General features: G+C 45.9%; 5 protein-coding genes across 15 annotated transcripts; 3 read left to right on the top strand and 2 right to left on the bottom strand.

Moving 5' to 3' along the window:
• Positions 1-72,965: 72,965 nt before the first annotated feature.
• On the top strand, positions 72,966-122,299 carry TMTC4 (transmembrane O-mannosyltransferase targeting cadherins 4; the record flags this gene model as incomplete). 3 transcript variants are annotated; one of them, XM_084234747.1, is made up of 17 exons in its annotated part: positions 72,966-73,156; positions 76,753-76,868; positions 78,008-78,224; positions 83,821-83,908; positions 99,729-99,826; positions 103,193-103,285; positions 103,507-103,671; positions 104,455-104,657; positions 106,028-106,199; positions 106,285-106,416; positions 112,075-112,154; positions 112,502-112,609; positions 112,714-112,855; positions 118,825-118,939; positions 119,835-119,947; positions 120,959-121,028; positions 122,151-122,299. In XM_084234747.1, 17 exons carry the CDS (start codon positions 72,995-72,997, stop codon positions 122,297-122,299), a joined length of 2,223 nt encoding a protein of 740 aa, XP_084090873.1. The 3 variants fall into 3 exon arrangements, with proteins under 3 accessions (XP_084090873.1, XP_084090871.1, XP_084090872.1); XM_084234745.1 differs by having other exon boundaries at positions 72,995-73,156; positions 103,507-103,665; XM_084234746.1 differs by lacking the exons at positions 76,753-76,868; positions 78,008-78,224 and having other exon boundaries at positions 72,995-73,156.
• A 36,891-nt stretch (positions 122,300-159,190) lies between these two features.
• On the top strand, positions 159,191-159,643 carry GGACT (gamma-glutamylamine cyclotransferase; the record flags this gene model as incomplete). The annotated part of the gene is made up of 1 exon (XM_084235156.1): positions 159,191-159,643. The coding sequence occupies one exon, from the start codon at positions 159,191-159,193 to the stop codon at positions 159,641-159,643; it is 453 nt and encodes a 150-aa protein (XP_084091282.1).
• A 1,856-nt stretch (positions 159,644-161,499) lies between these two features.
• Positions 161,500-452,843, bottom strand: PCCA (propionyl-CoA carboxylase subunit alpha; the record flags this gene model as incomplete). Of its 9 annotated transcripts, XM_084234735.1 has the most annotated exons (24): positions 161,500-161,568; positions 164,487-164,564; positions 175,998-176,138; positions 214,702-214,755; positions 227,930-228,028; positions 262,198-262,300; positions 279,691-279,799; positions 290,783-290,893; positions 302,980-303,055; positions 304,863-304,931; positions 309,372-309,446; positions 310,685-310,828; positions 327,438-327,588; positions 330,229-330,323; positions 331,512-331,614; positions 338,603-338,681; positions 349,595-349,631; positions 363,646-363,777; positions 402,837-402,890; positions 404,717-404,830; positions 430,009-430,077; positions 430,189-430,236; positions 436,986-437,063; positions 452,739-452,843. In XM_084234735.1, the coding sequence occupies 24 exons, from the start codon at positions 452,841-452,843 to the stop codon at positions 161,500-161,502; spliced, it is 2,193 nt and encodes a 730-aa protein (XP_084090861.1). The 9 variants fall into 9 exon arrangements, with proteins under 9 accessions (XP_084090861.1, XP_084090864.1, XP_084090862.1 ...); XM_084234738.1 differs by lacking the exon at positions 175,998-176,138; XM_084234736.1 differs by lacking the exon at positions 214,702-214,755.
• Positions 452,844-501,599: 48,756 nt separating this feature from the next.
• ZIC2 (Zic family member 2) lies at positions 501,600-505,221 on the bottom strand (the record flags this gene model as incomplete). The annotated part of the gene is made up of 3 exons (XM_084235246.1): positions 501,600-501,974; positions 502,201-502,364; positions 504,150-505,221. 3 exons carry the CDS (start codon positions 505,219-505,221, stop codon positions 501,639-501,641), a joined length of 1,572 nt encoding a protein of 523 aa, XP_084091372.1. The 3' UTR covers positions 501,600-501,638.
• A 10,446-nt stretch (positions 505,222-515,667) lies between these two features.
• Positions 515,668-521,823, top strand: ZIC5 (Zic family member 5). The gene is made up of 2 exons (XM_084235713.1): positions 515,668-517,063; positions 521,136-521,823. The coding sequence occupies exons 1-2, from the start codon at positions 515,683-515,685 to the stop codon at positions 521,576-521,578; spliced, it is 1,824 nt and encodes a 607-aa protein (XP_084091839.1). The 5' UTR covers positions 515,668-515,682; the 3' UTR covers positions 521,579-521,823.
• The last annotated feature ends 54,893 nt before the right edge of the window (positions 521,824-576,716 follow it).

The raw sequence follows: 576,716 nt of genomic DNA, 5'->3' as shown, positions 1-576,716 counted from the left end.
CAAGCTACTGGTTTATCCAGATAAACCTGTAGATGCAAAGTGAATGGCTGTTTCTGGACAACTAGCAATGAATTCCTACAAGTCTTAAAATCTGTTGTAAATAAATCCAGTCGTAAGAATTTGATGTTCAAATGCCTTTTTTGAGAGGAGACTGAGCTCGATAACATCCCATCAGGTTGAAACCAAAAATCAGCATAACGTGGGCTTGATAAAAACAACACTGAAAGTGAAATTTATGTTTATTCAGTTTTGTCCAGCATGAAAGAAAAATGAGATGTCCTAAAGGATACAAGCAGATCAAAATGGAATTATTGGAAAAGAAAGCTAAAACATAAAAATATCCTACTGTGTATGGGAACAGAAATCAACATGCCCTTATTAATTTTATAAAATGTTGGTAACATTTACTTAATCCTATAGTATTTTCATTTTTTATTCAAAGTCTTGCATTAACTGGCAGCTACAGGGGCCCAAAGGACATGGCAGAGACTCAAAATCTAAGGAGCCTGGGTACCTGAGCCACCATGTGGAGCAGAGTCCCATATCACTCTGCATTGAAACTTGGCATGTACAAGAGAGACACACTCAGTGTGTTAAGACGCTGACTCAGGGGGCAGTTCAGTATATCAGGTAGCCTTTCCTGATGAGACAGATGAAGCCATAGCCTGAACCCTGAGGATGTGAGAAGCGCAGTGCCAGCAGAGAAATCTAAGTGATCAAAACAACTGGATCCCCAGGTGCCCGTGTCACTCACTCTGCATCAAGGGGCAGCCAGTTCCCTCCTGTAGTTTGAGCAATGGCAGCCACTGACAGAGCCAGAACAATTTCTCTCTGTTTCCATAATTTTAGGAGCTGTGGCCAGTTTCTTCACTCTCCCTAGGAGTTGAGCCTTCAAGGGTACACATCTGGGACTTGATGGACCTGGAAAGAGTCAATAACAATGAACAAAGAGGAGGAGCACAGAGGATTTCGGGGGCAGCAAAAATGCTCTGCTGTAATGCTGGATACACGTCACTGCACATTTGTCAAAATCCATAGACTATCCAACATCAAGAGTGCACCCTAATGTGAACTGTAGACCTGGGGTGATAACAGGGTGGTAACTTCATTCATTGCCCTGACCATACCACTGTGGCCTGTGGCATGGGGGTTTATAGTGGGGAAGACTGGGGGCTGTGGGGGGCAGATGAGTTATCAGAACTCTACTTTTCTCTCATTTTGCTGTGAACTTTAAGTTGCTCTAAGAAATAAAGTATATTAAAAATAAAGTCAACTTTCCAAAATACAAATTATGTAGTTCCTTACATTTATACAAATGAACATATGCACTGAACATCTGAACACATGTAAGATCTAACACATGTTTATAAAACATGTGCAAAATCTCCTTCCCAAAGGGCCCCCATTGGACAGGGTTGATGGTGCGTCTTTGCTTTTGTTTTCTTTTGTTTCCTTTTCATCCTCTCAAAGGAGCCCTGCAAACTCCAGGTGCGATGCTCCAAGGGAATCCATCCTGGACCCAAAGTACAATCTTTTGTTTCCACACTCGCCCCTATTTTCATATGTTGCTAATCACTTTGTATATTTCCAATGCGTCTCCATCTCCATATTTTATACCATTTTTGCAGTTAAATCTTCAACAGATACAGTTCAGCAACATGAGGGAGGGGTGTGGGAAGGGACACACTGACGGGTAGGCGATAAAAATTCACAGTACAGCCACAGATGCAGGAGAGTGAGAATTACCGCACCAGCAGGAACTGGAGCTAAAGAGGATTACACATGATGAAATGTAGTAATTGACTAGAAGTCACTGAAAAATACCAGATGGATGTCACTGCTCTCTGTGACTCTGATGTGCCTGTAGACTTACTGAGCATCACTAGAGCTTTTCACTTTCAGTATTTTCTTGAGTGTAATTGAAGTTTATTGATATGCGATCATTGCCCAGTTTAGATGTGACCATAAAAAATATACTTTGATATACTTGCGTCTCCACAGAAATCATGGGCTCTGCCGCTTAAAAATAAAAAAGCTTATAGTAATAATTGAGGTAATATTTATTCCTCTCCCTCCCTCAGATCTTTACATAGAACACGGACAGTAACTGCTCCAGATAGCACTGAAATTGCAGGGATATTTTTAGGAGTGATTGGTGCATAAAAGATCAGACATGCAATTTTGGATACTATCAAGGGAGACTTACAAAGGATTTTTATGTCGAAGGTAAAAGAAAACAAATTTATATGCTGAAATGAGTTACCATAGGTGGTGGCATTCCCTATTAGTTATCAGGTTTATTTCCCATTTAGTTTTCAACAGAGGAAGGGGATAAAATAACTGTCCACCCAAGCTAGAATGTTTGCTCTGTAAGCTCAGAAGTCTCGGATTTCAGGCAAAGACCTCCTGGCATGATAAACAAAGGCCATTTCCCTCCACAACAAACATTTTAAATTAAGCTGGAAATAATGGGTGTGAAAACAGTTGCTTCTCGGAGCAGCAAGGAAAAATTCTCCATGGGAATCCTAGGCATGGTCCCTTCTTATCACTGACAAGTTAGTATAAACCTGTAAGATGCTGCTGTAAGGCCTAAGTCAAAGGGCTGTGGAGCCTGATTACATTTTCACAAGCTGGAAATCAAATTCCACGACGAAAGGAAACAATTCTGAGCTCTGGTGAGCTGCCTGGAGGAAGACAAAGCCAAGAACGGTCTTTGTGCCCAGCCATTGCACCCAAAAGTTCCCAGAAGAAACAGAAAAGCTGAAGGTCTAACTCGCGGACGGGGTTGTATGAGTGGGCTCCGAACAGCCACTAAAGACATGGTTCATGTTATCCTTTTCAATTCTCTTTGGGGTGCATTTGTTGCTTAAAGCACTTAAGCATCCATCTGCTCACTGAGTATCTAAGGGCACCTGCCATTTTCGAGGGCTGGAATTGGGAAGGGTCTCGTTCATCCAGTCACCAGTATTTGTGGAGCCCTCTCTGAGTACCAGGCACCAAGACCTCTGCTGGGTGTACTTTGGGACATCAGGGCTGCTCTGTTTGTCGGGCTCACAGTTTTGGGGTGGGGGAATGTGCTTTCTTGCTTCTGGTTGCCACAAGAAGACCCCACCGCAAACACCCCTTGCCTCTTGCGCCATTCTTGTGTTGGTAGAAGGATTTACCTGGTTGGTTTGGTTAAAATTTTCTATTGTGTGGAGTTACATTCTCAAGATTTCATGCAGGATCTGCTTCCTTTTTCTTCTTCTGCTCGACCGGCAGAAACAGCCACCTGGCTGAGTGTGGTTGCCCTGAAGGTTGACATTCACCCAAGAGGGCTTTTCCAAGGGCTTACCAGAGGAGCCAGATGCACACCTATCTGGGCTCAGACATGAACCTACACCTCACCTTCTAGTCCCATGCCCAACCTCCATCAGAGACAGGGTGATGCTGCCATTGTCCCATCACTCACTCAATTCTACCCCGTTCTAACGGATTCAAAACAAAGATGGAGCAGAGACATTGTATAACAGGCTCCCTGAAAGATGTCCACTGACTCTACACAGAGGAAAAAGCAAGCCATTACCTATTTACAGAGTCACAAATTGTACGCTTTGACACATGCTCTGCTTCAAGGGAAAATATTCTTATTACTGAGAATAAGACATGAGTACATACAATTCCAAAACACAATTGACTGTGGCACTATAGAATTTGGAACTGTGAGATCAAAAAAAAGGCAGTCCTGAAATTGACACAAAAACCCTTTCAGTGCGCGTTTCTATGGTGATGCCTGTGCACCTCCTGTGATGTGTTGCTTAGGGTTGGTAAGGACGGAGGTGACAGCATAGTGCCAAGCTCACCAATGAATCCTGGCATCTTCGTGACTTCTTATGTGGTCCCGTTTCTCGGGTTGGACAGAATCTTGTATTTGGATTATTCCTGATAATTCATGTCACAATAGCAATAATTAGAACTCCACACTCCCAGTTTTCCTTTCTTCAGCTTTTTGTTTCACAGTTGATAGAATGCTTGCAGCTTTGAGAATTGCAGGAAAATTTGGTACAAAAGCCCTGAAATATACAACTTCATGGAAACAAAATTTAGGTGCTGAAAAGAGAGGGAGAGAGAACTTGAAGCAAGAGGGCAAAGCGGAGCTAAAATGTAGGGACTGCAGCAGGGAGCTACAGATAAAATCTACAGCACTGCTTTCCAATTTTTTATTGTTGCTGTGTTGGACTCACTCTATGGCGGGCATATTTCCAGAGGAATCTTTGGGCAGATCCTCCTTTTAAGCAGGGAAACTCTCGGCTTTTACCTGACTCTTAGAAGCATCTGGATCTCAGTCTGTTCTATTCCCTCCCAGCTGGTCCACCTGGGTGTGCTGTCCTAAAGGACTCCTTTGAGGAACATGGAATGCATGTTCCTGAGCTTTAAAAAGGTGGGAATCACCACGTCCTCATCATCATGGTCTTGCTTCTCACCATTTTCTGCCATTTTAGGAAAATTCCTGGACATAGTCCATGAGGTATTTCCTGGGACAAATTCCAGCATGAATGTGGAAGTTTCCCCACACCAATGAGCAATTACTTTGGACACCATCTTGTGCCCAAGATTTCAACTCAATTCTGACTCCTTCTACCTGGAGACATCAGATTCTACATAGTAAGAGTTCAGTGTCCCGAGACTGCCCTCCGCTGCAGGCACCTCCTGCGCTCCTGACCAACCAGCTGTAGGTCAGAGGTCCCCATGACCCCTCCTCGACTTCAGGTACCAGATTATTATCTTCACTTCTGAGGTCCCCATGACACCCTCTGCAGACTGAATTATTTGCTGGAACCACGCAGAAAACTCAGGAAACTCGTTTACTCACTATATCGTGAGTCTATTACAAAGGTCACAAATGAATCTCCAGGCATGACTGATGCAAGGGACTGGGCATGGGGACAGTCTCAGAGCTTCCACACCCTCTACAGATGTGCCATCTCCCCCAGATCACAATATATTAACCAACCACAATATATTAACCAACCTCAGCCTGGAATTGAGGAATTTGGCATTGATGAAGCCAAAAAATGACAGAGACAGACACACATTGAGGTGAGGTCAGCACATGGGAGGGCTCGGTGGCCTCTGGCTCTCTTTGTCCTGTAGACAGGGCAGCAGGGAGAGCCAGCTCACCAAGAGAGAAGAAGCGTAAACGACAGAGAGAAACAGAGTCCAGGAGATGGGCAGACCTCTTCCTGGTTTTGGACACATCCGGCCTTCTCTCTACCCTTAGGTTCTAATACCTGCCTGCTATTCAAAAATAAAAGTGAGGCATATCAATACTCTAAGAGTTTATTTGAGCAAAAATCCATTTGAATTGGGTGGCACCAAACCAGAAATGATCAGCAGGGCACCACCTGCGGGGGCCAGGGAGAGACTTATATAGAAGAAAATGGAATATGGGGGTGGGACGGTACAAAACCAGGGCATTATTGATTTGCTTGAACTTAAAGCTTTGATGACTCTGATCAAGTGTCCTTGGGTTTCTATTTTGCAACCTTGAAGCATGTATAGTCTAGATTTTGGGTTTGCTTATGTAGCAGCCATGGCCTGAGAGCCACAATCCAATGGATGGCCTCTTTGTTTAATTCGTTCACACTCTGCTCATCTCATAAGTTCCTCTCTTTTCACTCAAGTTGTTTTTCTACTTGAAACCAAAAATGTAGTACAGAGCCTTTGTAAAAGACCTTGGCACGGAAGATGTAGCGAAAGCCATAATGAACAGCAATGCCTTACATAGAAGGCGTCACTCTCCTGTGAACTCCCTTGGACACTGCGGTGCCTGTGTTCTACTTGTTTTGCATCAACAGACACTCTTCAGCTCCCACTTGAGTGCCCTTGAGTCTGAAGGATAGGCCTACCCAGAATGTTCTTCCCAAGATGTCTACAGCACTTTTTCCCAATATCTGTAACCTTGGCAGGTGGAACGCAGGTCAGTTGAGTCCCCTTAGACTTCAAAAGCAACGGTCACCTTGACCTAGAAAATGAAAGATAGGGGGTTGGGGAGAAGTTGTTGTCCAAGTATGAGGTTATCTGTAGAAATTTCCTCTCTATCTGAGAGCCCCATCTTTATTTGCAGCATAAAAGTGATGTCATCCCTTCCTCATCATGTTGTAAGGGAGCAAAAAATCTGCCAGTCCCAAATATGTCTCTTTAACAAAAGATTCATGTCTTGGGAGGGACTCTGAAGACTGCTTGAAGGTCACATGTACATGTAAACCTCTCTTAAGGGGGTGAATAAAAAGAGCTGATCTCCTTATTCCCCCTCAAAGGGAAGGCAGAGCTTCCATCTGCACACCTTTGCTGTGCCTTTCTCGGTAGACTCCCTAACTGACCTTCCCCTTTCTTTCCCCGCCCCCCAAGCTCCCTTGTCTTAGCCAGGCTGTTTAAAACGGTGTCTGGAGGCACGTAATGAGTCACTCAATTATACTGTGGCTCTCCAATGTCTTCAGGAGATGCACATGTTACCACTAAACTTCTTTTTGGCTTTTTCTCTTATCAATCTGCTGCTTGCTTGATTGTTTGCCAATCTGGAAGAACCGATGGGGGGACTGATGATTTTCTTTGTACCCCAACACTATACATGTCTCTCCTCTCTCCTTAAATCTCCAGGCCCCTAGCCTATTCCTTAGCTCGGGTTTAAGCCCTCGGTTTGTCATGTCCATTCTCCATATGTATGTAATTAAATCTGATCTTCCTCTCCTACTCATCTGTCTGAGGTTAATTTGCTGGCTTGACCAGCCCAAGCATAGAAGCCACACCTGGGAAATATGGCTGCTTGTCATTGGCTTCGATGCCCCCAGCCTCTGCTCCTATCATTATGATAATGGCTTGGGACAGTGCAACTCAGATTAACAAAAATAGAGGCTCAGCCCAGAACATCAAAACACAATGACAGTCGTTTACATCAGTCACAAGTGGCTCCACTTAACAGCCTTTTTGAAGAAAAAAAGAGGAGAAAAGAGCATTCTTGTTGCTGCATTGAAAAGTGTGAAAATGATCATTTGTATAACACAGCTTCTGCCTTGAACACTGATATGCCCACAGTGTAGATGGAGATCAAAATAGCCAGCGCTGACAAACAAATAATGCAGAAGTGTCTCAAGAGGAACACCCAGGGTTTCCTTTTCTGATTTATTTCAAAGGCTCCCAGGTTGCAAGCATCCTTTCTTTCTCATTTCTAAAGCCGGGCCTTGTCATGCCTGTCCCGTGCCAGGGTGACGGAGCTGGGTCTCCAGCGCCCTTTGTTAAGGCATGAAAAAGCAGAGGTGCCCAGAGCATGCCCAGAGCACCAGACCCAGCTGCCACCATCCTGGAATCTGGGCCACTGGGCAGAGCAATGAAAGGCCTGGATCAGACATCTCCAAAGCTTTGATTTGCAGGAACAGCTTGACACCCATAGCAACGTGGCTAACGTGAAAAACACAAGATAAAAACATTCCATTTAATTAAAAGCCCACAGTTCAATGGTAGTATAATTATTACAAGTGCATTTTATGGCTGTCTGCATTCATTTTGGGTACATAAATTAATATGCAAATTACCAGCCCTTCTCCTGTTCTTAAGAAGTCCCCCTATCAATCTTCTCTCTGACATGTCAACTGCATAAAGCGTGGCTTTTTAAATGCAAAATAAAATTCACATTTATGGTTCTTCTGAACTCTCCCTTTGCCGGCAAGCTTTGTTTTAGATGAAGAGTGTTTAATTAACAGAGCTCACCTCTCTCCAAGGGCCTTCAGGACCACAGAGGAGAGGCCAAGACACTCTGTGGCCTTCTGGCTAATCAGGATTAGAGACAATTTTCCATCTCAAGGACCACCTCTCAAGGTATTTGTGATGCGCCATTCAGTCCATCAAGGACTTGATTATGGGAAAATATTGTCTGAATTTACAAAAAAAGCGAATTCCCCAACCGTCCCCAGACAGCTGAACTTAATATTATTCACTGGGAAACTCTACGATGAATTGCTCAGCAGATGCACCAGGTGCTTTGTGGGTATTTAGAGAATCCTTTGTGTGTTCTCTAGGGGCATGATGCCCAACCCACCCAGTTTCCTTCTTTTGTGAGGTTGTTAAACTCTTTTAACAGGGAGATTCCAAAACTACACCCCAGCCATTAAGGCAAATCTCTCATGACTCCCCAGTGGACGACACATTCAGCAAATGCACCCACTGTTGACACAGTCACCCCGAGTTTATGGGACTGAGGGTGTGTTAGGCCAGAGATAGGGTCTGGTGAGCCATGGAAAACTCCATCATACTGGACATTAACTCGGGCTGAGGCTGACCAGATCATTATACAGTAGAAAGTGGCATTACTCCACTGGCAATGCGAGGCAAGTGCACCTGTCCCCATTCTGATAGTGACTGTCCCGTGTCTAAGAAGGAACAGTTCCCAACACATATTTCAGATAAGATAGAGTTTTCAGCACTAAGAAACTCTTTAGGCTAACAGTCCTCTAAGCATGATGAAGAGGTCACAGGCACAAGGTCAGAGTTTAGAGGAGAAATGATGTCATCGAAAGAAGAGCAGAGGAAGGACCCCAGCCCTCTAATTATTCTGAGTTGGAACTGTTTCAGCGGAGCCTTCACCTCTCTCTCGGGGAGCAGTATGCAGAACCTGTTCCTGCTGCAGACTCTCTTTGCTGAACTGCATAAGCTTTAATCAATCCTTGCGTGGTGCCTGCAGGATTATTAGTCTCCATTTCTGTTTCTCAGAGAACTCAACAAGCCGGAAGGAAGGGACTTAGGTAACCTCTGACTCCACCTTTGGGACTGTTCCTTCAATATCTCATCATGGCCTGAATGAAGGAAACCAGATAATGTCACCCCGAAGTATGTCTTTTGGACATAAGAATTATTTTGAGGAGCAAATGCAGGGAAAGTGTCCTGCTGTTGGAGTGCAGAGTGAAATGCCCCCTCCATCTGGGTTCTTCTGAGGCTAGATAAGGGAGAGAAATTGGTCTTTCCCAGCCAGTCCCAAAACAGTGCCTAGCACATAGTAGGTGCTCAATAAATAGTTATCAGACAAGTACCATAACCTATTTTCCATCTGCAGTTTAGAATTATAAATGGAATTTACATTGACTGTAGAAAATTCAGGAAGCATGAGAAACACAACTGAAATTAATTTACAAAGTAAATATAAATAGAACTGCAACAATACAACTTTCCAAAAATCATTGATGTGATGGGTGCACCTAGAGCAAAGCACCAACATTGAGTTTACTTTGGTTTCACTTATTGTTGGCTTGATTTTTTTCTTTTACTGAGGCAAGATGCCTTGTCACTGAAACCTTCCTTGTCATGTCTATTGTTCCTTTCTAACCACTAAACTAAAATGGAGTCCTGGTTAGCTTTATTGATGGATTTGACAAAAAAAAAAAATAAATAACCCTCATCTTTTACAATGCCAAGTAAAGGAAAAAAAAACATTTGTAATTTCTTTTTCCTGTGTAACATTATCATCCTGCAGAGTCTGTGATGCTCAGGGGCAGAGCAGCACCAGCCAGTGCTTTAAAGGACTGGTTCTCCCCTCATGGGCAGCCACGTGCCTTGGGTAGATGCATCCAGTGCCCCAGCATGTTTTCTGCCTCGTGCTTTGCACAAATATGGTAAATATAAAAGCAAATACGGACCGGAGACTCCGCAGTAGAGTCCAGTTAAGAGAGAGCCATGCAGGACACCCATCATAGTCTGTGATTCACGTTTCTTTAGTTTGCCATCAAATCAAGAGAAGTGAAAATATTAAAGTTGTAAAGTCATAAAACTCATGGATTCTAGAAAATGGAACCATGGCCCCAGAGGCCAGGAATGCCATATTGTAGAATTTTAATCTCGCCTTTTCTCATTTCTCTACCTTTTCTCCTCCTCCACTGCAGTCACTGTAATTATTTTTTCCCGGAAATGTTCTTTCCTTCTCTGAGGTGGCCCAATTCGTCTCTCTTGTCTAATAACAAATCCCACCGATACTAATCTCCCACCTAGCGGTCCTTCCCTCCTGATCACCGGTGGAGCCCTCACCGGGAGAGCTGGGTGAGCTGAGGTGTGTAATAAGCCGAGGGCTGCCTTCAAGGTGGGGGTGACGAGGGGCGCCATGCCAATTTTCTTTCTCCGCAAATGCACTGATGACACTTCTCTGCTTTTCATAGCGTTCCTTCCCCTTCAGTGCTTCACAGGGAATTTGAATGACTACCCCGCATTATGGCTTAATCATATTTCCTAACTAGACTGAGCCTACCACGGGGACATCCACTTGGAAACGTTTTCACATCGTCACCATGAACCTTTGCTGGGCTCGACGCACCCCAGCATCAGGAGGAAATACCTTCTGGGCGAATCTACAGCCCTGACACACCAGTGCTTGTCCAGCAAACCTGGAACCCCTGCATCATGAATTCGCGTCTCCTGAAGCCCTTGTTTGGTGCTGGCTTCCTTACACCATGCTCCCCTCCTACCTTGCCCTGTGTTGAAAAAAAAAAAAAAATCATTTGAAAGAGTGCATGCAACAGGAATATTTTGCTAACATTGGGTGCTTCCTTCATTTGGGATTAAAATATATATATATATTTGCTGGCTTTTGTTAACTAACTCCGTGAAATGTTTGTTTCCTGGTCACATTCTCATTCTGGCTACATAACTGTATTTTCACCAACTTTGCAATCTTCTCGTGTTAAAACAGAGTCATAGTTAAACTTACATTTTAACATTTGTCTTATGGCAGAAAATATCATCCTACCTTCCAGCCTCACTGAGGTGGTCTTACAAGATTTTTAATTCAGGGCAGATTCTAAAACTTGTTTTTAACATAAGTAGTAGCAATGAGGAGATGTTTGGAAAGAATATTGTCTTCAGATTTGCCTTGTAACGTGATAACATGTTCTCATCAGCCCTGTAAGGCTTGAGAGTGAGGGAACCTCATTTCCTCACCCAAACCTACTGGCTGGGAGCAGACCTTTTCTGTTTTTGCTAATGTGCTATGTAAAAAACAACTTCACATTTTCTCCTTTATTTTCATTTGTTCTTGCTTGTGATGTCGACTATCTTTTAATCAGGTGGTGTGACCATTAGTTCTTTTGAGAAAATCAGCTCCTGTCTCGTGCCCATTAGTCTATTGTTGGGGTGTGGAAGAAATCCTTCCATCTGCCTCTGGGTTTTTCCAGGCTGGCAAAAATCAAGCAAGCATGAACCAGTCATGTTTGCTGCCTCCTGCATGCAGGGGAGACACCCAGGTGACTGAATAACATAGCACATGGCTCCAGATGCCATCAGTTTTATGGAGGCCACTGGAGAAGGCACAGTAGACAAAAATACGCAGAATTAAGCTCTGCCTGCTCCATTGAAAAGAGATTAAGGGGAGTAGGTCTTCCCATGACATGCCCTTACAGAGAAGTTTGCCTATAAATATCTATTTCAAAAGTAACCGCCACCTAGAGGGCCTTCAAAGCCCCTCCAATGAAATCATCCGTTTGCAAGAAAGTATATTTTGGGCAGCAGATGTCACTCTCCTATATGATCATGATATTCAAAACACCTCCTAAGATACTTTAGGAGCAGACTAAGCTTCTACTTCATTTCCTTCGTCTTGGCTTTGAGTAATTACAGATCCTTAATCAAAACCCTTTTTCCCAAGATTTTAATCATTTCATTATTCTTCGATAGACATTTTCCAGTTACTTCTCCACCCGTAGTGTGAGGGAGATGCTTCCATCACATTAATTACTCCCTGCTGATGGTGAGCCCTGGCGGGTAGTCCTGCATCCACAGTCCTCACACTCCAGGCCATTGCGCGACTCTAACTTGGCTGAGCTCCAGGAACCAGAGGCTCAGAATCCCAGCATGGGGGCAGGGCCAGGCTACTTCCCTGCTATTTTCCATCTGAAACTAAGTCCAACAGCCTAAACAATTCAGTCCTCCTGCTATGAAGGAAATTCCCTTCATGTTTCAACCAAAAGAAAGTTCAAGGGAGTTTAGATGGTACCGGCTTATTTTTATTCTTGGGAAGGAGGGTGCCTCTTCTCAGAGGTTTCCATTATACCCAAAACAAGGAAGACTTCACTCGCTCTGGCTAAGAAAGATCAGTTATACTCCAAACCTCCGAGTTTATTTGAAAAAAAGAGCTGGGAATGCAGGAGAGAGAGAGAACCAAAATGTACCAAATAACCCACCCTGATGCCAGGACAATGGCTGCCGTTGTCTCTACCAAGGACCGGGAGCAGCGCCCCCATGTATCTCTTCCAAGCTTCCATTCCAAGAGTCTCTGTATGTTTTTCCTCCATATATCTCCTCCAGGTTCCTGGGCACAAGCAGAAACTGGAAAAACCAAGACAGCCTGAGCCCACAGGTGTTGAGTTATACACCACGCATGGCTGCTTATCTCCAACCCTAGTTCCCAGCAAACCCACATTCAGGAAGTCAGATTCACGGTGCACCAGGAGCTGCAGTCCTAGGCACTTGCGATCTCTTCTGCATGGCGGTGAAGTTCATTCAAGACATCATTTTACGGGCTGAGAGTTTGCTCCTTACTATTCCTGCGACAGGGTGACCCTAGATATCTCTGGAAGGAAACCCAGTGGCCATAACACTTCCCAGATTCTATTGGGAGCTGTTGGCTACACCCCTTCAGTGTCAGGTATCCTTCGGAATATTTGCACATGAAGTATCTAATTCTGCATGGAAGACAAATGGGAAAGAGAAAGCACATTTCCAGGAATGCACCTGTAATATAAAAATGTTGAATCCTGGTAGATCTTAGAAGAAAGTTTATAGAATTCAGAGTAAGCAACACTCCTCGTGGCTGCTGAGAATTTCATTTACCACACAGGGAAAGCAAACCCCAGGAAATCAATCGCTAGGTAATTAGTAGTCATTGCCTGTCCACTGGGCTTGAAAGACCAAGCAGAATTAGAGGAGAAACATGGAGAGATTGCACACCTGTACTTTGTTTTCCAATGAGGCCCCATTGAAATTGAGCTATTTTCAGAATATTAAAGGGAGTTGCACCAGCCTGTTGTTTTTTTGTTTGACGAATTGGCTTAGAGGTTTTTAATCCAATATATTAGTTGTTCATTTATTATCCATTCAAGCCCTGATTTGTGTGCCAGGCAAGAATAAAAGTCTCTGTCTGCCAACATATATGTCCCTGAAACTTTAGTAAGTGGTTGCCTTTTCTTCAGCCACCACCTCCCATGTTCCTCTTCAGAAACTCTGCAGCAGAAGTACTGTCAATCCAAAAGAGAAAGAAACTGGGCATGCTTAAAATTTATGGAAGGAGGAAAGAAATGAAAAGACAGAAAACTGAGAGCTCTGTTTGCCCACCTGTAGATGAGGAATGCCAGAGCCTCTGTCCCAGATGTCCCATGAGGATCGAATAGCTGATGGTACGAGGAGCAGGCGTAGTCGTGGTCTGTGCTCATAAACGTTAGCTCGGTCTCTGCTTGTCAAGTTTGGGTCAGGCGCTGTACCTGCTCATGTTCTCTCTCCCTTCACGAGTGTCCTTGCTTTTCTCTTCACACGTTTCAGTTCTCATCGCCAGGGTTTTCTTTCTCTGGCATTCAACAAGCCAGAGTTGACTGTTAGCAAGCTTGAAATAAGCATCCGTGTGGCCGCAGGCAGGGAAGGATGAAATCACCAGTGAACTCCAGGCCTGAAGCAAGTAACGTGGCTGTCAGACTCCGGGTAGCAATTCTATAGGTAGAAACTCCCTGTCTAGAAAGTCTGAGGCATATCGCTGACTAGGTCATCTTTGATAAAGTTGACAGGATCAACTTGTGTTTAATTCCATTCACTCTTCATCAGCTCCAAAAACCACATGTGATTATGTGGAGTAAAGGAGGACATTGCGAGAAGCAAGATAAGGCAAAAATTACATTACCCTTCCAAATCTGTTTCTGCACTTGATACTGTCTAACATTGTCTAACACCATGAGGTTGTGAGTCAGAGGCTCCCCCACCTGAATTTTGTCTGGCTCTACGCCCCCCCCCCAACCCCTCCTGCTTAACTCTCCTTGAGTCCTGACCCCAGATGAAGAAAAGCTACTCCATTCCGTAGTCCTTTCTCAAGACACAGGGATGGGGGGAGCATTTGGGGGAGCTTTAGGGGGTTGAGCTATTAGGGTCCTGCTGAAAATGACAGCTTCATCTTTCAGGACTATGAGACAAGGTCCACTGACAAGTTCAAGTGCCTCAAAGTGATGGATGAGCAGTAACGCTCAGCCTGCCATTGAGTTCCTATCAGTGGGAGCCATTTTCTCTCTGCCTCTCTGAACACTGCCAAGTGCTGGGAGTACCAAGATGTACATATATTATCTCTGCTGTCTGGGGGCTCATAGCTAGAAGGAATGAGAAGGAAATATAACAAGAATGGAGTAACAAAAGATGGCATATACAATGAAATATTTATTTAGTCTTAAAAAAAGGCAGCAAATTCTGGTGTAAACTACAGCGGGGAATGACCTTGAAAATGTGATGTTAAGTGAAATAAGCCAGACTAGAAGGACAAATACTGAATGATTCCACTTATGGAAGGTAATTAAAATAGTCAAATTTGTAAAAACAGAAAGTAGAAGGTGGGGGGAGTGGAGAGGGAGCTGCAGTTTGTTGTGATGAGAAAGTTCTAGAAATAGATAGCATTGTGAATGGTCTTAATGCCACCAAACTGTCCACTTAAACATAGCTAAAATGGTAAATTTTATATTATGTCTGTCTTGCTGCAATAAAGCTGTCACCAAACTAAAAAGTTTCTTTTAAGAGAAACGGTGGATGGTAAGAAAAGTTGAAGGCTGATCATTTCTTTGCCCCCCCCCCACCACTAAAAATTACAACATAAAAAGTGCAATAGCAGATACGTTCTGTAATTACAAAAAAATTACCTGAATATATAAAATTAAGGTGGCTCCTTCACTCCCCAGGAGGGCAGTGCTATTTTGCTTTACAACATTCAAAGAATAGGAAGTAATATTTTTCTTTTAATTGAAAAATTGGCGGGCCTATCAGCTACAAGCTCTACAGTGGGTGGAAATCAAGTCTCAGTCATCATGCAAGGGGTGGGAAGAAGGAGAGTCTTGAGGTGTCAGGGGTCCCAGGGAGTTAGTCATGCCAACCCCAAGGTCAGAGCTCAGCTATGTTCCCCGGTGTTGGTTATCTATCTATTCTTAAATTGTTCCACCTTAGATTTCATTGGCAAACATCGTACACAGCAATAACCATGAAAGAGTTGCCTTTCTTGTGAAAAGCAGACATGAAATACAAGAAGAAAACTTCAGATTGTTACTTAGTGCCAGGCTGAGTTAGATTTTCAAAATGTGTCGAGCTGTAATAAAGGACTTGCCTGCTGGGGGGTGTCCCCTCTTACTGCCATTCTTTCCACGTCCTGTGCCAGATATGTGCTTATGCTCCGCGTCAGCAGCACAGGCTCACTGGCAATGATATTCACGAACATATACAGAATTAGGCTGTATTCCTTCATCTCTGCTTTACTAAAGTAACATGGGTTTACAGCACTGTGGTTCAGAGGCACCCGTTCACACCTCCTCAGTGCATGTCACCACGGCGCCCCCACCTCCGAGGCACGCACAGTCCTCCACCACAGCCCACTCGGCCCCCTCCCCCCGATAGCCCCCACTCCCAAGTCTGGTAGCCCCAGATCTACAGTCAGATGCCCAGAGTTTGTATTTTTCAGTACGTTATCAAGAATAAGAACTACTGAACTTAAATCTCGCACACACAATTACAAATTCCACTTGGTACTAAATTCCTTGCAAAGCCAGGAGACCTTGGCCCCATGATTTAGAAACAAGGATGACTGGAGATGACAGCAGGTCCCAGTGTCAAACGACTGCCTTTCAGGAATTCACAATATCGTTCCTCCCTCCTTTAGTCTTCACTTGAACAACTTGCCGACTATCACTTTCTTACTTGTAATGTGTGTTAAAATGTGGTCCTGCTAGGGTTGAATTTATGAAATGCCAGGGAGAAGGATATAACAAATAAGGAACCAAACTGATTCTAAAATGCTTTGCAAAGTGTCATAGATTTTTTTCCAAGTGACTAGCTCAAGACATTGTATTGACAGCTCAATGGCGTGGAGGAAGCTCCCTGGCTGATCTAGCACCATCTGCCCTCATAGCCGTTTCACTGAGAGCATTTTGTTTCCTTCATAGGACGTGTGTTCAGGTCCCTGCTGTGCCGCCAACCTCCCCAAGATTTGACTGTGGCTCAGGAGTGTCGCCACAACACCCATCTGACTGCCCTCTGGAAGCAACTGGCCGTGGGCCCTACGGAGGAGTCATCTGCCCCAAGGTAAGTCACAGTATTACTTTGCTGCTGATGATGCTGTCATGTCTCCGCAATATCAGTAACAATCCAGATTGTGTGTGCAGGCCTATGTTTGCTGCAGAAAGGTCTCTGATTAAGTAAGAGTAGCATTACTGAAGAATATTGAGAAACTCACAAAACTACCAGAACCTAGAAATGTTGCCATATAATGAAAAAGGGTCACAGCTGATGTGATTAAATGTAGGGTCTCGGCTTGGCGAGAAGATGGATTATACTAAATCCAGTCACATGTGCCTCTGAGCATGAGGCAGAGGGAACTTAGCACAAAGATAAGAGGAAGGGGTAGACTAGAGACTGCTGCCCCACAGCCAGGACCTCTGCAGCCACCAAAAGCTGATGGAAGCAGGAGGGATTCTCCCCCAGAGCTTCTGGTGGGAGCGTGGACCTGCCCACAGTGGGGTTTCAGGCCTCAGGTCTCCAGAAATGCAAGAGAATATATTTGTGTTGCTTTAAGCCACCGATGGTCATTTATGACAGTATCCTCAGGAAACTAATGCTGGTAAGTACTATTTTTATTCTCACTTGGGAAATGGGAAGCCTAAAGCTTGAAAAGGTGATAGAACTGGCCCAAGGTCATACAGCTGCTAAGTGGCAGTGCCAGAGCAGAGGCTTGGGGCTGGTCACCACTACCGGCAAGGTAGACGCTTGGCAGTGGTGATACCAAATGAGCCCCATAAGGGGAAGCCCGTGGTTCTGCGCTCCCCACAGGACCCATCTCAGCCATCAAGGACATGTTATCCTGCATCTCCCAAATGAGCACTGGAGTTCGGGGGTGGGGGGGTGGGGGGTTGCCTGCTCAACACTTGTAGTCCCTCCACCATCCCAGTGCCTGGCATTCTACTCTACACTCATTTGCAGGGCCTGCAATAATATAGTACCCCAAACTAGATGACTTAAACCTCAGAAATATATTGTCTCACAGTCCTAGAGGCTAGAAGTTCAACATCAAAGGAGGTGTCAACAGGCTTAGTGCTTTCCACTGACCATGAAGGAGAATCTGCCCACACCTTTCCCTTAGCTTCTGGCGGTGGCTTGCTGGTCATGCCGCCAGACTGGATGACTGGATGAAGAAGATGTGGTGAAGGTGTGGTACTTATACAAAATGGAATACTACTCGGCTGTAAAAAAGAAAAGATGAAATCTTACATTCGTGCCAACATGGTGCCGTGTGGGATGGACCTTGATGTGATTATGAAAGGGAATTAAGTCAGAAAGAGAAAAGACAATGACGATATGATTTCACTTATGTGTGGAATCAAGCAATAAAACAAAGGGAGCAAAACAAAAATAAGCCCTTATATTCTAACAGCAGAAGAGGCAGATCACGATGAGCCACAGAGAGAAGTTAGGTAAGCTTCATGTAGGCGCAAGTTCCTGTCTCCAAGATGAATCACAAAAGACAAGGTTATGTACTGATTAGGGCAGGAAAAGTGTTGTAACCAGGCTCACAGGAAACTAACTGCCTTTCCCTTGGGCTCATGGCCCAGTATTCCCTAACTCAGTGGTCAGTCACTGCAGAACACAACTGTGGAGAAGAGTGACAACTGACAGTGGATTCTCTAGGTCGTACTGGGGGGATGAGCTCATCCTCCACACTCAGCATTGTGACCTAGCGTTAGGCGCAACACCAGGTCACAGCAAGTGTGCAGCAAATACTTGTTAAATACAGGGATGAGCCACTGACCTCATTCACTAAGGCTCCAAGCAGCCTGTGTCAGAAACTCCCTTTGCTCTTGAGCATTGGTTTAGAACAGAGGCAATGAGGAACTTTGCTCCAAGGCCTGAGTGTCGTCTACATGTTGGTGACAGCACCGGGGTTGGAAAATGATGTCTGGTCCTTCGCTACTACTGCTGCAGACCCTCCCAGTTCCATAGTCTGAGCTTCCATTTCTAAAGTTGACTGAGGCTCCTCAGCCATCCATCAGCCCAGAACACTTTTGTGGGTAAACGTGGCTGTGTCTCAAGGCAGAAGCCTAATTTGCTGGCCTGAGGTCAGCGATGACACGAGAGAGCAGATCTGAAGTCCCTGGTGGGTGTGTGTGTCACAGCCCTGAGCCAGGACTCGGTTCCTCAAAGTGAAGTCATTTTCCAAAGAGAATTGCTTTGCATTTGGGTAATTGGAGGTGTCACTAGAACCAGAATTGCAATTTTAGTGCTTCCATGTTGGGGCAATTTGGGACTTAAATTTTACTTCATTATGTTTCATTAAAAATGTTTCCACTGTCAAAATAGAGTTCAGTTGGCAGTCTTCGCCCAGAGCATCTCAGAACTAATTTAGCACGAGGAGAGTGGGGCTGTCTTCCTCCTGCCTTGTTTTCTAGGTTGTCCAGGAAGCTGCGTGCAGTAGGAGGATGGGGCCTCCCAGCATTCACTTTAATCTTCTCCCCAATGCAATTATCTTCCTAGGCACTGAAAAATCTATTACCCCAATTTATGGCAGCGCTGGAAAGTCATAAGAAAGCACAAAGTGTTCCCAGTTTGATTGGGAAAGAAAAATTGCAATCACATCAGAAGGAAGTGCTGCATTGGAAGCGCTGTCAGCCAGAGTGATTTTCCTTGGGAAAGAAAGAGCTGGTGTCAGAGGGTGGCTGGGGAGGGAACAGCCATTCTAAGGTTTCGTGGTCCCGATCACAAGTGAGGCTGAATGTGTTCGCTTGTGTGAGCTGCGAGGAACGTTGCCAAATGTAAATTTAGAGAGATTAATAAATGACTCATCCACTGGATGTCATGTTCCTATTAGCCATATTAGTTTCATAATGAAACAGATTGCAAACTCTGAGTAAAATGATCAGCACAATATCTGCCATGCCCTGAGGAGCCAGAAATAATATTACAGTTCACTCCTCAGTTTTGAAGTTGGGTGTTAGGTCAGAGTATGTGCTAATATTTGGCACATGTTAGCCTCTTTGGAGTGTATGGCTTTGGAGCAAGGGATAGAATCATTTGAGAAGTGCTGAGTGCCTGCAGTCTTAGAAAAGGCGTGTTTAAAGTAAGTCCCAGGAGGCTGCTCAGAACAGCATGGGGGGCACTGAGTTTAAAGTAGAAAGATCTGGGTTTGAGCATCTGTCTGTCTGTTATAAATGACCAGGTCCTTTGACAACAAGCACATAGATCTTCCTGGGTCTCAATTTTGCCATCTGTGGAGTGGGGGTGGGGATAATTAAAAACTTCCCTCTCTATGAAGCAGAGTTTTACAAAAATGCATAAAACCCCATGCAAGATTTTCAGAAGTCTATTCTGTTTGCTGCAGACAACATTGAAAGGGTTGGGCAAGTTCTCTAATGTAAACCTGGGTTATTGTGAACGTAGATGTTCGTCAAGGGATTGTGGTTCTGACACCCTCCCTGTCCTCAGCAAAGGTCCTCCCCCACTTCTGCAGGGGTCTCGGCTCAGGGGTCTCAGCTCAGGGGTCTCGGCTACCCCAAGTTCATTGGAAAAGGCACTGCCTTGCTTTAGGACCAAAAGGACCAGTGAAAACACTAGAGTGAACCCCTTTTCTTCTGCTTTTCTTAGTCCCCGTTCTAATTCAAGGGAACTGGGAATAAGGATGATTCTCTTCAGAATTTCCAACTTCTTGGTAGGAAGAGCGCAGAAGGCAAGTTGACTTTGTCGAAAATCACAAACTCCTGCAAGTGATCATATTTGAGCTGAGTGATCATGTGAACCTGTGTTCAATAAAAGTGCATCGATCGGACCAAGTCATCTTCCAGGGCTGAGAAAAGAGGATGCAGTGGTCAGGTACGAAAACTGCCCCGGCTTCAATAATGTATTGTTAACTGGCTTAATCTTCCGAGAAAGTGCGAGACCTCAAATTAACAACCCTGAATTGAGCCTAATAACTACATTGCACAACATCGTATATGCTCCTCAATCAATACTTCATTTTCTCACACAGCCCTCCGTCTCCTGTGAGTTCTTATTGTGTTTTGCAAGGCACAGCATTGACCTTAAGGAGAGCCAGTTACCTTCAACCTTCATATCCCCAAATGACCACCTGTCTTGAAACATTCCCGACACAAATAGAGACTAAAATCCACACCTAGGAAAAGAAACTTTCTAGAAGAGTCACTTCATTTTGCATCAGATGGTAAGATTGTCTGTTCTTCATCAGATGGTAAGCCTAGCATAACCTGGCTTTACAAATCATTCTCTGCTTTTAGAAGTGACTTGAAGAGACTTTGCTTGAGGTCACACAAATGAAATTAGCAAAGTCATACCGAGGCTCCATTTTGCTGCCAAAATTTCATCTTTCACAGTCTTGGACTTTGGTGACTGAAACTCAGCAAGTCTAGAGGAAAAGTGACTTTTTCTTCCATTTCAATTAACAAAACTTACCCTGGAGTGTGATGATGGAATTAACTTTCAATCTTTGTGGCGTTCTTTAATATTGTGTTCCAGCATCTCACCGTTGTATCTTACATAGTAGAGTTATTTTTCAAGTTAGGAGGACAATTTCCCAGAATAAATAGTCCTTCCTCCATTCACTCATTTATTTCATCCCTAAAGTACTGAGTGGACATTTCTTCAAAACGCAAATCAAATAGGGCCTCCCTGGTGGCGCAGGCAGTTGAGTGCAGCGCTGTGAAGCTGTCCGCAGCCTCTGCAGTGCAGGTTCGATCCCGGCCGGCCTCAGAGCAACACACATAGAGCGGCAGACCTCTCCTGTCTCACCCGCCGCTCCCCTCAGCAGTGTGTTTCAGTCAGTCGGCCTGTTCTGTTCCCCGCTCTGTGGCTGGTGAATCCTCTCACCCCTTGTACTTCTGGCCTATACCCCAGTTCTTATATATATATATAAATAAATAAATAAATAAATAAATAAATAAATAAATAAATAAATAAATAAATGATAAATCTTTACAAATGTGAAGGGGTGCATACTTGGCAGGAAATAGAGGAGCTCAGACCTCTGAACAATGAGGATGAATACCATGCTCATCTTTCTATCTGTCAGGATCCCTCTTGCTGCTAAACCCATGTTTAATGGGTGAACAGAAGAAAAGGGAAGTTTATATTCATGAGCTAATGAAAACATTTCCATCCAGCAACTGTGAGGCTGCTGCAGGGAGTCAGGACCCCCACCCAAGTCAGTCTCACTCCAAATCCTGTGCTGCTCCCACCCGGCTGCCATGCACTTGGCGGTTCAAGTGGGTTTGTGTTGGGTTTTGCTATTGTTTGCAGTTGGGTGTGGTTTGGTTTTGTTGTTCGTTTTCGGCAACCAGGGTTGATTTCAATTTTGTGTCCTGGGCACTATTCTCTGAATGTGGGCCCCTTGCCACAAGGCAGACAGAGAGTGCAGGTAAGAAATTGAAGCGCAGAGGTGCCAAATGTTACAGCTAAGCTGGGTGTGAAGCTGAATTCACACCCTTGGCTGCCCTGTTCCCAGGCTCATGTTCTTTTCACTATGGAAGGCAGGTTCAAAACCTCCTTAGTTTCTTCCTAGTCCTGGTCTCAGTCTTGATTTCCTTGTCTGCTAGGATGGACACTGACTACAGGACTTGCCTGCAGTGCTGGCAGGTGGACACTGCACACAGAGAAGGAGGGCGAGCTCTGACCCGCCGTGAGCCCAGTGGCAGGCAGAGTAATGGCCCCAAAGTCCCCAGCCCTGCGCCCCAGGACCCGTGGCTCACATGGCAGCAGGGACACTGCAAGTGGGTTTAAATTCTGACCTTCATGGACTAGGGTTATCCTGGACTGTCCACGTGGGCCCAATCACAAGCATCCTTTAGAATAGAAGAGGGGGAAAAGCCTCAAGGATCAATGGAAGACCAAAGCCAGGCACTGAGGCTGCAGCACCCCTGTTGACGTGGCTATAAACACCTTGGTCTGTCCTTCCTCAGAGGAAGCCAGAACCCCCTCCATTGCAGAAACAGCACTGCTGGTCAGGGAGCCCCAGCAGGAGCTAAAGCTTCACCTACGCAGCAATCCCAGCCGGGGAGCCGCCATTCCAGTTTCATAGAGGGTGGAATGGCAGTTCAGTCACTCCGGGGAGGCAGAATTCAAGGTCAGACAGCCCAGCTCCAGCCCCTGAGCCCTGTACCTCAGGTTTGCACTGTGCTCCTTCCAAGGCATGGCAGCCTCCCCAGGGCTGAGGATATGCAATTTTTTTTAAAAAAAAAAAATTTGTAATGTGGTTTACAACACTGATGGGATTTCGGAGGAGAGGCTCACACTCTTCACATGTGCACCACCGCACCACACCCTCCACCCACACCATAGTTCTCCAACATTCTTTGGGGACCCGCCCCCTTCCCTTCTTCCCATCCCTGTCCTCCCCTTTGGTAGCCTGAATTCTCAGTCAGATGTTGCATCGTGCAGCACCACACTGACCAAGACATGGGCGTCGTGGAGCAGGCTGCACAAGGCAGGATGCTGCTGAGAGCAAGATCCTGGCCATTTTTATTGCTAGAATAATCACAGAGCATCAGCTACGGGCGTTAGGAGGACAAGGAGAAAAGGATGGTGACACTCAGGAATGTCATCTAGGGCTTGGGGGACACGAGTCTGCTGACCATGTTATCAGCTTGATGGCCAAGTGTTGTCATCGAAGACCCCAGACCCCCGGCCATGGTCCTAATCTTATCAACAAGGCATTCCACTGATCAGCTTCTGGGGTCCCTTGTCCTACATCCGTTCTCGGCCCCCCATGGCGTTCCCGGTCATACCTCATGATGTGTGAGTCAGGAGTAAGTTCATGCATCCGTCCTCAGCCCCGTGGGCGTTCCCGGTCATACCTCTTGATGCACACCCTTCCCAGGGTGATCACGCTTTCTGCTCTTGATTAATATGAAAGGCACCTTGTAAGGTTTGGCTCCTATGACTGTGACTGGGCAGTTCTGACCTTTGTATAGGAATGCAGAACTGCAACTAACCACAGTGGTGGCTAAACAGGCCATTTAAGTCTAGCAGATCCACAAGATGTTTAGGCTTTGTTTGGTTTAGTTCTGTAAAGACAGATATCTTCAAAGTTCAACAGAAGAGCGAATTAGTCACAAGTGGGGCTGGCAGGTGTTTCTAAAGCTCCTCCCTTTCTGGACCTGCCCTCCCAGCCCCCTTGCTTCAGCAGGACACGTGACTGGGCCAATGAGGGCAAGCCGAGCTCTCTGGTGTCACTTCCAGGAGGAAGCCACAAAGAGCCTGGGCCCCTGCGGCCACACCCCTGTCCCTCCTGGGGGCCGTGAAAACACACCTGGAGACAGAGCAGCTAATGGCTGTCGCCCCAGGGGACTGTTCGCTTAAAAGTAGTTATTATCACAAATTTTCCACAATTAAAAAAAAAAAAAAACAAGCTAGGGCCGCCATCTGCCTGGATCCCTGTGTGACCACATTCAGCAAAGCCCCCTGGACCAGCTGCTGCAGGAGGAGAAGCGAACTTGTGTTGTATTAAGCCGCTGAGCTTTGGGGCTGCTTGCAATCTTGTTGCGTTTTACTGAACTAGATTTAGCTGCTGTAATCCCTTTGGAAAACACTTCCATTGAGCCACAAGGAAAACTGTGCTCTAACCTACTGTTGATTAGGACTATTAGAAATCACCGTCTACAGGAGGAGACCACAGTCCTTTATTTCCTCTCTTTCTGACAGCATCTTTGTTAGACTTTATAAACTCACTTAAGTCTATCTGAGCGGCAATGCGTGATGGGTGCTGGGGGGGGGCGGGGTGGGAACTACAGGGACTGCACCTGAGGGGAGAAGTCAAATTCTCTCCAAAAATGAACAATCATGTGAAAAATTTTTTTTAATTATTTTAAAAATTATATTAAAAATAAAATGAAATCAAATCACTCAAGCCTAAAACCTAGCGGGTGATCTGCCTGTCACAAAACTCATCTGCCTGCATTTTTTTAAGATATTTATTTATGCATACAAGAACTGGGGTACAGGTCAGATGTGCAGAGAGTGGAGGATTCACCAGAGACAGAGTGGGGAACAGAAGAAGATGTGGGACATATACACCATGGAATATTACTCAGCATTCAAAAAAGATAAACACGTGCAATTTGCAGCAACATGGATGGTGCTGGAAGGGATCATGCTCAGCGAAATAAGCCAGAAAGAAAAAGAAAAATACCATCTGGTATTTGTCAAATCAAAATCAACAATCAACAGAATCAAAATCAACAAAAAACTATGAACCAGAGACACTCTATGGGGTTGGGGGGCAGGGAGGGGAGGGATTGGGGTCAAAATAAGGGGATTTCAATTGTATGGGGAATATAAAAATAAAATTTATTTAAAAAATAAATAAATAAAAAGAACAGGCAGACTGACTGAAATGCACTGCTGAGGGGAGCAGCAGGCGAGACAGGAGAGGTCTGCTGCGCCATGTGGGTAGCTCCCTGGCTGTCTGGGGATCGAACTCATGCTGCAGAGACTGTGGATTGCTTCACAGCACAGTTGCTTAACCCCTTGCGCCATCAGGGAGGCCCATCTACCTGCATTTGTAATGTGCCCCCAAACCACAGCTGGGAGCTAGAGGTTCATTCTATATGGGCCCCACCCAAGAACTGGAACTCAGGTCCAGAGAGACCAGGTTCAAGGAGCCCTGAGCAGCCTCCTCCGAGCCTCCCAGCCTTGCTAATAATGAGCATAGCAGACTGTTTCTGCGTCCTTTCGAAACCCCAGCGCCCCGCAGTCAAGATAATACCACCACGTGAGAACTGGAGGTGCTTAAACCCAATGATAACCACACGTCGCAAAGCTCGGCCGAGCATGACAGCTCTCAAGCCGGCGCGGGTTTGCTGGCTAAGCCGGCGCCTCTGTGCATAATGCAGCGGTGCAGCTGGCCCAGCCCGCACTCAATAAAAGAGGGGGCGGGATGGGGGCACCTCGGCTGTGGACAAGTAGCAGACCTTAATGAAATTGCATGTTGGCCCCTATCATCATCCTCCTGAGAAAATTCCCCTCGAGGTTTTCCATTTAAATCCTGGGCATATTTATGAAGATCAAAGTAATGGCTTTTTAAAATTAATTACATGAATTTGTAGCTCAACAACATGGAGTGAAAGGCGGGTGTTGTGCCCCAGCCTTGTTACAGCTGGACGTCACACACATCAAAAGCCCTGGACGCTAGCTGGACCACGTCGCCCCCCCACACACCCCCAGCAGCCCAGACGGATGTGCAAAGAGCACAAAAGATCACTCCCCAAAGTTGTTGTGACAGTTTAATTGTATTATAGTGCTCGGGTAATTCCCATTTACTTGGCTTTTTCCTCCAAGCCACTGCTGGCCCCCCAAGCACAGCTATTACCAGGAGAATTAAGATTCACGACTTTGATGATTCCCCTGGCTGCCTCCAAGCCAGCTCCGCTCACAAGTCCCATAATTGCTCCAGGGCCATCAGAGTTTCTGTGAGCCCTCGGCATGCTGAGCCCCGACAGCAGCTAACTAATTGCAATTAAAATCTGCCACGTGAGTGGAAGAGAATAACATAAATTAATCAGTACATTAGCAGAATTACATTTAAATGTTCAAATGTGCATTCAACATAGTGGGACATTTTAAATTATAAAGCAAAGTACTTCATTATGGATGCTGATATTTTAATGAGGAAATGTGATGTTTGGCTAAATAGGAGTACAATATAGAGACTTCCTTAAAATTAGCATCAATGATGCATTTTAATTCCAAAAACAAGTTGTGGTCTGTGTAATTCCTGCATATCAATGTGGAAAGATTGCCTGGAGCTGTGGAAACAGTTGAACATCTCATTCTCTGAAGAATTAATCATTTCAGCGGTACTAACTAGCACTTTATGTAAATTGTCAGAAAAATCACAGCAATAAATACAGGTTTGAGAAGAACAGAACAGTATGCTTATCCTTAATTTATTCAATCATCAATTCATGTACACTGAAGCCAAGGGATATGAAAGATTAAAGGTATCAGGCAAAAGAAAAGAAAGGGAAAAAGGAAAAAAAATGTCTTTGACAATCGCACAGAGACTCCAGAATAAAGGGCCCATTTGATTTTACAAAAACCTTGATATTAAAATCACTCTATAATGCGTGTAAATATAAGAGATGGTTACAATTTTATTAGGTGTGTTTTCCAGTACACACACATCCAAATGAACAATCAACCTTATCACTGGAATTTTATTTTATTTTATTTATTTATTTATACAAGCACTGGGCACAGTCAGAGGCGTGGGAGGGTGAGAGAATTCACCAGAGCCAGAGCGGGGAGCAGAGCAGGCAGAAGGACCGAAGTACACTGCTGAGGGGAGCAGCGGGTGGCAGGAGAGGTCTGCGCGCCATGCGGGACCCTCCTCCGGTGGCCGGGGAACAGCCAGGGATCGAACCAGCGCTGCAGAGGCTGCAGGCAGCTTCGCAACCCAGCACTCAACTGCTGCGCCACCGGGGAGGCCCATCACTGGAATTTTAAAAGTCCCCTTTATAAAATAGTTCCTTTATTGCCAAAGATCTTGGCAATATGAATTCCACATGGGTCTTTATCTTTTGTATGTGTCACATTAAGCTTAGGCCGTTGGAGGCACAGATCCTAAGACAGCTGATGAAAACTGACCTTTACCTTGGTTTGCTCCTCCTTTCACTGTGTAGAGATGCGACAAGGCCCCAGAGGGGATTTTGTCTTCTTCTGGGCTATCCTCTGATTATTTTGGCTGTGTGATGACTTCTTCCTGACTTCTACCCTATATCAAAGCGAGGGCAGGGCAGGAATTAACAACAAAAATTGCACACAGAGCAGCCTTGTTGACTGTGCATCTGAGATAGTACTTACTTGCAAGCGCTAATGCAGGCTGGAAATAGACATCAGGAAGAAGCGATACCAAACAGAGACCACGTTAAAATGAAAATAAAACCTGTCTTGCATGATATCCATTCTCAGCTCTGGAATCACCACCCACTCCCCATCTAAACCCACCCACGATTCTCCAACAAAATCGCCTTCTTACACGACTTTGCTTTTTTTATAGCTGGGTTTGGTCTGCTCCTCCCTGGGTTTCAGAGAGTTTTCTCTTTCCTTAGCCATCTCTCTCCCTAAACAAAACCTGTCCTGAGTGGAATTTCCCCTGTGGCTGTATTTATCCCCTGTGGTTCTGTTGCAGCTGATGGGAATCACCTTCTCCCAGGTCAGTCCGTGACCTGGCACCTGGCATTTATAAAGATACCAGTTCACTTGGAAGCATCACCATCGACAGTGTTGCTTTTACCTGTATCCATCGACCCCAGATGGATGTTAAGGAGACCTTTCCTGCCTTTTGGCTTATGAGGAAGAACCCCTCCACCGATGACTGGCCCAGACTTCCACACCCTCTTGTTTACCCACAGAGGCCAGATGCAGATGCCCCATCTCACTCTCGGCCTCATAGACAATGAGCTGAACTGCTCTGTACAACGATGAATCCAAACAAAATGCTTTTAACCGAACTTTAGCAAAACTTCTCTCCTTCCTCCATCCTCAGTTTGGGCAGCAGATAGAGCCCCTCCTGGAGCAGGTGGGCCTCAAGGTCAAAGAGCAGTTGATGTATTCTCCCATCACTTCCCCCATTCCCATCATTTTAGCCTTGTTTACTGCTTTCTACTAAAACAAAATTTTATTGGTGTGACCCAGTAGCACTGAATCCTATACAATGCCGTAAACATTGCTCCTCAATATTTTTTTTAGATTTTAGCCTTTTTTGCCTAATTCCTGAAACATATGCTATATAGTTATAGTGTTCTCCCCCTCCTGCAGTCACCCTATTGGATAGTCTTTCCTTACTCAGTAAGATGTTTTTTATTTGACACCTTCATAGCCAGGGGTGTTTAAGAGCACGGTTCCCAGCATTATCAAAGACGTAGCCAGATATCCCTTGTGAATTAGGACTCCTGGATCTCCAAATGCGTGGACACCACTGGAAATTGCCACCAGCAACAGGATTTTTTAGGTACTAGAATAAAAAACTATATTATGTTGATCTGCAAACACAGGGCCAACTCATGACACCTAAGCCCAGTCTCCTGAACTCACCACCAACCTAAGTTGAGTCTGAACAAAGAATCAGAGAGGAGTGAACTTGGCTGTCTCTTTCTATCGGGGTAAGAATGAATCTGGAACAGTTAGAGGAAAAGTAGGCTCAGTGGTGCTTTGTGGATTAATATGCAGAGCTCTGAAGCAGGTGGAGGAACAAAGGTTGAAGATGACAGAAGCCATTGCTTCTTCCCGGTCTTAGACCAATGAACTGAAGCATTAGTAACTGAACTTTTTTTTTTAAAGATTTATTTTTATTTATTTATACAAGCACTGGGTACAGTCAGAAGTGCAAGAGGGTGAGAGAATTCACCAGGGCCAGAGCGGGGAGCAGAGCAGGCAGAAGGACCGAGGTACACTGCTGAGGGGAGCAGCGGGCGGCAGGAGAGGTCTGCGCGCCATGTGGGACCCTCCTCCGTTGTCCGGGGAGCAGCCGGGGATCGAACTGGTGATGCAGAGGCTGCGGGCAGCTTCGCAACCCAGCGCTCAACCGCTGCGCCACCGGGGAGGCCCTCCTAGATACTGAACTTTAAATCATGTCCCATTCACCAATATGTCTATACATTAATTTTTTGTTTATCATATTTTTATGTTCCACAAATGCTACTAATTAGCAGGGTCCAATATGCAATCTTCTCCAGAAATAGGTAAAAATGAAACCAAAAGAGAATGAATGGAAAGGAAAGCAAAGCAGGCTTCTCATAGAGGAAACTTGAAGTTGACAGCAGCCGCTGGGTTGAGCTTGATAATGTAACATCATTTTCCTATGAGATGATATTTATTACAAGTTCCATTTCTCACCAAGAACAAGAAGTAATATTGAGCAAGGACAAAATGTCACAGCAAAATTGAAAACAGCTAAGTTCTAGTGTAGTCTATCTTTTCTCATCTTTCTGTGGGAATGTTCTACCACACACATGGTTTTAAGAATCCAAAACAGAGCCCTGCGTGGTATCATAAATAAAGAAACAAAGAGAGAAAGACCACTGGATTCCATTTTCAGGGCCCACAGGATGGCAAAAGAGATATGACTGAAAACTTCACAGCACAGTGGTGATTTTTTTACCCAGAGCAAAGACTAGGCAAATAGTAGATGAGAACCTTATCTACAAATAAAGAGACCTTTGTGTGTAGTGTTGAAACAAGTGGACTTTATAAGATCATTTTCCTTCCATTTCTCAATAATTAAAGTTATCTGTACTGAAAACATTTTTGTGAACAGGGCAATATTCATTTTCACCTCACCCTTTTTTCCAGAGGGGTAGGTAGTTAGATGCAGGAAAAAAAGATCAGTGTTCTTTGACCCTGTCCAAGATTGAGGAGAAAGATTTAGGAAGTACCTAGTTTCACCCACTTTGACAACATTTTATTTGAAAAGGTCCCAATGACCCACAGAAGTGCAGAGTCCTGTTGACTCAAGCCTGGTTCTAGCTGGGTCCCTGCCACATGGTAGTCACCAATACAGTTCACCCCTTGACTAAGCCTGTCCCGCCCTTTGGGACAAGAGTCCTTACACATACTTGCTCTGGGGTCAAGACTGTCATGGCTGCTATGTAGCATTTACCAGGGAGGGTTCAAAGTGCTTCATATATGCAACCAACCAAAGATCTGACCAAGATAGAGCATGTGAGGCTTAAGGAGTCTAAGTAAAGTGTCAAAAATCATCCAACTATGAGGAAAAGGAGGAAGGACACTGTCTGAGACCATCTGGATCTTAATTCCTCTGCTGCTCAACTTCCCAGGATACCAGATAGATCCAGGACCCACACCTCATGGGTGTGTGGATGATACAACGTGCACAGGTCTCCCTGCCTTCTCTTGTTGCAGCAGGAGACCGACCTACATCATACACACATATACCAGAGTAGTGTTGATCAGTTGCAGTTGTGTCTCAGATCAGGATCTGCTTTATTTCTTTGAGTTGATGTTCCACCTCCCTGCACTAACCCATTACATACTGTTTATAAGAGATGGTCTTCACCCCCCTGCCTTTTGCATGTTCTTGCTAGAAATAGCTCAAGGCTGTGTCCTTGTGCCCTCTGTAGCAGTCACTTTGGGGGAAACAGTGGTAAAATATGCAGAGCATTATGAATTGAATTGTGTACCCCCAAAAGATATATTGAAGTCCTAACTTCTGGTACCTCTGAAAGTTATACCAAAACAAGGTCAAGCCTTATACCAAACCTTATACCAAAACAAGGTCATTGCAGATGTAATTAGCTAAGATGAGGTCAGACTGAAATAGGATGAGCCCTGAAACCTTACAAGAAGAGGAGACTGTCACATGAAGACAGAGCCACACAAGAAGATGATCATAGGAAGACAGAGGCAGAGATTAAGGTAATGCCACTGCAGTTAAGGAGTGCTTGGGCTACCAGAAGCTGGAGTGGCAAGAAAGGACCCTCCCCAACAAGTTTCAGAGATAGTAGGGTCCTGCTGGCACCTTGATTTCAGGCTAAATCAGAAAATTAATACTTGAGCAAAATGAGAACTTTGAGATAGAAGCCAAAAAAGAAATCAAACAGAAATTCTTGAGTCACAGAATGTATTGATTGAACTGAAAAATTCAGTAGAGAGCTTCAACAGCAGAACAAAGAATCAGTAGTTAGAAGACAGATCATTTGAAGTTGTCTAGTCAGAGGAACAAAATTAAAGACTATAGAGAGCCTACCTGATTATGAGGCACCATCAGTGAAGCAATACACACTTTGGGGGTTCAGGAAGGCACAGAAGCAAAGAGAGGGCAGCAAACTTACTTAAGGAAATAATGACAGAAAATTGCCCAGATATGAGGAGGGAATGACAGTCTGGATCCATGACGCCCACAATGGGCTGTTTTCTTCTGTGAATTTTATAATTTCAGTCTTGTATTTAAGTCCTTACCCCATTTTGAGTTGACTGTGGTATATGGTATAAGATAAAGGCCTAATTTCGTAGTTTTTCTCTGCTACAAGCTAAAGGTCAGGAATTGAACCTTCCTGAATATTAAAAAAAAAAAAATCAGAAGAATGATAGCTTCAGGAGAGTACTACTCCAGCCGCTCAGGACGGCACCATTGTCAGTCAGACACTCTCAGCAGATTGAGGCAGGAATCCCAGGAGCTGGGGCGAAGAGAGTTTAATTCCATTTAGTTCTAATTTTTAGTCTAGGGTACTTTTTGCTAAAAAATGGAGGAAATATGACTTCAATGTAACCATTCCAGAAATGTCTTGTTTCCCTACTACTTAACTGAATATGACCAAAACATTTTTAAGGAACAGAACCATACTTCCTATGTGGAAATGATGCCTGTTACATCCAGGGAAGCTGCCTAAGGCCTGCTGTGTAGTGTACGGAGACCCAGTCTACCAGAAGTCAAGACTTGTGCCTCCTGGCAGGCCTGCAGACAAATACACTGTCATACACAGAATATTTGTGCTCCTCCTCAATTCACGAATCCTACCCCCGTGTGATAGTGTTAACAGGTAGATGCAAGGGAGGTGATTAGGTGATAAAGGTGAAGCCTCATGAATTGGCTTAGTGAAAAGGACCCCTGAAAGCTCTTCCATCCCTCCCCCCATGTGAGGACAGCCATCCTGGAGGCAGGAAGTGGCCCTCACTGAGACAACCTAGGTAAACTAAACTGAAAACTGCAGAGTGGGGAGAAGGGGTGGGCCAGCATCCTGCCTGAACAGATGCACTAAATCACAGCTGGCAAGAGCTGCTTAACATCTTGTTTTAACAACCCACTTGGTACACCCCACCAGACTAACAAATGGCCATATCCTGACAGATGGGCCCTATCCTGACCATCCTGGTGCCATCTCTTGACAGGAGCTACCTTCTATCCTGATAAACAGCTGCTGCTTTAATAACTAATAGCAGCACCATTTCCTAAAAGGGGGGATGCCACAGGCTCTGCACGTGCAAATAGTGGAAGACCCCGGACAAGAGTGACCAATGCCTCATTAGCATGCTAAAATGCACATCCTGGGTGGAGTCATAGATGCGAATGAGACACAACCCATAGGAAGAAGCCTGTGACCCATCTACATGTGCCCCAGTGCAGCCCAGCCCCCAAACATTCTAGGATGCTCTCCAGCCCTGGAAGACAGGCCCCTTAAAGACCCTTTTCTTGCTCCCATAAGAGAAACAGCCTAGAAACTTTCACTTTCAATGCTGCCTCCCTTGTGCTCAAGCATAAGCTAATAAAGCCTTGTCTGAATGAAGCTTGTCTCCCCTCCTTGTTAAATTCTTTTACAGGGGTCAGCACATCTATAAAGTCCCCAGGTCTGTAACATCACCAGACACTGAACCTGCCAACACCTTCTTCTTGGATTTCCCAGACTCCTGAACTGTGAGATATAAATTTCTGCTGTTTTTCAGCCACCCAACCTGTGACATTCTGTTTTGGCTAAGTTGATGATATTCAGTTCAAGACACAGAGATCTGAAAGGAAGAAGGTAAGCCTTACAGTTACCGGTTCTGCCAGGGAAGACCCAGTAAGCCCTCTGGGCCCCTGGGCTGAAATAGATGAACTAACAAAGGCAATAGATAATATTTCTGACATAAAAAAAGGTAATCAAAAATATAACCCCAGGGGTTTAGTAAAAGAGCCACAAACAGTCAGCCCACTCATTAACCCTAACATTTTATGACTAAGCTTCCAACAAGCAGGTCTTTATATAATAATCTTCACCTCTTTTTGCATCTATGTCAATAAAACCATTCAAATAGAATAGGACATTAAGTTTATTGTCCTAGAACAGAAAACATGGAGCAGACCTATTTGGTCAAATTCATTCCATCAGGGTAAAAATTGCTCATAAGAAGATCTGAAAAATAATACTATGTTCTCCTTAGCTTAGCCCTGTCCGCGTAAAAAATGGCAACTACCACAGCTCAGAGATTTACATTTTTAAAAGCTCTGTTTTCCCAGAGATAAGCCTTGAATTATAGGGTCACTGTAAAGCCATACAGCCAGAGATAAGCTGTGCTCCTGCTTCCTATTATCAGGGACAGAACTTTCCATCAAAACAGAACTGTCAACTGCTGTATAATAATTTGAACTCTAAATGCAGCCTCTTTTTATTCTGGGAGTCTGTGTGCTCTGAAAGCTTGCTTGAGGTAAGTGAAACTTGACCAGGTGATCAAAACTTGAGCTGTATTTTAATTGGAGGAATTCAGGAGACAGAGGATAGATTTCTATCGAAAAGAACCAATAAATAATTGAGTTGGTAATCAAATAATGAAAGGTGGTTGCTCTGTCATCATCAACAGAAAATGGATTAAAATAATGGATTGTAGCGCTTTCACCAGGGTAGTTAAAGAAAAACAGAATTTGTGAAGGAGGTAAAAACAGGTTTTATTCAGCAACTATCACCTTAGAAGAAAAAAGATCTCAGTAGAGAAATAGACTCAGTTCCGAATGTGGTATTGACAAGTGGGGACTAACAGTGACATAGGCCAGTGTGACGACCTATGGATGGCAATTTACTAAAAGGAAGCAGAGGGGTAGGAAGGGAATCATTTTTTTTTTATTCTTCTGTATTTTATTTTTTATTATTTAAATTTTATTTTTATATTCCCCATACAATTGCAACCCCCTTATTTTGACCCCAATCCCTCCCCTCCCCGCCCCCCACCCACCATAGAGTGTCTCTGGTTCATAGTTGTTTGTTGATTTTGATAAAATTTTCTTTCTTATAGTTATTCTTTTTCCTGGTCCCTTATTTAAGTTTTCTAGATTCCTGCTCTGAGCGAGACCATCCAGTATTTTTCTTTTTCTTTCTGGCTTATTTCGCTGAGCATGATCCCTTCCAGCGCCATCCATGTTGCTGCAAATGGCATGTGTTTATCTTTTTTGAATGCTGAGTAATATTCCATGGTGTATATGGACCACATCTTCTTGATCCAGTCATCTATTTTTGGGCATTTGGGCTGTTTCCAAAGCTTAGCTATTGTAAACAGTGCTGCTATAAACATAGGGGTGCAGGTGTTTTTTGGAATGAATGTTTCTGTGTCCTTTGGGTAAATACCTAGGAGTGGAATTGCTGGATCCTAGGGAAGCTCTATGTTTAGTAGGTCCAGAAATCTCCACACAGCTCTCCATAGTGGTTGGACCAGTTTGCACTCCCACCAACAGTGCAGAAGAGTTCCTTTTTCTCCACACCCTCGCCAACATTTGTTGTTGCTAGTTTTTTTAATATGTGCCATTCTCACTGATGGAAGATGGTATCTCATGGTAGTTTTTATTTGCATTTCGGAAGGGAATCATTTGAACAGATCTCATGGGACTCAAACTGAAGGCAGGCGAGGGTGGTCAGACCTCCTCTGAGGTGTGCAGGAAATGGGGGGATCTGATCAGATATTGGGGTGGGCAGATATGGAACATGGAGATTCTCTCTGGAACTGGCTTAAACAGATTCTTTTTTTTTAAAGATTTAGTCATACAAGAACCGGGGTGCAGGCCAGATGTTCCTCTGGTGAGAGGATTCACCAGAGACAGAGCAGAGAACAGAGCAGGCAGACTGACAAAATATACTGCTGAGGGGAACAGTGATGAGACAGGAAAGGTCGGGCGCGCCAGGTGTGCTGCTCCCCGGCCAGCCAGGACCAAACCCACGCTGCAGAGACTGCAGACAGCTTCACAGCATGGTGCTCAACCACCTGTGCCACCAGGGAGGTCCTTAACCAGATTCTTGCTACAACTGAACTTTAGAGGACAAGGCCCAAATCTAAGGTCAGAGGAGCCTCTGAGAGTTTGGTCAAGGAGAGAGTCTTGACTGTGTGTGCTAGCAATGCCTCGAAGACTACGTGGCCTAGACACAGGTGACCTTGACAGCAAAATCCCCCCACTTGGGAGCTGCCAGCCATGTTAAATATCACCAAGTCTTTTGTTGGTGCCTCCCTTTGGTTCTGTGGTGTGGACAGGTAGGCGCAGCCAAGGCAAGGTGACACAGCAGGGTCTCCAATAAAACCATCCCGCTCAAGGTCGTTTTATTCCAACCTTGCTGAGAAGAAAACAACACCGGCCCGCGTTGAACAAGCAACGTCACAGGAGGGCCTGCTTCATTATATGTCATTTCAGGTGTGCCTGAAATTTCCAAGAACCTATGCACAGCCATGAAGGGAGGACTTCCCCTATTTACCAGAAGGGGGCGCCAGGGTGGGCAGCAGGGAGACCTAGCAAGGAGGACCTGGGCATGATGGGCGCCTGCTGGTGCGCACCCTGTCCCTGGCCACCTTCTCTGCAAGCAGGAGAGAGGGGGGACCGCTGTGACCGGAGCATCTCACAATCAGACAGAAAAGGGTTTCTTTCACAGAGTGAACGAGGACGCAGGGAGACATCAGTGGAATCTTTGGCAGGAAACTGGACTCCAAATGGGACATGGCAGAGGGTTTCCCGGGGACGTGCAGCCACACTCTACCCACCCTGCAGCTCGTGGGTCCACTGAGAGCCCCAGTGAACAAGTCTCAGCCTCACAAGGCCCAAGAGCCTGCATGCCAGCTAAAGCCTCGGGCTCTGGGGTCATCCAGCTGCCCCACCACACCAGCCTGGGGCTCCAACTGGGGTTTGTAGTAGCATCCAAAGCAGCCTGGCGCTCCCAGGACCCCAGAACCAACAGCACCCACACACAGGCTAGTGCTACCAAAGCCCCATCAGCACCAGCCTGCCTGGGGCCAAACCCCTCCTGGGGACATAGGTAAACCAGCAGACCCCGCTGTAAGCACCCTGGGGCTCCGAGTTACACCCACAGCCCCCCCTGGAACCAGTCTCCGGCTCCTGAGCCACAGGCATCTGTCCTGCACAGACTGAGCCTCAAGCTCTGGGGTCGACAAGTGGGCCGCACCATACTGCCTGGGGCTCCGCCTGGGAACTGAAGCCACATTTAAAGCCGACTGTCTTCTGGACTTCAGACCTGGCAATACCCACGGCCTGCCTGGGGCTTGCAGGTCCTGCCAGCACCGGCCTAGGGACACCACTTCAAACTGAGCCCCATTCGAACCAGGCGCTCGCTCCGGAGGCCCACAAGCCAGCATAAGGGGACCACACCTGGAGCAAACAGGTAAACCAGCAGGCCCTACCGACCCAACGTGGGGCTCGTAGTCCCACCGCCAGCTCCACTGGAACTAGCGTCTGGCTCACAGCGCCCAGGAGCCGCCACTCCACGGAAAGAGTTCAGTCTGCCCCAGGGGAATGTGATGAGGGCTCCGGTCTGCTTCCTGTGCTCACTCGGGCTTGGGCGTGAGCAGGGCTCAGGGTCTGGTGGGAAGAGACAAGACTGGGCAAAACCTGGTGAGGACAGAGCAGAGGGCAAGGACGTGGCAGCTGTGAGAACCAAATCGGTGCTCATTAAGCAGTGAACCCCGTGCAAAGACCCCGCCAAGGTGGCGCTGTTTCTTGCCCATTTTGCAGAGGGGAAAACTGTCTGAAAGCCACGCGATTTTCCCCGAGTCATGCAGCTGGCAAGTCCAGGTTACTCTTATTTCCCAGAAGGAAATAATCAGACGTACGATATCGAGATGGTGATGTGTGCAAACTTTTCTTTAAACTCACTCTGCATGGAAGGTCCAACCAGTGTGGGGGTGAATTTAGTGACAGTGGCGGGGAGAGGGTGTCATTCCATAAATCCCACCCCTGTTGAATATCACTGAGCTCTTTCATAACTGGTGTCGTGCAATAACTGCTTTTGCTGTGCATTCACATCTCCGACTAGGTTTTGCTGAACTTAGTTTTCTACTGAGTTGGACCAGGACACCCAGAACGTTCCATCGGTGCAGAGGGAACTGCCCATGTTTACACATCTTTCTCACAAGCTTTCCCGGTGAGTGGGGGAGGCTGAAGCGCTCTTTTCCGAGAAGTCCACCCCTTGAAGGATGCACACCAGCCCGTTGATGCCCAGACCATGTAGTTTCAGACACCACAACTTCTTTGTTTTTGATGAAAAAAAAAATCAGCCATCCACGTCACCTCCAACACCCCAGGGGGGTCCTCAGAGGGGTGCCCCCCTCCTTCCCTGCCTTAGGGGAGGCTACCTGTGCCCCAGAGACTGTAGCAGTCTCTCAGCTGTGTCAAGTCCCCCTTGAGTCACGACATTGAAATTGAGTGACCTCTGCTCACCTAAGGGCATGAAGAGCAAACCTCGGTGCAGAAGCTGCTTGACAGACATTCCGCTGGAAGTCTGTGTGTACACAGAACCTCAACTCTGGCCAGGAAAGTCCCGCAGTCAGAGAGGGGTGACATCCCTTAGCTTCTAAACAAAAATTATGAAGTCTTATCCATTTGGTCCCTTCAAAATCACCCCATAGTCAGAAGGCAGGGTTGCCTGGATAGCTGAACACAGCTTCTAGCACTTTCTGAGCTCCTGTTTACACAACTGCCCCTAGAAGCATCTCTGGCCAGACTCCGCATCTGACCAGCTCACCTCAGTGAGAGCAGCCAGTTGCGGGAATGAGGATGGAAACAAGTCTACCTGGACTCTGGTCTGACCAAAGAACAGGAATATTATTAATGCCTTCTCGTGTTTGGCTACAAATTCCAAGAGGTCCACCAGGTCAATTGCATTCACTGTCTGTATCAACAGCACCTTGAAATGTGCCCAGCACCCACTAGCAATTAATGTATTTGAATGAATAAAAGAATGAAGCAATGAAGATACCTGCCTTGTTAGTTATTGTATCAATTAAGATGACGTATGATTTTTTTTTTTTTCCTCAAGAGCCAGGGTGCAGGCCAGAGGCGTGGGAGGGTGAGAGGATTCACCAGAGACAGAGCAGGGAGCAGAACAGGCAGACGACAGAAATACACTGCTGAGGGAAGCAGTGCTGAGGGCAAGTCAGGAGAGGTCTGCTGCACCATGTGGAATTCTCGCCAGCCGGCGGGGATTATACTGGCACTGCAGAGGCTGCGGATAGCTTTGCAGTGTGGCACTCAACCCGCTGCACCCCTGGGGAGGCCCATGTATGATTTCTAATTGACACTATTCTGCAAATAACAGCTAAAAATAAATGCATTGCTATTGTTCCCCTCAGAGGTCTCTCCTGGCGGTATGGTTTATTACAAAAATGTAAGTGACCCATATTTATTGTAGAAATAATCTCCCAGGAAGAACACTTTTTTTCTCAAATGATAAAAATGGAAGGATTCTTTATCTTGAAAGTTTCAATAGTTAAGTCACTTGCTATATATGACAATGCATAAACACATTTTATATTAAAGACATAAATATGATGTGCTAAGAATTCTCATTGAAATTAAAAGTATTTTGCATTGAAATTTTAAAGTATTATTTTATTAAAAGTAAAATCAGTATAGAGAAATAAAAATGATAAATGTCTGGCAAAAAGTCTGGCCATGCTTCCTCTCCCCTGAACAGATCCATCCGCAAACACACACACACACAGAGTCTGCAATCACTGTTACATGGGACTAGCCTGGGGGCTGAGCTATAGTTCAGAATAAAGGGAGAAACTGCCAGAAGCAGCAAAGGATGGCTAGAATCAGCCGCCTCCTGGGACCATTCCAGAAAGGAGCCATCCTTCAGTGTGATGGGGAGGACATTGACAGATGACTCAGGGTGCCCAGAGGCAGCCATCACAAAATGTAGCTCACGTAAGTCAAGCAGTGACCAGGACATATAGGAAGCAAGGGGCCCTGCAACTCGTAAGCCATGTTATCCTAGAAAGGAAGAGAGGGGCCAAGAATTGTCAGCATTTATGGAGAGGAAGACCTGGGCCCGATGCACCCAGGCAGCTGACTACGTCAGGGAGCAGGGAAGGAAAAGCCAACAGAAGCCCCCACCTGACCCTAGGGCTCAGCTGGCTGCTCCCCTGAGAGTATTCTCTTCCCCGGCACCTGGATATCAGGACTGAGCCCAAAATGTGTCTTCCTGCTTTCCCGGGGATTTCTCTAGGGCTCTAGAGCTGCACGCTCGCATGACAGGCAGCACTCGTGCTGCCAGGCCCTCCTCCCCAGGCAGACCCCTCGCTGCCGCCTGGGAGCCCAAGAGCCCGGGCTGCTTACTGGCAGATAGCCAGGGCCACTCAAAGGCCTTTCATTCCTCTCTTCCACCTTCTGGAAGAAGCATGTCCCCTCTCCAGGACCCATTGTGCGCCAGCTGGTGTGGGAGTTGGATCCGGGGCTCTTCCCAGATCAAAGGGGGTGCTTGTTATGGCCTGAGGAGCGGGGAGTCATGCCTTCTCCCCCACTGCCCTCGATGGGTAGGTGCTGACCCCAGCACTGGCAGGCTGGCCTCTCTGGCAGCTCAGCCCCGCTGATGTCCAGTTCAGGCACAGGCTCTGTTCTGAGCCAGCGTCGATGTCTCTCTGTAGACGCTATGTGAGGGGTATTTTTCTTTGATTACAATAATTGCTGATTTCCCGCAGATATTTAAACCATAGCAGTAGGCATTTTTAGGGTGTGGAGAGTCTCAGACTCAAACAAAGAGGGTTTTCAAACTTTAGGAGGTAGTCATTTGAGATTCCTCCAGAGTTAATAGGGACCAGTCAATAAAAGGGCTGCTCCCCACTTGGGGCTGGCGCTGGTCGCCCTCTGTGAGGGGAGACGGACTGGACCACCCATAGAGAACGCAGGTGGCTGTGGCCTGCTGGGGTCCCCAAGACCCAGCTTCTCGTTCCACCATGTTCAGCCTCCCTGAGATCTTGCTGGTCCTGTCTCTAAGCACCAACTGATCCTCTACCCCTGCCTGCTGCAAGTGGATGGTCTATGAGCCTTTATTTCTTTTCCCAGGCTGGAAATCTGACAGGAAAGGGTCAGCAGGATTGTTTTATCTGAGAATCACGAGGGAAGGATCTATTGCAGGCCTTTCTCCTCAGCACACAGGTGGCCGGCTTCTCCCTGCATCTTTGCAGCATCTTCTCGTCTTCTCTGTGTGAGTTTCCCCTTCTTGTAAGGGCACCAGCCACATGGGACTAGGCTACTTAATTACTCTATAAAGTACCCTTATTTACTTAATTATGTTATAAAGGCCTAAATTCAAATACAATCATATTCTGAGGCACTGGGAGTTAGGACTTCAACTTATAATAGGGGGAGGGGGCCGATATAATTCAGCCCATAATAATACTGAACCAGGGCCTCCCTGGTGGTGCAAGGGATTAAGCACCACACTACAAAGCAGAGTTCAATCCCCGGCCAGCCAGGGAGCAACCCACATGGCGCAGCAGACCTCTCCTGACTCGCCCGCTGTTCCCCTCAGCAGTGTATGTCAGTCAGTCTGCCTGTTCTGCTCCCCACTCTGTCTCTGGTGGATCCTGTCACCCCCCACATCTCTGGCCTGTGCCCTAGCTCTTGTATGCATAAATAAATAAATCTTTAAAAACAATAATATTCAACCCGTGCTCCCCTCCTGGGCATCCTAGTACATTCACACCTGAGACCCAGAGAACCATTTCTTCCTGTGGCCTACTATGGGTATAACATCCTTCCTGGTCCCTGGGTGAGAGACAGGCCTTTTCCCACTAGAGGCCGTGCTCAGTGACAGAGAACCTTAACCCTAAATTTAGGCCACCAGCACAGCCATGGCTTCACAAGAAAAGGATCATGTACCTACACCAGCAGGAAAATGAAGTCCGCTCTCCCCGAAGGAACTGATCAACCAAACAAGTGACACACACACAAGCCCCTCCTAATTAAAAATAAATAACAATTGAGAACATATTTCAATGACAGTAATCGAAAGCTGCAATGCAAACAAGATGTTACCTTTAATACCCAACTTGATAACTTTGTCTCTTCCCATCACTGAACTGGGAACTGTTGAGAAAAATATTGATATTATAGACAAAAAAGACTTACCACAGAGGCTTAGCCATGGAAGGGAGCTCAGAAATCACCCAGTTCACGTCCTACATTCATCGCCCATCAGCAGTTATTGTTTAATGCCACTTGTTACTGCTATTGTGTTTGTAGAGGTTGTTTGTTAAAGACTCAGCTTCTCCTTGGAAACGTAAGGGCAAACCAAAAATTAGATAGAGATTTGATTTCTCCCTTTGACATTGTTGACATATTTCAATGATGATTTCCACCAACATGCAGTGACGTTTCTATCTTTCTCATTCCTACCAGATTCCTGTGTCTGCAGACTGATAGCAAGAGCAAAACTGTTTCTAAAGATGAATAGACCAAAGGAGATTCAGGAAAACCTAGCAGCAGGTTGGAAACATGCCTTCAAACTACATTCTTTTAAGCATAAGGTTTCTGCAAAGATACCTTTTCAGAAGGTTGAGGTGAGACTGATTCAACTAAGCAGTTATGTTTTTGACAGCTGGATTGGTTATATGCATTAATTTATGCATAGCTCTCCCTCTCTCTATGTATTCCTTCTTTCTTTTCCATTCTATTTGTTATCACCTCTCCACCCTCTCTTCTCTCTTGTATTAAAAATCTCCTTAAGGGTAAGTCAGTTTTCTGTTAGATAAAAGGTAAGACTCTATAATCAAAGACACAAGTGCCTATTTTAATATTCTAATATCCCCTCGACCCCAGTTTGTGGTAGACGCTCTGTTGAATAAATAAATGAGGAGTAAGTATAGTAATAATTGAATCACATTAGCCCTTGGCCCTATGGAAAACCCACTTTAATATTCAATTGCTCATCAGCAGATACATATTTCCTCTGTAATGTATATGGGTAAGCTACAAAGCAAATTTCCCTGCACCCTTCCTGGTTCTTCTAGATTGGCAAATAATAGAATGATCATTAAATAGACTGCTAAGAGAAAAAGTCAAAAAGGTTTAGTAATATTCTGTATACGTGGGCGAGACCCTCGGAGACTTAGTAAGTCACCCACATGCCTTGAGACAACATTTTAAAGAGCTCAGCTAAGACCAGGGAAGTTGGGGAGAAGGAAGGAGGTCAGTTAGGGAGTTTACCAGAGAAGGCAGAGCAAACAAAGGTATGTAGATTTAAGTTCTACCTTCTCCACTGAAATGAGAAAAGGAGATTGGGTCTTCCCGGGACAGTGAGGGAGACTACCTTACAAAGGCAATCTCCACCCAGCCTTCCAAGCCCCTCCCATGAAATCAACCTTTCACCAAAAAAAACATATTTAGGGGAAGAGGCAGATTTTTGCTCCCCTGTACCATAAAACATACTAAATTCTACCGGTCCTAGTAACTCCTGAAATTGTTTTATTTGTCGGCAGCTGCCAACAAAGTTACCAACCATTTCAGTCATTCCTGACAAGCGGTCGCAGACCCAGGAGGCCCTTTTCAAAAGATCAAAGACATGACAATTTAAGAATTGCCCATGCCTGTGGGGACCTGTCAGGGGTCAGTCTTGACACATTCCACTTAGCTTTCTCAGACTGGGTGCATGGAGACCTAACAGCGCGCGTGAGTGCTACGCTGTTCCAGCCTCTTATTCCTCCATCAGCACCTAATGGTACTTACAGCCATTGAGACAGACTATCTCTTCTTTCCAAATGAGAATTGGTTAGGGTTTTCGGGTCCCATTTTGCCACCACGTGCATATCAGAAGATGAATTTCCTAGCGGGAGGTCAATGATCATTGCTAAGGAAAGAGACCGCTACCAGCCAGCAGAAGGGTCTTTCCCAATTCCAGTTGCCATGACAAACCATCTGATGAAAACCCACTTCCATGCCGAATGCATCACTGGAGGGTGATTAGAGTGTAAATAATGGCAAGATATGTAAGCAATAGCACTTTTCTAGTAAAAGAAATGTGAGGGGAGACCGTGGCCATTGGACTTCCCTTGCAAAAGGCGTGGCTACTGCTCATCACCCACCAAAGCCCTGAAGCCTTTTACAAACCTACTGTTTTCCATTGGATCTTCAGGCAACTTCCATTATAGCACGTAAAAAATATGGAACAATTAAGGCAATTTAAAATTTAAATGGATTTCGGGCAAGTAGAGCAAAGTCTGTCATTTTTCTCACTGTAGGGTGTGTGTAGCGTATCAGCGAGCATCTGCTCCCAGTAATTCCTCCAATTCAATTGCAACACATTTGAAAACTGCAGAGCTAGCCAGGCATTATTTGAATTACAATTTCCTTTTTTTTTTTCTAATTCATTTATTTTAGCTAAAATTCAGCACATAAATTCCAAACCAAAAGTGGAAATTTTCCATTTTCCATTCCCAGCTATAAAATGCCCCCTACACAGACAACCATATGGCCTGTTGCTGTAACGCAGCCCTCTTGATAAAGTTTTTGCCTCCGGGACCACCCAGACTCGGCAGGGACCCCTCCCACACCGGGAAAAGTGACACGAGAATTTTACTTTGGCACTGAGATGAGGTGAGCAGAACGAACACACGCATGGACACATTTAATCTTCTAAAGAGAGAGCTCTGTGTTTCTTTGGCACTTCCTTATGCCTTCACACGCGGCCTTAGGAAGGGCTTAGCACACCAGCTTTGGCCGCATCTTCACATTCACTGCAACAGGGTGTCAGGGACGTGCCAGGCCCGAGGCTACTTTAGGAGTCTAGATCGCTGTCTGTCCTCTTGGTCCAAGACCACAGGGCAGTTAATAAATCTCATACAACTCTACCTAAGCTCTGCAGTGGATGCCGGAATATGTCAATAGGAGTGGGGGCCTTTGGCTGCTGATTTTGTCTTGAGGATGAAGCCCCCACGATAGAAACAACACAGTGCCTTTATTAAAGAGTTCATGGAGACCTCTGTGGCCGCTCTGGCCCCCTGAGGGGTCACAGCCAAAAGACAAGCTTCTCGGAAGTGGGCTCTCACCAGATGCTGACTACGCCAGAGCCTTCATCCTGAACTCATCAAGCTCCAGAACTGTGGGAAAATGAATGTTTGTTGTTTATAAGCCACTGGTCTACCGGATCCTATTCCAGCAGGCTGAGCAGACCACGATTCCTATTAAAGGCTTTTCCAGCCTCTGTTGTCTGCCTGTCTTCATGTTGCTGCAGGTGCAGTTATAGCAAAAGAAAATATAGGCGCCTGCAGACAGTAGAGGGATATTAACCAGTATCTCAAAGGAGAGCCTGAACTTGGAAGACCAAATTGAGAGTGATGAGTTGGAACGGAAGAAATTGAAGACTGAAGGAAACTCATTCAAAAGGCACTTGTGAGGAAAGAGAAACTGGCCACAGCACAATTCAAAATAAATAAGAGTAGTACAAACGCACTATCAGTGAAGGCTGCAATGAAGTCCAAAAAAAAAAAGGCACTCTCTAGGAGAGAGAAACCACAATTAATCAAGAAATCCTAAAGCTCAAATCTGGTATTTGGCAACTAGAAGATACTACTGCAAGGGAGAAACTGAAGTCCCAATAAATCTTTCTAAACTTGAACGTTCCTCTGGAGAAAAACCAAGAAGGCTGAAAAGGCTGGAAGACTGTTGTGCTAAATAGAAGAGAAAGCAGTCAAACCGAAAACGATGTTCAGAATGTGAACCTGATTAACAAAATTCTATGTCTTTCGGTAAATAGCTTGCCACCTTTTAATGTTATGTTTGGAAAGGGGCTAGCTAGGCTAAGTTCATGAGATTATCAGAAGTACCAAATGTTGATTCAGTCATTTATATATATATATCATAGATTAGTATTTTGTAAGATAATGCATTTAATGTAGACTTCTTTTTCAAAAAAAGATTTATTTTATTTATTTATGCATACAAGAGCTGGGGTGTAGGTCAGAGGTACAGGGGTGAGAGGATTCACCAGAGACAGAGTGGGGAGCAGAACAGGCAGATCTACTGAAATACACTGCTGAGGGGAGCAGCGGGCGAGACAGGAGAGGTCTGCTGTGCCATGTGGGCAGCTCCCTGGCCGGGGATGGAACTCATGCTGCAGAGGCTGCGGATAGCTTCATAGTGCTGCGTCTTAACCCCTTGTGGCACCAGGGAGGCCCTAATGTTCTATAACCTTATAATTAGCATAACTTGTGGATCAAAAGAAAAAGAAGGCTTCCATTGTCTCCTCCCCAGATATCAGGGGCAGCAGCGAGGCGTTATAAATCAAACTGAAATTCACGATTCTGAGAAAGATCACATGTGAAGCACGATGTAGTTTAGGTGAGACACGAATGCCTCACATGTACTCATATTTCTGGCACATGTCATATCAAAACCTAAAATACCAGAGAAAAGGAGAGAGTAGGGGGTAGGGGAGAGCCATATCTGGCAGGGAAATGTCTTGTTCTGCAAACATGGGCTCAATCTTCAAATGCCAAATGAATGGAGAAGGTTCCCTATAGAATTCCAGGTTCCAGAAATACCCTGATGATGGGGCAAAAGTGCTTCCTGTGAGCTGACCATCGCAGGTCTTCTCTGTCTCTAGACTCTGTCCACACCTTCCAGTCCTCCTGTGTGAACCAACTAAACCTTGAAGTCCGCTGACCAGGTAAAGATCATCTTCCTCCAGTGCCATCATTTCAGATTCTTCCTGGCTCTCCTGTCTGCTGTGCAGGGAGTCTTGCAGATCTGGAAAGCAGCAGACAGCTGTCAGGGATGCATCCATAGCGTGTGGTTCTCCATACAATGCGTGACCCCAGACCCCAACTTTGGGGGCATGCCAGTCACCCCGGAACAGTATGGCACACTGACAGCTATCAGTGGAGGGGTCTTCTCGGTGCTGTCCTTCTGGTGAGTTTTGGGCCTCAGACTTCAGCAGAGCCTCATCTTTCACTTCACCGCTGGTCATCTTGCAAAATGTTTTTGTTTTTTTTTTAAGAGTTATTTATTCATTTATTTATACAAGAACTGGGGTACAGACCAGATGTGCAAGAGGGTGAGAGGATTCACCAGAGACAGAGCAGGGAACAGAACAGGCAGACTGACAAAATACACTAATGAGGGGAGCAGCGAGCAAGACGGGAGAGGTCTGACGGCCATGTGGGCATCTCGCTGGCCAGCCGGGATTGAACCGGTGCTGCAGAGGCTGCAGCAGCTTCACAGCGCTGCGCTCAACCACCTGCACCACCAGGGGAGGCCCCATCTTGCAAAATGAAGAAGGCAGAGGAGCACTAGAGTTTCCGCAGTCTCTGGTGCAGAGAAACAAGTGTCCTCTTACCTTGCACAACTCCACCTGGCTCTCTGAGCACCTGCTGTCCAGCAGCAGGAGCAGCCCGAGTGCCTGACCACCCCTGGCAGTGGCATGTCCTCGCTGTCCCCAGCCCACCCAGTGAAAGCTTTCCTGCCGCTATGGCTTGAGCCCAGCCAAGGCAGCAAGGAGGGACATGCTGGCCCCAGGTGAGGGCACAGCCTGTAGGGGCATGGCCAGGGAAACGAGACAGCCTTGCACTGGCCCAGCCCAGGCCTCTGTCCATTTACTTGGAGAACTTGCCAGTTTTCGGCCCCCAGCCAAAAAAATTTTTTTAGAGTCAATTTTAAAAATGAAGAGTTGAACCCACGTTTATTCTGCATTAATATTTTTCTCATTTCTTAAATGTAGACATTTGACCAATAAATCAAGCCCTAATGTAACAGTTGTCAATTTTCACTGCACAAATACCCCAACCTGCATATTTCAAGCTACCGAAGTGACCTTGAACATGGGGTTGGGAAGAAATGTGCAGCAGCTCTCATTCTGTCTTGCAAGCTAGGAGGAGCCAGCCACACAACTGTCATGGAGGGCTTCAAACTGCAGGGGACAATACCAACTAAAGGTGTCAGGAATGTAGATCCACGAGGCAAGGAGCTTTGTTCATTAATGCCTTTTAAAATGCTAGAACAGGGGACACCCTGGTGGCCTAGGGGTTAAGTCTCAGCACTATCACACTATCACCACTGCAGCCTGACTTCGATCCCCAGCCAGGGAGCCGAGCCACATGGCGCAGCAGACCTTTCCTCTCTCCCCAAGGCTCCCTTCAGCAGTGGATCTTGGTAGGTCTGCCTGTTCTGCCTCCCACTCTCTCTGGTAAATCCTCTCAATGTCACACCTCTGGCCTATACCCCAATTATTTCATGCATAAATAAATAAGTGAATCTTTAAATAATAATAATATAATAAAATGCTAGAACAATGTCGAGCACATTACAGATGCTCAGTAAACATTGTTGGATTGAATTTATTGAAATAACAGAGGCATTTAGCTATCCCACATAGTGAGAAGTGTTATTTCTGTTCTTATTGAGTCCTTTAAAGTATTTTTAAAACAAAATCTGTGAGGAATCTTCCTCATGACCAAATAATTGCCTTAAGAAAGAAATCTAGAACAACTTGATTTTGTACAATTTGACTGAACAAGGTCTGTATCAGACTATTGCAAGTCAGAGCCCTGGTATAATAAACATAACAAGAAGGAAAAAAATCCCTTGCAAAAACTTTGCAGTCCAGAGAACAGTCAAATAAAATAAAATAAACGCAACAAAATTCCAAAGGGAATTTGAATGGCTCCTGGGATTACATTTTCCAGAGTCTTTGATCCACACTAGTCTCCACCATGTAAACCATTCACACACAAAATGTTCGCACCCAAGCAGCCCTTAAGCACTTTGACTAGTATCTTCCAGCTGATGCTCAGAGAACCAAGAAATGGACGTATTTTACTGCCACTCCCCAGGCTGTCGGCACAAAGTCTGGTCCCTGACGATCTTTTTCCACCTTTCACTGCCCAGACACACCTGTGGCAGAGGCCTCCTTTAGTCGAGGAAAAGGTAGCAAGTCAATGTCAGGAATAATAGTGTCTGGGGTTGACTTGTCAGACTCAGAAGAGAGTCACAGAACTTACAACTACAATGGCGCCTGGGGATTACATTCTCCACTTCCACCCCAGACTATATTTTCCATGGTCAGCTCATTCTGGGAAATGGTTTCCTGCCGAGGAAACAAAGGGTTTTACTCCAGGCTTCTCAGGAGCTGTGCAGACCATAAATCTCAAAACAAAACAAATCAACTATAAGGTCCATCTTTTGCAAAACCCCCCAAGGGAAAGGGTATTCCACCAGGGGCACCACCCCCCACTGTCCCCCTGAGGCTGGTGGCAGGTGCAGTGGGGCAGGTTCTTGCCTTCTGGACAGCAGTGGGCACAGGAACTCAGGGATCCAGAGATAGAGAATGTCCTGCCTTGGACACCTCTGTGGGCTCTCCCCTGCCACACCATGGCAGCCTCTGCCCAACCCACCCTCCTCAACCAGTCTGCATAACCCGCCCAGATCTGTGGCCCAGATCTGGTAGCAGGGACTGACCATTGAGTCACGTAAAGCAAGAATCGAATATTTGCGGTGAGCCCATACCATCAGATGAAGGGGGGACAGTGAGTGGGGAAAGAAAAGCTTATATCTAAAGAAGCAGAGTGAATAGAGCAATCATAGAAGAATTTTCCCACAAGGACATAATGACGATATCAAAGGCTTAAGGAAACAATGCGGGCAATCAACAGAATAAATAGAATGAACCAATAAAAGCTATTGGACATTAAAATTATAGTTGTTGAAACTGAAAATGTAATATGATGGGTGGAAAAATAGCATGGGCACAGCTGAGGCCCAAAATCAACTGGAAAATAGAGCCAAGAAATTTGCTCAAACGATACAAATCTAAGAAATTTGTAGATGTCTGGTTCCGTCATCCGTATAATAGGATCACAAAAGAAAAGCCCAGAGAAAATGAAAACTAAATAAAATTTAAATAAACCAGTGATTAGAAATGTATAGAACTGAAGAGTTCTCTTTGAGGACTGATTACCCAGCAGGGTAAATTTTTTAAGTTATTCAGCTACAATTGAGAATAGAGACGCCTGCGTCCACAGAGCTTAACTAAGAGCACCTGTTTCAACATGATCTCATTATTTGTTCTAGGAAGTTCTTGCCCAGAAAGATAAAGCTATATAAATCAATAAGTGATTGCTGTTTACCTCAGGAAATTCCTGAAAACCAATTTATCTGGGCAAACAGTTTTTCTCTCTGGGTAATAGCGCTGTTACCCAAGCAAACAGTGTATTTTCAAGCAGTTTCAGTATCAAGGGTTGCATTGGGCTGCACTGGGTCCACCAAACTTGAACTGTTAATTGTAATCGTTTCCCTGCCTTGAAAATTCTGTCTTAAATCATATAAGCCTTGAGTCTAAAGTCATATAATATTACATATGTGTATATAATATTATATTGTATGTAATATATATAATATGTGTATATAATATTATATATATATATAACTTTCTCCTGATGTTATTCTTAAGGGGATGGTATTCCTTACTGTTGTGGGTTTATTTTTTTTTAAGATTTATTTTTGCATACAAGAGCTGGGGTACAGGCCAGATATGCAGGGGGTGAGAGGATTCACCAGAGACAGAGTGGGGAACAGAACAGACAGACTGACTAACATACACTGCTGAGGGGAGCAGCGGGCGAGACAGGAGAGGTCTGCTGTGCCATGTGGGTTGCTCCCTGGCCAGCCGGGGATCAAACTTGTGCTGCAGAGGCTGCGGATTGCTTCACAGTACAGTGCTTAACCCCTTGCGCCACCAGGGAGGCCCTGTTGTGGGTTTAATATACTTTGAAAGGTACTTTCGATAACATTTTGGGGAATTGGTTATTGAGGATTCCTGAAGAAATGTCATCATTAAAATAAAATGAAAACCTCCCAGAGAGTGATAAACTGGTTACCTACAAAGGAAAAAGAATCTATCTGGTTGACCTGAGACTATTGGCAATAGCCTGTGATGGATACAGGAAGACATTGAAGCAATCACCTTCAATATTTGAAGGAACATTGGACTAAAACTCTATGCAGTCAAGCTATCAAACTACCCTTGAAAACTGAGGTCAGCAATTATGGTCAGTAGATCAGTCACCTACTTTTTTTTTTTTTTTTAAAGATTTATTTATTTATTTATACAAGCACTGGGTACAGTCAGAAGCGCAGGAGGGTGAGAGAATTCACCAGAGCCAAAGCAGGGAACAGAACAGGCAGACTGACAAAATACCCTGCTGAGGGGAGCAGTGGGTGCAGCAGGAGAGGTCTGTGCACCATGTGGGACCCTCACTGGCGGACGGGGATTGAACCGGCGCTGCAGAGGCTGCAGGCAGCTTCGCAGCCCAGCGCTCAACCCGCTGCGCCACCAGAGGAGTCCCCTCACCTGCTTTTATAGATAAAATGTTATTTGAATACAGCTATGCCCGTTCTTTTATATGTTGTCACACATACACACACACACACACACACACACACATATACTATGGTCTATGATGGCTTTTGCCCTGTGATGGCAGAATTGAGCACCGTCATGTTTAACTTAAAGATGTTTTGGTCAATGATGAGTCAATGATGGTTTTTAGCTTATGCCATATAGCCTAGAACTGTTTATCTGAATATAGCCTCTAGGTTTGTGTAACTATATTCTATGACATTTGCAGGTCATCTATATAGAAGATAAGTCATAACTGGGTAGTTTTTCTACTGAAAATTCAGTCAATATTTTTATTTTTGCCCAAATTGGGAATGGAGTATAATCATACCATGTTTATCTTTATGTGCAACATGAGTAAGTTCATTCATTTATAGCTGGTAGATAAATTTCTATAAAATTCTGAGGTCTTTAAAACAAAGAGAGAAGAAAACTAGAAGGAAGGAAAGAAGGAAGACTAGTCAATATATATATATTTTTTAAGATTTATTTTTATTTATTTATACAAGCACTGGGCACAGTCAGAATCGCGGGAGGGTGAGAGAACTCACCAGAGCCAGAGCGGGGAGCAGAGCAGGCAGAAGGACCGAAGGACACTGCTGAGGGGAGCAGCGGGCGGCAGGAGAGGTCTGCACGCCATGTGGGACCCTCCTCCAGTGGCCGGGGAGCAGCCGGGGATTGAACCGGTGTCGCAGAGGCCGCGGGCAGCTTCTCAACCCAGCGCTCAACCGCTGCGCCACCGGGGAAGCCCCTAGTCAATATTTTTAATGAAATCATATTTTGTAATTTTTAGATGTAGGTGATATGATCTTCTGATTCTCCCTTGTTTTGAAACATTTCTCTCCAAAGAGAAATATGTTCAAGCTCCCTTTTCTCTAAGCCCAGATAACATAAACAGCACCCAGAATTTATGTAATAAAAATTCAATATTCCCCAACTAACATTTCTACTGTTTTCAACTCCTACTCAGTGCATTTCCCTAAGGGAGTCTAACTTCTTATTTCATAAACAGAATCCTGACACAAAGAACAGCTGCAAAATCTGTGAGGATAAAAATGGACAGGAAGAGCAAAAACCTCTTTGCATAAATGTAAGCAAATACGTGAGTGGGTGGCCAGATATCTGATCCTATCTCCCCAAGTTGGCCTCCATCCCCCAAGTCAAGAGCGTTTCCGTTCACCCAGTCCACCCTGAAGCAGGACACACAACGTGTGAAATAATTTCTAATTATTTATTTTATTTTTGTTAACTCTATGTATAAGCATATATGTGACTCAGTCCACACACTCAGATGCAAGAAAGACTCCATCTCTACATAAATCAATTTGATTCTGATGCCAATGCTGATGATAAAGCAAAGCTAGAAGGAAAGTCACCTCAATCACCTTCAGAGTTTCTAGAATTCCCTGGAGGTGTTTCGAGGTTGCAGAAGCTGGCCATGGCTCCAGGACTGGTCCTCTGGACAAGCATAGGGTGGCTCACCTAGGTTATCCAAATATCCCCTCATCTCCCCACACTGCCCTGCAGACCCATTCAAACACGGGTTCCCCTCAATGAATGGTGTGGCCACCGCCACTCCTCAACACCGCCAGGTACTCTTAGAAGCCATAGGCAAGACCCAACGAGAAAGAAGACAACCGTCCCCCAAGAGAGACACTTGTGCTAAATCCACCAACACTAGATACCCAAACTAACTGTGGCTTCAGCCTCCCCCAGGAAGGTAGAGTTCATTGGTCAGTATAGAATTTTCTGGTCCTAAAAAAATAAGTAAGGAGGAAAAAATGAAATTTTTATTTTATTTCTTTAGCTCCGTAAAGTAGTCTATTCTGTTCCCCAAAGAAAGATGAGAGAATCTTCTACAAGACCTTGTCCATTCCCAGTGGGTAGGCTGCCTATGTCTGAAGTGATTCCCTCTTCCCTTTCCTTGCCCTCTGTTTTGTACAACTTTTCATAGGAGTTCTCTTCTGCTTGTTAGGGGAGAGGCTGCCTGATTCATGAATTGGTGAATAAAGTCAATTTGATCTTGAAAATTAACTCAATTGGATTTTTATTGTTCAGCAAGGCCCTTGCTCCCCACCTACCCCTCTTGTCTCACCTCAACTGTTTTTAATCTGTGGCAGGGAGGAGCCGACACACCACCACACTCTCTCCATGCTTCTCCACAGCATGAAACTTCCAAGCAGAAGTGTCTCATCGGACCCTAGAGATTCAGAGATTTATCTCCTCGACAGGACTAGGAGACAAACCTGCCAGACACTGGCCTTCCCTGAACAGGTACCATCAGCTCTACTGTCTGTCTGAATAAGGGGGAGAATTAGGTTGAAAACCATAAATAACTTAAAATGCTATTTAACCAAGAGTAATGAAAAATGCACAGCTTTTTTTACTTAAAAAAAAACACACACACGAGCCCCTGAAGTCTGGGTGAGCCTCCAGTTTCCATGACTCTTTTTTCTTAGAGGCCTGAGGCAGGAGGAAAGGGCTAAGCCTTTGCCTGCCCCTTGGGGGTCAACCAGCATCTATCCCTTTGGAAAAGTCTGTAAGTTCCCATGGCACCAGTCCCCAAGAATTTCAACAAGGAATTATTTAGGAGGGTATGGCTGTTTCTCAGCCAGTCACTGCAAGTTTGCGGTCCCAACTTTCTCCAAGAGAATGAATCACTCTTTCCTTTATTTCTGCAGAGCGTGAAATGTGTAGGCATTTTAACACTTACTTTATGCTGCCTTCTTTGTGTGGAAATAAACAAAGACCACCCAAATGAGAACAGGCAAAGGCTATTTATTCACAACTTGCTGTAGCAAGGGAATCAACCACCACCACTTCCCTTTGGCAGAGATCCACAAGCAGCAGGAGAGTGGGCGAGCTTCATGGTGGAGAGCCTACAGGTCTAACTTCTAGACAGTAAGCTGGTTTTCTCAGCTGGTTACTGTAGATGGTGGATTAGTTTCCTGTACTGGTCGCTGCAAATTTGGGGCCAGAATTTTATTTTTATTAATAAATTTTGTATCATAGGTCTGACTACTGTCCATTTGCATATTCGGTCTCTCCTCTATTATAGCTGGCTATTTCTATTTAGGATTATAGGTCCCTTGAGAACCGAAATTAAGTCTTAGTATTTATTTTTGTTTTTTCTTTAAGATTTATTTATTTATGCACACAAGAGCTGGAGTACAGGCCAGAGATGTGGTGGGTTCGAGGATTCACCAGAGACAGTGGGAAACAGAACAGGCAGATTGACCGAAGTATACTCCTGACGGGAGCAGCGGGCAAATCAGGAGAGGTCAGCTGCACTATGTGGGTTGCTCCCTGGCCAGCCAGGGATTCAAGTTGTGCTGCAGAGGCTACGGATTGCTTCATAGTGCAGTGCTTAACCACTTGCACCACCAGAGAGGCCCAAGTCTTAGTGTTTGTATTTCAATGCAAAGGGTCTAAGACAAGCATATTTTGAAAATTAAATTGAATCAATTGAACTAAGTAAATCAAAAATAAGCTTTTAGACTAGAAGATCAAATTAATGATTATCAGAAGGGGAGGGAAGGGGATAAATAGGGTCATTGCATGATGAAGGGTCATTGCATTATGAAGGATAGAATATTATTTTGATAAAAACAATGTTTTCAATGGAATCAATTTCACATACATGTCTAAGAAGTAAATTGAAAACTTTTATTTTCCTTAGGATAATCATCCAGTTTCTGTTCCTTTTAGCACAGTTATACAGTCTTCCATTTTAAGATGGTTCCCCTTACACACACATGCATACACACAAACTTGTCTGGCTTCTCATATCTTCTTCTATCTTCCCGTACCTAGATTTGTTTTTTTTTTTTTTAAGATATATTTATTTATTATTTATACAAGCACTGGGTACAGTCAGAAGCGCGGGAGGGTGAGAGAATTCACCAGAGCCAGAGCGGGGAGCAGAGCAGGCAGAAGGACCGAAGGACACTGCTGAGGGGAGCAGCGGGCGGCAGGAGAGGTCTGTGCGCCATGTGGGACCCTCCTCCGGTGGCCGGGGAGCAGCCGGGGATCGAACCGGCGCTGCAGAGGCCGTGGGCAGCTTTGCAACCCAGCGCTCAATCGTTGAGCCACCGGGGAGACCCTGTACCTAGATTTGTATAAATTAAGACAACAGGCCATGAGATGTTGAATGTCACCTGACCTGCACTTATCACTGTATTTTCTTGTTATGATACTGACATGCACACACTTTGTTGTGTCTGCCTTTCCCGTTTGGCTGACAAACCAGATGCATTTGTACTGAACCAGCACTTTCCCGGTGTAATTTCTTTCTGGAGCACGTTTTCATTGGTCTACCCATTTCTGTGGTTTGATGTTGACCGTCTATGTGGGACTTATGTAACTTTTCTAAGCAAAATAAGAAGGAATCAGTTTCAGGCACAGGAGAGATATTGCCATTCCTTTTTTAACTTTATTTTCTCTTTTTCCACATCAATATCCATTCAGAAACCTGAGTATAATTCTTCCCTTCATCAAATTCTGCCATTTTTACCTAAATATTTCAAACAATTCTTTCTCATTCCTCCCACTGCCATCACTGAAGCGTGGTGGACACTCTCACTCCCATCAAAATGACTGTAAGTGCATCTGGACTGGCTCACTGGTCCTCACTGGCAAAGTGGAGGGTCTGACAGGAAAATCCGGGCACCTCATTGCTCTGCTGAGGTCCCACAGTGGTTTCCCACCGTGGTTTCCCACCGTCTGCCAAATAAACCAAAATTGTGGCCATGGCCACGGTGACCTGGCTCCCACGTGGACCCTGTTCAGTGCCTCCCCTGACCTCCCCCCAAGCACCAGCTTCAGCCACATGGGACTCATCTGTCTCTAGAAGGATCCCAGATCTGCCTTTGCACATAACTTCCACTCGCGAATCAGATAAACGCCTGGTCTTCCCCGACCTCCTTTCCACAAGACTGAGTTGTATTTACTTTTGGTTCTTATGTCTCAGGAAAAGGACTAGACAGTCACTGCATATTTCTTTAGTACAGTCTGGAGTGGACTCACAGCTCACTATCACGACATCCCCTAAACCAGGAACTGGTAGGACATCCCACACACACTTGCTCTCACGTGCAGCTTCCTGCCCTTCATCCAAACCACCCCGAGTGGTTTCCCTCCAGATATAAAACGCCTTCAACCCCCTGAAGCACACAGATGGGGAAGGGCAGAGAGGGGCTTCCCTTCGCCCTCATGGCCCCCTCTCTCTGCAGCCTGATGCACCTTCCGCGCGCCCAACTGATCACAGCCACCCTTCTCTGCATGCCCCCCTCACTCACCCTTGGCGGGGGCCACCCTTCATTGCCTCATCTGTGCGCCCAGCATGGAGTGCTCAGCTCTTCACGCAGGAGAGGGTGGGCGAAGAAACGTGCGTGGGTCTAAATCACTTCAAGGACGACTAAAGGAGTGAAGGCATCCTCCCTCCAGTGCTGGGCCCTCAGTACTCCGGGCAAGATCTTTCCTGGAGACCCCCACCCCCACGGAGAACTGCTGAGAGGAAACAACATCCTGAGCTAACCAGGGAATACGTTTCTTGGAGAGCAATAAGCCAGGATGGTGCTGTCCGCTCTGTGCCAGCACTTTTAACCTGTGTTTAAATTCAAAGTGATGCCTTGAGTACTTCCTGTTCTGAATACAAGAGCTCATTACCTTAAGCAAATACGACCTCTGATGACACTGAAGATAGAGCTAAGTACTGTGTCTGTAAGAAGATGGAAGCATATGATACACTGGTCATGTTGTGTCTTTATTGTTCAGAATTTCTGGGCCTGAACTAGCACCCATCCTGCTCCCACAAAATGGTTAGAATACCATAGGATCATGAAGAAGGACTGTTAATTTTTCAAATTGCTGTAAACTCAGCCCTACTGAGTCCTGCTTAACAGCTCAGTTGCCACAGCTCATTGCACAGGCTGGTGCTGGGTGTTATCTAAATGCAAGGCATGCAGTGCAAAACCTGCAGAAGCAGATGGCGCAAGCCCCTGTGAAACTTGCAGCCACTGCAAAGAGAGACCCTGCCTCCCCCCCTCTCCACTATTCCCCCCCTCATTGTAAACTCTCCCTTGATGTCACAGAGCTGAGGCTAAAAATGATCAAAGACCAATTAAACCATAATGATCCAAGAATAATGCAAGATGATGACTTGAAAAAGACTGCCTGCTCCTGAAAGATAAATCAAGAAGCATGCAAGGGAAAAAATATTAATACTGGATTAAAACAAGTGATTTTGTTATAGGGCAGCCCTGATATTGAACGGGGTGCCTGGCTGTGGGTCTGTAAGGGGGAAAAAGGATGTCCCAAAGCAAATTCCATATAGTCTTTGTGGACTCCACCCCCACCCCAGGTCAAAGCCAAAGACACTGGGAACTCCAAATCCCATCACCACCAAAGGGAAGGTGGCTGGGACCTGAGGGTGGGGTTAAGCAGCCAGGTGGATACAAAAGGCAGACACGTGGGCTTTGGGGGGCTCCATTTTTGGGCTCTCGGCCAGCTCGGAGCTTCCGGCCAGCTCTGAGAGTGACTTTGGGTTTCCAGGTCATCGGATCGGGTAGGACGCATTAAAGACTTTATTTCCCTATTTTCTCCCTGAGTTGTACATTTTCCTTATTTCTTTTTCTCTTGTAAATAAACCTTTTATTAACCCTTTTGTGTGTGTCTGTAGTAGAGTATTCATAAGTCCCTTTAAAGCGCGCGGGTGAGGACCCACAGCCAGGAACCCGTTTAATATCGGGGCTGCTCTATAACAGGTCCTCACCTACGCGCTTACAAGGGTCTTATGAATACTCCACTACAGGCTACACAAAAGGTTAATAAAGGGTTTCTTTACAAGGGAAAAGGAAATAAGGAAAATGTACAACTCAGGGAGAAAATAGGGAAATAAAGTCTTTAATGCATCCTACCCGATCTGCCGACCTGGAAACCCAAAGGCACTCTCCGAGCTGGCCGGACCTGCGAGCTGGCCGAGAGCCAAAATGGGGGACCCCCCCCCCAAAGCCCACACGTCTGGCTTTATACCAACCTGGCTGCTGAACCCCACCCTCAGGTCCCAGCCACCTTCCCTTGGGTGGGGATGGGATGTGGAGTTCCCAGTGTCTTTGGCTTTGGCCTGGGGTGGGGGTGGAGTCCACAAAGCCTGTATGGAATTAGCTTTAGGACAGCCTTTCCCCCTAACAATTTCACTGCTCAACCATCACTGGAGAGTGAATTCCCCGGCTCCTTCTAAATCAGCCCTCCCTGCCGATTTCTGGCCTCTGTACACAGCACCCCGGTCTCCCCACTCCCAGGACTCAGGACGAGGCATTGGCTCATCCTCTGCTCTCTTGTCCTCCATGTTAGCTTCCAAGTCAGATCAATGCAGCTTCCAAAATCTCTCGCAGATGTGCCCCACCCTTCACCTCCTCTGCTACATCCTACACACCTCTCTGAAACAGGGTTCTCTCCAGCAGGTCCCCAGGGGCTCCGAGAGGCAGATTCATATGCAGGGAGCTGGGCAAGGAGGGAAACAAGCCAAGAAAGTCAGTGATTTCAGACACAAAACCACTGAAGGAAGGGACACAGAGATCTGTGTTAAGACTCAGAGGTAAAGTTTTCTGAGCCTCCCGATTCCTGTACCAGCCAGCCACTGGGTAAGGACTGGGCTGGGTGGGGCAGGAGGAGGAGAGAGAAATGGTTAGCCCCTTACTCTCTGGGTGAGGACACAGGTCTGACTCCAGCAGCCCTAGGACAGTCCTGGAGGAGCCCACAGGTGATGAAAAATTTCTCAAGATAATAGTGGTGACATTCACACCACATCATATATCCTTGGTTTCTACCCATTGGCTGGCTCAGTGCCCTGCAGAAAATATGTTTTCATGTGTTGATGACGTAATTAATTCACTTCCGTATCAGCTAATGCCCCTTTATGGACTCTGGGTGTGCCGCTCTGCAGCGAAGTGATTTGGTGGTGGAAGTGGAATTGTGATCGGTTGTTGGCAGCGTCATCTCCTTGTGGCGTGCGAAGGAATGGGGAGAGAAGGAGGAGAGTAAGCAAGAAATAGAGGAAAATGCAGAAGGACCAGAAGTTGTCTCAGCTGTGCATGTAGGTGAAGGGGTCAGGGTCGTTTGCACGTGGTTTACGGGTAGAGAAATGTCGCTGGACACAAGTCCCGTGCAGAGACAATTGACTTGATTTGGAAAAATGCCTTGGTCAGTTCCTGCCACTGAGAACGTGGCTCAGCTGCTGTGAAATTCTTGGGGAGGCAGAAAGGAGATATTTTAAATGACACCAGAGGGAGAACTTGGTTAGTGTGGCAGGAAGCCTAACCAAGGGTGGGTGAGGAGGCAGCAGAGGGCCATGTCGGGAAGAGCTGAAATCCTGCAAAGGGCAGGTGCTTCAGTATGCCCTGCCCTGACCATCCACCAGAAGTCTTGACCCTCCCGGGGACTTCTTTTGTCCTCATAATCTGAACTGGGACTGAAGACATCAGGGAGCTTAACTGAAATCTCCTTAACCAAATTCACAAGCTCACTAGCTATGCTGTCCTTGTGCACATTATCACAGGTAGCTGGAACCACAGACCTCTGCTATTGACTGACGTGCGGTTTGCTCAGACGCCCGGCAGGGAAGGCTGCCGCTGGCTGGGAGCTTCCCTGGGCACTTGTGTCTGGGGCTTCTCACTTGGGATGGGTGGCAAGAGGGGGCATCCCAAGGATGAGCAGTGTAAGAGAGAGGAAGCAAAAACTCTCTGTCCTCAAAGAAAGTGACACTTAATTTCCAGTGCATTCTATCTGGTAAGCCTTCTCTAGGCCTTCCCCCAAGGGAAAGGGAAATAAACTGCATATTCTAATGGGGATAAAGGCAATCAATGTATTGCCATCTTTAACTAAACACAGACAGCTATAGAGCTTTTAAGAATGAAAATGACTTCTGTGCCATTAACATTGCTTCACTATAAGTGTATCTCTGGTGATCAGGAATGTATTGATGGTAAAAGCTTTATGTGGGTGTATATTTTTTGAGTAGTCAAAGCAAATATTAGCTTTTACTTCCAGCTTAATGTTCCTCTTGCCACCCATGTCAGGAGCAGAAGCAGAAAACCAGGCACAAAGGATGATGAGAATTCAATGGCGGTCAGTGTGTCTTCCAACTCTGATAAATAAATGAATATATTTATAACAGTATTAGCTGAAGTTACAGAAATAGTCATATATAATAAAAATAGAAATGTTTAAAATAGGGGAAGTTCAGAAATACAGCTGGATACTGCTGTGGCACAGAAAACATGAATTCAAATTTTTTTTAATATTTTACTTATAGTATTTTTGAAACCAAATCGTGCCTCTCCTGCTTATCAGATTGTAAAGACAAAGCCTGTTTGAGCAAGGTGTTGAGAAGTGGGATTTTACTGTTTCCATAAACATATGTGGGTATAAGCTTCTTAGAATGTTTTTGCAAAATGTTTACATATTGTTAATAGCAATCCCACTTCAAGGAATTTACCTTAAGATTATAATTATAAAAAAATGTGGAAAATGAGGGCCTCCCCAGTGGCGCAGCGGTTGAGTGCTGGGTTGCGAAGCTGCCCGCGGTCTCTGCGGCGCCAGTTCGATCCCCAGCTGCTCCCCGGCCACCGGAGGAGGGTCCCACATGGCGCGCAGACCTCTCCTGCCGCCCGCTGCTCCCCTCAGCAGTGTACTTCGGTCCTTCTGCCTGCTCTGCTCCCCGCTCTGGCTCTGGTGAATTCTCTCACCCTCCCGCGCTTCTGACTGTACCCAGTGCATGTATAAACAAACAAAACAAACAAATAAATAAATAAATAAATAAAAACATGCCTCTATAAAAAAAAAAAAATTAAAAAAAAATGTGGAAAATGAAAGCATAAAGGTGCTCAGAACCATTTATAATGAAAAAATGGAAGTAAACTAAAAGACCCTCAATAGGAAACTAATTAAGTAAATTACAGTGAAGACCATCTAATAACACTATCCATCATGTAAGTGATTTTGCATCTAGACCTACGAAATGGAAAGATGTCCGTGACAAATTACTGGAAAACGATGTTGGCTGTGGAACTTGAGTAGGGTGCTTTTATATAAAACGGTATATATCTAGATGCATCTAAGTGCACCATCATAGGGAGGCCAAATTTCCAATGTTTTTGCTCTTTATTTTCTGCCTTATTTAAGTATCTTGCAGTAAGTAATATTTTAAAATATAAATCTTGAAAAGAGTTACCAAAACAGCAAAACTAGCATTTGCGACAGCTCAAGATTATGCGGAGGCCTTTTGTATACCAACTACTTGGGGGAAATGACAGCATCTTTGCATTTTCTAAAACAAATACCATAAAGAATCACACAAAGTGCACTTTGGCAAATGCCAGAAGAAAACAAACAGACTGTGTGTCACTGCTCACTCTGAATGAGATCTTTCCACCCAATTCTCTTAAATGTTTGTTCCAGAAATAAGAATAGCACAATTCTAGGCAGAAAGCCAGAGTTCTTATCAAGAAGGAAAAAAGGAGAGGTTTACTTACCTACAGGAGATTTGAACTAGAAGAAAATCAGGCAAAAATGTCACCGAATACTTTGCAAACTGAGTCATTTTATCAACCCGGGAGAAAATCCTCATCATTATCACTTATTCTAATTTCTTGCTCCAGCCCCTACCTACCCTATTTATCAGAAATATCTATCTCTTTTTGGAAGATTTCCTTATTCCTGTCATCTTATACATACTAAGAATTCAGAGTTCAATTGCTCAGTCCCAAAAAACCAGGCAGAGGAGAACCTGGATTTCACAGCTCAAGCCCAGGCCCTCCTCTCTGAGGTCACCTTGCCTCATGGGCATCCAGTGGGCAGTGATGGTCTTTGGCTCAGGCACAGCTGCGCCCCACACCTGAATCTTAAATTTATATCACCTTAGCTCAACCACATGCTCAACCATTTTCCCAGGATGACCATTTGCCAAAATGGATTTAGAAGGCCACAAATATTTAAGGTTTGGCTGAGCCTAGTTCACCAGCCCAGAATCCTCCCCCACTTAGGTAGCCAACAGACAGATAGCGATTATCTAAGATGATTTAGATAATACAAAGAGATGACTTAGATGATCCAGGAGGATGTGCATCGGTTATATACAAACACTACCTTTTATAGAAAGGGCTGCAGCATCGGTGAACTTTGCTATCCTGGGTCTGGGGAGGGGGTCCTAACCACTCCCCCATGGTTATCAAGGGACAACTGTATTAGGCTCATATAAAATAGTCCATGAAAGCATGTAGCATATACCTGACCCAGGAAGCTATCAGTAAAGATTCACTATTATTGCTAATGATGACATTTCTGTAATACATACTCTTTTCACATAGAGATTTAAGGTGAGACAGCTGGGTTAGGAGGCGAGAACCAGGCTTTGGGAAGAGAGGAAATGAAGACTGGCAAACAGGAAAGGGTGAGGAGTAAGAATGCAGTGGAGGAGTTGATGAATTCAAGGTGGAGCACACCCAGGGCATGGGGGGAAAGAGAGTGAACTGGTTAACGCAGAGCCTTTCTCAGCCAGGCTGCCAGGCTTGACTATCCCCCCACACGGCAGTGTCTTACCCTCTCTGGCCTCGATGTCCACATCTAAAAAAGGGGGTATGAATAGTGAGTCTGCCTCAGGTGGTGCTCTATGGACCAAGTGAATTGATAGGCATAATGTGCTTGAGACAGCACTGGCATGAAGTGCTACCTTTTTATTTCCTCCTCTGAGTTTTCTCCAGTTATTTTAGGACTTGAAGTTTGAATTCAAATATAGCTACGTAGACTACACAAGCTTGTTTGCTTAATTTATTATTACACACCTAGTGTTGGAAACACACATTAAAAATGAAAATTTATGGAAATGTTATGTAAAATGTGGTGCTTGAAGATTAAGCAAATAAACTCATTTAGCATTTCTCTCCAAAGCGTTTTTTAATATTTATACCGAAAAAAAATCTACATTTGGCAAATACTGATTGACCTACAACACTTCTCACCTTTGCAAGGAGGTAACTACTTTCAGTTGGTTTGGCCACAGATTTGGGGTGGTGGCTGAAATGTTTTCAGCCCTGGAAAGTTTGAGGTTCGGAATGTGTGTTCATAGGTGCTTTGTAATTTGGGTGGACAGACTGCTCTGGAACTATGCAAGGCACAGCGTGTTGCATTGACAACACCACACTGAAAAACGGGGAGGCGTGGAACAGCCTGTACAATGCAGGGTACTGCTGAAAGAGCAAGCTCCTGGCTTTTTATTGATAGAAAAATCATACAGCAACAATTACTCCTGGTGGGAGAAACAAGAGATAGGGCGGGGTTGGGGCAGGCATATGCTGAAAAGGTGCTTATCTCATCTAGGGCTTCAGGGGGTGGGGACTCTGCTGGGGAGGTATTGATAATCGGTATGGAAATCACACCCCAGCCCCCTACTTACTCATGGTTCTGTAACAGGGGAGTTTCTGGATTCCCTGCCCCACCCAAGGGAGGGTGGAGCTGAGCAGGGAGGGAAGGAGGCTGGAGAGGAGGCTGGGGAAGGAAGGAAGCAGGATGGGGAGCCAGAAGGAGACCTGGAGGAGGCACGTGGAGCAGAGACATGTGAAGAAGCTGCACTTGCTTCTTGGTCCTGGACTGGTTGAAACAGATGTGGGTGAGAGACCCGTGGGGAGGCCACAATGGCAGTGTTGATCTTGATTTTGCTCTTTTCCTTCCAGACTTGTCTGGCTGTTTCTGACCCTTTTCTGTGGTCCCTACCAGGAGGTGCTTTAGATTTAGGGCAGGCTTTTGGGCCTCAGAGGCCCTGCTTTGGGTCAACCCTATTTGGCTGGATAATTACCCACAAGGGGATGGGTAACTTTGGGTGCTTGATTTGGAAATTATATTCTTCCCCTTTTCTGTATTGCACACTAATTGTATTAAAGGTCTTACGCACTAAAGTATGTTTTGTCTCTATGTGGCAGATAGCAGAACCTATTCAGAGAGGGCAGGTTTGGGGCTTTCGGGGTGCCCCTCATCCTATCTGTCACAGTTCCAGTCTTATCAACAAGGCTTTCTGCTGATCAGTCTTTGGGATATAAAGTCATACATCTGTCAACGACCCCCCAGCCATATTTGGTGGTGCATACCCATTGCCCCAGGACAGCCAATTACCCCACTCTTGTTTAATTCAAAAGGAGCCTTGTAGGGTCTGGTATCCCATATTCTTTTAGATCAGATTGACAAGGCTGTTCTGACCTTGTATTGCAGAGCAGAACTGCACATCACTAAGATGATGGCTGAGCAGGCCATTAAGTCTAGCAGACCCACAACAGTGCTCATGGGTATACACAGCATCCCTTGATTTGGGGAAACTGTTGCTGAGGGCCCCTGACCCCTGGGAAGAGTGTGTAAGGTTTTCTTACACACTCATGTTACCACGTGAGAAGTTCCATCAAGGGACAGTGTATACCCTGGATGCAGTTACCAATAAAAGTCTAAAGTGTGGCAGCTGGACAAGGGACCCATGACACTACAAAAAGAGCATAGAGTTACCCCCAAGAGGCTCAGGTACTTTGTGTCCCTCCAACAACTCACATCTGTGGCTGAAAAGAGAGAAAGGGAGATGGTATGGGGGAAGAAGAATTTGTGATCTCTGTTCCAGTTCTTTCCAGTCCGAAATATTAACATTGTTTTGCATTTGGAAGGTTCCTTAAGTCTGGGCTGCACCCCTTGGCTGTATGCCCACATCTGGCTCCACCAAGGAACACACTGGCTGTTTGGCTTTGGACCTCTGTGCCTCTCTCTCCTCTTCTGTCAACTGAGGATGATATTCACTCAGTAGAGTTTGGTAAGAGTTAAGCATCATTGCATCTGGAGAGGGTCTCAGGCAGTGTCTGCACACACTAAGCACTCAGCCAGTGTGCACTTGCATGTCAGGGGGACCCTAGGATCCTGCCTGAGGATTGGGGCCAAGGGACAGAGGTCAGCATGTGGCCCAGAAACAGAGGGGTGTCCTCTATGTCTCATACTAGGTCCTAAACCATACATTTATGAAAGACAGGCTCAGCACCCTGCTTCTCTTTATGTGAGAAGGCTCCGCAGAGTATGATGCTATTTTGATCACGGCTGGATCAACACTTTATGGAACAGAATACCATTAGTGAAGAGATTGGAATTTTTCTTTTTTTAGTTTCTTTCTGATTGAGATATAATTGACACAAAACATTACACTACTTACGGTGTCCAGTGTAATGATTGGATATTTGTTTCTACGGCACGGTGATTACCATATGAATCCATCTTGCCGATCACAGGCGGTGTGACTTTGAGAAATGAGCTCCTCTTAGAGAGCCGATGCCAAGTGCCTGCTAAGTTGGGGGGAGGGGAGAGGCGAGGAGGCTGCAGGGGTACTACAGACTGGGTCCTTGCCTCTGTAGAATATACAGTCTAATGGAAGAGACACTGAGTGCAGTGATTGTGTGGTTAGTTGCAACTGAGACAAGAACCATGAATCTTTACGGAGGGACTTAAAGGTACTTTCTCTTCATTTCTTTTTTTTTTTTAAAGATTTATTTATTTATTTATTTATTTATACAAGCACTGGGTACAGTCAGAAGCGCGGGAGGGTGAGAGAATTCACCAGAGCCAGAGCAGGGAGCAGAGCAGGCAGAAGGACCCAAGTACACTGCTGAGGGGAGCAGCGGGCGGCAGGAGAGGTCTGTGCACCATGTGGGACTCTCCTCTGGTGGCCAGGATGCAGCCGGGGATCAAACCAGCGCCACAGAGGCTGCGGGCAGCTTCGCAACCCAGCGCTCAACCACTGTGCCACCGGGAGGCCCCTCTTCATTTCTTTTTATATCGACAACTTCCCCTTTTATTCCTGTGACACAGAGTGACTGACACCAACTGGCTAGGATACCTTCATGGATTTTAAGGCTGACCTTCTGATTTTTCATCCAAATCATGTTATTTTTGAAAGGAACACTATTAATAATTGTACTGGGAAAACAGGCATAAGTAAACCCAATACCAATCACATCAAGATGTATCCTCATTGTCGTTATTATGCAAATAACACTTAATTGTAATGAGACATTGGGAAGGTTTTAGTCTGATTCCATGATAGCTAAAACTATAGTGTTGAAAAGATGGCGCAGTCTGAAATGTAAGAAACAAAGTCCTCAGAGGAACAAAGCAGTCCTTCCTTCGCATCACTTCTCTCCCTAAACCTTACCTCTATCACCCAACTGGTCACAGATATTATCGACTTAGGTCTTCGTCTCATTTGCTATAATTAAGCTAGGTAAGATCTGAGAGTAGTGTCTTGCTTATGGCCTGGAAAGGAATTAGTATCTTTGGAATTGAGATGATTTGAACAAATAAAAAAGATTTCTGGAAATTTCTGTTCTCTTAGGAGCTTTCATAGAATTATCTGTGCAAGAGATGTGATGTGTAATGTACTTGTAGCACCACCCAGCACACTTATAAAGAACCGTTCATAAGCTAACTCGGTGTGTCTGGATTAAAGGAGCAACACATGGGTCTCCCCAGTGGCACAGCTGGTCGAGCTCAGTGCTGTGAAGCTGTCCGCAGCCTCTGCAGTGCGGTTCGATTCCTGGCCAGCCAGGGAACCCACATGGCGCGGCAAACCTCTCCTGTCTCACCTGCTCCTCCCCTCAACAGTGTTTTCGGTCAGGCCTGCAGGTTCTGCTTCCCGCTCTGTCTCTCAATTCTCTCACCCTCCCGCACCTCTGGCCTGTACCCCAGTTCTTGTATAAATACATAAATTTATAAAAAATATAAAGGAGCAACATGTTCAGGATGTTGAAGAGCATCAGCTCTGGAGAAAAGACTGGTAGGCTCTGAATCTAGACTTTGCAACTCTCTAGGCATATTCGGAGAATTCAGGAAAGGCTTTTTGGGGAAGTTGACATTTGCCTGAAGGATGAGTTAGTAGAGGGAGGTGTCCCAGAGGAGGGCAGGAGAATGTGCTGCAGGGGATGTGAATAGCCGGTATGGATAAAAGGCCATGTGGCTGGAGCCTAGGAAGTAAAGGTGACCTGGCATGAGGAGATTGAGCAGCAGGAAAAGGAATTAAGTCCTGTAGCGGCATTTGGGTCTTCAATCTAAGAGCAATGGGAAGCGCTGCTGTGTGGGAGGGGCTGCAAGGGAAGGCAAATCATCCTGGGGGTAGGAAATAAAGGGCGTGTTGTCTGTAGGGAACTGAACGACAATAATAAAACCAAATCAAAGTTTGTCTGCTTTTATTTTCTTCATTACTGGTAATTCTATGTCAATCAGGAGTGCACTAGTAAATGCTTAATATTTGGTTCCTGGGGAAAACAGAGGCATCGTATATACATGATATATACATATACATAGATATATAGAGATACATACACATACATACATGCATATATATATATACACACCTGTATGTATATAAATATAAATATTCCTAATATAAAAGATGTGTAACACAGTTTACATAAAATAATATAATATGCAAATACTCTGTTGTAAAGTTCATATAGCTGCTGGATTCTCATATAATGCTTTTGCTGATTTTTGCTAAAGGCTCATATACTTGTATCCAACCAATGCTTGTAATTCAGCCATGATTTGACAAATGAAATTGCATCTCCATCTGCTCTTTTCCCAATAAATTTTATTGTCATTAAATCTAATATGTGAGCTGTTCAACAGTTTCTCATCCTTGTACAAGTTAAACCCATCAAACTAAAACCTTTTCATTTCAGCCGTAAGTGCGATACATCTTAAAGCTTAACCTGTATTATGATATAAACATTTCCTCCTTCAATTTCTAGAGACAAGCACAGAACAAACGAAGTCAGTTCACACTGTTTGCCGGTCTCCATGGTGTGCACACTCCAGAGGCCAGCTGCAAGGACCAGCTGACTCACTGGGTGTGGGCTAGGGAGATGCACACACAGTAGCACACACTGTATGCAGCAGTGGAAACAGATGACAGTGAACACACGAAATAGATATTTAGCAAGTAGAACCTTGATTTGACAGATGCTAAGCTTGAAGCAGTTTGGGAAATCCTGGGCTCATGAGCTTCACAGAGACACTTGCGAGGAAGCCGGTAGTACAAGCACAGGTTGCTTTGCATGTCTTCCGTGCGAGGTGCTGGCAACACGTGCGGGTAATTCTTAGCTAAAAAGGAAGCTAGATAAATGAGCTTAGAACCCAGAGAATTCAGAAATTGGAGCTGTCAAGTTGGGAAGTACCCAAGTGTTAGAAGTGGATTAAATCATGCAGGGGGAAATGTGGCGTGAGAGGAAAGGCCTGAGACCTTAAAGATATGCCATTTGGAGGTCATCAAGAAAGCAAGCCAAGGAGGGGTGGGGGTGGGGGTGGGGGTGGAAACAGAGCAGACTACTGCTGTCACCAGCACAGGCGGGTCGCTTGGGGAGGAAAAATGCATTTTGCTTAAAGAGCAGATAAAACGAGAAAGTGTCCTTTGGGTGTAGTGACTGTGGGGCTGTGGGCGACGGTAGGACACGCAGGTGGAGTGTGGTGACCCAAGATGCGAATGCGAGTGGCAGGCAGCTCCTTCCACCTCCGGGGCGGAAGGCAGGGCGGCGGCTGCAAGGGTAGGAAAGGCTTGAGGTTGAGTAACTGCTAGGAACGCAGAAATCCGGCTACGAGGGAGAGAGCTTCATCTTAGGCTGAGCGCTGCGATGCGGGGAAGGGCCGTGAGCGGCAGGCGCGGGGTGCAGGTCTGGCGATGGGGCACGGGACGCTTCTTTCCCCTGAACAGGGGTTAAAGGAACGCGCCGGCCACGGGAGTCAGGGGTGGGGCAGGGGCAGCCCGGCGCAGGGTGACCTGAAGGGCCACCCCAGGGTCAAGACCCGGGCGGGGAGGAGGCGCGGCCAGACGCAGGCCCCGGGCCGCCGCCGCGGTCAGCAGGGAGAAAGCGGGGCCACGTCCCAGCGCCTCCCCCGGACAGGAGCCGCCGGGGTCCGCGGCTGCCCGACCCGCCCCTCCGCCGGGCGCCGCCGGCCGCGCGAGACAGGCCAGGACCGGCCCCTGCGGCGGCGGGCGCGGGAGGGAGGCGAGCGCGGCGGCCCCCAGGCCCGCGTCTGGCGCTCCCCGGACGCCTCGTCCCGGCCCGCCAGGGCCGCCCCCTCCCGCCCCCGGCCCCGCCCCGGCCCCGCCCCCGCCCGCGCCGGGCGCCCCGCACTCCGCTTCCTGCTCCGCGGGCGAGCGCGTCGGGCCCTGCGCCACTCCCGCTCCCGACGGGCGCCCTCGGCCTGACGTCAGCGCCGCGCCCGCCAATGAGCCGAGGAGGGGCGGGCGGCGGCGCGCAAGTGACGGCGGGAGCAGCGAATGGCGGCGGGGCGGGGCGGGGCGGGGCCGGCGGGGCGGGGCGGGGCCCGGGGGGGCGGGGCGAGCGCCCGCGCGCGTGGGGAGCCGCAGGCGGCGCGCGGCGCGGGGGGCGGGCGCGGCGGGGGGCGGGGGGCGCGGCGCGCGGGGGCCCCTCCCCCTGCCCGGCTGCGGGCGGGCGCCGAGAGCGGCCGGAGTTCCCGCGCGGGAGGGCGATGCGGCCGCGGCGCGGGCTCCTGGCAGGTAACGCGCGGGGCGGCCCCGGGGGCCCGCGGGGCCGCGGAGTCGGGCGCGGGGCGCACGCGGGGTCCCCGCTGCCGCCGCGCCCGGAGCCCCGTGGCCGGCCGAGCCCCGCGGCGCCGCCGCCCGGGAGCGGTTGCGGGGGCCGGGGCGCGCTCGGGTCGGCGGCCGGCACCGAGGGCGCGCGGGGAGGGCGCCCCCCGCTCCTGCGCCCCCCGCCGCCCCGGCCCGCGGCCGCCCGGCCCCCCCCGCCCGCCGCGCCCCGCGCCCCGGGGCTGCGGCGCCCCGCGCGGGCCGGGAGTTCGGGGAGCCGCGCCGGGCCGGGCCGCCAACTCCGCGGGGAGCCGGCGCGCGGGTGGGCCGGGCTCGGGCTGGTCTCGCCTTTTTCCAAAGCGCGCACAAAAGGGGGGAGGAGTTAGAGGCGCGACCTGGGAGCCGGAGCCCGCCCACCCCCTCTTCGCCCGGGCGCCGCTGGAGGGGCAGGTCCTTGAGAAACTGGGGTGCGACTAGCGGGGCCCCCCGTGCCCCCTCCCTGCGGTCCCGCCCGCCGCGCCCCAGAAGCGGGTGCAGGACGCGGCTGGCTGAGCCGGGAAAATGGCCCCGAGCTGGCGAGCCGGAAACTTCGCGGGACGGGACGGGGGAGCCGGGCCCGGGCGCGCCGGCCTCGGCACGGGATGGGTGGGGGGCGGGGGGGCGCCAGCAGCGGGTTCAGCTTCTCCCGTGCCTGGAGGGCGCCCGGAGAGGTGTCGCCAGCTCGGGGCTCCGGATGCGCTATTCCGATTTTCTCTCCTCTCAGCCTGAGGAGGTAGCCGGCTGGCAGGTGGAGGGAGTGCTGCTGGGGAGGCCGCGACACCCCCCACCCCACCCCCAAGGCCGGCAGGTGCATGTGGGAGAGTCTTCGGCAGGTGGCTGCTGCTCCCCTTGTCGGGCAAATCCTTTAGGTTTGGACCCCTGTCCCCATTACTGAAGCTGCAGTTTCAGCCTCAGGTCACTGGGTCCCCAGTTTAAAACACGACCTTTGTTTTTGGGGGGAGCAGAGCAGCATCCCAATTTGAGATCTTTTTGACCTTTTCACTGGAGATCGATTAATTTGTTTCAGTCCCCTGAAAACAGGTATGAGCGTAGAAGCTTGAGAAATTGAGAATTAAGAGACTTCTGCTTTGTTCCAGCTATAACTGCTGGTGAAGCCCTGTGAAGGCAGCGTGCCGTCGGCCCAGGAGTCATGTAGGGATCAGCTTTCCCAGGGGTGAAGCTCCTGGAGACTGGTTTGGTCTGGGCCTGAGCGGGGCCTATTTCTCAGTCCATAAGGGGACCTTAGAGCCAGCCACACCCAGGAGCCAGCTCCTGGGCAGAACAGCACCTGGAGAAGACTGGGGTGATGTCGCTAAGAGCCCGTCAAAACAAACATGGAAGAAGTCCTTTCTTATTTCATGGCTTGGGTACAAAAAAGGTGGCATGGTCTGGCCCCCTGCCTTGCTGCACCTCCCATTGGCAGGGCTCTACCTGAGCGCGCGGCCAGCTGGATGATGGCAGAGCAAAGGCCAGGCACTGCTGGAGGCAGCGCTAGGGCAGGATCACTGCGCATGGCTTTGCAGTTTATGCAGGACTCACAGACCCCCTGCCCAGGAAGCAGGATCCTGGATCTGCCCCACAGAAGGGTAGGCTTGTCAGTTACATCAGGCCACCCACTGGGTGACTGCTGGCCTGCATTGGTAAGCCCAGCTATAGGAGTAAACAGTTGTTGGCAATATCAGGGTTCCTGAGACAGAGGGTCAGGAACTACCCCCCCAATAATAACAATAATGGGAGCTAAATGCTTCTATACATTGTCTCCTTTACTCTTTACCATCCACCACCCCAATATAAGTAGTACCCTACTATGTCCTGCAAGAATTGATCCTCACAATGACTGAAGAGCTCAGGGTCATGCAGGTAGCAACTCCAAATCTTTCTGCCCCTAGAGCCTGTGCTCATAACTCCTGGGCTGCACCCTGAGACTTTTACATTGTGCCTTTTATTGATTTGCTGGTCCGCAGTATTTTCTGAGCTATGCCACTTTACACGCCAGCTGTAACCCCAATTGTAAAGGGCCTTTCTGGGTATTTTGCAGGGACAGCAAAGAAGTGGGAAACTTGAAGTGTAGAGAAGGCTACAAGGAGGGGAGGGCCAGCCAGAACAGGGAGGTCAGCATCCCCGATGTCCCTGCAAGAGAAGAGGAGGCCATCTCTCTTCTTTTGGCTCCCCAAGAATCCAAGCCTGGACCACAGAGCACCCCAGATGTTAGGGGCTACCATCTGCCGTCCACCTATCTCCCAAGTCCCAACCAGGTTACTATGCGTTTCAAATAATCTGCATGAAAACTGAGGCCCAAAAACTCATTTAAGGAGCACAAATCAGTTCCTGATTGATTCCTCTTCCATAAGGCCATTCAGACCTTCCTACCAGTCTTTTCTGGAAGATACTCCAGTGTCTGGATTGAAAGCAGATGACAGCATCAGCTCACAGCTCTATCTGCATCTAGCTTGGATATAAAATATTTGCTTTCATCCACATTTGCTAAACTAATCAACATTTCTGTGCCCTCCAGGTTATGTCATGATAGCTTCTGAACTAGTCTTTTTTGGTTTTCTGGTTGTTACTTAGTAGCAGGAGTAATTTCTTTCCTGAAATGTCAACCCTGTGGTTGGGGTCTGTATGGTGACACGTTGTGTTTGCAACTGAAATTTGGGTTTGACCAACACCTTAGCCTCTCAACAGAAAAGGGAAAAGGTAAAAGGGCAGCAGAGAGGAGAAGGAATATTGCCCCAGTGCAGTCTGGGGACATGAGTTCCCTCCGGTGGGGAGCCTGAGGGCCCAGCAGTGAGAGCTGCGGAGCCTTTGTCTGAGGAGAGTGAATCTGGGCCTCTTTCTGGCAGCTGCAGAGGGATGGTGTGGCCCTAGAGTCCCCTTGACTGTTGGATCTACCCCGACTTTCACCCAGATGGAAGCCTCTAGAGAAGATGTGACCTCTGGTGACCTACTTGGCTGACTGATTATTCCATAATCTGGTGTGTTTCCTTGGAGACCCAGAAACAATAGATCTACGTTGCCTCCCGTCTGGGGCTTGGGGTTCTCCTCCATCAGAGCATGGAAGGTGTGGAGGCTAGGCCCTTCCCTGGGGACCCAGAGGCTCGCAACCAAGCCAAACTCAAGGGAACTTTCCAAAGGAAATGGCTCTGTGTCTTTCCACACCCTCCGGGAGGGAAGTCCTTATAAACACAACCAGCCTCCCCTGGGCTTCACCGAAGGCAAGTGGTGGTGCTCAGCACACTCAGTGGGTGTCTCATTGAACCCTTGTGAAGACATGAGAGAGTGGGAACAGCTATTGTTCCTATTTTCAAGGTGAGGCCAGAGGCCAGAAAGGTTTAGTGACGTGTCCAAATGTACAGTGTTGGGGCCCAGGCTGTTCAATACAAATGTGAGCCTGTTAAATTCAACGACAGCACCTGTTGAGCCTGGGGGGGGGGGGGAGATAATATATGATGTGGGGGTTTGCGGTTGGGGTAAATTCCAAGCCAGGAAGCTTTAGGCAGCTCTCACTTCTGGCAACTTCTTAGGCTTTGCAGAGCGGCACGGAAGAGGCTCAGAGGGGCTGGGTGACCCGCAGCCAGGCAGGGCAAGAGACAAAAATGCCTGCTTTTAGCCCCTTGCCTGTTTGAAGTCTTGATACTTTTCATTGGAGTCCTTCATCATACTGAGGTCACATCCTCGCCTGGAAGGGCGTTCCCTCTTCTTGAGGATACACCTCAGCCCTTTCTGTAGCAGAGCTTGCCCCAAAACAGCCCACGTGCAGTGTCCTGCTCCCGTCCACTGGGCTTTGAAGACCTGGACACCAAGTGTTTCATGGACGCCTCCTAGAAAGTCGCGCATAGGGGCCTGCAGCCCTTGCTGGAGGTGGGTGTGTGCACCTGTCACCTGTCTTGCAGGTTGCTCGCCGGCATGATGCTGGGGCAGGAGGCCGCCGCCCGCAGATGTCAGAATGGCCGAGCTGGATGCAGACTTGGATCACGTCGTCCCTTGTTCGGTTCTGCCTCCCTTCTGGGCTAAGTTCGTAGTGGGGTTCGTTTCCCTCGTGTGCTTCGCGCGTAGCTACGATGGAGACTTTGTCTTCGACGACTCCGAAGCTATTGTGAACAATAAGGTTTGTATCTGGATTCTTTCCCAGCAGACTGAAGTGCACCGTTTGCCCATGACTCCGTGTTGCTGAAGTGTGTGTTGCGTGATTCTCTATGAAACTTCAGGCCAGTGTCGGCCTGGGCACCCCTGGTGCCTGAGGTGTCCCCTGGCTGTTAGGTAGGGCCTCTGATGTCAGGGGCAGTGTCAGCTACCCCCGCCCACACATGTGCCAGAGGGTCGGTGGTTCTGAGATCGCAAGGCCAGGGGGTTGCAGTGCATTGCAGACTGAGTATCTCAGGTTTGATGACAAATTTCCAGGACTGTAGACCAGCACTATTAAAAAAAAATTAAAACGCACCCTGCATTTGCTCAGTGACGGACAAGCTGATCCCCAGGCAGCCGCCTTCTCAGCAGTGGGCAGCACGGCTGCCTCTTTGTCCTTCAGCGAGAGCATCAGGGCGCCTGCTGGCCACGCCAGGACCCCGGGGCGTGCTGCCCGCAGATGCTGCACTTCGGCTCCTCAAATCGGCTGAATTTGCAGAAGCCCAGCCCGGCTGGCTCACCCGGGCAGCTGTGTCAGTGCAGGGGAAGTGATATTCTCCTGCCCTCCCTAGCTAGAGACGGGAGAAAAGGTCACATGAGCTGCAAGGAAAAGCAGAACAGGTGGCTCAGGCGGAGGCGAGAGCTGGGGCGCTGGCTGGACAGAGCCCGGGTCCGGGTCCATGTCAGCGTGGTTGCTCGGCAGGCACCCCGCGGGGAGGGGCGCCAGGGTGTCGGCCGCGGCCCCTTAGCAGAGGTGGTAGCGATTGCGCTGGGGTGGCATGCCCTCGAGGTTTTGAAGTCATGACTTCTCCCCGACCAGGAAAAAGTCATTTACATGTTGAAAATATTGAGATAAATGCTCTGTGTCCCAGAGCGGTATTTATGGGGCTGGGGGAGGGGATGGCTTTGCAGCTGTGTTATTTGTAACTGTCCTCAGTTTCGATGGTGGGCTCGAGCTTGTCTGGTGTTTGTTTTCAGTTTAAATCTGCGTGGTCCTGTCCCTCAGGCTCACCCGGCAGTCCCTGCGGACCTTCAGTTCTTCCTCCGCCAGCCTGACCAGGGGAAGAAGCCAGGGTGGAGCTCTGAGCCCCTGTCAGCCGCAGGATCGTTTTCTCATAAGGCTTCAAAGCTCTGGACTTCATTTTTCTACATTTCTTCTTCCTTTTGTTGAGAGTTTCTTGAGTCTTTCACTTTTATGAGGTGGAAGATACACAAAGCAAAGCGTTAACTCAGTCTCCATCCACGAATTCCAGAGAACCAGGCCGGGAAAACGTGGGCTCTGGGGTGTGAGGGATGATGCCCAGGCGAGGCGGGGATTTCTCCGCCCTTGGGTGGAGGGAGGCAGAGGGAGCCTGCTGTGCCGTGTGTGCTGCAGCTGTGTGTGCTGCAGGTGTGTGTGCTCTGCTCTGTGTGTTGTGTATGCTGTGCTGTGTGTATGTGCTATGCTGTGCTGTGTGCTGTATTGTGTGTGCTACGGCTGTGTTGTGTGTGTTGTGTGTGCTGTGCCGTGTGTGCTGCAGCTATGTGTGCTGTGCTGTGTGTGTTGTGTGCGCTGGGGCTGTGTGTGCCCCTCGTAGCAGCGCCCTGTGCAGCATCACACTGCCCCTTTGTTAACTTGCTCGCCTCCTCTCTTTCCTCTTGAATGAACAGCCTCCCCCCTGTGCCCTGGCACCGCGCCCACGGTGATGTGAAACAGGCTGTCCCTGGGTACTACTGGTGTAAAAGGCCGTTTTCCAGATGCTTCCTTGTGGTGTCGAGTTGCCTTTTTTCACTGAGACGATGCTTTTCCTTGCAATGGCGGTGTCGGCAGACACACCGCGTCTTTTCGTAAATCACAATGAGGAAAAGTCGACCTTTCCTCCTGTGGCGCGCCCCGCTGCGAGCAGGCTACACCTGATCAAATATTTAGAGCCTCGTTGGTGCTCATTTCTGCTCTAACGGAAGGAAAGATGCTCTCCCTGCCCCTTGACAACCGACCAGGTGACAGAGACAATACAAAAGAACGTGGACTTCCAGTTTTGTGTTAGATTAATGGGTGGACCCCAGGACCTTCATGAGCAGTCCAGCCAGCTCTTGGAGGGAGGTCGGGGAAAGTGGATCCCCAGGGGAAGTGAGGTCCACCCTCAGAGTGGGTATCAGGTGACTGACTTTGCACGTGTCGCCTAACTCCAGCCTCTAAAGACTCAGCAAGCCCCTGCATCGTGGACACTTACTAATCTCCATTGCAGCTTAGGCACCGGCTACTGTTTTGGGGTGCTTATCCTTTGGCACACCTCTTGGTTTAGAGCCTTCCCCACCTTGTGGGGGTTACAAGCCGCAAAGAGCATCCGCTCTCCTTCAGAGGCAGGAGCTGGGGGCTGCAGGCGTTCAGGCAGCCTCAGCAAAAGGCCCGGTGTGGGTGTGATTTGTGGGTGCATTCTGACTGCACACTCCCCAGCCAGTTTCCCAGCCCCCCTCCCACCCACCGGAGACAGTCTTGCCCTCTCCTTGAGAGCCTTCCCTTCTTGCTCGTGTCAGTCACAGTAGGTCTGGATTCCTACAACAGCATCTTGACCGCCCCGCTTTGCTGGGTTAGCGCGTCATTTCTTGCCCCCAAAATATTCCTGTTGTGCCTTCAAGAAAAATTAATGCTGCCTTATTCCTCACTCCACAGTGCTTTGCCTGCCTATCATCTTGTAGACACAGTTTAATCAATCTATTTTCCTGTTTAAATGTAAAAAAGACACGTTTTTAAGCAGCTGTAGCACAGCAACAAATTAAGTGCCCTCAGCAGCAAGAATGGTGTAGTTTTTTTATTACTCAGTGATTTTATCTTCTAAAATAAGGTGAAGGTGTTTTTTTAAAACTTTACAATCTGCTTAACTTGTGATCAAAAATGGGAAATTTTTTAAAAATGTTTTTCCATTCCTGTGTTTTCCCTGGGATGTTTCTAGTAAATAACCTTACATAGTAGATATGAGAGAGGATAATGGTGATCTCTGTGGTTCATTCAGCATGGATTAGGCACCTTTTGTGTACTACCAGCCGACACAGACGAAGCCCTGTCCAGTGGGCAGACAGAGCATGTCATGTGGTTATACATCGCCAGCGTGCTAGGCGCTGGGAACAAGCTGTGAATTGCTGAGGGCTGGCGCTCAGGGTGGAGACCTGGTGCGAAGCCTTGGGCGTAGGTGCTGCAGCTGTGTGAGGACGAGGCGAGGGCCAGTTCCAGCAAAACAGACCCCCATCAGGCTGCAGAGGTTGGCAAGAGCCAGAGCCCCCCAGACTGTGACATTCATGCGGGGACATAGACATTGTCCTGGGGGTGGGGGACAGTGGTGAGCTCTTGTAGTGTTTGAAGCAGAATGGGTTGGGGGGGTCATGATTTGCATTTTGGAAAGGTTGGTGTGGAGCCCTTGTCAGAGGGCGCAGCAGACCCACGAGGAGGCCAAGCTGCCCGTGGGTGAGCGATGATGGGAGGAGCCTGGCCAGGACTAAGAAGCTGGCGACGGAGGGCTGGGGGACTTCGAGGAAGCCTTGACGAGGGACGAGGGGGAGGCATGGCGCCTTGTCCAAAGTGTCCTCTCTGTGTCCCTGCAGGACCTCCGAGCAGAAACGCCCCTTGGGGACCTGTGGCATCATGACTTCTGGGGCAGCAGGCTGAGCAGCAACACCAGCCACAAGTCCTACCGACCTCTCACTGTCCTGACCTTCAGGTGAGACGGGGGCAGGTTGTGCCAGCTTTTGTGTGGCGAAGCTGCCAGTGTCTGGAGTGGCTGGTTCCTGCTATAGTCCAACCTGCTCACAGGGGCCTCCAAGAGCACGCACACCGCCATGCCTCGGAATTAGGTCACAAGACAGGGCCAGTGCACTAGGAAACTGCATGTCACCCACTATGGCACTGCAGAGGTCAAGAGCGCCCTGCTTCGGGTTGACATGCAGACTGGCAAACATGCCAGAGCCCACTCGCTTCCTGCAGATTGGGCCCTTAGCTGGTTGACACCCTGGAAATAATATGAGTCAATATCTTGACGATTGTGGCATCTAATGACATTATGGGTTTTTTTGTTACAAAAAAAATATGAAAGGTCTAAATCTTCCTCCTGTCCCCAAGTCAATATGCAATACCAAAGCGAAGCTAAAACAGCCTCACCGCCTCCCCCCCCATGTGACAGGGAACTATTTGCATGAAATGGAATTACTCACCTCCCAAAAGCTGCCACCCATCGCTGTTCTTGGGTGCATTTAATACTTGTGTGCATCCTTGGGTGCATTAAATACTTGTGCAAAGATCTCTCCACAATGCACAGAAATGCTGAGCTGGGACCACCAGTCATTGAAACAGCAGTCGGAGAGAAACCCCTGCCAATGAGAGTGTTTGATTGGACAGAGCTGGTGGGCACACGGTCCATCTGTGAAGGCGTCCTTCTTATTGTTACTATTGTGGATAAGCAACTTACCTGACCATCTGAAGCCCTGGTCTCCTCCCCTGGGGTGGCATGAGACATAGGTGGTACATACTATCTTTTTGAATGCTATCTCGCCTTTTTTTGCAATTAAAAAAAAATGTCTAGCTTTCCCTTTGCTTTTCCTCCCGGACTATTTTCTGGTCCACGTCCCTGAGGCGCCCTTATCTTCCATTTTTCCCTCTGCAGTTAATTATGTTCTACCTTTGCTTCAACCCTCCTGGCTTGACAGGCACTATTTATCTTGACGCTATTTTTACCACCCTTGCGCCCCTTCTTTCTCTTCTCCCTCTGATATCTTCACTTCTCAGCCCGTTCTCTCAGAGGCTGTGCATTTGTTTCTGCCTGCCCCCCAACAGCCAGTGTGACCCCAGCTTCCATTCCTGCAGGATCAACTACTACCTGGCAGGGGGCTTCCACCCCGTCAGCTTCCATGTGGTCAACATCCTCCTGCACAGCGGGGTCTCCATCCTCCTGCTGGATGTCTTCTCCGTGCTGTTCGGGGGTCTGCACTACACCAGTCGGGGCCGCAGGGTGGACCTGGCCCCCCGATCGTCCCTGCTGGCCGCTCTGCTGTTCGCCGCACATCCAGTGCACACTGAGTGTGTAAGTGTGGTCCGCCCTGGTGCACACGGCTCCGGCAGGGACAGGAGCGGGTGTGTGGCTGCTTGTGGCTAAAACAACCTTCCCGTAAATCCCCAGGAGCCTGATAACTGCCATGCCCCCAGCGCCTGACACAATCCTGTGTCAGCCCCACATCTGTCATGAAAAAGGCAGAGCCCAGGCTGCTGAGGACTTTTTTTTTTGGTAGTCTCATGTAGTTGGGTATGCCTGCCACCATTCTGTTTGCTTCCTGAGTGTGCCCCACCTCTGCTCAGCTTTCCATCTTTTAATGCCTTTGTTTAGGTGAGGTGTTTTTTGTTTTTTTTTTTATTCATGCCTTTCTCCTGTCAATTTGTTATTTCCTTGTTGTCACATTGCTCTTTTAGAGGTTAGTGCACGAACTGGAGATCCTTGCACATCACTAATGTTACTGCAGATTAATTCTCTTCTCACATTGTGAACAAAGAGAACTTAGCTGGTTGCTGCTGAGGCTGTGGGGCTTCTTTCCTGGCATTTTTAAAAAAAAGATTTATTTTATTTATTTATGCATACAAGGGCTAGGGTGCAGGCCAGAGGTGCAGGGAGCGAGAGAATTCACCAGAGACAAGAGCGGGGAACAGAACAGGCAGCCTGACTGAAATACACTGCTGAGGGGAGCAGCGGGTGAGTCAGGAGAGGTCTGCTGCGCCATGTGGGTTGCTCCCTGGACGGCCGGGAATTGAACTTGTGTTGCAGAGGCTGCGGACAGCTTCACAGTGCTGAGACTTAACCCCTTGCGCCACCAGGGAGGCCCCTTTCCTGGTATCCCTTAGACCTCTTGGACTCTTCTCCCCACCCCTGTTAGCCTCAGAAACCCCAGGTTAGCTGGCATTGTCTGCTCGTTGACAGTTACTCACTTTGATAGTCTATCCACACTTTGTTTCTTCTTTTACTCCTATATGTGAAATCATCCAATATTTATCTCTTCCTGATGTGCTTGGCTTTGCAGAGAAGACTTTATGATAACAGAAGGTTGTGTGCTCTAGTGATTCTTTCTGTTTTGCTGACATGACCGCGTAGTACAGTCTGGATATTGAATATTGCCTGGCCCTGGGGCCGAAAGGCAGAGGCTCAGCCCCCCTCTTCACAGAGGGTCTGAGGTGTCATTGCTACGTGAGCTACTATTGCCCAGAGCTTTGTACTTGTCAGGATACTTTCTCATAGCTAATGTGGTTGTCATAAAACTCAGTGGGGCCAGCTTAGCAATGTCCACTATACCGAAGAAATGGGAATTTTGGGCAAAAGTAGTTTTGTTTTTTATATATATATTTCTTACATCATTTTTCAATTTTGCACAATAGGTGTGTTTTCATCTTGATTATAGTCCCCATACAATTCCCACCACCTTTGTTTTGATCTGACAGATAGTTTTGGTCTTCCTCTAATCTAGTGTGATCTTAAAAGCAAAATGAAATACTTGCATTATTAATCAAAAACATTTTTTCTAAAATTATGATTTTAAATATTGAAAAGTTACTTTAATAGAGAAGCCTGAATTGGCAGCAGTTATGACTGGGTGAGCACACACCCACACCCATACTTACCCCATGAATGCAGCTTGGGAATGTGTCAGTCCCAAATCCTGTGTTTGAGGTATTTAGAAAGAAGCCAAGGGATACCTCGCTATAGGAGAGAAGGGAATGCTTGAAAAACTCTCTAGTCTCTGCTGCCCCTCCAAAAGCCATTCTGACTCAAATTGCAAGAAAAAGTGATGGATCATTAAAAATTCATAAGGCCAGTATCTTATGTTTACTTTTCCTTATTTTGACAAATAATTCAGTTTCCTCCTATCTGCAGCTCCTGTTACCTCCCACTCTGAATTTAACCTGCTTCAAAAATGAGCAGACAGCCAATCCCCCAAGCAGCCTGTTAGGAGAACTCTGCAAAGCCCCCGGGACCAGAGTCTCACTCACACACAGCCCTGGACACGGCCCCTCCTGGGAGCTGGTCTGCGGTGAGCACAGGGACTGGGTTGTCACCCGCTTCCATTTACACCAACCGAGGGAAAGTGCAGCCTGCAGGCCCTGCCGCATTTTGATAACATCAGTTTCTTTATAGGAACACGTGGTATAGAAACACCGGGCATGATTCTGCCTACTGCAAACAGGAACCTAAATTTCCTGGTCTCCTAGGTGAGCTACCATCCAGCTTCCCCAAACTAACGGGGTCCTGGCACATGGGACTTTGTATTTCAGAACCAGGATGGTCCCAGGCCAGCAGGGATGCCCCTGTCACCCTGCAGCCTTCTCCCCTGCTGGTCCCCAGCTGGAGTGAAATTGTTGCAGTCAAGGGTATTTGTTCCTCGACTGTCTCTTGTGTCCCCATGTAGTCCTGCGCCGCTTAACGCACACACCAGGTGCTCCCGCAGCCACCCCGTCCAGCCTAGGAGTGAGTGGCTCTACTGTCTGAGTTTGTGGGATGACACGGTGGCGTTCACACAACAACAAGATCACAGCATATCCTTATAGGACATGTGAGTGTTGGTGCAGGGGAAATCCCCCCACCCCTCGAGACTAGTCTAGCAAACAGATTAACATCAGACACATTAGGAAGGGAAAAAATAACAAATTAAAATGCATATGTAATTAAAACTTTAATATGAGTGTTTTAGGTTTGCAGGGGGGGAAAAATAGCTTTTAGAATTTCCATAGCTGTAAGTTCTAGAGTAAATGAGACTGAGGATTTAAATCTGAGCTGAGGGGCCTCCCTAGTGGTGCAGCGATTGAGCGCTGGGTTGCCAAGCTGCCCGCAGCCTCTGCATCACCAGTTCGATCCCCAGCTGCTCCCCGGCCACCGGAGGAGGGTCCCACACGGCGCGCAGACCTCTCCTGCCGCCCGCTGCTCCCCTCAGCAGTGTCCTTCGGTCCTTCTGCCTGCTCTGCTCCCCGCTCTGGCTCTGGCGAATTATCTCACCCTCCCGCACTTCTGACTGTACCCAGTGCATGTATAAATAAATAAATATTTTTTTAAATTAAAATAATAATAAATCTGAGCTAAGGAATAAGATGGGTCCCAGGGCATCAAGGAGAGGGAGGGGGTCTCGCACCAACAGGTGGGGGGCTCATGACAAAAACAGACTCTAGTTGTTTGTCCTTCCCGGATAGGTTTCGCTGATAAAAAAAGGGTATTTCTGGAGGTGGTCCTCAATCTGGGCTAGCTTCATTCTTTTAGGTCATGGGAACAGATTCTCAGGAAGCTTCCACTGACCTCAGCTCCACACAGGTGGAAAAACAATCTGAACATTTTGGGGGAGGTCTGCCTTTCACCAGCACACCCCCAATCATTCTGGGTATTCATAGGCCCGTGACATGTTGGACAGACCAACCACCCGTGGGTGGAGGAAGAGGGCTAGCAGCGGGGCGGGTCTGTGATTGTCGGGGTAGAGTCTCTCTACCGCGTCTCTAAGGACACCAGTGCCAATGTCGGCTTTCCTTGCTCCAAAGCTTTGCTAAAGATTTCAAGTTGCCAAAATTTGAGTGCCAGAGAGGGAAATTCAGGCCGCCCTAAGAATTCAACAAGTAGAAAATTGGATACAGAAGAAATTAAGTGGGGAGACCTCTTCTCCTGCCCCTTCCCCTAATTCCTTTTGATCACCCCTGTGCAAATCATGCCTCGTGGGGTTCCTGCTTTGTGGATTTCGGGGATTGCCATGATTTCTCCAGAAAACCCTGATAGGAGTGTTTTTAGTTTTGTAAGAAAAAAAAAAGATAGCCTCTTTAAAGAATTTTGCCTGAGAGTACATATTATGCAAATATCAGAAAAAGAAAATCCCTCAGCCCAGGCCCCTCCCCTAGCTACTGCCTGCAGCATCCTCATGAACAGCCTTTCAAGTGTTTTTCTATGAAATCTCTCTTTTATTACTGGGCCTGATTAAATCACTTGCTCTGTTTTTTAAAACATGTTTTGCTTTATGTCAGGTGAGATAGCATACATTGTTTAAGCCGGGAGACTCTCGTAGCCAAGGGAAGAGGTTGGATTTAAAAATGACACTGTTAAAGTTCATTTCAGTGCAACTTTAAATGTACCTCAGCTCCCCAGTCAGCAACCATTCCCAGCTGGTGTCCTGGGCCCCAGCCCCTACCAGACCACCCCTTCCCCTTCTGCTCACTTTTAAGAAACCTCATTCAACTTAACCCCTTTTCTCCCCTCATCCCCTGCTGCCTTGCCCCCCTTTGAATAAACTCCTCGGTTTAGCTCCTGAGCCTCTGTGAGGTTCAGGAATCCCTCCTGTGGGGCCACTGCCAGCTGGCAATGCCCCCATGTCTTTCTGGTCCTGGCAGGAGGCCAGGGGACCAGGCTGCTCCAGCTGCTCCTCATTCTTCCTTTTGGGGTTTCCAGAGCACATTGGGTGAGGGGAACTCCCGTGACTGGGCTCTCTTCGGGGGGTCTCAGCCTGTGCAGATGGCGCAGCGAGCTCATAGGCCAGAGTAGACCCGCTTCGTTCCTGAAGAGACTGCTGCTGGGCCCTCCAGCCACCAGCTCTCAGTCCAGATCTGTGAATCTGGCTGCATGACAGTTCATCAGCTGGGCAGCTGCTGGGAATCACATGATATGCGCCCCTCCTCAGGAGTCCCCAACAGGATGCACGGCTGTACTAAATACCTCATCTTACCAGGCCGGGGAAACAGCTCTTCCAGAGCTCCAGACACCACCTGTGAACAGCACCGTTGTCCTGCTCTCATGTATTCTTTCCTCTCCACCTGCGGGGCCATCTGTTCTGCACTTCCTGTATCTATGATTTGCCCTTAAAGGAAAGATGAAGTTACTGGCCATTCCAGCGATACTTAGAGGACCACAGGGAAAGCTGTGACATGTCACATCTGGGGTTGCCGGCTAGTGACAAAGGCCACAGGGCTCAGGAGTGGAATTCTGGGCCCTCGTTGCCCATAATCATTCAGAGAATTATTGGCAAATGGCGTCATCAGCAAGATGGTCCATGTCACTGCAGTGAAGAGGGGCAGAGCAGAATCGGATGGGGGAATCTCACTCTCGCCTCACTCTCTCTCTCTCTCGCCAAGCCTTGTGCTTTCTGAGTTAACACACTTAACTGGTTCAGGTCTGGAGGGAGGAAAAGCTGGCAGAGGCAGCTGGAAAGGATGATTCCTGTGTCTTTTTCTATCTGCCCAATGACTTTTATTTCCCTCCTCTCTGTCCTTCATGTTTGTGATCAAGTTTTCTTTTTGCATATCATGTCCTTGAGCTGAGGACATTTTCCCGTGGACACTCCACTTTGGAGACCTGCTGGGCAGCACAGGTCTCTGGAGCCCTTGGGCCCACTTGCCAGGAAGCAGGCCTTCCCGGCACATATGCGCCCCGACCAGCGCACAGCCCAGCTGTCTGGGCTCTGCCCCAGCCCGGCTTAGAAGCAGCTGGTGCAGGTCCTGTTCCAGAAGAAGGAAAACCCACGGTCAAGCCTGACGACAGCCACACAGCCGGTTCCTGGCCCACAGCCTCTCATCAGGCTTTTACTTTCTCTTTGTAGAGGATTTTTTGGTATCTCTCAGGTTTGGGATGTGTTCGCATGTTTTTTACAAACATCTTCTCTCTTCCCTCCCTTAAGGTTGCTGGAGTCGTCGGCCGGGCGGACCTCCTGGGTGCCCTGTTCTTCCTCCTGTCTTTCCTTGGCTACTGCAAAGCCTTCAGAGAAAGTAAGCACCTGTCTGCCTTCTTCCCACGAGATGGGGAGTGCTTTGTCTATACATGTTCAGGCCTTGAGGGACGTGGTCTGAGGTGAACGCCCTTTCCACGTGTCTGTGTACTCCGCTGCGCCTCAGGTGACACAGGCTCTCTGTCCGTGTGCACGTGGCGCATCCTGTCACGATTCCTGCTCCTGAAGCTGTCAGGGTTGATTTTTGTGATTTTACTTCAATTGGAATGGGCAGGGGAGGCTTTTGGTTATCTTTTATTGAAGTGTCTTGGAGGAAAAATACTAAAAAGAGAAGCATGCTGAAAGAGGTAGCTGTGGCCACACCTGCACCTTGCAGCCTCGTGTTTTCATCGTAGCTGACGCGACTTACAGGTCACTGTTGGAATTGAAATGGTGGAGGGAGGTGGGGATTGGGGGGTGCCTGGTTATTAGCAGCTGTGCATTTATTGCATTTATTGGGACACTGTAGAATCCCTGTGTGACTGTGCTTATGATACGGATTCTGATCCTCTCTGAGTCACATTCTCTACTATCAACCTCTGAGTTGTTGATAGTAGAACGCGCCTACATGGTTACCCAGCAACAGTGTTACACATGCACTTTCTGTGATAAAGACAGCGCAGACGCAGAACTCTCTCCTTGTAGATCACAGTCAGTTATTTGGGAGGGAGAGGAGGGAAAGGGAAGGTGAATCTCCTTCCCTAGAGGAAATCCCCTACAGGATTCACGCAGAACCAGGTGTCCATGCCGCCTACACCTTTTCCCCTGATTTTACTCAAAGCTAAGCACAATCCTGGTACCAGGGACTTCGTGTAGTTGTTCCTAGGCTGGTGTTTCTACCTTGATCTCTCCTGTAGAGTAGCGTCTTCTCCTAGTGAAGGGCATATGGCTCATTCAGAATTGGGTGTGTGATGGGGCTGGTGACAGGGGACGGCTGAGGGCTGGGAATGGAGATCCGGCACCTGCCACTCAGGGTCCTGCGTTACTGCAACACAGGCACCCCACCCATTTTCCCTCAGTCTCTAGGGCTGCTTCTGACTTAAAACAGCAGAGTCATTCGTTTTAAGAGCGGCCGTCTCCTGCCAAGCTGCAAATACTTACTGCCCGGTGCTTTGCAAAGTTTGCCAACCCCTGGGAGAGCTGTCACCATCAGAGAGGGCCAGAAAAGTTTTTCTTTAGCAGCACTGAGTAGGGATGTCTGCAGGAAGTTTTTAACTTTCCAACGGAGGCGACTTTGATTTCATGTACTAGCTGCCATTTACTGTCGACTCTTTGTGTGTGTGCATGTGTGCATGCATGCACATGCTTGCACGCTTATGTGTATATTTTCTTATTTAATTATGCAACATCCTTGCAAGTAGGTGGAATTACTGTTGCACCTAAGTGACTTTCCCCAGGCCACACGGCTTTTCACGGCAGACACAGGGTTACCCTCTGTCTAGCCGACTTCAGGGCCAGAGCAGCTGCACTGTGCTCCCTGCTTTCCTGTGCTCTGGGGCCACAGAGGCAGGCTTATCACACGGTCACGACAGAGGGCAATAGACACATTCCGTTCTGATGGCAAATCATTAAAACATTAGGTGTGATGGTGACATTGCTTATATGCTTTAAAAAAAATCCTTTTCTTTTAGAGACACACACTGAAATGTTTATGGATGAGTTGACATAAGTTCTAGGATTTGCTTCATCGTAAGCTGAGCAGCATAGAGATGGAGCCAGATGGGCTGCAACTTGACCTAGTTTAGCTGAGCGTTGGGGCCAGAGGTTTCCTGGGTCAATGTCGCCACTATTTTTTTTCACTTTTTAAAAAGGATGTTGGTTTTTTTTAATGACCAGGTGTGTCACCAGATTAAAAATAAACAGATTTGATGACTTCTTAAAAATCTTTAAAACCTTGTTTTCATCTAAGGCAAGCAGATCATATATTCTTAAAGGTTAGCATCCTTCCAGCATTACATAAAGCAAGTGATTTAATCATTTTGTTATGGGCTTGGGAGGAATTTTATTAAACCCAATGTAACACTATAATTTAGCAATTAAACATGAACAACTTAAAAATGTTAGAATATGGATGGAATACATTTATAAAATAATTGATGCCATAGTACATAGAGGATATTTAAGTAGTAAGTCATACAGTAAAACCAACAGCTGTGAACCCATCTCCCAATTGAACAAAAAAAATCACCTGTTCTGAAATTAAAGCAGTTTGAGAACTCCTGCTTCCTCCCGTCTCCACTGCCCCTCCTCTCTCACCCTCTGCCACATGGCGCCATCCCCGGGGCCTCTATGGATTTGGGAGACAAACTTCTAGAAAGTCAAACAACATCTCCTTTCTTTTCTCTGCCTCCCTCCAACTCCCAGGGATGCCACTCCCCAGAATCAGTGTTGGTGGGGTCACTTACCTGTCTGTCTGCTCTGAAGGATTCTCAAAGAGTTTCCAACACAAGTTTGCCTTTGAGGAAATGCTTTTGGAAGGTACAAATGGTACACAGACCAGGTTCTTTTGTTGTGATTTTTTTTTAATGTCCTATAAATGAGTAGGAGTTTGTAGCAGACACAAACAGCTGGTTCTATTATTTAAGCCCCAATGGATTTTCCTCTTATTTTTATTTTGTTAAAATATATATAAGATAAAATTTCTGATTTCAACCATTTAAAATCGACCCGTTCTGTGACGTTTAATACATTCATATTGTTATGCAATCATCCCCACCATCCGTACTAGTGACTTTTTCATCTTCCAAACTATAATTCTGTACCCAGCAAACGGTAACTCCTCACTTCCCCCTTAGCCCTGGGTAGCTGCAATTCTGTCTATGATTTTGACAGTTCTAGGTACCTTGTTTAAGTGGGATCTTACAATATTTGTCCTTTTGTGACTGGCTTATTACCTTAGCATGAGGTCCTCAAGGTTCGTCCATGTTGTAGCTTGTGTCAGAATTCTGTTCCTTTTTTAAGGCTGAGTAATATTCCATTGTATTATGGACCACATTTTCTTTATTCGTCTGTCAGTGGGCATTTGCATTGTTTCCACTTTTTTGGATGGTATTAATAATGCTGTTTTGAATGTTGGTGTACCAACAGACTCTTTCAAAGAGTAATAAACAACTTTTTAAATCCTTTTTTTTCTCCCTACAAGAAGACTTAGGCAGGATGCTGAGCTCTTCTAGGATGGGGCATACTGTTTTGATGTTCTCAGTATTTGCAGTCATGCCTCAGTCATGGTTTTCTCCAAGCCAGCCCTTTTTAAGTTCAGTGAAGTGTCATTTTATTAATTTCTGCATATCCCCCTTTAAAGTAACTATTCTGGATACACTTCAAAGACATCAGAAATGCCTTTTGAGGACAGTACTAAATGTGGCTGGCTTTAGTATGCAGGGTGCATCATTACTATTGCTAAGGTTGCAGAATCGTAGAGAAACTATCAGGAGACTAAAAATTTTTCTGCACAGTGAACATATCTCTATTAGCCTCCTTTAATGAAGCAGTCACAGAATGGTGAAAAGCTAAAGACATTTTATATTCTTTTCTTGGGTCCTTTACTAAGCATTTCTCTAACTAGTTCATAAATGTTATATATTCTTATGTCTTCTTCTATTTGGGATTTGATTGTAAACCCTGAAACTGTTTCGTGGAGTCATGCATAAAAAAGATTTTTTTTTAATAAAGCCTTTGGAAACTAAGGTAAAGGTGCTTAATATGCAATAGTTTTTCAATTATACTTTGATTGCTGAGAAGTTGTTGCAGCAGGAGGCTTCAGAATGGACAGAACTGTCTTAACTGTAACTAGCACTGTGACCTCTCTTTTGGGTCTTGTAGCATTCTTTTAACATTTAGAGTTTATATATAAACTTTAAAATTGGAAAGAAATTGCTGGGCCTTTAATGTTAAGGTCATAAGTATTTTCAAGAAAGTTAACCCGCAAATACTTCATGTTTGCACACCGATGGCAGCTGTAGCTATGACTCCTTGGAAACCCTTTCAAGAATGAGAGTTGATTTTAACTTGTTTGCAGTTACTGGGAATAGTTAGAATATGAATGGGTCATTCGGGAAACCTTTGAAGAAACCTTTCTGTTGACCTCCTTCCCAGATCTGCTTCCCTGTTCACTTGAATCCACTTTAGGAAAAGGAAAGGCTAGATTAAAACAGCACCAAGGGACCCTCTCCCGGGTGGTTTGGCCCTTTGCAGCCGCCCGGGGCTTACTTAGTCTTTGGAAATAGAAAGCTCTGGGAGGATGCCCCTTTACCTTCTCTAGACGTCGGCCTTGACCCTGAACATAATTATTGGCCATGGGCTTTGTGTCCTCTCTGTCCTCTGACTGCCTCCACTGCCCAGGCAGGCTTTGAGTTGAAATCATAATCGCCTTTTCCTGGGAGCGCAAGGAAAACATCTCTCCAGCTGTTCACCCCATCCTTCTGGGGTGGTGTTCGCTGCTCTTTGCAGCCCCCCCTCATTGTGTCACATCACAGACTGTCATGGAATGATGGAAGCCTGCCTGCTAAGGCGGATGTGGCACCAGAGGCCCAGAGCAAACAACCTGGACTCTTGGAGGGACCTACACCCACTGTCACCAGCTGTCTTGGGAGAAGACCCCGCACACCTAAGTCCTGCTCTGGCCCCTCCCGCAAGGACCTGTGAGCCCCACAGTGGGGCGAGGCGGGAGGGGTGAGGACCTGACTTCTGGCCCGGCCCCCTCGCGCCTCCTGGCCAGTAGCATGGGACCAGCCTCTGGTTCTCTCCTCCCCTCCTTGTTGTCCCTCCCCACAAGCCCTTAGACTGTGATGGAGCCCCTTAGGATCTTTCCTAGTCTCTGTTGACACAGGTGCTGTTTTCAGCAACTTTTGTTTCAGATTTCCACCTTCCTCTTTAAATATGCTGGGGCAGGGACTAGTCTCTATCTGTAGGTGATGCACAGCTGTTTGGGCCAATCCTTACAGCTCCTGTCAGTGTTGTCCCCCCCACCTGGTGACTTCGAGTCCTGGTAAGAGGAGCAAGGTGCTCACAGACGAATTGAGCCATCCCCAGCAGCAGCAGCGAGACCCCCATCTGCACCCATCATTCGTGGTAAGACCCGTTTCTGAGTCTGCTCTAAAGCAGCATCAAGGCTTCTCCATTCAGGTCTTTCATCCTTTCACTAGTAATTAGTCAGACACGAAGGGCGCCCTTTGTGCTGTCCTGTGTCCACTGCCAGGGACATACAAGCTGCAGCGTATCCACTCCTGCCCTTGCAGGATGGCCGTCCGGTGTATTTTGATTGAAATACAGCTGCTGTTACTCAGAATGTCAAGGAGTGGCCTGTTCTGATTGTCACTCGCCCTGTGCCCCCCGCAATGGCGCTCACTGTACCCCCTTTTCCCCATGCTGTGCCTCTACAGAGCTGATGACTGGGACCTTTGTGCCGATCATTAGTTTCTGCTTTGCCGTGGAACCTGCAGTTGATTATTTAGTAGAGATGTAGTCGACATACAGCATTTTAGGGGGGCACCGTGATGATTTGCTCTGTCTGTATTGTGAGACAGTCACGGGTCTGGCCCGCGTCCACCAGCTCATGATCACACAGCTCTCCATGGTGATGGGGAACTCACATCCCAACACCTTGCACATATTCGGTGCAGTGTCGTCGCTGCAGTCGCCGGCTGTGCCCGACATCCCCGGGACTGATTGTAACTGGAAGTTTTCACTTTATGATCCCCCACATCCACTTTATCACCCTCCATCCCTCACTTCTGCAAAAGACATTCTGTTGTGTCTGTGACTGTGGCTTTTTTGCTCTCACATTTTATTGATTTGCCACTCATTTGTATAACTAATTTGGGGAGTACAGCTTCACCCCCTATGTGCACATGCTTCACCTGCCCTTCCCAGAGCTCCAGGGCCCAGCCTCTTCCCGCCCTACCCCCTCCTTCTGCCCCTCCCCTCTGGAAACTGGTAGATAATTCACAGAGTGTAAGGATTCCTCTTGTTTTGCCAGCCTGTTTTCTCTGGTGGTTTATATTCCTCAAATGAGTGAAACCATCCAGTCTTCACTCCCTGATTTATTTCACTTAGTGTCATCACCTCCAGATAATCCGCCTGAACCTGGCTTCTGCATTCCATATATAGTGAGATCACACAGTGTATGCCTTTCTCTGACTTATTTCATTTAGCGTCACGCCCTCCAGGCCCATCCAGTTTGTCACAAATGGCTCAATTTCCTTCCTTCTTGTGGCTTCAGGATGCTCCTTGTAAATGTATCCCAGAGTCCATCTCCTGGTGGACACTTCGGCTGCATCCCCGTCTTGGGCAGAGCTGAGTGAAGCTGCAGTGAGGATTTGGGTGCAGGGACCTTTTCGAGACAGCGATTTCCTTCCTTTGGGCCAGCCATGTGGCGCTTCTGTTTCCTACTGCTCACTGCTCATTTCTTTCATCTGCTCCATTAGATTTCCTTCAGTCCAACCGAAAGGCCCTTGAGACTAGATTCAGGCGTTGATACTTTCATTTCGGCTTTGAGATGTCTTAGCAGTGAATCATTTTTGTTGGCCCCTTTAGTCAGTGTGACTGGACCAGAAGCTGAGGAATTAGCACAGTTGTTGTCACGGAGATGCTGATTCCTTGTCTGGGTGGTTCGGGTTATTCACTTGTTTGGAAATGCTGGACCCCAAACCAGCATTCCTTGCTCTAGAGTTGCTGTTCCTCTTTTTATGTTGCTTTGCTTACACATACTAATGCTGTTTATTGTTACAACAATATTTAAAGTGAGCTGGTGTTTCCATTTTTGTTTTTGGGTCTGAACACTTTCAAATAAAGATTTAGCATTAGTTACACATAATCTTGAAATTATAGAAAGATTTCTACCTAGAAACAGAATTGATACTTTTTTTGTAAAGGAAGAAAACATCACATAAGCTGAACTTAATGTTTCAACTAGTTTAAAAGCTCTTCAGAGGATACATTTCTTTTTGGCAACCTCCTTACCCTCTGCAGATAAGAGATCTGTCTTCTAAAGCTCTGTACAGTTTCAAAACTTTCTGAGTTTATTAACAGGCAATTTTGTGCTAACCTCTAGAATCTTGACATTTTCAGAAAGTGGAAAAAAAAAATCTCACATAAAATCTGCCTTTTAATTTTTTTTTTGATTAAAAAAATATTTCCAAGTAAGAACTTTTGCAACATTTTTTCCTCTCAAAAAAAAGAAACTTCTTTTTTAAAGAATTATTTTTATTTATACAAGAACTGGGGTACAGGTCAGAGGCGCAGGAGGGTGAGAGGATTCACCAGAGACAGAGCGGGGAGCAGAACAGGCAGACTGACTGAAGACACTGCTGAGGGGAGCAGCGGGCGAGACAGGAGAGGTCTGCCGCGCCGTGGGGGAATCCAACCAGCACTGCAGAGGCTGCGGACAGCTTCACAGCGCTGCGCTCAACCCGCTGCGCCACTGGGGAGGCCCCTCCCCCCCAAAAAAGGAACATTTTTTTCAAGAAAGCATATTTTTCCTTCAAGAAAGAAAAAGTCATGTTGAGAGTGAACCAGTTATTATTTCTGAGAGCCCAGAACACATTATTTTCATGGGAAGACATCTTGTCAACATTTCTCTCTCAAAACCTAGTGTTTGGGATTGAAAACAGATAATCCCTTGCATGATCAGCTTGCAAGAAGAGTCCAGATCATTTTCTCCTAAACAAATATCTTAAAATGCTTGTTTCTCAGGATTGCAGACTGAGAACAGAAATGTAATTATTCTCATAGTGGGAAGGAGAGACTCTTTTCAAGGAGGGGATGGGACTTGCTACGTCCCTAGGACAACCATTTTACATTCTAAACTATGATAAAGACCAGATCTGAAATCTCCTCAACATTACCGACCATGTGCTGTCCTTCTCATAGCTCATAGGGTAGCTCTTAATTTGAGACATCATTTCCTCCTCCTTTATCATGCTGATGAGATATGTTTGTCTTCCACTTAGAATTATTTAGGGTTTTTTTTTGTTTTGATTTTTTGGTTTTTTGGTTTTTAAGAATAGGGTGATTGGGTGATTCACATAGTATAAGGTTCTTGTGTTTAGACCCAGTCCCCACTGGGTTCTGCAAGTGTCCACGCGGGTTCTCTTCTCTGCCTTTGCATTTCTTTGGTTCCTCCGTTGCCTGACTTTCCCCAAACGGTCCTGTCTTTGAGAAGGGCCGCGCTGCCTTCCCCAGCGGGTGGCGCTGTGCTTGGCTGGTTCCAGCTTTGAAAGGCGGGTCTGAAGCTCATAGTGTCTCCCTGGCAGGGAGCGTGGGGGCACCTGCAGGGTGGCCTGGTTCCCATACTCGCCAGGCCATGCCAGTTTGAAGGCAGCGAGGGATGAAGAGGGTCACTTGTACAATGCGTTGCTTTTTCTGCAAGATCTTCCCACTACAGAGTCGTGCCAAGCCCAGGAACATGCTTCATTAAATTGATCACTTCTGTTGGCACTTGTGGGTGTCAGCCCTGACAAGTGTCTTTCTGTGAGTGTATTTGGGGGCTTTCCCCCCCCCCCCAAGCTCCTTCCTCTCCATTAGTTTTTGCCTCCATCTACCTAAGTGGTTGAATTATCTGAGGTAGTGGAGACATGGAATGGAGCAGGGGAAGCCTTCTTGAGCTGGTGTCTGCGGAGTCTTGGCCCTACTCTGTTGGTGTTTGCTGGTGCAGCCACTTGTCTTTGGTGATGGGTGATGACCCCAGGAAAGGGTGGGTTTTTTCACTGGGTCACTGTTGCTTCAAAGTTAACAGACCAGATGTCGATGGCACAGAGGACTCTGGGTGCTGGTCCTCAGATGTTTGCATAGTGCTGTGGACCCGTTGGCATTCCCTAATTGGGGAAGAGTTCCTGGAATAAAAATATTCATGAATGCAACTGCACTGGAGGTGACATCAACCTCAGGATTTAGTTTTACCGATTTCATTTATTCCTCCTAAATTTAAAATAATCATATTTCTTATGCCCTTTGTACATTCCATACATAATTGTTTTTAAGTTTTCCTTTTTGAGTCTTATGTGATGGAGATTAGTACATTGTGAGGAGGTTCAAACTCTAAAGTCAAGTGAAAAGACCTGACTTCACGTTAATAAGCAAATCCTTAACTTTTGCTATTAAGTTACATGTCATAATTGCATAAGAAATATCATCTGAGAATAGGACTTCTGCTAGTAGACATGGAAATACTGAAACTATTTATTGTGCAGCAACTCATTGCCATTGCTGTTTTCATTGTGTTATTAAAATGCTTAGACTTGGAAATAAAAGAAGGGCTTGCATTACTTACTAAATAAGAACATAGTCACAGAAGTCCATGTTTATCTAGATAATGCTGTGTATTGACAATTGTTAGCATTAGTCACCCTGACAAATCAAGACTCAGAGAAAATCTTAATTTGGGCAATTCCAAGGATAGAACTGTTCAGGAGCAGAAGCCTGTTTATGCCCAGAGTCTACTAGGCTGAGTGTCCCCAAATTCAGGACCATCTTGGTTTGATGACTTAGTTTCTATAAGGCCTTTCTTGACCAGTGCTCTGTGAGCTGGTGTATCAGGCACTCACATATCACACCTTTGTAACATGGACACAGAGTAGTTTTAAAATATTAATAAATTAAGGTTTGTGGTTTGGATTCTGGAAAAACTGAAATGTGTGCATGCTTGGTTTGTTGGCTGCTGAGATCTTCTCAAAAGTCTAACCTGCTCAGCGCTGGGGAAGGGAGACTTGGATTTAAATAAGCAAACTCACTTCCTGAAAATGTGATAAGAATTGTGTTGAATCTGTATAATGTTTTTGTAGGATGGATACTTTGAGCACATTAATTATCCGCATTAATGAGCATGGACTGTATTTCCATTGCCTTGTATCTTGTTCTGTATCTCTCAAGAATGTCTTGTAGTTTTTGTCCTATAGGTCGGTCGCCTCCTTTGTTCAATTTATTCCAAGGTATTTAATTCTTTTTGATGTGCTTGAGTTTTCTTAATTTCTTTTTCCTTCTCACTTGTTTCCATATAGGATGCAAAAGATTTTGTATCCTGCCACTTTACTATACTCATCTAGTAGTTCTAATAGTTTTTTAATGGGGTCTTTTAGGAAGTTGTGTGTGTGTGTGTGTGTGTGTGTGTGTTTCCATATGTATGAACATATACTGCTGTGTTATCTGTAAATAATGGCAGCTTCACTTCTTCGTTACCAGTCTGGATTCCTTTTATTTCTTCTTCTTGTCTAATTGCTTTAAGACCTGTAATACAAAATTGAACAGCGCTTCTGAGAGTAGACCACCTTGTTTTGTTTCTGATCTTAAAGGAAAAGCTTTCATTGTTTTTACCAGCCTAATTATATTGAGGTATGTTGCTTCTAGCCCCGTTTTATTAAGAGTTTGTATCATTAGTGGGTGTTGAATCATGTCAGATGCTTTCACTGCATCTATTGATATCACCATATGGTTCCTGTTCTCCTCTTTGTTAATATAGTATACTACATTAATTGATTTGCAAATGTCGAACCGCCCTTGCATCCCTGGAATAAATACCCCTTGTTTGTGGTGTGTGATCCTTTTAATGTTTTGTTCAATTCAGTTTGTTAGTATTTTTGCTGAGAATTTTTGTATCTGTGTTCATCTGTTTGAAATCACCACTGTTGAGAAGTGACACAGTGTTAATAGACACTGAAACTGAGGAGACTTCTTCAGCAAAGAAACAGTGTCTGCGCCTTTCCTGTGTTTTCACTTAGACATGTTTCAATAAAACCAGGAGCACAGAGAAAGGTAAAGAGTAGGGCTCTTCCAAAAGAATCATGCTGTAAGATTTGAGAGATGGAGGAAGGTCCCTTACAGAAATTTGGGGTTTGAGAAGTGAACTTACGGGATAAGGGAGGAAGAAGGCGATCAGTAAATCTGAAAGCTGAGTTTTCTACATGTTATTTTTCTGTATTCAATTTAATCTCTGACTTAGCCAGATACTAAGTCACTTAAGTAGCCCTGTAGTAATTTTACTTTGAACTTTTAACTACAGTCCTTCAGGTGCTTTAATGGAAAAATCTAGGATTTTTTTTCCTATCAAAAGCCACTGGTCCATGGGGGGAGGGATAAGTCTGTGTTGTAGTAAAATAAAATACAAGCTAATTCAGTTTTTCTAGGAAGAAATGTAACATGATCAAGGAAGCAGCTTTTTTTTTTTTTAATTTTTTTTTTTTTTTTATTAGAGGCATGCTTTATTTATTTATTTTATTTGTTTGTTTGTTTTGTTTACACATGCACTGGGTACAGTCAGAAGCGCGGGAGGGTGAGAGAATTCACCAGAGCCAGAGCGGGGAGCAGAGCAGGCAGAAGGACCGAAGTACACTGCTGAGGGGAGCAGCGGGCGGCAGGAGAGGTCTGTGCGCCATGTGGGACCCTCCTCCAGTGGCCGGGGAGCAGCCAGGGATCGAACCGGCGCTGCAGAGGCTGCGCGCAGCTTCGTAACCCAGCGCTCAACCGCTGCGCCACCGGGGAGGCCCGGAAGCAGCTTTTAATGTTAAGAACAGAGACATTGTTTTGGAAAATCGTAGTATATTTCATTAAGAGCTCTGAACACGAGCTGTGGGAGTGGAAGAAGCTTTAAGAAATTGAATGCAGGCAATGGAGGCCAAGGTCTGGGGGGCTCTATGAACTCCTGAACCGAATGCTCAGGGGGTTGAGGCTGGGGCCATCTCCTTCTGCCAGGCCGGGAGCAGGCCTGGAGGGAGACCCCAGAGGAACACATGGGTTCATTTGTAATTTAAAGCCTCTGTTTACATGTAAACTGCTAATATAGAAAATCCTGAAGGTGCTTGGACACAGGCGCAGGGAGGGTGTTCTGGGCAGAAGGGCTAATGAGCCACATACCGAGGTGGAAGGGACAGCCTGCAGGGTGTTGTCTGCCTTCCGTCTCTGCCCGTGGCAGGCGGTGTGGGCTCCCCTATGCCCTGGGCCTTGTGAACTGTGGTCACCGCTGTCCACCACTGGACCTGTGCTCTGCTGCTAATAAAACTTGTGAACCTTTCTCAAACCCATACCCTAACCCATGCCCACTGGTTAGCTTAGGGGTTTTTTTGGCCATCATTTTTATTTATTTTTTTTTAAGATTTATTTATTTATTTATACAAGCACTGGGTACAGTCAGAAGCATGGGAGAGTGAGAGAATTCACCAGAGACAGAGCGGGGAACAGAACAGGCAGACTGACGAAATACACTGCTGAGGGGAGCAGCGGGTGAGGCTGGAGAGGTCTGTCACGCCAAGTGGGACCCTCGCCGGCGGCCAGGGATCGAACGGGTGCTGCAGAGGCTGCGGTCAACTTCACAGCCCAGCACTCAACCGCTGCGCCACCAGGGGAGGCCTGTTGGGCATCATTTTTAATACGCTTTGGTATCTGCGAACACTTGCTTGCCAGTGGTTGCTAGCAAATGCCTGAAGAAAATAATAAATCCCAGTGAATATGCAAACACTCAAACATGTTTAATTTCACAGGGTTTTGCAGTTCTGGCTGTCATTGTAATCTTTTGGTGTTACCTACATAAAAGATAATTAGTTTGTACAAGTGACGTTGCCCTTTGTTTGCATGATAGGATTAAATATGCTAAGATTTGATGGTTTTCAGGAAGAGAACTTGACTTTCAGACACCACACTGCCTGAAGCATTGGACAGACGTTACTCCGAGGCAGTTCACACCAGAAGTTTAGGGGGGCAGGCAGGGCTCACCCTAGGAAAGAATATTCTAACAACACAAAGTTTAAGGCCGGAACGGGCTCTTGGGAAGTTAATAATACGCAGCTAACTTTGCTGAGGTCAAGGCCTTGTGTCTGGCCTGGAAGCAGCTGGAAATGGATTCTGGCTTCCCCACGGCTGTCAGGGAGACCGTCTACACGGTTCTGAGGCGCACTGGGGCATGGCTGCCCTGTGCCTCTGTGCCTCGGCCTTGGGCCACAGAGAATAGCCCCTCGTCAACCAGCCGACGTGTGCTGCCCTGCCACAGCCTGCAGGCCGCGCCCCGCCTCACATTCATGCTCCAGCCATGCTGGTGCACGGGGCAGCCATGAGCAGGCTTCCAGTCGGGGATGCTTCAGGGCTTGTGGGAGCACAGAACCACCTGGAAGCCCGTCGGACGGCCTGTCGGGCTCCACCTTGGAGCTGCTGAATCCGCAGGCTGGTGGGACCTGGGCCTACGTCTGATGGGGCCAGGTGCAGCTCCGTGTCCAGGGGTGGCTCTGGTGGAGGGCAGTGGTCTCGATGGGGGTGATTTCTTCTCCCCTTCTCCCCACCCACTCTAGGGACGTCTGGCAAAGTCTGGGACATTTTCAGTTGTCATCGTTGACAACCAGATTGCTGTGGCCTCAAATAGGTAGAAGCTCCGTGTAGGGTAAATGATTGTCAGGCTTTTCACCCTCCCGCCATTAGGATTGATGATGGATCCTGAATGCATGCCTGATGGCGGGCACCTGGAGTAGGGTGTGGGCATACATGGGTGCGATACACCTGGACTGAGAGACTGGGCTCCTAAGGGGGCGTCACGGGGACGCCAGAGAAAATGGAAGCACCAGAACAGCAAGCGAGAGACTGGAAGAGAACCAGCATAGAAGCAGAGGCCACAAGAGAACACCAGAGAGCCCAGAAAGAGTGAAGATTCACTAGGGGCTAGGAGGTCTTCCAGCGTCCCGCACCCCTGCCTGCCGTGTACCTGGTAAACTCAATAAAAGCCTGAAAAAGCCCCCGAGGGCTCCAGGACTCCTCTCCTTCACCCGTCTGCTTGAATCATAGAGATCCTGCTCTGTGCCTTCCTGTCACTACAGTCGGGATGCTAGCAAGCTTTCTATGACCCCACAGCAAAGAGTCACCCGCCCAGGTTTTAGTGCAAGGTAGAGAAACGTCCCTTGGGGAAATTCAGAAACTCTAATGTTGGTTCTGATCTGTGTGAAGTGTTGCGGCAGATTGCGACACAGGCTGTTTGGGGTGCTGCCGCCAACAACTTAGGGGGTCCAGTAAGGCCTCTGAGGGGAGGGGGGCAGACCCTGCTCTCTGCAGTCAGACCTGCAGGCAGGAGGACTGTTTGCTGCTCTCACTGTGGAACAAAACAAGGGCATTAAAAGGCACTGCCCAGGAGGCAGAGGTTCGAAAGCTTTGGAAGTGGGGGGATTCGCCAGGGGCGTTCTCACCTAAGAGCAGGGAGTGGGCCTGGGATAGAGATGGGGGAGGGAGCAGTGGGGCAGCCCAGGGAGGCCTTAAATGCTACCCCAGAGGGAACCTTCATCCTGCTGGCGCCAGCGAGGCTTTGAAAGGCTTTGAGCAAGCGTGTAGGTTGTGTCTAAGGAGACAGTGGTTCCAAATCCACAAGGCTTACCACTGCTCAGTCGGCCTAGTGAAAAGCATTAAGTTGTCTCAACTGCACTGGCAAATAAGACTTCCTTGTATTACCTCCATCCTGCCTCTTTGTACCTTAAACGCGGCCACTTGATACCCAGGGATTCCCGAGAAGAGCCAGAAAGGTCAGAAGATGTTGCTGTGAGGTTAGCCGTGCAGGGTGGGCACAGGTGGTGAGTCCTGCTCTCAGTTTGGAGCCCCTCAGACTCCCCTGGCTGCTCAGAGCCTGGCACCTTTCAAGGCTTCTGACCTGGGCTTTGCTGGCTAGTGGTTAAGTAGTCACAAGATGTTTTTAGTATCACTTCTTTCAGAATTTTCATCTCACACACGTGGACACACATGCATATACATACACACATATTTATGTGTGTAAACACAATGCACACATGTACATTTTGCTCTTGTGTTCGTGTTTATCACATGCATATATGTGTACATGTATGCAGGCATGTGTGCCTTGCACATTCACAAAGACATTTGCATGCATATGTGTGTGTGCATACATCCATATACAAGGGCACATACACGTGTGCACACTCATACACATACTTGTGTATACATACACAAACATAAGTGCACGCACATAGAAAAACACACATTAGCATCACGTGTACACACACACACACACCAAATACATGTAATTACTCCTCACAATCCCTTCCCCTACCTCCCGCTCTCTCTCCAAACACATAATTGTTGGTTTCCTAATCCAGCAGCTCATGAGAACCCTGGTGCCTCCTCTCACTGCATAATGAGCTTGCATGTTTTTGTGACAAGGTGACCGATCAGCCAGCACCAGTGCTACATCACAGCCCCATGGGAAGCCCATCTCCCTGGGTCCTGGGGCAGTTTGGCTGATTCACAGGCACAAACGTGCACTGAACGCTCTCTGTGACGCCAGCACCAAACCAAGTGATTTTTTAAAATGCTTGATATTTGGTATTTTTAATACATGCACATAGTCAAGAAAATTTTAAAGGTATGAGAGTTTAATCGAGGAGTAAGGCTTCTTCCCTCCCCTGCCCAAGTGGTTCTTCTCAGAACTGTTCAGAATTGACTGTTCTCTAGCCCCCCAAGCCTTCAACTTTGGCCCCCAGATTGCACTTCCCTCCCCACCAGACAGTGTAGAGCACACACGCTGTCCGCGGAAGGGACTACCTTTTGTCACCAGGGCTCAACCCCAACTGCGCTTCTTACCCCACACTCTCACCTCTACCCCAGCATCTTACCCACTGTTCGCATGGCCAGGACATCATCACTATCCTGTCAAAGAAAGGCCCCAGGCCTCCTGCTGGGGTACCACTGAAGAGAGCCTGGGAGGACCCTCTCCATTTAGAGGGTGTCACTCGCAGAGAAGCCGTCAGAAGACCAGACTGGGTTGAAATTGTGGCTATTTATGGTGCGTGCCTGGCTAACAAGACTGAACTGGGTTGGATGACTCGTGTGTCTCCTTTCTCCAATGACAGGTAACAAGGAGGGAAGACACTCCACGTTCTGGGTGCTGCTGAGTATCCTCCTGGGCGCTGTGGCCATGCTGTGCAAAGAGCAAGGGATCACCGTGCTGGTAAGGCCCGAGGCTCAAGGGGCTCCCCTCCCTGTGCACCTTTCCCTCCTGGGCAGACGTCTCAGTAGCCCTGCTTCAGGGACCTCCCGACACCTGGGACCTAGTGCCGTCTTGCGGGTGTAGACCTTCCTGGGCTTGTGCTGTGTTAGACCTGGCATTTCAGGTGGGAGTGGACTTCTCATTGGCTTTTATCAGCAACTGGTGGAATGGAGCATAGAAGTTCTTAAAGAGCAATAACTGGCTTTCTAGGAGAGGTCCTGTAGAAAAGAGGAAAGAGTAGTTTGAGATTTGGGGGGTGCCATCAAATTCACCAGTCCTAAATACAGGCACGGGCTGACGCCTCCTTGTTCTAGTCCTGACTAAACAGGGCTGGCCGTGTGTCACATTACCCTTGGTCTCCGGTGAGATTGCCCGAGGGAGTCCAGGTGTCCACCCCTCCAGCTCTGATCTGAATTGAAGCCCCAGGAAGGGACAGGCATTGAAGTCCGCTTTTACTCCATTCCATTACTAGAGAGAATTCTAGAAATCTGGGATAGAAGTAGAGGGAAGAAACAGAAAGCAAAAATGTGGCTGTGACTGGCCCGGCTAGGAATGGGGTGGGGGGAGAATAGGTGTCGTCAGAGCTGTTTGGAGTTTGGCACAGGGCAGGGAAAGATCCATGTTCTGTTGAGTTTTATCTGTGAGATGAAGATTAGCTCGCAGAGTATGACTGTGGCCAGGTACTTGAATTTCAAGAGTTATCTTTTAAAGTGTGCTCTAAGCCAGTGTTTCCTAACTTGGGCGTTATTGACACTTTGGACTGGATCATTCTTGCATATGGGGACTGTCTGCATAGCAGCATCCCTGCCTGTACCCCTAGATGCCAGTAAACCCCCTCCATGGTGACATCCTGGGATGGCTCCCTGGGGGCAGGATGATCCCATGGAGGTGCTCTGTGCTGAACCCTTGCTTCTCCCGAGTGTTGTTTGAAGACCAGTGGGTTATGTATTGGAAACCTAGGATCATAGGGCCTCCCCGGTGGCGCAACGGTTGAGCACTGGGCTGCAAAGCTGCCCGCAACCTCTGCAGCGCCGGTTCGATCCCTGGCCACTGGCGAGGGTCCCACATGGTGTGCAGACCTCTCCTGCTGCGCTCACTGCTCCCCTCAGCAGTGTATTTCATCGGTCTGACTGTTCTGTTCCCCACTCTGGCTCTGGTGAATTCTCTCACCCTCCCACGCTTCTGACTGTACCCAGTGCTTGTATAAATAAATAAATAAATCTTTAAAAAAAAAAAAAAGATAAAAAAAAAGAAACCTAGGATCACAGACACCCCACTTCTCCTACACAGGCTGCTGAATCAGAACCTCCATTTAACATGCTCCCAAGGTAACCTCATTAACATTTGAAAAGCACTAAAGAATTAGGTTGAATTTATGTGAAAAAAATACATCGTGAAATTTAGCTGATGTCAGAAATCTGATTAGACTGTCAGCATTTTGATGCTGCATTTAAATGGAAAGGAGGAGGCAGAGTCAGAGTCGTATTTGACTCAGTCCTTGTGACATGATCCCATCAGCCCTTGGGATGGTCCTGTAGCACAGGGCAGAAAAACAAAGCGTAAACAGACAGCAGCATTCCAGCGGGAAGCTTCTGTCTTTGAGAAAATGATTCACACCCAGGCAGAAATGGTCTTCTGTGACCCACTAAAATCAGGTATCGCTTGGGTGAGTAAAATCAGGATTCTTTGAAATGATTAACCCAGCACTGGCCCGTGTTTGGGATAATTAATGGCTCCCAGCATCTCTGGGAGAGGGTTAAGTAGAGATGTCATCTCTGCTCTGAAAACTGCAAATTACCACCGGCTGCTGATGATTTATGATCTTCTCAGCCACAAAGCCCCATATTAAGAAGATCCAAGTCGTGGAGGGGTGGCTTCTGTAGATGCACATGTCTGCACACATGTGGACATATACACATCTGTGTATATGGTCAGTCACTTTGTTCCGATGGGGCAGGGAGTTCTGCCAGTTGACGTCACCTGGTGCAGCAGCAGCATTTATAGAGCCCATTGCAGGGTGGACAGTAGGACCCAAGCGTCATCTAGCTTCAGTCTGGAACTCGAGGCATAAAACCTGCTTCTGCAGACGCAGCCTCACCTGCTGGAGAGAAACGTCAGTCACGACTAGAGGCTCTCAGCATGGGGGGAGCTGCAGCATCAGACCCCCCAAATCTAGAGGCTTCACACAGTTAAAACATCTTATTGCTGTCCTAACCGTTGTGGGCAGCGCTTCCCATTGATAGAGCGGTCTGTCCTCACCCGGCTGGAGACACTTTGCCATCCTCAGGGTCACCCTCGTCGTCCTGTCATCTCCATCACAGCTGTGTGCCCAGCAAGCGCAGAAAGCCCGGGGACAGCTGGGAGGCGGAATCTGAGACTAACGTCTCCACATGTGGAATAACATCCTTTCACTCCGCGTCGTGCCGTGATGACGTTTGATGAGAAAAAGAAAGGCGTTCCCAGCCCAGGCCACTGTCTGTGTGGAGCTGGCCACCCCCCTGTGTCTCTGTGGCTTGGGGTCTTCAGCTTCCCCCCACGTCCCAGAGATGAGAACCTGAGGTGTCAGGTCCAGGTCACAGGGAATGTGGGCGTGCACGGGTGTCCTGTCCAGGTGAGGGCCCGCCGTGACCCTGGGCTGCCAGGACAGGTTTTGGCCTCTCGTGACACTGAATTAGAATAATCCTGTGGGAAAATGCGGGAGCAAATGAAGACAGTTGTTGATTTTAAGTGCTTGGAGTCTTTATTTAGAAATATGGTGATTTTTTAGTCATTTCATTAAAGTCACAGTTTCTAGGGACCTTTGCATGACTGAGTGAGGACTTCCTGTAATTTCTCTGCCCCCACTTCTGCTCCACTTGCTGAAATCTGTCAGTGTAAGAGGTGCGACTCCATAGGTGGCTGCGTTTTTCAGGTCTGTGACTGCTTTTTTCCTTCTTATGCATAGTCACTGCACAAGGAAAAACTCTGTTTTATAAGCAGGGGCTGCTTTATGGCAAAGGCCACAAAGCAAGTCAGGGGTCTCTGGGGAACTTCTGAGAGCCCAAATTTTGGGCTGTCTTGAATCTTTTAGTGCTGTCATATACAAAGCTGTGACCGGCAGGAATGCACTCAGCATTAAATATATTACTGGGAGCTGACTATGTGAAACATAGGGTGTGTGGGGGTTTCTTTTTCTCTTTTTTTTTTTCTTTTAACCACTGTAAGGGTCTCCTCTGATTATCTCATCTATACATTCCTGGTCTCAAGTCAGTCATAAAATCATGATATGTAATTGCCGCCCAGTCCGATAGGCTCGGCCGTCATCGCTTGCCTTGCTTTTCTCCATAGGGCCTGAACGCCATCTTTGACATCCTGGTGATCGCCAAAGTGAACATCTTGGAAATGGCCCAGCGGCTGCTCCATAAGGGTGCGTCTCTAGAGGTGAGTGCGCGCTCTCTAGCCCAGGTGTGGAAAATGTCGGGTACCAGCTGTTTGAAAATGCCATTTTGAGGTAGTTTTTGTGATTTTGGAGTCCAGAAGAGCCCGCCCTTCAAAGCGCAGCGCCAGAGTCCCAGGATAGAACGCCGGCACATCTGTCCTTGGGCCGGGCCACACCTTCATATGGAAGCCTGAGACATTGGGGTTCTGGGGTGTCGTTTCAGAACATCGGTGGACTCAGAAACGGGGGCCTCCTCTTCAGAATGACCCTCTTGGCCGTGGGGGGAGCAGGGGTACTCTATGTGCGCTGGAAGGTCATGGGCACCGGGCCGCCCGCCTTCACCGAGGTGGACAACCCTGCCTCCTTTGCCGACAGCATGTTGGTCCGGGTGAGTGCTGAGCCGGCCTGCCATGGGTCAGTCCCCAAGTCCACCTCCTCACTCCTCCAGCACAGAATCCCAAGCAATGGCACCCTTCCCTCCTCGTTTGCTCTCATGCAGGCTAGAATAGAACGAAACCAGGTTTTCTTTGGGGTGGCAGGGAAGGGGCGATGGGGTAACGGCCTTGTATTTGCTTTCCAAATCAAAATTAAAGCGGGATGGAGCCTTCTAGATCAGGTTTCTTGCCATCCTCCTCAAGGAGTCCCCGAATGCCATGACTTTTATTGTAAGAGAAATTGGCACGGTGGGCTTAAACGTAACCGTGCCCATGGTACGGGAAGGCTGTGTGTCAGGACCTTTGTGGCACGGGCTGGCTTCTTCAAAGGCAAGAGGTCCAAGCCACAGGTTCTGAGCTGTGCATTTCCTAGAAACAGATCCAAAGAATGACATTTGCTGATGTTGTCGGGCACAGAGGTCACTTCTGGGTCTCAGGGGTAGGTCACAGACTTTGGAAGTCCCCAGCTAAACAGGACAGCGTTTAATCAAAAATACAACAAATGCATAGAGAACCTGGTGCCTTTGCTGTATTTTCATGCATTAAAATCTAAATATATTTAAGGCATTGGAAACTGGGGCCCCCTATCCATGTAAAAGGTGGCCTCATTTCACTGTCTGCACTTGCTCCCTTGAACAGAAGCATGTGAATGCCTCCACCATGGAGTTAGGATATATGCAGATGTATTCTTTTAAATTTAGTGTCAAATAAGTGTTTGTTTTCCTCTTGACTGACAGGCCATAAACTATAATTACTACTACTCGTTGAATGCCTGGCTGCTGCTGTGCCCCTGGTGGCTGTGTTTTGATTGGTCGATGGGCTGTATCCCCCTCATTAAGTCTGTCGGTGACTGGCGGGTCATGGCACTAGTGGCTCTCTGGTTCTGCCTGATTGGCCTGACATGCCAAGCTCTATGCTCAGAAGACAGCCACAAGAGAAGGTAAGAGGCAGCCCAGAACCTTCTACTCCGGTTGAGCCAGAGCATTTTGCTAATAAGTGCAGCACTGATCTTGACAGTGATTCTGTAGCTAGAAGGTCTATGGACATTTCTTTCAAATGCACATTTAGTCGGTGGCTGGCTTCAACTAGTGGGGAGTGAATGTGATGCAGGAGGGTTGTGGAAGTAACCTTTTAAGATCCTTTCTACTATCGGTGGCAAGGAGTAATTTATGGCCAGGGCAGAGGGTGTGATTGATGTGTGTCATGCCCATCACTTCACTGTTCTTCAAAAACGCTGGTGACTGCTACAGTGATTCCTTTTGTCTTTGTTGGGTACAAATTAAACTGCTGTCCTAAAAAGAGTCTTTCTTGCCCCAAATAAAGAAAAAAGCAGCTTGAAAGGAAATAACTTGGAAAAAGAAATGTTTCATGAGAAGGAAAACTAAGATGATTTCCTTAAGCACTTAAGCACGGTGTTCATAGAATGAGACAAGCAATTTTTCAAAATTGTCACACGGCCCTTAGCGATGGGACATATTCTGAGAAATGCATTGTTAGACAATTTCTTTGATGCAGACATCCTAGAGCATATTTACGCAAATCCGCAAGGTCACACTTAGGCCCTGGGGTGTGGCCCCAGCCTCTTGGGGCCGCCCTGGTATGTGGGACCTGTTGTTCACAAAAACGTGGTTAATTGCAGTACTTGCTTCAAGTTCACCCGCATCTTAAATTGATGCGCAATTCTCAAGGGCAACAAACTTGGGGGATAGGAGTTTCTTCTTTTCAATACTCTAAGCACAGGGTCTGGGAAGAAGCCACCAAATTTGACCTTGTGCTTCTTCACGTGGACATTGGAAATCATCACTTAGCTCCAGAGATGTTTCGTTTCACACCTTTTCTTGGGTTGACTGAAGTTTCTGGCGATGTAGTGCCCCAAAGTGACAGCAGTTTATTTAAGATTTTGTGAAATTTAAACTCATTGAGTATTACAATTGCTGTTAAGAGAGGAGATGATTTTTTTCCCATGAAAACAACACTCACTGAGCTCCAGGGCCCGCAGGGGGTGAGGTGGAGTTAGGGGGAGGGGAGCGAGCACAGCCTCCCTCGAGTTGTTCTGACCTTATGGGGGTGAGCTGCATGTCCTGGGAATTTTGTCCTCTGGTTGATGCTAAGGGCCTGGGTAAGATTGTGATGTCTTATCCTAAGACCACTGAGCTAAATCCTCCCTGCTGATAACTGTTCCTGCAGCTGCTCCCTTTCTCCATTGACCACATAGAAACAGAAAGACTCTTCTCATCCGTTGAAGGCTAGGTAGGACATTTTTCCTGAGCAGACAGAAAATAGCTCTTGCAAGCACTTTCCACTTTGCAGGGTCCTGACGCTGGGCCTGGGACTGCTCGTTATCCCATTTCTGCCCGCGAGTAACCTGTTCTTCCGTGTGGGCTTCGTGGTGGCGGAGCGAGTCCTCTACCTCCCCAGTGCCGGCTACTGCATGCTGCTGACCTTCGGATTCCGGGCTCTCAGTAAACACACCAAAAAAAAGGTATTGGGCCAGAGTGCGCGTGACAGCGAGCCAGGACGGCGTCTGCTGGCCACTGTGCCATTCACCGAGTCTCCCTGTTCTCCAGAAGCTCCTGGCTGCTGTCCTCCTGGGGATCTTGCTCATCAACGTGCTGAGGTGCCTGGTGCGCAGCGGCGAGTGGCGGAGTGAAGAGCAGCTCTTCAGGAGCGCCCTGTCTGTGTGCCCGCTCAATGCCAAGGTACGCAGCTGCCGTCACCCTGCCCACTCCTGGAGACTAAGATGTACTTAAGTCCAGCTGCCTGAGAGTAATGCTTACCTTCCTGCAAGGCCTGCAGGAGCCCATGACCAAAAATGAGTTTTTCTGTTCCTTTTGATAAAACTTACTAAAATGCCACTTGGGCAAAATAACTCAAAAGAAATCTTTAAATCCAGGCACATTGCTTCGCTGAGGTCTCTCATCCTCCAGTTGGTCCAGTCACCCTCTGGGCTGGTGCCGGGAGGTGACAGCACATGTCCAGCTGGGGCTGGGAGGGGGGTGCAGAGGCAGGCCATTTAGAGAGTACTTCTCAGCCCTGAGCGCTGGCCCCAGCGGTGACCAAGCACTCCCCTGCAGTGTGGAGGTGACCCTCCTGGGAGTGGACAGTGGCTCGGTTCAGGGAGTATAAATCCTAGAGTGGACATTTCTGTCACCTGTGGTTTCTCTGATTATGCTTCCTTTGTCAGGTTGGGGGGCAGTAAGTGCATAGACTTCAGTACAGGCCGTGTCTCGTTGGAGAAATGTGGTTCCTTTGATGCCTCCAAGCCCTCTGCTTAACAAGCTCTGCCTCTTGGCCAAAACTAAACTGTGTGGGTCTCTCAATGCCCTCTGTAAAGGGAGACGTCCAGCTCCTGTTTGTCTTACGAGGCTGAAACAACGTCAGGCTTCTGAAGTGCCCCGTGTGGCCATCGGCACTCAGGACGTGGCCCGGAAATGTTCGCTTTCTCGGGCTCATTGTATTTTGAGAGGAGATGACAAGAAAGGACTGCTGCGTGCTTGGAATGGGAGGCCGAGGGGTTAGGTTAGAAGAATTTTCTGTTGGGATAGATGATTACTAAATAATAATGCATGCTTTATTGGGTCATCAAAATTGGAGCTTCCTAGGATGCTTAAATGTGAGCCTCTGAAGCAAAAATAAAAAAAGTAGTGTCTGGAATTCTGTCTTATTTCCACATTCTGTATTTAAAAAAAAAAAAAAAACTGATTTCAGACAAAATTAAATGAATAAATCCATTGAATAGCTGACATCTTACTGTGACCCTGCAGTGAAGAATAGGATCAAAGGTACTGACTCTTTGTTTGCCTGGAAATAAAGAGCGTCGTTCATGTTGTAGTTACAAGACTTAGATAAAAGAGGAAATTACTCAAGCTTTTATTGTTAATTTGATTTGCTGACCCATCAATTTATTTGGTACTACTAAAAATAAATTGCCTGTGATTTAATTTCATAAATGTTAATAGATTTGTTTTATTTTTGCTCTTCTGTTTGAATAGCAGTAATTACCTCCTTCTATTTATACAGTTCTTCCCACAAGAACGCAGATTTCTCTGCGGAGGCTCTGTAATTAATCTCCATTATCCTCCCTTGAAGGTTTTTAGAGGGAGGATATTATTTTCTTTCATTTTGCAAATGGGAGAAACTGAGGCACACAAGGATGCAATGTGATACCGAGGTTAGTGATTTGGGTGGCTCAATGGAGACCTAGTGTGTGGTGCCCCGGCCACGAGAGGGAGGGGACGTAGGTAATACCCCACGTAGGAACCCACGCGTCTGCCCCAAAAGTGACTTCATGTATAGGCCGGGCGTGCGCACAGTTACCTGTGTGCATGGTTTTCCCTTTTAAATTTAAGACATGCACATGATATCTTCAAAATGTAGCTGGTAGTGATAGTCCTTTCTAAGAACTTTTTTTAGGGGAACTATTCAGCGTGAGCAAGATAGAGCTTTCGTTTTCACTTTGTACTAGCAATTGGAGTGTCATAAAAATGATTTCCCTCTTTGGGGAACAAAACAGCTAGGGTGATTTTAGGAAAGAGACGTCATTTAGGGAGAAACTGGTTTCCTTCAACTCAGTTGCAAGGGAGACGTTTTCTGTGCTGGTTTCACTTTATATCCATTGACTATGAAGGCAGCAGTTGTCACCTGGTTCTGGATGAAACAGATTTACAGAGACTCACAGTATCCAAGGAGGTGGTGCTTGGTCTGCATTCAAGTTACCCACAGTGCCTTGCAGGTGGTGGGTGCTCAGTATTAAAGATGGGATTGAACCAGATGAAAATGGCATTGGCTGAGCCTCCACGGGCGAGATGTGGAGTTTCTAATTATAGGTGTTATAGCCACTTTTTGTTTTAAGTCTTAAAGCTGTGTTGTACTTTGTATCAACGCTGTGATAAAATCTTAAATTTCTTTAACAAAGAAAAGGATCATTCACCACAGTAAGCTATTTCCTTAAGGATTGGCATTTTCCTGTGCTTAAAACATTTTAGGTTCGACATCAGTAGAAACAAACTGCTTTTAATGCTGGAGTTAAAAGTGCCTTTCATTTTCACTTGTTTTTCTTTTTTTACTTTTTGGTTTTTGTTTTTATTTGTGCTTCATTTTTGTTGCCTGTCATTGGGTCACAATAGTTGGGTTTTCTGTCTGTGACTTCTGTACCTGTTCATTGCCTGGGCTGATGAATCACAAGACTGGAGGGAAAGTTCAAAAATAAACAGGCTTTTTCAATATTTTCCCTTGTAGGGAAAGGAAAATCACTCATCCCTTAAACACGGTTGCACAAGCAAGCTGTGTGTTGAGGGGGTTGTTTTGTTTTTTGCAGTGACTTATCTCAGCAGTATTTTTCCGGCCAAGTAAGCCTCCTTGCAAGCCTGGGAGAAGGCTGGTCTCTGGGTACTCGGTTCTTTTTTTTTTTTTTTTTTTTAAGATTTATTTAATTATTTATACAACAACTGGGGTACAGGCCAAATGCACGGGAGGGTGAGAGGATTCACCAGCGATAGAGCGGGGAACAGAACAGGCAGACTGACATAATACACTGCTGAGGGGAGCAGCGGGCGGCAGGAGAGGACTGCCGTGCCATGTGGGATTCTTGCCGGCCGCCTGGGATCGAACTGGCGCTGTAGAGGCCAAGAACAACTTCACAACGTGGCGCTCAACTGCCTGCGCCACCAGGGGAGTGGGTCCTCGGTTCTTAATGATGGACAGCGTCCTTCCCGGGGGCTGTCTCAGATTTTTAACTAGTTCCGTGGAATTAGCAGCAGTCTGTATGGCCAGGTCCCCTCCTCTCTGCCCTGCTCTCTGGTCTCTTGAGTTCCAGTATCCGACAGAACACCATCTATACTGCTGTTGAACTCTTTGTCTGAGCTTTTTATTGAGAAAACAGAATTTCTCCATAACAAAGGAAAGCAGCAGGAGCTTGGGGTGGAAGAGGAGGGAGTCTGTTGATGTCTGGGAGAAGCGAATTTGTATTCTGGGGACCACAAGCATGAGCTCCCAGGTTGGAGTCTCCAGATGCGCATCTTCTTCGTGCAGCAGGGAGGGAGGGGACCCCTTCCAGGCGGGGCCTGGGTAGGCACACGTGGGCCTGGGTAGACACATGTAGGCACACGTAGAACAGAAGCACGCTCTGGCCAGAGCGGGAAGCAGCCTCCTCTGAGCTGTGGTTTGAAGCTAATGGTGCTACAGATGGACAACCCTTTGGTCCAGGAGGTTTAAATTACTCTGCGGGCTGCACAGTAGTGCCTAATTCACAGTAGTGCCTAACCCATGATTTTTTTTTTTTTTTTTTTTGGTCAGATTGTAAACAAATGTAGACTTGAAAATTGGCAGCTAAAACATGATGGACGTAGTACTTAACACAGTGTTGTATTGCCTCAGCAGACACATCCAGAAATCTTAGTATTTTTGAAGACATGCTGTAACTGTCGGTTGAGGCTGATGAGGCAGGACATGGTTATGTTCCCAGAGGCTTTTGAAGTGTCCAATACATTATTAGACCGTTCTTGTCTCTCACAATGTGCCGGCTTGCTCGGGCTGCTTAACCAATGTGATGAGTCACGTAAACAGCCCAGGTGGGTGACTGCAGCCGCAGAAACGTTCTGTCTTGTGGTCTGGAGGCCGGAAGTGCAAGATCAGCATCGGCAGGTTGGTTTCTCTGAGGCTCTGTCCTGGGCTTACGACGGCCGCCTTCTCTCTGTCCTCACGGGGTCCCCCCTCTGCAGGGGCTCCCGTGTCTGTGTCCAGATCTCCCTTCTCAGCAGGACACCAGTCAGGGTAGGTAGGGCCCACCTCACAGCCTCACTTTAATTTGGTTATCTCCCCACAGTCGCATCTCCAAACTTGGAGGCATTAGCACTGCAATGTGTGGATTAGGGCGGCAACCCAGTTCAGCCCGTAACACACAACAAAAAATGGTTATTTTACTTGAAGAAAAGTAACAGATGGTGTGACTGAGTGGGTCTGGGAATCACCTCCCGCAGGCAGCCCCTTCTTCACACACAGCACCCGATCCGTGGGTGTGATGTGGTGAGAAGAAACACAAGCTGTGGAGCCTGCCTCCAGCCCGAGGTCAGACTCGTGGGGAGGCCGTGGAGCGGTCCGGCTGCTGTGGGGAGGAGAAGCCACTTCCACAGCTCTGTCCGGCACCTCTGTGCACCTGCTGCTCGGGGGGCTGTGACACGAGCCACACTCAACGCCTGCTTAGTGAATCTCTAGCATCGTTTCCTCAGAGTCACATGGCCTTTATCTTGGAAGGATACTTAGGATATCTTGGAAGGAACTTAGGATCTCCAATAAGTTCTTCTGCCCCGGTGCAGCTCAGGTCCTCATAACTTAGCCTGAGCCCACAGTCACCTGAGAAAGTGACCTGTGTTGCCCCCGCCCTCGCCCCACCTGTGTCCTCACATCAAGGCGACCCCAGGTTTCAGATAGGTCTGCGGCGGTTGAGCTGTCACTTGTGGTACTTTACCACCCTCTTCCACCATTAAAAATTCTCTTGATGAAGTAAAATTCTCATAATATAAAATTAACCATTTTAGTTCTTCAAAATATTAAAAATAGAGATGCCATATGATCCGACAGCTGCATGTGGATGGAGAGCTTGTGTGATGCGACATATCAACATATTCCACCTAACGTTCCCCGTGGGTGCCTCCAGTCTGAAGTTCCATGAGAGGCGTGAGGTGGGAGGCCTCCCATCTGGGCTGGCTGGCATCTCGGGGTGACGGCCCCACTTGTGACTTGACCTGCTCCTCTTCGAGCCACTCTGGCCTCTCCCCTGGGCTTCCCCTAACAAATGGGACAGATTCTTCTCCCCCCACACAAGGCAACCCCCGGCACGTCTTCTTGGCTTCTGAAGTTAGAAACCGGCCTTCATCTTGACATACTCCCTCGCTCTCCCCTGTCAGCAAGTGTGGCCCTTTGCTTCTGTTAAAATGCACACCTGCAGGCCTCCCTGGTGGCGCAGCCGGTTAAGTGCAGCGCGTGAAGCTGTCCACAGCCTCTGCAGTGCCAGTTCGATTCCGGCCAGCCTTGGAGCAAGCCACATGGCAGGCAGACCTCTCCTGTCTCGCCCGCTGCTCCCCTCAGCAGTGTGTTTCAGTCAGTCTGCCTGTTCTGTTCTCCGCACTGTCTCTGGTGAATCCTCTCACCCTCCCGCACATCTGGCCTGTACCCCGGTTCTTGTATAAATAAAACAAATCTTTTAAAAAAAAATGCACACCTGCAGGGTTTCAGCTAAGGTTCTAGTGGGTGGGTCTTTTTTAAATACCCTTTCTTTTTGCTAGAAGATAGGATTGATATCCCAGCTCTGAACAAAGGGGTTTATCAGCTGATGGCCAAGTTATTCTCTGTATTTTCAGGTTCACTACAATGTTGGCAAAAACCTGGCTGATAAAGGCAATCAGACAGCTGCCATCAGATATTACCGGGAAGCTGTGAGGTAGGCCAAGCATCTTGTCAGGCTTGCGGTCATGCCTCACTTAACGACATTTGTGGACCCATAAGCAGTGGTGGTGCAAGGGCTGCACTGTACAGCCTAAGAGCGGGAGGACTCTGCAGTGGAGCTATGTGTCACTATGCTGTGACGTTCACACGACAACAGTCACAAAGTAATGACTCGTTTCTCAGAGTTATCCCAGTCATGAAACGACGCATGACTTACGTTTCTAAGATTGAAAAGCTTGTCCCCATAAAAGCCCCAACTTTGAGAGATATTTGCCAATTCCTGAGAGTTTAGTGGCGACAACTGAGCATTAACAGACAACTTGGTTTCTCTCCCACATCCAGATTAAACCCCAAGTACGTTCACGCCATGAATAATCTTGGAAACATCTTAAAAGAAAGGAACGAGCTGCGGGAAGCAGAGGAGCTGCTGTCATTGGCCGTGCAGATCCAGTAAGCCTGGCGTTTATAGCTGCGCTCCTGGCAAAGGAATGAGCTGCCTCCTGGGCCCTGCCTGTCTCTTGCCCTGCTGATCTCTTTCCAAAATGCCCTTCCAGGCCGGACTTCGCGGCAGCCTGGATGAACTTAGGCATCGTACAGAACAGCCTCAAACGGTTCGAAGCTGCAGAGCAGAGCTACCGGACGGCAATCAAACACAGGAGGAAATACCCAGATTGCTACTACAACCTGGGGCGACTGGTAAGTGGGGGGAGCTGATGTCTGCAGTTTGCCCAGCCTCTCCCCAAGATCTGTTCCCAGGCTTATCTCATTGAATGTAGCTATTCAGTTTCCTTATACGTAACTTTTAAAGCTCTAGTTAGAAGCAGTTCAACCTGAATTGGTCAAGTTTAAGAGATCACGAAAGCAACAAGAATAAATTACAATTTTTAAAGTCCCTGGTGCCCTATAAAACAGTCCTTCATGAGCTTACTTCCTGATAAACATCAGTTTTTCCCCCTTTTAAACCAGGAATTGAGTAAAAACAGATTAAATAACACACCCGTAATGTGATTGCTGAGCTTCCTGCTCTCCCCCTCCGGCACCTGCGTCCGTGGGCCTTCTCGCTCATCACCGTTTGCCTCATAAAGGAAAGCCCAGGGGTGCTTGGGATTTGTTTGAAAAGGAAATAGAAAATAATGTATTCTGTGGTGACCTTCTTTAGTTACTGGCAGAATACTTAAAGATCTGAATGCCCTTGATTTTCCTTTTCTATCATTTCTTTATTTAGGTGTTACAGCTAATACAGTTAAGTTAAATCACTGAAAGTCTGAATTTTTTTCATCATGACAAATGATAGCAAAATAGTCTGCCATTGTTTCTGAAAAGCTTCCATAAAGCTCTTGGGTTCTTGAAAATGAAGCTCACAACGGTACCGATGTGAGGTGACAGAGGCGGTAACTGACCTCCTTGTCATCATTTTGCGGCGTCCTTGTCTATCAAGTCATCACCTCGATGTTTAAATCCACGTGTGTTAGATGCCAACCATATGTCAATAAAACGGGAGGGGAAAAAACCCTATCCACAACTAGCAAAATAACCATATCATTTTCCAAATTGTATCCAGCCTGACCTCGCAGGAAGGATTGCATGCAGCTATTTTAGGGGGATGCCTGCTGATCCCCATTTTAAAGGCCTGAAGCCTCTGGTCTTGTGGATCCTTGTGTTACCACAGCCAGTGATTCATCAAGCAGGTTGTACATCCACTCATCCCACCCCATCTCAGATTCAGGGAGGGAGCAGCTGCACGCACAGGCCATCTGTATTTACAGAAACAGGCCCCCCAAGTCCCCTGGGAATCCAGTGCCCCCTTTCTTGGTCCCCCATAGGGAAGCCGATCTGTCTGTACTTGGAGCAGACAGGCTGACCATCCCAGAGTCCAAGAGGCTATTTGGGGAAAGGAACCCACAAAACGTGATTCCAGTTTCTTATTTTCCTTTCACATTCTAAAAGGACAGGTTTATTAGGGAAAGGAGAAGGAAAAAGAGGCACCTGCACATCACATGTGGCAGGGGCCCTGCCCAGCTCCCACCAGGGAGTGTGCTTGGTCTTCACTGCCTTCTTCTAGATGGTGATGTTTGAGTTGTGAAACGCTATGAATGGGGTGTCTGGGGGCAGGAACCTGCACCCCGCCATAAGGGGCTCCCCCCTCAGCATAAGTTACTTCCGAGGGCAGATGCCAAGTGTGCCTAGATACATTTTCAAGTGAAGTGGCTTGCACTTTCTAATATTTTTAAAGAAAAAAATGAAAATAGATACCAGGTTTCAGTAACCCAGGAAGATGTCTGCCCTCTGTACGTGCTAACTCGAGTGCAGAAACAAGGAGTCATTCCTCCCTGGACAGTGGGAAGGCGGTAGGATGTGACTGAACCCGGGGAGCAGCAGGTGCTGCACACGGGAGCGTGACAGCAAGTGCCTCTTGTCCTGCATCACTTCCTCCGGGCCACATGCCCTCGAAGACATTTCTGTTTTCATGTACGTTAAAAAATTCTGTTTTATGAGCTAGTTCCCTGCATTGATATTGAGACAGCTTCTGTATGAAACCTGAAGATTCAGGGGAAGCTGAGATTGTTCTGGAGGAGGAAACAGCCTTTTCCTGCATCACTTCCTCCGGGCCACATGCCCTCGAAGACATTTCTGTTTTCATGTACGTTAAAAAATTCTGTTTTATGAGCTAGTTCCCTGCATTGATATTGAGACAGCTTCTGTATGAAACCTGAAGATTCAGGGGAAGCTGAGATTGTTCTGGAGGAGGAAACAGCCTTTTCCTGCATCACTTCCTCCGGGCCACATGCCCTCGAAGACATTTCTGTTTTCATGTACGTTAAAAAATTCTGTTTTATGAGCTAGTTCCCTGCATTGATATTGAGACAGCTTCTGTATGAAACCTGAAGATTCAGGGGAAGCTGAGATTGTTCTGGAGGAGGAAACAGCCTTTTCCTCCACCCTCCCGCGTTGTCTGACTAGGGCCCTTAAAGACAGACCAACACGAGGAAGGCAGAGCTCACGAACATGCTCAGTGTGTGCCCAGGAGAAGCGCGGTGAGAATTCAAAGGGGTGGTTAGAACCGGGGCTTCCAGAGCTCTCAGCAAAGAACCAGTCACAACAGCAAGGACAGTTAATTGGCAGAGAAGTGGCGAGAGAAAGGAAGGAGCCGTGTTCGACACGGAAGGTGGGAGGGTACAGCCCGAGGAAACCGATGCGGGAAGGCGTGTTCGTGTGGGTCTGAAGGCTCCCAGGAGAGGGGTTATGTGGTCCTCAGGATGACCGCGGCTTTGCATGAAACAGAATCCGGCAAGCTGTGGGGTGCTGCTCTCTGCATCTGTTGTACCTCAGGTGCTTCTGTGCGATCATCCTCATGCCAAAGTGGGGCATTTGGGTGCCATTTTTTTGATCCCCTGCATTGTTCTTAGGAGGGAACTGGAATGCAGTAAAGCTTCACCATAATACAGTAAGACAGAAAATGCAATCACATGCAAACACAGGGCGGGTCCTTGCAAAGCGAGGCAAGTGAGGCGAGGACTGGGAGGTGTCTGAGCAGTAGCCGTGGGGGGTTATGCGGGCATCACTGTGTCTCTTTCTTGTCTGGTAAGCTGGTCCTCACACAGTGACAACCCTGGGAATGCTCCTTTCACCCCTTCTCCCCTTCTTTCTGGAGGTAGCTCTTCTTTTAGCTCACTGCTTGCACAGTGAGTGTGTCTGCCTTCTTGGCTAGATTTGAACTGTCTCACTTCCTCACTGGCAGCGGCCTCCCTCTGCAGTTCCTCAGGATTTGGAAAAGAGGTTTGGCGCTAAATGAGCCTTTGTAAGAGTGACATCCAAGGAAAGGAAGACAGAATGTAAAATACAGAAATAGCATGTGCTCCAGCCCCTGGAATTCATCACCGCTCTCACACAGAAGATCATCTGTGGTATTAAATAGACTGAGACCTTGTCCTGGCCTCTGTGTATATTGTTTACTAATTATGCTACCGTGAAATGATCTTCTGTGTTCCCTTCTGCCAGCTGTGCTTGCTTATTTAAAGATTTTGCTCTCCATTGTTGTTTAATTATCCAGCTTTTGCCTGCTTGACAGCTTAAAAGCATTAAGAGCTTAATCTTTAACAGCTCAACCAACACATTTATATATTCGTGAGTAAGCGGAACTTAATAACTTAAAAGTTTCTTTTGTAAAAATCCTCCTTAGTCCCTGTTTAGTAACAGGAGACAGAAATGTGTTTTGATTTCTGGAACCAGATAAAAGGAATATAGTGTAGTTCTTGTGAAATAGGAAACTGGCAAGTGCTGGATGCTCTGGGACACTTTACTGATATTAAGGAATTAGAGAAATCGTGATTGAAGGTATAACTGTAGATATTATATAGAGAGAGAGAATGTGCAAGAGATCTATATATATGTATGTATGTATGCATGCCTCTATATATGCATAATTAATTATTCAAGGACTAATTACATTAGTCAGGAGCCACCAAAGAAAACCAACCATGCTAAGTACTTTAAATAGAAAAGATTCAATACCGGGGATTGCGCAGGTGGATGTTGGAAGACTTACGGTGGTCATGTTAACACGGGGATGACGAGGAAACCAAGCAATTTTGGCAGAACAGAGAGGAAGGAGTGGTGAACTTAATAGCTGAGGTGAATTTAACCAGAAGTTAAGAACTCAGAGAAGGGGCCCCCATCTCAGGAGCTACCCCAATCGTAAGAACTCCAATCAAGAAGGAAGGGCCTCTACTTCCAGCCTGAGACCAGGATGAGGGGACTTAGCCTTTTCACAGACTGCCAGGGAGAGGGAAGGAGAGAGAGTGGCGTGGGGGGCTTCTGTTGGCAGAAACTTAAGGAGAAGCCAAGTGGCAAAGGGCCCCGGGAAATGTAGTTTGCAGACCCCAAGCCCCGGCATCACAGGACACAGGACTAACAGGTAAATAGGTAAATTTATGTATATAATTCATCTATCTTCTGGACAGGAAGTTCTTAACTAAATCACAATTTACCATTTCCCTTAAAGTGTTTGTGAACTTTGTACAGCTGTTGTAAGAAGGTCAAGGTAAAACCAAAGTAGTTTACCTGATTTAGTCTGTTGTTGTTGTTCAATAAATGGTAACAGGGGCCTCCCTGGTGGCGCAAGGGGTTAAGCACCGCACTATGAAGCTGTCCGCAGCACTAGTTCAATCCCCAGCCTGCCAGGGAGCAACCAACATGGCTGTGCTGCTCCCCTCAGCAGTGTATTTCAGTCAGTCTGCCTGCTCTGTTCCCCGCTCTGTCTCTGTTGAATCCTCTCACCCCCCCATACCTCTGGCCTGTACCCCAGTTCTTGTATGCATAAATAAATAAGTCTTTAAAAAAAAATGGTAACAATAACAGTAGTAATAAATAGTAAAATGGGTAAAGAATAGATGAAGTTAGATTTGTTTCCTAGGTTAGAAAGAAGGTCATCACAGATTGTGTCCACGTGACTCAAATGCGTGTCACTTGCTGGAGAGGATTGACAGAAGTGGGACATCACACATAGGCAGTTAGTTGGGATAATGAAGCAGCCTAAATTATTTTAAGTTACTGAATTTTTCATACCGTTTCTTCATTTAAAGGGTAAAATATTGTAACGAGTTTGAGTCTCATGGGAAATTGTGACAACATCTTTAGCAAATGGATATTCGTAAATGTTTCCATAATTCATTAAACCTTTCTTTTTCTGCATAATCTGTCACCTCTTTGCTGTGTGGGTCATGCAGTAAGTCAAACTGTTTGTGTTCTCTAAGGAAAAGACAGACTTGACAGTAAGGAAATAGCCCTAAATGCTGACAAATTGTTACCATTTGTACTTTTTGCAGAGTTAAAGGAACCAAGTTCATTCAGATGAGATGTGCATTTGAACTGAGTTAAGGAGGGCAAGAAGGTCACCTGCTGGAAAAAAAAAAAAACCCAGCGCTTTCTGCCTCTGCGGGCTTTTATTCGCTATGCAAATTGAGAGCCAGCCATTGTTGGCTCCTGTTTTCCATGTGGATCCACAGTCCCTCTCAGCAGAAACAGGCAGTTCTCTCCTTCCTCAAGGGGCAAACAGACTCCAGAATGTCCAGGGGCCTCACAGCAGGGCATTAGACTCCCCTCGGTTGCTTACTGCACCTTAAATGCATCGTTTGTTAGGAAGCCTGCACTAGGCAGAGGGGATACTAGCACATTCTTCACAATGTGAGTTGGACACATTTGTCTTCTTACCACCTTGAATGTTTGTTTTACCATTTTATATAATTCTTTGTCAGAGTATAAGGAGTCTTTCTAGAGCAACAAGATGGATAATTAGGGTTTTTACTAAAGTAGCCTGAAATATAATCTGACCTCTGGAACCTCTGAGTTTGGGGTTCCGCTTAAGAGGTGGATGGACCCACGAGCCAGACTTCCTAGTCCTCATCCCCCATCCCCCCAGTCTTTCTCGATGCGTAACTTGGGCACGTTTCTTAATTTCTCAGTACCTCAGCTGCTTCATCGGTGACGTGAGGATAGGTGGGTACTTCTTTGAGGTTATTTTCAGAATTATGTAAGTTCCGATGAAAAAAAGCAGGTGCCCAATAAATACCGCTTAGGTTTGGTCTGGGGTTTGGTTTCGGTAATGCCACGGCAACGGAAAGCAGGAAAATTAGAAAACTGAATATCGGGCCCTCACTCCCTTCCAGTATGCAGATCTCAACCGCCACGTGGACGCCCTGAACGCCTGGAGAAACGCTACTGTGCTGCGGCCAGAGCACAGCCTGGCCTGGAACAACATGATCATCCTCCTGGACAACACAGGTACGCGGAGGTGACCACCTTGCCGGAGGGCTGCGCCCAGGACGGGCCCGCTGAACAGCTAGGAAATACAGATCCTGGCGCTTTTCCCCTAACGTGTGTCAGATTTTTTTAAATCATACCAGCTTCAGGCATTTGCATTAAAAATGGTCTTCTTCCATAAATTGGCACCCCTTTCACCTTATGGGGTGTTTGGGAGAAATGAGACTCTCCCCAAACTGTCTCGTTCCCTCGGGAGCTGGCGTGTGGCAGTGCCTTCAGCTCAGGTGGTGCCATGACCCAGAAATGAACAAGAATGGCTTCTGGGCTGTGACACGGGCACCGCCAGGTCCGTGCAGTGAGGTTCAGGGACTCAGAGGAGCTGCCCCAAAAGCTACGCTCAGACCCTTACCTTAGACAGAGGTGGGGTCTGGCTCCCAGCCCGCAGCAGACTTGAGAACTAGATGTTACTCTGCTCCCCTGGTTCTAAGAATCCAAAGATCCTGTAAGAAATGAGGGTCACAATTTTGGCAGAATTCGAAGCTCCTGATTCGGGTAAATAGAGTGGGGAAGAGAGATGCACTTGCTTTTCGCAGAAGCAGGAACACGAGCCTCGCAGTAGACGCTCAGCCGTGCAGGCATCGCTGTGCACTCGGATCTGCAGCCTTGGTTTCTCCGATTTGAGTATAACTGGTCGGCAGGGTCGGAGGGGTCAAAAATAGGATTTCTGTGTTTTCATGGAATTTAATCCAAGCTGTGTATTTGTGTCAGAACTGAGCCCCATGGCTGTGGCTCTGATGTGTGTGGTGTGTGTACACATGTGTGTGCATATCACACAGACTATGTTGACTTTCTGAAGCAGTTTATCCCTAACCTAATAATGTGTTTCATGCACGTATTTTCTGCTTTTCACTTGCAGGAAATTTAGCCCAGGCCGAAGCAGTGGGCAGAGAGGCCCTGGCATTAATACCTAATGACCACTCTCTCATGTTCTCGTTGGCCAACGTGCTGGGGAAGTCCCAGAAATACAAGGTGTGTAAACTGCAGGCTGTGACTTCTTGCACCTAATGCCAGCTTCGGACAGAGGCTGAGAGTGGTGCTTCTGCCCAGTTAAATTCCAGATTAGGCCAAAACAGCGGCAGCTAGTGGACCAGTAGAACACGGCCAACTTCCCAGAGAAGGTGGCCCAGACGATGAACTTGTGGGGCCAGACTTCAAGTTCTTTATTGTCAGAATCCCCCACTGTTGTTCTATCGTAGGAGGGAGAAACCCCTACCCCACCTGCAGGCAGCTGTTTGGGGGTGTCCTGCCCTGGGCTGCAGCTCAGGGCTGGTGCGGGGCTTACCCCTGAACTGTGTGTCTCAAGGAGTGCAATGGATGCAGACACCCAACTCCCTGTCTCCATGGGGTTAGGCGGGGTATTGGTGCCTTCTGGCCAGCATCCTCTGTGTCTAGCTCTCGTCACAGATACACACTTAGATTGTTAGAATTGGGCTGTATCTGATTTCTGTCAATCTCGGCCAACGGTCAGTGATCACTTAGCCCGCATTCCAGTGCTGCCTCTCCTGTGCGGCCCTGAGATGGCACCATCCCTATCATTTTCTAGAAGAGTAGTAGGTTATTAGAGTAGTAGGTTATACAAGAGCCACAGGCTCTTGTATTCGCATTCAGGGAGTTCAGTGGCTTCCGTGAACATTTCAGCATGCCTGGATTCACTCTGGGCACTCACTGATCAGAAGCTTCCAGAATGTACATTGACATGTTGACATCCAGAGAGAATGCTGTGCCTCAGGTCCAAGTGACGTGGGGCATCTTTGTATGCACACCCCTTGCCCCAACAGTGGTCACGTGACCACCCCCAGCCTCTGACTGACCATCCGCAGGAGATGGTGAGTCCGCGAGGGAATGTGCGGGTCTGCCGGGTGTCCCGGGAGAAGGCTGCGCGGCACCAGAGGAGAATGTTATAAGTTTATCGCGGTGATAGAGCTGCATGGACTTCCCATAGTACGTGATGCCTGATTTTTGATGTCTTTCATTTTTCAGGAATCTGAAGCTTTATTCCTCAAGGCAATTAAAGCCCATCCAAACGCTGCCAGCTACCACGGTAATTTGGGTAAGGAAGCTTTTCCCTTTGAAGCATGTTCGAATTCGCTGTCACATTAATGAAATGGGCACATTTCTATAACATCAGCATTAGGGGGACTAGTCTTTTCAAATCCAAATTCAATCCCAATCTAGTCCTTTATCATTTAGTTTTTTAAAAAAGGAATTATTAAAAAGCTAGCTAAGTAGCCACCTTGTTTACAAATCCTAATGTATGAACGAGCCACCCCTCGGCCCTCCCCTGTCAGAGTATTCCCTTCCCGTGATGAAACTTCCATATTCGTCCTTTTTGTAAAGCATCCCGGCATGTCCTTCTGAGGAGTATGCAGGAAGTTTCCAGTCTCCCTTCCTTCCTCTTGCTGCTTCTGTCAGGGGCTTTCCATTCTGGCCTGGCCTCCGTTTCCTGCATTCTCTTCTGCCTGCGTTGAAAAACACTCACAATGGCTATTCCCTAGAACTCCTTTCTTCTGCTTTACTGCTCATCATTGAGGTTTTTCGTGCACAGTGGGCTGATATTTGGAATCATCAATCATGTGAATATTTTTGCACCAAATCTGCTCCCCGGAGCCTCTGTGGCTCCTCATCACAATAGTCCTGAAGCATCAGTCGCTGCTCTTCTGCCCGTGTAGACAGTTCTAGTTACAGTCATCAGGGGCTGCCCTCCTAATGAGTAGATTTACTTTGACTATCATTTTATGGTTAGATCTTGATATTCAAACCCTTATCTCCAGCTTGTGACAATCTATTATTTTGCCAAATGGTGAAGGGGAACCTCTAGTTAGAAGTGGCCGGGCCTGTGCGTGGGCGGAGCTCCATGCCATGTCCAGGGCCCTGTCCTTGCCTCGGTGGCTCCTGGAAGTTTCCTGGCACACGAGCAGCTCACTGTCCTCCTCTCTTTACTTGTTTATGTAGTCATCTTGCTGTCGAGAGGCTGATGAGTAACTGGGGTGGTTAAAGGGACAATCACCAGGAGTGGGATTAGCATGAAGTTTGCAGTACAAACAATATTATTTTAAACAATGATTGCTGGACGCAGCTTGCAGGGTCCTGGATGTTTCTTTGTGCACATGGTGGGGAATACTGCAAGTTTTCCAGAGGTGTTTCCAATGAAATTCATCTCTTGCTATTTCAGCTGTGCTTTATCACCGTTGGGGACATCTAGACTTAGCAAAAAAACACTATGAAATTTCTCTGCAGCTGGACCCCACTGCATCAGGAACGAAGGAGAATTATGGTCTTCTGAGAAGAAAGCTAGAACAAATGCAAAAGAAAGATGTCTGATCCTGTTTCCTTTTTAATTTGTGTATGTGTGTGCATGAAATATATCATTAATATTATGTGGTTACATTTAACCATTTAAAAGTCTTACATGTCATATATTGGATTGTTTTTTTTTTCCGATGAAAACAAGACATGCAAAAAGATTACAGCACCAGCAATATTCTCTTGAATGCTTGATGTGGTTTTTGCATTTAAATTGTATTTTTTCAGGCAACTCAAATGTAAATCCTAAAATTCCAAGATAGAAGTCTTTTTTAATTAAAAGGAAAAAGAGAAAAAAATCATCTCAAGCCACTTATAGTTGAATGAAACCTGCATTTGGGATGTGAGCTGTGTTGTATTTTATGAACAAGATGTCAATCATGTACAAGAATTGCAAACCTGATCCCTACAATTTATATAAATATGGAATGTGTCTGTATATTAGGATTTTTATTTAAAGACAAGAAAGAGTAAATTAAGAATTTTTTAATCTTTTTTTAAAAATATATACTATGAACTTCATTTGTAAGGAAATGAGGCATCTATATTTATTTGTAGTTCTGTTTTGAACAGAGCAGACCATTGAGTGAAGAATGGACGTTTTAGCATCTGGTGTAGTTTGGCACGTCCTCCCTCAAATAAATCCATTCCTGCAATATGTTTTGGATTCTCCAACTTGCGCAGTTTCATAACACAGGAATTATGGGGTGGTCTGCCCAAAAAGTTGCTATTAATAGAAAATTCTAGCCCTGCTTTGGGCAAAGCAGGCAGCCAGGGGGTTTTGTGTTATATTCGGCGTTAAGAGGGCTACATGTCTATGTAAGTTGTTCTTGTATGTTTTTAGTTCTGCAGCAATTTTCCGTTTGGTTTAATGGGACTGTGGTCTTTAGACCTGAAAGAAAATGAAGTGATAAATTTTCTCTCCAGAACAGCCACGTATGGGGGGTTTATGATAATTTTGAGAATTGGATTATTTTTCCTGTTTTGTTTGATCAGAATAATCATGTTCACTTGTTTTGGTTTCTTTTATCTATGATGTTAGCCTAATGATTTATGCACTGTAATTTCTTATGCAGTAAAAATGATATAAACTGGTATATAGGTATTGCATCACCTTCTTCATAGCTGGTTTTCAGGTTGGAGAATTTTGTGTCAGTCCATCTTTCCCTTAGGAGGAAATCAGAGCAACAATTTGGCTTTTCTCTGGTTTTAGGGCCCATTTAACAGGAGTTCCCTAGAGAGGGAATGTGGTGAGGAGCCCCACATCAGTTGGATTCTCTACACTGACTCGGGGGAGGGGACAAATCTGCATGGAGTTAGATATTAGCAATTCTGACCCATATTTTAAACACTGCAAACAACATATGCTGGTGAGGATGTGGAGAAAAAGGCACCCGCTTACACTGCTGGTGGGAGTGCAGGCTGGGCCAGCCACTAGGGAACGCTGCATGGAGGACTCGCAAAGCACTAAAAATGGATCTACCACATAACCCAGCGATTCCACTCCTGGGAAGCTACCCAAAGGTCACAAAAACTGTAATTCAAAAGAAAACCGATGCTCCTATATTTACTGTAACTCTGTTTACAGTAACTAAGCTATGAAAACAACCTAAATGCCGCAGAACAGATGATGAATGGGTCAAGCAGATGTGGTCCATATACACGCTGGAATACTACTCGGTGATCCGAAGAGATAAACTCATGCCATTTGTGGCAACATAGAAGGAGCTGGAAAGGATGATGCTCAGGAAAATAAGTCAGAAGGAAACATCATATTGGATGATTTCATTTACGTGTGGAATATAGAGAAAATGAAGAAAAGGACAAGAAAAAGGCAAAACTTGCAAGCTGACCATAGATCTGAGGCACCCGGCAGGGGAGAGGGAGAGGCTAAGGGGAGGGAGAGCACAAGGGACAGCAGTGATAGGGCCCAGGTGCTGTGGTGGGGGAGAACTCCAGGGGCCACACCCGAGGGAGACATCAAATACTGTCCAAAGATGAACAACAATGTAAGAAAATAAATTTAAAACTAAATAAAACAAAAATAAATCGGCACTTCTAACTTACTGGGCTGAGGCCATGAGGAAGAAAAGGGCCAAGTTTCAAACCGTCCCTAAATGGGGCCAGAGTAACAGTAACTGCCTCGCGCTCTGTGGCAGGCGCTGTCTGATGTATGTTCTGTGTGCTTGGCAGATAGTAGAGGTGCTGGGCACAGGTCATTTTTTTAAAGATTTATTTATGCATACAAGAGCTGGGGTACAGGACAGAGGGGTCGGGGGTGGAGGACCCACCAGAGACAGTGGGGAGCAGAACAGGCTGACTGACTGAAATACACAGCTGAGGGGAGCAGCGGTGAGTCAGGAGAGGTCTGTTGTGCCATGTGGGTAGCTCCCTGGTGGGGATCAAACTCGTGCTGCAGAGGCTGCGGATTGCATCATAGTGCTGTGTCTTTACCCCTCGCGCCACCCGGGAGGCTCCTCAGGTGATGTTTTTAAGGCATATTCCTCTCTCTGAAATAGTACTTGTCTTTTGAGAGTTAAAAAAATATATATTGTAAAAGCCCCTTCAGGATTCTTTTTTCTTCTGCCAGTGCTAACCTTCATGTCCACGCCTGAGGGGCCCTTCGGGCCTGCCTGGAGACTGAACCCCCGAGCACCCCGCAGTCTCGGGATTTCGTTGCAGCTGGCCTTGTTCCGGAAAGAACAGTCACCAGCTTGACTAATATTTCAGGAAGTCTTGTGTCTCTGCAGATTTGGTGAGTGTCCTGGCACTCTCTTCTTCCTCCTACTTCCGTCTTAAGGCAGCGACCCTCTCCATTTCTGGGTTTCCTTCCTAACCAGACTGGGTTTCCTTCCTAACCAGTGGCCCCTTTATTCAGCACTTCTTTATTTCCATGTTTCTGTCGCGAATCACAGTAGGGGTGGGGGGAAGTGTCGAGGCAAACTTGGGGAGAGCGACCAGTTTAGGAAATCAGAGCCAGATCATCAGCCTTTCCCTCCTTGAGAATAAGGATCGTGAACCCCAGAAGCTGGTTTAGGGTGTGTCTAGTTTGCCTGACAACGTGCTGCTGCTCCCGTCCCTCTTGGAATGTGGCCCTATAGACTTAGCCCACGAGGGTTTGAGCATCGTGATGACAATCAGGACCCTGGGGTTCTGATTCTGTCACATTTCTTAAGCATTTTGTTTTCATTTCAGACTACTGACTTAAAATACACAGAACAGAGGATCAGGCCCCACAGCAAACTGGGGAAACCCTAGTAACCAAAGTGGTTGCTGCCTTGCTTTGCCCATCAGAGAGGAGAGATGATGGGGAGATATGGGGGGGGGGAACTCCCGAGAATGATGCTGAGTAAAAAACTTAGGAGGCGGCACTTCCCCGCTGGCTGAACTACGCGCGCCTGCAGACTCTGAAGCCTGCCTCTCCTCCATCACTGCACCCCACAGGCCGTGTGATTCTCTTGTGGGAGGTAGCCGACATGGGGGGTGCACCAAGCTCAAACTGAAAGGAAATCTGTGTCACACCTTTTCTTGCATTTACCAGTTGTACAACCTTATTCAAGTATAGGGGGGTGGGGAGCGTGTTCCCCAACTCATGTTCACATAGAACCTCAGAATGTAGCCATATTTGGAAATACGGCCTTTCCAGGTAGCATTAGCTCAGGATCTTGTGATGAAATCCCGGATGTGAGGTGGCCCTCGGTCCAGTGACTAGCGTCCGCTGCAGAGAGCACAGGAAGACTTGGGGAGAAGACCGGTTCGCGGGAGTGTGGGTGGAGGCTGAGATTGGACCGGTGTGGCCACAGTCAAGGAACGCTGGGAGCCACAGGAAACCGCAGGAGACCAGGAAGAGCCTCCCTGGAGCCTTCTCAGAGAGCGAGGACCTGCCGGCTGGAAGCTGCCTCCAGAGCCGCCGCCCTGTGGTCAAAAGTCACCTCGTTCACAGTCATTGTGGCAGTCCTAGGGCATGACTAGGCCAGGGGCTCTGTCTTACAGCAGCTCGGCTACTTCATCTGTAAGGTGGGGGACAATACTAACGTTTTTCACAGAGCTATTATGACGATTACATGAGAAGAGGTACATCAAGCCCTAGAGCCATGTTGGCACATAATAACATCCAAATTAATTGAAGGGATAGCCCTCACTTATCTTGAGGCTTTTATCCTGTAATTAAGTAATCTAAAAACCATCTCAGATTTCTATTTTTATTGCTGCTGATCTAAGTCTGAACAGGGCAACAAGTACTTGAAGTCAATTACACTGTTTATCAAAACTGCCTAGGACATCCTGCATTTCTAGTTTTATCTTTATGACTTTTTCCCCCCCAAGGACCAATAAAGCTTTCTACTTCCTACTTATGTGATAAGTGTTTGAGGAAATATTTTCCCTGTAGATTAAAATTGCACTTTTATTCGTCTTCTAAAAACAGTTTTGTCTCAGCAGTTGCATTCATTTTGATGGCTAGACTTGAGATTTGTCTTGTGAAAAATCAAAACTGCTCATTTCTGGAACTTTCTGATAAAGTATGTAGATGATCATTCTATAGCCTGGTCTAGAGAACAGCAGGCATCAGCAAACAGAGGGTGGAAAAAGCAGACTAGGAGTGTGAGAGCTACCCCAGGGTCAACTCTACCAGCTTGACATTTTTTTTAAAAGCGTCCCGAAAATTCTGTTAGTTACAAACTTCCAATCCTGCCATGAGCTACTAGGAACCTGGGCTGAGTCACTTAATTACTAGGTGTCTGTTGCTTCTAATAAAAGTAACTCTGGCAGTGATGGTGACTGTTTGTTCATTTCTCCTCTGTGAGATGAGAGGGTTGGACTAAACCAGCCATCTTCAACATCTTTAGATGCTTAATCCTTTTTTTATTAACTAAATCTTACACAGAAGTCTACTATTAAAAAAACAAGTGAGACGCTTTGCTCATACACATCCTCTTTTACAATCTACTGTGATCTGTAAGAATGTTTGAAACCCCAGCACCCTGTGGAAGTAAAATGTTTTGAAGGGTTCTAGTCCTGATGCAGTGTAATAGGGTAAAAAGTACCTCCGACTTTCAAAGGAAAACAACGCTGCTGATCCGGAGATTGCAGAGACTAGGACAGCTGTGAGGGAACAGGAGACTCTCCCAGACGCACCGAAATCCTAATGTGTCAAGTGCCCCCCGCCCTCCTGTGGGTGGCTGCTGCTCCCTTTCTCCGGAGGAAGCTTGTTCTGGAAAAGCATGAGCAATCAGACGTGTCGCTATTTGAAATCATCAGTCAGAAGGAACATCCCCTCTGCCTGCAGGATCCAGCCATTTTGACAGAAGCAAGACCCCGAGTCCCCAGCCCTGGGGCAGAGCTTCGCGGAAGGCGACTCCCCTTACTCCTGCGCGCATCATCAAACCTTTGTCGTCTCCAGGGTCACAGGACCCCGGGTCCACTGTAGTCCCAACCTGACCTTGGCCATTTGCACACAGCCCTGGTTGGCCTCCAGCTTGTGAAAACACAATTTCTTTTCAGTACCTCCCAGTCTTCACTCCCCCAAATCTCCAAACCCCATCCTTGCTGGGTGAGGCACCTCAGGGCTCTTGTGGCATGCAGCCCCCCCCCTGCAAAGGCAATAAAACTGACTCCGTCCCATGTGGTTTTGAGCTTAGGGTCTCTGGTTGGAGGCAGACAAGTCACACACTAGTCACATGACCTCGCTCAAGCCATTGAAGACTTCACCTCATCTGTCAAGTGGAAGGAAGCCTCTCTCTACCTGGCATTTAGCAGATAGGCAGGAGTTAGGATCAGATGTGCTCCCACATGAGAAAGCTCCTGGGGGACAGAACCATGTGTGTAGGGCTGTTCATTGGAATTGGCACTTTCAGCAAAAAGTCTCAGTTAAAGAGACAGCGGGGCCTCCCCGGTGGCGCAGCGGTTGAGTGCTGGGTTGCGAAGCTGCCCACGGCCTCTGCGGCGCCGGTTCGTTCCCCGGCTGCTCCTCGGCCACCGGAGGAGGGTCCCACATGGCGCGCAGACCTCTCCTGCCGCCCGCTGCTCCCCTCAGCAGTGTACTTCGGTCCTTCTGCCTGCTCTGCTCCCCGCTCTGGCTCTGGTGAATTCTCTCACCCTCCCGCGCTTCTGACTGTACCCAGTGCTTGCATAAATAAATGAATAAATAAACAAATCTTAAAAAAAAAAAAAAAAGAGACAGCGAATCCAAATGACATCATTTCGGTGTATACTGCCTGGCTTCCCTGTTGCGGCACTTATGTTAAGGAGCACAGGTGTTAGGACCGCAGGACAGTGTGCCCTTGAGTTAGCCTCCCAGAGCTGGGGCAGGTAGGGTGGGCACGAGAATATCGAATGGGAAGAGTCACGCCGTGCAGAGCCCACAAGGGCACTCAGTCTTCATTTCCCTCTTCGGCAGCTCCTAGTCCAGCTACATTTCATTTTGAGATGTGTAAATTTCTAGATACTAGGAAGGCATTATTTCCTTTTAAAAGTTGCTTGTGGGGTCCTCTCTGGTGGCGCAGGGGGTTAGGTTTCAGCACTATGAAGCTATCCGTAGCCACTACAGCACGAGTTCCATCCCCAGCCAGGGAGCTGAACTGCATGACGCAGCAGACCACTCCTCTCTCCCCTCCGCTCCCCTCAGCAGTGTATTTCAGTAGATCTGCCTGTTCTGCTCCCCACTCTGTCCCTGGTGAATCCTCACCCCCCCCCCACACACACACCTCTGGCCTACATCCTAGCTCTTGCATGCATAAATAAATAAAATAAGACTTGGGGGGAAAAAAGTTGCTATTGGGATGGCAGGACCCAACAACTTGATTCTAGCTTTTAGGAGGGGAGCAGTGGTGGTAGAGGATTAGAGGTTGCACTGGGCCTGCCTGTGTGCAGCAATGTAATTAGCTTCCATCATGGTGCACAACACATTTGGCTGGTCACATGAGTTTTTCTGGGCGTTCCTATAATTATTCTCCTGTTCACAATTAGGGATTTATTCCCCCAAACTAATGAAATCATTCCATATAGTGTTTACTCCAGTCTTTGCTTGTTATTCCTAAAATTATAGAAGAGGGGTGAGAATAGCATAAGCCATCGCAATGGTAGCTGCTTGGAAAGTTCCATAGACTTTTTAGAAAAGATCTTACATAACTTTTGTGAGAAAAGGTCAATGCCTTATTTGTAAATAACTTACAGCAGCACACATCATCTTTAAAATATTAATTCCAGAAATACCAGGGTTGAATTTAATTCATGTGACTGTAGCTTCACTAGGTTGGTTTTCTCTGCTCATTAATTTCTTTGCTTTGGAAATTGTTTAGCCATGAGACCTGTTGTGCTAAGTAAAATAACTTGACAGAATGGGGGAAAAAATAGCTCTGCTGCATTCAAATTTAACAACGTTTTAGAACCAGGTTTAGAAATGGAAGCAGGAATTATTTACAAAATGTTTTTCCCTATTTTTTGCTACAAATTTTCTTAATTAGCTTAATTAGTGAATCCAATCTGTGTTGCAACAGACAGGCGCTGGAGCTAGAGAGGGCAGGACAAACTTTTTCCTGAAAAAGGACACATGGTAAATATTTTTAAGTTTTGCCAGCCACATGGCCAGGTACAGACAACACAGACAATGAATGAGTGGGACTGTATTGCCAATCAAGACTTTATTTATGGACCCTGAAATTTGAATCTGATATAATTTTCATATTATAAAGTATTTTGAGTTTTCCAAGCATTTTTAAATGTGAATTTATTCTTAGCTCATGGGCCATAACTCAAACACGCAGCTGATTGGTAGAGATTGCAAGTGATTTAGGATCAGAAGTGATTTTTTTTAAATTACTCACTAGGACAATGCGATGATATTTCAGATTTTCTAGCCTCCTTTAGTTAGAGTAACTCCTTCTAAAGTCTCCGCATTATTTTTATTTCATATTGCTACCGTTGTGTGAAACGTGGAACTGGCCTCATGCGGGAAGGAGTAACAGAAAGATGGGGCTACATTTTTTACATAATACTGAGTAGCAGATAGAAATACAAGTTCGGCATCTATTATATTTCCCAAGTCTGGGAAAACGGTTTGGCAACGACCCGTTGGCATTTAGGTAAGAACAGCCTCACCGGATCAGTTCAAGGACAATTGGCTGTTTAAACATTGAGTTGATAAAGGAAATGTTTGTGGAACTTTGCACCCCGGGCCCAGGGATCCCCAGTTGCTTCCCCGCTAGCCAGGAGGGTGTGGGAGATTGTCCGGGCAGGGCCATGGACAGAACGAGAAGGAAAACACCTGTGGGCAGAGGCGAGCCCTGTCCCCGGGTGACTCACCTGCACCATATGGACGCCCCCCGACGGCCCTGGGGTTCACCTGTGTGCCCCCCATTCTGAACTTGCTGTACTGACCAGCCGGAGCGTAGCCGCGCCCCGGCAGGGTGAGCGCGGTGAGCACGGCCTTGCGTGCGCGCCCCAGGCAGGGAAACCCTCCGGCACCCCAGACTCTGCATTTTCAAACCAGAACATCCGATTGACCTGCGCGTTAGCCGGAGAAGCCCCGGAGCAAATATTCAACAAGCCGCGGTCGTCACATCAGAAGCGCGGCTGGAGGGGCGCTTGCCTGGGCCCCGGCCCGCAGAGGTGCGCGTCACGGTGAATTTGGTGATGTTTGAGGGTCCAGACCTGGAGTAAGTAGTTAATACGCCATAGAGATCTAGGCACCGAATAATGAACACAGACAATTTTATGACTGTCATGTGATAAATACCGCTGTAAGGACCGTCGTGTTCCAACGCATACATGTGTCAAAGTAACACACCGTTCCCTGAAATTCGCATCACCTTACATGGCGATTTTATGATTAAATATGAAAGTGTTGCTGACTCAGCAGCTCTGATATTGTGCGGTTCCACATTCCCAGGTGCTGCTGATACTGATAATTTCGAATTGATAATGACTACACTGAGAGAGAGAGAGAGAGGGAGAGAGGGATGCCAGATGCTGCGTCCTCGGATGCATGTCTGGGGCCAGCAGGGAGCCGCGGCTGCCCCACCGCCAGGTGAGACGAGGCAGCGCGCGCGCCCGCCCGGCCCAGGTGCGCGCGCGCCCGGCCCAGGTGTGCGCCCGCGAGGGCGCGCGGCCGCGGTGCGGTGCCGCGTGTCGCCTGCAGGGGGCGCGGGCGGGGGCGGCCTCCGGGGCGCAGCGGCCGCCCGGGCGGGCCGTTTCCGTCCCCAGCCGGGGCCGCCCGCGCCGCCGTCCGGGCCAGGTGAGGCGCCCCCCGCCCGCACCCCGGGCCCGGTCCCCTCCGCGCCGGGAGCCGGGGGCACCTAGGGGCTCGGGGCGCCGCCCCCTGCGCGGCGGTCCGGGGCGATCTGGGGCCGGCGCGGCGGGGCGGGGCGGGGCGGGGGGGGCGGGGCGGGGGTGACCGGGGCGGGGGTGACCGGGGCGGGGGTGACGGGGCCGGACCGGGCCGGACGGGGCGGGGCGGGGGCCGGGCCTGGCGGCGGGGGGCGCGGTGCCGCCGGAAGGGCGGGGACCGGGCAGCGGGGTGAGCGCCAGGACACCCCGCCGGGACGGGGCGGAGCAGCACCTGCCAGGTACGGGCGCCCCGGGCCCCGGGGTCTCCGCCGCGCCGGGGCGCGCACGCCCGGGAGCCCTGTCGGAACTTTGGGGAGCCGGGCCCGGAGGCCGCAGCCGGCCGGCCGCGGACACGCTCCGTTGGCGCTTGTCAGTTTAAGAACGCGGGCTCCTGGGGGGCTCGGGGCCCGGGAACCCCATTACGGGGTTCCGTGCTGCTGCGCTCTGCGGGCCGAGGCGCTGGCGCGAGGGGCGGGGCGGCGGGGCGGGTTTTGCGGCGAGTCCCGGGCGGAGCGCGGCGGGCACGGAGGGCCCCGCTCAGTGGGCGCCCGTGCGGAGGGGGAGCCCCCCACGCCCCCCGCACCTTTCCCTGCAGGGGCGGCCCCCCTCGCTCCTGCCCCGAGGCGCCCGCGCGGGTTCGCCTGCCCTTTGCCCTCGCGTGCCAATGCCCTGTCCTGCCGGCGCCCCGGAGAGCCCGAGCAGGCCGCCCGGGGAGCCTTGTTTCCACGCCGGGCTTGGTGGGCTTTCCGCGGGAATCTCCTGGGCGGGCTGACCTTGCTAGGGAGCAGCCACCTTAGCACCAGGCCTAGGGGCGCTTGCTCGTGCTGACCCCGTTCTGGGCAGCGGGGAGTTGAAAGGACAGAAGGTGGTGCTGGTTAAGTTCAAGCGTTGCTTTTTCTCATTATTGTCTCTGGTTAAGCTTTCTAGAAAGTTCCACTCGAGAAAGCTCTTCCCGTTGGAGTCACTGAAAGACTTTGGACCGCAGCGGGCATCCCCTGCAGGCTGGGCTGGGGCTGGGGGGCCGGGGCAGGGGTGTAGGGTAAGGGAACATGTCAGGCTTTTCTGCCCTCCGGCCATCAGGAGAGATGATGGATCCTTGCGGTCCTGAATGCAGGCCTGATGGCGGCACCTGGAGTGGGGTGTGGGCAGAGGTAGATGGGATTCACCTGGGCTGAGACTGGGCTTTTAAGGGCGGCGTCACCAGAACGCCAGCAGAAGCCAAGAAGCCAAGAACAAACAGAAGCCGGGAGAGAAGCAGAGAAGGCCGGAGAGCCCACGTAGAGTGAAGGTTTGCTGGGGGCTGGGAGACCTGCCAGCCTCCCGGCCCCCCAGCACCCCTGCCTGCTGTGTACCAGGTAAATCCCAATAAAAGCCTGCAAAAACCACTGAGGACTCTGACTCCTCCTCTACCCGGTCTGCCTGGGATCAGAAAACCTGCCCTGTGTCCCATTCCTGCCTCTGCAAGGGGGCAGCAGCTATGTGTGCAGAGACGGGTCTCCAGGAAAGGGGACAGTGAGGGGACATCGCTAGAACGTGCATCTGCAAGTCTTAGAGATTTTATTATGAGCGTGTTGGTAAAACCTGACAGCCCAGCATCTTAACAGGAATTCCTTCTTTAGCTGACGTTTTCCCTGGGCAGTGACACTGCTCAGTGGGAGCGCTGGTTCTTGTTTAGATGGGACGGCCCGGGAGGCCCTGAGGCCCTCTGGGCGGATCTCACTCTGGATGAAGTAGCCGGGGTGGCCTGGCTGCTGAGGTCGTGACTGGGTGGATATTCAGTAGCTCAGGTGTCAGGGAATAAATGCCTAGGCAGCGTGCCCTCGGGGCGGGCGATGCGCCCTCGCCAGCCTGTCTGGGGAAGGTTGCCCAGGTGCCCGACCTTGAGCTTAGAATTAGAATTTCTCCAGGTGGACACCATGGACAAAGATGAGAGGCTGAGTGTGCAACCACGTTCCGAGAACTGGGAACAGCCGGTGCTGAGCCCCGAGCCCGGTAGAGGAGCGGAGCCGGTGGGCCTGCCTTTCCATCCAGGTTCTGCTTTTTTTCTTTCTTTTTTTAATCCAAGCAAGCACGAAGGCAGAGGGCGGGTGTAATGAACTTCCCCGTAGCCCTCAGAGCACAAGGCTCGAGTAGAGGCTGGAAGGACCCAGGGCAGGTTTTCTGTGACTCCAGCAGACGGGTGAAGGAGGAGAGCCCTGGAGCCCTCAGTGGCACTGCAGGCTTTTATTGGGATTCACCAGGTACACGGCAGGCAGGGGTGCCGGCAGGCCTCCCAGCCCCCAGCAGGTCTTCACTCTGTCTGAGCTCTCCGGCGTTCTGTGGTGGGCTCTCTGCTGCTTCTCTCAGTTCTGCTTCGCTTCTGCTCTCTCGGCTTCTGCTGGCGTCCCCCCCGTGACGCTGCCCTTAAAAGCCCAGTCTCAGCCCAGGTGAATCCCATCAACCTAGGCCCACACCCCACTCCAGGTGCCGCCATCAGGCCTGCATTCAGGTCCGCAAGGATCCATCGTCTATCCTGATGGCCGGAGGGCAGAAAAGCCTGAGACTTTTAAGCTCGTTAAAACAATTTCTTTGGCAGCCCCATCTGCCTCATCTTGCCTGCTGGAGCAGCTGTTCTCCACTCCAGGCGACACTACGCTTCACACCCAACTAGTGCAGCCGCCCCCCACCCCCGCAAAAGGGACATTGTCCTGTGTGACTGTCACCCCATCACCGCCTCCCCATCCACACAGCGATTCCTTCCTGCTCTCTAGAAGCGCCTCAGCAACTGCCCATGGTGTCCGTGACAGCCTCCGACAGGCACTTTGTGTGGGTTCAGGGAACTGGAATCCAATGGGCACCCCAGAGGATCGTTTGTTGTCTCTGCTCTCTCTTTTATTCCGGGGCTGACAAACTTTCTGGAAAGAACCAGACTTTTTTTAAACTGTGCTGATTTTTACTTGAGGTATTACATCGCTTGGCAACAGTGTGTATGATGTAGGGGTACAGGTCACACCTCTGCTTATGTGTAACTCCCCCACACCCCCCACCATGATGGCGCCTCCTCCACCCGGGTCCTCTGTGGAAAGGGCTAGATGTTCTCTCGGGCAGCGCGGGCCCAGCTCACTGCAGCTGTGCACTGGGCAGCTGCGGCCCGGTGAGCTCGCGCAGTCAGCGGCCTGTGTCCTCCGGGGCCGTAGTTTGGGGCAGTGGTCTTGGGCAGCCCTTTGGTTATTTCAGTGCCGAGGGCTCGTTGGTGTCTCCCGGTTGCTTAGCGACCACCTCCCCTTTGGGATCTGCTTGGCCTGTCCGCAGTACGCTGGCTTCTCCCCTCTCCCTATAGGCCCTGTAAACTGGGAGGTAAATCTCAAGACTCCCCTGGGTGCAGGTTCACCAGATTTGGCAAAGAGACTTCAGATGTGGCCTGGGTTTTTAAAAATATAAATGTGTGACTCAGAAACCCTCAGCCACAGAGTTCTGTCAGAAATAGGCTTTGCCTGGAAGCATGTTTTCCTTACTTGAGGGGGAGGCTGCAGTTGCTGTTTCTCAAGGAGGTGGAGACCCTGGAGGCCCCTCCGCCCAGTATCCCTCCACCCAGTGGCCCCTCAGGCAGGTGGACATTTTCCGGTGCTGGAAATGCCTTCTCTGGGTCCCCACGTGAGGCCTGGGGTTCTGTCCCCTGGGGTGGGGATTGGGTTTTGTGTTCAACTGATTCCCCCTCTCAGCTTTCTTCCCCCACCTCCTCGTCTCACACCCCGCAGGCCTGAGGAGTGGACAGTCGTCCTTGCTTCCCGCTGGGAAGGATCCGGAAGTCCAGGGTCTCACACGCCTTCGTCCTTCCGTGCAGCTGGATTCAAGGGCCACGCGTGCTTGAAGAACAGCTCAAGGTGAGAGCCGCCTTTGCTCTGTTCTGGGGTGTTTGTTGCTCCTGGATTGGGAGCACAGGGGGCGAGTGCTGGGCCGCCGCAGTGTGAGCTGGGAGTCTGGCCTCACTGCTCTCTGAGAATCTTCGGGAAAACTTTCTGATGAGCCCTTGTCCACTGTGCCCATCCTCCCAGACGGCACGTCCCTGGCTTTTTCTTAGTGATGTGTAAGAACTCTGCGTGCAGTGAGCAAGCCGATCCCTTGTCATGCACGTTACAACTGTTTGCCTCATCGCCACCGTCCTTTTTTTGTTTTGTCTACTGACTTGTGCTCTGTAGAAAACTGTAATTTTGTGTGGGGAATAGAACATCCGTCTCCCCTTATGGTTTCCTTTTTATGTGTTTTGCTTAGAAAGACCTGCCCATGTCAAGGTGACGTTTTTAGAAGTCCGTGTTAACAGGGACACACGAGCACGTGTTGAGAGTGGAGGACGCGTGACTCTGGAAGGGACACAGACGGCAGCTCTGTGCGTCACGCTGGCATTGCCATGGTCCTACTGGGATCCAATGCTGAAATCGAGAGATGGGTATTCGGGTGATGCTGACATTGTGACTCGCCTTCTGTGTCTATTTCACTTCCCATTATAGAAAAGTTTTCTAAGGAAAGAACAGGAGCGGGAAAGCACCATCCTTGTTCTGTCAGCGGGTGTTACTGAAGCCACACGCAGTTCGCTGTGGTAAACCCACATGGGAGACGCGGGTCAGGGTCAAGGGCACCAGCGCTTGTCGGCTGCCTCCTTCCAGCCCTGTCTCTGCCACTTGTTAGCTGGGTGACTTCAGACTTCTTAATAAAGCGGGCGTGACTGTCGTGTCTCTCCGAGAGGGCGGCTGGGAGGGCGGCTGAGAAAGCCCTTCGCACGGGACTTGGCATTTAGAACCTGCTCGGTAATTGTGAATCTGAAGAGAATAATTAATTGCAGGCCAGACAGGCCCCAGGTGAGAGGGGCCGACTGTGGGTCGTGACCTCGCCTGGCCGGGTCGGGAGGAAGAGCTGAGCGGAGATGTGCGCGCGGAAGGCCAGGCCTTGACCCCACCAGAGCGCCCTTAGCCGTTGACGTGACGGGACAGACGGGCGATGACCTGGGGTGTCTGATGTTGCATTGTGTCCTCAAGTGGCTGGAGCAAGTGGCACCAGCTCCCGGGCTGCAGACACCCCAGATGTGTTCTCTCCACTTTGGAAGTGGGTCTCACTGAGCTGACATCAGGGCATCAGGGGGCTGGTGTCTCCTGCAGCTCTCGGGGGCAGTCTGTTCACCTCTTTTCCAGCTGCTGGAGGGAGCACCCGCACTCTCTGCCCCAGGTAGGAAAGGGGGGTCCACTTTCAAGGGCTGTGTGGTTAGAGGGGGCGTCTGGGACAGTCCAGGATGGTGCTGTGACTCCAGGTCCTTGACTTTGGTCACAGCTGCAGAGTCCATCCTGCCAAGTGCAGGTTCTGGGGATGAGGACACGGGGATCCTTGTGTTGGGGTGGGGGGTTGGGGAAAGGGGAGCTGCCTTTGGAGACAAGCAGACGTTAGTGCCAGTGCTGATGATCCTGGGGTACTCTCCGTGCTGAGCTGGGGGACCGGCTCCTGGCTCAGCATCGGAAGTAGGGGCTTCAAGAGACGTGCGCCCCGAGTACAGAGGCCACCCGGTCTTCAGAGCTCCACCGAAGGCTGCAGGAGCTGGCATTCACCCCTGCCACGTCCTGCCCGCCCCCCACTCTGCCCTCTGTACCCCATGTGGTTTTGCTGCTGTAGTTGCTTTTTGACCTTTTTGTTTTTCTGTCATTTTTGCCCACGTGATTGTCTGGCACACTCCCCTTTAGCGCCACCAGACTGTTTTCAGCAGAATTCCTACTAAAGTATTTAGCATTTCCGCCTCTGTGAACTCCAATTAGACAAGAAACCCCTGGTTCTGATGCCCAGCGCACCCCACACCACAGGCACCTGCCAGCAAGCGCCGTTCCCCTCCTCCGTGTGGTGTGGGGCCGGGACCTGCCTGTGGCGGAAATCAGAGGGCCCCCCCCTCCTGCCCCCTACCATGGTGTGCTGCAGTCCTTGAGCGGACCCGCGTGCGTCCACACGTGCACCACCCTCCCCGCTGTGCCATCCGGGTCGGAGGGTGGGTGGTCATGTTGGTGCCTTTACCGTCCCCCAGCCCAAGGGGGTTTGCAGCGGGTGGGCACCAGCCTCTCTTCTCAGAGCAATCACACCTGCTGCCTTGGGCTACTCTCCTCCCCTGACTGGGTTTTGGGGCGCGGGATAGACACTCAGAGTGACACGGGCAATCGGGGTATCTTGTAAAGGAATGAAGGCCTGATGGCAATCCTGGGGTGTTTGTGAAGTCCCTGTGTTTCTGTCTGAGCATTTTATTGTGAATATTTCAAGGCAGGTTCAAAACTCCAGGACTGTCAGCCGTCACCTGCCCACAGGGCGTCAGAAATCCACCCCAACCCCACCCCCCACCGCGGTTTTTCATCTTGTCAGCTGGAAAACTTTGATAGAAATACCAAAACTCATGTTGTCTCACCCCTAGCTATTTTAGTATGAATTTTGTTTTAAAAGTTAATTTAAAAATAAATTTTTAAGTTTGTTTTATTCTTTTACATAGCTACAGCCTTACCTTGAACAAAAACTCCTTAATATCATCCAATACTGCATGGATGTTGCTCCATCTTCTGAAACACATGTGAGCTGTGGATTCATTCATCAGGACCAGACAGCTCTTGCGTCTCCTTTAATAATTTTGATGACACATGACGTGTGCTGGCTTCCTCTTCTTGCACCTTCTGTTTTTAACTCAGCATTTCAGAGCCCTTGCACACTTTCATTCATTGTCATGATTTAAATGTGTGTGACGTAAAAGACATTTTTGACGTGTAATTCTCTGAGTTTTAGAAAGTGCTGATTTGCGTTGCCATCATGGCAGCTCTCGTCAGGGCAAACCGAACCGCCCCTCTCCTCCCCCTTCTGGCCAAGCCTCTACCCACCACCCCCATCCTCACAACCGCTGATCTGATTTCCAGCCCCCCAAGTTTTGCCTTCTTCAGAATGTTGCAGAAATGAAATGACTAGTATGAAACCTTTGAGACCGGCTTCTTTCACTCGCATGGTCTTTGCTATCCACCCACGTGGCCGTCCCTTCTGTGGCTGAGGAGTATTCCATCTCATGGACATGCCACACTTGGTGGATCTGTTCGCTGTTGCTGAAGGACCTTTGGATTCTTTACAGTTTTTGGTGATTATGAGCCAGTTGCTGTAAACATTTGTATGTAAGTCTCCCGTGATCAAAAGTGATCCTCTTTCTAGGGCAGACCTCTGGGAGTGAGTGCCTGGGTCATAGAAGCAAATACACATTTTGCTTTCTAAGGCCCCCCCACCTGTTTGCAGAGTGGCTGAGCCATTTTGCATCCCCCACCAGCAACCACAGTTGCTCTGTGTCCCTGTCAGTACTTGATATTGTGTTTTTAAAAATTTGAGCCATCCTAATAGGTGCCTTATTGTTTTTGTCTGATTGCAGTTTTGAGAGTTATAAAATATTTTTGATAATTCTTGAATTACTCAATTTATTGTGCCTACCTATTATAAAAAATCAGTATTCCTGGGGTTTTGGTGTTATACTTTTAAATAAGGTAAATATCCTATTTTATAAAGCAGTTAAATTAAAAATTAGGATTTTCTTAAAGATTTACTTTATTTACATATACAAGAGTGGGGTGCAGGCCAGAGGTGAGGGGAGGGGCGGTCAGAGGATCTACCAGAGACAGAGCGGGGAACAGAACAGGCAGACTGACGGAAATACACTGCTGAGGGGAGCAGCGGGCGAGGCAGGAGAGGTCTGCTGCGCCATGTGGGTCAGCTCCCTGGCCAGGGATCGAACTCATGCTGCAGTGGCTGTGGACAGTTTCATAGTGCTGATGCTTAACCCCTTGCGCCACCAGGGAGCCCCTAAAATCAGGATATTATATTGGTAGGAGACTTCTTAAATCTCACCGTTTGACATATCGTGTCTGACACAGGCTTACAGGGTGGCGTCTGAATCTAGGCATTGTGCAGTGACCCGTCATTACAGGCATCATGTTCGCGTCTCAGGCCTCTCTGCCTGTTAGTAACCAATACTGCGTAATTGCTTTTGCCATCAGTTTTTTGCTGGATGAGATTGATTGGTGAATAGTTAATTACATGAGAGCAAATGGATGTAAGCAGAGAGTAATTTCTTTGAATGGCTTTTAACTATGAACACCGTTGTGGTTTAAAAATGGACTGAGGGACAGTAGTAAAAGCTTTTTCCTTATTAAAGCCTGCTGAGCTCAGGGAGGAAAATGACTTGGAATGTGTTTGTGAAATGAAGACCGCGTGCCTCCCTGGATACTCCGGGGGTGCCCCTCAAGTGGCAGAGGCCCCAGGTTCCTCGCCAGGATGTCACTGCTAATGTCACCGTCCTCATCCCTGTCGCTTGACGAGACTGACAGTGTCGGCAGCAGGGCCATGCTGAGGGAGGGTCTGTCTGTCTGCTGAAACCCCCCCCCCCCCGCTGTGGCCTGAGCTGCTGGCTGCGAATACTGTCCTTGAACACCGGAGTGGAAGTCCCTCCATCCTGTGGAAAGGTTGGCATCCAGACAGGTCTTACTTTGGGACTCGAATCTCTGTTTTTGCCTCTGGAAAGTTGCTGGAGCATTAGCCCTAGTGACAGACCGTCCTCTGTGACCAGGGCTGTCGGCAGACACGCAGCCCACCGAGGAAGGCCCAGGACAAAGTGCGGGGCGGGGCGGGGTGGATGTTGGCTGGTGGCGCTCTGGGCGCGCACTCCGGTATTTGATTTAGAATGCAAAGACAGAGGATGCATTCCTGTGGTCGTCATTTTTTTTTAAAGATTGATTTATTTATGCAAACAAGAGCTGGGGTACAGGCCAGAGGTGGGGGGGGTGAGAGGATTCACCAGAGACAGAGCGGGGAGCAGAACAGGCGGCCTGACTGAAATACACTGCTGAGGGGAGCGGCGGGGAGGCAGGAGAGGTCTGCCGCGCCATGTGGGTAGCTCCCTGGCGGGCCGGGGATGGAACCCGAGCTGCAGAGGCCGTGGGTTGCTTCATCGTGTGCGGTGCTGAACCCCTTGCGCCGCCGGGGAGGCCTCCTTGTTGGTTTACAACTGGCGTTCCTTGACCCTCGCATCAGCTAGGACTGGAAGACACAGACAGTAGCAACGTGGTGAGGCGCTGTCTGCCCTGGACCCCGGCCCGGGCCTGTGAGGCGCGGCCGGGGGTGTCTTTCAGCGCCGGTGACGGTCAGGTCCGGGGGCGGGACGGGCGGGCGGGGCGCGGGGCGCGGGGCGCGAGGAGGCGCCTGCTGCCCCCTGGCGGCGGCGCGGCCGCGTGCGGTTCCGAGGGCCGAGCGCGGGGCGCCCCGAGGCGCTGCCGGGAGGGCGTTGGCGCCGCGCGGGGTCCGGCTGCGCCTCTCAGGTGCTGCCGCGGTTTCCCGGCTCGGCCTTCCCGGCTCGGCCGCGGCGCGCGTGGTGGCGAAGGTGCCCCCGCCCCCGCCCCCTCGCCCTGCGCCCCCCGAGTCACCCCGCGGCGGGCCCGGGGTGCGCGGCCTCCCCGCCCGCGTGTGGCGAGCGCGCGCGACCAGGCGGCTCCCGCCCCGGACTGTTCTGCAACGGGCGGCCCGGAGCGGCCTCCCCGCCGCGGCCTCGGGAACTGAAACGCGGGGTCCCCCCAGCGCCCCCGCGCGCCCCTGAGCCCCGGGCTGCGCCGTGGCCCCGCCTCGGGCCGTCCGGGCGCTGCCGTGACCGGCTCCCGCGCCCGCCCGAGACGGGCTCCCCGCGCTGTGGCGGCCCCGACGGCGCGGCCCGGGCTCCGCGCGCGGGGCTGAGAGTCGTGAGGGGACGCCCGTCCTCGCAGCGACCTCGCGCGGACGCGGCCCCCCGGGCCCGGGTCCGTCCTCAGGGGCCCGGGGCTCCCCGCCTGGTCTCCCCGGGGCGCGGACGCACGGCCCTGAGGGGGCGTCGTCTCCCGGCTCCCCGGTCACGGGCTGGCGCGGGGGGGGGGGGGGGGGAGGGCCCCGGGCAGGTCCTCGGCGGCGGCGGCCGGTGTCCCCGGCCCCAGCCCGCCCCGACCGTGACCGCGGGCCGCCCGGGGGGCGCCTCCCGCAGACCCCGAGGTGTCCCCGCGCGCCGGGACCGCCCCTGGCGCACCGGGGCGGCTGGATTCACCCGAGGGTCACCACCGGCCGTGCCTCCTGCGTGATGTTGCAAAGTCGGGCTCCTCAGGCCTCCGGGGGGGGTCCTCCCCTCGCAGGCCCACCCGTGAGCCCCCCCACCCGTGTCCCCCCCACCCGTGTCCCCGCGTGTCCGCCTGGCCGGTGCCTGAGCTGCTGCTGGCGCCGCTCCTGGCGGGCCGGGCCGGGGCCGGCGCTTTGCCGCGCTCGGGGCGCTGGATCGGGGTCCAGAGGGAGGCCCCGGCGCCCCTCCTTCCCCGCTCCCCGCTGCTGGGCTGAGGGTCCCCCATGTTCCTCCGGCCCAGGCCCTCGTGGCCAGCGGGCTCGCGGGCGGGAGTCCGTGTCCACGGACGGGCTTCGCTCAGCTTTGCAGCGCGCCGGGGTTGGGGGGACCGTCGGGACCCGCCCGCCGCCGCGGAGACCCTGCGCGAGCCCTTGTGTCGCTCTCCAGCCCGGTGTGGGGAAATTAGCATCAACAGTGACGAGTTCGGGCCCGTCTGCCTCCTCTGTCGCCCCGTGGGGCCGAGCTGCCCGGCGTCGCGGCGCTTCCGAGTCCCGGGCTGGAGCCTGGTGTGTGGGTCCCTCTGTTTGGGGTTTTCCGTGCTGCCGGAAGGGTATTGGCCTTGTTACTGCAGGTTACAGTGTTTTCCTCTGCTGGGTAGAAAAACAATTGATCGGGTGTATTGACCTTCCGTGCTGGGACTTTGCTAGATTCACTCAGTTCCCGCAGCTGCTTTTGTCGATTCTCTAGGGTTTTCCACGTTGTCATGTCAACTGCTGACATTTTATTTCTGCCTTTTCTTCTGCTCCTTTATTGCGTGGCTGGAACAGGTGAGAGGAGCCGGCAGCCCTGCCTGGGAGTCTTGAGGGGAAACGCTCGTTACTCTCCATGCAAAGGCCGCTGGTTTTTCCTAGAGCCCGTGATGGGACTGGGAATTGTATTCCAGTTTGCTGAGAATTTTTGTCATGAGTTTGCTGGATTTTATCAAATACTTTTTTTTTTTGCGTCAATTGAAATCATCACAAGGGGTTAATACTGTAATGTTTCTGTGGTGGTTCCTTGATGGATTTCCAACTGTTGCACTAACTTTCCATTCCTGGGTTTTGATGTCACATCCTGTTGACGTATCTTGCTGGGTTTGGCTTGCTGACCTTTAGGCTGCTTGCGTTTGTGTTCCTACGAGGTTTGGGCCTGTAGCTTGCTTTTCTTTTTTTTTTTTTTTTTTTAAACTTTTTTTTTAAGATTTATTTATTTATATGAGAGAATTCACCAGAGCCAGAGCGGAGAACAGAACAGGCAGACAAAGTACACTGCTGAGAGGAGCAGTGGGCAGCAGGAGAGGTCTGCGTGCCATGTGGGACTCTCGCCCAGCACCGGGGATTGAACCGGCGCTGCGGAGGTGCGGGCAGCTTTGCAGCCCAGCACTCAACCACTGCGCCACCAGGGGAGGCCCTGTAGCTTGCTTTTCTAAGAATGTCTTTACTTGGTTTTGTGGTCAGGGTGGTATTGGCCTCAGAAAAGGAGTTGAGAAGTGCTCCTTCCTCTTCTGTTTTCTGGAAAATTTTATTTAATATTGGTATTATTTCTTCCTTAAATGTTGGGTAGCGTCTGCTAATGAAGCCACCTCCCTCTATGCTGGGGTTTTAGCCGTGAGGAAAAGCTCACACATAGCGCTGGATTGGGGCTATTTTTCCTCAGTGAGCTTTGGTAATTTGTGTCTTTCAAGCAATTTTTCCATTTTATCTAAGTGGTAAAATATATTGGTAAAAAGTTGTTTGTAATGTTCCTGTCTTGTCTGTTTCATGCCTGAGATACAGACACAGTTCTTCTGCTGGTAACTCATATTTTCTCTCCCTTTTGGGGAGGAAGAGGGGAGCCCATAAAAAGTGGAGCAGTACAGTGATTCCCGTCTCACCCAGACTAGTAACTAGGCACATGCTTCATTCACCCACCCCCCACACTTTTTAAAATTTGGTATTTTAAAGATCCACATATATTTCATGAGCCTTCCAGACTTCCAGATGCACCTCTAAAACAATATGGACAGGGCCTCCCCTGGTGGCGCAGGCGGTTGAGCGCCGCACTGTGAAGCTGTCCGCAGCCTCTGCAGTGGTGGTTTGATCCCGGCTGGCAGGCGAGGGTCCCGCGTGGCGAGCAGACCTCTCCTGCCGCGCCCGCTGCTCCCCTCGGCAGTGTATTTAAGTCAGTCTGCCTGTTCTGGTCCCCACTATGGTGAATCCTCTCACCCTTCCGCGCATCTGGCCAGTACCCCGGTTCTTGTATAAATAAATAAATCTTTAAAATAAATAAATACATAAAACAATATGGATAATGTCATTATTCTTCCATTTAAAAATTTACCATGATTCCTTGATAACACCTTCTACCTTGCTATACCTATAAGGTTTTCCTGATTATCTCCAAAGATATAATTTACACTGGAATCCAGACGAGGTACGCACATGACCCAGGGCTCTGATGTAGAATCTTAGGTCTTTTCATCTAGAGCAAATTGCCTTCACTTAAAAATTAGCCTCTCATAGGGCCTGCCTGGTGGCGCAGGGGTTAAAGTCTCAGCACTATCACGCTGTCGCCAGCCACTGCTTCTTGAGTTTGATCCCGGGCCAGGGAGCTGACCCACATGGCACAGCAGACCCCTCCTGTCTCCCAGCTGCTCCCCTCAGCGGTGTATTTCAGTAGATCTGCCTGTGCTGTCCCCCACTCTGTCTCTGGTGAATCCTCCAACACCCTCTCTGCCCTGGCCTACACCCCATTTCTTGTATGCATAAATAAATAAATAGCCCACATAGAATTCCCCAATGTTGATTTGGTTATTTGCTTCCAGTTGGTATCATTGGACTCTTGTTCTGTGACTGGAGTTTCTTCAGCCTGAGACCCACTGAATCAGGACTGGGAGCCTGTGGGGGAGCCACCTGAGCTCATGCCCTGGGGGATAGGGGGAGGGTCACCCCCCGAATCAAGGCCCAGGATCATCCTGCTTCTCTGTCCAGCTCGGGCCAGGCCCCTTCCACAAAGCCGATGACCTTCCTCACCTCAAATTCCACTGAATTACGTGCACCACTTAATTATCTGACTGCCTCGTTCACTGTGGGTTCCTGCAAGCGAACCCCTCCTCTCCTCCTGGGGCCAGTCCCCCCCCCCCCCGGGGGCCCCACCTGGGCGATAGTAGTCTTGTTCCCGCCCCAAGACAGCTCCGTGGAGAAGGGTCTCTGTTCCAGGGTGGGGCAGCGGGAGGGGAGAGAGAAATTCCGCAGCTCCGAAAGGACCGCGGTCGCTGTGAAATACAGCACCGCCCGGTGTGTGTGACCGCTGAACGAAAACAGGGCTCCAAGAGATCAGATCATTTTCTTTGGATGACTGTAGGCCAGTGGGGTCCGCTCCTGCTCCCTGGGGAGTTCCTGGGGGAACCTGCTCTCCCCCCCACCTCCCCCCAGGTCACGCTGGGCAACAGAGCCTGGGGGGGCGGCGGGGGGCTCTGTTTCCTGAGGGGGGCCCTTCAGAGGACCCATAGAGTTACACATTTATTCTGAATTTTCAGGGAGATTGTCATTTTCTTCTTTTTAAGTTGAGGTGACATTCCCGATGACCTGAGTTTCGGGGGCACCATCACACCGGCATGAGCCTATGTGGCATTAGGGCACTAACAGCCCCTCTGGCCCTTCCCTGCCCGTAGCAACGTGGCGTCTGCAAGTCTGTTTTTGCTTTTAGTTCAGCCATTTGCTTTCTCTGCAGACCACATGGGTGGGGTCACAGGGTTCTGTCTTATTTCGTCGAGCATAATGTCCTCCGGGTCCTTCGGCGCTGCTGCGGCGTCGGGACCGCACGTCTTCTATAGCTGAGGAGCCTGCCGCGTGTGCCACCTCTTCGCCCCCCGCAGTGGGCACTCGGGGCTTCCCCGTCCTCGGCTCTTGTAAATCGTGCTGCAGTGCACATGGGGGTGCTGCGGCAAACATGCCTCTCTCTTCAAATGGGTGTTTTTTTGTATTTTGGGGGGTAAATCCCCAGAAGTGGAATGACTGGGTCACACGGGGTTTCTAGTTTTGAAAGTTTTGAGGACGCGCCATCCTGCGGCCACAGCGGCTGCACCAATGCGCCCACCTACATTCCCAGCAGCTGCGCGCCCTCCCACCCCCTGCTGCTCCGGGCCTCTGGCGAGCACCATCCCCGCAGGCGTGAGGTGGCCGCCCAGTGCGGCTCTGGTGGCGTTTCTCTCGTCAGAGGCGGCGTCTTCCCGGGCCTGCTGCACCCTGCGGCGTCTCTGGAGACGTGTCTGTCTGGATCCTCCCTGCTCGTTACTTCATTGGATTGTTTGCGTGGTCGTTGAGCTTTCTGAGCTCTCTGCATATTTTGGGTGCTCCCCCGTGGGCTGTAGGACGGCAGGGCGCGTCTCCGCCGGGGGTCTGTCCCCCTGGGTGCAGGCTCCTTGCGCCGCACACGCAGCTCCCCGCTCGACCCGCCGTCCTGCTGGCTGGTGTTGCCCGCGCTGTCGGCGTCGCGGCCCCAGACGGGAGTCGTGCATTCTTTTTTTTTTTCAACCTCTGTATATTTTTCACATCATTCTTCACTTTTGCACAGTGTAGGCTCTCTGCTCTCGGGTGTGGTGCCTGTGCCGCACCCCCGCCCGCTCTCCCGCGCCCCGTCACCCCGTCCCTGCGCCTTCCCGCCCCTGTCGTGATCCTGCTGCTCCTCCGCCTGCAGAACGTCTCTGGTGTGGCGTGGCCTGCTGATTTTACCTTTATTAGGATTACTTTATTTTTTTATTTTTTTTTCTGGAGAGGGACCAAATAGGGATCGGGGGGAAAGGAGTCATACGTTGTCGAGCCGTCAGCGCGGCCCTAGGGTTCCCCTGGGACGCCCGTGGCTCGTGGGGCTCCGCCCTCCGGAGAGAGCAGGTGCAGCCTGGCACGGCCAGGCCTGGAAGGAGCCCGGCTTCCTCCTGCCCAGCCATGGCTGGGCCCAGCACGAGAGACCGTATTTTCTTGTCCTCGCACGGGACAAAGTTCCCCCGGCGCCTGTCACAGGAGGCGTCCTTTTGGGCCAAGGTTGTTGGAAAAGTCAAGACGCGTTTTTTTTCTGTTTTGAAGGAAAAAATAGGTCCTGAGTTTCCCAGCCGCTCAGTAGTTCCTGTAGGTAAACACTGTTGCTCAGCCCCAGCGGAACCGAGACGACAGGGCTGTTCGGCCGGGGAATGGCGGGGCGCGCTTGCCGGCGGCTTCCCCGAGGCCTCTGTATCCTGAGTGAAAGCTTGGAAAAAAAACCCATCATGACAAACAAAGCTGCTCTCCTGGTGCTTGGAAATAAGCCTGAGAAAACCGTCTGCACGGGACACAGACGCTTCTCCCCCCCACCGCGGGAGCGAGGGCTTCACGCCGGAGCGGGGATTTGAGCGGGACGAGCCCTGGGGCAGGCCACGCTAGGGACAGGCCAAACTGCTTTTCACTTAGGGCCCAGGGTCCTGCCCCAAACACCCGAGGAGCCCGTGTGGGGAGCCCAGGAGGAGGGTGTCCTCGGCCCCCACGTCCCACCCTGCCCGCTCCCCGCACTGGCCCGGGGGCTCTGGGGCTGGGCCGGGGACGATGCGTGAAAGGGCCGACTCGGCCAGCCCGGCGCGGCCTCCCAAGCCCCAGCCAGCCGCGCAAACGCGTGGTCCAGAAGGTGTGGCCTCATCGTCCCGACGGCCGTCCGTGGACCACCCACACGTGGGGGTGCGCTCGGGACTCCGGCACGCGAGGAAGCGGATGGCGCTCTTGGCTGTGACGGCTCGTCCTGGGGCCCCTCCTGCCCGCGCGCCCAGCTCCGCTCCTCGCTCAGCTCTTTCAGTGCCATTTAACTTGGGGCCACTATGAAAGGATTTGCGTGCTTGGGGGACAGGTAATTCATCCAAAAACCCATGAATTTTGAGTTCTGCGTTTATTTTTAAAAGGTTTATTTTATAAAACATCATTTAAAACCGGAGAGGGTGGGCACGTGGCGGGGTGTCCCTCCTGGCGCGGATGTGACGCTGCTCCCGCCCGCCTGCCGGCCCGCCGCTGGGTGACTCTGGCATCTTTTTCGGAGAATTTAAGCTGGTTTAATAACATTCTTAGCAAAAGGTAATTCTGAAGGTCCATCTGCTGCTGCAACCCAGATACCACGCCCTGCCTCCTGGCACCACTGGAGCAGGAGCCGGGGCGGTTCCGGTTTTGCTCCTGGGCGGAGGCCCTGGGCGCCGGGTGCTGCTTGCACGGGAGGGACAGCACGTGCTGACTCGGGCTCAGCCTTCTTTGGTTTTCTCACCTTGCAGTTGTGCAGGGGGCGGGCAGGGGGTGGCGTCTTCTGGAGTATTCTCGTGACAAATTCATTCTGCCCCAGGTCACCCCAAGGCCCCCGGTTGGCACCATGTGGATCCTGGCCCTGGACATCAGAGGGGAGGCCACCCTCTGAGCTCAGAGCAGCTTGACTTTGACCTCAGTGCGGTGCTCCTCTGGGAGACGGGCCCCTCCACAGCTGACATTACATAGGGGGCCCGGGCTGGGGCCCAGCCAGCGCTGCGCCTGCACTGGTGACTTCCAGTTGCCCACTTCCGGCCGAGTGTGACTTCCGAAGGCCTCTCAGATGGGGACGCAGCAGACCTGACGTGGCCCGCGTGTAGACAAGCCCCATGGGAGGGCTCCTCAGCACGGGGAGGGGGCCCGGACGGGCCCAGATGGGCCTCCCCACCTCTGACGGGGGTGCATGGGGGGTACGGAGGTGTCTGCATGGGTCAGGGGCGGGAGGGGAGGCCCCAGTGTGCAGCCGCAGCAGCTGTTCATGCCTCTTCGTGGGTCACACGTTCACGTCAGGGGTGGGGGGCCGGCATGTCCTCTGCAGGGCACTGGGAGGGGTGGACGTCCTGAGGTTGCTCCTGGGGGCTGCTTCTGGGGTTGCACGTGTGTGCCCAGCACAGCTGCCAGTAGCCTGCCAGGCCCTGCCCTGCGTTTCCGCTTCCTGCTGACAGCCCGCGCTCGCCATGCGCTGAGGGGCAGTGGGGGTGTGTGGGGACGGCGGGGGCCCCGCGGGCTTGTGGGCTGGTCGGAGCTCCCTTCTTCTGTGCTGCGTCTGGCTTCCGTCTAAGCTGCATTCCCAGACCCCCCTTCCTCACCCACGAGAGCAGAACGGTTGGCCGCGGCCCGCGATCACACAGCCGTAGCCGTGCTGCGACGGAGCGAGGAGCGCACCCGCGGCGGGCTGGGCCCTTCCGCGCCGCCACTTTGAGTCGTCACGGGGAGAAACGGGCACATGGGTCGAGGAGAGGTGACCCCCTTCCCCGTGCCCTGCAGGGCAGGGGGTGGGCCCACACAAGGCTTGGGGAGCGTGCCCCAGGCAGATCCTGAGCGACGGCCGGCAGCGAGTGGACGGCGCGGCCCTGGCCACCTGCAGACGCATCCGGGCGGCGGCGCTCGCGGCCTTTCCTGAGGACGGCGCCCCCCGGCCGCCCCGCCGGCCCGGAGCCCAGGGGTCGGGGGCAGCTAGAGGGCTGGCTGGCTGGCTGGCTGGTGTCGGGGCACCCTGGGCTCCGGAAAGTGACTGAGGGGCCACCACAGAGCTGTCGCTGGGGACACTGGGGAAGGACTGGCTGCTTGTGATGAGGGGCGTGGAGCCAGAGGCACTCCTGTGCGGCCATAACCGGGGAGGACAGACCGCGCGACCTGCTCACCCCGTGCCGCCCGTGAACTCCTGCCCCTTGCGGTCGGGTTCCTTGGAGACTCGACAGGCTAGAAAGCCACACGCCGCGCAGCAGGAGAAGGTGCCGGCTGACGTGTGCCCCGCGTGGGAACGGCGCCTTCCCGGGGCGCCCACCGCCTGGCTGTGTGCTCCCTGCCGGGCTGGGTCTGGGCCGGACCCGGCGTAGATGGGGGTCCGCACGCTGCTCCCCGTGGACCTCACCCCTGGCGTCTGCAGGCCGGGCTGGTGGAGCCACAGGGCCAAACGCCATGCCAGGCCCTGCGCCCAGAGCTGGGTGTGGGCGTCTGGGTTTTTGTGACAAGAGTCCAGCCTGGAGCGCAGGGCATTTCTTTGGGAGTCTGGACCGAGTGTGGTTCTGAGAACCCTCCCCTCCTTCAGAGAGTGACCCTGGGAGACGGTTTGGAGGATGAGTCCAGGCAGGATTCAAAGTGCAGGAGGAGCGCAGTTAAGAAACCAAACTATGAGGCTCTTCCCTTGTGTCCGAGGCGCTCTCCCGACCACCGTGACGCTGTCTAGATGCTCTTTCATTACCTGTGACCCCTCAGCCTGGTGTTCACCGTCCCCTCCACCCTGAGCCACGTCAGGTAACTCCAAGCAGGACCTTGGGCTCGTGCAGGGGCCACGGCGACGGCCCCCGCTGCGCAGCCGCGCACAGGCGCTGTTCACCTGAACCAGCGGCGCCCCCTGGCTCCAGGCGATGGAGCAGAGCCAGGTGGGGCTCCCCTGCCCTCCGTGTCCTGATCTCCAGAGGGGCCCTGGCCGCCAGGGGGGCAGGCTGGGAGGGCTCCTCGGCCAGCGTGCTCTCCTGACCTCCACTGCCTTCCTCCTGCTCGGAGAGCGTGGCCTGGCCGGCTCATGCAGCACAGGCTGCCCGGTGCCCCCTCCGTGGCAGGCCTCGCGGGTGCTCCTGGCCTTGGAGGGCGTGTGAGCCGGGCTCGTGAGCGCGTTTGGACGCCCACCAGGCTTCACTGAACCACGACTCAGAAAGGGACAGGAGGTCTGAGTTCCGCGGCTGTGAACGGGGCCGGGGCCTGGCCCAAGCCTCAGCGCCGGGGCCCTCTGGTGGCGGGCGCTGGGCCAGCTCCGCAGTGTGGGGGCAGGAGGGAGCTGTGCAGGCCTCCCCCGGGCCACCAGAGGTCACTTCTGTGTCTCAGCGCCCCTGTCTGTAAAGTGGGGACAGCTCGGGGTGAGCATCACTGAGAACATGAGGGAGGCACTTAGCACGGCCGGCACCCGGGTAAAGCTCCGATGGTGGGACCGGCGGGCTGGCCTCGGGGGGCTGGCAGGGGCGCTGTGCGATGAAGACTCGGGTGCGACCTGCGGGGCCCCCGGTGCTCTCCCCTCAGGCCGCCTCCCAGGAGCTGGTGGCGTGTCCCCCCACCCCATGTACACAGACGCTGCTGGGGGTTCCCAGCTGTTCCTTCCAGAGAGGGTGGGCGTGGGGGTGGGGCTCCGTCTGTTCTAGAGGTGGCAGAGCACAGCCTGTCAGGTGCTTGGCATTTAAAGGCAATTCTTTAGCCCCAGCCAGGCCTGCGGCCAGGACCGCCCGCCGGGCACGCGGAGGCCGGGTCGTTTTCAGGGCAGCGCAGGTGCCCCCCAGAGAGGTCGGCCCGGGTGGAGACCCCGTGTCTGGATTTCAAAGGCGCCTCCCCGTCCGCGTCTGCAAGGTGTCTGCCACCAGCCTTTCCGGGGCACCGGAGGGGCGGGCAGGGGTCGCCGGGCAGGAAGCCCGCGCCGTGGCTTGAGAAGCGAGCGAGCCGGGGCGCCGGCATCAAAGCGCCCGCAGGATGTGGCCGAGGAGGGAGAGCGACCTTGCGGCCTTGGGGCTCTGGGTCCCCGCGCAGAGTAAAGTTCAAGGCATTTTGTTTTTTCACCTGTTTCCTACAGGCCTAAGACTCTCCCGAGGCGCAGGCGCTGATGGGCGACCGTGTGGGGGGCGCGGGCGTTTTCTCAGGGGACGAGGATGTTAGGGTGGGAAGCGAGAGGGGCCGCGCAGCCGAGGGGCAGGGGTCCCCGCGGGGGGGAGCGCCCGGGGCCTGGCACGGGCCTGTGGGGCCCACCTGGACCCAGGCGCCGGCACTGAGAGAAGAGGCGGCGTCTGTTCTGGGGCCCTTCGCGTCCAGCCACGGACGGGGCCGTCGAAGAGGACCCGCTTCCGTGTCCCCTGCGCCACACGCCCCGCCGCCGCCTTCTCTCCCGTCCGAGCGGCAGGTCGCCGGAGCACTGGGAGAACACGGGCGAGCTGACGCCACACGCCGCTTAACGCTTCCTGACCTTGGCGTTGGACGCCCGGGAGTATTTCAGGGGGGCGGCTTTTCTCTCCCGGGGGGCTGCCAGGTGAGACGCTGCTGGCCACGTCCCCCGTGGGCTGGCTTAAGGCGCACTCACCTGGCGCGCGCTTCTCAGCGACGCGATGAGTGTTTCTCGCGTGTAAACTGGCGTCACACACTCACGCTGAATCCTGCCTTTTACACTCTTACCACCAGGTGGCTAAGGGAAAAAAAGTGAAGCAGGAACAGCCCAATAATTATGCAAAGGACTCCTAATCACGTTCTGTTTCTGCTTCAGCAGTGAAATGTGAGGCGAGAGCGGGACTCTCTTTCCAGAAGGAAAACTGCTGAGCAAGAGCCAGCGGCAGCTCAAGCAGCGCCGGGCCAGATGGACATTTCCATGCGTGTTTGTTTGCTTAAATACTGACAATGTGAAACTAACCAAATTCTGCTGAAGTGAAACTTTTGGGGGTGCTCTGAGCCTGCCCTGGACGCTCACCTACTCCTTGCCCCGGGGGGGGGGGGGTCTGGGACAGGGGCCTGGCGTAGGGGCTCTTTGATTCCCCCAGTGGAGAGTGACATTCAGCCACAGCAGTGGCCGCCAAGGCCTCTGTCCTTCCGGGAAATCGTTTGCCTCCCTGTTACTGAAGTTCGTTTCCATGTGGCTCTAAAACCCAGAGGGAGAATTTGCCCAGTTGTGTTAACGGCCTGTGCGTCTCTCCGAGTGTGTCAGTGGTGAAGACCCTTCAGGGAGATCTACGCGTGGGGGACTGGGTGGGCCCTGCTGCTAGGCTGCTTTTCGCGGCTACCCCTCTGGAGCAGGACAGCAGCAGGTGCGGAAGCTGCAGCCCCTGCATGCATCCTGCGTCCTCCCTCCTCTCTGGCCTTGGACTAGTAACCTCGTGGTTATGCGTGTTTTACCCACAGTGCCTTGTTCTGAGCCCGCGTGCCTTGCTCCTCCAGTGGGAATGAATTGCTCGTTTTAGTGCTTAACTCTGATCTTTTCTCAGTCCCCACAGGATGAGTTTCTTCCTGAAGGATCTGTGTGTGCTGTTCAACAGTCAGAAAGGGAATGTTTTTCTTGCGAAAGGAGCCAGAAACGCAGTGTCAACTTTGTTTTTATTATATAAGCAGTGTTCTAAAAAGAACATAGACTAAAATGTAGACAATTGCAATTTGGTCATTTTAGCAGGCTCTGTTATTTCCTAGAAGAGTTGTTTAATTTTTATTGCCTGGGTTTTCTTGTATGGGAATAAACTACCATCTTCTACAGAAGAAAGTTCCAGAACTGATTTTCCACAGAGGTGGTGGCATTAATATCCTCTGACCATGATCATTTCAATGTGCTGTCACCTTCTGATTTTTCAGTCTGTTCTTGACATGGCTTGAGACCCTCTCACCTCTCTATTTTTTTAAACAGAGGCATGTATTTTATTTATTTGTTTTTGTTTATACAAGCACTGGGTACAGTCAGAAGCGCTAGAGGGTGAGAGAATTCACCAGAGCGGGGAGCAGAGCAGGCAGAAGGACCGAAGGACACTGCTGAGGGGGAGCAGCGGGCGGCAGGAGAGGTCTGCGCGGCATGTGGGACCCTCCTCTGGTGGCCGGGGAGCAGCCGGGGATTGAACCGGCGCTGCAGGCAGCTTCAGCAACCCAACGCGCAACCGCTACGCCACGGGGGAGGCCCTCTCACGTCTATGTTTTTAAGGGGCTTCATTGAGAACTCGTGAGCGGGCCCTGCTGAAGGCATGGGCTGGGGCGGAGGGACCAGCAAGCCCACAGTTATTGGGCTGAAGCCTGGCACATGGTTGGCGTCAGCGGGGACTGATCTTAGGGAAATAGAGGCTCAGAGGTGGGAAGTCAAGCCTATCACGTGCATGTCTTCACACCTGCACACACTGTGCCCTGAATGTCCACCTCAGCCCCTGGGCCTGCCCTGCAGCCAGTGTCCTTAAACAGGCCTCTCGGGCCACTGCTTCTTTACAGCAGAGGGAAAAGCCCGAAAGGCCCACCTGCAGCTATTTGTCTGCAAAGCCAAGGGCTGCATTTTATCTAGGACACAGCCCCAACCCAGCGTTGTGAAAGGACCGCCCGGCCGGGGTGCAGTGGACACGGCTCGTGTGTCCTCTTGTCTGTGACCCTCATGGCAACCCCAGGAGTTGGGCGGAACATGGCTGGCAAGGAGCTGTAGGAAGATAAGGAACTCAGAAAAGAAAAACAAACCAAACCCAAAGCTAGCAGAGGAAGGAAATAATAAAGATTAGAGCAGAGATGAACAATAGAGAAAATCAATGAAACCAAAAGTTGACTCTTTGAAAAGATCAAGAAAATTGACAAATGTTTAGCTCAGAGTTCAAATGCGTAAGAACAAAGAGAAGCTACAAATAATCAAAAATGAAAGTGGGTAATTTACAACTCATGTTACAGAAACAGAACGGATCAGGACAGAATACTAGGAACAGCTGTGTGCCCGCAAATGGGCTCACCCACGTGAAGTGGGTAAGTCTCTAGTGAGGCAATTGACTCGGTCATTAAACATCTTCCAATGGAGAAAAGCCCAGGAGCAGGGGGCTCCCCTGGGGAGCTCTCCCCAACAGGTACAGAGAATCACCACCAGTCCTCTCAGATTCTTCCCAAAAAACAAAGAGAAGGGAGCACACTTCCGAGCTCATTCAGTAACACCAGCACGCGCTGATACAAAGTCAGACAAAAAACACCCTAAGAAGGGCCTCCCTGGTGGCTCAGGGGTTAAGTCTCAGCTCTATGAAGCTATCGCAGGCCACTGCTGCCCGAGTTCAATCCCCGGGCGGCCAGGGAGCCTGCGATACCCACGTGGCGCAGCAGACCTCTCCTGTCTCACCCGCTGCTCCCCTCAGCAGTGGGTTTCAGCAGATCTGCCTGTTCTGCTCCCCACTCTGTCTGGCCTGCACCCTGGTTCTTGTGTGCATAAATAAAATCCTTAAACAAAGAAAAAGCACACAGATGACAACCCCTGGGGGAGAGAGAAGCAGGAATTCCAATCAAAACACCGGCAGGCAAGATTCAGCACGTATAAAGGGTCATAGACCCAGATCCGGGGGATCGACCGCAAAGGGGACGCGACCTCAAGCCATAATATACCATGAATGCTGGAGGGAAAAATCCACAGGATCTTCTCACTTGGTACAGAAAAAGACATCTGACAAGAGTCGACACCATTTCATGGTAAAAACACTTGAGTCAACACGATGAAGACACAGCACAGATGGAAGCTGCTCCTCTGAGAGCAGGACCAGACAAGGGCGCGGCGTCTACCCTCTCCCCGAGGGTCCCCGATCTCCGCTGGGACAGTCAGGCAAGGCTCCCCCACGGGAGCGTGGTCTCTGTGAGGGCCCTAGCGTGCCCACCACCGCCCGCTCCTCGCCCTCCCCTGAGCCATTTCCTTTCTCCCTTGGCAGCTGAATCCCTTGAGTAATGAAAACAATGAATCCATTTTGCTGGAACCTGCTCTGGGCTCTTACTCCAAAGCCAGGCTCTTCCCAGGAGCCCTGGCGGCACCGCCCTGTGTGAGGACAGACTGGCCCGCACCCCTTGCACGCCGCCCCTTAACCTGCTCCTCCCAGGGCGGTCTCCCTGGCGGCACGGAGGGCGGAGGCCTCATCCCTTGGGAACCCCCTCAGCACAAGGCCCTTCGGTGCACAGCCCTAGGCTTTCCTCCTCCCGCAGTTGCGGCCTGTTCTCCTGCTGCTCTGGCTGCTTGCCGACCCCCGCCCTCCAGACGCCACCCCCCGCCCCCCACCTTACTGGCAGCTTGCTGGTGACCTAAAACACACCCAAGTCGGATACCCCCTCCCCAAGCCCTCTAAGCCAGCAGCTCCCAAATCACCACTTCTGGCCTTTTTCACTACAAACCTCTGGAAAGACAAGAGGCCGGGGGTCCTTTGTGCCTGCTTCCTCCCCGCTGCCGTGCCAGTGATCCATGAAGACAAAGGATGGGCGAGAGCAGCAAGATTCTGAAATAATGGAAACAGAGACTCCAGTCCCTGCAAGGTGAGAGGTCACAAGAAGCCAGCCCTCAGAACTCGGGGTGTGCAGACAAGGGTCGGGGGAGGCAGAATGTACCAGGAGCAGAGAGACCCCCCCCCCCGCATCTCCACTCTGCCCAGCAGAGACACTGTCCCGAGAGGCTAAGCAGGAGGCGTGGTGTGGGGCACACCAGGCCCGGCGGGTGGGTGGCACCTGAAGCCGGGGCCTTCACAACAGCCCTCCCAGCAGGCGGCCGTCTAGGAAGGTCTGGGGACCCACCGCCCCTGTTATCTGGGGCCCCAACAGGCTGCGTGTTCGACATGAACACCAGCAAGGATGACCGACCTTTGAAGAAGCTCTTAGAGAAACGCACCGAAACAGAGAGGAATTTAGGAGAAACATACAGTTCAGGTAAAGGTGGAAATTATTTTTGAAAACCACAATGATTGGGACCTCGCTGGTGGCGCAGCGCAGGGCTGTGGAGCTGTCCGCAGCCTCTGCAGCGCGGGTTCGATTCCCAGCCGGCCGGGGAGATTCCCACATGGCGCAGCAGACTCTCCTGTCTCGCCCGCTGCTCCCCTCTTCGGTCCTTCTGCCTGTTCTGCTCCCCACTCTGTCTCTGGGGAATCCTCTCACCCTCCCGCGCCTCTGGCCTGTACCCCAGCTCTTGTATAAATAAAAAAAAAAATTTTAAAAAAAGAATATTTAAGAAAAGAAACACAGTGATTAACAGCCCCAAAGCAAGAGGCGGGCGGTGTCCTGGGAGACCCGGCAGCTGGCCTGGGAGATGGATGCGAAGGCAAAACTATTTGAAAAATTTAAAAACTAGAAGACAAAGTAGACTACAAAGAAAAACTCCAGGAAAAAGGGAAGACTGAACAGTGAATGCCGGATGCCCAGCGCTGGGGGATCCAGAAAGAGAAGCGGGAAGAAGAGTCTCTGCAATGCAAGGAGACGCGTCCGCAGTAGGAAGCCCCCCTCAAGGCAGACGGGGGGCGTGGGCCCAGGGCCCGGCGGCACCGGACTTCTCAGCGCAGCCCTGGGGAATGAGAAGACGAGGAAGAAATGCCTTTCACGTTCTGAAGGGAATTATTTCCAGAATTCTCGACCCAGCCACACTGTGGCTTGAGGGAGGAGTCACAAGCTTCAGCAAAACGAGGGGGTGGGCGCGGCGGGCAGGAGCACTGGGGGGCCGGGCTGAAAGGGCCCTGACGGCTCTTCCTGCCAGAGTGAGGGCGAAGGCCTGTTGGAGACTTGAGCAAGGAGCTGAAGGAAAAAGAAGCTGACGTAAATTTTAATTCCAAGCACAACACAAGGTTGTCCCGGAAGGAAGGGAACCACGGCACCGCGGGCCGGGTCAGAGAACAGCGTGCGGCGCTGGGACGCGCGTGCACTGGCCGCAGCTGGGGGTATGGACCCGCCGGGGGCGTGGGGCTGCGGCGCAGGGACGGCCACGGCGCGTCTCCCTTCACTCACCCGACACGCAGGGCTCGGCGCCGTCACTGGACCCGGAGGCAGGCGTTGCGGCCCAGAGGTCACAGCCTCAGGCCACGCGGCGTCGGAGGTGGGGCAGCACCCAGCCCGGCGTGTGGCCTAACTGCGCTGCGAGCCTGCGGGAGGGCGGGAGGGCAAGACCGGGGACTGGAGACGTGCAGGTCCCCAGCCTGGAAGGGTAAACACTGAATGCAGCGGTTAAAAGGCTCCAAGGCGTGGCCTTCGGGAGTGGAAGAGGACAGGGCACTTCGCTTTTCCAGAAAGGCTTTCTGACGGTGACCGAGGACGCCAGGCTAGCAGTGCCGGAGGGCGGGTCTCTGGCCGAGGCTGAGAACAGGCACCAGGAAGAGCAAGTCGGGGTCGGCGGGCCAGGGGCAGGGGCACCGTGGGTGAGTCTAAAGGGGCTGCTCAGGGAAGCCTGTGACTGGAGGGAGGTGAGGGCAAGAGCCCGTAGGCCACGGCAGGCAAGGCCACGGCGCGCAAGGCCACGGTGGAGTCCGCAGCCAGGGCAGGGCAGACTGGAGCGCCGAGGGGGAAGGGGCTGGAGGGAACAGAGGCGCAGTTCCCCGCAGGGGCTGAGGTGCGATCCTCGGCCGAGGTGGTTGTGCAGACGGCACTGGGAGACGGGCCAGCGCAGCAGCGAGAGGAGGGGGTGCCTTTGGAAAGGCTGGTCTTCGAGGCTGCCACGCGGCCCCACCAGCTGCACCCTCGTGCCCTCGGCCTCGTTCCCGCCCACTCCCCGTCCCCCCCCCACCCCCCCGCTGCAGACAGTCTCTGCTGTGCCTGTCCGGGTGGACGGCCCGGCTCTCTGCATCCTCCCAGGCAGGCCCACTCTCTCCCCCCTGCACCTCTTGCCCTGCCCTGCTCCAGGCACCCAGGGCTGTCAAACGACGGAGCTGCTGGCCTGCGCGCCTCCCACAGCCAAGTGCGCTTCCCCGGCGCGGCCTACAGAAACCCACTCTTGGCCTCGGGCCCCTAAGACTGAGGCGGGAGGGGGGCTGCCTGTCCTCCCCAGGTCCCTGAAGAGGGGGGAAGGGCCAAAGCCCCAGACCAGCCCTGGCTGCCTAGAAGAAAGTGGAAGGCCTGTGAGTTACATGTGACCCGTCCGGGGCCAGCGCCGGCCCGGAGCTTGCTCTCGGCACACCCAGCGCCCCGGACACGTCGCCCTCCCGGTGTGTCTGGCTGGTCGTGGGCCCGCCGAGGGCTGGTTTTCCCGCATAGCGTATCTTGTTCATTTCCAAAGCCAGTCCAGGCCGATTCCCCAGTGCTGGGCAGCCTGGGTGGCAGACACCAGACTTGGAAGAGGGGCCTGCCCTGTTCAGCTTCCATGTCCACTTCTGTGCGCGTCACTTACACAAGTTACTTCTGATGATGATGTAACAGTGTGTGGCCCAGCCCAAGGCAAGGCCAATGTTTACCTTCACGCTGACGCGCCAGGGTCCCCGCGATGAGTCACAGGGGCGCCTCCTTGCCTTCCAGGGCCTGGCGAGAGGAACAAGGAATGGTCAGGAGCGGGGTGAGCTGTACTGGGTCGCGCTGCCAGGGCCAGAACGTAAATTTCTTACTGAAACCTGAATTATCACTCGTGGCCAATTACAGGTGATTGTTTTGCAGACGTGTATTTGCTTGTCATGTCTCACTTTCCTCTAAGTATTGTGCAATTTTTAAAATAGGAAACAGTTCTGCAAGGTTGAGCCCAGAACAGACCGCTCCGTCTGACAGGTGAGCGTGTTCTGCAAATAAGAATCTCTCCCTGGAAAAGTGCCCTGGGGGTGGCCGGCCTTTCCGGCAGCTCAGAGACGCCCACTGAAGATCCAGGCCAGGGGCCCTGGGCGGTGCTGGGTCGGGAGGGGAGGGCAGGGCAGCCCCCAAAGCCCCAGAGTTTTACGCCCAGGCGCTTCCAGGACAGTTTCCAGCCCGAGCGGAGAGGCCGCAGCTGTGCAGAGTCCTGGCGCGTGGCCACATCCCTGCTTCCCTTCTCCACACAGGCCTGGCGCCATGGCCCGCGTGTTCGTGTACGGGACGCTGAAGCGGGGCCAGCCGAACCACCGGGTCCTGCTGGACAGCGCCCACGGCAGCGCGGCCTTCCAGGGCTGCGGCCGCACGCTGGAGCCCTACCCGCTGGTGATCGCGGGGGAGCACAACATCCCCTACCTGCTGCACCTCCCGGGCAGGGGCCACCGCGTGGCCGGGGAGATCTACACCGTGGACGAGCAGATGCTGCACTTCCTCGACAGGTTCGAAGACTGCCCAGACATGTACCAGCGCACCCCGGCCACCATCGTCCTCGAGGGGGTGGGCGCCACCCCGGAGACGCCGGACGCCAAGGTGCAGTGCTTCCTGTACAGCACGGCCACCTACTCGCCCGAGTGGGTCCACCTCCCCTACCACGACAACTACGACTCCCAGGGGACCCACGGGCTGCGCTATAATCCCCGAGAAAACCGATGAGACGTGGGGGCTGCGCGCGGCAGAGGGGGCCTGGCGATTAGGGTTACCTGGGGCGTCCGCACTCCTCCGGCGCAGAGGCGCGGCGATGCCTTTGAAACAAACGTTTGTCAAACTCAATCTGTAGGAATGAAAACAACAATCTTTCCGTGGCAGCTGATTGCACAAATAATTTCGCCACACTGATAACAAGATTGTGCCTTAAATCCCTTTCTCTGAGACCCCCGCATTGCTTGCTGCTTCGAGAGCATCATGGGCTTGACGCTCTTGGATAAGAAAACTTTGGGATTTTCATTCCCCTAAATGACATTTAGAGAACACATGTGTTATCCCCATCGTACTTCTCTTTTTGCTTTGCTTTTCTCTGAAGATAACATTTGAAATGAATGTAAAGGCTGCTGCGGTGAGCTTTTAGCAGCCCCACTGCACTGTCTTTGGCCTGTACCACCAAGAAAAAAATTTAAGTAAAAGCTGACGTTGGGTGCCCCGTGGTAATAAAAGCACTTGAGGACAAACACGCTGTATTTCGGAGTCTCTGTCATGTCATTCTGCGCCACAAGCAGAGCGCGCTGAAACGGGGACTAGTAAAGAGGATCATTTAAAACTCGATGTTTTGGGAAATATAGAAATGCTGGGGAATTGCGGGCCTTTGGGGGGAGGGTCTGTTTAGCTGGTAGAAGGCGCTCTTGGAGCTCATGTAGCAAAATAAGGAGCGCCCATTTGCTGGCAGACGCAGCTGAAGCCCCCGTTTCAGGTGAAAGCACACCCCGATCCAGAGCATCGCAGAGAGCCCCGCGCCTGCCTCCGAAGCAGCGGCATTTGGGGGTGGGCCTTTCGGAGAAGAACCAGCACGTTAGTAATTTGTTCTTCAGGCCTGACAGAAAGCTTAGCTTCCAAATACAAACAGCACTTAAAATAATGTTAGCAAGGCACGAAGTACCAATTACTACCCACCTCCATCTGATCCTCTGTCAGCGCAGATTCCAATCAGCGCACGACTCTGCCCCTGCCGGCTTCCCAGCAAAGTATGAAATGTAGTCCAAGAATCCAGAACCAAATGGAAATGCAGCTGCTGATCGCGAGTAACCTCGTCTCGTTGGGAGCGCGCGCTCGCTCCTCCACTTAATGGTAGACTGTGATCGCGAGCTGCATCTGGCACAAAAACATCATCATTATTTTTAGCCCCTTTTTCTTCACTGGAAACTTGCTTCACAAAACCACAAAAAAGGCGAGGACAGGTCTCAGCCGAGGAGCTGGTGGCAGCCCCACCCACGACCGCTGGGGTGCGGGAGCCCGGGCAGCCTACCCTGGGCCCGGCCAGCCCGCCAGGGAGCTGTGGGGGGACAGGGACTCACCTGTGTCCCGGGAAGGGCCGCCGACGGGAGGGGCGCTGCGCCAGGAAGGGGTCGGCATCGCCTTCACGGGGGCAGATGGTAACTTTATGAAACTGAAAGCAAAGAACTGGGATTCACAGAAACTTTTAAAAGGCCCAGGCAGAGTGAAATCCTCGTATCGAGATTGTACTGGCACAGCCGTAGCCCCTGATGCACATTGTCTTCATTCAAAAAAAGGGCAAACTAATATTTAGACAAATGCTCCGTTTTATTGATTTAATTTTGACACTAGGAAATCTCACAGCAGAAGTACAAATCATATGTACAAGTATTTATATCAATAAAAATTTCCATTGGTGATTTTTTGGCAGAATGTTGGTTTTGACTATATGTGGAATAAATATGACCGTGTGAAATCTGCTGCACAGGGGTGTCCCCGCAAAAGCGCCTGAAGAAATCGAGTGTGAAGGAAACGGATGCAAACGGCTAATTAGACCGGGTGATGCCTGAAAGGCTAGAAAGACTTCACTCCAGCTCCACCAGCAGATCTCCTTCGCCCACGGTGTCTCCAGCTTTACACTGCACCGACTTCACCTTGAATTAAAAAGAGGGGGTGGTGAGATCCCCTGAGTCCACCGGGAGGGTGAAATCTCGCCCTCCGCTTCGGGGAGAGCGAGCCAGCGGCCAGGTCAGAGCCGGGGCTGCGCCGCACGCACGGGACGGCCACGGGGCTGCCACTTGGCACCTTCCCCCCCAGACCCGCCCCATCCGTGCCCACTAGGGCGTTTCTGCGGTCGCCGGCCCTGGGTGCGCTCCGGTCTGGGGGCGTCCTCAAGCCAAGCTGGGTGAGTTCTTAACTCCAGCTCCCCAAATCTCCATGGTTTCAGGCTGCAGAAATGTTCTGACAGTTCATGGAGAATTTTTTTTAAGCGAGAACGTCACTACCCTGGAGGACAGAGGGGCTCGCTCCCAGGAGCGCCGCTCCGTTGGGTCGTGCGCTGCCGCCCGGAGGGAAGTGAAATAATCAGAAAACCTGTGGCTGCACGGACAGTACTTTGTGGCAGGGAACAGACACTGAGCTCCCAGCTGTGACTGTTCATACCATGCCTTTTGATTCTGATTTCTCCCGACTTTACTCAAGGCTTTGCTTCCCCAAGGGGAGAGCTTTGGAGGAGGAGAGAGAGTCATTCCAGTTCTTGGCGGTTCTTGCTTAGGTGTGAAAATGAACGATGGGTTAGGCCTGGCTGGTGCCCGTGTCCCCGCAGCTCCACCAGCTGGACGTGCCCGGCCTGCCCCTGCAGTCTGGGCCCAGGGTGCGTCAGAGCCACAGTCAGGGCCTCATCTGCACACGCCACCGCTGGAAGTGACGGCGGTTATTGTGCTCTCAAGCCTCCGAGGCTTGTATGGGGCGGATCTTTCACGATGCTGCCATTTCTAGGGCTTCTGTGATTAGCAGGAGGCCTGTTTCCAGAGGGAGCCTTTTCTCTGAGAGGAAAGTAGGCTTTGCAGATGGGAATGTTCAGCCCTGGGGAGGGACAGGCCTGCTCCCCTGTGCTGGGCCTGCCCCCTCAAATAACGAGCCCCTTGTCGGGTGGGAGGAAGGACTCCCACTGATGAGGGTAGGGCCGAGGTCCAGGATTCACTCAGAGCCCCTCGACACCCCTGAAGAGCAGCTCAGGGGCACTGATGGCCAGGGAGCAGAGAAGCCTCCACTGTGAGCCCCAGCCCCAAGGACACAGCACATGCCTGTCATGCTGCACTCCCCCGGGAGCTAAGACCACGTGCACTATCGTGCCAGCACCATAGTCCAACACCAGCACGCATCTGACATACACTATGGGTCCCCCCCAAACCAGGTAGATGGAGATTTCATGATACTAATGCATGAAGAAAAATATTCCTGAGAATAAAAATGACTTACTTCACATGAGCAGAAATCAGCCTTTTCATGCCCACTCTTTAAAAAGTAATCAGGGAGGGCCTCCCCGGTGGCGCAGCGGTTGAGCGCTGGGTCGCGAAGCTGCCCGCAGCCTCTGCAGCGCCGGTTCGATCCCCGGCTGCTCCCCGGCCACCGGAGGAGGGTCCCGCATGGCGCGCAGACCTCTCCTGCCGCCCGCTGCTCCCCTCAGCAGTGTCCTTCGGTCCTTCTGCCTGCTCTGCTCCCCGCTCTGGCTCTGGTGAATTCTCTCACCCTCCCGCGCTTCTGACTGTACCCAGTGCATGTATAAATAAATAAAAATAAATCTTAAAAAAAAAAAAGTAATCGGGGGCCTCCCTGGTGGTGCCAGGGGTTAAGATGCAATCTATGAAGCTATCCGCAGCCACTGCAGCACGAGTTCGATCCCCGGCCAGGGAGCTACCCACATGGCGCAGCAGACCTCTCCTGACTCGCCCGCTGCGCCCCTCAGCAGGGTATTTCAGTCAGTCTGCCTGTTCTGTTGCTCACTCTGTCTCTGGTGGCTCCTCCCACCCCCATCCCCATGCCTCTGGCCTGTACCCCAGTTCTTGTATGCATAAATAAATAAATCTTAAAAAAAAAAAAAAAGTAATCAGGCGCAGACAGCAAAATTCCTGAAAATCACACATCATGCCATTCTCCTCTCCAACTCCTGGGCACAGCTGTCCTGCAGCCCCCTCTGGCCTGGCCGGCAGCAACGCACAGCCCTGCCCTCCCTGCGGGGGCTGGCCGGGCGCCCCCCCTCAGCCTGTTCCCAGAGCAGCAGTTTCATTTCCTTTTAGGGTGACAGTTGAAGACTTCGCTGTCCCCAGATGCGGGCCTGGCTGCAGGCTGCGGGTACCTCTCTGTCAGGGCCCCATGTTCCCAGGGCTTGGTCTGGAGTTCTGGCCTGGCCACAAGGCCAGACCCACCCAAACCCGCCTTCAGAAAAGGCCCTGTCCTGCCCCCGAGAGCATCTTTTTCGTCACCTGAGCAAGAATGAAGTTATTGCTGAAAAAGACTCTCTTACTCCCTCCAGGAGAAAATACGTTTCAGTTTGACTCTCAACAAATTTCACCACTAATACATGGCCTCATTTTTCTCCCCAAATCATTAAGTCCCACATGTGTACCCTGGGGGCTTTCAGCTCCTCGGAAACTAAAATTGAATTGTGCTCTTTGTGGAGAAATTATCTTGAAGAGTTGCATTAATTTTGACAATCTCTAAAACCACTTCCTGCTGTGTCACCTAAGTCTCAGATAACTAACTGCCTCTAAGACAGATGTAAACATTAAAAATTAAAGACCCCTTAATTTGAAAGGCATTAAGGTGAAGAGCAATTGTTCTCTGACTACCTCCGCATTAAAGGGGCTCTGGCAAAGTCCACTCTCCACAGGGCAGGGCCACTTGGGGTGAAGAGAGCACCCACCTCAGTGTCCTGGTTGTGGTGGGGGAGAGACTGGGGCGCCAGAGCACCTCCCACCTCCCACCAGGCTGAGCCAGCCAAGAGCCAAAGGAGGAGATTCTGCTTCCTGTCACAGAGCCCGTGCGGGCTGGCGTGAACTTGGGGACATACCTTGCCAGTTTTCCCAGCTGTCATACTGTTCTGCATTTTCATAGCTTCAATCACACAAATTTCCTGACCTTCTGCTACCTGGAAAACAAAAAATGGACACATTTTAAAAGCATTCTAGTTTTTTAATGACGCGAAGAGTGAAGCCAGGAAGTGTTTCTTTGTCAAATGCTCTCAAATTTTATCCAGGCTGCAGCAATGACCTCTAGTTGTTCATGGTCCAAGTTCATCTTGGAGAGACAGCAGAGAAAGGCCTGTCCCTCAGTTGTCGTTAAATCCATGTTTGAAAAAAGTCCCTGCCCAGAGATATTTGGGGAGGCATCCCCAATGGCAAGAGAAACAAAAGCAAAAATAAACACGAGGGGCTACATCAGACTAGAAGGGGCCTGTGCCTCAAGGCAGCCATCGAGAAACAAAAGGCAATCTACTGACGCGAGCTGACCAGGCGATCACGCGCCTGAAGAGGGGTCGGCTTCTGAATTACAGGAGGAGCTCGCACAACTTTACAACAAATACGCCCAGTCACAAAACGGGCAAAAGACCTAAATAGACACTTCCCCAAAGAAGGCACCCAGATGACCTACAGACGCATGAAAAAGTGCTCAGTCTCACTTAAGGGAAACACAAATCAAAACCACCACAAGATGCCCCCTCGCCCCTGTGAGCATGACCCACATCAAGAAACCCTGAAGCCACAACGTTGCTGAGGAAGTGGAGAGAAAGAAATCCTCTTCCACTGTTGCTGGTGACAGAATTTAGTGCAGCCTCTACGGAAAACAGAATGGAGAGAGGCAAAAAACTACACACGGAAATCCCATGCGATACCGCTGCGAGGTGAGGTATTTACACACCGCTCAGGAGCACTCCACCGTGGCAAGGTTCACGCGCCTGCACATTCACAGTGTAACTGCCCGCGCTGCCTAGTCGCAGAGCCAAGCTAGGTGATAAAGACGACTGGATAAAGAAATTGGTGAATATGCACGCAATGAACCACTTTTTTTAAAGATGAAATAGTGGCTCTTGGGAAAAACCTGATGGATCTTGAGGTGATTATAGTAGGTGAAAAGAGTCGGAAAGTGAAAGATACCAGATGGTTTTGCTTATCGATGGGCTATAAAGAACACGGACCACAGAAGTGCAGCCAAAATGATTTTTTTTTAAAAGATTTATTTATTTATGCATACAAGAGCTGGGGCACAGGCCAGAGATGCGGGGGGTGAGAGGATTCACCAGAGACAGAGTGGGGAGCAGAACAGGCAGACTGAGTGAAACACACTGCTGAGGGGAGCAGCGGGTGAGACAGGAGAGGTCTGCCGCGCCATGTGGGTTGCTCCCTGGCCGGGGATCGAACTTGTGCTGCAGAGGCTGTGGATTGCTTCATAGTGTGGTGCTTAACCCCTTGCGTCACCAGGGAGGCCCCAAAATGATTTTAGATTGAAAAATAACCTGGTGACTGGAGGGGTAGGGGAGGGAGGAGGTGACAGGGGAGGAAAGGGGCCTCCTGACACTGGAGTACTGGTAAGTGAAGCGTGTGCATCTATGAGGGGTAATCATGTACCCCCAAGTTAACAGAGAGGTGAAAAATGACTATCAGTATTAAAAGGAAATCCCCGACACTAGAGGACGGGATGCTGGTGGTAGGCTCCCCTGAGGACCTCTGAATCTCCTTTGCACAAACAGGTGTGACAACAATGGATGTCCTCCATTGAGAGGAACTTTCTAGAACTGGCAGATCTCCATGAAAGCACTGTGGTTTCCAGGGGCTGGGGGGAGGGGAGTGATTGCTGATGGTACAGGGTTTCTTGGTGGGGTGATAAAAATGTTCTCAGATTGAGGTGATGGCTGCACAGCTCTGACCAGATTCAGTGACTAGGGTGCACACTTGAAAGGGGTGAACCGGACTTGTGTGAGTTTGGTCTCAGTAAAGCTACCCCAAAAATGGAGCGTTTCTACCTATAGCCCTGGGGGGCTGGGAACAGCCAGGCATCGCCCACTGTTGCAAACTGGGCAAGAATGTCCGGTGACTCCAGGAGGCGCCCCCGATACCCGGATGATTTCTAGACCTGTGCCGGGTCCTCCTCCTGGCACGAGACCAGCAGCTCCCCTGAGCACTAAGTCCAGCCTCCTGAGCAGCACCCGTCTTCCACAGAGGGAAATCCAGGCCGGCCCCCCGGAGGTCGGGCTGGGGCTTCCACCCGGGTCTCAGCCGTGACTTACAGTCACTCTGTATTTTGCCTGCCCCTGTGGGGAAGCGGCAAAGAGCAGGGCCGGAATTCTCTTCCGTCCTTGTGAAAAGGGCTCCTGGACTCGGAAACGGGAAGTCATTTCCTGGGGCGGCCAGATTTCAGGGTGCTGGGGGAACCCGGAGGCCCTGGCGCGCGGCTCCCCGCTAGCCACCCCAGCGGAGCCATCCCGTCCAGGGCTGCAGAAGCACCTGCGGAGTGTCCTTTCCTGAAGTCCCCAGATGATCTCCACGCCCTGGCCCGGCCCCCCGTGTGGCACAAGCTGTCTTGCTGGCAGTGGGGCCCGCCGGGCGCTGTGGGTTCCCCTCCTCCGCGGATCAGGTGGTGGGCTGCTTTTCCTGGCACAGGAACATAGGAAGAGGGGGCTGCCAAACTTCGGTGCTGGCACGGAGGAGAGACAGCGGGCTCGGCGCTCGCTGCCCGCGTGATTCATTTTCACCTGGCAGCTGCATGCCACGGCGGGCCGAGCCGGACCCGGAGGGCGGCCGCCAGGGAGGGCCCGCGGAGCCTCCGAGGCCCGCAGGGGTGGGGAACGGCTACTCCCCTGGGTGCGGCCTCGCCCCCCCCCCCCCCCCCCCGTCGCAGAGGCACCCGCCGCGGCACCCGCCATCCCGCGCGCCCGGGAAACCCCAGTGGGCCCCGAGTGCGAGCCCCCCACGAGCCCCACGGGCGCACGTTCCAGGGGCCGTGTTCCGGGACACGGATCTGAAACTCAACTGGCGTGACGGGGCCTCCAGCTCGGGACGGGGGTCCCCACGGCGCCCCTCGCTGGGGCCGGCGCGGCTGCCTGCGCAGAGGGACGGAGCCACGGGCGGCCTCGTCTCCCACGCGCCGCCCGCCGGGCCGGTCCTGCAGCCTGAGGGCCGGGCGCGCCACGCCAGGGGTCCCTGCAGGATTGCTCCTCTCCCTGGTCAGCCCACGGCGCAGAACCTGGGGGCCCAAGGGCCCCTCACCGCTTCCCAGGGGACCTCCCGGTCAGTCGGCGCGGACGTGCGCGGACAGCACAAGCAAAGGCCCGGAGACGCGCGGGCCCCGCTCGAAGGCGCAGACCTGTCGCTGCCCACGGCCCTCTCCCCCGGCCCGCTCGGGGGGCTTGTGACGCGGGTCGCCGGCAAGGAGATGACATGCAGGTGACCAAAAGTGGTAGCCGCACCCCCCGCCCCCCATCACTCATCAGAGAACCACCACCTCTGGCTGGGCCCCGGGGTGAGGAGAGCGGCGAGGAAGCCCCAGAGGGAAACACCCCGTCTGCGGCTCGGCGACTCTGGCATCTGATGGAAGGGCCCCCTGTCCCCCGCCTCCCTGCACCTGCTGGTCTCCCCCCGTGTTACCTCTCCCTGAAGGGAAATTCAAGTAACCCAGTCCTCGCTGCCTGCACTCCGGGCGATGGTTCCTAGCCTGTCGTCACCAGTTCTCCCTGGGGAAGCCGGCCACGCCGTGCCCCACAGGAGGTGCCTGTAAGCTCGCGTTAGTGCATCTCCACAACCCAAGTCAGCGACGCGAACGCAGCAATGCCGACGGGAGACAGGGCTGGAGCTGGGGTGTCCTGCCCCCGGCACGCCCCACGCGGGCTCCACAGCCCTCCCTTGCACCAGGGGGAAGCCCGCCATCCCGCCCCCACCTCGGGAGCTCGGGAGCAGCTTCCCACTCCCGATTCCTCCGCCTCCCCAGGTGGCTTCGGGGAGGCCCGCACCGCTCCCCTCAGCCAGCTGGCGTGTGTGTGCACACGCCTCTCCCGCATTCGGGGATCAGCCGGCAGAGACTCAGCGACGGTGACGGGGCGTCTGCAACCTTGAGCTTCACGAAGTGGTCACAAGCCTCAAAAGTCTTTTCGATAAACCTGGTGGGCCTGATGCATTTCTCGGCTCCTGGTCTAATTGGGGTAAAGTTGGGAGGCCTGAATCCTGTATCTTTCATCTGGCTGACTGCGTCCTCTCCTTTGACATGGGGTCAGGGTTCACATTCGCATCCGATTATCAGAGCGCACTCATTAAGAGGGAGCCTGCCCGGCCCCCCAAACCAGGAAGCTGGACAGAAGACTCGGCCCATTTACTCGGCAGATCTGAGCCCGTTAAAAGCCTGAATGTCACCGGGCACCGGCTCTGTGCTGGAGTTTCAGACATCTCCAGCTGATGATTAATTGTGAGTGATGGGAAATAAAATCCAGTAAAGCCAGCTGCTTGCCATGGTCGGCAAAATGACTCTAATGGATGGAGGCTGCCAATTTTCCAGTTTTACTGGCAAGTCTTCCAAGTGTAATTAAGGGAAGTTATAAATGATATGGAAATCTATCAAGTTCCATTTATTTTCAGAGGACCCTGTCCCCAGGGACTTTTATCTTCAAGCCTATGGTGTGCTTTGTTGTGCTAATGATTTAAGCCACTTCTTATTTCTGATTAAAGCCCCCAATATCCTTCTACCAAGTTCGCGTCCCTCCTCCCCCAAAGATGAAAAGACACAGACCCCTCTCCCCACACGTGGTCCCCCTTGGAAAGCGGCGAGGACTGGGGCGCTCTTGGCAACTTGTATCGTTCCCAGCGCAGACGCACCAGGAAAGCGCAGAGAAAAGTGCAGGGAGAAAAAGGTGGGGGGGCAGGGAAGAGCCCTCCCCGTCCACAAAAGGAAGCCCCCAAAAGTCCAGGCTGGAAAGCTGTGCTCCGTCCCAGACACTCATCAGAAGGGGGTGTAGCTCGCTAATGTTATTTGATTTGGAATAAAAGCATGAAAATGATGGCCAAGGCCTGAAATTGGAGATGTGAAGGCTCACCGCACAGTAGCCCATCTCTCAATTTCATCCTTCAGAGCCACAAAATGGGGGTGATACAGCGACGGGATGAGATTTACAGTAACAGCTGTGGTCTTCCCACACGAGGGAGGCTCTTCTAATGGGCTCAGGTCTGTTTGGAACAGACGGGGAGCAAAACAAGGTCCCTAGCACGAGAACGCGCTCGGATGGCTGCTCCAGAACAGGCGGACGGGCGTCCGGTCTCCTTGAAGACGGCCCCGGCCCTCCTTTGCGGCCCGCGCGCAGGGCCGTTGTGAAGGTGCCATCCTTTCAATAGCAGGGGGCGGACGGCGCGGAGGGCTGCTCTCCCCCGGCAGCCTCCTCTCCAGCAACTGTAAAGGATGCCCGGGAAACTGTGCCAGTGGCATATGGCTTTCCACTGCGCGCAACATTCATACACAAGACAGGCTCATCAGTCATTGGAGTATCTGGATAAAAAATTAGCTCCTGATGGATGGTATTTTGAGCTTACCTGCTGCTAGGACATTACCAGAGAAACACAGGTTTTGAAACCCACATGACATTAGAAACTGCAGACCATGAAACACGACACGTGCAGGAGCCCATAATGCCCGCCAGATCATACAAAATAATAAATAAGCTATTTAAACCCTCTGCCTAAAATTGGGCCCGCTGCAAGGAACCCTGGGTCACTTCTACGCAGGCCAATTAATGCACAGCATCTGCTGTAGAGAAGCAGGGCGTGAAGTACTTCGGAATGATTTTAGCAATTAAAAGAAAACTGTTTCCTGCCTGTTCAGACAGCAACTGTTTCAATGCAAGAGTGAGCACCAAATCACTGTGTGCAGCTGAAACATTAAGCCCCCTTTTTGGGGGAAGAGGGTGGGTGGGAGGAAGAATTTTTATGGAAAAGGAGTCTTCTTTTGTTGTCCGACATTCTGTCTTTCTGCCAAATTAGACAGACGGCTCGGAGGGCTTACCGGCCGCCGCGGTGTCCCCTCTGCCGCGCTGGGCCGCCCGAAAGCGCGGATCAATATCAACCCCGCTGACGGAGCCACAAAAGTGAAAATCCTTCAATTACATTTTTAAAGGCCGGGCTACTTAGAACACAGGTGCCTGCATGCAATGCATTTTAAAGCCCTGAGATCTGAAGACAGATGCGGGTTCCAGCCACAAGAGAAAGGCACCGCAGATTTGGTTAAAAGGCACGGCTAGGAGCTGATTATAATAACTTCCTCTTTCTGAGCCGGTAAGATAGGCTGGCAAACAGCCCCTGATATTTCCTGAAGCAGCAGCGTGCCCTCGCGTCGGGCTCTTCCTGTGAGGAGGGAAGGAGATTCCCCGGAGGACTTGCGGTATTTACGCATCCAGGAAGGCAGCAGCAGCAACTCACAGAGCAAGAGGAGGCAACAGAAATGCAGCCCAAGGCTCCTTTCCTAGGTGCCTGCACCCCTCCCACCCCCCCACCCCCCCACCCCCCGCAGGGGCCCCAGCAGGGAGTGCCGGGGCTGAGGCGGGCGGGGGTAGGAATACAGACTGCGGCCAATATAAAACAGCCCAGTTTAACTTAAAATGAAGAAACTCTTACTCCCTACTGCCCTCTAAGTTAACTCCAAACTAAAGCAAAAGCCTCTAGTTCTGCAAAAAGAACGAGTTAAAATGATGTCATTTACAGCGTCTTCAAGAGACCAGCCTGGGCTCTGCGCCCCGTGGGCTGTGCTGGCTTCATGGGTTCGCGGACATGATGCTATTAAAGCACATTTTGAATTCTGGTAGGTGGAGAAGTGCCCTAGTCAAAAATGACGGAAACAGCGATAACCTACCGCCTCCTCCCAGGTAGATCAGGCCCTGAAGAATAAAATCAGATGCCAAACTTGCCGGAAAGCTCCCCGGCAGTATTTCATTGAACCTATACAAATATTTTATCTTACACTGAGAATCGTCATTAGCTTCGACTGTAAAAATTCCCCCAGTTGTTGCCTCCAACAAAAAATAATGCTAATGTTCAAAACTCAGTGCTATCTGGGAAAGAGGAGAGGGCCAAGTTCAGAAGAGCCGCAGCCTCTGCAGGAGGAAGGGCAGACGCCAGCAGCGGAGAGGCTGCGGGACAAGTTCGCCGCGCGAGTGGAGTCTCATCCTGACGCGCTAAATACGAGAGCGCGAACAGAGAGCGTGAGCCTTGTCGCAGAACGTTCTGTGTATGTGTAATATTTCATCATTTAAAGTCTAAAAATATTCAAGCGTGAGCGCAGGAGTCCCTTCGCTTTGGAGTACAATCTGATGTTGGGTGAAGGTCTGGCAACTTGTCAAATAAACTGCTTGAATAAACACTGTGATAAAATATGTAAATTTAATTATTGCCATTATTTTACGATTGTAAATCAAGGATTCCGGAAGCTGGAAACGTGATCAAACAGCCAGACCAGGTCCTCTGCCAGGGAAAGGCACAATTAGTGACGCGCGAGGCGCACAAGGCAGCGCCAGATAAGCCACATGGGCAGCGCCGTCCACCCTGCTCATCTGCAGGCCCCAGGAGCGAAAGGGGCTCCAGTCCCGCTTCTTCAAGACATGAAAATTCAAGATTTCTCTCGCGAAGCTTATGTGCGACTTCTGTATGCTCAGCCAGTGAGGGCGGAGGGAGTGTGCATCATGGTCTCCGGGCCCAGCCGTGTGCCCTCTTCAGTGGCCATCCCCCACTCTGGAGCCCCCTGGGCCCCCACAGAAGCACAGGCAAGGAGGAAAGGAAATCAGGGTGAGATGTGGGTAGCACCCCTATTAATATTAGGAGGATTAATCATGTTATGTCTTCATGGGTGCACACGACAGCACCCCACTTCTGCCCCATAATCATTGTTGCTGAGAACAACTATCCCAGACACCTGATTACCCTGCTGTGCCATTGCCAAGCAGACCTTCCTCCTCTCAAAAATACCTTCCTCCGCAAAAATACTCCTAAGTCTGTCATACTAATATCAGGTGGGCTAAGGAGCAAGAAAAAGCAGCAACAGGTACTTAATGCTGCTATATTCCCTCCCTGGGCCTCACACACTAGCAAGTCACGAGGTAACACTTCAAGAAACCTGGTGGGTACTTAGTCTCCTGCCGGTGCTTGTCTCGATGTGCACACACTGAACACGATGCCTGCTTCTGGCCGAACCTGAGGCAGCCGCAGAAGCCACGAGTGACCGGGAAGGCCTCCGTAAAACGCGAGACTAGAACAGCCCCTGGGTTGCCTCATTTTTATTATTTGGTTTCTGACATCAAAAGGCTATCGAAGCAAGTGCACTCCTAGTCACTGTTTCCTACTTGAAAGACAAAATGAAATTGTGCACCCCACTCGGCAGCCACAAGCCTCGGGTGGGGGCGGGGGGGGTGTTTTCAGCCATTTCATATTTTGGTTCACGAATATCTTTCTGACAGAGAATATTCAAATGAGTTATAAAAATGCTGGCTTTGATGCTAATAGGGTTATGATGGTGTGAAATGTACAGATAAGTAGGTATTTTTCAAAAGGAAATGAAAACCAGTCATTGGAAAAATATTTACAGGGAAGAATAAAAAAAAAGGCATAGAAAGTCACTCGGCTGTTTTCTGGATTAAGTGTGTGTCTCCTGACGTCTGTAGCCCTCTCCGACTTTGGTTCTTACAGGTTTGTTTCCCTGTAAGCATTTTACTGTTTCTTCATTAGCACCCTCCCCCCGCAGAGGTGCCAAAGGCTATTATATAATCATTACAAAATAATCTGGCTGTCACCTTTAATGTTAAATAGCGTGTGATTGACATCGAAGGAGTGTCAGGAGCCTTGGCTGTGTGAACCCAAAAAAAAGGCCTTGGGGTCGAATCCAGCTTTTGTGAATAAGGCAGGGAGGCCCAGAACACGAGCCCCCAGACACACTCTCCCTTCTGAACAGCCAGCCCAGACCCTCATGTCCCGAGGTTTGCAAACTCTGTTAAAATGGTTCCCTCGACAAAACAGACTTGCTCTTCCTTACGTGACACTTGTGGACCGTGTCACCGTCAGGCCCACAGTCCTAAGATTTGTCCAATTATATTTACGCTAAAGATAAAAATCAGAGATTACTGGAATTTAAATGATAAAAAATAAATTTCAAAGACAAGCAGAATACTTACAGGCCCTGAGTTGTTCTGAGGTCCTTGCTTTCCTTGAAAACACAGAGCTGGCTGAGCCAGTGTCTAACTACCGGTAACATGGAGCCTGGCTCAGCTATTGTTATGCCTAAGAAGGCACAGCTTGCCCTGCAGTGTTAAAATAATTCAAAAGCGCAAAACTGAAAAGTTACCAGTACTATTTTCCTGAAATGGCCTCCAGTGAGTGCCTTGCCTTTGGTCCAAGGAAAGTTCCTTGAGTTTTAATTACACGAGGAGATTTAACCACAGAGATTGTGGCGAGAGCCAGCAATGAGCCTTCCCGCTCTGCATCGGTTTAGGTATTAGCAGTCCGTGGCCTTATTCACGAATAGTTATTCCAGAGAAACCACTGTTTACCAAGCATCACAGAATGTGAAAGACGCCTGCACGGCTCCGAAGTGGCCTCAGAAGCTAAGAAAGCAGACGTGAGCTGACTGCCCAGGGCACACGCCTGCAAGAGCATTTATCGGGGAGGTGCGTGGCAGAGGCTGGGAGCCAGGTGGTTGGGAGTCCCCCGCTCCCAGACTCTGACTTTCAAAGACTACATAAAATTGAGGTCCCAGTTAGTTCTCAAATCAAACCATTCTTGATACCCACATTTAATTATCGGTGGTGGTTTTTAGGATCTGCGCCACCCCAGAGAACCAGGACTAATAACACTGTTCCCTTTTCCTAAATGCCCTGCTTCCCACATACAATGATTAACCAGCAAGTGGGGGGCGTGAGGGCGAGCCCCTTCTGCATGGGACAGGCTTGGCTGGGAGGAGCGGTCCTGGGAAGCGGCTGGCTGCAGGCTTGCTGTTCTGGGCCCCTGGCGAGGCAGGCAGGCAGGCGGGAGGAGCTGGCTGCCGGCTGACCCCTCCTCTCTGCTCTCAGCAGGAGCTGCCTCCCTCCCTCCTCCCTGGTTTGGACTCAGGTGTTAGAAAAGTAAGGATTTCGGTGAAACACTTCTGTTTTAAAAGCCCAAACATGATTTTTTATAATTAAAGCCTCACAATTAGGACGGACAAGCTCAGGATGACAGAATACAGCCTACGTGGCTTCTAGAAAAGGCTCAAGGACAATGAAAACAGAACAACACAAAGTAACCTCCTCACATTGTTAACAGCCTCCAGTTTCTAGAAGATTCCATTGACTACACTGATGAGGCAGTGAGTGTAGGCCCTCCGGATGCCAAGGCCAAGGAGCTATCTCAGGGCTAGCCCTGGGAAATGAGGCGGAGGCAGCCTCCTCCTCCATATTCAACATACTACACACAATCTTGCAGTCTCACCTGTCCTAGATCCAGGGTTAGACAATCTTAGGAATGCTTTCTTCCAGAAATGTCAGTGTGACAGTTCATTGCTACTTAGCCTCTATTATGCTGTTCCAGAAAACCTGGCATTTCAATTTCTGTATCATCAGGTAAAGCAATGGCTAAGTCAGTATTCCAGCTTCACACATCAATCTCGTGGCTAATCATTTAGGCAACTAAAACTGATTATTTTTCCTTAATATTTATAAAAGCAAATACTGTTCTAGAAGCTGATGCCAACTACACCAGCTTTACTCCCTGTTGATTTATGTGACAAAGGAAATACAGAGGCAGTTTTAATATGATCTTTACTGGAAAATATATAAACTCCCGTGACTTAAGTGAAGTATAAGTGGAATCACCGTAGTGTCTATTAAGAACTAGCTTGCTTGACTGTTATTTTCCAGCACATAAATAAAAATGCAAGTACTTAAGTGCCCCTGGGGGCCTCCTTTTGCATCTTAACTCGATTTCTTTTTACCTTTGCTGCCACTCAACACAGATTTCCATCCCTGGCCTAAGAACATGCCTTCATCCTACCAATTTGTCCTTGGCTTGTTACCATGAAACTAAACATATGAAGAAATTCAAATAGAGTTGTGATATTTGCCTTAACGTCACAAGATAAAGACGAAAAACATCACGCCATCTTCCAAGGTTTCCTCTGTCAAGTTTCAGAGGTGCACTGCTTCACAGATTATGGGGTGACCTTTCCTGAGCTCTCCTTCCCATTTATTCTAGAAATCACACAAAAAGTTCCCTATCAGAGGGTTATTTCATGGGCTGAGTTTTCCAAGGATGCTTAAAGCACAGAAAGCTAAAAAGGACATAGAAATTTAAAATCAAATACTTCCTCAAATGCAAAATGCCAGGTAACAGAGAACTTGGCCTTATTTCCGTGCCAGAGCCAGACCATGGGGAGGGAGGCAGAGGCAGCCATCACTAACCTCCTTCAAGTGTGAGGCAGCTGGAGCAAGAAGGTACAAAGCTAGTTTGCTGGTTTCCGGGGGGAGCTGACCCGGGGAGGAACTGACCGCACAGACACTGACCAGTGTGCCCGCCCCCGCCAAGCATGTCCTTACCATGTCCCCGGGCTTCACAGACACGGCCACCACCACGCCAGGCATCGGAGAGCGCAGAATGCTGCTCGTGTCCTCCGCCACTTTTTCCAGCATAAATTTGTTCAGTTCTGCAGCCAGTTTGGTTAAGATGTGCACCTTGTACTTCAGGAGAAAAAAACAAAACACAAAACACTGAGTTTAAAGACTGAACTTCCCTCAAAAGGAGCACTCAATCAAAGTCAGACTGTAGCCTTTAAATGGAAATTATGACATCTTTGAAATGAAACGGTGTTTAGATATTGTCATAAAAACAAAATATATTCATTCGTTTCTGGCATGTGGGGTATGCCACAACTTATTTAAAACCTCTCTCTTGAAAGAAGAACTATTCCCGTCATTAATGAGTGACAACAGTAACCATCCTCTGTTGTTAAGAAAACATCTCAAAAACGTGATGGAGTAAAGGGAATTTTCAGTGCTTGCAAATTGAACCTGATGAATGCAAATTCCAAGAGCCAGGTCGGCCAAAGGCACGGCGATGCCGCCGGGCGCCAGTAGGTGGCAGCAGACCGCTGTCTCAGAGCCCTCGAGCAGAGGGGGCTGCGGGGCTGCGTCTCAGTAAGTTAAGACAAAGGGTTTCAGTGCTCATTTGGGGCAATCTAATGTTTAGAATTCAGAGTTTTTCCAGTGACAGAAAACGCTACATTCACGATTGGAAACGTTAACCTTCCAGGCGCAGCATGGCATCGCCTCTCCACCGTAAGGAGATGGTTCGGGCAGACGGAGACGACCCAGGAAGAGAAACCCTTCTGCACTGAGATGCAGTGTATCCGGATTTTTAAATCCTAGAAAGAAAGCCAAGTATCGCAGGCACCTCTTGTAAGAGGCTCTAAACAACGGTGGCACAGTACAGGCAGTTGGGTCCCACAACACATTTGTAATAGGAGGATCACTGCCTGGAAAACCCTCCGTCTCTGGGAACGCATCCTCCAGCCAGAGTTTGGTCTCTCCGAACAGAAAGAAAATGAAATGGCTTGAGGAAGTGTCCCTGGGTGGAGGAGGAACCACCTGGAGCTCCTGGGGAATACCAGCTCTCCCTGGTGTGCCTGCATACCCCCCCCCCCCCCACTGCTTGCTTGGAAATGAACTGCTGTAACACGAAGCCTCCTGTGGGCGCAGGGCCTCCGGTCCAGTCCGGGAGGCCTTCTGTCCAGGGGGCTGTAAGTGCACTCTTTCTTTCCAGGGCCTATTTGCCAGGGGGGTGGGGATGATGCAGAGCCTAAAGGCCTGGGTTCCCAGCAGACCTGCAACCCTGTGACAGGTTGAATAATAACATTTTTGCATTTTCTTTACTCCTGAGTGTGTGTTTTGCAATCAAGACATACAAGTGTCTGCAGGTTTCTGAGGATAGGATCCTCAAGTGAAATTACAGTGCAAATAAAAAGCCTTTTGCGCCTGTTAAAATTCATCTGAGTCAGAAGTGGCTGGGAAAAGCAGAGAGTGCGTTCCGCTGTCAGTCTAGCAAACAGTCCAGGCAGAGGGACTATTTATCCAGGAGGAATCTACCTTCGAGTCCTTCATTAAACCTAGGAGGGAGGCAGGGAGGAGGGGTGAATGAATTGCACAGTTTCTGTATCTGTGCTCTGCCTTGGAAAAGGAACCCCAACACCACTGGAAGCACAAGTGTCCGCAGCAAAGTTACTCCAGCTGACCTCACCCCAGGCCCACTGCGAGGGGCGCGGTCCCGGGCCTGCCTGTCCGTGTTCAGTGCGGGAGACAGACTCACTGCTTCCTGACTGGTTTTGCACAATTTGACTCCCACACGTAAACTCGAAATTCAGGGCAAGTATCTTTATGCAAAGAGAGGATAATAGAATTTATCACATTTCACCACAGCGAATATACCCTTAAAAGCCAATTCTTTACTATATCACAAACAAGACTTAATAGAAATAAAGGGCGAGGATTGCAGCGACTCCGTTTCTCCCCAGAAAGTACAAGGTCCTGCCTAAAACTGGACCCTTTTATTATTTTTGTAATTTTCCTATCTTTTGGATTCCTTTCTCCGCAGGACTCCTGCTTTGCTTGGAAAGAGATGTAAAAGAGGCACAAAACCCGATGCCTTTAGATGCAGTCTTTGTTACTGATGAGATGTTCCTTTTCCTTTTGTATTTGTTTATTGTTCTTAAATCTGTTTGGGGGATAAGCGACTTATTGTAATCACGAGTAAAAAATAACAACGGGTAAACGCCTCCAGAGAGGCCTCCTTGCAAATACTTGGCTTAGAAATGACCTTTCTGAATATAAAGAGGAGGCAGAGAGAAGGTTCTCTTTTCAAGATTACCTTTGATGTTGTCCTAACCCCTTCGGCGTGCCCACACAAACACGCCTTCTTAAAACAAGCTCTGGGCTGGCCCGCGCGGGGGACAGAGGTGCTTGCCAGGCCGGGCCCGAGCTGGGGCACAGTGGGCCCCGCAGAAGGAACTGCCTGGAGAGAACTGCAACAGCTCTGTGCTGCTCCAGAAGTCACTTAAGAACGTGCGCGAGGGCTTCCCAAGCTTAGGATCACAACCACTACTGACTGGTTTCTCTGAAGGTTTAGGAGGCTCGGCAGGGATTTCAGGCAAGCGCCCATGATGGGCACAGAGTTTGGCTTTATGCAAGGCATTTAGTTAAGTATTCCCAGTGGATTCCACAAAACTTCCAACGAGAGTTTGATTTGAAGTTAGTGCTTCCCACCCCCCCCACCCCCGCCCACCCCCAAGCAGCTAAACCACAATGGTGATGTTTTGGGGGTGGGAGTCAAGGATTTCAACGGCTAGTAGACAGGACAGGGGAGGACTATTCTAGAAGCCAGAATGTTCTCCCCCTGCCAGGTCTTCTGCTTACATGATTAGAAGCTGTTCTTGGTGGGGCCTGAGTTGAGAAGCTTTGGGTTCACAGGTCGATGGACTTCATTCTGTGGATTTAAGGAGGTGCGCCCCCAAACCACAGACGAATTAGCGAGGACTGGACAAACCCCCCTCCCTGTGTCAAAGCAAAGAACAGGTGCTCCCTGGCTGGGGCGGGGCTCCAGAACCACCCTGACAATGACTGGAGGTGTTATCTAATCATGGTAACAACGACCCCTCAACTCTAAGCAAATTAAAACTGATGGTGTCTGCGATGTCAGACCATATCTAACAAGAAAATTTCTCCCCACAAGTTCAAAACAAAGAAAAAGGAACCCTACCGGAGATGAAAGGACCAGAAAGAAAGTGGTGAGATGGACAATTAAAAGGCCCTAATGGGAGTGTCTTTAACACGGGCACACAGCTCCAAATGGGGGGGGGGGGGGCCTGAGGGATAGGGGAGGGCAAGGGCATGTGGTTGGGGGGCGGGGGGGGGAGAACCAGCGGGGGCTAGGGAGGGGCTGATGCTGTTGAAAGGACTCAGTTAACACAACTTCCTGCCAGCAGCCCTGTGCACCTGTCAGGCTCACGCAGCTCGGGGCCCAGAGAGAGGAAAGTTGCCCAGACTGGGGGTCACTCCACGCGATAGTCACAGGAAGCCCCACCTTCCCAGCCGCTGGATCCGTGTAGTGCCGGATCTCCGCGTGGAGTTTACCCCACAGCCCCTGGCTAGGCCTCTGTGGTCCCGGCACCGCACCCCCGCGCACACGTCCGGATGGCGTCCAGCCTGCCGGCCCTCTGGAGTCCTCCTCGTCTGCTTTTCATGGTCTTCCCGTGGCGACTTCCGAGGCTCCGGTCTGGTTTCCAGTTCTAGCTCATTCTTCCCGTGACAGTTGGATGTGGAGAGTCAGTGCCGCTTGTTCAAGTCGATTGTGGGCCGGGTCAGCCAAGACCAAGTCAAGGGTGGGGGATGAACCTTCATTGGAGATCACTTCCCATCACATACCTTACCCTCAAAGCCCTTGGCCACTCGTCACCCCAAGTCAGGTGGCAGATCCATCCCTTCCCATGTAAGAATCTCTTCTTACTCAAAGTCTTGCGCCTTCTGGCCCCGACAGTGCTCAGCATCAGGCTGCCCTCGTTTCCAGGGAGTGCCCCGGGAGCACCCTGAAACTCTGCTCTCCTAACTCTGAGCCAGAGAAAAACTGCGCATGTTCCAAAGAAGCAGAAATGACGCGTCTTTAAAAACACTGGCGTGTCAAAAAAAACTAGGGGGAAAATAACCCCCCTAAATATAGATTACAACACCGAGGTGGAACTAGAATCAAATTCAACCTTGTTTTCCTTCCCGAAATTCTCTGTGGGTAGGTGGTTACCACTTGGAGCAAACTTAGCAGGGGTTCAGAGCCACACAAGATGCATTCCAATCCATTTCAGCATCCATCGGGCTCAATGAAACCGACCAAAATCAGCCAGAAGAGCCCCAGCTCGTGGCCATCCCAGGCCGAGAAGGTGCCACCACAGACAGCAGAGCACGCCCGGTCCAGCTGCAGCCGAGCAGCCGGTTAGCATGACGCTGTGACAACTCCATCGGCCCGTCTCAGGGTAGCTGTCAATCAGGATGCATCATTTAATCCAACAGCACTCGGAGGACTTTCTCCGACAACCCACATGACAGCCTATCTACAGCTCTATTTATATCAGCGCCCAGTTGTGTTTACAATGCGGGTGTAATTAGAAAAGATGCAACAGGCAGCAATATTATTGAGATTTCCATTTTGCAGCACTGCCCTGCAAAGTGTGATCTAGCTTCAGAGTCATGCTAAATGACAAAAGGCTATTTTCTTCCATCTCCCAGCTCAGACAGCACTTCATTCGCAGCTATCTATAATTAGATTAATGGTGTAGTGTGGTACAAAGCATCCCACTTCACATCAGATAGCATATGAATTAGGACAAACACTTATTTCAATTCCAGGCAGAGAAAGCAATGACTGGGGTATTTAGCATACCCTTTATGGTGGAATGAGATGTTAATTGTGTACCATTACCTCTAAACTGCTTGCTTGTAGTATAAATCACTCTGCTAATTGATGCAGAGATAGAAATGTAGCCACAGGCAAGAAAGCAAAGGAATGAGAGCTGAAGATGGTGGATAAAGGATTATCAAGTAAAACCATATGGAGATGAGGTTCCTTTGAAACCTTTCCTTTCTGCCCATGAGCAAGATTCCTTAAAACTACCCAAAAACTCTTGTGCTCAGAAAGATAATTTGATTTTTTTCACATTCCTTTCTAAAAGACATTTCTTTTCAAAGTTCCTGAAGGCTAGAAATCCAAATACTAGATATGTGATTTTAATCCAAACATAGGCGCAGAGCGCATCGAGCTCGCGAGCAGCACTCTTAGCTGGGTGTTTGGCTCATGGGTTAATAAGGAACACTTGGAAACTACCTGAAGCAGGTGTTTCTGACCCAGACAGGGGCAAAAATAAATTCTTTTAAGTTGTTCTTAGACCCAAACAAAACAAGCCGCAAACGCTGCTGCTGCAGTTCCCGGGCCACTCCTGTTGGGCACTTATTCCAGGCGACGCCCGCAGACGCATCATCCGCCACTGAAACAATGATTTACACCATCTCATCTGGGCAGCCAAGAACTAGAAGCATTTTTTCCTCTCCCCTAAAATTAGCAAAGAATAAGAAAAGCATGTAGTAATTTAAACACACACACACACACTCTCTCTCTCTCTCTCTCTCTCTCTCTTTTCTCCAAAGTGCTATTCTTCCTTTTAAAAGTGTCCTACTCAGCATTCACCAGCTCTTATTAGGATCAACTGTCTCAGCACGGACATGGAAACCCAGTGCAATCCATGAAAAGTCAAACTATTCACGATCCCCAGACAGACATGCTCTTCTGGAGTTCACAGATCAAGTGCACACACCCCAGGTGTGTGTTCACAATTTTTTTTTTTTAATAGCAAAGCAACAGCAAGGTGAAAATTACTGCTGTGCACTTTTCACCAATTCAGCTGCTTAGTAATTAGCACTGTTATAACAAAATTGTACACAAAGAACAAATCGAGTGGGTCAGTTAATAGTTCACATTCTCAACTTCAGAGTAACTGTTTATACATCCATGTATGGCCGATGCACATTTGAGAAATATTGGGTGAAGCTGAGCCTCGAAGTATGAATACCAGGGCAACTTGCTAGATGATTATAAAACAATGTCCAGTTGTCACCACTGAATCTGGGGGCTGGAGGAAGACACATCTAGGGCTTCTTTCCTGGGGGCAAGTCTACCTTTCACCCCATAGAGTGACTTGATGCACCTGTGTTGATATACCTGTACTGCAACTGCAAATTCAGCAGTTCAAGCATTATGCTAATACTTAAAAGAAGAAAAGCTATCAAGACCCCTTGAAATGCAACAAATATCAGAAAAAGAAATAGAGTGAACTGGCCTGAAACTGCACCTTCCAAGCATGCAGCCAGGGACATACGTGGAAATGCACTGAGGGAAAACAGAGTGGGAGTGAGTAGGCGCCTGGTCCCCCTTATGAGTCACCCCTCTGGACCCCTTTGGTTCGGCCAGCAGCAGAAGGCAACAGGCCTACCGCTGGCTGTCAGCGATTCTGGTGTTAGCAGGAGAAAATACATGGCTGCTGCCACGGCATCCCGGTTCCTCGACGTCTGCTTGCTTTAATCGCACGAAGCAGTCAACACAATCCATTCGGCCAGCTTAGCTGTTTGCTGACACATAATTGATCATGTCAATACGCGACTCCCACAGAAGGCGTCGTTCAAACGCACGTCCGCTCACACTTGTGAATCACACCAGACCCCAGGTTTGTTTTGTTTTGTTTTGTTTTTGTTTTTTACCGCAAAGCTGGCTCTTACCTTCAGCCTTTACTGTCCCCCTCAGTGTGTCCTGGGAGCCTCTGGGGTGGTGGGCCAGGAGCGCGTTCAGGGCACTTTTTGAGGGAGGAATCAACAAAGTGGTGGGGAAAGTCCAACAGAATAACAGCCAAATCCATGACGCCCATGCTTGCAACTCTCCTTGCTAAAAAGAGGGGATCTCCTCCGAGGAGAGAAGAACGACCACAAGGCCAGCACGCCAAGCCTGGGGGGGTGGTTGGTGGTGGTGTGTGTTTGTGTGTGTGTGTGTGGGGGGTCTCTCTCTCTCTCCAGCTTGTACCCAAAGACAGTTTCCTCCGGAGAAGGAAGCACGTAACTGACACACAATATCTGACCAGATTTCTTACAAGTTGGTTTTTTAATAGGAAACACGGGGTCCTTTCACTTCTAACACATAAGCACGAGCATCATTTTTTTAAACAATAGTGCTGAGTGTTAAATTCAAAATTAAACCCTAAGCCCACCCCTATTTCATAGCAGCATGTTTTCCCTCAGCTGCGCGCCCCTGGGGCACCCGACTTGTCACCTCAATCAGACCCAAAAATGGTGGGAAGGAGACAAAGCCGCTGTGCAGGAAGCCAGCCCTTCTCCAGGTCTGTGGGCCAGGACTGTGCTAAGGAGCAGGTCTGTTCATGGGGTGACTTCCCTGAGCTCGGCATTGGTGGGGACGCCGCGTGCAGGTGTGCCGATGAGAAGGGGGCCCAGCCTCGGCTCAGCCCAGGTGCCCACAAGCTGTCTAACAAGCAGGTACATATGGCACCGGGGTAATTTGCTGCAATAAGTGGCACCTTCCCCTGCACCCAGGCGGGCCCTTGACAATGTGCCACGCGGCCCTCGCAGAGCAGAGCGCGGCCGCTGGATCGGGAGTCTCCGGGACGCAGGATGGCCGTAATGAGTCATTTCTTTCTTTTTCATACGAGGAAAATATATTATAGACCTTTGAAAGCCTCGCACTCAATTATGTAACAAAGCCGACATCTGTTAACAGTACAGGCTGTCGCTATTCTGTGTCCTGAATTGTTTTATGTAATTACGAGTTTATAAGGTATTTGGTAAACCAGTAAGAAGGTACCTTTGTAAAGCACTGTATAATTTGGGGTACAATGAAGTGTTCTCTTGAAAATCTGTAATTAGGGCAGCATCAGCTTACAGAAAAGTGCAGGAAATGTTATAAAAACACAATTATGGAAATAAGCACATAGGTAGGCCAGCGTGCCATTTTGCTCCGCTTCCCTCCCTCTTCTCCTCCTCTTCTACCTCCATTGTTCTTTGCTTATCTCCAGTGAAAGGAATGCTGTCTATTGGGCACAAACAAGTGAACTTTGTGGGGAGACTCCAGGAGCGTGGCCTTCCCTGGGGGGCACTTCCCTCTGCGTTGGAACACTGAGCTCCGGGAAGCGTGCCAGCGCCCCACGGCAGTGCTTTCGGTTTACGTGGGTTTTTTTAAATGATAAAACATTTGTACTATTATGAGTTTGCTGAAGAAACTCAGAAGTGAATATGCCCAAATGTTGGTACACTGGTCAGAAATTCAGAACGGCAGTGCACAAAGGCAAGGTCAACAAGACCGGCCAGGGTGTGAGGCCGTGTAGGGAACGGTAGGCCAAGGCGGAAAGCAATTCAAGAGGAATCTAGCCTGCTACCCCAAAGGATGCGCCTTGGGGGGAAGAATTGTCTTGGGCTGAACAATTAGCTTTGTGCCCTCCCCGCCGGTCTAAGACTAGGTCATAAATCTCCCTTTGTAAGGGAGTCCACCACTCTCCCACCAGGAAGAGAACTACTTCAGAGACAATTCTTACCTGCACTACCTCTTGTCTTACCTGAGAAGACATAATAAACCTTCCGAAACCACCCCAATTGATCATACACTTCCTAGACACCTGCCTACAACTTATCCTACCCCAGAAGCCCCCACGCCCCTTTTTCCAATCTCTTCTTCATTTTCATGACCCTTGGTTAAGATGGCTTATGTCCTCAAATTTTAACTGCCCCACGTCGCATTTCTTTGTGAACTCCCATGTGTAACAAGAGACGATATTCTTGCTAGTCTGCCTTTTGTCACTTTAATTTGCAAGATCCAGGTGCTGAATCTAAGAAGACAGAGGAAAAAGATGTTCCTCTCCTGCATAACCTCACAACCAGTGGGCCAAAGTACTAGAAGTGATCTCCACTAAGAGACTGCTTAGCAATGTTACAGTTTAGAACTCTGACCCATCTTAGAAGTCTAGTTTGAGTTACTAAATGCACCTTTGGCACGCTGCATGTTGTGCAATGAGCAGTACACACAACACTGACAGTACTACTGACAGGTGGATAAGACCTGTAAAGTCACATGTAACCCAGGGAGGGGGGGACTGTGGTCATCACAATGCAAAGAGCAGAGGAGAGTGAAGAGCATGTCTTTGAAGCCAGATGACCTGAGTTTGACATCCCAACAAATGTTACCCTTTGCCCAACTAACCTAACTTTACAGAACAAATTTCTCCATTTCCAAAATCAAGATAATACATGTACTCGATGATTGTTTTGGGGATCAGACTGACAAGATTTGCAGTTACTAGCAAATACCTGGTAGTAGTCACGCACCAAATACTATCTCCTCTCACCATCCCAAACATCTCTGATGGCCCAAGAAGAGACAATGATGGATTTTTTTTTTTTTTAAATTGCAGAGTCTACGGAATCTGGATTAGGAACTTCCCATAGTTATAGTTCTGGCTCTATGGTTCCACATTTGGGAGCAAATTGATTTTTTCAAACACTACCTCTGGCTCCAGGAGCAAAGAAAGGAAGTTGGTTCTATGCTAAGGTCAGAGAACTTCTGGACCAGTCAGTGCAAGATTCTACGGTATCTTTTCCTTAGCCATGTAGAGAGGTAGAGAGGGAAAAGGAGCAGTTCGGTTCTCTCATTCAAATACCATTTATTTTAGCTAGCTGATCTGGCCAAAGTTAAAAACTCAAAATTAAGAGGAAAAAACGGACCCTGACCTACTGTTGCCTGGCTAGAGAGAAAGGACATTCACCATGGATACCACGTAAATACAGAAATCTGTGCCTGCCGCAAAGGGTGTGGTGGACACGAGGTAAGCCTCTTGGCTTTAACCCCTCTCTAGAAGAAACCCTCCCGGGTTCAGAGGCAGGTGAGGCTGTGATTTCACTTTTAGAACCTCTGGTGATTTCTAACTCCAACACGCAGGACGGCCTGGGAAAATTACTTAACGTTTTTCCATCTCAGAGTCACTATTCATAAATTCTGGCTCAGAACCGCGCCCGCTTCAAAAGGTGTCGGTGAGGATTAAGTAAACTTACATAAAGAATGTTCAGAACACAGTAGATGTGGGTTTAGTGCTAAATGGCCATGATCACTACTGTTTCTGTTGCCCTCGTTATTATTAATGCGCGTCTACAGACAGGAGAAATGACGTAAAAGCAGAAAAACCCTTTGGTTCTTGCCTCTGCGCATCGGGCTGCTGGATGCGGGCATTTCCCCCGCGAGCACAGGCTGCGCGTCCTGCGGTGTTCTGTTCTGACACGACCACCTGGAGACCGCTTCAGGTGCCAAGGTGACTGTCCTCACTTCAGATGCCAGTCCCGGGTCCAAATTGTCACTTGTGCTTCTCTGACCGACCAGCCATAAGTCGGAACTTCCCAGCACCCTCTCCTGGGGCTTGAGACTTTGAGAATGGTCGCAAACCTTTCTGGACCGCTGCTTCACTATCAAAGGATACAACTGAGAATGGCCGCATGGGGGAGACGCACTGGGGAGCAAAGCACCCATGCCCCTTCCAGGCTCACCCCCACTCCTTGAAGCTCTATTCACCCCTCCCGAAGCTAAACACAGTTCTTTGAGGTTCTTCTGGAGACTTCACTACATGGGCATGACTGAGTGACTGCCTGGTCATTAATACTGACCACACCTTCAGCCCAGCTCCTCTTCCTGCAGTTGCGACCCTTTAATCACCTGCCGGGTTCCCTGGCAAGCAGCGCCCCAATCCTTAGGGGTGTCCCAAAAGTCATCTCATTAACATAAACTCAGGTGTGGCTCAAGGGGGCTTACTAAGAATAACAAGGGCAGCTCCTTTAACCTTTTTCACTAACATCAAGTGCAAGAGCTCTGTGCCAGGACAGCAATCAAACCTCCTTATTATAAATCACAATATCTCATTAAGTCCAAACTCAGACACCTGTCTCCTTGGACATATTCCTGAGAGACCGCTCTGGGCAGGCCTAGAATCCATCAAAACACACACTCTAAATCTCTCTAAGCACACTCCTCCACACAGCTGCAGCCCTCTTCACAGTCATTCTCTTCACTGGCAATTTCTTCCGACAATATTTGTAACCTCATAATCTTTTGTCCGATTCTTGTGAATGTCCTGTTGGCTGGAAACCTTGTCCTGACCAGCTGACACATCACAACTCCCCTAAATGTTGGGCCGATGTTTCCAGTTTCTCGTGGCACAATTCATATTTGAGGAACTTGAGATTTACGAGAACAGGAGAACTGGGGTCTGCGTTTGTGAGTGAACCTGGGAAGCACTTATAAAATTTAAGATGTATTTTATGGAGTTAACGATGGTTATAGGCTTGCGGTACAAGCCCTACAATAAAGAGGTGTTGAGAACTAGCTAATAATTCCCCCCTCCTCCAATCGCACTCCCCTGAAGTCATTTTTGTTAATGTCAGTTAATTTTTATAGTAAATCTTTTACTCACACAAAGCTATAAAGAATATAAGCACACATCTGATTTTTGCAAATATTTTTATACCGAGTAAAAGAAAAACTATTTTATTTTATTTTTTTTTTAAAGATTTATTTATTTATTATTTATACAAGCACTGGGTACAGTCAGAAGCGCGGGAGGGTGAGAGAATTCACCAGAGCCAGAGCGGGGAGCAGAGCAGGCAGAAGGACCGAGGTACACTGCTGAGGGGAGCAGCGGGCGGCAGGAGAGGTCTGCGCGCCATGTGGGACCCTCCTCTGGTGGCCGGGGAGCAGCCGGGGATCGAACCGGCGCCGCAGAGGCTGCGGGCAGCTTCGCAACCCAGCGCTCAACCGCTGCGCCACCGGGGAGGCCCCAAGAAAAACTATTTTAAAAGGGGAAGTCCATGATATTCCGCCATTCAACATCCTCTGACTCACTGTACACTCTTAAACACGGGGCTGTCTAAGACAGCAAGAACTTGAGGTAGCTTTTCTTTTTACACGGTTAACAGATTATCTGAGACAGAGGAAAAATCCACACATGCCCTGTTGCTTTCCTGAAGGGAAGCAACAATCTGCCACACTGAGATCTCTTTGGCAAAAGGTTGATTTCGTGGGAGGGGCTCTACAAGCTGGGTAGAGGCTGCTTTTGAAACAGACAGACCTCCTCCTTGTCACTTACCACACCACCAAGACCTACCTTCCTAACTGTTTTCTAAGGCGGAGGCAGAACTTCAATCTGCCCACCTTTGTTTACAGCGCCTTCCTCAGGAAACTCCTGACTGCCCTTCCTCCTCCCCAGCCCCACCTCCAGGTCTCAGCGATTCAAGACGGTGTCTGAAACCATGTGGCAAATCATTGAGTTGTGCTGGTTGTGCTTGGCACGTTATTATTAAATTTCTTGTGGTTTTTTTTCTCTTATCAATCTGCCTGATGTTTGATTATTTGCCAGCTTAGAAGCCAGGAGGATATCTTAATATCCCCAAGCCCCTCCTCAATGCACACTCTGCCCTGTCGGTCCCTCTAACGCATGAGCTAGCTCCCTGCTCCCTGATAATTATGAGGCCCAGTTGCAAATGCAGCTCTCAGGCCCTGGCATTGGCTTTGCGGGGTCTCCAGCCCTTCCCACTGCCGCCCTCACAGATCACGCGCCCTCCAGCTGCCGCCTCCCTTTCCTTCTGTGTTCTCTTTTCCTAACTTCTCCCCAGCGTCGTGATGTGTGGCCTGTCTAGAACAGGCGACTGCAGGGTCACGTGGGGAGCCCCTGTCCTCCACTCTCAGGAGCGCTTATCTCGTAGAGTAACCTTCATCCCCATCAGCATACGTTTCTCTTAGTTTATAAATGGTCACCACCCTGTGACCTCCGGAGTCCAGAGGGTCAGAGACGCCAAAAGCCATCATCTGAAGCTTTAGTCATAGAAGACAGCCATTTCCCAGCAGGCTACTTGGCGAGGGTGAGCTGTGTAACCAAACTGCAGAAACACTTTTACTATTACAGTTAAATAATGCTGCACCGAAGCTCATGAAATAAGCCCGGGAAAGGTGTTTCCAGGAAATGTGAAAGCTATTGATCTGGGACCAAGCACAGAGAGGCGGGGACATGGGCGTCCTGCTTCAGCGCAGGCCCAGCCCTGCCAAGAGGCTGTCAGAGCTGCCATCCCAGAACACCACATGAAGGGCAGCCTATAAACAACATTCATTTCTCACAGCTGTAGGAGCTGGGAAGCCCAAGCTCAAGGCTCTGGTAGATTTGGGGTCTGGTCAGAATCAGCCTCCGGGGTCAGGGGGGCCATCTTTTGCTGTGTTCTCCATGGCAGATGGGGGGGGGAGCTCCCCGGGGTCTCTATTATAAGGCCACTAACCCCACTCATGACCTAATCCCCTCCTAAAGGCTCCACCTCCAAGTACCACGGCATTGGGGTTAGGCTGCACTGTATGCGTTTGGGGAGACGCAAACCTTTGGCCTGGGCAGGGGCTGTGATCACTGAGAGGCCTTCCTCTCCCGAGACCCAGCCAGAGACTGTCCCAGAGCACAGCTGCAGCGCCGCCCTCGGCTGCAAAGTCTGCAGATAATCTGAAAATGTTCTTTCCTCATAGGGGATACTCACTGATAAACCTAGTAAGTTCTGTACACAGAGCTGGCACTCTACAAAACTGGGGTTCAGAGCCTGACTCTTTGTGGTCTACAGTATCTTATCTCACTTTCTAGCCTCTATTCCTCATCTGTTAAATGGGGGAGAATATTGTTTGTCTTGTAGAACTGTTCTTCACTGTAGTGAACAACAAACTTGGAGACCTGTTTGCAGATCTGAATGAGAGAACAGGTGTGAGCTGTCTGGCACAACTCCCAGCACACAAAGTGCCCAGTGAATGCCCATCACTCTTGTTAGAACTGAATTGTGTTCCCCCAAAATTCACAAGTTGGACCCCTGAACCACAATATGACTATTAAGAGACAGAGCCCTTTAAGAAGGTTATTAAGGTTAAGTGAGGTCCTAAGGGTAGGGCCCTGAACCAACAAGAAGGCTGATGAGGACACAGACGGAGACTGGCCATCTGCAAGCCAAAGGCGGAGGCCTCAGAAGAAACCAGACCTGCTGGCACCCTGATCTTGGACTTCCAGCCTCCAGAACTGAAGAAACAGATCTCTGTTAAGCCCCTCCAACTTTGGTGCTTTACACTGACAAATAACGCTGCTCTGCTCCGCTCTCTCTTCAGCATCCGTTCAGTTTGGCCCATTTGATGATTCAAATAGTGTCTATAGTTATCGCCCATTAATTTTCCTTTGACCCCAAGGTTGCTGTCCCCCAGTTAGATCACAGACATTATTAGAAGGGTGAGCTAGGGAAAGATAGATGTTAATGAGACTGAAGGCCTCTCTGGTTCTATAAGTAACTTTCTGAGGCTGAAAAGTACTATTCTCAGCAGTGTTGTTCGGTCAGGCTGCCTGTTCTGCTCCCCACTCTGTGTCTGGTGAATCCTCTCATCCCCCACACCTCTGGCCTGTACCCCAGTTCTTGTACGCATAAATAAATAAATCTTCAAAAAAAAAGAAAAGAAACGAACTACTGAGCTCAAAGTATCTCCTGGGAGGTTTTAGATGGGCTGAACCCAGCCATAACTGCCTGATATCTGGGCAACTGGAGGCGTATTCATTTGATCTCTTGGTTTATTAAAAACTATGGCAAAGCCAAAAAGTCCTAGAAAAGTTGGCAAGGTAACTTCCAGTGGAATGCATATGTTATTACACAAACTTATTAAGTACAAATCCCTTGAAAAGAAAACTTTAATATTAAAAAAATTATAAATCTATCCTCAGGAGGATTCAAGTCTCGACAAGTGATAACAAACGTAAATGCTGCATCACTATTGCCTTGGGTCTGGCGTCTGCTAGTGGAAATTAGACACCGAGCCAGTCTGACTTTTATTTGGCTTTCAACCTGAACAGTCTCACCAGAAGACAGAGGGCTGGCACTCCAGCATTTGAAAATTATCCTCTTGATCTGAAGAAGGTCCAGGAGAAAATGGTGGGAACCGGAACTGGCCAGCTCCTCCTCCTGGACAGTGGACACCACGGTCACCAATTTAAGTTCAGAGATTGTGTGACCTGAACGGGTTTCAAATACTGTCTTGACTTTTAACAAATGAATCTGCTCTTCCTTCCTCCCAATACTGAATATTCCTTCTGAACTCCAGCTGACTCTAAACTTGGGGACCAGAAAAGGCCCATGCCTCCAGAAAAGTCTCAGGCAACTTAGTGAATCAAACACACAAAATGTTGTTTCCTCTTCCATGTTGTTTTGAAAGTTGCCACCTGTGAAAGACAAATCCTTTTCAATATCAGATATACTTGAGATTTGTTTATATCAGGAAGTAGGACAAAGTTCACATGGGTTTTGGTTTTATCTTAGTCACTGGACATGATGGGACAAACATGCTTCTTGGCGATGAAGTTCTCTGAGGCGGAAGTATGGATGCAACCACAGGGGCCTGTCTTGGGAACAGACATGTGGCGAGAGCCACGTGAGAGGTCATAGCTAACTTGATGAGAATATTCCTCGTCTCAACAAAGAAGTCTGTCATAAAGCACCCCTCAGGCTAGCCTGCACCCTGCCAGATAAGAGACACCAACAAGTGGTGGAAAACACAGGATAAAGTCACAGAGCCCAGAAGCAGTGAGGCCTAGACCAGGAGAAGAGAGTGGGAACAGTCTCTCTATCCAATGCTGAAAGTCCATCTGATTATGGAGACTTCACTGACACAGACTATCCTGCGGAATGAAGGGAGACAACACCTCTTTGCCCAACACTCCCATGGAATGACAACCTATCTCCCAGGACAATAGCTCCTGGCTTCACCAGCATGTGAACATGGATGCTAGAAAAGGATACATCTTATTTTTTAAGCTCCCTTTGGGGACTGCAAAGGCAGCTGTTACCTTAGAACTGGTGAAGCAGTTCCACACAGGAACAAACTCTTATTGTTCCATGCTCCAGCCCCACACCTGTGATTTCTGCCTGTGATGGGTGGAAAAGTCTCCCCCGATGACCCCACTTCATTGTTTTCCACAATGGCATGAATTGACAGTAGTGAGTTTATCTACAGCACCAGAGGAGTCTTGTCTGCTGTCAACACCAAGTCCTCAGAAATAGAGAATTGAGTTCATTGCCTTCTTAGAAGGTTGTGACAAGAGCTAAGGACAGAATACAATATTTTGCTCTATTATAAAGAGTATGCTCAACAAAACAGAGCTGAATCTTTAAACAGCCTCCATTCCAGGAAATAATATGCCAAAACAGGACAACAGGGAGTTATTTATTTGTAAGCATACTTAAAGAATACATTTGGAAGTGAAATAGTACTCAGTCAGAAAAAGGAATAAAGTACTGATATATGCTACAATGGCTAAATCCCAAAAATATTATGCTAAGTGAAGAAGCCACACACAGAAAGCCACATGTTCTAAGATTTCATTCGTGTGGAGCATCTGAAATAGGAAACTTGGAAACAGAAAATGGACTAGTGGCTGCCAGAGGTTCAGGAGAGGGGGTGAGATGGAGTATTCTTTTGAGGTGATGAAAATGTGTTGAAACTAAACAGAGATGGCAGCTTTATGAATGTACTAAATGTCACTCAATAGTACATTTTAAAATACTTCATGAATTTTGTTTTGTTTTGTTTTCCTACCCCTTTCCCCACTTAATGAATTTTGACTTGATTTTTCACAAGGAATTCATCTGGCCACATGAATGTTGCAAAGCTTTCATTTTTAACTCCTTAGTCAAGAGTATGGGTCCTACTAGATGATTTGTGGGGTGCCCTGTTTTGCTACTTTTTTCTGTGTACTTCTCTAAAAAGCAATACTGATCTCCATAAAGCAGGCACCATAATGTCTGGAACAAGGAAGACACTCACTATTGTGGATGGAAAAAAAAATCTATCACCCTTTTGGCCCAGCTACACATATCCCCACCAGAGCAGGGGGAGGCACTGAGCACACAACTATGCAAAATTCCAGTGCTTAAGATGGTGAGTCCCATGAGCCTCCAACCTGGCAATTTCCCTCAAGGAGAAATTTAGAGTCTTGCAAACCTCATGTAATTATTTTGAGAAATTATTTTAGCCTAGACATCACTGAAATTGAGACAGTGATGTTTTTGCTGACGGTATCATTAATGTTCACCTCGCAAAGGTGACCTCTTGGCCAGAAGAACAAAGGAAATGACTTGTCCTGAATTTAACCTGAAAACTCTTAGAGAATTGCAGCAGTTTCTTGATAAGCCACATGGGAACTGGAAACAGTGATTTTCGGGTAAAATCCATGGTTACGCCGTGTGCTTAACTGAAAGGCGGCACCTTGCCAGGTCGCTGATAAAATCACTCAATTTAACCCAAGAAATTGGACAGCAGAGCAGAAAAAGGTGTCTTCTTTACTGTGTGGTCATGAAGGCGAAGCAAGAACACTACAAATAATGCTAAACTACCCACCTGCTTTACAAATAAATGTTTTTCTCACATGTTACAAACTAAAAGCCCATTTTTACCTTAAGTCGCCCTACAAATACTTACGACATGACCAGGCGACATGTGGCGCTGGGATCACTATGGAGAGTCTAGTGATGCTGCCGGCCAGCAGCCACATCATCTCTCTAAGGCTGGTCATTTTGGAGCTGGCATTTTCTATGACTAACAGGGCCTTGAAATATGGGCTATGACTGCGTCTGCTGTCGGAAAGTCTGCCCTGACAATTGGGGAGCTTGAGCACGTCAAGCTTAGTCATGGACCAGATGTGATGTGGAGGTGAGTGGGGGCAGTGAGAACTGCAAGGGACGACCAGGGAGCTTTCCAGAAGCATCTCCATGTGGGGCAAGGATGGGTTTATGGTCCAGCCAGAGAAGATAATTCCAGGAGGGCGGATTCAACTGAACATAAGAAACGCTTTGAAGTGAGCTCTCCAACAACAGACAGGAGGCCTTATGAAGGGTGAGCCCCTTATCTCTGAGTCCACTCAACATATCCCAGGTATATTCTCCAAGGACTCAAGAATGCAAGATTCTCACACTACCTGGGCTCAGTCTGGAAATATCAACAGTTGGGTTTCCCAATGGCAGCGTCCCTGGTCTCACCCCACACAATGTGGTGGCATCCTCACCCAGTAGTGGCAGCTGAAAATACCTCCAGATGTTGCCAAACGTTCCCTGGAAGGCGGAACTGCCACCGGTGAGGCCTTCCTAACAGCTACTTTCTGCATCTGTGTTGAGAAAGTGAAATACTACACAGAGTTCAGAGGAAAGACCTCAGGTGGTCGGAAGAGGGCTAATGGAGGTGGTGGAATTGAGATGGGTCGTGGAGTAAAATATTCTGAAGACAGGTGGAGAGAAGACTGTGTTGCATGCGGATAGCATGTGTCTGGGGAAGTAGGAGGAGGAGCAAGGCTGCAACAGATCACCAGGAGGCCAGCTGACCAACAGCAGATCAGGCCAGAAGAGGTGGTAGCTGTCACATGGTGAAGGAATTTCCAACCTAAAGGCAGGTTCCTCAGATGGGCGCCTCAACATGTCCATTCATTGGAAATTCAATGTTGGGTCAGTCCCAGAAGAGACAGCAGCCTGGGAGGATGATGTGGGGGGCTGCAGAGTTACTCAAAGCAGCACATTGGTTACTATATCATTTCCAGAATTTTTTTTAAGGCTGCTTTTTTATACCACTGTTCTCTACATCTCAAGGACACAGGTCTGTCATTTTCAAGTCTACTTTAAAAAGAAGCCAAAGGCCAGCAAATGGTGGGGGCGGGGGGTAAATGGAACTCCCCAGGCAGCAAACTGAATGCTTCGTGTTTCCTGGAAGACGGCAGAAAGTTGACATCTGCTGATATTCAGCAACACTCATGTGCCAAGCGGGCTCCTCTTGCAGGCGTGTGGGTGACCGACCTTTCAGTCTCGTCTTTGCTTGGTTCTGAGTATCCAAACCTGGAGCACCGGAGGCGGTCATGCAAGGAGTGAGATAGAGTGGGGCTTGTAGGTGTGTGAGGACAGAGTATGATCAAGGCACCCATGGCCTTAAGGCCTAAGCCGCCTTCCAGCGAGCTGGCTCTCATGGGTGGGGGCTGCACTGTGCTCAGGCTCTGGAGAGGCTTGGTCAGAGAACCCGCTGGAATCTGTGAGGCTCTGAAAGAGACTCCAGTGCTCCTGTTCTGGCCAGTGCAGCAGGTGGGCAGCTCATGCCCATGTCTATCCAAGGCCAGCAGGCACCCTCTGTTGATGCCACTCTCCTCTGCTGTTTAGAAAAATGATCATCTATTTGTGCAAGTACTGAGAAGCAGTGTGAGAAATGCATGGAACCACCTCTTCTCCCAGCAAAGAGCCTTTTCTAAGCCATTCACCCCCATGTTCCAGAATACTCTGAACCTGGACCTCCGCTGATCTCACCCAGGCCCCTCGGGTAACGATTGTACACCACCCTGTAGTCCCATGTGGTTTCCACTTTACCTTTCAGGGAGGAAGAGAAACCACTTGATTAGTCTTTATTTAGCCTCATAATCACGAAATATTTTTATTTTAAAAAACGGAGGAAGAAAGGGCCTCCCTGGTGGCACAAGGGGTTAAGAGGCAACCTATGAAGCTCACTGCAGCCACTGCAGCATAAGTTCGATCCCCGGCCAGGGAGCTACCCACATGGCACAGCAGACCTCTCCTGTCTCGCCTGCTGCTCCCCTCAGCAGTGTATTCCAGTCAATCTGCCTGTTCTGCTCCCCACTCTGTCTCTGGTGAATCCTCTCACCCCCACCCCCACCCCACCCCTCTGGCCTGTATCCCGTTCTTGTATGCATAAATAAATCAATCTTCAAAAAAAAAAAAAAAAAAAACCACCGGAGGAAGGAGGGCCATAATATTTATATGAAGAGACAATTTAAAATAAAAGTGTTACAAATGCAAATGATCTTGTACAAACAGAGAGCTTTTCAATCCAGACTCCCCGCTGAGCCAGCCAGAAATGCAGCACCTTCTGGAAGCAGCTCCTGATAATGGAGGCACTTTTGCGAGGGCTGAGGAGAAGTTATTAGGAGCATGAGCTCTGACCACCATTTCACAATTGAGCTAACCTCTATCCCCAGCAACACTGCGGCTGTTTGCAGCGTCACTACTTTCTCCTCAGTTTTTTCCCTTTTTTTTTGTCCTTTTTCCCCTTCTTTTTGGATAAATTACCCTTTGCATCTTTGCCTGTGACTAGAGACGTAAGGGCAAAGTTTGGCTTGGCTTCTGGCTGTTATGAATAGCCGGCTCCTTTTTTAAAAGGCCGGGATGGAAACAGCAGCCACATGACATTCATTCATTCGAATTAAAGCTATAAAATAGACAGAAGGAGGCGCACATGCCAAGTAAGCATCGATGCCACCCTCAAGGTGAGAGAAAACCTCACCTTTCAGAAGGCATCAAGTCATTATGTCTATAGTTCAGTCTCAGAACACACATCACTTCCCCTAGAATTAGCCACATTTGCTTGTAGAGAACTGGGTGGCACCCACGCTGGGAGCCAAGGCAGGGACGCTGAGGGTGAGGCCTGGACCGCGGAGAGTAAGCATGAACCGTCTCCACATTTCTTAGAATAGCCCTAGGTCCTATCGCTGCATCAAACAGGCAAGAAAAAAAACTAGCAGAAGAAAACCACACGGAGCCAGAGTGGGCTCCAGAAAGACACCCCAGAGCAGGCTCCACCCAGGTCCAGGGGATCACCGGGTTTGGTTTCTACTGGGGGAAGAAACAATGGCTCCTTTCTGGGTGTCATCAGTTTCTGCTACCCCCTTGTCTCTCTACTATCTGACAGCGTCTGGAAGAAACTGATACCCGCGAATGCTGCATGTGTGTGCCAGACAGATCGACAGGAAGAAGGATGAAAGTTCAAATGATCTCCCCAACAATCTCTGCACCCTCAGGCTTTTATCTCGAAAACATCGAGCACATTGTTTAGAGGTTTAGCATGACGAACAGGAGCGATCAGAGCATCAAAAGCCGTCGGCGCATGTGGGTGAGCCCCTCTACTCCTTCCTGAGTCAGTAGTGTTCTATTTTCGGCGGCCATCATCCCAGCACACTGCTCACGGCCTCTCAGCACTTTCCTTACGGTGGGTCAAGGGTCAAGGGTCTCAGGAGTGTCGCTCAGTTCCTGCAGGCCGCGGCGTCTCTGCCTTAAAATAGGGCCGGGCTTCTTCCAGCTTCGGAGGCAGAAGCATAAACACGAATGACCACCTGAGGCCACAGAGGGCCGGACGTGCGCTACTTATAGTCACACTGCACCAGCGGACAAGAATAGCAGGAAAGCTGCCTCTTTTCTGGCAGCGAGGGCCTTTGAAGTAAGCTATTTACTAAACATGATATTACGGGGCTTGAGACCACAGGCTTTGAAGGCAGGTTATCCTCCTCGGCAGAGCGGCCCGCGGCCCGCCGATGGCTTCCTCTTCCTCTTCGGTTTTGTTGTTCCTTTTGTGAAACTGAAACCCGGTTGTTTTCCTGCATCTCTGAGCCCAGCTGGCACGAGGTGCTGCTTCTGGCAACCATGTCCCTGGGCAGAGAGAGCCGGGAAACACGCACCGACCCATCGATTTCTGCCTCCCAACGTCAGAAAACGCGCTTGTCAAGAAATCTTATCTGTAGATAAAGGCTTGGCAACGTCTCCGAGGCAGAGAACAGGGTTACAAGAGATGATGAGCTAAAAGGGCTCAGAGGGGCAAGAACTCAAGCAACAGAGCTTCATTTTGTATTAAAAAGCCAAAGCTATGGATTCCACTTCCCATTCCATCTTGGGGGAGCCTCTGCTTTGCTTCCCGGCCGCTGTTCTGGCGATGGAGCGGATTTTTTACAAGCTAATCATTAATTGACAAGTCTTTGCCTGGAGAAGGAGAAAGGAGAAGCCAAACTCCCAACGGGCCGGCGTGGCGACGTCAAGGAGGCTCTGCAGAGCCCGGGTCCCACCAGGCAAGGTGTCTCTCCCCAGAAGGGGCTAGGACAAAGGACGCGCCATCGCTGAACGGACGACCGGGTCTGTCTCAGCGTGGCTGGGAGCGGCGGGAAGCTTTTTAAAATCTAGAAATACATCAAAGGCCTAATGCAGATTAAGCTCTGCTCCTCTTTTTCTGAAAGGCTCACTTTTGTTCCTAATATAAAGACTTAGATGGCATTTCTTCAGATCATAAAGCAAGTTGTACTTCTAATGATGGATTAAAAATTATAAAAGTAAAAGATGGTTGTTCTTCCCGTTCTTCTTCTTCTTCTTCTTTTTTTAAGTGATGAATGCAGGAAAAGACCAGTCTAGACCAAATTTATCTCTGATTTGCTTTCAGGGATGTTGAGGAAGCCACGTATGATGTGAGTCCAAAGTCAAATTTGGATTTTTTTTTTGCTTTTTTGTTAATTCCATTATTAGAAACATTAGATGGTAAGTACACAATAGCAGCCAAGGAACAACCCTTAAAAATAGCCTGAGCCGGGGGTCTGGAAATGGTGTGGTCTCTAAAGAGTGGAAGGTAAAATAAATCTCTTTGCACACTGGTCTTTTGAAATAGAAAAGCTTGTTAATGTCAGTAGAATAACTATTACAAGTGGATTAACTCTTTCCCCACCAGGCTCCCTGCAGTGCCCATGGCCCTGCAGACTTTCCCAGATCTGTGCCCAGCCTCAGCCCCACCCCAGCCTGGAGCGGGGGCTCTCTCCCTATTGGGCACCCCACTTGAAAACCCCCCTCGGCAGTGCTCTCCCTTGGGTCCGGCTTCATCAATCACATGCTTCCTTTCTCCACTGGCTCCTGCTCCTCAGCTACACAAGATTTTTCCTCTGCTGGAGGAAATGAGCTCTTCTTTACTACACGGCGCTGCTGGTCCAGTGAGCGAACACACCAGGGCGCCTCCTGGAATGGGGGCCGGAGCCTGGGCACCGTTGCTGAGCACAGAGCAGCCGAGTCATGAGTGGTCTGATGAGGAGAGGCCTCGCACCACATGGCCTCAGTGGAGATCTTTTTTTATCAAATATTATACTTGATAAAGTATTACAGGTAAGTAGAAATGATAACGTCACTGAGATCATGGTGTGTAGCAGTCCGGACCAAGGGAGAGAAAAGTGATGATGATGAAGACCCGGGTGAAGCGGCATCTGCTGAGATTCTGCCTCATCTGCTCGGGCCTGGTCAAGGCCAATGTCAAGGCCTGTGAAGGTAAAAGGCAGCAGGGGACACAGGGCGAGGAAGCTGCTTCCACCTTTTTACCAGTTCCCATCCAGGGTAAAGAAGATTGAGAAGCAACAGTTGCAGCCCGCTTTCCCAGACCCCTCTGGTTTCCATTTTGGAAACCAGGAAGGAGACAGCTGTTTGGGCCTCTGTCCCCTTGGGGAGAGATAGTGCCTGGGAGGGCTTGACAGTGCTCTCTGGGGATAGGCAGACTGGCTTATGGAAAACAGGCAATTTCCTGAGTCAAAGAACAAAAACGCACAGGCAAATGAATGTGCATTATGGTCCCAAGTTGCTCTTGAGTACGACCTACAAGGTAAACTTCTGACCAGAGAGGACACATTCCTCCTGTTTTAAGTATGAGAGGTCCCCTCCCACCTCCACAGCACACGGTTAGCATTTAAAATGCCACGAAACATCCCTGATCACTTGGTTAAACAGTCCACAGTGTTGTAAGAGTCAGTTTCAAATACCGCGGTGATCACACTTATCACTGTGGACTCAGAGCTGGGCGGTACATGTCACATCATAAACAGACAGAGAACAGCACGCCTCTCAGTAGTACCTTCTGGCTCGGTGAACTTCCAACAAGAGTGAGAGACTCTAGGTCCTAATGAGCTGCCTTTAGGAAAGAGCAGTAACCATAAAGTTCCCAGGGTCCCAGCTCACAAGGTAAGCAAAACCCTGCTCTTGGAAGACGTATTTCCACAATGCCGGTTGCGTTTACTGAGTGTTGACTTTCTGCCAGAGCTAAGTGGCACGCAGGCAGCTGCGCGTCACCCTTACAATTGCGGATGAAGGAGAAGGTATTCACTCGTGTGATAGGCCAGGATACCGGACTTGCCAAAGTAAGTACAACTAAGATAAAATTGTCGTAAAAAGCATCTGCCTGACTTGACGGCAGCTGCCCTCCGTCATTGCTGTGTATGTTACACTTTTTAAAAACAGACTTTGTTTTTTAGAACAATGTTAGGTTTACACGAAGTTAAACAGATTTCTCCCATGCCCCCTGTCCCACACACGCTTTACCACCCCAACATCAACACGCAAATTACTTTTTCTCTACAAAAAGATGGAAAACACATAAGTGACTCAAGTAATAACTATAAAATCCTAAAAATAAAAATTCAAGAAAGGAAACATGAATCTTTGTGGAAAGAAACTCAATACCAGAAAATCACAACAAGACTTTTACTTTTAAAAAAGGGTGAAAAAAGTGATAAACTTCAGAATTCAGTCTTCATTCTCCCTGCATTCAAGCATCACCAGGGAATCTGAGACCTCTTGGGTCTTCAGTCTTACTACTGGGATGTAGGAGATTTGGGGGGACAAATGTGTCCCCCCAAGTCACTTATGTATACGCACTAGACAGGATGTGGCAGTGGTCCCTGCAGATGCTCATTACTTCTGTCCTGTTGAAATGGGTCCATTTCCCTAGACCCAGACAAGCACATAGTACGTGCTCAACAAATATCAATGAACAAATGAATGGATGAATGAATGAGCGAGTGAATGCGGAATGACAAGCTCCCCGGCAGTGCAAGATAACGGGTGGGTAGACAAGGGCATTTTCTTCCCGGCTTCTGCTAATTTTGAACTAGTGACTCGGAAAGATACTTAATATGTTTTTCCTTCTTCACAATATTAGTGCTAATTAAATAGTGTCAGTTATTATATTCCTTACAAACACATGGGGGTGGTCCACAGAACAGGATTAATAATAAAATGACTAAGGAATGAAAGCACTGGTACTTGAAGCTTTGACAAATATTTTCACTATCTCTCTGAGTCTCCAAAGCAAAATATCAGTTCACAGGCAACAAGGGGAAACTGCCCAGTAATGTGCAAAAAAAAAAAAAAAAAAATTATTTAAAAATGTTACAAGATGCCTATGAAAAAATTATACAGCAACATTAACTTTCTCTTGGATGCTGATTATTCGTTTTTCTTCTCTTTATATATAATGACCTTCCTGCACAGTGTGTGCTACCATTAAAAAAAAAAAAAAAAAAGCCTCGGGAAATGAAAGGAACCGCTTTGCTTAACACCAAAGACATTTTATTTGTTGGAGGAAGAGACAACAAATCTAATTGTATGTACAATAATTAGAATGTATGTGGCTTTGTGTTTCATTAGAGTTGCTGTTAAAAACAAAACACAACCACTATACAGTTTTGGCTATTTTTATATGAATTATGAGTTCCAAGAACAAGGAGGAATTCTACATAGAAAATATTTAAAAGCGAGTCCTGTGTTCACACCCTCTAGGCGGCTGGAATCTAAAAGCCAGACAAGCTGGTGAGGATGTGGCTCACTTACACTTTGCTGGCGAGCTTGTAAAAAGGGCCAGTTGCTTGGGAAATCAATCTGGTGGTCCTGAAAAACTTGAACACAGAGCAGCCGTGTGACCCAGAGATCCATAGTTCCATTTGGGAAATGAAAACACGCCCACACAAGAAAATGCACAGGAATGGCCACAGTAGCATTATTTATAATAGCTACGAAGGTAAAATTCATGCCAGCATTTGCACCGAAGAAGGGGTAAACAGACTGCGGTGCAGCCACACAACAGGGTGTTATTGGGCCAAAAAGAAGGGCCAACGCTGCTACATGGATGGGCCTTTGCTAACACTAAGCTGACTGAGAGAGACCAGCACAGGAGACCACGTTTTGTATGTTGTCATGTACACAAAGTGTCCAAAATGATAAAAAAACATACAGATTAGTGGCTGTCAGGGGCTGGTGGGATGGGAGGAAAAGGCGAGTGATGCTAACTGGCAGGGGACTTCTTTTTGGGGTGATGGACGCCAACTGTGTTAGTGGTTGCACAGCTCTGTGAATAGACTAAAGACCACTAACGTGTGCTCTCAATGGGGGAGCTGTATGGAACGTGGATTATATCTCAATAAAATGGTTTTTACAAAGGCCTTAGAAGCAGCCATTTGAAAATTGTCTGTAAATCAAGCCCTTGAAGAATTCTAGCCATAAGTAAAAAGCAGAAATGGATGCAAAATATCTACCAGAGTGAGGCTGCAATAAATTTAAGAAATTGCTTCCAAGGACTAATACTGAGACATGCAGTTAAAGGGACGCTGGCTACGCTAGTCAGGCATAACTACCTTTTATACACATAGAGGAAAAACATGGGTCTTCCACGTGGAAATTCCACTTCCAAGTCAAATGAACTCATTTGCATTTAAAATTAAAGAACAAAAGCATTTTTGTTTCTAGCAGTTTTAACCTATTTTAGACAGATATTTATTAAATATTTATTAAAATGCTTTAGCTTGAAATAATACTATAGGCACCAGAAAGAAAACAAATATGAGCAATTCAATTCTATACCTTCAGTTCAATAAAACTCGCTTCTCCGTGGCAGGTGGTACAGAGAACTCTACCCAGGGGGTTAATCAAAATTCCCTTCAAATAACTGAAAAGCATCTGCATTTTCCCCCCAGAAACCACAAAAAAGTCACAGTAAGCGGAACACATAATCTTGATTGTTAGCATCGAGCCTGTGGCAGCTCCACACACTGTCCCCAGAATGCAGGGACGGACACTGGATGGCGGCGGGGAGCCAGGCAGGGCCCCCAAGAGAGGCCCCACCCAAGGAAACCACAGCCAGTCGGGACAAGATGCATGAGGCTGTGCACCATGGCAGAGCCTCCTGCAGACTGTGACAAATGAGCTCACTCTCGGAGAAGGACAGGGCTGCGGAAGCCCTGAGGGGTCATGGACCTGACCTTTCATGTGACAACAAAGAAACTGAGGTCCGAAGGTCACGCGAACAGCTGGAAGCATGGGGACCAGCAACGCGATCTCCCAGGGCTCTGTCAGACTCGTCCTCTGGGTGCCTGTGTGTGCCTCGGAGGGTGTCGTCACCCGAGGGATGGAAAGCCCTGAGCTTTCCCTGGCCCTTGTGGGGGCTCCCTGCTCACACACACTCAGTAGGGCCCTGAGCGCCTGTGCCCTGTGTGGCCGCAGAGTCTAGGGGCACTCAAAACCCCGATCCAGCTGCAGGTGTGAGTGTGCCCCAGGGCGCCGAACTACCTCTCTCTAGCTCAGGTTGGTGACCACAGGGCAGGGACCCCGAGTACTTCCTGCAGGAAGCTGGAGGGCAGGAACACCGGGTGTAGGAAAGGGCAGGCAGGGGCGGCCGGAGGGCTCTGGCTGAGGATCAAAAGCGACTCACCCCATTTCCTGACAGCGGAGGTATGTCCAGTCTCCCTAGATTCTGATCAGCACGTGACTCAGACTAGTTCTGACATTGCTCTAACTCGTCGCCCAGGGACTGTTACCACCATGCAGCCAAGTTCTGGAGGACAGAGATCGGCCGCCGCGTCCTGCCAACGGCTGCCATTCTGGCCCAGACTGCGGTCCTCGTTGCTTTACTTGCTGCACATCACTTCCTTGGGAATCCATCATTTCTGCGTTATATGTGTATTAATCATGTTTTTAGTTTTGACTTTCTGTATCTTAGAGTTTTGACATCTGTGGGTCTTAGAGACATGGGAGAGACTGCCCCTCCTGGGCTGCTGACTCCTAAAACAGTGAAGAAGTTACTTGGGAACAGGCCTCTGGTGTGCAGGCGAACCACTCCCTGTATCTAACTCACCGTGCCATTATGCCTGTCCTGAGTCATCCCAGGACCAGGTACCAGACAGCTAGAGATCGCCCCAAAAGCCCAGAGCCAGGGACATTATTCAACGAGTCAATCCTAGATTGTTTACCCAGCCCTACCTTGCCTTTCCTGTGGAAACCCTCATTAAGCCTCCTGCCCAGCTCCCATCCCCCCGACTCCCTCCCCCCCCCACCCCCCCCCACCCCCGCCGCCTCCTTGTTGCTTCCTGACAACCCTGGTGCTTCCCAAGTGGCCCCAGGAGGCTTGGGGTACCCCCCACCTCGTGAGATGTAAATGTACAACCTGTCAATGGCACTCACCTAGCTGTGCTGATGCTCAGTCACCTTCATAAATTAAACCCCACGGGTACCTGACCGTGGCTTGTGGTCAAGCCCAGGTCTGCAGAAGTGCTGAGGGCGGGCGTGGAGGGAGCCACACATAGTGAGGTGCAGAAGCCCAGCCTGGGCTGTGCGTGCCGGCCTCGCCCGCCTGGCACAGAGCCCCGAGTGGAGGACACAGCCTTTGTGGAAAGCACAGACTTGCTGTGCTCACATGGGGAGCACACAGCGTGTATTTATGTAGGCTTAGTCTCAACAAATGGATACATTGATGCTACAATAGCTAATTGAGCTTCACTGTGAGCAACTGTGGTATTAACCGAGATGGTGCAGCCAGCACCCCTGGGATGGGCAAGCCTGGACTGTGACGAGTTTGCTCTTTCTGAAAAGCCACCGAGACACAGGCAAGAATATATCAAATATGGGCCTCCCCGGTGGCGCAGGGGTTGAGTGCTGGGTTGCGAAGCTGCCCACGGCCTCTGCGACGCCGGTTCGATCCCCGGCTGCTCCCCGGCCACCAGAGGAGGGTCCCACATGGCGCGCAGACCTCTCCTGCCGCCCGCTGCTCCCCTCAGCAGTGTACTTCGGTCCTTCTGCCTGCTCTGCTCCCCGCTCTGGCTCTGGTGAATCCTCTCACCCTCCCACGCTTCTGACTGTACCCAGTGCTTGTATAAACAAACAAACAAATATATAAATAAAACATGCCTCTATAAAAAAACTAAAAAAAACAAAAAGAATATACCAAATATATATATATCCTTTGGCTCCTAACTGCGGACAATGTTTGAGAGGAAACTTCGATCAACACTGGGTGAGGCCACAAAGCACACGCGGTCGCCGCCAGCACTAGAAGCCGCGGCTCCACGGGACCTTTCATCCTCCAGTGCGACTAAGATGAGCGGCGCTTCCGATTTACAAACTAAGGCTGGATGAGGTGGTCAAGCATGAGTAGCGTGGACGGTTTACCTGGGTGCACATAAGGTGAGTTTGTAGAGCTTCACAGAGCTCTGGGACAGCTTGAGGAGATGGTCATGGACCTCGACCTGCCCTTCCACACGCGCCACCTAGACAAAGGCCGGCCTGGGCGCTACGACGGGACACGGCGGGTGGGCTGCTCTCGCGCGGGAGGCTGTGCTGTTCACTGTGCAATGTTCACAGCCTCCCAGGCGAGGCCTGCAGTAAGTTCAAGGAACTCTTGCCCGCCAGGTTCCAGCAGCAGCTCATCACTTGTAGCAACCAGAAGGTCTCCGGGCATTGAGAAATGTCCCTTGGGGAACAAAATCACCCCTGGTTAGGAGCCGCTGGTCTAGACTTGTAACTGCAAAAAACATGGCCAGGAGGTCCTATTCCCAAAGTGACGCGCGCTATTCCTGAAGCCTTTCAAGGGGTTCAGTGCTGCACTGGGAAGAGGTGGAGGAAAGAGTTCAGTAAGTGGGAGCAATCGCTCTTCCACAGCACACTTAGCACGTCTTCCACACCCCGAGCATCATGCACATCAGCTAAGGTTTCTTTATATTCTGAGAGGAGAGACTTTTAATCACATATATGAATTGTACCTTTAATCTCTGTTTGTTACCTAGAATAATGACTTGGATGTTCTCTTTTGTAAAAAGGACGCCCTCACCACCCCCCAGGAAAGTAATTCACATGGGGAAGCAGAAAGACGGGGCGGTCAGCGCTCTCCCCAGAAGTGACTGGTCTCAAAGTTCAAATGCAAGAGAGGCGGGCCAGTCCCCTCCCCAAGCTGGTCTGCTGCAGCTGTCAAGAAGAAGGGGGTGGCCGAGGGCCCCTGGGAGACCTAAATGGCAACTGTCAGGGGCCAGTGTTGGTCCCTCGACTTTAGTCTCTGAGGCCCTCTCAGGGAATCCCTTGATCCTGTATGTGCACCAGTGGTGGCAACCTTAACTGAACTTGATCTAAGCGAGGTCGGATGCCCAAAAGCCCCACCCAGGCACCAATCAGCAACTCAGCCACGGCACCTGGCTCTCCCCCTTTTCCTCAGAAACTGAGAGGGTGGCTCATGCAGGGACGCGAGGGGCCACGCAGAAGCCCTGGGGCGCGAGGCTGTGGCCGCCAGCATGCTCTTCCCTTGTCTGTGCAATGGGGGTGCTGCTGCTCATCTCCAGTGGCTGTGAGATTAAATGAGGTGACAGAAAGTGAGGGCACAGAGGGGCACCGGGTGAGCGGTGTCCCTAGGTCACCTGTCTTAAAGGGCGGTGTGCTGAGCAGCTGGACAGGAAAAGGGATATGAGGTCTACGACACATGAACCCTGAGGGTGCCTGTGAGGACTCACACACTAATTGTGTCCTGCCCTGTGGTTCGGCAAGGGTTCGGTTTCAAACAAGGCACTTCGCAGTTTTCCCATCCCCTGGTGCTTGGTAATTACCCAGGGTAATTAACACTGATACCTTAGTAATTACCTTAGCCGTCCCCCACAAGCTTGAGAATTGACACCCTACAAAGCATGTGCTGCTCGGGAGAGCCACCTCTCAGGAGCACGTACCTGAGGAGTCACTCCTGACTCCTGCCTGCCGCTCCCGGCACCCTGCCACACAGTCCCCAGGCACTCGGGCCGGTGCCACCGAACAGCAAAGAGCTGTGCAATTACATGCCAGCTGCAAAAGTGCAGAAAGCACCTCCTCGCAGATGCCACAGGGAGGTGAAGCTTGTTAACATCCCGTTTGCTGCATCTCGTCAGGAAGATCACAGATTTGGACAAAATGGAAGGGAGGAGGAAGAGCAGCAGCTCCCGGGGGCGCAGGAGCTGTCCTCACAGGCCGCAACTTGGGATGTGCGGGCATTTGGTGCTAACGGGGATGGGTGAGCTACTCAAATGGCAGGAAGGCTCCACCTCAACAGAATGCAATCACGCAGACTAGCATCTGTCCTGCTTTTCACCAATGGCTGTCCCTGGCAGATCCGGCTTACAATCCAACATGGGGGAGACAGAGAAGAGAACCCCCTACCCATGACCAAACACCAACAGAACGTGTTCCGAAGCCCCTGGAAGCTCAGGCTAAAGGTTGTCATTTTCTCTTCAGAAGGTACCTGCATGGGCCAGGATGCGGGTAAAGCTTTATAAGCTTCCGGTCACTGGGCATAGAGATCTAGGAATTTCGTCTCTAGAACATTATGCTTATTAGCAAAATAGGAAAGGAAATTCTGAAACCCCAACTATTACCTGTAGCCTAGACTGATGGTTCAGGAGTAATTTTGCCTCCTGAGCCCCCAGGCCCATTTAGCACTGTCTGGAGATGATGGTGGATGTCTGGTTTGGGTGTATCTGGGGAGATATTCTGGGACCTGGTGGGGAGAGGCCAGAGGTGCTGCCCCATGAGGCACAGAACAGTACCCTACAACAAAGAATTTTCCAGTTCAAAATGTCAGAACTGCCAAGGTCAAAGAACCCCGCTCTTGGTTAAAAAAATTAAAAAAGCAAATTATCACTGCCCTGTGGGTTTGAGACTTGAAATAATTCAGGCTAAATCTAAAAAAATCCTGCAATTAACAAGTGAACATCACAGATACACTTGAGGATACTGTGGATTTAATTACATTTTAGGCCCTACCATGCCCCTTCCCTTTAAAAAGGTCTGTGCTGGGCCTCCCTGATGGCGCAAGGGGTTAAGAAGCAATCTATGAAGCTATCCGCAGCCTCTGCAGCACAAGTTTGATCCCCGATGAGGGAGCTACCCACATGGCACAGCAGACCTCTCCTGTCTCGCCCGCTGCTCCCCTCAGCAGTGTATTTCAGTCTATCTGCCTGGCCTGTTATGTTCCCCACTATGTCTCTGGTGAATCCTCTTATCCCCCACATACCTCTTGCCTGTACCCCAGTTCTTGTATACATAAATAAATCCCAAAATTTTTTTTAATTAAAAAAAAAAGAAACGGTCTGTGTTATGAATGTCTGCACCAGCTGATGAACCACCTCAAACAACCCAGCGAATGCAAGCCCCACCCTCTAAGTATCCCGTAAGCAGCATCCAGAATGTGGTCCCTACGCTTGACTCATACACCACCAGGATGGTTTTGGTAGACATTTCCTGTAATAGTTACTAATTCTACATTAAGTCTCAAAATATATTTCACATCCCAGTTCTGGTGTATTTAAACTGACTTCGGCAAATGCAGACGCCGAGGCTTCCCTTCAGACGCAGGGACAGCTTTGCCAGGAGCAGAGCCTGGGGCTTTGCATTTTTCCTAAGTTAAATAACAACAGTCAGAGTACCCAGAGTAAGAATGATCAACACAGTGTGCGCTAACCCCAGGGGTCTCGAAGGGCCTCCATGAAACAGTCTCAGACATCCCCTTGCACCACCATAAATGCCCTCTACCAGAACATTCTGCCTTTCAGACGCTAGGCACCAACGTCTTCCCTGGTCAAGGCTGTTGTTGCGCTTCCTATCTCTTCAAGGAAGTCAGGTTCTTAAGCCTCCTGCGCCCACAAGCTGCCCGTTTAAATACGCGCTTTCTAGTCAGCATTCAATGACAACATGAGAGAGGAGCTCATTGCTGTAATATGAACAAAAATCAGCCTTTCCGAATAGAAGAGATTTCCCCTCTAAATTTTTCTATAGACTGAGCACCAAGTGTGCTCTCAGTGGAGATTATAATTTCGGATGACAGCATGTCTCCAAGCAAGTAAGCAAGAGGGAAGGAAAAGTGTATTACATATTTTGGGGGGCTGTGAGAATGCTGGAGCTACTATGTGCCAAGGGCCTGCTGTTTTCAAGCATTTTACAAACATTTTCTTAGTCATCCCTCACCACTTCTCTAAAAGTTGCTATTTTGCTCATAAGACAATTGAGGCCCAGAGAAGTGGAGTAACTTGTTCAAGTTCACAAGGCCAGTAGTAGGAGACCTAAGATTCAAATGCAGGGAATATACCTTTACTTAGTATCCCTGCCCCCACCCACCCCAATAGTCACTAACATCCTGTAGTACTTGGTGGGCATTTCTTGTGAATACACAACTCAGGAATTGCAAATATGTGCATTTGACAACATTTCAAAGAGTGCGGTGTGCCTAGTTTTTACAACTAACCCTAAGCTGCAGTCGGCTTATTTACCTTAGAAATTGAATGGAATCAAATAAGCGTTCTAAAACCTTAAAGCATCCTACAAATGCAAGGCACTATGTTATTCATTAAAATTAATTTTATTTTGAGGCTCGTTAGCAGATGGCAGCAGAATTTTGAGATACTCTGAAATAATTAGAGACACCCTAGGATACTGTGAAATCATGATTGAGGTTAGACTAAACTGGCTTCCAATGGCCACATATAATGCAAATGATTTGGACAACAAACAATGTTATTTTTTTAATGATTATATTAGAGAGGCCAGGCACACCCCCTGCCCCATCTTAGATGGGGCCATTTCCCAGGGGCACGTGCTGAGCCCCAATCTCCTTTCCCGTCATCCCCTTGGACAACCTCACCCACTGCAGGGGCTTCGGTTCTCTCCTCCACGATGCCCACCAAGCACCAGTTTACATGCTCATCCTTCAGCTTGCTCCTGCTCTCTAGACTAGAAATTTCTGTGACATCATAAATGTCTGGCATTTTAAATTTAAAATAATCCAAATACAAGTCCAACTCATCATCTCTTCTACCTTTTCTCCATTTGGGTTCTCATTTATTTTTTTTAATCTCATTTATTTGCCTTCTCCTACAAGTTCCTTTTTAAATAAAAACAATACAAAACACACCTCACTGTGTCTCCTTTTTAAGCCCCTCGATAAACCCATCTCTCTTAGGGGTCCTGCCTCATAGGCTCCTGCCATTCTCTCCCATTCTCTTGCCACCTACCTGCCACCCTTGCTAATCAACCCACTCTCCCTCAGGCCCCTGGGCCTCTCCAGTCCTCTGCACCTTCTCCACTGGCATCACAGCAGTTTCTGAACATCTTGACTCAGGAACTTTGCAAATGCTGTTCCCCTCTATCTGAAATGCCTTTCCCTGCCAGCAAACTATTCATCCAGAGAGTCTTCGCTTGTTCTCTCTGTATCCCTGGGGAGCTTTCATGATTCCTCCATTTCCTTTTCCAAGTCCCAGGGTACCCAACCCCATGCACACTGCTGTCACCACTCTGATCGCACCGCACTGTAATCAGCTGCTCACATAGATCCTCAGTTGACAGTGAGCTCGCTGTGGCAGGGGTGTCTTCTCCCCTTTGCACTGTCAGAACCTATGCCTATCTCATCACAGATGAGCAATCAGTACAGAATGACAACATAAACCACCATAAGCACTAGGCTTTAAAGCCTCGTGAAAGAAACACAGGCGAGGCATGAAGTGCACTTTCTTACTCAGAGAGCAATGCCCCATGGTTTATGCCTCACAGATACTAACAGCTTTTGTACCAGAGTAAGGAAAACTGTAAAGTTAACAGATCAACCACATCAGCCTATGCCTGGCCACCTCACACTCGCCCCATGCTCACGATGTTGGTCTGTCTTCACCGTTACCCACAGTCAGTGGTTAAGAGCAGAAACCAAGCACAGTCACCTAGCACACTTCTTAGTAGGCAAGGGAGAGGCAGTCCATCTCGCCTAAGTTTTTATTTAACATGCATCACGCAATGGGATATTAATCACTGCACTTTCATATAACATGCCACATGCCAACTTCAGAGGACGAGGAAGCAAATTTAATTATATTCCAACAACTCGCTCTTAGGTTGGTTACATGGTACACGGAACACACATTACGAAAATGATGTTGGGGATGAAGATTATTATTATTAAGATTATTATTATTTAGAATATGTCATTTTTTAAGTGCATTTCATAAAATTCTATTTTGCCCACATTTGCCTTTTTGGGGAATGTGCAAGATAGAATTCTACAGATTTACTTTTTTGTTAATAAATCTGTATTCATCAACCCTACACCAAACATCTGGCCTGTGGCCACCACTGGCCTTCTATGGCTGGATGGGGAAGGGTGAGGGTTAAGTAGAGTTTGACCCCGTGGGAATAGAGTCCCCTGTGTGTGGGGTGGAAGGACCATCTGGAGGAAGCTTGGGGACTCGATGCCAGACATCGCCCATCCCCCCGCCTTCTCCATCCATGGAACTCGAAGTCAGTGCAGTTGGGGTTGGGTGGGTGAATCCAAGGGACATTTCAGCCAGCAGACCTGCCAGAAGGTGAGCCCAAGAGGAAAGACTTAAGTCGGCAGACTTGGGGAGGCTGCGAATGCAGGCTGGGCCACGGAGTGGCATCAAGTGACCCCACAGTGAAAAGCAACTCATACAGAGAGAGGAATGGGGTAGATAACGCAGAAAAGGGTCGATGGAGATGAGAGAGGAGTGAGGGGCTGCCTGCTTACTGACTTATGAAGTCTGGAAGACTGAAGAATTTTTCTGGAAGTCTATGTTCGCAAAACCATTATAACCAAAGTGCATGGCATTATTTACTTCACAAAAGAATACTGAAGAGAGAAAAACAATATTAACACGTCTTGTTCTTTTCATTTTCCAATTATTTAGATTTTAAACAAATGGGAATTTACTCTATTAAAATTCCATATCCTTAAGTGAGTTTCCAGAAGATGTAGAAGTTCTTGATGGTGTTTATATATCTATAAATGGGAATGAGGCAAATCTTGGGCCCTATGATATCAGATGACAAGATACAGCCTAAGCTTCAGCTCTTGCTAATTAAACGAATCAATTAAGAGACTACAGTGGCAACTGTGTGGCTGCTGTTCTATAGTAGCAATAACAACCCCACGGGGAGGTCTTTTACTACATTAAAATGCTGTCCTCCACAACTCCATCTGATATTATTAGAAACAGTTATTTGTGTCTTGCTGTCATATTAGTAGCGAAGGCAAATTATGGAAATATGCAGACCAGAATGGTCCCAGTATGAGATCAGGTTGGGTTTTCAGCCTCCAAGGGAACAATTGCTGAAATTCCAAAGTTCCCCAAAGTTCTTTAATGGAACTGATAAATCTATCAGCACAGCATCCATTTAGAAGCTAGGTAAGGGTCACATATTTACATACTTTCCTGCTAAGCTGATACAATTCAACTAGATGAATTATCATATTAAGTTTACCCTCCTGAGTTAAACTGATGGAGTTCAAAATTGTTTTCGATGGTTGTCATTAATCGCTGTTATTTCGTAAATGCTTACTTTGGAATCTAATTGTGCTCGTGTATCGAGGGTCATATTAATATCATTCTTAATGGTAACTCTTTGTAAAACATGTTTATTCTACTGGTATTATCGCTCAAGCTTTCAAGGCTAATAAGAAATAAAGTATATTTATTATCAATAAAAACTTAATTTAAAATGTACAATTTGAGATTTAAATTAGTTTAAGAACTTCGGTATGATTTGGTTTCATTAAGATCTCTGGCTAAGCGTCAAAGACGTATAATTTGATAGTTCCTCGAGAGTCCTTGGGTAAATGCCAGCAGCACAGCTATGAAGAAGCTGTTCAGTATAGTCGAAGCTTCTTTCCTCTTTTGGGCAACATGCAACTTGTTTAGGCCCAAATATTTGAATATTATTCTAGATGCTTCTGTGAAGACACTTTTAAATGATTTTTTAAAAGATTTTATTTTTATTTATTTATGCATCCAAGAATAGGGGTATAGGCCAGAGGTGTGGGGGTGTGAGAGGATTCACCAGAGTGGGGAGCATAACAGGCAGATCTAGTGAAATACACTGCCGAGGGGAGCAGCGGGAGAGACAGGAGAGGTCTGCTGCGCCATGTGGGTAGCTCCTTGGCTGGGGATTGAACTCATGAAGCATTGGCTGGAGATAGCTTGATAGCAATTAGACTTTAACCCCTGCATCACAGGGGAGGCTCCCTATTATCAGATGAATTTAACATTCAAATTAGCAGCCTTTAGTTAAGACTACACAAAAGTGGGTGAGTCTCATCTAATCAGCTGAAAAAAAGGCAGTGCTCCCACCCAAGAAGGAATTCTGCAGGCACACTTTGGACTTGCACTGACTCTTCCTGGCCTGCCCTGCAGATTTAGTATTTACTTCCACAATCATATGAATCAATTACTTAAAGTAAATTCTTTCTCTTCATTTGGCTGCACCTGCCCTTCTGTCTGTCTCTCTAAATATATATATGTATGTACACAGACAAAGGGACACACACACAAACATACACACCCTTTGGTGGTCATTTCTCTGAGAGTTCTAATAATTTGTATGATATGCATTTCCATATTTAATTTCTTTTTAAATAAGCATATGATGCTATTAATCAGAAAAATAAAAGCACACATCTTAGGTCCAGCACTTACAGGATATACAGATACTGTAAAATATGTCTTTACCGTATAAGCTCCCTCGCCCTATCCACACGCACATGGATAAATGCACAGCATGGATACTGAAGCTGCCTCAGTGGCTGCAACATCTCTACACTGGACCCGAGCCACAGGCCTGTCTGGACAGTTTTCTGAAGCTCTCACTGCCATCAAGTCATCAAAAATACCCAGTGTGCACCTACAACCTTAACTAGGTACGCACAGAGACAGACATGCATCTCCCACATGAGAAATGACACCCAGCAAATGAACACATTCAAATACAATAGCAATAAACAAGGAGACACTAATTAAAACAGTAACTTTCTCAACAGGTATTTTGAAAATTAAAGTAACTAGTATCACTAATATAATTGTAAACTTGTAAGTACAGATAATAATGAATAGAAAGTAAATCTTTTTTCACCAGATAGTTAAATACCTCTGAAAATTACAGATAATACCAGGCAGAGCACAAAGTGGTATAATATATGGTGGTGGCACTATACTAAGAGCTACCATTTATGATTCATGGTTTTGACTCTATTTATGAGGAAATACATTTTATATGTACATATTTTTTAAATCCTGTACATGTTTGAAAATAACCCAAACATCAAAAAAATAAAACACATGAAGTTGTTCACTAGCACTCCAAATACTTAATAGTGAGATTCACAGATAAATAAACCATACTAAATCTACTCACCAGAATGTTAACGATACCTCCATTAAAAAGGATGCTTATAAATATTTTACATCAATATGGAAAATGATTAATAGGATCTTAAGTGGAAAAAATTAAGATGTAAAATTGTCATTTAATTTCATTAGAAACATAGGTCTGAAAGAATTAAAAGGGAATGCTAGGAGGAAAATTAAACAAAAAAATTAATTAAAAAAATCAAGATCATTCTTTTCAAAAACATCATTATAGAACATGTTTTTATTTTTATTCTAAGAACTGGGAGAAAATCTCCAGTAGAAAAAAGTACTTAAAACACTCAACAAACTACAAATATTTTTCTAAACTATTATCTTTGGTTTTAAGGAGAAACTAAAATTATTCTATTATGGAAATTTCTCTAACAGTAAAGAACCCTTTTCTTACACAAAGACCTCTCATTTAATAGCAAAATAAAACCATGATGAAGACAGATTCAAACATAAGGTTAAATCAGGCAAACACTTTTTATTTTCTGTAAATCTACTAAGAAAATAATCTACTAAGTAAATAATCATTCTTTCTTACTTACCACTGTACCAAGAAACTGAATGTTCATGCTCCCACCCGCTTCTCGAGAAAGACACTGGGGAAAAAAAAGTGCAAAATGAGTGCACAATCCACACACAAAAAAAGGTGCATGGATGTTCAAAGCAGCAATATTCCCCATAGTCAAATATCCCAAATGTCCATCCACCATGAATGAATATACAAACTATGGCACATTCATATTCATACAAGGGAATATTACTTGGCCATAAAAAGGAGAGTGCCAAAACAAATACTACTAGAACTCATTCACAAGGGACCACATGTTAAATGATTCCATTTAAGATGAAATGTCAGGAACAGGCAAATTCATAGAGACAGGGAGTAGACTGGTACAGTTTGATATTCTTGGTAGAAGACTCTTAGTCACCCAAAAAGTTTCCAGATTGTTTTAAACCCTTTGGACCCCTCTGGCACAGGTGGCATGTTTCCTCTTTGTTGCCTAAAAATCAACTAAGTTACATCTTTTTATGAGTGTAGATTATACCACTTTGCCAAGGAAAGGACTAGAAGAATTTTTTGATGATTCAAAGAATTGGAGGCAAAAAAAGGTAAAACCTGGAATTCATGGATCTGCCAGCAGTTAAGGAACAAAAAGAATGAAGATATACATAAACTTTGGTATGTTCTACTGAAAAAGGACACATTCTAATTCTAGAGCCGGAGGTCAAGTTCTTCAGAGTGAGAAAATTTCTGATGGAAAAGAGTGGTTATTGGATTCTGGAAAGACAGCAGTGGTGACACAGTTTCTGAATCTGCCTCAGAACACTGAAAAGGCCTAGTGGCATCAAACATTCCTAGCACCCCAGTGGTTTTCTATAAATACCATTTGGTGCTCTATGTTTCTTGGAAAAATGGCTGATTCCAGGTCTGAGGCAGAAATGAGGTTGCTCTATCTTGTCACATCAGAAAGCAAGGGAATTATCAAAGACTAGGACCATGTCAAAGGACTCAGGGGCCAACTTGAAGAAACTCTGGCCATTAGTAAGGATGAGTGTTACAAAAGAAGAGAGCACATCAATTGGGTTTAAATCCACAAATTCAAAACAGATAAATATCAAAACATCCTCATTTGGTCACTTTTCAAGAATGATAGAAAACCAACTATTTTTAGAACTATTAAGAAAAACATTTGTCTTCTTTCCTCTGCAAACTGTACTTCTGGGTAACCCAAGAAGTAGTTGAGGTGGAGTTTCTCTTTAAAGAATTAATCCAGGGGCCTCCCCGGTGGCGCAGCGGTTGAGCGCTGGGTTGCGAAGCTGCCCGCGGCCTCTGCGGCGCCGGTTCGATCCCCAGCTGCTTCCCGGCCACCGGAGGAGGGTCCCACATGGCGCGCAGACCTCTCCTGCCGCCCGCTGCTCCCCTCAGCAGTGTACCTCGGTCCTTCTGCCTGCTCTGCTCCCCGCTCTGGCTCTGGTGAATTCTCTCACCCTCCCACGCTTCTGACTGTACCCAGTGCATGTATAAACAAAACAAACAAACAAACAAACAAACAAACAAAGAAAACATGCCTCTATTAAAAAAAAAAAATTAAAAAAAAAATTAAAAAAAAAAAAGAATTAATCCAGGTAACAGAAGATCCAATAGCAGAGTTAGAACATCACAGTTAGAGGGATGACCAGCCGGGATTGCATCTGAGGAAGGTCCACACAACTTATGATTCAGTCTGGCCAAAGGTAATGGCACTTCCACCTGATTACATCACTAGATCCAAATAATTTATAGGGGAAGAAAGTGGGGGAACATGTTAAACTACACCCATGGATTGCAATTAGCTAAATCCCAACAATGGAAAATTCTACAGGACAAGTGCTAGGGCTTCTTCAAATGAAGAGAATAAAAATTTCCTTAAACATTTCCCTCAAGTTACTATCCCATTTCTTCTTCTCTTTTTAAGACCAGACACCATGAACAGTTGTCTATTTTCATGGCTTCTGCTTCTTCATTATCCATTCTCCTTGAAATTCACATCCATCTGATGTTTGCCATCAGTAAGGACTCTTGTCAAGGTGACTACCACTTCCATTTTGTCTTATTTATTGGTCTGTCTTGCCCTCACCTTATTGATCAACACCATAAAGAGTCGTTGATTCCCTTCCCTGAACATTTCACTCACTGATTTCAAGGACACCTCACGCTCCAGCTTTCTCTTTCTCCTTGACAGTACTTTCCTAGCCTCTTTGCTGGCTTTGCCTCTTCCTTCAATTTCTATCTTCTGGACCACCCCAACCAGTCTCCAGTCCACTTGTCTTTCCCCTTCCTCTGTGTAATTCCACCCAGATCCATTCTTCTCTTTCTCCTCCCACCCCTCAATACCACTTAAAACAAAAAACAAAAAACAAAACAAAACAAAAAAAAACCCAGCAGAATCAAGATACAGAAGGCTTCTGTCACTTGCAAAAGATTCTACTTGCCACTAATCTGTCTTTCCCCCAAATGGATATTCAGTTGTTTCAAGACCATTTGCTTAAGAAAATTTCCCACTGAATTTCTTAGCACTGTTGCCAAAAACCAATTGAACATCTGTGTCCAGATCTATTTCTAAGCTCTACTCAGATCTCCTGCTCTCCCCGTCTATTTATCACCCCACACTGTCTTAATAGGGCTATTTCAGAGTCGGTTTTGAAAACAGGTTGTATAAGTCTTCCAACTTTGTGATTCTTTTTAAAAATTGCTTCAGCTCTTGTCATTTTCAACAGGATTTTTCTTTTATTGTGGCAACAGACATAAAATTTACCATTTTAATCATCTTTAAGTGTATAGTTTAGTAGTGTTAAGTGTATTTATTGTTGTGAAACAGATCAAGAATTTTTTCATCTTGTTATCTGAAATTCTATACACACTACACAAATCCTTCCCCCACACCCCGGCCCGGTTGCTGGTAACCACCATTCTATTGTCTATTTCCATGAATTTGACTGTTTTCAATATCTCATATAAGTGGATTCATAGACTATTTGCCTTTCTGTGACCGGTTTTAATCCATTTTGAGTTAATTTTTATATATTGTGTAAGGGTCCAATTTCAATCTTTTTCATGTGGCAGATCCATGCTATTAGAAGTAACTTAGGAGGGCCTCCCCGGTGGCGCAGCGGTTGAGCGCTGGGTTGCGAAGCTCCCCGCGGCCTCTGCAGCGCTGGTTCAATCCCCGGCTGCTCCCCGGCCACCGGAGGAGGGTCCCACATGGCGCGCAGACCTCTCCTGTGGCCCACTGCTCCCCTCAGCAGTGTACTTGGGTCCATCTGCCTGCTCTGCTCCCGGCTCTGGCTCTGGTGAATTCTCTCACCCTCCCGCGCTTCTGACTGTACCCAGTGCATATATAAACAAACAAACAAATAAATGAATAAAAAAGAAATGCCACCTTCCCAGTAAATCCTTCTTTAAAAAAAAAAAAAAAGTAACTTAGGTGCTTATTCATGACTATCGAATTTTTGTGACCGGTTTTAATCCATTTTGAGTTAATTTTTATATGTGGTGTAAGGGTCCAATTTCAATCTTTTTCACGTGATAGATCCATGCTATTAGAAGTAACTTAGGTGCTTATTCATGACTATCGAAATTATGTTTTCAAGTCCCATTCGTCCTCTGAGATCAAGACTCATAGTAAATTGTTAAGTGGACCTCAATGCTTACACAGCTCATGCACATATTAAATCTACTAAGTTCAAAAAGAATTTCCTGATTTGCCTCCCCAGACCAGCTCCTGTCCCCTCCCACCCGCCTTCTCATTTCAGTAAATAAAACCACCATTCACTTAGATGCTCACCTTTAATTCTCAGCTCCCTTCCCTAGAATCTGACTCATCTGTCAATCCTTTCTGCCTTCCCTCTTAAACATATGTCAAATTAGTTCAATCTTACTATCTCCGCTATTGACAGTCTCAATCTAAACCAAAGGTTGCCAAACTTTTTCTGTAAACGTCATATAGTAAATCTTTTTGGCTTTGTGAGGCCAGAAGCCATTACAAGCAACTTATAACATTACATAGTTACTCATACAATAGAAGGATAACAAACTTTCACAAATCTTTTTTTTAACAACATTCAAAATAATATATAAAGCACAGTTTATTTTGTAATAATGGTGACTAATAATGAGAATGGAATTCGTTTATTTAAGGATAAAATTTTGTTTAATTGGAGCTCAAAATTAGCATTCCCTATCATTGAAGCCAATAGTAAGCGTGCATCTGTGAATGCCAATCTCTAATAAGACTTTACTTACTTCATGTTTGAAATGCTTTCCCCCCATCACCACATATAGGTCCTGCCAAATTCCAACATCTATTCACAGGTATATGATTTTACTTGAGCAAATTAATTGCTTGGAAGACATTTACAGAATTTTGTTAAGCTTCTTCTTTTGAGATTTGCCTTTAGCCTAACATTATACTGCAGTTTAATCTCTTTCAACTGAAGGTTAGTTGAAGACGCTCAATTGGGGAGTTAATGTTTTTTTAAAAAATGGAAACTTCCAGGCCTCCCTGGTGGTGCAAGGGGGTAAGCACAGCACTGTGAAGGTATTCGCAGCCTCTGCAGCACAAATTTGATCCCTGGCACATCTGGCCTACACCCCAGTCCTTGTATGCACAAATAAATACATCTTTTTAAAAAATAAAATAAAAATGGAAACTTCCGTTTGCTCTTGCACTGAGATTTGAAAAGTGCTGCTGAAACTGTAGATCACTTCTCATTTTAATCTTTTTCAGCCTGGGAAATGTAAAAAGCAGCGTGACATTATTTGTGATTCAAACATCAGTTGTCAAAATGACTTTAACGCAGTATAAATTTTGCAAGTAAGCACTGCTTTGTATTGTAATTTCAGACTAAATTCATTAGGAAACATCATCAAGTCTGCAGTATAAGCTAATTTTCAAAGCCGTTTGGTGTTTGATAATAGTGGCTGAGGGCAGTTCTTCTTGTTCACAAAAATTTCAGTACTGGTCCTGAGTTCTAAAAAATCACAATAAATCCTCCATTGCTAAGCCACTAACTGTTGGGTACTAAGGAAAATCAAGGCATTTTAAGCTTCTTCCTGTCAACAAGAATTCCAAAACTTAGCACAGAGAGAAAATACAGATCTGTCTCTCATAAACTTTTCATGTATCACAAAACATTATTCTTCTCTTATTTTTTTCCAACCATTTAAAATTGCAATAGCCACTCACTTGTGAGCTATAAAAAAACAGGCGGTGGGCAGGGTTTGGTGAATTCCTGGTTGAAGCCATCAGCACCTCTCTCCCGGATGCTCTTATAAATAATTTCCCTTCTCCACACTTGGCCCCCCTGTGGTTCATCCTTCTCACAACAGTGATGTTAGATGACATCATATCATCCTATTAAAACTTCTCAAAAGTTTCACAATAATAGGGCCTCCCTGGTGGCACAGACGGTTGAGCGCTGCACTCTGAAGCTGTTGGCAGCCTCAGCAGTGCGGGTTCGATCCCGGCCGGCCAGTGAGAATTCCACATGGCAAAGCAGACCTCTCCTGTCTTGCCCGCTGCTCCCCTCAGGAGTGTATTTCTTCAGTCTGCCTGTTCTGTTCCCTACTCTGTCTCTGGTAAATCCTCTCACCCTCCCACGCATCTGGCCTATACCCCAGGTTCTTGTATAATCTTTTTTTAAAAAAAGTTTCACAATAATAGTTGAGGGCCTCTCCAGTGGCGCAGCGGTTGAGCGCTGGGTTGCGAAGCTACCTGCAGCCTCTGCAGCCGGTTCGATCCCAGGCTGCTCTCCGGCCACCGGAGGAGGGTCCCACATGGTGAGCAGACCTCTCCTGCCGCCCGCTGCTCCCCTCAGCAGTGTACTTCGGTCCTTCTGCCTGCTCTGCTCCCTGCTCTGGCTCTGGTGAATTCTCTCACCCTCCCGCGCTTCTGACTGTACCCAGTGCATGTATAAAACAAACAAACAAACAAATAATAAATAAATAAGACATGCCTCTAGAAAATAAAAAAAAAAAATAGTTGAAAAAGTTCTTTGATCTACAAAAAGTCTACATGATCTGGTCTTCACCTATTTTTTTCCATTCTCCTAACTACACTCAACACATGATCTTCCTTCTGGCCTTCACACACACCAGGCCTATTTCTCTCACAGGGCCTTTGCACTTGCTGTTCCTTCTACTTGGGACTTTCTTCCCCCAGATTTTTCCACTGCTGCCCGCTTTCTCATAGGTCTGAACTCAATATTAGCCACTCAGAGTTGACTTCTTGCTCTAGCTACCTTCTCTCATCCCTTACTATCAATTATCCTGTCTTATAGTCTTCATCAAACATCTCAGTACCAATTACTACTCTAGTATGTGTTTCCATGTTTAGTATCTACATCTCCTAATGCAATACAAGTCTTGGTCATTGTCATGTCTTCAGAGTCTAGAACACTGCCTGCATCACATCTGGCATGACCTATTATATAAGAGAAACTAAAAAAATCTATGTATCCATAGCTTAGCTATTGCAGATAGTGCTGCTATAAACATAGGGGTGCAGGTGCCCTTTTGAATGAATGATTCTGTGTCCTCTGGGTAAATACAGAGGAGTGGAATTGCTGGTTTCACTCATAGCAGGAATTCGGAAAACCTAAATAAGGGGCCAGGAAAAAGACTAATTATAATAAAGCAAAAATCAAAATCAACAAGCAATTATAAACCAGAGACACACTATGGGAGGAGGGAGAGGAGAAGGGATTAGGGTCAAAATAAGGAGCAGGGTGGAACCATATAGGGAATATAACCAAGATGAAAATGCATAATTGTACAAAAATGAAAAATGATGCAAAAAATACATAAAATAAAATATATTTAAAAATCTATGTAGTTCCTTTTCCCTACTTACCAAAGGTTAGACTGACTGCCAAACAGAAACAATTTTGCAATATATGGAATGGAAATAGGATTTGAAACTTAGATTTTTAGGTTAAGAATACAAATTATGTCAATGAATATAAACCATAAATATAAGCTGTTCTTCACTTTGCATTCAATTTAAAAATAGGTTATGATGTATATATAAGCATATATATACATACATACATACATACATACATACATGTATATAATATATAGATAGAGAGAGAGAGAGAGGAGTGGGAAGAAGGGAGGGAGGAGCCACAAGCTGACATACGTCACCGATAGGGATTGATGTGATGGAGAATATGGAAATAAAATTTCACTTAAAATTGGAATTTACTTCTCCGCAGACACAGGGATATACACTTTTCCCACAGTCTAGGATAAAGACAATTGGGTTTCAGAATCCACAAAGAACACAGCACTCAAGGCCTGTGATGGACGGGAGGCAAGCCACAACAGAGATGCCCTCCCCAGACACGCTAATCACAGGTAAATTAAAAATTATACGTATGTGAAACATACTGCATTCTTATTATTTTCTCCAAAATTTTACTCCATCTCCTATCTTCACTGCAAGATAAAAATCTCCTTTTCTTACTGACAGGCAGTCTGCTCCAACGTTTACGAAATATACTTTCTTCATTAAAGAACTGATAAGAAATAAGATAAGTTGTTAACAAAGTCTTTGTTAGAGTTTGTTAAGATCAAGTTCACACAAAATTAGACAAACACAAACAAAGTAAAAGCAGTCACAAAACAAATCAAATGGTTGAACAGTATCTTTCGAGAATAATAAAATCAGGCAATTTCACCTTTAAAAGTAATCTCAGTGACCAGTAAAAGGAAGTGATATTAATAGTTTTCTTTTTCCCTCACTGATTTCCCACTTGATAATAGGCTTCAAAGGCCATTACGAAGGGATTTGTCTTATCGGTCTTCACTGCAGCTGCCTGTATTATTTTCCACGTTTACTACAATCAGTGTTTACACTATTCAAAATTCTCTTCTGGAAGCTACCAAAATACAATTTTCTAGTTAAGAGATAATAGAGGAGAAAAAAGTGTGCCTGTGTCTGGGAGCATGGGCTGGCAGTGGGAAGATCAGAAGATACTTTCCCATGGCATTAAATTTTTAAAAGCAACTCCACATCGTAAAGCACGTGCCATCAGAGACAAGCCAGCAGTCACGTTTCTGGAGCTACATTACAAAAGCAGGTAGACCTGTAGCAAAACTAATATTTCAAATTATAGTTATAAATACATCCCAGCTGTAAAATTGTGAAAGGAGTTATTTCTGTTCTGCGGGTGGGCTTATTTCTAAGATGTGTAACTGTAATTGATGTTTTCAGGATTGTGAAGAGGCGATGGTTAATAATTACTCTTTCATTTCCTACTTCTTTAGGGAAAAAACACCAACCTCTACTTATTCTAAGTTATATATTTATATATCCTATACATCCCAAATAGATGGTTTCATATTGCATTTGAGTAACCATGTGCATCTCGTACAAAATAACTGCTAATTACTTCTAAGAGGGTGGGGGTGGGGCAACATCTTAAAAACATGGAAAGCGTTTATTTTAGGGACTAAAAACATAAGATGATTACTTCAAGCCCACTTTTTTGAGGGAGACAGGAGGAACTGGCAAAGTACAAGTAAAAACGTAAGCCACTTCACTTAATTTTCTTAGCAAAATATTAAATATTTTAGCATCTCTATATATTGGAACAAAAACTAAAGGTTGTTCTCAAGGTTTGGAGTTATTTAATCTATAAAACCGAAAAAAGAAAATAACTTTTTAACTTCTTTCTTAAATGGATGTGAAAATCATTTCATTTTCTTCAAAAACCGAAAAGTAAGGTGAAATCGAAAAAAAATCTCTTCAATTCAGTGCGGACAGCATTTGGAAATATATCAGAGTTGGTACTATTCAAGTGCGGCGACATCTCTGACCACATATCCACGGACTCATAAAATACTCCAGATGATATAAAATTCTACATTATATATAACATGTAAATATAAAATTCAATGCCGCGCAGTCCCACTGAGCATGTAAGTTACATGATCCATCAGGTACTGCAATCAATTCACAGTATTCCATTAATCGGGTCTTGTGTAGGGAATAACACAAGATTCATGTGCACTATTCCAAATTTGTCTGCTTTGACATAGAAAGTTAGTTCCACTTAGCTGCCTATCAATGACCTATTCAGTGTAGAATGCAATCGTGTTGCCATCCACTTTGTACTGCTATTTATAATACAATTATCTCCTCCTGAAAATATTTAACCAAGAATATGAGAAATATAAAGAAGAAAAAAAAAAACCCAAACTACAGCATATATAGCTTCCCCACACATAAATGCAGAAATTGCTAGACCTTAGCAGGATCTCAGGATATTTTCCAAAGTATTTAGCTACTCTTCAGGCCTGTGGACAACCTGCTGTGAGCAGGTGGGAAGAAGAAATCACGCACACAAAGAAGCAGGCCCATACAGTTAGCCGGCACTGCTTGCAAATGTTTGAACAACAGGACTATGCAAGATGGAAATCCAGCATGTACAATGCTAACCAGAAACAGTATATTGAAGCCCAGCAGACAAAACGCACTGTAAAGAAACAGAAAACTATCTGAGTTGTTCAAAGTAAAATTGAAGAACCTCTTTCAAGGTTTAAAAAAAAATGGCTTCACACAAATGGAATAGTCATAGTAATAATAAAAAAAAATGTTGTGTGCATCCAGCATGTTCCACTGTTAGAAGGTGCCTGGGTGCCTGAAGAAATCAGCAAGCTCACACGCACAGAACACAAGTCTTTTGTTTTGTTTCAACACTTTAATTATAAGCTACAGGCAGGAAATCATTCCACTTTTTAACAATAGTTCCGATTTTTGATACACTTTGAAATTATGATGTAAAAACTGTCAAGTAGATGATAACTCCATCTTTTATTTAAAAATGGAGCTAACCCATCAACTCCTGATTTTAAATGATAAACATCAAAACTGTAGTTGGCACGAGGGAGCACTTAAAAAGCCAGTACACCTTTTTTCTTCCATAAACACTCCGATTTATGAGTCATCTAACCCAGTAACACCAGCCACGTGGTTACTTACTAAGAACTTGAAACATGACTAGCATGACTGAGAAACTAAATTTTATTTCGTTTTCATTTAAATATGGAAGCAGTGTAGTATTTTTCTGTTAAGCACAAATTATTTTGGTCAGCAGTTGGGATGACATTTCACTTTAATTGATCCATCACTTAAACTTCTGTAGTATTGTCATTTGCGTGTCAGGGGTGTGCATCCTTTCTAGAATCACATTCATGATTTTCTTTTCTCTTGTTTCATGGGGGAATGCTAACATGTTGAATATACTGGGTTGCATAAAATGGATTAATAAAAGTCTGCTTGTTCTTACTCTCTTAAAGTGTCTACTGGGAAAGTTTACTCGTAGGCAAGACCTCTATGAGACTTGTACTGGAGAATAAAGTTTCATTCCACACCCTTTTAAATTGCCAATCTGGAAATCAGAGCATGTCTTTCCACAAAAGAAATGAGGAAAGACTGTTAGGGTGTCAGATTATAGCACTAAGACCTATTAATAAACATCATTCCTGATGGACTCCACAGTTCCAGTGAAAACAGTAGGAAATTACTGGCATGTGGCCAACAACAAAAAAGAAATATGAAATGTCACTTCATTTTTTTGGAATGATGATCTTTGAAGAAAACTTGGTTTAATTATTAGATAAATCAATAGATTAAAAAGTTATAAAAATTCTAAAGGGAACCTTTTTTTTTTTAAAGATTTATTTATTTATACAAGCACTGGGTGCAGTCAGAAGCGCGGGAGGGTGAGGGAATTCACCAGAGCCAGAGCGGGGAGCAGAGCAGGCAGAAGGACCGAAGTACACTGCTGAGGGGAGCAGCGGGCGGCAGGAGAGGTCTGCGCGCCATGTGGGACCCTCCTCTGGTGGCCGGGGAGCAGCCGGGGATCGAACCGGCGCTGCAGAGGCTACGGGCAGCTTCGCAACCCAGCGCTCAACTGCTGCGCCACCAGGGAGGCCCTCTAAAGGGAACCTTTAAGAGTCTCTAAGAGTTTTCAAAGTTTGTATGCCCAGTTCTTCAAGTGATTTCATTTCAAAAATACAATCTCCCTTCAGGTAGGTACATCACTACCTCCATTCATAAAATTACCAATAATGACTAGAATTTTCATCTAGCAGTATGGCTTTATGAAGTCAGAAGACATAAATCAGCCAGGGAGACATACCAGCCTAATGGGTGGTATGAAGTACTCAGCAGGGGGAAGAGAGCTCACACCTCCGAGAAAGGGGAAATTAGGAAGAGCCCAGGGCAGACTTTCTTCTCCATCTAGCAACACCTGCGCACAGGTGCTACTCTCCACGATGCAGTCCCCCAAATCCTCACTGTCTGAAGGAGAAAGCAGGGTCCATGGGATGTAACTAACAAGACTTTAAGGTTTTGGTGTGTACTTGTCAGCTTGCTCATCCCTCCCAACTTAGTCTCTGATTGCAAAGGTTTAAAGCAGTTGTTCTCAAACTATGGCCCTGCACCTACTAAATCAGAGTCAGCTCTGTGGATGGGTCCAACAATCTGAGTTTGAACAGGTCTTCTAGTTGACTCTGAAGCAGGCTACCGAGTTTGAGTATCGCTGGTATAAAGCATGAATGAGAGAGTGCTGAGATGCGCAGGCACTGGCGGCCAGCTCCTTCCTAGCTCTGTCATCACAGCGACGTGGCTTAGCGTGCTCAGTGGAGTGGAAGGCTCTGCAGCGCAGAACCTACGGCAGGAGTGCTTGGACTTAAATCCAGGCTTGACACACCATTAGCTGTATGACCTTGAGCAAGTCATTTCCTTTCCTCTCAATCTGTTAGTTGCCTAATTTACAAAAGTATAAATAATACCACGTACTTCATACTGCTGTTGTGAAAACAGCACTAATTTTTTTAGTTAATAATGAAAAATAAGCAGAGAACTTATGAGATGAAAAGAATTTACTGACTAATATCCCTATGCTAAGGAGAAGAGTTCTGGAGATTACTCTAAAAACATATCTGCAGTTGATTTAGCTACAACGTCTACAGCTTAAAGTGTCAACAGACCATCCACTGACAAGGACTCTCAAGAGGTCATGATCCAGGTATCAAGGTCCCCTCCATGCAATCAAGCATTCTACGTCCTTCGAGTCAAAGCCCTCAAAGGCCCGGACCACCGCACAGTGTGGAGACCCTACTGAACAAGCCATGTTTCTAGAGATACAGTAAACAGCTCTAAGTGATGAAAATTTATCCAGTGATTCCCCCCAAGGGTCTTAAAGTGTTTCATCTCAAAATGAGAGTATGAGAAAAAATATACACTGAGACAAGTCATAACACCAAAGTCAAAATTCAAGGCTCATGGCTGAGAGTTTAATATTCTTGGACACACAGAAATCACAGCCTGGAAGGTGATTCAGTCATCAAGCATTTCCTGGGGGGTTTCCGGACTGCTCAGCCCCACAGTGTGTATGGTGTATATGAATCTGGCCTAGGCCAGTCTCTGTGATTCTCCTGGTTATTCAAAGTTTTAAAAATCAATTTCTTATGTCAAATCAAGTTAAGGGAACACAAAGTCATTTTCATAAAAAAGAAAAAAGGATGAGCAGTTAGTGCTGTGGGGAGTTACAATTTACAATTTATATATATATGGGTGGCCACGCACTTCGTGGTGCTTGGTTCGCTTTTCCTGGACCCCTAAACCTCAACCAGCAGCTGAGGGGAGGAGTCTTGGCTGAGCCTTTTTTTATCACCTTCTACTTTAGACTGGAGCTCAGTGATTACAAAGGACAGTGGATCAACTGGCCTTCAAGGCATCTCTTCAAATGCAAGGCGTTTTTTATACCGAGGGGACAGAAAGGTTAACAAATTAAGATGATGCAACTTTTCAAAGGCATCACTTTGCCAAAGAAAGTTGACCTGGATGGCCCACGTTTCTGCTGAGCTGCCTGGACAGTTTCCACTGCTCGGAGGGGAAGGTAACAAAGTTATATTTTATAACCCAAGCCCACAAGGCAAAGAAAATCCGCTCATCTCCTAACCATGCAGGGCACTTTATGCATAAGGAAATATGAAATATATGACACCAACCTTCCTGACTGGACTGAAAAAAAGAAATCATTGATTCCTCAGAACAGGACTTAAGCTCTTCTGAATAAGAAAGGTTTCCAAGTATAAAATGCATGAGATGGGAAAATGCAGCTTCTCCCTAGTCTTGCAGGCATTAACCACACAGGGGCTGGGGTAAGGATTTGGGACTCCACAAAGCCCTCTAAGCGAATCATCAGAACACTCACCTGTACCGTCCTCTGAATGCCATCCACGTTGACAGACAGTAAGGGTGAAGCCAGGTTCCACGTGCTGGTCACATTTAGTTTCGACCCATCAACTTCCACCTGTTGTGACACCAAAATCAGACTGTTACCACGAAGAAAGACAGAAAACTGATCTCAAGTTCATTGCTGCATACAAAGCAGCAGCCATTTTAAACAGATGGCTCCCAAACAACCTGTCATGTTTACTGCTCCCGCCATGAAAGACAGGGTCCAACGAGAGGCTCCCCAGCCATCTCTGGGGAGAGGTGAAGGCCTGGGCACAGCTGCCTCTGGGTACTGAGGTTTCAAGTGATTCCCGGTAAGTAACCAACAGCCTTCTCACTCGAAACCTATCTGGACATGCTACATTTACTGCAATTAGACAAGTAATGCATATAAATTCCAGTGACATTTTGCAACCCACACAACAGGGCTTGCATATAATATCCTCTCCAAGGACCAAGAAGGAACTTTTTCTGCGTTAATTTTAATGAAGGACTATGCATTGTTATCTTAATTAAACAGAAGCTCTAATTAGGCATGAGTCTTCAGAGTTGAATATTAAAAGTCCATTTGAACTTTGCAAAGTTCTGTCATATTTTTGTCAACCATCAATGACTAATATCAAGTCCTCGTTCATGAGGATACCAAAAAAGTAAATAAATAAAACCCATAATCATAAAACAAAGATACTCTTTAAAAGTTTAACTTCCAAACAAATAAGTTATTGAAAGAAAATAAATCAAAGCAAATTTAAAATAAAGAGTACAACTAGTTATTCTTTTTCACTCGCTGATTCCCTGACTTTTTAACAGGAAGAAAAAACAACATTATTTTCAGTCTACAGTAAATAACTTAGCAAAGAGATATTTAAGTTTGTTGAAGTTCTGAAATAAACCAGGAGCAGAACCAAGATATATGATCCCTAAAAATTCCTGCACTGTTAATTCTTTCATGAGATGTTCACTATAAAAGACAGATTTATGCTGTTTAGAAGAATATGTGTGTTCAAGTACATAAAAATGGAAATGCCCGAATGGAGGGCTGTGTCTCTATAATCCCCCTATGGTGTGGTCATAACGGGTAGAAACAGATATGCTATTGGCTATGAGATATCAGCAGGACATAGATCATGTACTCGCTTGCGTTCTGGGTTCAGGGGGCTTCCTGTGTATATTTAGGATAATTCAGTAACTGGGAAGAAAAAACAATGGCTTTGGAGTCACACTGACTTGGGTCTCAGATGGCACTGCTGTATTATTAAGTTAGAGTTGTTTACTGAGCTGGAGTATTTAAACTCTCTGAGTTTCACTTTGCAAACTACAGCAAAGAAGAATCTGTGTGTGTGGGTACTGCAAAGTGGAAGAGGTGCACATCTGAAAGTCTCCACCAATAATCCTGTCGTGGAGGGCCTGATTATGTTCTCCTTTCTGCTATAGGAGTTTTTCTACCCCTAAATGAGTTTTTAAAATAAGGGTAGAGGGCCTCCCCGGTTGTGCAGTGGTTGAGTGCTGGGTTGCGAAGCTGCCCATCAGCCTCTGCAGCGCCAGTTCAATCCCTGGCCACCAGTGAGGGTCCCGCATGGCGAACAGACCTCTCCTGCCGCCCGCTGCTCCCCTCAGCAGTGTGTTTCGTCAGTCTGCCTGCTCTGCTCTCCACTCCGTCTCTGGTGAATTCTCTCACCCTCCTGCGCTTCTGACTGTAACCAGTGCTTGTATAAATAAATAAATCTTTAAAAATAAATAAAATAAAAAATAAAATAAGGGTAGATAATCATGGTATCTCACAAATTATTTACTATTAAAACTTTATATGATAAATATTGGAGAAGCAGAAAGGCTATAGTTTTAATTGAAGCAGCACTGAAAAATTATCCTATCTTGCCTGGACATAAGACCTAAAACCATAAAATATATAAAAGAAAATATAGGTAAAACACTACAAGGCATACATCTCAGTAACATCTTTAAAGACTCATCACCCAAAGCAAAGAAAGTCAAGGAAAAGATAAACGCTGGGATTACATCAAACTGAAAGGCTTCTGCACAGCAAAAGAGACATTAACCAAGACACCCCACGGACTGGGAAAAAAATCTTTGCACTCCATACAACTGATAAGGGACTGATCACAAAGATATACAAAGAACTCACACAACTCAACAAAAACAAAGTAAACAATCCAGTCAAGAAATGGGCAGAAGAACTTAAAAGACATTTCTCCAAAGAGGAAATGCAAATAGCCAACAGGCATATGAAAAAATGTTCAACATCCCTTATCATCAGGAAAATGCAAATCAAAACCACATTGAGGTACCACCTTGCACCAGTAAGAATGGCACATATTTTAAAAAACTAGCAATAACAAATGTTGGCGAGGATGTGGTGAAGAAGGAACTCTCCTACATTGCTGGTGGGAGTGCAAACTGGTCCAACCACTATGGAAAGCTGTCTGGAGGTTCCGCAGTCTACTAAAAATGGAGCTACCATATGACCCAGCAATCCCACTCCTGGGGATCTACCCAAAGGACATAAAAACATTGATTCAAAAGAGCACCTGTACCCCTAAGTTTATTGCAGCACTATTTACAATAGGTAAAACCTGGAAACAACCCAAATGCCCAAAAAGAGATGACTGGATCAAGAAGATGTGGTATATATACACAATGGAATATTATTCAGCAATCAAAAAAGATAAAATCATGCCATTCGCAGCAACATAGATAGAGCTAGAAGGAATTATGCTCAGTGAAATAAGCCAGAAGGAAAAAGAAAAATATCAGATGGTTTCACTTATAGCAAGAATATAGGGGAACCACGTAAGACATCAGTGTAAAAAATAATAACAGCACAAAACACAACAAAGCAAAAACAGACAATTATAAACCAGAGACATCCTGCAGTGGGGGAGGAGGGGGAGGGATCAGAGGGAGGGAGGAGCACAGGGGACTGAGGTGATGGTGCACGGGTGCCTTGGGGAAGGAAACTCTATGGGGTCTACACCTGAGGGAGTGAGGGGAAGCAAATATTGTTTAAAAATGAACAATAAAAAAAATAATTAAAAAATGAATGCATCATACTAAGAGAAAAAAGTCAGACTCAGAGGGGGAAAAAATTATCCTATCTTGCCCCACCACCCAAGTTAAATATCTCCTTATGTAATAAAAGATTTTGATAAGAAGCTCACATTAGGTAGGTTTTCACTAATAGGAGATACTAAAAATACCTTTTAAAACTAAAAATATTTGCTTTGAAATGCACAAGAATCAATTATAAACGTTTTGTTTTGTTGTGAAAGAGGTTGTAAAGAAAAATCTGACTGATCAAATCATTTAAAGTTTGTATCTGGTATTAATTTCAAATCAACAGGCTGACAGGGCATCTGAGAGGGAATTGAGAAAAGAACCCAATCTACTCGATCAAGTTACAAGACCAACAAACTATCACAATCTGAAACAAACCATTTTTATGAATGTTTTAAAACAAAATGTGCTATACCCTTACAATGGAGTATAATTTGTGAATTAAAGCAGTGAAATACTGGTAATAAGTTACAATATGAATGACTCTTGAAAAGAGGCTAAGTGAAAGAAGCTAGTCACACAAATTTATGTGAATAGAAAATTCCATACAGAAAGTAGAGCAAGTGTTTTGTCTTGGGCTTGGGGGAGGGAGGACGGGGATGAGTGGATGGAAGGGTTGGAGGATGGCCTTTCTTCTTTGACATGGTGAAAATGATCTAAAATGGACTGTGGGCTGGTTGCACAGCTCTGAACACACAATTAGCCATGGCACATACTTGAATGGAGAGAATTTAGTGCATGTGAATTACATCTAAATCAAGTTGCTGAAAAAGTAAGTAGCAAAAGGAAACAAGGTGGGCATCTTTTTTAAAAATCATAAGCAGTATTTTTATGAGAAAGACCTAAAATGTGCATTAAAAAAGTCAACTCAATGGGAATATACTGTAGATGGGTCCAGCCTCTATGGAAAACAGTATGGAGGTTTCCCAAGATATTAAAAATTAGGTCTACCATATAATCAGCAATTCCTAACATGGTGTGAGAACACCACCACAGCTTGGACGGAGGAAAAGCTAGAGATGATTCAAGTACATCAAGGTAAGAAACTAGAAGCTTCTATCTGTGCTAGAGATAATGAGAGGAGGTTTGGTCAGAATAAAACCTGTAAGTTAGAGGGATTTCATGGTAGTAGACAAATAGTACTCAAGACAATGGAGAGCACGAGACTCTTCAATACCAAGTAGTGTGGGAACCCCAGCAAGGTGACAAAGCAGAATGAATCATTACTTGACAGGCATTGTCAAGTAATGCCCTGTAAAGAACAACATGGTCTGAGCTCTTCTCTCCAGCTCCATAGTTATGAGGTCAGTCTGAACACATTCCCAAAGACCCATCACATGCACCTCAGTGGAAGCTAGAGGCAAGTGAAGAAACCTGAATCACTACATTACCTGAAAGAGACCTTTTGAAATCCAAAGAGGCCACAATCTGTTTATTAGCAAGTTTTTCTTTTCCCCTACCTAACATCCTACTAAAAGATGGAAGTCTTATGAGGATCATTATATGTGATGGACAACAAAGTTTCCTTGCACACCCGCTAGGTAATCAGAAGCATTTTCAACTTCACTATAGACTAAAGGAGGAAGCTATCATAACTCCAAATCATAAAACATGAAGCAGGCCTGCACATTTTAAATGAGGGAAGAAAACATTCTTAATGCCATCATGTGCTTTCTCGGGCCTCAAGCAGTCAGCACATTTCTCCAAAAAGCATAATTCTGAAGAGCAGACACAGTGATTCTGATTCATCAATGAGTGAAAAGTAGGTGTCTGTGAAAGGCACAGGAGAGGAAGGTGATGTCTGTCTGAATCACAGTTTAACACCACAGAAAGCTGGGGAAAGACTAACTGAAAATTAGAGTGGAAGTGTCATTTTATTATATAAATTATTATGACACTGAGAACCTGACATAAACAGACCTAGGACTCAATGTCAAAAACTAATGAGAAGGGAAATCGAGGGCAAAGGAAACAGCATATTTAGTGTGAGGGTATTATGCACTGGTGGACTGCCAGTGCATAAATCCACCCACCCTACTGCATAAATAACAAAAGAAAAAATCAATACTGTACCTTTGCACTTGCAAAAAAATTTTATAAAAAGAAAAAGGTAAATTAAGAGTATGTGATGCAAGAATTACTCATAGAAACACACAAAGAGTTCAGATAAATAATTCTTCCCAATTTCAAAGACAGCCATAAAAGTATGACCTCTCTTTAAAAAAAAAAAAAAAAAAAAAAGAAGAGCTCCAGGAAGATAAACAAAGGTACAAAGAAGAGACTATATTACAGCAGAAGGCAATGAAAATCAAGCTGGTTGAACAATAACAATTAACTAGACAGAGAGAGAGAGAGAGAGAGAGAGAGAGAGAGAGAGATTATAGAGATAAAAGCCACATTAAGAAGTACCCAAAATAGAAGAAATGTGACTAAAAAAGAAAGACATAGGGAAATCATATAAAAGAAAATGGTCAAGACCAAACACATAAAAAGAATTTACAAAGAAGACAATAGATATGGAGAAGGGAGAAACAGGATCCAAATAACATATAGAAGTTTTCTTCAAAAAAGGCTTGTAATGAGAAAGGAATACATGTAAATTCAGAGCTAGGGTAAAGCTGCAAAATAAATAAAGCCTCAAATTTGTAGACTGATGACATTTCTGGAACTTGAATAAAAACAGGATTATGTGGGTATTTAGGCAAAAGTAAGAAATCACGCACAAATAAGGAGAAAGATTGTCAGTCTAATTTCTCAAAGGAAAAAAAAAAAACTGACTTAAAAGATCAGAGAGCAATGTGGCCTAAGTGCTGGAAACAATGATTTTGCCCCTGATTTTATACCCAGCCAATCTGTCCTAAAAATGCATATGTATTTTGTCTCATATAAGGACTTACTGTCTCTTTGAAAAATGAGACATACACACTAATATGAAACCATCCCCCAAAAAAACAAAGAATGGAGTGTATAGTACTTTATCATTTGCTAAGCAAACAACTCTACAAATATGTGTTTTCAAATGCATAGAATACCTCTGGACAAATGTAGAGCAACCAATTAAGGAACAGGGATGAAAGGGAGGCTTGCTTTTTACCACAAACCCATTATTCTGTATGCATATTATATATTTAAAAAGTTTAAACTGAGACATTTGTCTATTTTCTTCTCTCATTATAGCATGAAATCAATACCTACTTTAGATCTTTCACTAATTCATACACACTAAATAGTGGCTATTCCTTTTATTTTTTTTAAAGATTGATTTATTTATGCATACAAGAGCTGGGTATAGGCCAGAGGTGTAGAAGGTGAGAGGATTCCCCAGAGACAGAGTGGGGAGCAGAATAGGTAGATCTACTGAAATACACTGCTGAGGGGAGCAGTGGGCAAGACAAGAGAGGTCTGCTTCGCCATGTGGGTTGCTCCCTGGCTGGCTGGGGATTGAACCCCTTGCACCACCAGGGAGTCCCGTGGCTATTCCTTTTAAATTTCATTTACGTTAACAGAGCAATCGCTCTGGCTATAGATTTACCTATCTACCTACAACCCCCAATTTGACAATACATTTTAGTCAACCTCTCTTTCTCAATTCTCTTCCTCACCTGAAAATGAGAAAAATTTCACCAGTAGTGGTGAGGATCACTTACAGATCTAAAATCCTAGATTTTTCTAAAATTTTATGTATGCAAAGTTCTGTTTCTTAAGAACTTAGTGGATTTCTGATGTGGTATGGTCCAATATTAGAAAAGTACTTTTGTTTTGCTCAAGCATATCTGCTTGGGGTTGGAATTTTTAAGATCTTTCCTTTAACAAACAATAAATGCTATTAAGTCAAATTCAGTGTGGGGATTTTAAAAAATAGACCGAAAGTGAAGTGACAAATGAAGTAGTACTTGAGGTCTCAAGTAAAATTTCAGCTTTCAAGACAAATGGGGATGTCCTAACACTATGAAAACGCTAGAACATTTTATCTTAAAAAGCTCTGTATTTAAAAAAAAAAAAATACAAGACACAACATCTCTGTTTAGAAATGCTAAACCAAGCATAAAAAATTTCATGCTTTTAGTTGGAACAGACCTCGGACTCAAGTGCATCAAGTTTACATAATTATCATAGGAACACTAACCCACACTCCGGGCAGATGACATCCTCTTTTCTTTACTGGAACGGAAGCCATGAGATATAAATTCTCTCAGTTTCTTGCATCAACAACCATTCTTTGCTATTCTCATACAGCGGCTGCAAGTCCTCTCCATTCAAGTATACGACCCCCATATTTAACAGCATGTGCACTAGACCTCCTATATGCCCCCCAACGAAACTATTTCTCTCCTTTTCTCTGTCAGGTTCCAGACCAAGTGTGCTCTGTACCTATTTTCTTACCACATACTTTTACACAAAAACCTTCTACAGTCTGGATGATAAAACTGTATGCTGAAAGGTCAAAATCTTCAGCAATTTTTCTACTGTTTTCCTCATCCTAAGTATTCTTTATTTCTCAGCAGGAAAGAAGGCCTCTCCAAGGAGAAAAATCTATAAGATAAAATCTAAATAGGAATTAATGTGTAGTGGTAGGTGGGTGGGTGGGAATATCCAGAGGGACTGTTCTGATTTGTCAAAAAATAATCTCTTGGGCAAGGAAGATTAGCTATTTGAAAACAGCTTGCTGAACACAGGAAACCAGGAGAACGTGGGCTGGAAGAGAGACCGGCAAACAGAGGGAAATACTAAGGGGCTCCAACTGGAGAGAGGTATCACCAGCTTTCTCTCTTTCAAAGATCAATCTGGCCCCATCTTGGAGAATGGATTAGATGAAACAAAAGTAAAAAGAAGGTGACTAGGCCGGGTAGAGGAGAGAAGAGGGCTAATTCAGGAGTGATATAAAGTGGGAAGTGCGAATCCAGAGATGGAGACAGGAAACAGTCAGTGAGGGAAAAACAGCGAAATCACTAGTGTTGCATGCGTAGTAGGACAGCACGCCCAGGTACTGATGTGCACCTGCCCCTGGCATGTGATTTTCTCCAGATCAGGTATGTTGAGGTAGGTATAAACGGGGGGGGGGGGGGGGGGGGGGAGAGGCTGAGTTCACCTAAGTTTGGGGTTACTGGAAGAATGAAGAGGTTGAGGAAGTCATTTGTAAATGAATGGCTATAATTACAGGCCAGGGAAACTAAGCAGGATAAAAAAGTGTGGGGTCTGCGGATGGGGAGGAAATCTAAGGACTAATGTGGAACAGAGACAGAGAGACAGACCACAAATTGATTGCTGCTCTCCAAGTGCAGGGGGAGGGGTTCAGGGGAGGGAAGCTGAAGGCAGCCAAGAAGGGTGGAAGTGATGAGACCCATACTGTGTGCTTCAAAGAGCAAGGATTTGTTTTTTGCAAGAAGGAGGGAAACAGTGGTCTAAAATGACACCAGGAGAAGAACAATCCCATCTCCCATCTCTGAGGTGCATAAAGATAGGAGAGAAAAACCAGTGCCTGGTTTCTGTGAAGGCAGGTAAATCGGGGTAAGATTCAGAGAAAGGGCAGAGAATACATGGGTGTTTGTTGATGACAGAGAGAGACACAGAGGGCACAGGGAAGGAGTTAAGAGGAAGCGGGGAGAGGATATGGAAGAGCATGGATAACTGAAGAGATTTTCAAATTGACCAGCCTGTCCTTGTCTTCACCATGGCCACCCAGCTGGCCCTGTCACCTGGGTGCTTGCCACTGACTAGTCTGCCCACACATACTCCCCCACGTCTCTGTCTGGTCATCCTCGATACAGGCAGAATGACTTTGTAAGCAAAAGTTCATCATTTACAAAATCAAGGAAAAGGGGAAATAAAGGCAAGACGAGGACAACCAAACAGAGGCTTTTCACCTGCTTTTTAAAGTGTAAACTCAAAAAAGATGTGTAATACCGCAATCTCTGGCACGAGGATGGCCAGTGCCTCACCATTCTGTCATCAAGATTATATTCTACTTAAAAGTACTGACATTATATGTTCAAATTCATCAGAGCAAGGCGTGGTGGGTGGAATGCATGAGAGTCATCTCAACTGCAAACTTTCCCCAGCTTAACTGAAGAGATCAGTTTAGCTGAATATTGTTCATAATAAGACTATTTATGATATTTAAAACAATGGTTCAAAAACACAATTTCTTTCGTACTTCAAGAAAGTATTTTCTCACATTTAATGATCTACCTGTAACTGTATCCCGTTAAATCCCATTAACTACATTCCTGGTACAAGTGATGTTGATGTGGAAGATTTTCCATGAGTTGTTTGGAACATTCAACTTTCCTATCTACGTAACCATAAGGGAAAAAGAAAGGACACACCCTAAATTAATTTGACATTTGAGAGAGATTACTTACATCCTCTACCATCATGAACAAAAAAGCACTTCCTCCGAGATACCTCGTGATACAGTGAAAATATGAGACCTTCTATCGCAGTAGGCACCTGCTAAATATTTTTTTTTCGCCATTAGGAATGTAAAACTTACAAAACAAAATATTTGCCAAAAAGCATTTCCAAAAATAATAATAATAATCTGGAAGACACAGGCTGCAAGAAACATTTCTGATTCACTATTCAAGTCCTTTTTGTCATGTACAAATCCTAGATTCTTTTCCAATGTTAAGATTAGCATTGTACAGAATTACATCTCCGATAAAAATCAATGTATTCCACTATTTTAAAAAGACTTTGATCTTATATCGTGCTTCTATTTTTGAAAACAATCTGAAAGGTAAAATGACTTGTCAATTCAGCTATCACGAATTCTTAGAAAGGAGTAACTGCTTCCTGCCTCCTTCATAGGTTTTCATAGCATATCTTAAAAATAATCACCCTGCAGGGCCTCCCCGGTGGCGGAGCAGGTTGAGCACAGTGCTGTAAAGCTGTCCACAGCCTCTGCAGCACAGGTTCAGTCCCAGCCAGCCAGCGAGATACCCACATGGCGTGGCAGACCTCTTCTGTCTCGCCCGCTGTTCCCCTCAGCAATGCTTTTGGTCTGTTTGCCTGTTCTGCTCCCTGCTGTCTCTGAAGAATCCTCTCACCCCTTCGCACTTCTGGCCTGTACCCCAGCTCTTGTATAAATAAATAAATCTTTTTAAAAAAATCACCCTGCATGAAAAGAAGAAGATCTTCATGTTTCTTCTTTGAGTATTAGGCTGGAAAGGATCCTAGAAATAACACACTTCAACCCAACCCTTTTTCCTCCTGCTCTGCAAAGAAAGAAATTAAGGAGCAATATGAATGATGTAAGTTATAAAAGCAAATATCCTGCAGTTTTCCTCAGAATAGCACTTAAATCTACGTCAAAAGCAAAAAAGTGAATGTAATTTAAATACTAAAACATACTTGCTTGTATATAGTAGACACTTACTGCATATATTTGTACCTAAAAAGACCTGTAGAAATAGAGATGTTTCTTTGTTCATTTAAGTTCTTATTTCTTAACTATTACTACCAAAATATGATCATTAAATTGTGTATCAAACAGATGACTTATAGCCGGACTCCCCAGTAACAAGGGAATCTGTATGCCACACAGTTAATCAAATCAGGATATTTCCGTGATCTAATATTACCGTTGTTCAATGATACCTGGAAAAGGAAACACAAACTTTAAAAAAAGAATTCTCAAGGGCCTCCCCTGGTGGCGCAGTGGTTGAGCGCTGGGCTGCGAAGCTGCCCGCAGCCTCTGCAGTGCCGGTTCGATCCCCGGCTGCCAGCAAGAGTCCCACATGGCGCGCAGACCTCTCCTGCCACCAGCTGCTCCCCTCAGCAGTGTACTTGTCTGTCTGCCTGTTCTGTTCCCTGCTCTGTTGCTGGTGAATTCTCTCACCCTCCTGTGCTTCTGACTGTACCCAGTGCTTGTATAAATAAATAAATAAATAAATCTTAAAAAAAAAAAAAAGAATTCTCAAAGTTAAGGTGCTGACAATAAGCAACACATAATTTTCCTATTAGTTAGATGTAATGACTTTGCTTATGTTACTTGTGTCAACATTTCTTTCTTAGGTAAAACATGATAAAAATATCTCAAACATTTTTATTATATAGTAATTAACAATAACATTTTAATATAAGCTATGAGTCTTATACCTTAATAGGACATAAAAGGGTAGATATGATTATTCCAATTTTTTATTTAAAAATACTTTATTGTAAAATAGAGCTATGAGCTCTCTAGTGCCCTGCCAGTGGAAAATGAGATGCTTATTTTATGAAAACAAAAGGATACAACCATTTTTCCTAAGTTTCTTCTTCAACACTATCACCTTGGAAACAGTCTTTTATTTCTCTCATTATTATATGTGTATAATAATGACAAAAACATCAAGAGGAATTAGATATAAAATGATGAAGATGTGTTAATCTGTCACAAAAGATTATATTAAATATGCATGTGTTATAAATGTAATTAAATCTATCTCAAAGAATGTGAGTTGCAAAAACAAATATTTGGAACTGATCTGCAATCAGCTAGGTTGATTTGTTTCTGTTTAATTATCGCCTCATTAATTGATCAGTAACAACTTTAATTTTAGTTGTATTATTTTTAAAAAAACCTACATTATTTTGCCCACAGTTTAATTATAGTAGTAGTTCCTTTTGGATTGGTGTGATAAGGTCACGCTCCACAGACAATACTGTAAATTATCTCAGCTTAATGAGTAACTCTAGTAGGTGAGTTTAACATAAGGAGCAACTACAGTTGTCTTTCATCCCACCAAGCCTACCAACCCCTGGACTCCTGTGTTGTGTTGGAACCTCACCTTCGCAGACTACTTAACCATTCATGGCTCAGCTTCTTCATCTGTAAAACCTCAGCTCACACATCGGTTGTGGGAACAAAGCAAGCAGCGCCTGGACATGGCAGGTGCTCGGCTGATGCCAGACAGTGGGGCAGTTTGACTCAGTGATACTATGGCCTTTCAAAGATTATCCTCTATCTTTTTCTCCTTTTACAAAATAGATTTTTGCTTGTTCTTCTCTTTTTCTTCTTCTGCCATTAATACCTCCTCCATTACGTATCCTTTTAATCTATCTGATCCCTATCAGTATCTCTTTGGCTTTCTTTCATATTTTGCTACCATGGATGTCCCCCCAATAAAGTCCCTTTATGTAAGCTGGTGTTTCTGCCTACCCATCCCACACCTGACTTAAGTGGATAAAGGTCATCCACAAAATGTCTAAGTCTTCCCTATTCCTCAATTCCCATTTGCTGTCATTGCAACATGCTATTTCCTTTTAATCCTAACTTCATGTGACTGCTTAGTATTCTACTATTAGCTTTAGACACACAAGTTTGCCCTGATAGTCACGACATATATATTTGATATTCTGTTCTCTATGCTCTCACTTATCAAGGATTATCCAGCCAAGTCTGCAGTTTTCCCAGCCTCTGTGGCCATCAAGGACATTATTCCTAACAGATATACCAACAAATTTACTATCGCTTTTTACATTGTAATACCAACATAAATTCGATAGTTCAATGCTTGTATTTTTAAATTATAGTAGCAAATCGACTCCCAAAAGAATTATATTTTATGTTCTTAAAACATCCCATGAATTACAAATGGCAGGACAGACTGTTTTATACACACAAACAATAAAAATCTTAAAAAACCTTTTTTGCTATCATAGTTTATTCTGGTTTCTTTGACAGATAAAGGTGAGATGCAGGAACTGATGCTCCATAATTATTCATCAGTTCCATCCAGTGAATAAGTGAATCAGCCCTTTACTCTGTATCAATTATATCTCAAAGAAGATCCTGATAAAAATCGAACTATCCATTAATTGACCATAATAAATAATGCACTTGGGAAGAGTCATAGACAGCTTATTAGATCTATAAACCATAGCCTTACTAGTAAGTATTAACAGTTACCATTAGTCTTTCATTGCTCCTCTTTGGAAACAGAAAGATGTGCAATTTCTATGGTTCTGTTGAATCGTCTGAGAAAGTATTTTTTATTTTGTTCTTCTTTTGTGAAATAATTTATGATATACCCCACAAAATGGAATAATTGTACACTGAGCTCAAATTCTCTAGTTGTTAATATTTTTTGCAAGGAAAGACTATTAGGATGTCTCATTGCCCTTTATTTTTTTTTTTTTAACTAAATTTCTTTTTTTTTTTTAATAGAGGCATGTTGTATTTATTTGTTTGTTTGTTTGTTTGTTTTTGTTTATACATGCACTGGGTACAGTCAGAAGCGCGGGAGGGTGAGAGAATTCACCAGAGCCAGAGCGGGGAGCAGAGCAGGCAGAAGGACCGAAGTACAATGCTGAGGGGAGCAGCGGGCGGCAGGAGAGGTCTGCGGGCGGCAGGAGAGGTCTGCACGCCATGTGGGACCCTCCTCCGGTGGCGGGGAGCAGCCGGGGATCGAACCGGCGCCGCAGAGGCCTCGGGCAGCGTCGCAACCCAGCGCTCAACCGCTGCGCCACCGGGGAGGCCCTCTCATTGCCCTTTAATACTTCGAGCTATTATCTACAAGTACAGACACTCTGTACATAAGCTCACTATAACCAGCAAAATCAGGAGGCTAATATTGCTCCATTGTTACCATCAATTTCACCAATTGCCCCAATAATGCCCTTTATGGTATGGCCGAGATGTAATTTATGCTACTGTCTTCAGCTGTCATGTCTCTGGTCTCTCTCCATCTGGAACAACTCCTTAATTTTGCTTTGTCTTTCATGACCTTGATATTTCTGAAAAGTACAGATTAGTTGTCTTGCAGAGAATCCCTCGACTTGGGAGAACAGCTAGCCATGCTTACGCATTTTCACCAAGAATGCCACAGAAGTGACACTGTGCTTTTCTTCATCACTGGTTAACATGGCTTCTACCAAGTTTGTCCATGAGATGCCAAGCACTAAGTAAATACACCTAATCATGTTTCTTATCCACCTATGAAAAGGCAAGGTCACACTGGTCCTCCCAATTCTAGTCAGACACAAGCTAACCTTCCTCATTCCCATTTGTATCGCCCTGATAGTGAGACACCAGCTCCATTATCCACCTAGTTAATGAATGTGCTACTTTTTTCTTTCTCAGTTTGTCCAACACATATGTATGTTTTCTCTCCTAAATATATATCATCATAATCCCAAGCATATGGATTAGAAAAAGAATATGATAGTGTTTTAACTAGGAAAGTATTTTAACTAAGATTAGAAAAAAAATATGATAGTGTTTTAACTAAGAAAGGTAAACTGATTTGACACTGAAGTGGAATTTAAAAAGATATGTTTCTCCTTAGAGAAAAACTACACTGTACAGAAAGGAACAGAGTTCAAGATAAGCAGTGGACATGGGTTTGGGGACTTAGGACATGGGAAGATTTTCTGCAACTTAAACTTTAAAAAAGAAAAGAGTATCATTAACCTCTACCTCTAGATTCTATATGGGTTGTGAGTCAATGTTACCTCAATAAAAAAAATAATGCATTAAAAAAAAAAGAGCATCAATTTATAGGATGCGCTTTAAATACTACAGAAATGGGCCTCCCTGGTGGCGCAGGAGGTTGAAAAAAATACTACAGAAATGGAAAAAGATGAACAAGGACATGTTAAACAAAAACAACACATAGTTCTCATTGACAGACATTCTCTTGATTTTGCGTCTAAATTCTCCATAGTAAAAGGTGGAAGAAAACAATTCATCAGGTCAGGCCAACTATTGGGGACAGTCATGTTTGGTACTAATCAGGCAATTATCAAGCCAACATGGCAGCCATTGGGAGAGATGGTTCACAGACACCGTAAGTCGGTTGAGAAGCTAATGTATTTGAAAGGATCCTTCATTCACCATGTTTGCTTGTGTAGCGCTTTCTCCTTCCACCATTGTTGACAGCTCTCTAGTCTAACTTCCCAAATTCTGTGATCAACTCCTAAGCCAAACACAAATTCTTTTCCTTTTTAAAAAATTTTTTAAAAGATTTATTTATTTATACAAGGACCAGGGTACAGGCCAAATGCACGAGAGGGTGAGAGGATACACCAGAGACAGAGTGGGGAACAGAACAGGCAGACTGAAGAAATACACTGCTGAGGGGATCAGTGGGCGAGACAGGAGAGGTCTGCCGAGCCATGTGGGACCCTTGCCGGCTGACCAGGATCAAACCGACTCTGCAGAGGCTGCGGACAGCTTCACCACGCAGCGCTCAACCGCCTGCACCACCAGGGAGGCCCCTTTTCCTTTCTCTTTCTTTTCCTACATACAACCCATTCAAGTACAAAGCCTTGCCAAAGTCCTATCATCAGCTAGTTACAATTCAATTATCTCCACAGATCAGTTTAAAATGTGGCTTTATCATGTCATGAATTTTCTCAGCTCAGAATATTTCTTAGATTCTGGTTGATTAACAGAATTTTAACTTTTCAACATGATCCTCACAGATTTGAGTATTGATGGCTTCAACCTATCAATTGCAACCTGTCATTCTGAGTTTTCTCTCCTCTCTCACATTCAACCAACATTCACAGGCCCTGGTCCCTGAACTTTTCCACCATTTCTTTAACTTGGAATAGTGATCTCAGCCCCCTATACTTCTTTCCATTCTTCATTACCTACTATGTAATGCTATTTATTTTGTCAAATTTGTTCTTGCCTTTCTGCCTCATCTTTCCTGAAGCTACCGACACATCTAGCACTCTGCTAAACTGGATGGAGAATTTTCTTCCTTTGAATTTCTATAACGTGGTATCTCTGTGGAAATATCAACTGATGCCTGACACTGCCATCGTGAATGTACCGAGCTCAGCACTTCCTGAGTTTGTGAGGGCAGGTTAGTGTCTTATTCCTTTATGTGTCTCATGAAAAGCTTAGCAAAATGCTTTGAGGTTAAAGATCAGTGGACCTTCAATAAACATCTATTGTATTAATAATAAAAATTAGCTAATTCAGTGAGATAGAAAATCTAATGTTTATTTTCATGATTACAGGATTACTAGAACACTCCAAAAACTGTGCTTCTAACTTAAAATAACAACCTACAGCAGACACAGCATAACGAGGTGCTTTCATAGCCTTAATGTATGTTATTCAGATAAGTGGCTTTAATCTTCGACTGTTGACATACATCACAGTTTTAATTCAGAACTCAAGATAGGTTGGGTAAGACTACAAAGCTATGTTTAAGCAAAAACATTAGTCATACTGCTCAGTAAAATGCTGACAACAATCGTAATTTTAAAATGGGCTTAAAATAACAGACCAAAGTTCTTCTAGCTACACAGAAGATGCCACTAAGTCCTTTTATGACACAAAGTCTACAAAGGACTGAGTATGTCAGAGGGGCGCACCCACTTACTGCTTACACACGTCCTGAGCTTATTTAAAGAAAGAATTTCAAAAGAAATTTTAAAATGTTGCTTAAAATTCTACTCCAATTCTACAATTTTACTTTCATGTCCACACACAAAAATATGATCTATTCAGATTGTTAAGGCAAATCCTTTTTGTTCTGATAACTGAAAGCAAAATAAGTCCCTTTCATTGCCTGTAAAACTTTGTTCCCGAACGCAAAGGAGACTAGGACTGGCACTTTTCTCTGAGCCTTAAAAAAATGACATGGCTAACACAGGAGTCTTGGCAGTCGTTACTATAAAAAATATGCCTATCGCAACGCAAGCTGGAAGCTAACAGGAATGGCTGAGTGCAGAATGACTGGCGAAGCACAAGAGATTAAGGCGCAAACCACATTGGTTCCTGGAGGCCTTCAAAGAGAGAAACTAGATTTAAAAAAGTAAAAGCTGACATTTTAAAAACATTTAATTTCTAATAGAAAGCTATAAAAATTTAAAATATTTCAAGCAATGTTACTGTGAGATGAGGCTCAGGTCTCAGGACAGACCAAAGCCTGGGAAAAGATGCAATAGCCTGAAAAATTATCTTGGTTTTTCTTTCTCTTACTAACCAAAGAGCAACACTTTAAATTCTTCTAAAAAGTTTACAATCACTTGTTTGTGATATATCCCTGGCAGCAAGAACAAACTTTGCATGAACTACTCTTCTAGGCAGCAGTAGTGGACAGTCAAGTCCTTCTTTTAAACTCACCTTTTAAAATTAAAAGTCATTTTGGAAACCATTTCTACCATTAAAAAAAAAAAATGCCATTGCCTATAGCACTACAAAACTAAGATCAACCATTGCACAGCACCAACAGTTATGACTCAACACTTCTGGGAGGGTGGTCTCCAGACAGCAAGAGCACACACAAAGACACACCCCAGGGACTGAGGTTGTACCTGAGGGTGCCTCCCTTCCATTAAGGAAGTGTCTTTAGGAAGGCGCTATTAAAATCCACGCTGCCTAGATGAACTCATTTGTACATAAGCTCACAGATTCATTTCTCAGGTTATGCAGCTTTCACGTCATATGAGTCATTGTTGATGAAAAGTACTAGGAACATTTTAAAAAGCATACTGGGAAGGCCTACGGGAGAAGTGGGTAAGGTCGCTAAGCACAATGAACAAAAATCACATCCCTTCTATTACAGAAAATCTCAAACATACAAAGAAACAGCGAGAATAGCTTAATAAACCCTCTATTTCCTTTCCAAGTTCAAAACTCACTGACTTAAGTTTTGAATCGTGTTTCATCTATATCTCCAATGATTCACCCACCTGCTCCAAGACTATTCAGAAATACACCCCACCCCGTATTGTTTCACCCATAAGATCAATGAATACTTTTCCCTGTGTAAGTTTAGCCCAGAGTGCTGTCGTATACATCAAGCTATTGGCAACAAACTAATCAAAACATTAATTTACTATTCAGTGATAATGCCTGTCTTCTTTTTAAGTCACACATATATGTTGGTGTCTTTGAGCCCCAAGGGGACTGGCAGGTGGAACTGGGTGGTGGGACAGAGCTGTAAAAGGTTACCTGAAAAGCAATCCGTATCACATACATACACAGCAATTCTGCTTTCTGTAATTTCTATTCATTGAAGGATGAGGTCAGAATGAAGTGTTCCCTTAGTCTGGGTCACAAAAGTAATTCAAGATGCATATAAAAATGCTTATTACCATTCAAGTTCTCTAAACCCATTCAACCATTCAGTCCTTTGCTTTCTGGTAAGACTGCCAACAACTATACCAATTAGTGTCAATTGCGATGTTAGATTTTGTAACATCTGCACCTGCCAGCCAGTTTAGCCCGCAGAAGCAGAAAGAAGGCACTGGTGGTTACAAGTTCCAGTAAAGCTAAACCCTAACCACTTTTGCATTACCATTCAGGAGTCTACAGGTTCACCTATCAGCTTTCCTCTAATAATATATTTGCAAATTAGTTTCTACAGAGGATTTCTTCTTTTATGTGTGTGTGGGGGAGCAGATTTACCTATTATGTTGTAATCTATAACACAGCATTTTTTTTTAAACCCAAAGTTTTATAACCATGGAAAATCTAACCTATAAGAAATGTGGGAAATTATATAGTTTCTTCAAACTTTCACAAGTGCTAAATTGATGTTTCATTTAAACATGTGATTTTTTTAAAAATCACCATTCATATTCTGAATGAAATGTTTCTCATTTTATATCTAGATTTTGATGAAAAGGTCTTAGAATTTTCAAGTCAAAACTTAAAGTACTTATAAAAGAACAAATTGTGTTTAACATGGAAGACACATTTGGAATTGATATTATGTATCTTCATATTCAAGTATATATTGCATCTTAAATTTTAAATAATTGTTGATAATCTGAAAGCATGCAATACTTTTGAACTATTCAAAATACAAAATACAAGTGTTAATTTATCCTCTGATCAAAATGCTTCACTTTAGCTTATTATGATTAATAGCAACATAGTAATTTTTTTTAAATTCACAATTGAAGCAAATTGCATTTCACTGATAAAAGCTTCTGGAAGTGATATAGTGGTTAAAGACAAAGTACATTACTAAAGAGAAATAAAAATTGCATGTCAATATCTAAAAGTATGGGAGATGTATATAATGTAGCAATTCTATCTAGTGTCATTATTTAAATTGCTACTTTTCTTCAACAATCTATTCTCCAGCTCTAGCAAGTAGAATAAATGGTAATTTTACCTGCCAAATTTGGCACAAAAAAGGACAAGCAACTTCATTAACAGAACAATGCTTTCAATATGATTTTTTCCCTTTTTCCACCCAGTGCCAAATAGTAGAACAATTCAAATCAAGAAATCTAAGCCAAATTACCTCCTCTTGTTGAAGTTTTACATGCTTGAATAAGCAAATGATATATACAGGATGCTGGCAAGGAGAGCCTCCTCTTCAGTTAGTGTATTTCTTGCATTGCAGCTTAGTTCCAAGTTGGTAAGCTGTTCTCGGTGAAAAAAGGAAGACCTCCACACCGAGGTAAAGTTCACAAAGGGTACTGGGTTAGGTAAGCTTAGAACTCAAGACCCAGTGGAATGCATTACACCTAGAAGACTTGACTAACGTTATTTTTTTTTGTTAAAGCACCCACCCATGCTCCTAGCAGTGCAGATGACCCAGAACATCTTTCTTCATATTTTTGATAAATTACACTAATGGAGAAAAACACTCGCTCCCAGCCATCTAGCCAGTCGCCACTGGCTCTCAGACTTCTTGGTGTTTTCAGTCAGTAGCAATAAACAAAATCATAAAAAATCCTACTAAACCTTGTTTCAAATCTGATCATAAAAACAATAAGCAATAAACTTCAATTAGGCATGCTGAAGCTATATGATGAAAGACACACTGAAATCAGTTCTCAAGTAAGCATCACTAGATTTTTAAAAGCTAAGCATAAAAACTTTCCGTCCAATTGGGTGAATCTGGCACCCATGTCTACAGTTATTCACAACAGAGGGTTTACATGTTTAATCTCCAGCTGCTTCCCTTAATCTTGTTCCACATGATAACCAGACATGGCCCATCTAACCAGAGTCAGCAGTTTTAACAAAAAGCCCAAGTAACAAAATGGCGCAGCCGCCGTGTAAGCCATCACCAGGCCAGAATGACAGAACGGCAACCGGCAAACACGTTCGCACTGAGCTGTACCCAAAACCTTTTCCACTGAATTTTCAAGTTTCAGACTGGATCTATTTTTTTTTGAAAATTAAACATCAAGTTAGGAAGAAATGCAGTTTATTTTATAATTTCTCCTTTATAAATAAAATACTCTAAAAAAAAAAGACGCCCCCGGAACGGCAATGCCCAGATTATGAACACCCATTGGTGTCTTTGCAGTGTTTTTTGCCACTTGTCTAGAGAAATGGGATTTTATGGGATTTGCAGTCCTAGTGCCTTGGATCCCTTTGGCCTGGGGTGGGAGTGCAGTCCATAAAACCTGAATTTGTGGCCATCCTCTCCCCCCAACACTTTGATTTTTACAAAAACCCTGGGGTGTATTATCCCTATTTTATACATGAGGGAAATAAATGCTCAGTAGACAGAAGTAACTTCTGTCCCACAGGCAGCAGATTCGGGACTGGCATGTAAGGCCAAGCCCATCTGGCTCAGGGCTGGTGTGTTTCCGGCTCTCCAACATTTACATAAAATACAATTTAATGCACGGGCTCAGAGACTTTAAGAGACCTTTCCAAGGTTACATAAACTGGGAAGTTACTGTTAAGAAGGGTTGCCTGTCTTAAAAATCTTACTGTTTTAAATACAATGCTACATTATTGCTCCCCACCCAACTCCCTTACCTAGCCCCAAACTAAATCTTGTTAGTCATTGCAGACAGTTAATTTTCACAAACTGAAGATAATGGAGGAAGAATGATTATCTATGTCCCTATCTCCAATGTGATTGATGTTTTTTTTTTTTAGAACACAACCCAGTTTGCAGAAAAGAGTGTGATAACTGTGTTACTTATTAACGTCAAATACTAGAAATTGGGTTGCCTAACAAGTCTTGCAAATCGATATAAAAGACAATTCATAAGCGTTCTCTCCTTTGTAGTTGAGATTTTATTTTCTAAGAATTTTTGAGCATTTGCAAGAAATGAAAGTGCTATAAAACCGCATAAGACTATACAAAAGGTAGAATCATAAAAAGAGCCCCTTTAAAGAAGTCTCATCTATAATTTTTCAAATTATTACATTTACATAAATGTAATAAAGTATTTCTGCACTATCCTTCCATAATTCTCCCAACACCAGAATGCTCACAATATGTTCACAAGACACAGAACACAAGATCAAACACTGGGATGGATAACCCACAATATGTTGGCTTTTCAATGAAATCCTTTTCTGACTTACTGTGAGCATGACTCAAAATATTTTTCTAAAACTATTTTTAAGCTTTTGTCCATCTTTTTTCATATCTTCAATGGTGGTAGATCTCTGACCTCTCAGTCTCAGAAATTGGCACAGTTATATAGACATGGGTCTGGTGAATGTGATGGAAAGATCCATTATGGCTAAGAAACAAGGCAGAAATATAAGCCTGAGATTGAGCAGATTCTTGGATGGAATAATGAAACAAGACACCGAAAGAATTTGTGGGATACATTATTATGTATTTTTCAGTGTGATCTGTGGCTGAGGATGATTTTAAGCTTGAATAGTCTAAATTAACTTTGTCTTTCCAGCAAAAGGAAAGAATCACAAGATTAGAAAAGTATCTCTTGGGATTTTTTTAATACAATCAGGATGTTAGAGCAGGAGAAACGTTTAGAAATGCACACCTGTGCCCATGAATGAACTGCCCCCAACCCCCTGAAGCATTTCATCCTAAAGACAATGAATGGCCAGGATTCTGGGAGAGATCATAACCCCCCAGAATGTGATTCGAATTGTGGGCACAGAAGATAAAAGCTGCCTTGATGATGAGCATGCCAGACGCACTGACGGAGAAGAGAAGAAAGAGCGTCCCTCGCAGGGTAAATTCAAGGAGCTGTTCTAAGGAAATGAGAAAGTTTAGTGAAAACTTTCTAAAATTGGTATAGGACACATTTATAAAAATGTATCATTTGACTGTGGAGGAAATCTTTTCACCCTTTCCGCGCATTTACTGAAAGCACACCACCACCCACGCCCAGCGGCCAGGCTAAGCAACACAAACACCATCGGAGAGATGGCAGCTCTGGTGAAAGAATTCACTGTTTTTGCAGTGAAGGTTATCAGCTTCTGAAACACACCACCGCCCCCGTAACGTTCAGTGACTGGTTCTTCACCTTCCACTGGGGCGAGAGAAGGATTCCACGAGTTTGTGCCCTATTTTTTACTTCATGCCTCTTGTCAACAAAAGATGTGACTACAGCTGCACGCGTGACCCAGCAGCGCGCGTCCACGATCTCTGACTTGCTCCAACAACCAGCCGGGCACAAAGGGAGCCTCCTGAAGGAAGCTATGTTTTCTTAATAATAACAGTTGTATAAACATCAGGTCTTCTCAGTTAAAGGGAAACCAACATCAAAAAGCAGTAAAACATAGAACCCTAAACTCCACTTTCTTTGAAGAAACCCGTTTGAAGCGAGGTGTTTCTAGTTATGGGTGAATGAAATGAGAATTGAGCTGCGACCACGGACATCCAGGCCTATGAAAGACTAATTAAATCCATCTGAGAAGCTGCATCTGAAACTGCCTCACACATTTCAAAGGCAGGCCTTCTGCAAGACATCAAAACCTTCCTCACCAGTGACGCACACCGAGGCTCCCCAACAATGTTATTTTTATGGACTACAAAGCTTCTGGGAGAGTAACGTGAAGAGTCCACACTATTTTGTTACTGCACAAATGCAGAGCTAATATTTATCACTATCAGAAATTTCTTTCCAGCCTCCAACTCTAATTTTATGGATCTTCTACAAGACCTCAAAAACAAAACAAAACAAAACAAAACCAAACACCCCACTGAAGGAATACATCAATACATCAACTTTGATGTATTTAAAGTGTTTTCTATACTTGCTGGGTGGAAGCGGTTAAAAAATTAATAAAAGAATCAGTCATAGTGACAGGTAGCTTTTTTTAATAGATAAAATCAGGGTTTTGAGGTTCAGTTAAGATGCTTGAGAGGTTAATAAAAGTTAGCAGGAGAACAGAAATTAAAAAAACTTGGTTTGACAAATAGTCCACTGAACAGCCATCATTAAGGCTATGAAATGGCAGAAATTGTTCTTTTCGTGATTTGGAAAATCCTCCCAACAGAACATAGCAGTCTGAGTGTCCACCCTTTTCCCCAAGCCCTAAACTTTCTAGAACAAGTGTGGTGTGCACACACAATCACACTGAGCAGTCACATGCTCTCTTACACAACACTACAAGATATGACAGCAGGTGACAAGCTCCCTAAATAGGGGAAATTCAATACATCAACATTTCCTTCAGTATATTATTACGGTAGAACTAACTATGCACACAGTTGCTAGACTGAGCGTTTCTTCCCATTGTAGAGAACTTGATCAAAAGAGAAGGGCCATCAGGAGACCAGGGCTTCTGGCTTCACTCCTTTCGTCCCTGAGCAGCCTCGGGTAAGCCACCCAAGGCTCCAGGCCTAACGCTAAGGAGTTGGCCTAAGAAATCAAAGTCCCAACTTCTAAAATTCTGTGATATGAAATTATGAAAACACAGCATGGATTCTGTGTGGAATCCTACTTACAATCATTCAAATAACAGAAACACACTGACTCCCTAACATCCTGCTACTTTCTTGAACCCAAGAATATTCTGGGTGTACCATGACAGCTTAGCACATGACCTCCAACTCAAACAGTTCAGCGGAAATTTCAGAGGAATAATATAGCACACGGTTATGTTATTCTCAGACAAAAACTATCTTAATAGGGTTTTCTGCTCACCCTAAAGTCTTCCACACCCACCGTGTGCGGAACAGAGCTCCCCACGTGTGCCCCACAGTGCCTGTCTCTCCCTGCACCACACGTTCCACTTGAGACAGCCTTTGTCCTTGCCACGATGACAGATGAACAATTCTACGAGGAGTCAGACACCGTCTCTCCCGATGACTATGGGTTCTCCTGGACCTATGTCACAGCAGGTCCTCAATAAACAGCTCTTACCCTCCTGACACCTGAAATGCCAGAATGACTAGCAAAGACACTTTAACTGCTTGCTTCACTACTCACTTTATCTCTAAGTAAGTTTGAGAGGCCAATAATACCAGCCCCAAATGAAGAAAATAACTTTGAACACATTTGGGGGAAGAAATTTTACCAGTGCCCATAACAGGTTACTAGCCAACTACCGATATTTTCTAAGGGCCTACAAAACTGAACTTGGGGCCTCCCTGGTGGCGCAGCGGGTTGAGCGCAGCACTGTGAAGCTGTCCACAGCCTCTGCAGCAGCTCGGGTTCAATTCCCGGCCGGCCAGGGAGATTCCCACATGGCGCAGCAGACCTCCCCCGCCTCGCCTGCTGCTCCCCTCAGCAGTGTTTTCAGTCTATCTGCCTGTTCTGCTCCCCAGTCTGTCTCCAGTAAACTTCTCACCCTCTCACGCCTCTAGCCTGTACCCCAGCTATTTTTTATAAATAAATCTTTAAAAAAAAAAAAAAAACTGAACTTGAACTCAACTTGAATATCTGGCATCAATATTGAAAGTTTTAGTCTAAATAAAATTCTTCAGAAAGTGGCTCAAAGGTGGGGATAATACTAAAAGAAAAAATCACTAGTAGATTTAATCATAGTATTTGCCAACTCTCATATGGTAAACTCCAAGACTATTTATATTTAGTGCTTTTTATTTCCAAAGTAAGTGGATTTTGTAACATTTTTTTCTTCATTTAGTCGCATAACAAGTTACTTGACTCTTGAGCACCACATGACTGAGGCCATCAAGAGGGTACAGGTGCAACTGTGCACCCAATTAGACAAGCAATTTTCTAGATTACATGGGCAGGAACCTCACCTTTTTATGAAAATTGAGTCCTGTGGTTCCAAAGTGCAGTACATACCCACAGAATAAGGTCACATTTAAAAAGTCAACACATCAAGCTGCGCGAGGCTACTCTTCAGACTTGATTTTCCTTGGAGCACCTTTATCCCGCCTCCTCCCATTAGGCCTCAAGCTGATTTGGATGAGTTCACTCTGAAAGGATATTCTTTGGTTTGAGGTAAGATAGTCATGACGGAAAGCAAGTTAATTTTGGAACTTCTTCCTTAAACCAAGAATAATTTCACTCCACCAGTGAGAGGGGAGGGCCAGTGAGCTTACTGTGAATTCTGGGACCTTGAGCAAAACTCTTTATTGCATTTCCCAAAGCTTTATTTTGTATTTTTTTTAATTGAAGATTCAATTGTAATGTTATATATGAGCAAATCTTTTGGTGTTCTTACTGCATTTTGCTAGTAGCAAAACATACACCTCTCTAATCTATATAGGAATTAATCTGGGTAGTTTATACACCTACACGGGAAAAAGGAGAAGCTGCTAGAAGCTAAATCCTCTCTGACTCAGTTTCCCTACTCTCACTCAATATCACAGTCCTTTGCTTTATCTTATCTAATCAACCACTGAACATAGCCTACTGAACAATCTCCAGCAACTTCCTCCAAGTTCAGATTGCTGACTGAAGGAGTTTCAGTAACTGCACTTTGTATACTTATATGTATAATACCAGAGTTCTTTATGCAATGACCTGCTAACTACTTCCCTGGGTGGTTTCTGCACTGCAGGAGTTTCTCAGCAGGTAAATTTAAATGACATTACTTCAATATTCCTACATCTCCTAGTAACTTATACTTCAGTTTTGAAAACTTTTTTTTATTTGAATAATACATACAGATGACCCAAATTCAAAAGTACTGAATAGACATGTAGTATGAGCCATGTGTCCATCTCACTTCTGTCATGAGGTCAGCCATCCAGCCTCCCCTTTGGAAGGTTCCTTCCAAAGACATTCTATTCACATAACAAGCATATATAAATTCTTTTTCATGCAAATGAAAGCACACTGGGGTCTCCCCGGTGGCGCAGCGGGTTGAGCGCAGCGCTGTGAAGCTGTCCACAGCCTCTGCAACACAGGTTCAATTCCTGGCTGGCCAGGGAGAAACCCGCATTGCAAAGCAGAGCTCTCCTGTCGCGCCCACTGCTCCCCTCAGTGGTGCTTTCGGTCCATCTGCCTGTTCTGCTCCCCACTCTGTCTCTGGTGAATCCTCTTACCCTCCCACACCGCTGGACTGTATCCCAGCTATTGTATAAATAAAAAATAAATCTTAAAAAAAAAAAGCATGCTACTTTTGTCACTTAGTAACTCAACACATAAACGATACTCAAGATAGTTTTACTGGCTATATAGTGGTTCAATGTTATGGATGTGCTCTATTTAATTATCCATTTTGATGGGCCTTTTAGTGGTTTCCATTCTTCTGTTACAAACAGTACTGCTACAAACATTCTTGTACATCTCCTACCTGTGAACACATCCTATAATATAAACTGCTTTTCATGGAGGCTGGTTCAGTTTATACTCCTACGAAAAATGGAATTAGGACCTATTTTTCTACAACCTTATAAAATTAGGGAATTATCAGTGTCCTTTGTCAAAATATAGGCAGAAAGTAGTGTCTCATTATAATTTTAACTTGCACATCTTTGCTTAGTACACTTTCTTGTATGTGCAGGAGTCATTTGTACTTTCTTTGCTGTAAGCTATTTTGAACACTTTTCATCGGGTGGTGGTTAGTCTTTTTCATATTGCTTTGTAAGAACTCTTCATATATTAAGGACATTTCGCTATGCCACTAAAACAAGCTACAAATTTTCTTTCCGCTTGGTTGGCTTCAATTAGGGTAGTTTTATATTTTTCCTCAGAACAAATGAACAGTTTTGAGCATGACCTTGTTGTTTTGCTAGTAATTTTTTCTGCAATGGAAAAAAAATTATTAAGAAAACAAATGATTTTGCCAAAGTGAAAGACTTTCATGCTTGTACAATATTAGCTATTAAAATCTATTAAAATCCTTTAGCAGGGGCCTCCCCGGTGGTGCAGTGGTTGAGCGCTGGGTTGCAAAGCTGCCCGCAGCCTCTGCAGCACTGGTTCGATCCCCGGCCGCCGGGTGAGGGTCCCACATGACGCGCAGACCTCTCCGGCGGCCCGCTGCTCCCCTCAGCAGTGTACTTCATCACTCTGCCTGTTCTACTCTCCGCTCTGGCTCTGGTGAATTCTCTCACCCTCCAGTGTCTCTGACTGTACCCAGTGCTTGTATAAATAAATAAATAAATCTTTAAAAAAAAAAAAAAATCCTTTAGCAGGATATGTTTTCCCCAATTAGGGTATGCTTTTTGTTGCTTTGCTCCATATATATTTAAAACTAGAAAAAAAGTTTAAGTGAAAAAACAGTCCAGAAAGAGAAATAGGTTACATAATCATAATATAGAATTGCTGTAAAGAGAAAAATAAATGAAAAAAAAGTCTTCAATTTAATATTACGGAACTTTAAAAACTGACCTCAATTTCATATCATTTATTACGTACTATAAGTTGATTTTCCAAATAGGATTATATTTCGTTATGATAAGCCCCAGAGAGTGCCATGGTATTCATTTTACAATGCTGCTATAAAATGCCTTTTTCTATCTGCCTACTGTGCACTTAGGCATAGATACGTTTTAAATAAAAAACCCACAGTAGGTATAGACATAATAGCTAACTGACACTGTTGCTCCTATCTTTTTCATATTCAAGAGTAAGAGTCTATTTTAAAAATTAACCATAAAGGCAAAAGCAAGCACAGATAAAATAATGCTCTTCTAGGAAAAGCATTTGAAATTATTTCTTTAGAACAACCATGTTGCTTGCCATGTCCCTGTAAAAGTTCCAATAGCGAAATGATTCAGCATTACTTTCTAGGAATGGAATAAAAGGAACAGAGATTATGATGTAAAATGCAGGTATACGCTCACATTGAGGACACACTTAAGATTCTTTACATTTATATTTGAAAATACTTTTGGGCAAGATTTCTTCTTGAGAGATGCTAATTTCAATTCATTCTTAAATCTTTACCAAAATGCTACATAAAAATACTCAAACAGCTCTACTTAAAATCACATTTTCAAAGTGCTCTTTAAATATCAAAACAGGGCCTCCCCGGTGGCGCAGCGGTTGAGCGCTGGGTTGCGAAGCTGCCAGCAGCCTCTGCAGCGCCGGTTCGATCCCCGGCTGCTCCCCAGCCGCCGGAGGAGGGTCCCACATGGCACGCAGACCTCTCCTGCTGCCCGCTGCTCCCCTCAGCAGTGTACTTTGGTCCTTCTGCCTGCTCTGCTCCCCGCTCTGGCTCTGGTGAATTCTCTCACCCTCCCGTGCTTCTGACTGTACCCAGTGCATGTATAAACAAAACAAACAAATGAATAAATAAATAAATAAAACATGCCTCTAAAAAAAAAAATAAAAAAAATAAAAAAAAAATATCAAAACAAATTCTGGTGGGATATTTTCTTAGTCAAGTAATCTAGAACAAAATAGACAGTGGTAGAACAAATGGGGAAGGGCTGGGTATATCAGAGAAGGAAAACCTCAAACAATGCATATGTAATTATTTCTTATTATGCATCCATATGTAATTATTATTTTTTATTCTTATGTTCATCACTATATTCTTTCTCTGAGAAGAAAAACATAGGGTGGTAATTTCAATGATATGACTACTACAAAACATTTCCCTCCCTCCACCACAGGCATTTAGAGATGAGACAATTTACATCAAGGAAAACGAACATTATTAAGAAAACAAAATTGAAAGCACAAGCTCTTTTAGATGCAAAATCTTACCTAGCTCAAACCTTTTATTACTCTCAAAACTTACTGCTTGCTTAGATAAAACTGCAAAATCACTGCTAAAAATCAATACTCTGAATTTCAACACCTATTTGAAAAATACATTACTATCTGTAAGAGCTGATAAGATGTGAGCAATGTTTTCTAAGGCCCAGTCTTAACCCAGTAACTCTAATAGTCTATTTTGTAAAACTCTGTCAGTTGTGTACATGAAGTTGTGTCCATGTTAATGATTTGCTAAAGTTCCTGTGGTGCCTTCCATGTTTAAGTGGCAAGACTTTTTCTTTCCAGCCTATGAAAAAGAAAATCCTCTTATGTGACAAGACTATTCTAGTTAGAAATAAAGAGTATTACTCCTTATATTAATAATGATTTATCCAAGGTCCAGCAGAGCTCGTTGTCCTTGACAGTGTAACTGCTCTGAAGTTAGCTACAAGCAGATTCACAGACGTTGGATTCATACTGACCTGGGTTAATCTCAGGTTCTATACCCACAAGCTGTGTGGCTTTGGCTGTGTTGCTCAGTTTCTCTGAACCTCAGTTTCCAAACTCATCTATAAATTGCAGTGAGTAACATCTACTTTCAGCTTACTATTACCTCATTTAAAACGTTTGTGAAATGCTCACCACAGTAGCTGGTAGAAGCCACATAATCAATAAAAATACATCAAAATCAACAGTTATTTCATGACAATACTTTTGAGGAGGTTCAAATATGTATCAAAAATAAGAATGCAACTAGAACAAGTCAGGGAAAACCATCACTCTTTTATGGAAAACAAATAATAAAATTAAGAAAGCATTCACTCCCCAATATGATACGGAAGTTCTTTACCTACAGAAGTCCCTGATTTTCTAGCAGACTTTGCTCTCCCATCCTCCCACACCTCAGTGCTTCCCCCCTCACCTATTTATACTATGGTTTTGAGGCCAAGTCCCAGGTTCTATATAAATCATGTCCTGAGTCATAATGCATGTCATCTCTCCCAAGTGGAAATTCATCTTTTCTAGATCTTTCTTTTCCCCCAGGTAGTTGAGTGCTTTCTTCTCATGAATCTGAGTGACCGAAAGCACCTCTATTGGAGCATTTGTTGTACTTTCTCATATTTTCTGAATTTTCAATAGTTTTAACTATTGTTCAATTATATTTTAAGCAATTAAGATTTTTTAAAATGTACAACCAATTAATTTAAATCTTTCCAGGAATAAAATAGGGTATAAATGAATAAATAATTCAAAATGAAATAGCTGATGACTAATTTTTAAATAATTGGTCTTTTATAATTGATGTTTCAGGATACCAGAGGCTTTTGTTAGTTACATTTAAGTATTTTCCTGTTTCTCACTTCTTATGTATATTCTGGAGTTGCATCTTCATTCCAGTTGCTTTAGCAGCCACTTGAAAGTTTCATTATTTCCAAGTTTTCTTTTCTTCTTTTATCCTAAGTAGAAATGGTTTTATGTAGACATCTCCAAAGCAAATTTTTCCCCAGAACACAGTATTATGATATTAACAATTTTTATTGCCTCCTTGGGATAGATTTCTAGAAGTACAATCAGTGGACCAAGGTCTTTGGTGAATGTTATCAAATTAGTTTGCTAGAAAGTTTAAATGAACATATGTTTCTATTTCACTCCTCTTTGAGTTGCTGACATCTAGCCCAGAAATTATTATTTTGAAAAGTTACTAGTCTAAATATTGTTCGAAAGATAAGATATAACCACCACAATAACAAGGATATAAGGAAATCTAAAAGTAACCATTTGAATGTTCACAATTAAGTACTCATAACAGAACTGAGTCAAAAGTCTGAAAAGACAGATGTCTTCAGGAAGTGTCAGACCTTTTCCAAAGTGGCTGCATCATTTTGCATTCTCACCAACAATGGCAGAGGCTTCCAATTTCTCTGCATCTCTGACATTTACTGTCCTCTGGCTTTATGAGCGTCAGCAGAGTGGGTGTGAGGTGTAACCTGACTATGGCTTTGAGCTGCATTTCCCCAGATGACTGATGACAATGACACTGAGCCATGTGAGGTTGCACGTGGTTAATTGCAACTGTATGGAATCCTTTGAGATAACTCTTCACAGCCTCTGCCAATTTTTATATTGAATTGTCTTTTTAAAATTAAGTTGTAGGGGTTTGTTTTAAATACATGTGCTTACCGGACATAAGATTTGTAAATATTTTATTCCCTTTTTGTGGTTTGTCCAATTTTTTTTTTAGTATCCTATAAAGCAAAGTTTTCATTTTTGATGAAAACCAATTTAATTTTTTCTTTTGTTGTGTATGCTTTTGGTGTGATATCTAAGAAACCATCTGTAAAAGGAACCCCTATGTTTTCTTCTATGAGTTTTACTGATTTATCTTTTACATGTAAGTTTTTGATCCATTTTGAGTTAATTTTTGTATATTAACTCAATTTGAGGTAGGGGTCCAACTTCATTTTTTTACATGTTGCTACCTCATTGTTTCAGCACCATTTGTGGAAAAGAGTATTCTTTCCCCCATTTAATTACCTTGGCATATTTGTCAAAAAACATTTCACCATACATTTAAGGGTTTATTTCTGGATTTTCAGTTCTATGCTATTGATCTATGTTTATTGTCATGCCCGTGCCATACCACCTTGATTACAAGACAGATCTGTAGTAAGTTTTGAAAGTGGGAAGTGTGAGTTCTCTTATTTTGTCCATTTTTTAAAGATTATTATTCTGAGTCCTGTATATTTCCATTTACATTTCATCAGCTTGTCAATTTTTGACAAAAATACAGCTTGAATTTGATAGGAATTGCTTTAAATCTATAGAGCAACTTGGCAAATAATGCTATCTTAACAACACTAAGCCTTTCAATTCAGGAATATGAATTGCTTTCTATTTATTTGGACTTTCTTTAATTGCTCTTTCAATTGTTTGCAGTTTTTATAATATGACACACTTTTCATAATAAAGTGTATTTTGCACCACTTTTTAAGAAATTACTCCCAAATATTTTATACATGTGATACTCTGTTAGTGGAACCATTTTCATAGCATAAAAAGGTGCACTACCCTGGAAAACAATTTGGTAGTTCCTCAAAAATTTAAAAGTAGAAATACCTGATGATCCAGCAATTCCACTCCTGGATATTTAGGCACTTGAGAAATTAGAACCCTAGTGCTGTGTTTTCCTTATTTGATCTTACAATCTTGTAATTTAAATTTTAATTAATTGAAAGAACACTGAAAACACAGGTTATCAGCACATTACTGTAGATTAGGTAGACAGGACTCTGCCTGCGCTATCTCTGGGGTCATTAACCTAGAATGTCATCTCTGGGCTATTTTTTTTTTTTTAAAGTGGTAATGGGTGTTTCAGAAAACCAAGTTAACAGTCACAGCTCTCACTCCAGTGACGGTGAATGCCAGGGTACTGCATGCCCACATTCTTCACACCAGTGAGCCTTTACACCCCCACACTTGTCTCCCTTCTTAGTGCTGAGGTCCAGTGAAGGCAGCTCAGTGCCTGTGTGCTCAGCAAAGCAGAATATCTGACCAACCAGACTTGCTTCTCATTAGCTTTGATGCCCCCGATTGCAGCTAAACTAAGTCCAGGGTAAGTGAATTTTGATACCATCTATCAAGGGAGAAATTTTCAAGGGAAATATTTAATGCATTAACTTTGATGTGTACGTTGTTTTTTGGTTTTTTTTAAAGCACTATTTTCCTGATGAACTACAAACTGAAATAAGAAGTAAAATCTACAGGAAAAATTCAAAAGTCACCACTTGCGCTGTCTGGCTAGTGGTCTCCACTTTTCCAACATGGAATCTGAAACATGCACAATAGGAAGGGAACGGGACAGTCTTATCAGGGGCAGCACCTCTGAAAAAAACTGTGCAGGGAGTATCAGGTTAATGGTAAAATTTCAGTGGTGTCTCAGTACAGAGATGAAAATTATGCTTTTGTAATTTTAATCTTCCCCAGGAAAATGATATGCTATAATATGAATAGTCTTCATTATTCAATATATAGAATGTGCTACTCAACCTGATGTGGCTGAGTGTCCCTTTACAAAGCTATATTTTTAATGATCACATAGAAAGGAGGGAAATGAAGAATCACATTAAGTTCAGCATATTATCATAAGACGTAAGAATTGTGTAAGTCCATTCATTTCCATGCAAAGGGAGTTGTGTGAAGCACCTTTTGGTGATGAAGGCTAGCAAGCTTGGCACAGGATGAACCACTAAATTTAAAGACAACCGAGAAGACTGTCCTTAGTCCCTGAATTAATCTCATTTCCTTGTAACTCTACCACATGAAACCATCAGCTCCTCCAGTGTAGTGGCCATGCACGTAACTAGCACAGAATAGGCATAGAATATAAGCAATTGTGAATAAAGGAAATCTCATTAGTTCTTGACTTGTGATATTTTCTAACTGGTAACAAGAAACTCCCATGCACCTCAAGCCTCACCAGTTTTTTTTTTTTTTAAGATTTATTTATTTATACAAGAACCGGGGTACAGGCCAGATGCACAGGAGGGTGAGATGAGTCACCACAGACAGAGTGGGGAATAGAACAGGCAGACTGATGAAATAGACTGCTGAGGGGAGCAGTGGGCAAGACAGGAGAGGTCTGCCACACCATGTGGGATTCTCGCCAGCTGACCGGGATCGAAGCGGCGCTGCAGAGGCTGCAGACAGCTTCACAGTGCGGCGCTCAACCACCTGTGCCACCAGGGAGGCCCATCACCAGTTCTTATTACAGTAAAATTAAGTTATTTTCATTTTCATGTCCTACTTAAAACACTTGACAAAAAGTCACACTTTTTTTCAAAACAAAATGACATTCCAATGCAACCGGATCATGAGAAAAGCAGATGAATATCCTAGTCCTCATACTAACTCAGTAGCAGTTTCTCAGGTTCACACCAAGAGTAGAGGACACAGTGACGAGCAGCTCTTCGGGGTATCTTGCTGGGGAACTCAAATAGCAGAATTGAGACACATCACTCATCTCACAACAGAAACAGGAATCTTAATGCAGCATTGTTCAGCAGTTCTCTCATAGACAACCCCCCAAAGGGGTTCAGCTCTTCAAAACAAAAGGGATGTCACCAAGATATTGTTTTTTGCCTTGAGACTCACTCATGATATGAAAACAAAATGTTAATGAGGAGCCAGCTGACTGGTTTTAACAGAATAGACACCTACCACAACAAAGGCAAAAGCATGACTTCTCAATAACAAAAGAGAAATACATCAGGTATCAGGAAGTGTGTTTAGTACTGAAGACCAGAGAGCAGGACATTCCATTTGCATCTAATTTCCTATAGGAGGTGAAAGGAGTATGCAGCTATGTTCCAGATTCAAAAGATGAGAGTCACTGAAAAGGTTAAAAACCATTTCAAATACTCATAGATAATTTCAACATTACCACAAAAATAAAGCAAGCTAACTCACGGAGAAGGTTGACCCGCTGTTTGATGCTATGACAGTGTGGACTTCATCGTGCAATTGTATGGAGAGCTCCCAGCTAGCCACTTGTGGTTTTACAATAGGCACTCTGAAGTAGAAAAAAAGGAAAAAGTTAATAATTTTGCATTATTCTCTCAGCAAACTGATTTTCCTTTGACATTAATTGTGCAGGGTAAAACTGCCAAAGTCTGTATTTCAGAACATTTTATTTGAAAAGATTCTATCCTTGGGAAAAAAAGGCTTTTAGATTTGAATTAGAGAGGGGGAAAAAGCCAAGGACCAACACAGACACAAGACAAGCGCAGTCTTCCTGAGGGGGTTGTGGTACCATCTTCTCAAAGCACCTTCACCTAGTCTATGAGGTTGAGTTGTTTAACTCTGAGAGCTCTTCAGACATTAACCTCCCTTAAGCAATATCAATTCCTTTTTAATATTTTCTTTTCCTAAATCACAATGCTAGTCTTCTTTTTCTAGATCTATTAACGATTTGGTATGCGGAAAACTGTATATAAGTATACAATATGGTGAGTTTGGACATATTTATTCTTTCCTATTACCATCACCATAATCAAGGTAATAAACATGTCCCTCAGCTCCCAAAGTTTCCTTTTATTCTTTTGTTTTGGTTGTTCCTTTATTTTTGTAAGAGCATACCATCAGTGACGCCAGCTTTAGCATTCAGGCCTTTTCTCGTGTATGATCAATGTTACATGGGCCGGAAAAGTCAAGTAAAGCAGCCAGAGCCAAACAGACTGCAATTCTGCAGTGTCACACCATTCAGCTGGCGAGAATCCCACATGGTGTGGCAATTCTGCAGTGTCATTTCTAGGGTAGGTTTCAGTTTGGTTTCGTCTTTATCTGACTTATTTCACTTAGCATAATCCCCTCAAAGTCCATCCATATTTTCGCAAATGGCAATGGGTCACTTTTCTTCCTTTTATAGCTGAGTAGTATTCCACTCTGTATATACTACCATATCTTCTTAATCCCCTCCTCTGTCCAACACTTAGGTTGTCTTCATAACTTGGCTACTGTAAATAGGGCTATTATGAACAGATTTTTGCATTTTTCGGGCAGATACAAAGGAATGGAATTGCTGCATCACATGTTAGATCTATTTTCAATATCGGAGGAGCCTCCATACTGTTTTCCCTAAGAGCTGGACTAGTCTACATTCTCACCAACAGCATATGAAGGTTCCTTTTTCTCCATATTCTCAATACTTGGTTTTTAGATATTTTCATATGGTCATTCTCATCAATGTGAGGTAGGTGATAGCTCATTGCAGTTTTGATTTGTATTTCCCTGATGACAAGTGTGGATGGACATTTTCTCATGTACCTGTTGACCAGCTGTTTAACTCTTCTGCTTAATTTCTTGATTGGCTTATTTGTTTTCTTGTTAAGCTATATGAGTTCTTTGTAAATCTTAGGTATTTGCCTTTTGTTGTATGCATGATGTGCAAATATTTTCTCCCACATGGAAGGGTGACTTTTCATATAATGGTAGTTTCTCTTGCTGTGCAAGCCATATTCTCATCGGAGGTAGCCATGTTTATTTTTGCATTTGTTTCCCTTGCCATTGTAGTTGAATTTCTCAGGCCTGCTGCAGAAAAGCAGTTTCGGTGGTTTTTTTTGTTTTTGTTTTTTTTTTTTTTTATCAGAATTGATCTTGCTACTTAGGGTCTTCTGTGGTTCCATATGTACCTCAGTAATGTTTGTTCTATTTCTTTGAAGAATTCCATGGAAACTTCAACAGAGATTGCATTGTATTGCTTTAGGTAAGATGGCCATTTTAATAATGTTAATTCATGAGCAAGGTCAATCTTTCCATTTCTTTGTGTCTTCTTCTATTTCTCTTAAAAATGTCTTTCATTTTTGTTGCACAGACCTTTCACCTCCTTATGAACCTAACTTTTATATAAACTGGTTATTCAAAAAACTGGGAGACATGCTTTCCGTCCATCTTCAGTTTGGTTCCAGACCACTTTATTGCAGTGTGGTTCCAGTTCCATGGCAATAAAGTGATCTGGAACCAAACTCACAATATTGAGGCATGCCTGTAATTCATTCTGATCTAAAGCAAACTAAGTCTCAGTTTCTCATGTACAAAATAAATAATTCATCAGGAACTAAATTAAACAATGCAAGTTAAACATCCCCATCTATTGTTATGACCATACCCGACTCTAGGCCGACACTCTTGTTTTCCTCCATAACTGAACTTCCTCTAAGGAACCTGGATTCTTTCTCCTCTTGCTTCTTTCTTTCTCCTCTTGTTTCTCCCCTTACTTCCTCTTGCTTCTCAAACCAATACTTTTTTTTTCAAAAAGGATATTATCTCTCTCATATACTACTAATGATAGTACAAACTGTCACTTAACCTATGCTTAACACTGTTCACAATTAGTTGCCCAATGGAAGTAACTCTTTGGAATCAACGAGAGACCCTCTAGTCCTGCATAGTCTCTGCTTCTGGAAGAATTGGGGCGCTGTTGTTCCTAACACACTGTTCAAATCCAGAGTGAGTTTTGCCACAGGAACTCATCTTACAGATAGTGGTGAGAGGTAGCCACCATCCTACAGAACCTAACTGTTAATTTCCCAGTGTTTCATTCTGGGTCACATCTGTTTCGTGTATGTTACAACCTGCCCCAGGAGACACCTTGTGGCCACAGTTAAACTGCTGAGGCTTCATCTTAGCCCATTCTCTCCACCCACCCCCCACTCCCACCCCCATCTGTACCAGGGAGGCACCTGATCCTTCTGAACCCGTCTCCACATCTGTAAAGTGTGGATGGGAACAGAGCTGGGGAAGCAATGGGAAAACTATTGCTTCCTTGGTATACACAACCCCCAAGAGGCTCTTTTCCAACTGCTTCTTTTAAGGTAACATGTTAAGCATATATAGGAAAGAAGCCCCGAGGAGAAAGCAAAATCCGGGAGATACCAAGAAAAGATGGTCAAACTGTTTAGGATTCCACTCCTCTGCAGATAAAATCTGCCAGGATTACTGCCAACGTTTCATGGTTTGAAAGTTGTCTTATTTTTAAGTAAAATGGATGGGGTTGGGCAAACATGCTTACTATAACCATAAATAAACCCTGAAGTAGAAACAAACCAAAATAAATTATAAAGATAATGCACAGCAAACTGACCTAATAGATGCCCTGTTCCTGCAAATCACTGGATCCACATTAATAATTACTCTGAAATCTTGGCATCAATTCCACAAACACAAACATGTTCATAATGGTGACAATTATCTAAAGTTATATTTTAAGGTGAAGAAAAAGATCACATTTATGCATTAAAATTCACATCTCTAAGATTTTTATCTGCAACTCTAAAGAGAAAGGGGGAAAGTCTCGGCGCTTCACTCAACAGAACAATCACACGGCACAGAAAACAGCTTTCTTTTACTTAAGTCCACGTCTAGTGAAAGAGGCTACTGTTGGATGAAAAATTTCATCTATGCAGCTTATTAGCTACCTGCAAAGCTGCCATCAATTAAGCCACTACTTCAAAAACAAATAAACCCACCAAAACTCAACGAAAAGGAATTCACATAAACAGCTACTCACAAAGCAAATCAAATAATGGCCCTTTCCCTGGCCTGTCCACTTTGATTATCATCAGCCAACCAGAATGACTGTGCTCAAGAAAACAAAATTTTTCTCTAACTTATGGGAAAAAAATGTCAGTTGATTGTCACAAGTGTTATTACTACATCTTACCTTGTTGGGATATTTTACTCAAAAACGGTGCAAGTAATATTAACTCAAAATAACTGCTATTTCATGTCATTTTTTTTAAAGTGGATTTTATCTAACCAAAAACTAACAGCATCTCCAGTTATCAAGGATGATAAGCATCTCAAGCCATAGATATTATCAGACACTTAGAAAAGCTGGTTTTCCATTGTGCCCTTGCCTACTTGAGAGTGAGATGTGGAGTTAAAACAATGTTAGTGGTCAAAGAATCATTAAGCAATCCTTCATCATAACTTGCACAGTGGGTGGTCTGTAAAATGATCAAGAATAATATGCCGCGTTCCACAGCCACGGAGGTCAGCTCCTGCATACAAATCTTCGCAGGAAGAAAAAGGCCTTCAGAAAAGTGGGCCATTTATCTGAACCAAGTTCAGAGGATTTCCAGCCCGGTGAAAAGATATGTTATGCAAGCACATAGACGTATTCAGTGGGGGGAGACAGGACCAGCTACATGGAGACTACAAAGGAGGCCTCCCACGGCTCATGAATAAGTCGAGGAAATGATCAGAAAAAAAAAAAAAAGAGCGATGTTTAGACAGATGGTCCACTTAAAATGCCTGAGACAGGGCATAAGCAATTTTAATGAAACTTTAGCTCTAGCATATGAATTGTTTCTTATTTCCTCCAGAAAAAAAAAATCTAAGGCATACAGAAATTCAGCAATTTGCTGAAAAAACCCACGTTTTGCAAGTTGGGATGGAGGAAGAGTTACTCATACAAGTTTTATTGGTGCAATAAATTCATAGGGAATTCCTCACAGAGCCATCAGCTATCAAAATGAATATAAAAGGTATGGAATGAACAGATTAAAGGAATTTTAAACAGAAGTCTACTGCCAAACCAAACAAAAATCTAAGCCTTATTATGTGAGAACTTACAACACTCCAACATTAAAGTTCATCACTGCTGACGAAAGATAAAAGCAGTATTTTCAGAGAAGCTTTCAATGTTAGAAAGTGTCAGAGTAGAGGAACGGAATTGTGCTGATAAGCAATTTTAAATGTGTGCATTCAAATACATGAGACCATGCAGGAGAAAGCTTAATCACAAAACAGAGCCAGAAATAACTAGGAAATACCCTCCCTCCCTACAGTTTGGCATCTTCAGTACTGTAAATATTTACACAAATGACACCTGGATCAAGAAATGAATGGCACTTATATTCTTATATATTATGCAAATCCCATTTCCTTTTCACATCTATAAGGTTCTCCATGTAAATTTTGGGCATAACACTTCAGGGCAGCTGTAGGACTTTCACAATCAATAACATGAATAAACACATTGATCATTCAAGTTGATTAAAAGTGATAAAAGGTATAAAATGCTTACACTAGTTTTAGCACACAAGTGCTAAGTTATCATCAAGTCACCCTAATTTGGTGCAATAATATCTGGTTTTCTCTGTTATTTTAATTATTAATATGCAACTTTCATACAACGAAATTCAAAATATCAAAGTTGTCAGAACTGATGAGCTAATGTTGATTCATCATCATTAATTAACAATCATAGTCCACATTAGAGTTGATTCCTTATGTTTGAACAAATGTACAATATGTTTCCAAAATTAAAATATCATAATCATTTCACTGTGCTCCACCCATTTATTTTTCCCTTCTGTCCCTCCAAATCCCTAGCAAACACAGGTGTTCATTTTCTATATAGTTTTCTAGAAGGTCATATAGGTAGATGCATGCAGAATGTAGCCTTTACAGACTGCCTTCTTTCACATAGCATTAAACATCCTGCTACGCCTTTTACTGCCGAATAATACTCCATTGTCTGGATGCACCAGAGTTTACTTATCCATTTGCTCACTGAAAGACATCTTGGTTACTTCTAGGTTTTGGCAATTGTGAGTAAAGCTACACCAGGTGCAGGTTTTAGTGTGGACATGAGTCTTCAACTCATTTGGGTCAATACCAAGGAGCACAACTATAGGATCATATGATAGGAGGGTGTTTAGTTTTGTAAGAAAATGACAAACTGGGCCTCCCCTGGTGGCACAGTGGTTGAGCGCTGGGCTGTGAGGCTGCCCGCAGCCTCTGCAGCGCCGGTTTGTTCTGCAGCCGCCAGCGAGGGTCCCACAAAAAAAAAAAGGGGGGAAAAAAAAAAAAGAAAATGACAAACTGCCTTCCAAAGTGGCTGCACCAGAGTCACTTCCATTTGTGATGGCTGAGAGTACCCCCACCCCACCCCCAGCATTTCTATGCTAAGTGTTCTCATTTCCTGTTAAGTTTTTTGAAAACACCAAGGTCCAGAATATACACCCATTGCTTTCTTTTAGCAGTTTTACATGTAGACCCATTTCTCTCATTTTCTCCTATAGTGAGAGAGAGGGGTGGAGGTTCCTTTAATCTTTCCAAGGAAATTTGGAGACCAAGTTCTACAATTGTTTACTGATAAGCCAATATTAACTATTTTAGGTCCCTTTGCATTTCCATAAAAATTCTAAAGCCTGGCGCCTCCCTGGTGGCACAAGGGGTTAAGACACAACCTATGAAGCTGGTCATAGCCACTGCAGCATGAGTTCGATCCCCGGCCAGGGAACTACCACATGGCAAAGCAGACCTCTCCTGACTCGCCCGCTGTTTCTCTCAGCAGTGTATTTCAGTCAATCTTCCTATTCTGTTTCCTACTCTGTCTCTGTGAATCCTCTCACCCCCCCCCACAACTCTGGCCTGTACCCCAATTCTTGTATATATAAATAAATCTTAAAACAAAAATTCCAAAACCTATGCGTCAATGATTCGTTTACTTGTATTACTTGCTGAATAATATTCCACTCTATCAACACACATCTTGCTTAACATATTCATTCATCATTTGATGGACATCTGGGCTGTTTCCACTGTTTGATTATGAAAATGCTGCTTTGAATAATTCTTTACACCTCTGTGTATGCTTCATATGGTTTCATTTCCCTTGTTTATATACCTAGGAGGAGAATCGCTGGGTCACATGTTAACATCAAACATTTTGAAAAATTGCCAAATTATTTCCAGGTTAGTACTATTTTACCTCAACAATTTGTTATTGTCTATTTGATTACAGTCACCCTACCGGGTGTAAAGTGGTATCTGATTGTGGTTTCATTTGCATTTCCCTAATGACTAATGATGCCAAGCATCTTTTCATGGGCTTGTTGGTCATTTGCATATTTCTTGTTTGGAGAATTTTCAATCATGTCCTTGGCCTTTTTTAAAACTGGGTTATCTGTCTTTTTATACTGAGTTAAAAGATTTCTTTACATATTCTAGGCAAAAGTCTCTTATCTACTATGATCTGCAAATATTTTCTCCAACTCTGTAGTCTGTCTTTTCATTTTTTTGATGTCCTTTAAGGCATAAGTTTTTAATTTTGATCAAGTTCAATTTATAGTTTTTGTTCTGTTTGTGCTTTTGGCATCATACATAAAAATTCATTGCCTCACCAAAAGCAACAAAGACATACACTTCGACAAGTCGAAAACAAACAACTCCTTTTGTGTAGGGTATAAGGAGGGGGCAACTTTACTCTTTTGCATGATAGATCCACTTGCCCCAGGGGCACCTACTTAAAAGATTATGCTTTACTTATTGAACTGTCTTCATACATTTGTTGAAATCAACTGAATCAACCATTGACTGAAACTCTCAAATCTATCCATTAAGCAATCTGTCTATTCGACAGTAGCACCACACCATCTTGATAACTGTAGTTTTGTAGTAAATTTTGAAATCAGAACATACAAAAGCCCTTAGTTATGTTCTCTTACAAGACTGCACTTCTGAGAAATTTTATGATGACTGATTCACTCTCGCTACTTGAGATAGTCACATCTTCTATTTCCTCTGGAGTCACTTGTGGGGAGCCTGCATCTTTCTAGGAATTTTTCTATCTTATCTGAGCTGCCTAATTTGTTGGCATCAATCATGTACATGATTCCCTTATCATCCTTTTCATTTCTGTCAGGTCACGATGCATTCCCCTCTCGCATTCATTTAGCAACCTGAATCTTACCTCTTTTCACCTGGCAGGCCACATCAAAGTTTGTGTTTTTTGTCTATCATTCCAAGGAACAGATTCTGTTTTTGTAGATTTCCTCCATTGTTTTTCTATGCTCTGTTTCATTTCTTCCCACTCTAATTTGTTGAAATTCCTTCCCTCTGCTTGCTTTGGGTTTATCTTGCTTTGTGTTCTATTTTTTTGGAAAGCAGAAGATGAAGTAATTGAGAACTTTCTTCTTTTTTAAGGTGTTTTTATAGCTCTAAACTATTTCAGTGTATCCTATAAGGTCTTAGCAGTTTTTCCTTTATCTCAAAATATTTTCTCATTTCTCGTGATTTCTCCTTTAACCCATTGGTTATCTAGTACTGGGTGGTTTCATTTCCAAATGCTCAAGAATTTCCCAAATTTTCTCTGCTATTGACTTCTAATTTCATTCAATTGTTATTTGAAAGTAAACACTGCATGATTTCAATCCTAGAAAATGTATTGAGATTGATTTCATGGTCAAATATAATATGGTAGATATGATCTGTCCTGGAAAGTGTTATGGGAGCACTGAAGAAGCAGCAGATAGCCATACAGATGGGATGCCAAAAATTCAGATTACTGGTCTCTATATTTCTTTTCTGACACATTTCTATATATTTCTTAGATTACAAAAAATTTCACTGAAACTATTATTTGGGATTAAAAATGAAAAGATAGCGCTTCCCTGATGGCGCAAGGGGTTAAGCGCCACACTGTGAAGCTGCCTGCAGCCTCTGCAGCATGAGTTCGATCCCTGGCCAGGGAGGTGACCCACATGGCGCAGCAGACCTCTCCTGTCTCGCCCGCTGCTTTCCTCAGCAGTGTACTTGAAACAGGGTGGTCCCAGGAAAGGGGGAGGTTCCCTGGGTTTGGGCTACCCCTCTCCCTGTCCTATAACATACTTAGTGTACTTCAGTCAATCTGCCTGTTCTGTTCCCCACTCTGTCTTGTGGTGAATCCTCTCACCCCCCCACCCCCGCATCTCTGGCCTGTACCCCAGCTCTTGTGTGCATAAATAAATAAATCTTTTTAAAAAATTAAAAAGGTAGCTCTATAAAGAGAATTCAAGTTTATCCAAAAATTGAAGATATGGGCAGATGCACTTTTATCTTCACTATTCTAATACTATTTAATTTTTTATTCCAAGGAAAACTGTTGAGCAGATGTTAATGAACACAAGGCCTAAACTGATTTCCTAGACTTTTAATCTCATTCTGATGTATTTTTTTCAGCCATCATCAAATACAGATCATTATGGTCTCTCTATATATCTATATACTTATATATATACATGCATATTTATACATATATGTGTATACATACACATACATACGGGGGAGGAGGGAAGTGTTGTACTCAAAAATCAAATAACGTCTTCAAAAAATAGTTTTTGACCTGTTCAAATTCCATTACTCTTTGAAATTTTTACTATGTCACTGACAAAACATCTCTAAACAACCTTTAAAACCTTTTCTGGGAATAAGGCTAAACATATATATACAAAATACTCCTTTACAGCCTACACAAAATTGTCTTATACAGATCAGCTAATGTGGATTTTTAATAATAATCCTTGTACTTTGTAAATGAATCATTTGACTTTTTTTTATGAATGTAGTGATAGTGTTGGTTTAGTTTCAATTCAAAGTTCAGGGATTTCATTATCCTATAAAACATATCCAGAGTTCAAAGTATTTAAGGGGGGGGGAGGGTTAAACAAAATGCAAACATTTAATGCAACATTAAGCATGTGAAATAAAAACTTGATTGCCTAAAGAAAGCATGCTATGCTGTTACCCTGGTGACAGGTTAAAAAAGGGATTGTGAGCTGAATAGCTGTATGATATGAAATTAAAATGTTTCACATTGAACAATCCAAAATGAATTGGGAAAGGTTAGAGTAGAGGAGAGAGAAATCAATTCTCCAATGGCAATGGTGAATGGGAAAGAAGTATGAATAGGATTTGCCAGTGGGGTGCAACAGCTGCCAAATATCCTGCAGCCAAAGAATTACAATAATACTGATGGAGTGTGCATGGGCTTTGGAACCACTGCAGCCCCCCACAATAACAAGGGGATTCGGTCTTCACACAGGTCTTAGAATAGAATCAAAGAAAAGTGTTTTTAAAGACAATATTTAGCAAAGGATATACAAATACAGCATCCTATCCACTTAATATCTTGTACTTAATCTCACATGGATTTCTAAGTACTCATGTTAATTAAATGAAAATAGAATAGACAAAGTAGAAAGTAAGGCAAAATGAAAGGATAATGATTGAATAAATGTTTTCTCCTCTTCCTGCTTTAAGGGGCTGTATTAAATAATTTCACAGCCATTGTTTCATGATGTATGTTTGTGAATATATGCCCACGGTACTGCTGTTTATTACATAGTCAATTATCAGAAAATCAATTTCATTGTCATACTAAAGTAGCATATCCAAGGACATACCTGAAGCCAGTAGGACACAAAGGTTGTTTTGGTGTCACAGATGGTGTAAATGTGTTAATAATTTGATCTGTCCTTTTACATTCAGAGACATCTGTAAGTAAATCAGTGCAACAACACCCTTTCTTGGCAATTATTTTCATGTGGTTACCTTTTTCTGTTTCTTTCCCTGGTTATCTTTCAGTGACTAAGGTCAGATTTCAAAACCAGAAATGTTTATCATCTAATTGAAAACTTAATAAGGAACTATAACTCAAAAACCAGGTCACTGTTTGCTAACAGGAAGGAAAAAAAAAAAACAGATAAAATTGCTCAAAATAAAAATCACTAAAAAATTGATACCCATTTTATCAGGAAAACAGATGAGGAAAGATAATACAATGCAAATGTAGACCCAATGGCTGTAATTCAAGTGACTGTCATTCCCCATCATGTTCAGGGACTAACAGAGCTCAAGAGGGGGTGGCCTCCAGAACCAGCTCAGAAACTGGACCAGGCTCCAAGGCTGAGCTCTGCCCAATGACAACCAGAAATGGGAGCACATCGTGTTTCAAAAACCTTCCAGACAGAAGTACTAGCACCAGCAATATCATAAGCCATAGTGACGGTTTTCCTGTTTTTGAGTGTTTAATCTCAACTCCAATAATAAGAGAGAAACTAGAAGGAAAAGGAATCAATGTTGAAACAACTGCAGGAAAGCTCATGTCCCCCTGACACCTGGTAGAGGAGCTGGGACCAAAATCCTCATCTTAACACCCTATCAGGTGCTGGTCCCTCTGCACTGCACCTACCACACTGGCGTTTCAGAGCCCAGGGCAAGGAGCTGAAAGAACCAAGATGAGGGCCTCCCCGGTGGCTCAGCGGTTGAGCGCTGGCCTGCAAGGCTGCCCGCAGCCTCTGCATCACTGGTTCGATTCCTGGCTGCCGGGCAAGGGTCCCATATGGCGCACAGACCTCTCCTGCTGCCCACTGCTCCTCTCAGCAGTGTGCTTCGTCACTCTGCCTATTCTCTCCACTCTGGCTCTAGTGAATTCTCTCACCCTCCTGTGTCTCTGACTGTACCCAGTGCTTGTATAAATAGATAGATAGATAGATAGATAGATAGATAGATAGATAGATAGATAGATAGATAGATAGAGCTTTAAAAAAAAAACCAAGCTGATCCAGCTATCCCAGCCTGAACCAGTCAACAGAGGGAGTGCCACAAATAAAATGAGATACAAACAATTCTGAAAGCACAGCTACAGTGTCTAAGAATGTGGGGTGCACGATTGCACTGGTGAAACCACTAATATCACACCTACTAGTGCATTCCCCAGATTTATCAATTCTAAAAAAGTCAGATTTTCTTTTGAAAATTAACTTTTTAAAGTAGCTTACTTTTTTGAAAGACTTTTTTTGGTAAACTGGTATGGAGAAACGTTGATATTATACTATTTTTACATTTAAAAAAATCTTTCAAATCAAATGGCCCATCTCCAGTATAATCCCAAGACAGACATTAGTGTGTGTGTGTGTGTGTGTGTGTGTGTGTGTGTGTGTGTGTGAGAGAGAGAGAGAGAGAGAGAGAAAGAGAGAGACAGAGACAGAGACAGAGAGCGAGATAGATCCTGTTGAGAGTTGCCAGCACTAGCAATCTCCAATTTTTCTCTAACCAGATAGCTCAGGAGAAAGATAATAATCACAAAATTAAGGAGGTGGAGTTATAGAACAGAAGAGAGGAGATCTGCAATTTGCATAGCCACAAAACCTAACAAAAGAAAGCAGCAGTTGCAGAAATAACAAAGGGGAAAGGGAAGGGAGGAAACAGAGAAACAGAGGGCAGAGCAACCTTTTCATGAGCATCTGTGATAGCAGAGAGAGGCCTGGACCTGAGGAAGCTATGGGGAGGGCTTTGCCCAGAAAGGTGGAGCCTGGCATGCAAACAACATTGAGTTCTAAGGAAAACAGACATTTTGAGCAAAACTGAATGAAAGACTACGGAAAGGAACTAACTAGTTTTCTTTACTAATTTTTCATCCAATCATCAGTAAGTAAAATAAATGATTATGCCAAACCACAATGCCAACAAAGTAATTTTAGCTTCAAATAACATGAAGTGATTGTTTAATACAACTTTTAATGATTCATTTCTGTCAATAAGTTTTTAGGAAAAGAATGATTATAAAGAAAAATAACTCCATGGTAGGTCAGCATGTGTTTGTGTAAACAATTAATTATATTTGCCAAATGTATTTACTGTCTGCCTAAGAAAAACTACTATTGTTTCTGTTATTAACTTTTCTCTTTCGGCAAAAATGCACTGCTGTCTTCTTACTATCCAAATAGTATGGGTACATATTACTAATGTCTTTTTCCAAGCCATAAACGATGAAAGAGTAAAAACCCACAGAGAAATTGGGAAAATAAGATTTGCAGCCAAAACAAGCAATACAAAGGAAGGGCTGGGGGCTACTGAGTCTGGGAGCATAAACATGACACGAGCACACCCGTGACAGAGCACCACGGAGCCACATCTGGAGGCGGACTCTTCCACTCCAGTCCCAAGCCAATCATGAAAACATGACTCTGGAGCCAAAATGGGATTCAATCATCTGACATCAGCTTTGATGTCAGGGACTTTTTCAGATGCTCTTTGGCTAAACAAGATGATGCTTTGTCAAAAAGACTAATCTATTTTGCTAGATGTTATAGGTCTCTGCTGTTATGGGTTACTTTACAGTAAACTGGACAACTAAAAGTAACAACTTCAACAGAAAATAAAATCAACAGGAACTAATCTTTGTCTCATGGCAATATGTACACAATTATCTACATCATGGAGTTGCTGTACCACTTATGTCACTGATATAATTTTTCCCCAACCTCCAAAGGGTAAATGAGTCTAAAGCATTATAAGAAGAAAAGGATTTGGGGAGGAGGGTGAAACAAAGAGGCCCAGGAATCTGTCTCCTCACACCTCAGAATCTGGCTGAGTTAACTATTTTGGAACTCTGGAGGCGGCTGAAGGCTTGCAACTTTCTAGGGAACACTCAGATGGTAAACTGCAGTCAATTTCAGATCTCAGCACATTAACAGCTATCCATCCCCCAACCTAGTCATAAGCAGCTGTGCACACAGATTTCAGAAGAGAGGGTGGGCCACGGATCCTATCCACCAAATATTGGAGATCCTTTCTCTGACAGCTGATAAGGTTGTGTAGGGGGTACGCATCCATTATTATTGTGGCTCCCTCTATTGTTGCAAGCCCCCTTCCTGTGGCTGAAGTGGCTTCTAGGGAATTTTACCAGCCAGGGCTCCTTTTTTTCCCCCTTCATTTTTTGTTTTTTTCCTCCTTCAAGAGTCAGGCATTAAAGACTAAGACATTGAAAAACAAATGCACATACAAGGAAAGTGACCACATATGCCCAGGGCGACACTGAGCGAAGACTGAAAAAGACCTTAATTTTATCACAGGCTGATCCTTGGCAAAGAGAGAGACACCACGAGAGTCCAAATAAACCAAAACAATAAACGAAGGAGAAGACTTAATTCCAGAGTTACCACATTATTAGACTTGAATGCCCAGTGTTCAACCAAAAAAACCCCACAAACTATACAAAGAAATAGGAAAGCATGGCTTACTCAAAGGGTAGAAAAGAATACGTCCCTGAAAAAGCAAACACATTGGACAAAAGAATGGAAACAACTCAAAGTATAGAAAGATGTGGAGAAGGTAAATAAAATGATGTCCAAACAAAATGAAAACATCAATCAAGAGGTACAAAACCTAAAAAGGCATAAAAGAGAAATTCTGGAACTGGAAAACAATAAAACGGAAATGGAAAGCTCACTAGAGGAATTCAAAGGCAGGTTTCAGCAGGCAGAAGACAGAATCAGCTAACTTGAGGATGATGGCACCAAAGAAATGAACAAGAGTGAAGAACAGAAAGAAAAAAAAGATTGAAGAAAAGAGAACAGAGCATAAGGGAACTATGGGAGTATATGACAAAATAATGGCTGAAAACTTCCCCGATTTGATGACAGACACGAATCAAAACATCTAAGAAACTAAAACTCCACGTAAGATAAAGGCAGAGACCCACACCAACCTATTATCATCAACAGACAAAGACAGAGAGAGAATCTCCCAAGCAGCGAGAGAAGTAAATCATCCCATCACCACCAAAAAGATTATGAGCAGGTTGTTCATCCCAAACTTTGAAGGCCAAAGGCAGTCGGCTGACATATTCAGAGTGCTAAAACAAAAAGTAAATAATAACTGAAAACCAAGAACTCTAAATCCAGCAAAACTGTCTTCAAAAGCAAGGGGGAAATTAAGAGATTCTTAGTAAAAACTGAGGGAGTTTGTGGCTGCTGGACATGCCCTGTAAGAAATGCTCAGGGTTGGTTGGAACAAGAGGACCCTGAACTGTACCTAGAAGCCACATGAAAAAATGACTATCTCAGTGAAGGTAAACACATAGATCGTTATAAAAGCTATGACAATTCTAAGAGCAGTCTGAAACCCCACTTCTTGTTCTCTCTATAATTTAAGGGGATAACGCATTTTAAAAAGTAATTAGTAGACTAATGTCAGTACAATTATTACTTTCGTTTGAAAATCATTTTGTTTTTCACATAATTTAAGATACTAATGCATTTAAAGTAGTTATTAATTTATGGGTTTCAGCACAGAATTACAAAGATATTACATCTATGACATTAACATCTGCACCCATTCACTTTCTTCTGTCTTTACACTTCTACCTTCCCTAGAAATTTCAAGTAAATTAAATCAGATTCTATACCTGAGCAGGTTTATTTCTTTTAGCATGTTTTCTTTTTTAGATTTATGCATGAGATATCAATACTTCAAGCTTTTCTGGTATAGAATTCCACTGTATGGATAGACAGTGTTTCTGTATCTGCTCATCTAAAGTGCATTATTCTAGTAGGTGTGTACTGCTGTGGCCTGTGGTTTTGATTTATATTTCTCTAATAATCAGTGATGTTGAACATCTTTTCATGAACTTATTTTCCATTTGTATAACTTTGACACAAAATCTATGCCAAATATTCTATTTTTTGAAATTGGCTTATTTTTGAGTTGTAAGAATTATTTATATACTATAAACACAAGTCCTTTTTTGGATATGTTTCTGAATGCCTTCTGCCATTTACTATATTAGCTTACCATTTTCTTGCATGTTTTGAAGAGCAAGTCTATTTTGCACATGTCTTAAGTTTTCTGTAGTAAAAAGAAAAAATATTCTTCTAAAGACTAGTAAAGAAATATTCACCACGAAATATTAAGGTTAAAAAAAATAGAATTCAAGCTATATTCTCAGCTTAACTAATTATGCAAGGTACATATGCCACTCGGATTTATGCATACATATACATACACACACATAATGTGATAAGGAATTATTAAAGAGTTTGTGAAAATATAGGTAAATTTTATTCTTTTCCTTTGTAAGCCTCCAGAGTCTTATCCATGGTAAGTCAGTGCTCTCTCTGCAAATGTATACATTTCTTAAAGATCAAACCAGGTCATGATTAACTGCACTGAGGACTTCGGATATAATCAAGGTCCAAATAACATCTGAATGGAAAGGAATCACAATACGAAATTGTACTGACCAATAGAATAAAACACTAATACAAGCTATGGTTCTGTTTTTTTTTTTTTTTTTTAAGATTTATTTATTGATTTTATACAAGAACCGGGGTATAGGTCAGATGTGCGGGAGGGTGAGAGGATTCACCAGAGACAGAGTGGGGAACAAAACAGGCAGACTGACGAAACACATTGCTGAGGGGAGCAGTGGGCGAGGCAGGAGAGGTCTGCCGTGCTATGTGGGATCCCAGCCAGCAGGGATCCAACTGGCGCTGCAGTGGCTGCGGACAGCTTCACAGCACGGCACTCAACCAGCACTCAACCGCCTGCGCCACCGGGGGAGGCCCTGGTTCTGGTTTTAAAGGAAAAGCTAAGATCTCTACTACACACACCTCCCTCCAGAACAGCACTGTTCCCCAGAACTGTGAGGAGAGAAAGGTTCCTTCCCACCCTTTCTTGCCCAGCACAGTAGCACTAACCACAATGCAGCAGTGGCCCCGGAGCTCCTGAGATGTGACCAGTGACCACAATGACACTGGGTTGTGGCTGAGAAGCTGAGTTTTTAATTAAGAGTTCCCAGAGGCACACTTGCTAGTGGCTACCACACAGGACAGCACAGCCTCGGGGAGAAATGACCACCTTCATGGCTCTGTTGGCCACTGTCACCTCCTTCCAGGCATCCAGTAACCCACCGACATGCTCTACCCTCTCCCCCTCCTCCCCCTAAAGAGCTATCAATCACCATTTTAAAAAGATGATGCAAACGCTTCCTGTACTTCCTCTTGGAAAACAGAACGAGCGAAGCGTACCAGTTACCCCAAGATTTTCTGAGTAGAACCACATTAGCCATTAATGCACAGTCTCAACCTGGTCTCCATTTTCAGGGTGATGCAAGTTTCTGAGCTGTGCGGTGCTGTGCAGAGCTGCCTGGTCACCTGCCATCTTTGTGCTTTTTTATTTTTGTTCTTCCTCTTGGGGAAAAAGTGAAGGGGAAGAAACTGAAGTAACGCAACATTATCAGCTACACTGTGCTCGAAGGAATGAACTTACGAAGGTCTGATGGCTCCAGGAAGGTCACAGACATGCACAACAAGTAGTTTTATCACTTAGAATCATTACTGTCACAGCGCTTTGTCTTTACCTGGGTAGAAAGCATGTTCCCCCTTCCACTTACATCACCAGGAAGCTAAAAGGCAAACTTAGAACTCTTCCAGGTACTGATTCCTTTCTTGGTTTTTGTAAACAAGTTTCTTATATATTTACTTAACTATTCAGATTTATTCTTAAATTTTAAATTGTAAGAATTTCAAAGCTTTTTCCAAGATCAACAAAGTAAATAACAGAAATAAGAGTAATTGCTTGAATAGATTTTCCATTAAGATTTCAGAGTATCTTACCTCAAGTGATGTTCAAATTAAAGGGGCCAAGATCACTTTTTTCTTTCTGAATTTGCTCATTTGAACAAAAATAGAAGCAATATCATTTTTAAACAGTGTGACTTGACTACACTTCTCCAAACACCCATAAGAAAATCCAGAACTGAGATGCCAGATCCTTTATCTAACCATCTTTGATGCACATTAGATTATCAACATTCTGCTCATTTATTCTGTTTTAAATTATCTACCATACCTTGAATTTTCCTGATCTTGAAAATGCTGTGCTCTTAATTGGGATGCCACAAACAATGACGATGCTATTGCCAATAATTGGTTTCTCTCATTCTTGGTTAACTTGTGTCCTAAGGAAAATTCAATCAATCAATCATATACATATTATTAACATCTATGTTTTTGTTTAAAAAATTAGTAGTCATTCAAACAAGTATTTTATCAAGCTTTTATTATGAACCAGACACTGGGGCCTCAGGGGACAGGTGAGTGACAACATTAAGACAAAAAAATCAATAACCACTCACTAGAAGTTTAGAGTCTAATTTGAGAGCAATCTGAGTAAGACGCACAGAACAATTACAAATAAAAAATACAGGGCCTCCCCGGTGGCACAGCAGGTTGAGCACAGTGCTGTGAAGCTGTCTGCGGGCTCTGCAGTGCGGTTCGATTCCCAGCCAGCCAGGGAGAATACCACATGGCACGACAGACCTCTCCTGTCTCGCCTACTGCTCCCCTCAGCAGTGTATTTCGGTCCTTCTGTCTGTTCTGCTCCCTGCTCCATCTCTGGTGAATTCTCTCACCCTCCCGCACCTCTGGCCTATACCCCAGTGCTTGTATAAAAAATAAATAATCTTTAAAATAAAAAAAAAAGAAATATAGAGTCACTGAGATCTCCAGGAAAAACATAAGGCTTCTCTCATCTGCTTCCCATTGTCATTCTTAACCCAGTGGCTTCTCAGGAGAGGCGGAATCAAGGCAGGAAGAAAAGGAGTGTTGTTAGTCCAGGACAGGGGCAGGGCCCTGGCTACCTTGCAGTCAATGCTGCTTCACAACATTTTAGTTGACAGACCACAGACATGACAACGGCCATATACCATATGAACACAGAACCAAGGCGAGTAGTAAGCTAGACCATCCGAGTTTGGGTGAGTACACTCAGTGACATTCACACAATGACTACACTGCTAACCAACAACATGTCTCTCAGGATGTGTCCCCATGTTGAACAGTGTTGACTATACACCTGGCCTGGGGGCAGTGATAGAAAAGGAGTGTTACTGGTCAAGGGTCTCCCAACCTGAGGAGACCCCCTATTCTGGCTTCATGCTGTGCAACAGAGAAATCTGTTCTATTTGTCTAATTCCTCAAGAAATCTGAGTCAAGGCAGTATTTGATGTTCTAGGGTCTGCAAGTGCCCTCAAGAACTCTGTCATCTCACCACAATTTCCAGTGCTATTTATGTACCATGGCACTGTCCACAGATAATACAGTACTAAGTGGGACAACCCAGGAAGTTTGAGTGCTCAGCCATCAGCAGCTAGGTAGTTATTGGAAGGTAGTTATTGAAATTTATTTGAAATAAAATCATCTGAACTAAAAAATTAGTCAAAACAGGGAAGAAAAAACCTAAAAGTATCCATAATTAGATATGCACTTTCCAGATCTGCAGTACATTTTTTGATAGGGAGGTGATTTGTACAAAGGGGGGCGGTTCATGAAACTCAAGGGAGGGGGGAGCCCCAGCAAACCATCCCTCTGTGAAACAAACCTAGAAGGTACATCAAGTACACAGCAACATAGTCTATCAGCTGGGACAGGAAATTCAATAATGGGCACCTCACTCAGTAAGACACTCTTACAGGCTCTGAAAAGTGCCCAATTTCTCCCCACACTTAAGCAGTGATGAAAACAGTCTGCGTGCTCCCATATGAACTACCCTAAGAGAGAATTATAGAAATTAGTGCAGTTCTCTAAGTGTGGCCCAGGGACTACTGGGGACCCCCAAGGATCCTTTGAGGGTCTGTCAGATCAAAACTGTTGTCATAATAATGCTAAGATTTATTGACTTGCTTCTCTCTCATTTTTTGGGGGGAAGCATACCACAGAGGTTCCCTGGTCCAAGGGATACATGATGTGTGGTATCATCATTGCTCTGACATCAACACACAAAGGATTTATTGTTGTTAGTCTGGAAGTCAACTAATAAATATTTTGAAAGTACCTATGGTTTATTTCTAATATGTCAACTAGCAATAGCTATAATCACATAAGCTTTTTGGAGTATAAAGAAGACCAGAGTTTTTCAGACTCCACTACGCACAGAACCACACCTGGATACAAGCACAGAGTCTGGTCTCCTCCTGCAGAGACTGACTGGGAATAAGTCTCAAGTGCGACCCCAGCACTTGCATTTCTAACAAGCTCCAGAGCCACATGGATGCTAATGCTGCAGGTCACAGAGCTCACTTTAAATAGCACTGTTTGATTCATGTTTATCAAAATGGGTAACACAAACCACTTGCCAGTTCACACACCAGTTTAGTGGGTCATGAACAGCAAGACAAATCACAAGAGCACTTCAGACATGTTCTCTTCCAGGAGTGAGTCCTCGACGTCATGATGCAGAATATACTTGTCACAGTGGCTCACAGTCAAAACAGCCCCTTCTCTAGACACATCTGCACACTATGTCCTATCAGCTGGGGAAAGGCACTTGTGGCAACCCTTTCAACGCAATCAGTTTGGAATCAGTGTTTCAACTGCTTTAACAAATTGTTAGCTGCACTGACTCATATAATAACGGGGAAGGAGGGTGCAAAATATAAAATGAGCCATCATTCATCACAGCCCACAAACACACTGACGAGATGCCTATCAACCTTAAATCTTTTTTTTTTTAATTTTTTTTAAGATTTATTTGTTTGTTTGTTTATTTATTTATACAAGCACTGGGTACCGTCAGAAGCGCGGGAGGGTGAGAGAATTCACCAGAGCCAGAGCGGGGAGCAGAGCAGGCAAAAGGACCGAAGTACACTGCTGAGGGGAGCGGCAGGAGAGGTCTGCACGCCATGTGGGACCCTCCTCCGGTGGCCGGGGAGCAGCCGGGAATCGAACCGGCGCTGCAGAGCTTTGCAACCCAGCGCTCAACTGCTGCACCACCGGGGAGGCCCTCAACCTTAAATCTTTTACTGATACTGGAACGGATTCTCAAATTTTACCAATGACTAATTCCCACTAAGTGACTTCATGAGTGCTGAAGACTTGCTTGTTTTTACATTTTAAGCACCTGTCAAGTCATTTTAACAGAAGTGCTGAAGAAAAAAGCTACTCCAGCCTTCGTGTAGCACAGATGTCTGTGACACAGCACTGTCAGACGCTGGCTAACTGGACTCTGCAGAACTCCAGTAACAGGAAACTGTCAAAAATTTCTGAATCATTAGACAACGACTTCTCATACTGCACCAGACTATTTCTTTGTGACTTCTGCTGAGGCAACTTTCTCCATCTGAAGCAACCTTGATCATTCTATTCTAGCCTGTATTTGTACTTTACCAACCCTGAAGGCTACAGATTACAGTAGGACACCTTGCCGCTCATTAAGTAAAGGGGTTTATATCCTATCACTCTTGGGATATCAAGTCATGTGAAAAAGAGGCTATTCAAAATGGGCAGAGGAGGTCAATTGTGTGGTGAAGGATGAAAACTAGATTTTTATTGATGAATGTAATACATCCAGATGTTGATTTATAATCGTCTCCACCAGAAACTTATTATGATCCAGTGTTATGTCAATGAAAACAAAAATTAGCAACAGGGTATTCAGGGGCCTCCCTAGTGATGGCGCAGGCAGTTGAGTGCCGCACTGTGAAGCTGACGCCTCTGCAGTGTGGGTTTGATCCTGGCCAGCCGGTGAGAATCCCACATGGTGCGCCAGACCTCTCCTGTCTCGACTGCTGATCCCTCAGCAGTGTATTTCATCAGTCTGCTTGTTCTGTTCCCCGCTCTGTCTCTGGTAAATCCTCATACCCTCCTGCACATCTGGCCTGTACCCCAGTTCTTGTATAAATAATTAAATTTTTTAAAAAAAGAAAGAGAGAGTATTCAGGTCTAAACTGGTGGTGTACAAGAGAGCATCACAACCCAACTATTTTATCATAATGGTTCTAACATCAGGTTACTCTTGATAATGAACAAGAGTGGCCTTGACCTTGCATGTTCCTCTATGACCTGATACTCACTACAGCATGTCTGACCCAACTGAACTTCCTCTGAATGTTCTCCATGAACTGCCCGATTTTCCCTTGCTGAAATCCCTGGCACAGTTGGTGCTGGAGTCTTGAAACACACATAACAAATGCTGCTGTTCCTCACTGGACTAGACAGACTCACATCCAGTCTAACTCGTCCATTTACACCTGAAAGCTGTAGCAAGGCAGAAAGGGGCCCTTATTTTTTCCTGATGGGTAATGAGGTGAACATTAGTTCATCATCTGGCTCCTTTGCTGGAGTGATCAATATCTGGTACTCCCAACAGTTACAAAAGTACCCCCATGTGTGCTAAGCATAGTCGAAAAACACAGATCAAAAATGGACCAATGTGATGACAACTGCAAGATTCTGCTTCAGCAGGCTAACCACCTACAGTTTCTCCAATGTTCTTGACATGAAATGGATTCTCGTGTCATTTCTATCAAGAGATGATGATTTCCATGATCATAGACACTTTTTTATACACATAATGGAAGAATAGCTTTTTTAGCTCTTTTCGAACTATGGCAACCTTTGCAAATTGTGAAATAACAGCTATTAAGGGGTAAAGGTCAGAACCATGTTGAAGTGGTCTGTCATTACAGGTTATAAAAGCATGCCATTGATCAAGATGAGATATTATTAGAATATTCTTAAGTCTAATAAATTCTGAATTAACTTCTAAATAAAGTATTAGAATATTACTTTCTAATTAAAAGAATATTTATATGCCCTGTCTCATAGGTTCCAAGGTATAACATAGACATATTTTTCAGCGTAAAACATCCAGCAGCCAGGTTTCAACAAGAAAATTGACATCAACTGAAATACAAAACCTAAGTAAAACTAAAAAAGGTAAAGGGCTTGCCCAAGGTGACTTGTATCAGGAAAGTGCAATGTTAACAACTTTAATAAATCTGATTCAGTGGTCACTGATCACACAATAATAATTTGAGGGGGAAATTACATATTTTTCAGCAGTTTAAATTTCAAGTTTATGCGCCAATTAGAATTCTTTAAAAAAAACACTCAATGAGCCCTCAGTATTTTGCCAAAGAGACACAACATTTTGTAGAACAATGTTATAATATCATTAGAAATCATTTCAGTGTTCTTTTAAAAGGTCACCTTAATCTCCAGATAATGATTATGAATTTTCTCCTAATTGCTATTGTGTTTTATTTTATAAAACTTAATCTTTAATCTATCTGTAATTTATCCTTGTATCTGGCATAAATTAAGGGTCTAACATTTTGTATAAAGTAAGAACAAAAACTCCCACACACACTAATTTCTAGTGATGTCTTCCTATTCCATTACCTGACATAATTATCCACTGTTTTGTTTTCTTTTAAGCAATCCCTTTTTTATATTTTTTATCATATATTTAGAGGCTTGGCCATATATTTTAATACATGGGAAGGCCACTTTTGCTATACAATATTTCATTATTTTCTTTACTGTTCTCAGAAATTTATGACAATCTATAAACTTTTAAATCACTTTATACAATGATCCCTGTGAATCTAACTGGAATTATATTGAACCTGCACATTGATCAGGGAAAGATGGACACATAGATACTACGGAGTCCCCCCAGCAATAATTAGCATTTTCAGGCCTGTTCAGATCTTTTTTCTTGTTCCTCAACAAGATTTTACAATTGTCTTCACATAGGTTCTCTATCTTCCTATCAAATGTTTCTCTATTGCTTTACAAGATACTACAGTTAATACAAATATTAACATTTTTCATTTCAAACAGGCACTCACCTACACAAAGAGGAGGCGCCAATTTTGCATATGTAGCCTGGGGCATTCAGCCACCTAGTCACCTGTTCTAGAATCTGAGTCTGTAAAAAGCCTGAGGCTTTATAAGAGAGTTTTCCTTCAGTGGCCTCAGAGCTTAGGCTACCACCTTTGACCTAACTGGCTCAGTAAATATTTGTGAAGAATGGGAGAAAAACTTTCTCCTCACAATTAACCCTCACCTTCTTAACCTTTCCAGGGGACAATTTCAAACAAAAGCCCAAACCCTAAACAATGTTTATGTTCTCCCCTCCTTGCTCATTAAGCCAGTAATGACTGGAGCTCAGGGCCAGCCCAAGAAGGCCAGAGCCACAAGCTCACCCTATATGCTAGGACCTCGGGCTATGACCACCCTCATTTGCATCACCAGCTTTATCTGCATCCTGCTAAGTGGGTTTGGCTTCACAGTCTATCTACAGTGGCCATTTGGTGGCTTCTTTAAGATCTAGTGTTGTGGCCACCCCGACCCCAGGCCACACGTGTTCTCCCTTATGCTCAGTTTCCTGCGTAGGGTGAGTGGGCAGGGTTCTTCTGTTGGGGGTCCCTAGGTAACCTTTCCAGGGCTGGGTGATTTCACAGGGAAGGCTATTCTGCTTCTGTGCCTGAGCGTGAGTATCTGTCTACCTGTCAATGTGCTGGGGACCAAGTGGGGGAGAGGCCTGAGAGGAGGGGTGTACCCTCATTCCGTGTGTCCTCCTTCACTCACTGCTCTGTGCAACTGTGCCTGGAGTCCCCAGTGAGGGTCTATTTATTCTCTTCCGAGACAGCCATCCTGCTTGGAAGAAGGGGAGAGGCAACTGGGGAAAATCTTAGAGATGTCAAGAGCCAACAGTCCTACCTGGAGGAATTTCCCAGGGAGAGGAGACTAAGCACGACAGAGAGACTCCCAAGGGCGCTACCTGGATAACGAGCTCCTCCTTAGCTTCTCGAGTCTCACTGAGGATTCAGCTTTCTAGGTTGCTCTGTGAGTCAAGAATCACCTTTCAGCTTTTTGTTTTCCAAACTGCTATCTCCTGTCTTTGCCTGTACGGGCTTGTGTCTCTATTACTCAATTTAGTGGGCTTGGGGGTGGGGGGGTACGTATTAAGCTATCATCTTTACCTCAAGTTGGTTACAGTCGTTGCTTCAGGAATTTCTTTAAAAAGGGCACATATCTGTTTACCCTGTGAAGAGGGTAACATTTATTTAAAAATCTCTTCTCACACGACAAAGTTAAGCTTCTTAGTTGGGTAGAGTGCTCCTGGGTCAAGTTTTCTCCCTCTGTAGAAGACATTCATCTTAAGGTTTTCTAATTTTCAGTTTCTGGAGTCCAATGGGGGTCGCATTCTATATCCTTCATTTTATCACTTGTATTTTTCTTTCTAGAAGCTTTAAAATTCCTTGCTCCTGATATGTCAAAGAAGTTACAGTTTTCCTGTCTCATTGAGTCTTTCCAATACCTCAGACCTTCTTAAGAACAGCAGGAAAAAATCTCCCCTTTTTACTTTTAAACTTAACCTTTCTGTATGTGTGCTTTTCCCCCCTGCAATGCCTACTGTCTACATGTCAAATATTTTGGATTTCCCACATTATTTCCTTCCCTTCACCTTTCTGCTCTACATTGGAGATGCTTCTTCCATTTATTCCTTTGGGTCACTGAACTGGTCCTCAGCAGTGACTGCCCTAACTTTCACTTAGCTGAAATATTTTCACTATTTCAAAAAATCACAATTTTTAGTTCAACAATGTATTTCTCCTCCAATCCAGATCCTTAAGGGCTTTATTTCTCAGTAAGCTCAGCCGGGTGCCTCCCACACCAGCATCTCAACAACGGAGCCTCGTCTCAGAGGTCCCCCCAGGGTTTGCTCCCTCCATGTACCCTCCTTTTCCTTTGTACACTCACGGCTGTGTTTGCACCCAACAGTCAGGTGAGGGGTTAGGAAGCAGTTACCGGGAAATGTAGAACAACTGAGTGGGGGAGTGGGGGGGGGCAAGCTTGTGTGCAGCGGCCACCACCTCCATGCTGTAAACACATCTCCAAGGCTGACTTCAAACTCCAAGGTCACACCAGAGTGGGTGGACTAGGAGGAGCCGTGCATAGGGGGCCCAGGGGCAGTCTGGTGGCCCCAGCACCTACAGCAGATAGTTCGCCTGAGCCCCCAAATCAGAATTGGTTTTTTTTCCTCTGTTCTCAAATCCTTTATATCTTCACTTAGCACTTATTTTACTCTGTCCATTAATGTAGCTACTTCTTCACATGTTTGTCTCTGTGATAGAAACTTCTGAAGGGGACATACATTTTTTGTCTTCGAGTCTCTTCTAGAACTGAAATCAATTATTTGTTGAATAACTTTATGACTGCTGCTTACCAGAAGACAAAGATCATCCTGACCACTTCTTTTGATGGGGCTGGTCGTTTTAGCCCAAACTATGCATTGTTCATTGCAGGCCAACTGAAATAATAGTTCTTAAAATATCTTCTTCCTCATTTTCCCTTTATTTTAGAATCAAAGTACCTATTCTCCCATTTTCCCTTTATTTTTCAGGAAAAAAAAATAAGGCTCTTCAACACTAGAACCTAATAAACTAATATGAAGAACAAATTTCACATCTCCTATTTCTAAATTTTAGACATATTTCAAAGTTCATTCTAAGAACATTTATTAACACTGTCTTAGTCTACAAATAAATTTGGGATAATAAACATATATAATAGAAAAATTTAACATGGTCCAAAAAAAAACACCAAACCAGGCACTTGCCTATGAATAGTGCCTAGGATAGCTGGACAGATGGGAAGCAGATGGGTAATCCCAAAGGGGCAAAATGACCCAGCCTCAAACATATGGAGAAGATCCTGGATTAACTTCAGTTGCCACTTCCTGCTGTCTCTCTCAGGCACATATATCAAACAACCAAAGATAATATAGTTTAATATATCTAAGACATGCTCTGGAGGGAAGGGGAAAGGCAAAGAGGAGGAACGTAAGAACAGACAATGGCCATTCAGAAAAGAGCTGGCATGAAAAGAATGAGGACTAAAATAAGAGGCGGACGTTAAGAATGACAAATAGAGGTGTGTGCTTTTTTTCTACAATTTAAAATTTCATTTTCTAACTTCCAAAATTGCCCTGATGCTGACGCATAATACATATGTTTTTTTAAATTACATATGGAAGATTATGAAAGAATCTCTGAATGTTTTCCTTTTACAAAAATAGATAGATAACATATCTATAGATAACATATATCATGCTCTGGAAATGCCTGATTTACGAATGTGAATCAGGGCACAACTGAAGGAATACTGCAACAGAAGTTGAAAAGTCCAGTTCAGTTCCTGACTTTATCATATTACCGGTCATTTAGCTTTATCAATTTCTCTGGACTTGGTTTCCTGACACGTAAAATGAAGGTTGAAATTAACTAATTGCTAATGGTCTTTCTACTCACTAGTAACAATTTTAAAAATGGTATTCCTATCTTTCATAAGCACAAAAAACAGAATCAGAGTCCAAGCTGATAATTCCCTTCCACAAAAAAAAAAAAAACGTAATCTATTAAGTTTGTCATGGAAAGCTTTAATACTAGACTTTAAGTAAATTTCTAAGTTCTCTTGACTGGAGCATTTTCCACTGAAACATTCTCTATTGCTGCTAATGTACAGCACATAGGAATCAATTCTGATTAGATACTATAAATGGCCCACTTTCTCCTCTATGATAATGGGATATGAACCCGTATATGCTTAGAGAGAGACAATTGTGTGAACGTAAGTATACATAGATGTCCATGCATGCACACAGTACGGCAGTCTAAAAGGTTCCCTGAAACTGCTACCTGTTGTCTCCTTCTGCTGACCATTTCATGCCCTGTCATCTTCACAGATACATTAGTCAGGAAGACATAAAAGCATTTGGAAATTCTGAGTCCACTTCACAACTTACTAAAACTTTTAATTAAACACTTTGAAAGCATAAGAGGCCAGAAGGTTAGAACAAGATAGAGTGAACTGGTAATCTGGATACATGTACAATTAATTAAAAATGCACCAAGTAGTCCCTTCTTGTCGATACTATGGCAAGATTCTTTTCATTAATTAAACACTGTTTACTTTGAGTCTATTATGTTCCAGTTGCCAGGGAAACAATAAATGGCAATAACATAAGTGGCTCCTGTCTTCATGAAACCAACAGTATTAATGAAACAATCACATAAGTGTAAAACTACAATCATGTTATGGTTGTTTTATGTTTTTAAAAATTCAAAAGTTCAGGAAAAAGGAACTGCTGATTATTTTTTGTATTAAGATCCCAAATAAAAAGCAATCTTCATTTCCCTTGAGCCTAATGATAAAATCCCGTAACTAAGCTTTCAAAGAACAATCAAATCTAAAATCTCCAGTTAGTTTTATGAAAACTATGCATTGCAAATTCTAACACAGGAAATTGCTTTGTAAATATTTCGATAGCTCAACTAAATGAAGTGGGCCTGAGCTGATGTACAACTCCCAATGTGACTGAGTCATTTATATAATAACATACTTTTAAAGGGCTATAATGAACACTTGAAATTTGTGAGAAAATATCTAATCTTCAAATATCTCCAAGCTTGTTAGAAATTTAGAAATTCTTGGCTTTCCCCTAAATAACATTTTCATTAAGTCTCAAGTCCTGTCAGTTTCTTAATGTCACATGTTGACCATATTTCCAATGCTCACTAAAGGGTCTTCTCTGTCTCTCACTTGGTGAGCAAATTTTCTATTACCTGGAAACATGCACTAATAACTTTGCAGTGCTAACTTCCACATTCCACTCATTATTCTAGTCAAAACTCCATTTATCAGAATAAAAACCATTAACTTCTTAGGCATCTTCATTTTCACTAATAGGGATAGCATCTGGCATTCTGAAATTTTCAGTGCTAATTTTCATAAAGATATAGTTTTAATCATTAAAGAAGTGCTCCTGCATATACTCACATCAGCATGAAATATGAATCCGAATTAACTTCCAAAAAGTAGAAAGTCAGTCAGGCTAATGCTCTGCCTACACATTTTGCTTGAAAATTGGACCCACACAACATTCAGGGTTGAATTCCTCACTCAACATAATAACAGATTACCACACATTCATGAGTCATTAGTGAACACGAAGAATTGTGAACGTCAATAGTCTTGGACACTCTAAATGTCAATAAATTAAGCCAAAGGCCTTAATTTCAAAATAAAAAAAAATTATACATTATAGTATAAAAACCCAACTTTATTAAACTAAGACTCCGATGCATACAAACCTTTAAAGCCTTCAGGATACACATCAGCGAGGAATTTAGTGTTGATGTCTCCTTTCACAAAGCGTGAGTTGATTATCACCTCTCGAAGTAAAGAAATATTATGTGTAACACCTAAAAATAAAAGATTTCAGGGCTGAATAAGAGAACAACGAATCAGTTAAAAATCTAATTCTGAACTTCTTAACTGAAGAAAGTTATCACTAAAGTCCTATGATTTAGCAAGACCCACACAAGGTTGTTGATCTCATTTTCAAGTAACAACAAAAAATATCTGAACTTGAAACAATAAGACACTAAATATAAGCTTAAGAAGCTTATGATTGCCAAGCCAACTCAATGGGGGAATAAATGTCTTTTCAATAAATGGTACTGGAACAGTTAACTATGTACTTGGGGCAAAAAGAAAATGAACCTCAACCCTAAGCACAATCTATACAAAAATTAACTCAAACTGGACCACAAATTTAAATGTAAAACTTTAAGATTTAGAGAAAATACGGGAGGAGATGGTGGGGATCTGATGCCTTGAGGCAAGTAACAGATTTTTAATACACAAATGAACCATAAAAAGATTATCAACAGATTATGTACTTTATCAACATTTCTAAGTCTTCCCTTCAAAGGATATGGTTAAGAAAATGAAATGGCAAGTCACAGACTTTGAGGGCATAGTCACAACTCTTATATCAGACAAAGAACTTATAACTGGAACATATCACGATACTTACAGCAAAATAATAACAATTTGATCTAACATTGTACAAAAGACATACAAATGATCAACAAACAGGAAAAAATATTGAACATCATTATTATCGAAGAAATAAATGAGATACTCTCCAAATGCCAATTTAAGTGGCTAAATGTTAAAAAATGGATAATACCAAGTGCTGGTGAGGACATGGAACGAACAGAATTGTCACACCTGTGAATTGCTTTGTTTGTACTTCTCCTTCCCCCTTCCTAGGGGCTTCCATCACCATGGAGCAGCCAAAGTGCTCATGAGAAATACATTTCTACCTTCTACGCTGTCTTCAAAAACCCTTGTTACATCAGGCTACCCTGCACGCAGTGCATGGAGGAGAAGGGTTTATCTTTTCCATATCACTTCCCATTTCTAAGCTGACCAATGTTAACAGCTAAATTCATCCTTCTAGGCATTTCTCTATGCGTGTCTTTATACTACCCCATACTCTGAGTTCTGAGCACCCCTGCTTCTGACTCAAATGATACCATTTGCCTGAAGTTTTATAAAAGTCAGTTGTCAATTTATTCAAACTCCTTCAAAACATTTAGTGAAAGTCACCAAGTTCAAATATGAATGCTATTCCTTTAGTTACACAAATGTTCCGTGAAAGTTACAGGTGCGGACAGTGATCTAGTAACTATCTTTCAGAGCATATCTCCAAGAGAGCCACAGTTATCACAATCTACTTCCAAAGACACCAATAGATCCAACCAATCATTGCAAAACTGTGATCTCTGCCTGTAGTTTTAGGTGGTATTTGGATAGATGAAAACAAAGAGGAGCAATTAAAGACAATAGGCGAGGAGGTTAGAAAGACCAACTAGGTAGGCAAGAATTTAAAATAGGAGAATCTTTGAAAGCCAGGTGATAAAAAGGAAAAAAACAAAAAACAAAAGCAATTTTAAAGAAGAAAAGGGGGGTGGCTAGCCAGAGAGATTTATCTGCAGAGGAAATGACAGACGTGGTGTTTCAGGAAAAGGGAAGGATCGTGACTCACACAAATTTTCCAGGCTGGGGGGAAAAATAGAGAAAGACTCAGGACACAAAGACAGGTATGTGGAGTAGGTTCACATATTCACGCACATCTGTTATAAAAAGGAAGTGGCTACCAGGAGTTACTGCTCTGAAGACGACTGAAAGGACACACCATGTGAGGGGTGAGCAAAGGAGAGAACAGGGTGTCTGAACAGCCCACAGGCACTCATTTTCCTTTACCTTGAGGGCAATCAGAAGATCTGTGCATTCCAGGAAGCACCCAGGCTGCCTTGGGGAAAGGTCTTGGGGAGGAGAGTGAAAATGCTAACAGTCACTGACAGGGAGACTGGTGAGGAGACAGCTGAGAAGTGCCAGGCCTTGGCTCACAGCTCAGGTGTGGAATGCAGAAAGAGAAAAGTCACCAACTGGAGAGAGACTCTGGAGGCAGACAAGCTAGGTACATGCCAAGAAGGTGGGGCCAAAAAAGGGTGGGGGGCAGGTGATGAGTCAAGCATAGCGCTCACTTTCTGTTTCTGCAACCTCAGAGAAAACAGCATTCACAGGAAAGCCACAGGCTGTGAAGGAAAATCCGATTCTTTGTGGGCAAGTTCAGTCTAGAGGCCTGTGAGGTGACCCCCGCTGACAGGAGAAGAGGCGCACTCACAAGAGCCGGCAGAGTTGACCGCACCAGAGTCTACTGCTGCCCGTCAGATTACAGACGGTAGGAGGAGTCCTCTGCACAACGGCATCCCAGCGTGGGAAGCACAAACACAACCAGAACCATCCACGTGAAAGTGATTCGTATGCCATAGCTGGAGTGTGGGGAAAACTAGATCCTACAGGAGTAGCTGGAAAGGAGGAAAGTTAGAAGACCAAAGTGCAACTATAATTTCCAAAGAAGGTGCTTTTATGTACAAATTAAACACCCAGACAGCAGTCAGTGTAGAGCAAATGGAGGAGGATTATGGGGCTGGGGATGGGTAAGGTGTGATGACATATCTGAGGAGATGTGTACTTCTAGCCCTAGGTCATGTCAACCGATGCCACCTCAATAAAAAATGACTCAAGTTTTAAAATTCAGAATGTGGGCCTCCCTGATGATGCAAGGGGTTAAGACACAACCTATGAAGATGTCCACAGCCACTGCAGCACGTGTTCAATCCCTGGCCAGGGAGGTGACCCCCATGGCTCAGCAGACCTCTCCTGACTGGCCCGCTGCTCCCCTCAGCAGTGTATTTCAGTCAATCTGCCTGTTCTGTTCTCCACTCTGTCTCTGGTGGATCCTCTCATTCCCCCACACCTCTGGCCTGTACCCCAGTTCTTGTATGCATAAATATATCTCTAAAAAAAATAAATAAAATTCAGAATGTTTCTGTTTATATCTTTCTTAGATAAGGAGTAAACAACTTTTCTAGAAAGGTAATCTGTCAGGATTTTTGTCCTTCCCTCCTCCAGACAAATCAATACCGATCACTTCACATATTTACCTTTTGTATTTAACTCTGGCTCTCCTATTACAGCCTAGTACTGATATAAAACTTTTCTTTGTGTGGCCAAGGCCAAAATAGTTGACATCATACTTGATAATTTGAACAAAAATAAGAATTTCTGACTCACAGAGATCAATTTGTGACTAATGATACCCGCAAAATTGAAATTTATACAGTTTTATAAGTGTTATATTTTTTCCATATTCTAAGTTCAATAAAAGGTGATTTTAGAAAATGTCATTCAAAGGAATTATCAGCAAATATGAATTAACATTTTGGATATAAAGAACAGAACCATTCAAGCGCACAAATGAAACGTGAACTTTAAAAAATCTTTCTACTCGAAAGCAGAAATTAGAAAATGCTGTCACTTGCCTAGCAAGTAGATCATGAAAACCCTGACATCTATCTTGCTAAAGATTGTTTCAGGAATAAAATCAAAGTATTTCTCTGAATGAAGTATTTTTCTGAATAGTCTCTGAATAAAGTATCACACATTACTATGCAAAATCAAATCTCAGTGATTTGTTTTCTAAGGCCAATGTGGTGGACTAATAGCTAATGGCAAACAACCCAATCCAGCTGCTTCCACTGGCTACAAATTTAGTTCTATAGTCAAACAGGAATAATCAAAAATCATTTTATACCTAAAAGTTCAAAAGCTCAGATAAGTGGGGAAAACCCTTCAATTGTCCAAAGACATCCGATGTACTTGTAAAGTTGTCATTTTGAACATTCCATGTCCCAGGAAAAACAAAGCTATTTAAACTGAGCTCTGTTTCAATAAATAAATGGATAGGAGGGGTAATTAGTCTTTGAGGCTTAGTTTATAACTTCAATGATATTATCATCACATACACATAAAGTTATGACCCAGAGTGTAGACTGAAAATAGAGGGTGACCTCTGCCAAAGTTCACAAGGTCTGTATGGGAAATGAGGAGCAGGCCACGGGAGAGAGGACCCCAGGAGCAGCTTTCTCCTGACTACCTGCTGCTCCCCAAACAGCAAGCAGACATTAGCAGCACACACGCCAGGATCAAACAGAGGCCACAGCCCCACTTACTCATGAGGACTCAGAAATTAAGCAAATGACATTGTGCTATAAAGTTTCTTTAAACCAAAGCTCCAATCATCTCAGGGGGAAAAAAATCTTCATTTGGGCAATGAAGTAATTATCAAACAAGACAGTAAATGGCCTTTCCTTCACTGATCACTGTAAAAACTATTTTTTAAACCCCTCTGTCCATTAGAACTGTCCAGATGGACAACAGAAGCCATAAAGGCATGTTTTTATTTCTTAAATGTTAACCTGAGGAGGTGGGGACCCAGATGTTCCTCCTTGCCTACTTTTAAAAACATTTTATTTTGGAATAATCAGAATTAAAGTCACAAAAATAGTACCAAACACTACTATATATCTTTGTCCAGATTTTCCAAATGTTAACATCTTCCCTCATTGTTTCTTTCTATGCACACAATTCTTCTCCTTAAATACTTCAAGTAAATAAACATTTCAATTTGTGTGTCTAAAACCAAGGTAAGTCTCTGATGCAATCACAGGCCAACAACCAAGTCTGGTAACGGACACTGATAATCTAGAATTTATTCAAATTCCATCATTTGCCCCCTTCATGATCTTTGCTGCAAAAGGAAACATGGCTTCTTGGGCAGCCACTGAGCATAAGTTGTCACATGATTGCAGTCCCTTTGCTCTAGGTAAGTCCTTCCACTTTTCTTTGTTTCTTCACCTTGCCATGTTTGGAGAGTAAAAGCGATTCTTCTGGATAGTCTTTTAATTCAGTTTGTGTTTCCTCGAGGTGATACTCAGAGTACACATTTTGGGCACGGATATGCCAGGAACTGGGCACACTTTGCAGCACTGACCCTCCTATATAAGTGGTGATACTGATTTTCCCCACTGGGGTAAACTGCGAGGCTTCTATGCTGCAGAGGTACTGTTTATCCCATTGTGATTCATTATCTCCTGGGGAGAGATTATGAAACTCTGCAAATACCTACTTCTCACCATGTTTCACCCACTCATTTTGTATCCATTGATGATTCTTAACTAGACAATTTGGAGTTTGTAAAATGGTAGTTTTTCTACATTTATTAAAAGCCTACCATAAGGAAGAGCTGTCTCCCACTTCGTTTGTCTTATCTATTTATATCATTATGACTATCAGTATGAACTCGTAGACTCTAATTTCATACCATGGGTTTTAATCTTTGTTGCTTTATTTATTTTACTGCTAAGCCTTTTCCCAGATTTGGCCAGGGAGAGCCCGATAAAGCTGGCTCCCAAATCAGTTTTCATCATTTTATGAGCACTTGCTCACTTTCTTACGCAAGATGTTTCCCGTTCATCCTGTGCTCTCCCCAAAAGCAGCCATGTGACTGAGAAGCGCTGGTTCCACGGGTGAGAGCATGTCCCCAGAGCCGGGTGCTTGGCATGTTCTAGGCTGTGGGTGTCAAAGCTTCAGTGACCTCCCAGCAGGCAGTGGTTCTCAATAGGGGTGATTTCCACCCCCTTGACAATTTCCCTTCTGGGCTGTTCCATGGAAGAGAACTACACTGTATACCTTTTAAGCCACAGCATGTTTGATTCTCTGTCATGACTGCTTACACTACATTCTAGCCGCGAAGATGCTCAGGTGGAGCAAGGATGGGACATCCCAAGAAATGAAAGCTACAAAAAAGCAAGAAAAAAAACAGGACAGGAGAGGAAGTGGTACAGCAGAGACCCACGCAGAGCCTGTGGCAAGGTGGTTGAAGACATGAAGAACTCTAAACAAGGAAGTGACCACTGCCTTTGTACTTCAAACATTTATTCTGTCTATACTGAAGAGGCGATGGGACAGGAAAAGAGTATTTAGAGAGAATCCAATCAGGAAGTGACCGTATAGGTCAAAATATCAAGAGTGTGGCCTGGGACAGCAGGGCCAAAGGAAGGTCAATTGAGTTGAGTTGTTCAGATGAAATGTACAAACATAGCCACCTCCGAATGCTCTGGAGATGACTATTCTGAGGCCAGGTGCTCACTCTCCTACAGGGAACCTCAGGGACTTTCCACCCCTCACTTGAAATACAAGCTCCTCTGGGCCGCCTTCATCCATAGGATATGAGAAAACCCAAACACCACCACCTTCCAAGCACCTCTTCCCTCTTTCCCGGGGCATCCCAACCTATCTTCAAGACTGATGTTCCATCATTGGTCAGGCCTACCACAGATTTGGGACATTCACTCACAGCCTCACCTGAAACCCTCAAGGACCTCACTGCTCTGGCAACCCTCACATACCTCCATGCAAGCCACTTCCAGAGCATTTCATCTTCTAATCTTTAGCAAAACTTGTGCTTGCTTGAGGTTTATTCCATCTGGTTATCAAATCTGCTGCAATCTAGTCATCTATCACCATTCTTACCACAACCCAATGGTCACTAAATATGTATATCCCTTGATTCATGATCTGATCCTCACACACCTGTGTAGAGGACCCAAGCAACATACTCACTGCTCAGAGTCTCATCTCGAATAATCTAGTCTTTGACTTTAGCAATGCAGCTCCACAGCAGCAGCCCAGAACCTATCACAGTCAGCAACAGCACCACTTTGAAAATCACCAATTCAGAACCCTTTCTGGTTCATTTCACGAGCACCCTTACTGAACCAGTGTTGACACTGCCCATCTATAATGTGAGACATTTGCTAAGTCAACTGTCCCAAACTCTTCTACAGAGTTAATGATCTGAAATACAAAGAGGGCAAGACAACGGAAAAGAGGTAACCACAGATAACACATAAACTCTGATTAGAGGTGGATGGGATTAAAAAACAAAGAAGATACTGGGGGGACAAGTGTGGGGACGAATATGGACAGTATGCGAGACGAGATGAGACTGTCGTTAATGTTCTTTGACATGATATGGCACTGTGTTCTGGAGGAAGGTGCATGCTGGAGTACTTGGGGGTGGTGTCTGGTAATGGCCACAACTTTCTTTCAAATAGTTCACTAAAAAAACAGAGAAGGAAAAAGGAGGAAGAGTGAGGAGAAAAAGGGGAAAGTCAAAGAAAGGGAGAGAGAAAGAGAGGAATGGCAAGTGCACAGAAGTGTAAAAGTACAGGTCAAGAGTGTACAGGTGTGCAATGTATTATTCATTCAGCTTTTCTCTATATCTGGAAATACCTAAATGAAAGGACCAGATCAAGCACGTGTGCACACATACATACACAAAATCCTCTCTGATAAAGCTCTTGAGCTAAACAATACATGCAGGCGACCCCTGAACAACACATGGGTGGGGGTCAAAGGTGCTGACACCCCCCAAAGAGTAAAAAAATCTGTGTATAACATTTAACTCCCCAAAATCTTAACTTCTAATAGCCTGCTGTTGACAGGAAAATAATAATGAATACATATTTCACAAGTTATATGTATTACACATTGTATTCTTAAAATAAAGCTAGAGAAGAAGAAATGTCTAGAAAGCCACAAAAGACAATATATTTCCAGGGCTATACTGTAGTTATGGATACCGTAAATTCACATCTGCTGACAAGATGAATCATCTGTCATATCATCAATAGTGCCTTATATGAAGCAAAAACTGTATAATGTTATATGGATTACTAATACTAGGTATCAAAAATGAAAAGCTAATGTGATAAAGAAATTCCTGTCTATTCCTGGTATAATGGTTCACCCACTGAATACAAAGCTACAGCAATATGACCGCAATATAATTTTTATATTTATGGAGAAGCATCCACATGAAAGTGGGCCCCCATAATCCAGACTCATGTTTACCAAGTATTTAATCTGCATGCGATATACTTCTTTCTCTGTGCTCTTCCAAGCATAACTAAAAATACTTTCGGACAGGAAGGCGGTTTAACCAGTCTGAGAATGCACTACGTTTATCTGCAAGTTGCTTTTCTCCTTTGGCCAGGCATGTGGGGACACACCTCCAAGCCCCCCCGCACTGGATCTCATGGTGAAGACGCGCGGTCCCCTCCGTCCATGTGGTAGACAGTGTGGTTGGTCGTAAACATATAAATGTCCTGGTAACATCATTTCATGATTCCATCTTTTAAATCTGTAGGGCAGATTCCTGAACACTAAACAATTAGGTTGAAGAACATGTGCTTTTATTTGAACACCTAAGGCCGGATTATTTTTGGAAAAGACAATAGCAGTCCTACTCCAAAGATGCCCGAAGATATCTGTGCTCTTATTTCACCCCCACAAGAAGTTACCAGTCTGCGAACACTTGCGGCTGCCCACAGACTCACCTGAAGGAAGCACAGAGTGAGGGACTTTGGACACAGTCACCCAGGGTCATGTCCCGAAGCCGGACCAGAGGGGAGAGGTGAACAAAGATGATACCCTCCTACCAGCCCCTATCACAGCACCTATGAATTTATACCAAATTTACCTTTAAGCATTTTCCATACCAAGGATATCAGAAACTTCTTGAAATAGGGACAGTGTTGCTTATTCATATTCATCCAGTCAGGAAACATTAGTATTAATCACCTCCCATGTGTGAGGCTGAGCACCACTCATACACAAATAAGATAAAACAGCATCATGAGCCTCGTGAACCTAATGTTCTTATGGGCTAAGCTGACATTCGGCAATTAAACACGACTAATTCTTTAATTACAGTCAAGGTCAGTGCTTTGGAGAAGCAGTAGAGAAGGGTCCAGGAAAGCATATAACGCAGCACATGGAACCGAGAATGATTTAATATGGGCTTTCAACATTTATGCATACGGTTCACTAATTTTTCACACACCGCTGACTGATGGTGATTTATGACATATGAGGTGGCTTTATAATTGTAATGAAAGAAGAAAAGGAGATGGGAACTAAAGCCACGGGAATCCACGAGCCTGTCCGGCGCTGGCCCCTCTGTCCAGCGGGCCGCATTCACTCCTCACCAGCACCTCTGAGGCAGAGACCAGCACTCCATTCTTCAAATGTGGAATTTGACAAAGCAGTCTGACAAAAACAGTCACTAAATGGTGTCAGGACAAAGCGTGAGGCTTGTCTGGCTACTTTCTATTATACCACAGTGATTAAAGTCTGTAATTTTAGACTAAGTTTACAAAATTCTAGCTGCACAAGAAAATACATTTTGTGTACACATGATACACACAAAGTTAGGAGAATAATGGCAAGTCAATCAGGTGTTTCAGTCACTTAACTAAAAAAGATACGAAGTGTTCAACCTCTATAGAAGATGGAGTAAGTGGAGGACACATAGTTCGTTTCAATACAAAACATGAAAGTGTGTTCTCAGGTATGAAAGAACATTCCCTTCCAAGCCAGACTCAGTGGAAGAATGACTTTTAGTCGAGGCCAATACCAACCCATTACTTTGACAAAGCCCCCATGTCACAGCCCTCCACTCTACCATAATTTTTTTTAAAGATTTATTTATTCATTTATACAAGCACTGGGTAGAGTCAGAAGCGCGGGAGGGTGAGAGAATTCACCAGAGCCAGAGCGGGGAGCAGAGCAGGCAGAAGGACCGAAGTACACTGCTGAGAGGAGAAGCAGGCGGCAGGAGAGGTCTGCGCGCCACCGGCGGCAGGGGATTGAACCGGTGCTGCAGAGGCCGTGGGCAGCCTCACAGCCCAGTGCTCAACCACTACGCCACCAGGGAGGCCCCGCTCTACCATAATTTAATAGAGATGAGATTCGACAAAATATTCTTCCTCAGATTGACTCTCTCAAATTCAAGAGTTTGCCATTCAGGTTCATGAAAGTGAAATCTAATCAATCAAAATCTAATGATTCAATAACCACAACAGAAAATACAAATATGGGGAGGGAGAAGGGCAGAAGGAGAAAAAGCTACAGAAAATTCTTAGAAGTCCTTTGGAGGCCCCCAGAAATTCCCGAAGCACCTCGTTTACATCTGTCTGTGGAGTTAATCATGCAGAGACAAACACACCTGCGTTAGGTGTGTGCCCAGACACGCACTAAGTAACGGGTGAGATTAGTTCTATAGGAAAACAGACCCCTCGAGACCTACTTAGCCAATGTATAGAGAAAATGGGTAACTGGTACTTATGGAACACAGTAGAGTTTTTAAAAAATCAGTAAATACTCCATAATTAAGACTAAACCGGAACAGGAGAGTCAACGAGAAAAAAATTGTGAAGGAAATTTTTCCAATTTGTGGTCACTCTGGATATCAATGTTACTGATTTTTTATAACGAAGGCCCGCTTGCAGCTTACTGTCTTCCTTTTCAGTTACAGAGGTAAATCACTAGCCCTCGAGATCAGACATGATCACTGCCACTTGCTAGCTAAGAAATGGGAAGAGGGACTCCCTGGTGGCGCAAGGGATTAAGCACCGCACTATGAAGCAATCCGTAGCCTCTGCAGCATGAGTTCGATCCCCGGCCGGCCAGGGAGCAACCCACATGGCACAGCAGACCTCTCCTGTCTCGCCCGCTGCTCCCCTCAGCAGTGTATTTCAGTAGATCTGCCTGTTCTGTTCCCCGCTCTGTCTCTGGTGGATCCTCTCACCCCCCGCATCTCTGGCCTGTACCACAGCTCTTGTATGCATAAATAAATAAATAAATCTTAAAAAAGAAAAAGAAAAAAGAAAAAAGAAATGGGAAGAAAAGAGGGTGAGAGTAAAACCAAAAGGCAGGAAGAAATCTCCCTTGACCTAACAAGAGAAAACCTGGATGAGAAAACCTGAGGGAAAGCGAGGACTCAACACTGATTCATCCACAGCTGGAAATGAGCAGAGAAACGTCAATGTATAAAAACCGAGTCACTGAGTCATGCTGGGTTCAGCTGTCCAGCTGTCTGGTCAGCTCACCGCACAAAGGCATTTGGTCAAGAGGGAAGAGTAAGGACCTCCCTGCTAATCGGTCTCCCCGACTCAGGGCCAGACAGGTGCAGAGAACACAGCACTGTTCCTAACTCGCACATAAGTTGCAGTCCACATGCCAAGCCTCATGACCCGCAGCCTTTGTCCACTTGACTGCAGACCTTTTGAAATTGCATAGAAGTCGGAGGAGGGCTAGCCTGTGCTCATACCTCACCATAACACCAGTCCTTCCGTCCACATCCTTACCTTCCCACAATGCTGCTGTACATGAGAAAAGAGCAAAAGCACACTGGCAATCTTCCTTCTAGAATGTTCCTAGACCCACACTATGCCTTGCTAATTCGAAATGGGTGGCTATTTTACCACCTTTTAATTTGATATTGAAGTCAATCATTCTGAGGTTGATGACTATATTGGGCTAGAGTAAAATGATCTTTTCATTACAAATGGAAAGTTGCTAATAAAATTTGGAGTGTAATTTATTCCTTAAAGGGAGTAAGTGTAACTTTACTTTCATTACTTAGATGGAGCCTAGGGTCCTGACTGGGTTATTACTACACACTCCAACGGCTTGTGGGATTACACAGACACGGGGCTGCCCTGGATGAACTGAGGGAACACTGCATTTGCTAGGAAGTAGTCTATCATTTACTCAAATTCATAGCAGCAAAGAGCTATTCTTTCCACCCTTAAGTTCATGAAATGTAGCTCAGTATGTTTCATATCTCCATACATTCTCATATTTCATATGTCAAAACAACAGAAAACAGTAACAGCAAATCTGCTGTCAAACTGCACTGACCAAAAAAATACTTTAGAATAAAGAATCATTTACATGCAATACACACCAAAAAAAAAAATAAATAAATGCTCACCTTGGAAAGACGTAAGTTATCATCTCACTTGATAGTCTAAGATGTAAAGTATATGATTGCTAAAGAAAATAACTTACCTATCGATTCTTCATTATTAGCATGTCAGTTAATTCTAGCTTTTCTGATTTCTATTTAATCACAGAGTAAGCAAATGTTTCATGGAATTCTTTACTTAGTAAATCTTCAACTGTTTTCTAGAACTGGGCGGCATGTGTAATCACAGGACCTCGAATGTTTGTCTTTATTTACCTCGAATAACGTAATTATCCAGGGCATCTTCCATTCTCTTCAGTGCTTCCGTTCTGTCAGAACCGTAGGTGACTAGCTAAAGGCAGACAAACACAAAAGGATTTGCAGTGGTACGAACAGTCTAGCTGTCTAGAAGTCAAGCAATTTATCCTAGTAAAAATTACAGTGTTTTATAACAGATTTCCCAGACTTTTTGAAATTTCAGTACTTTGATTTTTAATACAAAGTATATTAACATTACTATTAAGTAAATACAAAATGGAATCAAGTTATTTCAGGCTCTTCTCTGACATCAGGTATCACAGAAAAGAGCTTTTTGAGATAATAAAAATGTAACAAAAACAAGCATAACTCATTTGGAAATGGAGGATGGCAAAATGCTGCACCACTGGCCGGGGAAGGACTGGGCCAGATGCTTCTCTCACCCAGTTTGTGTGTGGTTGTCACGTCTGACCTTCTGACAGCTAACTTTTACACATTACATTACACAAAAGAAACGGTTTCTTATTTTGGAAAAACAGAAAGGTCTCGCAGTTCTATACGAATGTGTGCCGAGTGTAAATATCTTCTACAGATAGGTAATAGGAACCCCAACTATTCATCAACGATTTTTCTGGTTATTAGTGAGTCCTCAGTCTGCAATTATTTTATTATACTTTATGAGCCCTTCATTACTAAGCCAAGTTGAAAATTAACTTGCAGGTGACCTTTCCAAAAATAAATTTATTCCTCTAAAAATGGAGCCACATCCATTAATCTGTCCTAATTTATTTATTTATTTTTTAATTAAATAGCATTTCTTTAGTTAAAAGAAAAAACTTCATTTTAATGATATTAATGTAAACACTTAAGTAAAAAAAAAAGTTTTAAATGGTCTGTCCACTGCAACTGCAGAAAAAAAGTGCGTTGGTACAAAGCCACCTTGACAAATGGGGTTTTTTAAGAAGTAAAGCTTCAAGACAGGTCCCACACGTCAAAGAGACAGAATCTTCTAAATAAAATCCAGTTTTAACTACTATAGTCAGAAGCTTATATTTTATAACCTCTATGATTCTAAAGATGTTTAAAGATCTGTGAGTATAGTTGTTCATTGACTCTGAAAAGTCAAATGTCAAAAAGACAGGTGGGCAAAAAGCCATCTTATATTGTCACATGAAATTTAATTATGTCAATTTTTTGTGATTAGTGATTCAGAAAAATTGAAGAAAATACTCTAACAAACACAGCCTGTCCCCCCAAGTCACCTGCCATTCATATTTTCATCTCAGGCCATATTAAGAATGGCCGAAAACCAATTTATTCCCACTGCAAGTGCTGGGTTGGAGCCCTGGGGCTGCCCGAGTTGCCACTGTGGGGTCAGGGGCGGTGGATACACACAACTGGGGTGGAGGAAGTGCTGCAGACCAAATGACATTGCAATTTTTCTCTTAGGGGCTTCCTGGTGGTACAGGGGTTAAAGCCTCACTCAGCACTACCAAGCTATCGCCAGCCACTGAGGCATGAGTTCGATCCCCAACCAGGGAGGTGACCCACATGGCGCAGCAGACCTCTCCTGTCTAGCCTGCTGCTCCCCTCAGCAGTGTATTTCAATAGATCCACCTGTTGGCTCCCCACTCTGTCTCTGGTGAATCCTCTCATCCCTGCATCTCTGGCCTATACCCCAGTTCTTGTATGCATAAATAAATAAAAATAAATCTTTAAAAAAAAATGAAATTTCTCTCTTAAAAGAAAACCTGTTCTGTTTTCATTTCCCATAGTGCATGATTACTGATTTAATTATAGCACGTGATTCAGAAAAAGACCAATGTCAGACTCTTTCATTAAATGTGTCCATTGCCTTGACAGAAAAAAATTGAAAGAAACCAAAAAGAAATTAAACTAACTTTTGAAATCATTGGATCATAATAAATGCTAATATCACTTCCTGGCTGGATGCCGCTGTCAACCCGGACCTGGGAGAAAGAAAAGAAAAAAAGAAAAAAGAAAGTTACTATACTACACAGACATTTTTCTAACGACAAGTTTAAGTTCCACGGAGCAAAGGGATCATCTCAATCTCAAACAACATTTCAGTTTCTAGAAAATAGAAGACAACCTATGACTACAGAGACATCACGTTAGCCTGATCTGTTATTATGCAGAACACACATAGTTTGTCTTCCTACTACATGAACTAAGGAACAAATGGCCAGCGTCAACAAAAACCACAACAGCCACCGTATCCCAAGCCAGGATGCGTGTGCAGTTAGTTACTCCACAGGCGGGCGCTGTGCAAGGGAGGCACGGCATGGAGAGGCCCCTGCTCCCTGCACTCCCCAGAGTCCCCTCTGAGAGTTTCAGTGAAGCAGGCAGCGGAGCTCAACAGGAACTCAGGGCTCCTGGCTTTCATGTCTGTAACACTTTCCTTTCTTGCCTCACCCTCTCTACTGCAAAACGCCTTTTTTCTCTGGCTGTGAGTCCCTGGAGACTGTAATGTTTACACAGCTTTTCTCATGGCTTTGCCATGTAAGGACACAGCCCCAATTAGAGTTCTGATTTTGCGATTTTCATGGGGGAGGGAAAATAGCACAAGTTCAAAATATTCTTTTGAAGAGCCTGATTGCTGTTAACCAGACGACAAGTTAGTTAGTACATCGCTGATTCTTGTTTTCATCTCCCAGTTTGAGCCCAACAGCAAGGCACAGAGGTTAGCCATGTAAAACGTTTCAAATGAGCAGTTGCTGAGAATGAAATATTTATTAAATTATTGTGCCGAAGTTTAGGAATCTGAAGTATTTAAAAGCGAGCAGATCCTGGGGTCTTAAGGAGAGAGGAATTTCATAAGAGCTGCTCGACAGCAGGACTTGGATGCCAAACATGGTGAGGGGGTGGGAAGGGGACCCTCACAGCTCTTCACCTGTAGAAGGAGGCTCCCTAATAAACAGCAGCTCATCTGTCTGCAGCAAGGCAGGAAAAGGTCAACACAGCGGCTGTTAGGCCTTTAATATTTTAATTTAGGCAATTATCAAGGGACCACATGTAGAACCTCTTGTCTAGGATAGCCGCACGAGAGAAGGATGATGGCTTTATTATACGGTGACATGAAAAGATAAAGCATAGTTTCATTCTCTTAAAAAAAAAAAGTCACACGACTATTATTCCCCTTACAAGCTCTGAGAAGCTAATCTCAGCGCTTTCATTTCCGTATTTGCAAACGCCAACCAAAATATGGTCATTTGTATTTGCATTCACATTCATCTCTGAAAATCTTAATTTTATTTTTTTTTTCCAGAAATAAAACTTTATTTGATTTATAGAAACATAATATTTTTTCACTGAAATAGGTTGACTGTATCTTTGTTTTCAATAGCATATAAATTTACACCATTTATAATTCTTTTTTTTTTTTTTTTTTATAAATTTTATTGTTATATTCCCCATACAATTGCAGCCCCCCATTCTGACCCCAATCCCTCCCCTCCCGCCCCCGCCCCCCTAAAAGTGTCTCTGGTTCATAGTTTTTTGTTGATTTTGATTTTCACTTTCTTATAGTTATTCATTTTCCTGGTCCCTTATTTAAGTTTTCTAGATTCCTGCTATGAGTGAGACCATCCGGTATTTTTCTTTTTCTTTTTGGCTTAAGAAAATCTTAATTTTAAATTGAAGAGGCTCAGCGCGCTTAAAGTGTACTTGGTTTTCTATTTTCTGAAAACCTAGTTCAGGTCATAAACCAACAGTCTATGAAATTCACGAGGTTTCGAAAAACTGGGAAAGAATTAGTGGGGCAGCTGTGGAAGCAATGAAATCATAACCTAAGTTCTCCCTACATTTTAATAACCCCAAAGGGGCAACTGGCAATCAAGTGACATAACAGAAAAGATATCTCTAAATTTGCATTTTCTTAATTTTAGTAGCAAAAAGTTCAAGAGCTAATTTCACTGCCACATGTTATTTACAAGCATAGCAAGCTTGCTAACGCTGTGTTAAAAAACTCAGGTTGGTCCAAGATCTAAAACTTTTGACTTTAGACATACCCTACTATTTGCTACATAAACTGCCACAAAGTTGGGGTAGAACTTTGATATTCAGCAAAATAACACAGACAATATCTATTACATTCTTCTATTGTCCCTAGCTGAAATTTTTAATGACCATGAATAACACCATCCTAAAAATTAGCTGACTGTGGACTCCCAGATATAACTATGTCTTTGTTATCCACTAACATCATGATCACAAAAGGTATGTCACTTTAATTGAAAAAAAAAAAAAAAAAACCAGGGTAAAATCAAAATGTATTCTATAGAACCACACATATATTTGTATAAGCAAGTCAATATTCTGATTTAAAACCATAACAAAACATGAAAACTCTTGCTTATACTTTTCTGTTTATGTAGCTTTTCCAAATCATCAGCTTTTGCTTTCTAAGGACTCCATTCCACCAGAGAAGCAAAGGCTATGTTTATAAAAAAGAAAAAAAAAAAGTGTATAGCTTAACTCTGGCACTAAAAGCTTTAAGAATAAAGTCAAACAGAACTGCAATCAAATTTTTGAGCAGAGTAAAATCTGCAGTCTAAAGATAACAAATATACTGAATATAGCAATCATAGAGAAAAAGCAGTCTCTATCTTTGCCACATAAATACATGTTAAGCTTAAAGAAGCATGCGCCATCACAGCCCCTGTGTATTCCTGTGGCCCAAAAAAGGGTTAAGAGTAAAAGGAGAGTTTCCTGAGCTATAACGGATGTAGTTTAAGAAGACATGGAGGAAGAACAAACATCATCGCCCCAGCACCTGTGCCTGAGTCTCAAAACATTGCTCAGAAACCTCTGGCAGAATTCAGACGTCTTTCTCCCGAACCAACAGTGGATCCTGTGAAACACCCACCCTTCATCCTCCATCACCTCTCCCCCTCTGCACAACTCCCAGTCCGCCATGTCTACCTGACAAGTGACAGCCCAATCTGATTAAATGCTTCCAAGGGAGGGGACTCGTGGGCCTCCATGACAGGCCAAAAGTGATCACCATGGAGATACATAATTACAGCTGTCAACGCATCTACTGTCCTGCTGACATCAATTTGATCGCTCCCAGCAATAATGATAGACAAAGCTTAGTGTGCGCTCTCCCGCACCCAATCACTTTATCTGTTCCTCGGTCCATTTAGCTGACATGCAACATTCACACAAGCAAATAACAGCAGTAAGCAGAACATTTAAGGCATTTTAATTGTTTTTTCTTTCTATGGATGGCTCACAACCGCAAATGTTATTACATAAAACTCCTGCTGCAGCATTAATTGAAGAAAGATTTGGTGGGACAAAGACTGTAGGGGGTACAGTTTGTCCATTATCACTTGTACTTTCAACAGGTCTCACGTTTGAAAATTGCAAATTGCAAAAACTTGCGAGGGCAAAATGTTTGACATCCTGTTAGCTATTACAACATGGTGAAAACTTCCAACAACTAGAGTAATCATTATGAATTCTTATTTAATACTTTTTTGTTTGATTAAAAAAATGTTTAGATATGTCCCTATGACACTTGTCTCCTCATCTGCTATTTAACGTCACATAATGCCTGTTAAATCTTTACAATTTTTTTTCTGCCTCCAGGCTTTGAACACAGCATGGAGTCTCCAAGCCTAGAAAGGGTCAAGTCCCTTCAGAAAGCACATGGGCAAAAACAATTTAAAAAGTGAAATAAATCATATATCCCATAACATCTTCAAATTTAGAATTCTTCCTGTAATCTTTCTGCCAGTGCTCAAACTGAATAATCATATTCACAGATGGTACAGCCTTGTCATCCACTAGCTAACGTCATGTCATGTATATGTGCACTATTACCTTGATTAAGAGAAAGGCTATGTCCTTGTTCTTTTGCTGCAACAAGAACTATTTAAAGAACGGCCAGGAAATAGAGAACAAAGTGGGCAGTGATCACTTCTCTCTAACCGGTGCAAAGAATATATTCTTCTTAAAATCCCCGACACTTTTAGAATGAGACACAATTTGTCTTCCTTAATCCATTCAATTAACGAGCTAATTTTGGGCTTGAGTTTCCTGACATCCAACTCGACAGAGAAGCTGGATTAAATTTATTGAAAAGATTAAATTGCAACACAGAATAGTCATTCTCAGGCCTCCACGGCCTTTTTTCATTATAATTTTCGAAAGAATTAGAAACACCAATCATTTCCAAATCAGATGTCGCCGGACTTCCCCCGCCAAATGGCTTCTGGCTTTCCTGCACATCACAAAGTACAAAATATTTTTTTCTTAAAGGCTATGATTCCCTGTAAATTTCACTTCAATGTAGGCCCTTTGGGGGTCTATGCTTTAACATAAGAGCATGACATAAATCAAAAGTTTAACTCCTCACTTGATATTACAGCTTAATGACTTACACCAGGTAGATGTACTGGTTCTTGGTACTGAGACAATCTCCCAATGGACGGTAAACCGAAGGACTTGTAGGGGTCCTGAAAGTTCAAAGGGAAGGAAGCACAGTCTTTGAAATGTGAATCAGCATGAGTAAGGTCCAGTTTTTGTACAATGAAGGAACATTTATAGATGTATTTTCATCCTACAGTATTGACCAAATGACAGATTTCACAACATTATTGTCTACTCCTCACTCTAGACCACTTAGCCGTGTATTTAAAATCTAACAGAACTGCAAGCAGAATTTAGCCTGACCTTGATTGTACTTTATTGAAATTGGTAAAATTCCAACTTTTTATAAATCTCCTTTGAATGCCTTGGGCAAAAAAAAAAATAACCTAGGCCCTACATCAAAACATATTCAAGTTCAGAACAACACATGTAGTGCACTAAAGATATTTGTTTTTCTTACTCTCAAAACAGCTCACATATGGTAAAATTGTAGAATTTTGGTTTTTTAAATAAAAACCTTAGAAGAAACTTTGCACATTACTAGGAATGTACTCCACTGGCAAATACCTTAGATGATCAGAATAAATATTAAATAAGCCCAGTATCACAATAAAAAAAAATACCACTTAAAATATAATAAAAAGCAAGAGCAGCTAAGACAAACACATTTCTCAAGATTCTTAAGAAGCACTTCAACGAAATGTCCAGTATTCTTAAACAGAGATCTGGGTAAATTTTATTCCAGAAATTGACTGCTTATTTATCAAATTTATATAGTTGTAAGATAATATAAAAGTACTGAAATAAGAGTATTCAACTAAAAGTTGAAAATCCACAAAAATCCATAGTTAAAACTGAGTCAAAAGTTCTATTGAAAGTTTTCGATTTAAATGTGTTACTGTCATGTAAAAATAAGGGGTAAATTATTAGAAAAAAATACTGGAAATAATTTTCTAAAAAGCCACAGAAATGAATGTTCCTGTTTATTTTAATGTGGTTTGAAAATAAGCAAACACAAATAGAACAAAAACCACAATCCATTTAAGCACAAGAATATTTTACTAATGCTTTGTTGCCTCTTAAATGGATTGGTAGTTATTTCTCCTTTCAGAAACTATACATGAAAATTAATTAAACTCAATCCTTTAAAATCGTTTTATGTCCAAATTAACCTTTTTTTTTTTTTTCTGGTTCCATTCTGGATTATATCACTGAGGACATGAAACCAGTCCCAAAAGCCTAACTTGACCTTGTGGCTTTGCTACACCTGGTCCCATGACTCGGTGCCCAACCCCCAGCCTTCCTCCCGACATATCCATTTTACCTCAGCATAGACCCGACATTCAACTGCCCAGCCGTTGATGGGAATATCAGCTTGTTTGTGCCTGAGAGGGTAACCCTTGGCAACACGGATCATTTCTTGGACTAGGTCCAGACCAGTAATGCATTCGGTGACAGGATGCTCAACCTGCAACGCCAAGATCTGCCCGTCAGTAGGTGTAGAAGGAGATACATGGGTAGAAAGATGCAAGAAGAGTTTTAACGACTTCAGCGTAAAATGAGGTTAATTACATTTAACATGTAATCTTCTGTGACTAAGAAACTGAGAAAATAAAATTAAAGCAGCAACACAATACACTATAAAGTGTGATCAGGAAAACACCTAGAACACATTTGTAAACTAGCTTATTGCTTTCCCCAGATTTTTTAATTCCATGTGGCACAGCAACGTCGAATAATTCTCATTTTAAAACAAATTCCTAACTGAAAATTACATCTTCAGCTGCGATCCTTGGCGTGGCTCATAATCAGCCTATTCTGCTACACTTAGCTTGGCATCCTCAGAGGCAGCATATGATCTTCCAAAGCACTAGGCTAGCCTCGCCTCACCCACTTGCATGCTTTCACTAACCTGTCCTGACAAGCAAGCAGATTAGCGTACGCTTACATCAAGGCAGTGTAGCAGAAAGGAGCAGATGGATCCGGCAGGTTGTTTGCCCTGCAGACCGACGTGGGGAGTGCTTAGCATGCACAATCGCACCAAGAGCCGGTGAAATCACTCTGCTCTCTCAGCAAATTGCTGATAACTACTCCAAAGGATGCTGTCATGGGGATCCCTGGCCTCCACATGAGCACATGGGATACACATGGGTGCAAACATGCACCCACATACAGGGAGACACGTTATAAACAAAATGGATGACTCACAAGTTCCTAAACTTGGCGGGGCAAAAATAAACCCGAGGGGTACTAATAAAGAGCAGAGGGTCTGTCTTTCATTGAAGACCTTGAATAAGTCTTTAAAATTTAAATAAAACGTTGACCACATCTGTGGCTCTGATACCAATTTTTTTTCCCTAAAATTTAAGCATCTTCTAAATGCACCTCACAATAGTTTCTTTATCAGGACATGTCATGTCTCATACACTCTGACATGGGAAAAGGTCAGTGAACAAGCGAATTGTCTTTCCATCTCCAACTACACTAATTGAAGGACAGGACTTAGTCATTTTAATAATCTTGAAGCTTATCATAAGCAGACAATGCCATGGTCTTAAAAAAAAAAAGCTTTGTAAAAATAAACAGATGGCGTCCATAATTAGCTCTGTGTGTGTTATGAGTTTGTTTACAGTTTCAACAACATTTTAAGACATTTTGACATAATTTTAATGACAAATCATCACTAAAATAAGCATCTACCCTTTGTAAAATAAATGTGATGCTAAATAAAGATCTTACTAGTTTTTAAAAAAATATATATTTTTGAGAGAAAATTGGGGTTTAGCAAGAAACAAGACTTTCTGATATAATAAGAAACAAGCATAAAGTCCTTCTATTTTTGCTAGAAATAAATTTCATGTGAGAAAACATCTGACCACTCTATCCACTCAAGAGGTGAACATACTATGTGCCAAGGGCTTTACGGCTATACTAGTCACACATCCTTGTTAGGTAAGAAACTTGTAACAGCTAATTGAATTATTTCAGTTCATTTTTCTATGTTTAGTGCCCAGAAAAGTACCTACCATCTACTGGACAAATAAACATATACTGAGTGAATGAATGAACAGCAAATCCAGAGTCGTCCCTCCAGTAAGTAGTAGAGGTCAGGCTGGGATTTATGTCACTGCATGAGTGACAGGTGCGATCCTCCTGTCTTTCTCAGGAAAACGCACATGGAAGCCTGTAGCAGATACCCATGCCTGTGCAATTCTGTGCTGTTGTCTTTTAAAATACACTAGTCTACCAGTTTAAAAACCCAAGTTCATTAAAAGACTGTTTCACCTTAGAAGGCCTCTCATAACTGGGTAGGGAAAGCAGGGTACTCCCAGAGAGAATGAGATCTAAGGCTGACTTCAACCCCAGGTAGTGATGTAACAGATCATATCATGACAATTTATCATCTAAATTAGTGAGCTGCAATTTTTTTTTAATAATAAATTTTATTTTTATATTCCCCATACAATTTCAACCCCCCCATTTTGACCCCAATCCCTCCCCTCCCTCTACCTACCCCCCCAAAAGTGTCTCTGGTTCATAGATTTTTGTTGATTTTGATTTTCACTTTCTTATAGTTATTCATTTTCCTGGTCCCTTATTTAAGTTTTCTAGATTCCTGCTATGAGTGAGACCATCCGGTATTTTTCTTTTTCTTTCTGGCTTATTTCATTGAGCATGATCCCTTCCAGCGCCATCCATGTTGCTGCAAATTGCATGTGTTTATCTTTTTTGAATGCTGAGTAATATTCCATGGTATATATGTACCACATCTTCTTGATCCAGTCATCTATTTTTGGGCATTTGGGCTGTTTCCAAAGCTTAGCTATTGTAAATAGTGCTGCTATAAACATAGGGGTGCAGGTGCTCTTTGGAATGGATGTTTCTGTGTCCTTTGGGTAAATACCTAGGAGTGGAATTGCTGGATCATATGGAAGCTCTATGTTTAAAAAAAAAACGTAAGTGGAGAGCTAAAATAATAACTGCGCAAGGCAAAATATCCACTTAGGTTCAAGTATTTTTAAAGTTTACAAAATAGACAGATTTTGATTGTTTCAGTAACAAGTTTTTTTTTTTTTAAGTAAAACTACCATTGTAAACTTTTTTTTGCAAGACGTCCTTCTCAACGCATTTTAACAGAATCCAAAGTTGCTCAACAGGGTACTAGAAACATTTCCTGCAGACCCTGTATCACGATTGTCAGGAAACTTGTAACATTGTTTAAATAGCCATTATTTTATCCTTCCCTCAACCTCAGAACTCAGAAACAATTTCCCTCGGCAAGTTGAACTGAATAGTTCAGAAGTCAGAACAGAGACATAGGTATCTGCTAACAAGTTCATCTTGTCCCGGCTAGCAGGATCTAACTACAAAGTGACATGATAATAGCATGTATTCTGGGGGTATTATGCTGTGTATTGGGTGGGGGGGGCGGGGTGTCACTTCTATTTGGGACACACTGAGTAAAGCTACATTAAACCAGTTGTTTTAATGAAAGTCTCCTCAGACTCATTCACTTGTCAACGCGCCCTGGGACTCGCCCAGAGGAGGGGCTCACCCAGCACATACACAAGTACATACCCCCATCTCCTGCAGCGTGAATTCACAGACAAGAATTTGATGAACACGCTTTTAGGGGAAAAGTCTTTAACACTCAAAATAGAAAAATGAATTTCCTTATTGTGACTCTATCTTCACCAAACAAATTTGAGAACTTGGCTTCACACCTAATTTTCCCACCCAATAGAAATACCTGCTGCTTCCAAGAAATGTGAATAAGAGGTCCACCCGACAAGATAATTATTGCATTGGAGATTAATATACTGGCATTCTAGTACACAGATCTTGTGATTCAGTGAGCAAAAGTAAATCCTAACCACCCCCAAAGAAATCACACGTGAGCAGAAAGTCAGTCCTACCATGCTAGGATTCTGAGTGAGACGCAGGCATCAAGGCGTGACGCCTTGCACGGCTACTTGTAGCTGATGGTTTGTACTGGCAATGCTGCCATCTTGCCATGAATCATTTGCCCACACAGGTACAAACCACCACCATCCTCCTCCTCTTCATCTCAGGACAGAGCACACTCCCCTGGGGCCTGCTCTGGATGGCCATACACAGCTGCTCTCAGAGACCCGCTTGCTGTTTTAGTTTAGTGTTGTCTTCGTGGTCACAGCAAGCTGTCACCACTGTCAGGATGTCTAGACCTCTTGCCACTCTCTTACTAATCTGTCGCTTCAAATGTATTTCAAAAAAAAAATAAATAAATAAATAACTGAACTTGTCAAATGTAACAGTGAAGTAAATTAGGTTTTGCTTCACCTCTGAATTCTTAATGAATCAAATTTCAATAATAATGAACTTAGAAAAATGAAATCCTTCTGGCACTGGGTTTTCATGATCTCAAGATTCTAAAATTATAATCATAAATTTTGACACTGCCAGTATAATCCTTAGCTTTATTCCTCATTAAATACAAACTTGGAAGTAACTAAAACTAGTGAGTGAATCAAACTACTCTGAGGAGCTATTTCCAGAGTCTCACAGTACATCCCTGTAAGAGACCTGATGCATGACCAAGAGGAAACGGTATCTCCACGGCACCTTGGGAGCCAACATCGCAGTCAGGGGTAGAGACGCCAGGGCCCCATGGGTGGCAGGCAGAGGAGCAGCACCACTGCTGAAGTATTCCTACCAAAAAGCCAGAGTCCAAACGCAACCAGGAGAAAAGAAATGCAAAATGAGGGATATCCCATAAAATAGACCACCTATGCTCTTTTAAAACAAGTCAATCAAAACTGACAAAAAGTGATAATGGCTGTTTCAGATGGAGAACACAGAGACATGAAAGTGATGTGATGTAGTGTGGGACCCCGAGAATCTTCAGGTTTTTATTTTACTCGACAAGACATTAGTGGGACAACCAGTAAAATTTGAATATGGGCTGTAGATCAGGTGATAGTAATATGTCAGTACGACTACCCTGACTTTGTAATAGTATTGTGTAATGTAAAGGAATTTTCTTATTTTATGAAATACATGTTTAGGGATAAAAGGTTTTCTGAAATGCTTCAGGCAAAGTAGACAGATGGATACATGGGTAAAAGAATAAAACACATATGAATATTAATTACCATTAATGAAATGAATGAAATTCTTAATGAAATTCTTTGTAATATTTTCATTTTTGTGCATCAGAAATCATTCACGTTAAAAGTTAATAAAAACGAAAGCAGTGCATTAGACGCTTTTTGGTTTTAAGTTTTTGTTTGTTTTTTTTTAAAGATTTATTTATTTATTCATACAAACACTGGGTACAGTCAGAAGCGCGGGAGGGTGAGAGAATCCACCAGAGCCAGAGCGGGGAGCAGAGCAGGCAGAGTGACGAAGTACACTGCTGAGGGGAGCAACAGGCGGCAGGAGAGGTCTGCGCGCCATGTGGGACCCTCGCCCTGTGGCCAGGGATTGAACCGGCACTGCTGAGGCTCCGTGCCGCTGCGCCACCAGGGGAGGCCCTGGTTTTACATATCATAATATCATATACCATTTGTATACTACTAAACAATATTTAAATAAAGATACCTGACTTGGTCAACATTATTTTTTCTTTTATGAGAATCCTCCCACTATGTTAAATAAAAATAGTCAAAAGCAGATAACGTATTCCATATTTTTGTGACTTAAACTTTTAAATATTTTATTGTGCTTTTTACCTAATAATTCCTAAGATTTTAAGAATAAGTAATTTGGTAACAGGCAAGATGAGGGCAAATTTTAATTACACACCTAACATGTGAATAGGTGCTTTTCATTCATTCAATGAAAAGCAACACAGAGGGAAGTTTAAGAGGAAACAGTCATGAAGTCTGGAGGGACTCAGCCGCGAAATGTGTGTGTGTTCACCTGGCCATGGCAGAGGAGGAGGAAGACAAAAAGCAGCCAAAGTGCTCCTGAGTGAAAACGTGAGACAGCTACCAGATGGTTTCTCTCACCTGTGGGATATGAGTAACAACGCTAGCGAGCTAACAGATCACAACAATGACTCTTGGGGTGTGGGGCCGGGAGGAGCGGAAGAGGAGAGGGCATCAACCTGATCCTGGAAAGCACCAGAACTTGGATGGTAGGTGAGGCGAGGCTTAGGCAAAGGTATACCCCCAAAATCCATACAGTATGGTAAGTCAACGATAAATCAGTAAAATTTCATTAAATAAACAAAATTTGCCTAAGCTGACAAGTGGGAGCCCAACTGCTTGGTCAAAGCAAAAGTTGTCCCCAAAGCAGAAAATGAAATGAACCTGGCTGCCATCTGTGTGGAATTAAGAAATCGACAAGGTCCCTCTACGTATTCAACCTGTTCCTCAATAGTCCACTCACTGTCATTTTACACGAAAGGCATAGGAGATACTCACAGAGACTAAGGTGAATGGATTTTAAGAACTGCTGCATTCAATTAATACTATTTTACATTAACATAATTTTAAGTAACATCTTTGGTAAATACATCAAGTCTATACTCGACAGACATCACAGAGACTTGGTTTGTGAAACCATCTTTTGTAAGCAGAACTAGTTGGATTCAAGTCAGCCAAGCAGTAGTGGTGTGATTACCCGCTGGAATATGAGTTATGTGATATAAAATTGAGTTTCATAATGGCATTTGGCATAATAGGTCTCTATCTTTTCAGTTTGTTGTTACTGCAGCCTGAAAGGACAACTGAGGCCATTATTTTTGGTTCTGCTCTTGTGGTTCAGAGAGATTCTTTGTCCATAAGAGAATTTAACATGTACCTGTTAAAATTCTGAAACTCTACCCCCTGAGAATACAGGATTTCAAAATAAGATCTAAAGTTATTATATTTTGATCTATAGGACTCAAACACAAAGAGCATGTTGGGAAAGAGGCCCCAACACACCATTCCTGTAAACTCACCTTGAAAACAGTGACTACATTCAAGAGCCGCAGGGAAACTAAACCAATGTCACCACAGACCTTCCCTGTTGACCCCCAACTCAGACAGTCAGGTGAAAGAAGGGGAGGGAGTTATTAGGGACTGAACTGAGTACGCCCCCTCAAATTCATAGACTGAAATCCTAATCCCTGGCACCTCAGAATGTGTCTGCATTGAAGACAGTCTTTAGAGAGGCAATTAAGTTAAAATGAGGTCATCAAGCTGCGCCCTAATCCAACGTGACTGATGTCCTTATAAAAAGAGATTAGGACACAGAGAACAGAGACCAGAAGTAAAACCATGTGAAATCACAGGGAAAAGACAGCCACCTGCAAGCCAAAGAAAGAAGCTTCCAGAAAGAAACCAACTCTGCCTACACCTTTATTTTAGATGTCTAGCCTCCATCACTACGTTAATATTTTTTGTTTAAGCCGCCCCACCTGTGGTTCCCCTTGATGGCAGCCCCAGGAAACTAATACAAGAACAAATATGAAAAATTAAATATCAAGTCCAGACTCAAAGAACACCAAAATAGTTTACACTATATTTTATTACACTATACTTTAAAACAAAAACCCAATTGGCAGTGCCTATAGGCAGTTTACCTATTCAAATCTGTAAAATAAAAACTTCCTTCCATTTTTTAATAAGACTTAATAAATATGAGGAGGAAGTGGGACATACCCTACTTTGTAGTCTCGGTTTCCTAGGAGACTGACTTCAAATGTTCCAGGACACCCCAGTTCTGGCTTACTTTACCCAGTCTGAGAACCTTGGCCTCTATCACTTTAAATATAATTAAAAAGGTGAATTTTTGCCCAGATTGAAAACATCCCTTCTGGCAAAGAATTTCACAAATTAGTTACAAGTCCATTTTTCCATAATGCCTATTTCCACCAATTATTCTTTCAAACATTCCAAATCCATAAAAGACCACGCTCTTTCAATATGGAAAGTCCTGAGTATTTTTTTAAAACCCAAACTGCTCTAAAATCAGAATATATTTGTTCAGTTGTAGTTAATGATTAGAAACCAGAATTTGGGTAGCAATCACTTTTAATTTTTTTTTTTTTAAGATTTATTTATGCTGGTGGCGCAGCGGTTGAGCGCCGGGTTGCAAAGCTGCCCGCAGCCTCTGCAGTGCCGGTTCAATCCCCAGCTGCTCCCCAGCCACCTGAGGAGGGTCCTACATGGCGCGCAGACCTCTCCTGCCGCCCGCTGCTCCCCTCAGCAGTGTCCTTCGGTCCTTCTGCCTGCTCTGCTCCCTGCTCTGGTGAATTCTCTCACCCTCCCGCGCTTCCGACTGTACCCCAGTGCTTGTATAAACAAAAACAAACAAGCAAACAAACAAATAAATAAATAAATAAAACATGCCTCTATAAAAAAATAAAAATAAAAAAAAAAATAAAGTATTTATCCATCTTTAGAGGGTCCACAGATGCCCCTAAATCTCATTTAAAAGACCCGGATAATGCAGGTGAGATATTCCTGCTCTGGGGACATGACAAAGCCAATATATTGGCTCACTTCTTCACCAAGCAAATTCCACGCTCTCTATTTCTTTGAAGATCTTAATGGCTTACAGGAAAAAAAATCTTAAAATAAGGGAAGAAAATAAAAAGAAATAGGAGATACTACAAGACCTGAGTCAAGGTGGAATTTAAGATTAAAACGTTTAAACAAGATAAAGAAATTATGTCATGGTAAGTAAGGGTACAACTCATGTAGAACAAGCACACTGATACATGACGTAAAATTATATTGCAGATAAATGTAAACATTATTAAAGAAGTAAAAAAAAAAAGATGCATACTCAAGTCGTAATAGATGAAATGACATATTATCTGAGATTTGTGTTAAAACAACTCAGCTAAAAGGGGCAAAAGAAGGAAAGAAGGCATGCGTAAAAACAGTGATGGCAAAGTAAGATTCATGGGGCTTTGCCTAACCTATTCTGGCTCTTCTTCAGAGCCTTTCACCAAGAAAGATGAAATTCAGCACTGGTAGAAAACATGGAAGAAAATTTTTTTTCATGGAACAGGGAAACCAAAGTCAGTCACAACATCAGAAATGAAAGAGATTTAAATATTAAACTAAAAGCTTTAAAAACAAATATTCTCTGCATAGAAAGAAAAAAATACAATATACAGAGTCAAAAAGAAAGGTAAGAGGGCAACAGATGAGGGGGGAAAAAAACAGTTACAGGTCATTTATATTTTTATATTTGCACTTATTTGTTCACCCTTCCTGGAGACAATTTCTGGATTATAGACGAGACCAACTGTACTCCCGGGGCATCCTGGTCTTAGCACCATTCCCATACCCCAGGTCCCCATGGGACAATATGCCTACACATGTATAAGGGGGTAAGTACCACGGGAGAGGGACCCCAAGACCATTAAACTCAGACCCTATGTAAGAGTTGCTGGCATATAGGCCTTTCCTCAGCCCTGGAGAGGGCAAACCAGCCAAGTGAACCAAGGACCAAACCTGGCAACTTTCATTAAAGAAAAAACTGTATTTGTTATTGCAACTTTCACTCTTAAAGAAATTGAGTGAAGTGAAAATGCTACTCACATTCTGTAACTAGAAAAAACACACAAGTTCTAAAGCAGGAAAAAGTGACAGGTCAATCAGGAAATTCAAGGAAAAAAAAAAACCCAGAAAATTATAGCCTTCCATGCTCAAACTGAAACACTAATTAAAGATAACATATATCTTAGAAGATAAAGAATTTGGTTGACTGTGTCTTAAGTATTATAATTTAAGGTTAGTAGAGAAAGTTGAAAGACAAAATCTGCTATTAAAAGAACATTTGAATTGCTTAAACAACATCACAAAGACGTCTTAGAAATATGTAAGAATGACTTTCTGAATACTATGGAATTGAGGATCTTTTTCCATGCTCCCATTCAGTTACAGCCTCTACCATCAAATACCCTTCCCAGCCATGACATGGATGCATCCTAACATATCAAAATTAACTTGTCTGGTAACTGAAAGGTAGATGCAAGAGAGAAGAGATTACGATAAAATGGAACACAAAAATGTATCAAAGTGTGGTATTAATACAGACGTTGGTAGAGTCAGAGCTCATATATATAATAAAATTTTTTATGAATTTAATTTTTTTCTGAAATTCCTTTATAATCATTTTTAAGAGGACAGAACGTAATTTCTTGACAAGCCATCCAAGATACAAAATGTAAACATAGATACCACAATGGATGCATAAAAGTATGTGATATAAATAACAATTTTTAGAGATCTTACATAAAAATGAAGCATGGGACAAGCTGAAAAGACTTATGGGCTGAGATAAATGAGCCAGAAACAAATGAAACACACACACACACACACACCCCCGTAACAAAGTGTTCCCAAAAGACACTGGTTATTAATTCCATAAATTCTGGTAAGTACTCCAATTAAACAATCTAGTATCTCTTGGGTCTGAAATAAAACACAAATGTTTTTGTAGTAACTTCAAATTGCCTTTGGAATCATAATACAAGCCATTACTCACATTGTAATATAATAAAGTCTCCATTTTAATCAAAAACATGATTTCCCAGCTAATTATCTAATTAGACATATTTAGTTATAAAGACATCCTTAATAGAAATCAAATTAATCTCCAAAAGGCAAAGTTCTATCACTTCTAAAGATATTCAAAATAGAATACAGACAGGAAAAAAAATTATTTCCAAGGAAGGCATCACAAGTTTTGAGCAACAACTAGTAAGTTAATACCTACACAGACTACACATTAATGATACTGGTCTTAAAAATGCATCTGGAGGGCCTCCCCGGTGGCGCAGCGGTTGAGCACTGGGTTGCGAAGCTGCCTGCAGCCTCTGCAGCCGGTTCGATCCCCGGCTGCTCCCCGGCCACCGGAGGAGGGTCCCACATGGCGAGCAGACCTCTCCTGCCGCCCGCTGCTCCCCTCAGCAGTGTGCTTCGGTCCTTCTGCCTGCTCTGCTCCCCGCTCTGGCTCTGGTGAATTCTCTCACCCTCCCGCGCTTCTGACTGTACCCAGTGCATGTATAAAACAAACAAACAAACAAATAATAAATAAATAAATAAATAAATAAGACATGCCTCTAGAAAATTTAAAAAAAAAAAATGCATCTGGATACCTAATTTTTGCCACAGTAAATGAAAATGATCCCATTCTTTACTATACTTTATAATTACAGTAGTTTTTTAAATTTTTTACATATAACTTACAGATTAAAACTTTGGAGGTTATATTCACATGACAATGGTGGACTGGCACTTGACCTTCATTCCGAACTCCTTCTGCAGGAAACAGAAGGTTAAAAACCCTGTTCCCAAGCATGTTCTCCCATGTTCACTGCAACACTATTTCCAACAGTCTAGCTATGGAAACAACCTAAGTGCCCAAATACAGATGAGTAGATCAGGAGATATGGTCTACATACAGGGTGGACTACTACTCAGTTATGAAAAAGATAAACTCTTGCCATCTGCAGCAACATGAATGGAGCTGGAGGGGATTATGTTAAGCCAAATAAGTCAGGAGAAACATATTCATATGTAAATACAGAGAAACCAAACTAATTATCGGATGAAAACTGAATATAGAACTGAGGTTACCAGAGGGGGTTGGGAGAGAAGAGAGAACAAAGTGAGGAGCATGGAATAGACTATGCTGGTGGACTCTGGGTGTTTTGGTGGTGGGTGCAGTATAGTAACAACACCTGAAGGAGGTGCTATACTTTTATAACACAAAAATATAAACCACTGAACATAATGGTCTTCCTTAAGCATACAAAAAAATAATAATAATAATAAACGGTTCCCAAAGCCCCTTGCAACTGAGGTTCTCAAAGCAGCTGAAGAGTTTCTGTATGTGTCACTCAAAGTCACATGCATGAGGTTTGGATAGGAAAAGCAAGGCAGTAGAGAGGCACAGAGCCTCATTCTGTGGGTTTCCCCATGGCAATCATGGGTGCCAGCTTGGGGGTTTTCTGAAACAATGTTCTAACATCTGATTATTTTTTATCTTTGTTTTCTGAGGGAGGATGACTAGGAAGCTGGAGCATCTGGGCACACATTCATCTAATCTACAAATAGAATGTAGCTCTGCAGCCATCAGCTTGGCAGCCATCGGCTTGGAACGTACACTCACAACGACTAGGACCAGGCAGAAGCTGGGGCAAGGGACTTCTCAAAAATATGAAAGAGGTAAGAATAGATGAAAGAATCATCAGTCAAAATTAAAAAAAAAAAATGTGAAAAAGAGACAAAGTCCGATACTAAGACCATTTTGCCTTAAAGGCATTTGCCATTCAGGATAAAGCAATTATAATCGTTCAGTGGCACTGAAAAATGAGGCTAGCCACAAAGATGGGAGATCACCAAAATAAAGGACAACAATGGAACACCCTGCTTTAGATTGAGACCATGAAGGAATGCAGCCTCAAAATAAGAGTGAACTGGGATGAAACGTGCCACCCTGGGGAGCTGCAGCTGGTGTTCGTGTGCCCGCCAGGCCCCAGGAGACAGCCCACTTCGCGCCAGGATGGCTCATACTCACAAGTCACTGCTGTTGATAGGCACGTGGCAGAAATAATTGAAACATCTCTATAAGAATTGTTGATTCCGAATTTCAATTAATAATCTTATTAATAACCAGCATATAATAAGTTAAGGCACTCAAGGACTAGACATCACAACCAAGAAACAGCATAGACACCACACCCCACAGTCATAAGGTTTCAGAAGTGGAAATGATCAGACACACCCTACAAAACAAGGTAATTATGTTCAAAGAAATAAAAGGCAAACTTTAAAGTTTCTATGGGAAATGAGAAAAGATAAAAAGCTCTGAGTCATATTTTTAAAGAACCAAATAGAAATTCTAGAACTGAAATATAAACAATTGGAATTAGGAACAAAATGGGTCAGTAATTAAGTCAATATATCTCAAGAGATACTGAGAAAGATAGGTCAGAAAAAATGGCCCCTGCCAAAAAACAAAAATGAAAAATAGCAGAAAGAGGGCAGGAAACACAAAAGATACACCAAAAGGTCTAACATAAAAGTTCTTTATTTATTGACTCATTTCTAAATTTAGAAGGAGGGGAAATTATATCAGAAGTTATAAAAGAGGTAAATTTTCAAAAAAAAAAAAAGTAAAAAGATATCAATTATTCCAGACTCAAAAAGTCAATATATTCCAGGTACATGTGTACACTTATGAGACAAAAGCTGAAGAAAATCTGAGGAAAAAAAGAGAAATTCAAAAATGTACCAAAGTAGAATTCTCTCTAAATAAGCAGAATAGAAAGAGAACTGAAATGTCACCAGAAATAACCAGAGGCAGAGAAATAATATTTTCAGTAAGTTAGAAAACAATGGCCAAACTAAGAAACCCCTTCCATGACTGAAAACAAAATAAGTCATTGACTGTCAACAACAACAAAAGTGCTCACCGCAAGCAAATCTATGAAGTAAGAAGAGTACACAGGGTCTCCCCCCAGTGTCTGCTAACATTTAGTCTTTGACCCTGGTTCCTGGCACAGTGCTCCAAAGTTCCTTGGAATCTCCTGAGTGAGAGGAGCACCTTTGTTCTCATGAGGTGACACTGAGTAGACTCCGGGAGGGAGGCTGGTTGCTAAAAAGACCAAGCCAGAATTAGAAGCTTGGAACGTTCAGCCCCACCCCATCCTCTGGAGAGGGGAGATGAGTCGGAAAATGAACTAATAATTGATTAGACCTACATGACGAAGTCTCCACAATGACCCTTGAAGTACGGGATTCAGAGAACTGCTGTGGAGAAAGTGTTCACCTTCCAGAAGGGAAGTGGCCTTCACCTCCCTGGGAACAGACGCTCCATTACTCAGGAGCCCTCTAAACTCCATTCTATGGAGTTTAACAGGCTCCATTGGCCTGTTCATCTGCATCCTTGATCATGTCCTCTAATATATATTTTTAAAAGGCAGTAAATGTGCTTCCCTGAGCTCTGTGAGTTGTTCTAGTAAATTACGGAACCTGAAGAGATGGTCTTGTGAGCCCCAATTTCAGGCCAATTAGAAGGACAGGTGACAAGCTAGGATTTGTTATTGGCATCTGCATCTTGGGACTGAGCCGTAACTCATGCGTCGATGCCAACACCAGGCAGAGCTTCAGAAGTGAAGGAACTGCAGAAACCAAGCTGATGCTGGAGAACTGGTCAGATGGGAAGTTTTGAGACCAGAAGTACAAGCAGGGTGGGCCTCCCCAGTGGCGCAGCGGTTGAGCGCTGGGTTGCGAAGCTGCCCGCGGCCTCTGCGGCGCCGGTTCGATCCCCGGCTGCTCCCCGGCCACCGGAGGAGGGTCCCACATGGCGCGCAGACCTCTCCTGCCGCCCGCTGCTCCCCTCAGCAGTGTACTTCGGTCCTTCTGCCTGCTCTGCTCCCCGCTCTGGCTCTGGTGAATTCTCTCACCCTCCCGCGCTTCTGACTGTACCCAGTGCTTGCATACATACATACATACATACATACATACATACATAAAAAAAAAAAAAAGTACAAGCAGGGTGTGGTAAAAAGTAAAGGGGAAATCCTTCTCACAACACCTCTAAAATAAATTCCCACAAACAAGACCAAAAAAAAAAAAATTGGCTTTCTAAAATAATAAGAAAAATGACCTGTGACTGTGAAGAAGCCAAGAGAAAGCAAGAATAAGTAAAATGTTCTAAGGTTCTTGAATATAGAGACCGTAACTGTCCTGCCGGGGCAGATGAAAATTTACTTACTGATATTAGGCTTGAATAAGTTGAGGAGTACGTTGTAATGGTCTACCAAAAGATTAGAAATGAGATAACCCCCAAAGGTGGGCATTAAATTAGAAAATGTATATTGCAAAAGGGAAAAGAAAAACTGCAGAGTTGGACAAAAAAAGTATTTTCAAAGATTATAAATTTAAACCCCAAATTGTAACTTGAAGTTAACTTTCTATGAAGCAAATAGTCCAGGCACAAGACAAAGATTAAATTTGGCTAAAAAATTATACATTGATTACAAAAGAATGTGTAAAATATCTGAATACAGGCAGGTAGAGGATAAAGGAAGAGAAAAGATAGAGCACACAAAAGAGAACCACTGGGGGAGTAGGCCCCGGCCGTTGGCTCCCACCAGCAGATGAGGGCAGGACCACGGAAAACACAAGAACTAAGACCAAGGTCAAAGGAGAACCACAGAAATCACGCCTCAGGCAACTGTCAGCAGCAGGGACATGTAAAGGAGCTACCTCTGGGAAGAGGTAGAGCTTGGTGACCGACCCTCAGGAGGTACAAGGTCAGCGGCAAACCCTAAAGCAAAGGGTGAAGTAGAGACTCCATGGTGCATGAAGTGGTGGATGTAGCTGCAACAAAACCTGCAGGCAGGAACACAGCTTTGCCTGGATGACAACCCCTCTGCATCCCCATGAAAGCCAGGGGAAGAAGGGCAGATCTCCTCTCTCTAGCCCTAAGTAACACTTCCTGCATCGTCTACCCCTTGGCAGTCAGCCCCCAGTTCGAGGCAACCACAGCGTGTTTTCTGTCACTATGGACCAGAGGTGTTGTTTATCTTTAAAATATTTCATTGCTGAATAAAATGAAAGAAAAGTATACATATCAACAACATGCATGTATAGCTGGGTGAATTACTGGACACGTGCTTTTGTTCCATGATGTACTGAATCGAATAGGGGGCCTCCCAAAAGGCATTTCCACCTAGACTCTGCAAAGGTGATCCTATTTGGAAGTAGGGGATGGGCAGGTGTCATCAAGGTGAGGTCATAGTGGGTTGGGGTGGGCCCTAAATCCACACACCGCGGCAGGTAGAGGATAAAGGAAGGGCATAAAGAGACAGCACTCTGGACACAGAACCCAGGAGAATGACAATGAGGCTGGAGCTGCGCGGCCACAAGACAAGGGTACAGAGGATTATGGACAATTACCAGAAGCCAGAAGAAGCTAGAAGAACATATTCTCCCTCAGAATCCCTGCAAGGAAGCAAGCCAGCCAGCACCTAGATTCCAGATTTGTCTCCTGAAACATAAGAGAATAAATTTTTGCTGCTTTGAATCACCCAGTTTGGGATTAAAAATTTGTTACAGCAGCTGGAGCTGACGAATACAAATTACAAAAAACTGGAAACAAACTAAATACCTGTAGAAATGGAAGAAATAGTGGCACATTCTTCAAAGGAGTACCATATACCATACACGAGTAACACGAGACAGCAGGGCTGAACCTCACAAACATGTGGAGAAAAGAAGCCAGGCACAAAAAATAATACAATCATATGTTCCCACTAATTTAAAACTAAAAAAGAAACCAATTAATTCAGGTGCTTAGGTGTGCACAGAAACCCAAGGAGGTTTAGCACGCGCTCAGAATAGTCATCAGCTCTGGGAAGATGGGGGGAGTAACTGAGAAGAGGGAGAAGGAATAAGATAGGCTGGCTTTGGGGTACTCCGCCACCAGCTGATGTTTACCTGACTTTTGCTTTATAGGGGTCTGTTCAACTATAAGGTTGTGTTCTATGGATTTTTTTGTAGTTGTATTTAAATAATACGAAAAAGGGCAGCAGGAAGAACTAAGCGGCCAGGTAGTCATAGCCCCCCAGCATCCTGAGAAGCACAGCCCTGAAGCCTACAGTTCCAGGGACAGTCTCCTGACAGTCCAGGCTCACCCTCCTCGCGGGGGGATGGGGGGTTCTGGCAGCAGGGTCGGGTGGCACCATCCTCAGAGTCTGAGGCTCATTCCAGGTGACCTCCCAAAGACATGTTAATGCCCTTATGCTTATTAATCCCGTTCTATTCGCAGCAGCTAGAGCAGTTCTCTAACAGCGTGGGCGCCTAACTAGCACTGGGCGCCTAACTAGCACTGGTCCTCGAGAGAGCAAGCCAATAAGCAAAGTGGAATTTATGGTCAGCAGTGAAGCAGGAGCACTGGACACTGGCTGTGAAAATGACCTGTTGTTGCTAACGCAGGCCTTCGCACCAGCATACAAATGAGATCTTTGGCTAACCAGTTGGGAAGCTGTGTTCTAGGTTTTATAAAACAAATGGGGTGGATGAGGAAGGAAAAAGTATAGCGGCCTGGTGGGGGATGCAAATTAGAGCTCTTGTTACCTGGAGTCTGGTATTCATTTCCAAGAAATAGAAATTCTTCTTGGAGTCCACGAGGAATTCCACGGTTCCCGCGGACGAGTACTGCACTGCTCTGGCCAGAGCCACGGCCTGCTCGCCCATCGCTCTGCGAGTCTCAGAATCTAGAAAAATGCTGGAGACACAGGGAGAGTCGCATTTCACATGTCAAACAAAAGTCAAGTTTTTGTGTGCACTATACAAAAGTTTTCTTAAAACTCCCTCGAATTATGTACAAATATGAGATTTCAAACGATATACTTACCTTATTAAACATTAACACGTTTAAATAAATCAACTTGATTTCTATAAAAGCAACATTTGCATTTCCCCCATTCCATTGCAACTTCAATCCATTTATGATAAAATATACAACTACTTCAACACAAGCAGTTTTCAATCACGACAACAGCACATATATTAACTGTTTCAAGCTAAAACTGGGGGAAAGAGTCAAATCTGATCCTCATTATTTCTAGATTCCATATTTGCAACTCTGCCTGCTTTCTAGAATGGACTTGCCACCCTGAATACTTAACAGCCCTTCCACGCTCATTCAGAACAAGCTCAGAGCAGCAGAAAAACCCGACTCCTCACAGGCCTGCTCCCCACTGGGGTCAGCCAAGGCCACCTCTGCCTTCTCGGCTCAGCTCTCCAACCACAAACTGGTGTCCTTCTTACAGTTTACTGAGTGGTGTTTTTCATATTTTTGTGCTTTTCTGTGTCCCGTAGCTCTGACATGCCCTGAGCCGCACCGCAGAGCTCCCCACCCAGCAGCCTGTAGGGAAGGGGCGACATGCCGCGTGGAAGAAGCTGTGATATGTGGGGCGCCCTCCGCACAGATAGCGCAGCTGGCCAGGAAAGAGAGTCCCAGCTTATGAAGCAACAATGTGTATTAAATAAAGTTTCTTTCCAGAAAAGGACACAAAAAACAAAGTCATGAACTGACTGGGGTCTGAGAATGTTCCCACCAAAGGCTTATAGCACCTAGCCCTGTATTTCCCTTCGGAGCAATAGTCCAATATCCACTACCTCAGTGTCTACTGCAACTTTATAAAAAACAGCTGCCATAAATACCAAGAATCAACTATAAATCTATCATCCTCAAAACTTTTATTCCACCTTATCAAAATCACCTACCAGGAGGGAAGAAAAGCCAAAATATTTTCAATGACCCTAAAAATAATATTACCAAATCATTTCTGCATTTTTACGTATTTTACAGATTTTGCTTCTATGCAAGAAAGATTCTGAGAAACAAAACACTGACTACCTTTCTATTCGTGGATTAAAATTCTTAAGTGTGTACAATTCAGAAGATATTTTGTAGAATGTTTAGAATGAAATGGTATAATGAACTAGTGTGCACCTGTTTTTCATATGTAATAAACACACCCTTGTTTTACTTATGCTGTACACGTCTTCTTTGCTAACATCCACTTTTTTAATTTTTAAAACAAATTCCAAAACGGGTATCATTTCACCTGTATAATCTTCCTTGTTTCTGTAAGTATGCTTTGGTAACATAATTACACTTTTAAAAAGTTAGGAAGAATTTCTTAATAGCATAACAGAATAGTTGTTATTCAAATTCCCTGATAATCTAGTAGCTTTTCAACTAATTTAAATCAGGATCCAAATAAATCTAGGCACAAATGTGATTGCTTTTTACATCTCTACAATTCTTTTTGCTAATTATAGCTGAGCACATGGTTACTTAAAGAAAAAAGACAACCTTTCCCAGCCTCCCCAGCAAAGTGCCTAACTTCGGATCACAAGGAACCAACAGTGACAGGTTCTGCGGCCTTCACAAAGGACAGAGTAGAGCAGTCCTTTTGGCTCTTTGCCTCTTCAACCCTCGGTATACATCCTGGCCCGGGTCCTGGTCCTGGTCCCAAGATAGGCCCACACCCCACACAGGCTGCTGTCAGCAGGTGTTAACAGCACGGGGCTGACTTCTAAGCTAAGCATCCCAGGAGACAAGGAGCTGGAGCTGGCCGTCCCCGAAGGCCTGGGCACAGCATCGCTTCTACCCACCCATTGGCCACACATCCCCAGGGCACAGAATCAGCAGTAGGAGACACTGAACCCTCCTCGAGGGGAGATAAGGCAAAGGATCTGAGGACCAGGCGTTAAGGCCATATTGTTCAAAACTAGTATCATTAAAGCAGGACTTTATTTTGACCATTAACCTGGGATTAAAAACCCATTTTTATTCATGCCTATTCATTTCAGAAACTATACATACTTTATGTCAAAACTACAAATTAGCTGTGTTCCTTAGTGCCCGGTGATTAAAAATAACTACGTACATTCAACTGGGGACTTTCAAAAGTTAAAAAGAATACCAGAACATATACAAATACCAACCTAGCATCAAACAAACAGTAACTGTGAAAATGCCACACCAAACACATGATAAGATACATTTAAGACGACCTTCATAAACCTTGGCCTACGGAATAGCCTCAAAAGTATGATCCCCAGAAATCACACATGTGCAGGAAGGCAGAACACCGGGGTCTTTGTTCCCTAGAAGCCTACGGAAGTCAGAGCTGGTGGTCCATCCAACTTTCTCCTCTAAGAAAATCCAAGCTCCTTCAAGTATTCTCTCACCTTCATGCATGGAAGTACTGAGAAAGAACAAGTAGCACATTCCTGATCATAAAAATATACATTAATCGATTCCATCATGACCATTAAAGCCAAGTTAGCCCAAGCCAGCAGTACAGGAAAGACAGAGAGGCAGCCAACAGGCCTTCACTGGAGACCTTACCTTGGTGCCTCCTCCACCACTTTTTGATTTCTGCGCTGAATGGAACACTCTCTTTCGTTGAGCCACAAAGCATTGCCGTGTTTGTCACCTAAGACCTGAGAGAACAGCGTCATTGTTATAACTGTACCCATTTCCACAGGAGAGGCCCGACAGGCACTTCTTCCTTGCCACACCCCTGCTTCTCCTACCCCAACCTCACCGAGCACACCACCTCTCCTCAAACACACTCCACTTCTGGGAATGTTAGATGGAAACTGGATTTACAACCAGAAAACTCAATGAGAACTTTTCATCAAAATGGTTTGACGAAAAAGCTCTGTTCCATCTTCAGTACGGGAGGGAGACACACCACAATCATGGCGCAGGTCCAGAGAGGCCCAGAGCAGCCACCCACAGGCCCTAGAACTCAGTGGGCTCAGGAGAGCCCCACAGTTATTTCAAAAGCCTGCTTGTCATTGACATTCCATGTCTCTTAATCAAAAATGCTATTTTATTTACATCTAATATGTTGTCGGTTGCTTATGGTTGGATGTTTTTACTGGGTTTTATTTCTGTTATAGGAAAGCTGGTAAAAAGGTCTGGGGTTAACATGTAACAGATTGTGATTTTTCCATTTGTAATAATGGAAAGAAGCTGGGGTTGCCAGATGAAATAACAGGACACCAGTTAAATGTGAATTTCTGACAACCAATGAAAAAAGTTTTAATAAAAATATGTCCCAAATACTGCATGGGACATATTTTTATTTTTTGAAGGGACTTGTTTAGCTGAAATTCAAGTTGAACATGTATCTTATCAGATAAATTGGCAACCCCAAAATAGTCAATGCTTTTAAATAGAATGCTTGGTTTTCAGGAATGGATTAGTCTATTTTCAGAGTTAAAGAGTAGGTGTATATTATTGAATGCATATACTAAGCTCGCAGAGGTAAAAGCTGTTCTAGAAGTCAAATTACTAGGCACTAATTTTAGTTCCAAACAGCTATGCAACCTCCCTGAGAAAAATCACAGTTTCCTCATGAATTAGAAATAGCAGGCGATATAATCTTACTATTTTATAAAGATGCTGAAAGAAAAATCAAATGAAAAAGATCATGGTGATGTCACACCCTTTTGACAAAAGTACACCAGATTCCAGAGATAGTAATCAATTTATATACATTCTATTTTATACTTACTCAAACATACCAGAACAATTCAGTCACTCTGAATGAAATGTTATTTCCAATCAGAATAAATGATATTTAGTCATAGTAATTAAAAAGAATCTTAACTTGTACCAACCTGAATTTCTATATGACGAGGGTTGTCAATAAATTTTTCTATTAGTAATCTATCATCACCAAAACTAGAAGCTGCTTCTTGAGAGGAAAATCTAAAACCATCCCTGTAAAGGAAAACGGAAGAAGAGTGAAACACAACAGATACAGCCCTCATTATAAAGCAAATCAACAAAACTTTTGGGCTCAATCCCAAATAAATCAGAGAAAGTTATTTCACATACAAAGAACTAAATTAACTGTGGTTGAACTACAATTCTTCCACTCAAGGGCTGTGACCTTGGTGAGTTACTTCATTTCCCAGATCCTAGATTTTATTTTCGAAGCAGTAACACCAATACATATTTCCCAATTGTTACAAATGAGATAATTTAATAAACCATGCAATTAGATAAAATTCCATCTCTTCAATCCTAATCTACATTAATTCCACTAATATATAAACACAGTTATCCATATGACTTGACAGTCAGAAGATGCACACAAAAATGTAACAGGCCTGGGCCTCCCTCGTGGTGCAGCGGGTTGAGCGTGGCGCTGTGAAGCTGTCCGCAGCCTCTACAGCACGGATTCAATTCCTGACCAGCCAGGGAGATACCCACATGGTGTGGCAGACCTCTCCTGTCTCGCCCACTGCTCCCCTCAGCAGTGTGTTTCGTCGGTCTGCCTGTTCTGTCCCCTGCTCTATCTCTGGTGAATTCTCTCACCCTCCGGTGCCTCTGGCCTGTACCCCAGTTCTTGTATAAATAAGTAAATCTTAAAAAAAAAAATGTAACAGGCCTAAGTCAACTGCCTCAATGGGCCAGAATATCAGCAAATATACTGAGAATGAATATTCAGTAGGAGGCTTCAAAAACATTTACTGACATTTCAAACACCTTAAAAAGCAATTGCCTCCACACATTCATAACAATCTTATCTTCTTTAAAATTGTTCAAAATTAATAATTAAGAAGAAAGAGTACAATTTCTGAAAATAAAAATATGGATTTAATTATTGCCTTATACATTTTATCCCAAGCTATGTAACTTAAGTCACTATTATTATAAAATAAGCATACATTATAAAATATGCTTACTAAACTCATACACTAAGAAACGAGCTTATTCAGCCAGTGTAATTAAGGATATGATTTTCCATTCATTGTTATATTCTGAATATAAAATCAATACATAATTTTACATGTAATAGCTTCCTAATCTTCAGATTGAATACCTATATTTAACGTACAACATTAAAATTCTTCCAACCCTTACATTTGCAAATAGCCATCAGCAATATTAGAAACAACTCATTTATTTCTATGCTTGAATAGTCCAATATTGCAAGTAAACACTAAAACATAAATTTTAAAACATTGCAAAAGGTCCTGTTTCTCAAAGATTTCAGGGAAAAGGTATCAGTTTTCTTAGTTCTCCATTACTTTCTTGATTTAGGGGAATGGACTTTAGGTCTCGGGAGAGTGAAAACCTCAAAGAAAGTATAGTACAGTGACTCATTGTTCTTAATACATATAGCCAACTTCTTATTACCTAGGATATAATGATTCACAGAGAAAAAAAATAGTACAGTTTGTCTCTTCTGTAATGACTGAAAGCTCTCATTTTGCATTTAAACTAAGAACATCAAAAGTGAAAAATCAATATCACCCACATAAATTATCAAGTTTGACAGCATCTGCAACATTATTTTGGAGCTCATGAAAAACTGCATCAAGAACATCTGTCCTACACATTTATACATTTATTCAATAAATATTTACTAATGACAAAACTAAGTACCGAATGCATATTAGGTGCTGGGAATACAACAATAAGACAGAAAGTCTCCACGGTGCCTAAACTCTAGTGGAAATATTCCCAAGTACAGACATGATCCCTTTTCCATTTATGCCAAAACACTTCCCTTAAATTTGGAGAGGGTAGAAGAAGCCAGAGCTGGTAAGACCTGTGTCTGCTTTCAAAAACTAACCCTAATTTATTATATAAAAGCAACAAAACTGATTATTTTTAAAAGCAGATGTTTTAAAGATTTAAAGGTGAATGAGACGGGGCCTCCCCGGTGGCGCAGCGGTTGAGCGCTGGGTTGCGAAGCTGACCGCGGCCTCTGCGGCGCCGGTTTGATCCCCGGCTGCTCCCCGGCCACCGGAGGAGGGTCCCACATGGTGCGCAGACCTCTCCTGCCGCCCGCTGCTCCCCTCAGCAGTGTACTTCGGTCCTTCTGCCTGCTCTGCTCCCCGCTCTGGCTCTGGTGAATTCTCTCACCCTCCCGCGCTTCTGACTGTACCCAGTGCATGTATAAACAAAACAAACAAACAAACAAATAAATAAATAAATAAAACATGCCTCTATTTAAAAAAAAAAAAATAAAAAAAAAAAAATAAAGGTGAATGAGAGTGGCTACTTCCCTGAAAAAGCTTAAGAAAGATGTTAGAAGAGGGAGACACTCCTTCAGATAAAAAAATAAAGTCATTAATGGTTACAAGTTTTCCTTCCAAAGGAAAGGAAAAAAATCTGAAATTTTTACAGATTATGCAAAAATAAATGTCTCCTAAAGGAAGAAGCCAGGAGGAAGCAGCAGATTTTGCACACTGGGACATGAACAATTGGTGATTTTAGAAGTCACATGAAGATGGTATTTCCGGGCCGGTCTCTGAATTTTTCTGTAGATTTGGTTTTTCCAAATTAACTTGAAATATAGAGCAACTTTTTTTAAAATGAGGAGCATGCATCATTAAATCAAATAGTGTTATATTTTTGTCTCAGAGAGATTTATTTATCAAGTTGAAGAGACTCATACTAAATATAGGGGAACCAAATAAGACATCAAGGTAAAAAAAAAATAACAGTACAAAACACAACAAAGCAAAAACAGACAATTATAAATCAGAGACATACTACAGGGGAAGAGGAGCAAGAGAAGCACAGGGGACTGAGGTGATGGTGCACGGGTACCTTGGGGAAGGAAACTCTATAGGGACTACACCTGAGGGGAGTGGAGGGAAGCAAATATTATTTAAAAATGAACAATGATGTAAAAAAATAAAATTTAATTATTAAAAAAACAAAAAAAGAAGATTATTTATGTAAATACTTTATTAATTACCTGAACATCTTTTGAATCAATGTGCTATTTATTGACCGAGAAAGGATTAAATTGTTAACGAAAAGATGACCAATATATGAATGGACATAATAATTTTTTAAAATACTGAATACAAAATTAAAATTTATAGATTAACAGCAGCACAGAAAATTTCAGTGCCAACAAACTATGAGGCATAATCCCAACCATAAAAGAATACGTTACTAACAGCAGCCCTGGAGAATGACTGATAAGAAATCTGAGATCCTAATAAGAGTAATGAAAAACAAATGCTAAGGTTTTCAGAGTGGAATTGCCATACAAAAGAGAAAAAGAATGAGAAAAAAGATCAAGTCAGAAAATACACATCTCAAAAAACCACTAAGTTGTGTCTGACAGCTTTATTACAGCATTATTTCCTACCATGAGGCTGTAGCATTTTGCCCTTTCCAAAGATAGCCACTATGGTATCTCCCATTTCATGATTCATCTAAGTGTCTTGCCACTCCCTCATGATGCCCCTCCCCTCAAATCTGAGCTGAATGTGCACTCACTGAAAATCAACAGAAAGTGGCGGAGGGTCACCTGGGTGACTTCTGAAGCTGGATCATAAAAAGAAATACAGCCCCACTTGGATTTGAAACAACTGCCCTTGAACCTTGAGCCCCATGTTCACTATGTAAGGAGTCCAAAGCCACCACAGTGTGAGGAAGCCCAAGTCATTATGGGGAGGTCCATTGGCATTTAGAGGTTACGGATTCAGCACAAGAGATAACTTCGAAACCTGGGCTTTGTAAGATAAAAACCAAGTAAGATGGATCATGTGGTAAAAATGGGACTAAGTAGGCCTCATTCCTTTATTGTTGCTTCCACCCAGTGGGCCCCACTTCAAACATTCCACATAGCTAACAAAGCTCTGTACTATGTAGGTAAGTTTCCACTATCAACAAGACCAAGGCAGGCAGAAGGTTCCAGAGAGAGGTTAAGAACCAGACCATTCTTCTAGTAAACATTCTTCTATTTTGAAGATAAATGTCTTCCCTCTGGCCTTGACCTCTCAGCATTTCCCAAGAAATGTTCAAGTAAAGCAGAGTTGCGGCACATAACTCTAATTCACATAAATCAACACCAAGACAAAGGAAGAATATGACCAAAAAATAAAGTACCTGTCACAGTGTTCAGTCATCCTCGAGTACTCTCCCCCAGAGCCAATCACGCAGCAAGTCCTGTTGCCTCTACTTTCAGAATTACTCTGATTGCCTCCAACATCACACCGGTGAACCATTTTTCTGGATTATTCCAACAGCCTCTCAACTGACTTCCCTGATCCAGAGTTCATGATTCTGGGGGGCCCTCCCCCCGTCTATTTATCAACAGAACAACTGAAGTGATTCTTTTAAAAACCTAAGTCAATCTAGAGAATGCATATATAGAAGTTCATTATATTCTTCTATTTCTTTGCATGTTTCAATTTTTTATAGTTTAAAAAAAGGATAAGTGATGTTAGGAATTTGTTGAATTCCTATGATTATAAGTTCTCTACTCGGGCCTCCCTGGGGGCGCAAGGGGTTAAATACCGCACTATGAAGCAATCCACAGCCTCTGCAGCACAAGTTCAATCCCCGGCAGGCCAGAGAGCAACCCACATGGCAAAGCAGATCTCCTGTCTCGCCCACTGCTCCCCTCAGTAGTGTATTTCAGTAGATCTGCCTGTTCTGTTCCCCACTCTGTCTCTGGCGAATCCTCTCACCCCCCTGCACCTCTGGCCTGTACCCCCCAGCTCTTGTTTGCATAAATAAATAAATCTTTAAAAAAAAAAAAAAAAGAAGGGCTGTTTTGAAGCCTAATCGAAAGTTAATAAAAAAAAAGTTCTCTACTCAAAACTCTCCAGAAGCTTCCCATCTCACTACAACAACCTACAAGGTCCAACACAACCTACCCTCTTTACACCCAAGAGCCCGCAGTCCATCTCCTCTATTCTCCCTTCACTACCTGGCCACTGTGTCAATCCTGGATCTCTCAGGAGATGCCCAGGAGTCCTGCACATGCCTTTCCCTGGAGTGGATCCTTAACTCTATGCTGGAATGTGTCTTCTCTGTGAGGAAAACTCTGACAAGTCTGTTTAGCATGGAAATCCCCTTCAGTAACAGCCATGGCTCGCTCTTCCTCCCTTTATTTTTCTTACACCACTTACTGCCTTCCCCAGTGTATGTCATGAATCCCTTTGGTGGGTAGAATCACACAGCCTATGAGTCTCTTCTCAAAATAAGGCTTAAGATGATTTAAAATACATGAAGAAACATGCATAAGAAACAAATTTTACTAAAATATAGGTATCAAATAAAAAATAGGTATCAAATAAAAAAAAACTAAGTTGGGATGTAACGCACATGTTTTTTTACCCATTAATAAGCTGCAATGGCAGGTCTACTAATCACTGTAACTTAGAGACAGCTAAAACTGTGATGTAATCATCTGTGTGATTTTCTAAACAGTAAAAAGTTCTATAGAAACTACTTCCACATTAGTTTGCTGCCTATCTTGAAAGAAATGCTAAATTCCTGTAAGAGGCTAATCAACAAAATAAATACCTTTTTTCCCTCAGCCAAGTTCATGAACCTGTCCTGAATTGTATGGATCCATAAATTCAAAGGGTAAGAACTTGATTTAGCATATAAACTCCAGGGAGGAACATTTCATTTTGTCTGGTTTTGTGCATGGCTCTATTTCTGGAAACTAACACAGTGCCTGTCACACAGCAGGCTCTCAACAAATATTGCCAATCCACACAACAGGTTAATTCTTGCTGGCTAAACTTAAGATGGGAAAAAGAATGTGATGTTACTTCGGTCACAATCTGGTATCAGAGTCACACAGAGAGAGAGGGGTTTAAAGACCTGTATTTATCATATAGCAGCTCCCCTTAACATGAGCCATGCACTTTCTCTGAAGCACAACCAAAGAGACAGTGGTGTTCTGAGATGACACTCTCAAGTATAACATGGTGTTTCCCAACAGATTTTACAAGATAATAAGGATTTTCACCTTAGTTATTCGCTTTATTACCTAATTTCTGAATTAGGTTTGTACTAGATGATTTTCACACTAACTACTCCAGATTTCTCTCCAAGAGATCTGGGGAAGTGGGGATGAAAGGAGAAAAAAAAGGGAGAATCCGAATTAATCAGGTGAAAGACCAAATTCCTTCTGAACGGAGAAAGGGCAGGAAAGGCAACATCTACAACAACGAATAAATGATTTGTTTTCATCCCCTCCTCCAAAAATACTCATACATTTCTCTTGCTGGAGTACCTGAAAATAAATAACACAAAGCTGAATAGAGCTTTTTAAAATCTGTTCATATTGGGGAGTTTTTAGAAAATATTTCTTTTCAAATATTGAGATGTCAACCAATGCCTTAGGATTTTTAAATTTTGTCTTTAAAAAGTTACTTTTGATTTCTAACAATATTAATAAGAATGTTCTACGTTTACAACAGAGCACACTACATATGTAGAGGAGATACAGTAATTTTAAATTCAAAAGGAAAATATATTTCATACCATAAAACTATCAAAGTAGTTCACTACTTCTGTAGACAAAGGAAAGCAAGTGCACACTGAGTACATAAACAAATGAGATCACGACTGCTTTTCAATGTATTGGTTCAAATCTTTTAACTATATTCATAATTCTACAGCTAACTATCAGTAAATTCTGCTTAGAAAATAGAATCATGAGCATAATTTAAATACACTGGGGAAAAAAACCAAAAAAGCAATCCTTTGTTAATATTTAAGAAAATAAAAACCTATCTATAATAGGATAATCATCAAAATATAAATAAGGAAATTTTCTGCAGCATTCCAATTATTTCTCCTATCTAAAGGAGTAACAATTAGATGGCTGTTGTATTTCTTCCTTTATGCTCTTGGTATCTGTTTACTTGTCAGTTTAATAAAACTGGTAACTGCAATTTTCATCAAAAGTATATTTTGGACAGCATCTCACCTGGTCTCTTCATCATCCCAAGCGATTCGCATGCCTTTCCCGCCGCCACCTGCTGAGGCCTTGATCATGACAGGGTAGCCTAACAGCAGGGAAGAATTAGACAGAAGTTCAGACTTTGATCATTTGGATGCATGAACATGACAACTGACCACATGTTCAATAACGCAGAAGACAATAACTAATTTATTTAAAAGTTCCTTTCTTTAGAGTCAGGAAAATAACACAAATGGATTGATAGTGGGTAAAAATATTTTTTAAAAGTGAGTGTGATTATTTTAAAAGGAAAAAATCCGTTTGTATCGATAAACATAATATTTTCCCTAGTAATGATATAAAAGTTTGTTTGACAGTGGAATCCAAAAGTGGAAGTGGATACAGATGAACTAACCAAAGATATAAGAAACAATTTACACAGCATTAAGGAAAAACACACTTCTATTACCTATAACTCGCCAAAACTACTGTCTGTATGTTTAAAAAAATTAAGTTCTAAAAAAAAATTAAATTAAATTCTCTCTTTTCAAAAGTAGTACTTCATGGGTAGTTGAGGTATTTTTATCTAAAAAGTCACAGGGAACTCCTGCAGTTTTTATCAGCAAGAACTGACAGGATAGTTTGGGGGAAATCAAGCTCTCACTGTTAAATTATGGGCTGGAGCAGAGGACCCAGGGCTGCCTGATCCCAATGGAGAAGCTACTACACTATTTCTTCCATTCAACAAGATGTGTCTGGACTGGTGGGTATTATGAAAATACAAAACAAAGTCTAAAAAAGGGTATTTTTCCCACGGATTGGGCTGAGGGTGGGGGGTGGGTGGAGATAGTTCTAGCTCAAGTTTTGTAAGAGAAAATACAATCATAAAATGGCCATTAGTATCAGGACTGAGAATTTGGATACGTTATTAAAAGGAAAATTTTTGACAGCACAACTCATCCGTAATGGTTTATCAAGTTACAGTTCCTTTGTTTAGAAATTTTCTGAAAATGTGTGGAGATACATGTCTGAGCCCACTTACTTATGCTCTTTTCTGAAGAAAGCAGAGGTCACTGAGCCCTCAGAGGACTCTTCCTGGCTGTGATGCTCCAATAGCACTAACCTCTTGCTATAGGATCTTAGAGGAAAGGGAAAGGAGGGTCAAAGGTCTGTGGCTTTTGACCTCTAAACTACAAAGCGTCATCTACACTTCGATTTAGTTAAAATGGAACTTGTTTCTTCTTAAGTGTTTAAAAATTGATTCAATTTTTTAAAATTCTAGTCTAGATGCTATTTACACGGGCTAGCGTTTTTTAAAACAATGCTAAGTGCAGCTTGAAGAAGAAAGGTAAACATACTGTTCTCATATCGGGAGCCTTGCAATCCAGGAAGAGAAAAAGCACCCAAATAATTGTATCATCGGGGATCCAGGAGAGAAAGGGAGCCCAGGGAGGGAAGAGTGTAGGGATTAAGGAAAGCATGGGGCACAAAGGGTGGATGAGACCAGGCAATGAAGGACGAGCAGGCCTTGAACACTAGAGGCAGGAATCATGGGGAAAACACAGAAGCAGGAACCATCGGACAAGTGCAAGAAGTGACTGGAAAAACGTAGAGTATCTGTAGGATGGCGGAGGAAGAGAGAAATGGAAGCAGACTCTGCCCGCTGCCGTTCCTGCACAAGAAGGGCAAGCAGACACGAGTCCTGCTGGTTAGGTGGAAATCAGAAGAGGAGGAGGCGTGTAGCTTTGAGCAGTGAATAAACAGCATCTAGAAACGAGAGACTGATATGCCAGCTATCCTGTAGGCAACGGCTTAAGGTCTTTGTTCAAACAAATGGGTCCGTAACCCATCAAACATGTTGTTTATTCATCAACCAAACTATCCACATAAATAGGAACCAGATGAGATACGCTACCCACATCCCATAATCTCTACTATTTTCAGTTCCCTCGAAGGATTTGGAAATTTGCAGTCACTCTGATTCCAGTACTAATCCCATTTTAGTTGCCAACTCTGGATCTTAGACTACATAGGGATTTGTGAGGTTCAAATATTAAGACTGGAGGGTTGGATTGCACTCAGTCGCAAGGAACTACGATTCAAAATAACCTGTCAACAAGAAATTATTCTATGTTCAGAAAAGATGAGAATCACTTAGGCAACAGGGCAATGTGTGTTAAGCAGTAACAATATGGCTCCCCTCCAGCTCCTCCACGGAGGCAATGCAGCCTTAGACATGCGAATCCATATAACCCAGGAAGGCAGGTCTCTCTGAGAAAACTCTAGCAAGACAACTAAACAACTAGGAGGGAGGGAGAAACTGGCACCAGTCAGTGATATCACATTCACTATGTCTTAATCTAATTTTTGAGCTATAATTGGAAATAATAGAAGGGTGAGGTTTTCTACTCAATTCATGCCAAGTCAACACACTTTCGACCGCACATATTTTTATGCAGTCACCCTGCCTGGAGAGCTAGCCGTTCCAACAGGAAGGAAAAGAATATTCCACACAGCTGATGAGAAGTAATAATATCCAAAGCCCAGTCCCTCATCCCTACTTTCTAACTGTGTCTCTGCGACTATAAGTAGAGTAAGTCAGGGGGTGTGGGAACTGGAAGAAAAAGGGAAAAATGTAGATTCAGTTAAAAGGTGATATTCTAGGAAAAATCAGAAAAGCCCAAATTGAAGGTCCTGGCTGCCCTTTACTATCTCTCATCAGGACAGGAAATTTCTACCAGTGACCTTCCCCTTTCATCCCTTGGAGTATTCTTTTTTTCTAAAGATTTATTTATTTATGCATACAAAAGCTGGGGTGCAGGGCAGAGATGCGGGGAGTAAGAGGATTCATTAGAGACAGAGTGGGGAACAGAACAGGCAGACTGACTGAAATACACTGTTGAGGGGAGCAGCAGGCAAGACAGGAGAGGTCTGCTGCACCATGTGGGTTCCTCCCTGGCCGGCTGGGGATCAAACTCATGCTGCCAAGGCTGCGGATTGCTTCATAGTGTGGTACTTTAACCCCTTGCACCACCAGGGAGGCCCCTGGAGTATTCCTTTTGTCTACAATGAATTTCTTTATTTTATATTCTTCAACTGACATATATTTGAAACCTTCTTTAACATAACAAAATTCTTCCAGGTTTTCAAAAAGGGACAAATCTCCCGGCATGAAAAGATTGTTTTTAATAAGAAAAACTCAGGTCCTGTGCTATTTGCAAGTTTCTCCTGCCTTCTTCAACCTCTCCTTGGACGCCACTGCTACTGCCTCCATCACCTCCCAGCCTCAGAGGTAACAACGCGCAGCGCCAAGGAGGAAGAAGTCTCCGTCCTTTACTCCCTTTCTGTACAATTAGAGAAATTAATGCTTCCAAATACTACTTGATTTAAAAAAAAATCCTAAATATTTAAGATACATAAATCTAGGTTAGCAAAGTTCTAAAGAGGTTTTTGTTCCTACTTTTCTGTACTAAACCTTCCAGCGTGGATTTAAGCTGCAGGTTGAAGCTTCTTCTCTGATTTCTTTTCCTCCCAACAATCAGCCATCTTGCTTTCCAACACAAAGCAGCACTCTTTAACTCTACCATCAAATTTTTATAAAGCAAACTCAAAAATATATACAGAATCAATTCTATGCTTCAGGGCCTCCCTGTTGGTGCAAGGGGTTAAGTCTCAGCACTACGGAGCTAGCTATTGGTAGCCACTGCAGCACAGGTTCGATCCCTGGCCAGGGAGGTGACCCACAAGGCGCAGCAGACCTCTCCTATTTCACCACCAGCTCCCCTCAGCAGTACATCTCAGTATACCCGCCTATTCTGCTCCCTACTCTGTCTCTGGTGAATTCTCTCATCCCCAGTACCGCTGACCTACACCCCAGTTCTTCTATGCATAAATAAGTCACTCTTTTTTTTTAAAAAAAAAAAAAGGCTAATTTGTAAAGAACATAAGATGATGCAATCGCCAGTGTGAAATCAGTAAGGTTCAGTAAAATAATCCTCATACACCTGAGTCTTATTTTCCTACAAACTTTTACTAGTCTAGCCTGATGCATTCAAGGGCAGCCTATAAGAACTGATGAGTAGTAGTCATTAACAAGAACATACTAAATTTAGTTGAATAATCCTAGATCTTTTTCTTTAAATTATCAATTTGCTGAGACTTTATTATGGTTTACTTTACTATTCCCAGGTATCTCATTACAAAATTGGAGATTAAGGGAAGATCAGAAAATTATGTCAGGGCAAGGTCTATAAATACGGGACGGGGGAGGGCACTTTAAAATGTACAATTACTTAATTCATTTGAATATTTATATACATTTCCATTTAGATTCATTCACTGAAGAACCTCTTGCTGAATGTGTATTCAATGATGAGTATCCTTTTCAGTACTAAAAATATAAAGGAAACTAACCCATGGCCAATTTTACTATAAAATAATCAAGTGAACATAAAACAATCATGTACAAAGATAAACTTATTTAATTCAGGGAATACCACACTATTTTTTAAGAGACGAACAATTCATCAGAGGCAGTGAGATATTTCCATATCAAACTAATTTCTGGAAATGTTGCAGGACAAGGAGTATACTTCAGAAGCTACCGTTCTAGCACTATTTTCTCCTTTCCTTTATTGTTTTTTAAATATTTATTTATGCATGTAAGAGCTGGGGCACAGGCCAAAGATGCGGGGGCAGGGGTGAGAGGACTCACCAGAGAGAGTGGGGAACAGAACAGGTAGATTGGCCGAAGTACACTGCTGAGGGGAACAGCCGGCAAGTCAGGAGAGGTCTGCTGCGCCATGTGGGTTGTGCTCCAGAGGCTGCGGATTGCTTCATAGTGCTGTGCTTAACCCCTTGCCACCAGGCAGGTCCCTTCTCCTTTCCTTTCAAGATACTTTATAACTCAATCATTCACTCACTCACTTTTCCTTTTAACAGTTATTTGAGAAAAATGTGTATACTTGTATTGTTGGGTAGAGTATTCTCTCATATATACATATACATATAATTGGTTTGTAGTTTATTCAAGATCTGTTTATTGATCATCTGTGAAGATATTCTAACCATCATTTATTTAAAATGTGGTCTTGGGGCCTCCCCGGTGGCGCAGCGGTTGAGTGCTGGGTTGCGAAGCTGCCCGCAGCCTCTGCGGTGCTGGTTCGATCCCCGGCTGCTCCCCGGCCGCCGGAGGAGGGTCCCACATGGCGCGCAAACCTCTCCTGCCACCCGCTGCTCCCCTCAGCAGTGTATTTCGGTCCTTCTGCCTGCTCTGCTCCCCGCTCTGGTGAATTCTCTCACCCTCCCGCGCTTCTGACTGTACCCAGTGCATGTATAAACAAACAAACAAACAAATAAATAAAAACATGCCTCTATTAAAAAATAAATAAATAATAAAATGTGGTCTTGAAGTCTCCAACTATTACTGTAGAACTGTCTGTCCATTCAATTCTGTCTATGTTTACTTCATATATTTAGGATCTCTGCTATTTGGTGCATATATGCCTATAAAGTTAATACCCATCTTTGTCTCTTTATTTAAAAGATTTATTTATGCATGCAAGAACTGGGGTACAGGCCAGAAGTGTGGGGGAGTGAGAAGATTCACCAGAGAAGAGTGGGGAACAGAGCAGGCAGATGTACTGAAATACACTGCTGAGGGAGCAGCGGGCAAGTCAGGAGAGATCTGCTGCACCATGTGGGTGGCTCTCTGGCTGGGGATCAAACTTGTGCAGCAGTGGCTGCAGATTGCTTCATAGGTTGTGTCTTAACCCCTTCCGCCACCAGGGAGGCCCTCATCTTTGTCTCTTGTAACAGTTTTAGCTTAGTCTATTTTGTCTGCTATTAGAATAGCCACCTCAGTTCTCTTTGTTACTATTTGCATGGAATCTACTTCTGTCTCTAGATTTAAAGTTGGTTCCTTGTAGACAGTAAATAGTTAATTCATGTTTTTTATCTATACTGCCAGTATCTACCATAGTGAGGTGTCATTTCATACCCAGTAGGATAGGCCATAATATTGAAAAAAGAAAACAGCAAATGTTGACAAGATGTGGAGAAACTGGAATTGTCATTCACTGAAAGAAATCAGACACAAAAGGTTACATATTGTATGATTCCATTTATATGAAATATCCAGGATAGGCAAATCCATAACTAGGAGATAGGTTGTGGTAAGAAGTGAATACTAATGGGTAAGGAGTTTCTTTGGGGCATAATGGAAATGTTCTAGAATTTAGACAGTGTCAACGGTTTCAAAACTTGTGAATATAGTGGGCCTCCCTGGTGGCACAGCGGGTTGAACACAGCGCTGTGAAGCTGTCCGCAGGCTCCGTGGCGCCGGTTAGATTCCCGCTGGCCAGGGAGATTCCCGCATGGCACGGCAGACCCCTCCTGTCGTGCCCACTGCTCCCCTCAGCAGTGTATTTCAGTCTTTCTGCCTGCTCTGCTCCCTGCTCTGTCTCTGGTGGATTCTCTCACTCTCCCGTGCCTCTGGCCTTTACCCCAGCTCTTGTATAAATAAATCTTTAAAAAAAAAAAAAAACTTGTGAATATAGTGAAAATTACTATATAGTACAATTTTAAAGGTTGCATTTTATAACACTTAAATTTTGCTTCAACTTTTAAAATCTAAACTTTAGTAGTATTAACATCTAGCTCAGATTGTCTCCAGCGCTGAGGGGTTAAGGATCTGTGTGAAAGGAGCATGAGGGAATTCTCCACAGTTACACAGATGTGTGAATACATCAAAAAGATTTGTTCCCATTACTATACACAAATTTCACCTCAAAGAAATTGTGTACAAATACTGAACATGTTCATCTCATGACATTTGTTGATGTAGTTAGTGGGGCACGTACTAACATACGCAATGTACTTTGAAATGTGCCAAAAGAAAGATGGATGAGCAGATGGAGAGAGAGATGATAACACAAATCTAGCAAAAGATTAATAGTGGAATCCTGGAGTTGGACAGGAAGGTAAAGTTCTTCCCAAGTGCTGTGTGACTAAAATTTTTCAAATTAAGGGAAAGGTTAACAAAAAAAGAAAAATGCCCAAAAGTCATGAGTACTCTGCTGAGATTTCGAACAGAGGTATATGACAGAATGGCTGACTGGCAACCTCAGAGTGTCTTCTCTTGAAGACATGACTTGTCCAAGATAGAAAGGCTTCAAGGAGCCACCTATGTGAAGACATCAGCAAAAGCCTCCCAGGCCCTCCTTACCCACACATAAAAAGGCTATTCTAAGACCCTGAAGTTTGGTGTGCTCAAGAAACAATATCTAGCGACAAGGGTTGAGTGATATAAAAGGAGAGTGGAAAGAAAGGTAGGTGCCAAATCATGTGGGTCTGCAGACTGTAAAAGAATTTTGATTTTATCTGTGTCAAAGGGGAGTCAGTAGAGATTCTAAAGCAGGGATGGAGTGGGATGAGAAGGGGTGTGTCCTTATTATTTAGTTTTAAAATAGCTTGCTGGCTGCTATGGGAAGAATGGCTTTGAAGTGTTTAGGAAAAGCAGTAGAGAAACTATTGTGATGCCCTGGCCAGGACAATGGAAGCCTGAATGGGAGTGTTGGTGGTAGTGAGGACAGGGATTAGTGAATATGGGAGATATTCTGAGTGAAGAATTGATGGGCTCCATTGAAAGATTGACAATAGGATGACAAGGGACACCAGAACAGATCCTGGGCTTTAGCTTTAGCCACTGAGTGAATACAGTGACATTTACTGAGATGTTAAAACTAAAGGAGAAGCAGGTTTAAAGTATGGTACACGGGAGGATTAGAAAAATCTTCTTTAAATTGGGCGTGATTGGCGTTGTGAGAAAGACCAGAAAAGAATAGAATCACAATAATCTGGAAGTTGTTAAAGGGCAGGTTTTAGATTTGTAATTTCTTTTTCTTTTAAGAATCAATTTTGACTTGACTGAATTAAAGTCCTTTAAGCCAGGGGAAAAAAATCAAACTTTAATGCAAATCAAGCTCACTGATTTGTAGTCTACCTGGGAGGTTAAAGATAAATTGGGAATCAAGAGCCCTGTGTCTCTAAAGTTAGAGAAGTCAAGGGGAAAAAAAAATCAGGAGCTAGAACGAGGGTGACAAGGAAGACAAAAAAGAAACAAGTACGTGGAAGTAACACATTAAGTCTGAACTGCCTCCCCCAGTCAATGATAAGAGACTATCTATCTGCTTTCACATGTAACATGCTCAAGTGCCTTCCAGTATTTTACACAAAGTGGTGACTCAAATTTTAGTTCTCATCCTCTAATCCCATTAGTTTAGCCAAAGTATAATGAAAAATCCATGGCCTTTGGAGCTAAATAAATCTAAATTTAAAGGAGGCCCACTGCTCAGTAGCTCTGTGACCTTGAGCAAATTACTTACCGTTTCTAATCCTGAGTTTCTTAAATGTAAATGAAAATAATTAACCCAAGAATTAGCATTAGAAATAACAGTCACAAAGTGCCTGCTACTTGGAAAAAATGCTCCATAAACAAGAGCTACTATTATGTAAAAGGCACCTAATTCATCAATGCTCAATGCAGTTAATTTCCTCCTTTAGAGCACAGATTCCTGTTTCCAGAAGAGAAGTAAAGACAAGGGAGAAGACCAAAGGGAAACACATAAAAGATGACAATTTCATTTCACCAGAGAAAAATGCAAAACAGAGAAATCTAGGAATAGGTATGATGCGTGGGCAGTCTTACGAATGGACAGGTCAGAGGCTTGGTTATGATTTAGCTGTTTAGAACTAGAAATATATTTTCGCATGGAATCGATGTTCAGCATTCAACTCTTAGATAAACTCACAAAATCATCAGTAATGAAAATGTGATGTATCTCAATAAAATTCGTAGCAAGCAAAACCAGTAAATTACCAAATACAGAAAACCAAGAGGCTTTAATAACATGTCATTTATTTTAGACATAAGCACTTGAGGGAAGGGTTTTATGAGAGGTTTCCGTGGTGACTGAGAGGGGGTTTTCAGGGAAATTCCAAAACCTTTATAAAGCTGATGGCCCTGGTTCTTTATTATGTTTTATTTTACCTCAAATTTTATGGCTTCCCCTTCTTTCAGTAAAAGAAAACACTAGCTCTCTTATACTTAATAGCCATGATTGCGATCATTTATTTCACAAATGAGAGGAGTAACTGAAGAACAAGAAGGTAGAAGACAGGAAAGAGTCACAAAGGATGTGCCCAAATATAAAGAAAAGAGCCTTAGGTTGATTAGGGAACCTCAGTAGTAAAAAAAGTGAAAAGAGGGTAAAGCACAGCATTAAAATATGAAGGAAGGAAAACCAAGTGATGGGAACTGGCAGAGTCCCATATGATTCCTGGTTATTTTAAAGATCACAGGTTTTGTTTGTTTTGTTTTTTTCAAGATAAAAGATATGAAAACAAGCACAGCAAATGCAGCCTGCTCTCTATACAAAAGAAACGCTCAAGTTGAAGATTCATAATTTAAAACACGGCACGCTAAGGTAACACAAGACGTTCCTCTAACTCCTTTTTATTTCTCTAAATTCCTCCAATCTTCTGTCCTCTTTTTATAGCTACTGTTGCAATGATATTATTATGCCCTATTATGTAGATAAGAAATATGTAAACTGGGGTTAGAAAGATGACTCTTCAAAATGAGAAGTCTACAATGGAATAAGATGAAATTATTTTTAGAAAGTCTCCTCCAATGCTCATAGGTATGTTTCATGCCTCTTAAGTTAACGTTAAGGAAGGGTAATGATTTCAACCCTCAGAGAGAAGCTTTTGATTTTCTCAAAGAAATAAACCAAAATCAGCTTTCGGGTCATGCAACTAAGGTTGTGAAATGTTTTCTGAAAATGTTGATGAGTCTGAAGAAAAGACTAATGAAGAGATGTTGTAGTTCAAAAAATAATATTTTCTTGGGCCTGACCTTAAATCCAGAACCTGTCTCAGTAAGAGAAAATTTTGCAAAACAAATAAACGAAACACACTTAATAATGTTTTGGCCAAATCCATGTAATTTAGCCAGGCCCACCTAGAACCAGGGATGCAAAAAGTCCAACATTTTCAGACCAGAACTGCTAAGTCAGCTGATCCTTTTGCAAAGAATGCACTTTCACATCTTTCTGTAGATAATAACTATGTAAATGTCAAATTAAATGCTCTCCAAATGTATAAAGTAACTCTAACTGTTCAATCTTAATGAGAAAACAGGACCCAAAAAATGTTAATGGGGGTGCTGAAAAGCTTGACCTGCTGACTGCAGGAATGCTGACTCTACTGGCTGTGAATTCCTCTAATATCTCTCCTGTAGCTACAAATTCCTATCTAATGTATACAAATAATAATTTGATTTTGAAACTTGTCAAGTGATTTAAGGGCCTTGTTAAGCCACGATTACAGGTATGTCCTTATGCATTTTCCTACTTAGTAGACACTGAAAATACAATTGTTGTCTTGAAAATCGGGAGTATTTTATAAAAATACAAAGTTGGGAGGCACTGCCTCTGGGTAATGACACCTGAAACTGCCAGGTAAACAGCCATTAAGATGCCCTTCCTTGCCTGCTACTCCAGTGTAGAATATGCAATTGCAAGTTCCTACATTGCATTCTCTTTCCTATCAAGATTATTAAATTGATAGCTAGTATCTTAGGAAAAGGTTAAAAATTTGAAGAGTTCTGTCAAATGTGATATTTTTATTTAATCACATGTCCTTAACTTGAATAAGTTGCATTCAACTTCATACATATAAATTTACATGACATTCAATCAAGAATTCTCAAGACAATTCCTTCTTTTAATTAACCAATGATTTCATCTTACAACGAGTTGTAATTAGGTCAAATTACTCTCTAAAGTTCACTTTAATTACAGAATATGGTAATTCTGCTGATAAATTCTCCCAGAGCAACAGGTCATCAAAACCTAGGACTATTCAAATAGTCTTTGCACTATGGGAATGACTTATTACCTATTTACTCTATCTGCAGAAAGACATAGAAACTCTACCAAAGTTAATTTAAGAACTTACCAATTTCCCTTGCAATTCTGACAGCTTCATCTGCATCCTGTAAAAGCAGGAAATGAGAGCCAACATTAATCCCATCAGCCATTGCACCATGTCTTTAGGGCAGTCATATATTGCACTACTGTCTCCTCTGATTCATTTAATGCTCAATTTTACAACCTTCTAACTCTTTTCATTCAGAGAAATGTAAAATTAATACCATAAGTGGAATGTAAATTCTACCTCATCATTATTATATGAAGAAACTCAAAGCAGTTTGAAATGAGCTGGCAGGAAGCTCTACCAGAATTGCCTGATGATTTGGTGCAGTTGCTGGGATTTAAGAGCAGAATTTACATGTTTACCATCAATACTGAATCATAAATCAGATCATTAAAGCTTGTCCACAGCCAGCTTGTTCCTGTCCCTCTGCCTTTTCTAGGTCATGTTTTCCTAGATTCTGTCAGCAGGGGGAGTTGATTCTCTATTGTTTGGGAGGAGTTCAACAGATTTTCCAGAAATAAAAAATTTCATTTCCAGTATCTACAGGAATTGCCAATATTCCCCCAAATATTAATTTAGCAACCTCCATTACTTTTTCTTTTTTCTTTCATCTTTTTTTGGATACATATTTTATCTTCAGTTACATCTTGTTCCCAAATGAAAACCTTAAATTCAACTAACCAATCCTCACAGTCAAGAAAATGCACTCCACAACAGTACAAGGTAAGAAGTTATGAATGTAAAATTATTGCTAACCATCAACCAGTACCACTGGGACTTTTAAGTAGCCGAAAGGACAAGAATTTCCCTTGAATCTAAGTCATTCATCGATTACTAACTCTCCCTCACCATGTCTAACACAGGATACATTTCCCCATTTAACAGTAAAGAGAAATCTGAAAAGGTGTTAAGTCCAAGCCTCCTTCTAAATTAATTTCTTAAAGTTCAGTGATGTAAACTAAACTATGACTAGGAATGACAATAATCGTTTGAAACAATTAGCTGGTAAGAATGTTTGAATTTTTTAGGAAACTCTTTTAAAACACCAATGTGAAGCCTGACAATTTTTTTTAAAGCAAAGCTTTTTAACTAATACTTTAAAAATGTAGAGTAACCATGTTAGAATCCCCTCCCACTCCACCCCCCAAAAGGGGGTAGGGGATGTTTATAACTGGTTCATTTATGTCTAATAAAAAAAATCTTCCTTAAAAGTCTTCAGTACCTAATAACATCCCCTGAAAAAGGAGGTTGGCAGGGGAAGTTGTCAGAAAAATTTAATTTCCTTTCATTAGCCAGTCTGCTCCACAAATAGGTGCTTGTTAAGTTCAAAGCGGTCCTGAGAGCGACATCAGTTTTAAGTCTTTTTTTTTTTTTACTCCAAGCAGTCACATCTGCTAATGAGATTTTCCAAATAACAATTGTTTTCAAGTCAGAGATAAATCTATACTTCTACCCTCCCCCCAAAAATCAAAGTTTACTGCTTTATTACACCTTGCTGTTTTTGCTGACCCTACATTCTCCAAATTTTAGCTTAAAGGGATAAAAATCCATGAAAAGGGTCATTTAGGAATGTTAGTGGTTTCCACACATTGAGTTTGAAGGTTCTTTGTTCCAGCCAGTGACAGTTATTGGAGAATACTTCCCCTTAATAGCCTCTCTGTCAGGAAGTGTTAAACCCGCCAAATGCGGACAATTAGTGCCTCCCGAACAAAATACAGGAAGAGTGTGGCTGATGGAAACTGGATTATAAGAAGCCTAGAAGGAAAGTTTTCACATGTCTTTTTCAAAGGGCAAGTGGTACATTTGCAAAAGATATTGTGAGAGAAAATAAACCCTGCCTAAGAAGTATGTTACCTCGAAGAACTGACCAGGCGGCAAATGCAGAGAGAGGGCAAGGAGACTCCTCCAGTCCCGTGTTGTCATTAGTTTACATTTACACACAGCACAGCTGTCAGGGCTGGAGAGACACAGCTACACAAAGCAAACTGCTCCACATTCCAGACCTGCCACCAATCCAATACCTCTAGCAACTGCCGCAAAACACCCTTGTCTTTTAATTTCAGTTTTCTTACTATGAAAAGCAAATCCTACTAAATCAAAATCCCAGTAAAATCAAACTGCCTTAAAAATAAATTTTCACTTGTCATTTGTTCCTCCCCAAAATATTTTACTGAGGACATATTATGTACTGGACCTTAAAAAACTCTTATCAGTTTCCATAATAAGCTATTAAGTATACCTATTCAGCTCCCATATGTTCTTTCAGCATGTGGAGTTTTATTATCAGGCAATAAAATACTACTTTTAAAGAGAATTTTTTTTAAAACCCCACAGAGCTCCAAATTCAATGAAGCTGACACATCCATCACACAGCCTAACTGACTTCCCTATAAGGTTGACTGTAGGAGGGGGAATATTTAATGAAAATTGGAATTCCCAATCATCAGGAAAAATGGGCAAAGGATTAGATAAAAAGTTTACATAAAAAGAAACTGAAGGGGTCTCCCTGGTGGCACAAGGGGTTAAGCACCACACTATGAAGCATCCGCAGCCTCTGCAGCACGAGTTCGAGCCCCAGCCAGCCAGCGAGCAACCCACATGGCGCAGCAGACCTCTCTTGACTCACCCGCTGCTCCCCTCAGCAGTGTACTTTACTTTAGTCAGTCTGCCCGTTCTGTTCCCACTCTGTCTCTGGTGAATTCTCTCACCCCCCACATCTCTGGCCTGTATCCCAGCTCTTGTATGCATAAATAACTAAATCTTTTAAAAAATAAAATAAAATGCAACTGAAGAGTTTAATTTATAAAACAGGTTCACCTTTAGCCTCATGGACTAGATTTTGGTTTCTAGATCTACTAATTACCTTCCTAATCTAGAGTTTTTCTGCACATTGTGTAAATAGGTAGAGGACCCTATCAAGGGTACAGACATGCAAAAACAAGAATGAGACATCAGTTTTCATCTAAGTTTGAGACTAGCCTGGACTGATGACTTGGAAGACAAAGAAAGTCAACTCGCATCACTCATCCAGTACAAAATGGGACAATTTTTTTTCAAAAGGGAACTGTCAGTTATCTATCAGATACTGGACACATTTTGACTCAGCTATCGCATTTTTAGGATATTAGCCTCTGGCTCATGCATGCACATAGACAGATACAGAAAGCACTTGGTTGTTTTCAATTTGGTGGCATTTTGATGAGGAAGCCTGAAAACAATTTCAACAGTCTTCAATAAGGAATTGGTACCATAAATGGCACATACATAAGCTGGAATATTACATAGCCTTTAAAAAGCATGAGGATCATCCACATCTTCTTATTCATCTAGCTATACATTAATTCAACATATATTTAGTGGACAATACTACATGGAACTTAGAACCTAATGAGAAAAACAGAAAAGAGAGCAAACAAATCAAGTGAAAATTGAAATGATGCTACATGAAAACAAGTAATACTGAGGGAGAGAGTAAAAGGGTCACCCCACCCGTTCTAGATAAACTGTTCAGAAAAAAATCCTTCTGAAATCAATTTTCAACTAAAAACTGAGGATAAAAACAGGTAGTCCTGGGAAAACTGGGGAGAAAGGACTCTTGACAGAGTCCTTCTACGTATTTACATAATGTGCAGAAAAACTCCAGGAAGGTAATTAATAGTTTTAGAAACCAAAAGCCAGTCCATGAGGCTAAAATCAGCCCTGTAAGGAAGTGCAGAGGTCAGAAGGAAGTGGGTGTGGAAGGGCTGGCCTACTCAATCTCAGCACAGACTCTAAATACCCTACACCCATGCTCCAGGTGATGACCCAGGGACTCAGGTTTTAGAGGGCAAATAATTCTCTAAAGATAACAGCACACACTCTAGGGGAAAAAACAAGTGGTAGGGTAGTATATATAATGTGGTCTTATTTACATTAAAACAAAGCACCTGCGCATGTGCATAAAAGCTTATGAATGGACACACATGAGAAATGAGAAATGCAGCCTGGGTTAGTGCCAGAAAGTAGGGTCAAAATTGGGGAGAAGAGGCACTTTTACTATCGTTATATTGAGGTTTTTACCATAAGGTTCAAAATGTCATACTTCAGACTTTCATAATTGTAAACTCAGATCAGCAACACTTGAAAGTATTATTCAGATTATCTAATGGTTTCACCCACCCTTCCACCTTGAAGCCATCAGGAATATGACATCAGCGATATCATTTGATTCCATGGCTCGAAGTGACAAGTCACTGGGGTTCAACACTCTGCAGTCCCAACCAGTATCAGAGGACGTCATATTCGGGTTTTGACATTAACTCCCAGGGCCATTAATGGGAAAAGGGTTGCAGGAAAGCATTAGGGTGTTTCATTCTGAAATAGCAGTTCAAGAAAAGGAGAAAGAGGGAAGAAGCCACCAGTATCCATTTCCTTCACACCAAGGGAGCTCCACTATCCAAACCAAGAACAGTAACAGTGAGAAACTGATTTGCGAGTGTTGGGATGGCTGGGTGATGCTGTGATCAGCAATATGTAGATCATGAATATTAAAAAGAACCAACTAAAATCAGGTGGCTTCCTGCAAGCCTCATGTACTTGAAAGTGCTCCATGGCACCCACAGCGAAGACAGCCAGGCCCAGCGCTGATGGAGACAGCAGCATCTCACAGAGCGATGGCAACTAAACCTGAGTGATACACGCGCAACAGTGACTGACACCCAAGAGCACCCAACTCAGGTTGGCAATTGCTAAGGTAGCAGCCACCACCCCAAACTGGCAAGGTTGCCGCCCCACCCCACTCTTACCCCCAACCTGGCCTTGGTCATCACTCATCCCAGGCACCTGTGTAACTGGCATCACACTTCAAACTCGGTGCCCTTCCAGGGTCAGATCTGTGTCCTTGTCACCGTTGGGGAGCGGGAAGAAGGGCAGGGAAGGAAGCAAAAACTAACAAAGGCAGGCTGATTCAAATCATTCTCCCTGGAGGCTAAACACCCAGTATATTTCTACAGTGATGTCAGTGTCACACACAGACATATGGCCTCTGTCTTCAAGGACACTTCTCTTTTCTCACTTGCTATGTACAGCTGCTTACCAGCCCTGAATTCTCCATAGCCTGAAAAGAGCCCAGCTCTCACTCAGATGGGAAGCTACTTAGGTTTTAATTTTTCCCAGCCTGTTCTAGAAAGAACAGCAACTATTTTGGGGGGAAAAAAAAATTGTTCAAGATCACTGCTTCAAGACACTATGGGTGTACCTGCTTGCAAAAAGCATCCTCAAAACAGTCTGCATTCGTTTAGAAAGGAGAGCAAAACTTCCAACCATCCCGGGTGGATGGTTGCTTACTGCAAGCTAGATGGAAGACCACTTTAATAGACTTCCAAATCCTTCTAAACCTTAATACACAGTTCTCTAACGATAAGACATCCTGATCAACGTAACTGAATCTTTTCTCAAAAATATAAAGCCTTGAAGGCATCATAAGGAAAATCAATGACCCTGGTAAAGTTTAGCAGGGGTAAGTATAATGATATTGAAGACAGTACTTCCTGATTGCTAGGACACAGCTTGTTTTCAGTTTTTGTTTTGGTTTTTTTTTTTTTTTTAAATGATTCCCTTCACACTAACTGTTTTTGTTCTTTGGCTCTTTCTGCTAAAGCAGGGCTCAGTTTTTTTTAATCTGGCTAATTAGGTGATAAAAAACAATTACTGCTTTAAACCTACACTCATCATTTGTAAACCTCATTCAAATAATACATTACCATACTCTGCTCTGGAATGTAAATGGGTATTCTGTTCTCTCCTAAGGACACTAGGACTCACAGAAGTTTAATGAACTTTCCCCCCAAATTAGTATGCTAATAGGTATTACAACCAAATGCAAAAATTTAATCCCTGGTGATTCCTCCCTCTGCTTCACACCTGACATCTAACGGATCACTTAACTCTTATGAATCATCTTCCACATTCTCTCCACTCATCTCCTTTGCCCCTTCGGAATACTTTGTTAGTAGGTCCAACCATCTTGCCTGGACCAAAGGAGAGTGCTCTGCATCTACCAAAGGTACTGGGCACATTTTCATCATTCTAGAAAATATTACTTTTCCAATTACACCATTTGATCATGTTAACTCTTCTACATGAGCCATTCGGAGGTTCCCAGAGGCACAAGAGTGACCTTCAAGAGCAGCTGCACAGCACCCAAGGCCTGATTCCCTCTCCAGTTCTCCCCCCTCCCACATACCCGCAGTTTTCTAAAACCCCCCTGGTCAGGAAGCTCTGAGCTTTTGCATTAAGATGTTTTCATTGACCTTAGAAGTGTGTCTCCATCATAATCCTTGCTTTTTAGCTAATTCACTAATTTTTAAATTTTATTTATTTTCTTACATCGTCCATATTTGGACAGTATTTGATTTCTCCCCTCGGGTGTGGTCCCCGTGGTTTTCCCCCCACCATAACCCCCCAGGTCCCATCACTGCTGTCCCTTGTGCTCTCCCTCCCCTGTTCTGACCCCTCCTTGCCCTCCCTGCAGGATGCCTCACATCAGTTCGCAAGTTTTGTCTTTTTTTTTTTTTTTAAAGAATTTATTTATTTATTTACACAAGCACTGGGTACAGTCAGAAGCACAGGAGGGTGAGAGAATTCACCAGAGCCAGAGCGGGGAGCAGAACAGGCAGAAGGACCGAAGTACACTGCTGAGGGGAGCAGCGGGTGGCAGGAGAGGTCTGCGCGCCATGTGGGACCCTCCTCCAGTGGCCGGGAGCAGCCGGGGATCGAACCGGCACACTGTAGAGGCTGCGGGCAGCTTCACAACCCAGTGCTCAACCGCTGCGCCACAGGGGAGGCCCCGCAAGTTTTGTCTTTTTCTCGACCTTTTGGCTGATTCACTATTACTCGGACTTTAGGCATCATTCAGATGTCACTGTCATCAGAAGATCCGCAGCACACCCTAAAGTGGGGTGCGTGGCTCCTGCTGCCTCTCATGCACTCTGGGCTTAGCATCATTAAAATGTATTAAATTGCCCAACTACTTGTTGTCTCCCTAAGGGGACTCGAAGCTCTTAGAAATCAGGGTCTGCAGCTTGTAATTCTTTGCTGAACAAGCCGCGAGGATTGCAAACCCTGTTTTCCAACAGTTTCAAGTAGACACTCTTCACTCTGCTGTCCACTTCCTAAGAGGAAGCTAAGGGGGTGTTGAATAAAACAAGTTTGTTCAAGGCAAATACTTGACACCAGATGGGTACTTGAGAATTACATTTTAAAACATGAGTTTCTCACTCATGGAAAGGATGATTCAAGAGAAGTTCCTGGAGGCATTTTAAGTGCTGCACCCAATATATTCAAACCATCTCCACATAACCTTCATGTTACATGCTAAAGATCCAAATGAGAAAGTAACAGAAGTTTTAAGGAGAAATGTAACAAATTAAAACCATTTCAAGCTGCAGGTAAAATTTACTTGGGGACAAAAAAGTAGAGTATAATATAGTTTCCAAGAAAAAGAATGCAGTCTTAAAAATACCACAGGCTAATTAAAAAAAAAAAAAACACACAGATTAAAAAAATTATCTATAATTAGCACATACATTTTTTCCAATGCCAAAGTATTGCTAATGCAGTTGCTAAAGCCACAAAGTATTCCAAAAATTTACACTATTTATTTGCATTAGCAAAGCTCTATCTGCATAGATGCCTGCAAAAGTAATCTCTTATCTAACAAATCTAGACCACCACATGTGAAAAGCAGTGTAGTTCCAGTGAAGGTGGGGCTGCTACACAAGAAATGTCAAGAATCAAATTTAAAAATATGTATGAATAGCCTCTGTCAGAAAGAATTAAAATCAAACTAAAAACAAAGCTAGTCTTAACGCCATCAGAGAAATAAAAGGGTATTCCCTCATCATTTTTAAATGCTTATCTGCAACTATAACCTACAGGTTCAGTTGTGATTTAAATTAAGTCAGACAATAGGTGTTAAGAACGTACACCACAGTCAAAGCTAACACAGATAATGAGACCCCATCATTATCCGAGGATGTAACAGGATCTTCAAGATCATCTAAAGCATACAAGGAGACAAACTTGAAGAGAAGATTTCTTCTACTTTCCTCTATTTTTCAACCTGACAGAGGTTGCAAATTCAAATGTAGATTGTCACATGAAGCCTCCCCTGGGAAAAACAAAAACAACAAAAGAGGCCTAAAGAATCTGTTGAACAGCAAAACCCAGATGCTTACCTAACAGCAGAGGAGACCTGGGAACGTCCACTGAGATGTGTGCAAGACCCACGAAAGCCACAATTCAAAATGCCAGATTCAAAAAATGCTGGTTGCTCTGATGTCCACTGAGTCCCCTACTTAGGGGTCCCCCCAAGCACAATGAGGTAAGTCTCACTTTGGGTGGAGATTCAATTTCCTTTTCAGGAATCTTAAGAATGAGGAACCTTTGTATTTTCTGGTCAGATTTGAAAATGTTTTGTAATGGAAGAAACCCTCCTTCTATTAACAAAACCTACCTTATTAGTAACCAAATATCCTCAACATTTTTAAGTCCCTAAGACCATGATCATAGGGGTGACAACAGACTTAGGACCTGAAGTTCATGGTCCAGGTGGGCTCTAAGCAGCCAGTGAGCGCAGCAGGTGTCATCAGACGGTACCAAACAGACAAATGTGTCCTTGGGCTCTGTACCAAAAACCTGGAGAACTTGCACCAGTGTCGACTGGTTTTGTTCATGGGATACCGGGTCTGGGAGAGATCTCCCCTCCCAGACAATGTGTTGGCATTGCACATTGTCAACTAGAGATGACCAACCTTTGGGAGGTGTCGGGGGGCAGGACAGGCAAGACATGAGATGCACAGGCGCCACATCTGCCCCGATGCCAACAGAGCTCCTGGTGTCGTCTCAGGTCCACCACTCTGCTCTCTCCGTGCTCTCATGTAGTACATTCTGCTTCTGGAACGTACTGACTCAGATTCACACTAAGTGGTATAGTTTCACCAAGGATAATTTAGAAGTATAGTAGATTCTTTTGTAAGCTTTTGAAACCAGTGGTTCATTTAAGAGGTACCTTGGGTAGAGGGGGAGCAAACCACCCAGTGTTCTACATTTTTCTTTATTTACATGAGGAAGCTTTCAAAAGCAATCCAGATTCCAAAATTGTTTTCTTACAAAATTCATAGGGAAGAGAAAAGGCAGAGGAAAGTGCAATGAAAAATGTGAAAATCTTACAGTCTCTGATGGCCTTTATCCTGCTACTCCTTTCCCTCCATCCTAAGTGCCCCTGCTCTTCCCTCCTCTGACCTGCTCTCCATTTTCTCCAGCTGGCCAGGACCCTCGAGCAACATTCCCTCTCAAATGAAATCCCTGTCAGAACAGGACAAGGTTCTTCTGCTGAAATCTGAACCGAGAGGCATTCCCGAAGGCATTCCAAGCCTAAGCAACATACACAGAGATTATAAAGAAACAGACTATTCTAAGACGTATAATAGAGTCCCCTGGTTTCTAGAAACTGGTCCATATTGCTAGTAAGAACCTCAGTGTGAAAATATTGGGGGGAAGGATGACAGACCCTCAGCGTGACTGGAGACCCCTAATCACGTAAGAAACAAGAGAGGGCCTCCCCGGTGGCGCAGCGGTTGAGTGCTGGGTTGCGAAGCTGCCCGCAGCCTCTGCAGTGCTGGTTCGATCCCCAGCTGCTCCCCGGCCACCGGAGGAGGGTCCCGCATGGGGTGCAGACCTCGCCTGCCGCCCGCTGCTCCCCTCAGCAGTGTACTTCGGTCCTTCTGCCTGCTCTGCTCCCCGCTCTGGCTCTGGTCAATTCTCTCGCCCTCCTGCGCTTCTGACTGTCCCCAGTGCTTGTATAAATAAATAAATAAATAAATCTTAAAAAAAAAAAATTAAATACCAGTCTTTGGAGAAAGACACCTGCAGATATTATAAACAGAAATGACAATGGAAAAACAGTTGTTCCATGCTAGCCAAGAAAATGGAAAACAGAATGGGCAATGTTACAATAGTAAATCAATGCCCATCAACTCAAAAGGAAAAACTGCTCATTATTGATACAGGTGGGACGCTGTTAGCCATAAATGCTGCTGCTGTGGCAGAGCTCTCTCTGAGTCAACCAACTTCCGGAGAAGGGGTATCTCCAACACGTTCCTTGCACTTGGATGTCCCTGTGGTCACAATGGACTATCAGTCAAGAAACAGTCCTTTTCCTACGAGACACTAACTGACTCGCTTCACAAGACGGTCACGCGGTACAAGCAGAATTTCCAGATCAAACGTGCTCCTGAGGGCCTCTTTCTTAACTCCAGAGAACATGGCTATTCACCAGGGCAGAATGACGCTGCTCCAGCCCAGCAGTCCCCTCTTCACTAGACCAAGCCCCAACTGAGGATCTGAAGACGCCTGGGTTCTTTGTCACAGAAACTTACAATTGTACTGGAGCTGAACAGATTGAGTTTCGGAATGACCCACCCACCTCCCAAACCTACACAACCCGGTCAAACTAGAAGGGAAAGAACCACGGATGAACACTCACTGTTAGACAAAAAAGGTCTGTCGTATTCTGCCCAGGGTCTTTCTGGCATGACCAGAAGGCGTTTTTTTTACTTGGAGGTCAAGGAAGGACAAATCTGGGGCCAACCTCACTGGGGGCGGGGTGGGTGGGTAAAACTGACTTCTTTGTGGCTGTGTGTCTCAGGGCTCTACTTTTTGGCTGGCTCTCAGATCTCAGATGGCTTAAAGCAGCCTGCGGTTCACTACCACATGGGATCCTCAAAATGGTTCCTTATTTCATGCTTATTTCAGCAACTAGAATCCTATGTTCCAGTCTGATCAAACAACATAATGCGACAAGACAGAATAACAGGGGGGATAGTAATTAACACTGCCAGATACTGTAATGGAACACCCCATCCCCTTTAATGGGTGGAGATAATCTAACCTAATTAAGGAAATGGCAAGCCATCACCCTTTGCCATACACTATTAGTCAGCAAAACTGATCCCAGGTTCTATCCACACTGAAGAGGGGATTACACAAAGGTTTGTATGTCTGGCAGGTCCTCACAGAGTAGAACAATGAATTACCATTTGACCTAGCAATTCCACTCCTGAGAATATGCCCAGAAGAACTTAAGAAGGATTCCAACAAAGACTTATATACAAGGTTCATCCATACTATTCATAACCTTGAAAATGGGGGAATAAAAGTCTATCTACTGATGAATAGATTTAATATTGATAAATTCATACAACAGAGCATTACTCAGCCATAAAAAGAAATGAGCCATAACGCTGGAAGGGATCATGCTCAGCGAAATAAGCCAAAAAGAAAAAGAAAAATACCGGATGGTCTCACTCATAGCAGGAATCTAGAAAACTTAAATAAGGGACCAGGAAAATGAATAACTATAAGAAAGTGAAAATCAAAATCAACAAAAAACTATGAACCAGAGACACTTTTAGGGGGGCGGGGGCGGGAGGGGAGGGATTGGGGTCAGAATGGGGGGGCTGCAATTGTATGGGGAATATAACAATAAAATTTATTATTAAAAAAATAAAAAAAATAAAAATTAAAATTAAAAAAAAAAAGAAGAAAAAAAAAAAAAAGAAATGAGCCATAAAACGCATAACACAGATCTTACATTTGGCTTAGGTTACCATCAAACCTCCACAAGACCCCCATTTTCATATATTTGCAGGTACAGAATTTCTATTTAATCGTTTTATAAACTCAAGTTCTCTGGTGAAATACTCTACATGCTTATCGAATTTCTCCACATTTTCCTCAAATTTCTTTGATATATTACCAACATTTCAGTCCTTATGAGCCAAATCTAGTATTTAAAGCATATGTGGACCTATTTCTATCATCTGTTCTTCTCTAACTCTACATGTGTCATATGAATTGTGCTAAAAGACCTACAACATGTATAAAATGGTTAAGTGTGTAAAATTGCTCTCCCAGAACAGTGCTCGGCCCACCAGTAGTCAGTGACGTGCTGCAATAATAAACAGAACCCAACTCCTACCAGCCAGGAACTTAATCCAGGGCTGGAAGTAGGTCAAAGGGCTCCCCCAAATCTGTGTTCCCTACTACACACCTCATCTCTATTGCCTCAACTGACCCCTCTCCCCTGTGACCTTCCCAGTCCATGACCCCTTGTTTATTCAATACCAGGTGCATTTCAACCTCAACAGCTCGCCCTTGCATTCTTCTTGCCCAGCATGCTTTATTCTTCTCCCTGATATCCACAGCAACTTGCCCTGACACCTTTTTAGATGGTTTTCAAAACCTAGTTAAAGTTGTGAATGGTTTATTCCTACCCTGGGGCATTTCATTTCCCCATTCCCTGTTTCATTATAACATGTACTACACATTTTATTATTTCTTTAATGGCTGTCTCCTTCTACTAAAATGTAAGCTCCTTGAGGGTAGACTTCATTTTTCATTTTTGTTCTGTTTTATTTACTACTACATGCACAGCCCTTCAAACAATATCAGAGAAATAGTATACACTTGGTAAATATTTACTGAACCGGTAAGTGATTTAAAATGGGGTGGGTGAAGTGCAAAGTACTCAGGGGAAAAAAAGCAGGGGGCCTAATCTAATCTAGACAGACTGCCTCTATGAGGAACGTACGTTGAAGCCATTGTCTAAACAATGAAGAGATGATCAGGAATGAAGCAGAAGGAGAATCAATACCCATGAGAGAGTTAAGTCCAGACATTTCAAGAAACTGAGAAACGCCCTTATAGCTGGATCACACAGTGCACCGGGTAGATGGGCGGGAGGAACATAAGGCCAGTTGTTTAAAGGTATAAATGGATAGCCATTCTTTCATAATTACTCAACTTTGCCTCTATCATGGAAAATCAGCCATAGATAGTCTGTAAGGAAACGGGTATGGCTGTGTTCCACTAAAACATTACAAACACAGGTATGCCTGGAGCCATGATTTGCCAATTCTGTCGGAGAGAAAATGAATGAAGACTGGAGCCTGTCAAGTCTGCAATGGGTACAGGAAGAAGTGGACTTCAGGGATCACCTCTTACTTGGGTTTTTGTTTTGCTTTGTTTTGTTTTTAAGATTTATTCATCCATTCATACAAGAACTGGGGTGCAGGCCAGAGGTGTGGGGGGGTGAGAAGGTTTACCAGAGACAGAGTGGGGAGCAGAACAGGTAGACTGCTGCAATACACTGCTGAGGGGAGCAGCAGGCATGACAGGAGAGGTCTCCTGCACCGTAGGGGTAGCTCCCTGGCAGGGATCGAACTTATGCTGCAATAGCTGCAGATTGTTTGGTAGCACTGATGCTTAACCCCCTGCACCACCAGGGAGGCCCCATCACCTCTTCCTTGTACCAGACAGAAGGCGAGAGGAGAGGGAAGGATGACGACAGGTTAAGGCACATACAGACAAGAGCTGAGACTCGTAGCCAAGGGCCAAGCTTGCTAACTCTCCTGCAATGCATGAAATGGCCCCTCACAGTAGGGGCTTCTTGCAAACTAACTCAAGCCACCGGGTTCAAGTCTACAAAGCGACTCTCTTCTAATGAGAAAAGATGAAATCACTTTTCTCCGGGGAGTTGGGACGCACACACTCACATTTCTGCATTTCTTCCTTAGAAACCTGCCGCTGCAGAAGGCACTAGCAGGTGAGAAGCTGATGTTTGGGTTCTATAGTTTTATAGTTTTACACCACTTTCCATTGGAAACATGATTACATAATTACATTGTACCCACAGGGACAGAAGCTCAATGCAAAAACACTAAAGAGAACTACTAAATACACTAAATATGCAGCATCATTTCATGAAATCCAGAGAGCAAATGGCGCAGTTGCTAATTCACCAACCCTCCCTGTGAGCATCTGAGTCAATGCTAACTCATTAAATGCAAGGCTTAAGTGGCTTCTTGCTCTTTTCAACTTACGCCATTTAAAACAACAAAGGGCAAATGACTTTTTTTTTACCACACACATGTATATTTTTTAAAGCAATAAATGTATTTCAACTTACACCTCAGAAAAAATGTTGGACACGAGGACACATCCCATAAGGATTAGAACACGTCATTTCTTACCTTTACTACGCCGTCAAAGCCAGGGATTGTGTTAACCTTTGCTTTCTTAGCTAATAATTTGCTTTCGATCTTGTCCCCCATGGCCTGAATAGCATGTGTGTCAGGGCCAATGAAAACGACGTTCTCTGCTGCCTGTGGAGAAACACAAGTGGGAGTTTGGGTGAGAAGATCACTTTTTTTTTAAAGATTTATTTATTTATGCATACAAGAACTGGGGTACAGACCAGAGGTGTGGGGGTGGGGGGTGAGAGGATTCACCAGAGACAGAGTGGGGAGCAGAACACGTGGATTGACTGAGATACACTGCTGAGGGAAGCATCAGGCGAGTCAGGAGAGGTCTGCTGGGCCATGTGGGTAGATCCCTGGCCAGGGAGTGAACTCATGCTGCAGTGGCTGCGTATTGCTTCATAGGTTGCATCTTAACCCCCTGCGCCACCAGGGAGTCCTTGTTCTTTTTTTAAACATTTGTTTATTTATGCATACAAGAACTGGGGTACAGGCCAGAGGTGCAGAGGTGAGAGGATTCACCAGGGACAGAGTGGGGAGCAGAACAGGCAGATCTACTGAAACACACTGCTGAGGGGAGCAGCGGGCGAGACAGAAGAGGTCTGCTGCACCACATGGGTAGCTCCCTGGCCGGCCGGGGATCCAACTAATGCTGCAGTGACTGGCAATAGCTTGATAGTGCTGTCTTTAACCCCTGTGCCACCAGGGAGGCCCAATCACACTATTTGATAGGCAGTCACAGCTTTATAGAGAGAAAAGCCCACGTGTAGATTAACCAATGACTTATATACTAAAAACTACTTAAAAGCAAGCAGATTAAAATATATAGCACACTATATATGGCTCATGGGTACTGATGTACCCAGCTATGCATGTGGCACATGTGGACACAGAAGCAGGAGGCAAAGTCAAATCAGAGAGCTACAGCAAAGTAACGAGAACTGCTCCATCTAACCGTCCTCTTGGGAACACAGCAGGGCTTTGCTGCGCAGAGTAACGGTTCAATAAAACCTGCACCGCACAAATGACATTCGGTTCCCCAGACCCTCTCAGTTGATGCTCTTGTAATAAGCCAAAAGCAAATGAGGTGAACAGCATTTAGGGATGGGACAAAGGCAGGGTAGTGTGTGTCACCATGAAGCTTGGTCTGGAGAAGCCAAGGAGGGTTTGCTGAGGTAGAGGCTGAGGTGATTAGGTAAAGATGTGAGGTTAAATATTAAGAAGGAGAAAGCAGCTTTGCGTGCTGGGTGTCATCCAAGTAAGGTGTGTACCTGTCAACTGGCCATGACCTTTGGTGAGGGTGGGACACAGCATAAATGGCAGACTTGCACATCACCTGTGCAACTTGCTTCCTAGCCTCTGGCACTGCTGCCTGAAAGGACTCAGGACAGAAGAGCTCGTTCGGTGAGAATATCAACCGAGCAGCCACTGCAGTGCGCAGCCCAGGGGGCTCTCTTGGTCACTGCAGCCCAAGAGGATTAAACCTGTCCAGAGCAGGAGGGAAAGTAAGAGCCAGGATACATAAAGAAGACCAGCTCTGCACAGGCTGAGGGAGACAGGTGGGTGTCCAGTTCAGGACGCAGTTCCCCGGGGCCTCGGGGCTACAGGACAAGTCCAGGCTTAGGTGAAGAATTGTCCTTTACATCAGATGTGGAAGGAATTCAAAGTTGCAGATGAAATATGAAATCATTCAGAGAAAACATACAGAAAAGTCAAAGCCTTCCCAACATGTACTTCCCCTCATGCCCGGAAGCAAAGCAGAATGGGGAATTTTTAGGCTGTAAGTTTATAAAGTCTCCTCTTCTTGGTGTGACAAGGGGGATAACAACCACCTTGCAAGTTTGACTGCTAGACTGAATAAAATAATAACGTAAAACACTAAGCTGGGTAATCCAGCTTAGTTATTACTTTTTGTCTTAGTTAGTTCCTGTCCCCTATCCAGAAGTTCTGATAAAAAAAGAACCCCAGGGCCTCCCTCCCTGGTGGCACAGGCAGTTGAGTGCTCCGCTGTGAAGCTGTTCGCAGCCTCTGCAGTGCCAGTTCGAGCCCCACCAGCCCTGGAGATGCCCACATAGTGAGCAGACCTCTCCTGCCTCGCCTGCTGCTCCCCTCAGCAATGTATTTTGGTCAGTCTGCCTGTTCTGTTTCCCACTCTGTGAATCCTCTCACCCTCCCGCACATCTGGCCTGGACCCTGGTTTTTGCATACATAAATAAATTCTTTAAAAAATAAATAAAGGCTTATAATTTAAAAAAAAGAGAGAGAGAACCCCAGGATAATAAGATAGCTAGCAGTACAGGACCCCCAATATACATTACAGGAAACTAACACCTACAATTAATTGCCAGTGTTGCAAGCGGCAGAAAGTTAGATGAGAATCTGCTTCAGTCCTAACAGATGCTCATAAAGTACCTCTCCATCAAATGTTTTTAGGTAGGTATTTTAAAAATATTTATTTGTGGGCCTCCCCGGTAGCGCGGCGGTTGGGCACTGGATTGCGAGGCTGTCCGCAGCTGGTTCGATCCAGGCCGCCGGGCGAGGGTCCCGCATGGAGCACGGACCTCTCCTGCCGCCCGCTGCTCCCGTCAGCAGTGTGCTTTGTCAGTCTGCCTGCTCTGCTCTGCTCTCCGCTCTGGCTCTGGTGGATTCTCTCGCCCTCCCGCGCTTCTGACTGTACCGTGCTTGTATTAATAAATAAAAATAAAATCTTAAAAAAAAAAGATTTATTTGTTTATGCATACAAGAACTGGGGTATAAGCCAGAGGTGCAGGGGAGTGAGAAGATTCACCAGAGACAGAGTGGGGATCAGAACAGGCAGATCTACTGAAATACACTGCTGAGGGGAGCAGCGGGTGGGCCAAGAGAGGTCTGCTATGCCAAGTGGGTCAGCTTCCTGGCCAAGAATCAAACTTGTGCTGCAGTGGTTGCTGATAGCCTCATAATGCTGAGACTTTAACCCCTTGTGCCACCAGAGAGGCCCATTTTTAGGTAGTTTTAATGGAAGAATCTTATTTTTCTAGAAAAAAATATGTGAAACCCAGTAATAGTGGATCTTCTCTGAAGAAGCAGTGGCAGGCCTACGTCTCCACATACTCTCTCCAGCTGTATAAACCAGTCATTTTGGACCAGAGCAGTAATCATATTCAATTCTCTTTATCCCCAAACCTAAAACCCACTAAACACCAAGAAAAGTCAAGAGCAAACAATCATGTCTCAACTATCAATTGTCTTTCTGTATTCTCATTTTACTTGCTAAAATGGAGAGATTTTTATTATAAATGCGGTTTTAAATACCACTATGCCAGGCAGATGTAATCAAGTAATCAGAATGCCTACACAGACAAAGAGTTGAAGAAATAACATAAATGAGAACATCCAAAATACGTTATGATTATACAGTAAAACTTCTGATTAACAAGAGCCCAATGACCAGGAACCACTGATTAACCAGGTTTTTCTCATGCATTCTAATTTGAAGAAAATTACTCATTCAAAAATGCAAAATTACCAAGAAAAAAAAAAACCACATCAAGTATTTAGTGGCTATTCTTTGTCCCATTCAACACAAAAGAATAATAGCCAGGGGTAAGCTGAGTAACTATTCAAACAAATGTTTCTATGAACCAACTTCCTTCTTATCTATATGTTTTGGTAGTATTCCCTGGGTTAGGCTTTAAATGTAATTAAAGCAAAATGAGAAAGCAATATCCTAGCTCCTTACTCCCATCATTCTTTGACCAAAAAAGCAAGGATGAAGCTAGGGTAAGACAGAATGGTAATTACAAAGACCTGAGTTCTTGACCCCAGTCATTTGTGTGAGTTAGGCTTAAGGGCAGAATTTCTCCACTAGCAACTTTTTGATTCTCTTTGCTAACCCTGAATACACCCACTCATAAGCAAGCTCGGATATGCTTCTGTTTATTTTGTACCTTAGCATCTATGTAATTATACATTCCCGTTAATCATCAGCAAGTTCTTATGACACGCCTTGGCAAAAAAATTACATCTAAAACTACACTTTTTAATTTTCAAAATTACACTTTCAAATTTACCCTAATGATAAATGTAATACCTGAACACAGAAAAACTTCTTATGGTTGCAAAAAAAGTAGGAATTGTTTTCATCATCATTGGAAGGGGATGACAAAAAGCTAAGAGCACGAAAAGCTGCAATCACTGCTCCAAGAGGTCTCTGAAATCTTGTGATTTTATGGTCTCATCACATTTTGACCAAATGGGGGAACAGGCTGGAGTTGAATCTTATGTGAGAGAAATTAAGAAATTTAATTTACCACAGGCTTTATGATGGGGATGATTAATCCTAAGAAATAGCACAAAAGTTGGTAAATAGTAAACTGTTATATTATGAATTCAAGATTTTTTAAATGAATACACTTTAGGCTCACCAAGAATTACTACTTAGATAACCTGTAAAATCAGGGTCGGACAGGAGACACAGCTTAGGGACAACTGCTGGACATTAATGTATTCCTTGTAGTAGAAAAATGGGTTTCTGGTAGAAAAGGACAAATGCTGGACAGCTAGAGAGAAAACAGCACTTGTTGTAAAAGGAATCAGTGAGAAAGGTTTTTCAAAATTAATCAGTTATTGCAAAACCATGTAGTAGCAGACAGGGAGACCCACTGAACAGGGTGATGACAATATGAGCATCAAACAAATAACAGATACAGTGTAAACAAGGCCAATTCATCTTTCCAAGGCCTCACATAAAAACCCTTTCCTGCTCTTCTCTTTTCAAATATTTGAACTCTTGGAAATAAGTCAGTGATTTTTTTTAAAAAATAGATGACTTTAAAAAACATTATAGAAGAAAACAAATTTCACACATAAACTAAGCAAAATTAAAGTATCAAGGTAAAAATCCCAAATTTTTTATAAGGGTCAAAAAAAGGGCCAGAATAACATCCAAGAGGGGGAAGGGGATGGCCAGGACAGAAGACATGCCAACACAAGTGATGAAAACTGGTTACCTTCTCTTTCAAGACAAGGTGAAAGACATGTAAAAATAGAAAATATGAATTAGAAATTAGGCGATAGACCTCAGGATAGAATTAGAAATGACAAAGGGCCTCCCTGGGGGTGCAGGAGTTAAAGACCCAGTGCCATCATTTATCACCAGCCACTGCAGCATGAGTTCAATCCCCGGCCAGGGAGCTACCCACATGGCAATGCAGACCTCTCCTGTCTCCCTGCTGCTCCCCTCGGCAGTGTATTTCGGTTGGTCTGCCTGTTCTGCTCCCCACTCTGTCTCTGGTGAATCCTCTCACCCCCTGCACCTCTGGCCCTTACCCCAGTTCTTGTGTGCATAAATAAATAAAAATAAATCTTTTTAAAAAATTAGAAATGAAAAAGAAAACCATTTCAGAGATGAAGACTCACCCTGAGAGAAGGCAAGAGTGGATACCATTTTAGAATCAGGTAATACCTTACCAGAAATAGCAAGTGAGGAGGAAACTTTTTAAAAATTTAAGTATCAAAAAAGAAAATGACAAATACTAAGAATCAACAAAGAATACCAAATATATTGATGAGAGGAGTCTTTTGAAAAAAATGAAGCAAAGATTATTGAAAAATGTAATTCAAGAACACTTTTCTTAAAAACTGAAAATATGTATGAAAAGAGCATACTACAGATGCTGAGAAGTTCAACCCAAAGTGACCAACACCATAACACAACCTAGCAACATTACTTAAGAAAAGGGCACAACAGAGTAAGAAAGAATGCACAAATGACCTGCACAAAAGGGAAGTTTCAGCTGTGGCCAGATTTTGACAGTAATTCACACCAAAACAGAGCAAGGTATTACAATGAAAGAGTCAAGAACAGTGTGAACCGAGGGGCCTAGCAGACCAACCCCCAGTGCACAGGAAGGAAACCCAACAACAAAGCAAGAACTCATGACTCCTTTCTGAGGAATCCAGTAGAACAGGAGTCTGCAAGCTAAAGTCTGTGATCCCATCCAAACCAAACCTGTCTCTATAAAGTTCACAACCTAGAGTTGGATTTTACCTAATTGTTTGAAAAAATTATTGGAAAAAACTTAAATACTGCATCATGACAGTGACAATCCATGAATCTGAAAGACAACTGCATTGGTAGAGTCATACTCATTGGTTTTCATGGGAAACGGCTGCTTTCTCATCCCCAGGATGCTAGTGAGCACTTGTAACAGACTGCAGGGCCTACAGAGCCAGAAACATTTGCTACCTGACCCTTTAAAGATGTAAGGAAATTGTGTGCTGTACCTGCTATTGACCTTCAGGGAACCAAAGTAATTAAAGAAAAAGGACCTTGCAGAAGTGAGATGTTTCTCAGCCCAATCTCTTAAGCTCTTCAAGGACCTTTTGGCTTTTTTTTTCCTAAATGCATTCTCAAGTTTGTCTGGAATCAAAAGTGTACAGCTGACCTCTATTCTGTACAAAGTGAAGTGGGGGAAAGGTCACCCCACTCCCATTAGTGGTCAGGTATAAAGCTGCAGAGTAGAGAGACGTCAGTTTCATTGGTCTGGACACACACAGTCAGGTCAGGGTCCAGCCTCCGCAGCATCCCCACTTCCAAAACACTGAAATTTTGCTCCTAAGCGCTCATAAGGGACAATAGGGATTCTCACAAGTACTTGCAAAGAAAATGGTTCTTCCTGAGCCAAAGAGCACAAGGTAGCCCCAGGTGATTGATCACTTTCTCAGCGGTAGAAGATGGTCCTACAGAGCAGTGGACGGAAGGCTGAGTAAGGAGCTGAACTGCCATGCAATCTGTGATGAAACCAGAAATCAACAGGGAAAACTCATTCTCCTCCCTCTTGCCTTCTCTCCCCTTATCACGTCACATATTCACTGTCATGTGGTAGGTAGGGCGACACTGCACTGAGGACCACAGCTGTGCTTCACAGACTTCCAGCCTCCATGTATTACACTGCGTGGTAAGTGTGTAGACACAACATGTGAAGATCTTTTAACACATTTTGGGCTTCAGTAAGGTCACTTGCGTTCCTCCTAGACAGTATTACTTGGTAGTTTTTCTTTTTAAGTTAAAAATAACTCAGTTTAGTACCAGGAAGGAATTTTAGGTCTGTTGACACTGAGGCTCTAAAAATTACTGTGCACAAGAGAGAAGGCTTCACTTCCCAGCTTAGGAGATACATGTTGAAACTTATTTTGGTGGTAAGTTTTTAACCTGCACCCAGGGTACTTTCAAAAGGAATCACTGAAAACAAAAGACGAGAGCACTGAGCACAGACAGGAGAGATGCTCCTACTGCAGCTTTGTAGTAGGAGCCCAAGTTTGGGCACAAGCAATGGATGGAACTTCTACAGCTACTACTCCCCATTCTAGTGGAGGTGCTAGGCTGTGCTGGGACACCTTGATTAGGGAAGAGAGAAACATGAGTCCAAATTCACTGTCCCCCAAACTGACTATGGGCATCAATAAAGAGAGGAGCAAAACAAGAGCACACCATCAGCCTCAATCCCTTATACTGAAGAGCACACCATCAGCCTCAACCCCTTATACTGACATGAGTCAGTCTTTTTAAGTGCTAGTCAGCTTGTTGCAAACTAAGAACCCAACTCATATGACTTGCTATAAGAAATCTATTATGAGCAGTTGAGGGGGACAACAGTTCTATTAGAATTCTAAACATAAACTTATAAACTAACGCCATCTAAAAAATGTGCTTGGAATGCTAATTACTAGACCATCTAATTGTTACCGGATATTACCACAAAAGGGGAAGAGGTATCACTGGGCCATAGAAATGAGCACCATTTTCCCTGCCTCCACTTTCACGCCACAATATTTCAGATGCCTTGGACTACAACTCCCAGTATGCCATGAACCAGACTTCCAGAATGGCAGGGGGAGCTGGGAAGGAGGAAGGAATGAGCTGATCTCTCTCTCTCTCTCCTGAAGAGGAACAAAGGAGGAAGGCAGGCCCCTCAGAGACTGCACCTGGGACTTTCATCCTTGGGCAGGCAGGCAAGCAGGAGAATGGTGGAGGATCCAACGTGGATGGTTTATGGTGAATTTTGGGTCTCTCCTCCTCTTTGAGCCCACTGGACCCTGCCCAACTCATACTTTGCTTTGTCCTTGTCCAGAGGTGCCTTGCACTCCTGGCAAGCTTTCATGTCTCACTCACCACACTGTGTCCAACCTATTTGGCTGGCATTTGTTCGTGATGTGTGATGGGAGATATTCATATTCTCTCTCTTTTTCTCTCTCCCTTTCCCTCTCCCCCTCCACCCCCCCCCTCTCTATTTCCCCCTCTTAATCGCCCCCCTTCCCCCCACCCCTTGGAGGCTCTCACCAATTAACTTAAGCAATGGAGTCAGCTTTCTTTGCATTTATGCATATGGTTGGCCAGACTTTTACTACAGAGAAAATGGGATATTTTCCTTAACATGGGCCTCCCCGGTGGCACAGCGGTTGAGTGCTGGGTTGCGAAGCTGCCCGCGGCCTCTGCGGCGCCGGTTCAATCCCCGGCTGCTCTCCGGCCACGGGAGGAGGGTCCCACATGGCGCGCAGACCTCTCCTGCCGCCCGCTGCTCCCCTCAGCAGTGTACTTCAGTCCTTCTGCCTGCTCTGCTCCCCGCTCTGGCTCTGGTGAATTCTCTCACCCTCCCGCGCTTCTGACTGTGCCCAGTGCATGTATAAACAAACAAACAAACAAACAAATAAATAAATAAACATGCCTCTATAAAAAAAACAGTTTGGGGTCCCTGGGTACCCCTAAATTTCGCCCGGTTTCAATTTAGTTCCCTGACCAGAAATGACCTTCCCAGTTAGATAACAACATAAAAACTGTGTTTAACTTATGACACACAGGGATGCTGTGACTTAGTTTTAGCCAAAGGGATCTATGTCTTTCTCTTTCAATATTACCAAGATCTGGATTTCATTCAGTCTAATGTATATCTTGTATTAAGTATCTACTTGGCACAATGTATTCAAGTAATATCATTATTTCCAGATGAAAGCCATGTGTAATATTTAGTTTAAAAAAATAGAGTAGTAGTAACTTTCTTCAATTCTTAACCTTAGTAGCAACTTTCTCTGTGACAATTGGCAGACATCAGGTTTTCTAGCTAAGCAATATCATTAAAAATAAAGCCTTTTTCATGCATAGAGAGTGAGGGTTACAGTAATACAATACTTTTTCTAATATTTGGCAGTGAAAAAAGTACAATTTCTATTTTTCAGCTACTACTAGTCAGAATAGTGCTAAATGTCTTTAATTACATGTTTGGGTCTCCTCACAAAGGGAGTTAGGGGGAAGAAGAGGTTTTGGTACCTATTAGTAAAAACCATTCAAATAAACATCCTATAATTCTCTGAATATCTTTGTGCTTCTGGGGTATGCTTTTCAGGCTGATGGGGAAAATATTTTATTTTTAAAATTCTATTTACTATATTCCATATTTTGGAAATGTTCTTGCCACTTTAGCAGACTAAGATTTAAGTTTGTTAATGTTTGCCATTTCTTTGTGCGTTTCTGATTTCTTCTTTTTTATTTCCCTGTAATCAGCACTGATATCTATTTCCAAAGACTAATTGATTGTAAAGAAGAAAGAGCCTGGGCAGTTAACACTTCAGCAATCTATACTCTTTGTGCAAATCAGGATACTAAAAAGAGATGAGTTAACATAAACCTGAGTGGGCTGTTAACCTTTTTTTTCTTAGGGAAATGTAGATGCAATAACATTTCCAGCTGAAAGACTCATTCTAAGTTCCTAATGTTTAAGAATGCAAATGAAGCATTCTGTCTTTCTGTGCCTGGAGGTGTTATGTGAGAAAACAGAAAGAGGTTTCTAGGATTAGTTCCACAGATTTTCTTTATCATGTAAAACCTTAGCCTGGTGGCTCTGGCAAGAAGCAAAGAAAAGCAATAGAGAAGATACCCAGAGAACGTGAATTCAATAAATTCTTTAGTGATAACACTGAGAAAAAGTGCTAACTAAAAAGTCAGGTTTTTGGATAAACTTTAACTTTTCTTTTTTAAAGAAATTCTAGTTTTTACATTAGAACGTTTTAAAAAATATATTACCAAAATATAATCAGTTAAAAACACTAAATTTCTCTTTGTTGAAATTGTTAACTTTATCGCCTAGCTACCTGTTGCTTTTTAAGAAATTGCTGCTTTATAATATTGATAATTTAATTAAAGACACGGGTACAAATTTCTAAGGTTTTCTTTTAGATACAGATTTTAAGTGGACAAGAAAATAAACTTACTTGAGATAAAGGTTTAAACAAATGAGGTACAAATCTCTAGCAATTGTTAGTCTCTCAGACTTTTAGTAACTGTAGAATGAGGTTAAATTTAATAATGGGTTAAATTTGTTAAAAGAAGAGTATTTCAGGCAAAAATGGCTATCAATTTAACTACAAACTGGTTGAACTGGGATTCCAATCCCAGGACGAGCAAAAACTATTATCATATGGATATTGTCTTAATGAAATTTTAACATTTTTGAATCTGTTCCTTTTTCCATTACTTAGTTTCTCGAATGTCTTATGGGAAAAAAAATCAAAGTTTTATGAAGTTTAATAATGGGAATCCACTGTATATCTAAAATTACTAAACTTTTAGGTCTACTTTTGGGTCCTTATTGCAAGGGAGGACTATGAGCAAAATGTGTCTTACGTCCCCTAAAAGAAAAATTTTGAAAAGTGTTTTAGAAATTATAAAAGTTATTTGTAAGTCTGTTCACCTAAAGGGATGCTGGTGTAACAGTTATTACAATATCTTACAATTTAGAAATTAAAAAGCTAAAGTGGAATAACGGCATGTAAGCAAAGGGTGTGTATGTTTGGGGAGAAAAAAAAATGTATAAAGAATGGATTTTTTTTTGAAGGTCTAAGAAAAGATTTGATGTCAAGTTGAAAATGGTTATTTTCATAATGGAATATTGTAAGAGAGGAAAAAGTAAAAGAACATGCTAAAGGTTTGAGAGAAGAATGTCAGAAAAGTTCATTTTGGCCAGGCTGAATGAGATCAGTTGACTTGTCTTAAGGGTTGGTTTCTATTAATTAAACTTTAATACCAGTAGTATATTCTGTGAAACCAAACTTTTTCTTTCATATGTTAGAAGGACAAAAATAGTCTTAAACTGTGGTCAAGTTTTACTAAGAGACTGAAGACTGTTTTGGTCACCATGAGATCTGGTGCTCTTCTACCTACAGACTTGGTCAACTATAGAAAAATTCAGTCAGTATTGCTGAGCTTTGTCAGAGAAATAGATTTACTGTTAAAATCTTTGTTACTCTGGGAAATTGAGTATTATTTTATAAAAATATGTGTAAGTGTGTTAAGTCTGTACAAAAATTTCCCTGAAAATAAAAATTTTAAAATAGTCTTTGATTAATTTTTTAAAATATGGGAGGTCTTGGAAAGACTCCTAAGACATCCCATAAAATTACTCTCCTTGTGGAAAGAAACATCGGGCCAATCTTCACAGGAAGCACTATCCTATAAAGAGAAATATTGTGATTTTAGCTTGTGCATATTACTGTGAGTGTTCGAAAATTATGTGAAACCTAAAGTCTAATGTGTTCTGGTGAAATATTATTCACTGGTCATTTCTGATTATTCTGAAAATGTGTACGTCACAAAATTGAGCAAATTTCCTTGTCAACTAACTTTTTTGTAATCAGTTTTTAATTTTTTTTAATTTTTTATATCATTGTTCATTTTTAAACAATATTTGCTTCCCTCCACCCCCTCAGGTACAGTCCCCATAAAGCTTCTTTCACCAACGCACCCATGCCCCATCACCTCAGTCCCCTGGGTGTTCTCCCTCAGATCCCTCTCCCTCCTTCTCTCCTGCAGGATGTCTCTGGTTTATAATTGTCTGTTTTTGCTTTGTTGTGCTTTGTTATTGTTTTTTTACACTGATGTCTTATTTGCTTCTCCTATATTCCTGTTATAAATGAAACCATGAGATATTTTTCTTTTTCCTTCTGGCTTATTTCACTGAGCATAATTCCTTCTAGCTCCTTCCACATTGCTGCAAATGGCATGAGTTTATCTTCTGATCAGCTTTTAATTGTAGTTATTTTAAGTCATTTGCTAGGTACAGGAGTCATATACTATGTTTTACATTCAGAAAAATTCACAAAGGACTGACAAGTACCCAGGAAATACAGGTTGTTAATGCAACTGAGTAATAATTACAGGGTTTATGGAAGAAACTGGACTTACAAAAATTATGAAAAGAAAATCAAAATTCAGTACTTGGGAACTAGTACTTTAGGTGCTGCCCCTTCTCAGCAGGAATCAGTTTAAGAGGACAACACCCCTACCACACCTTCTTAAGATTAAAATCCTTTTTAAAGACAAGGTGTTACTGTGCTTGACATGAACCAGGAAAAATGACCTCTGCCTTAGAAGCCTGTACTACATTCCTCAGGGCCATGGCGATGCCTAATGCTTAGGAGAGAAATGTTATCAATAGTCTTGTGACCAACAACATCTACACTGCTCAGCCTCCCCAGACTTGAGAATGAAGAAACTCCCTGCTCCTGAATGTCCCCACACTCCTTTCTTTTCCTGTACAATCTCCCTCACTCACGACTCATGGGGGCGCCTTTTCTGAGTGCTGACTCTGCTCTCCTCACGCTGTGGTGCCACTCACTAATAAAACCCTTTTTTTTTTGGAAGCAATCTTGGGGTTCGTAGTTTGGCTTTCTGAGCATGAGCAATACAACCTACTTAGATCAGTCACACTTTCACGTTTGACCTAAAATTATTTTATAACCTTAAAATATTAATATTAAAAATGAGCTGTTTGCATTTCTCCCTGATCCATTACTTTTATTGTTTTGTGAATACTAAAATTAATTGGTACTTTGGGTTTCAAAGTAATTTTTTTCCAGTTCAATTTTGGGATATGCCTTATAATGACTCTGAATTTATATGAGCAATTTTACAGATTAAGTAAAAAAATGTAAGATTTAATATTTCAGTTAGCATGAAGGGATGCTAACATAATGCCTATGACTCACCTTCCTGTTCATTCCTCACAGTCCATTAATAGTGACTGAATTGCCAACCGTGGAGAATAGTGAGCTGGTAAACTGGTCAAATACTTGAGAGCTTTTGTTTAGACTAACTCTCCAGACAATTTAATGTTTACACTTTTTAAATTGACCTGGGATAGTATCTGAATTATGCATTTTATTTCCTTTGAAAATATTTATGAATTTCTTTTCAGATTTACTACAAGTAAAAATCCTTCCACAATCCTGGCTTAATTTGCTGCTTTATGGAACATACCAAGTTTTCAATACCAGTGGTGCATGAAATAAGAGGCATGTGCTTTGAATAAAGCACAATCTACCTTCAGCTGGGATATTCTCCTTGTGAGCACACTGAATTGCTGTGCTCAAGCACAGCCTACATTATAAAGCTATTTCAGATACTGAATGGAATGCCAAAATAAACAGATCATCATTTCCAATTAATTGCCTTGAGTAACTGAGTAATTTCTCACACTACTCAGCACTAGTCCAACCCATCAACCCACTAAACTTTCACCCCTGGTTTTGGTTATTAACACAGAGGCAATGAAGTGAAAGTGGTAAGATGTAGCAATGGACAGAGCAGACATTAATTTATCTCTAGGTGGGAAACATTTCCAAGTTTCAAGGAAATAAAATAAGCAATGTAAAAATATAAAAATAAGAACAATATTTATTTGTCACTTATTTAGCATTGCTGACAAGGCAATGTATTCAGGCTTACTTTAGCCTGAAAAAAAAAAAAAATGAGCATAAACATTCCAGTCACCAGGTTAGTTTGTTGACAAACTTAGAAAGTCTTCCATTTACTGCAGATTACACTTTGTAACATTTCCGTTTTAAAAGATCTTTTCACATCATTTTTCCTCAAAGAAAAACAGGACTGAGAGGCAGCGGGACATAAGCAATAGTCTCTGAGCCTAGGGCCTCCCCAGTGGCGCAGCGGTTGAGCGCTGGGTTGCGAAGCTGCCCGCGGTCTCTGCGGCGCCGGTTCGATCCCCGGCTGCTCCCCGGCCACCAGAGGAGGGTCCCACATGGTGCGCAGACCTCTCCTGCCGCCCGCTGCTCCCCTCAGCAGTGTACTTCGGTCCTTCTGCCTGCTCTGCTCCCTGCTCTGGTGAATTCTCTCACCCTCCTGCGCTTCTGACTGTACCCAGTGCTTGTATAAACAAAACAAACAAACAAACAAACAAATAAATAAATAAAATGCCTCTATTAAAAAAAAAAAAAATCCTTTAAAAAAAAAAAATAGTCTCTGAGCCTATCAGTGAGGTGAGAGCGGAGACAGGAAATCAATTGCCCAGGGTCACAAGTGGGTGCAGGGACACAGGTGGGACTGAGACCCAAACAGGTGCTTTCACCTGCTCTTGAAGAGGTTCCGATGGCCAGAAATCACTCAACACGTCAAATCCCCAGTGCTTCTCCCCAGGCAGTGGGCACTCAGGGGCTCTTTCAGGCATAGTCCCCACACACACCGCTGACTGCAGCATCCCCTCGGACTAGCTTGCTGGGTGGACAGACCAGACTTGTGCACACAGGAGTTGACAGTCTGGTAGAACAAACAACCCACACCAAACAAGACCTGGGAGAGAGTTGTCAGTGCACTAACAGAGCTAGTGATGCACTTATTGTGAACAGAGGCCAATGGAGATAGCAAGGAAGACGTCACAAAAAGGGAAGCGTTTGTTTTATGATTGTTTGCAGCACATTTTAAATGTTTTTTTAATTTTTTTTTTACATCGTTGTAGCCCCATAGTTCTCCCACCACCATATCACCCATGCAACCATCACCATATTCTCTTGTGTTCATCCCTGCCCTGTTTTGTTCCTCTCCCACCGCTCCTTTGCTGTATACCTCAGTTCTACTGCCAGCTTGATAGTCTTTTTTTTTTAAAGATTTTTTTTAAAGATTGATTGATTGATTGATTGATTGATTTATACATACAAGCACTGGGCACAGTCAGAAGCGCGGGAGGGTGAGAGAATTCACCAGAGCCAGAGCGGGGAGCAGAGCAGGCAGAAAGACCGAAGTATACTGCTGAAGAGAGCAGCAGGCGGCATGAGGGACCCTCCTCCGGTGGCCAGGGAGCAGCTGGGGATCGAACCGGCGCTGCAGAAGCTGCTGGCAGCTTCACAACCCAGCGCTCAACCGCTGCACCACAGGGGAGGCCCTAGTCTTGACTTTTTTTGACCCTTTGCTTGGTTTCTCTATAGTCCACATGTAAGTAAGACCATCAATATTCTGATGATGGTGAAATTCTGACCAATTTCACCTAGCATAATCCCTTCCAGCTCCATCCATGTTGCCACAAATGGCATAAGTTTGTCTTTTCTGATTGCTGAGTAATATTCCATTATGTAAATACACCACATCTTTTTGATCCATTCATCTATTTGGGGGCATTTGGGTTGTTTCCATATCTTGGCTATTGTAAATAGTGCTGAAATAAACATAGGAGTGCAGATTTCCTTTCAAATTAGTATTTTTGTGTCCTTTGGGTAGATTCCTAGGAACGGAATCGCTGGATCATATGGTAGATCCATTTTTGTTGTTCTAAGGAAACTCTACACAGCTTTCCACAGTGGCTGAACCCATTCACATTCCATTCCCATCAGCAGTGAAAGAGGGTTCCTTTATCACCACATCCTCGCCAACATTTGTTGTTTCTCGTTTTTCTAATGTGGGCCATTCTAACCAGTGTGAGGTGGTATTTCATTGTGGTTTTGATTAGCATTTCCTTGACAACTAGTGATGTTAAACACTTTAATATGCCTGCATTTCTTTGGAAAGTGTCTTTTTAGTTCAAAGGGGGATGTGTTTGAAAGAAAAACAGACAACTATGATTTGGAAATGTAGCATGGGAAAACAAATATTTATGTTTATGGGAAAGCATGTCTCTCACTGGTCCATAAAAGGTTCTATGGTCATCAGAGAATGATGGTGAGGCCACTGACAGCCAAGGCTCAGCCAAAAGGCCCCCCCTTTTCCACTTAAGCCCCCCCAAATCAGACCTCCAATGTAGACTTCATGCTCCTACTTAACACTGAAAGTCATGCATTCACTCTAAAATGCGTATCAAATCCCTTCTGTGCCCACCACTGTGCTAATAAGTCTAGGGCTACAATGATGGGCATGTATCATTGCCCTCTTTCAGATTATAAGCCAACAAGGAAGACACAATACAACACAACAAGCAATTAAAATCCCAATAATGCATGCATACAATGACAGAGCAGCAGAGTCCCCTGGGACACGGATCATGGTAACTGGAATAAAATAAACTGATGAAAACTTTGTCAGCCGGCCCAAGTTACTCATACATGAAGCACAGTATTTCAATCTCAACTACATAAATAAGACAAAAAGATTCTTTCCAGGATGAAAAATGTCCTCCCCTTTGCATCTGAGAATTTCGTCCTGCAGTTCATATTAAGTATGCCATGATTCTAACATGCTCAGGTCACCTGCTATCGGTGACTTTCTTAGAAAATCCAACCAGGGCTTTCCTAACCTTCTAGAAAGAGATTTGAGAAAGTAACCTTCCCCTTCATTGAAGGCAAGTCTTAACTCAGTTTCTCCATCTGTGGGGACTAAATCAATTACTGTATGTAAAGCACCTAGGACAGAGGTGGCCCACAATGAGTACTACACAAGCATGAAGGATGTTAGAAGCCATAACCACAGAGCAACTAGTTGGGGAGGCCTCCCCATCAGCCTTCCAGAATGCAGATGCCCGATGTCTGCAGTCAAGAAGTCTTGTTCCTGAGACAGTTCAGCTGCTACTGGCCCTGAGCTGTGACTACATCAGACCCTTCCTGAAGAGGCAGGCCCTGCCCCTACCTCTTTTCTACTTCCCATCTCTTCCTCTCAATCGGCTCCTTCCTCTCAGCATAAAACCCTGCTTGCTTGCATATTTAACCACACCCACAAGGTTAAAATAGAAGCATCCATCCAAAAGAACAAGACACTGTTCACAAAGGGAAAAAAATGTGGCACAAAATTTTAAATGTCTGCCACATGACAGATGAGCGGATAAAGCAGATGTGGTGTGTATATAAAATGGAATACTACTCAGTTATAAAAAAGGATGTAATCCTACCATTTACATCATGTATGGACCTGGCCAGGATTAGGATTAGTGAAAAAAAACAGACAAAGAAAAAGCCAAATTCCATATGATTTCATTCATATGTGGTATATAAAGACACATAAATGAACTAAGCTATTTATTAGTAGACCTAACAATAATAGATTCGGCAATGGAACTTAAAAGAGCATGAGGTGGTAGGACAAAGGTAACTTGCAATTTTAACAAGGATTCACCAGAGTAGATCTTTAAGAAAATTACTTGGAATATGGTATAAAGAAGGTAGACATGGAGGGACAGAGTTCCACACAAAGAAACTAGCAAGTGAAAGGGCCCTGAGGTTGTAAGCATACCTTACCTCAAGGAAGAGCTAAAAAGTGAGAAGGAAAAAAAATCAGGTCAGAAAAGGTTGGGAAGAGGCTTGAAGGACTCTAAAAGAAATGGGAGGCCATGAAAGGTGGTTCTGGATTGACTCCCAGCAGGGATATGCTGTCACTTATGTCACGCGGTCACTCTGATGGCATTTTGAAAAAATCCTGGAGGGAGGGAAGGGCGCGAACTTGCAGAACCAATTGGAACTAATTTGAGGATGCAGGTAAACGATGCTGGGGACGGCACCCGCTGATGCACTGGGAGTGGCTAGAGGTCGGGTTCTACGTTTATTTTGAAGGTACAGACAAGGAAATTAACTCAATTCCTGGAATGTCCGTTGCCCTGTCATATCTCCATTCTTCTCCTCTACCATCTTCTCCAGCTAAATTCCACCCATCTCCAAGGACTAGTTCCGATGCCACCTTCTTCCTGAGATTTTTCTAGACACTTCCCTGATCAGAAGGAACCACTTTTTCATCGGAACTCCCCAGGAGGTCATCTGTAACTTTCCTATGAGCCAGATATACGGTTCCCTGTCTCCTCTCCACTGTACCCCCTCCAGACACACCTCTTCAGCTCGACATGTACTTTATAAGGCTGACGATGCCACAATTATGAAACTCAACTTTGTAAGGGCACAGAGATTTCATGACAGGAGTAAGATCCTAGGGAAGAAACCAACAGCTAAACAAATGCAAAATACTCTTCTTCACTAATACACACACATACACCTGAAATTTGACTGTTTTTGTTCCAGCTCTACTCAATCTCCAGCCCACCAGATCTAACCAGGACCTTCACACAACACCTACACGAGACACTTTGGGTTGCCATGATGATCTAGTGTTCAGTCTCCGTGGTGTGACAGACATTCTGCAGGTCAGCGGGCTCACAACTTCCCTCAGCTGCCCTGTTCCCAAGCACAGCAAACAACCTCGACGGCGTGCTTCTGGCGGTGTGACCCTCAAACACAGATGACTGAAGCAAACGGCTGCTGACAGAAACGAGCTCCACGGCCAGCCCCTTGTTAGGAATGGTGACAGACCAACATACCAACATAAGCGCAAAGGCTACAGCTTTGATATGTTCCCCGGGGCCGTGTGCGGGGCGGGCCAGAGCAGACAGGCTTACGAGAAGATTTCAAAGAACGAAGTCTAAGCACAGAGAGGAGACCCGGCAGCTGGCGCGTCCCGATTTCCAACCCTGTCCTCAAGCCTCCCTATCTCCTCGCTCTGGGAATCCTCAAACCGCGAGTGTATAATACGCAGAAAGTTCTGGCCGCCCAGCAGCATCACGAAGCCGCTTGCAGCCGGTAAGCAAGGGCCCGTGCTTTCAGCTCTGGCGTCTAACATTTCAACAGACTTGAGTCACCGAGTGCTCTGTCAGTTCCACTCCAGCGCAAGGACAGTCACAGGAGGAATCAAAATCCAATGCCCATAAATAGGATTCCAAGAAAAGCAAGTTCCGTGCCCTACTTTTCTTTTCAACGAAGGTCCTCGGTGTCTACACAAGGGTAAAGGAAAACGTTTCAATAACGAGCTGATAAAGTAGAAAACGCTGTTAACCCACAAAACCCCCTGCCCTGCCCTTCCCCTAACACACACCTCACTCACCCACACTTAGAAAGTCTTCCAAAAGCCTACCTCCCACTTCTGGATTTTGCTGTCATTCTCCATTCCCTGCCCCGCCTATACTGCAGCTCCGCTGGGGCAGTCTCATGGTGACAACAGAGCTGCCAGCAGCACTGAGCTTTCTCATCCCACAGAGGGAGGGGGCGGGAGAGCTAGGTCAGAAGGCCAGCCGTGCTTACGAATGAGAGAGAATCTTCCCCAGGAATCCTGAAGAAGCCTCTCCTCAAATTTCCCTGGCCCCAAGTGGCAGAAGCCTTCCTCAGTTCATCCCTGACTCGTAACTGCCCCGCTTAGGCAAGTTGCCGGGGGTGGAGAGACTGGTGGAGAGGCGAGCCCACCGCTGGAGTGTCAGTGTGTGTGAGCACACACGCGTGCTGCAGACACAGCATTCACCGAAGCTTGTGTGTGTGACCACCGCCTGCCAACTCACACTGGTAGGGAGATACCAAGACGACAGGATTTAGAACGACCATGGTACATCCCCCCTGGATCCACACCCCTTCCTAACTGTTCTTACAACTTGAAGGGGCGAAGGCTCCCCTGGGTACCTTACTGTGGGGTTTCTTTAAGACTAAATAATCCAGACTTAGAGAAATAAACCATTGTGGGAAGAGGAATGATTCTTCGTAAAAGATAAACTTCTGAAGGCAAGAGTGGGTTCATGGAGAAGTAGTTGATTGGCAAAGTATAAGTTAGCAGATAGCTTTGTTTCCAGAAGCACCTGAAGAACAGGAGGACAAATTAAGGAGTGAGGATTTTACAACATGAGACTTTCACCTTCTAGGGCACTAGTTCCTATCATATTTAGTTAGCAGTTTATTTTTTTTCTATTCCGATTATCACTGCAGCTTTCAGTCAAGTAATTCTTGAGGCTGATATGCATTATTGTCACAGGAATAGAGAAGTTCTCACAGCATGTTACCACATGCTTAAAATCTCCTCAGTGGCTCCCCAACCATCTGGATTAAAATCCGGCTTCTTACACCGGTCCACCTGATCTGCCCCGAGTCTACCTTTCCATCCTCATTCCATTCCACATTTCTCAGCATCATCATTCTCCTGCACACCAGCTTCTGTCTCTCAATCTGACATGCTCCTCCCATTCCTGCCTCAGAACATTGGCACCTGCCATTCCCACTGCCTAGAGAGGGCGGGTCCCAGGGCCTCCTGTGCTGCCTGTGCCTTTTCATCTCTCAGTTATGAGTGCAAATGTCACAATCTTCTCTGCACCCCACCCCCACGCCAAATATCCATACACACCCTGCTGCCCCACCCCACCACACACACCCTGGGTCATGACCCTTCTATAGCTGACTGCCTTTGGGTCAGACACTAATCCCTGATCCAATCAAATGTCAATAGAGTGAAAGGATCACATGAGAAAGAAAGCTTGGTCCTTTAAACAACAGGAATTGTATGCAATGAGGCCAAGAGAGCAAGAATATAAGTAACAAGTCAAGTATTAGTAATCAAACTGGGCTGAAAATACAGAAATGATTAACAAGTCAGTCTACCATGATCTCCATCTTCCAAAAGATCATGAGAACATGTAGGGCCAAAAAAGTCTATCATCCACCACTCTCCCAATTCAAATACTAGCTGCCTGAGTCTTCTTTCAGTAAAATACAGATACTGACTGCTTTTCGTATGCTTTTGAAAAGCATAAAAGGATGACACCAAAGTCATTTTCAGCACCTCCAAGACAAAGGGTACTTGAAATAATATTATTCATTAGTATTTTTCATCAGTAAATAAATATATTTACTTTTAACATCAGAGATTTACAGAAACATCAGATTGCTTCAGAGTACTTTATGATATAAATATTTAACTTTATCATTATTATGTAAAATGTAAGTGTGATTAAGATCATACAAGCAAAAATTTAACAGTGAAGACAACGTGGATAAATCTTGTGTGCAAATTATTTTTAAGGCATTAAGACAGGATTCAAAGAAACATAGAAAAAAGTAATTCTGTATTTAAAAACAAAAACAAAAACACCTTCAGTATTTGCCGAGGAGATGCTGCTTGAGCCTCCCACCCTTCCAGATTTGGGTGTCTTAAGAGATTCTATGTCAGCAACCAAAGCCAGTGCTGAAGCTAACTACCGCAGTCCACTTTCAAAATTCTTCAAAATCCATTTGGGGGTTGTCAGTAGGAGGTAAATTAAAGCCTTATGTATTGAGAAGCAAATAATTTGAAAAATGTACAGGGGCAATGAACCCTGAAGTTATCAGGCATCAAGATGACTATAAAAGTGGTTTCTATAGTTCAGCTGGAAGAGCTAAAATTCTTTTTATCAACTATTTTCTAAAAATGTATAGAAACTGCTAGACTTGGCCCTTGGGTAAAAGATGCCACTTTTTGGCCCTTGGGTAAAAGATGCCACTTTATCAACTGTTTGTGAAACTATCATGTGAATGTACATAGCATCTTTTCTACTTTTTAAGTTGAAATAAGAACTACAAAACACCCAAGTAACTGAACAGGACAGATTTCTGAATCAAATTAAAAGAATGCAAAGATTTTCTGGTAGCAAAAGATGCATAACTACACTAACCATGCATCAGATATTCCTAAGTGGACAACAAAAAAAGAAAACTTGAATAAATTGAAGTCTGGTAAAATCAAGAAACTGAGAAAAGTTGCTGTGAGTCCTACCACCCAGAACACAGAATTCTACCTTTAATACAGATCTATTCATATTAGTGATCTATTCATATGAGTGATTAGCAAAAAAAAAAAAAAAAAGCTCTTCATAGTTGAATTTTTAAAGATGCCACATAAAGAAATAACTTCATACCCTACTCAATGTTCAGTAACTAGAAAATTAAAATGTGATATGATGGAAATATTTTCTTTGGTCTGTTTAGTTCTGAGAATGACCACAGTCCTGAGTTATTTTTACTGGCCCCTTTTTTTTTTTTTTTTTTAAGATTTATTTATTTATTTATACAAGCACTGGATACTGTCAGAAGCGCCGGAGGGTGAGAGAATTCACCAGAGCCAGAGCGGGGAGCAGAGCAGGCAGAAGGACCCAAGTACACTGCTGAGGGGAGCAGGGGGCGGCAGGAGAGGTCTGCGCACCATGCGGGACCCTCCTCTGGTGGCCGGGGAGCAGCCGGGGATCGAACCGGCGCTGCAGAGACTGCGGGCAGCTTCGCAACCCAGTGCTCAACCGCTGCGCCACCGGGGAGGCCCTTTACTGCCCCTCTTGAAGGAACGTCTTTCTTTTTCCTTATGTTATTATGTCTTAAATTTTTTTGGAATTGGTAAAAGTAGAAACAAGCAATTTTCCTTGGGGGTGGGGGAGATGTTGGCTACAAGGCTTCCTTTGCAAGATTCAACCAGCAATTCCTTCCTCAGCACAACATGAGGCTGTGTGAATCTCATCTTAAAGTTCACTTTCAGACTTTCTCAATTTTTTACTAAAAAGAATTTAAAATATTTACCAAATGCATAAAAAAGCACTTGAGAAAAGAAGAATTCTACATTGCTTCATTGACCCTAAGTCTACTAGATCAAGTCACTACAACCAGTTAAAAACTAGTGAAATAAATATAAGAGGCAATTTGCCAGTAATTGAAAAAAGCCTGCAAAATTAACAAATGAATTCTATTCTGACACTGGAAAGCTGGCAATGGTTACATAAGCTTTAGCCCACTAAAGCCATAATCAAAACTTGGACAATTAATCAACATTTTAACACTTCCCATCTGCACTAGAGCTCAAGGTAGTGCTTACTGTCACTTGACAAGTTGCTTAGCGTGGCAAAATTTGATAATTCATGTCTTACTGAATTTTTACTGACTTGGAAGAAAATAAAACACCAATTAAAAGCAGATGTCACCTTTAATTCTAACTGGCTGACAAACTTCTGATTTTTTTACCCAATACAGAGACAGAATGCACGTAGATGACAGTTTGGACAGTTAAATATTCAAAGTCACTGATATCCCCCACAAATTTGCAAGTGATTTTCCAGATCTTAAGCCCACTGGGGCTTAAATCTGGCAAACATCCAAAAGGAATAGATTCCTAGTCATCTAGGAAGTAAATTTATTGTTACTTTTTTGCCAAGGGTAAAATATTGATCCCTGCCCTCCTCCAGTCTTAAGGCTGGTATCTTTAGCCTCATATACATGAAACAAACACATACATATAATACAAATCAAAGCCATGAGTACCAAGCAAAACTTCTTAAATCCAGTGATAAGAAAAGCAACTCAATAATAAGTAGATGACCAAACTAACAGACAAAACTGGCAATTAATATCTAGTTTCTTGCAGTAAAAACCCATATTCCCATGTATATGTACACAAACTTTAAATGTATAAAGAATAACATTTTTCATCTTTTAAAGATCGCTAGGCTAGAATTTCCTAAAGTTTCTCTATCTATGCACAAAGCAACAGCATAAAATCCTGAATGCCAATAAGGTTTTATTATAGCAAGTTTTTCTACAAAAAGAAAACATCTGATTTTTCCCAAACACCCCAATTTTAAAGTCAACATTAACACAAGTCTTCTCCCTATGATCAGCAACCCTGACCACAGCCTCCACAGATTGCTCTTGAATAATCTATGGGAGCTCCCCAAAACGAGGACAAGCTGGTACCAATCAGGCAAAGACAGGAAAATGAAGAAGGAATCACCTAGAAGTGATTCCCAGAAGGAATCACCTCCGAGATCCCAATCACAGCAGTGGGGTCCCTAGACCTATCACAGATCCTTTGCTTCAGTGGACTCACTGCAAAACAAGCAGACTTGGCTTCATCGTTCACAGGGGAAAAGGAAGCGGGCTCACCCTCTATTGTTCTCATCATAGGCCTGAAAGTCAACGAGAAAGAATTTGGGGACAGTGAAATGGAAAGGTGGCCACATAAAGGGACAGAGGGGAGCGCCTACCTGTGACAACTTCTGTAGGCCTCCTCTGCACTGACAGGCCGCTTCATGCATTGCTAATCAGAGATCCACTGGAAGCTTCAGAGCCAACTGAAAGGCCTGGTAGGGTATTTGGCTTTCAATTCTTCTCCTCTGTTTATTCCCAATATATATTCATCAGGCTTAGAAACAACTCTTGAACAACCGGCCGCCACTCAGCAATGAAATGTAAATTACTGACATGTGCTGAAACCTGGACTTGCCACCACTAATGAGCACATTAAAGGGGAAACGCTCACTAGATGGCTGCAACCTTTTTACTTAACCCTGTGTGCACGGAAAGCCCCAATTCAACATCAATTAAAAGAGTGAGCTGCAGAACAGTAACAGAGCAACGCTGTCACCACTTCTAATACCTTGCAGACCGACAGCTCAAGCAAACATGAAATTTTTACACTCCATCAACTAAAAATATCGTGTGAAGCATATTGTCCATGTGCTCGCTCGGCTTTGGTTGGTGATGCTTGTCTAAAAGCTGCCATTATTTCAAACGCTTTCTTATGAGTGAAAATAAGATCGCTGTTTGTAAAAACAATAATAATAATCAACAAGGTACTAATCTAGTGGTTTATTCATGAATTCAGCAGACAATTCTAGATGTACTGATCTGAAGCACACCAGGGACTTGGCAAGATGCTGGAAAAGTTTAGGAGCTTGTCAAGAAAAAAATTATAATCATATAAGCTAATGATTTTGATTGCAAACTTTTGAAAAATATGGTTTATCTGAGCGAAGGTTCATTTACTGGAGCACAGAATATCAATTTATTTGCTATAAGCTAATCTGCACTTTACAACAGAAAAATCAAAATGTGAACAGTTATCTAGTATCTATTTTTTTTAAATTTTGGTTCTATTTAAAATTTGACATTTAATGAAAATTTCAAAATAAATTGGCTATAGAATGAACAAATAAAGGTATCATGAATGTGAAGTAACAATTTTAAGTTACTGTGTGAGAATTATTTTTCCAAAGAACACTATAACTGAGAAATCATCTTAGTAAACGTTCTAATTTTCCCTTTCTCCAATGACCTAAAAAGCGTACCAGATTCTCAAAGCCCCTAAATCCTAGTCACAACAAATACTGTACAACAACATATTAAAAATATGGGTCTCTTCACTTTGTAGTTTATGGTCAAAATCAATTCTCCATCAAATGGTGTGCAGCTAAACTCTTAAGTTTTTTTGTTTGCTTTTCTTTTTAAGATTTATTTATTTATTTATTTATACAAGCACTGGCTACAGTCAGAAGCGCAGGAGGGTGAGAGAATTGACCAGAGCCAGAGCAGGGAGCAGAGCAGGCAGAAGGACAGAAGTACACTGCTGAGGGGAGCAGGGGGCGGCAGGAGAGGTCTGCGCACCATGCGGGACCCTCCTCCGGTGGCCGGGGAGCAGCTAGAGATCGAACCAGTGCTGCAGAGGCTGCAGGCAGCTTCGCAACCCAGCACTCAACCGCTGCGCCACCGGGGAGGCCCTAAACTCTAAGTTTTTAGAACTAATCATCATCGATCAGGATGTGATTAGGAAAATCATTTCTGCTGCAGTTTCTTCACCTTTAGAAATAATGATACTACAAGGGTACATACAGATTGAATAAAGTCCATGTGAACTATTTTTTTATACTTTTTGACAACCCCCCAAACAAGAGATCACTGCCTCTTAATATCAGAGACCCATTTAGTGACCTCTTTTCTCTTATTGTGTTCCCACCTATATCAGGAGTCCAGGAGGGATGATTTTAAGATTGATTTATACACACAAGAAGTAGGTTACAAGCCAGAGGTGGGGGGTGGGGGTGGGTGAGAGGATTCAAGAGACAGAATGGGGAGCAGAATAGGCAGATCTACTGAAATATACTTCTGAGGCGGGCAGCAGGCAATGCAGGAGAGGTCTGCTGCGCCATGTGAGTCAGCTCCCTGGCCAGGGATTGAACTCAAGAGGCAGTGGCTGGTGGTAGCCTGATAGCACTGTATCTTTAACCCCTGCGCCACCAGGGAGGCCCAGGGCTGATTTTAACTTGAGGGAAATTTCCATTTCTAGTACATTCCTCAGAGCATAAAAACATTTATCTGCTTTCTATAGGATGTGTATTTCTACATTCTGTATTATTTTTCAGCACCTTGGAAAGAATTGTTCTTATTCTCTGTCTTCTTATTCCACATTTGGGATCTCTCAATACCTGTAGTTCAGCATCCCCGCTGTTGTTTTAATTCTTCTACTGAGGACCGTTACTCCCACTAAGAGGCCCTACACCCCAGTCATTAAAACTGTACTGGTCATGCAACTGAAAAGTGATTCTCCCAGAAGGTCTTCTGCCTGCTGACATGACTGCCACATACACTCAACCAGAACACGGCACCTACTGCTTCCACTGCTGTCTTTCTCTTTTTTTTTTTTTTTAAAGATTTATTTATTTACTTATTGATACAAACATGGTATAGTCAGAAGCGCGGGAGGGTGAGAGAATTCACCAGAGCCAGAGCAGGGAGCAGAGCAGGCAGAAGGACAGAAGTACACTGCTGAGGGGAGCAGCGGGCGGCAGGAGAGGTCTGCGCCATGTGGGACCCTCCTCTGGTGGCCGGGGAGCAGCCGGGGATCGAACCGGCGCTGCAGAGGCTGGGGGCAGCTTAGCAACCCAGCGCTCAACCGCTGCGCCACCGTGGAGGCCCCTGTCTTTCTCTTTCTATGTGTATTCCTGCTTACTACTTCATCCCACTTCTAACTTTCTGTGGGAAAAGCCGAACTCTCAGAGACCACTCTTGGCAGTCCCTTCAGGTCAGGAAATGTCCCACAAATCAGCCACAGCACAGCCCATCGGTCAGCGTGGGCAAGGCCCTGGCCTTGAGCAACAAACTTCAACTCGCCATATTCCTGCTTCTGACACCTGTTGAGTGGAGGAGGTATTGTGTCAACCTGTAAGCTGTTATAAAAAGCAAATCTGTAGCATGTGTAGAGTGCTGGACAACACCTGGCACACAGTAAGGTCACCATTTGCTCAGAGCAAAACCACAGCCATTTCTACAAGGGTACAATCCAACTCCGACTTTATCTATGCTCATTTCCTTTTTGTCTTTCTCTACTATTCACTTTTTAAATTACTTTGACTTTTAAATGGTTTGCTAAAAAATGGTAATAGCAGGAATGATAATAAAAAGCACAATCTTTATATATGATATTAATAAATAGAGGCCCAAATTAAAACTCCAAAGCATAAAGACTGCAAGACAAATTCACCATTAACAAATATGTATGGAGGCAAAGCCATGTCAGAATAAAAGTCATGTATAGATATCTGATGATTTTTCATACATATTAATTTAATAGGAAAGAAAAGGTCCTCAGAAATACTGTAATTTTTTTTAAGTAATAAAAAATGACTTCAAACTAGAATGGTATAAATAGCAAAGAGATTAAATAAACCTCCTTCTAACAATTTCTCACATTCAGAAATGTATATAAGCAAAACTGGCAGAAAATGATTAATAAATACTAAGGAAGCAAATAATAGGAAGTTGAATGAGTAAACATGACTTACATGTAATTATATTAAGGCCAGAAAAGAATGTGGAAGGGGAATCAGGAAAAGTATTCAGAGAGCTCTTGCTCTTTCTGACCAGAATGTTCTTCTCCCATAAAATCTCAGCTTACAGGTCACCCTCTCAAGAGAGGTTTTTGTTCGTAGCAACTTGCCTAAAAAGGCCCCAGCATTCACCTTCTGGCAGTTTCTCCAACTTTTGGGGCTCAAAACTGCTTTATAGTTTTAAGAAAATGGTTATCTTCTCAAAGAGCTTTTGCTAATGTGTGTAATATCGATTATTTACCGTAGTAAAGGGGGTAAAAATTTTAAACACTTAATTTTGAAAGACTAAATCCCATGAACATTAACAATGAGAATTAACATAAATTAGTAAGAGTGGAAATGCTTTACATTTTTGCAAGTCTCTAACATCTGGCTTAATAGAAGACAGCTGGGTTCTCATATCTGGTTCTGCACTCAATCTGTTATGATAACATACATCACGAAGCTGCTGGAAAGCCCTACTGCACAATCGTGAGAGAATGAGAGGGGGAAAAAAACCTTATGAAAACAGCCTTTACGTGGCAGAGACTCTGCAAGGGTTCCCCTGAGTGGCCCAGAACACACCAGGAGCCAAGGTTCTCTTGCACCATCTACTTGTGTTTCTTTAGAGCACTCATTAGGACCTGACTTTGTTGAGTCTTCTATTATCTACCTGCCCTGCCAAAACATAACTCCATAAAAACTCAACCTTTTTATCTTGTTCACCACTGACTATATCTAGTATCTAAATAGTGTCTGGTACCTTCCCACTCTTGTCAAAAATTATGAGTTATGATATTATATAATGATGTCCTTGCCATTTTTGTAATCCAATAGCAAGTAATCCACATAAATTCTAACCTTTTGCTCAAGTAGGCTGTTGCAATTCATATGTCTATGTTAATTAGCTGCTCCTTCCACTGTACTACATCACTATTCCAAACTGTGTGAAGGTGTGTTAATGGATATTCTGTGAGGACAAGGGAATTAAGGGTCTACTACAATAATATCACAAAGGACAATGTTTCTGAAATTCTTATTAAAAGGAAAACAAAAATGCAACAAAATGTGATTACTACTGTGGCAATAATCTGTTTTGGGATAATTTTGATTGACTACTTTAAGCTAAGCACACATCACAACACAGCATAGTCAATCTCTTTGAGAAATGCAATCCTATGGAACAGCCTTACCACTGTGGTACACAAAGCATAAATACTTTAATGTGAAACCAGCAACAGTGAGAAGTACTCCTTACGGCACAGATTCAGAACTTTTGATAAGGTGATTTTTTTAAATAACTGACATCACCCAGAATGGAGTTTCCTCCGCCTAGGCCCCACCTCCCACCTACCCTGCTAATAACCAGTTTATAAACATGAGATTACTTTTTTTTTTTTTTTTTTTTTTTAATAGAGGCATGCTCCATTCATTTGTTTGCTGGTTTGTTTGTTTGTTTTTGTCTATACATGCACTGGGTACAGTCAGAAGCGCGGGAGGGTGAGAGAATTCACCAGAGCCAGAGCGGGGAGCAGAACAGGCAGAAGGACCGAAGTACACTGCTGAGGGGAGCAGCGGGCGGCAGGAGAGGTCTGCGCGCCATGTGGGACCCTCCTCCGGTGGTGGCCGGGGAGCAGCCGGGGATCGAACCGGCGCCGCAGAGGCCGCGCGCAGTTTCGCAACCCAGCGCTCAACCGCTGCGCCACCGGGGAGGCCCAACATGAGATTACTTCTAACTATCTCTTGTTACAGGGGCCACGCTTGGTTGAGATGACCTGGACAAGGTTATTAATGTTCCTGGAGAGCATACTTTCACTTTAATTTGGTGTCTATTCAATTAACATTAAGGATTAAAGACAAAACATGGTTCTCTTTGTCCTGGTCATGAAAACATCAAGCCTAAGGGATGAAGAAGAAAAAAATCATGCATTTTGATAATAGGGGAATATTTCTCAAATACAAGGCTAACATCTCCTGATACTGGCTGAATAGGAAAGGTTTTACACATCACCCAAGTTTAATACATAATCTAAGACAATAAGTTAATACTGAATCCATTATGTATTCTATGATAATTCAGTCTCCCAGAATAACACAGGATAAGCTCCTTTTGAGCTTATTTCATTTTAGATTTTTTTTTTAAGATTTATTTATTTATTTATACAAGCACTGGGTACAGTCAGAAGCGCGGAGGGTGAGAGAATTCACCAAGCCAGAGCGGGGAGAAGAGCAGGCAGAAGGACCAAAGGACACTGCTGAGGGGAGCAGCGGGCGGCAGGAGAGGTCTGCGCGCCATGTGGGACCCTCGCCCGGTGGCCAGGGAGCAGCCAGGGATTGAACCGGCGCCGCAGAGGCTGCGGGCAGCTTCGCAACCCAGCGCTCAACCACCGTGCCACCAGGGAGGCCCCATTTTAGTTTTTTTTAATGAAAAGTTTCAAGCATAGCCAAAAGTAGACAGGATAGACTAAATCCCCAGTCATTCATTACCAAGAATCAACATTTAAAACTGATTTAATTTTGTATTTTAGCAGTAGTGTAACAAAGTTATTGGCCTTCTAAATATTATGCCATCATATCAAACACTGAGTAAAATATAAGTGAGTAAAATATACTAACATTTTATATGTAATATCTAAATATATAGTGGATTCTCTCTACATATTAAATATATTTTATATAAGTTGGGGCATTCATAATCAGCAACAGCATCTCTAAAGGCTCTCATTATCAAAACAATTTTTGAAAGAAAATATAATGGTTAAAATATGCTACCCCTAGTTTTCAGGAAATGATGTTCTTACTTCTCCAACACCTATATTCAACTACCAATTGAAGGACTAAATAAAAAGCTAATAGAACATGTACATGTGCACATACACAAGGGTTACACTCACACTGTAAGTATTTTGAGAAGTGTGTACACACAATACTCTGCTTAGCAAGTTAGCATATCACATACTGTGCTTCATACAGCACCTCAGGAACTTTGCTGCAATGCCTTTAGATAAGGCCCAGTCCAAAATCAAAGCCCCAGCAATCTTCTCATTATTTCTGCCACTCTCCCCATTTTAGAAAGCATGCATTTAAAAGTTCACATACCCTAAAAACAGATCAAAATAAAAATCAGTCTAAATTTCAGTAGGCTCTCTGAATCATTAATGAAGCAACATCCTAGTTGACTGCAAGTATGTTTAAAGCAACAATTATGCTTTTGCAAATTCCTATGAACTTATAACATATGGAGATGAAACACACAAGACAACTATACCAGAGGAGGGGGTGGAAAGAGAAAAGAGTGGGCCATACAATTGAAAAATTCTGCATTTTACCTGAAATGGTAAATATTAACTCTACATAGAACACTGAAAATTTATAAGATGAATGCATGAATTTAAGTGAAATTACAGAAAACAATCCAAGGAAGACAGGAAAGGAGAAAAGACGAAAAAGCAAGAACATGGTCACATAAATCTGGTCACATAGGTAAGTTATTAAATGTTAATAGATTTTACTGAAATTGCATAGTGGTGACAATTACATAATCACTCCATGAAAGGTACTAAAAATCACGGAATTGCACAATTTAAAAAAGAGGGTGTTATAACATGTGATTTATATCTTAATAAAACTATTAAGGAAAATAAAGTAGGGCAAAGAGAAAAATTATTAGACAAAGCAATATAATTAAAAGATACAGATTATCAGAATCATTAAACAAGTACAACCCGACTACAGGCTGGCTTCAAAGACAGGCTTCCAAGATAGAGTCAGAAAGGGAAACGCGTGTCACATACACAGTAGAGTAAGACACTGAGGGTCTTTACACACAAACACTACAGAGCTTGTCCAAGGTCACAGCTATGAAGGGACAGAGCAAGAATTTTAACCTTCTGATCCCAGATTGCAGTCAGAAGTCTACAAAACTCAACCTTTTTTTTTTTCTTAAGCCATGACATATTTAAGAGTTACACACACCAACATACTTCCATGAGGTACCCAGATCACAGCCTACAGAGAAAAGAGTTATCTAGAATTCTGGACTTGTAAGGACTAAGCCTCTCCTTTTTTCATCCTACTCAAAAGAGAAAAAGGTGTTTTTTCAAATTTGAGTGAATTGAGTATCACAGGGATCATTTAAAATTCAGTCTTAACTAGTTTAAGAACAAAAATGTTGTTAAAATAACTGGCACACTTGCTAACTTCAGAAATTTATTATTAGTTAAAAAGTACTTACACACTTCACAACTGAAACAACACACCATGGATTACCACCTCATAATTTAACTAATAAGCTAGCAAACGCTTTCTTCAAGTTTATATGCACACTACAGTCATTTTCCAACCACCTGACCGTGGGCTGCCTACATTCCTGGGCTTTGGCTAAGTTAGCTAATTACTTGGTCTTGACTGTTCAGCTACTATTTGAAAACTTTTGGTCTTGCTAACTGAGTAGAAGTAGGGTAAAGGACTTTTAAAAGTGTTGTTCCCATGATCAGCCAACCTAGGCCAACTCCAGATTCTGTTGCTAACACAGAATGACTGCTGACAAGTCACTGCACCTGAGTTTCACTTGTCTTTTTTGTTAAATAGTTAACACTCAGATTCCATGGATACATGAATTAAATTAAATCATGTCAAATTATTTTGCAATTGGCAGTATACTGTATAGGTATATGGCAGTATAATTACATTAAATTCTTGATCACTTTAACAGGAAAAACTTCTGAGCTCTAAAATACACACATTAATTTTCCCAAAACTTCAAATATCTCATTCTCCTAAAAACTCTCCAAAGCTCTCCTCACCTCCTAATGTTATTAAGTACTGATTAAGTAATTATTAAGTAATGTTATTAAGTAATGATTAAGTACTGATTAAGGTGATATGCTGACAAGGCCAGATCTTGTGTTAAATTCTTCATACACATTGTTTCGGCTCTTTACAACCACCATGACAGCCTGGTGTCAGTCTTTGTATTTTACAGATGAAAAATATTTGAGATATTTCCAATTTCTGCTATTATAAACAACTTTACAATGAACAAAGATAAAGTATATCTTTGTAGGTGAAATTCTTAAAAGAGTGAGAATTGGTTGTTGAGTCAAAGAATATGTTTATGTTTTATTTTTTTTTTAAATATTCATTTATGCATACAAGAATTGAGGTACAGGCCAGAGGTGTAGAAGGTGAGAGGATTCATTAGAGACAGAGTGGAGAACAGAATAGGCAGACTGACTGAAATACACTGTTGAGGGAAGCAGCAGGCGAGACAGGAGAGGTCTGCTGCGTCATCTGGGTCACCTCCCTGGCTGGGGTTCGAACTCATGCTTCAGCGGCTGCGGAAAGCTTCATAGTAGAGTCTTAACACCTTGCCCTCCCAGAGAGGCCCTTTGTTTATGTTTTAATTTTTGATAATTTCTGGCAAAAAGCTAAAATAATTTACATTCCCAACACGAAGAATATTTTCCTACACATTTGCAAACTACCCTAGATGCTAAAGCTTTTTTGTTATTCTTTTTGTTAATCCAATGGATTTAAAATTTCATTTTTTTTCCTAGGGGAGAGCGCGAACACAGTCCCCCGCTACCACAAAGTATGCAGTTTGGGGAAATCACAGGGGTCAGCACATCCAGAGTGCAATGGATAAGGCTCGCCCTGGGAAAACCACCTTCGTAATCATGGTATCTCCCCTGCCAGGTAAGTATCATTATCTCTTCATTTTTATAAGGCATTGCTAAAAAACTCTCCAACCATCTTGTTAAAAAGCCTGAAAAGCCCCCAAACCCCAACTGCTTGCCACAGTTCCCTCTACCCCCAATGCTAAGCTTTCTAGATAGAACACACTCTCTATACATGCATACATATATATTTTCAAATATATGGATAAGACCCAAACTCAAAACACAAGTCGTTTTCATTAAATCTAACATGAATTTCTCATGAATTACTAATTACTGTAACTTGCAATGCTGTGCTGCACTAAAATATGTTACAATATGAACATACACAGATAATCAAAAAGATAACTAGGAACACTATGAAAGCTCTTTAAACCAATGTCCCCTTTTCCAGCAGCACATAGTTTTACTCTTCCAAGATCTTTTATAAACTTCTTAATTCTAACAGTCCTCATAGCTTCCACGGCTGTTCCTTTGCTGAATAGAATACAAGGCACCCCTTGAGGGAAATAAAGACTAGAATTCAGTTTGGAAATAAAATGTTTGCTTAACATGTTAAAATTATTGAAAATCGGGGCCTCCCCGGTGGCACAGTGGTTAAGTGCTGGGTTGCGAAGCTGCCTGCAGCCTCTGCAGCGCCAGTTCGATCCCCGGCTGCTCCCCGGCCACCGGAGGAGAGTCCCACATGGCACGCAGACCTCTCCTGCCGCCCACTGCTCCCCTCAGAGCAGTGTCCTTCAGTCCTTCTGCCTGCTCTGCTCCCTGCTCTGGCTCTGGTGAATTCTCTCACCCTCCCGCACTTCTGACTGTACCCAGTGCTTGTATAAATAAATAAATAAATCTTAAAAAAAAAAAAAAATCTAACCATTAGAGAAATTAAAAAAAAAAAAATTATTGAAAATTGGGGCCTCCCTGGTGGGGTAAAGGGTTAAGTCTCAGCACTATGAAGCTATCGGTAGCCACTGAAGCATGAGTTTGATCCCCAGCCAGGGAGCTAACCCACATAGCAAAGCAGACCTCTCCTGTCTCGCCTGCTGCTCCCCTCAGCAGTGTATTTCAGCCAGTCTGCCTGTTCTGCTCCCCACTCTGTCTCTGGTGAATCCTCTCAACACCCCCACGGCCCCCACACCTCTGGACTACACACCCCAGCTCTTGTATGCATAAATAAATCTTTTTAAAATAAAATTATTGAAAATTGCTATTCATTTTAAGTTTTCTATAACTTTGTTTTTTCCCATGAATTCAACAAATATCAAGATACAATTTCATTCCAATCATGAAGTGTGTATACTTTGATTTCATTTTGTGTAAATTAAAAATAGTCATATAAAGATTTATAAAATTGAGTATGCTTTTGCATTTGGTGTACTATATACCTTTCTAAAGCAAATACATAGTCTATTTTTTGGAAAAAAATCAACAAATCTTTCTTTTCATAGCTAAGCTAAAAAACAATATCCTAGGTGACAAAGCACAAAGAATTTTATAAACAAAAAAAATTATGCTCCTCTTTGAACTGCCAGAAAATTACAAAACCAGAAATTAATGAAAAAACTCTATATTTAGTTAAATGTCAAACAAAAGATGCAGTGTTACAATAAAGGCAACTCAGCATTAAACTGTAAAAAAGTTTTTAATTTTCTGTTAGTCTTTCTTGCCAGAAGTTGCCACCAACATGGTAATCTATCACAAGACAGAGAAAATGATCAGATTTCTAAGGAAAGACCCAGCTGGAGATAATAACTATCAATAGTCAACGGCTGGTCACCAGTCACACTAACAAGCAAGCAACTTGATTTCATTGTTATTTTAAGGAACATGCCAACTCTGGCTAGATATTGTAAAAGGAACATTTTGAATGTAAACTCCAGTGGGAAAAGATTTTAATATTAGGGACAAAATTAATTATATTCCAAATAATAATCTTGCACTGATGCAAAAGAGAGAAAAGAATGTGGTTATTTATCACTTGCATATTTCCATAGCAACCAAAATCACTGCAATGCTGCTTTCTAGCCACAGAACAGGTATTTTTTGTTATAAGGAAGTACAAGTACTCTTGAAAGTGATTGTTTTCTAATTATTAATCAATAATATTTATCTAATCCTTCCATAACACTGAATTTACTACATGGAGATCCTTAAGTGAGATAACAAAGGGGAAAAAAAGACTGATAAGGCCAAGTCTCTTAAGAGATTAAAATACAGAAACAATTTTAACATAATATGAAAAGCAGTATACCAAATAATTTATCTATCAATATATATATATTAAAGATTTAATTATTCATGCATACAAGAACCAGGATACAGGCCAGATGTTCAGCAGGGTGAGAGGATTCACCAGAGACAGAGTAGGGAACAGAACAGGCAGAGAGATTGTAATACACTGCTGAGGGGAGCAGCAGGCGAGACAGGAGAGGTCTGCCATGCCATATGGGTATCTTCGCGGTGGGCCAGGATTGAACCCACACTGCAGAGGCTGCGGACAGCTTCACAGTGCTGCACTCAACCGCCTGCACCACCAAGGAGGCTCTAATATATTTTTAATAAAAAAATAAAAATAAGTGAGTAAAAGCATGGAACATGAAAGAGCAGTCGTGTTAAGAATTAGTATGGGGGGCTTCCCGGGTGGCGCAGCGGTTGAGCGCTGGGTTGTGAAGCTGCCCGCAGCCTCTGCGGTGCCAGTTCGATCCCCGGCTGCTCCCCGGCCACCGGAGGAGGGTCCCACATGGCGCGCAGACCTCTCCTGCCGCCCGCTGCTCCCCTCAGCAGTGTGCTTCGGTCCTTCTGCCTGCTCTGCTCCCCGCTCTGGCTCTGGTGAATTCTCTCACCCTCCTGTGCTTCTGACTGTATCCAGTGCATGTATAAAACAAACAAACAAACAAATAAATAAATAAAACATGCCTCTATTAAAAATAAATAAATAAATAAATAAAAAAGAATTAGTATGGTTCTGGGCCTCCCCTCATGGCGCAGCAGTTGAGCGCTGGGCTGTGAAGCTGACCGCAGCCTCTGCAGTGCATGTTCGATCCCTGGTCGCAGGGCGAGGGTCCCACATGGCGCAACAGAACTCTCCTGCCTCGCCCACTGCTCCCCTCAGCAGTGTACTTTGTCAGTCTGCCTGTTCTGTTCCCCGCTCTGACGCTGGTGAATTCTCTCACCTTCCCACGCTACTGACTGTACCCAGTGCTTGTATAAATAAATAAATAAATCTATTAAAAAAAATTAGTATGGTTCTCTTTAGAAGGAGGCAGAGTGCTGATCAGGAAAAATGAAGGGAGATGAGATTAGAAAGAAAAGTCACTCTTCTTTCTAATGTAAAACCTCAGATGGAAATCACATTTTTCAATTTTATATATTTTTTACATCATTCTTCATTTTTGTACAATGTTTGCTTTCTCCTCTCTGTTGTAGTCCCCATGACATTTCTACCACCCACTCCCCATGCACCATCACCATAGTCCCTTGTGCTCTTCCCACACCTGTTTTGATCCCTCTTCCTCCTCCTCCCCTGCAGAATATCTCTGATTTATAGGTTGCCTGTGATTTTGGGAAATCACCTTTTTTTAATCTTCGTCTTATCATTTACCTTCATTTCCTGAGAACCTGAATTCTTCACAATATTTTCTTTCCTGTATTGAAGTAACTGTATATGTGACTTACTGGTCACAGAACATAGCCATGAGCTTCTCATGGGCACGGCCCACATCTGATTCATCTTTACGTCCTTCTCAAAAATCCTTGAACACAGGCACCAAATAAGCATGTCCAAAATAAATGCATGCATCATGTATGAATATGTGGCCACATCATTTCATTTTCTGGGACTTGGGTACTCATCGATCCACGAATTGACAAATTTTTTCTATAAAGGGCCAGGAAGTGAGTATTTCAGGCTTTGAAGGCCATCTATCTCTGTCACAGCTACACAACTCTACCATCGTTACAGAGCAAAAGCAGCCACAGGCAACATGTAGAGGAACCTGCAAGCCTGTTCCAGTGACACCTATTTACAAAATCAGGGGACAGGCTATACTGGGTCGATCAAGCCCACAGACTTTAGAAACTCATCTGCATCAACAAAGATGTAAAACACTGTATTAAAAATGTACCTCTAAGTGTAAGCAAACATTCATATCGTTTTCTAGCATAATGACAAAACCTCAGTCAAAATTTCAAAGTAGGGCCTCCCCTGGTGGTGCAGCGGTTGAGTGCTGGGCTGTGAAGCTGCCTGCAGCCTCTGCATCGCAGGTTCGATCCCCGGCCGGCGAGGGTCCCACATGGTGCGACAGACCTCTCCTGCTGTGCCCGCTACGCCCCTCGGCAGTGTTTTTCGGTCATTCTGCCTGTTCTGCTCTCCGCTTTGGTGAATTCTCTCACCCTCCTGCGCTTCTGTCTGTACCCAGTGCTTGTATAAATAAAAATTTTTAACAAAATTTTCAAAATAGACAATAATCAAAAGAAATATAAGCAAGAAAATGTGGATACAATGCACACAACCTGGTGGATCTGCATCCATTAAGTGGGGCCTTCCACCCATTCCACAATTAGCCATTGGGCAGGTCTTAAGTCACCTCTTTAGATCTTAGTTTAACCTCTAGATCTTATAGCTCATTCTAAGGCAGAACTCTAGAATCTTAAGAATTACTCTAGGGCCTCCCCCGTGGCGCAGCGGTTGAGCGCTGAGTTGCGAAGCTGCCCGCGGCCTCTGCGGCGCTGGTTCGATCCCCGGCTGCTCCCCGGCCACCAGAGGAGGGTCCCACATGGTGCGCAGACCTCTCCTGCTGCCCGCTGCTCCCCTCAGCAGTGTACTTCGGTCCTTCTGCCTGCTCTGCTCCCTGCTCTGGCTCTGGTGAATTCTCTCACCCTCCCGCACTTCTGACTGTACCCTGTGCTCGTATAAATAAATAAATAAATAAATGAATGAATGAATGAATAAATAAATAAATCTTTAAAAAAAAGAAAGAATTACTCCACACTGTATTTATGGATGTTAAGTAGAAATTTCATCTACGAAATTATTTTGAAGTCATGAAAGAACAAAATACAAATATGCTACAGATACAAAGGATAATGACAGAGTAATAAATTAAGATAATTTAATACCAGGGATAACTTATCTAATAAACAAAAAATTCACAAACTATTCAAAATCATATTTTAGAGAAGGGGAGAGTGGGGAGTAAAGCAGGGGGAGAGCGCAAAGGACTGTAGTGGAGGATTATGGGTGCTCTGGTGGTGGGTGTGGCGTGGTGACACACATCTAAAATGTGAACTGATACCTCCAAGTCTGACAGTGTTGTAACACTACATCAGTAAAACATCACCTCAATTAAGAAAATTTTAATCATATTTTAGTACCTAAATTTTAATCATATTTTAGTATTTAGATTTAGTACCTAAAATCTCTAGAATGTAGTTGTAAATACACCTGGAAAATCAGTTGAGTAGTAAACAGGTTAATTTGCCTAACCAGCATGGGGAAATCAAGAGGATACGCAGATGATTTTTACAAACCTTTTTCTAAAACACAGGGGTTGGTAAGATTTGATCTTGAATGCCACATTATGTAGTGAAAGGGGGAAAAAATAGAACCTTACTCTGGCTTTAAATTCCATGCTTCACAGTGAAATATTTAATGAATGAGTTAATCATTCATTTGGTATAATGGTGATTCTGTAACGTTCCCAATTCTACTCAAGACTTAGATTATAGGATAAAAGCTCTTCACTCTCCACAAATTATTTTTAAAAAATTATTGGGCCAATTACAATCCTATAATTCAACACTACTCACATTTACAAAAGTCACACCAGCATATGGCTTTCTGAAAGAGAATTTAACAGTTCCTGGTACGTTACAAACTTACCAAACACTTGGCAAATTCTTTGTTTTCTGAAAGGAATCCATAACCTGGATGGACCTTAGAAACGAAAACAAAAAGCACTTTCAATTTTATTATACGGCAAAACCTTGAAAAGCAATACATAAAGTGGGTTAATGCACATTGTTTGTGCTGATCAGCTCTAACACACATTCCTGCGCACAGACACTGCCTATTTGCTCTCCACCACCTTCCTCCAGCTGTCATCAGCTCATCCTCCCACCCACCCTTTCCCCCACCCACATAGGCTGTTCAACACAGCTCAAACATTTACATTTTCTGAGGCTAACTTTGGCCACAAGTTTGGAGAATTTTGTAACAGTTGGGGGGTGGGGGGGATGCAAAAGATTTTGTTAAAGGAAACCTTTGCCAAGAGGGATGAAAAATTCTAAAATTCCCCTTTCTTCACCATTCCAGGCACTGCAACTTTCCCAAACCCCAGCTTCTAGAAGCTTCTAGCTTCTAACATTTCATTCCTAAGGTCACTGCTATGCTGCTCAGCCACTATCCAATGAGCAGTTTCTGTCAAATCTAATTAAACTGAAGGTTCGGCTTTACTTTTTCTTTGTATTCTGAATATTATCAGTATTTTTTTCTTCTAGTATCTACCCTTCAAATCCTCCTCCCCAAACTCAGTCATTCACAAACAAAGTGTGCTATGCCCTCTCACAGGTCTCTGTTGCTACAAGCTAAATTCTACCATCCTGGTCTTGTCCAGCAATTTCTTGACTCAACCACACTGATTAAACATAAATTCAGCCACTCTCTTATCAGTCAGCATTGAGGAGCTTTTTAATAAGCAGTCAGTCTGCTCCAAGGAAAGCCAAATTTCTGAGGGAGTCAATATCATCCTCTCCAAGTTATTACATACCCAAGATTTCTCAAGGCTGAGCTGAGCTTTATGAGTATGGTACACCCTAAGTTAACCTCCTACATCACAGAAGAGTTTCAAGTCGCCAATTTCATTTTACATAAACATTCAACTGAAGAGTTGTGTTCTGACAAGCCACAGTTAAAAGGTTAACAGAGTTGTAACTTCATTAACTCTGCTAATAAACTGTAAACATCTATAATATGGGTTCATGAATTCACTTTTTTATTTAAACATGCATCTTACTAAAACATTTCTTTCAAAAGGACTGTGAGCACTAATTGAAGCACTCCAGGCTAATTGCTGGTGCCGGCTGCCTCCATCCAATTTTAGAGATAACTCTGCATAGTTTTTAACATTAGATGTAATTAGTTCTCTGATATATATAAAAAAAAGACCCACAACAATGACAAAACACTATTCCTGATGTCAGAAACCAGTGTTTTCCTGGGATTCTACTCCATTCAAACGGAATTGGGGGTGGGGAGAAACACTGCTCTCTCCTCCATCTTCTCCTGACATTATCACACTGAAATAATTACCAATTGCATCACAGAAGATAACAGTTTTGTTATGTAAATAGATGTATATATATTTTAAATGATTAAAATAGAATGTAAGTCGGGGACTTCGGGATTCTGTTTATAACACAGATTTCTTTTAATGCTCCTATTACACTGAAAGGGTTAATACTCAAAACTAATTGGGATTTCTTTTTTTTTTTTCCCCCAGCAAATTTGGAAATGAACTGAAACTGCTCCCTGGTGTGAAAGCTGAATCCAACAGCCACCTGCAGGATCAGACCAACACTGCCAGATGCTGCAAAGCCTTTGATTTCCAGTAGCGAATTCGGCCACATTTAACTCATGTGCCATGAACTAACTGCAACAGCATTTTCAATCATTCTTTCTTATTTTTTTTTTTAAATACAAACTCTGGCTTTCTGCTCGCTACATATGAAGCAGCTGCAGCAGATAGGTTCATTCAGACTCACAGCTTGGGCCCTGGTTTGCTTAATGGCTTCCATGATGGCATCCATGTTGAGGTAGCTTTTACTGGTGGGAGCTGGGCCAACACAGACAGCCTCGTCCGCCATTTTCACGTGAACCTGAAGAGACAAATCTCTGCATTAACAGATGCTCCAGCAAAAAGAACTACCATCTCCTGCAAATCCCCACAAAACTGCACAACTGAGCTTTTACATAACATTTATAGAAGCTTGTTTCTCTTGAATGTGCACTAAAAATAGCAATGTAACAATTAAGTACAGGGACTATATTAACCATGATTTCATGTATAGCCTATTCCACTATCTAACCAAATAATTTCCTACCAATTTGATTAAGTAAAATCGGTCAACAACCTCAGCTTCCTATTTGGTTCCTCTAGATACCTAAATCTTATATCAAAAACTACCCTGTTACATGTAGCCAGGAGAGCCCAATATTTTAATAACAAGCACTCATGCTCAGTTCTAAGCAAGCGCCCCAGGAAGTGGGGATAATTAGAGGGAGTGAATGAAGGGATGCAGTGAGTGTCCCTGCACAGCATCAGGTCAGCACCAGGCACAAATTAAAGCCCAGAACTAAAGAGTTTAGTATCTCTACACATGAACCAGAAAATCTTGAAAATCATTTAAATACGCTCACACATTTGATCCTCGTCCATTTTACTTCTATTCCTAAAAGATCTGATGCGTGCATTAAGTTCTAAATCTACTCAAAACGCAGGTATAGATGACTACCACTCTACAATGATTTAAATATATTCTTGCTTAATAAGGCTAGGCATTCAATATCAAAGAGAATAAGTTGTTTAGTTCTAAAAGAAATCTATTCTTTTGAAATGAAGAAGGGGTCCATGTATTTTTGAAATGGCTTTCCCATTTAAGGAAATCCCAATTTAAATTTATTTTCTACAAGGCAGACATGAAAACTGGGGTGCATGTGTGTGTATACATGCAATAAATGACCCCCTCAAAAAAAAGTCCAAGGTAGCAAATATTTTTGAGTAATGCTAAGTTATATTCTCAAGCTGCAAAGTAATTTTTAAACACTGTTTTATTTACTTTTATTTATTTCCATATTTTTAACTGAGGTAACATTGGGGTACCCCCATTAAGTAACACCGCCACAGTGCACCCACCATCAGCTCACCCATACTCCACCACCACAGACCATTCTGCGCCCCCCAAGTACTTTGTTTTAAATGAGATCTACCAAAAAAAAAAAAAAAGTTAAGAAAGCAGTCACTTAGAAAGCTCAGCTTTCTCTTTATCAATTCAATGAATATTTTCCAGTTGAGTAAAACTTTGTGTTTTGAAAAGTAAAAGATATCTGCACAAGGGATTTACTGGTCAATATCTTAATATAAAATGCTCAGGTACACACTCTGTAATTACACTAATAATGCCCACTGCAAGCATTGCAGCCCAGCTCACAGAGACCTAAATGTCCCATGTCCCAGGCAAGGCTTTCTTGTGGCTCCCTGCCTTGCTACTTTCCAACCTCAAATAGCTCCTCTTTGCCCCCTCCTCCACGCTTCTGCCCATTTCCACTCCATCACTAACAATTTTGTTGTTGTGCTGTTGTAACTGTGATTGGCTTTTTTTCCTATAAAAAATTGAATCCTTAATTTTTTCAAGACAATGCATCAGCCAGGTTCAGCCACATTCTCTCTGCATGTTTATTTCCCTCACTTACTACCTATCATGAAAGATGCCCTTGAAGTCTCCCTGCTACCACTGGTCTTTCCCAAGCACTCAGCTTCAGATGAATCCACTTTAATCTGGACTGTGAAAGCACTTGGTACATATTCTGCCCTCCAACTGCAACCTCCCCAGCAGTTGCATTTAGAGGGCTTTATAGATTATATGGTACAATTGATACATTTCCCCTCCACCAGACCACAAGGTTCTAGAAGGCAGAAACTGTGCCTTAATTTTTTTTTCCTTTAACCGCCCCCCCAGCACACTGTTTTGCTGACTCATAAAAATGCCTGGATGGGGCCTCCCTGGTGGTGCAGGCAGTTGAGCGCTGCACTGTGAAGCTGTCCTCAGCCTCTGCAGCTCAGGTTTAATCCCGGCCAGCCGGCGAGAATCCCACATGACACAGCAGACCTCTTGCCCACTGCTCCCCTCAGCAGTGTATTTCAGTCAGTCTGCCTGTTCTGTTCCCCGCTCTGTCTCTGATGAATCCTCTCTCCCTCCCGCGCATCTGGCCTGTACCCCAGTTCTTGTATAAATAAATCTTAAAAAAAAAAAAGCCTGGATGGCAAATTATTTAATAACCCTCATTTGTTGAATCATTGTTTTCAAGGTACAAGTCTAACTAAACCCAAGTTAAATCTTTTCCAATCTTTGCCAAATAATATGGCCACTGAAGGTTGAACAGGGAAAGAAACTAAAGGGATATACCAACACATACATATGTGTATAGCTATATGTCCAGAATTTCTATAATCAAGATGCATCAAAAAGTAAAAAGAGAATCCCAACAGTAAGTCCTCACTGAGAATCCAGCTCAGAGCCTAACATTTCAGTAGATGACTCATGTTTTTCAAAATAAACATTCAAATCAATTATACATCAAGAGCAGTCAAAACTGCTTATGCACTTTGCAAAGAAAAGCAAGACATGTGCTGTTTCTAAAGGACTGGTTGGTTTCTTTCCTTTCTCAAAAATAAACCTTACTTGGGCATAGAAGGATATATCAGAGCTCAACAAACCCACCATCCAGTAACAGCAAAAAATGTTGAGCCAAGCCATTTGAAAACCAAAAATTCTCTGCTTCCTTAGTCCCAAGGAGAGAGAACTACCCTGAGGATAGTTCAAAACAGCCCTGAAATTCAGTTTCACTTTTTTTGTTTACTGTTGTTCTGAAGGCATGATGTGCTTTCTTAGTTAGGCTCAATGATACAAAGCAAACAGTATTCAAGCAATGCAGAGACTTCTGAAGGATGACTTAGCATTGCCCACAATGACCGGATGCATTTATGCTTCAAATATTTTAACATCTTGAAAAGTACAAATTCCTTTTTTATATAGTTCAGTAGTAAAAAGAAAACAGATCATGGAAACTTTAATTTGAGGTAATCAACTGACTAGAGCTGACTATAAGTTTCAAAAGAAAAATAAAAAATTGTATGTACTAGAAGTAAAACATTCAGTCTTCATAAATTTCTCCAATAGGAAAATTTTCAATGAAGGTCTTTATTTTTTTTTTTAAATTCTGGTCTTGAGCTAGAGGATAACTTTTTTTTTTTAAAGATTTGTTTATTTATACAAGAACCGGGTACAGGCCAGATGCGAGCAAGGGTGAGAGGATTCACCAGAGACAGAGTGGGGAACAGAACAGGCAGACTGACGAAATACACTGCTGAGGGGAGCAGCAGGTGAGACAGGAGAGGTCTGCCGCGCCATGTGGGTTGCTCTGCGGCCAGCAGGAATCGATCTGGCACTGCAGAGGTGCGGACAGCTTCACAGCGCTGCGCTCAACTGCCTGTGCCACCAGGGAGGCCCTCAATCAAGGTTTTTAAAGAGGATTATTGGTTTTCTCCTCAAGCGTTTGGTTTTATATTTTGAAATTTTTGTCCTTTAAATGGAGAAGAAATACTTGAATCTATTCTTTTCCAAGCAATGATCCAGCAGAACAAAGGGTGTGTTTTTCAACTTACAGGACTAAAAAAAAATCTTATTGACTTTTTTCAAATGAATGCAAATGTTTGTAGGTAAGTAGATAGGTTGGTAGGTAGGCAGATAAATTTATTCAAAATTATGCCTGAATTTAAAACTTCAGTTAATGGGAAATTTCATATTAGCCCACGAGAGGCCTAAGATATGCTAAAAAGGTACTACTGTATTTGATCGCTGTCCTATCAAACAGATTGTCCTCAGTGTTAAAAAGTAGACTAGAGCAGATGAGTGAAAGCTTTTAAATGCCTTCCAAACTAGTGCAGACTGGAAAGAGATGGAGGACAAGCAGCTCTGAAGACTTTCATGCTGGGAGACTGTTTTGAAGCCTATCGCTCAATAAGATCTACAGTCATGTGGGGACTATTTATCATGACTTTGAATACCTACTTTTTACCCTGTGATATTCTTCACTGTGAACAAAACACTGGCTACACCCACCAGGACATAATACAGAAGAGATGTATTCCCTGTCTAAGAGCAATCCTCACAGAATCTTCCATCTCTAACCACATTCTCTGCCACTACCAACAAGGGAAAATGACCCTTCAAGGCTGAAAAGTGATGAAAGGAAAGTTAATTGCATCAACTCAACCTTAATTTGAAGTACAAAAAAAAAAATTTCCAAACCACCAAATAAAATCCTCTTTTCTTAAAAGGCACATATCACCAAAGAAAGCCTTCTATTTCATACAGTGTCTAAAGAGACATACAAATGTCAGTAGACTACCAGCACAATCCAGAAAGACAATTTGATCCCTGTCAATAATCTTTTAAGTCGTGAAAATTGCATTCACTTTTATTCCATGACTCACTTACAATTACTTTTAATGGTAGAATTAGTGACTTTACTCTATTTTTCCTGTTATAATGAATGTAAATTTTCAAATTAAAATTACAGGGGAAAAAGAAGTAGGATGATGCTGATTGCCGAACATCAAACCCATCGTCTACCCTCCTGCTTTGCTATTACAACCCTCTATGCCAAACTTAGAAACTACCCTCAACAGTTACAGATCCAAAGTGAGTTTGCCATTCCTAGAACCCACCAGCAGTCCCATGACAGGTTCAGTCACCAGAAACAGAACTGAAAGCTGAGAAGTGCTTCTTTGGGGGCTTCATCTAAAGACTATGAAAACCACATTCAGAAAAACCAATAAAGGGTCTCAGGACTGAGACCAAGAAGATCTCTGACCTACTACTTTTCTTGGCATTGAAGTACAACGTAAGTGGAAGAGTCTGCATGGGGGAAAGACCTCTCTCTGTGATCAGGGGAGATCCAGCTGCCTGCTGAGGTGAAGCAAAGCCCATTTCCTGGGGGACTGCCTCCTACAGGGAAAGGGGTCCACTCTGCCAGGCTCTGGGGGGGCAACATGAGCTCAAAACCCAAGCGTGCATAACTTCCCTTGAGTTTGCCAGCTGTGCAGAAGCACAGGGCACAAATTCTAGCCTATAGGAAGGCTCATTTCATCTCAGGGACTTTAGGATAAATTCATTCTTTCCTGTTTAGAAGTAGATTTGCAACAGAACGGACTGTAAAGGCAGCAGTAAAAAGGTCCCCAACCTGGCAGCAGCAACAAGGGAGGGAAAAATAGCAACAAATGGTTTAATACAGAGCTACAAGTTACTTGTCATTTATTTCAAAATCTACTTTTCTCCAAATCCACTATCTGATGGGCTCAGGAAAGACCAGCTGTCGACATGCTTCCTCTGTGTAGACTCTAAGGAAGAGCAACATCTGGACAACAAAGCAGGCAAAGTAGAAAAGATCCAGAGAAAAAAAAAGAATCTGTCCCAGTGAAACAAAAACTATATATAATAAAAATATCAGGAAAATGATCTGAGTTTTACTTTCAAAACCAAAGTGATCACAACATTTTCCCTAAAAACATTTGCTCCCAGCAGTGATAGTGAAGACAAAGATAAACAGCTGGGACTACATCAAATTAAAGAGCTTCTGCACAGCAAAAGAGACAATAACAAAAACAAAGAGAAACCCCATCGGCTGGGAGAACATTTTTGCACACAACACTAATGATAAAGGACTGATCACAAAAATCTACAAAGAGCTGATGAAACTCGACAAAAACAAAGAAAATAATCCAGTCAAAAAATGGGCAGAAAAGCTAAAAAGAAACTTCTCTGAAGAAGAAATGCAAATGGCCAACAGGCATATGAAAAAATGTTCAACATCACTTGTAATCAGGAAAATGGAAATCAAAACTACCATGAGATACCATCTTACACCAGTGAGAATGGCACATATTAAAAAAACTAGCAACAACAAATGTTGGCAAGGTTGTAGAGAAAAAGGAACTCTCCTGCACTGCTGGTGGGAGTGCAAACTGGTCCAGCTACTATGGAGAGCTGTGTGGAGATTTCTTGACATAGAGCTTCCATATGATCCAGCAATTCCATTCCTAGGTATTTACCCAAATGATACAGAAACAGTAATTCCAAAGGGCACCTGTACCCCTATATTTATAGCAGCACTATTTACAATAGCTAAGCTATGGAAACAACCCAAATGCCCAAAAATAGATGACTGGATCAAGAAGATGTGGTACATATATATACACCACGGAATATTACTCAGCAATCAAAAAAAGATAAACACATGCAATTTGCAGCAACATGGATGGAGCTAGAAGGGATCATGCTCAGCGAATTAAGTCAGAAAGAAAAAGAAAAGTACCAGATGGTCTCACTCATAGCAGGAATTTCGAAAACTTAAATAAGGGACCAGGAAAAAGACTAATCAATACAAAGTAAAAATCAAAATTAACAAGCAACGATAAACCAAAGACACACTACAGGAGGGGCGGGAGGGGCGGGGAAAGGAAGGACTAGAGTCAAAATAAGGGGGGGGTGCAATCGTATGGGGAATATAACCAAAATGAAAATGCATACATTGTGCAAAGATGAAAAAAGATGTAAGAATTATATAAAATATTTAAATTTAAAAAAAAAGAAAAAAAAACATTTGCTCTTAATTCCATTTATATAGCCTTGGTCTCTGCTTTCTACGCTCATCTAATTCAACTACTCTGTGTTGCTGTCATCATATCCCTTCACTATTAAAGAAACCCTGAATGCTTCCATCTCCCTTCCCTGACTCATTCCAATATTTATCACATGTGATCTGATATGGTTTGGAAAAAAGAGAAGATAAATCAGTTCCCTCCTCTCTACGAGTTCGATACAATACAATGGATAGCAGGCTATACCGATTGCAACTAAAAGGAATAAATAAGAATGTGAGCAAGTTGTTCATATAGAAAATGGTTTCAGGTCTCCCTGGTGGCACAAGGGGTTGAGCGCAGCGCTGTGAAGCTGTTCACAGCCTCTGCAGCGCGAATTTGATCCCTGGCCAGGGAGCTACCCACATGGCACAGCAGACCTCTCCTGATTCGCCCACTGCTCCCCTCAGCAGTGTGTTTCAGTCAATCTGCCTGTTCTGTTCCCCACTCTGTCTCTGGTGAATCCGCTCACCCACCACATCTCTGGCCTGTACCCCAGCTGTTGTATGCATAAATAAATAAATCTTTTTAGAAAAATGGTTTCAAAAAGAATTGGGTGGAGTTTAAAACTGGATTTCTAATAACTGGAGAAAAGAAAGATGGAAACTACCAGCAAAGAACACAATGTAAATCACCGGCATGCCGGAGGCCTGTGAAATCGAGGGGAATAAGGAAGTGCTGACAAGAGAAGCCAGTGAAGAGAATGACAATCTGGAAGGAACCAGCTTAAAAGGAATCTTGAATGTAAGGAGTTTGGGCTTTGACAAGGAAGTCAGAGGTTCTTGATGCATATCTCCTACAAAAATAAAAGGATGTTCATATGAACAAATGTTTGCTAGAGGTTGCGCATTTGGGCCACTGCAAGCAGGAGCTGGAAACACGCTCTCTTCCCCCACCAACTGCATGCTATGCCCAACAAGCCGCTGTCAGCAATGAAACGTCTCTTCTCTTTTCCTCTAATGTTACCTATTTAAGCTTTTCCTGTAATGTAGGGTATAGCGCAAACTACACAGCACACAAACACCCATGCGATTATATCAAATGCCTTCTCACATTTGTTTTTAAGTGATGAAGAAAATCCATTTGCCATTCAAATTTTGGGGCAAATGGAGTAGCATGCTTCCCGGCTACTGTCCAGCTAACTGGATGGAGCAATGAAACTGGAACAGAAGATATGAATCAACTATTCACCAACTCTGAAAAGCAAACAGCAGCAAAAGGTGGAAGAACAGAATTCAAGTTACAGTAAATCACTGGTGAGTTTTAGCATTTTCCTTTCCTCCCTGAACCCTCTGTCGGGCCAACAACACCTGATACCCAGAGCAAACTCTGAGCAGCAAACAGAACTCCAGGAAATAGAATATATTTCTGAGTCAAGAAACACAAAAGGAAGCCTTTAACACTTAGAATACCACAAAAACCTCCCCTGTTGTTTGGGTTTTTTTTTTAATTCCATACCTTTATGCCCCAGTCCTCACATAATTCCATAGCTATAGCAACAGTGGCAGAAATGGGACCTTCCAGGAACCAAACAATGAAAGAAGTAACATTCTTTTCCAATCAATGAAACTGTGGTCCCAAAAGGGTGGGTAAGTTCCCATTGTTTTTTCCTTTGTGACATAAGAAGAAATACATATTTGGTCTCTGATCCTGGTTCCTGACACCTTTGTAATTTCCTGATAGATAGAGGTGCTAGGAGCAGCTTTTGTTCTAATATTTGGTCTTTGGCCTCAGTTCCTGACATAAGAGCTCTAATACCCTTGGAATCTCCAGGAGTGATAAGAATGTCTTTTTGTGTGCTAATGAGGTGGCTGGTGGCCCCTAGATAGCTTCAAGATGGGGGCTGGTCACCAGAAAGATCAAGACATGATTATAGAGGGTTTCAGCCCATTCTCTGACCTCATGGGAGGGGAGGAACTGCAGACTAAGTCAATCCCCAATAGTCAATGATTCAATCAACCACCCCACTTAATGATTCCTCTATAAAAACTCTAACCAGTAGACCTTCTGGGTTGGTGAACACATCCAGATGCCAGGACGATGGCACACCCTAACTCCGCGAGACAGAAGCTCCTATCAACAGATCCTTCCAGACTTTGCCCTATGTACCTCTTCATTTGGCCACATATTTTTAATATATATACTTACGTATGTTTACATAAAATGAAATGACAGCAATTACACAAGGGATGAGAGGGGAATATTTGAATTATTTTATTGTAAGGTACTCACTACCTGTGAAGAGATACCACATTATTTGAAATTGCTGGACTTGGATTCATTATAAGTGTACTTTGGCCACTCTAGACAACAACTAGAAAATGAAGTATAACTGAAATATTTAGAAAGGAGAGAAAAATGGAGACGTAAAATGCTCAATTAAAACCACGAAAGGCAGAAAAGGAGTGAATGACAAAGACAGGAACACAGAACAAGGGCAACAAATAGAAAACAAGCAAATATGATTGATATTAATCCAAATATACCAATAATCATTTGAATGTCAACAGTTTAAATGTACCAATTAAAACAGAAATTGTCAGAGTGAATCAAAAGATATGACCCACCCATTGTTGGCTCTGTTGTCTACCATTAACCACTTTAAATACAAAGATACATATAGATTAAAAGCAAAATAAGCCAGAAAGAAAAAGAAAAATACCGGATGGTCTCACTCATAGTAGTTTAGAAAACCTAAATAAGGGGCCAGGAAAAAGAATAACTATAATAAAGAAAAAATAAAAATCAACAACTATAAACCAGAGACACACTACGAAAGGGGGGGGGGGCACGGGGAGAGGAGGGACTGGGGTCAAAATAAGGGAGTGCAATTGTATGGGTAATATAACCAAGATGAAAATGCATACATTGTGTAAAAATGAAAAATGATGTAAGAAATATATTTGAAAAAAGTAAATGAAAGGAGAAAGATATACCATATTAATGCCAATCAAAATAAAGAATAGCTGTACTAATTGACAGAGCAAGGAAAGTTATTAGAGATAAAGAAAGCCACTATATAACGATAAAGACAATTCTAATAGAAGACATAATCTGTAATGTGTATGTGCCTAACAACAAAGCCATCAAACTACATTAGGCAAAGATTAGCAGAGAAGGGCCTCCCTGGTGCCTTAGAGGTTAAGTCTCAGCGCTATCACACTGTCACCTCTGTGGCCTGAGTTCAATCCCCAGCCAGGGAGCTAACCCACATGGCACAGCAGACCTCTCCCATATCCGGCCTGCTACCCCTTAGCAGTGTACTTCAGTCAGTCCGCCTGTTCTGCTCCTCACTCTGTCCCTGGTGAATCCTCTCACTGTCCCCCACCCCTGTACCTCTGGCCTACAACCCTTCTACACAACAATAAAAGTTTCATCAGGGAAAATGGTATGGATATGGGCCTCCCTGGTGGTGTAAGGGGTTAAGTGCTGCACTATGAAGCAATCGGCAGCCTCTGCAGCATGAGTTCGATCCCTGACTGGCCAGAGAGAAACCCACATGGCAAAGCAGACCTCTCATGTCTCACCCGCTGTTCCCCTCAGCAGTGTATTTCAGTCAGTCTGCCTGTTCTGTTCCCCGCTTTGTCTCTGGTGAATCCTCTCACCCTCCACCCCCTGCATCTCTGGCCTATACCCCAGCTCTTGTATGCATGAATAAATAAAAATAATATTAAAAAAAGAAAAGAAAATGGTGTGGAGATGTCAAAAACAAAAAACAATAAAACCCAAACAGAGAAGCAAGGAGGAACAGGTCAATCTGCACTCACAGAAGGAGACTTAAACACTCATCCTCTAGGAATGGACAGATCCAGCAGGCAGAATATCGGTAAGGACAGAGTTAAACTCAACAACACATCAAACAATATAATTAACATCTATGAGCTACTTCATTCAACAACAATAGAACACACATTCTTCCCAAACTTACATGAAACATTCACAAGAGAGATCACAGTGGGCATTAAAAGACACCTTAACAAATTTAAAGAATAGAAATCATACAATTGTCTGATCTCAGTGCACAATAAAATTAATTGGAAAGCAATAAGAGAAAATCCCAAAATACATGGAGATTAAGAAACACACTTCTAAATAACAGGGGGTCAAAGCAGAACTCACAAGAGAAATTTCAAAATAGTTTGAACTAAATTAAAACTGAAAAATTGTGGGATACAGTGAAAACAATGGCTAGAGAGAAATTTATAACATCAAATGCATATATATTAGAAAAAATTGAAAGATCTAACACCAATAATCTAAGTTTCTACCCAAGGAACCACAAAAAGAACAAAATAAATTAAAAGTAAGCATATGAAAAGCATGAATCAGAAATCAATTACATTGAAAATAGGAAATCGCTAGAGAAAGTCTGTGAAATTAAAAGCTGATTCCTTGAAAAGATCAATAAAATTGATATACCTCAAGCAAGGAGAAAAAAAGAGAGGGAAGGGCCTCCCTGATGGCACAAGGGGTTAAGCACAGCACTGTGAAGCTATCCGCAGCCTCTCTCTGCAGAACGAGTTCGATCCCGAGCTGACCAGGGAGCTACCCACATGGCACAGCAGACCTCTCCTGTCTCACCTGCTGCTCCCCTCAGCAATGTATTTCAGCGAATCTGCCTCTTCTGTTCCCCACTCTGTCTCTGGTGAATCCTCTCACCCCCCCACACACCTCTGGCTTGTACCTCAGTTTTTGTATGCATAAATAAATCTTTTTTAAAAAAAAAAGAGGGAAGGAACACAAATTACTATTATGAGAAATGCAAGAGGGGACATCACCATAGATCACATAGGATCTATATAGGAAAATTATAAAACTCTGATGTGAAGAATAAATGGATATTCCATGTCCATGGATAAGATGGACATGGAAATTTATAAATTTGACACAATCAAAATCGTAGCAAGTTGTTTTCTCTAAACAATTTATTCTAAAATTTATTAGAGAGACAGAAGATCCACAATAACCAATATAATATTGAAGGAGAAGAACAAAGTAAAAGGACTGACACTACTCAATGTCAAGTTGAGTAAGAAAATAAGAATAAGAAAATACATCATCAGTGGAACAGAACTGAAGCACCAGAAGTAAACCCCCATAAATACAATCAACTGATCTTTGACAAAGGAGCAAAGACAATGTAACGGAGAGCAAAGAAAGCCTTTTTAATAAGTGACAAGATTTGTGTAGCAATAGGAACTCTCATTCATTATTTCTGGAAATGCAAAATGGTACAGCCACTTTGAAAGAAAGACTGACAGTGTCTTACAAAACTAACATTATACTCCTTGGTATTTATCCAAAGGAAGTGAAAACAAGTCCACATAGAAACCTGCACTCAGGTATTACAGCAGTTTTATTCATATTCACAATTGCCAAAACTCGGAGGCAACCAAGATGTTCTTCAGTAGGTGAATGAATAAACTGGTACATCCAGACAATGGAATATTATTCAGCGCTTAAAAGAAATGAGTTAGCAAGCCATGAAAATACATGGAGGAACCTTAAATACAAGTCACTAAGTAAAAGAAACCACGCTAGAAAGAGTACATACTGTATGATTCCAATTATGTCACATCCTGAAAAAGGCAAAATTATGGAAACAGTAAAACGAGGGGTGTTTGTCAGTGTGTGGGGGTGAGGAGGTGGGAAAAGCTGAACAGGCAGAGCACAGAGGATTGTTAGGGAAGTGAAAATACTCTGGATACTATGATGCTGGACATGGGTCATTACACATTTACTGAAAACTATAGAATGCACAACACCAAGCGTGAACCCGAACATAAACCATGGTCTTTAGGTTATTATGATGTGTCAATGTAGGTTCATCAGCTGAACACACCACTCTGATAGGGGATGCTGGCAGTAGGGGATATTGTACATGTATGGATACAGGAGGCATATGGGAAATCTCTGGACCTATCTCTTAATTTTGCTGTGAACCTAAAACTGCTCCTAAAAAACAGATTTAGGAAAAACAATAAAGTCCAAAATATATGGGGACACATTCCTTATTGAGAGGAAAATTATAAGCAACTCCTCACAAATGTTTGTTTAGTTTTGAAACTGCTCTACCTTGTGTAGAACATCCCAGTTGAATGTCATCAGTGTCACTTAGGGACCTATAAGATTTAATTGGAATAGTTCACTTAAGATACTTTGCTATATTTAATTATAAATTCCCCTTTACTGAAATACCTAATATCCATTTGGGGAGTATATTATGGACTTGAAAACTAAACTAACATGATTGTTTATAAAATAAGACTTTTAAAATACTATTTACAAGTAGTTTATCTGGACTTAACAGTCTCACACACAGAAAGACGAGGTTCCCGCCCTATGTCCCAAGATACAAATTCTCCAGTGGGCAAGCCATGTCTCACTCCCAGCATCTAGACAATGCTCCATAACACATAGTGAGTAACTGTATGACTGATGGTAACAGGTATATATCTGAGGTATTTGAGCTGCAGTCTCTCTTCCTTAATTGCTCCAACTCAGATGAAGGCATCAGCTAAAAATTCATTATTGCCATCCTCTTTCTTGAGACAGTCTTATATCTTCCTGAAGATACCTGCTTGAGGTCTTCCTTGGTAACCTAGAGATGTAAGTCTCAGTGCTATTACTGCTGTGGCCAGCCTGAGTTCGATCCCAGCCAGGGAGCTGACCCACATGGCCCAGCAGACCTCTCTTGTCTCCTGCTACTCCCCTCAGCAGTGTTCTTCAGTAGATCCACCTGTTCTGCCACCCACTCTGTCTCTGGTGAATCCTCTCACCTCCTGCACCTCTGGCCTATACCCCAATTCTTCCATGCAAAAAAAATAAAATAAAATAAACCTGCTTGTCTCTTCCCTCTACTACTCCAACTACAGTTGCTATTGTGACCACTGAGAGGCAGCAAGTAGCTAAAGCAGCTGGCCTAGCAGAGGTTGAGCGCTGGGTTGCAAAGCTCCCCGCGGCCTCTGCGGCGCCGGTTCGATCCCCGGCTGCTCCCCGGCCACCGGAGGAGGGTCCCACATGGCGTGCAGACCTCTCCTGCCGCCCGCTGCTCCCCTCAGCAGTGTACTTCAGTCCTTCTGCCTGCTCTGCTCCCCGCTCTGGCTCTGATGAATTCTCTCACCCTCCCACGCTTCTGACTGTACCCAGTGCATGTATAAACAAAACAACACAAAACAAATAAATAAAAATCATAAATAAAAATACATGCCTCTTAAAAAATTTAAAAAAATAAATAAATAAAGCAGCTGGCCTAACCGGGGTCAATGCACTGGCTGGACTATCCACCATCACCATGACCTGGCCCTGCAAGCAGGAGCCCAATAAGCAGAGCATCGCTCACAGGCAGATTAGGTCCTTGGAACTAATTAGGCAACTCTCACTATTAGGTGCCTTATAACTAATCCTATAACAAACAAGTCAGGAACCAAGCAATAACTGCCCTGCCGCAGGGCCCTAATTGCCATGAGAGCAGAAATTATGTCACTGCTGGTCACTATCCTCATCCTAGGGGGAAGCACTGCATCTGGCCCACCAGAGGCACTAACAAACACCCAGACTTCAAAGTAATAAATTACGCTTTTTTTTCTTAAAGATTTATTTATGTATGCATACAAGAGCTGGGGTGCAGGCCAGAGGTATGGGGGGTGAGAGGATTCACCAGAGACAGAGTGGGGAACAGAACAGGCAGACTGACCGAAATACACTGCTGGGAAGCAGAGGGGAGACAGGAGAGGTCCGCTGCGCCATGTGGGTCAGCTCCCTGGTCCAGGATAGAGCTCCTGCTGTAGTGGCTGCTGAAACTTTGACAGTGCTGAGACTTAACCCCTTGAGACAGTCTTATATCTTCCTGAAGATACCTGCGCTTAAGGGCTTCCCTGGTAACCTAGGGATTAAGTATCAGCGCTATTACTTCCCTAAAGAGATAGCTAACGCCCTAAACTTCGCTTTCTTTGGAAGAAGGGGATTTTTCCATACACTGAACATGGGAAGCCACAATGGAAAAGCGCAACTTCCACTGATGTGATCTCTGGCTCCATGTTAGCTCAACAATCTTTGACAGCTATTTTATATCTAGAAGCTCCAGCTTTCTGAACTTAAAATGATCACAAAATAGTTCCCTTACACAGTTATTCTGACTTCTAATATACTATAGATACTCAACAAGTTATAGTTATTACTTAGGACGCCCTATCGCTGTAATCTTTCCCGCCACTAAAAGGCCTGAGTAAGGCTACAACAGACAATAAGTCACGACCTCATAAATACTACAATGTCAAGAATAATTATAATGGTAATCTGTGTTTTCAAATCTCTTAATTAATGTATGTTTTTCCAGGGAGACTACAGAGCTTCTAACTCTTCATAAACAGATGCTTAAAGAAAAATAAATCCATAGTTAGGTTCTTTTCCATAATACCAGGCACTAATTACATGTTAGCACATAATGCTCCTCTTCAAACTATGCTTCAATTCACCAGAAATTTTAAAATAAAGAGCTATACTCTCAATATTTCACTGCACTCTCTTAATTAAAATTTTAGTATTAAGGGACAAAGTTCTTATTTCTAACCAGTCTTGAGACGCTCTTCTCCATTTATACAGGAAAGTTTTTACTTTCCATAGATCAAAAGCAGTTGGAATGTTTGTTAAAGCTAAGCAGCAAGGTGCACAAACACATTTGAATAAAATTCATATATGAAGACACTGATAGCAATCCGTTTTTCCTGTCGAAATGCAATTTTTGCCTTGCTGTTAAATAAAGTCACAGTCCTTCCTGGCTGCAATGATTGCTTTACCTTTAGCTCCAGGGGCTCAAACTACCAGTCTTTTAAGAAGCTTTGACGGGTTTCGACAATTTAACCTGCTGGGCTCACAGCACCCAAGGGAGGGTCTTGGTTGCAAAGTTTTATTTCTAATGCAGCTGACCACTAATACTGACTTCATAGATAATGGATTTCAACAACCACCACCCACAGGTTAACACTTTGAACAGTACCCATAATATTGCTTTAATTAAGTTAATACATGAAGGTCACAGTTTGGTAGAGAGCTTTATTAAATTTGGTTCTGCTTACAATAATAAAAAAAAAGAAACTGTGTGTTCATCTGTAGAGTAACTCTATAAATTTGCCTATAGCTATAATCCGGTTTGCTCAAGGATTTATGTTGCATTTCAATTTATTTTTTAAAGGAATTCAATTTATTAGTTCCATTTCCCCCAAATATGTACATTTCTAGCATTTCTAACTGATAGTTTCATGACAGATGGCTCTAACCATGCTGGGCACAGAATGGGTCTACCTGGCACAAAGAGACCACCCACTAGAGCAAAGATGATTTCCACCACCACCACACCCACCCCCTGATTTTGGAGCATTTTGATGGTGGAAATGATTACTTCTTTGATTTGTCCACAATTTCATGTGTGAAATATTAATGTCTTTCTGAAACACTGGAATTATTTTTTTCATTTTGAAAAAATAAAGATAAAAATAGTGGTTCTAAGTCCAAACCCTTTATGTAATAGAAAATAAGTCAGGGTATTTACAACAAAAATATATAAAAGGGCAAAGCAAACAAATTTTTAAGTGAATTTGAAATTAAAGGTTCACTCTCAAGTGTTTAAAAAATGAAATACTGTGCCCTAATACACTAATCACAGTCAGGGGGTTGACATTTATCCATTTTCATATGTATTAGGTAATCTGAGGTTATTTTATTGAACAGCAAAAATGGAGGCTGAATTTATACATACTGAATTCAGCAATAATTGTATTTTTTAAATACACAACCTGACAGGCACTATGGTAGATAATAATGAATCAGCATGGGAGCCATTTAATATACTTCTTGATTAACTCATTGCCTGTCCAGTTCGCACAGACATGCTTACATGTCATAATCGTCATAATTCCCATCATCCCCACTGCTAACACTCAAGCTCCTTGATTAGTGCACAACTCCCAGACGAGCCATTGCTAATGCTAAATAATTCTCTTCAGCCTCCTGCTACTATTCTGCAGGATCTCCAATTAAATATAATGTCCCTGATGAGCCATATTAATGTGAACAAATTCCTACCAGGAATCCTATCCTATTCCATTTTATCCAAAAATATAGAGAAAGTAATTTAGCCAAGCCAAAGATAATCAAGACATTTTAAATTGATAGTATAATGTTTTTGCAAAATACATTTGCAAAGACAATAAAAGCCAAAGAGAGAAGAAAAAGTCCAAACCTCTTAAATGTTTTCTTTTTCCCATTAGTTCTTCACTATAATACAGTGTGTTCAATTGGCATAGGTAGATATGTTGTAACCTTAATCCAAAATGGTTACTGAAAGCTAAGTTTTATGAGACCAGTGAGCAATGGCAAGTTAAAGCCAACATACCGTTAAAAAAACACTTTAATTACCTAATTACCAGAACTCCAAGATTCAAAGTCACATTAATGAAACCAGTTTCTTTCTTTCCGTTAAATGTATTTCAGTAACTATCTGAGACATTGTCATGGGCCTTAACGTTGCCGGTAAGGAAACTTCTTGGGGAACAGCAACAACTACAAGTATTTTTTGCAAGAATGAATTATGAATCCTATAAAATCATAACTCATAATTCCAATGACTAACCATGGTCCTGACCTAATTAAAAGTAACTGGGAAACAAGGACCACAACGGTCATCATCATGAAATAGTCTAGGCTGATGAAAAGCAATTTAAGAAAATGTTATTTAAATATACCAGCTCTACTATACGCAAATATACAATAAGTTGCCTGATTTTTCAGTTAACACCTCAAAAAAATTTTACAAATCTGACTCTACTCATTTCATCCTATCTGAAGAACAGTGGTTATATTAACTGCAAGTTCATGAACAGATTTTGTTAATATTTAAGATCTTGAACTCTTTTACAAATAGAAAAAGACTGAAAACTATCCTAAAAGTAATCACATAAATGAGACTTTTACTTACAAATTGCTTTCATCTCTGAGTACATCTGGAAGGAAACTGAGGCTATTCTAACAAAGATATCAGGTGATAAATATACATAAATATATATATGAGATGTAAAATAAAGACATTTGAACAACCCCATAAAATTTTGATAAGCTTTTCCCTAAGGTCTTTTATACCTTAGCCTACATTAATGTATTCCATCTCCATTTACCTGATCATTACCCTCTAGTTTGTTCAGCTGGAACCAACATCCACTAATTACATAGACATTGCGAAGTCCTATTTGTCCTCAGTACCTCCCCAGACAGCAGGGTAATATTATCAAGGGTAGGCATGCTAAGTGATGATTCCCCTCACCTTACTGTCAATCACCCCAGATTGCTCACAGGAAGGCCCTCTCAATCTCATTACTGAATCCTAAGGCTAAGACTACAATACTCGCCAGGAAACATACTTCAAACAGCAGGCTGCCTGGTCAAGATGTGAGTAACAATGACTACATCCCCAATTTTAGGTTTTGGTTTTCAGGCAGTAAATATCAGGTATCTGTTATTTAAATCCAATGTAACTGAACACAGACAAAGCAATGAAAGTTCAGTAAATTCGGTTTCACGGTCTAGATAGGACATATAGGTAAAAGTTGAAAAATAGGCAAAAATTTAAGCACACAATCATTTAATCCCATTAAAAAGCCAAATATGGGCCTCCCCTGCTGGCGCAGTGGTTGAGCACTGGGTTGAGAGGCTGCCTGCAGCCTCTGCAGTGCCAGTTCGATCCCCAGCCACCGGCGAGGGTCCCACCAAAAAAAAAAAAAAAAAAAAAAGCCAAATATAACAATATTTTGCTATTTCCTATGAAAAGAACACTAACTAGTCTTTTTAATTGAAAGCAAAATCATAAAAATGACAAGTTATCTAAAAGTTAACTTTCAAGCAGCACAAGAACAATTACTAAATTTTCAAATTCTTTGTTCTCATTATTCACCAAACTAAAAAAAAAAAAAAAAACAGGACCCAATTTCCCATTTAGAAAATCCTAATCACTGAAGCCCTTAAACACTTCTCATTCCTTATATATCTTAACTTTTCTGGGAAAATCATGCTAGATTAGAGGCATAAAACCCTAAATCCCACCTCTCTGTTCTTCTAAATCAATATAATCCTCTTCAACAAACAATCTCCCATATCAGCCCTCTGCCTATAATCTAATAATTTATTCCACAAACTTGTCCCTTGTGGCTCCAAAATTTTATGAAATATTTCTAATTATTTCCATTTTAGAAGACATTATAGTATCTTTTAAGATAATCTCCTCTTCAATTTTCCTAGATTACTGTTGCATATTTACTCCTCTGTGAATTCCCCCCAATTATATTTATTAGGATTCAACAGAAAAATGTAGGTTAATTTTAGAAATAACTAGCATTCCACAATATTCAAAATTCCTATACAAAAATAAGACCCCCAGATAAGACTTAAACATTTCATTTTGAATTCATATCAAAGTATTTTATCTTCTTCTTGCTTCTATGAGGTTATATTTTTTAGTTGGTGTTTTCTATTTTATTCACATATATTGGGAAACTATAGATTTCTTTATAATTTTATACCAACTATAACAGATTTCTTAAACTGTTACTAAAGAATTATTTGGTTGCCTATATGCAAAGAGAAATTCAATACAAACTTAATTCTGCTTTCCTGTCTACCATTTTATAACACTTGCCTAACTATATAATGTAGTTTTCATCCTGACTTGCATGAGAATGGTTCCTATGAGGTATAACTTATTTATTGTGGCAAGACTGTGTTCATCTTACTATGTGTAGGTTATACTTTGTCAGTGACTTCTTACCCGTTCAAGTTCTTTCATGCAGTTATACATCCATACATAATTACTTGTCACCAATTTAATAAATTGAGCAAAACAATGTTGTAAAAAGACTGAGAAGCATGCTAAACTGACTTTTGATAGAAGAACAAGTGGATCAACATGGATATAGAAGATCTGAATATCAATCACTAAGAACCAAGCAATAAAACACTCCAACCAACAACAGCAGAATATATAGTCTTAAGTTTACATGGAACATTCTCCAGGATAGATCATATGCTAGGGGAGAAAACAAGTCATCAAGAAATTTTAAAGGATAGAAATAATAGAAAGCATATTCTCCAACCAAAGCAGAAGGAAATTAGAACTCATTAATAGAAAGAAACCTGGTAGGGGCCTCCCTGGTGGCACAAGGGGTTAAGCACCGCACTATAAAGCAGTCCGCAGCCTCTGCAGCACAAGTTCGATCCCTGGCCAGCCAGGGAGCAACCCACATGGCGCAGCACACCTCTCCTGACTCACCTGATGCTCCCCTCAACAGTGTACTTTGGTCAATCTGCCTATTCTGCTCCCCACTCTGTCTCTGGTGAATCCTCTCACCCCCACACTTCTGGCCTGAACCCCAGCTCTTGTATGCATAAAAATAAATAAATCTTTAAAAAAAAAAAAAAAAAAGAGCAAACTAAAACCAGAGCAAGAAGATGAAGGAAATAATAGAAACACTTTGCAGCTTATGAAGCCAGGATCACTCTTATACTAATAATAAATCATGAAAAGAAAATAAACCAGTATCTCTCATAAATGTATATTAAACAATCTCAATAACATACTAGCAAACTGAATCCAGCAGCATATACTATATAGCATGATCAAGTGTGTGTTATGCCAGGAATGCACGGCTGGTTTAACATCCAAAATTTATATATCCTATCATTAGAATAAAGGACCAAAAGATAGCATCATCTCAACAGGCAGCAAAAAAAGCATTTGAAAAAATTTCCAACACCCATTCATGATAAAAACACTAAACAAAGTAGGAAAATAGGGTACTTCCTCAGTCAGATCATGGGAATTTATGAAAATTCCAGAGCCTCTATCAAAGTTCACTGGGAAATACTGAATGCTTCCCCCCTAAGATTAAAGAACCAAACAAGGATGACTGCTCTCATCACTTCTATTCAATACTTTTCTGAAAATAAGTTAGGTAAAAATATGAAATAAATAATAACCAGATGGAAAATAAAACTAAAACTGCACATTCGTTAACATGATCTTCTAAATAGAATTCTTAAGGACCTTACTTTTTTTTTTTAATTTTTTTTAAAGATTTTATTCATTTATTTATAGAAGCACTGGGTACAGTCAGAAGTACGGGAGGGTGAGAGTATTCACCAGAGCCAGAGCCGGGAACAGAACAGGCAGAGCGACAAAATACACTGCTGAGGGGAGCAGCGGGCGGCAGGAGAGGTCTGTTGAGCCATGTGGGACCCTCACCAGCGGCCGGGGATCGAACCGGCACTACAGAGGCTGTGGGCAGCTTCGCAGCCCAGAGCTCACCCACTGCGCCACCAGGGGAGGTCCAGGACCTTACTTTAAAAAAAAAACTATCAGAGCTAATAAAAAAGTTGAGCAAAATTGTATAACACACTCATGACACAAAAATCAACTACATGTCTATATACTTGGAAATAATTAAAATGGAAATAATTAAAATGGAAATAATGACACATGTAATAGCACCAGAAAGAATACTAAAATACTTAGGATGAAAAAAAGGTATAAGCCTATACTCAGAAAACTACAAAACATTGTTGAAAGAAATTAAAGTGACCTAAATAGGTGGAATTTCAAGTATTATATGCATGTTCTTGGACAGGACTTGAAAATGTTGAGATAATAATACTTCCTAAATTGATCTACAGATACAACACAATCCCTATCAAAATCCCAGCAGGATACAATCTTGCACTAGGACTGTCTTCCCATCATAAACCATTCTCTATCAATCTTCAGAAAGATAATAAGGGCCTGAAGAATGGCACACGAGACAATTCGTGACTCGATAAGAGGCCTGACTCCCATTTTGCTCTCTCCTGCCTTGCGCATTACACACTGGAGTACATTACGCGGCTTGTTGACTCTGGCCTCCTCCCCGGGAAGCAGCTGCACTAATCTCCATCAGTATATATGAATTGTTCTCCTGGGTAAAGTCTGACTTTGAAACTGCTCTAGATCAGTCGTTACTTCTCAAAGAAAGCAGGAGACTTCCTCAACAAAGAATAGGATGCCCTATTATTTTAAGACAATCCAACAATAACCAATAAGCCAACTAGATAACCTGCAAACCCTTCCCAGAAGCATCTAAAATCCTAGAATAAATAAAACAAAAATCCTTTAAATGAATAGCTTGATTTACAAGAAACTTACAAGTAATCCCCAGGGATCAAAAACAAAGAGGAAGCTAAACACAAGACAGTATCCACTCGCCCTGATACCACCGCTAATCTTGGAGCATGGAAGTGGGAATCTCAGCCTAGAGGACTAAGTTTTAAATCTCAGACAGAGAAAGGAATCACGTGTAAATTAGAGATTAGAAGGAAAACACCCTACTTAAATAAGGCCAGGTTGTTCAAAGATTATATCCTCTGTGAAAAGGGGGTGGGGAGGAACCAAACCACTAAGCAGGAAGAACACAAATACTTATTATCTGCTGTGGTTCAAAGTAAAGGAAAAGGTCCCTTCTGGAAATGAGAAACAGGGGCCTATTCAACAGAGGGAGGGAGGGGGGTAAGGGAGGGGAGGAGAGAGAGAGCAAGAGAACTTTCCTTTTGTTTTCACTGCTATTCTCATAACTCAGCAAACTTTATGCCAAGAAATTAATATAAAAATAGTCTCACATTAGTGACACCCTGAGAGTGTAGAAACAAATATAGCACCCAACCAAGAGGTGGGTCATATCTGCAACTCAGAACCCAATTCAACAACAAAGATACCAAATACACATGAGTAAAACAATCCAAACAACAGAAATAAATACCTGGACATTTGAAATACTATGATGGCACGATAGAATCTTTAAAATAAGTCTGCTCAAACCACATTAAAGAATGACTCAAATACATAAGAAAAAAGACAAAATGAAAAAGAGGCAGATAGAAAAGGGAGAAGTAGATGGACAGACAGCAAAGACAACAGATGAAATTAATGACTAAGTCAGGCAATTTTCATCAGTGGATGCAAAAATGTTAGATGAGAAGTTGTTGGGGGATGAAATATTCAAATGGATTCAGATTCACCCCTTTAAAAAGAGGAGAGAAATGCGCCACTACAATGGAGAGATCTAGATCTAGTAAAAGTCACCTCAGCCAAGTAATCAAACCTAGCATGACCATAAAACAAACCAAACTGCAAACCTTTTGATGTGGTACGTTAAGAAGTCACTGGGCCTCCCTGGTGGCGCAAGGGGTTAAGCACTGCACTATGAAACAATCCGCAGCCTCTGCGGTAGGAGTTCGATCCCTGGCAGGAGGAGTTCGATCCCTGGCGGGGCAGGGAGATTCCCACATGGCGAGGCAGACCTCTCATGTCTTGCCCACTGCTCCCCTCAGGAGTGTACTTTGGTCAATATGTCCGTTCTGTTCCCCACTCTGTCTCTGGTGAATCCTTTCACCCCCAACACCTCTGACCTAGACTCCAGTTCTTGTATGTATAAATAAAATAAATCTTAAAAAAAAAAAAAAAAAAAAGAGATCGGTCACATTAAGAGGAAGTGTTGACTGACAAGCATTATCTCCACTATGGGGCTTAGCAAATCTTATTCTAAATTATGTCCTGTAGTTGCTGGTATAATCACTACTACTTGCAACCAAAGGCAGGTAGAAGTTTTTAAAATATAAAATCACCACCTCTGCCTTATGAATGGTGTGAATGAAAAAAACAAAACTTAGAGCAACTCTTTTGAAACTTTCATTTTCAAAGTTTGGAAAGTGCCTGTCTACTTCCGAATCAGAATAAAAAGCTAGAAATATAAGAATGGGGGAGCCTCCCTGGTGGCGCAAGGGGTTAAGCACCAATAAGGCAATTCTCGGCCACTGCAGCACAAGTTCGATAACCGGACAGACAGACAGCTACATGGCACAGCAGACCTCTCCTGTCTCTCCTGCTGCTCCCCTCTGCAGTGTATTTCAGTGGATCTGCCTGCTCTTCTCCCCACTCTGTCTCTGAATCCTCTCACTCCTCGCATCTCTGGCCTGTAACCCAGCTCTTGTATGCATAAATAAATAAATCTTTAAAAAAAAAAAAAAGAATGGGACAAGTTAGCCATGCTATTTGGGGCCACAACTTACAGAAGAAGATTGTTCTATAATCTGGACATAAATCAAAATGAATATATAGGAAAAAGTCACGATATAAATTAAATTCTACCTATTCATCCCAACAGTCATCCCCCTAAGAACACTGCATGAATTAATTATATTTTGACACAGGAAAAAAAAAGTGAGTGATTGCTCTTGGCATTTATTTACAAAAACAGTGATTATCTGCAATCCAAACTTTTTTTCAATTTATCCATGAAAATGTCTCATTAAATAATACACCAAGAATCAGCACAAGATGGTAAGTGTGCTTTACACCTGTTGCTAGCTTGATGGTGACTGAACAAAACTTTTTTCTAGAGAAGTCTAGAAAATTGTTACTTTAACCTATTTCTTGGTTGATAAATGTCTTACCAAGAAATAGGTTAAAGTAACAATTTTCTCATTAGTTTGTGAATATCTTGGGAGGAATATAAACTATTACTGAAATAATCACAGTTAAAACTAATTATTAGTAAAGAAGTTAGAAACCTATAATCAAAATAATCGAGCAGCATATATATAAAACAAGTTTAACCCTTGTATTAATTGCTTTTAAGAGGTAAATCCTGCCAGTGTACTGGTCAAACTCAGTATTCTTAACCTTTATTTTCAGGAAATTAGAGTAGTCTGTAATTGCATCCATTTTTTTTTTTAAAGAAAGAGTCACAATAAGGCAAAATGAACAACCAGTTAAAATAAAAAAATCACAAAAATTGAAAATACTTTGTGTTCAATAACTATGATAAATCGGACATTACCAAGAGGCCCCATTATTAAAAGTAGTAGAAAAGAATGAGAAGCAGCAACAATATATTTGCATAATTACTTGTATTTCATTGCATAAAGTTCCAATAATTTACATTATTTTCCCATGAGATTTTTTTCTACCTATTCATAGTTCATTACTGCTAAAAGAAAAAAAGGCCTGCTGTGCTAAAAGTCCCAAATAAGATGATAAAGCATTGGCTGTTCTGTGCTGTACTATCTTCTGTCCATGTCCAGTCAGCATTAGTTAATCTTCACTGATCAAACTTTTCAGCTGAATATAGTGAAGGTTCAGGAAGGTGAGACCAGGACAGCATTCCCCCAGGCTGGTGTGCCCTCGTCAGCAGCACTGTCTACACATCTTATTCATCTGAGTCTAGCTTCATGTTTTGCTTAAATCTGGTGATTAGCAAGGGGCCTAGCAAATATTTATTCTGTTTTAGATTTTTAAAGACTTGGGGGTACAGATGATTAGAGGTAGCTAACATACACAGTGAGACATGGTGAAGCCCCCACAGTGCTTAATACAAGGGAATAATTAGAGAGATATTTAAATTGTGTGCCCTTTTCAGGCCCCAGAAAATAAATCTGCATCTTTCCCTTTTTTTCTACTTGACCCAAAATCAGGTACTGATTCAAATAAAGCAAAAATATACTCACAGAACTTGCATCAACATCGCTGTGGATGGCAACCGTCTTAATGCCCATTTTCTTGCAAGTTTTAATAACCTATTTTAAAACACATTAATGTTATCTATTAACCATGACTCATATTTAAAAGGATTTAATAATAATAAAATCCACAGAGTAAATGGAAAATAAGATTAAAATTCTACTCACCCTACATGCAATCTCTCCTCTATTAGCAACAAGAATTTTATCAAATGTCTGAAGAGAAAAAAAGTTGACAATGTTACTCTCATTTGAGACCAGAAAATATCAAGTTTTTCCACATTTACCACTGAACATAATACCAACACAAGCGTAATTTCCTAGAATGGTATCAAGTACAAGGACAGATGCTCACTGGCAGTAGGGTCTGTCTCTTGATTATTCTGTTAAAGCATCAGCTGACTAGCTCCAGTAATTCACAGTAAAGGGCTAAAAGGATATTATTAATTCTCTTGCCAAAAGATAATCTTCAAATAATATTTCAGAATACTAAAGTACTTTAGACAAAATTGCTTAACAACTTACTTCATCATTTATTTTCTAAATTCAAGATAATTTTAAGCGTCGAGTTGTTTCTCAAAGGAAAGTTGGACATAAGTACAATTTATTTATACAACCCCTCTGTTGGGATGAGGTACAGCATGAGATGATAGTTTCCATAACTCAGAAGAGATATCAATTATGCTTATATCCAAATATTCCCAGGCCAAGCTTGCCATGTTATTTGAAAATAAGGTTAAATCTGAATAGCCATCAGGGCCTCCCCGGTGGCGCAGCAGTTGAGCGCTGGGTTGCGAAGCTGCCCGCGGCCTCTGCGGCGCCGGTTCGATCCCCGGCTGCTCCCAGGCCACCTGAGGGAGGGTCCCACATGGCGCGCAGACCTCTCCTGCTGCCCGCTGCTCCCCTCAGCAGTGTCCTTCGGTCCTTCTGCCTGCTCTGCTCCCCGCTCTGGCTCTGGTGAATTCTCTCACCCTCCCGCGCTTCTGACTATACCCAGTGCATGTATAAACGAACAAGCAAACAAACAAACAAATAAATAAATAAAACATGCCTCTATTTAAAAAAAAAAAAAAATCTGACTAGCCATCAAATGTTAAAGCAGCTGAGGCTGTATAAAAAAGGAGTAGTTTCATTTTCTGTGGGGCTGGGGTCCTACATTCAATATTAATAACCTACTAGACCTTAGGCATCAATCTCTATCAGTCTTGATTTTGACATTTATAAGCCTATAGCATTCCAGTGAGAACCTATTTAATAAGGTTCTCAACCTACTCTTCACATTGTACAGGCTAACCCATTTAAAGAAACATGTAATTGAAAGTAATTTGAATGCAATACATTTCCATACACAATTATTTCTAGGTCAGTGAATTGTTATAAATGGAACTATAAAAAAGTTTTAGTTCTGTTTCTAAAAGAAAAGTTAAAGTTATGTAACTGAAAGCAATATTTTTAACTCAACAGGGAGTCACAGAATCTCAGAATTGGAAAAAGGCTTCAAAGTTGTGGTTTAACCTTTATATCACACATGGCTTATTCCATCAACATGAGACGATGGAATAAAAGTTGGTTGCCTCCTAATTTGATAGACTCCTGAATCATTCAGCCTGGAACAGATGGGCCCTTAAAATACCCAATCTCACCTCAGGCCTGAGAGTATAAGATCACCTGTCTTTCTATACCTAAATGGTCACAGTAAACCTCTGTTAAAGAGTAAGCTCAGAAGAAAACAAATGCTTATACTTCCTTGAACTGCACCTTAAACTGTGAATTTGTATTAAGTATCAAACAGACTCTGGTAAAAGTAGTACAAGCACTGAAGTTACACATTAAGCGATTGCTGACTACCAATATCACAAATCATGAGAACATCATCAAGATTAAGTAAGAACACTCTGTTCCTGACTCCATCTCTGGTGAATCTTCTCACCATCACCCACACCCCACCCTGCACCTCTGGCCTGTACCCTAGTTCTTGTATGTATAAATAAAGAAATCTTTAAAAAAAAAAAAAAAGATTAAGTAAGAACACTAACCTAATTTCTAGCCAAGAGGCAGAATAATAATTAAGAGCCAGCTCCAGCTCTCAAACTGCCCAAGCTGGAATTCTCTCCCACGTGTCTTCTGTGGGCACAGCACCCTTCCCAGCCCTCACTTCCTGCTATAAAAATGAGAATACTACCTGCCAACAGGCGGTGAGACTATGAACGAACACCCTCGATGTCTAGCGCGGTGCCTAGCTCACACAGAAACTCAACAGGTGTCAGCCATCGCGTATACTCACCCCTCTGGTCACACGCCAGGAGGCTGCACACCTACAAGTGTGATTACCTGTCCGAGGGAAAATACTGAGTGGTAAAGTAGACTACCCACCCCCACCCCAGTGTGAGGACATCCGATCCCCCGAGCACCTGAATCAAGGGCAGGGGAAGGAGGTTCATCTTCCTGCTGAGTGGGCCGGGACGTGTTCTCCCCCTGGATTGCGACCTAGACCAACAGCTTCCTGGTCTCAGGCCTTTGGACCCAGACGGGAACTATACCCCCAGCCTCCTGGGTCTCTAGCTTGCAGAGAGCCAACAGTGGGACTTCTCAACCTCCAAGAGGAATGAGCCAATAAATCTCCACCTATCCATCCAACTTGTTTCTCTGAAGAAACCTATCTGTACAGGACTGTTCATGTATTACCAACTGGTGTATGAGCTCAATAAAGCTAATCGTGTCAATCTTCCATACATCAATCAGATCTTCTTTTGAATAAATGACAGATTATGTTGTTCAGCACTTTAAAGGTACAAAAGGGGAGACACTGTAGTGACACCCAGGACCTTCCCCCAAAGGCACCCAAGACCACCAGTTTCTGGTCTATTTGTCCAGAGAAGCTATGCAGGAGAGAACGAGGTACACTGAGATGAGCTATAAGCTCCCCCTCTGCACCATCAATTGCAACAACAGGCCACTGATAACTTCAAAGTACCAGATGACGCCATCACAGTAAAAGGGGGGAGTGTGACAAGCCAGTGATGTCAGAGAGGCCGCATTAAATGCAGAGGATAGCACTGGAGAAGTGCAAGTGATTTTTAGGGCAGCTCAAGCAAAAATCACTGTGGGGGAGCTGTAGCAAACACAGCTAGAGGGCATAAGGCCAGATAATGAAAGGACTTCCACGCCTTTTAAGGAACAAGAACTTTGCCCTGTTAAGTGGAGAGCCCTGTAAGTCACTCTTAAGATTATTTTGGGGGAGGGAGGGAGAGGAGGGACAATGGCTTAAATAAAGAACCTGAAGGAAGAGGGGCTCTCAGATACCATGAGAGAGAACGATGTTATCAGATTAAACAACCTACTGGAAGTTTCCTGAGAGTTTTTCCAGTTGTTTGCTATTAATCCCGTCTCTGTCCTGGCCTTCCTTCTTCCCCAGGTTCAGATCCTCATAGCTGGGGCCTAAACCACTAAGACAACACTTTATTCAGAGACCAAGGGAAGCGCCATGCTGGCCTGTCCCCCTGGTGCTTGGGGACAAGGGGCCACCCCCCAGATTATTCTGCAAAGGGGTGAAAGCTTAGTGGGTAAATTCACAAGCGGGACAGACTGGAGTCTGCACCGAGTTCTCTCTTACCACCTGGGGGCAGAGCTTCAGCTTCCAGATTTGCAACACTGAGGCCTTCGGGATGACATTGACAATGGGGCTCGATGGATATGTCTCCTACAGGCCGGGTCCTGAGACATTCCCTTCCGTGCAGGCCCCATTCAGTCCTCCTAATCATCCTGTAGGGCCAGTTCTGATAATATTCCCTCTTTACAAGAGAACCAAGACTTGATGAGGCCAAATCACCTGCCTGATTCACTTACAAAGTTAAGTAGCAGTAAAGCCAGGATTTACACCCAGGTATTCGTGTCAGAGCACCCCATGGAACATGACCAGAATAGAATGGGGCAGGCTTCAAGCACTGAAGCATTAATGCCACCTAACAGCACAGTTTGCAGGCGCACCATAGTACCGCACCAGCTCCCGCTAACTTAGGACCTACTGAAATCTCCCCATCTTTTTCTTTTTTTTTAAATTTTTTTTCTAAACTCTCTCACAAAGTACTTTTTTAAAAAAAATTTTTTAAGGATTTATTTGTTTATTGATACAAGCCCTGGGTACAGTCAGAAGCGCGGGAGGGTGAGAGAATTCACCAGAGCCAGAGCAGGGAGCAGAGCAGGCAGAAGGACCGAAGTACACTGCTGAGGGGAGCAGCGGGCGGCAGGAGAGGTCTGCGCGCCATGTGGGACCCTCCTCCGGTGGCCGGGGAGCAGCCGGGGATCCAACTGGCACCGCAAAGGCTGCGGGCAGCTTCGCAACCCAGCACTCAACCTCTACACCACTGTGAAATCTCCCCGTCTTTTTCTAAGCAAATTACCATAAAGTTAATTGAACTCCATCCTCATAAACAGACATGGACTTGTTAAAACTCAAATGGAAAAATACTATTTTTCAAAATGATTAAATGTCACCTGGTTTAATTTTTTTTTAAGATTTATTTATTTATGCATACAAGAGCTGGGGTACAGGCCAGAGGTGTGGGGGGGTGAGAGGATTCACCAGAGACAGAGTGGGGAGCAGAATAGGCAGCTGACTGAAAAACACTGCTGAGGGGAGCAGCGGGGTGAGTCAGGAGAGGTCTGCTGCGCCATGTGGGTTGCTCCCTGACCGGGGATAGAACTCATGCTGCAGTGGCTGTGGATACCTGGTTTAATTTTGACTTGATGGAGTCACTGTAGAGGCAAATTCAGATAAGAATCCATGTAACGAATGGCTACAAGATAGCAAAGATCCCTGAAAGCAGAATTTCAAGTCCAACAAAGTGAAGGGCAAGTCTCCCAAGTGGTGTAAACACCTGCAAAACCCACAGGTGTCAAGAGTATCACTGCCCTTGATGTATCAGGAGGCTACATTTCTCCACATTCACCTTAGGCAAAGGCACAAGGCAGCAGATGTCAGACATTTACTACAAAGCATGCACCAGCTTAGCGCCTGCCAAGGGCAGGGGTCCCCCTTAACTGTCCTAAAACAAGAGTATTATGCACACTGAATTGTCTGTTTGTAGTAATTATCAATGGTAGCTAAGGTGACAGGAGAGCTGGCAATTCCTACAACCTTAGCTATGAGGTATAATAAAATCAAGCCTAAAAGCAAACTGTCACAGATAGAAACATATCTCACACACATAAAAGCAACCTTAAAACCTGCTTGAAAAGACAGAAAGCTTTAGCATCTTGTACTTTGTAATGCTCCAGAAGCATGCATGCAACTTTCACCTAAAGCAAGTGGATCAGGGCCTCCCTGGTGCCACAAAGGGTTAAGACGCAACCTGTGAGGCTGTCTGCAGCCACTGCAGCACGAGTTCAATCCCCAGCCAGAGAGCTAACCCACATGGTACAGCAGACCTCTCCTGTCTCCTCACTGCTCCCCTCAACAGTGTGTTTCAGTCAATCTGCCTGTTCTGCTCCCCACTCTGTCTCTGGTGAATCCTCTCACCCCTCCACACCTCTGGCCTGTACCCCGGCTCTTGTATGCATAAATCTTTAAAAACAATTAAAAAAAATAAAGCAAGTGGATCAATATTCTGATTTGTCTAATATTATCGGACTTAAATTGCAGACTTTCAGAACAGGAAGTTTATCACAGCTAATGCATCTGGACCTGGGCCACCCGACAAACAACAGCCATATGAGGTTACTAAGCACTTCAGATGTGGAATCAAATTGAGATGTGCCAAGTGTCTATGAGAGATCTGATTTAGAAGGCTTGGCAAGAAAAAAGCATCTCACTGATACTTAATAGTGATTATATGATGAAATAACATTTTAGATATTGAATTTAAAGAGTATTAAAATTTCACCCTTTTTTATGTGAATAGGAAATTTTTTTATTGCATATGCCCTGCATCACCTCTATTGAATTGCACAATGTAAACCATTTCTTTCTCCAAACTTCCAGGTTCTTTTGAATAGTCCTGTATCTTCAGCATGTGATGTAAGCCATCTCAACTATTTCACTCTCAAATAAGCCTGTCCATTCTACTTTCACAACATTCATCTTGAACGACCTTAACCAAAACTCTCCTAGAACAAATGTTCGCTAACCACCTTAGTGCTCCTAATTAGGATGGCTGATGATGTCTAGATTGGAACTCAACACGCGGCGTCCTGTGATGTGTTCACTGTCACTATGATGTGTTCACAAATCAGGTTTCAGCTCTGATCGCTACCTGTCATCCCTTTAGCTCAAGGTATGAACTCTATCCTATATCGAATGTTATTTATTTGGAGTTCGCTGGTCCTAATATCTACAATGCAATGAATTACCTTTAATCAAAGTGAATTATATAAATATTAAATGAAAGTCAATAGTTTAATTTCTCAACTCTCAGTCTTACAGAACAAATGTTACATTGGTGATTCTGATAAAAACAAAGGAAACACATTGTAAATTTATTTCCTTTTTAGTATAGATACAAAGGAAGAGACTAAAGTTATGGCCCACAACAGAAAGGGGAATAATGACTGAGCACCTACAAAATCTATGATGTTGGAGCAATAATTGCACAGCATTAATAAAATGTAATAAGCCCACTGAACACAGTGGGGAGACAGAAAGTAAAACCAGTTTAACTAGCTATCGAAAGTACTTTTTGGGACTCCCTGATGGCGCAAGGAGTTAAGACGCAACCTATGAAGCTATCTGTAGCCACTGCAGCACGAGTTGGATCCCCGGCCAAGGAGCAACCCACATGGCGCAGCAGACCTCTCCTGCCTCGCCCGCTGCTCCCCTCAGCAGTGTATTTCAGTCAGGCTGCCTATTCTGTTCCCCACTCTGTCTCTGGTGAATCCTCTCACCCCCCACACCTCTGGCCTGTACCCCAGCTCTTGTATGCATAAATAAATCTTTAAAAAAAAAAAGAAAGCACTTTTTAAAGACTTACTTTTTCATTAGGATCATATCCTACTGACCCGAGACTTCGAGACACCACTAAGTGCAGTCTTGAGTAGTGTGGAACACGCTGCAAAAAAAACAAAAAGTAAAATAAATTACCAAATATTGAATGGGCTTTAAAAATATTTTTTTCGGGGCCTCCCTGGTAGCCTAGAGGTTAAGTCTTAGCGCTATCACCACAATGGCGTGAGTTTGAACCCCAGCCAAGGAGCTGACATCTCCTGTCTCCCCACTGCTCCCCTCAGCAGTGTATTTCAGTAGATCCACCTGTTCTGCTCCCTACTCGGTCTCTGGTGAATCCTCTCACACCCCACACCTCTGGCCTGCACGCCAGTGCTACGCAAAAATAAATAAAATTTTTTAAATACATATTTTTTTTTTCAGGGTAATTCTTCCAGCATGCATCTGGCTGGAAGAAATTGTTTTACTGACCAAGACAGCTTTCAAAGCAACATGCCATGACTATGGAAAAGAAATCATAACTGCCACACATGCCCCCTGTATACAGGAGAAACCAAAACACCCATCAAAACCAACCAGAAAAGTAACAATAAGTCTCTGGGGTCAAGCAACAATTGAAGAAAGATCTTTCTGATCTACAGACTGGTGTGGTGGGGCCAGAAATGCCACACACCACAGAGGACTTGATACAGCATGAGTGTCTCAGTCTTCAGAGAGCTTCCAGTTTAGCAGTAACCAGAAAATAATATTTATTTATTTGCAGATGTCCTTCTTTTACTTTTTCTGGTACTAAAGTGACTTGGCAGATAGAAGTTAAAAGATAATACTAATAATCAAGTTTGCTTCCAATTCATTATTATGAGTATCTAGGGAGGAGGTGTATGGTAAGGATTTAAAACATTAAGAATCACTAATAGGACCTCCCTGGTGGCACAAGGTGTTAAGTACCATACTGTGAAGCAATCTGCAGCAAGAGTTCGATCCCTGGCCAGCCAAGGAGCAACCCACAAGGCACAGCAGACCTCACCTGACTCGCCCGCTGCTCCCCTCAGCAGTGTATTTCAGTCAGTCTGCCTGTTCTGCTCCCCACTCTGTCTCTGGTGAATCCTCTCACCCCCCACATCTCTGCCCTGTACCCCAGCTCTTGTATGCATAAATAAATAAATCTAAAAAAAAAAAAAGAACCACTAATAAAATTATAGGCAAGGGGCCTCCCTGCTGGCACAGGGGTTAAAGACACAGCAGTATCAAGCTGTCTCCAGCCACTGCCTCATGAATCGGATCCCCGGCCAGGGAGGTGACCCACATGGCACAGCAGACCTCTCCTGTCTCGCCTGCTGCTCCCCTCAGCAGTGTATTTCTTTAGATCTTCCTGTTGTGCTCCCCACTCTGTCTCTGGTGAATCCTCTAAGCCCCCACACCTCTGGCCTGCACCCCAGCTCTTATATGCATATACAAATAAATCTTTAGAAAAAAAAATCATAGGCAAGGTTTAAGAAAACAATTTACTGGGCCTCCCTGGTGGCACAAGGGTTAAACACCGCACTGTGAAGCAATCCACAGCCTCTGCAGCATGAGTTTGATCCCCGGCTGGGAAACAACCCACATAGTGCAGCAGACCTCTCCTGGCTCGCCCGCTGCTCCCCTCAGCAATGTATTTCAGTCAATCCACCTGATCTGTTCCCCACTCTCTGTGGTGAATCCTCTCACTCCTTCCACCTCTGGCCTGTACCCCAGTTCTTGTATGCATAAATAAATCTTTCAAGAAAAAAAATTTTACCCAGTAGTCACTGAAGTAACAAGAAAGGGGCAGGGGTAACAAAGCAGCAGATACTACTGCTTAGAATTTGCCAAGAGGTTAAGTACTCAAATAAGCAAAATGTGTTACAGCAACATTTTAAAGTGAACTCAAAGATGTACACAAGTATTTTTTTACGTATGAAGCCCCAAATAATAAAATGTAACCCTTTTCACAAAAACTAAAGGTAATAAATAAGATATAGTCCCCAATAAAGCCAACACTACTGTAAAAGCAGGAAGGGCCAGAGCAGGTTTTCTATGATCCGAGCAGATGGGGTAAAGGAGGAGTCCTGGAGCCCTCAGTGGCTTTTCAGGCTTTATTTGGGATTTACCAGGTACACGGCAGGCAGGGGTGCCAGGGGGCCAGGAGGCTGGCAGGCCTCCCAGCCCCCAGCAAGTCTTCACTCTCTCTGGTGTTCTCTGGTGGCCTCTGCTTCTCTGCTATTCTGTTCTTTCATTCTCTGCTTCTCTCGTGGTTCTGCTCTACTTGCGTCCCCATGATAATGCCCTTATAAGCCCAACCTTAGCCAAGGTGTACCCACTTACATGCCCACACCCTACTCCAGGTGTCCACCATCAGGCATGCATTCAGGACCACAAGGACCCATCATCAATCCTAATGGCAGGAGGGCAGAAAAGCCTGAAAATCACTTACCCTACAACTACCAAGTAAAAAAAACTAGAATGCGAAAAAAAAAATTGACATTATTACTTGTAGCTTTTAAAGACCCAACTCTCCTATTCCTTCCACATCCCTGTGAGTCCAAGAGTTTTCACACCAACTTTAAAAATGAGAAAACTGAGTCTCAAGAATTTTAATTTTTTGCCACCAGGCAAGGCTGTAAAGGTTACAAGACTTAAACATAGTACTAGAAGCATTCTGATGTTTTTTGATATAAAAACAGGGACACTTCCCACAATCACAATAATGTCTATGCCAAGATATGATCTGAGGTTAAAAAAAATTACCAAGGCCTCCCCTGGTGGCGCAGCGATTGAGCGTTGGGTTGTGAAGCTGCCTGCAGCCTCTGCAGCGCCGGTTCGATCCCCGGCCACTGGCGAGGGTCCCACTGGCGAGGGTCCCACATGGCGCACAGACCTCTCCTGCTGCACCTGCTGCTCCCCTCAGCAGTGTATTATGTCAGTCTGCCTGTTCTGCTCCCTGCTCTGGTGAATTCTCTCACCCTCCCACGCTTCTGACTGTTCCCAGCGCTTGTATAAATAAATAAATAAATCTTTAAAAAAAAAAATTACCAAGCAGATCTCACTATACCCTTTGTTCAAATACAAATTGTCTTCCACTGTCCTTAGCAGCATAGCTGTAACTGAGCAATTTAACACCAAACTGAACAAGATAAAGATGACATTCCTTCCCCTAAACATCAAGCCCTGTTTTTATAGCATCAGCCCAGTTGATACAGAAATTTGAAGATCAAAGAACAGTAAACACTATTTGGCAATTTCTCACATTAATTCTTCTTCGAGGTAACAATGGACATTGCACAAAAGAGTAAAGGGCTTGCCAGCTTCCTATCAATTTTATTAAATGAAACAACAAAACCGTTTGCATTTTGACAAATTCTTCCTCTTTGGGAGGAACATGTCAACAGAACCTTTAACAAGATAAAATCTCATGTGTCTTTAATCACTAACAAAGAGTATAACTAACTCTATGGCAAAACTAAATGTAGCCTTCCAGAGACAAAGCACAATCAGGACAGGCGGCTCGGTGTTGGAATTACCTTTGGAGAGGGAGAACAAACGGCAAGGTTTCTGTCTGGTGAAAGCAACCTGTGAGAAGTGGCATATGCCACCTGGGAAAGAACTCAGGCAGACGAAATCAAGGACACTGAGCTCTAATCTGAGCTCACCCCAATTCCAGCAAGCCCTCTGCTCGCTAAGAGAGTTTAGGGGCCTCCCAGGAGGCACAGAGGGTTGAGCACCCCAACACACACACACACACACACTCACCCCCCCTCCCCGCCTTTACCCCAGTTCTTGTATGCATAAATATTTTTAAAAAAAAAACATCTAGAGCAGACAGTTCTCAAAACTACATGAACAGTTACAAGTTATACCTGGATCTAAATGCAGGCCAAGATGTAGCACTCTACCTGAACAAACTGTTTTTTTGTGATCTCTTTCTATTTAAAATTACTTGGTCCTGAACCTCTAACAGACTATTTTGCCACCATTATCCAAAAAAGCATACAGCTCATGTATATGTGAATTTGTGAGAATGTGGCCCAAAACTTCTAAAAAAAACCACATGATACTCCTAGTTAGCCAAGTTACCAGAAGTTAAAATGGCACAAGCAGGTAGAACTGTTTACATAACAATGACAAAGGAAAAAACAGCCTTAGGGCAGTTCCCATAGAAAGTCTGAACTGGCCTGGAATTGGCCCCATAAAGACTCTTTGTTTCAGTTTACTGCTGACACCTTCTAGAAGTTCAAAATTACGACAAAATAGATTTTAAAATCAGACATTTTGCAGAGCTACAACATAAGATTTCTTTCTTAAATGCAGGGAACAAGTTGGTAAGAATTTGCTAATTTGGACCTGTACACGGAATTTTAACCCTCTTGTTTTTGTTAAGCACCTAACAAACTGACAAGCCCAGTCCAAAAGTATCTAAGATACTTCCTTGAGACCAGAGTTCTAAGGAAAACTTTTATTCAACCCCATTTATAAAGATGATTTAGCCTGTCTCAGCTAGGTAGGAGTGCACAGTGACTTTGCAGGAACACACTGCCCTTGAGTCTCCTCTGCCAGAAGCAAGATTTCATGTTCCACTTAGGAAAGAAAGTCCTGCAAACAACATGGCACAGGGGAAGCCAGTACCGTGACCTTCAGAGCCACAAGGCCCGAGTCAACTCTTAACTCCACTGCTTGTGAGTCATGCCAACCTGGGCAAATCTTTTCCATCTAGAAATGTAGGTGCTGACAGTTCCCTGACCCTCCTACAATGCCGCTAAAAGGATCAAATGAGCCTTTATAAACTGTAAAGCACTGAGCAAATGTGGTCTACACAAAACTAAATCCAATTGTGCAGCTATCCCTTCTTAAAGTTATCACAGACCTTTTTGGGAATTACCATTGATCATGGTATGGCTAACAGTTAAAAGCAATGGCCTAGATTCGGATTAGGTGCTGTCATTTCTTAAACACAAAGGACACTTTCTCATATCTAAACTGGGCAACCTCACTACTCACCCACGACAGAGGCCGCTGTGAGGATAAGGGAGGATGGAGCAATGCCAGGTAGTGTTGCAAGTACCCCTGTAAGTAACGAGCGCTGGTGACCAAGCAAGGGGGAACTGGAACAGCTTTTAGACAAACTGGATACTTGCCTCCCAGCTAATGCAAACAGGGGAGCCTTTTCCCAGAGAGGCTAGCACCTACCTTTACAGCCTGGACATGGCCTCGGGGAACACCACCATCTTAAATCCTGCACACACTGTCCTGCTGCAGGCAAAAGTACGATTTTCATCAAAACCACATTCTGGGGCCTCCCCGGTGGCGCAGCGGTTGAGCGCTGGGTTGCGAAGCTGCGCGCGGCCTCTGCGGTGCCGGTTCGATCCCCAGCAGCTCCCCGGCCACCGGAGGAGGGTCCCACATGGCGCGCAGACCTCTCCTGCCGCCCGCTGCTCCCCTCAGCAGTGTACTTCGGTCCTTCTGCCTGCTCTGCTCCCCGCTCTGGCTCTGGTGAATTCTCTCACCCTCCCGCACTTCTGACTGTACCCAGTGCATGTATAAACAAAAAACAAACAAACAAACCAGTAAAACAAGTAAATAAAGCATGCCTCTATTAAAAAAAAAAAAAAAAAAAAAAAAAAAAAAAAAAAAAAAACCACATTCTGGCCACTGACATGAGAGCTATTCTTTGATAATACCAACACAGTTTGGTTGAAAGTCAGTTTGCTAACAAGATGCAAACTACTTCACAGAAATCCTCAATGAGCAGTGAAGGGAGCCATCAGTTGACCATGCCAAGATAAACGCAAACATTATTGAGTGCTTCAGCTTCTAACTTTCCAGACAAAGGTAAGGTCCTCTCTTGATTTTTTTCTCTAGCCAGGAAGCATTTGCAGCGTGTTTTTTCTCCATGCCGCACCCGACCCAGCACGCCCACGGCAGAGTGCCCACTAGGAACCCAACACAGGCCTTTTCACTTAAGCCAGTTGTTCCAAACCTTGCCTCTTCAGTTTTTAAGACCTCACTAGCCACTCCAATCTTCAGCTGTCTGTCCAGATCTTCTGTTAAAAGTTAGGCTGAATCCCTGATAGTAGAGAGAGATCAAACCTCAAGCTTCTCCAGTTCTCCTCCACAGTAAGCCAGCCAGGAAATCAGTCGCACCACCTCTAAACATCACCATCCCACGCAGCTCCCCGGCCAGGTCCACCTGTAGCAGGTAATGGCGGTGCCGTCCAGTCTTTCCAGCAGACATGCAGCATGTATTAACCACACGTGACTGGTGCCCTGACTGCTCATGACTCACACCTGCTCCTCCTCAACCCCTCTGCCTCGACCTAACAGGAGTTCTCCAACAAGCCTGGGGCTTTCCTCTCCGAGCCCACAATGGCTGATTAAGGCAGGGTTCAAAAGGCCAGGCCCTCAGTGTGGGGCCATTTCAGCTGTGCAATCTGTGCTTTAGGCTGGCCATCCAATATGGTAGCCACTAGCCACATGCAGCCACTGAGCACTGAAAGGCCTACTCCAAGCTCCAATATGCTCCAATATGCCCAAGATTCGAAGACGAAATACTGAACACACAGAAAAGACCTCACCTGTAACTATTTTATATTTATATGTTGAAATGGTATTTTGAATATGTTGGGTTCAAAAAATAAAATAGTAATTTCACCTTTTTTTCCCTCTCTTAATGTGAGTGCTAGAACTTTTAAATGACATTTGCAACTCACATTACATTTCTACTGCCCAGGCGGACCTAGAGCAGTGCTTCTCAAACTTGACTGTATCAGCATCACCTGGGGGGCAAGGTAAAAGCATGCCAGGCTCCAGCCCTAAGTTTCTAATTTGGCAGGTCTAAGGTGGAGCTGAAGAAATTGCATTCCTAAGGAGTTCCCAGGTGATGCTGCCCTTGCTGCTGGCTGGTGTCCCTCCCCCTCTTCCCCAGCCCCACTTTGAAAACCACTGCTCCAGAGCTCCCCAGTGGGATGGACCCTTCCTGGCTTAGCTTTCTCCCCCTGCTCTGTCCTGCTAACTTCACACTTCTCTTGACCACCAACTGCACAAAAGTCCCTTTTCAGGCTGAGTCTAAGAAGCCTAAACATCTCCCTCCAAATAAGTGTTTTTACATAGCTACTATCACTTTCACAAAGTATCCAATTAACAGCAACCACTGAAACTGGAAACATCGCTGCCTTTTTTTCTATAAAACAGGTAACAAGTTATTTCTTAGATAACTAGTTGCCCTTGTAGTTCTACCCAGAGGTAGGACAGTCTGTGCTGACTGGAGCTTTAGGAACTACTTACTTCCATTTTCCATGACAGCTGTGAAGCCCAAGCTAGTTTTTATCCCCCCAGATATATGAATTTGTCTGTTCTCCTTTTTACTAAAATGCTAATAAGGTATAATAAAGGTGAAGTCAGATCTGAGATTGACTGTTGCATCTACCATTGAATTGTTGTGTAACCTTGGGCAAGTTATTTAACCTCAGTTGTAAAAATGAGAATCATGTGAAGGTGGTTTGCTGATGTAAACAAAGTTTTCCTTGGCTGCCATTTTCAGTAACCCCATATCATCTGCCAATCTGGAAGGTGATTTCTGACTTCTTTCACATCCACTTCATGACCCCATAAACCACAAATAAGATCAACCATCCCCCTGCCTCAGTGGTTTGTAATTCAAACTATTTTAATGTAATCTTTATCTCGATCTTCTGTCCCCAGCTTCAGCTTTCTGGTCTCTTAGGAGTCATTATCTTGGAAACCTAATTTAGGGTAAAATAAAATTGACTACTTATTCAATAAATATTAACATACCTTCTCTAGGCTCCAAGTTCACATACACCGGCTCCAACTTTAACCACAGACCCCAAAAACAGCCATTAATTTCCTTTCTTCCCAACAACTCAATGTGGCTCCAGATAGCTAAAAGAAAATACTATGTTTCTACCCCCAAATAAAATGTTTCCTTCCCAATTTCCTTTTCATCACTCTTCTCCCATCTACTCACATTTTTTTTCAATGAGAAACATTTAAATGTTGGAGGAACAGTAAGAAGCAAACTCTGAGTTCAAGAACAATGTCCTCCACCCCATGAATGAACTCCACCCCCTATTTCCAGGCTGAAGTGCTCTCAGGCACAAGAACTACAACTTGCAACATACCATGAACCTAACATCCTGAATGGAGGGCTGCTGGGAACTAGGGGCAGGGTTAGGCAGTCATGCTTAGCATGTAACAACGCATGTGATCTCTTGCTCTTTTCTGGCTTTGACATGCACCCTGGTACTACTGGAAAGAAACACATGAAGGAGAGACATGCAAAGACACTTGGGAGAGATACTAGAAGGAGACATGTGGGTGAGAGACACAGGGAGAGGCTGCTCCTGGTCTTTGGCAGAGCTAATGGCAGCAATTACCTTGAAGTGGTATATTTTGAATTTTGAGTCTTGCCTTCAGTTCCAAATCTCTAGTACCTGCCTAACCCCTTTCTTGTGTGGTTCCTTGCCAGAAGGTACTTTAAATTTGTGGAAAGTTTCTGGACCTCAGCAGCCGTCTTTGGGCTGACTCTATTTGGCTGGGCATTTACCCAAGAGGGGATGGGTAATTTTCAGAGTTTTATTAGGAATATCCTTTCTTCCTCTCTCTGCCTCTCTATGCGCCCCTCTCTGCCTCTCTTTCCGCCCCTTCCCTACACAAACACACACACGCACACACACAAATTCTATTAAAAGTCTTTCACACTAAGGGCCTCCCCGATGGTGCAAGAGGTTAAGACGCAGCACTAAGAAGCTATCCACAGCCACTGCAGCATGAGTTCAATCCCCGGGCAGGGGCCTACCCACATGGTGCAGCAGACCTCTCCTGTCTTGCCCGCTGCTCCCCTCAGCAGTGTGTTTCAGTAGATCTGCCTGTTCTGCTCCCCACTCTGTCTCTGGTGAATCCCCTCACCCCCTGCATCTCTGGCCTGCACCCCGGCTCTTGTATGCATAAATAAATCTTAAAAAAAAAAATCTTTCACACTAAGAATCTGCTTCTTTAGCCTTTGGGCACATAAATGGCTTCACCACTTTTAGAGAATGCACCCCTTAATAGCTTGGGGTCCCTGGGCATCTGTCAGTCATATGCTAACATAAACAACTCCTTTCCCTTCAATCTTTTAATCAAAAATGTCACTATATTTCTTCATTATTTGAACATCTAAAGAACAAAATAAACTCCAAAAAACAGATGTATAAATACACAAATGTCCATACACAGTTTATGACATCAGAAACTGGATTCCATAATAACCTTGGAAGACATTTTTCCCAAGTGATTGTCAGAAATCTATAAGCCGTTTGTAAAGATTTACCTTCAGGTCATTCAAAAACATTCAGGTATGCTTAAGCATTCTTTTCCAAGACTAGAAAAGACCTCAGATTTGAAGGACCAAAAAGCTTGACTAATCAAGCTTCCTGGATGCACATATAATGACACTACCACTCAAATGAGTGACAGTTGGAACTGGAAAAGCACAGCTTAGAAATCAAACCATCCAAGGTTCAAATAGTAGCTCCACCAATTTATGTCCTTAACAAGTTACTTGAGTGCTCTGAGCTTTGCTTCCTCTTCTGTGAAACTGGAATCTCAGTTGTCACAGAGGTAAGAGAGAATATATGAACACCACATCATGCACAGGAAAGTTCTAATTAGCATAAACCCAATACCCTGGAGCCGCTGAAAAATGCAGACCAAAGAAAACACTAAGTACTTAAACAGAATATGTTTAAAAAGCAGCTCACCCACAAAACAAACAAGAACTAAAAGGTAAACTCTACATACACTCTAAAGGCAAACAAATTACGTTAAAGGAATGGTTAGAATTCTCCAGACTACAGTCTTAGAGTTTGCAGTCGGCTTTCCAACCAACCAAATGGTTTGCAGGGGTGGAGGGAGGAATAAAATCTTCAAAAGGTTCTGCTTCAAACAGACTCAGTGGAGCACATTTCAAGTTCACAAAAGAGAAGCATAGAGAGAAGCTAAGCAGCAGCTCAAGTTCCCCTAAAGCGACAGTGAACTTCAGAGATTCTTCCCAACTCCAGAGGAATTCTTCACTGGCACAAACATCAGTCTCTACCGCAGTTAGTACTGTCACAAATTCAGCACCTATTGTGTCAAGCACCGCTAGGAACGCAGAAGTCACAAGACATGATGCAGTCTCTGCCAACACATTAAAAGGAAGAAACCACATAAGAAAAAATCAAAGTTCTACGTTGTCCCTTGGTATACTTGGGGGAAAGTTCCAGAACCTCCAGTAGATAACAAAAACCCTCAGATGTTCAAGTCCCTTATGTTAAATGGTGTAGTGTTTGCATATAACCCATACAGGTCCCGCTCTGTCCGTTAATCATCTCTGGATTACCTATAATACCGAATATAATGTAAGTACTCTGTAAACACAGTCATGCATCACACTGACAATGTTTCAGTCAACGACGGGCAGTACATATGATGGCAGTTACTACATACAGCCTCTGTGTTGCAGACTAGACAATCTAGGTTTGTGTAACTATGTTCTATGACGTTCACACAACCATGAAATAGTCTAGTGATGCATTTCTCACTGCACATGCTTGCTGTTAACCAATGTGTGACTAGCTGTGAAACTGTATTGTTTAGGGAACGATGACCCAAAAAAGTATCATAAAGAGACAACCGTGTAGGCCTAACTATCTAGTATGTATTTTTAACCCACTACTGGAGAAATCTGCACATGCATAACCCATGGATACAGAGTGTCAACTATATGTTATACAGTAAGTGTAGTGCATTTAGGTAACAACTTTCCTCTCACTTAACCTCTCCCGAATAAAGTGTCAGTGTAATTCCTTCAACGTGAAGGCTTCCCACTGCTGTAAGAGACCAAAGCTGATAGCTCTGCCTTGAGGCCCAGCCGCAGAGCCTCCATAGGTTTCTCTTAGTTCTTCAAGCCTGTCATCTCGTCTGGTCACAGGACCTTTGCATGTACTATTCCCTCACATGTAATTATACTCATCTCTTCTTGCTTTGCCTAGAAAAGTTATTTGTCCTTCAAAACTTGTTTTGATTTTCATTTTCAAAGGAAAACTGTCCCTTGCCTCAGGGAGCATACTATGCCAAAGAGTGCAAGCTCTCCTTCCTCACCCTTATCCCTGCAGCTTACCAGTTCTGTGGTTGTGAACAAGTGACATAACACTTTTAGCCTCCATTTCTTGATCTGTGATGGAGAGCCCAGGGCTGTTGTGAGGACTGAATAAATGAATTCAAGTGAAGCACCAGAACAGGATGTAGGATGCAGAGTTCCAAACCTTGACCTGGCCAAATTCCTTCACTTTATTTTCTTATAGCACCAAAGCCTCTCCCCTAACAGCATCTTACACTTCTTGTCTCTTCCTAATAGACTACTCCCAAGAGAGAGAAAACTATACTCATTCCCTTGAGATGGAACACAGGAAGTATTCAATAAAGATTTGTTTTTTAAAAGTAGCTGAAAAGGGGGCCTCCCTGGTGGCGCAAGGGGTTGGGCGCTGCACTATGAGGCAATCCACAGCCTCTGCAGCATAAGTTCGATCCCCGGCCAGCCAGGAAGAAACCCACATGGCAAGGCAGACCTCTCCTGTCTCGCCCACTGCTCCCCTCAGCAGTGTATGTCAGTCAATCTGCCTGTACTATTCCCCGCTCTGTCTGTGGTGAATTCTCTCACCCCCAGCATCTCTGGCCTGTACCCGTTCTTGTATGCATAAATAAATAAATCTTTTGAAAAATAGCCGAAAAGGAGAAGCTGATACCCAGGCAAGTGACTGGGCTATAGTCACAGGAAACTCCATCTGTGACTCCAAAGCCTATGCCTTGCCACTACTGGGCTGCCCCCTATGCAAATGAGCTTGAGTCTTATAGCTGCAACTGATGTGGCCAATAAAGATTAGAATAAAGAGAGATTAGAGTGCCCTCCCGACTCCCCATCTTAGATCAGGGACCTCTGGCGTGTTCGCAACACACCTAGACTGCTCGGAGCTGGGAAAGGGCTGCTGCACTCACAGCCAGGTGAGCTGAAAAGCCCCCACAAGCCAGTCCCCATCCGGCCACCGAAGCCCCGAGGCTGTGCCAGGGCAGACCGCGGGTGGACAGAAGTGCCCTCCCGACTCCCCATCTTAGATCTGAGACCTTTGGCATGCTCGCAACACACCTAGACTGTGTGGAGCTGGGAAAGGGCTGCACCCACAGCCAGAAGTGAGCTGAAAAGCCCCCACAAGCCCAGCCCTGTCTGGCCACCAGTCTGAACCCAGAGGGGAATCCAGCAATTTGGAGCCCAGCGGGCAATCCTGCCACCACAGGGTAGACTGTGGGACCATAAGAAGCTCCATGGAATTAAACAAATACAGAAGGAGAAGATTCTCTGTGACAGCGGCCACTAACATATTCATAGTACTCCTGCCCTACCAGAATTCAGACATAACAGTTTTTGACTCGACTGGACCACTAGTTTCCGACATCCCAGAAAGAGCACAACAAAAAGATGCCGGCCAGTACCAGCGACACAGTGTCCCAAGGCATAGGACAAATTAAGAAAACAAGCAGCAGGCAGAAGAAAACCTACAAGCAACCAAGCAAGTCTCAGGAAAAAGGCATACCACAAAAAGAAAACCACCCATCAGACTGCAACAACAGTGACTTGGAAGAACTTCTGAGCCTTCCAGAAAGAGTATTTAAAACCACCCTGATTAAAAAACTGACAGAAGTCATTAAGGAAAACAACGGATCAGAAGAATGAAATTGAATCCCTAAAGAGGGAAGTGAGGAAATGCAGGAGATCAAAGGATTCATGGAAGAGCTAAAGAATTCTGGGAATGGGAAAAGCAGTGATAACAGAATAGAGGAAATGGAAGAACAAAAAATCACTCTTGAAGACACAGAAATAAAAAGAACCAAAACAGAAAAGGAAAGAGAAGTACAATGAAAAAGACTGAAGAAAGACTTTGGGAACTATCTGACTCCATGAGGAAAGGAAATATAAGAGTTATAGGAATCCCAGAAGGAGAGGAGAGAGACCTAGGAGCAGAGAAAATATTCAAGGAAATAATTGAAGAGAACTTCCCAAACATGAAGAAGGAGCTGAAAATAGACACACAAGAAGCAAGAAGAACACCAAACTTCCACGATGAAAGGAAAAACACAGCAAGATACATACTAGTAAAGCTCCCAAGAATCCAAAACAAGGAAAAAATAAAGAAGCTGACAAGAGGGAAGAAACAGATAACATACAAAGGAAAACCAATCAGACTGACATCAGACTTCTCCGAAGAAACACTACGGGCAAGGAGAGTGGAGGGATATAGTCAACAGACTCCAAGGACAACAAATGCCAACCAAGAATACTCTATCCTGCAAAGCTTTCCTTCTTCTATGAAGAAAGAATAAGGACCTTCCCAGAAAACAGAAACTCTGGAATTTCATTACAACTAAACCCCCACTCCAAAAAATACTACAAGGAGTCCTAAAGCCAGAACCAACAGAATAACAGTGAAACAAGGCCAAAAAAAAAAAAAAAAAAAGTTATTTAAAGAATAAATAAAAAAAATCTGAGGAAAGACAAATAAAATGGCAAATACAGACGCTAACATATCAATATTAACTCTAAATGTAAAGGGGCTAAACTCTTTCAATAAAAAGACACAGAGTCACAGGCTGGATTAAGAAACAAAACCCAACCTATCGCTGTCTCCAGAAAACACATTTAACTATAAAAGATAAAAACAGACTCAAAGTAAAAGGATGGAAAACAATCCTACAAGCAAATGACCAAAAAAGAAGGCAGGAACAGCTATACTTATATCAGATAAAACAGATTTCAAACTCAAAAAGGTAAAAAGAGACCCTAACAGTCACTACATTATGATCAAGGGGACAATACTTCAAGAAATAACACTCATTAACATATACTCACCAAATGAAGGAGCACCAAAATACATCAGACAACTATTATCATCTCTGAAAACAGACATCAGAGAAAACACATATGTAGTAGGTAGTAGGAGACTTCAACACACCACTATCAACAATTATTAGATCAACAGACAAAAAATAAGTAAGGACACTAAAGCTCTAAGTAAGGATCTAGAGCTCATGGGCTTAACAGACATCCATAGAACATTAAATCCAAAAAAATCTGAGTACACATTTTTTTCAAGCGCACACGGATCATTCTCCAGGATCGATCGATCACATACTGGGACAGAAGACAAACATCAACAGATACAACAAGACTGAAATCATACCAACCATCTTCTCTGACCATGAAGGCATCAAACTAGAAATAAACCATAAAAAGAAGGCAAGGAACTCCCTGCCTCATGGAGATTGAAACCCACACTACTGGAAGACCACTGGACTAATGAGATCAAAAAAGAAATTTAAAAATGACAAGGAGGACACCAATTGTATGGGGAATACAACCAAAATGAAAATGCATACATTGTGCAAAAAATGAAAAATGATGTAAGAATTACATGAAATAAAATATTAAAAGAAGAGAGCGAGAGATTAAGAAGTACTAAGCTGGGGCCTCCCTGGTGGCACAAGTGGTTAAGACGCAACCTATGAAGCTGTCTACAGCGACTGCAGCATGAGTTTGATGCCCGGCCAGGGAGCTACCCACATGGTGCAGCAGACCTCTCCTGACTTGCCCGCTGCTCCCCTCAGCAGTGTATTTCAGTCGATCTGCCTGTTCTGTTCCCCACTCTGTGTCTGGTGAATCCGCTCACCCCCATACACACACCTCTGGCCTGTACCCCAGTTCTTGTATACATAAATAAATCTTTAAAAAAAAAAAAAAAAGTACTAAGCTGTGTAGCAAGACAAAGAACACTGGGGTGTCCGAGAGTGACATTCTGAAGTTGACACCAAACTAACATAGTATTGGACTTACTTCAGTTTCTGTGACCAGTTCCAGCTCCCATATTGCCCCCTCTTTTACATTTTAGAGTAGGGGCCAGATCCTCCCTACAGTGTCTTCCAATTCTAAAACTCAATGACAATAAACCAACTTACGTGCCAATTTTTAAAAGACTTTTTTTTAAGGAAGTTTAACAAGGTGACTGAACCAGATGGCAGGTAGTTTTCAGGAAGCCCTTCATTTTAAAGAATGTCTTCGAGTGATTTCGGAAGCGCTGTTAATAAAGCAAGCTAATCTTTCATCAGAAAGTACAAGAGACTCGTGCTGACATGGAAGTGCGAACAGCCACAAACACTCCAAGGAGCGGGCGCAGGTGGCCATCAGCAAACCCCACGGCCGACCTCGCGGCAGCACAGTGTGCAGACAGCGCAGACGGCGGGCTGGGGGCTGCACCCGGCAGCGCAGTTCTCAGGCGCCCGGCTGCGCTGGGCCCCGTTCCCGCAGCCCCCGGCTCGGCGCAGCCGCCGGCGGCCCCCCATCCCCGAGCAGTGAAGGGGCTGAACGAGCGCACGCCGGACCCTGCTCAGGGTCCTCCCACGCTGCAAGAGGAAGAGGAAACGGAAACGACGGGCCGGCACTCGCTCGCTCGGGAAGGGACGCGGCCGGGAGGCGCGCACCGGCCCGGCGGCTGTCAGCGGCCTCCGGGGCGCGCGCCGGGGGCTCCCCACCGCGGAGCCGCCGGGGGACTGGGGCGGGGGGAGGCGGGGACGCGCCCCCAGCGGGCCGGGCCCGGGGACCGCCCGGAACCCCGGGAGGCGCCGGGCGCGGGGCGCGGGGCGGGGCCGGGGAGCCCAGGCCGCGCCGCGCCCTCCTCACCTGCAGGGCCCACCGCGCCGCGCTCCGCACCAGCGGCCGCGGCCACCGCCGCCCGCGCCGTCCCGCCGCGACCAGCGCCGCCGTCCCCACCCAGAGCCCCGCCATCGTCACCCCGGCCCGGGCGCCGCCGACCTCTCACCCGCCGAGGGGCGGGAGGGGGTGTGCCGCGGGCGCGCCAATCCCGAGCGGGGCGCCGAGGCCCCGCCCGCCCGGCCGGCCGCGCGCGCCGGGCCCGGAGGGCGGCGAGCCCGGCGGCCGCGTCCTGCCAGCGGGACAGCGCGTCCTGCCGCGTCCGCCCCCGGGAGGAGCCGGGCGGGAGGACCGGTTCAAGCCCGGCCGCGGCCGGCCCGCGCCTGCTCGGGGTCGCCCAGACCCGCCGGCGGCCCCGCGCGGCCTGGCAGGGAGCGTCGGGAGTCACCTCGGCCCGGCCGCCCCGCGGCCCCAGCGCCCTGCGGTGCGGACAGCGCGGCCCACACTACGGTCCCGTATGTTCTGTGCCCTAAACTGCCAAGCACCGAACCAAAGTAAGGCCTGGGGGAATGTGGTAATAACGACGCTCTAGGCCAAGAAACCGGAGATCCGAGCTCCCTGTCCCGCCTCTGCCCCGCCATACCTGTGCGTTGGGCAGTCAGCCTCAACCAGGCAGTGCTGCCGCACACAAGCAGGCGCCACCTCTGCACGGCTGTCGAGCCCAGCCCTTGTGCTGGGTGCCGCAAGCTCTGTCTCATTTAATCTTTACAAGAACCCTCGTGGCCTAGTCCCATGTGGAGAAATGTAATTTATAGAGCAGCAAAGTTACTCAGCTGATAAACGGTGATACTGGGGTTTGAACCAGGTCTGTCTTCAGTGATTGGACTTTTGTTCACGTATGGAAATTTTGTTGATACACAAAAGAGAATTATTACATGATGAACCCTGGCACCCATCACAGAGCTTCCACACAGCTTCACACCAGCATTTTGTCGATCTTCCTCCTTCTGTTGGCCTATTTATTTCTTTTTTTTAAGATTTATTTATTTATGCATACAAGAACTGGGGTACAGGCCAGAGGTGTAGGGGGGTGAGAGGATTCACCAGAGACAGAGTGGGGAGCAGAACAGGCAGGCAGACTGAAATACACCGCTGAGGGGAGCAGTGGGCGACACAGGAGAGGTTGCTGCGCCATGTGGGTTGCTCCCTGGCCTGCCAGGGATTCATAGCGCGGGGCTTAACCCCTTACGCCACCAGGGAGGCCTACCCTGCTGAAGTATTTTAAAGCACATCCCAGACATCAGGTCATCTCACCTATAAATACACCAGCATTTCAGGGTCTCTTCTACTAACTATTTTGCTACAACAGAGTGAACTTGAGAGAGTGAGTTATAAAGCCAGGAAGGACCTAGACTGCATGGCAGCATGGCAAGTCCTGAAAGAGATACAAACTTTTCAGGGACATCAGAGAGTTAAGTGACCTTTAGTGGAATTTTTAAATGTAAGTAGACTTTTTCATGAAACACAAAAAGGAATATTTGTTTCACAAGATTTCAGATTAATTTATCTAATTTTCTTTTTCTCCCTCTTATTTTAACCCTTTAGATTAATTCTCCTTACATCCTGTCTGTTTTGTGTCATAGAAGTGATCTTCACGAAACGCACTGGGGCAGAAACTGCCTGTCCCATAATATCTACCCTCCACACCTCCTCTAGTGACAGACCTCCTGAGTTTTAAGTGATACACCCAGCTCATGATCTGGCCTCTGTGACCTGAAGCAACCAAAGTCTGTAACTAAGGTCTGACTGGGGGATTGTGAGGATCACCTCCTTAAAGATATGTTCTCCGTTTCCTCATCTCTCCTCCATGAAAGAAGACATACAGGTGAGTGCCAGAGCAGCCATCTTGTGCACAAGATAGGAGACCTGTGCTGAAGAGAGCAGAGCAATAGATAAGAGACGCCCAGGTCTGTGACATTCTGAAGCCATCTTGTTAACCCTTACTGCTTGCATATGGAGTGTTAAGTGACGTATAAACTTTTATCTTCTTTAGAGCAATTTTATTTCTGGCTTTATAATAGCAATCAGAACTGTATCCTAGCCAAAACACATCATTTAGTATCTAGAAGTGAGGTGCTGACATAATGAAACCTGAACCATGTGGTAACAACAACCACCCAAACAGCAGACCAGCAGCTGACATCTGATAACCTTGCTGTGCTATAGCACCTCTTTGGTAAAATGGTCACTTTCAATCTTGGACAATAAAAAATTCCTATGGCATTTTTTACAGAAATAGATTAAAAATCCTAAAAATTTGTTTGGACTCATAAAAGGCCCTGAGTAATCAAAGCAGTGTTGAGACAATAAACTTGAGCTTCATACCTCCTGATTTCAAACCATATTACCAAGCTATAGTAACCAAAATAATATTGGTATTAAAGCAGCCATACAGATCAATGGAACAGAATAGAAAACTCATAAAGAGGGCCTCCCAGGTGGCATAAGGGGTTAAATTGCAGCACTACGAAGCTATCGGCAGCCACTGCAGCACAAGTTCGAACCCCAGCCAGGGAGCTGACCCACATGGTGCAGCAGACTTCTCCTGACTCTCACACTGTTCCCCTCAGCAGTGTATTTCAGTCAATCCACCTGTTCTGCTTTCCACTCTGTCTCTCACCACCCCCACACACACCTCTGGCCTACACCCCAGTTCTTGTATGCATAAATAAAAAAAAAGAAATCTTTAAAAAAAATAAAACTCATAAAGTGTATGTATATATCGTCAATAAATGGACAGCAAGACTAGGACATATAGAGTAGGGAAAGGACAGTCTCTTCAACAAATGGTTTTGTGGAACTGGACAGTCACATACAAAATAACAAAACTAGATCACTATCTCACCCCATATACAAAAATCAATTAATGATCTGAAACCATAAAGCCCCTAGTGGTAAGCTCCTTGATATCGGCCTTGTCAATGATTTTTGGATTTTACACCAAAATCAAGGCAACAAAAGCAAAAATAAATAAGTGGATTACATCAAACTGAAAACTTAGAGCAAAGGAAAGTATCAACAAATTGAAAAGACAACCTATAGATTGGTTGGGAGAAAATACCGGCAAATCATATATCCAACAAGGGGTTAATCCCTGAAGCATATAAAGAACTCACACAAGAATGGGGCGTTTGCAATTGTATGGGGGAATATAAAAATAAAATTTATTATTTTAAAAAAATAAATAAAGAACTCACACAGGGCCTCCTTGGTGGTGCAAGGGGTTAAGCACCACACTACAAAGCAATCCGCAGCCTCTGCAGCACGAGTTCGATCCCTGGCCAGCCAGGGAGCAACCCACATGGCGCAGCAGACCTCTCCTGTCTCGCCCGCTGCTCCCCTCAGCAGTGTATTTCAGTCCGTCTGCCTGTTCTGTTCCCCACTCTGTCTCTGGTGAATCCTCTCACCCCACACACACACACCTCTGGCCTGTACTCCAGTTCTTAAGTACAAAAATAAATAATTCTTTGGGAAAAAAAAAAGAACTCACACAATGCAGGGAGGGGGGATCAAAAACGAACCCATACATCTGCAGCGTAAAACAAATAACAACCTATTTAAAAATGGGCAGAGGGGGCCTCCCGGGTGGCGCAGCGGTTGAGCACTGGGTTGCGAAGCTGCCCACAGCCTCTGCAGTGCTGGTTCGATCCCCGGCTGCTCCCCGGCCACCGAAGGAGGGTCCCACATGGTGCGCAGACCTCTCCTGCAGCCCGCTGCTCCCCTCAGCAGTGTACTTCGGTCCTTCTGCCTGTTCTGCTCCCTGCTCTGGCTCTGGTGAATTCTCTCGCCCTCCCGTGCTTCTGACTGTACCCAGTGCTTGTATAAATAAATAAATAAATCTTAAAAAAAAAAAAAAAAAAAAAAAAGAATGTTATAAAATAAAAAAAAAAAAATGGGCAGAGGGGGCCTCCCCGGTGGCGCAGCAGGTAGAGTGCAGCACTGTGAAGCTGTCCTCAGCCTCTGCAGCGCGGGTTTGATTCCCAGCGGCCAGGGAGATTCCCACATGGGGCAGCAGACCTCTCCTGTCTCTCCCCCTGCTCCCCTCAGCAGTGCTTTCGGTCCGTCTGCCTGTTCTTCTCCCCAATCTGTCTCTGGTGAATCCTCTCTCCCTCCTGCGCCTCTGGCCTGTACCCTAGTTCTTGTATAAATAAAATAAATCTTTAAAAAAAAATGGGCAGAGGAACTGAATGTTATTCCAAAGAAGAGACAGAAATGGCATGTACATGATACAGGTATGTGAAAGGGATTTAACATTACTCATTACCAAGGAAAGGTACATCAAAACCACAGTGAGGGCCTCCCCGGTGGCGCAGCGGTTGAGCGCTGGGTTGCGAAGCTGCCCGCGGCCTCTGCGGCGCCGGTTCGATCCCCGGCTGCTCCCCGGCCACCAGAGGAGGGTCCCACATGGCACGCAGACCTCTCCTGCCGCCCGCTGCTCCCCTCAGCAGTGTACTTCGGTCCTTCTGCCTGCTCTGCTCCCCGCTCTGGCTCTGGTGAATTCTCTCACCCTCCCGCGCTTCTGACTGTTACCCAGTGCATGTATAAACAAAACAAACAAACAAGTATAATAAATAAATAAATAAAAAACATGCCTCTTAAAAAAAAAAAAAAAAAAACCACAGTGAAATGACACCTGTTAGGATGACTACTACAAAAACAAGGAGTGATGCCAAGTGTTGGCAGGATGTGGAGAAAAGGGAGCCTTTGGGGCCTCCCTGGTGGTTGATGTAGATGTTAAGTCTCAGCACTCTAGCCACTGCAGCTGGCCGGAGCTGACCCACATAGACCTCTCCTGTTCTGCCCACTGCTCCCCTCAGCAGTGCATTTCTGTAGATCCACTGTTCTGTTCCCTACTCTGTCTCCGGTGAGTCCCTTCACGCCCCACACCTCTGGCCCCAGCTCTTGTATGCATAAACAAACAAATATTTAAAAACAAAAAAAAGAAATTATCACAGACCACTGATAGCTAAATGCAAATGCAGCTCCTGGACTGGACCCAGGAACAAAAAACTGTAAAAACAACTGAAATCCAACGAGAGTCCAGAATTCAGTTCATGAGATCTGGTATCTTTCTCATAAGGTCACTAATCCCATGGGTGGGTGCAGGGTCCTAACTTTTTTTACCTATTTAACCTTTATTTACCTCCATATAGGCTCAACCCCCAATTACAGTTGTTGGGGGCTTGGGCTTCAACACATGAATTTGGAGGATACACAGTGAACCCCTCACACCTTCCCATGAGGGGCCACACAGAACGCACATTTCCGCTAACAATGAAAATGCATGTGGGTAATATTTCTGCCCAGGGAACATGCATAGGGGCTCAAGGACAAGCACTCATTGGGGGTTGGCCAGGGAGGCCCCTTCCATCTGGCACATGAGCAGGAAATAAGTCGGCATGACCCACACTGTCTGCACAGTCTGACAGAAGCCACCCCTATCAGTGGGGAATGAGGGGAACATTCCCAAAATTAGCTGACAGCCAGCAGGCCCCTCTAAAGCTAGTCACTGCCTTTGGCTGTGTTCACTATCCCTGAGCACTACTTCCTGAGCAATGAGCAACTGCCTCTGGCTCATGGTTCTCATCTCCTGACTAGAGATTCCTGAGATGGTGAAATGCTAAGCGCCCACACAAGCACAAGATGTGTCCACCAGTCATTTTGTTTCTGAGTTTCCCAGTGGCACTGTCCATCAAGGACAGTCAGGTGCACCTGGTGACTCAAAAGGTACTGGAGGTTCCTCAATGCCCTTACAGTCCACAACATGTTCTTTCCCAAGGTGATCACTGATTAAATCCTTCTAGATTAATTGTGGGTCCTATTTCAAGAGAAGATCGCACCTTCTTCAGTCCCTGGAGTGCTATTAACAGCAGGCAGCCTCCTCCGTCTTATTACCATAGCAGAGGTGGCTTTGAGACCATCTTACTCCAACAGTGGCGTGGAGGCACTTTTTTTTAATTGTATTATTTCTTATTCAGGTCATGTTTGTTTTCAACACTAGATATGATTCAGAAATGCAAGTTCATCCCTCTTCAGATGGCAGCAATTCTTTAAAGCCCAGTCAAGGATGCACATCCTACCTGCCTGCAGTAAAACCCTGGCAAAACTAAAGATAAAAAAACAGGATAGGGGCCTCCCTGGTGGCGCAAGGGGTTAAGCACAGCACTCTGAAGCTGTCCATAGCCTCTGCAGCATAAATTCCATCCCCAGCCAGGGAGCTGCCCACATGGTGCAGCAGACCTCTCCTGTCTCCCTGCTGCTCCGCTCTGCCTGTTCTGTTCCCTACTCTGTCTCTGGGGAGTCCTCTCACCCCCTGCATCTCTGGCCTGTACCCCAGCTCTTATGTACGTACATAAATAAATAAATCTTTAAAAAAAAAAAAAAACCAGAATTGAATCGAAGCTTCTTTAAGCACCTCCAAATGAACTCCATAAAATTGCGGAGTACCAGATATGAATGTGTTTGGTAACTATGTTGATTATTAGAATACAGTGGTTTTTTTTTTCAAAAAGCCACAAATCATGGAGGTTAGGAAACAGGCAAAACAAGCGAAGGGAGTCAACTGCTTGGTGAGGTTTGGAAATGGGGCTTTTCAGTGGTGATGACAATGGAATATACACAGGTGTCTAAACATAAAGCTGCACAGCTGGAACTAAGAGAACAAAAACAAAACTCTTAAATTATGAGAACGAAATGGTGGTTACCAGAAGACGGGGCAGGGGGGGTAGGGTGGGCAAATGGAGTAAAGAGGAGGGTCAACCTTCTGGTGAAGGCAGAAACCAGACTTTTGGTAGGGATTGTAACCCGCCTATACTGATGTCGAACGTAATGCCATCCACCTGAACCCCACATAGTAGCATGAACCAATGTGAGCTCAACACAAATTTAAAAAGTAAAGAAACTGGGCCTCCCTGGTGGTGCAAGGGGTTGAGACACAACCTATGAAGACACAAGCTATGAAGATGCAACCTATGAAGTTATCGGCAGCCACTGCAGCATGAGTTCGATCCTTGGCCAGGGAGCAAGCCATATGGCGCAGCAGACCTCTCCTGACTCGCCCGCTCCTCCCCTCAGCAGTGTATTTCAGTCAGTCTGCCTGTTCTGCTCCCCACTCTGTCTCTGGTGAATCCTCTAACTGCCCACACCTCTGCCCTGTACTCCAGTTCTTGTATGCATAAATAAATCTTTTTAAAAAAAAAAAAGTAAAGAAAGCTACATTAACAGTACCACAAGTTTTCCTACCCAATGAATCTCAAATGATCCCTCCTTCAGCAGAAGCACTCATTTCACTGACATTTTTATTAAGGAGTTTTGGAAGGCTCACCACTCCCCATCCACCCCCGGGGAACGTGACAAGGACAAAGAAATTGAAACCTTAAGAAAGTCTCAGACTTGTGTGTCCTGACTGGATCGAACTCAGGCCACACAGTGGCTGGCGATAGCTTGACAGCGCTGAGACTGTAACCCCTGCGCCTCCAGTGAAGCCTGGCTGCCATTTGACTTCGGGACAGCGAAATGAGAGGACAACCTAGTAACAGAGAGATTACTCACCTGCCGGGGCTATGCCCGGACTGTAGACTCGGCCTTAATGCAGGCTGCTAGAGCCAATGTTGTAAATAACTCATGTTTTTAATTTTTATTTTAATTAACATCAAACTTACCATCTTAACCCTTCTCAAGTGTACAGTTCAGAGGCATTAACACATTAACACGCTGCCCAGCCACCACCAGCATGCAGCTCAGAAGGTCTTTCATCTTGCAGAAGTGAAACTCTATATTCATGAAACACCCACCCTACCCCCTTCTCCCCCCAGTGCCTGGTACATGATCTACTCTCTGCCTCTGAATTTGCTACCTGTAGCTCTCTCATACAAGTAGAACCAACACCAGCTTTATCAACACATCTGAGTACGTTTACAAAACATCTTTCAAAACAACCTACTCACTGGTTAAAACCCACAGATGTCATCTTCTGAAGGAAGCATCAGAAAAGACTCCCCAGGATTTCAGTGGGTGCAGGCACCAGTAGAGAAACTCTAGGGGGTTGCCCTGCACCCTTGTTTGTTTGTTTGTTTGTTTTTTAAACTATTTTGGGTTGGTTCCTGTTGCCTTTTTTTTTTTTTAAGATTTATTTATTTATTTATACAAGCACTGGGTACAGTCAGAAGCGCAGGAGGGTGAGAGAATTCACCAGAGCCAGAGCGGGGAGCAGAGCAGGCAGAAGGACCGAAGCACACTGCTGAGGGGAGCAGCGGGCGGCAGGAGTGGTCTGCGCGCCATGTGGGACCCTCCTCTGGTGGCCGGGGAGCACCCGGGAATTGAACTGCAGAGGCGCTGCAGAGGCTGCGAGCAGCTTCGCAACCCAGCACTCAACCACTGCACCACCGGGGAGGCCCTGTACCCTTGTTTGTTAATGAAGGACAAATAAGCCCTCCTTGAGTCAGAAAGGTTGTTCCTGCCAGAGACCTCAAACTGGGAATTCTTAGGTATCCTCCAGAAGCAGGAAATGGCAGGAAAACAGCGTCCACTAAGACCACTAGAACAAGCTAACAACACTGTAAAGGAGACAGCCCAGACCCAAGGGTCCTGAAGATCGGGGTACAGAAGCCACACAGTCACACTTCAGCCTGTGTGCATGTTTTCTTAATTTTCCAAGGTAGGGGCCTCCCTGGTGGTGCAAGGGGTTAAGTTGCAGCACTATGAAGCTCTCCACAGCCACTGCAGCATGAGTTCGATCCCCAGCCTAGGAGCTACCCGCATGGCGCAGCAGACCTTTCCTGTCTCCCCGCTGCTCCCCTCAGCAGTGTATTTCAGTGGACCTGCCTGTTCTGCTCCCCACTATGGCTCTGGTGAATCCTCTCAGCCCCTGTAGCTATGATCTTTACCCCAGCTCTTGTATGCATAAATAAATAAATCTTTTAAAAATTTTTCCAAGATATGCTTCTTCTCTCCTTTTTTTTTAAAGATTCATTTATTTATTTATTTATTTATTTATTTATTTATTTATTTATTTATGTATTTATGCAAGCACTGGGTATAGTCAGAAGTGCGGGAGAGCGAGAGAATTCACCAGAGCCAGAGCGGGGAGCAGAACAGACAGACTGACAAAATACATTGCTGAGGGGAGCAGGCGGGCGTGGCAGGAGAGGTCAGCGCACCATATGGGACCCTTGCCGGCGGCTGGGAATCGAACCATCACTGCAGAGGCTGTGGGCAGCTTCACAGCCCAGCGCTTAACCGCTGTGACATGGGGGAGGCCCTTCTTCCTCTTGTTTGGTGTAAAAGTCTGAATTTTTGGCAACCCGTCACCTCTTAGTGAGAGTACCTGTCACCTCTTAGTGAGAGTAACTAAAGCAATGGTTTGCTGAAGTCAGGTAAAACCAGCCCGTAAGGGTGTAGTTGTCAGGAATCTTGCCCGGCAGTTGTTAAATCCTTGGTAGCCAGAAGTCCGCCTGTGGAAACATTTACACAATGGAAATCAGAAAACATTACAAATGAGGGCTCCCCTGCTCCCACTCTCCCAGAGAATGGCTGTTAAACATTAACCAGTCCACCACTGTGGAAACTTCCTAGCAGAGGCCCAACACCCTCTGCATCCTTGGTCACTTCTAGAAATATGTCCAACCCTGACTACAATTTGCTTATTTGCAGATTGCTAAAATACACAATTAACCCAACTGTTGAGTCGGCACTCACTCTCCTTCGGGGAGAGTGTTCTTGTTCCCCGGCATCAATTAACCCCTAGGTAATTGAACACAACCACTGACAGCTCAGTAGGCTGAAAGATGAGAAATCTGAAACTGCTCATAACTTCATGCGAGAAAGGAGATACTATCACTATGTGAACCTTTCAAGGGTGCTGTTTTTTGTAAGGAAAAGGTCACAGTCACAGAGCTGGAGAAAGTAGGAAGCAGATGCCATCTATCTTGATTATCTCACCTCTACACAACTTATCAGACTGGCACACGACTGAAGCTCAACTCACGCCCTCTAGCCCACGATTTCTCTATCAACTCAGCCGCTGGTGTCTGACCAGTCTTGATGAATGACACCGCTCCTTGAGGCACCGCTGGACCTTAATTTCCCAAGAAAATTAGGAGCTGAAAAGTTCCTTTCACAATCTCGTTTGACTCCAAAGCAGGATGTTTCTTGTTAGAGGGGAAATGGGGAGACACAGGGCATTTTTCAGTCTGGCCTGGGAAAGGCAAGTTTGTCAGCACAAACCTGGACAACTGGGCACCAGCCACAAACGTGCTGAATTCCTGTCAATAGAGAAGTAACATTCCACCCACATGGAGTACCCCCAATTGTGCATTTCCAGGTGCAAGCTGCACTCACCAAGCACTGTCTCTGCAAGTGGGGACAGGCATCCTGGCTCCTTAATGAGGCTGCACTTCTGGCTGTGCTGTTTTCAGGCTTGGGAAATTCACCTGCTGAATTCCCACCTTTCAGGCTTGGGAATTTCAGGCTTGGTGGTGCAATCTCTTGGTGAAATGCTGGGCTTCATTCCACTATAATAACTTGTGCAACTGCTTGTATATGCTATATAGATGTATTGATATATACACCCAATAAATTATACAAACTGTACTTTTATTATTTACTGTTACATCTTCTGTGCCTGGAAGATAAAGTAGGCACACAATGTTGGTTGATTTTTTTTTAAATAGAATTTGGGGCCTTTCTGGTGGTGCAGGGGTTAAAGTCTCAGTGCTATCAAGCTATGCCAGCCACTGCAACATGAGTTCAAACCAGGGAGCTACCCACATGGCACAGCAGACCTCTCCTGTCTCATCCGCTGCTCCCCTCAGCAGTGTACTTCAGCAGTGTACTTCAGTAGCTCTGCCTGTTCTGTTTCCCATTCTGTCTCGGTGAGTCCTCTCACCCTCTGCATCTTTGGCCTACACCCTAGTTCTTGTATGCATAAATAAATAAAATCTTAAAAAAATAAATTTAAAAAAATTTAAAAACTTGTGTATATATGTGTTTCTATTAAAATTAGTTTATATTGATATTCCACTTCAAGTTAACAGTATACTTTTTTGCCTACCTTCTTAACTTTGAAATTTGTGTCCTAATAGCATTCATATTTGCTTATTTGTTTCATAATATATGAAAAAATATTTTATAATATACAAGAGTACAAAGATGATATTAAGAACAATGTAGTTTAAATATGGCTGAATACAATTCAAAATATGTTTGCAGTTTTATTTGTCCACAGAATTTCTGTGGAAAATGTTAGTATTCTATGTTCTCCAGTTACTTTACATAATTATTTTCTCAGGGTGCTTTAAGTTTTATATTGTTTCATTTCTGATTGTGTTCAATTTTAGTTTGTTTTTTTCCTGATTTTATTTAATTTAGTTTTTTGAATATGTAAATCACTTGACTGATTCAGAAGTTAAAACTATATTAAAAAGATACTCTTGCGGGGCCTCCCCGGTGGCGCAGCGGTTGAGCGCTGGGTTGTGAAACTGCGCGCGGCCTCTGCGGCGCCGGTTCAATCCCCGGCTGCTCCCCGGCCACCGGAGGAGGGTCCCACATGGCACGCAGACCTCTCCTGCCGCCCACTGCTCCCCTCAGCAGTGTACTTTGGTCCTTCTGCCTGCTCTGCTCCCCGCTCTGGCTCTGGTGAATTCTCTCACCCTCCCGCGCTTCTGACTGTACCCAGTGCATGTATAAACAAACAAACCAGCAAACAAACAAATAAAACATGCCTCTATTAAAAAAATAAATAAATAAATAAATAAATAAATAAAATAAATAAAAAGATACTCTTGCTCCCATCCTTATGCTCTATATTCATCTGTGTGTCTTCTACAAGAAGCTCCATTTTCAAAAATGTATTGTTTATTTTTCCTATTTTTTCACAAAATTAGTTTTTAAATGTATATATATTTATATATACATTTAAATATATACAATATATGCAAATATGTTTTGTGTGGACACACCCTAGTTTAATCAGCTGGTCTTCTATTAATGAATACTTAGATTTGCTTTGAAGCTTTCCTAGGACAAATAATTTCACAATGCAGAGTATAACTCCTGATTTATTTTGTATCTGTGGAGGTATGTCTTCGGCCAGGTTGCCAAAGGATCACTGAGTCAAAGGCTACAGGCACATAATTTTGTAAGCTACTGCCAAATACTTCCTTCGGAGGGGTTTTGCCATTTTGCAGTCTCACCAACAATGTGTAAGAAAACCTGTTTCTCCCTGGGCTTAACCAAGAGTATTGTTGAGCTTTTGAACTTCTGCTGGTCAAGAACTGGAAGGTGTGGGATTTCATCCTCCTTGCAGGCTAACCAGGTAAGCTGGCAGATTCTGTGGGTGCTGCCAGATGATATTCAGCTCTAGAGTCAGAGATGAGAGGTTCTATTATGTATGGCACAACAGGAGCCAGAGCTTCATGTTGAATAGGTTAGTCTTTTTTTAAAAAAAGATTTTATTTATTTGTGCATAAAAAATTGGGGTACAGGTCAGAGGTATTAGGGGTGAAAGGATTCACCAGAGACAGAGCGGGGAACAGAATAGGCAGACTGACTGAAACACACTGCTGAGGGGTGCAGCGGGCAAGTGAGGAGAGGTCTGCTGTGCCATGTGGGTTGCTCCCTGGCTGGGGATCGAACTCGTGCTGCAGTGGCTAGCAATGACTTCATAGGTTGCATCTTAACCCCTTGCACCATCAGGGAGGCCCCTGAATAGGTTAGTCTTGACCCCTAAGACCCAGTGTCGGGGATCGTCCCAGGTAGGTGCTGTGCACAGGTCAGTTGGAGTCTCGGCACAGGAACTCCAGTCTTAGGAATCCCCGTATTTTAAGGAGCTGCTTAAAATCCTGCCCCATGTTTAATGCAAAGGAAAATACTTTATTACCCTGGTCAGGAAACAAATCTGCTCTCTGTCACAGATGGAGACAGTATTTTTGTCCTCTCAAGCTGTTTGCACAGCAAACATCCTTGAAAAGATAATTGAGGACAAAAGTTGTCACAAGATGTGTAGAAACACCATGGAGATTGTCTCCCAACATTGCCAAACTGAGAAGTGAAGGGGAGGATTTCAATATATTTTCATTTGCATTTCTTGTATGAGGAATAAAGTTGAGAATTTCTTCAAATGTTTCAGAGGCATTTGCATTTAACATTCTGTGAATTGTCTCAATATTTCAGGCCATTTTCCTACTAGGTTTTATGTCTTTATCTTTTTTTAACCTGCTTTATTACAATATCATTTAAGAGTATCACTGAAGGGTACATACAATTCAGTGATTCGTAGTATATTTACAGAGATGGGTAACCACCTTCATAAGTAATTTTGGAACATTTATAACAACCCCAAAAGCACCCTCACATCCATCAGCTGTCACACCTCCTTTCCAACCCCCACCTAAGGCTTGGTGAACAGCAATCTACTCTGTTTCTATACATTTGCCTATTCTGGGTGTTTTATATGAATGCTCTCACACAGTACGTGAGATTCTGTGACTGGCTTCTTCCATGAGCAATCTGTCTTTGAAGTTCATCCATCTTGTAGCATTTATCAATACATTTTTTTAGTGAGTTATCTATGATAGAAACAAGCTATTCTGTGTCTTTAAGCTGCAATTTTATTTACTGATTGATTGATTGTACAGAAGAACTAGAATGTAGGCCAGAGGTGCAGAGCATTCACCAGAGACAGAGTGGGGAGCAGAACAGGTGTATTTACTGAAATACACTACTGAGGGCCTCCTCGGTGGCACAGCGGTAGAGCACTGGGTTGCGAAGCTGCCCGCGGCCTCTGCAGCGCTGGTTCGATCCCCGGCTGCTCCCTGGCCACCGGAGGAGAGTCCCACATGGCGCGCAGACCTCTCCTGCTGCCCGCTGCTCCCCTCAGCAGTGTACTTTGGTCCTTCTGCCTGCTCTGCTCCCCGCTCTGGCTCTGGTGAATTCTCTCACCCTCCCGCGCTTCTGACTGTACCCAGTGCATGTATAAACAAAACAAACAAACAAACCAGCAAACAAATAAATAAAGCATGCCTCTATAAAAAAAAAAAATACACTACTGAGAGGAGTAGCAGGAGAGACAGGAGAGGTCTGCTGCACCACATGTGGGTCAGCTCCTTCGCTGGGGATCAAACTCAGGCCACAGTGATGACAGAGTTGAGACTTAACCCCTAGGCCACCAGGGAGGCCCTAAGCTATAAATATTTTCTCCCAGTTTTTCATTTGTCTTTTGACTTTATGGCATTTTTGTGATACAAAAGTTCATCTCTCTATATATATCTATGGTATTATTTATCTATGCATGTAGTACATTTGATACCCAGAGGTAGTGGACACAGAAAAGTAGATGAGAGATGCAAGCTATAGATACAAAGAGATGCATTTGAATGATCGATCTTTCCCTACAGCTTCTGGAATTTGAATTAGAACAGAATTGCTTTCCTATTGTCTGGATTATACACAAACGGACATATGTTTTCTTCCAGAACTTATTTTCATTATTTTTACATTGAAACAACCAATTCATTTAGAATACATCTTTAGGCCTCCCTGGTGGTAAAAGGGGTTAAGATGCAACCTAGGAAGCTATCCACAGCCACTGCAGCATGAGTTCGATCCCCGGCCAGGATGATACCCACATGGCCCAGCAGACCTATCCTGATTTGCCTGCTGCTCCCCTCAGCAGTGTATTTCAGTCATTCTGCCTGTTCTGTTCCCCGCTCTATCTCTGGTGAATTCTCTCACCCCCCACTCCTTTGGCCTGTACCCCAGCTCTTGTATACATAAAGAAATAAATCTTTTTCAAAGAAGTCACATGTCTAAACAAAAACAAAATAAACAATCTAGTCAAGAAATGGGCAGAAGAACTCAAAAGACATTTCTCCAAAGAGGAAATGCAAATGGCGAACAGGAATATGAAAAAATGTTCAACATCCATTATAATCAGGGAAATGAAAATCAAAACCACACTGAGGTACCACCTTACACCAGTGAGAATGGCACATATCAAAAAAACAAGCAACAGCAAATGTTAGCAAGGACGCAGTGAAAAAGGAACTCCCCTACATTGCTGGTGGGAGTGCAAACTGGTCCAACCATTGTGGAAAGCTGTCTGGAGGTTCCCCAGTCTACTAAAAATGGAGCTACCATACAATCCAGCAATTCCACTACTAGGGATCTATCCAAAGGACACAAAAACAGTGATTCAAAAGAGCACCTGTACCCCTATGTTTACTGCAGCACTAATTACAATAGGTAAAACCTGGAAACAACCCAAATGCCTAAAAATAGATGACTGGATCAAGAAGATGTGGTATATATACACCATGGAATATTATTCAGCAATCAAAAAAGAAATTCATGCCATTCGCAGCAACATGGATGGAGCTGGAAGGAATTATGCTCAGTGAAATAAGCAAGAAGGAAAAACAAAAATATCGGATGGTTTCACTTATAACAGGAATATAGGGGAACCAAATAAGACATCAGTGTAAAAAAAAATAATAAGAGCACAAAACACAACAAAGCAAACACAGACAATTATAAACCAGAGACATCCTGCAGGGGAGGAGGAGGGAGAGGGATCAGAGGGAGGGTGGGAGGAGCACAGGGGACTGTGGTGATGGTGCACGGGTGCCTTGGGGAAGGAGTTTCTATGGGGACTCAATCTGAGGAGGTGGGGGGAAGCATATTGTCTAAAAAATGTAAAAAATGATAAATGTTAAAATAAAAAAATGAAAAAAGAAAAAAAAAAGAAAGAAATCTTTAAAAAAAAAAAAACCTCAGCTTCCTTTAAAAAAAATAGAATACATCTTTAATGAAAAGGAGCATAAATTCAAGTATTCCTTTTCTTCAAATGACTCTCCAGTTGTGTTAACACTAGTTCTTAAATCTTTTCCCATAATGCTGTGAGATGCTCCCTTTTTCAAATCCTAAATTCTAAGTTTCCGTATGTACTTCCAACTATTTCCACTGGTTTGTTTGTCTAGCCAGGCATCAAAGCCACAGCATCTTGTGCATTCTTTATAGCAATTTTTTAAATATGTGGTAAGGCCAATGCCCTTTTACTGATCTTCCTCTTGAAGACAATCAAGGAGTCCTTATTTATTTGCCTCCTTAAGGTTAGGAGCCAGTGCCAGGAAAAATTAATTAAATTTATATTATTGACTTAAGGAGACTTGACATACTTATAATGTTGACCAGTCCTATCCAAGAATAAGGAATGTGTTCCTATTTTCATCTAATTCTACTTTTCTGATTTTTCAGAAATGTTTCAAACTCTTCCCCATATGGGCTTTGTGCTAATCCTTTAAATCTCTGATCTCATCCTGTGTGACTAGGTGGCAGCTGAGTATGACTAACCTCAGCAACTCTTCTCTTAGGAGAGAGGAGAGGATGGCCTCCCTGGTAGCCTAGGGGTTAAATCTCAGAGCTATCACCACTATGGCCAGAGTTCCATCCCCCGCCAGGAATCTAACCCACATGGCACAGCAGACCTCTCCTGTCTCCCTGCTGTTCCCCTCAGCAGTGTATTTCTTTAGATCTTCCTGTTGTGCTCCCCACTCTGTCTCTGGTGAATCCTCTCACCCCCCCCCCACATCACTGGCCTGCACCCCAGCTCTTGTATACATAAATAAATCTTTTAAAAGCGGAGACAATTCCAGACCACTCGCCACCACTCCTCCCACCAGCTCAGTTGCTCAGGGCCGGAGCCTCCCCTGCAGCATGCGAGGCAGAGGGTCCACCCTCTGTGACAGCAATGGCCGTTCCTTTAGTGGCGTCTGGGAGACGGGAAGACAGAGCTCAGGCACAGATGCATATATCATCTTCAGAAGGGCAGAGGAAACACCAAGTGCTGCTTTGGATTTCACTGGTTGGCAGTGGTTGACCAATTGTTTAGAATGCAGCCAATTAGAGCAAAGAAATACCCTTATTTGTGGCTCTGCTAAGGTGAAATCCAGAACCACGAGAAGAGGAAACATTACTTTGAATTTGGTTACTAGGCCAAAGCAACTGGTGAGATGTCCTTCCTGACAGAGGAGCTGAGCAGACGAGCTGTGTGTGGCACAGGGTGGATGCGCTGACGTTACTGGAGACGACTTTCTTTGGAAACTCATGATAATGCAACAGCTCATGCTTCCGTGGACATGGATTTCCTACCCAGGTATGCCTGGGAGAACACAGCAGGGTGGTCATCTTCCTCCGAGAAGGGTCAGATAAACTGCTCTCTCATGAAATCTTCAAGAGAGCCAAGGAAAGTGAGGGACTTCCAAAGGAACTCTCTGGGTTTGATATTCTCTGCACAGATCAAACTGCTGCTACTCCCGGCCTTGACCCAAGAGGCTAAGAGTCCCGTCCCTGCGTCATCAGTGTCTTCCTATTCCCTGTCTGCCACCGGAAGTGAGAATTCCAAAGAATGGTAGAAACACATCTTCTGAGAGAGAAATCTGAAGACTCAAATCGGGGGGCCTCCCTGGTGGCGCAAGGGGTTAAGTTGCAGGACTGTGGAACTAACAGTAGCCACTGTAGCATGAGTTTGATCCCTGGCCAGGAAGCTGACCCACATGGCGCTGCAGACCTCTCCTATCTTGCCACTGCTCCCCTCAGTAGGGTATTGCAGTCAGTCTGCCTGTTCTGCTCCCCACTCTGTCTCTGGTGGGTCCTCTCACCCCCCACCACGCCTCTGGCCTACACCCCAGTTCTTGTATGCATAGATAAATAAAATAAATCTTAAAATAAATAAATAAATGGTTACCAAGCAGGTGGGAGAAGGAATTGGAAAGGACAGAATTAGCAGTCAGGTAAATTTGTCCACTTGACTTTGAAACCATGTAAATACTTTTTATAGGGTTTAAACAAAATTAGAATTTAGCAATCTCTAAGTATTCAATGCAAAATGAGGTCTCTAGAGCCTCCCTGGTGCACAAGGGGTTAAGACACAACCTATGAAGCTGTCCACAGCCACTGCAGCAAGAGTTCAATCCCTGGCCAGGGAGCTACCCACATGGTGCGGCAGACCTCTCCTGACTCCCCGCTGCTCCCCTCAGCAGTGCATTTCAGTAGATCTGCCTGTTCTGCTCCCCACTCTGTCTCTGGTGAATCCTCTCCCCCCTCACCTCTGGCCTGTACCCCAGTTCTTGTGTGCATGAATAAATCTTTTAAAATAAATAAATAAATAAATAGTAAATATATAAATGAATAAATAAATAAAAATGAGGTCTCTAAGAATCTTCAGTAACCCTTTAACTACTAAGCCCAGTACCTTGCTTCAGGGCACTGTCAGCTTGTCCACATAACCTGACACCGCAGGCCCCTGACTTGTCATCTTGGTTCTCTTCCTCCCTGGCTTTTCTGAGACCACTCTCTCCTGGTTTACTTTGTAAGTCTCTGATTTCACTTGTAATATCTCTCATTGGGACCCATTTTTTTTTTAAAGATTTATTTATTTATTCATACAAGAGCTAGGGTACAGGCCAGGGGTGTGGGGGGTGAGAGGATTCACCAGAGACAAGGAATGTAAACTAAGATTTGCTAATTTCTTATCAATTGATAGAACTTTTGCTGATAAAGCAAAAGGAGAAAATTAATACTTAGCAGTTAGCACAAAGTTACCTTAATAGGGCTTAACAAGCCACAGAACAATTTATTTTAACATATTACGGAAGATAGTGGTGAGGGTGATATGGTTTAAATTCCCCAAATCCACCCCAACAAACAAATCAAAGAGCCTTAAGCATAATCACAAACTATCGAACAAGCTATGGCCACAAATACAAAAATGATAATGGATGGGGGGAAAAGAAGCCAGCGATCTGTATGAGCTGAGCACTTTGGTGAGGGAAGAGGCGGATAGGAGCGGCAGCATCTGAACAGCGTGAGAAAATGGACATGGAGGCAGCAACGGGACAGAATAAGCTTCATGTTGAGATGAAACTGTGGGGAGCAGAATCCAAACTGACCAGCCCAGGGACGGGGTGGGGAGGGGCAACTGTAGGAAAAGGTCCAGATAAAAAGTGAAGCCAAGAGAGCTCCAAAAGTACAGGGTGGTGGTTTTGAACATTTCGTAAACACAAAAACATGGAAATGAAGAACAAAGAGGGAGGCAGCTAACTCTCAAAGTGATTATAGGGAAATGATGCTAAGATAACATCCATTATGGCCCTAATGACAATGAATGCAAAGTCCAAAACATGTTCACAGGCCTCCCTGGTGGCGTGAGGGGTTAAGCACAGCTCTGTGAAGATATTTGCAGCCTCTGCACCCTGAGTTCGATCCCCGGCTGGCCAGGGAGCTACCCACATGGTGCAGCAGACCTCTCCTGTCTCGCCCACTGCTCCCCTCAGCAGTGTATTTCAGTGGATCTGCCTGTTCTGTTCCCCACTCTGTCTCTGGTGAATCCTCTCATGGCCGCCCCCACCACCCCGCACCTCTGGCCTTTACCCCAGCTCTTGTATGCATAAATAAAATAGATCTTTAAATAAATAAAACTGCCCTTCTTTTAGGGGGCTCCTCATGAGGTTCTTAGGAAACACCCTCCTCAAATCACTGTTGGACTTTCACCTGAGGTTCCATTGACCTCAAGGATGCCCTCTGCTCCGAGTCGCTTATTCACTGCCAACTGCCAGGAATTAAGGGAACTTCAACTTCTCTCCTGCTGGCCTGCTGGCCCTTTTGGTGTCTTTGAGGCAGATCGTGCAGTGACCCCAAACAAGCTCCTTCACATCTGGCTGATGGGAAACACGCCTGCGCGCTCCCTGCCTAACAAACTCTGGAGGAACTGGCTGATTCCAATCTCCAAGGGGCTCTCCTTTGCCCCACCTCCAAGCAGGAGCCAGCTCTTCTCTTGATCTCTGGATTTCCAGACAAGGAGAAAGAAATACTAGAACAATAAACATGAAAATGTTTAATCCCTGTAGGAGTGAGAACGGCAAATGAATGGATTGGGACAGATGTGAGAAGTGGATTCCTCAGTGTACACTTTTCATGTCATTTTTGTTTTAAATCACATTATATATTATCTATTCAAAAATGAGTAGCTTTTGGACCTCAGTGACCTGTGACCCAAACAACTTGGTAGATACACATGACACTTTGCAAGTGGTCTCCCTGGAAGCTCTCGGTTTTGACTTGAGGTGAGGGGCAAATCATGCGTCCACTTCTCTGCTGAGATACGGGTGCAGGGTTCAAAGCCCACCAACAGCTCTTGCCAAAGAAATCCTTTTTAAAATCCTTTTTAAAATTTCTCCCTTAGAGGGGAGAAATTGCACAACACCTTGGCCAAATTTTCAAAATGAGTATCACCCGAGAGCACAGATACCACCTCAAGAGGTTATACTCTGAGAAGAACACATTGTTTACGCAGCATTTTGACTAGGGATCCATAACTTCAATAAAATCCTGCATTGAGATGAGAAAGCATCAAACAAACTCAAAATGAGAATTCTTGTCTTAAAATCTAAAAATAATCCAGTATTCTTCAAAACTATCATTGTTATAAAAGACAAAGAAAGGCTCAGGAACTGTTCCAGATGAAAGAGACTAAAGAAACAACTAAATTTGATACGTGCACTGCAACCTCTAGTGGAGGAAAAAACAAATGCTGTAAAGAATATTATTAGGTCAGTTGACGAGTTGGAAGGCAGATGGTAGTTTCCAAAATATTGTTTCAATGTTCAATGTCTTAAAGTGAATTACTGCACTGTGATTATTTTACAGAACGTCGTCCTTCTTCAGGAATGTATATAGCAAAGTGTCTGGAGACAAAGGGGCCTGATATATGCAGCTTATTCTTAAATAATTCAGGAAAAGAGAAGTAATAAATCTCTCTCTAATGAAAAGATAGAATGTTACCAGTAAGTGAATATGAATAAAAGATAAGCCGTTTTTGTACCATTCTTACAACTTTTCTGCAAGTTTGATATTATTTCCAAATAAGCTTGGTATTTTTTTTTAAATCTGCTCTCTCATATCTCCAAGAATATGACCTATCCTTAGCTTTGTTAAAGATAAAGGAACCAAGAGTCATATATCTGCTTTTTGAAGATAAAGTCTTCCTTTTAATTGCTGTAGTATGAAAAAATAGCACCTAAATAGAAAAGTGTACATCATGAGCATGAGGCCTGAAAATTAACATGGATGCTGTGTCCCTAGGATGTAACTTGTAAAATGGAACATGGTCAACATTTTTGGAGCCCTGAACCCACACTCTCCATTTTCCTAACCGTGCTCCTTTCATTCCGGTCCTGGTAATCACTATCCTGAATTTCTGTGATAATCATTCAATCCTTTCCTTTATGTATTTATCACATAGGTATAGAGAGCTTAACGATGTAGAACTTAAATGTGCCTTTTTCACACTTTACACAAATAGAATGCCCTATGTCTGGATGTTTGTGCACCCTCAAAACTTATATGCAGAAACCTAACCCCCAGGGGATGGTGTCAGAAGGGGAGCCTTTAGGAGGCCATTAGGTCATGAGGGTGGAACACTCAGGAATGGGGTTAGTGCTCTTATCAGAGGTCCACAGAATCACCCAGCCTCTACAATGAAGATAAAATAAATTCGCAGGGCCTCCCTGGTGGTGCAGGCAGTTGAGCGCAACACTGTGAAGCTGTCCGCAGCCTCTGTAGCGCCAGTTCGATCCCCACTGGCCTCGGAGCAACCCACATGGCGAGCAGACCTCTCCTGTCTCACCCACTGCTCCCCTCAGCAGTGTATTTTTTTTGTATTTTTTTTAAGATTAATTAACTTATTTATACAAGCACTGGGTACAGTCAGAAGCGCGGGAGGGTGAGAGAATTCACCAGAGCCAGAGCGGGGAGCAGAGCAGGCAGAAGGACCGAAGTACACTGCTGAGGGGAGCAGCGGGCGGCAGGAGAGGTTTGCACGCCATGTAGGACCCTCCTCCGGTGGCCGGGGAGCAGCAGGAATTGAACCGGCGCTGCGGAGGTTGCTGGCAGCTTCGCAACCCAGCGTTCAACCGCTGCGCTACCCGGGAGGCCCTCGGCAGTGTATTTTGGTCCCTCTGCCTGTTCTGTTCCCCGCTCTGTCTGGTGAATCCTCTCACCCTCCCGTGCATCTGGCCTGTACCCCGGTTCTTGTATAAATAAAATAAATCTTTAAAAAACAAACAAAAAAACCAAAAAACAAAAAAACTCGCAGCTTGCAAGGGGGCTGTCACCCAACCATATTGATCTTGGATTCAGCCTCCAGAAGTGGGAGGCAGAAATGTCTGTTGTTTCAAAACCTCCTGTCTATGGTATTTTCTTACAGCTGACTGAACAAAGACAGAATGATAAAATATTTACTTCTCTGTGATTTACTTTTTCCACTCAACAATACATTTTTTTTTTTAAGATTTATTATTGCATACAAGAACTGGGGTATAGGGCCTCCCCCAGTGGCGCAGTGGTTGAGCGCTGGGTTGCGAAGCTGCCCACAGCCTCTGCAGTGCCAGTTTGATCCCCGGCCGCCAGTGAGGGTCCCACATGGCTCGACAGACCTCTCCTGCTGCGCCCGATGTTCCCCTCAACAGTGTATTTCGTCGATCTGCCTGGTCTGTTCCCCGCTCTGGCTCTGGTGAATTCTCTCACCCTCCTGCGCTTCTGACTGTATCCAGTGCTTGTATAAATAAATATTTAAAAAAAAGAACTGGGGTACAGGCCAGAAGTGCAGGTGGTGAGAGGATTCATCAGAGACAGAGTGGAGAACAGAACAGGCAGACTGGCTGAAATACACTGCTGAGGGGAGTAGCGGGCGAGTCAGGAGAGGTCTGCTGCGCCATGTGGGTATCTCCCTGGCTGGCCAGGGATCGAACTCATGCTGCAGTGGCTGCAGACAGCTTCACAGTGCTGTGCTTAACCCCCTGTGCCACCAGGGAGGCCCTCAACACTACATTTTTTGAGATTCACTGATACTAGAGAATACAGCTAAGGTCCATTAATTTTCATTACTATAAAACAGATCAATGGATGACTAGTCTATAATTATTTATCCAGCTTACAATCAATGAACACTGTTGTTTTTGTGGTTTTGTAACTACTAAATAACATTGCTGTTAACATTTTTGCACTTGTCACTTTATAAACACAAGCACGCACTTTCTCCAGGATATATTCCCAGGAGCAGAATCACTAGAATGCTCCAATGTTCCACCCCACTGATGACTAGTACTGTCAACTATCACTAGTTAACAAAGTGTCTTTCAAAGTGATTGTGCCAATTTATGTTTCCACCAAATGTGTCTGAGAGATTCTTTGGCTCCATGACTCTGTTCAACATTTGAGTCTATCCCTTTTTTAGTTCCTCCATGCTGACAAATGTGGATGGTTTCATCTGCATTTTTCTCCACACTGATGAACGAATCTGACCTCTTGGCATATACTTACAGATTGCTCATGTCTCTCTTTTATAAAATGCATGTTCATAGCTTTTGCTTTTTCTTTTAAATTTTCTTTTTCTTATTGATCTGTGTACAGGATATTAATCCTTTTTCAATTATATATGTAATTATTTATTTTATGCATACAGGAACTGGGGTACAGGCAGAGGTATGGGGGTGAGAGGATTCACCAGAGACAGAGTGGGGAGCAGAACAGGCAGATTGACTGAAGTACACTGCTGAGGGGAGCAGCAGGTGAGTAAGGAGAGGTCTGCCGCACCATGTATGTTGCTCTCTGGCCAGCTAGGGATCGAACCTGTGCTGCAGTGGCTGCGGACAGCTTCATAGGTTGTGTCTTAACCCCTTGTGCCACCAGGGAGGCCCCTGATATCTTTTTAAATTAGAAATTTTTCATTTTGATGTAATCCAATTTGTCTTTCATTTTTGGTTGTAACTTTTTGTTAACAGACTCCTTCCTTATCCTGAAGTCAACATAGTTGACTTCTTTGCATAGTTTTATAGCTATCATGGAAGCAGCCTAAATGCTCATCCACAGATGACTGGATCAAGAAGATGAGGTCTACCCAGCCTACGGAATATGAGGTAGTGTTCAGCCATTTGGAAAGATGAAGTGTAGTCACAGCAAAATGGAGGAAATTTGAGAGAATTGTGTGAAGTAAAGCAATTTAGAATGATGAGGTCATTGACATTGCAGAAGTTTAATAAAGTAAAATATTTACAAAAAACAGCTGATGTTAATAAACATTGTGAAGGTTCTGAGTGGGTATAAGGGACAGGGACAAGGGGAATAAGGAATGGTGATGGAGAAAAAAATAATAAAAGCTGCCCTCTGTGATAGCACGCTGCTCTTAATTGAGAGACAGGTTGTATCTATAACAAAAAGCTGTTGCTGATACAGGGTTATTAAGGTTTCTAGTAAATCTGTATTTTATCTTAGAGAACATTAATGGCAGCAAGACCATTTAGAACTAGGAGCATGAAGTCATTTTATGTATAGTTCATATTTAAAAGACAAGGGCTTGGGGCCTCCCCAGTTGTGTAAGGGGTTAAGTCTCAGCACTATAAAGCTATCTGCAGCTACTGCAGCACAAGTTCAATCACTGGCCAGGGAGCTAACCCACACGGTGCAATAGACCTCTCCTGTCTCCCCACTGCTCCCCTCAGCAGTGTATTTCAGTAGATCTGCCTGTTCTGCTCTCCATTCTGTCTCTGGTGAATCCTCTCACCCCTCCTCCACCTCTGGCCTACACCCAGCTCTTGTATGCATAAATAAATAAAATAAGCCTTAAAAAAAAAAAAAAAAACAGGGCCTCCCCTGGGGGCGCAGTGGTTAAGCGCTGGGTTGCCAAGCTGCCCGCAGCCTCTGCAGCACCAGTTCAATCCCTGGCCACCAGTGAGGGTCCCATATGGCTCGACAGACCTCTCCTGTCTCGCCCACTGCTCCCCTCAGCAGTGTATTTCCTCAGTCTGCCTGTTCTGTTCCCCACTCTGGCTCTGGTGAATTCTCTTACCCTCCTGCGCTTCTGACTGTATCAGTGCTTGTATAAATAAATAAATAAATATTTTTAAAAAACAAAACAAATAAAAGACAAGGGCTTTATCTCGAGAGGCTGGTCATATTTGGAAGAATAAGTTTATTAGGGAACTACTCAGTTATGGTATATCAAGGGGCCAAATCTGGCTCATGATCTATGATCATTTTTGTTTCTGGACTGTAGGTCGGCTTACTAAGGGCCCACACAGGTTCCTACAGTTTAGCCACCATCACAGTGCCAGTGTCCCAGGCCTTATGGTCCCTTGTTAATCTTTTCACAGCCCATATGCAAATGCTCACACCTGGGGGTGCATAAAGAAAAAAAAAATAAAAGTTTTATAGCTTTCATATTTAAATGTTTAATTTGCTGGGAATTAGTTTTTGCTTCTGTTTTATTGATGTACCACTGGTTTACAATACTATATAAGTTTCAGGAGTATAGCGTCACACCTCCATAAACGTATATACCACACCACACCCTCCACCAAAGTTCTAGTACCATTTGCCACTATCAAGTGAACCCCTTCTCAGAATTAATTTTTGTATATGGCCTAAGGTAGGAACTTGACTTTTTCTTACAATTGGATTGTATTTGGGCCTTTTTTTTTTTTTTTTAGAAAATTAGTTTTTTTTAAGATTTATTTATTTATTATTATTTATACAAGCACTGGGTACAGTCAGAAGCACGGGAGGGTGAGAGAATTCGCCAGAGCCAGAGCAGGGAGCAGAGCAGGCAGAAGGACGGAAGTACACTGCTGAGGGGAGCAGCAGGCGGCAGGAGAGGTCTGCGCGCCATGCGGGACCCTCCTCCGGTGGCCGGGGAGCACCCGGGGATCGAACCAGCACTGCAGAGGCTGTGGGCAGCTTCACAACCCAGTGCTCAACCGCTGCGCCACTGGGGAGGCCCCTAGTTGGGCCATTTTTTAAATAATCAACTTTCTGCCCCCTAATTTTACAGTGCCCTTACAGTCCACTTATAAGGGGCTGAAGGGAAGTTTGACTCAGGATTCTCTGCTCTGCTCCACTGGCCCATGTCTACTCCCATATCAGTTCAACACTATCTCAATTCTACAAAATGTATTTGTAGAATATATTTTAAGGTCTTATCAAAACATTATTAATTTTCTTCAGAATTGCCTAGATATCCTTGTCCCTTTGCTCCTGCATATCAATTATAGATTCAGCTTCTCAAATTCAAAGAAAAACTCTGTTGGGGACATTGGAAAGTCAGCGATTCTCTGGACAGAGCTGGCATTCTTGGCTATCTACATTAACAATTCACAACTAAGTATATTTGCTGTAGATTTTTGGTAAAGAGCTTTATCAGGTGAGAGTTCATCTATATTCCTGGGTTGTTTGCAGTTTTCTCCTTTTTTCCATCAATTATTGATAATCATAAGGTTTCTTGCCTTCATTCTCTGAATCTAGTAAATTCCATTTATTAATTGTTATAAGGTCACTGTTCAAATGTTTAAGTTACATTTCTGGGATGAATCCAATTTGGTCATGATAAATTTATCATTTTTATCCATCACTGGATTCAGTTTGGTTAGATTTTATTTAGAATTTATGAATGAGTTGGATATTTAAACTCGTTGTCCACTGCTATCATTGTTAGCTTTTGGTATTGCTCTCAATTTCTTTCATAAAGAATAATGAGAGGGTCTCCCTGGTGGCACAAGGGGTTAAGACACAACCTATGAAGCTGTCCACAGCCTCCGTAGCACAAGTTCGATCCCCGGCCAGGGAGATGCCCACATGGCGCAGCAGACCTCTCCTGTCTCACCCTCTGCTCCCCTCAGCAATATACTTCGGTCAATCTGTCTGTTCTGTTCCCCACTCTGTCTCTGGTGAATCCTCTCAATCCCCGCACCTGTGGCCGGCACCCCAGCTCTCTTGTATGCATAAATAAATAAATCTTAAAAAATAAATGAGAATTTCAAAGATAAAAGTGATTGACAACATATAAGACCTCAGATCAGAAATTATTGCTATTGTCTCACCATCTTCCTTTTCCTCTTTATTTATTCCCTCTTCCATTCAGAAAATATCTAAGAGTAATGACATATACTAGGTCACATCTTTTTCTTCACCTTTTATAATTTTTGGAAATTGAGGAAATATAGGAAAATGTAAAGATCAACAGCATTAAATTCCTAAGTTCTAATCCCTATGTTCCAATCAAGCTATTCACCTGAAACACTCACTTTCTACCCACTCACTTAGAACCTTCACAATGTTTATTAATGTCAGCTAGTTTTTGTAAATATTTTACTTTAAAAATAATATTAATAAATGCTAAAAATTTATTAATAATATTAATACTAAAATTTTTCCACTGAATATACTTTAGGATTGTTTTTTAACAAAAATTTATTTATGCATACATTTATTTATTTATTTATCACAAAAATTTATTTATGCATACAAGAACTGGGGTACAGGCCTGAGGTGTGGGAAGTAAGAGGATTCACCAGAGACAGAGTGGGGAACAGAACAGACAGATTGACTGATATACACTGCTGAGGGGAGCAGCAGGCGAGACAAGAAAGGTTTGCTGCACCATGTGGGTAGCTCTTTGGCCAGGGATCGAACTCATGCTGCAGTGGCTACGGATAGCTTCATAGGTTGTGTCTTAAACCCTTGCACCACCAGGGATGCCCAGGATTGTTATTTAATAACATGCCATGCCAATAGTTGTTATGTTACTCCAGTTAAATATATGGACGAAAAAGTAGGAGAAATCTTTTTTAAAGAAACACTGATAGAGGAAAAATAAAAATAAATACATGGACCTCTGGATTTTGCTGCTTCTTCCTAAAATGTAATTAACACTGCTGAATATGTTCATGGACTAGCCCCAGAGCATAGGAGAGAAAGTGAGGCTTGACTGATTCTGTACTTGAGTGCAAACAAAACTGTTGACTCAGTTCTCAACAGGGAAACAGCAATGTCCTTGTCCCCCCGGAGGTCAAAACCTTAAACAAGCCAAGCTAGTCCAAGCCAACTAACGACAATTTGAATGAAAATGAGGCCATTGTGTTCTAATCTTTTAAGACTAGGAACCCAAGATCAATGTTTAAAAACTACTTCTCATTACCTTATCTTGAAACCGTGGAATATTTTCTGAGATTGCTATTTTTAAAAGTTAGGAAAGCAATGCTAAATCTCTCAGTTAAAAATACACAGCATAATAATTTGGGCAGTGGTTCTCATACTTTGGATCCTTCCACATCAGATGGCGACATGATATTCCCAAGCCATGGAGTGTGCCATTTGATCTCTGATGCAGCTTGAAGATATTTCAGGGCTCCAGAAGCTGGGCAGCACTCTCAATGCACCCAGTATTCATATGAAGCAGCTCAAATGTACAAGTGCTTCCATCAACAATCACTTCAAAGGTCATTAATAACTTACAGGTGTGAGAGTGGAAATGCCCTCTGTACCCCCGTGGCCCTTCTTGAACTCTGGTTACTCTCTCTGGGTCATTTTTGTAACAGTGAATTCTTAACTTGATATTTCTCTTTCTCCATTTTTTTCCTCCTCGGCTCTGGGGCTTTTAAGATGACATTCAAAAATTTCTAGGAAATGCAAAAGACAGCAAAAATTCTTTCTTTTGCCTTAATTGTAGGGCTTTATTTTTCATCCTTATTATTACTTTATTGAGAGTAAACAATTTAAATCCTGCCTGAGAAAATATCTATAAAGCAGAAAGACAGAACAGGTGGGTAGTAAAAATCTGCCTGGTTTGAAACATGGGAATATTATGATGGACTCTAACATCTGCTTGGATTCTACCATTGCTGAGCATAGGGTCTAAGACTATATTAGCCTTTCTGGAAGGTCAATGAACTGTGTGTGTAGTGAAAGCAGCTTAATTCTGCATCGAGATCAAGGTTTCTCAATAGTGCAAGTACTGACATTTGGGCCAGATCATTCTTTACTCTGGAGGCTCATCTGTGCATTGGAGGGTGCAGAGCAGCAACCCGCTAGATGCCAGTAGCATGCACACCCCCCAGTATCACCTGTCGTAACAACCAAAAATGTCCCCAGACAATGCCAAATGTCCCAAGGGCCAAAATCACTCTAGCTTGAAACCACTGATCTAGATGGAGGTATCTTCTGGGCCTGAGCCTATGAATACAAATCAACTCCACATCGGACAAGCCAAAAGACAGTTAAATGTGAGCCTTCCTGGTGGCCTGCAGGTTAAATCTCAGCGCTATCGCCACTAAGGCCTGAGCTCAATCCCAGGCCAGGGAGCTGACCCACGTGGCACAGCAGAGCTCTCCTATCTCAGCCCCTACTCCCCTTAGCAGTGTATTTCGGTAAGTCTACCTGTTAGGTTCCCTACTCTGCCTGGTGAATCCTCTCACACACATATACCCCACCTCTGGCCTACACCTCAGTTCTTCTATGCAAAATTAAAAAAACATTTAATAAAAATAAAGAAAAGAAATCTACCCCTGCATCTATAACAAGATATTCCTTCTCAATTTAAATGAATTAACCATTTCTGGGTCACAATGAGGCAACATATACCTGAGTTACTTCTAATTAGGATAGAAATATAAACAATTCAGGGATGTCTCTGGTGGTGCAAGGGGTTAAGCACAGCATTATGAAGCAACAGGCAGACTCTGCAGCGAGTTCAAGACCCGGCCAGCCAGGGAGCTAACCCACGTGGCGCAGGAGACCTCTCCTGTCTCGCCCACTGCTCCCCTCAGCAGTGTATTTCAGTCAGTCTGCCTATTCTGTTCCCCACTCTGTCACTCACTCTCCCGCACATCTGGCCTGTACCCCGGTTCTTGTATAAATAAATAAATCTTTAAAAAAAAAAGAAAGAAATATAGACAATTTAAAAAATAAGCTGTATAACTTAGAACGTTTGCTAAAACAGCTTATCGCAAAAACTACTGTAAGTTTACAGTAAAAATATCATATTTATTCTTCATACTAAGAGATTCATACGTAAAATTTTTCCAAAGAATGTGTATACAGTTATGGGAATTTTTAATTTTTAAAATGTTATTTGGTGATGAAATCATATATTTATGTATGAAAAAACTGTTTTGATTGTTCTCGGGAGTATTGTTCTATTTACCTTTGCACTGGGGCCTACTTTAACCTGGATTCTGGACCTTGGCCTTGAGTACCAGGAGACCGAGGGAGGCATAAGCCAGAGCCAAGGGGCTGCGGCAACCATCTCCTCCACGCCCATGACGGTCAGCGGCCAAAAGGTGACTTCAGGTTCGTGACCTGCCGCCTCAGCAGATGTGCATTTCCAGCTGCCTTCTTGATTAGCTCCATTAGGACATCCCAAAAGAACTGAAATATGAATTTTAATAACTCCAACCCAAACATACCATCTTCTCCTCCAAAACCCACAGCTGCTTCTAAACTCTCTATTTCATTTAGGGATCATTCTTTTGGCTTTTATCTCATCAATCTGATCTTACTTCATCCTAATTTTCCAATTTATAGGTGAATTACCTGTTCAGCATTTATTATTTTTTAATCTTCCTATGAAAGACATTTCAAGAGTTTAACAGCTTAGTAATTGCTGTACTTCTATAATACTTTAAAATCTTCTAATAATGGATTATTTCAATATATAGGGAATGTCATAACATTTGATATCTGAATTTGCTTCCCATCACTTTGTTATTGAAAAACCTTTTATGTGCCAAGGAAAGAGACTGAAGTGTGGATCCTCATTAGACACGTTGGTCAGGACACTTCTGGACGTGACCTCTGGTCTTTTTCCTCCACCTGAGGAGGAAGGGTTTTGATTCACAGTGGAGCAGACACTAATCAAACAAGCCAACCCCATGTCTTCGTTTGACTCCTCCAGCTCCTCTTTCCTCTTCCCCTTCTCTGCGGTAGCTGGGGTGGAAGCAGCAGAGAAGGTAACAGCCCCACGGGCAGGCATGCTGCCCACCTTGCCAATACCCTGCACGATGACGTCTTTGATGTTTTTCCATTCACTCACTGCTGACCTTGTGGAGCTGGTGGTCATGTGCCTTGATCCTGGCCCAGGATCTTCGGGAAGGCCTTGGCCCTGGGGGAAGCATTGCTCCAAGGGCAGCCATCAGGTAGGAGGATGCATCTCTGCATCCATGCAAAGTAACCATGGATGCATCAATGACAAAGGCATATCCCTTATTTTAAAAGGGAAAAAAAATGTTATAGATAAAATTAAAGTCTTACGTCACCTGGACCATCTTTACCTCCACAGAGATAACCCCATCCTGAAGTAAGCATGTGTTATTCTCAAGACCGTTTTTGTACTTTTATATGTTCACTATTACTTTATGTCTTAAAAATTTACATAAATGACATACTGCATGTATCATCACGCAGTTCATTAATTTTCAATGCTGTATGGTGCTCCAGTGTATGAATAAGCGACAATTCATGTATTCATTTCCCTGCTGAGTGAGAGATTATTTCCACTATTTGCTATTACAAATGTAATGAATCCATGAACATGTCTCCTGGTGCAGGCATGGAAGAATTTCTCCAGAGCAGACATTTATGTACCAGAACTTAGCTATAACTTAGTCACATGGCCACACAGTCACGCAAGACAGGATGAGAAATGTTGTTTTTATTCCAGACAGCCACATACCAGCTAAAATGCAGGAATTCCATTTCTAAGAAAAAGAGAACAGACAGGTATTGTGGTAATCAACTAGCAACAGGAACTGCTGCCATTTTAAATATTTTCAAATTTCTGAAAACTTCCAAGAGGTTATTCCAATTTATATTACCAGCAACAATGAATAAGACTACTAATTTCGACACATAGTTCTCCAATAACTCAGGTTATCCAAAGATATTAATTTTTACCAATCTGATAGGTGTGAAATAGTATCTCCCTGTTTTAATTTGCATTTCCCTGATTACTACCAAATATAAGTACTATTAACCATTGTAGTTCCCTCTTTTTTGAAATGATGAATCATTTTTTGATTTCCTTATCTGTTTATTTTTTATTATAGGAGTATGTATATTTTCTTGATACCAATTTGCCTTGGAAAGCTCTACAAGTCTTCAGTTTGAATATTCAATTTTCATGTTGTCTTTTATTATGAAAAAAAATTTAATTTTCATGCAGTTATTGCAAAGACTGTTAATTATCCACCAAACTCCCCAATCTCCCTTTCTTGTACAATTATGTCGGAGCTAGACATGTTACTCAGCTAAGCTACAATTCCCAGCCTCCCTTGCAGTTTCATGACTAAGTTGTCAACAATGGAATATACCTGAAAGTAATGTTTGTTGCTTCTGGATGTAGGCCTTAAGATATTGGGCATGGGCCTCTCTGGTGGCTCAAGGGGTTAAGACACAGCACTATGAAGCTATGGTTTGATCCCCAGTCAGGGAGGTGACCCACATGGCACAGCAGACCTCACCTGTCTCACCTACTGCTCCCCTCAGCAGTGTGATTTCAGTAGATCTACCTGTTCTGCTCCCTACCCTGTCTCTGGTGACTCCTTTCGCACCCCCACAACTCTGGTCTACACCCCAGCTCCTGTATGCATAAACAAATAAAATAAATCTTTGAAAATAAATAATAAACTTTCACATTCACCTATTAAATGACACACATACATATATACCTGTTAGGATTTACATGGGAACTGCACTGAATGACATCTTTACAAAATATAGCCCTCCCGTGCATGGGCATGTTATAGCTCTATATTATGGTCTTTAGTAAAATTTCCCCATAAAGATCTTTAACATCTTTTGCTATATTTCAAGGTCTCTTAGAGCTTTTTCATATGGTATATTTTTAAAATAGCATCTTCAATTTGTTGTTGGTGTACAGAAATACAAATCCTATTGTAGCTTGATCCTCTAATCTATTATTTTGCTGATGATTTCAATGGCTTAGCCTTCTCAAATTTTCTATACAGGCAATCAGGATGAATAATAACTGATTTTCCTTTTTACTTCTTATTTTTCACTTCTTTTTCTTTCCTTATTGCTCTGGATAGACTCTTCAGTAAACTGTGGAACAGAAGCTGTAAGAGACTGGCATCCTTGTTTTACTCCTGACTTAAAGGGGAATACTTTTATGCTTATTTTGATTTTTTTTTTAAGATTTCTTTATTTATGCATACAAGAGTTGGTATGTAGGCCAGAGGTACGGGGGTGGTGAGAGGATTCACCAGAGACAGAGTGGGGAGCAGAACAGGTGGATCTACTGAAATAGACTGCTGAGGGAGAGGTCTGCTATGCCATGTGGGTCACCTATTTGGCCAGGTATCCAACTCGTGCTGCAGTAGCTGCGGGTTGCTTCCCAGTGCTGACGCTTAACCCCTTGCGCCACCAGTGAGGCCCCCAGACCTTACTTTTAAATACTAGCTCAGTTGGGTATTACAGACTGGGTTAAAGTTATTTTTTCTCAGTCCTTTCAAAATATTATTCATTTGGGGCCTCCCTGGTGGCGCAGGGGTTAAAGTCTCAGCACTATCAAGCTATCACCAGCCACTGCGGCCCGAGTTCAGTCCTTGGCCAGGGAGCTAACCCACATGGCTCAGCAGCCCTCTTCTTTCTTGCCAGCTGCTCCCCTCAGCAGTGTATTTCAGTAGATTCTCCTGTTCTACTCCCCACTCTGCCTATGGTGAATCCTCTCACCCACTCCTGCACCTCTGGTCTATACTCCAGTTCTTGTATGCATAAATAAATAAAAAGTAAATATTTTAAATATATATATATATATATATATAATATTCCTTTGCCCTCAATTGTTGCTTTTGCCTGTTAGTGTTGAGAAGTAAGCAGGTAATCTGGATGCTGTTTCTTTGTATATTACCTTTCACAGTTTCTGATACTAGTTTGCCCATCTTTGAACATCCTATAATAATTTACTGGCTTTTTTTAAAAAAGCACTTACTATACTTGCTATTATTTACTCATTCTCCATACTTTACTACTGCTTACCTTGTATTATTTCATCATTTTACATAATCACTTTAAATTCACCATTACAAACAACCTGACACACTATCATCTTCTCCTAGAAAGAGGCACCAAATTCTCCCAGAGCACCTAAAAAAAGATCAAATTACCCTATCTGAGTTTAGCTTGTCTCAAAGACTGCTTACATATCAGTTTGTTGACAACTGGCTAATGTTTAAAAACAAAAGACAAATGAGTAAACTATGTATGCATTGACTATTCTGTTCACAATTTATTTATTGGTTTTCAACAGATGGCTGGCATTCCTTTTTTTTAAGATTTATGTATTTATGCATACGAGAGCTGGGGTACAGGCCAGAGATATGGGGGGTGAGAGGACCCACCACAGACAGAGTGGGAAATAGAACAGGCAGACTGACTGAAATACACTGCTCAGGGGAGCAGCGGGAGAGACAGGAGAGGTCTGCCTCCCTAGGTGGGTTTCTCCCTGGCTGGCCAGAATCTAACTCATGCTGCAGAGGCTGTGGATTGCTTCATAGTGCAGTGTTTAACCCCCTGCGCCACCAGGGAGGCCCCTGGATGGCAGTCTTATTAAGGACTATTTACACATCAAAAAGGTATTTGTAAACTCAGCAAAGTTTTCATCTGCCAACAGGGGCATTTATCAGTGAATACATAGGTCTGAGTCTAAGAGAATTACCATGAAGGCGAACAGAATATTCCCAACTATTCCCCAATGATACAGTTTTAAGCTGTTTTCCCATCACTGGGGATCATATACATCTGAGCAATTCTAAAAGAACAGGAAGACAACCACCTGAAATCAATTTACACGAGAGACTGATTAGAGAAGATTAGATATGTTTCAAGCTTGATATTGAAACAAAGCCTTGATGCTTAGAGAAGATGAGTAATGTTGAAAGTACCATAGTTCCTGAGACTGGGCAATATTTCTAACTCACAGCACTGAGGATTCAAATCTAGATTCTAAGGAGACAGAGGGCTATAAATAAAAATGAATATACTTGTTTACATTAAAACGGTAGGCAGAGAACATTGCAAACCAGTTTGTATCACCGTGACAGAGCATATCACATGTAATCAACAATGAACAGTGCAGAGTTTTGGCATTTCCACAGTACCGGTACACTCATCACCAGCTGTATCCAGAAGCAGTAACAACAATGCACACAGAAGACACCCATTCAGTAAAACTAGTTTTATCAGAGGTCAAGGACGAGAGATGGGTGATGCACACAGCTCAAGGATCAGGGCTAATTTAATAATATGGTCAAGGTATGAGAGAAAGTTACAAAGCATAATGTTGAGGGAATATTATTTAGGAAGGTGAATTTGCAACCTAACTTCATATCTTCAATATAGCTAACTTCTTTAAATCTATCACACTGAAGATAGATAATTATATTCACTATAAATATGATGTTTTAAAGTAAAGATCTATTTTTTAAGATTTATTTATTTATGCATACAAGAACTAGGGTGTAAGCCAGAGGTGCAGCGGGGTGAGAGGATTCACCAGAGAACAGGCAGATCTACTGAAATGCACTGCTGAGAGGAGCAGGAGGAGGGGCAGGAGAGGTCTGCTGTGCCATATGGGTTAGCTCCCTGGCCGGGGATTGAACTCATGCTATAGTGGCTGGCCATAGCTTGATAGTGCTCTCTTTAACCCCTGCGCCATCCTAAAGTAAAGTTCTTTTTGACTTTTTGAAAACACTATTTTAATAACTGAAATGTCTCACATTTTCCTCTGGTTTAGACATTTTAAAATTGCCTGAAGTAGGGGCCTCCCCGGTGGCGCAGCGGTTAAGCGCTGGGCTGCGAGGCTGCCCACAGCCTCTGCAGTGACGGTTAGATCCCCTGCTGCCAGGGAGGGTCCCACATGGCACGCAGACCTATCCTGCTGTGCCCACTGCTCCCCTCATTAGTGTATTTTGTCAGTCTGCCTGTTCTGTTTCCTGCTCTGGCTCTGGTGAATTCTCTCACCCTCCCGCACTTCTGACTGTACCCAGTGCTTGTATAAATAAATAAATAAATAAATAAATCTTTTTTTTTTTTAAATTGCCTGAAGAAGAATGTCCACAGAAATGTTCCTGAGAATGACAACCACTATGAAAAATGTCATTCAAGAAACCAAAGTATGGGGGTAACTCAAAAGTTTAACCTAATTTCAAAACAATGTATATCATTTTACTGTAAAATAATATCTGGTACTTGCCTGTCTCAGAGGTTCTCAAATTGTGTTAGGGCAACATCTTTCTTCAGCTTACCTAGGTAAGAGAATGAATACAAAAACTTAAATGATTTGCCAGCCCAGATCCTAAATCAAAGTCCAGGCCTCTACTCTCCTACTGTCTTTTTTACCCGAAGCAGCTCTAACCCTCTTTCTAACAGGAGGGATGACGAAGTCACTGCAACATCACAGATGCACAAACGCTGATGAAAAGGGGGCTGAGAGGTGAAGACAGAAAAGTGGCTCCAAAATACTGAGTATTACCCTATCTTCTATAGACCTGGGCAGAACACTTGAACTTCTTTCATGGACTGGAAAATGGCATTTCTGGCCAGGAATGAGCACCGATTCAAAGCGAGTAAACCAAGAAAAAGGCCGGGGCTCCACGAGATGCCACATGATCTCCAAGCAGTTTCCTCACTACAATTCCTCAGCCAAAAATAACCCAAGAGCGAAAGGCAGCTAGGCCCAGGACTTCAGGTATCAGTTAAATTTCCTCCTCTTCTTTATGAATTCGTATTATTTATAAGACACTTGACACATGTTTAAACACTTACAAAGCTCCTCAGTTTCAGGAAATATGACTTGTTCAGCTGAGGGGAAAGGCATATAATGAGGGAGTTAACAAGGGCTGATATTTTTTTACAACATTCTTTAAAAACTGAAAAACCTCTTTAAACACCAGGAACAGCTTAAACAATTCACTCTAGGCCTTGGGGGCCCGTGTGGACGTTTACCTCTGCGGCCGGGTCTCCCCAGGTTTCATCCCAGACGGTGGGCCCGAACCCCGCGTGCGGCCTGCAGGCCTCAGGCCCACCAGACCCTGGTCAGGGCCCACGGGGTCCTGGAGGGCCGCCGCGGGAGGGGGCCGCGCCCTTTGACCCCCGCCGGCGCGCGGGATGCCGGGAGTTGCCGGAAGTGCCCCCGCGGCCCATCGCGGCCTTCGCGGCCTGGAGGAAGCGGCCGCCTAGGCCGCGGACCGGGCCTGGGGGCGGTGGGGAGAGGGAGCGCCCTGTCGCCCGCCCACCCCGGGGACGGGGGCCACCTCGGCAAGAGGCGCGAGAGGCCAGGCCGAAGGTCGCTGCCCTCGGCCCTTCAGGCTCCCCTGGTCCTCAGGGCACCGAGGGGGTCCCCCTGCGGGCGCGGGCGAGACGCGGGGGCGGCTGCCGCCCCCCTTCCCGGAGTCCTGGCCCGTGCGGCCCGGGCGTTGCGGGAGGGAGAGAGACGGGGCTGCCGCGTCCCTCCCCCGCCGGAGCGGCCTGGGAGGGAGGAGGGCGACTTGAGGCCGCCGAGCGGCCGGGACGACAGCCACGACGGGGGAGCCCCCGCCTCCGCCCACCCGCACCCCTGCACCCCACGCGGGGCGCCTGGCCTCCCCACCCCGGCCCGGTCGTGGGGCTGGAGGGCGAACCCCGGGCTTGGCGGCCCTGGGGCGCTCCCGGCCGGGCGGCGACCCGGGGGCCGGTGACCGAGCCCCGCAGCCCAGGGCCCAGAGAGTTCGACGCTCGCCAGGAGGGAGACTCCGCGGAGAAATGCCTCGGGCTCGGCTCCCAGAGTTGAAAGCCCGGAGGCCGTCGGTGCTGCAGAGAGGAGCAGGGGCGCGGGCTGGCAAGCCGCTGATGAAAGTCATTGTCGTCCTCGCACACACAGCCCTGCGCCCAGGGGCGCGTGTGCACACACACACACACACACACACACACACAACTTGCCTCCTCTAGCTGCCCAACCTTAGTATTCCGGGCATGTGGTTTTCAACAACTTGCTTGACACAATAACAAAGACATTTAAATGCCAGGACGCAGACTTCACTTTTTAACCTGCTGAGAGGAGCCACTTTCAAAGATTCCCCGCCGCGAGTAAACTGACAAAAAATATGGGGTGCACTTACAAATTAAACACCTTACCCTGAAAGCAACGTGCGTTAATCAGGTTTCTAAGGCAATCGCCATCTCTGTCTTTTCCTATTCACCCAAATAATGCCCCCAAGAAGGAACCCCTTTACACAAGAGAGCTGAGGGGAAAAAAAATGAATTATACCCATTGCTAGTAAAAATCATCTTAAATCAATAGAGCACCACTTGAACTTGAGTTTCCATTGTTTCACTGAATCATCAATGTTTTTAATTAAACAGAGCTACCCTTTCTGTTAAAACATTACATAAAAGGGTTAGGTTTCTACTTTTGTTGAGGCAGCTGGCGTTTGTTGGCTGTTGTGTTTGAGCAACAGACTGTTCAATAGAAGCGAGAAATAGCTCAACGCGGTCTTAATAGACCTGCTTCAACAATGTACCTTGAAAAGGAATACATTGTGTTATTGTGTTAGTTTGCTACAAACCTATTAAAGGAAAAATAGCATCCATCAGGTCTAACAAAACGCATTTGTATTATACGTACTTATCTGCTTCAAATACACTTGGCACAATGTCTAGAATTCAACTAGATCATCAAGAGCTGGACAGAAGAACACATACCAGTTAGGTAGTGATACGCGGGCTAAAATAATAATAAAGGAAGGTCCAAGCAGACGGTAATCGCTACTTTTTGTTTATCACGAGAAAAACAGGCAACCCTATTTCTTTTGAAGATATGCTGCAAAAGTGGGACTCCTGCGACAAAAACAAATTTTAAAAATCTCTCTAGCATGGGAATATTGGTTCAAATCCCATATTTGGAACGAATCTGATACACTTTTGATAGCATTTTATTTCAGAGAAGGATTCAGAGCAGAATTGATGCATTTTTAAAACAATTAACACAATGAGCCAGGTTCTTTAGGGAAATGCGTGAAACAAACAAATCGAAAGCAAGGGTTTCAGCCAAGGGGTTGGGGAGCAGCGCTGTCTGGCAGTAGGAAAGAAGTGTTTCTTGAAAGCGCTCTCCTGAAAATGATTTGTTAAACTTATTTTATTGTATTTTAAACACAAAACAAAACTTGGAGCAAAGAAATAGGCAACTTTGCCACCAGGCGACAGAGTCTATGGTAGGTTTCAGGGAGAGCTGCCACTTGGATTACAAACCTTAGAAAAACAGTGGCAAATAATGAAGCTAATTTAGCTCTGAGATTCCTTTAGCAGAAAAGATGCCCAAAGTAGCATCTGTCAGAGGGAGACATCTTTTACTTCCACGAAAGCAATCAGTTTTCTTTCCAACCTCAGATGCTTAACATTCAACTTTCAAGTGCAGAAGTGGGGCGAGGTAAGAGAGCAGACTGCCTCCAAATGAACGCAATTGTCAAAAAAGGAGAACTTACATAAATAAATGACAATAGCACCCTATGTGAGATAACTGTGTTAACAAGTAGTTGAAGCAGTATTTTGCCCAATAAAGTAATTTTTTTTTTACATTTCTACTGAAGATTTAGGAAAAAAAGTCACTCTGATACTTTAGGTAAGGGGTTGATCTAACTTCTCGCTTCAGTTGAAACATTTTCTTAAGAAGGGTGAATGCATAGTGCTTACTGGAAAGTAGTTGAGCTGTGTTTGATTTATACTTTAAGATTTTTCACTGATAGTGTCTCCTCTCTAGTCCAAATCAATTTTTTGATTACTGCCTTTGGGTTTCAAACAATGGAAATTAATCATAAAAGCTAAAGTGTACTTTTTGAAATGATTTTCTCATAAGATTGACAAGAAGAGTTGACATTTTCAAGATGAGATTTGTTTTGATGTACCAGGTAATCTACCAAAAATGAGAGGAAGTTGACAATAAATTGGTTTGGCCATGACATGAAATGCTGTTACTAAGTTTTTATAAAAAGTCTTTGATTTACAAAATTTAGAAATATTTGCATTCAGAAATTAAACTAGCAAGGAGGAAGTATTCTGTGCATTTTAATTTGAAGAGCTTGTTCAAATAAACAAAGAATCACCAAAGAGATCATTTGAAAACCCAGGAGAGGAAGAAAAGTATTTTAGAGGAAGACTGTAATCTGATTCCTTGTTTTGTTCTTCATCTTGAAAACCCTTGATTCTCCGCTAATTCAAATAACTATCAATGATATATTAAGATTGAATTTTTAATTCATTTCTCTACAGTAAAAAAAAAAAACAAAACAGATAATTTATTGCTGTAATTTATGTCCCCTTAAAGAACAGGAAGAAAAGAATCGTTTATAGATTTTTTTGCCCCTCAAATTCTTCCTAGAAAGACCTCTCTAGCTTTTAAATTTATTATCACTAATATCGAGGAAAGTTTTAACTCATCAAATCCTTGATTCTAAGCAGCATTTAATTTGAAAGATTCTGCAGAGCATATTTTCAAAGATCAAGTCTTTTTCTAGCTTCTTGGTCCTGTCTTCGGTAGGTAAATGAGGATCATTTCAAATTTCCTTTTGACTTTTTTTGCCTTTTAGCTCAGAAGTATGAGATGCGAGAGTTTTAATATTTTTAAATCAGTCCTGCCACACGCAATTATTTCAATGCCATTCTTTGCTGTTGTATCTGAAAAGAGGGTGGCCAACCCCGCTGCCCGCAGAGCCAGACATTCAGCCAGGATCCACCCCTGGGCACAGTCGTCAGAGGGAAAAGATTTGGCTTCCAAAGTTGATTAAAAACAGCCTAACAGCATCTGACCCGTTAAAGAACTGTGAGGCTTGAGAAGCTGAGTACAGTGCTGAGAGAGGAGGTGCATGAAGTCATGTACCCCTTTCATAGGGGGGGGTCGAGAGAAGCTCAGAAAAAGCAGTAGAAGGGTGGGTGCAGAAGGACAACTTGTTCACCAAAATCCGAAGTTAAAGTCTATTTTACATGATTTAGGTGATTAGAAGGAGCAATTCTATCTTTTAATTGTCACCTCAATCTGAAGGGGAAAAGGAAATATATGCACACACTAAAGCCCTACACTAATGCTGGGAAAATGTTAACTTGTTTCTAAATTACTTTTCAAAATCAGGCTTCTTTTTGGCCAATACTTTAAAATAGCCTTCTTCCCCTAAAGTTGTGTGCTGGAAGACACAATTAAAAGAAAAAGACTAAGATGGAAAAATGAACTAGATATGAAGAGTGTGTAGGTTGGTGAATAGAGTAAATGCCTTCAGCATCTTTTAAAAGATGTTGCTTGTGATATTTTTATAATGAAAACTAAAGACACCCAAACAGGAATCCAAATATGAAGAGAAGTGGGAGGTTTCCTGATGTGTTTCAATAATAAAATAAAAATTGTATTTGTATGAGCCTGTGTGTTCCTCCTTCGATTTGAAATTTTATTCCAGAAAGTGGTGCAATTTGTTACTTTTTTTGTGGGCACAGGAGGAGGAAAATATGATACATTTGGGGGTTTGTCAGTAGAGCTGTGTTTAGTTTTAATTTTCCTGTATTTTAAAATAAACACTTTGACCAAAGCATGTTTGATCTTTGAAGGAGGAAATATACATTGTGAAGGAATGTGCCGCGGTTGAGTATGAAATGGGGTTGTGACTCACAGCTGCAGGCAAAAAAAAAAAAAAAAAAAAAGAGAGAGAGAAAAAAAAAAAAGGCGTCGTGGTGTCAGCCAGAGGTGTTCAGTCTAATAATTCAAGCTGTAAACTGTATCCCCTAAAATTACCTACATAATAAATCATTGTGTGAAGAAAAAAAAGTTTGGACTGAAAAGTGTAAGTGAAACAGAATCCTCAGGAGACTTCAATGCTTGGATCTATTGGCAATGATGTGAAATATGGGATTATTTGGTTCAAAACTTGAAGGGTCAGAATAATGCTGGAAACTATTCTAGTACAGCTGATTTGCTTTTTTTTTCCTTTTTTTTTTTTTTTTTTTTTGCCTAGGTTTCAACATTCTGCATAGTCTGTTGCAGAAATGGGCTTGCTTTTTAATTTCCCTCTCCTAATCACACCACAGAAACTGCTTTATGGGATTTACAGTCCATTTATATACAGCTTCAAGAGAAAAGTCAATTCAAGAATGACTTTAAGAAAAGCAGTGTAACCAAATTACCAAATGCACATCAAGAATGAAGCAGAAATCTTTCTGGAACTTCCCTTAGGTTCCTGTCTCAGGTTTCATCCTTGCTTCTAGGTACCAAAGAAAACACGACCTGTATGTAAACCAGTGAATTAACTTGCCTAAGAATTCACCGCTAGCTTGAAACCCTTACACCACTGCGGTTGGCAAAGCCAGTGCCAAATCCTGGCGACTCCAGAAGACCGGCCGTTTGGGGCTGGAGTGCACCCGTTTGGGAGTGGAAAAGAGCTCAGAGCCGGCAGAAAAGATGCAATTGTCAAGAGGAAGTTTAAAGGCCAAGGACACACGAAGGCTTTGAAACAATAAGGGTGAGGAAGTCAAGAAGCAGACTCGCCAGAGCCACATTGAAACAATTTATTTTATAGGATCCCCTACATTTCCAGAATTAGTGAGCAGAAGAAGCGCCACGCTGGGAACGCAGGCTGTGGGCTCTCGCGCTCACTCGGGCACTGCGAGAGGGAAAAAGTCAAGTTGACTCGGGTGTCTTTCGCCTGGGCATTTCAAATGAAAATATAAGGAGGAGGGCGGAGAGAGCAGGAGACAAAACGCAGCGCGCAAAGACGGACTCCAGCGAAGTCCGCCATAAAGATTAACTGGGAAAAAAGCGAAGTCCAGAGCAATTAAAACCCCTACCCTGGCTCATTAGTATTCATGAGCGAACGTCCGGCTTTTCTGTTTATCTTTCTCCCAGGATCAATATCGGAGCAGCGTGGGTCGGGGAGGGGCCCGAGGCGGGCCCTGCGTGCGCCTGACCTTTCGCGCCCTCCCTCCAGGTCAGAGCATCTTCAGAACCCGCCGGCCTTCGCCGCGCCCCAGCTCATTAAAGCCAGCATTCATCTGCCGGCGGGGAGAGGGCGGGGGAACAGGCCCCGGGGTAGCGGGGGGTGAGGGGGGCCAGCGGGCAGACAGACCCGACCGACTCCAAAGAGCGTCGAGAAACCACACTCGGCCACACCAACCACTGTGGGCCCAGTGGACCGGGAGAAAGAAAAGTAAAAGGAGGCCCGTCCGCAGCGACAGGCCGGCTCCTGGCTAGGCTCAGCCCGCTTCAGACCCCAGATTTTGGTGGGCTGGGGGAGAGGCAGCCTGAGCGCTCCCTGGCGCCCCCGCCCAGAGAGAACCTCACGTCCACCCTGGGCACCGCGCGATCAGAAGGGTCCTCGGGCCTCTCCCGCCTCCGAGGAGCAATCCAGTCTCGGAGCGTTAACTATGGTGATTATCTTTGACATTATTAACATTATTATTATTTCTACCCCCCACCTTCTCCAGCGGCGCTGCGCTCGGTTCTGCTCCCTGGGCCACCAGGATGGCCTCAGGGGCAGAAAAAACCTGGTTCGGCGAGGTTGGAAAAGGAAGAGGCTGAGAGGCAGGGGGTGGGGAGGGGAGGGGGGTTCAGCTCCTCCTTCCCCTCTCCCTCCAGGTTTAACTGGGGGGTGGGGGGGGCAACGCACACCCGGGGTCCGAGGGCACGTGGTCTGGTGGGACCCCCTGGCCCGTCACATTTCTTGGGAATTGGGCCTGAAGGACCCCAACTTCGAGTAGCCCCCCCACCCCCACCCAAGGTGCAGGCCTCAGGAGTCCAACCCAGGCCAGGAACTCCCAAAAGCGAGGTTAGGACAGGAGGTCAGGACACCTGCCCCCTCAGAGGGACACTGGAGGTAGGTGGAGGAGCTGGGGACAGCGCAGGGGTGAGCCGGGCATCCCTTGCTGGGCCCTCCAGCCTCCACCCTCACTTTCTGCGACTTGGGTTGATCCCCGCGACTTAGTGGCTGGGGGCTAGGAAGGAGGTGAATATGTGGGAGCACATTTGAGAGAGAGACTGTCTCCATGCACGCCAGGTGAGGGGCGCCCCAACTGCGGCCAGGCGGCTGCCTGAACCTCCTCCATCCCGAAAGGCCGGGCAGGCGCGAGCTGCACGAAGCACGCGGGGCTGGAGACGAAGCGAGGTGTCACTTCCTCCACAGCTCGTGGACCCCTCGGAACAAAAGGGAAACGCGGGAGGGCGACGAGGCGGCCCCAGCGCGGACAGCCCGAGGACCGGACCTGCGGGGCGGGGCGGGAGTGGAGGCCCGAGGAGGCCCCTGGCCTCTGACCCCGCCCGGGGTCCGGGCCGCCGCGGCGCGAGGGCGGGGCAGGGCGTGGACACTGCGGCCCGGGGCGCCCCACGGCCTTGACCGTGAACCCGATCCCTCGGGCTGGATGGGCGACGGTTCTCAGAAGTTCTTGTTCGCAGCACCCCGTTCCCAGTGCCGCGGCCGCTTCTCCCGCCCTGGCGCCCCGCCCGACCGGCCAGAAGGTTTGTGCCGGATCACCGACCCTGCCTGGAAGGATCCTGCTTCTTGGCTAAAATCAAAGCCCAGCTACAATCTGTTGGAGGCCGGGAAGAGCATCGGTTAGAGAGGAGGGCGACGTTCCCTGGCCCTGTTCTAAGCTGCCAGTTAAAAATAGAAACCATTCATTGCGGTCTGCTGGGGGTAGCGGGGCGCAGAGGCGCTCCCAGCGCGCGAGGGACCCGGGCGATATCAAACTATAATCAATCAATCCACACGTATTTATTGCACGCCTACTTTGGATCCCGAGGGTCGCTTTCTGGGGCACGTGTGCGTTTAAGCAAAAAACGCACCCAAGGGGTCGACAAGCCTTTGGCGGAGTGTGATTTGAGGCCTTTATTCCTTCGCTCTAGGACGCAGCCCTTGGGGTGATTTCGGTGTCTTGCCGTGGGGGAGGGGAGGACCTGAGCCCCCGGGGGGTGCCAGGGGGTCCTCGCGGGCCGGGTCTGCTGCCCCGGCGCCCTCCAGGGACCCTCCGAGCACATCGCCCCAGGCCCTGCCGACCCTCAGGCGACGCGCCCCCGGGCGCCCCGGCCCGGCAGCCACCCCCGGCCTTTGGGACGGCAGCAAAGACCAGGCAAGCCCCAGCCTCCGGTCCAGCCTGTGATCTGCCCTTGATCTCGGAGTTATTTTGCGGAAAATGCACCACTCGACACTGAAAACATCCGTCTGAAAAAGAGACAAAGGGGCAGGCGTGGGGGAGGAGGAAGAGAGAAGGGGCCGGCCGGAGGAAGGGGCCGGCCGGCGAGGGCCGGGGTGTGCGGGCCGCTTCCTCTCCTCGCCACCCGCCGGGGCTCGCGCGGGCGCCCGCCCCGCGCCCCCACTCCGGGCGCGCCCTCCCGCGCGCGCGGGACCAGGGACGCCGGCGCCTGTTATCACTGGTCATTAATAATGCAGCGAGGATCACGATAATTAATAATAATAATGATGGGCCTCCCGAGGGGGCTCCAGCTGCCTCCGGATAAAGCGGCTCTGGCGTTCGGGGGAGTTTCTCGGCGGCGGGTGGAGCGGGGCGCGAGCCGGGGCGCTCGGAAGTTCAAGTGGACGGCGAGGACCGGCGGAGAGCGGCCCCCGCGCCGCCCAGGCGGGCCTCCCCGGGAGGCGAAGACCCGCTGCCGCGGGGTGACTCTGCAGGGAAGGCGGGGCGCGCTGGCATTCAGGTCCGCGGGCGCTGGGGGGAGAGGGAAGCCGCACCCCACCCGCAGGCCGGGGCTCTGGGCCGCCAGCCCTGGGCACCTTCTAAGGTGCGCGCCTCTGACATGGTTGATATTCTTACTCTCTGCCGGCCCCGCTTCCCCCTCCTGCCCCCCTCGCCGACCTCAAAGACGGAGACCGGGCCGCGCGGGCCACTCGGTCGGGTTCGCGACTCGTTTGGGCAAAACGGTGGGGCGCACGGGCCGGAGAGCCGGGAGCCTTGTCGCCGGGACTCTGCTCCCCTCCCGGGGCCGAGCGGGACGAGGCGCTGCTCGCTGTGACCCTCCTCCTCCAGCCAGGCCCCTTCCCATTTTTATTTCCTGCTGGAAAGTAGCATCAGTGGCCTCAGGGCCGAGTGCCCCCCCCCCTCGCAGCTCCCCCACATTCAGGCCTGGAAGGCCACCCGGCCCACTGCAGGCGGGAGACCCTCCTAGTCTTGCATTTTCCTTCTGCCCACAAGTGAAAAGCCCCAAAGCCTGGAGTTGATACTCAAGTTGCCTCCCCCAGAATATGCTTCTTAGACCTGGATGCCTCAAAGCCAAGTATCTCCACACACACACCCCAAGAGTTTAAAACATTTCGGATAGACAATCTCGTTCCTGCACAAGTTATGACGAATATTTAATCTGATTCCTTCCTCTCCCCCGGGTGCGAGGGGCTCTGGAACACTCTAAACGATTTTCCTCACAGCTTATATATGTGTTCAATGAAATTTCCCAAGGATCAGTAACATATGCCAATTATTTTAATAATTTTACTTAATATTATTAGGGGTTATAAATTTGATTTTAATAGGGGGTTGATTGCTTCAGGAGCTGGCGCTTGGGCAGTTCACAGGCCGCGGGGGAGGGCTAGCCCGGCGGCATCGGTCACCCTCTGGGACACACACATACACACACACACACAGAGAGAGAGAGAGAGAGAGAGAGAGAGAGAGAGAGAGAGAGAGAGGGGCTGGAGTCTTTCCTTCCCCATTGGATGGTAGCATGGCCTCCGGGAAGTCAGGGTTGCCCGTGTCCCCTAGCGGCCCTCCAGCCTAGCCTAGCCTGCCTGGCCCTGCGGCTAGGTCCAGAGCCCCAGCGGACGGAGAGGGAAGCAGCCGCCACAGCCACAGCCGCCTCCCGCGCTGTGGGTTGGGTCTCCGCTGGGGAGAGCCCAGCACTGCCTGGCAAACCGGAGGGGGTATCACTGTCGCTGCCCAAATCTTTTCACCACTGGGCACGAAGGTGATTCTGGGGCTGCCAGGCCTCTGGGAGTCACGGAGAGACCCAGGAAAATGGAGATTGTCTGATAGCTCAGGGATTTAAAAAGAGGTGTCCTGGTTCCTACCTTTCCATTAGAATTATTGCCTCTTCCGTGCAGCCTCCAGTTCCAAAATTCTCCAGTAAACTCTCGGTGGGGCGGGGAGTAAGGCTGCAAACCTGAGAAAGCAGAGGGCAGGGTACTTCCACCTGGCCTTCCAAGTCTTTGTATCTTATTTCACTGGGTTTCTTGAAGGTTCTTTTATACCAACAGTCTGTTGCTTTTCTAAATTAAAATCTAATCTCTTTACCACTTACTTTCCTCTTGAACATCCTGCTTATTGGTGTGCAGTGGCTGTGCTGATAGCAGGATTCCTTAAAAAGCTGCTTAAAATTTCAAGAAAAAGCTGGGTAGAAATGGGCCCTTAAACTACAATCACTGGGCCAAGTTCAAGAACAAAGTACTCAGCTCAGTTTTAAATGTGCAATTAAAAATAACTGTACCTCAGCTTTTCAGAGGGAGGGAGCAGGAAGGGGGCAGGGAAGAGGGAAAACAAAGAATAAGGAAATGTTTAGTGCTCTTAAATCCAGTCCAAACAGCTGAAAGAAAGGCATTCCCTCAGATAATGGAGCCATTAGGAACAGGGAAGGTCCCAGCCGCCATTCCTCACAAGGGCTTTCCAAAAATTTAATTCGCTCTCAGTTAACTAAACAAAAGATATAGAAAATAATTTTGAGATTTTTCTGCCAAAGGGGCACTTTGGCCTGGTCTCTGGGCATGCATCTACCTTCTCCCTGGCAAGATGGTCCCTCCCATTTACCCAGGCAGCAGCTCCAGACTCATGTCAACCCCTGCCGCCTTCTCCCCATTTTCTTGAATAACTTTGCTAGAAAAAAAAAAGTATGTTCATGCAGTTTCAACACATTTTATTATATTTCTGTATGCATTACTCTCAAAACATATCACAAGAAATGATCAAACCACTTAAAACCTTCAAATAAAAAATCTGAAACAGTTTATGCCCACAATTGTACATATTTATAGTTAAGAAACATTCTTTATAAATATTGTTTCCTCTGTAGCAAGTTAATACCATAATTTAATTACAAATGGATAAATATGGCAACGGGTATTTACAGAAGGAAGGGTGTTATTACGGAAAAAGCTAACAGCACAACGTTTATTTTCCCCCCACAATCTTTCATACAGGAACTAACAAATTGAACTTGCAAAAGCACTAAAACATCACATGTAAACCCAGCTAACAGAAAAATACATTCACAAGCGTTGGTGGTGGTGGTAGTGGTGGTGGTGGTGTGTGTGTGTGTGTGTGTGCGTGTGCGTGTGTGCGCTGTGGATCAGTGTTTAAGAAACAGAAGGGAGACTTTGGCACGGCTCGATTTTCCAGTCTATAGTTGCATGAAGTTTACAATCAAGTTGCCTCATAAAAAAGAACACAATATTCAATACCACAATACAAAATAAACCATGTTCTTCCACGTTACTTAAAAAGAAACGGGGTAAACTAAAAAGAAAAGAAAAAGCCCATCACTTGGGGGAGGAGAGGCAGAGAGGAAGGCAATTCTTACAAATGGACCAACTTCTATACACCAAGAAGCCATTAAAACCACCTCGGAGAAGGAAGGAGGCGGCCGCTATGTACACAGTTTGTCAGACCACCGAGGGCAGGCGGGGAGGGAGAGCGGGCGCGGGGTGAGGCGAGGGGCGGGGGGGGGGGGGGGGGGCGATATTTTTCTATGTTTTCTTTTTTTGTTTTTTATTTCTTATTTTCTATTTTCAGTTTCCGAGACTCCGGGAGGAGGGATGTTTTTGCTTTTCATGCCTAGATTATTTAAAAAAAACAGAAAACAAAAAACAAAACAGAACCGTTTAAAAATCCTGCTGCTGGTAAAATCATGTTCATCATCATAAAAATCAGATTCATAATGCGGACGACAGATCGCGGGGCGCTCCCAGGGCGCGGGCCTCGGGGGGCGCAGCGCCCCGGGTGGGGGGCGGGCCGGGCGCGGGCGCGCGCCCCTCACACGTACCACTCGTTGAAGTTGGAGGAGAGGCCGCTGTGGCCCGCGGCCGCCCCGCTGCCCCCGCCGGAGCCGCCCCCGCCCGCCCCGCCGCCGCCGGCGCTGCCCGCCCCGGAGCCGCCGCCCGCGCCCGCACCCGCGCCGCCCGCGCCGCCCCGGTGCACCGCGGACACCGCGGCCGCTGCGGCCGCTGCAGCAGCCGCCGCCGCCGGGGAGAGGTTGGAGCTGCTCTGGGGCTCCGCGCTGGGGGACACCAGCCCCGGGGGCGTGGACGACTCGTAGCCAGAGCTGGCCGCGGGCGAGGACTCCGAGCCCTGGGGCGAGGACTCATGGACCTGCAAGACAAAAGCCGGGAGGGGAGAGCAGAGGGGGCTGGGTGTGAGTGCAGCTGCTGTGGGGCCGCGCCCCGGGGGTACGGCCGAGACCAGCGCCCCGGCCGCCCCGGCCCCGGGAGAGGGGCTGCCCTGCCCGCGCCTCCCCAGGCCGGCAGGTTGCCCGGTTGCGCGCCGGCCACGGGCGCAGCGCCTCGCCCTCCCGGCCTCCCGGCCTCCCGGCTGGTACCTTCATGTGTTTCCGCAGCGAGCTGGGGTGCGTGTAGGACTTGTCGCACATCTTGCACAGATAGGGCTTATCGGAGGTGTGGACGTGCATGTGCTTCTTCCTGTCACTGCTGTTGGCGAAGCGCCGGTCGCAGCCCTCGAACTCGCACTGGAACGGCTTCTCCCCTGAGGGCGGCAGACACGGGCCCTTGCTGTGCACCCCCAGAACACCCCCAGCCCCAGCCCCCTTCCAGGGGGCGAGACCTGGGAGCAACAGCGGCCACAAGGGCCCAGGTCCCTGGGGTAGGTCCTACCCTACCCGCTTCTCCGGCAGATGCAGCGGATGGAACGAAGCGCCTGCCCCACCTGCACACCCAGCGCGCGCGTTTAATTCGGCCCTTGCTTTCCACACTGATGTCTGCCTCCCCAGGCTGGTAAGGAATTTGGGGTGGCACCCTGGGCCCTGCCTGCCTTTCCACACTGCTTCTTGGATTCGCAGCTTCTAACAAGTTGGTCTCACCATGGAGAAGCTGTTATTATGACAAAATATTTGGGGCATTATCAGCATCACACAGGCTGCTGTCGGTGCCTTTCCCGGGCCAGTAGGCAATCCATTTGGAGTTGCTGTGTGTTGTTTAGGGACTGGGCTGTGGAGAGCAACTGAGCCAGGATTTTTCATCCAAAATTCTGCAAACTGAATTCACCGTAATTTTTGCCTCATTTCTAGTCTCAAAAAAAAAAAAATATGTTGGCGAAATAAGGTTAGGATCAGCCATAAGGCAGCACGGGGTGATGGCAGGGAGGGAGAGGCTGGGCGTCAGCAAAGGCTTTCAGAATCTCCCTGTTTTAATTTTCTGCCGGTTCCTGCGTCCTGCTGCCAGAATTCCAAATGCTTGGAGTCATTTAGAGGTGTGAGAACTCAAACATGGTTCCACTTGGAAAAGGAACCATTTAACGTTAAATTCCATTAGCACCTAAATTGTTTTTTAAAGACATCCGCTCAGACACAGGACTCGAAAGCGAGCATTTCATGCAAATAAATTTCTCAAATTTTAAACCTTGTTAAAAGCTTGTCTCGCACCTCGGCTCCCTCCCTCCCCGGAAGAGAACAATAGGCCTCTGGCGCATCCCCTCTACGGAGTAAATATTGACTGGGGAAGTTGCTAAAACATTTGGCTTTCTCTTAGGAAATCGCCTGGCACGATTTTGGCTGGGACCTGGTCAGAGATGAATAATCTACGAACTGAGAGCTGCGTCCTCTCCAGGCGCGCTCCGCCCTCACGCGATCGCCCCGCGGGGCCGCGCTGTCCCCAGCTCCAGCTGACCCGGCTGCTGGTCCAAGTTTGGAATAGCAAACTCTGGTGCCCATTAGGGAATTGCACAAACTGCTGCGAAACCCCCGTACAGCCCGGCGACCCACCCCGAGATGAGCTTTAAAAACACTTTTAGAAAACCGAAGAATGCTCTCCAGCTAGCTACGCTGCCCCTCACCCCGCCAGATTCATTTCATGGGGGAGTCCCGGGAAGGACGTTTGGATCCCCGGGAAATGAAGGAGGAAAACACACAGGCCACCCAAGCGCGGAAACACATCCAGAGCCGAAAAACAGACACGCTGGCTGGCCAAACCTTCTCTAGGCTCAATTCCCGGGCACCGAGTTGGAGGACAGTTTTATTTTGTGCATCCCACTTAAAACGGAAATTATTAAGCGGGGTTGAGCAAAGAGCCACTGCATCCCACCCAGAGCACACATCTGACGATGCCCGGACGGTTCAAAGCTCCTTTTCCGCACATGGAAAAATCCAACCTAATGAGAGCCTCTCGCTCTCCAACAACAACAAGCCGCGGGCGCTCTCGCGCGCACAGGCACCTCCCGTGCCCGGGGCAGGCGCAGGCGGCCGGCGCGCTCCTCCCGGCCGCCGCCTCTGCCCTCCGCGCCCGCGAGCCCCGTCCCCGTCCAGCCCGCGGTTACCTGTGTGGGTCCTTTTGTGGATCTTGAGGTTCTCGGAGCGCGCGAAGACCTTGCCGCAGCCCGGGAAGGGGCAGGGGAAGGGCTTCTCGCCGGTGTGCACGCGGATGTGGTTGACCAGTTTGTATTTGGCCTTGAAGGGCTTGCCCTCGCGCGGACACTCCTCCCAGAAGCAGACGTGGTTGCTCTGCTCCGGGCCGCCGACGTGCTCCACGGAGACGTGGGTCACCAGCTCGTGCATGGTGCTGAAAGTTTTGTTGCAGCTCTTCTTGGGGTTGCTCAGCTGCTCCGGGTCGATCCACTTGCAGATGAGCTCCTGCTTGATACACTGCTGCCGCATGTACCGGAAAAAGGCACCGGGGTGGTGGTGGTGATGGTGGTGGTGGGCCGCGGCCGCTGCCATGTTCATACCCATGTTCATATTCATGGGGCCGTACTGGTTGTGGAGCTGCGCGGCCGAGTAGGGGTCGGTTCGCGGGCTGGCCACCTGGCGGTACTGCTCCGAGCGCCCGAACACTTCGCCGGGCAGCCCGAGGCGCATCTGCCCGTTGAGCACATTCTGGGAGCCGTGCGGCCCGTGCTGCTCCGGGAGGCCGGGGAACAGGAGGTGGCCCTGCGCGTCCGAGTGCGCGTGGTGCAGGCCGCCGGCTCCCGGCCCGAACAGCCCGTGCTGCCCGCCGCCCGGCGCCGAGTCCCCGAAGCCGCGGCTGCGGAAAAGGAAGTCCCGGGTGGAGTTGAAGGGCGGCCCCGAGTAGGAGCCGACGTGCGCCGCGTGGGGCCCGAGCGCAGCGGCGGCCGCGGCCGCGGCGGCCGAGCCCGGGTAGGCGCCGGGGCCCTGCGACGTGAACGCCGAGCTCTGGCCGGGGGACAGCTCGTGCGCGCCCGGGTTGAGCTTGAAGGCGCCCATGTGCGCGGCCGCGGAGTCCACGAAGCCGTTCTGCGCCGCCGCCAGGCTCAGCTCGCGGTCCTGCATCTCGGCGGCGGCTGCGGCCGCCGCGGCCGCCGAGTGGTGATGGTGGCGCGCGAAGCTGCCCACCCCGATGGCCGGGAACTGCGGCCCCGCGTCCAGGAGCATGGCCAGCGTGCCCGCCCGCCCCGCCGGCCCCGGCGAGCCGCGCGCCTCCGCCTCGGCGCCCACTCCGGGCCCGCGCGCGCTGCGTCCGGCGGCCGCCCCGCTCCGGCCGCGGGCGGCTCAGCCCCGGGAGCCGCGCTCCTGCGCCCGCCGCGCCGCCGCCGCCGGGATGAGCTTCGGGCGGCCGGGCGCGGGGCTCGGGCGCGGGGAGGACGAGGCGGCCGCGGCGGAGGAGGCGCGGGAGGAGGAGGAGGAGGTGGAGAAGAGTCCAAAGCCAGGCGCAGAACCAAAGTGTATTAAAGGAGCTGCGGCGGGGGCGGGCGGGCGGCCGGGGGAGGGCGGGCGGGAGGAGGGAGCGGGAGGGAGGCGCGGGGAGCCGAGCGGAGAGGGGGGCCGGCGGGGGGCAGCGCCGCGCCGCGGCCCCCACCCCTGCGCGCACCCGCGCGCACGCACCCGCGCCCGCTCGCGCGCCGGGGCCGGGGCCGGGGCCGGGCGGCAGATCCCGCGGCGGCGGCGGGGCCTCGGGGCCGGAGCGCGGCGGCCGGGCGGGGAGCTCCGCGCTCGGGCCCCGGCTCGGCGCGCCCGCGGCGCCACCTGACCGCGGCGGGGGCGCCGGGGCGGCGGGCAGAGGCCGGGCGCCCTCTCCGCGGCGCGCGCGGTCGGCCGCTCCCGCCCCCGCGCCCGGCTCGCGCCGCCCCGCGCGCGGCGGGTATTGTTCGGCGCGGCGGCCCGGCCCGGCCCGGCCCTCCCCGCGCGCTCAGCCCGCCGCGGCCTCCGCGCTGCGCATTGGCTGCGCCGCGCGCTGGAAACTTGCGGCGCCCGAGTCCCCCGGAGGAAGGCGGCTGCGCGCCGCGCCCTCTTTCTTTAAGTTGCCCGGGGAGGCGGGGAGAGGGGCTGTGGGAGGGGAGAAGGCCGCGGGCGGGGAGGGAGGCTGCGCCGAAAAACAATAACAACAATAAAAAGTGCTCTCCGGCGCGCCCCCCGCGCCCGGGCGGCCCCGGCGCTGGCGGCTGGCCCCGCGAGCCCCGGACGGCGTCCGCGCCCCGGCCCGCGCCCCCGGCCCGCGGGCCCCTCCCGGCCGCGGCGCGCTCGGCTCTCCGCGCGGCCGCCTCTGTATTTTGGGGAGCGCCGCCGACGCCGCAGCCTCTTATTTTTTATTTTTTGTCCCCTCCTTTCCTCCCCCTCCCCCCGCGCCCCGCCCGCCCCGGCCTCCGGCTCCCTCCCGCGCGCTCCGGGCCCGGCCTCCCGGCCACGCCGCCCCTTTAACGGAGGCGCCCGCCCCGCCCGCCCCCCGGCGCCGCCATTGGCCGCCGCCGCCCCGTCAATCCGGCGCCCCCGCCCCGGCGCCCGTCCGCGCTCCTCCCCCGCGCCCCGGCGCGCCCCGGCCGCCGCGGACCGTGGCCGCCCGCCGGACCCGCGAGCCGGCCGCGTCCCGCCCGCGCCCCGGGGCGGCGGCTCCCCGCGCCGGCCGGCCGCGCCGCCCCCGGCGTCTTCGGGGCCGCACCGCGGGGCCGGGCGCGGCGTCCTTGGCGGCCGCGAGGGCGCGACACCCCGTCCCGCGCCCCCCCGGGCCCGGCCGCTCCCGGCGCAGCGACAATGGCCAGCCCGGGCCGCGCGGGGAAGGGCTCGCGCCGGGCCTCGGGCCTCCTGCCCCGCGGCTCGCGACACCCAGCCCCGGGCCCCCCCGGGAGCGCGCGCCGAGGCCGGCCCGGGGGTCCGCCGGCCAGGGAGGCACGCCCCCTATTAGCGGCTCCCCCCGCCCCCCAACACTGGCTCCGTAAACTTGCTGAGCGGCTCTGAGGACGCAGGTGCAGAACGGTGGCCGGGAACGCCCGGGCCAGGGCGCGCCCCCGGCCTCCCGCTCTCCGGACGCTCACCCAGACCCGCCCCCCCACCCCACCCCGGCCGCTCGGCGCGCTCCGCGCCCCCGGCGCCCCCCGGCCGCCCGCGTCCCGCTCCGATCCCGGCAGTAAACACTGGGCGGCGGCCCCGCGCGGAGGGAGTTGTGTGGAGTCGCGTAAAGGCCGTGCCGGCCTCGGGGCGGGGTCCCGGGCGCGCGGGCCGCGGCCCCGTGGGGTGGGGAGTGTGGGCCGCCCCGGCGCGCGTCCAGGCCGGCCTCCGGCCTCCGGCCTCCGGTCGGCTGCGGGCCTGCGGCGAGGGCACCTCCAGGCTGGCGCGGGCGGGCGCGCTCCGGAGAGGCTCTCCACGCCTTCCCCGGAGCGGGGGCCGCCCGCACCCCATCCCCGGCGGAGGCCGCGCGCGAGGCTGCCCCCGGGGCCCCGCCGGGCCTGCCTCGCGGCCCTGGGGCTCCCGCGCCCCCCGCCCGCCGCCCGCCCGCGGGCCCCAGGCCGGCGCGGACGTTCCCTGCCGCGCGCGGCTGCCCGAGCGGGGAGGTCGCCCGAGCGGGAGCCGCAGGCCCGGAGGCGCGGACGCGAGGCCTTTCCGCGCCGCGCTGGCGAGCAGCTCTGCGCCCGTTCACAGATCCCTGGGCCTTGCCACAAAATTCAAGTAAGAGAAAACAACCAACGTGCGTTTCCAAATTTCATGTTGAAAGGAAATCAACAAAAGCGCGGGAATTGCGCGGCGGCTCGCGGGAGCTGGGGCTCCGCTCTCCCGCCGGCGCGGGCGGCCTCCGGCTTTGGGGGTCTCTGGAGGTCCGAGCCCTGAAGCTGCCACTGGCCGCAGCCGCTGCAATAAGGGGCCGTGCCCTCCCGCCTGCCCCCCTTTCTCTGAGGGGGGGTCGGGGGAGGCTGGGAGGAAGAGCTAGTCCCAAGCCCGGGAGTTTGCCGGGGAGCTGCAGACCTCGCCTTCCCTGCACAGGAAGTGGACTTCGTGTTCACACGCCTTTCTCTGCATAAAGGGGCGGGGGGGGGGCGCGCAAATGCCAACCTGCCCCACCCCCAGCAGAGGCACCTGAGAGAGAAAGAGGAATCTCCAGGCAGAGGCTGCCCTGCAACACTGAATTATTATTTTTTTTAATTGCCCAATGCACAGTCTTTAGCACTTGTTTATTTCACTCGTCCATTTATGGGGGGAGGGGGCGAGAGTGGGGTGAGGATAGCTGGAATAGCGCGCTCCCAAAATAGCTCCAAAAGGAAATATTTCCCTAGGCCGGTCTTGCGAAGCGCAGGCCTGCGCGGCCCGAGCCCGCCTTCCTTTTCTCCTTGCACGCCCCAGACTCCTGCAAGTGTCCCCCTTCCCCACCTTCTGGCCCCCTCCGCGCCCCCCGGCCCCCCTCTTCTCCGACCCATTCTCTCCGCTCGCTTTGATGCCCCCCGGCAGCGGCCGCGGTGCGGGCCGGCGCGGCTGGGCGCTCGCGGGCGCGGGGCGCGGGGGCGGCCGCCTTAGTTCCCGCCGGAGACGCGGCGGGCCGGGCGCTCCGGGCCTTTCTTCGCCGGCTCCAGTTCTCCCCTCTCTGCGGGACACAGAGGAGCTGAGCCAAGTTCAAAGTCACGTCGCCGGCCCCGCTCAGAAGTGCTTTATTTCACCACAAACCGCAAAACCCCTTCCCTCGTGACACGGTATTTTTTTTTTTTTTAAGAAGGACAGGGAAGAAAGCAAGAGAGCAAGAGGGGGAAAAAAAAAAAAACCCAACCCTGCAAAGGCTTTCAGAGCTATTGCCTCAAAAGTGGATTGGGGTTCCTGGCAGAAGCTGGAGAAAGCAGCCCAGCGGCTGCCGCCATTCGCCGGTGAACTGAGCTTTTCAACAGGTTTGGGAAGGGCGCGTCCTTACCCAGGGCCGCCCAGGGCCCCACAACTGTCCCCAGCGGGCAAACCAGTCCCCTCTAGGTCTTCCACGATTCCCTGGCTCTCTCCCCGAGCCCGCGCCCGCCTGGGCTGCAGCCTGGGGCAGGCAGGCCGGGAGCTTCTGCTGAGCGGGGGTGTCCCCTGCGTGGAGGGGCCCTGGGCGCGCCGCAGGCGTCCATGTCTCCGCGCGCAGAGGGAAGGGTTTGGGGGGAGGGGGTGGATCTGGTTCCTCTTCAAAACACAGAAAATCCCAACGCTGGGACACCGGTCACTGAGCTCCTCCTTGAGGTGTGTGGGCCCATGAGTGGTGGACTGGGCTCTTGTGTGTGATGAGTGTTTGGTGTCCCTACACGTACAAACGGTGCGGGTGCGCACAGCGCAGGGCTGTCCTGCTGGCCCGGGGGAAGCCAAAATCAAGCAAACACAACCAACCTTTACATTAGGAAGCAGAAACCCCTGGTGACCACTGCATTCCATTTTTTCATTTTCCTTTTAAGGGGTAAAAATGGAGGGGGAAGACACAGGATCAACCATGTGGAATCAGCCATAACTGGGTTATAAAAAGCCCCTCTATAAAACAGATGCTTGCCAGCATTTTTGTGATAGGGATGTAAAGTTTGTGTATTTGTCATTAGGAGTTCTGGGAAAAGAAAAAAAAAAAAAAGGCACCGTAGAGGTGACAGCGGTTGTGGTTTTGCAAAAGGAAGAGACCTAACTGTCCTTATTTGGTCCCCTAGAAGGGTTGGTTCTGCTGCTGCAAAACAAGGCAAAACAAGCCATCTATGTACACCAGATTGAAAGAGGGAGGATTTCTCAGGATTTCAACACCGTCCTGTGCATCAGACTCATAAATTCAACAAGATCATCAAGAGGATATTAAGTTGCAGGTCACCTTTGATTCAGCCCTCTCCCCACTCCTGGGCTGGGTGACCTCTGACCCATGAAGGACCACATGGGTGGTGCGGGAGCCCACTCTGCAAACCCACCAAGAACAAAAGTTCTTTTGTCAGAGCTTTAGGGAAGTGTCAAGTAAAAGGGGGGTCTGTAATGTAAAAGAAGGGGAATCTGTGAAAATCTCCGCCAAGGTTGTAACTTTTAAATACCATATTTAAGAAGGGGAAGGTTGCAGGGAGGTGGGAGGTACGGGACAAGGCAAGGCCTTGCTCATCAACCACAAGAACTTCTCTTCTTCCTACACTTAAAATTTACTGTTCTGTAACTGGGTTATAAAAAGCCCTTCTATAAAATAGATGCTCACCAGCATTTTTGTGATAGGGATGTAAAGTTTGTGTATTTGCCATTAGGAGTTCTGGGAAAAGAAAAAAAAAAAAAGGCACCGTAGAGGTGACAGTGGTTGTGGTTTTGCAAAAGGAAGAGACCTAACTGTCCTTATTTGGTCCCCTAGAAGGGCTGGTTCTGCTGCTGTAAAACAAGGCAAAAATAAAACACACCCCCCCCCCCCAAAAAAAAAAGAACAGGAGGCCTTAGCTTACCTAAATGTATTTAAGTATTTTGAGGACTGGTATTCTTTGGGCTCCCAGGGGAACAGACATCCAGGGAGGTTGAACACCGGTGACAGACGAGCAGCTTTCCAATAAACTGCAGTATTATTGCAATAGACTTTGTAATACAATTTATGCTGTCATTCATAAATAACAATGCCATATGCCAACCATATTGCTTACACAAGTAAATCCGTCAACGTGTCACTGTTTGATTTATCTCAACAGCTTCTTCAAATATTGAAGTATAGATATTGGAAGGGGTCTGGACCCAGGGGGAAGTACCCATGAAATTTGAGTTAAAAAAAAAAAGAAACACCCCACCCCACAAACCTCTGCTTCTCCTTTATCCCCCATCCAAAAACATCCTAAAGGATAAAGAAGGAAGCACATCTTAGAGCCAATATAAATAAATATTGGGTGGTTATACAACCGCGAACACATTGGGGAGTCTTGTGGTTCCTTTTTTGACCTCCTAAGGATATTTTAAAACACAACAATTAGGCATTTCCCAAGAAATTGCCAAAACGAATGGGTCAAAGGCCATTGTCCAACAATCTCCATCTTTGAGGGAGAAAATGATTGATAACCAAATGAGAATATTTGAAGACAGGCCAGTTTTACTCAACTTATTTTTCTATTAGTCAGGAAGGAAAGGGAGTCATCATTTTTCGAGAACTTGTAACCACTAAGGTCAAGTGGACATGGGGTGGGTCCAGTTCTCCACTCTCTAAAAGAAAGCCTAACCCCCTGGACTCCCACCTCTCAGCCGGCCACCTAATCCCAATCCTCAGCCTTTGTGTTGCCTTTTTTTTTTTTTTTTAAATCGTTAAATTCATGTACATGGGACAAGGCTCATAAACTTTAACAAGAAGCACATTTGGGTGCCCTCTTGGCCCCACCAGCATCCGTGGATCCGGGGGGCTCAGCGCGCGCGGCGAGGGCGGGAAGCCGAGGCAACTCTCGCCCAGAGGCTGAGACTCGCGCGGCGCTGCGGACTCCCCAGGCCCAGGGCCGGGGTGCGGCTCCCACGGGGTCCCCGCGCCAGGGGCAGGAGGCTGGGGAATCTCGTCCCTGCAGGGCCGGCGCCCCTGCTTGGCGAACCCGCTGGGGAAAGCGCTGGAACCCGACGCCCCAGCACTTCCGGCCGGGACCCAGCTCAGCCAAAAGGCACCTTTGGGCACCTTTGGGCACCTCGCGCCGGCTCCAGAGAGGTCTGAGGTTAGCGCCCCCAGCCACCCCGCTTTACCAGTGTCTGCTAGTAACCCTGCTTCTTCCAGCTGCGCCCTCGCTGCGGCCCTCGGGCTGGGCTTCAAAAGCCTTTGATCCCTCGGGTAACTCGGGGCTCCCCGCTCGCCCTTGAACCCGCCTCTGGCGTGGCCCGAGTGGCACCAGGCGCTCCCACCCGCCCGCACCCAGCCCTCGGCGAGGAGGCGGCCCGCGCGGCAGCCACGCGGGACCAGTAAGCCGGAAAGCAATTGCAAGGCAATAAAAGGCCACTCGGTGGGTCCCCCAGCTCTTTTCTTGTCCACCTCACCGTCCCCGGGTTACCCCCTCCCCCCGCTTGCAGAAACAATCAAACAAAGACTCAAAAGCCAGGAAATGTCCAATTCACTTCCCTTCGAGTTTATTAATTGCCCACACCCATCGTAAGGGAACTTGGCTGTGCTCAGTGAGGAGCTGGGGGACCGCAGTGCCCCCCTCGGCGCGGCGGGAACCCTAAGCGCCAGCTTGGGTATCCCCAGAGACCAGAACTCTTGTCTTTAGGCTGCTGAGCGCGACGTGGGCGCCGGGTCCTGGGCGGACCTGTGTTTCCTGTGCTGCTCACCTCCCCAGGCTCTCCGGCCTTTGGGGCTGGCAGGAGGTTAGGGTTGGGGGTGCAACAGAGAAGCCTGGAAATCGGTGTCCTTCCAGGAGCACCTTTGACTCCAGAAAGGGCATTTACATGGATTGCCCCACGCACCTTTGCTGCAAAAGCGCAGACAAGGGCATGAGTTCTGAGCATCAGCCTTGACCACCAGCACCACCTCGGAAATTTGCAAGAGCCAGCAAAACTACATCTGGAGTCCCCTGCTTAAACACAACAACAACAACACCAGGATTATTTTCTTCAACACCCTGGAAATTGTCAGTGTTTATTTAGGAAGTGTGACACAGTTCTTGGGTCCTTAGAAACTCGGACGTGAGGGGGTTTGATTTGGCTCCCAAATAGCTTGAAAAAGAAAGAGCGCACCTGGGGTCAGGCGGGTCATCACAATAACAAAAAGCACGTCTACAAAATAAAAAGCTCTTTTACAAAGAAAGGCAATCCCGGAAATCCACTTGGAGCCTCCCTGATCACCATCCAGCAAGGCCTATTCTCAGGGTTAATTGGCAGGCGGTTTATTGGCGCCTTATTGGTGCTGATTGAAATTTTGCTCCCAGTTCTTTCTTTTAAGAATTAGCATCACAAGTCGATTTACCTGAGTCAATTATCTTTTTAGGGCCTAGGTTTGGTCATAAATTTTCAAATATTCATTAAAGTCACTTTGTAAATATCTTTTGTCAATCGCCACCCAAATCTCCATTATTTCCTAAGAAAGTCTTTTCTTTTTTAAGGTTTCCATAAAAAGAAATTGATCAGGGAGCTATATTTGAATTAAGACATATTAAATCGATGACAGATACATATCATGCTGTGTTTAACAAGAGTTGTACAAGGAGGCGGGTTCCAGATTCCGCACGGCTCTGCTGCACCATTATTCACATTTTTACAGCTTTTCCTTCATGCCTTCACCCATTAAACCATTAAATTTCAGCAATTCAATAAAACAAAACAGTTATAATTTTGAGGAAAAGCTATTTTGAAGGAGGTGGAGGTACCCATTTTATGGCACAATAAAAATGCCCAACAGTCCATATTAAAGGTTAGGTTGTGTTTAATTTCTTCTTTCTTTATTCATCCATCTTTTTTGTTGTGTTTTTTTTGTTTTGTTTTGTTTTCCTCAACATCTTCAGGAGTGAACGGATGCTGCCATTCTGGATGTATTGATGCTCACTGCCATGAAATTAAAATAGAGGACATTCCTTTGAAGTGTTCTGAGAGGAAAAGAAGATTAGTGGTGACAATTCCAAATATGATGCCTTCTCCGTAACCCATCAGTAGAGGTGGCACAGTCGTCTGTCCACCTTCGCCTGGTCCACTCGAGATGTTTTAACATCTCCGAAAGGAAAAGTGTGAAAGGATTCGTCCCCACCAAATAAAGGCTTGGATTTGGTCACTGCTGTTTATTCCATTTTTTCGTTGTGTTTGCACTCATGCCTTCCTCAGTTCCCCATATTTTGAGCTCCATTGAAGCTTAAGGAAAAAGCCCTTTTAAACTTTGGTTGTAGTATTGTCTTTGTTTGCTTGTCAGTTTTAAAAGAGAAATGACATTCTCAAGGCTCACAGGGAAGGTCCCTGTTAAAACATTGTTCACACCCCTGTCCATGGGACGAGCGAATCGGTTATTTTGAAAATCTTTCTTACTACTTGCAGGACCGTCTCCCAGATGGTTTTAGGAGGTCTATCTTCACTTAAACTTGCAAACGAATTAAGATGGGAACAGGTTTTATTGTAGCCCCCAAGGGGGGGAAAAAAATCACATTTTAGTCATTATCACCTTTTTTTCCCCTTACAAATAATTTTATGCAGGGCAGCAAAATGAGAATTAAAAGCTGTGACTTTAATTTTTTAGCATCTTGGAGCCTGGTCAAAAGAGGCTTCCTTTTTTTAATAGTTGAAGTGACACTTTGGGGCAGTCGAGTTTTGTAGGTGCCACATCTCTCCCCCTCCTAGCCCAAGGAATGCAGGAAACTACTTCTGTTTCTTCAACTGATTGGGTAGCAAGTCCTTGGAACGGATGGGCCCCGCCAGCTTTCAGAGTTTACAGTAAGACACCTCTCGGGCTAGATCAGTTGATTAGAAAATGCCAAGTTAGAGGTGATTCTATCAGTAAATAAACAGCGAGGCTACTGCTTGATTTTAGAAAAGATTTTCCTAATGAATCAATTCTAATTCGTGGTGATTTCAAAGAAACTGTGGTGCACATGTGGAACGTGTTCTGGACCGGAAAGAAAAATCCAACTTTAAAGGACGCTGTTTATTTAGCTGTTTCTCTCTGGAGAGGTGCTGTCTGGCTCGCCCTGCACTGGCTCTCCAGGAGGCAAAAGTCAGACTCGCTACCCGATGCCCCTCCCTCCCCGGCCCCCCCCCCCGTAGACCTCACTGGAGGTGGCAGGTCTAGAACCGACGGACAGGGCGATGACACTTCGAGCCCACTCTCCTGCAGCACGTCGGAGAGTATTTTACGAGTTAAAACGGGGAGGTGAAAGGGCTCCTCTTAGGAAAGATGCATTCTGACTTCACCTGGCGTCTTGCGGGCTCGGCAACCAGGCAGACTTTAAGGTCCTTTCTCTCTCTCTCTCTCTCTCTCCGTTTGTGCGCCCTAGACGGGCGCCCGGTGGATCGGGTGTCCATCCCAAACACCACGGTTCAGAAATCACCTCCGCGAGCACGGCGAGGGCGCACGCTCGCCAGCCCTCCTCGCGCCGGGCGCGGCCCAGGCCTCCTGCAAGGGGAGGAGGTCGCGTTTGGATGCAGAAGCGACGCAAGGCGCAGCGAGCCGGCGCTTTTTGAAGTGGCGGCCTCCCTCCCCCCTCCCCCCAGCCTCCCGCCCCCGGGGGGCCCCGGCCCGCCGCCACCCGGTGCCCTCCGGCCGCGTGCCGGCGCACGCTCCCCGCCCGGCGCGTCGTGGGAGCGCGGGGCTGTGCGCGCGCAGGCTCTGCGCAAACTTTCTGCAAGTGCAACTCGGGCATCCCCGGGGAGGCGGGGACGCGGGGCTCCGCGGAGGAGGGGGCGCGGGGAGCAGGCGAAGGCGGCCGCGAGCCCAGGGGCGGATCCCCGCTGGGCCGGGGGCCTGAAAGGGAGCCAATCGGGCGGCCGCGGCGGCTGCCAATCACGCGGCGCCCTCCAATCCCACCCGTGCCATTTCCAAACTCTGGGTCCCACTGTGCAGCTGCGATGTGGGGCTCGCTCTGCCAATCGCCGGAGGACAGAGCGGGCACGGGGATACGCAGAGTTAGGCGGCCAGGACAAAGAAGTTAAAGAGCGCCGAACACATACATGTTTCTGGAGGCGGGCAGAGGGAAAAACGTGCCCCCGGGGCGGGCCCGTGGGTCTGACTGTGTGGCTCCGATGGAGCCCCCTCTGCGCAAGAGGACCCCGCCAGCGCCGAGAGTAGCGGACTTGGCGGCGGCTCAGGCCGGGCCGCTGCGCCCCGCGACGGGCTTCCCGGCGCCGGCCCGCCCGCGCGCCCACGCCCGGCGCCGCCCTCGGGCCCCGGCCGCCGACCCCGGCGCGGCCGCCGCTCCGCCGGGACCCGAGCGCACGGCCCGGGCGCGCGGGCCTCCCGCCCCGGCGCGCGCGGCGCGGCCCGAGGCCCCGGCGGCCGCGCACCCCGGCGCGGGGACGCACCCCGGCGGCGGGGGCAGGCGCGGCGCGCGGCCCGCGGCGCCCCCGCCCCCGGCCCCTCCCCCTCCGCCCTCCCCTTCCCCCCCGCCCCCCACCCCGCCTCCGCCTGCCCGCGCGGGCTGCGGCACCACCAACAGTGGCGGCGGCGGCAGCAGCGGCAAAGGCCGCAGCAGGGACGTCGTCCTCCGGAGGGACCTGCCCGCCGCGGCCCCCGCGGCGGCCATGCACGGGGCCCCGCTCGCAGGGGAGCAGCGGCCGGGCGCCGGCTCCCCCCGGCCGCCGGCCCCGCCTCCCCCCGCGGCCGGCGTGTTCATCGCGGCCAGCGGCGCCTACGCGGGCCCGGACGGCAGCGGCGGCGCGGCCCCGGCGCTCTTCCCCGCGCCGCGCGACGCGCCGGGGGCGCCCGGGGGCCCCCCGCTCGCGCTCAACGGCCAGATGCGCCTGGGGCTGGCGGCGGCCGCGGCCGCGGCGGCGGCCGAGCTGTACGGCCGCGCCGAGCCGCCCTTCGCGCCGCGCTCCGGGGACGCGCACTACGGCGCGGTGGCCGCCGCGGCCGCGGCCGCCCTGCACGGCTACGGCGCCGTGAACTTCAACCTGAACCTGGCGGCGGCCGCGGCCGCGGCGGCCGGGCCCGGGCCCCACCTGCAGCCGCAGCACCACGCGCCGCCCCCGGCGCCGCCGCCGGCGCCCGCGCCCGCGCCGCGCCCGCACCCGCACCCGCACCCGCGCCACCCCCACCTCGCGGGCGCCGCCGGGGCCTTCCTGCGCTACATGCGGCAGCCAATCAAGCAGGAGCTCATCTGCAAGTGGATCGACCCCGACGCGCCGGCCGGCGGCGCCCAGCCCTGCTCCAAAACTTTCGGCACCATGCACGAGCTGGTGAGCCACGTCACGGTGGAGCACGTGGGCGGCCCCGAGCAGAGCAGCCACGTCTGCGTCTGGCAGGACTGTCCGCGCGAGGGCAAGCCCTTCAAGGCCAAGTACAAGCTCATCAACCACATCCGCGTGCACACCGGCGAGAAGCCCTTCCCCTGCCCCTTCCCGGGCTGCGGCAAGGTCTTCGCGCGCTCCGAGAACCTCAAGATCCACAAGCGCACTCATACAGGTGGGTGTCCCGCCGCCGGCCCGCCCGCGCCGCCGCCGCCGCTCCGGCGCCCGCTCGCCCGCACTTTCCCGCCTCCCGCTGCCGCTGCGCGCGTGCCTACGGCCCGGACATGTGACTTCTGTTTTTTCTCTCCCCCCCTTTTTTTCCATGAATAAGTAATTCGATAGCACACACAGGCCCCGTCCGCGTTCCCACACGGTGGAGTCTCCGGCGCGCCCGCAGCCCCGCCGCCGGCACCGGCACCGGCACCGCGCCCCAGCCGCCCGCCGCCGCCGCGCCCGAGCAGCAGCAGCAGCAGCCGCCGAGGAAGGCGCCCAGGACGGTCGGCAGCCCCCCTCCGCCCGGCCCCGGGAACCTGGGGAGGGCGATGGGCAGAGGAGGCCGGAGCGGAGGCCGCGCCCCGCAGGCGCTTCCCGCCCCACCCGGGGGCAGGCCCCAAGCAGCGACCGCGCCCGGGAGAGCGGGCGCGCAGGGGCGCGTGGGGGTTGCTGCGGAATTGGGGTCACCGGGCCCGGCTCGGCGCGGCCCCCCGGAAGGGGAGGGGAGGTCAGGCCTCGCGGGACGGGGCTCGACAGGCGAGAGGGATGCGCCCTCGTCCCCCCGGGACGGCACGCGCGCACGCACACGCACGCACGCCCTTTGCACACCCCACACATCTGCACACGCACACAACACGGGCAGCTGGCACGGCTGTGCACGCGCGCATCTCCGCGCCCCTCCCGGGGCGGCCGCAGGCCCTGACACCCTCGTTCACGCTTTACCCGGGCGCACCTCCACTCGCACCCGTGCGCACACGCGCGCTCACACGCGCCCCAGCTGTGCAGGGGTGGTTGACGTGTCGTTTTAAAGAAGGTTCTGGGCGGCGGGCAGCGCGAGCTGTAGCGATCCGTGGGCGTTGGGGCCTACCCCCGCCGGGGTGCCTGGGAGAAGCCTCGGCGCTCGGGGACCCCTCGCACCCTCCCCCAGCCCTGCCTTTGGGGGCGCTACGGGCCGGGCTGCGGCGTGGGGCCGGGGAGGGCCGTGCGCCTTGGGCAGGGGCGCTGGAGCGCGCCAGCGCGGGCGGGATCACCCCTGGAGGACACTCCAGTAACCGGGGTTTGCGCTCGGTAATTGCTCGGCTGATTTATCCGCGCTGCGGCGAAGGGGAGGCGGCCCCTGGGCGGGGGCCCGGGGCCTTAGGAGAGGCGCGGGAGCCGGGTGGGGGGCGCCCCGGGCTTGGCGCTGCCCGCGGCCCCCAGGGCGCCAGCTGCTCTCCCGGGAGCGCGGGCCGCGGTGCCGTCGTGGCCGCCGCCTTCGCGGTGCCTCCGCGGGACACTTTCCTCGGCAGTAAACTGGACCCGGCCCGCGGCGCCGGCTGCTCCGGGGGGACCCCCGCGCGCGGTGCTGCCAGATGGCAGGGGCCCGGGGCGCGCAGGCCACAGGAGGGGAGGGCCGCCCCCACCACAGGGAACCCCTGAAAGCGGCGCCTGCGGCCTGGGGTCCCTTCCCCTGGCCGGACCCCCAAGGGAGTGGGTCTGCCCTGGGGCCGACCCAGGCCTGCGCCCTCCGGCCGCCTCGCGCTCGGCCCCTGCGCCCACGGCCGGGGGAGGCAGGGACTCGGCGCCGAAGGGACGGCGCGCGGGTGTGTTCGCGTCGTGCGCGCGGCTGGTACCCCTCGGGGCTCGGGCTGCTCGCGGCCGCGCGCGGGTCCCCCCGGAGCCAGGCGGGGGCCTCCCGTGGGCGCCCTGATCGCGCCGCGTGTTTTTGGCGGCTCCTGGGCCCCCAGCCTCGGAGCTTTGTGTCCAGAGAGGGACGGTCGCGAACTTCCCCCCCTGCCCTGCTGCGCGCCCCTTTGGGGGGGCTCCCAGGGTCCCGGAACAGTCAGATCAAAGGGAGCGATCCCCAGCCGCTCCCCTAGGCCGGCTTCCTGCCCCACGTGCCCAGTCGGGGTTTCCAGCCGCCCCGGGGTCCCCGGGAGAGGGGCTTGCCGGGCCCCGAGTTGGCGCCCCTGGTCCTCTCCACGGCCGAGGGAGCTGGGTTCCCACGCGCCCCTGCTGTTCGGCCCTGCAGCCTGCACCCCGGGGGCTCAGCCTGTGCGGCTGGGTAGCGCCCCAGCCCCCCTGTGCCCCCGGGAGAAAATGGGCAGCTCGATGGCCTTCCCAGCTTTCCCTTCTACGTTCTTCCTCCACCTTTCCTGAACCCCAATGGGTCGCTTCCTTTTACTGGGGCGCCGGCCCCTCTGATCATGCGCAGTGTCGGAGCCAGGCGCGGCCCAGCCTGGTGTTTTCCCCATGCGGGCTGTGCAGGGACGCGAGGATGCCAAACGCAGCCTCCACGGCGCCAGCAGGAGTAGACCCGCTGCAGCCCCATATTGAAGAAAGGCTGCTTTTTTATTTTATATATATATATGTATATATATACGTATATATACATATATATATATATAGTTTTGGGGGGATGCCTTGTTAAATTGCCATCTCCAACCGAAAGTCCAGTACGGGCCGCAGGACGACGAATATCGCGTTGTGATGGAAAACCCTGAACTCTGTGTTTGTTAACGCTCACCATCATTTTTAAAGTTGTGGTTATCACCGTGCTGTGTTGAGCTTCCCCTCTGGTTATCGATCTGCCGGGAGGTCTCTATAAGCAACGTCTAGTTTCATTCCCCAACACTATTTCCAGGCAGAGCAAGGGATAGTCAGGCCCCTGAGCTCTCCCTGCAGAGGCAGCCTGCTGCCCCTTGAAGCAGGTAACATTGGCGAGATTTTAAAAAATTATTTAAAAGGAAACTGAAGTAGGTATATGAAGGGAATAAGAAAAATTCACCACAAAAATTTCTGTACACTAAGATGACTTGATAATAGGTTTTTTACCCCCACCCCGCCCCCGGAAAATTATTCACAGCCAAGGAAAAGGCCTTCGGTTATGCTTCACCCCAGTAGCTGCTGAAATGGAGAGAGACTGCACTTTTTTTTAAATAATTTAAATACGAGGAGAAATGTTGTGCAATAATATGGATGCCAGGATTTGCTTCATTATGGACTCCAGTTCGTCAAGCTCCTAGATCCTAGGATGTTCGGGAAAATTCACGAGATGGCCTGTGTCTCCCTTCTTTAATTTTTTATTTTTGCTCTTTAATTCCAGGGTGCTGTGTGGCTGGGTGTCTGGATGCTTGGATGCATTTCCACTTCCTGGACTGGGGGGGCTCTTGTGCCAGCTTCCTGAGCTGGGGTGTTGAGCTTCAAACCCCCCCCCCCCCCCCCCCCGCCCCAGCCAAAAAAACCCTCTGCTAAATAGCCCATCTCTTTTGGACCACTCAGCAAGGTGGAAAGCTGTTAGATTACCTCCTCCTTGCATCAGGGAAATGCCAGATTCTGCCTGAGGCTTGTGGTCTTTATGAATATTTAAGGTTAGGTTCCTTGAGGCTCTTAATTGCCCTGTAAGTTGTGAGAAGCTGGTGGGGTTACAGAGGCCAGCTACCTCTCCTCTGCCCAGCTAGGCTTGTAAAACATCTAGCAGGGGCCTTGTGTGTGTCACAGGTCCCTCTCTTAAGAGAACAGGATTCTCTTTTATTGCCTATTTTTAAGCTCCGTCACTGAAATCATAGGGAACAAAATTGTCGCTAATATAACATTGCTGCACAGCATTTTTAATCGCGTGTGTGTTTATTTTGCTTCTCTTTTTTTTGACGTTCCTCCCCCAAACATGTGACTTTGGAAGTGTCATTTCATCCACATTTGTCTTGACAGATAAGTCTTGTAAGTTTGCTTGCAAGTTGCCTGTACAGACCCCGACTGCTGGGTCTTCTGTAGGTTTTTCAGTGATGCTTCCTGAACCAGACTCTAGCCATGCTCACCTGGACCCCTTTGGGACCGGAGGGGCTGGCATCCAGCCTCCCACAGGCCCACACCCCAGGAGAAGCCTCCAGGCCAGTGGACCCCAAGCCTAGCCCTGACTCTGGACTGTAGGAATTAGGCTGGGAGTTCATCTTCAAGAAAATGGGAAAATGCATCCTTATTTCTGCTCCAGATCTCTCTCTCAAGTGCGGGGTCCCCGAAAAGCGATTGCTAACATCACCTCTGTTTTGTTGCAGGGGAAAAGCCTTTCAAATGTGAATTTGACGGCTGTGACCGGAAGTTTGCCAACAGCAGTGATCGAAAGAAACATTCCCACGTCCACACCAGCGACAAGCCCTACTACTGCAAGATTCGAGGCTGTGACAAGTCCTACACACACCCCAGCTCCCTGAGGAAGCACATGAAGATTCACTGCAAGTCCCCACCACCCTCGCCGGGAGCGCTGGGCTACTCCTCAGTGGGGACTCCAGTGGGTGCCCCCCTGTCGCCTGGTCTGGACCCAAACAGGAGTCGCTCCAGCACCCTGTCCCCTCAGGTGACCAACCTCAATGAATGGTACGTTTGCCAGGCCAGTGGCGCCCCCAGCCACCTGCACACACCCTCCAGCAACGGGACCACGTCTGAGTCGGAAGAGGAGGAGATGTACGGGAGCTCGGAAGTTGCGCGGACGATACATTAGAATGTATTAGTAATAATAATAACACGCGGGAGTCCTTGGACCATATCCTAACCTGAGACAATGCCGAGCCTGAGACAAACCCCTGACTCAGACTTGCCACCGGGTCTAATTAGCCCTATTTATTCAGTATGAAACCCTATGGTGTTTGTACATTTAATTAATTTAATTAAGATATTTGGGCTTTTTTTTTTTTTTTTTTTTTCTCTTAGAGAACAAACAACAACAACAAAAACAACCACCAAGCTGGACTTGTACGTTGCAGGGGGCTGGACTGGGAGCAGATTGTACCAAGGAAAATGGAGCGATTAGTTAATCGAGATACACACTGCCACGCTCTATCTCTACATATGTATATGTCTTTTTTAAGGGGGGGAGAGAGCATTACGTGAGAACTCAAGACCGCAGCCAGGCCCTCTGTATTTCCTGGAGTGCCTCTCGAATGCCTTTGACACCATGATGGGCTTCTTGGGAGCCTTTTTTGCCTCCTCCTTGGGCCCTAATTCTGCAAAGGCCTCTTGATTGTAAACCACACACTTGCTGCATTTGCCAACAGACTTTGGACTGTACCTATGTCCAAAAATATTTGTACAAGCCTTTTGAGTCCTAATGCTTAAACATTTTAATTTCCACTCTTTTATTACTGATCTCACCGTAACACACTATTTTTATACAGGATTATTTCTCCAGTACCCTGCTTACGTGGTTTTAAAAAAAAAAAAAGATGCAGCAACCTTAATACCTCTCCATATACTGTGCTACTGTGATTTTCCCAGCGAAAGTGGAGAGAGAGAAAAGCTGCTGCAACACACAACTGTGAAACTGATATTTTATAAAACGGAAGTTCAAGTGCTTTCTTTTTCTGAGGTTTTTGTTTTTTTTTTTTTTAATCTGAAATCTCAGACGCTGCCTCTTTACTGTGTCTAAACTCGTGTAATAAAGAGATGACGTTTTAGATCCTAAGTTCTTTGGGAAGCCAAAATGAACAGGCAAGTCTAAGGAGGTGTGATGTTGGCATCATGCCTATTTTTGGGGAAAGCTGGTTTTCACACAGGCCAGCCCCTCTTTTACACTGTTGGACCAACCTTTCCAAAAGTCTTTATTTTTCCAATGCCTGAAACTGCATCTTCATGCATTTTCTTCCACCTGAGCACCAAGCACACAGAGCTCGATCATCATTTGAAAATGACAGTGTGTGAAGTGTATGATTTACATTAAAAGAGGGGAGGGAGTTGCTATACATATTAAAATTTTTAAAAGGTTTAGAGTTACTACCAAACAATGATGAATGTGTGACCTTTGCCAGAGCTGTCAAGCTAGGATAAAAAAGGTCAAGGACCTAGGACAATAACTCTTAGTCAATTTATTTTCCGTTGGTACAACACATCTCGTGGGCAAAATGTGGTCCATCATAAACATCACACAGATACACTCAAGAGCACTAATTTATCCTCAGAGACCCTCAAGACACCCCCCTCCCCAGGGTTTGTAGAAATTTGTTTTGTGTGCTGTGAGTGGTTGATGTAGTCTTGTCATTGTTAATAACTTGTATGTGAACACTATTATTTGTACAGTTGAATTAATTTATTTTCAGATATCATCTGTTTTTTTTGTTTTTTGCTTCTGGAAGAGTTCAAAGACACCAAAGAATTATAATTATACCTTTTGGTGAAAGATTGTTTATGATCCATGGTTTATTTAAGAAGAAGGAAAAAAAAAAGGAAAAAATGGGAAAATATATTTTTAAGCTTACTTGAACGAACAACGTAATGTGAAAATCAGGGCTCTTCCTGCATGTGTTTTTTGCATTGTGTTGACGAGATTATACATAGTTTATAGATATATTATAGTACAGTGCATGGTGCTGTCACTTTGAAAGCCTTTTCAATGTTGTCTTCAGATTGTTACAGTGAATTTGAAACACGCAGACCCTCCTTTATAAAGAAAAGACCGTAAAACTTGAATATAAAATAATTCTACACTTTTTAAAGTTTATTTGATTTTCCTATGATTCACTTTCAAAGCTCTTACAAATAGACAAGAGAAGGTATGAACCGGGGGTGGGAGGGGATAATTTATGTATCGTGAACGTATTCGAGCAAGATATTCCTGATTTATAATGAGTTGTTTTATTTATACAACTTTTTCGCTGGTAGTTTGCACTATTCTTTATTATGCTACAGGTTTATTTATTATGAAACAAAGGAATATGTATTTTATGTATTTTGCCATGCATAGGTTAACTCTTCGCCACAGATTTATGGGTTCCTGATACACCTAAAATAAAACTTCAAATGTGTACCTCCAATAGAGACCAAGCAAGAATGATTATGAAGTAAAACATTTAATAAAGGTATTCTTCCTATGGGTTGCTTATGCTTTACATGGCGGCCTGTTTCTGCCGTTCCCTTACAAAAGAAACAGGTGGCTAATGTAGACAGTAAGTCCTCTTCCCTTGCTCTCTATTTCGTAGCCTCTCTGCAAGCAAGAAGGTCAATTTTTACAGTTTGGGTTAGTTTACAACCTAGTCTAGAAAAGAGTATACTTAGGACTTCTGTCTGGTTCTACCTAACACTGGCATATGTCCAAAGGATGACCATTTTTTCAAAATTAATATCCTTAGGGGTCCTAATCAGTGAAAAGCAAATTCCAGCAATTCTTTGGCACCCAGATGCTAAAAGGGTGAAAAGGAGGGAAAGACAGTGAGGCTTCTAGACACAAAGGTGAAAGCCAAGTTGGCTGAGCTGAACTAGGTACTGAGTCGTAAACACATCTGGAAATCAATGATGGATCCCAACCTTCTCAGGTACTGGGGATCACAATCCAATTTTATTGTGGTTCCTTTGGTGGAAGTTGAGTGGCTATAAGTTATTTAGCCTTGGGGGTGGGGGGGAGGGGTCAGGGGTCAAGGAGAAATTAGGTTTCTTCCCTGGCAACAAAATGTCCAAGTGGAAGGTAATTGGCTGTCCACACTGAGGAGCCTGTGTGTTGGCTCGTCTGTCTGTTCCCCCATCACAAAACCGATAAAAGGCAAATGGTGAAAAACAATCGGTTGGGATGTTGACAAGCAGTTCTCCAAAAGGCTCGAGTGGTTTTTTTAAAAGTCAGGTTGGTTAAATGTAGGGAAGGTGAAACAGGTTGCAAAGACTTGTGTTCGGCCTGATGACAATAACCAGCGCATGAAGGAGCTAAGCACTCATAAATGAGGGCCCCCATCCAGGGGGAAACTTATAGCTCTCTAATGAAGTTTCTTGTGAAAAGAAGGTTGACACAAAGCCACCAGACATGAATCATTCATGGGAAATATAAAAGATAAAAGATATCTGACAATGAGCAGAACCCTGTATAGAGTGTATAAAACAAGTTTCCCCTTCTTATTTTCTGCTTTAAAACGCACAGCCTCCCGCTCCCGGCCGCTCTCCGTCCAGCCTATAGCATTAAAATTGACCACTGTTCCTCCTGCACCACTTCAAAGTAATTTCGTCCAGAACGGAAGGTTTGGCGCCTGGACGATCTTCATGGTGTGTTAAGATTTCTATGGCAATTGGCAAGCAAGACGTTTCCATCTGAATATGTTTCAAAGAAAGCCACTTATTGACACGAAGTTGGCTATCATCAAAGACTTCATCTTTCCTGGGCGAAATGTGGTCCTCGTGGCCTTGGAGAACACTGTTCAAATCATCCATCTTTGTTCCCCGGGCGGGGACGGTCTCCAAACACGTCGAGAGTGTTTTAGTCCGTGTGTATTTTCCCCACCCGGGATAGTCTTTGGTCAAACCAATGTTCCTCAAACGCAACGCACTCAGAAAGAGCTGGAGGGTGGGAGTCGTGTTCTTTCAAGGAGCTGGAGGTGGCCGCCCGCGGCGCTAGCCGTGGTGACAGGAGAAGGAGAGGCCCGAGTTCAGGAAGTCAGAGGCCGCTACGTGCCCGCAGCGTGTTCGGATCCCAGTCCTGACATTTGTAGCTCGCGTCTCAGAGATGCCGGCTTCATCCTCGATAGGTGCCATGGTCCCAGAGCTACCTGTCTGTCGTCTGCCAAGCACCAAAGAATCCACCCGTATCTATCTCCCTACCTGTCACCTCGCTCGCCTAACTTTCAGCTGTGTTTTTCTCTCTGAAACGGAACAAGAGCGCTTACTCACAAGGATGCTCTGCACCTGCTTGGTCAGGACCTCACTGTGTGGGAGGGGGTGGGGTCTGGTTTAGTCAGATCACCTGAACTTAGCAGAAAGGAAGCAGCAACAGCCCCTGTGCACACTCTCAGCAACAGCCCCTGTGCACACTCTTAGCAACAGCCCCTGTGCACACTCTCAGCAACACCCCTGTGCACACGCTCAGCCCCAGCCTCCACTCCCGCCTGCCCAGGCGGTCATCTACCAAGACAGACACTTGGCCAGAGACCCCGGCCCTTCCTGGGGTTGGAGCGATGGTGAAGGAGACCCACAGTGAGCCACCCTGGGGCGCCAGCACACACCGCTTACACACACACTCACATCCACACACACACACTCGAGCACGCACACCCACGCCAAGCCAGTGTCTAGTCAGGCCGTGAGAAGTTCAAAGCTACGTTCTTTGACATTCGAACTAGTGCTTCCCTGGGCCGTCCCCACCAGGGCCAGCACTGCTGCGGCCGAGGCCGGCCAGGGAGCCCCCGGCAGGGGCCGCGAGGGGAGACACTGCGTGAGGACACAGTGGCAGTGACCTTTGCTTGAGCTAAGTTTAAGTTTAGTCAGTTTTCACCCGGGAGAGCCGCAGCCCGGGCACTGTCACAGGGCACCGTGGCGGACACAGTCCATGCCACATAGGCATGGGCACTTCCACCCACGGTCATGCTGGGATTCCTCCTAGAACCTCCTGGCTGGGGAGAAAGGAGAAAGGATGAGAAGAGGGGGCGAGAAAGCCGGGTGGGGGTGGGGGTGGGAGGCCCTGGAAAGGGGGAGGGGGCAGGAGCGTGAGCCCCAGTTCCTCTTCCTTCTCTCCCCACCTAAGTACTTTTATTTGCAGAGCGATTGTTCTTTGTTTATTTAATACAAGTACTGTGTGAATGGTGAAAAATAAACACGATGAAAAATAACCAAACAGATGATTCCTCGGAGTGAAAAAGCCCGGACTTAATAAAAGTGCGAAGCAGTCACCGCTGAATGAGAAACCCTTTGAAGTGGAACTTATTATAGGAGGAATACTTTGGGGTTGCCTTAACGACGCCGCTGAATCGAAAGCGCTCGCCTTTGTCAGCGATTTGTTCTCCTTTGCTGGGGTGCCCGGAGAAATTACTTACATGGACTGCCTTAACATGCAGCCTGCAAATCAGTAACTTCGCAGCTCAGACTTGCAGACGCCACTCGGCCACCGACAAAAAGAAGTCAGGGGGGAAGCGCGCGGAGCCTTCGCGCCGGGCCTCTGGGGACGGGGGCGCACGGGCGTGCAGGGGGCGGCGGATAAGAAGTTGTATTACAACCGGCCCCCCTCCGCCAGACTCCCCACCCCCAGCTCCCAGGCCCGGACGGGGGGCCTCTGGCCCGGGGGCGGCGATCTGGGCCTCCCGGGGTGGGGGGGGTTGGGGGGCCCCCCAGCTCCTCCCGGGCCCTCCAGCGCGGGGCGCTCTCCGGCGCGCGGGCCGGGCGCGGGGTTTTCTCGGCGGCCCCGGCCATATTTAATAAGGGTCGTTTATCACCCAGGCGCTTTGAAGGGTCGCCTCCAGCCCCGCGCCCATTAGAAAGGCGGAGGTGACATTTAAACTCCGTTTTCAAGGATCGCGGGGGGATTTCAATGAAAAGGCAACTCGTTTGTCTTATGAGCCTGGAAACAAGCCCCTTCGCGCTCCTTTTGACCACATGGCATAACTCAAAAACAATAGTTCAAAAGTGAAATGGCATCGCCGTGTCCGCCGGGGGACAGGCCCCCGTCCCGCCGCGGAGAAAGGGGGAGCCCGCGGGACAATGTGCTTTTTGTGTCCGGGCCTGTCACCAGGATTGTGTTGTTTGCTTTGGAGGCTGCGCCTGTTAGACTTCGCTGAAAGTGCTTGTGTTCAACAAGAGTTATAAGTCATCCAAAACAACAAACATTTTGATTTTCTTTGCCTAAAGGGCTTTCCCTGGCTATGGGCACCGTGAAAAAATAATGTCCTTGCTGAGAAAGGAGCACCAGTAGCAGCCTTGGACGCGCGCGCATTAAATATTGAATGACACGGGGAACAAGAGCTTGTCGCGGGGCACTCAGCCTGAAAGTCTTTCTTCAGCTGCGTCTTCGGGGGCTGCCGCCTGTGTGAGATGGTATTAATTAGGGCGGCTTCGGGGGCCGCCGAGCCCGCCGGCCCCTCGGCCGCGCTCGGTCCCTGGGCCCGGGTGCCCGCTGCGCGCCCGCGCCGGCCGGGCCGAGTGCAAATGTCACTTCTCATTTGCAGGCTGAAGAGAAGGGCCCGTCCCACACGGAGGGCAGCAGGGGTGCGGCCCCGGCGGGCGGTGGAGGAAGACGAGGGGCTGGGGGAGGGGAGGCAGGCGGGAACCAAATGGGACCAGCTGCCCCGCGCCGGAGGAGCGCGCGGCCCCCTGGCGCACGGCCTGGAGAGGCTGGGCCGCCCCGCTCGGAGGCTCCTGGGTCGGGACACCCACTGCCCTGTGGGGGGCAGATGAAAACCCCAGTCTGGGGAGGCGTGATTTCCCAAAAGGGCTGCTTTCCACAAGGAAAGACAGAACCTTGGTGCAAACAGGCCTCCTCCGACTTCCTGCGCAGCCCTCGGGTGCTCATCACAGATGACCACCAGGCCCCCAGGGAGCCCAGTCAGGGGCCTCTGATCCAGTTTTACAGATGGAGAAACTGAGCCCTCAAGCCGACTCAGAGAAGATGTTTGCCAATTGTCCCCCCCAGGGGTCTGAAGGGAAGGTCCTCACTGACCGGGCAGCCCAGACAGGGGTGGAGTTTCTGGTCAGGGCCGCCAGCCGCGGCTCTGACTTATCCCCTCCTCCTCCTCAATTCCAAGCATTTGATTAAAAATCAAATGGAGGTTGGTTTCAGCAGCTGGAAATTCCTAACTTGAAAAAAAAGAGAGGCCTGAAGCCTACTGCCAGCTCGCCGTGGCATGAAAGAAACACACGCTTTAAGAAACTGTTAACTATCAATTCTTGATGAAAAGAGACAAGACTTGGCTGGGTAGCGAGGGGCGCAGGGAACCCTGGCAGATTGATTTTTGCAGCCAGAAACCCCACGGGGCCCCTGTCTCCCGGCGTGGAGCTCCAGATGGACACAAGGCTTTTCTTCTCTCTCCAGCTCCCGGGGTGGGCGAGCTGCAGTCAAATGTTCTTTCCCGCGTGAGTGTGATCTGCCCCCGTGCTGCAGATGGGGCGGGTGGGGGGGGGTGAGCACCCTTTGGTCTAGACCCACCGCAGTGTCTGGTTGTCCATCTTGGAGATGTGTCTTCCCAGGACTCCCTCTGGCCCTGGGATGGGTCACATTCTCATCAAGAGAGATCCTGCTGGAGAAAAAGTTCCTGCCCTCCTGCTGGAACTGGGCTCTGTGGGGAGGGGGCCTCGGGGGTGGGTGGGTAGCTGCCAGCGGTCATCCTGGGGCTCCAGACTGCGGCCTGCACCCTCTGCTCCACTGGCAGCTGGAGGAGTCTTTCTAGGAGGGGCCATCGGGCGGGCCCGCAGCTGGCAGAGGTGGGCATGGGGAGGACCTCAGGGCTGTCTCAGGCCAGCGCCTCCACGCTCCACTCCCAAAAGGTGGCCTGCAAGGCCAAGACCCGTGTGCCCAGGCCCAGCAGCCAGCCTGGGTGATCTTTCCTGCACCTCTTTCCTCAGCGAACTTTTTCCTACCTCTAGGGTTTTGGGGTCTCCCTCTCTCTCTCTCTTTGTACTAACAGGGTGAGGGAGGCAGACACATGACTTTTTGGCCTAAGGCATGTGCGTGTGTGCACACACCCACCCTCCACACCTCACCCCACTCCCGCCCCAGGCAGTGTACTGGACACACGCCCAGGCTCCAGGCACCTTGCCAAGAGCGCGCGAGCACCCTGCGTGGCACACTGGCTGAAGTTCCTGCACCAAGTGGCAGGGGTGGGGTGAGGAGGGAGGGGTGGGCGGTGATGCCGCTGACTGCTGGCGGAGCGCACAAGTTCAGTGCTCAACTTCCCGCTCTTCACGAGGCCCGGGATCCCTCGGAGAGGCCCTCGGGAGCCGGCGGCGGGGCTGGGAGTGGCGCGGGTAAGCTGGCCGGCGCGGGGCGCGGGCGGCGGGGCCGAGGGCGCGGCGGGGGGGGGGGTGTGTCTCGGTGCCCGCGGCCGGCCGGGCGCTCGGAGGGTCCGCGCGAGCAGCTGCGCCTCCCCTGCTGGCCCCGAGGTCTCTCGCAGGAGCCGGGCGGAGGGGGAGCCCTCGGTGGGCGCTCCGGGGCGCCTGCAGGCTGACCTCGGCTCGGGTGCAACAGTTTGCTAGGAACGTCATTAAAGCAATTACTTGGCGGGCACCTCATCACTTACTCGCCATCAGCAGCGCGCAGCGCGTTCTCGCCCCGGCCCCGGCCGGGTCCCAGCGGGGCTGGCGGCCTCGCGCGAGCACTTCTGTTTGCCCGAGTGTTGACTCGCGGCATTAGCCGGCCCGGGCGAGCCTTACGTCTTAATCCAGCTCTCAGGGGCGCGGGCGAAGCAAACAGGGAGCAGCCCGGAGGGAGGCCCGCCCCGCGGTGCCCGTCGCCCGCAGGACACCACCCGGCCCGGCGCGCGGGGCTCGGCCGGCGGCTCCCGGCCCTCGGGGCGGCTCGGCTTTGGGGCCCGGGAACGCGCCGGCCCGGGGCGAGCGGGCAGGCGGGCGAGGGGAGGCGGCGGAGACGCGCGCGCGGGCCAGGCCTCCTGCGCGGCGAGCACCACAGCGCCGGGGCGCGCGTGTGCGCGGGCGGGGGCGCGTGTGCGCACGTGTGTGTGCGCGCGGGCCGTGCGGGAGCGGCCCCTGCCCCCGGAGCTGGGCGGAGAGAGGGGAGCGCGAGCAGGGGTGCCCGGCCGGCGCGCTGGGGCAGCTCTCCGGTGCCGCGGCCGCACGAGGGCTTGACTTTGGGGGCGGCCGCCCGGGGGCCGCCGCAGGGGGTCGGCAGGGGCGCGGCCGGGCGGGGGAGCTGCCGAAAGCCCGGCCAGGACCCGCGCGTAAGGGCCGCGGGTGCAGTGGGGACCTCCCTCCCGGGTCCGCAGCGCCCCCCGCGCACGCAGCCCAGCCTCCCCCGCCCGCGACGCGGCCACACACCCCTGCGCCCCTGCCCGGGGCCAATTTCCGTTCCGACGCGCGCAGTCCCTCGAGCACAGGAAACGCTCAGCTTTTGCGAGTGATCCCAACTCAGGAAACTGAGGGGTCGGGAGGGCGGGCGGAGGCGAGGGGTCACTGCTGATCCGGTTCCGGTTCTCTGGGGAGCGGCCGGTGCGAGCCACTGCGTGCTTAGAAGGCCCAGGGGGTGCACCCCCCACCCACACCCCCACACGTCCTAAGGGACTCCCAGAAGAGCAGGGGTCGCCCCGGGGGCTGCCCGCATGCCTAGGTGCCCCCCAAGTGTCTGCGAGTTTGTGGCCAGCGGCCTTGAGTTTCTCTGCTGGTGTTCGTGGCCGGATCTGGCTGACTCGGGTTGCTGTTTGGGGGACGTGAGTGCGGGCGGTTGCCCCCTGGTGATTTTCTGACCTGAGGCTGCTGCGCCGCCGGTGGGTCCCCGTTTGCTGGGTCTGTTCTCTGCAAGGGCCTGCAGAGCTTGGGGCTTCAGCGGGGGGCTGCACCGTGAACCCTCTGGCCCGGGGTGGCAGTGGGGGAAGGTGGAGGTGTGCGCCCAGCCCGTGCTCTGGGATGGGGGGCGGAGGGGACGCTCAGCTTAGCTGTGGAGCACCCCTGGGCCTTGAGGCCTCTGTGGGGTCAGCCAGGAGAACGCATCGGGCTGGGGAGGGTGTCTTCAGCTCCAGCTTCCTCAGCCCTGATGCCTCCTGCGCCTGTTTTCCCCCACAGTCCTCCTGTGCCTCTTTCTCTCCTTTGGCCAAGTTCACGGACAGCGCACTGGCCAGCTACCCCAGGTCCACGGGTGCCGGGCCTGCTGCCCTGGCAGCGGCTGGGATCCTGCTTCCAAACAGGCCCCCTGAAATGGCAGAGATCTCACTGGGATCCCCAGCTGCTGCTGACTCACCCCTCCAGAATCGGGAACTTGTGTCAGCCTGAAAAACAGGAAATGGCTCCAGAGTAGACCCACCAGCCAGCAACTGGGAGAAGCACCTTTTAGACTCTACAGGCGCTTGGCCGCTTGCCCCAATTCTTCCCCGCAAAGTGGAAAACGCAGTCCTTGGGAGAATGGGGCGCCAAAGCAAGTGTGCAGGCTTATGCCCAACCCCATTTTCTTGACTATGTTTCCACAGTAAACACGAACATTCCTTAGAGCCGGTTGTAGTGTGGCTGCCCTGGCACAGGGGAGACCCACGCGTGTTAAATGTCTATTTGATCAGACGCGTCCACACACACCCACTCACAGACACACACACCCCCCCCCCCCCACCATTACAGCAGCTGGCCGAGCATCAGGGCCTGTCCAACCTGGATGGAACCAAATGTAGGACAGTCTGGAAGGAAGCAAAACTGAGACCAACTACATCTAAAATAAAATTAAAATGCAATTTTTCCCCTTCTCGCTCCACGTGCCTTTCCGCCTCCAGCCTCCAACCATTTAATAAAGTAGCAGCGTTTGCAGGAGGGAAGTCAGGAGAGCATTTCATAAGCTGTCTGGGAATTCGGTGAGGCAGTTCATCTGGAAAATCTGGAAGCTGGCTGCCTCTATTGCTGCGTTTTGTTGGCAATAGTCACTCATGCGACTCTTCTTGCTCCAAGTCCTAACGGCTTTGAAGCTACTCAGCCGCTCACATCACCCTCGTGGGGGCTGCACGCCGCGGGCACCCCACGTGAGGCCCACTCGCCATAGGGGGAGCCCTGTGTGCTGCTCCCCACCTCCTTCCGGGGGGCTTCCCTTGTAGGAGGTACGGGACCCTTCCAACCCACTCCTATTTATTGGGCTGGGGTCCTTCAGCCTGAACATGAAGAGGCGCCCTGTTTGCAGACTGTCTTCCTCTCAACAGCACGGTTTCCCACCAGCCTCTCCCCTCACCAGCTGCTACAGGTGGCATTTTCTTACCTGACAGGAATCTGGAAGGTACCATGGGTACTGGGCCACGCCTGTGTGAGGCACTCTGGGGCTCCTGGCAACCTCATTTTGGGTCACATCATGTCAGGGAAAGTTAAGGGTGGCCCCAGGGGAGACTTGGAATTGGAGGGATTATGCCAATGTTTTTCTCCTTGCGGCCTGAGGGCAAAGGTTTGACTGCTCTGGCCCTTTCCTCAATAAACTGACCCCAAAGAGCAAGTGTTAGAAAAACCCATGGCCTAGGTCAAGCATCGGTTGCGTTACTGAGAGAAACTTTGGGGCAGGCAGTGGCCTCCGCTCGGGCCACCCACTTCTGCCCTCAGACCCCATAGCATCAGGGGTTGCCGAGTTCCCCTGCTTGAACCTTTGAGAGGCAAAAGCAAGAAGTGATTCCAGGGCCTCCCTGGTGGCGCAAGGGGTTAAGCATGGTGCTGTGAAGCTATCCCCGTCCGGCCAGGGAGCTACCCACATGGCACAGCAGACCTTCCCTATCTCTTCCGCTGCTCCCCTCAGCAGTGTATTTTGTCAGTCTGCCTGTTCTGCTCCCCACTCTGTCTCTGGTGAGTCCTCTCGCCCACCGCATCACTGGCCTGTACCCCAGTTCTTGTACACATAGACAAATAGATCTTAAAAAAAAAAAAAGTGATCCAGGGAAATGCTTTTCAGAAAGGAAGAATCCAGAGACACATCGGCCAGTCCAGGAGAACAACCATCTAAGCAGCGTCCCTCTTCTCCCCGTTACTCCGGACTTGGACTCAAGGTCGTTCTATGCACAGGACACGCCCCTCATCAGAGGACTGGAGTGCCCCAGAGACAGACACTCACCTTGAAAGAATGTTGGTATCTTTGGACCAATCACCATCCAGAAGGGGTGTTTTCTTTCCCGAGGTTCCTCCAATCTGGATGATGCTTATTAGGAAGGAAGCAGAGAAATTACATGATGGAAACGTCATTCTTGCTGCCTTAAGTTCCTCCTTGAGGTTGGATCGGGGTTTAATGGGGAGCTTCCCCGGCCGTGTGCATGTGTGGGGAGCTGCGGGGAGAAAGCTTCTTAGCCTGGTCCTGAGCGGAGCTGGGTCAGCCTCCCTTGGACATGGGTGCTTTGGGGCTCTCAGCATGAAGCTGTGGGTCCCACAAGGGGAACACAGGGCCTCCTTGGTCGCGTAGGGGTTAAAGTCTCAGTACTATGACGCTATCTCCAGCCACTGCAGCCTGAGTTTGATACCCCGCCAGGGAGCTACCCACATGGCGCAGCAGACCTCTCCTGTCTCCCCGCTGCTCCCCTCAGCAGCGTATTTCAGTAGATCCGCCTGTTCTGCTCCCTGCTCTGTCTCTGGTGAATCCTTTCACCCCCCGCACCTCTGGCCTGTACCCCAGTTCTTGCATGCATAAATAAAAATAAATCTTTTTTTAAAAAAGGGGGAAGAACATGCCCAGTGTTTCTTCCTCACGTGCTTTTTTTCACTCCCATTTGGGAAATTCTGATAAAATATATATAACAAGAATTACCGCTTAAATCATTTTTCTACGTATACATTTACGGCATCAAGGACACGCCCATTCTGCGCCCCCATCATCACACTCCATCCCTGGGACTCTCCATCTTCCCGGGCAAACTCTGTACCCATTAAATATTAACTTCCCACTGCTCCTCCCCCAGCCCCAATGGCCCCTTTTCTACTTCCTGTTTTATGAACTCAACTATTCCAGGCACCTCATATGAGTGGAATGATAAAGTGTCCTTGTGTCTGGCTGTTTCACTGCGCATGATGTCCTCAAGCTTCCTCCATGTCATGGCCTGTGTCGGGATTTCCTCCCTTTTCCTGGCCGAGTAATATTCCAGCACAAGCACACGGCAGGGGTGTGTCCTGGGAACCGTGTTGTTAGGCAATTTAGTCACCGTGTGCTGGTCATCAAGTGGGACACACCCCTGATGGCACAGCCATCTGCACACCTCAGCAAAGTGGCAGAGCCTGTGGGGAGCGACCTTGGTATGGTGGTGGGGGTGTGTCTCTCTTTGGCAGAAATTGTAAAGCCAGACATGACTGTATATCCTGTTCATCCGCTGTGTCCAGGGGCATTTGGATGGTTTCCATCTTCTGGTTCTTGTGACTAGTGCCACTAGAAACACGAGTGTGCGCACACACCTGCATATGTGCTTGTGTAAAACACTTTCACCGAAGGGAGGCGTCAGGCAAGAATTGAGAATATCCAATTTTTCTCTTGGGTCTGACCTGCTCAGGTGAAAAAAGTGAAGCTGGGATCCCAGGAAGAGGCAAAGTGTGGTTTTCCAGCGCCCTGGCAAGCCCGGGAGAGAGTGTGAGTGTGAGTGTGTGAGTGTGTGTGTGTGTGTGTGAGTGTGTGCGCGCGCGCGCGCGTGTTCGGCCCTACCCAGCGCTGCTGCTTCAGAGGAACTATTAACACATTAATATTATCAATAGCAGGCAGCGCCGGAGCCATTAGGGATTTATGAAAACATCTGAAGCGAGTCGTTTCAAAGCGCTGATTTGTTTTATAGTCAGTGTTACGTTTTATGACGGGCCCTTGTGCCAGCAGAGCGAGCGTGGACGCAGCACACACGGCTCCGCGAGGCAGGCGGGGCCCGGGGCGCCCCGCGAAGCTGCGCTCGGGTCCCCGGGGACCCCGCTGCCCGGGGCCGACACCGCCCGCCCGGAGGGCGCCCCTGGGCGCGCCGGGGCCCCGCGAAGCTCCGACGCCGGCCGCCCCCGTCCTCGCCAGCGCCCCGCAAAAGCGCCGCCCCGGAGCTGGAGGCCACACACCTTCCTGGCGGCTTCGCCTCCCCGTCGTGACTGATCCGACCTCGCCGGCGCCTCCCGGGACAGGGTCCCCCGCTCCTGTCCCGGTGCCGCCCGCAGAGGCCGCGCGGGGAGACCAAGCGCCGCCCGGCGCCCCCCAAACTCCACCCCACTTCTGCCAGCAGCTGCCCCGCCTTGCGCCGGGAGGAAGGGGCCGGAGTCGCCTGGGGGGGGGGGCGGGGAAACCCCAGAGAAAGGGCGCGCCTCCCCCCCCCGCTGGGGTTTGAGGGTCCCCCACCCCCCACCCCCGGGGCTCCTCTGAGGGACGGGCGTGGCCCTAGAAAGTTCCTCCCGCACGTTCCCGGCGAGCAGAGCTGGTGACATTTCCCAGCAGCTGCTCAGCATTTCCCCACCTAGTTATTAAACGCGAAAGGGAGTAAATTAAAAAGGCAAAGTAAAATGAAATAAAAGGCGTCTTTTCTCCCGCAAAGAGACAACACCTAATTAAGGAATATTTGAATCCCACAGGAATGCCGACGCTCGCGGGGGACAGAAAACGGCTCCTTTTAAACCGAGAACAAAACCCAGAAAATGAGGGCCAGGCCCGCGCCCCTGCGCCAGGACCCGCTTCCCCGCGGCCCCCGCTGCCCGCCGCCGGCCTGGGGGAGCCCCGGCCCCGAACGGCTCCCCGGGGTGGGAGTGTCCCGGGGCGCGCGCAGCCGGGTGTGGGGGGCCCCTCCGCCTGCAGCTCGGGGCTCGCGGGGCGCGGCCGCCCGGCCCGGCCCCTCCGGGTCCCGCCCCAGCTTCCCTCCCGCCTTCCTTTCGCGCCCCATCTTTGGGGAGGGGAGGCGAGGGCTGCCGCTAACCTGCGCCCCCCACCTTCGGTCCCCCCACTGCCTCGCCTCCCTGGGCTGGGGCGCCGGGACCTGCTTCCACTTTCTCCTTGACGCTTACCTCGTCCCTGACTCCACGCCCCCAGCTCCGGGGCCTCCGGGGTCCCCCCCCCGGGACCCCGCGCTCAGCCCTCGCGCCCGCCCGGCCCGGCCTCCCCCCGGGGCGCGGCCTCCTCATCAGGCCAGCGGCTCAGCTGCGCCCTGGCGCTCGGCTGGGTGTGGGGGGGGGGCTGACCCGCCCCTCGCCCCGGGATCACTTGCGGCACCTGCCAGAAACAAAGCGCCCCGTGCAGGGCGGCTTCGCGGCGGGACGTGCGCCCTCTCCGGCCTGCCGGGCCCGCCCTCCCGCCCGCCGCGGCTCGGCCCTCCGTGGGCCCCTCTGGACCCCGCAGGCGCCTCTTCCTTCCCGGGCCTGTCTCTGGGGGAGAGGGGAGAAGCGAAGAGGAGGGTGGGGGGACAGGGACCGACTGGCTCTGAAAGGCCTGCGAGCTCCTCGCGCCTCCCTCCCGGCTTGTTTTCCCGAGATTATTTTAGGCCCCGGCTTGAAAGGCCGCAGAATTTCCCCCCAGCACAATGCAGAGGATGGAGCCAGAGCGCCCGCGTTCCCGCTCCTTAGACTAAACAGTGGCAGGAAATCTTTTCAGAGGCTGTTTTGTTGTTATTTCCTCTTGGGGGTGGGCCCGGAGTCTGGCCTTTCCAGAGGGTGAAACTCTTGCGCCACCAAAGTGGCAAAGGTGGCAGGTGAAAGACAGAGTCTTCGGGCCTCCCCGGTGGCGCAGCGGTTGAGCGCGGGGTTGCGAAGCTGCCCGCAGCCTCTGCGGCGCCGGTTCGATCCCCGGCTGCTCCCCGGCCACCGGAGGAGGGTCCCACATGGCGCGCAGACCCCTCCTGCCACCCGCTGCTCCCCTCAGCAGTGTACTTCGGTCCTTCTGCCTGCTCTGCTCCCCGCTCTGGCTCTGGTGAATTCTCTCACCCTCCCGCGCTTCTGACTGTACCCAGTGCTTGTATAAATATTTAAAAATAAATCTTAAAAAAAAAAAAAGACAGAATCTTCGCCCTTCCCTGATCTGCTCCGGCCCAGAGGGTGTGGCTGCCCCTGTCCAGCCCCCGGCCCAGCCCCCACCCCAGTGCCCTGGTCTGCAGACCTGCTGCTCTTCCCTGAACGCACAGGTCCAGGTCGGGAGAAGTTTGGTTTTGGTTTTTTTTAAGGTTCTTGAATTCCTGTCATCTATGTTAAAATGCGTATACTCTTCCTGAGCCAAACTCTGGGTGGGATTCTAGAAATAGGGTCATAGTAACAACAGTCCCTTCATCTCTCTAAGTATTGCCCGCAGGGCAGCACTGAGCTGTAGGGCGGGCCTTAGTATTCTGTCAGGGCTGGTAGCACCCATTGAGTCCAAGCCCATTTTTTTTTAAATTTCAAACCAAAGCATAATGGACCGAAATTTATTTTAAAAACATGCAAGGGGTAAAGTGCAGCACTATGAAGCTATCCTCAGCCAGCCCCAGCCAGGGAGCTACCCCCATGGTGCAGCAGACCTCTCCTGTGTTGCCCGCTGCTCCCCTCAGCAGTGTATTTCAGATAGTCTGCCTGTTCTGCTCCCCACTCTGTCTCTGGTGAATCCTCGCACCCCCCCACCTCCGCAGCTCTCACCTGTACCCCAGTTCTTGTATGCATAAATAAATAAATCTTAAAAAAAAAAGTCTCCAGACACAACAAAGTCACCCCTGGTTGAGAAACACGAAGTGTGGAGAAGCAGAAAGGCCGCGGGCAGTGTGGCCGGGGCTGGTGAATGACGTGGCGTGTGTTCATTATGGGGCTGGGGACACGCAGGCGGCACTCAGGTCACGCGAGGAGTTGAGAAGCTGTTGGAGGTTAATGGAAGTCAAGGGGAAGCTTAAGAGGGGGCACAGATGATGTGACTCACTTCTGAGGGGAGAGGGTCTGACGCAGGGTAAATGGGGAGCAGGACGTGCTGGGAGGATGCTAGTGCCGTGGCTCGGGTTATGGGAGGTGAGACCAGCAGACATGAGGTCAGGCTGGTGAGCCCCAGAGGGCGCGGGGCACAGGGTGGTGGCCAAGGGCATCTAGACGCTAACGATGGTCCTCTCTCCTTGCTTGCTCCTGGTGCTGTAGGGGGCAGGAGCCAAGCCACATTGCTTATTTATTTACTTATATGCTCTTGACGCCCCTGAAGAACGTTCTAGAGAAGAGCCCGAAACGGTCCCTTGCCTGGAACGACCTCTTCCCCTATACGCCACAGGTCCCGAGGACACACGCACCGGTTTAGGTAAGAGAAGAGGCATATGGTGTTTATTTGGGGGAAAAGGTGCGTTTTCTATGAATAGCAGAGCTCTGCGAACAGACAGGCCGACAGATGACTCCTCGGTACCCGCTCGCACAATATGGGCCTCCACACTGTGTGAACACCCCCAGCTCCAGGAACGTGCACGCGTCCTCCTGCCTGCTGCACGTCAGCCCTGGCTTTCCCCTCAAAACGGAGGTGGAAAGATGCGGCTTCGGGCACGGTGGACTCTCTGCTCCGAGTTCTGAGCATCTCTGAGCTCGTCCGGGTGCTCTTCACGCCGCGGGGTCATTTTCTGCACGAGGCATGAACTCGCCCCTTCCCAACAACTGAGGATCCTCTCGGGTGCGTGTGTTTTCTGATCTTTGTCTACACATCTTAGGGGGGAGCCTACAGATGCTATTCCCGAGAGACGCACTGGTGGGGCGACATCTTTGGGGGAGAACCTTGGCTGGGCCCTTCTCCCTCAGCACAGATGTCCTTGCAGGGAGGCAGAAAGCCACGGGGTGGGGTGGGGTGGGGTTTCCATCAAGGAGGGAGCTGAGGCCAGTCACTCCCCGGAGGGTAACACTGGATTAACCCAGAGAGAGAAACCGAGGCTCACATAGCTGCTTCCAGTAATGCTCTAGAAGATACCAGAAGGCATCCTTTGGTTTTCAAATTGTATTTTTTTCTCCTTTTTTTCCTTTCCTTTTTTTTTAAGACCTATTTTTTTATCTATACAAGAGCTGGGGTACAGGCCAGAGGCGTGGGAGGGTGAGAGGATTCACCAGAGACAGAGCGGAGAGCAGAACAGGGAGACAGACAGAAAGCACCACTGACGGGAGCAGCGGGCGAGACAGGAGAGGTCTGCCGCACCATGTGGGTGTCTCCCCAGCTGGCCAGGAATCGAACTGGCGCTGCAGAGGCTGCAGACAGCTTCACAGCGCCACGCTCAACCCGCCGCACCACCGGGGAGGCCCTCAAATTGTATTATTTTGTATTGCGGCAGCACTGGTTTCCAGCTCTGCGTGTGATTCCGGGGATAGGTTCACCTCTTGTGTTGTTACCCCACATCCATAACCAAAGCACACATGGTCCTCCACTATGGGCCCCCCTTTGCTCTCCATCCCCACCCACCCCCCAAAGCCTCAATTCTGTAGTCGGATTTCTAGGGTTTGTTTTGGTTTAGTTTTGTCTGTTCCTGTGTTGGTTTCTTTGTCGTCCATATATAGTTGAAACCATCTGACTCTTGTCCTGCTTCTGACTTATTTCTCTTATCATTGTCCTCTCCATTTCTATCTAAACTCAAAAATGGTTCACCTTTTTCATAGCTGAGTAATACTCCATCGTGTGTGTACACTGTATCTTCTTCATCCACGCATCTGTCCCGGACACCTAGGTCGTTCTCATAACCTGGCTGTTGTAAATCGTGCTGCAGTGACCCTAGGAATCCACGTAGCCCTTCAAATGAGTGCATTTGCAACCTTCAGGTAGGCACCCAGGGGTGGGACTGCTGGGTTGCGTGGTAGATCTATCTTTAATATTGTGGGAAGCCTCCCTACTGTTTCCCACAGGGAGGGCCCCCTCCCCCCAGACTCACCATTTGCTGTTTCTGGTCCTTTTGAGATGGGCCTCTCTGGCCGACCAGAGGTGGTTTCTCCCTGAGGCTTTACTTTGCTGACATAAGTGATGACGGGCGTTCCTTCACGTGCCTGCTGGCACCTGTATGTTTTCTTTGGAAAAGTCTATTTCGCTCTGCTGTCCTTATGATTGTTTTCTTTTGTGCAGTTGTATGCGTTCTTTGTAGGCCTTGGACATCTCCCCTTGTTGGGTGTCTGATGTTCATGGCAGAACGGCCGCGTCTCAAGTGGTTATAACTCAAGTGACCCCTCGGCGCTGCCTTGCAGCGTGTCTTGGCAAAGCAGAGCCTGCTGCGATGCTCCATCCTGTGCTGTCTCGGACGCAGTGGGAGGCAGTGGGAAGCAGGATGGGGGCGCTGTTTCGTTCCCTAGCTCTGCCATCCTGAGGGTGGGGTTTTCTTCCCAGAGGTGGTGAGGAGGCTGCGTGGTACTTTCCAGAATCAGCTACTGTGTCTAGGACAGGAGGAAAAGAGACCAAAAAAGAAAATGCAGTGAGCAGCTTTCTAAAGACAGCACGGCCACCCCAGGACAGAGGTTGGCAGGGTGTAGTGAGTATGTCCACGGGTATGTCCTTTCAAGCCAGCAACCCCAATTCTAGGAATCGATTCCAAATGTGTGAGGTATAAATATCAATACCAAGTGACTCATAAGATTATTCATTGTGGCATTACTGATGATTCAAAAAATAAAAACTGAAAATAACCCAAGTGTTCATCAATCCTTATTCGAATACTGATTGGACTGTTTGAATATTCGATGATCTAGCCACACAACGCAATACCATGCAGTGAAAAAAGGTTTGAAGAAGCATTACATGTAACAATTAGGGTGTGATTTCCAAGATTCAAGATTATTAAATAAAAAAGAATAAACGTGGGCCTCCCTGGTGGCACAAGGAGTTAAGACGCAACCTATGGAGCTGTCTGCAGCCACTGCGGCATAAATTTGATCCCCGGGCAGGGAGCTACCCACATGGTGCGGTAGACCTCTCCTGTTTCCCCACTGCTCCCCTCAGCAGTGCATTTCAGTCAGTCTGCCTGTTCTGTTCCCCGCTCTGTCTCTGGTGGATCCTCTCACCCCCTGCACCTCTGGTCTGTACCCCCGGTCATGTATGCATAAATAAATAAATCTTTAAAAAAAAAGAACAAACCCAACACCATAGATATAGATTCATTGATGTATATCCTTTCATGTAAGAAAGGAAACAAGGAAAGATACACACACACCCCCCCCACACACACACATTTGCCTGTATGTGCAAAGGGAACAAACAAAAAAAAATTTACCTTTTTTTAAAATAAATTTTTTATTACATTACTTGAAGGCAATAACAATGGCTTACAACATTTTATTTTTAAAAAATATTTATTTTTATGCATACAACAGCTGGGTTACAGACCTAGGTTACAGAGGTGCAGGGGCGTGGAGAGAGGATCCACCAGAGACAGAGCAGGGAACAGAACAGGCAGACTGACCGAAATCCACTGCTGAGGGGAGCAGCAGGTGAGTCAGGAGAGGTCTGCTGCGCCATGTGGGTAGCTCCCTGGCTGGGGATCGAACTCGTACTGCAGTGGCTGCAGACAGCCTCATAAGTTGCATCTTAACCCCTTGCGCCACCAGGGAGGCCCTGGTTTACATTTTATATAATTTGGGGACACACTAGCCGCCAGTAATCCTCCGTTACTCCACCACCATCTGTGGCTCCCCCTTACCTTCCTCCTGCCCCTCACCCTGCCCCCTGGTAGCTTCAGTTCGACAGCCAGGTCTCTGGGGCCTGTTTTGGGTTAGGCTTTCTGTCCCTTTGTTTTGTTTCTCTGTCTTCCACATAGGAGTGAAATCACCCAGTATTCATCTTTCCCCCCCTGACTTAGTTCACTTGGCAGATCCCTTCCACGTCCCTGTTGTCAAAAAGGGCAAGATTTCATCTTTTTTATAGCTGAGTAGTATTCCATTGTGCATGCAGACCCCGTATTCTTTAGCCACTCATCTCTCCTTGTGCGCTTCGTTTGTTTCCACAACGTGGCTGTTGTAAATAGAACACAGGAGCGCAGATACCCCTTTGTACTAGGGAAAAACATCCACTCAAGGAGACACTGGTGAGATTCAGTCCTCTAGCCCATCACCTGGTGGGCCGAGCAGGCAAGGAGAGGGCATCCTGACCAGGAGAATGCCATTCTCTTTCTTTCTTTTTTTAAGATTTATTTATTTATGCATACAAGAGCTGGGGCACAAGCCAGAGGTGGGGGGGGGGAGGGGTGGCGGTGAGAGGATTCACCAGAGACAGAGTGGGGAACAGAACAGGAGGACTGACTGAAATCCACTGCTGAGGGGAGCAGCGGGGAGACAGGAGAGCTCTGAATGCCATTTTCTTTATGCCATTTTCTTTAATCGTGGTGCATGATTGTACTTTCGAGTTTGTATAAAGACATTTGGCAGTTGGCACTGGGGATGGATTTTACGACAGTGGCGAAACATCTGGGCCTGTGCTGTGTCCTCGGAGAGGAGTCATGTTGAGGTGGCTGGCACAGCTCATTCTGGGGCTTTTCTCCTGTTTGCTGAAGCATCCAGGACATTCGGAGATGAAGACAGGCGAGGGTGGCATGCTCATGAGCATCGCTTGAAAGTGTATTTTTTGTCCTCTCGAGTCTGTCATACAGCATATTGAAGAGCTGTCAGGGAGATGACAGAAACCAGAGACTTTTGATATTTAGTTTGAAACAAAGCAGAAACATGAGATTCAGATATAATGAAGGGAGACTTTAAAAAGAGAAACAGAGCCACTTGTCCTGGTTTTCATTCTCACATATCAAAGGAAGGCCAATTCAGATAACTGCCCGTCAGATAACTGCCCGTCAGCTGTCAACTGTCAGGCAGCCCTCCCGCCACACCTGGGGCCCAGGGGCCCCGCACCTGGGAGGTCCCACAGCCCCTTGGTGTGCTTGGCACGGTGCCCAGGGCAGCTCAGTCCACTCAGAGATGGTCAAGGGTATTTTCCATACCAAGGTTGGCTCATGTACTTGGTGTTTCATGCTTTCTTTTTTTTAATTTTTAAAAACGATTTATTTATTTTTGCATACAGGAGCTGGGTGTGGGCCAGAGGTGCGGGGGTGGGGGGTGAGAGGATCCACCAGAGACAGAGTGGGGAGCAGAACAGGCAGACTGACTGAAATCCACTGCTGAGGGGAGCAGCGGTCAGACAGGAGAGGTCTGCTGCGCCATGTGGGTAGCTCCCTGTCCGGGGATCAAACTCGCACTACAGTGGCTGATGATAGCTCGATAGTGCTGTCTTTAACCCCTGCACCACCAGGAATGTCCCTATTTTCTTGAACAATATTGAGGCCTACTCCAGTTTCTACACTTATAAGATCAGCGTGAATGGGGTGCAGACACAGGCATGCACAGCTCCCCTACATGCCGAGAAGATTCCAGCAGATCACAAGGAACTCACAGTTCAGCCAGGGAGCTCTGCATGTGATGCACTGTGTGGACCACATGAAAACAGGATGATTTTTCTAGTGGAGTGTAGTTGACCCTTCAACAAGGTGAGAGTTGGGGTGCCAACCCCTCAAATCCACATAGAACTTTTGACTCCCCTAAAACTCAACTACTAGCCTCCTGTTGACCTCTGTGTATTTTATCTTGTCTCACCATCATCCCATGTGGTAAGTTCTATTTCCATTTCCGTTTTACAGGGGAGGAAACTGAGGCACACGGAGGTAAGCTCCTGCAGCTATGAGTGGTGGAGTTGGGATTTTAAATCAGGCAGTTTGCCTTTGGAGCCCAAGGCAGAGTGCTCCCAACTTTCACCACCAAAGGCGCTCCCCCGTGCTGTTTAATGAGACAATGGGGTAAATGATAACGCTGCTTGAAGTGGAAGGGCCGGGCCAGGCACTCGTGTGTCCTGGGCGGTGCCCTGGCCACAAGGATGGCTGAGGGGACACCCAGGGTCTTAGAACACCTGGGACCCGTTTCCAGCGAGCACCGGGGGCTTTCACAGCCATATTCCCATTACATGATGTTGCAACTCTCAGAATGGGGGGTAGGAAAATCCTATTCGCTCCTGGAGAGCTGGCGCACAGTCTTGTCGTTTTATAGGCCAAGAGCAAAAAAGGTGGCGGGAAAAGCACGGACTCTGCCACCCGACCTTGGACCAGCATGTGTTGTCTCTGAGTCTCAAAGGGGCGCGTGCCCGCTGATGGGTGAACCTGGGTGAACGGCGAGGAAATACTAAGCTCTGACAGCCTCTGCTGTGTTCAGATTCCGCTGAAGCAAACGTGCAGGGTCCACCGCTGTCTGGGCGGCTCCGGCCAATTCATGGACGATCAGCCGGGAAGGCCCGTCCCCTAAGAAACTGTACCGGAAACAGAGTTCAGCCAACGACAGTCGCCAGGAGAGGCCTGGAAGGGCAGGGGCGGGAAGCCAGTGTCTCTGCCTTTTGGGTGTTGGCAGGCAACAAGTTGCTGTGATTTTCTCGTGTGTGTGTGTGTGTGTGTGTGTGTGTGTGTGTGTTGGGGTGCTGAGGTGCGTCCTGCATCCCCTCCCCCTGGGCTGGTGCTCCTGAGACGTCTGCTCACCATGACAAGGCGCTGGGCATCCACTGTATCCCTCTCCCGGTCACACGTTTCCCAGCCAGGGTGTCGCGGGCCGCTGCCCCCCAGGCGGGCCTGGGCGCTCCTCCCTCAGCCAGGCCTGTTTCTTAGGCCAAAGCAGTTCTGGTCTTTCTGCTGGTGGCTCTTATTTAAGTCGACCGGTGAGAAATTTCTGGATCCCCATCCTGACAGTAGATGTTGGCCTCGTTCCCGACGAAGCTCCCCCCCTTCCCTGCCAGCTCGCGCAGCCCTTCCTCCAGCCATGTCCGTGTCCGGCCTCTGCTGCCATTCCTCACCCGGCCCCTCCCCGCCGCTTCCTCCATCCCCCGCTGCCCACATCACGTCTGCTTCTTCACTTCGGGTCCCGTTCGTGCATCCCAGACCTGGGCAGGCCCTTGAGGGTTCTTCAGTGGCCACAAGTCATGTCTCCCTTCCTCTGCCGGGTGCTCTCTGCCCAGCCCACCGGCACGGACTAATCAGTCAGTGGAATGCTGAGTTTCGGTGGTTCTCTAGCTTGACGTTCTTGGCTGGTGTCTGTAGTGGGGTGAGGGGTACAGGGAGGGGTAAGAAGTCACGGAAGGGGCCTCCCTGGTGGGCAAGGGGTTAAGTCTCAGCACCATCAAGCTGTCGCCAGCTACTGAGGCCTGAGTTCAATCCCCGGCCAGGGAGCTACCCACATGGCGCAGCAGACCTCTCCTGTCTCCCCGCTGCTCCCCGCAGCAGTGGATTTCAGGCAGTCTGTTCTGCTCCCCACTCTGTCTCTGGTGACTCCTCTCACCCCCTCCCCTGCACCTCTGGCCTGTACCCCAGTTCTTATATGCATAAATAAATAAAAATAAATCTTAAAAAAAAAGTCACGGAAGGGGAAGGTGCTGGATACCTGGAGACTCTGGCCAGTAAGTTCCAAGTTCCAGACCCAAACACTCCCAAGGGTGCAGCTGCCATTTGTCCCATAACAAATGGGGGAAGTCAGCAGTGGAGCAGTGTTAGTGGGGGACCAAGGGGGATCCCTAGAGCCCCCGAACTTGCATGCTCTAAAGGGATCTGCCATCTCTGTGCCCGCAGGGGAAGGAGACTCTTATTGTGAAAGAACTTTAATAGAATGAGTGTGCATAGAGGGAGAAGAGAGGAAACATAGTAGTTTCCCAATAAAACACCCCAAATTACCCTTCCCTGGTGGCTAAATGCTTAGCCAAAGTTTGCCACAAGGCTAAGGCACCTTCTGGTGGGGACCCACATGGCGGGAGTGGGGGAGGGGCCAGGCAAATCTGGGATGAAAGAAGCAAAATCAAAGTACAAATCAAGATAAGGGCTGCTGGGGCCTCCCTGGTGGCTCAAGGGGTTAAGACGCAACCTATGAAGCAGTCCACAGCCTCTGCAGCATGAATTTGATCCCCAGCCGGCCAGGGAGCTACCCACATGGCACAGCAGACCTCTCCTGTCTCCCCGCTGCTCCCCTCAGCAGTGTATTTCAGTCAATCTGCCTGTTCTGCCCCCCACTCTGTCTCTGGTGAATCCGCTCACCCCCCCTCCCCCCGTGCCTCTGGCCTGTACCCTAGCTCTTGTATGCATAAATAAATAAATCTTAAAAAAAAAAGATAAGGGCTGCCATTGTCAGCCGCCCCACGTGTCTCCCCCACTGCCCCCAAGACCCAGATGCACGTCCGGAGCCAAGAAGCAAGCCAGCCCTCCACGCGTCTCCCAGGAGCCCCCTGCCTTCCCAGCTCCGTAGCGTCACCTGGCGCTCAGCTCCGCCCCCCACAGATGGGGTAGGACATGGAACCTTCCCTAACATCATGGGAAGTTGGGGACAAGGCCCCTGTAGGGAGAGCAGCATGGAATGTTTGCCGGGGGTACAATGGTTTCAGGGGACTCTATACACAAACACTGTTGCCAGCTAACAGGCCACAGGCGCGGGCCACCTCTTGAGGTGAGCTGTGCCGGGAGCACCCAAGCAGCACCTCCCCGCTGCCGCTGGCTCCTGGTGGATGCTCTGCGCAGGTGGGGCGTCCTGGTGAGAAAGTGTGTTTTGAAGCTGTGTCTGTTGAACTTCGTTGTTTTTTTTTTAAAGATTTATTTATGCATACAAGTACTGGGGTGTAGGCCAGAGGTTCCAGGGAGTGGGCGGGTGAGGGGAGTCACCAGAGACAGAGTGGGGAGCAGAACAGATGGATCTACTGAAATCCACTGCTGAGGGGAGCAGCGGGGAGACAGGAGAGGTCTGCTGCGCCATGTGGGTAGCTCCCTGGTCAGGCATGGAACTCGGGCCGCAGTGGCTGGTGATAACTTGACAGAGCTGAGACTTTAACCCCTGTGCCCTGTTTTGATCCCATGTTGTTTTAGGGGCTAAATCAATGAGCACCAGGGTCTGTGGGATGAAACATCCCCACCCCCGGGGCTGAGGAGGGTCCTTGTGCCCCAAGTGTACAGGAACAGCGCGGACAGTGACTTGTCTGCATCTGCAGACAAACGTAAAGTTCGTTGACTTGTAGTTAAAATGGGGGATTTAAAATCTTTAAAGGCTTCTATTTAAAATATACTGTCGTGACTAATGCCCGTTGTTGGGTAAGTGTTTACTGTACCCCAGTAGGGCTAATCACTTTATTCAGCCGTCACACTCACTCCTCAAACCCCACCATTAGCCATGAACTTTATTATCCCCTTTCAGCAAAGAAGGAACAGAGGCTACACGTTCCAGAGTTGGGCACAGACTCAGGGGCAGAGCTGGGATTTGAACCCCCGTCTGTCCGGTCCCAGAGCCCGCAGTCCGCGCTGCAAGCAAGACTGCCTCTCACAGCAACGCCTTCCATTTGAGTGATTCATACTCTGCATGTCTAGCAAGATCTCGAAACAGTATCTTATACCTCTTCCTCCTGCTCCCCAGCCCTGTTCCCGCCCGGTGACACTGGGTGACCCCCCCTGGACAGCTCCGAGTCCAAGCCCAATAGTGACACGGGGGCCCTCGGGTGTGTCAGCTCCTCACCCTCCCACAGGAATTCACGGGCTCTGATCCTCAGATGCTTCTGCTTCCTCTGGAAGCCCACACTGGTCCTTGGGCCGTGTCAGGTGTGCCCAGGCCCTGAGACCAGACAGGATGCTGGGGGGAAGGGCAGGAGGGGAGGGGGTCCTTCTGATACTCAGCAGCCACCTGCCCCCAGGTCGTCCCCACCGGGGCAAACTGATGAGGACTTTGTGTTTGCAGGGAGGAGACAGCCAGGGCCCCCTGTCCTAGGTGTGTGTGGCGATTACGCACAGCCGGGCTGTCCGACAGTGTCTGAAATAAGCGGGCCACAGCGGAGGAGCGTCCATTGTCACACGCGCGTTTGGGCCACGGGTAGTCCGCGCAGGCCTCTGCAATTCAAATCAAAACAGCCTCTTCGGTGACAGGGAGTGAAAGTGGTAGTTGTGATTCCAACAACTGGGAGGAGTGTTTTTCTAGGAATTTCTGCCAGTGGCCCTGAGGACTCTTTGTGTGCGGCACCTACAGGAGATCTTGAAGTTTAGGCAGCTATCAAATTCCAAATTAAACCCCCAGATGCGGCGGGCATGCTGGAGAGGCGGGCGGGTCCCGTGGTCTGTGTTTGGGGAAGGACCACAGCTGGATTATTGCACTTGCTGCCTTTCAGTGCAAACCCTCGGAACAGGCTGTTGCGGAATCCGGAATGCTGGGGCTTCTAGCTCGGACAGGGGCGCTGCAATTCAGGACACAGACAGTGAGCGGGGAGCCCCTGGCCTCAGAATCTCCTGGAAGGGCTGCTATGATCTGGTCCCCTGGGGGTTTCCTACTGCTTTTTCACAAACAGAACCTTTAGCTTTCACACAGAGTGGGACCTTTAGCTTTTGCACACAGTGGGACCTTTAGCTTTCGCACACAGTGGGACCTTTAGCTTTCGCACACAGTGGGACCTTTCAGAGGTGAGCACTGTGCAGATTGGAGCAAATGTTTTTACCTTTCCCTGAAATGTTAACTTTAACATCTCTGAGGGAAGAAATCCAGATGGTGCACCCAGGGGTGAGGTTTACAAAAGGTTTCTCCTGGCTGGGGTAGTCCCTGGCTTCGCATCCTGTGGCTGGCTCTCTGGCTGGGGGGGGTTGGGGGACTTCATCTATTGTACGGGGTTCATGGAAGAACTAGCTTGTCAGAGGTTGTGTGAATTAAAATACGATGATTCACAAAACTGCACATTTATATCTGTGCTGTTTAATGTAATTACAATCACAAATAAATGAAGCCTAGCCTGGTCCCTGGCCCATTAGCAGAGCACCGAACTCAGGACAAGATGAAGGTGGAAATTGTCTTTTCACGTTGTGGTCTGGCCACTGCTCCCCGCAACGCTGACAGCTAGGCTAGGGAGGGACACCCAGGGGGCATATTTCAAACTACAGCTGGAATTTTTCTGGCAATTCATTAGTTATTTTAGTGTCGGAGATGGTCGGCTTTAAGAAAAGACTTCTGGGGCCTCCCTGGTGGCCCACGGGTTAAATCTCAACACTAACACCATTACAGCATGAGTTCGAGCCCCACCAGGGAGCTGACCCACATATGGCACGGCAGACCTTTCCTGCCTTTCCCGCTGCTCCCCTCAGCAGTGTTTTCAGTCCATCCGCCTGTTCTGCTCCCCACTCTGTCTCTGGTGAATCCTCTCACCACCCACACCTCTGGCCTGCACCCCAGCTCTTGTATGCATACATAAATAAAATAACTCTTAAAAAAAGAAAGAAATTCTGGTGGACATTTTGAGCTGTCAGCTAACTGGAAAAATGATGATAAGCTAGTTCATTCTTGGGTAGAAATGTGACATGAGCTAGGAAGTGTTAAGTAATGAGGTCATCAAGATGGTGAAGCCGGTCGCTGAGATACAGCACACAGTTGTCAACATTATCATTTTGAAGTCATTCCTGACAAAAACGGAAATCACGTTCTCAGAGCATGGTGTGCTTCGTCCCTTTTTTCCCAAATCATGAAATTGTTGATAGTGACACATGATCTGAGCATCGGAGAACGAGGTGGACCTGGCTGTCCAGTCCGGGGCTGTCCTGTCTGGGGCTATGAGGCTTTCGTGGCCAGGAGAGACCTGGGAGGTAACCGTGTTTGGGGGACGCGCCGCAGCAGCCGGGAGTCACTGGAAGTGGCCCTGTCTGCTAGGTCTGAGGCTGACGTCTCTTGTGGGTTCAGCGTAAGACTTTTTCTCCCCGCCCCTCCCTGTGTAAGACTTAAGTTTTGTGTTCTTGCTGCGGTGGCGGCCCGCAGCGCCGCACGGGGGCAGAGCTGCAGGGTCTCACCTCGTCCCATGCACGATCCCCGGTGTAAGGTTTGCCTCGTCTCGTGATTGGAAAGTCTCTGCATGAAAGTGCTTTTGCAGAATATTTGGAATGAAGCTGAAGCTGTAGGGAGCTGGCACAGAGGTTCTTTGAGACACATAAACCGGGGAGAGCGTCTACAGAAAAGGGGGCAAATTCCTTTTCTCAGACAACAAGAATTGTGCAACAAGGAATTATACAAGAAATGGGGAAATGACTCTGTCTCAACCACCATGTGGCCAGCAAGGCCAATTCCAAGAGGTGGGTGCCAGGGAGAGTTTGCAGGAAGGGCAGACAAGCTGCCAGTTTCCTTCCTGGCAAAGGATACAAAATGCAGGTTATACCAAGGGCGGCTCAGTCGCAGCCCACCTTCCCCTGGATGAGGGAGGCCAGGCCCGGGAGGGAAGAGCTGTGGGCGGCAGAGATGGTGGGAGGCAGAAAGCGAGGCGTTCCCGCAGTGCCCCCACAAATTTTCTCCACTAGGCAACAGGGAAAACAACACTATTTTTATCACAACTGGGCAGCTGCTGGAGAGAGATTTGAGTAGCTAGGGAGCTCCAGCTCTTCCTGGCCCTGGCCAGCTACCCAAGGACAGAGGGTCAGAGGTCAGGCACTCGCTGTGGCACACGCTTGCCTGTGATTGTGACAGCCATATGGACACGTGGACAAGATGGCGGTCCTGGAGCCCGTGGGGATGTGGGATCGGGGCCTTTCCCCAGAAATGCTGTAACTACACAGACACATAGAACTTTCAAGGCATTCCTGAAAACACTCACGTCTGCCTCTGGACAGACGTTCCTTGAGGCAGCTGATCAAAGAGAGAGTATTGGTGAAGACAGGAAGACAAAGTCACAGGGATCCATTTAACAACTCAGATAAAAGTTCTATCTAAAGAAGGACCTAATTACACACTTGGAATGTTCAAAGACCTTGTCTACAAAACTCAGGTTTTAGAAATGATTCCAAATCTGGGAACACCAAACAGAAAATCTCTAGGCCAGATAATTAGACCCAAACAATTGAGCCAATCACAGGGGTTGAACAGATCGCTTCACGCCATGTTGGCCACTTTTAAAAAATATGAATGTTAACTTAGCGGGTGAGGTGACAGAAGTCTCATTTCTGAATCCCTCCCTTCCAGACATTTTTCAAAGGGAACCTTCTCAAATTCCCTCCCTATGCGGGGGTGGGGGTGGGGGTAGAGGTGGGGGTACGGGGAGGGCGTCGTGCAGTATGCCTTTGCAAGGCCTCCCCGGGTCGATGGGGCTGCTGGGGTGCTACTGCCCTAGGACCCTTGCTGCTTGATTCATGACCAGACTGACTCAGCTCCCCTTGCCTAAAGCAGCCCATGAGCGCCCTCCAAGCACCTAGGCTGCGCCAGGACAGGTTCTCAAAACAAGACCCGCAGGGTGAAATGCCGCACCAAGGATTTCTGAACCAAAACGCAAGCCAGACCTCAGCAGCCCGGGTCGGAGCAGGCGTTACCTTGAGCAATGGAGGAGCTCTGTTCGCTGAATCTCAGGTCTCACATTACGTGAAAGTTGTCTCTTTGCAAAATACAGCCTGGAGGGAAATTTTACCAGTGTCATGCTCTGGCGAGTTAATATGCATTTAAACAGTTTTACAACAGATTATTTACCAACGGGAACAGAATGCCTTGGCACGGGATGCCTTTGAGAGAGCTGTTCTATGGTGCTAATTCCAGATTTCACAATAATTTCCACGTACCTCCTAGTTCTTGTAGGGTCTCATAGTCTTCCCTCTCCCGGTGAAATGAAAGAATTAACAGGTAGGTAATATTAAGTTGCCCTCTGGTGCCTGCCAACCCAAAGAAAGAAGTAGAAGTAGGGGCCTCCTTGGTGGCACAAGGGGTTAAGATGCAATCTGTGATGCTGTCTGCAGCCTCTGCAGCACGAATTGGATCCCCAGCCAGGGAGCTACCCACACGGCGCAGCAGACCTCTCCTGACTCGCCCGCTGCTCCCCTCAGCAGTGTATTTCAGTCAGTCTGCCTGTTCTGCTTCCCACTCTCTCTCTGGTGAATCCTCTCACCCCCCCACACCTCTGGCCTGTACCCCAGCTCTTATATGCATAAATAAATAAATCTTTAAAAAAAAAGAAAGAAGTAGAAGGAAGATAGAAGACACTTAAGTCAAGAGAAGGCTGGAGATGGCCAAGGAAGGGGCAGAGAGGGCAGAAGCCATGGGGCTGCCATGCTGGACCCATCGGGTCTACCTGCTGGTGAATGGCAGGATTTCAACTCCCCATCCCGGCTGGGGTGCGGGGGGAAGGGGTGTGAGGCCTCCAGTGCGATTTGTCTAATAAATCTGGAACTCCTGAGATTTGTGATGGGAAGAGTTGGCTCGTGAAGGAACCAGACTTGGCCCTTCACTTTGGGGAACTGATGGGGACGGGAACTGGGAGATGACAAGCATGGTCCTTCCATGCCGGTGCAGTTGGGGGCGCTTCCTGGGGCTTGGGGTGCGGAGGAAAACCCTCTGCTCGGGGAAACCGCTGAGCAGCTGTGGCATTATTAAAAGTGCAGAGATAATAAACAGGGTTCACTGGTCACCATGGCGGGGCGGGGGCGGGTGTCTGCACTCACTTTGTAGCCAAAGCCATTTTGGCTTCCCAGGAGCCTCCTATGTAACAGGGTGGTCCTGCCAAGAACTTTCAGACAACCAGAGGGTGGAGGGGGTGGGGGAAGGGGGAGAGAAGGGGAGGGAAGCATCTGTTCCCCTCTAGCTGCTTTACCCCCGACCCAAGTTTACCTTGAGATGGAGGCTGAGATTTCCATCCTCTCAGGGATCCACAACCCCACGTCGGGGCGGCGGGGCTGCTGGGGCGGGGCTGCACCGCACCGCTTGGCCTCAGGGTATGCCCGGGCGAGAAGGCCCCTGTGGAGGTGGCTGTGGCGTGTGGGGTGGTGGCAGCCCCGCTGGGCCCTGGAGTTCCTCCTTACCACGTTTTTCCCCTCCTGCCCTGCTGTCCGGCTGGGCCCGCTCGGGCCTGGGCACAAGAGCAGGCGGGGGTTGACCTGGCCAGTCTGTCACGAATCATTTCCCCGGGTGTGTGTCCCGCCATTGGCTTTGATGACCTGCTCCGGGAAAGGGGTTGTGTCTTCTGGCTGCAAACTGTCAAGCCAGTGGGATACTGTCGGTGACTTTCTTAGGGAGCAGACAAGGGAGGACGAGCTCATCCATGAGACCATGAGCAGAAGGGCGGGTGGCGGTGTGGAGGGGGCAGCATCTCAACTTTGGTCACGACTGAAGAGCTAGTGGAGCCAGGCAGGGAACCCTTCCAGTGAGGCCCGAAAGGAGACAAAGGAGGGAAGGGAAGTTGGGGAAAGGAGACTTACAGGTGCAAATCCCTTTAGTAGATGCTCTTGGAATATGCAAATCCTACTGGACTTCTGATTTATTGCCCGGGTGTGGCAGAACTCCTGAATGAAAGAGGGGTAATTGCCCAGCTCTTTATTTTTAAAAAAGATTTATTTAAATCTATTTATGCATACATGAGCTGGGGTACCGGCCAGGGGTGGGGGTGGGTGAGAAGATTCACCTGAGACAGAGTGGGGAACAGAACAGGCAGACTGACTTAAATACCTATGCTGAGGGGAGCAGTGGGGAGACAGGAGAGGTCTACTGCGCCATGTGGGTAGCTCCCTGGCTGGAGATGGAACTCAGGCCGCAGTAGTTGGCGATAGTTTGATAGCACTGAGACTTTAACCCCTGTGCCACCACAGAGGCCCTGCCTAGCTTTTTATTTTTTTTTTAAGATTTATTTATTTATGCATACAAGAGCTGGGGTACAGGCCAGAGGTGCCCCTTGCGCCACCAGGGAGGCCCATCTGCCTAGCTCTTTAAATTCAAGGTAATTGTTGAATGAATGAACCATTGCAACTGCTTTTCATTATTAATTTTCAAATAGAAGGCAGGGCATGGTGGTAACTAAGAGAAAATAAGGGAAAACAGATTATCTTCACTCCCTCCCTGCCCCACCCAAGGGAGGGTGGAGCTGAGCAGGAAGAGGAGAAGCTGAAGAAGAGACTGAGGAAGGAGCAGGATGGAGCCAGGAGACCTGGAGGAGCAAGGAAAACCCATAGGATGATTTTCAAAGATAGCTAATTCATAGACTTGTAAATTATTTTAATTTACGTAATTATTATGCAACTGAAGCAGCTGTACGCATGATAATAGTAGCTTCCCCAAACTATTCTGCAGGGAAGGCAACACATCCGGGGTTGGGTTTGGAACCCCCACTGGGCTCTTCCTGTGTCCACCCACTTTATTTTACCCGAAAGTGGCTCCTCTTAGGTTCATGCATATGAATAACCAGGATTGGCTTTTGAGGTGAAGAAGCTCCAAAGGGTCACCACGTGAGGAGTGTGACTCCAGCCCCTTTACCTGGCAACTGCCAGGTGGTGTAAGACTTTGAACTTCAGGGCTTTGAGTATCCCCCACACACCCTCCTAGGAGGCGGCTTAGTTTACTCTACGCAAGCAGTAGCCTTGCCTGTAACCCTATGCTCTTTTCTAGAAAAAGATTTGCTGAGATTCATTATATTCAGAACTAGGTTGCTCCTTGAAAATCGGCTCACTTTGGCATCAGTTGTTTTGGTCAAAATGTTATAGGACAGAGAGGGGGCAGCCCAAGCCCCGCAAACCTGCCTATTGTAAACGGGTTCTGCCATCCGCCCCATCAACACAAAATATAGGAGACTTTAATGGGAAGAAACTTTAATAAAACTAGGAAACAATACAGGTAAGGCAAAGAGTCTAGTTTCTAAGTGAAGCACCCAAAGTTACCCGTCCCCTCGTGGGTAAAAGTCCATCCATATGGGATTGGCCCAGAGCAAGGCCCCAAAGCCTGCCATGAGTCTAAAGCACCTTCCAGTGGGGACCCACAGCAAAGGGTCAGAAACAATGACAAGCCCAGAAGGAAAAGAGCAAAATCAACATCAAGATAAAAGCTGCCATGGTCACCTCCCCACGGGTCTCACCCACATCTGTGTCACCCAGTCCACGACCAAAAGACAAGCGCAGCTTCTTCACGTGTCTCTAGGCTCCATGTGCCTCCTCCAGGTCTCCTGGCTCCATCCTGCTTCCTTCCTCAGTCTCTTCTGCAGCTTCTCCTCTTCCTGCTCAGCTCCACCCTCCCTTGGGTGGGGCAGGGAACCTCCCCCTTTCCTGGGGACCACCCTGTTACAATCCCCCCTTTTAATTTTTATTCCACCATATCTATGGTGGCACAATCTCAGGGTGTAGTCTTAGGAGACAGTCTTTTTTAGGGTTACAATGTGTGTAAGAGAAGCAACAATTAGTCAGCAGCATTGTCTTATGAATGTCCAGTATGACAGTTTTCCATTTTGAAAAATAGTCTATTATACAAGTCAAAAGAAAAAAAAATTGGAGCATTGGCCTAAACAAGACAGCAAATATATCAAAATCACAGGGAAAAAATGTTAAAATGGTTTAACTGATGCAAAACACAAATTTTTTCAACCTTGATCCCAAACTTTTAACAGCATAGTAAAAGTTTGCAAATTAAATTTACTTTTAAATTATTTTTTTTATTTTTGCATAAAATTACAGGGCAGAAATAACTAACAGCAATTTTTTAGCTGGCTTTGTTGAAATACTCCATACAGGATCAGAGCGAACTGGTGGCATCCAGTCGATGTATGCTTTAGGTACAAAGTTGGTCTCATCAGACTCCACCTGGGCTTTCCTCTTCTCGAGGGTACCAGGGCATTTTCGTTGGCCGGGGTTGTCCAGTCCTGCCAATGGAGGCAAGCTTCCTCACCTTCTTTGGAGGTCTCTGGAACCCTACAAACAAGGCAAACAGGTTCTCCTCTTCTTGGTTCAGCTCTTTTTCAACTTTTGGAAGAACTCCACACAAAGCCACACAATCAAACTCGCGTCCGATTTTTTTGTTAAAACAGGCAAAATCCCTATGGAAGTTATGTAAAAACAGACTCTAAGATAAGTAGCAAAAATTACTACCACTATTTGTATGCTGTGTTGGTATCAAGGGGAGAGAAAATGTGACAAGTTAGCTTTGCTGGAAAAAAATTGCAACATTTCTGCAGATCCTGGTTACTCAAAACAAAACAAAACAAAACAAAAACTTTGTGGATTCAGGACAGAATGCATAAAAAATTTCCAGTATTATGTCAAAGAAACCTTAGTAAATGTCAGGTGTATTTTCAGGTCTATTTAGTTCTTTGTAGGAAAGTTTTTTTACTTTCAACAGTTTTATTAATAGGAATTTGTTGAGACCTTTTCTCCCTATATTTCCGGAAACAATTTTTGTAGGTGTGAAACAATTGAATTATACAATATTACAAGGTGACAATCACCATTGACAATTTACATACATACCAGATACTACTGTTAACATTTTGTACATACCAAAATTTTACCATTTTCCCAAGTGACAATGCTTCCCTTCCAGTTTTACTTCATTAGGTAAAAGCCAAATAGAACAAATTCATGTAATGCCTTCCCAGGAGGAAAGGGAGAAACTTCGTGGAGTGTCTCAGGAGCTCTACTGAGGTTCCACAAAATTTCCTTGCATTAGTCAAATGACAGGCTACCAAATTTGTACTTGAATTTAGATTTCTGGGAAGCTTTGCCATAAATATCAGAAAATTAACAGAAACAACAATATTCAATCTCTATGAAGGCACCGGCTTAGTTCAGTAGCACAATGTTGACAATCAAACCATAACTTTTTGTTTTTCTCATAACCGGAGACTTTTTTTTTTCCCAACGTCTATGGGCACCATGTATACCAATCTGTCAATCACTGGAGGTCAAGACAGACAGAAGGACATACAGACATACAACATATAGACAAAGACAGTTTTTTTTTTTAGTTATGCCACGTAGAGTGTTAGGTAACTGCAGTTTTACTCCATAGGCTCAGAAAAAAAAAATGTCAAAGTCCAAAAAAAATGTGGAGTGGCAGAAATTTTTGCTGGCAGAAAAATTTCCAGTTGTCATCCTACAAACCTAAGACTTTGGAAATAGGAAGGAAAAGTTTTATTAATCACAAGGGTTACATGACCTTGTTTATTACCTTAGGGTTTTCAGTGTTGAAGACTTTTTATTATAAGTCAATCCTGGGGTATTCTGTACAGCAACTGAAAGAATAAAAGTAACAGTTAACTTTTAAGCAAAAGGAGTCATTTTTTGTTAGCCACCAAGCAGGCACTCCTTGGGTTTTCTGGAATAGAACCTGAAAAAGCAAAATCAAAATATCAGTAATTAACTTTTAATTAAAAGGAGTCATTTCTTTACTTCTGTTAGTCACTCTGGGACAGAAGCTGAAAGAGCAGATTAAACATCTAAGCACAGATGACACCTCCCCCACACTAGGGAGGGACAACAACAACACAGGTATGAAAACCTGGTACAGTTACATGATGCACCCTAAAGAGTGCTTTCCATAACAGACCTTCCTCAGTAGGAAGCAGAAACTTAGAATCTTGTCTTACACCAGCAATTGAACAAATTCAGTATTCAAAATGGCAAACATGCCCAAAACAAATTGTGTAGACAAAATTCACAGCAGCAAATCCTTTTAGACTCAGACAAAATCTTGTTAATTTTTCTGATCCAGACTTTGCAAAAATTCAAGTTATCTCCAAGAATCCATCAAGGATACCAGCGATTACCAGTTACTGTTTAAGGCTACTCTTTCCTTAACACCCAGGCATACATTTGCTAATTAAAACACCACTGCTCCCCAGTTGGCTTGCAAAACCCGTCAGACACAGGGCAGGAAGTAGTCAAAGACAAAGCAACATATTAATGAAGAACCATTATTGCCTTTAGAAATGCTAATGAGACAGTAGAGATTACAAAAAGAAAGGAAAAAAAGTTCCAAAGTCCTAGCAACAAGAACCTCTGAATTTTACAAGAGCCCGCCAAGTGGCCTCAGACGCCATCTTTGATCTGGCCACATGGTCCAATGTACTGCCTAATCTTTTGAGTAAAACTGGCGCAGAACAATTTCCACAAATTAAAATCTCTTAGCAAGTCACTACAAACAAATTACACACAAACACACAGAATTTTCACAAAGCCCAAGCCAGTTTTTCAACAGCAAATCGACATATGAAACAAACACACTGGAAAAACCAAAAATCACATTTGCGCTTATGGTAGCCAGTGCCATAGGGAAGCCCAATTTCCCCATGGGGCTGACTAACCACGGATGGCTCTGTCCTAAATCACGTTGGACGCCAAATCTGTTATAGGACAGAGAGAGGGGCAGCCCAAGCCACGCAAACCTGCTTATTGTAAACGGGTTCTGCCATCCGCCGCATCAACACAAAACATAGGAGACTTTAATGGGAAGAAACTTTAATAAAACTAGGAAACAATACAGGTAAGGCAAAGAGTCTAGTTTCTAAGTGAAGCACCCAAAGTTACCCGTCCCCTCGTGGGTAAAAGTCCATCCATATGGGATTGGCCCAGAGCAAGGCCCCAAAGCCTGCCATGAGTCTAAAGCACCTTCCAGTGGGGACCCACAGCAAAGGGTCAGAAACAATCAGACAAGCCCAGAAGGAAAAGAGCAAAATCAACATCAAGACAAAAGCTGCCATGGTCACCTCCCCACGGGTCTCACCCACATCTGTGTCACCCAGTCCACGACCAAAAGACAAGCGCAGTTTCTTCACGTGTCTCTAGGCTCCATCCTGCTCCTTCCTCAGTCTCTTCTTCAGCTTCTCCTCTTCCTGCTCAGCTCCACCCTCCCTTGGGTGGGGCAGGGAACCTCCCCCTTTCCTGGGGACCACCCTGTTACAAAAATAGGGGACCTACCACTTTGGTGCGTCGGTCATTTTGCTAAATCTCTCTCCTTCCTGCTCCCCCCAACCAGTCTTTCTTTGTAAGTCAAAGCTATTCTGTATTACCCAAGCAACAAAATGATTTACAAAATGAAAGAGAGGGACACGCTATTCTAATGGCTAGAAGGCAATAAACGGTATTTATGTGCGCGCGGCCAGTGCTGACGCAGGGGAACACTCCCTCCTAACCTGAACGCTGGGAAATGAAAGATGACCAGCCAGCGCCGGGGGCTCCGAGGACACATCTTAAGGGAGAAGAAATCATATTTCAGTTTCCGATTCTGCATTTGTCAAACAAAGTTACTACCTGGGCCCCTTTATCAGTGATGTGGGGCGTTGCAGTTGGTTTTCTTAAGGCAGATCCTCAGGACTGGGGCTGGGGGGTGGGCCTTGGGGCCGAGGGCCAGGGGCTGCGGGTGACTCTTTTGAAGGCAGGGCTGAGGCCGCCGGGGGCAAGGGTGGGGTAGGGTGGGCTCTGCAAGCTGAACTCCTGGGCCTCATTTTCCCTTTATCTTCCTTCCTCTCTCAAATAACAATGTCCCTGGGAAGAAAAATATTTAAAAAATTAAAACCCAGCAGACAATTGCATGGGGAATAGAACCAAGATGAAATGCATACATTGTGCAAAAGTGAAAAGTGATGTAAAAAATATATTTTTTAAAAAGTGCAAAAAAACCCTCAAAACCCCACAGCAGGGCCTCCCCGGTGGCGCAGCGGTTGAGCGCTGGGTTGCAAAGCTGCCTGCGGCCTCTGCGGCACCGGTTCGATCCCTGGCTGCTCCCCGGCCACCGGAGGAGGGTCCCACATACGCGCAGACCTCTCCTGCCGCCCGCTGCTCCCCTCAGCAGTGTCCTTTGGTCCTTCTGCCTGCTCTGCTCCCCATTCTGGCTCTGGTGAATTCTCTTACCCTCCCGTGCTTCTGACTGTACCCAGTGCATGTATAAAACGAAAACAAATAAACAAACAAACAAATAAATAAATAAAACATGCCTCTATTAAAAAAAAAAAATTAAAAAAAAAAACAAAAAAAAAAAAACCCCACAGCAGACGATTATCTGCGCGCGTCTCCTCGCGCTGGCGCCTCGCAGAATTCCCGACCGCAGCCCCGTGTCAGGCGTGCAGAAGGTTTGGGGGGTCCGATGTCAGCCTGCTTGTCCCCGGGCTGATGAAGCCATAGCGCAGCTTTGCTTGGTAATATTTGTATGGAAAACGCAATGTTTGCACAATAAAGCTCTCCAGATTTTTAAGCCGTAGGAGCGAAGCCAGTTTACAATCAATGATAACAGGTTTCCCTCGCAGCCATTACCACAAATAGTATCTTATTTCAGCAAAATGGTGGCAACCAGCGGGAGGCCCGACAATGCAGATTTTAATCAGGGAATTTAATTTTATATACAATTCACAGTTTGTGCGCGGTGAGAAATGTTTCTCACTGCATGAACTTTCAGGACTCAGCTCTGAGCAAAAGGAGTTTCAATTTATGTAACGCCTTCCTCAGCAAACAATACCCCAAAGCACTTCCTGGAAATATATGGCTGCGCTGCTCAGGAAGCTACTGCAGAAGTCTCTTAAAATTACCCAGGATATTTATTTGGAGCAATTAAAAGAAGCAGTTGCCATCCACACAAATCTGTTTTTAATGTAGACATTAAATCGGCTGAGCTTTCGCGCCTGTGTCTCAGGCCCCAGACACGCCTGCACCTGCCTGCTGGAGCGGCTCCCTGCAAGGGGACTGAGCTTGGGCCGTTGGCTTCCCCCTGGAGTGCAGGCCCCGGGGAGAGGAGCCTGCCACGGCGATCCTGACAGAGGCTTCACGCGAAGTACCTGGGTTGGGAGGTGCTGACTCACAGGCTGGGGCCAAGAAGAGCAGGTGTGGGGCACAGAGGAGCGTCCCGCAGATGCCCCCCATGACTGATGGGCAGCACTGGCGCAGGGCCGGGTCCACGGGTGAGGGTTGCTTGCTCTGGAGGAGAGAGTAGGACCTTGTCCTCTGTGATGGTGGGGGTGGGGGTGTCACACACATTCCCCCACGCCTCACCCTCCACCCCAACATACACACTTCCCTGGTAGGAACAGGCAGAGGCCCAGGCAGAGGGAGGAGGCTGAGCTGAAAAAGATGCTGGGCCAGAGGGGGCAGGCAGAGCAGGGGGAGGCAGACTCAGAGCGGGGAGGCACGTTAGGCCAGGGAGGAGAGGCTGAAATAGATGAGGGAGGCAGAGTCAGCAGGGGGCGGGGGGGGGGGAAGGGACCAGAGTGTGTAGGGAGAGGCAGAGGTGGGTGGAGGTACCGGGAGAAGGTAGAAGGCCAAGCCCAGTGCCTGGCAGACCAGCCCTCCCAGTTGAGGCGGGACAGGCCTCTGCTGGGTCCTCTATACTGCGGTTCAGCAGGGGGTGATGGTGAGCGGCTCCAGAAATGAAGTCTTAGTTGAGTCAATGCTGAATTAAGAGGAGCTGCAGAGGCTGTCAGGTCTCCACCCGGTGGGAGCCAGAAGGAGGAGGAGTCGCGCAGGGGCTGAGAAGGCCGCCATGGGTGCCCATGGGACACACAGTCCTGAGGTTGACTCTATGTGAGACCCTCAGAGACCCAACGGGCCCCAGTAAGTCACTGCCTGAACGCAGACTCATCTGGAAGGTATGCGGTGGTTGATTAGCAATGTCTGCCCTGCATAGGGCTGGGAGGAACAGTAGATGCTTAGATGGAATATCCAGTCCTGGTTTAGAGTGTCTTAGTTTTGAGAAAAATTTTCATTCCGCAAATACTGGTTATTTTACACGAACAGTTAGGAATCTAGCCTTTCCTTCCCCAGTTAACCTGAGGGCACAGATTTGGGGTGACATTGGGCCACCCCAATGTTCAATCAGGAGAGGAAAATCAGGCACCACAAAGAAGCAGCCAAATGGAGTTCTCTGGTTGAGAATTCAAAATGCAGAGAACATGGAAGAAAGATTTCTTTCCTTCACATATGTTTATATTTGGTATTTAGTAGGTGCAGGCACTGCCCATGTGCTTTATAGATGTCAACTCTTTGACTCTTCCTGACAGCTTGGCCATATGGCCCAAGGGTGATCCTCATTTTACCAATGGGATATTCTAAGCCCATAGGGACTAAGCAACTTGTCTAAGGTCACACAGCTTTGCAACTCAAGCAGTCTGATGCCAGGGGGACATGACTCAGGGGCATTTGCGGCCTCTGCTGGGTACATTCTTCTGTTTTGCTTTTGATGTGGAACTGTGCTTTTTAGGCTTCTGGTTTGTTCTCCAGACTAGACTGGAAACTTCCAAAGAAAGCATGGCTTTACTATGTACAAGCCCCCGACATATTGAAGGAGCTGCAACGCCAATACGGACTACTCGTGGTATGATTTTAGGCATCAATGATGTGTTTGAGTCATTTTCTTTTGAGTCATTTTTAATGTCTGATTCCCCCATGGGTACGAGCTCTGAGGAGTGGGCTCTGAGTTCTGTATGACTATCCCTAGTATCTAGCACACCATGGAGGGGAACATCTTGTTGGTTCATTGATTCATTAACAGATTCATTGATTCATTCAACAAAAATTTATGAAAGGCACCGCACAAGATGCCAGGAATGACCAGAGTAGTCAAACTTTCTGTCTCTGTGGCTTAATTCCAACCTCACAAGAATATGCAGGACAATGAGGTTGGCGTTCTTTGAATTTGAGACATTTGTGTATTTTACTAGAAGTAACACAAGATTACTCTTCATTTGAGCTGATCGGTTCCCTCCTTATCATCCTGGGAGATGAAATAAAGTAACAAAGAGTGATTTTATTCCCACTGTCCTTCCAAGGACATTGGTTGCCCATATTAGTCAGATCTAACATTGAAAGTGAAGGAAGAGACCTTTTGGTGTAGAACCATGCAAGAATTATTGCGCTCCCAACATGAGAGGTAGGACCGTTCCATCCCCTTTTGTTATAGGAAAAGCTTCAAGCATTGTTAAGTGATGACAGATAGTGCACTTGGCTTCTGGTATTTCTTTGAAGGCTTGCCTGTAGCGTGCTGCTTGGAAGCAGGAGCCATTCCACAAATGGTCGGGAGCCCCCTGCTCCCAACCTCCCTTCACACCAGATCCAGGTGTGTAAACAGAGCAGATGGGCCCTCTGCCCTGAAAGAGGAATTCCCAGCCTGGAGAGCTGTAACGGAAGATTACATTTTTCAGGATCTCTTTCTACCACCCAGGCTATATCTCAGAACTTCCCTGGACTACTTTTCTGATGTGCACGGGATGCTAATTGCATCAGACAACTCTCCTGTAGAGAAGGAAAAGGCTTTTCCCAAGAACCCACGTGGAGTGGGGACTGAAACTCAGGTTACTTTTTTTTACTTGTGGATCTGGGTGATTGCTTCTCCCCAACAAAGCTGAAGCTCCCTGGTCCCAAGTCAGAAGCAGCCCTGGGGGGTCAGTGCCAAGTCCCAAGTCCTGGAGGCAGCTTTTCAGAGAAGATGAAATCTATCTGCTGGGCAGACTCGTCACAGTCTCTAAGGGTAACCATGGAATGATCAAAAGCAGCGTTCCCCTTGATTTTTATTTGTCATCACCTCCAACTTGGTTTTTCATTTGACATTTACTGAAGAATTTGGAAATATAAAAATGTAAAGAGAAGACAAAATTAAAATCACCAGAAGTCTGGTCATTCAAACACAGTCATTTCCTTCTGATGTTGTGACTTTTTTTTAAACTTGGTTGAAACTACACTGTAATAATATAGCCTTTAAAATTTGTGGGGCACCTATGTGTTCCTTCTGTCTTAACTCATTTACATCTCATAACACCCAGATGAGGCAGGTGCTGTTGTCCTTCCCATTTCACAGATTATAGCACTGAGGCTCAGGGACACTAGCAGTGCTGGGGGTTACGCAGTTGATCGGTGGCCTAGCTCACCGGTCTCTCCACATAGGGAACTTGGTAGCTGTTTTTATTTTTTATTTATTTATTTTAAAGGTTTATTTATTTATTTATACAAGCACTGGGTACAGTCAGAAGCGTGGGAGGGTGAGAGAATTCACCCGAACCAGAGGAGGGAGCAGAACAGGCAGAAGGACAAAGTACACTGCTGAGGGGAGCAGTAGGAGGCAGGAGAGGTCTGCGCACCATGTGGGGCCCTCCTCCGGTGGCCGGGGAGCAGCCAGGGATCGAACCGGCGCTGCAGAGGCTGCTGGCAGCTTCGCAACCCAGCGCTCAACCGCTACGCCACCGGGGAGGCCCATTGATAGCTGTTTTTAAACTTAACTTTACATTAAAAGCATTTTCCTCAGAAACACCCTTGTTTGTGGGTGCCTAATATTTCATCAAGTAAATGTCCCCTGGTTTACTTAACCACACCTTAACAATTTAAATGATGCAACTGTGAATGCAGTAGTGTTTGTGAATGAGGCTTTCTCTAAATTTAGGATCAGAGAATTCCTTAGGATAAATTCCCAGATCTAGGAAGGAACAAGAAAATGACAGTTCGTGTTGATATACCTTACCATGTATTTTCCGAGAGGACTGCCTGGTGTCACGCTGCCAGCAGCTAAGTGAGTGCCAGTCCTTGCTGGTCAGCACTCAAATGATGATTAATTAATTTGACAGGCAAAGCACTTATTGCTTAACATTTCTCTAGTATCACTTCTGACAACTTTTATAATAACAATGCACAATAAAAGCTCTGGGTGTCCTCAGCTCTCCTTCCAATTTCAATTTTTGCCTAAACTTATTTTCCTGATCCCAAGTTGTTTTTTTGTTTTACACTTTCCCCCTTTAAGTGGTCTTCATTGTACTAGTTTTTTCTTTTAATTGAAGTAATATCAGTTTGAAACTCTGCATAGGTTCGAAAATTATATTTTCTCACCAACTGGTCCCATCACCATTGATTAGCAACCAGTGGGCTCTTCTACCCATTCCCTTTTCACTTACCTTATGGAAACCAACACTCTATTGTCAGATTTTAAGGATTTGTATTTGTTTCTGTTTTCTTTACATTCTACAAATGAGTAGAATAATATGGTATTTTTCTTTTTCCTTCCGACTTATTTCACTTAGCATCATCCCCTTCAGGACCATTCATGCTGTTGTGAATGGCAGGGTTTCCTCTTTTTTATAGCTGAGTAGTATTCCATTGTGAGTTCCATCTTCTGTTTATCCATTCATGCGTCCAAGCACTTGGGTTTTTTTCTCTATCTTGACTATTGTGGATAGTGCTGCCATCAACGTAGGGGAGCACGTGTCTTACTGAGTTAGTGTTTTCATATTTTTTTTAAATATTTTTTATTTATTTATGCATACAAGAGCTGGGGTATAGGCCAGAGATGTAGGGAGTGAGAGAATTTACCAGAGACAGAGTGGGGAACAGAACAGGCAGACTGACGAAATACACTGCTGAGGGGAGCAGCGGGCGAGTCAGGAGAGGTCTGCTGTGCCATGTGGGTTTCTCCCTGGCTGGCCTGGGATTAAACTCCTGCTGCAGAAGGTGCAGATTGCTTCGTAGTGTGGTGTTTAACCCCTTGTGCCACCAGGGAGGCCCCTGTTTTCATATTCTTTTCGTTAATCCCCAGAATTGGGATCATTGGCTCATATGGTGGTTTTATTTTTAATTTTTCAGAAACTTCCAGACAGTTTTCCATATTGGCTGCATCAATTTACATTCCCACCATAGCTAGGCTTTACTTCTAGCTAATCTTACCTAAAACAACAAATAAATCAGATGCAAACATGTGTTTTTCTGATTACAAACTTACAAAATGCTCATTTTAGATAATACGGTACTGAAATTCCATCTCACTACCTCAACTTTCCTGTTTATCTTATTTCTTGACTCAGAGTGTTACTTAGTCATTGTAGGTCATTCAAAATGTGCAGGAAAGTGTAAGAAGAAGCACAAGGTGAGACAGCTGAAGCCAGGCAAAAGTCAGCAGTTCTTACCGTCACACTTTTTCAGTCTTTTAATAAACATCGTGTGCTTATGACTACATGAGATTCTACCTCTAAGGTACTTTCAGATTTCTTCCTTTTTGGAGTTTTAGACATGGGGTTAAGGTTCTTGGTGATTTGCATGTGTGTTTTAAAGGATGATGAAGAGTAATTAGAACAGAATGGGGGGGGTGGGGGCTAGAATAAGAAAGACTTCATTTCCTGCTGTGCTTTTGCTTCTGACAAAACTACCCGGACTACAGGGGCCTGAGGGCCACTCCAGGATGACCCAATTCTCCTGTCCCTGGCTATGCTTCCTGTCACTAACACAGAGATGTCGCTTACACAGGCACATAGTAGAAGCTCAATAAACATCGCTGGAGGAGTGAATTAATGAACACAAGCTCTGTTAGTCTGCCCTGTGTTAACCTACCCTCCTTGGTAATTCTATAGCTTTAATCATTGCATCTCAGTGTTCCCTTTGTTTAAAAAAAAAAGAAAACAAGGGAAAAAAGAAAAGGTTTGCATCTGTGATCCCAGGTCCTGGCCTCATTAGGACCCTAGAGGAGTGGCTGACCAGAGGTCTCTCAGCCCAAGGCAAATAGTTGAGATCAAAGCTTCCTGGATCTCTCCTGGGAGGTCCTGGGCTTGAGAGAACCAGGCCCTCAAGTCAAAATGACTGGAGCTCCCCCTTCCCCTTCCCTGATGGTGAGACGGGAGAAGGAGGCAGGAGGGGTGCAGAAGGGTGAGAAAGGGGCTGTTATTGGGAGAGGCAGGGCGAGGGGCAAGCGTTTACAGAGATGGTTCAAAACCCACGAGCTCCCTGCTGAGGCTTCTTTCTAGAAAAAGCCCTTGCTCTTAGCTTGGCCGCTCTTGCTGTCTTGAGACCATCCCAGATGACTGCTCACTCCTGCCTTTGGGGAGCCCAGACTCACTCTCACTTGGATGAGTTGATATTTGGTGTCTCTTGCCTCTATTTTCATAAAAACTACAAGGTCAAGTGTCTTGAGATCTTCAGGTGACACTGACACAAATATTGATTCTTTGCCTTTATATTTAAGTATTTGTAAGAAAAAGAAACCTGCAGAATAAGAGTCATGAAGTGTGAGATAGGTCAGGTTTTCCTTTTAAGTGAAACTTACAGGAGGGCACTGCCCCTACACTGTGCTTCATTTTATTTCCTGTCCATCTTTTTTTTTTTTTTATAAGATTTATTTATTCATGCATACAAGACTGGAGTACAGCCCAGAGGCGCGGGTGTGTGTGTGTATGTTTGTGTATGTGTGTGTGTGTGTGAGAGGAGTCACCAGAGACAGAGTGGGGAACAGAACAGGCAGACTGACGAAAGTACAGTGCTGAGGGCAGCTGAGGGCGAGTCAGGAGAGGTCTGCTGAGCCATGTGGGTTTCTCCCTGGCAGGCAGGGATCGAACTCATGCTGCAGAGGCTGCAGATTGCTTCATAGGTTGTGTCTTAACCCCTTATGCCACCAGGGAGGCCTCTTGTGCTTCATTAAGGGCCTCCCTGGTGGCACAAGGGGTTAAGCATCAGCACTATGAAGCTGTCTGCAGCCACTGCAGTATGTGCTCGATCCCTGGCCAGGGAGCTGACCCATATGGTACAGCAGACCTCTCCTGTCTCACCCACCGCTCCCCTCAGCAGTGTATTTCAGTAGAGCTGCCTGTCCTGCTCCCAACTCTGTCTCTGGTGACTCTTCATCTCCCCCCACCTCTGGCTTACACCCCAGTTCTTCTCTGCAAAACAAAACAAAACAAAACAAAACAAAACAAAACAAAACAATAAACAGAAAAAACCAACAACAAAATGGCGGGTCAGGTCAGACTATTTAGCAAAAGCCTAACAGGAAGTGGTTCTAACAGGAAGTTGGGTCCAGAACCCTTGACCTAGATGGTTTCTAAAGTCTTTCTTTCCACCAAATGCTGTGATTTCTCTAACTCTAAAATTTAAATAAAAGTAAGAACATCAGGTTCACCTGGTAGATATATCTGCTAAAGAACATTTTTCTAGACTCAGAGGTCTCAGAAGTCCTAGAATGAAACGAACATTGTGACCTAACCCCCATGGGGTATTTCTGGCAGCTCTTACTAGCTCGAAGAAGGTTGTTTGCTCCATATTTCAGCCTGCCTAAATGAGTTTTTAAGTCAATTATCAAAAACATTATTTTTCACCTTTGAAAGTCTAGATGTGGCCAAAGGCTTTAATCTCCAAGTGAGACAGCCTCGCACCTAGAGAGGAAAGGACTCAGAGTGGGTCAGGGCCCTAACACCAGTAGAAATCAAAAGCCTAAATGAAAATGTGCATGGACAGGGCCTCCCTGGTGGCACGGGGTTGAAGTCTCAGCACTATGAAGTTATCACCAGCCACTGCGGCACGAGTTCAATCCCTGGCCAGGGAGCTACCCACATGGTGCGGCAGACCTCTCCTGTCTCCCCGCTGCTCCCCTCAGCAGTGGATTTCAGTCAGTCTGCCTGTTCTGCTCCCCACTCTGTCTCTGGTGAATCCTCTCATCCCCTGCTCCTCTGGCTTACACCCCAGTGCTTGTGTGCATAAATAAAAGAAATCTTTAAAAAAAAAAAAGGAAAAAAAAAGGAAAGACAAATGAGAAATGAAGATAACGAGTCTTTGCTACTAGCTTGGGATGACAACTCCCAAAGCCTGTGTGTGTGCACTTGTGTGTGTGTGTTTGAACATGAACCCCTGCTGGGCTGGGGGGAGACAGTCCATGTTGGGGAGAGTGCCGCCTAGAAACTATTAAGACAGATGGAGGCAGACACAGCCGGGCACCAGGATGCCCTGTGGTTTCCTGCCAGGGTCGCCTGGGAACCCCGTCTCATCGGAGACCCCATCCCCCAAAATGTTAGTTTTAAAAACTGTGGTTCCACTTTGGAAATCGTTTTTATTTTCTGGCTTTGAGACTTGGCACCCACACCGGGGATTCAAACAACTCCACCCAGAGTATCTGGGATGAGGGACGCTGAGGTTGAAACCACTCCATGAGGAAACCAGGGAACAGCAAGCTCGTGTCTGGTATTTAGATCAGAAGCATGAGGGAAAGAAGGGACATCGCTGTCAGAAATGTCCGTTTCTAAAGATATTTATTTGAAAGTTTTGAGAAAAGTCAAGCCTCTGCCCTGGGGCTTCTGGGAGTATGTACAAAATACAATAATTAAATTAAGCCCAGCAGTTAAAATTCCTCATAAAAAGAAAAAGCTGGACCGCTTCCCAATGGGGAATGCTTGACTTAAAAGAAAGGTTTTACTCTGTGGCCTGAAGGTCAACAAACCGGACTCTGTGGGAATGTATAAGATTTCTTAAAGGGCTCTTCAGCCTTTGTTTTGTTGAAGGAAAATAAAAGAGTAAGAAAGGACAAGTTTTGAAAAGTCAAAAAATGAAGGTGCAGTCCGAAAATCACCACAATTTTTATCAACGCAGCACTGGAGGCTGTGAAAACACTCTCGCCTCCGAGTACTAATCTAACACATATGTTCCGGGTGGAGGAAAGAAAAGGGCTGGTGGCGTCTCTGAAGAAACCATTTTAAAATGTGCCCATGTTCGGGGCTCTGCAAGGACATTCAGCCCCCATTCGTTTGCTACTTAGTTTGAAAACACTGACCTTAAATAGTCTCATCAATATACAATTTAAAATTCCCTAGGTGACATTAAGACTGATCGTGGTTTCAGAAGGTTTTTATGAGGCAAAGTATTGAAAAAAGATTTTTTGGGGAAAAAAGATTTTGGGGGGATGTCACATTCTTAGTCATCTAAAATGGACATTTGTCGTCATTTGAAAAGCTCAGCTTTTATGACAATCATGTACTGTTACCTTTCTGGTAATGTGCTCCCAGGAGGAATAAGGTTAAGAACAGGATAGAAATCAAACTTGATATCCCTAAACTTTATTATTTATAAGCATCTTTCTGGGCTCCCACTTGAATTTTGGGCGATGTACTCACATCATTTCTACTAAAACACAAAAACCGATTGGCCAGATCCTCATGGTCTTTATCTCTTAGAGAGAATCTGAATTTTGACTCTGCATTAAGAGAGCAGGAGCAGGGGGCCTCCCTGGTGGCGCCTCCCTGGTGGAGCAAGGGGTTAAGCATCTCACTATGAAGCAATCCACAGCCTCTGCAGCATGACTTCCATCCCCGGCCAGCCAGGGAGCAACGCACATGGCACGGCAGACCTCTCCTGTCATGCCCGCTGCTCCCCTCAACAGTGTATTTCGTCAGTCTGCCTGTTCTGTTCCCCACTCTGTCTCTGGTGAATCCTCTCACCCCCGCATCTCTAGGCTGTACCCCAGCTCTTGAATGCATAAATAAATAAATCTTAAAAAAAAAAAAAGACAGCAAGATCAGATGCCAGGAGCAGGGATGCAGCAGCTCTGGCAGCAATACTTAATTTACCAAATAATTAGCCTCATTGACAGTTTCTACTCTGATTCCCAAAGTACAAGCTAAGCTGTCCTCTGCGTTCGGGCTCGCTGCAGCAGAATGGGCTAATAAAGGCGCTCTGCCAAGTTCACAATGCACGCAGGACTAGCCAGGACCCTGCCAGCCGCTCGCCGCCTAAGACATGCTTAGATTCACTTCGAAAACATGGATGCAGGGTTAGGAAAAAAATGTACCCAATGTTATTGTTATTGTCCCTACATTTGTGCGTTTGGGGAGAGGCTGGAAGAGAAGGTGAAATGACAAGAAAAGGGGAGAGGGAGCAGAAACAGCAGCACAGCTGTCTGGCTGGATAGAGTGAGAGATGGGACCGCAGGGGTGAGCGGGAGCCATGAGGGGCCAGAGGGCCAAAGGGGCATCCAGGGTGCATATCCTCTGCCCTCTCCGGGGCTGCCTTGCTTGGGCCAACCTGAAACATTCATCTCCAGCCCCTGGAGACCAGGCCCCAGTGGACAGTCCTGCAAAATGCAGGCTTCAGGCTGGGCGGGCCCAGGCCAGGGGCAGAGGGTAGAGGAACAGGGTGCTGAGGATGCATGGCTGGCAGGGCCCGGCCGCCTGCCTGGATGCCGGGGCGTTGTGATGAGTTCAGGTGTCTTCGCTGGGGCCAGCCCCTCTAAGGGAAGCAGTTGTCGAAAAAGAGGCTTCAGCTATTTTCTCATTGTTTCCAAAAACTCATTTGGAGCTTCCTGACTGGGAGACTTAATGTGAAACCATAAATCTGAGTTCTCGGGTGTGGAGCTGTGTGGTTTAGTGGTTTAATTTCGAGACCCGAGATGCAGTCTGCTTGTGCCAGCGATGTGACCTCGAGTGGGTCCACTAAAGGGGTGCTGTCCTATCTGCCCGACTCCGGGAGGCACCACTGCGGTTTTTTCTATGTGAATGGAGCCCCCTTCAGCCAGGAGCCGGTACTGCAAGTCCCCCTCTCGGGTGTCAGCTTGATGAGCACAGCTCCACCCTGGCAGAAACTTCCAGAGGCCAGAAATGGGGGCCAGGACATAGGAACAAAATAGCCAGGAAGCCCCCCGGGGGCCGCCCAGGCCTGAGTGCCACCCACCCAGCGTCCAGGCCTCTCATCAATACTTTCTCCTGGGAGAATATATCGTTTTCCTGTCAACAAAAGCAAGTGAGGGGTTGGGGTTCACCTGAGAGAAATTCAGCTTCCAGCCAGCTTGGCTGCCTGAGGAGTTGCACATCCCGCGGCCGCGCAGGCTCAGCCCAGGCTGGAGGTGACCTGACCTCTGCTGAAGGCCTGCTCTGCCCCGAGCAGGCTGCTGGGTGCTTGGTCGCAAGTACTGTGTTTATTCATTTTTATTTCTCATTATTTGACTTTTATTCTTTTTCGCAAATTGTGGTAAAATACACCTCGCATAAACTCTTTCAGCCAGGCGGTGTGAAGCACAGCCGCGCGCACCCCTCCCCGCCGGCTCCGACCCTTGCAGCATCCCCTGCTGAAGCTGCTGCCAGGAAACTGTCCCTGGCCTCCTCCCTCTACCCCCCAGGCCCTGCCCCTACACTAGTTCCCCCCAATCCTCTGCCACAGGTTAGGGTCTCCGGAAGCAGGTCCTGAGAAGAAATTTGGGCGCAGGATATTAGGACTTGCTGCCCATTAATGCATGCAGAAGGAATGAGGATTGGGGTGAAAGGGAAGGGAACGGCCAAGCAGACCCCTCAAGATCTTGGCCAATCCCTGTGGGAGCTCTACAGCACAAGGGGTGCACTGGAGTCCCCCATGGGGCCCAATGGCCAGGTCCTCAGAGCCCCACCCAGGCCTCTGCCCTGCAGGAGGGCGAACCCTTGGGCCAGGCAGCTGCTTGCTGCTCAGGCAGATGGAGGCTGTGCCGCTGAGCCAGGGGGTCTGCAGCAGGGATTTGGCTGGTGCATCTCTGGGTCTTCCAGCACCTCATCCTCGCAGCGCTGGGGGAGGTGCCTGTGTTCTCATGGTGAAGGGGCCCAAGAGCATGAACACGTGTCTGCACGTCAGCTGCTCATCTCTCGTAAAGCCAGGATGGGACCTCAGGGTCCGCGGGAGGAAAGACTCGGTTCCTTGTTGTCATGAATGCACTTGTGGCAAGCTCTTGCTGGGGTGAGAGGGCAGGACAGGGATCTGAAGATGCATGGCCATGGCCAGCCTTCAGGCACCCCCACTATGGGGGGGCACGCACGGAAAAACTGGCCACAGAAACTGGGCGCGGTGCAATGATGGCAGGGCCGGAGGGGCAAGGGAGAGCGTGGCGCTGCAGAGGCCTTACCCGAGCTCCTTCCAGTTTCCTCGTAGCGGGGCCAGGAGCTGGGGGGTTGATGGAGGAGGAGGGGCTTCGTTTGTGCCAAGACTTTGCAAAGGCCTGAGATGGGTCAGGCTTGGTCCAGCTGCACTGGGGCCAGGGCCCCCAGGAGAAGCCAGGGTCCCTCCCGGCCGCCTTGGAGAAGCACTCAGGGCACCTGGAAGCTGCTGCGTGCCTTCCAGTCCTAGGAAATCTGACTGAGGAAGCAACCTGCTCCTTTCCTCATTAGGGGGTTTGGATTATTCACTCTTTTCCTGTAGACTCTAAGCCTGAAGTTCATGTTGATTTTGACGTTCTTCCTTCCATGGAACTCAAAGAACTCAGTTTAAAACATCAAGCCAGATGCTCTGAAGGAACTGTCCTACCAAGCTATTGGAAATGCAATGTCCATTTTCTCTCTCGATTCTATTTCTGTGTCCGAATAAGCAAGGCAATTTGATTCACTGTTAAAAACCCAACCCAACCCAGTCAGACCAGTTATTTGGCATTAGGTAGCCCCCCAAATCCCGTTTCTTTTTTTTTTTTAAGATTTATTTATTTATTTATTTATACAAGCACTGGGTACAGTCAGAAGCGCGGGAGGGTGAGAGAATTCACCAGAGCGGGGAGCAGAGCAGGCAGAGGGACCGAAGTACACTGCTGAGGGGAGCAGCGGGCGGCAGGAGAGGTCTGCGCGCCATGTGGGACTCTCGCCGGTGGCCGGGGATCAAACCGGCGCTGCAGAGGCTGCGGGCAGCTTCGCAGCCCAGCGCTCAACCGCTGCGCCACCAGGGAGACCCCCCAAATCCCGTTTCTTTTCACTGACTCTCTAGATGTTTTAACACCGCCGTGAAGTCAGCACATGGGCTCTCGCTTGTCCTAAGATGGTGTTTTCAGTACAGCAACTCTCTACTTAGCGAAGAGACTCTCCCAAGTTCCTTCCAGGCCTTTACACTCACCCCTGGGGCCATGTGCAGCTTTCCACATGTTTCTATGCCACACACGACAGAAGAGCTCTCTATGGAGAATTGAACCCCATTGCAGGGTCCTCCTGGGTCCACAGGTAGGCACAAGTGATGGGGGGGTGGTATTTCTAGTCTTTCTGGTAACAGCTTTGTCCTTTATTTTTTTAAAGATTTATTTATTTATGCATACAAGAGCTGGGGTACAGGCCAGAGATGCGGGGGGTGAGAGGATCCACCAGAGACAGAGCGGGCGGGGAACAGAACAGGCAGATCCACTGAGGTACACTGCTGAGGGGAGCAGCGGGCGAGACAGGAGAGGTCTGCCTCGCCATGTGGGTAGCTCCCTGGCCAGCCGGGGATCGAACTCGTGCTGCAGAGGCTGTGGATTGCTTCATAGTGCGGTGCTTAACCCCTTGCGCCACCAGGGAGGCCCAGCTTTGTCCTTTGATGCCAGGACAGTAGTTATATTCTGGAACCCTGGCCCAGGCTGCCCTTCCTGTGTGGGATGATTCTTGAACAACTGCTCAGTTGGCCAAATTCTGTCCTAAGCCTGGGCACAGCTCTCCAATTCCCGGCTGAGGCCAAGGGGAGAAGTCGCGGGCCGCCAGCGTGTGCGCCTTCAGCAAGTCTGACGGCTGTTTACAAACACACAGAAGGCTGACTTCACGCCCCAGACCTCAGGCAGGCCTCTGGCTTCAGGAGGGTCGTCTGGCTGAGGTCCTGATGAAGACCGAAAGAAGGGGGAGGAGATGCTGAAATAGATGGAAAGAATGGCTGGCTTTCAAAGCCTTTGGTGTGTAGTTTCCAAGCGTTTTAAATTCTTAATTCACACCTCTCTGGTTATTATCACCAGCGTAGCCAAAGGCACTTTTTCTTTTGGCTTGGATGTCACTTTGCCTTTGCTCCTTCATACTGGGGCGCTTTACCTTTAAAAGAAAAGGTAACCAGCCCTGCGACTTTCAGCTTCTCTGGCGACCCTTGCTGCGCCACAGATGTTTGTTGAATGAATAAATGAATGACTGAATGGGTTCTCTTGGAAAAGGTCACAGAAATCTTTACTTTCAGCCAAGTTTCCCCTCCTTAAGATGGGCGTGATCCACATGTGCATGGAGAGGGACACCGGTTTTAGGATGTTTTGAAAAAACTCTCAACCAAAATACCATCTGAAATGCAATGTTAATTCCCCCCCATGCTACCTTCGCTTTGAATAACGGGGGGCATTCAGCTCAGAGAGACGCACGGGGGCCGGGATGCTCCGCAGGTCTGCCCGGCCTTGGATCCGGCTAAATCCGACTGGCAAAGGCGTCGGCGGCGGCGGCCGGGGGAAGCCGGGGGAAGCGGCCTGGCGCTTGCCGCCCCCCTGGGGTCTGGCCTTGGCGGATGCGGGCGCCAACTTCGGGGCGGAGAGACCTGGAGGCCGGCGCTCCCGGGTGCCCCGCGCAGGTGCCGGGCCTGAGCGCGGGGTGCACTGGGGTGCCGGGGGCCTGGGAGACCCGAGAGAGACGTTATTGTTGCACTGTAACGAGTCTGATTAACATGCTCCTGACACTTTCTCTTAGCTTCTCGGGCTCCTAGCAACAGCGCACAAAGGCGCGGGATTGTCCCGGGCTCCGCGGGGACACGGGGCAGCCTTTGATCTGCCACCATTACAGCGGGGCTGCGCGACAGGCGCGCAGGCTCCGGCGGCCCGCGGCGGGCGAGCGGGGCCCGCAGTCCCGGCCCGCTGGGTCGCCCGGATCGCCGGCTCCCCCGGCCCCGCCCGCCGCCGCCCGGCCGGCCCGGGCGCCCCGAGACCGCAGCGCGCGGGCCCGGCCCCGAGGCGCCCCGGGCCGCCGCGACTCCCGAGGGCGCGGGCGGTGCCTCCCGGCCCGCGAGTGTCCAGGGCCGCGGCCCCGCCGGACCTCGGGCCCCGGGGGGCGCGCGCGGGGGGCGGGGGCCGGGCCCGGGCGCGCACGTCCTTCCGACGGGGCGCACGGTCTGCGGCTCGCCACGTCCTGCCCGTCGGAAGAAGGAAACCGGGACACCGCGTCGGCCACTTACAAAGAAAAATACAAACGTAAAAATAAGGAAAAGGAGGGGCGCGAGGGCCCAGGCAAACCCCAAAGATTTTGTCCAACTACTTTGAAAACTACAAAACCCGCAGGCTTCGCCGAAGCTGGGCTGGCGCGGCCGCGCGGAACCGGCACGAAGGCGCCGAGGACGATCTCGGGTCCCTCCTGCGCGCCCCTCGCTCTGCCGCGGGCGGGTCTCACGGGTTCGGAGGGAAACCTGCCCCGGGTCGTTGCTGGAATGTGAGCAAACGCGCCACAGCCGTGCCCGCGCTGCGCCGTCCGGGCGCGCACGCTCCGCGGCACCGACCTGGCTGGCTGAAAGCAGAGAATTCCCAGTTAGTTCACACTCTGGGCCCCACCCCCTCTTGAGGCGCGGGGAGCCCCGGGTTTAACGTTTGAAGGCCGGGGCCCGCTCAAGACCTTCCCTCCGGCCGCCCCGCGCGCTCGCGGGGTGGGGCGCGGGCGGCGGGGCTTGGCCCGACCCCGAGCTCGGCGTGGCCGGCGGCGGGGCCCGCGCACCCTCGCGCCCGCTGTGGCACTCGAGGGCAGGACGAGCGCCGAGACGGGTGACTTTAGTTCCCAAGAGCAGCGAACACCGACGCGCACCGGGTGCGCCCCGGAGCAAAGGCGCCTGTTCTTCCCCCCCCGCGGACGGCAGCAGCCGAGGCCCCGTGCCCAGGGGTCGGTTTCGCGAACCGGGCAGAACTCTCAGGGGCTAAGGCGCCAACGACAAGACACCCCTTTATTTTAGAAGAGGGGGGAGTCCCTGGCGCGCTGCAGTTCCCCGGCCACAAGAGCCCCCCAAGGAGCTCCTTGCAGATTCGAGCCGGAGGCGGGTAGGGCTCCTCCTCGAGGACGAGCCCCGCGCCCAGCCGGCCCCGGCGGAGAGGCTGGAAGGGCCCCGCGCGGTCTCCCTTGGAAATCTGATGGGGAGCCCCCCAGACCCCCGAAGTGCCCGACTGGTGCCTGCCCGCACGGGCGGGTCCCCCGTTTCCATAAAGCGCCCCTGTGCGGG

Source organism: Talpa europaea, assembly GCF_964194135.1.
Source record: "Talpa europaea genome assembly, chromosome: 6".
In the NCBI taxonomy this organism is placed as follows: domain Eukaryota; kingdom Metazoa; phylum Chordata; class Mammalia; order Eulipotyphla; family Talpidae; genus Talpa; species Talpa europaea.
This window is presented reverse-complemented; position numbering and strand designations above follow the sequence as displayed.

Excerpts from the sequence above, each read along its gene's own strand:
- ZIC5 (XM_084235713.1), top strand. The coding sequence starts at position 515,683 with ATGGAGCCCCCTCTGCGCAAGAGGACCCCGCCAGCGCCGAGAGTAGCG. Across the intron at positions 517,064-521,135 it reads CCACAAGCGCACTCATACAG|GGGAAAAGCCTTTCAAATGT; the intron begins GTGGGTGTCCCG and ends GTTTTGTTGCAG.